Source organism: Urocitellus parryii, chromosome 6 (genome assembly GCF_045843805.1).
Source record: "Urocitellus parryii isolate mUroPar1 chromosome 6, mUroPar1.hap1, whole genome shotgun sequence".
NCBI classification, from domain to species: domain Eukaryota; kingdom Metazoa; phylum Chordata; class Mammalia; order Rodentia; family Sciuridae; genus Urocitellus; species Urocitellus parryii.
The window spans coordinates 176,354,122-176,921,970 of record NC_135536.1 but is presented as its reverse complement, the minus strand read 5'-3'; the positions used below and the strand labels follow the sequence as shown (position 1 = coordinate 176,921,970).

Genomic DNA, 567,849 nt, shown 5'->3' with positions numbered 1-567,849 from the left:
ACAGGGAAGGGGTGGGTCCAAGCGTGACAGGAGAGGAGGTGGTCCCATGGAGTGATCCAGAGTAGCTGGGCTGAATATGACTGGAGAGGAGGCAGGGCCGTGGAGTGACCAAGTTGGGGTCTTGGAGTGACAGCTAAGGGGTTGGGTTTAGGCAGGGCTCCAGCGGGAGAGGGCTGGGCTAATGAGAGAAGTTGGATCAAGTCCATCTTGGAGTCACTCTGTAGTTTGATTGCATAATCCTGATTGTCACTCCACCAAATCGTAAAGCCATGTGAAGTGCAGTCCCTTCTAGGTGACACACTTTCCCCCAAGTTTCTCACCCTCAGAAATAATCCCACTCCATCCACCGGAAAAACTCCATAACTTTGATGTCATGGCGCTCAGGACAGGACACCCCTCTCTGCTAACCTAGGGGCCAGTTCTGATTTTCTCCCACCTCTGAGGACATATTTTCATTTTCCTTGCCTCCATTAATCTTCACCCAGTACAAGATGCATTAAGTGAAGGTATAAGACTTATTAAATGAAGACCAAAGAGGAAACTTTGGTCTTTGCTAAAAAAACCCACCTGCTCATTGCACAAATTGTAAACTCAGGAAAGGGAAGTAACTTTCACAAGGTCGTGGCAAAAAGAATCTAATTAGGGCCAAGCCTGTGGTCACTGATTCAGGTCTGTTTTTATTCCCTCCAGTTGAAGCTAAGGCTTGTAAAATTCCTGTTTATGCAATAGGAGAAGTAATTCAACTATTCTTCTTTGCTTCCCAATCTCTTTATTTCACCAAGGGACACCTCCCACCTGCCACAACTTGAGCTCAGTTACCCCTGGTTTCCTTCTATTCTCTTCACACAGAAAGAAGAAGCCAGGCAGGACCCTCAAATTTCTACCTGTGCTCACCACCAAGAAGGGCCTTCTGTACATGTCAGTTCAGACACTGGCTGTCAATGCAAGGAAGATACTTAAATATTTAACTCCAAGAATGATTCTGAGGTCTAAAGCAGGCAGTCCCTGCCTTCTGGTGCCTACACAGAACTTGTGACCCTATCTAGCCTCCCTCACCCCTCCTCCTCTATTCTTTGCCCAGCTGACCATGAGTCCAGAATACACTAAGCCAGAAAACAACTCCTAATGGTCACACATATGATCTGGAGCCTACCCAATCCTAAGGCAAGGGCCCAGTGAAAGCATACCAAGCTTGTAGAGTAGACATTAACCTCAACGAAAGGACAGATACTGAGGAGGCATAAATTGCATTAGAGTTTCACACACTTTGCTGAACATACAAAGACTCCCCTGAGGGCTGGGGATGTGGCTCAAGCCGTAGCGCGCTCGCCTGGCATGCGTGTGGCCCGGGTTCGATCCTCAGCACCACATACAAAACAAAGATGTTGTGTCCACCGATAACCATAAAATAAATATTAAAATTCTCTCTTTCTCTCTCCCTCTCTCTCTCTCTCTCTCTCTCTCTCTCTCTCTCTCTCTCTCTCTCTCTTTCCCTCTCTCACTCTTTCTTAAAAAAAAAAAAAGACTCCCCTGAGGGAGCAAAGATCTTGTGCGAGTGTCTTAGATCCCACCCAAGGGCTCTGGGCCCTTCTAATAGGATATGAATGGCATTGAAGGGCATTGATCCTACTGAAGGGATATAGATTCTACTCTAGAAGATACAGAGGATGCAGACTTCATTAAGGAGATTTGGACCTGAGTGAAAAGATTCAAACCTCACTGAAAGGCCTCTAACTGTGCTGAAGGAGTGAACATCACTGAGGGCACAGGCATTATTTAGGTCCCACTGAGAGAATCAATCCTCACTGCACTGTAATAGGCTATACCAACTTTATTCAGAAAATATGAGCCTCATACACACAATACAGCTCTAAATCGCTGTTCCTCTCTCCTACCCCAAGCCTTTCTTCCAAACCTACAGCAGCTCCACCCATTGCTGCCTGCTCCTGTCTAGAGTGGCACTGAAGCTGCTACATCATAGTAAATGGTAAATCGATTCAAATTAACTGGGCCTGAAGTCTGGGGTTGGAGGAGGGGAAGTGTGTCCAGGGGCTTCTCCAGCCCCTTGCCTCTGCCTGTGGACTGCACAATAATTTGGAATAGAGGCTTCATAAGGAAGAAAACCTCCTCCATCCTTGGAGATGGGGAAGTAGTGCAAGTTGTGGTCTAATTGGAATTCCTGAGAGTAGGTAAATGATAAATGGGTTTGGCTGGGATGAGAACCAACAAGATGAAGATGATGATGATGTTGGCATTTATTAAGTAAGTGCCAAATCCTACACAAAAAAAGCACCTTCCATCCTTTATTTAATCCTCATGAAAACCCTCTAAGATGGATACTATTATTCTTTCCATTTTGCAGATGGGGAAACTGATACTCAATGAGATTGTCTTACCCAAGATCACAAAGTTTGTGAGCAGTAGTGCCAAGAATAGAATCTAGACTACAGAGACCCATTCTCACCCTTTTATCTTCTTCATCCCACCAACCTTGTGCTACCATTATTTCTCAAAAGTGTCCTTTCCAGAACCACATCAAAAACTCTTTAAATGACGGGTAGATATTCAGGTTCTAAATACCTCATTCCAGCCTACCGAATGAATCATGATCTATCCAATGGAATCTAGGGTTTGCTTTCAAAGATCCCAATACACACTAATGTTTGAGGACCAATCTCTTTTGCTGATCCATCAGGGAATCCAGAATCGTTATGGTTGGAAAGAAAAATCTGAGAAGTGTCAGTGTGCACGAAGGGATCTAAGGTCTTTTGTCCAAGGAGGGGTCTGCAAGTAAAAAAGTGGTCTAGGGATAAAGTAGGGCCTGGCATTTCAACGGTGTCTGGGGGTGGGGTGAAGACAACTGGAAGTTGAAGAGATGTCCAGGGTGGAAGGAGTAGTCTGAGATCGGAAGAGGAGGATCTTTGGAGTTTAAGAAGAGTTTGGGAGGGTCCAAAGAGTTTGGGACCAGAAACAGAATTTGGGGTCAAAGAAGTGTTTGCGGTCAGTGAAAAGGTCTGTGGTCCCAGGAAAGTGTCTGCTTCTGAGGAGAATACTAGCTGGATTCAGACTGTAAGGAGAAAGGGCTTTGAATCTGCAGTTGCATGAAGTGCCTGGGTCCACTGTGCTGCGCGCTCTCCCCCAACGCTCCACCGCCCTCGCGGTTCTCCATCCACCTGCACCTGCGTGCCCACTGCAGGATGACAGCTCTAAGCAGGCGGGGGCGAGTCAGACCCGGACACTGCCAAGGGAGGGGGCGCCCCCTCCCGGCTGTCCAGGGGCTCAGGCCCCGCCCTCCGCCCCGCACTCCCTCCAACCCCCGCCGCAGCCACTTCCGGCAGGCGCTGCGCTGCTAGGGGGTGCAAGTGAGGATGGCGGCAGAGAGCGAGGCCAGCCAGGAGAGCGCTCTGGGCGCCTACTCGCCAGTAGACTACATGAGCATCACCAGCTTCCCGCGGCTGCCGGAGGATGAGCCGGCGCCTGCCGCTCCGCTGAGGGGACGCAAGGACGAGGATGCCTTCCTGGGAGACCCCGATACTGGTGAGGCCCGTTTGCCCCGTCCGTGTCCACCCTTGGGAAGTCCCCGGTCCTCCTTCATCTGTGTTGTACATCCACTTGCAGCCTCCATATCCTTAGTTCATTCTCTGGACCACCATCCTCCTGAACCTCTCCTTTCTCCCTGTCTCTGTTAATTATCTAGTCAGGAAGGGGGTGCATTTCTGCCTTGGAGGCATAGGATGCGACAAGGGAGCTGATGCCAGGGACTGCAGTAGGAGGGATTGGGATTACCTCTTGGCAAGAACCAACCAAAAGGGAAGGAATGCTGGAGGGGAGATCCTAAAGAACAACTGTGATCACCCAGTAAAAGGCTTTTCTCTAGCCACAGAGGACAGGATAGAAGAAACCAAGTCAGAGACTGCAGCAGGAGGGATAGAATCTAGGTTTTAGAACTTCACCATGACCAGGGGTTATGGAAAGCAGAGAATCTGGGGAGCTGCTGAGAATCTCTTCATGTCCAGGGAGGGATAAAGAGAATATGATTCCCCTCTGTCTGGGAATGTTGGTTATTGGGAGACAGGGGGATGGACTGCATGACCTCTCAAAGTCCTTGGGGACTAGAGTGCCTTTTCTGTCCTGTGGATTACTCCATCCTACTGGAGACATAGATCTGGCTGGGATGTTAGGTACTCAGCTCCCTAGGAAGCAATCTTCAGAATCTTACTGTGTCCTCAGCCCTCTGCAGAAACTGCAAGGAATGGGGGTAGGGAGGGACAAGACCCTGCTTGGGAGAAACCTGGTGACCAGGAGCTCTCTGGGTATTCCTTCCCTACTGGTCTCTGTCCTATCCATGTGGCCCAGCTCCATTCTCCCCTCTATTTCTCATCCTCCATCCCCCAGCCTTCTTTCCCTCAACGTCACTTCCTGGCATTAGAGCATCCTTCTGCCTCTCTTCCTCCTAGTGCCTGCACTTGAGCCTTAGCCCTTAACCGCCTGACAGATACTGCTTCTCTGGCCCAGCCCTCCCTGGTCTGGCCCTTCCATAGCTGCTCCCAGTCTGACAGCCTCCAATTCTCACCCACTCCATAACTTTCTGGTCATCTGGCCCTGACCAATAGCACCTATCAACTTGACTAGACTATTCTACCTGTGATAGGTGTGAGGGGATAGTGGGGTGTGGAGGATTTGGGACATCAAATGTCAGGACTGCAGATTGAAACTTCTTTTCCAGAGGGAGTAGCTTTGGAATCAGGAGGTAGTAGGGAGAGGGGTGGTTTGGAGGATACTAGCCTGAAGCCAGGTCTTTCATTTAAATGTCAGGAGTGATGCTTTTGGTGCTAGCATTGCCCCCAACTCATTGTGTTACAATAGGCATACCTCCCCTGTAGTGGGCCTTAGATTCCTCTAAGAATGGCAGTCTCTCCTAACCCAAAGATGAGACTCCCTTGATTTTCTTTTCCCACCCCTCAAATAAATTAGCATTTTTAAAAGCCTTCAATTATTTGTTTCTGCAATGATGTGATTATCCAATGTCTGAGGGCAGGAAGGAATCATGATTGTTTTAACCACTCCAGCATCCAGCACAGAGTTGGGCTCAATAAATAATTATTGAATGATGGGCTGGGGTTCTAGCTGAGTGGTAGAGTGCTTGCCTAGCATGTGTGAGGCACTGAGTTTGATCCTCAGCACCACATAAAAATTAACAAAAGATCTCTGGATGAAATAATGGCAGGAAAGGGAATTCCAAAACCTCAGGGAATATCTTGACGTGCCAATACAGGCTGTGCCCTCACCCTGGTCACCAAGCTTCTAGGAACTTAAACCTTATGATGAGGTTGTGTACCAAGGTTCCCAGGGACATGTTATGTAGATTCCAAGGACATTGCCATCATATTGGTATAAGTGTTTCAGTGCCATATCACCTAGCCCTGCTTCCAAATTCCTAGGCTTCTTTCTTCCAGCTAGACCAGAGTACTGGCTAACATGGCCTCCTATGTTCTCAACCTCATGGTGCCACCTAGTGGCACTGTCCCATCTTCTTAACTAGGATCTTACTGTGCCCGACTGTTCTGCCACTTTCCAAAACCAAGTGTTAGGCATCCCACAGCGGTTTTCTTTATGGAAAGCAAAGAGAGTCAACGATCTCTCCAAGGCTAGAAATACTTTCCTTCCCTTTTTCCTGTACTCCAAGCCCACATGTGCCTCCCTCTCCCAGACATCTGCCTCTAAATATCTTGCAAGTGCCTTATCTTGAATATATTCTATGCTGGATTCATCATCTCTTCTCCACACACCTCCTCTTCTTCCAATGTCATTCTCAATTAATACTGTCATTTAACCATTCTCCAGGACTCCCTATTTCTTCCAAAAGCTGATCAAGTGCTCTCTCCTCCTCCTAAGTATTTTCCAAATTCTATATCTCCATCCTGTCATCACCACTGGACTAAACTATGAACCTCTCAGATCTATATTACTCAGATTTGTAGCTACTCTTCCTGCCTCTACCCTCACCCCAATCCATCTACCATCCTGTACATCTGGTCATGTAATCCCTGGTTCAAAACTCTCCTGTTAAGGGAGTAAGCAAACCAGAGATGACCTGAATCTCTAGCTGAGATCTGTCTCCTGGACAATGGATTCATAATCCTCTCTTTTCAAGGTTCCTTTGTTATAAACCCAGTTAAAACAGTTACATCAAAAAAAGGAATTTTATTGGATAGTATAATCAGGAAGTCCAGGAGCATAGGGCTTTACACAGAGATGGATTAAAGTGTCCTAAATAGGGATTAATTAGGCTGGACATAGTAGCAATGCTTGTAATCCTAGTGATTTAAGAGCCTGAGGCAAAGGATTGCAAGTTTGAGGCCAACCTTGGCAATTTATCAAGACCCTGACTCAAAATAAAGAATAAAAATGGCTGGGGATATAGCTCAGTGGTAGAGTGCCCCTGGGTTCAATTCCCAGTACCACAAAAATAGAAACAAAAACAAATTACAGGGACTGGGGTTGTGGCTCAGTGGTAGTGCCTAGGCACTGGGTTCGATTCTCAGCACCACATACAAATAAATAAAATTAAAATCCATCAAAACTAAAAAATATTTTTTAAAAAATTACAGAATAAATTAATTTAGGCCTAGTATTGTGGCATACACCTGTAGTCCCAACTACTCAGGAAGCTGAGGAGGGAGAATCACTACAGCTCAGGAGTTTCCAGACCAACCTGGGCAAAATAGCAAGATCCTGCTGAAAAACGAAAAAAGAATTTAACTTTTGATCTTCTGCTCTGCCTTTGTTTTTGTGGGCATAGTCAGAAAGCATTCCATGTTGTTGAGGCAAAATGCCCCCAGCAGCTACAATTTATCAACCTATTTATCAATTTATCTACCAATTTATCAACCTATGCAGAAAGAGGACTTTTTTCTTTCCCAGTAGTTCTAGCAAAAGAACAAAGTTTGGCCAGGCGTGGTAGGTGCACACCTATAATCTCAGCAATTTAGTGATAACCTGTCTCAAACAAACAAGCAAACAAAAAAACCCAACCAAGAAACAAAGTTTGAGTCTTAGTGGCCTGATACAGAGATGCATGTTCTGGTTGGCAAGACCTGAATCGCACTCTTAACTCTGGTCAAGGATGAGGATGAGGGAGTTGGTTGAGGGAAGGGAGAGGGTGTTCCTTAAAAGAAAATTGGGAAATGGTATCTAAACATCTAAAAAGTAGATGTCTACTAGGCTAGCTATCCTCTAGGCGGCTCCTTGTGGTCCTACTCAAAATGAAACTCATCATCTTTCTCCTAAGACACTTGTTTTCTTCTGTTTCCAAATAATTTTTTCCCAGTGTCTTGTATATGAATAAAATTAGTAGTATTATTTTTTTAAATATATTTTTTATTTGTAGATGAACACAATACCTTTATTTTATTTTTATGTGGTGCTGAGGATAGAACCAGGTGCCCCACGCATGCTAGGTGAGTGTACTACCTCTGAGCCACAATCCCAGCCCCATGTATTGATTTTTTAAAAAATATTTTAATGGTAGATGGACACAATACCTTTATTTTATGTATTTATTTTTATGCAGTGCTGAGGATCAAACCCAGTACCTCACCTATGCTAGGCAAGCACTCTATCACTGAGCTACACCCCTATCCCTGATATGTATTGTTTTTTTAAATATATGTAAGTGGTAAACAAAAAATCCTTTCATCACATCTTATTCCCACTTATAGTATCTTTTCCCAAAAGTAACCCCTATAAATAAATTCTGAAAAATCTCTTGCCTATATCAGCATTTTATTGATATTTGTGATTTCTTATTTATATAACAGAGAAGAGTTTGGATCAGGGAGGGCCTTAAACACTAAATGAAGAAGCTTGGATTTTTTTAAATCATCTTTTGTCTCATGTTAATTCATGGTTCAATGATCAGTGAACCATGATAGTACTTTTTTTTTTTTTTTTTTTTGGTACCAGGGATTGAACCCAAGGGGGCTCAACCACTGAGACACATCCCAGCCCATTTTTTATTTTTTATTTTGAAACAGGGTCTTCCTAAGTTGCCGTAGCTGGCCTCAAACTTTCGATTCTCCTGTCTCAGCCTCCTGAGCTGCTGGGATTTTAGGCATGAGACACTGTGCCCAGTCCATGATAGTATCTTAAATAGGAAATTATAAGTTGATATTTAATATGATAACACAAAACTTTTTAAAAATATTTTTTATTTGTCAATGAACCTTTATTTAACTTATTTATTTATATGCGGTGCTGAGAATCAAACCCAGTACTTCATACATGCTAGGCAAGTGCTCTTCCAGTGAGCCATAATCCCAGCCCATAACTCAAACTTTTAAAGGCATTATACTCCTAGTCCTGGGAATGGTGTCACATACCTGGAGTCTCAGCTATTCAGGAGGGGAGGATCACATGAGCCCACAACTTTGAAGACCTAATGAGACACTGCCCCTAAAAAAATTTAAAAAGTCTAAAAAATAATTGTTGAGGGCTGGGGTTGTGGCTCAGTGGTAGAGTGTTTGCCTAACATGTGTGAGGCCCTGGGTTTGATTCTCAGCACCACATAAAATAAATGAATAAAATAAAGATATTGTGGTAAATTACAGCTAAAAAATAAATATCTTAAAAAATAATAATTGTTGAATGAATAAACTCTTAAAATGTGAATATAGTAAGGTGCTAAGGTGAAGGTACCAGCTAATTCTTTTTTTTAATATCTTTATTTTATTTTTATTTTTATGTGGTGCTGGGGGTTGAACCCTGTTCCCCATGCTAGCCAAGCACTCTACCACAGAGCCACAACCCAACCCCCAGCTAATTCTTTATTGTTCACAAACATTCAGGACTTTTTGACCATTTAGGCACTTGGGTTCAAGGACAGCAGCATCCAGAGGGCAGAACTATGAGATGGAAGAGGGTCTTAGCTCTGGTCAAGGTAGGAAAGGAATGGAAATAATAACAATTATTAACTACAGTATAGCTATGGTGCACTTGGTATTTATCACACATCCCACCTGTTAGGGATTACTTCTATTACCAGTATGAGAAAGGTAAGGCCCATGACATGAAGTTGTTTGTCCATAGTCACCCAGCAAGTAAGTGGCTTTCAGTTCTTCTCTGACTTCATTCTTACTATCCTCCAATCTATTCCAGACAGCAGCCAGAGGGATTTTTTCCCCCCATTGCTGGGGATAAAACTTAGGGCCTTGCACATGCTAGGTAAGTGAGCTTTGTCCCCAGTTCCCTGATTGATCATTTAAAATCACAAAACTGATGACTTCATGTTCTTGCTTAAAACTGTCCAGTGACCTCCCATAATTCAGGGTAAAATCCAAGTTTTTCAGGAGGCACCGAGGGCCCAGCCTATGGAGCCTACACTCTCTCCTTACTATTCTTTTCCTTTCCTGCTACACTAGAGCCACCCAGGCCTTGGTTTTTGTTTGTTTGTTTTGTTTGATGTTGTTTTCTAATGTACCAAGTTCATTCCCACATTAGGGTCTTGTTGATCCCTCAGGAATATTCCACATACAAACCCAGTGTTCTAAGAGTGACTGACTCCTTATCTCTCAGTTCTCTGCTTAAAACCACCCCCTCCCTTCTCTGATTTCCCCAGGTAGCAGTCTCCCCCAACCAACAGTCTCTTTCTCCCTTGCCCACTTTCTTCTCTCTCCTCACCCTGCCCCTCTTTCCTGCAGGGCTTGGCTCAAACCCAGGGCCTCTATCATACCAGGGCAAGTACTCTAACAGTAAGACACATCCCCAGGCCACGCTCTATCATTTCATCCTTATTTTTCTTCGTAGCACCTGCCACAACTTGTAATAATGTAGTGCTTTGTTTACTTGTTTATTGCATTTTTCCTCCACAGGTCCATGAACTCTATGAAGACAGGAACTGTCTTTTCCTCTCCCCTTAGCATCTAGCATAGGGCCAGACACATAGTAGGCTCTTCATAGTTGTTGAATAAGTAGATAAGTGGAGCAATGTTGGAAACCAGGGTCCTGCCTGATAACTGCCTCCTTATACACAAGGCTAGGCCCTAACTGGGGCAGGATCTGGTTTCCAGAGAGGGCTGAACCGATCCACCCCCTCTCCCAAAGCGTTCTCAGTCCTTGTTCAGGATCACAGAAAATTTGACCTAGGTATCACTCAAGAAGCAATGCAGTCTCTCTCAGCTGCCCAATTGAGGGTCTCTGTCTCTTTCTAACCTGGGACCACAGTCCCTGCCAGCCCTGGAGAGGTCCCAGAGAGCAAAAGCGAGCAGGGCTGGCCAGTGGGGTTTGTGTTGAAGGGGCAAGGCAGGGGGGACCGCAGGCAGGGCCAGGTAGGAGACGCCCAGACCAACATTTGTCCCCGTCCTCCTGCAGACCCGGATTCCTTCCTGAAGTCGGCGCGACTGCAACGGCTGCCGTCGTCGTCGTCGGAGATGGGCAGCCAGGACGGGTCACCGCTAAGAGAGACTCGCAAGGACCCATTTTCCGCGGCAGCGGCCGAGTGCTCTTGCCGCCAAGATGGGCTTACGGTCATCGTCACTGCCTGCCTCACCTTCGCTACCGGCGTCACTGTGGCGCTGGTCATGCAAATCTACTTCGGGGACCCCCAGGTGAGAGGGGCATTTGGGCAGAGGGCACTGGGGAGGAGAGAGTGAGGAAATGCTTGAGGGGGCTGTTCGAACTGGGGAATGACTGAGTGGTGGAATGGGGCCGGGAACTAGGAAGGCGAGAGGGTGATGACTTGGGAGAGGAAGGTCCTGAAGGGAAGAATTGTGGGACGGGAGCGGGGATACAACAAAGAAGAGACTCCATCACGTAGGAGGCATTTGGGGCAGTGAGGTGGGCATCATAAGGAAGAGTCAAGGTGACAAGAGGAGCAAATGGCTTCAATCCTAGCGGCTCGGGAGGCTGCGGCTGGTCAATCGTAAGTTCAAGGCCTGTCCGGGCAACAAAGCGAGACCCAGACGAAAAATAAAAAGGGATGGTTTTGTAGCTCAGTGGTAGAGCCCCCTGGAGTTCAATCTCTATAACTACAGAAGGGCAGACAGCAGAGGGCAAGGCTTGCATGCATGCTGTAGCTCCTGTAGAGGTTCCAGGGTTCCTGGATGACTCCTACTGCCCCTTCCTATCTCCCCTCCCAGATCTTCCAGCAGGGTGCTGTGGTGACTGATGCTGCTCAATGCACATCACTGGGCATGGAGGTGCTCAGTAAACAGGGATCTTCCGTGGATGCAGCTGTAGCAGCAGCCTTGTGTTTAGGGATCGTGGCTCCACACAGTTCTGGCTTAGGCAGGTAAGGAGCTCCCAGCCCCGGGTCACCCTGGCCTACTTCTTGTCTTTTGGTCTGTAGATTTCATGTGGTTGGTCTCCCAGTTTGAATAGAGGGAAGGCTGAGCCCCAACTCCTTGCATTTTTTCCTTTCTTTTAAAAATATTTAGTTGTAGATGGACACAATACCTTTATTTAATTTATTTATTTTTATGTGGTGCTGAGGATCAAACCCAGTGCCTCACACTTGGGAGGCAAATGCTCTACTACTGAACTATAGTCCCAGCCCTGCATTTTTTTTTCTTTCTATACCAAATGTCACTCTTTTTTCCCTGAAGTCAGAGGGTAAAGCTACCATATGGAGAATCTGGAGGTGTTTCTGGAGCTTACCTTCACACACACACACACACACACACACACACACACATACACGTACACACATTGGAAAAAGAAAATTGTAAATTATAAGGTGAGGTGTACAGTGAAGTATACTGTCATCAGTAAAGGCAGTGATGTTTTAGGGTCAAAATCCCTGTGAGTTTAATGAAAGCCATGGACCCTCCACCCTCCAAAAATATACTGTAGGCTGAGAACTCTTAAAACCGAAGTTACAAACTGGTCACCCATGGGCCACACCAAGCACACAGAATGACTTGTTTGCACACTTAAATTTTTAAAAAACTTGTTTGCTGTTGTTAAAAGATTGAGAATTTTCATTTTTTTAAAAAAAAATCTAGATTTCTAACATCTCTTGAGCAATCAGAAGATCTGGTAACACTGGGCTCATTTTTCCACATGGCTACAATTATCTAGAGCTTAGTAGAAGCTGTTCCCCATGATGGGGCAGGTGCTGTCCACCTTGCCAGAGTTCCTACAACTTTCTCTTGTTTCTCTGTCCTGCTTTCCTTATTTTGTTACTTGGCTGCAGGCATTTAAGTTTGTAACCCTGTCTCAGTTGTAAAAAAAAAAAAAAAAAAAAAAAAAAAACCACAGAAAAGGAATAAGCTAACAAAGTCCATATCTTGGTTCCTGCAAGACCAGTCCTCCAGGGTCTACCAAAGAAATTCTCCTTTTGGCTTTGCAGTCTATCCTTACATAATCCAGTCCTGGGGGAGGGATACCAAGTAGGCAGGTGCAGGAAGTTGGCAGAGGTCCAACTCTGGTCTAGGGTGGGGGCAGGGGCAAAACATCTGCTCTCCCAGTCTCTGGGTTTCCCTAAGCAGGGATTAAAATCTCTAATAACAGGCTAAAAGAAGTCCTTGAACTCTGGGTCTCCTACTCCCTTGATTTCACTCCCTACCCTTCTAAGGTGGCTGAATCCCTGCTGGGGAGGGGACTCAAACTCCTGACTCAGAATGACAAACTGAGCCTATAACCCTCACTCCTGGGGATTGAAGGGTGGCAGTTTAGTGATTCAGAAAGTCGGCATGTTATAATCCCTTTCCCCCTTCTGTGTCTCTCCAGTGGGGGCGTAATGCTGGTACATGACATCCGTCGAAACGAAAGCCAACTAATTGATTTCCGGGAGTCTGCACCAGGGGCCCTCAGGGAAGAGGCCCTGCAGAGGTCCTGGGAAACCAAGGTGGGGACCCTGTTGGGAAGCGAGGGCTCAAGGGGGTCTTCCTTCATTGCTCTTCTGCTAACTCAAGCATTAATTTGCTGAGTATTTACCATTGGGGTAGGAAAAAGAATTGAACAGGATCTTCTTAGGCTATAGGGAGGCAGGCAACTCCCATGAAATAAAATAATGAATAAAAACTGTGGATGGTTGATTAGCAGGTAATATTGCAACATCTTACTTCTCTGATAATCTTACCGTCTGGAACATAGGAAGAAGGAAAAAAAGGCCACCAATTACCCTGAAATGTCACAGAGTTCCTGTGTTAAAACTTATACCTTAGGTATAAAGATGCATGCCTATAATCTCAGCTACTAGGGAGGCTGGGGCAAGAGGATCAAAAGTTCAAAACGAGCCTTGGAAATTTAGTGAGACCCTATATCAAAATAAAAATAAGAAAGGGGCTGGGGATGTAGCTCAGTGATAGAGCACTTGATTAGTGTGAGAGGCCCTGGATTCAATCCCCAATACTGCAAAACAAGCAAACAAAAAAACTCATATATCACACTCTGAGCCTAATGACTATAACTTTCCCAGCCTACAACATGTTGAAAGAGTAAGAGGAACTGCTAGGTAAAGGCAATCCACTGTCCTCAGAGAGCAAAAGAGGAAATAGAATAACTTGAAAAAGTAGGTATTTAGTGCAGTGGGAAAAGCCAAACACATTCCTGAGTTCTCACAACTCAGAGCACTAATAGTATGAAAATGAGTTAAGTGAAGCTATATTGTCCACAACTTTAAAAGGCAAGGGTAGGTATAATCCAGTGTGGATGGATTTCTATCTAACTTGTTTCTATCCTGGCTCTTGATGGGGTTTGCTTAATTTATTAAATCCCTCAACTATGATAAATAAAGGCCTTTCTGCATTTGTGTATAGAAATTCAGGGAGATGGGAGGGATGTCTGCAGGGGAAAGCTTGTCCCTCTCCTGGGATACTTGGCATGTGTCTCTCCCCTATGCCAGCCATCCCTGGCTTGGGGCTCTGCAGAGTTCAGCCCAGCCCCCCCCTTCCAGTGACCTGGTCTCCTCTCTCCCTCGCCTGCCCGCCTTGCCCAGCCTGGGCTCTTGGTGGGGGTCCCTGGAATGGTGAAGGGGCTACATGAAGCTCATCAGCTCTATGGCAGGTAATGACCCTCTCCTGGGGACCAGGGGCCCTTGCCTGCATCTCTCCTTGGGTGGCCTTGTCCTGCCTTCCTTGATTCTTCCCTTCCCAACTCCCCCTCCTAATATCCCCTTCCCTTGCCAGGACTCTCCTTCCCAGGAACCCCCCTCCCCCCAGGACCCCTCCTCCTCCCCCCAGGACCTCCTCCACCCCCTGCTCTCCGGCCCCCCCAGGCTGCCATGGTCCCAAGTCCTGGCCTTCGCTGCAGCTGTGGCCCAAGATGGTTTCAACGTGACCCATGATCTAGGTCAGTGGGGTCTGGGGGTTGGGGGAAAAGCACACAGTTGATTGGGGGGAACCTCTCTTCCAGTTTGTTCCTCAGTCTTCTCCCATTTCCCATCTTACTCTGACCTGGGAGAGGCTTCAAATGAGGGAATATTGGAAGGGCAGATTGTGCCCTATAATAGGCTTCTGGGGGACCAGAGCACTTAGGGCCAGCCACTTAGCCCTCATGCACCCCATCTATTATGCATTTCAATCACCTGGCCCAGTCTTGGCACCCCCTGCCCAGCCTCCCATCCCTGCCCCCAGCCCGGGCCTTGGCTGAGCAGCTGCCTCCCAATGCATCTGAGCGCTTCCTGGAGACATTCCTGCCCTTGGGCCACCCACCACTGCCTGGCTCCCTGATGCGTCGTCCTGACCTGGCAGAGGTGCTGGATGCACTTGGCACTTCTGGCCCTGCTGCCTTCTACAACGGTGGCAACCTCACACTGGAGATGGTGGCTGAGGTGAGTGTGAGGGTGGGAGGTAGGGGTATGCCCTAAGGACCCTATTGCAGGGAGGCCCTCTTCCCCCTTTCTACCCTCCCTGCCTTTCTTTCATCATATATATTCTGATTGTATGTATTTGAAATTCTAAAATAAACAAACCTAACCTCCAGTGATAGAAACCAGACCTGTAATCCCAGTAACTTGAGAGGCTGAGACAGGAGGATCACAAGTTTGAGACTAGCCTCAGCAACTTAGCGAGACCCTGTCTCAAATGAAAAAATAAAAAGGGCTGGGGATATGGCTCAGTGGTAAAGTGCCCCTGGGTTAAACCCTCAGTACCAAAAGAAATCAGGCCAAGGATGGTGACATACACCTGTAATCCTAGCAGTTCAGAAGACTGAGGTAGGAGGACTGCAAGTTAAAAGCCAGCCTCAGCAACTTAGCAAGACCCTAAGCAACTCACTGAAACCCTGTCTCTAAATAAAATATTGCAAAAGGGCTGGGGATGTGGCTTAGTGGTTAAGTGCCCCTGGGTTTGATCCCTGAGAACCAAAAAGAAATGAAAAAGGACAAGAAACCAGACTAGTGGTTATTAAGGATTGGAGGGGCTGTTTGGGATGGGGCATAAGAAACCTGGGGCAATATAAATGTTCTGTCTTGATTGAGAGGGTACCTTTGGGCTTATCAGCGCTGCTGCCAACTGTTCAGGGGCCTGGCCTGCTTTCCACAGGTCTGGTAGAGGCCCAGAATTAGCCTCAGTTTCTCTAAGCCCATAATCCTCCTTGCTTTCTGGCTTTTCTAGGGACTGAGGGAAACATCTCTTCCACTGGTGACTGTCAGGACTGGGAGATGGACACAGGAGGTTACCACCTAACCCCAAAGTAATTTAGTCTCAGGCAATAGTGTGTTCTGAGAATTATCATCAACAGTCCAAAACGCCTAGAAAAATTGTGTTCAAGAATAGGATGCATGGAGCAACTCAGTGGTAATCTCCTCTGTGTAATGGAGATGTTTATATAAAATTCTTCCATATTACATTGGGAATTACATAGGTGTATCATTCATTCACCATTCACAGAGTGTCTGCTCAGTGCTAGGCCCTATGCTGGGCACTGGAGATATGGTAGTGGTGACAGAAGCCCATCCCAAGTGGACTTAACTAGAAAGTTCAAGAGAACACTGGCTTTAGGTCCTCCTGGATCCAAGGGCTCCATCCACATTGTCAGAACTTGATCTGTCTGTCTGTCCATCTGCCTCTGTCTCTTTCTCTCTCCCCAATATTTTCCTCAGTTTGGATCCACACTCTGTGCTCACCAGCCCATCTTAGACCATCCCAGAGAAACAGTATTTTACTTTCCTTATAGTTCCAGCAAAAGCCTCGTGGTTGTGTCTCATTGGCTTGTTACAGGTACATGACAATTCCCAAACTAATCACTGTGACATAGAAAGGAATGCTCTGATTGACCACATCGGGGTCACACATCCTTACCCAGAGGTGGAGAAGGGCATTCAGGAGTCTCTAACATAAAGACCATCAGGGTTTTAAAAGAAAAAAACCCAAGTTGAGTTTATTATCTTGTCAGACAAAGGAACACATGGTAACCAAGAAATTCAATATGTAGTTCACTCAGAAGTTAGAGAAATCAAAGGTTTCAGGTACTAAAAAAAGTTTTAAAAAAGGAGAAGATTCATAGTAGTACTAATTTAAGATTAACAGTTAGCACACTGTTAGGATGGAATGAGCCTGCTGGTTTGTACCAGATTGGTTCATTGGTTAGGAACAAGTTTTCCTGACAATGAGACACACAGGGTCAGACCTACTGGGGTCATTCACAGTTTATGGTTTTAGCTGGGTACAGTGGCACATGCCTATAATCCCTCAGGCATGGGAGGCTGAGGCGGAAGGATCACAAGTTCAAAGCTAGACTCTAACAATTTAGTGAGGCCCTAAGCATCCTAAAAAATAAAAAGGGGGGCTGGGGATGTGGCTCAAGCGGTAGCACGCTCGGCTGGCATGCGTGCAGCCCAGGTTCGATCCTCAGCACCACATACAAACAAAGATGTTGTGTCTGCTGAAAAACTATAAATAAATAAATAAATAAATATTTTTAAAAAATAAAAATAAAAAATAAAAAGGGCTGGGGATATAATTCAGTGGGTAAGTGCCCCTGGGTTCAATCCCTGGCACCCCTCCCCCTCCAAAAAAGTCTTGGTTTTGTAGTGACTTTAATTGGTTATAATGAGATGTAGAATTAATTTTGATATCTCCTAGGTGAGTGCTGCTGTAAGGGTAAGTCTTCCTTTTACAGAGTCTAAGAGGGCAGCACTTGAAAAGACTTGGGGGTAGAGTTGAGGACCTTCAGGTCACTCTGCAGCTGTGTAGAGCTCACTGAAGAACAGCAGGACATGAAGTGGGAGAAGCAGGAAGGGACTAGAATACCAAGCTAAAGAGGTCCCTCATGGAATATATCTAGCACAATGGCTGGCACATAGGAGGTGCTTGGTGTTCATGCTTTTCTCCTTCTTCCTATGGTACTTAGGACTTATGGGGTTCTTCAAGGCCATGAGGCATGAAAGTTGTGAACAGTCAATTTGTTTGTGATTCAGATGTGTGTTATAGGCCAAGCCACGTGCTCACAGTGGTGGGTGGTCATTTTCTCTCCTCCAGGCTCAGCATGCAGGGGGCGTTATAACTGAAGAGGACTTCAGCAACTACAGTGCCCTTGTGGAGAAGCCTGTGTGTGGGGTGTACAGAGGTGACTTCTCCCCCAACTTTCAGGGTCCCCACTCAAGAGAAGCATCCCAGTCCAAGGCCATATCCTTTTGGCCTAAAAATTTCTCTCCATTCTACAGGAGAGAAACTGAGTCAGTGAACTGCCTGGGCAGCCAGCTGTTGAAGCAAACCAGAGCCAGCTCATCTTCTGAAATAATCATGGCATCATTTAACCTAATTATTTTAACAATGGGGGGGATTCATCTAGCCAAAGGCTCAGACCTGAAAGTTGGGGTTCTAAATATCTGTTTTCTGGATTTGGGCACTATGTTGCCTCAACCCTAGCCCCAGCCCCATTCTTACTGCCCTGTTCTTCCTAAGAAGAATTTGCCTGGCGTAGTGGCACACACCTGTAATCCCAGTGGCACAGGAGTCTGAGGCAGGAGGATCGTAGATTCAAAGCCAGCCTCAGCAACTTAGCAAGGCTCTAAGCAACCTAGTGAGACTCTGTCTCAAAATAAAAAAAAATAAAAAAGGGCTGTCGATGTGGCTCTTGGGTTCAATCCCTGGTGCCAAAAAATATAAATTAAAAAATAAAAGAATTCATAAGACAGAAGTCCATCCAGGCTTCAGGTCGAATGAACCCTTCATGAGAGTCACAAACCTGGTCCCTCATGTACCAAAAGAAAACAGTCCTAGGAAGGGAAAGGAACTCAGCCTGCAAATTCAAGAAAACCAATAAGAAATCCAGAAAGCTGAATTATGACATGGGTGATGTTTTCTGAGCCCACAGTGGTAGGTTTTGGGTCCTTCAGAAGTTATTTCCCTTCTGGGAGGGCAAGATCACTTCAAGCCTCAGAAGAGGCTACTTCTGAATTCAAGTTTCAGGTCTCAATCTCTTACCTGATTCCTCTGCTGGAAACAATGTTATATGAAGTAGAGGAAAGAGTGTAGTTCTGGAAACAGAAAGATGTGGGTTTGAGTACCATTTGCCTCAAACTTGTCACTTTCCACTTTCCAGCCTTTGTTCACTCCTTAAAATGGGGATGCCTGTGAGGATTTGATGAGATGGTGCAGGAAGGTGCCTTGATCAGAGTGGGCATGGAGTGCACTGGACTTTCTCTTTTCCCTCCCCAGCCTGAGTTGTCTCAGCAATGCCAGTGCCTTGAATGCTCTGGATTTCCCTTGTCTCCTATAACCTTGGGCCAGTTGCCTCTCTGTGTCACAGTTTCTGTACCTATAAAATTGGGGTGATAACAGTACCTATTGTAAGGATTAAATGGGTCAATTAGTTAATGTTGGTATTATTTGTCAGGTATTATTATTCCTTTATTCCTTTGATGTCCAAACATTTAATAACAGGAGGAAGAGGAGGCTCCTGCTCCAAGGAGTTTCAGGTTGAGTTGGACCATTAGGAGCCCTGGATACTATTCTGGCCTGTGGGAGGAGCAGAAAGGAAACACACTGTGGCTAGGAATCTGGACATCTCACTATCTGTCCCTGCCCTGAAAATCGCCTACAATGTGACTCTGGGCAAGTCACAGTCTCTTAAGCCTTAGTTATCTCATATAGCAGAGGAAACTGAAGACTAGTATTCTCAGTTCAAGTCCTGGCTCTGCCTTCAACTTGGCATGTGAACTTGAGTGGGTCCCTTCTTAATGCTTCTGTTTCCTTATCTGATGGGGGGGCTCAGTGCAGTGGTCTCAGAGCATGCGATAATGGGATGTACAGCTGGAATGTGGAATGTGAAGATGACTTGACCCCTCCCTTGCTCTCTGTTATTTCTTGTCCTTTCAGGCCACCTGGTTCTGAGTCCCCCACCCCCACACACAGGCCCTGCCATCATCAGTGCTCTGAACATCCTTGAGGGCTTCAATCTCACCAGCCTGGTATCCCGGGAACAGGCTCTTCACTGGGTGGCAGAGGTAAAGCCAGCCCCTCCATCTCACCTGGGTTTGGGGACACTAGGGATAGCAAGAGGGGTTACTGCCTTGAGGGAGGACTAAGTCACCTTAGTTTTCTTTCACATGAGGATCCCTAGGTGGGGCTGCATAAAGGGGCCTGGCAGCCTCTTCCATATCCTTGCTGTGTTTTCAGACCTTGAAGATTGCATTAGCCCTGGCCAGCAGACTGGGAGATCCCATCTATGATTCTACCATCACTGAGAGCATGGATGACATGCTCAGGTAGGTCTTAGGGCAGGATTCCAAAGGGTGTGAGGTGGTAGTGGGTTTGGGGAAAGGATCCAGTGAAGTTCCAGGTCAGTTTCAGCTGAACCCCAACTCACGATCTGACACTGGTCACCTTTGCCTCTGCAGGCAAAGGTGTCCAGTGAGCTGGGCATGGTAGCACACACCAGTAGACTCAGCTACTGTGGAGGCCCAGGCAGAAGGATCAAAAGTTTGAGACCATCCTAAGCAAATTAGCAAGACCTAAGTAATTTAGTGAGATTCTGTCTCAAAATAAAAAGTAAAATGGGCTGGGGATATATGTAGCTCAGTGGTAAAGCCCCTGGATTCCATCTTTGGTACAAAAAAAAAAAAAAAGAAAAAAGAAAACAAACCAACTAACAAAAGTTTAAAAATGAAGTTTAAAAAAGACTGAGGATATAGTTCAGTGTTAGAGCATTTGCTTAGCATGTGGTACTATCCCCAGTACTCACCACACAAAAAAAAACAAAACAAAAACCCATCAAGTTAAATTATGGGTTGTGTATGTATGAACATATCACAATGAATCCCATTATTATGTAAATCTATGATGCACCAATTAAAAAAAATCATATCAGACATGACAAATGCATACAATTTTATCTGTCAAATTAAAAAGTTAACATCACTTATCCAGGAAAAAAAAAGGCAAAAAGAGCAGCATTCAGAAACAATAACCACATCATGGTCACTGGGATAAAAGCATGAAAACCAAGGTTCCCCCTCCCAGCTATCTGAAACCAAGCCCCAGGTTCCTATACTGCGTGGTCACCATCCTTCTTGGTTGAAAACTGAACGAATGTCTTCAATAATCCTTGGTAACTTATTATTCTCTAATCATTATGAATAACCCAACACACAGTTAATAATAGTAATCTGAGAAACCATCACTTGAACTTTAAAAAGTCTGGAGTCCTGGGGGGCATGGTGGCCCATGCCTGTAATTCCAGCAACTCAGGATGTTGGAGCAGGAGGATCACAAGTTCAAAGTCAGCCTCAGCAACTTCCTGAGATTTTAAGCAACTCAGTGTTACCGTGTCTCAAAATAAAAAATAAAAATATCTGGAGATGTAAAACATCCCCAGTGTAAAAACATCCCTGGGTTCTGTCCCCAGTACCAAAAAAAGGAAAAAAATTAATTTTAGAAAAGAATCTGAATAATACCTAAATAAATCTATTCAGTTCAATTACTCAGCAGTAAGTGAGCTTCTACCCTCATAGGCCTAGTAGTCCAGTGAGGGAAGGAGATTTAATCAAATAATCACATACACATCACAGGTAGTTGGGGTGTATTGAAAGCTTGTTGTATGCTCATCCCCCACTCCTTGTCTTTTTAGCAAGGTGGAGGCTGCCTACTTCCGGGGCCACATCAATGATTCTCAGGCAGCCCCTGCACCTCTCCTGCCTGTCTATGAGCTGGATGGGGCTCCCACCGCTGCCCAGGTGCTGATTATGGGCCCTGATGACTTCATCGTGGCAATGGTTAGGTATGCCAGCTCAGACTTAGAACCTGTAACAAAAGATCATTTGAACCGGGTGGTGCTGGTGGGGTCTGGGAAGAAGTGAAAGTAGTCACAGAGCTCATCTGACCCCCATCTCTGCCCCCAGCTCCCTGAACCGGCCCTTTGGCAGTGGCCTCATCACCCCCTCGGGGATCCTGCTCAACAGTCAGATGCTGGACTTCTCCTGGCCCAACAGAACTGCTAACCATTCTGCACCCAACCTGGTAGGGTCTTGCTTCTCTCCTCTCATGGGGACCCTGAGGCTAGGTAGGAGGTACAGCTGTATAGTTGCTTCTTCCTCCCTATTTCCCCTAGGAAATTCTATTATAAGGAAACAAGATATCCACTTCATCCCTAGTCCTGCTCATTCTGAAGCATGGATTCTGGTGGGTCAGAAGAACCCTTATCTCATTCTGCCACTCTCTTACTCTGCAACCCAGGGAAAGTCTTGCCCATCTCTGGACCTCATTTTGTTCACCTGTACAATGAGGATATTGGCTCTAATTTAATGATTTGGGTTCTTTCCAGCACTAGTGGTCTATAACAGCATGATACTGAGCTGGTGGGGCTCAGCCCAATGATTGAGAACCAAAAAAGAACCCAAGGAGGAAGGAATTAGATGTTATTGTTCTAGCTGGAGACCAGCACTCTTACACTGTATACGATGCCTGGCAGGGCAAAGACACCTAGAGGTGATCCAGTGGGGATTCTACTCTGCTTTCCTGTCGCCATCTTTTTGTCTTGGTTCTTTTCCCTGCCATCCATAGCAGCCTCACAGCTCAATGGGTCCTCTTATTATTCCACCTTATCCACCCTAGCCATCCAGGGACCCCTTCCCTTTCACAGCAGCATACTGTTGCCTGGAGGGAAACAGTCCCCGTTTCCTGTAGATGATGCAAAGAAGGAGAGGAGTAGGAAGAGTGGTGGAGTGGCCCTTGCCCCATCCCACACCTCCTTTGCGGTCTCTGCCCTCCAACAACAGGAGAACTCGGTGCAGCCAGGGAAGCGGCCACTCTCTTTCCTGCTGCCCACTGTGGTCCGACCGGCAGAGGGGCTCTGTGGGACCTACCTTGCCCTGGGGGCCAACGGAGCTGCCCGGGGCCTCAGTGGTCTGACCCAGGTGAGGTTTCTTTCTTTATGGGCCTTTTGCAGTCAGGAACCAGCTGTGGCCTGGGCTGTGATGCCCCTTCTATCTCTGACTTGTTTCTCCATCCCTTACACCGCAAACTTGAACTGAATTGCTTTGTGCCAGGCCCATCATGGGCACAGATAGACTGTGCTGAGTTTCTTAGTGAAAATGGGCCCAGCAGCCCCTGTCTTTCCAGGTTGCAAGGGAAATTGCAGGGCCAATAGAATTGAAAAGTGATATAGCATCTGGGCCACCTGTGTTCTGTGAACCTCAATTCCCATCATTTCTCTATCCTGCATCTAAATAGATAACCAGCCTCTTTAGAGTCTGGGTTTGTTTTTTTTTTAATCTGTTTTTATTATTTATTTTTAATTTTTTTTAATTTTTAGAGTCTGATTTTAAACGGAAGGGCCACTACTCTCCAGAATACCTCAGGACAGTTCCTTGAATGTCTTGAGCTCCTGTTATATGTGCCAGGCATATGTTTTGGCAGGTGACAAGTTAATTTTGGAACTAGACTCCCGTGGGTTCTAGTCCAAGTGTTGCCAATTTCCAACTGTGTGATGCTAGGAAATTCACTTAACCTCTCTGAACTTCAGTATCATCCTCTATAAACAGTATCATCCTCTATAAATAGTTAATATTTATAGAGTTCTTACAAAGTGCTGAGTACTTTTAACCTTCCCAACTCTGGAAAAAGGCTTATTTCTATTTTATAGATGAAGAAATTGGAACTGGAAAGGTTAAGAAGTTAAGTTCCTTCAACTAGCAAGGGTGGACAGGTAGTTCAGATCCAGAGTCTACTCACGCTCCTAACCACTAAACTGAAAGTACAAATGTGTACCTTAAATCACCTCTAGCTGTTAATCCTGCCCTATCCAGAGAGAAGGGAGGGAAACTCTGAGCTAGATTTAAAGGGGAAGGTCCCTCTTCCCTGGCTTCCTCTAAACTCTTCAGTGAATCACTCTCGTTCTCTGGCCTTCAGTTTCCTCCTCTATGAAGCAGGGATAGTTATCACAGGCCTGCCTGTCTGGTTTCAGGGTTGTTGAGAAGCCCAGATGACACACCTGGTGTGAGGGTTCTAAAGGCTAAAGAGTCTGGACCAAGGGTGAGAGCTGGGGAGCCCTGCCTGGTTCATCACCCCTGGGACAGCCCTGATTTTTCTGCTCCTTGGCTACCTACAGGTACTGCTGAATGTCCTGACCTTGAACCGGAACCTGAGTGACAGCCTGGCCCGAGGCCGCCTTCACCCAGACCTGCAGTCCAACCTCCTGCAGGTGGACAGTGAGTGCAGAGCAGAGACTCCCGTGGGGTGGCCACAGAGACAGGTTTCCCCTACCTTGATCAGCACCAGTTTCCTTCTTGCCAAAGTTTGGTTTCTTTCCACAACTTCCTGTTAAAGTAATGAAAGATCTGGGGACTGGAACCATCTTGCTATTTCCTTTGTGTCCTTGAAAAGGTCCATTTTTCATCTCTGAGCCTTGGTGTTCTCATTTGTAAAATAAGGTACAGTTGTTCATTCTGCAAACCTTCGTTCATACCTTATTTTGTATTGAACACCTGCTGTGTGCCAGACATCATTCTAGGTTTTAGAGATAGTGCATTTGTAAGCAGATGGGGAAATAATCAAAGAGATAAGGGAGAGTAAAATAAATACCCAGCTGAGCATTAAAACAGAATGATATAACAGGGCTGACTGGTGATATCTAAGTGACCAGGTGATATCTAAGCTGAGATCTGAAGAGTGAGAAAGAGCCCACCAGACAAAGAACTGAGGCAAAGCTTTGTAGGCCAAGAAGACAAGTGCAGAGAACTCAGCAGAAATGGGCTTGGTGTGTTTGAGGAATAAAAAGAAGACCAACCTGGGATGGGGTTGTGATTAAGTATAGAGCACTTGCCTTGCATGTGTGAGGCAATGGGTTCCATTCTCAGCACCACGTATAAATAAATAAAAAAAATACAGGTCCATCAAAAACTAAAAAAAACAAAAACAAAAACAAACACCAACCTCAGTGAGAATGAAATCAGAGAAGAGAGGCAGGCAAGGACCTTCTAGATTTATGGTGAGAAGATTGACTTCTAAGAACAAGGGCTTAATTTTGGATGCAGCTTAATTTTGTAAATAGGAAAATGTGTGCATCTTTGAGGAGTTTTATTATAACCAACCATGTACTATGCTAGTCCAAAAGGGATAGAGAATTGATCAAGATATAATTTTTGTTTGTTCAGTATTATCTCCATTTTGCAGATAAAGAAACTGAGGCTTACAGAAGTTATAAACTAGTCAAAGATCAACCAGCAAGTGGCAGAAGTGATATTAGAACAAACCGCTGGCTGATATCAAAGACTCTGCTTCTTTACTGCCTGGCCCTTAATATCTCCTGCACTTGAAGCATGTTAAAATCACAGTCCTAGGTCATCTGCAGTCAGACCCTATAGTTGGTCAGTGATATCAAACCGCAACTGATGCATGAAGGAGACTCTTGAAACTGAACTTTATTCAACTTTATTCTGCTAGTCTCTACTAAGTATAAGGTGGCATGCTAAGTTACTTATGGTAGCTCATCCCTTGCACAGTCTTAGAAGGGGATATCAAGTGTGGGGTTCTGGGAAAAGAAACATTTATCCACCTGAGACCCCAGGAAGGCTTTATGGAGGAGGTAACAACTGGCTGAGCCCTGAAGTATGAGCAGGAAATTGGCATGTGGAGATGAAGGGATTCTGGAAAGAAGGAATAACCTGGAAAAAAAAAAAAACAGAAAGAATAGTTTAGAGTGCAGCCAGGAGTCCAGTCATTTCCCAAACTCCTGAATTTACTTAGCACTTTCACAACTTTGGCCACATGACTTTGGCCACATTTACATGTGGTCTAAACCTTTATTTACATAATACATATGTATAAATGGACTTGTTTTTTACCCAAATGTGTTTTAAGTAAAACTTATTAACACAGAGAGATTCTTTTTTAAAACATTCAATCAAAATTAGAAAAATAGCATCATTTGTCACAAATAAATAATAAATAGCTATTTTAAAAATCAAATATTTTTAGGTTTTAGGTAGATATTATTACCTACAGAAGGCTCTGAGACCTGCTTTCTATGTTAAAAGGGTAATTAGACTATTCAGAGGCCAAACTGAAACTTGGTCCTTGCCATAATCAAAAAGATTGAAAATGAACCATGAGTGAACAGATTTCTGACTAGATGATTTAATATTATTCAATAATGTGTCTTTTATCTCAAAAACTACCTAAACTCATTCTGTCTGGAGAAATAAGCAGACCAGATCTTTATAGAAGAGCATTGGGAGGTGAAGTTAACAAGGCTTATCATGGAGGGCAATGTTAAGAAGCACAGATTTGCTGGGCACTGTGGTGCCCACCTATAATCACAGCAATTTGGGAGGCTGAGGCAGGAGGATTGAAAGTTCAAGGCCAGCCTCAGCAACTTAGCAAGACTTTGTCTCAAAATTTAAGAAAAAAGGTGGGGGAGATTGGGGATGTAGCTCAGTGATAGAGTGTCCTTGGATTCAACCCTTAGTGCTGTAAAAAAGAAGAGGAAGAGGAAGATGAGGAGAAGGGCACGACTATCCAATTGAATAGGGCAGATGGATTGAAGGGAAGAGAAGGTAAGTTGAGGAAATACAAGAAGGAGCTTGGGTATGGCTCAGGTGAGAGATAATGAGAACCTAAACTTATGCAAGAAGATAGGGGTAAACACCCCTATCTGGTAAATACCTGCTTAACTTTTATTAGGTACTGACTCTGTCCAGGCAATGGGGAGCAATAGCAAACAAGATAACAACCCTATCTTCAAAAAATTTTAATCTAGAGGGGGGAGACAAAGCCAATAAATAAACAAATACAAGTGATATTATATACTTTGAAAGAAAACAAAGCAAGGTAAAGTTGGCAGAGACTGCTATTCTAGGTAATGGTCAGCATAAAGCCTGACACACATTAAGTGCTTCTCAAAGAAGTGCCTTTTGACCAAAGACTGGAATAAAGAAAGGAAGCCAGCTTTGAAACCATCTAAAAGGAAAGCAGACCAGGCAGAAAGAACAAGAAGTGCAAAATTCCTCAGGTAGGAGCATGTTTGATCTACTTTAGGGACAGCAAGGAAGCCAGTGTGTTTGGAATAAAGTAAGGTGGAGAATAGAAGGAATAAATAAGAATAATTTAGAGAGGTAGCAAGGTCCTAGATAATGTTGTGCTTTAGAGGCCTTGATAAGGATTTTGGATTTTATTCTAGGTCCATCAAACCTGGTAGAATATTTTGTTTTTGTGGCACTTGGTATTGACCCCAGGGGCGCTTTACTGCTGAGTTATATCCCAAGCCTTTTGTATTTTTTGAGACAGGGTTTCTTTAAGTTGCTAAGGACTTAACTAAGTTGCTAAGGCTTGCCTTGAATTTATGATCCTTCTGCCTCAGCCTCCCAAATCACTGGGATTATGGGCATGTCCCACTAAGCCTGGTTGGTGGAGTGTTTTAGGGGATTAACAAGGTCTGACCAGTGTTCTAAAGGATCCCTTTGGGTACTGTGTGAAGAGACTGAAGGGACGACAGGACTGGAAGCTGGGTGGGTGGGGGGCAGTTAGAAGACTGTGCTGTAATCCTGGCAAATAGTGATGGCAGCTTGGACTAAGCAGGTGGAGATGAAGACCCTCAAAATCCTTTTTCCAATGTTGAGAATGACTACATTTTCAATCACTTGCAGTAAACAAGGCTCTGAGCTTCCTGTGCATTCTCTCCTTTAATCCCTGAAACAATTTCATGTGCTGGCTCTTTTATTATCCCCCATTCTGTACATGAGGATACTGAGGCTCGGAGAGGTGAAACAGTTTGCCCAACGTCATGCAGGAACACCCAAGACCAGGACTCAAATCCGCTGTAGGTCTCCTTAGCCCGTGCTCTGAACACTCTAAATGTGTGTATGTTGGGGATGGTTTTCAGGTGAGTTCACAGAGGAAGAGATAGAATTCCTGGAAGCCAGGGGTCACCACGTGGAGAAGGTAGATGTCTTATCCTGGGTCCATGGCAGCCGGAGAACCAACAACTTCATCATCGGTGTGAAGGACCCGCGGAGCCCAGATGCAGCTGGAGCCACCATCCTGTAGAGCAGCGGGGTGGGGCGGGGTCTCTGCTCCCCACCTTTGCATGTTCCCAGAGTCCTTCCTTCTCCCAAGTTTGGTCTCAGGGGGACCCCAGGGATGCCCCAGATTAGGGGCCAGAGGGAATGCTTAGCAAACCCTATCCCAGAGTAATTGAAAAATTCTCCATCATGAGGCCTGTGGTGGTGGTGGTAGTTAATGTCAGTGTCCACGACTAGGCAGGGGACCTTGAGGGGTCTTTCTCCTCTCTTCTTTTAGCCATGCTGGCTCTGAGCTTAGGGATATGCTTGCAAACCCTTCTCAAGGGTGTTATAACCCTAACATCTACAGACTATCCTGACCTGGGCCTTGTCTTCCAGCTCCCTTATCCTGTTCCCAGCCTCATTTCTTAAATGATTAGGATTTTTTTAAATGGACCATCGTGGGAAGAGAGTAATCCTCTCCTCCTACCAGGTTGAGGTGGGGACCTTGCATCTGGGGGTCCCCGGGGTGTGGGGTAGGGGTGGGGGTGGGGACCAGCTCAGGGGCTTCCATTTGCAAAGGGAAATTAAAGAAAGAATATTGCTTACCCATGACTCTAGCCTGATTTATGTTTAACTAGGTTGGAGGTGGGAGTGGGAGAGCAGAACTTGGTGTCCTATCCCAGAATCTCTGCCTCTATGGCTAACTGCAGCCCCTTTGTAGGGGTTCTAGATCCAAACTTACACTACCAATAATAATCTATTTTTGTTGTTATTATTTTTGATAGCATCCCTGGAACACTTAATGTATGCCAGGCTCTATGCTAAGCACTTTATGTGAGTAATCTTATTTAATTTTCCTCAAAAACCTAATGAGATAGGTAGTAATATTATTCTCATTTTACAGATGGGAAATGAGTAAAAAGAGGTTAAGGGATTTGTCCAGGGTTTTTCATCTATTAAATGGAAAAATTGAGGTTCAGTCACAGGATGTCCAACTCCATGATCTGTACTCTTAATCAATTCCACATCTAGCATGTGAACTATCTGTTACAAAGTATATTTCATATAGTATATATCAGACAATAAGTATCTCTCATAGATTATGTCATTCATTCATGCATGCCTGCATCCTTCAGTTATGTTCCAGGAACTAGTAGCCACTGGAATTCAGCACTGAACAAAACAAATAGGCTATTTTTTACAGTTTTCAGTCTATAAGAGGAAGCAAACATTAAAGAAATAAGGACATGCTGCAGTCCGGCTGGGCAAAATAACCGGAAGGTGACAAGCAACTTGAAGGTTGAAGTGGGAACTGCTTTATTTCGAAGGAACTCAGCGGGAACTCAAGGTAGCCGGCACCCAAGGTAGCGGGAGCCGCTTTATTTTGGAACAGCAGAGGTATATATACCTAACTGGTTACACACAGCTTGACTCAGTTACCATCATCTAGATACAGCAGTCAGCCAATAAGGAATCCCCACCAACTTAATGGCTCGGTGGCGTTGCCTCACAAACCACTCCTCCTGGCAAACTGCCAGGCGCCATATTGACTTGGTCACAGACCCCAACAAGGACACATTGGGGTGGGGATAAAACTCATTGGCAGGGCACCTACCTAGTGAATGCAAAGCCCTGGTTTCAATCCCTAGCACTGCAAAACAGACACACACAAAAAAAAAGAAAAAAAAAACCAAGGAAATCGCCATCACAATAATCTCTATAGTATCCCTCATAGAGAACATAATGGGCACCACAACCACAAAAAAAAAAATGCATCTGGGGATATAACTCAGTTGGTAGAGTGCTTGCCTAGCATGTGTAAGGCCCTGGGTTCAATCTCCATTACCACCAAAACAAAACAATAGAACATAATAGATGTCACAGATGCACCAATTATTCAAGTATCAAATGTTCCATAAATATAATATATAGATGATCCACCCCTCAAAATCCTAACTTTTAATAATCTCACTATCAATAATTTAGTACATATTTCTCCAATTTCCTTTTTCTGTACAGTACATGTATTATTTAAAACATGAAAAGGGAATTATATTTTTATAGTCTGCAAATTCCTTTTTTAAAACATTTGCCAATACAGGATGGGCATTTTTTCATATCAATATATATGAATCTACCTCATTATTTATAATGATGTCATTCATTGACGGGTTTATCCAGTTTTCTGTTGATGGACATTTAGGTGGTTTCCAATATAGTTCCCTACCCTCGCTGCCCCAGTCCCAGGGATTGAATTTAGGGGCGCTCTACCACTGAGCTACATCCCCAGCCATTTTTAATTTTATTTTGAGACAGGGTCTCACTAAATCGCCAAGGATGGCCTCAAATTTATGATCCCCCTACCTTGGCCTCTGAGATTACCGGTGTGTGTCACTGTGCTCAGCTTCAATGTTGTTGTTGTTGTTTATGGGGTGGGTACCAGGGATTGAACTCAGGGGCACTCAATCACTGAGCCACATCCCCAGCCCTATTTCATATTTTATTTAGAGACAGGGTCTCACTGAGTTGCTTAGTGCCTTGTTATTGCTGAGATTGGCTTTGAACTCACGAACCTCCTGTGTCAGCCTCCTGAGCCTTTGGGATTACAGGCTCCGCTGCACCCATCTCTAGTATAGTTTTGAATATCTTTGCCATGATATCTGTTGGTGTTTGAGTCATGTTTGTTGCATTACCAACTCTCCTAGACTATCTTTCAAGTGATGGAGTGTCTGTCCAGTTGGGCTGCTATAGCAAAATAACCTAAACTGGATAGCTTATAAGGAACAGAAGTTTATTTCTCACAGTTTTGGAGACTGGGAAATCCAAGATCAAGGCATCAGTAGATTTGGCGCCTGGTGAGGGGCTACTTCGTTATAAACAGTGCCTTCTGTGTCCTCCCATGGTTGAAAGGACAAGGCAGCCCTTCTTTTATACAGATACTAATCTCACTCATGAGGGTTCTGCCCCACTGACCTAATCACCTCTAAAGGTCCAGCTTCCTAATACCATCACATTGTTGATTAGGTTTCAACTCATGAAATTTGGGTGGATAGGAAGACAAACACAAACATTTAGACCATAGCATGGAGTTACAGGACCTTTCACTCGCATTGTGGGAGGGGGGGGGCGGTGGTGTCACATGAGTTTGTTGGAGTTATTTCTTTGTTAAATTCAAAAATAAGAATAGCTTTGAATTCAGTGGAAAGATTCTTACAAATTAAAATTCTGATGCTAGAAAAAATCTGTCAACACTCAGTATAAAATACCATATTTTATTAAGTGTCTACTCTGTACCACGTATGGCCCACAGCACTAGAGACACAGGTGAGCAAGACAGACAAGGTCTTTGCTTTCCTGGATCTTATGTTCTTAATCACTTTTACTTTATTTAGGTTGTACTATCTTGAGATATCATACAGAATGTAAAATTCACCTCATATTAAGAACCTAACTTTTATCAGCTATGGAATGAAGAGATAAGAAGTTTCTCAGAAACTGAAAGAATTTTTTCCAATATTCTCTCAGGCCTCAAATAACTCTAAGATATAACTAGTTCCTTATTAATTTTTGGTACTTCCTTCACCCTCTTGGTTAATATTCAAAAACTTTAAAAATGATCACTGGTGTGACCATTTTAAATGTCCCTTCAATCAATGAATGACATCATTATAAATAATGAGGTAGATTCATATATTATTACTTTTATTAATAATGAAAGTATCAGCAATACTGACCACTGCTAATAATACTGCAATGGTCAGTATTATTAGCCTTATTCTTCAAATCTGTTTCTTGTAACATAAGAGATATTTTTCATAATAGGAGGAAAATAATCTGAATCAATCATATCATCAAAAGACACAAGAAGTCAATTATGACTGGGCACAGTGACACATGCCTGTAATCCCAGTGACTTGAAGGCTGGGGCAGGAGGATTGCAAGTTCAAGGCTAGACTCAGAAACTTAGTGAGGCCCTTCACAACTTAGTGAGACCCTGTCTCAAAATAAAAAATAAAATAAAATAAAAAGGGTGGGAATGTGGCTCAGTGTTAAGAGCCCCTGGGTTTAATCCCTGGTACAAAAAAAAAAAAAAAGGTCAATAATAAAATTAAATGTAAATGGATTAAGTGATCATCAAGAAACAGAGATTCTTAGACTGAATATAAAAATAAAGATCTAGCAATATGATGTCTACAAGAAGACACATTTAAATTCAAAGATACAAATAGATTAAATTAATGGATGGGCAAAGATATACCATGCAAATAGAACATAAGAAAATTGGGCTGGGGATGTGGCTCAAGCGGTAGCGTGCTCATCTGGCATGTGTGCGGCCCAGGTTCGATCCTCAGCACCACATACAAACAAAGATGTTGTGTCCGCCAAAACTAAAAAATAAATATTAAAAAAAAACTCTCTCTCTCTCTTTTTAAAAAAAAATAAAAATAAGAAAATTGGAGTGGCTATACTAATATCAGAAAAAATAGACCTTAAAAGTAAAAAGTCACTTAAGGATATTTTGTAACAATCCATTAGAAAGATATAAAAATATATTCACCTGACAACACAGCTAAAAATATGACTCATAAACTGAAAGAAATGATGGGAGAAATAGATAATTCAACAATAACAGTTGGAGACTTCAGTGTTCCATTCTCAACAGTAGATAGACAACCTGGCTGAAGATCATCAAGGAAACTGAAGATTTGAACAAAACTATAAACTAGCTAGACCTAACAGACATCTACCAAACACGCCACTAAAAAATAACAGAATATAGATTCTTCTTAAATACACAGAACATTCTCCAGCTTAGATAATATGCTAAAGTACTAACACACACACACACACACACACATATTGTATATGAGTAGAAATAACAGTGTGTTTTCCTACCACCATGAAATTAAATTAGAAATTGATATAAAAAATGGGGAAACTCATAAATATGTGGAAAATAAACAACACCCTCATAAATAAACAATGGGCCAAAGAAGAAATAGAAGGAAACTAGAAAATACTTTGCAATAATTTAGGATGAAAATAAAACATCAAAAATTTGTGGGATACAGGTAAAGCATTGTTTAAAAGAAAATAACCTAACCTTCCACCTTAAGACACTAGTAAAGGAAGAGCAAACTAAAAGCAAGGAAATAATAAAGATTAGAGCAGAGATTTTGAAATAGAAGTGTGAAAAACAATATAGATAAAACCAATTATATCAAATCCTGGTTCTTCGGTTAAAAAACAATCCTGACAAATGTGATTAATCAATAAAGAAAAAAAGACTCAAATATCTAGAGTCAGAAATGAGAGGGTATATACTACCAACCCTATAGAAATGAAAACGATTGTAAAATAATACTACGAACTATCACATGTTAATAAATCAGATCACTTAGATGAAATGAAAATTTCCTAGAAAGACACATACCAAAACTGACTCAAAAAGAAATAGACAATCTGAATAAATTTATAACAGATTAAATTAGCAATATATACTATAAAACAAATAAGCAAGTTACTTACAAAGAAAAACTTAGGTCCCAGATTGTTTCACTGGTGCATTCTACAAAACATTTACAGAATTAATATCAATTCTTGACAGAATCTTCCCAAAAAAATAGAAAATGGAGAAATATTTCCTACAAAGCTAGTTTCACCCTGAAACTAAAACCAAAGACCAATATCCTCTTATCAACATGGATGCAAAAATCATCAATAAAATACTAGCAAACAGAAGTTAACAACATATAAAAAGAATTATACACTGACAAATTGGGGTATATTCCAGGAATGAAACTTGATTTAGCATATAAATATCAATTATTGTATTGTACCATTTCAGTCGAATAAAGCAAAAACCACAGATCATCTCAATAGCTGTGGAAAAATCACTTAACAAAATCCAATACCCCAACATGATTAAATTTTAAAAAACCCATTCAAAAAACTTGGAATAGGAGGGAATTTCCTCAATCTGATAAAAGATACCTATACCAAATAAATAATTAATTAATTAAACCTTACAGCTAGCATCACACTTAATGCTGAAATATCAAATGCTTTCCCACTAAGATCAGAGGATATCCCTTGTGCTACTTCTATTCTGGATTGTGCTGGATGCTATCATAGCCAAGGCAATTAGGCAAGATAGAGAAATAAAAGGGATTCAGGTCAGAAAGAAAAAGTAAAACATTATTTGCAGGTAGCATGATCTGGTATACAGAAACTCCTAAGGAAGCCACAAAAAGTATGAGAGCTAATAAAGAATTTCATCACGATTGCTAATATAAGATCAATATAAAATCATTTGCATATCTATACACTTGCAATGAACAATCTGAACATAAAATTGAGAAAACAATTCTAGAGCCAGGCGTGGTGGGATGTGTCTGTAGTCCCAGATACTCAGGAGGCTGAATCAGGAGGATCCCTTGAACCCAGGAAGTCAAGATCACCCTGGAAAACATAGCAAAACTCCGTCAAAATAAAAAAATTTTTAAAAATTCCATTTACTGTAGAATCAAAGAATAAAATACTGGGGACCTCAGTGGTAGAGGGTATGCTTAGCACGCACGAAGCATTGAGCTCAATCCCCCTGCACTTAAAGAAAAAAAGAATAAGATATTTAGAAATAAATTTTTAAAAAGAAGTATAAAACTTACCAGAGGCCCAAGGTAGAATAATTTCAAGTTCAAGGCTGGTCTGAACAACTTAGGGAGACCCTGTCTTAAAATAAAAATGGGTGGGGTGCATAGTTCTAAAGCAGAGTACCTGCCTAGAATGTGTGAGGCCCTGGGTTCAATCCTCAGTACTAAAGAAGAAGAAGAAAAAAACACTTAAAACTACAAAACATTGTTCAAAGAAGTTAAAGAAGACCTCAATAAATGTAAATAAATTCTGTATTTTTGGATTAGACTTAATTTTGTTAAGATGGAAATACTTCCCAATTTATTTATTTACAGATTCAGTATAATTCCTATTAAAATCCCAGTGACTTTTTTTTCAGAAATAGATAAGACAATTCTAAAATTTATATGAAAATTGCAAGGGATCCAGAACAGCCAAAACAATATCAAAAAAGAAATATGTTGGAGAACGCATACATTTCAATCACAAAACTTAATACAAAGTTCCAGTAATGAAAACGTATAGTAGGCATAAAGATAAATATAATAATGGAATAGAATGGAGACTCCAAAGATAAATTCATATATCTATGATCAGTTGATTTTTTACAAGAATGTCAAGATCATTCAATGGAGAAATAATAGGCTTATTAATATATCAACATATAAAAGAAGGGAGTTTGACCCTTACTGGACACCACATTCAAAAAATAACTTAGGGCTAGGGATGTAGCTCAATGGTAGAGTGGTTGCCTAGGATGCATGAAGCTCCTGGTTTGGTCCCCAACACTTCTAAAACAAAAACAAAATCCTCAAAAAACTCAAACTAGATAAAAAAACCTAAATAAAAGTGTAGTTTAGTGGTAGAACACTTGCCCAGCATGCATGAGGCCCTGAATTCAATGCCCATCATTAAAAACAAACAAACAAACAAAACAAAACAAAACTTCATAACCTTATTTTTGGCAGTGATATCTTAGATGTGGCACCAAAAATGCAAACAACAAAAGCAAAAAGAGATAAATTAGAATTCATCAAAATTTAAAAAACATTTATACATCAAAGGACACTATCAAAAGAGTAAAAAGACCCCTCCTTTCAAAATAGGAGAAAAATAACTGCAATCTTATCTCTGGGTACTTTATAGAGTACTAGAATATAATAAAGAACATTTATAGTTCAACAACATAAAGACAACCAAGCCAACTTAAAAATGGACAAAGAACTTCAATGCATTTTTGTCCAAAGAAAATATGCAAATGGTCAACAAGTCTATGATGAGATGTTGAATATCATAAATCACTAGGAAAATGCAGATCAAAGACACAATAATATACCACTTCATACTCACAAGGTTGGCTATAATAATTATAAATTTTTTTTATTTGTTTTTATTTTTATGTGGTTCTGGGGACCAAACCCAGGGCCTCACGCATGCAAGGCAAGTGCTCTACCACTGAGCTACAACCCCAGCCCCTATAATAATTATAAATTTTAAAAGAAAATAATAAGCTAGGCACAGTGGCACATGACCATATGCCCAGCAACTTTCGTGGCTGAGGTGGGAGGACTGCTTGATTCCAGGAGTTCCAGACCAGCCTGGGCAACATAGCAAGACCCTATTTCAAAAACAGCAAAAACAAAAGAAAATAACAAGTGTTGGTGAGGATCTGAGAAAATGTAGCTCTCATGCATTGGGTGGGAATAGAAATGATACAGTGTCTGTGGATACAGCTGGCATTTTTTAAATAAGCTCAACATAAAATTGCCATACTACCTAGCAACTCCATTCCCAGATCTGTACCTCAAAGAATTGAAGACAGATGCTCAAACAAAAATTTGTACATGAATGTTCATAGCAGTATTATTTACAATAGCCAAAAGGTGAAAACAACCCAAATGTCCATCAGCAAACAAATAAACATATAAGGGGATATTATTCAACTATAGAAAGGAATGAAGTACTGACACATGATACAACATGGATGAAACTTGAAACATTATGGTAAGTGAAAGAAACCAGACACAAAAGGTCATATACTATATGATCCCATTTATGTAAAATGTCTAAAATATCCAGAATAGGCATATAAAAAGACAGAAAATAAATTGATGATACTTTGGGCCTGGGAGAATGAGAGTTTGTGCAGAGGATGATATCCAAATGGTGTAGCTTATTTTATAAAAATGTTAATATACTTTGGGCTGGGGATGTGGCTCAAGCGGTAGTGCGCTCACCTGGCATGCGTGCGGCCTGGGTTTGATCCTCAGCACCACATACAAACAAAGATGTTGTGCCTGCTGAAAACTAAAAATAAATATTAAAAAAATTCTCTCTCTCTCTCCTAAAAAAAATGTTAATATACTAAAAACCACTGAAAGGTATACTTTGAGCAAATTGTATGGTGTGTACATTATCTCAATAAAACTGTTTAAAAGGCCATAGTATTTGGCAAAAAAAAAAAAAAAAAAAAAAAAACTAGAGCTGAATATATGCAAACTCCAGCAATGCTAGTCCAAGGAAACTGTACACATGTTCCTCCAAAGGTATGTACAAAAAAAGCTCATACATGTATAATTTAAAATAGCCCTTGCTGGGTATGGTGGTGCACACCTGCAATCCCAGCTACTTTGGATCCTAAAGCAGGAGGAACAAAAGTTTTCAAGGCCAGCCTGGGCAACTTAGTGAGACTCTGTCTCAAAATAAAAATTTAAAAGGACGTGGGCTGTAGCTCAGTAATAGAGTGCTTGTCTAGCATGGACAAGGGCTTGGGTTCAATCCTAACACCACAAAGATAAATAAATGAATAAATAATTCCTAAAGTGGAAATCTAAATACTAGAAGTAGAATGGCTAAAATGTGGTAGATCTGAATAAGGAAATCCTACCCAACAATGAAAATGAATGAATTGCAACTACATGCAACAACATAGATGAATCTCTTTTTTTTTGGGGGGGGGTGGTACCGGGGATTGAACTCAGGGGCACTTGGCCACTAAGCCACATCCCCAGCCCTATTTTGTATTTTATTTAGAGATGGGGTCTCACTGAGTTGCTTAGTGCCTCGTTGTTGCTGAGACTGGCTTTGAACTCACCATTCTTCTGCCTCAGTCTCCTGAGCCACTGGGATTATAGACATGAGCCACCGAGCCTGGCCAAGATGAATCTCAAAAACATAAAATTGAGCAAAAGAAACCAGATTCAGAAGAATACATTCTGTATGTTTCCATTTAATAAGGTTTAACCTATGGAGTTAGAAGTCAGACTACTATTTACCCTTAGGGGCATGCTGGTAATGACTGGAAAGAGACACAAAAGGGCTTTCTTGGAGCCCTTTTAATAATAAATAATGTTCTATTTCTTCTTCCTCTTCCTCTTCTCTTTCTTTGCAGTGTTAGGGATAGAACCTAGGGTCTTACATACTAGGGCAAGCCCTCCACCCCTGAGCTACAGCTCAATCCTTGTTTTATGTTTCTTGATTTGGGTGCTGATTAGACATGTGTATTCACTTTATGAAAATTCTGTTGTGGCTCAGTGATAGAGTGCTCGTCTATCATGCCTGGGGGTACTGGGTTTGATCTTCAGCACCACATAAATGTAAAATAAAGATATTGTGCCCACCTAAAACTAAAAAAAGTAAATATTAAAAAAAATTCATCAGGCTTTACTGTTAGGATTTGCATACTTTAATGTCTTTATATTACACTTATTAAAAGTTTTAAATTTTTGGAATATCTTTGAAAATGGGTTTTTAAGTACTAAGAATGGCTCCACCATTTTTTAGTCACTTCCTGATACAGTCTGATTTTTTTAAGTCATAAAGTTATCACTCTATTTCTTCTATTTTTCAATCATTTCTTCCTAAAGAGCAAGTCATTGTTGCCCATTTTAGGCCTTTATGCAAAATAGAAGTGACCCCCCTCCTCAAGGCTCTTTCCATTTGTCTGAAAATTGTGAAATGGCCATATTATAATAACAAGGCACTTTATTGCCATCTACTGGTAAATCCTCACATTGTAATATGGTAATGAATGGAGTCTACTTGGAGGTGATTTCTTCCAGTAGGGCACAACTCAGCCAACTAAATGCAGTAACCTTGCCATTTGGTGCAGTTGTGAGAAATGCTGCCGATAGTAGAAAGTAAATGCTCTCCGGGTGGGTTAGTTTTTTCTTTTCTCCCATGTCATCATTTTTCTTCTCTCTCTCTTTTTTTCTTCCTCTTGTGGGGGGAGTGGTACTTGGGATTGAACACACTCGACCACTGAGTCACATCCTATTTTATATTTTAATTAGAAACAGGGTCTTACTGAATTGCTTGGCACCTTGTTTTTTGCTGAGGCTGGCTTTGAACTCACCATCCTCCTTCCTCAGCCCCTCGAGCTGCTGGGATGACAGGGGTGTGCCACTGTACCTGGCCTCATTTGTTTTTTTTAAGGGTATTGGGGATTGAACTCAGGGCCTCACACATGCTAGGCCAGATATCTCTGGCCCCTTTTATTTTATTTTGAGACTAAATTGTCTAGCTGTCCTTGAACTTTCGGTCCTCCTGCTTTAGCCTTCATGGTAGCTGGGATTACCTGCATGTGCCACCACATCTGGTTTGCTGTTTTTCTTTAAAGACATCATTCAAGTATCATTCAATTTATCAACCTTCTCACTGCAAAGCTTAAGCCCATTTGAACATAGATATGCAAGCAGAAGTTTAATAAATGCTAATTGAACTCTTCATATAAAAGTCAAATTGATTTGCCTTTTCTTTACCCTACTCTGAATCTGAAACAATCCTGATGTTTTAGGACTGCTTTTCTTGCTTAAAATATTCTGTGAAACAGCCTCTTCTGAAGCCTCCATGAATCTGTTGCTTGTTGAGGCTATCATGTGCACTAGGCACTCTTCTGAACATTTATATGTACTAATCAATTTAATCCTCTTGACAATATTATGAGGTAGGAGCCCTTATTATCTGCATCTTACAGATGTGGCAACTGAAACAAAAAAGTTAAATCACATTACAAGTGATTATATTACTGTTAGCTTCCTTGGGGAATTTATAGTCCATTACAGATACAAAATAAAACAAAATCTATGGAAAAATTAAAAATCAAACAAAATAAAGGGAAAATTGGACACTGTAAGACAAGTAATTCATCTCTTTTGGATTCCAGTTTCCTCATATGTATAAAAAGGAGCTTGGATTTGCCCAAGATTGCATAGCTTATAAATGACAGAGCTGGGGCAGGGCTGGGGTTGTGACTCACAATGGTAGAGCACTCGCCTAGCAGGTGTGAGGCACTGGGTTTGATCCTCAGCACCACATAAAATAAATAAAATAAAGGTGTTGTGTCCAACTATTACTTTAAAAATTTTTTAAAAATGATAGAGCTGGAATCTAAACTTGGCTGTTCTGACTTCAGAACTCAATCTTATAATTATACTACAGTACCTGCCAGTTCATGTCCTGATTTTGTTCCAGTGCTACCTTTCTGTTCCCAACAAGTATTTATGTGAACTAGGTACCTGCTGTTTTCATCTACAAAATATATCAGTGCCCAATGAGCAGCCTAGATAAGTTAGTCTCAACTTAGTCTCTGTCTCTTCTACTCCCTATATCCTCAAAGATCCCAGGAAAACCATGAATCTTCATTTAAGAACATGGACAAAAAGGCAAAAATATGAGAATAATGGCTTGGGTTCTAGAATCTTTGTATGTGTATATGTGTGTGAGTGTGTGTGTGTGTGTGTGTTAAAATACACATCAATTTGCCATTGTAACCATTCTTAAGTGTATTGCTCAAGTGGCATTAAGTACATTCAGAATGTTATGCAACCATCCCCACCATCCATTTCTAGAACTTTTTCATCTTCTGCAACTAAAACTCTCTATCCATTAAACACTTTGCAATTCCCTTTCTTCAGCCTTGGCAATCACTATTTTACATTTTGTCTTTATGAAACTGACTACTCTAGGAACCTCTTATAAGAGGAATCATACAATCTCCATCCTTTTGTGCTTATTTCACTTAGTGTAATGTCTTCAAAGTTCATCCATGTTGTATCATCTGTTAGAATTTCTTTCCTTCCTTCCATTTATTTATTGGTACTGGAAATTGAACTCAAAAGCCCTTTACCATGGAGCTACTTCTCCACCCTTTTTACTTTTTTTGAGATAGGAGGGTCCAAATTACTTAGGGCTTTGCTAAGTTACTTAGACTAATCTTGAATTTGCAATCCTCCTGTCTCAGCCTCCTGAATTGCTGGGATTACGGGTGTCTGACTCTGAACCAGGTGTCTCCTTTCTTTTTGAAGGCTGAATAATATTCCAACATATAAACCACATTTAACTTATCCTTCATTTGTCTGTGGACATTTGGGTTGCTTCTGCTTTCTACTTACTGCGAAAAATGCTGCTATGATCATGGGTGCACAAACATCTTTTTAAGCCTATGCTTTCACTTCCTTTGGATAAATATCTTGAAGTGGCTGGAATATCTTAACTGGCTCATACGTTAACCTATGTTTGACGTTTTGAGGAACTATCACAAATTGTTTTCCAATTTGCATTCCCACTGCATAAGGGTTCCAATTTCTCTGCATACTTCCCAACACTTGTTATTTTCTGCCTTTAAAAAAAATAATTGCTATCATAATAGGTGAAAAGTGGTATCTCATTGTGGTTTTGATTTGCATTTCCCTAATGACTAAGGTTGAACATCTTTTTTTTTTTTTTAAAGAGAGAGAGAGAGAATATCTTTTGTGCAGATGGACACAACACAATGCCTTTATTTTTATGTGGTCCCACCCGTGCTAGGGGAGCGCTCTACTGCTGAGCCACAATCCCAGCCCAATGGGCCTGGCATGTGTGTGGCCCGGGACTGCAGTAAATATTAAAATTCTCTCTCTTTGAAAAAAAAATCACAGCCCAAGGTTGAGCATCTTTTCATGTGCTTATCAGACATTTGTATGTTTTCTTTTGAGAAATATCTATTCAATTACTTTGCCCATTTTCACTTTTTTTGTATGAAAATTGGATTGTTGTTAATACTGTTGAAACTTTGTTATTGTTGTTATTGCTAGAAACTTTCAGAGCTTTCTTACTTCTAGAAGTTTCTGTGGGGCTTGCATTTACATGGATGATGCAATTTCAGTCCCTGGGTTGGTTGTTGGCAGGATCCTTGCTTTTGCAGGGTGAAATAACCAGAATTTTTTTCAGACTAATTAATTAATCAAATAGTTCATTAATTATATCATAATCAAAATAGTTACTCTTTTGCTGTGTCAGATTTCAAGGCTAACACACACACACACACACAAAATACATGTTGTACATACATTCTGTTTACATGAAGTACAAGAACTGTCAAAACTGACTTATGGTGGCTAGAAGTCAAAATAATGGTTAGTTCTGGGGTAGCAAGTAGTTACTGGAAGGGAATTTTGGGGGTTAATAGATCTGTAACTTGATCTGGGTGGTGCTATCACAGGAACATAGATAAAAATTTTATTAGGTACACATGTTATGTTTTTGAATTTTACTGTATATAACTTTTTTTAATATTTATTTTTTAGGTGTAGATGGACACAATGCCTTTATTTTTATGTGGTGCTGAGGATCGAACCTGGGTCCTGCCCGTGTGAGGCAAGCACTCTACCGCTGAGCCACAATCCCAGCCCTACTGTATATAACTTATAACTCAGTTTTCAAAAGTTAAGAAAAAAAGCTTCAAAAGATTTCTCAAGCTATTTTAAACCCTTTTGGTGTCAATTTCATAGATTCAAAGTCTAACATTCCCCCTTGTGGTTCTTTGTTTCTTTCTATACTCTTAAACCTAGTATTTAGCATGGCAGTTAGGATTCATATACATAACAAATATTTATTTAACACTGACTCTGTGTCAGGCATTGTGCTATATACTGTGGAAACATCAGTAAACAAGATGGATGAGGTTTCCTTCCTTGAGTAGTGCAGTATAATGGCCAACAACCTAGTATACTCTACTGAGGACAAATACATCCTGCTAAGAGATGCTAAGAGATTCTGTCTGGAGAGAGATCAGGGAAGGTACCCTTAGGGCAGCCATTTTTGACCTGGGATCTGAAGACTGATGAGTTACTATATAGAGAAAGAATTTCGGACAGAGGGATCAGTATGTGCAAGAGTCCAGAGAAGGAAATACAATGTGTAGAAAAGGTCATTGTTGGCTAAAACTCAGGAGAAGGAAGAGGGGCCTGAGATAAGTCTGGGAGATGTGAAGGCAATAGAAAGATATTTGGCCTTTGTATTGTGAGCAATGAGAAGCCATTACATAGTTTTAGTAAGTGATATGATCAGATTTGTGACTAAAAACTTACTCTGACAACAGAGCATAGCATATACTGGAAGGGCACTCAGAGTGGATATGAAAATGTCAGAAGTCCCTCTTGTACTGTCTAAGTGCACAGTGTGTACTTAATAAATATTTATGGAATGAAATATTTCCTCACTCCCTTTTCCAGATGGAACTAAAACAACTGATTTATTCAGTTTACAATCCACCTGCTCACCTATCTTCTGTGATGCTGGTAACAGACTCCTAACTCCTACTTTACAGATGAGAAAGCTGAGATTCAGAGAAGCAAAGAAAATAAGAATCTGTCAAGTGATATCTAGATCTGAACTAAGGCCAATAAAACAGACACTAAGTCCAGTGCTGGGGAGACCTCCTTACATTTGGGGAAGAACAGAGAGGTTATACTCACTTGTTCACTCCAGAATTATATTTTTTGAGAGCTTAATGAGTTTGCTAAGGGTAGAGGTGATGATGGGAAAAAGAGACTTATAGACAAACAATAAAAGCTGTTATCCTGTTATCTTTTTCATCGTCATTATTATTAGACACTATGCCTAATAACGACGTTACTAGACACTATGTGTCAAGCACTGTCCCAAGTGCTTTCCGTGCCTTTCCTCATTTCCTCTTTGCAAGAAAATTGTACTATCCCCATATTTCAGATGGACAAACTAAGACTTAGGGAGTTGGCCTGTCCAAGTTTACTCAGCCAGGGTGCTGGCATAAAGCTGACCACTGGTGAGAATACAGCAACGCCAAGCAGAGGAAATCTAGTCTCCACTACTAGTGTCCAACACCAAACCAGCCAGCGCGCGCGCCACCTCGCGCTCGCGGAGACGCTTGGTCACGTGAGCAGGACCCCGCCCCTCCGGTCCGCCCCGCCCCGCCCCCGCCCGCGCTCCCTCCCTCTCTCCCTCCCTCCCCCTCCCTCCCCGGCCCGGTCCGGCCCATCCCCCCTCCCCACCGGCTCCCTGAGGCCCTGCCGGGTCGGGCTGCTGGCGGCCGGGCGCCGACGGCCGGACAGACGGGCGCAAGCGAGGACGGGCAGACGAACGCACGGACGGCGGCGGGCAAGCACGGCCCGGGCCGGCGCTCCGAGGCCCGCCCGGGAGGGCCGGGGCCGCGCTCAGGTGAGGCGACGGCGACGCGGGCCCGTAAGGGGTGGGCCTGCCGGGCGTCCGCGGTCCCAGCCTGGCTGGCTTCGCCGGGAGGAGGCGCCGCCCGGGCCTGGCGCGGGAAAATGGCGCCGGGCGACCGTGCAGCTCGACCCGAGTGCGGGCCCGGCCCGGAGCCGCCCTGCCCGCCCGCCGCGCTCGTGTCCCCGTCGCCATGTTGGGGAGCGGGCCCGGGGCCTGCGGGGCGGGGGCGCTGGAGGGAGCGGCGGCCGGACCCGGGTTGGGGAGGGTGCGGGACGCGGGGTCCCAGGCGAAGAGGGAGTGCAGGGCCGGCCGGGGTCTGCACGGGGTGGCGCTCCAGTCCTGGGGAACTGGCGGGAGCCGACGTAGGGTCGTGGCCAGGGTCGCGGAGAAGAGACACTGAATCGGAACGGAACCGTGGTTGGGGCCATGGACTGAGGGGATGGCAGGTTTTGGAGCTGGCTTAGGCCAAGAGTAGTGTTCTAAACCCTATGGCAGGTACGTCCTAGGGTGAGGGGAGGTGACCTGGGGGCCATCCTCAGGCTGTCAGAGCTGGAGCAGTTCTTTGCAGAGAGGGGAGGAGGTGATTGGTTAGAAAGGGGGTACAAACGAAGGTATCAAATTGGGGCGGTCCCGGGGCTGAATTGCAAGTCCTTATGACTCTCAAATGACTGAGGACTTTTGAGATCCCTGTAGCCTTCACCCATGATTGTGGGGAGCAACAGGAAAAGAAAAGAGCTTGATGAAAAGAGTAGGCGTAGATGGGGGTGCTGAGGCTTAGATGTAGGAGCTGGCCAGCAAAAGGGGTACAGAGAGTGGAAGTGGTTGGCAAGAAGGGAGAACCTCCTTCAACTTATGGTTTTGTGTGTGTCTTTAAAAGGAGGGACTGGGCTGTTTGGGGGCGGTGACCCAAGGTGTCTTCCCAGGAAGGGGACAGCCCACTGCTTAAGAGCAGGGTCACCTGGGGAGGTCATCAGAAAGTCGTTATTGAAGCCAGTTAGAATGGTGAAGAAGAGTGAATGTGTTAAAAACGACAAGTGCCTTAGAGATCACGTAAGGATTTCAGATCAAGTATTGATTTTATAGCTAAGACACAGAATGGTAAAGTTGACTTTTGAAAGTCTTACACCTTGGTGACAGAGGGGGTTCCTGGAAGTGGTTTGCTAGCTCCTTGTTCAACACATTGCCTTAAAGGACTTTGCTGTTTGGAAGAAAAGTGTTAAGAGTCAAACATGACAGCATATATTAGAGAATCATTAATTAATTTACTGCATTTTGTATATTTGTAACAAGTTTTGTGAGTTCAAAGGCTGAAAGGGAATCAAAAAAGTCTAGGTAACCGGCTATAGGATATGACCCAGCTCACCTCCATTGACAAAGAGGTTATCTTTAAGAACCTCTAACTTTCTGAAGTTTTGAAAGAGGTGTTCTTTCTCTTTTAGATGTTTTCTGTATAGCAAAGGGACACACACACACACACACACACACACACACACACACAACTAAAAAAGGGGGGGGGACAAGTGAACAGTGCTAGAGACCTAGAATCTGCATTGTTCTCAAACTTTAATTGAAGTTCTATCATGATAAATAATTATTCAGAGTTCCCATGGACTATGGGAAAGTTCTGAGGGAAACTGTAAATTAGTCATCATATACAGTTAGCCCTCTATATCCCTGAGTTTTGCATCTGTGGCTTCAACGAATTCCAGGTGAAAATATTCTTTTAAAAATTATTATTATTAACTAAATCATATAGTAAAAACAACTACTTATATGGTGTTTACATTGTATTAAGTATAATAAGTAATCTGGAGAAGATCTATATTTTATATTTATATACAGAATATACAAATACTACACCATTTTATATAAGGGAATTGAGTTTCCACAAATTTTGATATTCTGGGAATCCTGGAATCAATATTCCATGGATACCGAGGGATGACTATAATAGATCTAGGACCCTAAATAATCAAAATTTTAAGACTTTCAACAAAAAGTCCATTTATTTATTCATTTTCTGGGGAGTGCTGGGAATTGAACCCAAGGGTGCTTTACCACTGAGCCACATCACGCCCCTTTTTTATATTTTATTTTGAGACAGGGTCTTGCTGAGTTGCTTAGGCCGTCACTAAGTTGCTGAGGCTGGGTTTGAACTTGCTATCCTCCTACCTCAGCCTCCTGAGCTGCTGGGATTACAGGCCTGCTCCACTGCACCAGGCTCAACAAAAAAGTTATGAATGTATTTATAAAATGAGATTTTCAATACCATACACAGCAACACAATTCATTTGTTCTGTTTTTGTTTTTCTTTTTTTGTTGTTGTTGTTGTGCTAGGGATCAAACCCAAGGCCTTGTGAATGTTAAATATATACTACTCTACCACTGAACTATACACCCTGGTTCTGTTCTGGATCTTCTAATTCAGGGAGGCCTGACCTTATCTCTGCCATGGGCCCTTTTACCATCTAGTGGAGCATATGGATCCCTCTGAGAATACCTTTTTTTTTTTTTTTTTTTGAGGTGTTGGGGATTGAACCCAGGGCTTTGCACATGCTAAGTAAGCACTCTTCCACTGAGTTACATCCCCATCCCTTTAATTTAATTTAATTTTTAAGACAGGGTCTTGATAATTGCCCAGGTTGTACTCAAGCTTGTGATCCTCCTGCCTCAGCCTCTTTTGATTAGCTGAGATCATATTAACAAAATACACAAATCATGACATACATATACCACACAAACATACACGTGTTTCTTTATTAACACATTAAAAAAATCAGATCTAGGCTGCACTCGTAATCCCAGTAACTGGGCAGGCTGAGGCAGGAGGATTGCAAGTTCAAGGCCAGCCTTAGCAATTTAGTGAGGCTGTTTCAAAATTAAAAATAAAGCTGGGTGCAGTGGTGCACACCTCTAATCCCAATGGCTCAGGAAACTGAGGCAGGAGGATTGCAAGTTCAAAGCCAGCCTCAGCAACAGCAAGGTGCTAAGCAACTCAGTGAGACCCTGTCTCTAAATAATATACAAAATAGGGCTGGGGATGTAGCTCAGTGGTTGAGTGCCCCTTAAGTTCAATCCCTGGCACCCAATAAATAAATAATTTTAAAAAATTAAAAGGGCTGAGGATTAAGGATGTGGCTCAGTGGTTAAATGCCCCTGGATTTAATCCCTGATTCAAAAAAAAAAAAAGAAGGAAAAAGAAAAAGAAAGAAAATCAAATCTAGGATTGGGAGGGGTTCAGTGGTAGAGTACTTGTCTAGCATTTGTGAGGCCCTGGGTTTGATCCCCAAAACAATGAATCAGATCTAGTGATGGGTCTAATCATTATAATTTCAAAGACATCATGAGCCTAGATAATACTTCAAGATATCTGTAGCAGCTATAGTATGATAAGAAGAAATTTGTGGGGTTTTTTTGTTACAGATTAGATTATGATCCTATTAGGTTTGTTACCTGTATTTATATTTGAGTAAAATGGTAACTTTTAGTTAGAGATTAGTGAAATGGTTTATTTTTTCCATCCAAATTCATAGATTCCTTTCCCCCCGAATTACACATATGTATTGCCCTCTGAACATTCTTTTAGATGTCATTTCTCTTCTACCACTAGGCATGTCTGATTCAATAAACATTATGGTGTGTGTCAAGAATTATGTTAGGTAGGCTCTGAGGAGTCAAAGGTCTTTAAGGCAGAGTCATTTCACTTTGGGTACTCAGTCCCTAGAGAGAAGTAGACATGTAAATAATGACAGTTCAGGATGGCAACTATTAAAGAGTCTAAGGATACAGAGGTGGCTATGTCTGCTCTAGGAACTTTTGTGAAGGAGTGACATTTGAGATATGTCCTGAAAGGTAAAAAAAAGTTTGCAAGTGAGAGTTGCAGAGAAGTGTTTTTCAGGTAAAGATAATTTAAAAAAAAAAAAAGTTATAGATGAACACAATATCTTTATTTTGTGTATTTATTTTTATGTGGTGCTGAGGATTGAATCTAGTGCCTCACGTGTACAAGGCAAGTGCTCTGCCACTGAGCCACAACCCCAGCCCCTGAAGACAAATTTTTAAGGATATAATTGAATATAGTTGAAGCAAAATGAATGCAAAGGTGTGGTCAGAGATTAGACTAGAAAGACTGTTTGGAACCTGGTTATGAAGAACCTTGCTAGGGAGTTTGGACTAAATCCTCAGCTCAGAGCTGAGATTCAAGATTTTTGAGAAGGGGAGTATATGATGAGGTTTAATTTTTTCAGAGATGAATGGATGCTTTTTCTCTGTAGATAGAGTGAAGAGCAGGGAAGAAGTAATGAGGGCCTGAACTATGGTAGAGGCCGTGGGCATTGAGCTGAGTTAGAATTTTTAGGTGTTTGTGATTGATATCATGAGTGAGTGGAGGTGGGAGTTATATTTCTCATTTGGGGTAGAAGCTGTCAATGACAGTTTTTTAAAAAGGGTTAGGGATGTAGCTCAATGGTAAAGCACCTATCTAGCATGCAGGAGGCCCTGCCTTCAATTCCCAGCACCATACACACACACACACTAAAAAAAAAAAGAAAAGAAAAGAGATGAAAATTTGCACAGATATTAAGGGAGAAAAATAATTTTGGTAGGATAACACTTTTAAAAAATATGTATTTACTTATTTTTTAGGTGTAGATGGGCACAACACAATGCCTTTATTTTTATGTGGTGCTAAGGACTGAGCCAAGGTCCTGCCTGCGCTAGGCAAGCGCTCTATCCACTGAGCCACAATCCCAGCCCCGAAGATAACACTTTTTGAGGTGTACTGGAGATTGAACCCAGGGTTGCTTTACCACCGAGCCACATCCCCAGGCTTTTTTATTTTTTAAGAATATTTAGGGCTGGGGTGGTAGCTCAGTGGTAGAGTACTTGCCTAGCACACGTGAGGCACTGGGTTCTATTCTCAGCACCACATAAAAATGAAATAAAGATATTGTGTCTACCTACAACTAAAAAATAAATGTTAAAAAAATTATTTTTTAGTTGTATTTGGATACAATACCTTTATTTTATGTATTTATATGTGGTGCTGAGGATTGAACCCAGGGCTTTGCACATGTTAGGCTTTGCTCTACTGATAAGTCACAACCCCAGCCCTTATTTTTTATTTTGAGACAGGGTCTTGCTAAGTTGCTGAGGATCTCACCAAATTGCTGAGGCCGGCCTTGAATTTATGATCCTCTTACCTAGACACTGGGATTACAGGCATGTATTACCACATCCGGCAGGTTAATAGACTTGCAAAGCTGTCAAGTTTGGTGTAGTTTTTAGTTAATGAAATCAGAGGTAAGTGGCAGCAGACATAAAAGGCAGGGTTAAGATGGGGAAAGTATACCAAGAGTGTAGGAAATTTGTGGGTTCAGTAAATCCTGGGCCAGAGGTCAAATCTGGTCCTATCACCTGTTTTTGTAAATAAAGTTTCTTTGGAACACAACCACACTCATTCGTTTACATATTATCTGTGCTTGCTTTTGCACTGCCAATGACAGAGTTGAGTAGTTGTGACAGAAAAGTTGTGTCAGCTCACAAAGTTAAGAATATCCTTTACAAAATGTTTGCCAACCCTGATCTTCATGTCTGATTTGTTGGATGTTTTAGTTCTGTTTTTCCATCCAATTTCCAAATCATAGAGAATAACCATCTTGACTTTTCCCTTCTGGCTGATCCTCCATGCTCTGTGTTCCTGCAGCATGACAAACCCCTGGATATTTAACATAGCAAGGTCTGATGTTCTGGTGTGTGCTGTGTGGCAACTGTGATAGTGCTGGATTTACACAGTTTAGACAACACTGAGGCTTGTTCAACCATCCATCCTTCCTTCCTTCCTTCCTTCCTTCCTTCCTTCCTTCCTTCCTTCCTTCCTGCCGGGGATTGAACTCAGAGGCACTTGACCACTCAGCCACATTCCCAGCCCTATTTTGTATTTAGAGACAGAGTCTTACTAAGTTGCTGAACAACCTGCTTTTGCTGAGGCTGGTTTTGAACTTGGGATCCTCCTGCCAAAACCTCCTAAGCCACTGGGATTACAGGTTTATGCCATCACGCCCAGCTGTTCTACCATTTTTCTGTTTTGTTGTCTTTTTCAAAAGATTTCTTTATGTTTTTTTTTTTTTTTTAAAGAGAAAGTGAGAGAGAGAGGGGGACAGAGAGAGAGAGAGAATTTTAACATTTATTTATTTTTTCTTAGTTCTCAGCGGACACAACATCTTCGTTTGTATGTGGTGCTGAGGATCGAACCCGGGCTGCACACACGCTAGGCAAGCGCGCTACCGCTTGAGCCACATCCTCAGCCCTCTTTATGTTTTTTGATTACTAATCTTTTGTAGTTTATCAGTATTACAGATGTCATTTCCCAGTTTCTTGCTCGTTTTTTTTAAAAAATATGTGTAAGGTGTCTGGTTTAAAAGTTGTAAATTTTAATATCAAATTTATCAACCTTGCACTCCCCCAAGATTTTGAAATTCTTTCTTTCTTTCTTTCTTTTGTTACCAGGGATTGAACTCAGGGGCACTCAACCATTGAGCCATATCCCCAGTCCTATTTTTTTTTTAATTTTTTTTAGTTGTCAATGGACTTTTATTTTACTTATTTATATGCAGTGCTGAGAATTGAACTCAGTGCCTCATACATGTTAGGCAAGCACTCTACCACTGAGCTATAACCCCAGCCCCCCAGCCCTATTTTGTATTTTATTTAGAGACAAAATCTCACTGAGTTGCTTAGCGACTTGCCCTTGCTAAAGCTGGCTTTGAATTTGAGATCCTCTTGCCTCAGCTTCCCAAGCCACTAGGATCACAGGCCCGTGCCACTGCGCCTGACTGAAGTTATTCTTTATATTGTTTTTTAGACTGCCGTTTTGCGTTTAATGTTTAGAACTCTAATCAATCTAGAATTGATTTTTGAGTATGGTGCAAGATAGGATCTAGTTTCATTTTTCCCCCTTTAAGCAGTTTTCCCAGCACCATTTATTGAATGGGGCTTGGTTTCAAATGTGAGCTTTTTGGTAGAGCCTGTTTGAGGTCCTAATTTCACCTCTGCTGCTTGCTGTGTGACCATGGACAAATTATGTAATATCTTTGTGCCTCAGTTTTCGAATCTTTAAAATAAGGATAACAACACTTGCCTCATAGAGTTGTTGTAAGGATTATGGTAAATGGGTTAATTCATATAATATATAGAACAGGGCCTGATGCCTACAAAATGCTCAATAAATGTCAACTGTTGTTTAGCTCTACTGTTCATTTTTGATTCTCCAGCTCCTGGTAAAGAGGAGACACTCAAGTTAATTTGACTTTCAAGTTAAATCAGAATGGTTGAGAGCTAGGCTGAGATGTTTTCAAAGAACTGTTTAGTTTTAGGGCTGCCTTAGACTGTCTCTGGCATAGAACACCTTCCATACCATTATTTCTTTTGCAGTGAATTTCTGTTTCAGAGGATACAAACTGGCAACCTGTGACTGAATTTGACATGCACACATTTGGTATCACTAACATCTTAAAAATTTAAATATGGGGTTAGGAGTGTAGCCCATGGTAGAGTACTTGCCTAGTGTGCTTGAGGCCCTGGATTCAATTCCCAGAACTGCTCCCCCCCCCCCAAAAAAAAAAAAAAAAAACTCCAGAATTTCTGGCTTATCTTGAAAAACTGGAAGATTTTTCAAGCCCATGTATATAGCAATAGTCAGATGAAACTTTTAGATAAAATGTGTTTTTCTAGTTCTCTGTATTATTCTCTTGCTTTGCTGATTTACTGTGACTTTGTAGACATTTGATTTTCTAATTCTACTGAGAATTTAAACCTTGCCTCCCATAAACCAACAAATGACATTGGGTAGGGACAGGTTGGCTAAAAAAGCATATGAGTTTGTGGGCAGGTAAATACTAAAATTTATTTCTAAGGCTGAGACATACTTGATCATAATGAGTAAAATGATGCTTGAAATTAAAAGATTCAGTTCAACTTCCTGAAGTTACCAAATTGGTAGCCTGGTGTGGTGGCACATGCCCATAATCCCAGTGGCCCAGGAGGCTGAGGCAGGAGTGTTGCAAGTTCAAAGCCAGCCTTAGCAATGGCAAGGTGCTAAGCAACTCAGTGAGACCTTATTTCTAAATAAAGTTCAAAATAGGGCTGGGGATGTGACTGAGTGGTTGAGTGCCCCTGAATTCAATCCCTGGTAACCCCCACCCCCCAAAAAAGAAATTACCATATTGTGATTGAAAAGAATACTCTTGTCCAAATTATGAAATAGTGCAGAAGAGGTCTTTTTATTTCTTATGTGGAGCTATTGTCCAAGAGAGTGGTTGCATGAGAGAGAGGAAACAAATTCACTTGTCAAACATTTATTGAGCCCTATCATGTACACTGCAAATTGACTAGAACTCTACAGGATACCAAGATGAATCTAGCCAGGGTTTGTGTGAAGAGAAGTGTCTGTAACTTGTTATGGAGCTTAGATATCAGAGTATGGTCCTTGAACGATGTGGGCCATGAGCAGAGCTCTCAAGAATGATTAGGATCTTAATACTTGCAAATGAAACAGTATTTTCCAGGCTGAGTGAAAACTTGAGTATAGTTATTGGTTCTTAAGAGAAACCAGTTCACCTGGAGAACAGGGTCATCACCTAGGATGGTTGTGGAGTTGTTTTTAGCTGGAAACAGAAATTGATCAGCAGCAACAATAGTAGTAGATAAAATAAAACTTTGAGTCTGGGCACAGTGGCAATCCTGGCAGTGTGGGAGGCTGACACAGGAGGATCATGAATTCAAAACCAGCCTCAGCAATGGTGAGGTGCTAGCAATTCAGTGAGACCCTGTCTCTAAATAAAATACAAAGGGCTGGGGATGTGGCTCAGAGATCTAGTATCCCTAAGTTCAATCCCTGGTATCTAAAAAATTAAAAATAAAAAAAATAAAGCTTTGAAAAATTGTAGTGCACAATTTTGTTGTTGTTGTGTTATTTTTTGAGCAGGGGTATCAGGGATTGAACTCAGGGGCACTCAACCACTGAGCCACATCCCCAGCCCTCTTTTTTTGTATTTTATTTAGAGACAGGGTCTCACTGAGTTGCTGAGCGCCTCACTTTTGTTGAGACTGGCTTTAAATTCGCCCTCATATCTCAGCCTCCTGAGCTGCTGGGATTACAGAGGTGCACCACCACGCCGTGGCCTGTAGGGCACAATTTTTGCTGGCTTGCTTTTGCTAGATAATAAGCTGAACATTTCACCAGTGGTACTTTATTTATCACAACAACCTAGTGAGATAGGCACTGTTTTTTCTCCCCTTTTTACAGAAAAAGAAACTGAGGAATAGAGCTAACAATTGATGAAGAATTTGAGTTCAGGCAGTCTAATTGCAAAGCCTGTCTTCCTGATCTCTACATACTATGCTCCCAAATCCTGGAAGGCTTTGAATATTCTTTTTTGTAGGAAACTGAGAAGTTTGGATTTGATTGCTAAATAGTAGGAAGCCATAAAAAGTTTTTAGTCATACAGTGATATAGTGAAATCTGCCCATTAGAAAAAGAATCCTGATTGTGAAGTACAGGATCAGCAGGGGGAGAAACTGATATGATAAAGATGGAACCAGTTTACTCCCTCCCTGCTCACTCTTTAACTTGAAGATGTGGTTTATATATTCTGTTAGTGAAAATAGTATGATTAGTTAATAATATTAACTATGTCAGTTAATAATATTAATGATCACCAAATTCACAGGGTACTCATGCTATAAACAGGCATTTAGATTTGTATTTCTCACTAGCCAGCAGCAACACCCCCAACATACACATAGAGAAGCAACAAAAGTTTCCATTAACCAATTTCTTTACTGATATTGAAACTGTTGAATATTAGTTCCATGGTACCCATTTATATACATTTTCTATAAAGACCAGACAGCAATATCTCACAGGAAAAAATAGTTACGTATTTGTGAATCAAGTTTCTGTTCATTATGTTAAGTCCCTTTCCATTTTATTTATGTGTTTGTTTATTTATTTATAGTACTAGGGATTGAACCCAGGGCTTGCACATATAAGACAAGTGCTTTACCACGGAAATACATCCCAGTCCTTTTAATTTTGAAACAGGGTTTCACTAAATTGCCCAGGCTAGCCTCAAACTTGTATCCTCCTGCATCAGTCTCTTGGGTAACTGGATTTACAGGTGTGCCACTCTGCCTGACTCCCTTTCCATAATTTTAATTGTTGTATAGAAGAAAGGCTGTGGCTCTTTTTTTTTTTATTTTTGTAGTTGTAGTTGGATACAATGCCTTTATTTTATTTATTTTTATGTGGTGCTAAGGATCGAATCCAGTGCCTTGACTCACATATGCTAGGTGAGCGCTCTACCGGTGAGCCACAACCCCAGCCCCTAAGGCTGTGGCTCTTATAAAAAAATTCAGACTTAAAATTTTCACTGGGCTGGGGATGTGGCTCAAGGGGTAGTGCGTTCACCTGGCATGCATGCAGCCCGGGTTCGATCCTCAGCACCACATACAAAGATGTTGTGTCCGCCGAAAACTAAAAAAAAATAAATATTTAAAAAAAATTCTCTCTCTCTCTCTCTAAAAAAAAAAAAAGATTTTTTTCACTTAGAAAAATTCAAAGGCACTGTGGTTAACCACCAAATACCAGTAAATGTGGGAAGATTTTAAATAAATAGGCATCTTATAGACATAACAATGCATCAATCAGTAGATCCTGATTTGTCTTTTAAATAAATATCCTTTCCCATTGTGTACATTAGCTAAGAGTGATATGTACATATATATATGTACATATCAATATGATTATATATTAATATAATAAGGAAATTTAAATCTAGGAATGTTTCTTACAGAGTATGAGTCTTGCTGGGTTCAGTGATGCACACCTGTAGACCCAGTGACATGGGAAGCTGAGGCAGGAGGATTGCAAATTTGAGGCTAGCCTGGACAATTTAGTGAGACCCTGTCTCAAAATAAAAAAAATAGAAAGGGCTATGGGTATAGCTCAGTGATAGAACACCCCTGGGTTCAATCTCTAGTACCATTTAAAAAAACAGAAGAATAAGAGTCTTCAGTTGAACTCTTTTTGGGTTGTGTTTAACTCTTTAGTATATGTGAAATGACTCATTTAAAAGCATTATGATCTGAATAATTAAGTGTTGGGAAAATTTTCATTATGGTAGTATATGTTGACTGCCTTTCAGGAGTTGAGAAGTATACACAGTTACATGTGTACAGTCTTAGACATCCACAGGGGATTGGTTCCAGACCCCCTTGGATACCAAAGTCAGTGAATGCTCAAGTTCCTTATATAAAATTGTGTAGTATTTGCATGTAAGCTATGCATACTTTCCACTATGCTTCAAATCATTTCTAGATTACTTTTAATACCTAATATAAGGCAAATGTTTTGTATATAGTTATTATACTGAATTGTTCTGCATGTTCAGTACAAACACATTTTTTTCCCTAGTATTTTCAAGGGTATGAAGGATCATCTGTAATTTCTGCTTTCCAGAAAATTCATCTGAGAAAGGGAAGCAGACATAAAAAGTATGGCAGGTTATGTTTTAAATGAGACAGTAAGAACTATGGGAGTTCGGAAAATAGAGATGACTTCTACTTGGAAGGAAGAGAAATCTTCATGGAAAAGATGTAGAATTAGTTCCCTGTGGCTGCTATAACAAAGTACTAAACTAGATGACTTAAAACAATGTAAGTTGGGGCCAGGAATGTAACTCAGTGGTAGCATGTGACAGGACCCTGTCTTCAATCCCCAGTACTGCAATAAACAAACAAATAACAAGTTTATTCTCTCACAGTTCTGGAGGCTGGAACCTCTATTCAGGGTATCAGCAGGGTCATGCTCCCTCTGAGACTTTGAGTGGAATTCTTCCTTGTCTCTTCCTAGCTTCCATCAATTCTTGGTGGAAGTGCATTACTTGCTAGTGCATTACTCTAGTGTCTGAGGTCCACCAAGTTCTCGGTTTATCTTTGACTCTGTGTCCAAATTTCCTTCTTATAAAGACAAAATGAATTAAGAGCTCTTAATACTTATACTCTCGTATAACCTTGCCTTAACTAATTGCATCTGCAGTAACCCTATTTCCAAATCAAGTCACATTCTGAGATACTAAAGGATAGGACTTCAACATATCTTTTTGCCAGGGACATAATTCAGTCCATAACAGGTAGCATTTGAGATGACAAAGCAGCCTTAAATTAAAATTTACAAATGGAAGGGTAAGATTGCAACAAGTGTAGTGAAGGAGAAATGAACCAAGGGAAATGACAGATATGTGAAAGGACAAAGAATAATTAGATAATGAAATATAAGTCTGATTTGCTGGTGTGTTGAGGAGTTGTAGAGAGATGAAGCCTGGGTAGTTTGGGGCTCTGGACAGGTCTAGGACATTTGAATGTTGCTGAGGCATGACGGGTAGGAGTGGAGCTGGGGAGAGATGTCACAGTAGAATTTTAAAATACTGGATGACTGATTCCAGCTTTGGATAATTGAAGCTTTAGAGTGATTTTATGACCAGGTGATCAAAGTTAAGTAAATACCCTAAGAAAAGCAGATGGTTCATGATTAAACACACCCAGCCTTCCTTATTTACTTATGCCAATAACTTCATCAGGATGGTCAAGAAATCCTCTTATAAAAAAATCAACCCAGGGACTGCGATTGTGGCTCAGCGCTAGAGTGCTCGCCTAGCTTATGCAAGGTCCTGGGTTTGAGCCTCAGCACCACATAAAAATAAATAAATAAAATAAAGGTATTGTGTTCAACTACTACTATAAGTAAATAAATAAATAAACAAACAAACCCAACAAACTTAGGTTATTTTATTAGACTCTTCTCTTGGTCAGTCATCTGTGGACATTAAGACAGACATCAGCTTTTCAGGGTCTGTTCAAAAGCCTCTCTGTGGGTTTCGGTTTAATTATGCTTTCCTTTTTTTTTTTAATTAAAAAAATTTTTTTAGTTGTAGTTGGACACAATACCTTTATTTCTATTTGTTTTATTTTTATGTGGGGCTAAGAATCGAACCCAGCGCCTCACACATGCTGGGCGAGCGCTCTACCTCTGAGCCAAAACCTCAGCCCCTTCATTTTCTTTTAAACTTTTCTTCGAACTCACCTCCTTTTCATTCTATCCTTTACCTCTTGATTTTTCTCTGAACTTTGTTTAGTTTTTCCATAGTTTTAAAAATATCTGACTAGTGGAGAGAATTGAGATACTGCCTATTGATACAGATTATGATGCAGACTGTGTACTGCCAGTGATGTATTATTTTTCTTTCTTTCTCTCTTTCTTTCTTTCTTTTTTTTTTTTTTTTTTTTGATATCAGGGATTGAACCCAGGAGTGCTTAACCACTGAGCCCCATCCCTAGCCCTTTTTTATATTTTATTTAGAGACCAGGTCTTGCTGAGTTGGCTTAGGGCCTCGATAAATTGCTGAGGCTGGCTTTGAACTCATAGTCCTGTCACTGTCTCCCCAGGCACCATCACACCCGGCTATCTTTCTGTTTCTTTTTAATGGTGGTTATGTTGGCTTTGTTCACAGTAGGACTGTACTCAGATTGAGAATACTCATTCAAATTGTGGGCAGTAATAGCCCTCAGGTGCTATTCCTTACTTGTGCCTGGGCAGTTTTTCCTTATTCTGTATTTGCATTGTTCATATTTTCTTTAAGAACATGTGCCCCCATAAAATTTTTAAAACTGTGTTTAAAAATTACAAGCACATAACAGTATTTTGTGTGTGTGTGTGTGTGTGTGTGTGTGGTGCTGGGAATTGAAGCCAGGGCCTTGTGCATGGGAGGCAAGCACTCTACCAACTGAGCTAAATTCCCAGCCCAGTCATTATCATACTTATACAGTCTTTACATGTTTAATTCATACAGAGATTTTGTAGTCTCTGTGTGTATGCTGCTGGAGATTTAATCCATGGCCTCATGTATAGTGTTTTTTTATTTGGGTGATGCAGTTTTCTACATGTCTCTGTATCATTTTTAGTGGATACATAATAACCAAACTTGATAATTTGGCATTTGAATGATTTTCAGTTTGTTTTTGTTTTGTAATTATCAATTATACTGTTATAACATCTTTTTATAAAACTTCCCCCCTATTTTTTCTTAGAATATATCCCTGAAGTGATTTATTTAATCAGGGTTAAAGATATCTTTTTTTTTAGTTAATTTTTTTTTTAGCTTTAGGTGGACACAATAGCTTTATTTTAATGTGGTGCTGAGGATCGAACCCAGTGCCTCATGCATGCCAGGCGAGCGTGCTACTACTTGAGCCATATCCCCAGCCCGAGGATATCATTTAAAAAAAAATTTTTTTTGTAGTTGTAGATGGACACTATGCCTTTATTTTATTTTATTTATTTTTATGTGGTGCTGAGGATCAAACCCAGTGCCTCACACAAATAAGCAAGCACTAAGCCACTGAGCTGCATCCCAAGGATATAATTTTTTAACCAACCATATTACCAGATTATTCTTTAGAATGGCCACCAATTTTTCTCACCACTAGCTACTAGTTAATGTTGTATTTTATAAATTTTTTTCTTCTAGTATTCTAGTGATACCTCACAGTTTTGTGGGTTTTAAAAAAATATTTAAATGTTTTATCATAAAAAATTTCAAACATATAAAAAAACCCACCAGAAATACCAGAAATAATACCTACCACCTATATCCAACATGTTGCCATATGCTTAATAATATATTATGTTAAACCTTATAAAAATAAAGACATCGTGATACCAAGCCTTTAAATACTTTAGCCTCACATATCTTACAAATAAGGACATTCTCCTATATGATCAAAATGCAATTTTACACCTAATGAAATTAGGTATAATTTCTTAATATTATCTAACATTAAGTCTGTAATTAAGGGCTGGGGATGTGGCTCAAGCGGTAGCACGCTCACCTGGCATGCGTGTGGCCCGGTTTGATCCTTAGCACCACATACAAACAAAGATGTTGTGTCCACTGAAAACTAAAAAAAATAAATAAATATTAAAAAAATTTTTTTTAAAAGTCTGTAATTAAGTAATTCCTTGATACTATCTAACATTAAATCTATGTTTAAGTTTCTCCAGAAAAGCTATTTTGGAGACTTGTTTGAAATGGAATAAAATTAAGGGCCCATGCATTGCATTTGTCTATTGTTATACCCGTAGTCTTTTGTTATTGTTGTTTGTGGGGCTGGGGATCAAACCCAGAACCTTGTACATGCTAGGTTAAGCACTGTACCACTGAGCTACATATCTATAATCTTTTAAAAAATTATTATTTTACGTAGAATGCTTCCTATATCCTGTCTGTGTCTTCTCCCACTTTTTTCCATGGCATTGTTGACATCGGAGCAGTAGTTTTCTTGTTGAATGTCCCATACTCTGGATTTACCTGATTTTTTTTTCTTTGCTACCTTTAACTTGTTCCTTTATTCCTTGTATTTTCCTAAGCTGGAAGGTTAGAAGCTTATGCATTACATTCTGAAGACTTGATTTAGATTTTGGTTACATATTTTGACAAATATTCTTTACTTTGCATCATATCATGAAGTATGTAAATATCCCACTGTTTTTTATTTTAAAAAGATGAGTTTAATCTGTTTACTTTTTAAATTATAATTTATTTATATTTTATACAGTGCTGAGGATTGAACCCAGTGCATATGTGCCAGGCAAGTGCTCTACCACTAAGTCACAATCCCAGCCCATCTGTTCCATTGTTATTGATAAGTTTGATCATAGGGTTAAGGTGGTAATCATTGTAAAGTTGCTTTTTTTTTTTTTTGTTACTAGCAAATAAGTTTTTAGAAATTTTATCAGTGGTGATCAATTTTCAAGTAATAATGTTCAGTATAGCTCATCTACTAGCACTTATTTTTCATATCATTTGACTACTTATTCAGTATAAATGTTTTCCTTTTATGTTTGTACTATGCATGTAAAATTTTATTTGATGTAACAAAGAATGGAGTGTTGTTGGGGCTGTCTGGCACATGTGAGGCACTGGATTTGATCCTAAGCACCACGTAAAAATAAGTAAATAAAGGTATTGTATCCATCTACAACTAAAAAAAATAAATAATAAATGAATAATAAAAAGAATGGTACATTGTTATAAAAGATAAATTTGAAGTGTTAGGATATAGCTAAAAACAAATAAAACTTAACCAAGAAAAAGAAAGAATTACAGATTGCAACAATAAAATAACAGACATTTATTTGACAGGATTTTGTGGTGATTTGTGTTTGCTTTTTTAAAAGAGCATTTTAAGAAGACAAACCTAAAAAATACAGAACTCTTGAGTAAAACACTTATTTTTCTTTGTGAAATAGGGGAAAAATTTTGAGTTGATAAAAGTTGCTTTACACCCCCACCCAAAAAGTACCTAGACTTTGGGGGTTTTTTGATGTTGTTTGTTTGTTTGTTTTGGAAGTGGGGGAACAGGGATTGAACTCAGGGGCACTCAACCACTGAACCACATCCCCAACCCTGTTTTGTTTTTAATTTAGAGACAAGGTCTCACTGAGTTGCTTAGTGCCTCACTGTTGCTGAGGTTGGCTCTGAATTTTCGACCCTCTTGCCTCAGCCTCCTGAGCCGCTGGAATTACAGACATGTACCACCGCACCCAACTAGATTTTGTTTTTATTCCTTAATCTCTGAATATTTCATTTAGCTGTCGTTTATAGAACAATTCTTTATCAATTTTATATAACTATTTTTTCTGTTATTCCTGTAATCAATTTTTCTTATTATTTCTTTTATGTTATGAATTAAATAGGATTTTCCTTTCAAACCACAAACACAGTATATGTTTATTGCAACAAGCTGAATTATACATTTCCTTCTAAATCATTAAGGAAATATCTAGTTCCCCCTTTTTACTAGCTACATAATATTCCATTTATATTGTTTTTTTGCTCAGTGTGTTTTCAGATTTTTTTTTAAACCTCCACATACTGGGCAAGCAATGAGTCATGCCCACAGCCCTTTTTTAAACTTTATTTTTTTAATGTTTCTTATTTATTTTTTAGTTATCGGTGGACACAACATCTTTATTTTATTTGTATGTGGTGCTGAGGATCGACCCCAGCGCCCTGCACATGCCAGTCGAGCGCACTACGGCTTGAGCCACACCCCCAGCCCTTAAACTTTATTTTGAGATAGGATCATGCTAAGTTTCCCAGGCTGTTCTCAAACTTGTGATCCTCCTGCCTTAGTCTCTCGAGTAGCTGAAGTTATGGACATGGGCTACCACACTAGGCCTCAGTAGCCATTCTTGTGCATATAGTTTTATGAAATGGAGCTTTTACTTCTGTAGGATAAGCCCCAAATGTAGGTTAAAAGTTCAGTTTATTTTAGTTTCATTATGAACTTCCAGTTTGATTTTCTCAAAGGTTGTCACAGTTCTTATTCCCACTGGGACTGAAGAATAATTAAATTTCTTGATAAATAATCCTTAAGCTTTTTTATATCTAAATGGAGAGATTCTATTTAGCTCTAGCTCTGGTGAACTGTCTTTTCAATTTCAAATTTAAGATTCCTAGACTCGGATTGTGTCCTGCCCTAAATTATTCAACTTTTTTTGTTTTATTTTAAAAAATTTTTAATATTTTTTATTTGTTCTAATTAGTTGTACATGACAGTAGAATGTTTTTTGATGCAGCATACATAATGAAATATAACTTCTTATTCATCTGGTTGTACATGATGTAGAGTTACACAGGTTATATAATCATACGTGCACATAAGGTAATAATGTCTGGTTCATTCTGCTATCATTCCTACCTTCATGTCCCCTCCCTTCCCTTCACTCCCCTCTGTCTAGTCCAAAATACCTCTATTTTCCCCCCTCCCTTATTGTGAATTAGCATCCACATATCAGAGAAAACATTCAGCCTTTGGTTCCATCTATTCAAGGACACTTAGGTTGTTTCCATAGTTTAGCTAATGTGAATTGAACTGCTATAAACCTTGATGTGGCTTTGTCACTGTAGTATGCTGATTTTAAGTCCTTTGGGTATAAACCTACAAGTGGGATGACTGGGTCAAATGCTGGTTCCATTCCGGGTTTTCTGAGAAATCTCCATATTGCTTTCCATAGTGATTGTACAACCAAATAATACAACTTTAAGGAAGGCCACAATTAGATCCCAGGGCACACCTACCTTGCCATGCTCAGCCTAGCCCTCTTTCTAATTCACCTTATGTTTCATTATCATGAATAATGCTAGTATATTTTGCATATGTACCTAGTTGATTTTACTACTAATAATTTGACATATTACTCAACAGATTATTGAGAGCATCAAAAAAAAAATGGGTACCCAGGTTAGAAAATAGTTGCATTGCATTAGATGTTTAATTCTCTTAAGTGTATGGTGAAACAGCTGTGATAACTTGGGAAATCTGTGTTTTTCATTAATTTACTACCTTGTTTTTGCAGTTGTCACTTGTAATATAATTTTTCAGATAAGTAGGAGAAAAATGTTAAATTAAAAATATGATGTCAGCATATTTACAGTTTTGAAGCAGAAGGACAGTGACAAGAAGTACAGATCTGTAGCTAAACATCTGTGAGCTAGGCCAAATCACAAAACTTTCGTGGGACTCTGTTTCTGTACCTACTTAATTAGAATCTGTAGGGGTTTCTGCCCAAGACACATGCACTGTATCTGTTTTTTTCTGGTTTTTTTTAAAGTATTAATTGTAAAGTATAACACACATAAAGACAAGTGCACAAATCATAAGGATAATGAATTACAAAATGAACATACTTTGTAACCAATACAGAAGTATTTTGAAAATATCTTGTTTTATTTGGGACTATAATAAGCTTTCTTTGTTAAAAACCACTGGACTAGAGATCATCTTGGGTCTTTTACAGCACTTTCTAGAATAAAATTATAAGAAACAGTGACAGATGGAATTTGGCCAGTTACAAAAATTTACTTTAAATAGATTTATTGGGTTTATGTTTGGTCTTTTCTTCTGACGTTTCTCTTCTTCCTCTTTGCCCTTTTTCCTTTTTGTCTAGGTCCTGGGAGGAATGGAGAGGGGTCCTACTGACTATCTTTTCTGAGAGTGGTCAGAGAGTTCTTAAACAGGTCTGTTGCTTCTCTAGAATACAAAGGAATGCATTATTTTAAAAAGACTTTGTTTCAACTTAAAGTTTTGAATTAGACTTTTTAAAAAGAATTTATTTTGATCTCAGCATTCATAGGGTACTTTACTTTGCCAAGCTATAGGTAGCATGTGGGTTGGATCCAAACCAACTAAACGAGATCTGCTTAATAGAAAAGCAGTCAGTTGTGTTGAATAGGTATAACATGGCAGAATTCTTCATTGGTTCCATAGAAGGAACCAGAAAAAGATAAAAAGGTAAATTTCTCAGTTGTCCATGATTTTGGAAGGAATGGAGTAGAGGTATAGATAAAACTAGAAAAGAAAATAATTATTTGGCCCTTTCTGATGTTCTCAGAATTTATAACATGAGGTGGAGGGGTAGCTACTTAGCAGATCTCAGAAGGACAAGTGGATATACTTTTTGTTTATATTCAGCTATCTCTTTCCATGTTATCATGAATGACCTTTACCGTTATTCAGACAGATTAAAAACTATAGCTCAGTGATTTCTCAAACTTTTCTTCATATTGCAGTCATCCACAGGGTTCTTGGAAAACTACTGATGTCTTTGTCTCTGTCCCCACTGCCCAGATTGTGATTTAATTGCCCTAGATGTATGGAATTGACGTGGGCATTGGAATTTTAAAAGGATCCTTGGTGATTCTCAAGTGCCAAAAAGTTGGGAACCACTGCTCTAGCTAGTTAAAGCAGAACTGGTCACTTTGCAACTGGTGACTCCCCACCACCCTGTCCCCATGTAAGTATTTGGATAAATATATAAATAAGGGGATAAATACTTCAATTTAAGAATCGTGTGCTTTAAGCCCAAGTTCTTACTATACTCCATAAAAGGTGGGACTGTGTCTGTATTTTTATCATCATTGTATCTTTAGCATTGAGAATGGTACCTGGCATGTATTGCATACTTAAATATTTATTGAATGAATGAATGAAATCATCAGTCTCTCGGGAGCTGAGAGTATGCTTTTACCAAATATTCAAGTAGGTTATGTAGTGTGGTGTGGTAGTGAAGAGTCCTGCTTTTAGAATCTGATTGCCTGGGCACACTCTGGCTGTATGTATAGTCTTAAGCAAGTTACTTAACATCTCTGTGCTTTAGTTCCTCTTTTGTAAATGGAGGTAATAGAACCTATTTCATGGTGGTTTTGAGGGGATTAATTGAATTAATAATGCAAAGTGCTTAGAACAGTGCCTGGTATATAACAATATTTCTGCAAGTTTTAGCTACTGCAGAATTCAGGAAGCTCCAAATTCTCTTTAGTTTCAGTAATTAACCTGTAGAATATTATTTTCTCACAAAAAATAGCATATTGTATTGAATGATTTACTCCTTGTTTTTTTTTTTCTCCCAACAATATATCTTGGGGATCTTTCCACATAGCAGCACAGACAGCATCCTTATTCTTGCTCACTGCATTTCTTTTTTTTTCTTTTCTGTTTATTACATTTCATTTTTGTGGATTTGATCAGTACCTATTGGTGGGCATCTGGATGAAAACAGTATGGAGTGAATACCTTGTACCATTTTTTTAATATTTATTTTTTAGTTGTAGTTGGACACAATAAGTAGCTTTATTCTATTTATCTATTTATTTATTTATATGTGGTGCTGAGGATCGAACCTAGGGCCTCACTAGGCAGAGCGCTCTACCACTGAGCCACAACCCCAACCCTGTCCTTTTGTTTTTGACAGGTGTATCTGTCAGATCATTATCTAACAGTGGAATCGTTTTGTTAGTGGTATATGTAATTGATATTTTTTTAAAAATGTTTTTTAGTTATAGTTGGACACAATATCTTTATTTTTTATTTTTATTTATTTATTTTTTTAGTTGTAGTTGGACACAAATCCCTTATTTTATTCATTTATTTTTATGTGGTGCTGAGGATCGAACCCAGGGTCTCGAACATGTGAGGCAAGTGCTCTATTGCTGAGCCACAACCCAAGCCCCTGTAATTGATGTTTTGATATATATATTACCTAATTACTGGCATTAACACCGATTTGCACTACCACCAACAATTAAACGAGAGTGCCTGTTTTCTTCATAACCTTGCCAAGACAATACATTATCAAATTTTTGGATTTTTGCTAATTTGATGAATGAAAAGTGTTTTTTTTGGGGGGGGGGTTCTGGACTGATGGTGGTGCTAGGGAATGAACTCAGGGCGTCATGCATGCAAGTACTTTGCCATTGAGCTATACCCCCTAGCCCTGCCTCTGTGCTGAGAGCTACATTTTATTATGTTAAGGAAGCACTTATATACTAATTTATTTGACGTTTTAAAAATATGATTATTAGAGTGGGGATATAGCTCTATTGGTAGAGTGTGGCCTCTAGAATGCAGAAGACCCTGGGTTCTTGAGGAATGTTTCTTGAATTTTTTCAAATTACAGTATCTATGGAGAGGATCATATAACTTCTCCCCTTAATTTCCTAATAACAAGTCTTCCTTAAACTTGTAGAACAGTCTTCACTTTATTATGATGCATTATCTTTTTTAAAAAATATGTTTTAGTTGTCATTGAATCTTTTTATTATTTATTTATTTATATGTGGCACTGAGGATTGAACCAGGACCTCATGCATGCCAGGCAAGTGCTCTACCATGGAGCCACAACTCTAGCCTTCATGATACATTATATTTTAATGTACTGTCAGGATCTATTTAAAATTTGATTTAGAATCTTGTATCACTGTAAAAAGGGTTGGTTTGTAGCGCTCTGCCTGCAAATTTATTTTTTTAAAAATTGCTCTGGTCTGGACATGGTGGCTCATGCCTGTAAGTAATCCCAGTGACTTGGGAGGCTGAGTCATAAGGATTGAAAGTAAGAGACCAGCCTAACCAATTTAGTGAGATCCTAAGCAACTTAGCCAGCTCCTGTCTCAAAATAAAAAATAAAAAGGACTGGGGATGTGGCTCAGTATTTAAGCATCCCTAGCTGCTTCAATTTCCAGTACACACACACACACACACACACACACACACACACACACACGCACGTGTTTTATATATATATATAAAACTATCTGGAACAGTTTCAGATCATTAGACTTATATGTTCTTCAAAGGGTTAATTGTATTTTGTATTAAATTTGTATGTGGTTCATGGGGGTTTATCATATTTACATATCAATAAAAGTTTGAACAAAGTTATCTTAGTGATCCCTTTTATTTCCTCTGTTTCTGTTTCTTGCCATTTTACATATTTGAATTTTCTCCCTTTTTACTTAATTAAGTTAACTAGATGTTTAACTTTTTTTTTACTTTTTCTCCCAGTGATTGATTTCTATTTTATCTATATTGATTTTTTAAATTTTGTTTTCTTTCATTTCACTTTATTGCTTTTTTTTATAACTTTGAATCAGTTATTTAAGTCATTTATTTTCCTTCTTTTTGTTCCCAATAAAGGTCTTTTTTTTTCTTTTATTGATTTTATTTTTTTTTAATACACGACAGCAGTGGAATGCATTACAATTCTTATTACACATATAGAGTACAGTTTTTCATATCTCTGTATATAAAGTATGTTCACGCCAATTTATGCCTTTATACATGTATTTTGGTTTTTTTGCATTACAATTCTTAATACACATATATATCACAATTTTTCATATCTTTGTTTTGTATGTAAAGTATGTTGATACCCAATTCAAGCCTTCATACATGTACTTTACATAATGATGTCCATCACATTCCACCATCCTTGCTAATCCCCTGCCCCCTCCCTTTCCCTCCTACCCCAATTCATTGAATCCTCCCATGCTCTCCCTCCCTACCCCACTATGAGTCAACCTCCTTATATCATAGAAAACATTTCTGCATTTTTTTTGAGATTGTCTAACTTCACTTAGCATTATCTTCTCCAATGCCATCCATTTACCTGCAAATGCCATGATTTTGTTCTTTTTTAATGCTGAGTAAAATTCTATTGTGTATATATGCCATTGTGTGTGTATGTGTGTGATACATATACTTTTTTTTTTTTTATCCATTCATCCACTGAAGGATATCTAGGTTGGTTCCATAGTTTAGCTGTTGTGAACTGTGCTGCTGTAAACATTGATGTGGCTGTGTCCCTGAAGTATGCTGTTTTTAAGTCCTTTGGGTATAGTCCGAGGAGAGGAATAGCTGGGGTCAAATGGTGGTTCCATTCCCAGATTTCCAAGGAATCTCCATACTGCTTTCCAAATTGGTTGTACCAGTTTGCAGTCCCACCAGCAATGTATGAGTGTACCTTTTTCCCCATATCCTTGCCAACACTTGTTGTTGTTTGTCTTCATAATAGCTACCATTCTGACTGGAGTGAGATGATATCTTAGAGTAGTTTTTGCATTTCTCTGATTGCTAGAGATGATGAGCATTTTTTCATATATTTGTTGATTGATTGTATATCCTCTTCTTGAAAAGTGTCTGTTCAGGTCCTTGGCCCATTTGTTGATTGGGTTATTTATTTTTTTGGTGTTTAGCTTTTTTTTTTTTTTCTTTTTTTTTTTTTAAAGAGAGAGTGAGAGAGGAGAGAGAGAGGAGAGAGAGAGAGAGAGAGAGAGAGAGGATTTTTAATATTTATTTTTTAGTTCTTGGCGGACACAACATCTTTGTTGGTATGTGGTGCTGGGGATCGAACCCGGGCCGCACGCATGCCAGGCTAGCGAGCTACCGCTTGAGCCACATCCCCAGCCCTGGTGTTTAGCTTTTTGACTTCTTTATAAACCCTAGAGATTAGTGCTCTATCTGATGTGTGAGGGGTAAAAATTTGCTCCCGGGATGTAGGCTCTCTGTTCACATCACAGATTGTTTCTTTTGCTGAGAATAAACTTTTTAGTTTGATTCCATCCCATTTGTTGATTCTTTTTTTTTCCATTTATTGATTCTTGGTTTTAATTCTTACGCTATAGGAGTCTTATTAAGGAAGTTGGGGCCTAATCCCACATGTTGAAGATTAGGGCCTACTTTTTCTTCTATTAGATGCAGAGTCTCTGGTTTAATACCTGGGTCCTTGATCCATTTTGAGTTAAGTTTTGTGCATGGTGAGAGATAGGGGTTTAATTTCATTTTGTTGCATATGGATTTCCTGTTTTCTCAGCACCATTTGTTGAAGATGCTATCTTTTCTCCAGTGCATGTTTTTGACACCTTTGTCTAATATAAGATAATTGTAATATTGTGGGTTAGTCTCTAAGTCCTCTATTCTGTACCATTGGTCTACCAGCCTGTTTTGGTGCCAGTATCATGCTCTTTTTGTTACTATTGCTCTGTAGTATAGTTTAAGGTCTGGTATAGCGATACCACCTGCTTCACTCTTCCTGCCTAGGATTGCTTTAGCTATTCTGGGTCTCTTATTTCATGACTGCTTTTTCTATTTCTATGAGGAATGCCATTGGGATTTTGATTGGAATTACATTAAATCTGTATAGTGCTTTTGGTAGTATGGTCATTTTGATAATATTAATTCTGCCTATCCAAGAACAAGATAGATCTTTCCATCTTCTAAGGTCTTCTTTGATTTCTTTCTTTAGGGTTCTATAGTTTCATTGTATAGATCTTTCAACTCTTTTATTAAGTTGATTCCCAAGTATCTTATTTTTTTTTTTTTGAGGATATTGTGAATGGGGTAGTTTTCCTCATTTCCTTCTTAGAGGATTTGTCACTGATATAAGAAATGCCTTTGATTTATGGGTGTTGATTTTTTTTTTTTAAAGAGAGAGTGAGAGAGGAGAGAGAGAGAGAGAGAAAGAATTTTTTTTTAATATTTATTTTTTAGTTCTCGGCGGACACAACATCTTTGTTGGTATGTGGTGCTGAGGATCGAACCCGGGTCGCACGCATACCAGGCGAGCGCGCTACCGCTTGAGCCACATCCCCAGCCCGGGTGTTGATTTTATATCCTGCTACTTTGCTGAATTCACTTACTAGTTCTGTGAGTTTTCTGGTGGAGTTTTTTGGGTCTTGTAGGTATAGAATCATATCGTCAGCAAATAGAGCTAATTTAAGTTCTTCTTTTCCTATACGAATCCCTTTAATTTATTTCATCTGTCAAATTGCTCTGGCCAGTGTTTCAAGAACTCTATTGAACAGGTGAAAGAGGGCATCCCTGTCTTGTTCCAGATTTTAGAGGGAATGCCTTCAATATTTCTCCATTTAGAATGATGTTGGCCTGAGGCTTAGCATAGATAGCCTTTACGATGTTGAGATATGTTCCTGTTATCCCTAGTTTTTCTAGTGTTTTGAACATAAAGGGATGCTATATTTTGTCAAATGCTTTTTCTGCATCTATTGAGATGATCATATGATTCTTTAAGTCTATTGATGTGATGAATTACATTTATTGATTTCAATATGTTGAACCAACCTTGCATCCCTGGGATGAATCCCACTTGATCATAGTGTACAATCTTTTTGATATATTTTTGTATTCGATTTGCCAGAATTAATTTATTGAAAATTTTTGCATCTATGTTCATTAGAGATATTGGTCTGAAGTTTTCTTTCTTTGAAGTATCTTTGTCTGGTTTTGCAATCAGGGTGATATTGGCCTCATAGAATGAATTTGGAAGTGCTTCCTCTTTTTCTGTTTCCTGAAATAAATTGAAGAGTATTGGTATTAGTTCTTCTTTAAAGGTCTTGTAGAATTTGGCTGTGTATCCATCCGGTCCTGGGCTCTTCTTGGTTGGTAATCTTTTGATGGCTTCTATTTCCTCACTTGATATTGGTCTGTTTAAGTTGGGTATATCTTCCTGACTCAATCTGAGCAGATCATATGACTTAATAAATTTGTCTATGCTTTCTTTCAGTTCACTTTATTGCTTTTTTAATAACTTTGAGTCAGGTATTTAAGTCACTTATTTTCCTTCTTTTTGTTCTCCAATAAAGGTATTTTTTAAAAAAATGTTTTTAGTTGTAGATGGACAAATGCCTTTATTTTATTTATTTATTTTTATGTGATGCAGGGGATTGAACCCAGTGCCTCACACATGCTAGGCAAATGCTCTATCACTGAGTTACAGCCCGCCAGTAAAGGTGTTTTATGGCTGTGAATTTTCTTCACTGAACTGGCTATATTCTTAGGTTTCTATGTGTAGTATTTCCTTATGGTTTTCTAGAAATTGGCAGTTCTGATTTGTAATTTTTAAAACCTCAGTCCAAAGTTTTGCTGTTGTTTTACAATGGAAAAGACCTTTATTTCTTGATTTTACTTTGAATTTATAATTTCAGTGCATTATCATCAGAGTATTTGATTGTCCTATTGTTGGTTTTTAGGTTAAGATTTTCTTTATGGTCTTACTTTTAAAATTCCTTTTTCTTGAACTAAAAAATTATTACAGGATTTTTTCTCTAATTATTAATTATTAACTACTAGTACATATATCCATCTAGAATTTGAAGATTTTAAAGCCAGTGCTTGGGCTGGGGTTGTAACTTAGTGATAGAGCACTTGCCTGGTACTTGTGAGGCACTGGGTTCTATCCTTGGCACCACATAAAAATAGATAAATAAAATAAAGGTATTTGTTTATTTACAACTAAATAAATAAATAAAATTTAAAAAAGAAAAAAGAAAGTACATGCAGTAATGTAAAATCATAACACCCAAATTAAAGATGTTATAGACTGATGCTATCTTATTAAAATAGATAATTTTTTTCTGAAGTGTGCCAAAATAATACATTTTTAAAAATATTTCTTAGTTGTAGTTGGGCACAATAGCTTTATTTTTTTATATGTGGTGCTGAGAATCGAACCCAGGCCGTCGCATGTGCTTGGGCAAACGCTCTACCACTGAGCCACAACCCCAGCCCCCAAAATAATACATTTTCTGTGCAGAATTTCTATGCTACTACAAAGAATACTTTACAACTTAAACTGAAGATTTAATGAAAAATACAATGTTTAAATATTATGGATATACATGGGGAAAAAATTACATCTGTATTCATGAAATTTAAAAACTAACTTTGAAGTTTTGTTCAAAAATATGGGTTTTTTTATCTAGTGTATATATAACTGTTTTGGTTTTGGCTCCCAGTATCTGCAAACAATGTGGTATGGTATTAATTCATTTTAATTTGACAGATTTAGGAAAGAAGATACAGGGTGGGCTCTAAGGCCTCTTGATTCTTAAATGAAACCGGTATTAAATTTCTGAGTTTTTCTTTCACATTCTGAATGCTTACTGATGAGTGTTTTAAGATCTCAGAAAAAGATATTTATTGGAGACTCAATGAAAATTATTGTACCATACTCTAAAGATGCCAAAATACTGTTATTTTATTTTTCTTTTCTTTCTCTTTCTTCCTCTCTCTCTCTCTCTCTTTTTTTTTTTAGAATTCTGATTTGGCTGTTATCTTGAAATATAAGCCCTAAAAATGCCAACTTGTTCGGACTTAGAAGATGACCTGAATAAATGATAAAAATTGAGAAAGACATTTTGGTGAGTAAAATGTTATATAGGATAGTAGATAAAAGGCCCAAAGTAATGTTTATTCTTTTGTTTTTTCAGGTATTGCCTTTCTTTTTAGAGAAACTGTCTAAAATGCATTTTTTAATTTTTAGAACCACTGAATAAAATGCAAATGCCATTCTTCTGTTTGTATTTATTTTTTAATTATTTTTTCTGGTCTGGGGATTAAACCCAGAACCTACAGCATACTAGGCAAGCATTCTACCACTGAGCCATATCCCCAGCCTTCATTCTTCTGTTTTTAAGTAGCGTATCTACAAGAAACTTTTTTAATGTAGTTTCTCACCCTTTTATAAAGAATCACCTTGGATTTCACAGTAAATAATAACTGATGATTAAAATCTATCTTGATTAAAACTATAATAGATTTCAAACAAATATCTCTGATTAAAAATAGGATATATTGGGGCTGGGGATGTGGCTCAGGCAGTAGCGCGCTCACCTGGCATGCGTGCGGCCCGGGTTCAATCCTCAGCACCACATACCAACAAAGATGTTGTGTCCGCCGAAAACTAAATAATAAATATTTTTTAAAAAAATAAAAGCACTGTTTAAAAAAAATAGGATATATTTTTAATTCTCATTTGGGAGACTGAGCTGGGAGGATCAGTTTAACCCAGGAGTTCAAGACCAGCCTAGAAAACAGTGAGACCCCTGTTTCAAAAAAAAAAAAAAAAAAGAAAATAAATATATGTACGTGGAAAGTTGCAGACTAAATACAACCTATGTTTTAATGCTGTTTAGATTGGAGTTAAGCTGAAGCCCAGCAGAAATTAGACCATTTTTATCTTCAAACTTATAATTCATAATAAATTCTTCGAGTCTTCATCTGGATGCTATGTCATAATCGGTTTAACTGACATGGGAGATTCTTCAGAAATGCTTGCGGAGACTTGACAAATGACCATTTATTCATTTAATAAGTCTCTTAAGTCTCTTAATTTAGAAGAGTTGTTATCCACTTTTTCCTATAAGAGACTAAATCAAATGTCCTGTAGAAATCCTATACTCTCGATTTATCTGATTATTCCCTCATGGTGCTTTTTAAGTTCCTTCTTTATCTCCTATTAAAGACTTGTTAGATTAAGATTAAACACTTTTGGCAAGAATATTTTGTAGATAATTCAGTGCACTTAATACTGTTCATAATTTTTTGTTGTTTCTCTGTAAGACATGCTAAGGTTGATCATTGCATTCAGATGGTAACAGTCATGTCTTTACATTGTGGAGTTAGAGTTTTCCCTTTGCCAGCAGCGTGTGAATGTTTAGTTCTCTTTCAGTTTTTCATGTAATGTGTTATCCTTATTCATGATCCATTCTTGTATAAACATAATTGATTCCCTGGTGATTCCTTCATCAACTGGAGCTATTAGGTAACTCTAAAATTGTTTTTACTGCTAAGTTAAAATAAATATTATGATTGCCTTTTAAATTTTTCCTAAATATCACATTTGTTCTTAAATTCTTTATGAAAGATTAAAAGAGCCTGAGTAAAAAGTGAAATTATTAGGTAATCTGAAAATTTATTATGTGGATGAAAGCTGGTAGTCATTCTTAGCAAACCCAGACAATAACATATGCCTTCTTGTGACAGATGTCATAAGTGAGCAAATGATTCTCATGAAGCAGTCACCTACAGTTTGTTTTCTCTTTCCAAGAGCAGTTAACTGAATTACATTTCACTGAAAAGTTGTTCAGTTATTTTGATAGTAAATCCTTCATCGAGGGTCAGATTTTAAGTGGATATTATCTCAGTGACCACATTTTCTAGAAGTTTCCTTAAAAATTGAAGGAGAAGTCAACAGTTTTTTCATGGATTGTTTCAGTTTTCTTATTTTTATAATTACCTGTATACTGTTTTGGTGTTGTTGAACTGGTTATTCCTGAATTGTTGTATCTGTGTCTGCCAGTCAAGGGTTTTCCAAGTTGGGATACACAGCCTTCATGGAACAATCAGCAGCCTCATTAGATGACTATCAAAGTCAGATTTTTTAATTGGTCTCCCTCTTTCCAGCTAAAGATTCTTTTGGAAAATTTTCTTAAATTTTTAGTTATTTTCTTGGCAATTCCAACTTTGGAACAACTGCTAAGAAACTAACTTTTTAGACAGTTTCAGCCATTAGTCTTTTTACTGCCAAGCCATAGTTTTTAAGCCCTAAAAAATCTTCATTAGCGGGGCTGGGGATGTGGCTCAAGTGGTAGCGCGCTTGCTTGGCATGTGTGCCGCCCAAGTTCGATCCTCAGCACCACATACAAACAAAGATGTTGTGTCCGCCAAAAACTAAAAAAAAATAAAAGAAATATTAAAAATTTTTCTCTCTCTCTCAAAAAAAATCTTCCTTCATTAGCTTTCATTTATTTACCTTTAATCTAAAGTTTGTTAGAATTTGTAAAGTGCAGTTAAATAAAGAGTGGTAGTTTTTTATATAGGTATTTTCTGAATGCTGTTGTTTCTTAACCGCACCACACTGTTCTGTTCTGACAGTAACAATACAAGAAAAGGATATAATTACTAGATTATAAGGTGCTTTGCTCAAATGTACAAGTATTTTTTGCCTATTTGCTTAAACAACAGAAAAGTTTTTCCCCAAATATTGCTTAGGTTTTTGTTTCGTTTATTTTAAGTTGTCGATGGACCTTTATTTTATTTATATATATGTGGTGCTGAGAATTGAACCCAGTGCTTCACACATGCTGGGCAAGTGCTCTACCACTGAGCTATAACCCTAGCTGCTCTTAGGTTGGCTTTTTTTTTTTAATATTTTTTTTTAGTTGTAGATGGATACACAATATCTTTATTTATTTTTATGTGGTGCTGAGGATGGAACCCAGTGCCCCACATATGTAAGGCAGATGCTTTACCACTGAGCTACAGCTACAGCCCCTAGGTTGGTTTTTAAAAAGCTTTTGCTTTTGAAGTTTAATCACTGTTTAATAAAAAAGAGTTAAGCAAGGTTTTTTAAATACTTTATCCTCTTTAATACATGTAGTATACAAATAACAACATAGTTTGACATTTCTTTCTTTTTTATTTTCAGTAATGGGCATCAAATTCATGAGTGCTCTACCACTGAGCTATATTCCCAGCCCTTTTTATTTTTTATTTTGATACAGGGTCTTGCTAAGTTGCCTAGATTGGCCTTGACTTTACATTCTCCTCCCTCAGCTTCCCCAGTAGCTGGGAGTATAGGTATGTGCTATTGACTTCAAGGTTTTCTTTTGTTATTGTTATTATTTTGGTTTTTTGGTGGTACTGGGGTTAAATGCTGGATGCCCTGCTACTAAGCTACTTCACCAGTCCCCTCCCGCTTTTATGTGGGTGCTAGGGATTGAACCCAGGGCCTCATGCAAGCTGGGCAAGCACTTTGCCACTGAGTTATATGCCCAGCCCCCCAGTCCTTATTTATTTATTTATTTTCAAAAAATTGTTCTAAGTTTAATTTTTAAACATTTTGCTTTTTTTTTTTTTTTTTGGCAGGACTAGAAATTAAACCTTGAGCACTCTACCACTGAGCTATAACCCTACCCCTTTAATTTTTTTTTTTTTGACACCTCATCTCACTAAGTTACTCAGGCTGGCATCAAGCTTTCAATCCTCCTGCCTCAGCCTACTAAGTAGTTGAGATTACAGATATCTATAGGCATACACCACCTCAATTTGCATTTCTTAGTGACTTTCAGCATACTTGGGAAATAGGAAATTTATCTGTGATCCTACCAATTTAATACAATCACTGTTTACATTTTAGGGTATTTTCAGTTCTTTTTTCTTATTTACTTTATTTAAAAGTTATATTTTAATAAGGAATTTTTTAACTAGAAAATTGGTGTGAGATTCTTATATACCCATGCTCTTCTTGCATAACGCAAATGCTGATGATTAATATTTATTCATTCACTTTGGTTAAAAATGGGATCTTCAATCCCAAAGCTAATAGAGGAAATTGCCATATGTGATTTTTAATATGCATACTGGTCAGCAACAAAACTGAAAATAGCAAAAAATGTAACTTCTTTAAATCTAAAAGTTAAAAGGTAATTAGGTCTGTCCAGGACATAATTCGTTGCTTCTATAAACATGTACTAACCACTTGTGCTCCTTTAATAAAAGCATTTAAAGATTTATTTTGTTGTTTCTGAATTATTACTTTCAGCCAAATCACTATTAATAACCCTTTAAGAGTTGTTTAAAACAATTTTTTTAGGAACTCCAGTGGTGCAGTCTATTAGCACTTGGTACTTTAAAAAACAGTCTTTGTAAAAGAATTCAGGAGTTTCAGTAATCACCCATATGCTTTCAGTTGGGTCTAGTTGTACTTTGCAGGTTGGAGAAAGAAGAGGGCTTTAGAAAGAAACCTTGGCTCCTCTAAGGCTGTTCTTTGGCATAGGAGCAACGGGAGTCTTTGGGGGCCACTTGTTCTATGTGGTCAACCAAAGGCTTATAAAAATTGATTCTCAGAAAGTTTCTATTTAATCCTTTGTACACTCCTCCTAATGTTCCAGGTTTACAAAAAGGTAGCAATGCAGCATTATAAAAGGGAAGTTTAAAAACTTGTTTATTTTTTTATTTCTGTTACTTCAAAGAACGAATTGTTTTAGCCAGGTGTGGTGCACACACCTATAATCCTATTTACTTGGGAGGCTGAAGCAGGATGATCAAGACTAGTCTGGGCAACTTAGTAAGACCCTGTCTCAATTAAAAATAAAAAGCACTGGAAATGTAGAGTAGAACCCCCTGGGTTCAATTCCCAATACTGGGGGAAAAAAAAAGAAAAATAATGAATAATTTTAGGATATCTTAATTAAATAGTTTAAGCTTTTCTTTAATTTCTTAATTTTATTATACTATAATACTGTCCTTATTTATCAAATAAATTACAGTTTTCACTAAACTATGAATTGTACATTCTAGAATATATAATTATGCTATGTAATACTCTTCTTATCCTTTCCCTTTTTCCAAGGTTTTCTTATTGTCTACTTGGCATATACTTCAAGAATAATATTCACCATGGTTTTGGACGACCTTCCTAACTTAGAAGACATCTATACTTCCTTGTGTTCATCAACAGTGGAAGACTCAGAGATGGAGTTTGACTCTGGACTAGAAGATGATGACACAAAAAGTGACAGTATTTTGGAGGATTCCACAATTTTTATGGCCTTCAAAGGAAATATAGATGATAAAGATTTCCAATGGAAATTAGATGCAATATTGAAGAATGTGCCCAATTTGTTACACATGGGTAATTTGTTTTAATGATTGTTTCCTTCTTTCCCTTCCATGGTGTTTTGAGTTTTACAAAGAAAGTTTTGCTAAACTAAGTTGAAAGGCTAATTTTAAGAACAAAATTAGGAATTTAGGAGTTTTTAAAAGCAGAAATGCTGTTGTGTTTCTTTTAGTGATAGCACTGACTTTCAAGACCCAAATTTATTTATTGTTTTTAATGCTTTGATCTCTTTCTTTACCTATAAGTTGACATGTTTAAACTGGATCTTTAAGGTCCTTTAAAGCTTAAAAAAATCCAGTATTCTCTGAATCTACTTTAAGTACTTAAAACATACTTATATTTTATTTTTTTTGTTTTTTGTTTTTTTTTCTTTTTTTAATTTTTAGTGGTTGTTCACAACATTACAAAGCTCTTGACATATCATATTTCATACATTAGATTGAAGTGGGTTATGAACTCCCAATTTTACCCCAAATCATACTTATATTTTAGATTAGAGATCACTGACAGCCTGTTGGATCCAGCCTTCAGACATATGTTGTATAGCCCACTTTAGTTTTTTGTTTGTTTGTTTGTTTGCTTTGTTTTTTTAATTTTGTTTTTAGTGTTTGAGTTTATCATCAGTGCTTTAGAAATTGAGATACATTACATTGGAACCCAATTTATCATTAAAAATGAGAAGGTCGGTAACATTGAGGTCTTCCCATTTCCCAGATGGTGTCAAGTAGCAGCTACTGCCAAGGGCACTTTGCCTCTCCACAGTTTCCATCTGGCCTCTTCACACATTTTGATAACTTGTCTGGGTCTAGTGGGCATTGTGTTTTTGAAACTTTGTTTATATGTTTACCATCTTTTCTAGTTAGCACCATTATCTAATCTCACCAGAGTGGAAAGCCTTTTCTCACAAATCTTAATTTGGTCATGTGCTAATTAGATTTTTCAGGTTTGGGGTGTTTTTCTTTGAGATTTGATGTTTGGAGGAAAGCCCTATTTTTTTCCAGGGCTTCTTTACTGTCTTCTACAAGGCTCTTGATAGTTAAGGATTACTTAGCACATATAGGAGAATTTCATGTATTGAAATTGCCTTTATTACCATCATTATAAGCATAATCATAGTCATACTATATGATATTATAAGGGCCTACCTAGACCTAAAATTGTTCATTGCTCTTAATTACCATTTTTGGTTGTTTATAAATTGCTCAATCAGTTATTATCAAATCTAAATTAACAGTTCTGCCAGATTATATTCTTGGTTTAAAAAATATTTTAAGGCCAGGTGTGGTGGTGCACACCTGTGACTCCAGCAGCTCCAGAGGCTGAGGCAGGAGGATCACAAGTTCAAGGCCATCCTCAGCAAATTAGGCATTATTATTGGGTTTTAGTTATTGTGAATAATGCTGCAGTGAACATGGGTGTAATATGTCTTTTCAAGACCCTGCTTTCATTCAGTTCTTTGGGCAGTATACTCAGTATACCATTTGTATGTTTTCTTTGGAGAAATGTCTATTCAAATCCTTAAGCCCTCCACTTTAAAAAAAATTTTTTTTATTGTAGATGGTCACAATAGTTTTATTTTAGTTTTATGTGGTGCTGAGGATTGAACCCAGTGCCTTCCACTTGTGAGGCAAGCACTTGACTACCGAGCTACAATCCCAGGCCCCTCATCTTTTTTTTTCTTTGCTTATTTGTATTGGGTTTTTGTTGTTGTTGAGTTTTAGGCTTTTTCTGTGTATTCTGGACTCTGGTCTTTTATTATATGATTTATAATTCTTCCCATCTGTTATTGCCTTTTTACTCATTTAATACTCAAAATTTTTGTGATGTTCAATTTTTTCTCTTTTTTTTCTTTTTTCTTTTGCCTTTAGTGTCATATCCAAAAAATCACTACAATCTAGTATTGTGAAGCTGTTGCCATGTATATTTTCTTCTAAGGGATTTAGGTCTTTTTTCCTTTTTGAGTTTATTTTTACATACACTGTAGATACAACTTCACTGTTTTGCATGTAGATAACCCTAGTTTTCCCAGTAGTCAGTTTTTGTATCTTCTTTTGAGAATATGTCCTGAAGTTTACATTGACTTTTTAGAAATACTATTATTCTGAAATGTAATGCTTTTCTATCTTAATTGAAGCTTAGTTGTCAAATTTGTGTTGCTTTTTTCCCCCACTCAATTTTGTGTGCTTCAGTATAGAAACTCTACTCTTTAGTTTTAAGTACAAAAAAAATTAAAACATCAAAGACATAAAGAATCAAGACTCAAGCTCTCCTTAAATTAAAGCATTTATAGGACATTGGAAGAATTCTTTGTTTGGCATCTATGAATACCTTGCATGTAGGTGCTCAATGAATATTTTAAGTTTTATATTAAAATTTCAGTATTTAATTTGGAGAGATAAAATTGCTTAACATTTTCAAAAATGTTAAATCTACTCTTTTTCCTTTTTAGTGTATTTCTTTATATAAATTTAGTAGATTATAGTTGCAGATTCCTTAATATTCTGTTGTTAGCATGTGTGGCACCCAATATTTTTAGAAAATTTAACTTGAAATTTGAGGCTTCCATGTTCTCAGGTTTTAAGTTCATATGCGTTAGGGTGAGTCCAGAAGTAGACATTACTTGATTATTTTAAACTTATCTCTCTCTCCTCTCCTATGTTTTTTACTTCATCTTATTCCTTTCTATTTATTCAGTACTTATAGTATGTCAGGTATTGTACTGGTTTTTTTGTATTTATTACCTCATGTGATACAATCATATGAATTAGTTTTTTTCCTAGATTTAGAAAAGAGAAAATTACATTTCAGAAAGGTTAAATAGCTTGTTACTGGTCACCTAGGTGCCAAATGGCAAAGTTGGAATTAGAGTTGAAGTCCACTTAATGCCAAAGCATTAGATGATTTAATCTCAGATGTTCCAAGCTGGTACCCTGCCTTTTTCTTTTCTTTTTTTCTTTCTTTCTTTCTTTTTGCTTGTTTGCTTGCTTTTTAGTTCCACATCTTCTATTGCCTGAAAAATCACTAATATTATTATTTTTTTTCTTTATGATAAAGAATCCAGCAAGCTAAAGGTACAGAAGGTGGAACCCTGGAACAGTGTGCGTGTGACATTCAACATCCCCCGGGAAGCAGCGGAGCGACTACGGATCCTGGCACAGAGCAACAACCAGCAGCTTCGGGATCTGGGGATTCTCTCCGTTCAGATTGAAGGTCTCTTACTTTGTCATGTGCCCATCTGGACCAAAACATAACAACAGTAGAATATAGCATGATTTCTAGTACTGCTTTGTCTATTCCCCTGCTCTTATGTTTTAGAATGCCAAGTAGCATCTCATGGCAGCACCTTAGTATAAAGAGACACCAAGGTTATTTCTTGGACCCAATGTTCTTCAGCATCTGTGGCCTCAGACTTCCATTTGTTTAATTTTGGCCATCAGTCTCAGACTGGGTTTTTTGTTTTTGCTTTGGGGTCTTTGTTTGTTTTTCTGCTTTGAAGATTGAACCCAGGGGTACTTTACCGTTGCGCTACATCCCCAACCCTATTTTAAATTTTGTATTTTGACATAGGGTTTCACTAAGTTGCTTAGGGTCTTGCTAAATTGGTGAGGCTGGCTTTGAACTTGCAATCCTCTTGCTTTAGCCTCCCTATCACTGGTATTATAGGCAATTACTACCATGTCTGGCATTCAGCTTTTGGTATTACTAGTACCCTAACTAGGAACTCATTTGTCTTTTAAAGAATATCTATTTTTATTTGCTTCCTTCTGCCAAAACTTTAATGCTTTCTTTATTCATCTAACAGATTTGGAGGTCCTAAACAGTCCTTTTGTAGCAATGTCCATTTTCCAGATATTTTTACCGGAATAACCCTTTTCAAAATAAAAATATGCTCAACACAAACACCTGCTTATTCACCCAGCTTGAAATCCCACTATTGCTTGCTGTTGTTCAAAGAATGAAGACCAAACTTTTTTTTTATTATTATTAGCTACACATGACATTACAATGATCTTGACAATTCATACATTTGAATCAAATGGGGTATAATTTCTCATTTTTCTGATTGTACAGATTGCAGATCACACTGATCATAGAGTCACCTATATACATACAGCAATCATAATGTCTATTTTATTCTGCTGCCCTTCCTATCCCCCCTTCCCCTCCCCTCCCCTCCCTTTTCTCTATCCAATCTAATGTGCCACACTTTTTTTTCTTTTTCTCCTCACAACATCATACATGTATTCTGTATAACGATGAGGGTCTCCTTCCATCTTCCGTGCAATTCCCCTTCTCCTTCCTTTTCCCTCCCATCTCTCTTCCCTATTTAGTGGTAATTTTCTCATGCTCTTCCTCCCTATCCCATTTTGAGTCACCCCCCTTATATCAGAGAAGACATTCGGCATTTGTTTTTTAGGGATTGGCTAACTTCACTTAGCATAATCTGCTCTAATGCCATTCATTTCCCTGCATATGCTATGATCTTGTTATTTTTTAGTGCTGAGTAATATTCCATTGTGTATAAATGCCACATTTTTTAATCCATTCATCTATTGAAGGGCATCTAGGTTAGTTCCACAGTCTAGCTATTGTGAATTGTGCTGCTATAAACATTGATGTGGCTGTGTCCCTGTAGTATGCTCTTTTTAGGTCTTTTGGGTATAGTCCGAGAAGGGGAATAGCTGGGTCAAATGATGGTTCCATTCCCAGCTTTCCAAGGAATCTCCATACTGCTTTCCAAAAATTGGCTGCACCAATTTGCAGTCCCACCAGCAATGTATGAGTGTACCTTTTTCCCCCCCGAATCCTCGCCAGCACTTATTGTTGTTTGACTTCATAATGGCTGCCATTCTTATTGGAGTGAGATGGTATCTTAGAGTAATTTTAATTTGTATTTCTCTGATTGTTAGAGATGGTGAGCATTTTTTCATGTATTTGTTGATTGATTGTGTATCCTCTTCTGAGAAATGTCTGTTCAGGTCCTTGGCCCATTTGTTGATTGGGTTATTTGTTTTTTTGTTTGTTTAACTTTTTGAGTTCTTTGTATATTCTAGAGATTAGAGCTCTATCTGATGTTTGAGGGGTAAAAATTTGTTCCCAGGATGTAGACTCCCTATTCACCTCACACATTATTTCTTTTTTTTTTTTTAAAGAGAGAGGGAGGGGGGAGAGAGAGAGAGAGAGAGAGAATTTTTAATATTTATTTTTCAGTTTTTGGCGGACACAACATCTTTGTTTGTATGTGGTGCTGAGGATCGAACCCCGGGCCGCACTCAACGCCAGGCGAGCGCACTGCCGCTTGAGCCATATCCCCAGCCCCCAAATTATTTCTCTTGCTGAGAAAAAAAACTTTTTAGTTTGAATTCATCCCATTTGTTGATTCTTGGTTTTAACTCCTGTGCTATAGGTGTCTTATTAAGGAATTTGGGGCCTGCCCCCACGTGATGAAGATTAGGGCCAACTTTATCTTCTATTAGACACAGAGTCTCTGATTTGATTCCTAGCTCCTTGATCCATTTTGAGTTGACGTTTGTGCATGGTGAGAGAAAGGGATTCAATTTCATTTTTTTTGCGTATGGATTTCCAGTTCTCCCAGCACCATTTGTTGAAGATGCTATCCTTTCTCCATTGCATGCTTTTAGCACCTTTGTCTAATATAAGGTAGTTTTAATTTTGTGGATTTGTCTCTGTGTCCTCTATTCTGTACCATTGGGAAGACCAAACTCTTTACCATGATCTCAAACCTTACATGGTCTGACCTCTACCTTTCTCCTCTAGTTTTATCTTGGTTAACACTTTCTTGTTCTGTTTCTTTTAAAAAATTTTTTTGGTACTGGGGATTGAACCCAGGGGCACTTACCCACTCAGTCACGTCCCCAGCCTTTTTTTATATTTTATTTAGAGACAGGATATCCCTGAGTTGCTTAGGGCCTCGCTAATTTGCTGAGTCTGGCTTTGAACTCAAAATCCTCCTGCCTCAGCCTCCCAAGCTGCTAGGATTACAGGTGTGCTCAAAGGAGCTTATGATCTTAGTAAGGGAGACAAAACTGTGATAAATACATGTTGAGAGCACACAGGTTTCTTTTCTTTTGGGAGCCAAATAAGCTAGAACCCTTTCTTCTCTTCCTGTGTAGATGCAAACAAGATGGCAACCGGTGATTCCAGTCTTTTCTTTCACTTGTGGGCCAAGCCCCACTGACCCTGTGGTTCACTTAGAACCTAAATGCTCATTGAAATCTCAGCAGCTGAAAACATCGTCAGTGGGAGAAAGACATATTTTGTACAGTCTAGGATGCTGTGCTCCTAGAGGGATAATACCAACCAAGATTATTTAGAGATGGTTATTTGTAAATTGAGAGATGAGATCAATTTCATTATATGATAAATGAGGAAATAGTGGATTAAGCAATAACCATTTTATTATGAAAGATGATTTTGAATTATCTGAAAGGATCCAGAAAAATAAAATCAATTTACAATAGTCTTTAGGATAAAGTGTTGAATAAAGTAAATGTCAAATAATGATTGGATAAAATGACAGTATTTAGGCTATTTATTCTTTAAGGAACATGTAAGTGATTTTAAGGAACATATAAGTGATTTTTAGAAAACCTTCATGGAGAGCTGGGGCTGTGGCTCAGCGATAACGCACTTGCTTATTAGCATGTGTGAGGCACTAGGTTCGATTCTCAGCATCGCATATAAATAAATAAAATAAAGGTCTATCAACAACTTAAAAAATAATTTAAAAAAGAAAGAAAAGAAAACCTTCATGGTGGTGCATACCTGTTATCCTAGCAACTTGGGAGGCTGAGGCAAGAGGATCACAAGTTTGAGGCCAGCCTCAGCAGCTTAGTGAAACCTTGCCTCAAAATAAAAAAATAAAAAGGACTGGGATATAGCTCAGTGGTAAAGTGCCCCTGGGTTCAGTTCCTACTACTGAGAAAAATAATGAAATAAAACCCCAAAAATCCTAAAGCCCATTACCTATGTATCTTGAAACGCCTGTTTTTTTTTCTTTTTTCTTTTTTTAAATATTTTGGGTTTTTAGCTGTAGTTGGATATAATACCTTTATTTTTTATTTTTATGTGGTGCTGAAGATTGAACCCAGAGCCCTGCACGTGCCAGGCGAGCGCTCTACCGCTGAGCCACAACCCCGGCCTCCAGTTTCTTTTCTTAATAAGATCTACTTCCTACAAAGAAGTAGTTCCCTTTTAATATTTTAGCCATAAATTAAAGAATAAGTGCTAAAAAGGAATTAAAATAGATAATATATATTTAAGAAATTATGAAATTTATAAATAATAACAATTATCATAATATAGAAAGAGTTTTGGGTTTTTTTGTTTTTGCTTTGTTTTTTACTACTGGGGATTGAACCCAGGGGCACTATACCACTGAGCTAAGTTCCTAGCCCCACTGCCCCACCCCACCCTCCTTTTTTAAAAATTTGAGACAAGGTCTCATTATTGCTGAGGCTGGTCTTGCAGTCCTCCTGCCTAAGCCTCCCAAGTTGCTGGTTTCACAAATATGCACTACCACGTGCAGCTAGAGTTCTTAACTTTTAGGCTGCCCATGTGGTCTCTTTTTCTCTTTCTATACTCCTAGGAATTGAGACAGGTATGAAGGTTGTGACAGAAGCAGTTGCTTTTATGAACCTGGTAATGGGGTGATAACTTTGTGAGTTTTAAGGGGAAGTGTTGATACTTTCTTGGTGTCTGCTGCTAGGATGGAGAGAGAAGTTGTTTCTTTGACATTCCATTCTCCATTGAAGAATATTCCTTCTTCCCTTCCTTTTTTGAGAATTGGCCAGGGTGTTGAGGAGATATGTTTTTTCTGAGGACATTTTGTGACTCTTCCTGTAAATTCATGGTGATCTAAAGCAAGAGTCTGCAGATTTTTTCTGTAAAGATCCAGGAGTAAATATTTTTGATTTTGCAGGCCATAAGCTTTCTGTCACGAGTATTCAACTCTGCCATTGTTGAGCAAGCACAGCCATAGGTAATGGGTAAATGAATGAACCTGATTGTGTTTCAGTAACACTTCATTTAAATAAACAGGAAGTAAGCTGGATTTGCCCATTGGATATAATTTGTGAACCACAAATTGGCAAGTTTTGGGGAGTCAGTAGTTGTTTCTACGTCTGTTTCTTTTACATCAGTTATTTATGTGCAGTTAACAAATGGGGGGATGATAGCAGTATAATGTAGAAATTGTGTTTATTCATATGTGACTTAAGAAAATTAAGAATGAGAATTTATGTTCAGATACCTTCTCCAGACATGCATCTCCAGCCTTGCATGGTTTTTAGTTTATGACAGGTTATACTTCCTTTTATGACGACCTTAATGGTAGTCTTAGTGGCTCAGAGAATCACTGTATCTATATTATCCAACACCTCTTATCAGGCATTTCCGTTCCATTGTTTTTGAGGATTTTGCTCTCTCCAATTATTGTTTAATAAGAGCACTTTGGTTACAAAACATTATTATAGGTTTTGAGTTTGCCCCAACTCTGTTTTTCACATAAAACCTGTTATTGTCAACATGAAATTTTATAAAATTCCACAAATGCATTTTTCAAATGGAAAGGTATCTATGCATCTTGCCCGGTTGTGATAAGCTGATTACTCAACATGATAATAGCTAATGAGCATCTAGCAGGTACCCAGTACTGTTCTATGTATAAAGGATATCATTAAAGTGAGTATATAATTCATCTAAATTAGGATACTTTTTTGTTTTGTTTTGTTTTTATTTTTTATACTAGAGGTTTAACCCAAGAGTGCTGTACCACTGAGCTATATCCCAAACCCTGTTTATTTTTTATTTTGAGCCAGGGTCTTGCTGAGTTGCTATGGCTCACCTCAAACTTGCAATTCTCCTGCCTCAGCCTCCCAAGTTGCTGGAATTACAGGCATGTACCACCATACTGGCTAAATTAGGCCACTTTTGAGAGTGAAAGTGGATGATGGAATTATACTGAAACAACAGGTTTAAAGAACTAGAGCAGACATATTACTGTTGTATAGTAGTGGGGAAGTTGACTAGAAAGCAAATAAATAAATTAGTAATTTCATGGGATATCTGAAGAAATAACAAAATGTTCTGATATGGATGATCTAACCTTGAGTAAGATAAGTAGAGGAGGCCTTTTTGGACCTGTGACACTTAAGATCACATGAAAATTGAAAAACTGGCTATATGAAGAATTCAGAGAATTCTCAATAAAATTTCAGCAAATCGGGTTGGGGATGTGGCTCAGCGGTAGCGCGCTCGCCTGGCATGCGTGCGGCCCGGGTTCGATCCTCAGCACCACATACAAAGATGTTGTTTGTGTCTGCCGATAATTAAAAAATAAATAAATAAAATATTTAAAAAAATTTCAGCAAATCAAATACAAAAACCTATCAAAAAGATAGTGCACTATGATCAAGTGGGATTTATCCCAGGGCTGCAAGGTTGGTTCAACATATGGAAATCAACATCAATAGACTTAAAGATAAGAATGATCATCACAAAAGATATAGATAAAGCATTTGACAAAAGACAGCACCCTTTCATGTTCAAAACACTAGAAAAACTAGGGGTAACAGGAACATATCTCAACATTATAAAGCTATATGCTAAGCCCCAGGCCAATATCATTCTAAATGGAGAAAAATTGAAAGCATTCCCTCTAAAAACTAGAACAAGACAGGGATGCCCTCTTTCACTACTTCTATTTAGCATAGTTCTTGAAACACTGGCCAAAGCAATTAGACGAAAGAAATTAAAGGGATGTGGATAGGAAAGGAAGAACTCAAATACAGCATTATTTGCTGACAATATGATTCTATACCTAGAAGACCCAAAAATTCCACCAGAAAACTTCTAGAACTAGTAAATGAATTCAGCAAAGTAGCGGGATATAAAATCAACACCCAAAAATCAAAGGCATTTCTGTATATTGGTGACAAATCCTCTGAGAAGCAAACAAGGAAAACTACCCCATTTACAGTAGTCTTAAAAAAATAAAATACTGGGCTGGGGATGTGGCTCAAGCGGTAGCGCGCTCGCCTGGCATGCATGCGGCCCGGGTTCGATCCTCAGCACCACATACCAACAAAGATGTTGTGTCCACCGAGAACTAAAAATAAATATTAAAAAAATAAAATAAAATAAAATAAAATACTTGGGAATCAACAAAAGAGGTAAAAGACCTCTACAACAAAAACTATAAACCGCTAAAGAAAGAAATCAAAGAAGACATTAGAAGATGGAAAGATCTACCTTGCTCTTAGATAGGCAGAATTAATATTGTCAAAATGACAATACTACCAAAAGCACTATGCGAGTTAATGCAGTTCTAACCAAAATCCCAATGGCATTCCTCATAGAAATAGAAAAAGCAGTCATGAAATTCATCTTGAAAAATAAGAGACCCAGAATAGCTAAAGCAATCTTTAGCAAGAAGAGAAAAGCAGGTGGCATCACTATACCAGACCTTAAACTGTACTACAGAGCAACATTAACAAAAACAGCATGGTATTGGCACCAGAATAGACTTGTAGATCAATGGTACAGAATAGAGGACCCAGAGACAAACCCACATAATTACACTTATCTTATATTAGACAATGGTGCCAAAAACATACATTGGAGAAAAGATAGCCTCTTCAACAAATGGTGCTGGGAAAACTGTAAATCCATATGCAACAAAATGAAATTAATCCCCTGTCTCTCACCATGCACAAACTCAGCTCCAAGTGCATCAAGGACCTAGGAATTAAACCAGAGACTGCGACTAATAGAAGAAAAAGTAGGTCCAAATCTCCATCATGTTGGATTAGGCCCCGACTTCCTTAATAAGACTCCTATAGCACAAGAATTAAAATCAAGAAACAATAAATGGGATGGATTCAAACTAAAAAGCTTCTTATCAGCAAAAGAAACAATCAGTGGGGTGAATAGAGACCTACATTTTGGGAGCAAAGTTTTACCACACATCAGATAGAGGACTAATCTCTAGAATATATAAAGGACTCAAAATCTTAACATCAAAAAAACTAATAATCAATAAGTGGGCCAAGGAACTGAACAGACACATTCCAGAAGATGATATACAATCAGTCAACAAATATATGAAAAAATGTTCAACATCTCTAGGAATTAAGAGAATTGCAAATCAAAACTACTCTTAAGATTTTGTCTCAAGTCAGAATGGCAGCTATTATGAGTATAAACAACAAGTGTTGGTGAGGATGTGGAGAAAAAGGCACACTCATACATTGCTGGGGGGATTGTAAATTGGTGCAGCCAATATGGAAAGCTGTGTGGAAATTCCTGGAAAGCTGGGAATGGAACCACCATTTGACCCAGCTATCCCACTCCTTGGTCTATACCCAAAGGACTTAAAAACAGCTACAGGGACACAGCCACGTCAATGTTTATAGCAGCACAATTCACAATAGCTAAACTATGGAAGCAACCTAGATGCCCTTCAGTAGATGAATGGATAAAGAAAATGTCATAGGGGGGCTGGGGATGTGGCTCAAGCGGTAGCGCGCTCGCCTAGCATGCGTGCGGCCCGGGTTCGATCCTCAGCACCACATACCAACAAAGATGTTGTGTCCGCCGAGAACTAAGAAAAAAATAAAACGTTAAAATTCTCTCTCTCTCTCTCTCTCTCTCTCTCTCTCTCTCTCTCTGTCCCCCTCTCTCTCTTTAAAAAAAAAAATTAAAAAAAAATTAAAAAAAAAAATGTCATAGGGCTGGGGATGTGGCTCAAGCGGTAGCGCGCTCGCCTGGCATGCGTGCGGCCCGGGTTCGATCCTCAGCACCACATACCAACAAAGATGTTGTGTCCGCCGAGAACTAAAAAATAAATACTAAAAATATTTTTAAAAAAAGAAAATGTCATATATATACACAATGGAATATTATTCAGCATTTAAAGAGAATAAAATCATGGCATTTGCAGATAAATGGATGGCGTTGGAGAAGGTAATGCTAAGTGAAGTTAGCCAATCCCAAAAAACCAAATGCCAAATGTTTTCTCTGATATAACGATGTTGATTCATGATGGGGTTGGCGGGGAGCATTGGAGATTAGACAAACATTAGATAGAGCAAAGGGGTGAGAGGGGAAGGGAAGGGGCATGGATGTAGGAAAGACTGTGGAATGAGATGCACATGATTACCCTAAGTACACGTATGAAGACATGAATGGTATAACTCTACTTTGTGTACAACCAGAGATATGAAAAATTGCTCTCTATATGTGTAATATGAATTATAATGCATTCTGCTGTCATATATAACAAAATTAGAATAAATTAAAAAATAAAAAAGTTCAGAGAACTGTTTTGGGCAGAGGAAATAATATTTGTGTACAAGGGTCCTTGATGTGAGAAACAGATTTGTGTGCCTTTATAAAGCTAAAAATTGACCGTGTCTGAATCCTTATTACTGAAGGAGAAAATAGTGTAAACTGAGGTTAGAGAAGCAGAGGAGGGCTGAATTTGGCTGTGTAACATGTGGCACAAGCCATCTGTGGCTGTTGAGCACTAAAAATGTGGCTTGTCCAAACTGACATGGGCTATACGTTCAAAATTCATATTTGCTGAGGATCAAACCCAAGGCCTTGTGTGTGAGGCAAGCCCTCTACCACTGAGGTACAACCACAGCCCTATTTCAGTAATTTTTATACTATTATATGTTGAAATAATAATATCTTGGATATATTAGATTAAATAAAATGCTATAGTTATTTTCATCTGCTGTTTCTTACTGTGGCTTCTAAAAATTTTTGAATTACTTGTATAGCTAGTATTTCTTTTGAACAGCATTAGGCTAGATAAGTTGAAGTTTTGTATCTTATTAAGATGTTTGGCTTTTATTTTTACAACAGTGGGAAATAGTAGATCGGTTTGAAGTAAAGAAGTGACATGATCTTATCATTTTAAGAGCTCTCTGCTCAGACTATCTTAGCAAGTTTGATATAGTCCCTTCTCATTGGTGAAAACCCTTAAGACCTGTATTTTCTTTCTCTTATTGTAGACAGTATAGTCAAGTCAGAGCATCTTGTAACCCCTAGTGGTAGGATGTTGTTTCTGATAACCAGCCAATCTCACTGATTAAAGTACAAATGGAGGGGCTGTATCGTGGCTCAGCAGTAGAATGCTTGCCTAGCATGTGTGAGGCCCTTTGATCCTCAGCACTGTGTAACAATATAAAAATAAAGGTATTGTGTCCAAATACAATTTAAAAAAAAAAAGTACACATGGAAAGGTAACTTACATCGGTGGGACAGCAGAAACTGTTGTGTCCTCATTAGCTTTCTGCCTTATTATCCAACTATAAACCAAGACCCCAGGGTATGGAAGGACTTGGGGAATGCAGACTTTCAACTCCTCAGCTACTGGCTAACTTATTTTAAATGTCTGTAGATGGTATTGTCTTCCAAGGTAATCATAGTCAAAATTGTGGATAAAGTGCAAGAAACATTCTGAAACTTGTTTCCAGAGACCTTTTTAATCATTGGACCAAGTAAGATATAAGTTGCCTCTAAGTTTAGGGTCTACTTAATTGGAACACTTCTAGTGTTTATCTATACAGGGGCTAGGGATGTAACTCATTGGTAGAACACATGCTTAGCATATACAAGGCCCTGGATTCAATCATCAGCATTGTCCCACACCCCTACCCCCCAAAATGAAAATGCTGATTTTATCATTAGATGTTATGGAGATAGGTTAGTACCAGGCTATCTACTCTTCATTGCATGAATTTCTCTGCTGGAAATCTTTTTATGTTTGCAGTTATTGAAAGGAAATTGGTATTTTGCTCACAAGTATTACAGTGTCCCTACACCATCGTATTTTCTTTGACCATTAAACTTTCTCTTATTTCTACCTTCTGATTTTAAATTCCCAAAAGAAAATCTAGGATTTTGAGAGTTCATGAGAATATTTTCTGTCTTACGCGCACGCACGCACGCGCATGCACACACACATACACACACACAGTGATCTGACTAAAAATAATTATTCAGAGTTCTAAGCTCTCTGTTGACACTATGCATCATTAATGATTGCCCATTTACCCTTTTTGCAAGTGAGAATTGGTTATGATCTCCTTGTGCTTGTAAGTAAACCTGCTTAAATAGGTTGAAGAAAGACCTATGTAGTATTGACACACCCTGTTTGTGGTGGTAAACATACCATAATTCTTCAAAAACACAGAAAACTAAAAGTTCTTGTGTACCTGTCTTTAAACAATACTTGCTTCTTATTATGATTTCCTTTTTATAACCTGACTGTCATTTTCAGGGGAAGGTGCTATCAACCTGGCTTTGGCTCAAAACCGAAGCCAAGATGTGAGAATGAATGGACCTATGGGAGCTGGAAATTCCGTTAGGATGGAACCAGGATTTCCCATGGCCGGTGGTCCAGGTGAGATCTCCCATTCAATCGAATCATGTTTTACTATTTTCCATTTTTTGCTAAGGTAAGATCATTTGAGTCCTGCAGATAGGCAGGGGCTCATGACACACCCACATCTCTGTTTGCTGCATTAGGAAAGGGAGACATGAATCATTCTTAGGAGGCTAGGGTCAGAGCATGAAACATTTGATCTTTGTAATCATTTGCTTAAAATCTGTCTGGTAAATACTGAGCTGTGTAGCAAACATTTATTGAGTTCCTGTTGTATGACAGGACCTATACTGGGTATTCAAAATAGAAATGAATAAAACATTTTCCACCCTTAGGATGTTTATAGTATAGTGGAGAATGTAGTTTTCCAACTTCCACTACCACTGAGGCTGAGAATCTGTAATCAGAGTTCTTGCGTGCTTATATAGAATATGTGTTTTTATGTATTTAGAATTTGAAAGTGTTATAAATTGTTTTGGTTCCTTTTCTAGTAAACCTAAAATTTTTTCTTCAGAGATTGAACCTAATATTCTATGGATCACAGAATATTGCAGTTGAGTTGGCTCTTTCCTGGTTTGGTGGCGCACACCGGTAGTCGGAGTGACTTGGGAGGATGAGACTGGAAGATCACAAGTTTGAAGCCAGCCTAAGCAACTTAGTGAGACTCTCTCAAACTAAAAAATACAAAGGGCTGAAGATGTGGTTCAGTGGTAAAGTGTCCCTGGGTTAAATCCCCAATACCAAAAAAAAAAAAAAGAAGAAGAAGAATTGAGTTGGCTTTGACATTTAAAGCTTAGGAAGCTATGGAACAAATAAGACAGGAAGTGATTTTCCCAAGGTCAAGTAGCAGTGGGCTATTATTACAGATGTCCTAACTCCCAGTGCAGTGCTTTTTTCACCTGAAGGATCCTTATTCGGCTGCTGAGGTTAAAGCAGAATGAGAGTGTGAAATTGTATCCAACTATTTTGTTCTCTGCCTACACCATAGTAACCTTGAAGAAGTGCAGCAGGATAGAAGAGCTCAATTTATAAGTTGCTGTTCTGAATTGTAGTGGAGGACTTGTAACTAGGTTTTTATCTGGACACCACATTTACTGATTACCTTAAGCTACTTAACTGCATTTTCCTGAGTAATAGTTTCCTTACCTTTAAAATAAGATGATGATGATGTCTCCTATCCTCTGAACTCATCCTTGAAAGTAGATGAGATCTTCCACACAGCAAACATACCCTGAGTTCCTCTTTTATGTATATGTGAATACCTCTGCTGTGAGGTTGATGTGGATACCATCTAGTAGATGGAATACCCAGCCTGGTGCTTTATATATTGAAGTTCCTCACAGAAGACCAAGCATTTGGTACTAAGGCAGTTTAATGAGAAATTATAGGTGACACTGTTGCCACCACTAGAAGAACCAGGGACTGAAGCAGAATTGGAAAAGCCTAGCTAAGTTATATGTAGATAGTGAAAGAATGAATAGACCGGGCTGGGGATGTGGCTCAAGCGGTAGCGCGCTTGCCTGGCATGCGTGCGGCCCGGGTTCGATCCTCAGTACCACATACCAACAAAGATGTTGTGTCCGCCGAGAACTAAAAAATAAATATTAAAAATTCTCTCTCTCTCTCTCTCTCTCTCTCTCTCCTCTCACTCTCTCTAAAAAAAAAAAAAAAAAAAAAAGAAAGAATGAATAGACCTGGCATAACAGTCAGGAAATATGGGTTCTAGTCTCAACTCCTGGCCAAAGGAATTAATATTTTCTGGCTTTAGTTGCCTGTAAACATCTTTGATCATGTCCTGAAAACAATGCTAGAGATCCCCTCCAGGCTTACAGTGTTAAGACTCTAATAAACTGATGTCACCACACTAATTGCAAACTCTTTTCAGCTACTATGTGGCAAATAGTAAGCATATTTATTAATCATCTTTAGGAAATAAGTACAAATTATAGTCCTATAGTTCATTACCAACATAGGAAATTTAGAAGCTTTAGATTGAAATGAAGGATGCTAACTGTGATAATATAAAGTTCTGGGAATAATCAGTAGTGATCTGCAGTCATAGTAACTTTTTAACCTCTACTTGTCTTTCTTTAATGCCAAGCATAGCTTAGGATTCCTTTTCTCACTTGTTTAGTGAGTGAGACTTAAAGGTGCAAACAAAATTTAACATTAGGTTAAACTAAAAATTTTCTAAGGGAAGAGATTTTTAAATTCTCTCTAAAATAATAATAAGTGACTTTGTAACTGTATCTGGAATATCACAGTACCATTAATTATTCTTGGTACTTTCTTCTTAGCATTGGGAATAGAGTTAGCTGATAAACAAAAGCAATTTGCAACTAAAACTAAATCCTGGACCTATTTTTTTTCATGGCCTTATAGCATTCTCAAATTTGTAAGGATATTATAGTAATCATTTCATCAAGGGTTTTTACCTTAATACATTGTTTTGGGCCAATAAATCTTTGCTGTGGATAACTGCCCACACATTGTGGGATGTTTAATAACCTCCTTAGCCTTTACCCACCAGGTGTGATAGCTTCACTATCCCTTCCTGCAGTTGTGCCAACTAAAAATGTCTCTAACATTGCTAAATGTTCCCTGGGGAACAAAATTGCCTGTAGGTGAGAACCATGGATCTAGTGCAAATTTCCATTAAGTACTAAAACTGCACGTTGTCATTATTGAGCATGTAGTCAGCAGGTACTTTAAGATAATTGTGAACTAAAAAAAACCTTTTTCTCACTTTGTGAAAACTTGCTTACTAATTATCATCTTTGAAAAATAGGATGGGATTCATCAGAAACAAATCCAGTATTAACAGATAATAGGTAGTTAGCCAGCTCCCTCTCCAGTTACAAAACACTGAAAGACAATGGATGAAACACTACTTTTAATGCATAATTGAGCCTTTAAGAAAACAGAGGAATGCCACAGGGCAAAAAAAAAAAAAAAGTCAAATATGAAAATTTAAACAGCAGTAAAGACGAAAAGATTTTAGTTTTAATGGCCAGGAAGGAATAAAAGATAAGACCTTGCCTTGGATCTACATGAAGAATGAAGATAGAATTCAGTATCCTTAATGATTTGCCAGAATTTTCAGTGAAAGATAGCTTAGAAAAATGTCACCCTCTGACACAGAGAGACAAATGAGAAACTTGTCTGTCTTGGCAGTGAGAGTGAGTATGGAATTATCTTCTCTACCTTCTTGCATGGTGGGTTAAATATGTTAGTGAAATGACCCAGAAACAGCCAACTAAAGTCATTAACATTTAGTTGTGGGCTGGGGATATGGCTCAAGCGGTGGTGTGCTCGCCTGGCATGAGTGCAGCCCGGGTTCGATCCTCAGCACCACATACAAACAAAGATGTTATGTCCGCCGAGAACTGGAAAATAAATATTAAAAAAAAAAAAAACATTTAGTTGTTCTTGACTGGTCATAACTGCTGATGCAATGGAGGGGCACATTCTCAACCCCAGCTCTTATATACTTCTCTTAGTTAAAGCCTTACTGTAAATAAGCTTTCACTCACAAATTTGTAAAATAGGATTGAACTTCCTTTTTCCAGAATTTTCAGGCTGTTCTAAATTATAGAAATCATAAAAAGAAAAACAAGATATGATCAGGGCATAAAGAGATTTGTGACAAAAACTTGTAGAAACTTAAAAAGCACCAAAATGAGCCAGGTGCAGTGGCACACACCTGTAATCCCTGCAGCCTGGGAGGCTGCAACAAGAAGATCAAAGCTAGCCTCAGCAAAAGCAAGGCACTAAGCAACTCAGTGAGACCCTGTCTCTAAAAAAATACAAAATAGGGCTGGAGATATGACTCAGTGGTTGAAGGCCCCTGAGTTTAATCCCTGGTACTCAAAAAAAAAAAAAAAAAAAAACATCAAAATGAATAAATTATTCAGCAAATTAAAATTAGCTGAACTTGAAAGTGAACTTAAAGAAATCACCCAGAATGCAACAGAGAAATAAAGTGATGGAAATATTAAAGGCATCAAGAGACATAAAGGGTAAGATGAGAAGGTTTAAAATATATTTTAAAAGAGTTCTAAAAGAAAATAAAAAAATTGAGGAGGAGCAAAAGTTAAAGAAGAATACCTGAGATTTTCCAGAACTGCTAAAAGACATAAGTAATCAGTATCAGAACCCAATTTATCATAAATATTACAAATAAAAATGAATCCACATCTAAACATAATATTATAAAACTACAGAATATGAAAAACAAAACAAAATATTAAAAGCACTGCCCCCCAAAAAAGACCAATTATTTACAAAGAAAAACCTCTCAGATTGACAGCTGATCTTATCAACAGAAGTGTTGGAAACCAGGAAACATTAGAATAGTATTTTCAAAGTGCTGAGGGAATAATTTACAGTCTAAAGGTTTAAACCTAGCTATATGGGGTTGGAATTGTGGCTCAGCAGTAGAAAGCTTGCCTAGCATGCTCAGGGCCCTGGGTTCGATCCTCAGCATCACATAAAAATAAATGAATGGAATAAAGGTATTGTGTCCAACTACAACAAAAAAAGTAAATATTAAAAAAACCCTAGCTATACTATCAAGAGTAGTAGAAATAAAGACCTTTTTAAGAGACTAAGATAATTTACCATTAACAGACCCTTGCTAATTGAACTGCTCAAGGATGTACTTCAGGAAGAAGAAAATTGAACCTAAGATGGAAGAAATAAGATCTAAGAAGGAATGGTGAGCTAAATAATTGGTAAACATGGGGTAAATTTAAATAAGTATTGACATTTAATAATAATGAATATCACATTGACATTAGACTTAGATGTGTCTATTGACATTTTAAAGATCAGTAAAATAATAGAGTGTACAACTTCTAAACTAGTAGTGGAGAGGGAGAGAAGAAAGACATGATAGAAAAAAAATCCAGTAAAATTCAGGAGAAATAAGAAAACAACATAGAAAAAGGAAGGTAAATAAAAATCATAGAATGACAAATCAGAATATCACCAGTAATTAGCAATAAAGGTAAATGGACTGTGAACACTGATAAAAAGAATGGTAATCTCAGGATGACCTATATGTTCTTATAGGAAATACATAAAATATAAGGACTCAGAAGTTTCAAAGTTAGAAGGATAGAAAAAAAAGATTAAACCAGGTGAATATTAACCAAGAAAAAGAGGTATAACAATATTCTTACCAAATTAAATAGACATTAAGACAAAAAGCATATAAATGAATAGAGCTAATGTATGATGTAGAAGGAAAACTTTCACCAAGAAAATAGCTAAATTTTTCTGTACTTAACCTAGCCTCAAAAGGGAGGCTGAGGCAGGAGGATTATGAGTTCCAAAGCCAGCCTCAGCAAAAAGTGAGGTGCTAAGCAACTCAGTGAGACCCTGTCTCTAAATAAAATGCAAAATAGGGCTAGAGATGTGGCTCAGTGGTAGAGTGCCCCTGAGTTTAATCCCTGGTAACCACCCCCACCCGCCCCACTCCCTCCCAAAAAGAAATAAGAATTCTACAAAGAGGAATTTTGAGAGGAGAGTTTAACAAACCTCTGTTAGTAATTGTTGAATCAAATTTTTAAAAGCTCAATAAGGATAAAGAAAGCTTGAATAATGTAATTAAATTAGTTTTATATGATGGACATATATAGACACCATTCAGTAATAAATCAAGAGTCCTTAATCTTTCAAGCATAAATGGAATATTTATACAAAGTAATATGGATTATTCCCAAACAAGTTTCAGTAAATACCAAATATTAATATCACATAGATCTGTTTTCTGACCACAGCAAACAAATGTCAGTAGCAAACAAAAACCAACCAAAGAAAACTTGGACAAAAATCTCATATTTTTGGAAATTTTAGAAATATATTCTAAATACCTAATAATTTTAAAAGGTAATCATGATCAGAATGGATTTATAAGAATAGTACATATAAGGGCTGGGGCTGTGGCTCAGTGGCAGAGTACTTGCCTTGCACATGTGGGGCACAGGGTTTAATCCTCAGCACCACATAAAAATAAACAAAGATATTATATCCATGTAAAACTAAAAAAATATTTTAAAAAAGAATGTACATATCAAAATTTTTGGAAAGTAGCCATTACAGCATATAGAAGAATTTTTAAGTCCTCCAATATAAGAACATCAACTACAAGTTGAAAAGCAAAGTATCTGACTTAAGAATGGAAAAAAAAAAAAACAGAGTAATATGTTAGAAAGGGAATAATAAAAGGGAAAGCAGAGATATAGTATCACTTGGGAAAAACCATAAAACAGACCATTAAACTGATAACTGTGGTTAAGACTGCTAAAGAAAAAAAGAGAAGGCACAAACAATGTAAAGAATGAACAAATATACCCTTAAAATGGTAGGTTTTTATAGTATGTGAATTATATCTTAATTTTTTAAAAAGAGTAGAACAAAAGGTTATCACATAAATAACTTCATACTGACAAACTTCAAAGCATTAACAAAATTGTAATTTAGCTGAACTAACTTAGTAGGACATTAAAAAACTTGAAAAATCCATAACCATGTAAGAAAATAATTTAAAAATCTGTTTAGGCCCAAATGGTTTTACAGGTAAAGGACAAATACCCACATTTTCCCAGAGCATAGAAAAAGAGGAAAGATGTTTTTGAACTAATTTTGAGATTAGTGTAATCTTGATGCTGAAAATCAAAGGACAGAAGAAGATAATTATAAGCTAGTCTCACTGATGACCAGAAATCCTAAAAAACCTAATAGTGTCTGAAATTACAAAAATGTGAAAAAGAGGATTTCTCAGACTGCTGTTTTTTTTTAATGTTATTTTTAGTTGTAGATGGACACATCACCTTTATTTTATTAATTTTTATGTTGCACTGAGGATCGAACCCACTACCTCTCACGTGCTAAGCAGGCACTCTACCACTAAGCTACAATCCCAGCCCTATTATATCTCTTTTAAGAGCAGTTTGCCAACAATTAATAAAACTGAAGATGTTAAGACTTGCAACCTAGCAATTCTAAGTCTTTTAATATAATCTAAATATACTCCCATATACTCCCACATGTCCATAAGAATTCATAACAGGATTAGGCTTGTGGCTAAGTGGTAGTGTGCTTGCCTAGCATGTGTGCGGCACTGGATTCAAGTCTCAGCACCACATATAAATAAATAAAAACAAAGGTCCTCAACAACTTAAAAAAAAAAAAAAAGAATTCTTAACAGGGCTGGGGATGTGGCTCAAGCGGTAGCATGCTCGCCTGGCATGCGTGCGGCCCGGGTTCGATCCTCAGCACCACATACCAACAAAGATGTTGTGTCCGCCGAGAACTAAAAAATAAATATTAAAAAATTCTCTCTCTCTCTCTCTCTCCCCTCTCTCACTCTCTTCTAAAAAAAAAAAAAAAAAAAAGAATTCTTAACAAATACATTACTTTGCAGAATTATAAGAATTAAAGGTTAGAATATCTGTTCCTATCTCTTCTTATCAAGTTCTGAAACTGGATTTGCCAACCTTTATGGAGATTATCTTGATGTTAGCCAGGGAGAATTTACTGAAGTAGGCATGGATACATACACACATATACATACATACATACATACATAGTTGGGCCTATGTGTTGTATCTGTAACTCAATATGTACAGACTTTTTTGTTATTATTCCCTAAATAACAGTACAATAACTATTTACATAAATTTTACATTGTATTAAGTATTATAAGTAATCTAGAGATTATTTTGAGTATATGAGACAATGTGTATAGGTTATGTGCAAATACTATGCCACTTTATAAAAGGGACTTAAACGTCCAAGAGCTTTAGTATCTGAGGAGGGACCTGAAACTGCAGCTCCTGCAGGTCAACCTGAATTATCATAGTGATTTCATGTACTTCTTATTACTTGGTATGGATAATTGACATTTTCTTTATCTGAAGAGAATGAATAAAAACATTTTTAGATGGGGTAGAGAGAGAAGATGGGAGGAGAGGGGAGGGGGGATAGTAGGGGATAGGAAAGGCAGCAAAATACAACAGACACTAGTATGGCAGTATGTATAAATGTGGATATATAACCGATGTGATTCTGCAATCTGTATATAGGGTAAAAATGGGAGTTCATAATCCACTTGAATCAAATGTATGAAATATGATATGTCAAGAACTTTGTAATGTTTTGAACAATTAATAAAAGAAAACTACAGTGAAAAAAACATTTTTAGAAAAAAAAAGAATAAAGGGTTAGAAAAAATTATACCTCAGTGTTTATTAGCAGAGGGCAGATATGTGGATCTATATACATCCCCTTCAAGAGGGATGAGTCTCAAAAAATAATATTAAGTGAAAATGGAAACTGAAGAAGAATATATATAGTGTGGTACCACTTATACAAAGATTAAAAGCATACAAAAATGCTGTGCAGCTTACCTACAAATGCAGAAATATTCATGGAATTTTTTTTTTTACTATTTATTTGTAGATGAACACACAGTATCTTTATTTTTATGTGATGCTGAGGATCAAACCCAGTGCCTCACACATGTGAGGCAAGCACTTTACCACTGTGCTACAGCCCTAGCCCCACATGGAACTTTTAACACCAATTATAGTAAGAGGAAGGAAATGAAATAGAAGTAATGTAGGGTTTCTGACATATCTATATATGTACTGGGAGGAGAGGGAGCAAAGGTTTTACATTTTTAATAGGTAGATACCATAGAAATTCTTGATACCTTTTCTCTTTCTTGAAATATATCATCAAAAACAAAAATTGTGCCTATTCCAATACTCTATTTTAGGGATCTTTATTTTTTCCCCCTAGGATTAATGAGAATGGCCAGTCCTGCCACTGTTATGATACCCCAGAGTGCAAATGTGTCATCTTCCATGATGGCACCAGGCCCCAATCCAGAGCTGCAGCCCAGGACCCCTCGCCCTGCTTCTCAGTCAGGTAATGATACCAATCTTTGAGGATTGAAGAACCTGGAACTTCTATAGAGATGATTATAAAATTCCACCTATTTCTTATACTGTATTCCTAACTGTCCAGCTTAAATGTTACCTTCTTTACCAATTTTGCTCTGATATCTTCAAGCTAAATGTCATCATTTCCTTCTTAGAATTTCTCATTGTTATCAATTAATAATACCCCATCATTTCTAAAAAGCATGCTTGGGCCTACTTAGTATTGCAAGATATTTCATGACAGAATTCTGTAGTCAAGTAAATTTGGTAAATGCATCCTACTTTACACTGCCTATTTGAAATTCAGTATTAACATATTGGAAATGCTTACATCCTACTATAAAAAACAAACTTATCTAAGGATGTTAGATTCAGTATTTTCCAAACCTGATTGACAATTTCGTTTCGTTTTCTTATAACAGTGATTAACACAGTTCCCTAGTATGTGATTTGGAAATTACTGCTATCCACATTTATATATATTCACAGTGGCTCTTATATCCACTGTTGAACCATAAACTCTTTAAAGCAAGAAGTAGTGTAGAGTTTCTGACATATCTATATATGTACTGGGAGGAGAGGGAGCAAAGGTTTTACATTTTTAAAAGGTAGATACTGGGGGCTGGGGATGTGGCTCAAGCCGTGACGCGCTCGCCTGGCATGCGTGCGGCCCGGGTTCGATTATCAGCACCACATACAAACAAAGATGTTGTGTCTGCCGAAAACTGGAAAAAAAAAAAAAGGTAGATACCGGGCTGGGGATGTGGCTCAAGGGGTGGTGTGCTCGCCTGGCATGCGTGCGGCCTGGGTTCGATCCTCAGCACCACATACAAACAAAGGTGTTGTGTCCGCCGAAAACTGAAAATAAATAAATAAATAAATAAATAAAATTCTCTCTCTCTCTTAAAAAAAATAAATAAAAGGTAGATACCATAGAAATTCTTTATACCTTTTCACTTTCTTGAATGTTGGTATGTTGCTTTGTATATAGAAGGTGCTTGCAAACACGGTAACATGAATGGTACCAGGCTGCATTAAGCATCTCGGTTGCAGTAGGTTGATTATTGTTTTATTGACTGTCTTTAACAGATGCAATGGATCCACTCCTCTCTGGGCTCCATATGCAACAGCAGAGTCATCCCTCAGGATCTTTAGCTCCTCCTCATCACCCAATGCAGCCTGTCCCTGTGAACAGACAAATGAACCCAGCTAATTTTCCCCAGCTGCAGCAACAGCAACAACAACAGCAACAACAGCAGCAGCAGCAGCAACAGCAACAATTGCAGGCAAGACCCCCACAGCAACATCAGCAGCAGCAGCAGCCACAGGGGATTCGACCCCAGTTTACTGCCCCAACTCAGGTGCCTGTTCCTCCAGGCTGGAACCAGCTGCCTTCTGGAGCCCTTCAGCCTCCTCCAGCCCAGGGTTCTCTGGGCACAATGACTGCAAACCAAGGGTGGAAGAAGTCTCCCTTGCCTGGCCCAATGCAACAGCAACTCCAGGCAAGACCATCCTTAGCCACGGTACAGACACCTTCCCACCCTCCCCCTCCATATCCCTTTGGCAGCCAGCAAGCCTCACAAGCCCATGCAAACTTTCCTCAGATGAGCAACCCAGGCCAGTTCACAGCTCCTCAGATGAAGAGCTTACAGGGGGGGCCCTCCAGGGTCCCAACCCCCCTGCAGCAGCCCCACCTCACCAACAAGTCTCCTGCCTCCTCACCCTCCTCCTTCCAGCAGGGATCCCCTGCATCCTCCCCAACGGTTAACCAAACTCAGCAGCAGATGGGACCAAGGCCACCTCAAAATAACCCACTTCCCCAGGGATTTCAGCAGCCCGTCAGCTCTCCGGGTCGGAATCCTATGGTTCAACAGGGAAATGTGCCACCTAACTTCATGGTGATGCAGCAGCAACCACCAAACCAGGGGCCACAGAGTTTACATCCAGGCCTAGGAGGTGAGGAATACTGAAGCTATTTATGTTGGTAAATTTGCTGGAGATAGATCTGAATAGAACTTAAGTTTTTAGAGTTAATGGAGGGAGTGAAATAAGGATGTAATTATTTGCTTTTGTGAAATGGTGGTGACAATATAACTTAGTTAACTTGATGCATTATTATTTTGATACATTGTTCAGCAATTTATTGATTAAATATAAGCTAGAGCTCTGGATAAAATGCAGGTAAAATTCAATATAGAGATTTCATTTTGTTTTTCAGATTTTTTTTTTGCTTGATCTTATACTAGTAAATTAAAATTTCCAGAAGAAACATGCATTTTATTAACAACTTAAACTTCTTGGCTACTGAAAAAATTAAGATTATGCAGTAGAGCAAAAATGAAAAGATAAATACAGGGTCTTATTGGGGAAAATGCCCTTCTAGTTACCAATTTTGATAATCCTAGTTAGTAAAATAGTAAGCATGGTATTTGTTAACTTTGATTAAAGTATTAAAGGGGAATAAGTTCAGAAATCATTGACTTTTATAGTTTTATAATGCCAATGCCTGCTCCTCAGAGAGGGAATTCCACTAGTTATACCTAAAGGAGATTTATTTATTTATTTTGTAAGGTGCCTCTTGTATGAAGAAAAAGCAATGGAGCTTAATGTGTGAGAGGTAAAACGATTACAGTAAAACTTATCCATCTCCATGTTTATTATTTATTCTTATTAATCATTTATCTAGTGCACATGAATGTGCTTGGAGCTTTTCAGTAAGTTATAGAGAGTGTCAGTAATACTGTCATCTGATAAACATATCCCCCTCCAAAAGACACCCATTGCCTACCCAGAAAAAAACCCTTACATCTTTAGTGCAACATAGCAAAGGCATGTTCCCATGGTTTCTGGTGAAATTAAGTTGCTCATCAGTCTTCTCACTCTCTTGTAATTAATTTTGCTGACATGCAGGCTCTAATATTTGAATCCTAAGACGTTTTTAGAAAATGCAAGAATGTTTCAACTCCATACTTCACTGTTCTGGGCATCTAGCCCTGGATCAGTGGAAGCTGGGTAGTCCCTCCTGCAAATGTGATTACTGATTTAATTACAATGGAAGCATGCAAGTGGGGACTTGTCACTGCTAAAGAAAGGACAAGTGCATATTTGTCTACAAAGAGTTTTTCAGGGCATTGAAAATTTGGCCCTTAAACAAATAAATGGAGAAATGCAAGAAAATTTTAAGCAAGCTTTAGGTCTTGATGCTTTCATAGAACAGATGATATGCTCACCTAGGTGATCTGGCCACATCAAGGCCTGTGTTATAAACAATGAGTGGGTCTGAGATTCTCCTTGTTACAAATTTGTTTTTTGAAATTAGGCCTTTGTAAAAGGAAGTAATACTTGAGTAAGATTCCATTAGAGCATGATTTTTGGTGCCATAGCTGTCAGAATCACAGCAAACCTTATGAGAGAAAGGCATAATGATAAGTTTAATATAGCCTCATTTTGGAGCTCCTGTGAACTGTTTCTAATATCTGATCTCTTCCAAAGAGACAGGTACAACATTAGGGGGAAATTTACTGCAAAGGAGATTGTCATCCATTTCCCTTAAAGGAAAAAAATCATCTATCTATCTTTAATATTGGGACCCAGCTCTCTGTTTTATAGTATTTCATATCAATTTATTTGAATATGAGAGAATTTAACATATTCCTTTGGTGCCTTTGTTAAAGAATGTAAAGTTTTGGGGTCCATTGTATTACAGAGAAAAGTGAACCCTCAAACCTTGCTGTGGCGTGGCCTCAGATCACATTTAGGGAGCAGATTGCCATCTTTTCCTTGGCATGTTCTAAGTGTAAATTTTTTAGTATTTCTTTTCCATTTTGACAATGCTCATTTAAGAGATTGTGTTGATTTTTTTAACCATCTTTCCCAACCTTATTATTAAAGATCCTACCAGTGTGACAGAGAGAGCTAAGCCAGTGGAAACTTCATGCAGCTCATCCTTCCTTATTCATTCCATATCTAAGCAAGAGTATAAATTTGCTAGGTAACTGCCTTACTCATTGTTTTCTATTAAGGAATGCCTAAACGCCTCCCACCTGGCTTCTCAGCAGGACAGGCCAATCCGAACTTTATGCAAGGTCAGGTGCCTTCTACCACAGCAACCACCCCTGGGAATTCAGGAGCCCCTCAGCTGCAAGCAAATCAAAGTGTCCAGCATTCAGGTTTGTTTTCTATAATTTATTCAACTAGCATTTATTGAGCATCATGTGGGAGATGCCTTGGTAGGCAACAGGAATATATAGATTAATAATTCTTGGTCTCTCCCCTTAATTTCAAATGCATATTAATCATTCAGAATAGTAATTGATACGTGGAAAATAGGCACTCCTTTTCTTAGATGTTTCAGGAGCCTAGAAACATCTAAGAAAAGGAGTGAAACTTGGGTTAGAGCAGGAGTCGGGCTTTTTTTTTTTTTTTTTTCATGGAAAGAGCCAGAAAGTAAATATTTTAGGTTATTTGGGGGGTTTTTGCAGCTACTCAATTCACCTTGACAAACCAGCAGTGGGCCTAATTTGGCCCACTCAGGAGGAGTTTGTTGACTTCTGAGTTAGGGCTTGCTCAAGTAGTAAAAGGAAAAAAGCATTTCTGGCAGAGGAAACTGAAGATAAAAAGGCATGTAGGCATATGGCATGTTGGGATGATTGCAACTTTTAAAATCTATATGTAATACATGTTAGCTTTGTTTATGCCAAAGTCTGAATTCTGATGTACACTGTGTTATTTTTCAAAATCAATCGTACCAATTTAATGCCAAAAGTGAAGTGTATATAAGAAGAAATTTTGGAGAGGAAATAAGATACAGTGAAATGACTAAAAAGTAGTATTTGTAATCAGTATTGTATAAGCCCAAAAATTCGTTTTTCTGGGTTTCTGGTTACTTAGGGAACATGCCTAATCCATTTATCCTTTCAAACAGTTTGGATTGACATAGATCAAATATTTTCAGAACTGCCATGCCCACTCCAGAGTTAATTTAATTATGTGATTCCAACTTTAATTGTAAATTTCTAAGGAATGAGGAAAAATTCTAACTTAATAAAAAAATTTTCAGACTGTCTCTTGAAGGGATAGCAAATTACTGGATTTTACCTGTCTGCCAATGCAAAACTATGTTCATGAGTTATGTGAATTAATGTTTTTATAGGAAGCTATTTACTTGTTTATTTATACTAGAACACGGGGGCCACATCCCCAGCTCTTTTTTGAGACAAGATCTTGCTTAGTTGCCTAGGTTACTCTTGAAGTTGGAATCCTCCTGCCTCAACTTTCTGAGCCACTAGGATTACAAGCTTAGAGGAAGTTTTATTTAAAGCATAATTAAACATAATTTTCCACCCTAGAACAGCTATCATTTTTATATGGTAGGTTTTTTTTCTTGTTTTTTTAATGATGCATTTTTTATTTTTAAATCATGACTGATGTATTTTTAAGTGCAATAATTCTTAGTCCTGCTTATCGGGGTTTCCTTTTTTAATTATTTATTTATTTTTAAATACACAACAATAGTGGAATGCATTATACTCCTTATTACACATATACAGCACAATTTTTCGTAACTCTGTATATAAAGTATGTTCACACCAAATTTATTAATATACATATGTACCATAATTTTTTATATCTCTGTATATAAGGTATGTTGACATCAAATTCAAATCTTCATACATGTATTTTGTATAAAGTGGGATAGGGAGGGAGAACATGGGAGGAAGATTATTTCTAGATAGGGAAGAGGGGTGATGATATATGGTATTTCTCATATGCCCCTATTGTTTTGATTTCCCCATTTAGCCTTTCTAAAGTAGCTCTACTTTTGTCTGTCATTTTCTGTTGTCCTATTTTATTTAGCTTTTACTGCTTCCTGAAAAAATACTCGACTGTTTGTATTATCTCTCTTGCCAGCCAAACTCCACAGAGACAAGGAAGTGAGTCTTCCTTGAGATTCAGGAAAAGTCTGGAGAGTGTGAACCAGAGACAGTTTGTCCCCTACCTCTCTGACTGGAACATGAACTGGCTTCATAATTTCATTATAGCCACTTTTTAATCCCCATTTAAAAGTGAAAAATGAAAGAGATAAAATAAGCTAGAAGTAGGGGCTGGAGATAAGGCTCAGTGGTAGAGCGCTTGCCTAGCATGCATGAGGCTCTGGGTTCCATTTCTAGGACTTAAAAAAAAAATGGGGGGGGTGGAGGGTAAGGGAGGGTAGGTAATTCAAGTAGCTACAGAAAAATCTCAAGGACCCAACAGTAAACAAACACTGCAGTAGGCCAGGCAGCATCTTTTCTCTAACTTAGAAGAATAGAACATGTCCCTTGTTTTTCACTAGGGACTCTCAAGAAGTATTTATACAGTCACTGAACTTTTTAGCATCCCTTTGACTGCAACTTCCAGATGGGTCATCTGGTCAGTTGGCTCTCATTATGTCAGGATTAAACAATTTTTACCACACCAGGGCAAAGGAGACCTGTCTTAGAAAGTTTTGGGTATTCTCTTCTTTAAAGTGCAACAAATAGCATAACTAGCCTTTGAGAGTAATAGTTTTCCAAGAAGCATTGTTGGGGTTTTCCTAAGAGAACATGGCACATTCATGGTTTCCCTAGCTCATTTATAGCAGAGTTTACTTCAGTATATACAATGTTGTTTTGTTGTTATTGTTGTTTAGTTTTCTTTAGTGTTGTTTAGTTTTTGTTGTTATTGTTGTTTAGTTTTCTTTAGTGTTGTTTATTTTTAATAAGGTAGCCACAAGTCATTGAAAACAGTGAAATATTGCCTTCCTCTTTATTTAATCTAAAAGAAAAGTTTTCTGATTTTTGAAATATTGACTTTAAGTCAGCACTCAGGAATAAAGAAACTATCTCCTTCTTTCTTAATTCTGTTGCATAGTCATGGAAATTGTAAACAATTATCTCATATTGCTTCTCCGTAGTTTAAAAAACTCACAAAGTATGTTAAGCCAGGCGTGGTGGCTCACACCTGTTATCCCAGCAACTTGGGAGGAGGTTGAAGCAGGAGCATTGCAAGTTCAAAGCCAGCCTCAGCAATTTAGTGAAGCAAGCACGCTACCAACTGAACTGCATCCCCAGCCCAGCCTCAGCAATTTACTGAGGCCCTAAGCAACTCAGAGAGACTCTAGTCTCAAAATAAAATACAAAAAAAGGCTGGGGATGTGGCTCAGTGGTTGAGCACCCCTGGGTTCCATCCCGGTACCAAAAAAAAAAAGGATATCAAACAGCTCGTTTATGGTTTATGTTGGTCAGTGTGTATATGGATGATGGGTATTTTTCTAAGTAAGGTTTTGAGTATCTTAATACCAATAAGATAATAATATTTTTCTGAAACTGCATTTTTTTTTCTTTTTTTCCTTTAAGGTGGTCAAGGAGCTGGTCCTCAAAACCAGATGCAGGTGTCCCACGGGCCACCAAATATGATGCAGCCCAGCCTCATGGGAATTCATGGCAACATGAACAACCAGCAGGCTGGTAGTTCTGGGGTTCCACAGGTGAACCTGGGCAACATGCAAGGCCAGCCCCAACAGGGCCCACCTTCTCAACTGATGGGCATGCACCAGCAGATTGTGCCCTCCCAGGGCCAGATGGTCCAGCAACCAGGAACTCTGAACCCTCAGAACCCTATGATCCTTTCAAGGGCCCAGCTTATGCCACAGGGCCAGATGATGGTGAACCCTCAGAACCAAAATCTTGGGCCTTCACCTCAAAGGATGACCCCACCCAAGCAGATGCTGTCCCAGCAGGGCCCACAAATGATGGCACCACATAACCAGATGATGGGGCCTCAGGGACAAGTTTTGCTCCAACAGAACCCAATGATAGAACAAATCATGACCAATCAGATGCAGGGGAATAAGCAGCAGTTTAACACACAGAACCAATCCAGTGTCATGCCGGGACCAGCACAGATAATGAGGGGACCAACTCCGAACATGCAAGGAAACATGGTACAGTTTACGGGACAGATGTCAGGACAGATGCTGCCCCAACAAGGGCCTGTGAACAACAGTCCATCTCAGGTTATGGGGATTCAGGGACAGGTCCTAAGGCCACCAGGGCCCAACCCACACATGGCCCAGCAGCATGGTGATCCTGCAACTACAGCAAATAATGATGTCAGCTTGTCTCAGATGATGCCTGATGTTAGCATGCAACAAACCAACATGGTCCCCCCCCACGTGCAGGCCATGCAGGGAAACAGTGCCTCGGGAAACCACTTCTCAGGCCATGGGATGCCTTTCAATGCACCTTTCAGTGGAGCACCCAATGGAAATCAGATATCCTGTGGTCAGAATCCAGGCTTTCCTGTCAATAAGGATGTAACGCTAACAAGCCCATTGTTGGTCAACTTATTGCAGAGTGACATCTCTGCAGGTCATTTTGGGGTAAACAATAAGCAAAATAATACCAACGCAAATAAACCTAAGAAGAAGAAACCCCCTCGGAAGAAGAAAAATAGTCAGCAAGATCTAAAGTAGGTTGTGATAATTTTGCCTCAAATTTTGTTTGTTTGTTTTTATGTGGACACTTTCATTGGAGAAATTTTTTTAGAATATATAAAATTAGAATAGTATGAGATCTTTCTGCTTCAACAGTTATCATAGCCTATCTTGCCTTCATCTGTATTTTCTTTCATTATTCTCTTGATTCTTTTGAAGCAGTTATACTCTATTTTAATGACTAACTCTCAAAAATAAGGAAAGTTTTCCCTTTTTTTTGGTGGTACTGAGAGGATTGAACCCTGAGCCTCACACATGCTAGGTAAGCGCTCTACCTCTGAGCTATACTCCCATCCCTTTTTATTTTGAGACAGGGTCTTACTAAGTTGTTGAGGCTGACCTAGAACTTGTGATATTCCTGCCTCAGGCCCCCAAGTAACTAGGATTGAAGGCATGTGCCACTATGTCCCTAGCAGGACAGTTATTTTATATGACTATACAATAATACCATAGTACATCTAGAAAGCTAATACATCCTTAATAGTCTCACATATCCAAACTGTGCTCACATATCTTTGGTTTTTTTATCTCAGGTTTTTTTCTTACAGTTCACTTGTTTAAGGGTTCAAATGATGTTGATATGTTGCAGTAGGCTGATATGTGTCTTAATTCTGCCCTTTCCCAGGGGGTTGTCGTACCCAGAACCTGAAAAGTAATTGGTGCTACCATACTTCCTCCACAAACCACTGGCTTCAGGCTTATGGATGTTGGGGAGCCAGGGAGGCCAAATATGTTCTGGGAATAAAAATGTTCTTCTCGCTGGGCATGTTGGCACCCCCTGTAATCCCAGCAGCTCTGGAGGCTGAGGCAGAGGGATCAAAGATTCGATGCCAGGTTGGGGTTGTGGCTCAGTGGTAGAGTGCTTGCTTGACATATCTGAGGCCTTGGGTTCGATTCTCAGCACTGCATATAAATAAGTAAAATAAGGTCTATTGACAACTAAAAAAAAATATTTAAAAAAGGAAAAAAGTTTTTTAAAAATTTGATGCCAATCTTAGCAATTTAGCAAGGTTTTAAGCGACTTAGCAAGACCCTGTCTCAAAGTAAAAAATAAGGACTGGGGATGTGACTCAGGGATAAAGCACCCCCGGGTTCATTCCCTGGTACCAAAAAAATAATGTTCTTTTGCACTGATACCTTTTCTTTAAAGGCCCTATCATCCCTAGAAGCTTAAACCCCATACTAAGATGATTGTAACTTTTAATTAGTTACCCTTTCAGTAAACTTTCTCCAGGTGAGCTCTTTTGCAAAATCACAGTAGAAAGGGCAACTAAAAATTTATACTTCATTTCCTGAAGCTAAGTATTAATTTAAATAATGTTTCTGATTTTGATTAAAAAAAAGTTTTAGAATAAATATTAATTAAGCTAGATTTTCAGCCTTTAGTCATAAAACTGGAATTTAGAGACATTTACTAATAGGGAATAGTGACCAATGAATGTAAAACAGATTAATTGAAATAAACTGGTAGAAATATAGGAAAAAAATAAGGAAGGTTTATTTAAATATTCAAACCAAAAGTAGCTACCTTTACCCCAACCTTCCCACAACATTCTTTGTAGTCTAATTATATCATACTGTTTCTTGAATTTTATACATTAAAAGCCATCATTGTATATTAACAGTATGTTTTCCTGAATTCAAACTTAAAGCCTTTAATTATCTAATTTTTCTAGTAGCTCCTCCTCCGTTAAATTCTTTTCTCATATTTTTATTGGTGATTTATAGTGACATATGATGATGGGATTCATTGTTAAATGTTTGTATATATACAATATAACAATATACTTTAGCCAGTATCATTCCCCATTATTTCCCCTTTTCTATCCCTTCCCTCTCCCCTCCCTTTCCTCTATTCTGCTGATCTCTCTTTGATTTTCATGAGATCTCCTACCTTTCTTTTCCTTTTTCCTCTGTAACGTCAACAAAGGAGCGAAAAACATGCAAACCTTGACTTTCTGAGTTTGACTTGTTTTATTCAACATAGTGTTCTCAAGTTCCATTCATTTTCCTGCACATAACATAAATTTATTCTTTTTGGTTGAATAAAACTCTGTTGTCTATATATACAGCATTTGCTTTATCAGTTCATCTATTGATGGACACGTAGGCTGATTTCATAGTTTGGCTGTTATGAATTGTGCTGCTATAAACATGAGTATGCATGTATCACTATAATATGCTGAATTTAATTCTTTAGGATAAATGCTGAGGAGTTGTATTACTGAGTCATATGGTGATTCCATGCCTCTTCTTTTGGGGGAATTCCATACTGATTTCCATAGTGATTGTACTAATTTACAATCCCACCAACAATGTTAAACTGTTCCTTTTTCTCTATATCTTCTCCAGAATTTATTATTGTTTGTATTCTTGGTGACCACCATTCTCTTCAGTTAAATTCATCTATCAGCCTTTGGGAATAACATTTTTATGGGGATGATTGTTTTATTTCTCCCAGTAGGCTGGTTAGTATGCATTTTTACTGTCCTCAACAGCCCTGAAGAAGATGGCTTACTTTTTGATTCTATACTTTATGAAAAGGACCTTATACAGCATGAGGGCTCCTAGGTAGAAAGATCACCCGCTTACCATAGAACCTTTTCCTGCCTCTTGTACCTCTCTGGAACTTTGTTTTTTCATCTGTAACATAAGGGAACTGAAGAAAATATCTGAGTTTGTTTGTTTGTTTTAGTTATAGAATTCTTTAAAAGTAAAGGATATCATAGAATCCTTGCTCATAACTTTAAGTGAGAAGAAAGTCATATAAGGAACAAACTGATTTAGGGATCTGGATGTGCTAAAAGTCTGCTTCAGGTTCTAAATTTTCATATGCTGGTGCTTTTAAGATAGATTTATGGTGGCTTATTAAACTATCCAGAGTATGAGACAAAATACTATCTAAAAGTGGGTGACCACAATCAAGACATAAATAAAACTGAATTGAATAAAACTCTGTTGTCTATATATACAACTTAATGAAACCCTATTTCTAAACTAAAAGTAGGAAAGAAAGGTTCAGCTGGGAGTCAGATTATAAACCAAATGAGGGATGTGGGCACTCTGATTCCTTGGAAATGTGGGTATTAGTAACTAAGTTTCTTCACATTTTTCCTCACCCCACTAAAAATTCTAAGGTTAGTAAAAATGAATATATCCTAAAGCCAGTATTTATCTATAGCAAAATTCAATTAACTTTCTTGTAGCCTCTACCTTTCTTTGTTCCCCAAATACCATTTCCATCAGCTAACTTAGAACTGTTGCAAGGTGTTATGAATTACTGGAGCTTGATTCTTCAGCTACACTGAAGATACTGTGGTTTCACATGAACAGTGACTAATAATATTGATAGTCCCAAACCAAGTCCAGGCGTTCTGAGAATAGATGATTGCATGAAACAGCACTTTGAGTAAATATGGTGCTATTAGAGTAAGTGGATTTTAACATTTAATGAATTTGCCAGGTTATTTTTATGCCAGTATTGACTATTTTATCCAGACTAGAGAGATGTAAATAACAGTAAGAATGATAATGTAAATAGATTGTAGATCTTTAGTAATAGGGAACAGGTTGAGGTAGTTTCATGTATTTTCTAGATAACTTACTCTCAAATGTCTTACTTATTTTTTAGCACCCCAGATGCTCGTCCAGCTGGTCTGGAAGAGGCTGATCAGCAATCATTGCCTGGAGAACAAGGAATTAACTTGGACAGCACGGGCCCTAAACTGCCAGAATTTTCAAATCGGCCACCAGGTAATAAAATGTTAGCTAAGGGTTATATACTTGTCATCATATATGCAAAATTACAAGGCTTCCTTCTCTTCAAGGAAACAGTGTTGCCGAGCACGGTGGTGCACTCCTGTAATCCCAGCAGCTGGGGAGGCTGAGGGAGGAGGATCACAAGTTCAAAGCCAGCCTCAGCAACTTAGTGAGGCCCTTAAACAACTTAGTGAGACCCTATTTCTAAATAAAATATAAAAAAGGGCTGGGGATGTGGCTCAGTGGTCAAGTGCCCCTGGGTTCAATCCCTGGTACCAAAAAAAAAAAAAAAGTATTTTGTCTACTAACTAGTCTGCTTTAGCATTTTAATGTGTCTAGTATTTGGAAGCTTTGCCTTGATGTTAAGTAAATATTTCAAATATAACTTCCTAAGGCACAAACACATACATTCTACTCCAATCGTCTTTATTACTTAAAGTCTTTATAAAATTAGAATTGAGATGTGAAATGCCTCTTTAATCTTATCAGTGTAAGGTTCTAGTTGGCATCAGAATCAAATAAGATTAAATGGAGAGAGATTTTTACCTGATCTTGCTTGCCTGCTTTTCCTGCAGCCTTTCTTCCTGGAGCTTTTTCAAAGCAGGGAATTAAAAGAAAGTGATGTTTTTTATAGAAGTTTTATTTTGAATCTTTAAAACATCAAAAATATATAAAGAATAAGAAAAAACATACCCATGTGCCTAACACCAGCTTAATGATTTATAACAAATAGTACGATATTGTTGAAATTCATTACTCTGATTATAAAATATTATCCTTTAAATGTTGATAAATTATGCTGAAAGGAAAAAAGCTTCTAGAATTCATTCATTCATTCCAACCCAGGTATTATAGAACCAAGGCCAGCTGCCACAGTATCTCTATACCTTGTTAACTCCTGGTCTGAACAGTGACTTGTAGCTTTATTCCCCTATGACACAATTGAAGATACACAAGCCCTTCGCACTCAGGGTTCTGTCTCCTGTGTATTATAAAGAGCTGTTTTGTTTCTTCCTCATTAGTAACTCTACCTCCTTTTTGACATATAAGTGGAAGTAATGTTAAGGGTTTGGGGTGTGACTCAGTGCAGGCTTGCCTAGAATGCGCGAGGCCCTGGGATCTAACTCCAACACTACATACACAAACAACAACAATAACAAAAATACCTAAACAAAAGTGGTATTATTTTAGAGATAAACTAAGTAAATGTATTATGATGTCAATACTTTGTGTTATTTTTTACAAATTGCTGGGGAATACACAGTTCTCAGCAGCATAGTTAAGGAGGAGGATTGCCAGTCTTTGGCAAATATGTCCAGAAGGCATGGTGAGCCTAAAGTACCCTCTTCCCCCAAGCACATCTGAACTCTTGTATGAATTCCAAGGATCTTCACACACATCATTTTCTTTTTTCTGCAAAATTTGGCCTATAATGGGTTTGAATTGTCATGCTGTGTCTTAAGCAAAAACCTGAAGTTAAATGCTGTTAAGAAAGGGTATCTACTCTGCAGTTTGGCAGTGTCCACAGGACTCCTGCTGTCTTATATTAGCCTACTTCTTTTCTTTACCACATGCCTGGCCCCTTAAAGACAGATGAGTTTGCATCCTTGACTAATAAATTTGGTTTTTGATTGTGTATGGGCACTGTGTGTGTCATGGCTTTCCCTCTCCGCCATTCTATCACATCAACCCCAATCTATTTTCCTAGTAGTGCACTTTGAACTGCTGCCTCCAGTTTCTGGACCCTTTATAGCAGCCATGTCTTTGGCTGTTACTTTAAAGAGGCCACTCTATGCTACCCTCTTTGGTATTTGCTGTGCTGTCTGGTAAGCTGATTTTAAAGATGAAAGGCATCTGTGTAATAAAACTGACACGAATGGACTTTTGAAGAAATTATAATTTTCTTAATGTGAGAACCTCAGACTAGATGTAAAAAATAAAATCCCATTGTAAAAACCTGTAAAAATCTCATATGCTTTTGGCTTTATAAGGTCAAGAAGTTAGTTGGGCCTAAAACCAAAAGAATTTTTATGAAAATCTTCAAAACTGGATTCTGCACATTGCACCCATTGGTACTATGGAAATCTTTGACAAGAAGAAGTTAATTAGCTCCTGAGTACGAAATCTGACCCACAGTATTTGGTACTGCTCTGTGAAAATCTTGAGCCAGCATTTCCTCCAACTGCCAGAGCCAATCATTCACATTATTGTACCCTGTTAAACCTTCCACATATATTTTTCATGCAACAGTCGAATGATCCAGTTTGTGGAACTGTATCCCAGCCATATGCCTACTTTTTCCTACTGAATGACCTTACTTTTGGTTTAATTTGATTATCTTTCTATCCTCTTTGCTGATTTTTAAGGTTTTTATTCTAAAATACCAGGTTTTCAAAAGATGTAATCATTTGAAATGTTGTCTTCTGCAAGTCTGGAAGGCATTGTTCCTCAGAGTTCTTATTCCAAAATTATTTTTATTTCTGAGAGTTCTGCTTCTGGCTTATTTATTCTCTAGTTGTGGATTCATAGAAAACATTTCTCCAAATAGAGGTTTACATGTAAGAAAGTAAATGGAAATTAATATGCAAAAAACTTCAGTGCCCTCATTTTATTTACAACGTATATCAGCCCTTATTGTTCTTATTGATACCGATGTGCACCAAGGGGCAGTTCAGTTCAACCAGTTTTCCTCAAAGAATGAGCCTGAAGGATGCAGCATAGTGTACGGAGCCAATGGACTAGAATAATTTTAAATCCTTCTTTCTTAAGGAACGAATCCTAGAATTTTACATTTTACTTCTATTGAAAGAATAAAAAGGCTATCTTCAATGCTGTTGTTTTCAACAAATTCAAAGCTTAAAAAAAGCAATTCTGGGGTGGGGCTGGGGTTGTAGCTCACTTGTAGACCACGTGCGGGTCCCTGGGTTCGATCCTTAGCACCACATAAAAACCTCATATGAAATAGAGGTATTATGTCCAACTACAACTTAAAAAAATGCTGACAGAAAAAGGGAACCCTAAAGGCTTTACATCATTCACGTAGATAGTGAAATTCTGATTATGTCTACATGAGACCCGAAAGCTGGTGGCCAGCCACTTGCTGTTGATGTAGTTTTCTTCTTTCATATTTGGACCATCTGCCATAGTAGTACAGAGTACTCTCAGTCTTAGTACACTAATGCCTCATTCAGACCCTGCACACTGAGGAGCTCCACATTCCTAATGCTTTGCTTTTTGCTTTCTTAAGCAGTGTGCCTCTTTACTCATGTCAAATAATGAGGGGCTGTCCCCTGCCCCAGGAGCAGGGATGCCTGAGCTGTTTGTGCACATTCTGCCTGCCACCTAGATGAGTATTGCTTGGCTATACTCTAAAGGGCAAAGTTCTCTTGCTGAAAGTCTAACTTCCCTGATTTTGGGGGCTTGTTTTAGGTTATCCTACTCAACCAGTTGAACAGAGGCCACTGCAGCAGATGCCTCCTCAACTCATGCAGCATGTGGCACCCCCACCACAGCCACCACAACAGCAGCCACAGCCACAAATGCCTCAGCAGCAACAGCAGCCTCCACCTTCTAGTCAGCCGCAGTCTCAGCAGCAGCAGCAACAGCAGCAACAACAACAAATGATGATGATGCTCATGATGCAGCAAGATCCCAAATCCGTTAGACTTCCAGTCTCCCAAAATGTCCATCCCCCAAGGGGACCTCTGAACCCAGACTCTCAGAGAATGCCCATGCAGCAGAGTGGCAATGTACCTGTCATGGTCAGTTTGCAAGGACCTGCCTCTGTGCCACCATCACCTGATAAACAAAGAATGCCAATGCCTGTAAATACTCCTTTGGGAAGTAATTCGAGGAAAATGGTATACCAGGAGAACCCACAGAATCCTTCTAGCTCACCTCTGGGAGAGATGTCTTCACTTCCTGAAGCAAGTGGCAGTGAAGTTCCATCGGTCTCAGGAGGCCCAAATAACATGCCTTCGCACTTAGTAGTTTCCCAGAACCAGTTACTGATGACAGGGCCCAAACCTGGACCATCACCCCTTTCAGCAACTCAAGGTGCAACTCCCCAGCAACCTCCTGTAAATTCCCTTCCCAGCTCCCATGGCCACCACTTTCCAAATGTGGCTGCTCCAACCCAGACATCTAGGCCTAAAACACCAAACAGAGCCAGCCCCAGACCCTATTATCCTCAGACACCCAACAACCGCCCTCCTAGCACAGAACCTTCAGAAATCAGTCTGTCACCAGAAAGACTCAATGCCTCCATAGCAGGACTGTTTCCTCCACAGATTAATATTCCTTTACCTCCTAGGCCAAATTTAAATAGGGGCTTTGATCAACAGGGCCTAAATCCAACAACTCTGAAGGCCATTGGGCAAGCACCTTCAAATCTTACCATGAATAATCCTTCCAATTTTGCAGCCCCACAAACTCACAAATTAGATTCTGTGGTGGTGAATTCTGGAAAGCAGCCTAATTCTGGAGCAACAAAACGAGCTAGTCCAAGCAACAGTCGCAGGTCTAGTCCTGGGTCCAGTAGGAAAACTACCCCAAGTCCTGGGAGGCAAAATTCAAAAGCCCCTAAACTTACTCTGGCATCTCAAACAAATGCAGCCCTGTTGCAAAATGTGGAGTTACCAAGAAATGTGTTGGTCAGTCCCACTCCTCTGGCCAATCCCCCTGTACCTGGGAGCTTTCCTAACAACAGTGGGCTGAATCCTCAGAATCCCACCATGCCTGTGGCTGCAGTGGGGGCTGTTCTCGAGGATAACAAGGAGAGCTTGAATATGCCTCAGGACAGTGATTGCCAGAATTCCCAGGGTAGGAAGGAGCAGGTAAATGTTGAGCTAAAAGTAGTCCCTGCCCAAGAAGTTAAAATGGTTGTCCCTGAAGATCAATCCAAAAAGGATGGGCAGCCTTCGGATCCTAACAAACTTTCCAGTGTTGAAGAGAACAAAACTTTGGTGTCTCCTGCCATGAGGGAAGCACCAACATCGTTAAGTCAACTTCTTGACAACTCTGGAGCTCCTAATGTGACCATTAAACCCCCTGGGCTTACAGATCTGGAAGTAACACCTCCATTAGTTTCAGGGGAGGACCTCAAAAAAGCACCTGTCATTCCCACACTGCAGGATCCGTCTTCTAAAGAGCCCTCTAATTCCCTAAACTTATCTCACAGTAATGAGCCGTGTTCAACCCTTGTGCATCCAGAAATGAGTGAGGTCAGTTCCAATGTTGCACCAAGCATCCCTCCAGTAATGTCAAGACCTGTCAGTTCTTCCTCCATTTCCACTCCCTTGCCCCCAAATCAAATAACTGTTTTTGTCACTTCCAATCCCATAACCACTTCAGCTAACACATCAGCAGCCCTGCCAACTCATTTGCAGTCTGCATTGATGTCAACAGTTGTCACCATGCCCAATGTGGGTAGCAAGGTTATGGTTTCTGAGGGACAGTCAGCTGCTCAGTCTAATGCCCGGCCTCAATTCATTACACCTGTCTTTATCAATTCATCCTCAATAATTCAGGTTATGAAAGGATCACAGCCAAGCACAATTCCTGCGGCCCCACTGACAACCAACTCTGGCCTGATGCCTCCCTCTGTTGCAGTTGTTGGTCCTTTACACATACCTCAGAACATAAAATTTTCTTCAGCTCCTGTACCACCTAATGCCCCCTCCAGTAGTCCTGCTTCCAACATACAGGCAAGTCGACCCTTGGTTCTTAACTCACGAGCCACTCCTGTTCAGCTTCCTTCACCTCCTTGTACATCTTCTCCAGTTGTCCCTCCTCATGTCCCTATCCAGCAAGTGAAAGAATTGAATCCAGATGAGGCCAGTCCTCAGGTGAGCACCTCAGCAGATCAGAGCACTCTCCCCTCATCACAGTCAACCACAATGGTTTCTCCCCTTCTGACCAATAGTCCAGGCTCCTCTGTCAACCGACGAAGCCCAGTCTCATCTAGTAAGGGCAAAGGAAAAGTGGACAAAATTGGCCAGATTTTGTTGACCAAGGCATGTAAGAAAGTTACAGGCTCTCTTGAAAAAGGGGAAGAGCAATATGGTGCAGATGGAGAGACTGAAGGCCAAGGGCTGGAGACCACAGCTCCTGGACTTGTGGGAACAGAGCAGTTATCCACAGAGCTGGACAGTAAAACCCCAACACCCCCAGCACCTACTCTGCTAAAAATGACCTCTAGTCCAGTGGGCCTGGGCTCTGCCTCAGCAGGACCCAGCTTGCCTGGCGGTGCTCTCCCCACCAGTATACGCTCAATAGTACCCACTCTGGTATCCTCTGAGCTCATCTCCACGACGCCGACCACAAAAAGCAATCATGGTGGCATAGCATCGGAGCCACTTGTGGGTGGCCTAGTGGAGGAGAAGGTGGGATCCCATCCAGAGCTTCTACCCAGCATAGGTATGTACTTGGCCTTGGCATCACTCATAATGTCAGAGTTTTTTGATGACCTATCCCATAAGAGGAAAAGCATGATTCCTTTTCTACTTGGAGGAAGAAGAATGGGCTAAATGCCAATAGTGATAATTTTATTTATTGAAAATATGCTTTTAAATCACATGTTATGTTTACGCTCATGGACATGGTTCTCAGCTCCTAAAATAACACATTTTGTTTATATATATATAAAAGTTTCTCAGTTTACAAGGGAGTGTTTTTACATACATTATCACATCATTTTCATATCAACCATGTTAAGATTGTCTTACCCCATTGTATGGATGAGAAGATTGAAGCTCCAAGAAGATTAGTATTTGTTCTGTCTATACTGTGAGTCTCCAGCCTGGCAGTTTCTCTTAAACATAAATGACAGCTTCTGCAGGTTCCCCTTACCATGAGGAAGATTTGCTCGCAGCTTTATCAGAGCAGGTTCTATAGCCCTGTTCTCATTGTACTCTACCTCAGGGAATATTCCCTTTCTGTCTGGGCTACCCTCAGAGAAGAGCTTTTGAGAAAATTGGGCTCCATGTTAACAGATGTGGAAGGATCAAAGTGGCAAATTGTCAGAGAGGTTTGGGTTGATAACACAGCACCAGCATTTACAGCCAGATGGAGCAGGGCAAGTTACTTGACCACTACTAACTATAAGTTTCCTTCTTTGAATTATGGGGAAAATGGTAGTTGTAAGATTTCAGTGAAGTAATTCATATAACAAGCTGAATACTAGGCTTAGAATATAACAATTGGGCCAAGTATGGTGCTGCACGCCTGTAATCCCAGAGACAGGAAGAACACAAATTCAAGGCCAGCCCCAGCAACCTAGTGAATACTTAAGCAACTTAGCAAGACCCCATCTCAATTTAAAAATAAACAGGCCAAGGATGTAACTCAGTGGTAAAGCACACGTGGGTTTGATCCCCACAAAAACAATATAATGATTGATTAGTAAATGGTGAAAAAAAAAGTGATTTCCAGTTTTTTTAAAAAAAATATTTAGTTGTTAATGGATCTTTATTTTATTTATTCATTTAAATGCAGTGCTGAGAATTGAACTGAGTGCCTCACACATGCTAAGCAAGTACTCTACCACTGAGCCACAAATCCCAGCCCCACAGTTTTCTTTTAATATAATCTCTTTGTAAGTTTTTCCATTCCATTCATAGATAATCTAGTTCAGGGTATTTCCTATGTAATGTTAAGATGAGCTAATAATGAAAGCATAGGTATCCTTATAGCCCCTCTCCTTCCTGTCTCTGGTTTCCCACCCTTGCTTCCTCCTCTTCTTCCTTCCTAGAGGTATAAGATGCAGAAGCTCCATTTCCCCAGAGACTAATCAGTCCCACATTCTCAAGAGCTGGGAGGGCCTCTGCAATATCCAAAGCCAGCTAATAGTACCTGTCTTATTTATGCAGTTAAAATGCTTTGAATGCCTACCACTCAAAGCATTTTACCACTACCAGTGATAAGCACTCAGGAGTAGGGGCAGAAAGAACACAAGTTTCAGGGTATAATCAGAGTTCAAATTTTAGTTCCACTGGTTACAGTCAGGTAAGTTCCTTGTACTTTACCTGTAAAATAGAGATTGTAATTCCTACCTCTCTGAATTTATACAAAGATTCAATAAAAGTTTTTAACGTCCAGTGACCAGAATGCTATCTCATGTAGAACTCTAGAAAAGCTAATTCCCCTCATCTGCCTCTTTACCTCAGTGTTAAAAGGTACAGGGAGAGACAAAGATTTTTTGGATTTTGCTGCCTCAGTAGAAGACAAAGATTTTACAGGATGAGCACTCTTTTGTTTCTTTTTCAAGTTTTGTTGATGTTGGTGACCATAAGAATTAAAAAGAAACCTGGTATGATTTAAATATTCTGTTTTATTAAATATTTTTATTTCTTTTTTCAGGGAACTTCTCCCTCTGGTACGAAAAGAATGATGAGAAGTAATTAGAAAATATTTTTATTTGGGTCATATAAAAATAAGAGAAATATATAAATTTTGAGGAGATGAACCAGCAGTGGGAAAAAGTTCTCAGTTTTAGTTATGGCCACCCACTTTGCTTATAGTGATTGTTTCTATTCTTTTTCAAGGGACTTCTGTGCTTTTACCTTGAAAATGTGAGAAAACAATACTGAAGTTAAAAGTAGAAGTTAAGGTATAGTTTTAAGCTTTATCAGATAAGCATCAATGATAAATTCTTAACCAAATATATTATTGACTGCTTTATTAAGCAGGAGAAGAAATCTACAAAATTCAGTTTCCATAAGAGGGAACCTACTGTTGCAGTGTTTACTTAAGATTCAAGTATCAAGGTGGGAGGACACACCCTTGAATGACTATGGCTTATCTGTTCCTTTAATCTTTGCCATATGATCCAGAAAGTTTCTGTTCTAGAGTGTGTCATTTATTCCATTCCATTCCTCAAGGCCTGAGTTCTTTCTGTTCTTCAAAAGCTAATTCTGACATTTTTCCCTTAATATGCCTTCAGATATCTCAACCTAGAATTGAACTCCATTACTTTGGACTCCCATGGCACTTTATGTATAATCTTCATGTGACATCACAGTGTACTCTAGTGTATCACATGTATTTATCATTAATACCAAACTGGGTTCTTGATATGAAGGATGTAATTTGGTCTCTAAGTGTTTGTGGTACAGTACCATGGCTCTAGACAAAAGTTCCTTATAACTATTTGTTACACAGGTAAATAATATCAGATTGACTTACTCAGTAAGTATGATTGCATACTTGCTTTATGCCCATCACTCTTGTTTGGTGCTATAGAAAAGTACAAAATTATATGATAGTTTTAGTTCTCAAGGAATATAGTCTGAGGAAAGGTAAGGCAGGAGTTTTAAAAAGCTAAGGTGAATGGTATAATCTAAAAATGACTTGGATTTTCTAGTAAGACATGCTTTCCCTCAAAAGGCAAAAAGTATGTCAAGCGTGGTGGAACACACCTATAATCCCAGCCACTCAGGAGCCTGAGACCGGAGGAACACGAGTTCAAAGCTAGCCTCAACAACTTAGTGAGGCTCTGATCAATTTAGTGAGACCCTGTCTTTAAATATAAAATAAAAAGGGCTGGGAATGTGGTTAGTGGTTGAGCGCCCCTAGGTTCAATCCTCAGTACAAAAAAAAAAAAAAAGGAAGCAAAAAATGTGAGTGCAAATCTTTTCATGGCCATTTCCTTTATTGATCTTTACATATATAAAGAGGAAAAACATTCTTAAGTGATACTCTTTGTTACTTAGTGGTATACTAGTTGATTTGTTAAGTAAATTTTACTTGTAATTTCAAGGTCAGTGTCAAGTACTCACTCTAAGAGTAAGGTGTTTAAGCAAATAGGTCTTTGATTCAGTTAATGCTTTTTGTTTTATTTAGAAAAAAAAGTGAAAGGTCTGTAATTTTTTTTTCTTGCCCTAGCCCCTTCACAGAATTTAGTTCCAAAGGATACTCCAGCCACAGCACTGCAGGGGCCTGTTGCCAGATCAGGTAAGACATGTGTAGGAAAAACTTCTTGGAAAGGAATGGGTCACATATGAAGGAACTACTTTTGTCCTCAGTGTCATGTTCTTGTACCAGAAAGTGGCTGGACATGTCTTATTTGTTTGCTTTCAGGCAGACTTCCATTTAGTGGCAGAACTTCTGCAGTACATTCTGAGGTTATTTTTCCCAACAGCTTGCTCTCTTACACATTTGTAATATCAACATCAAGAAGGGCATCTCTGTGCTCATTGTCAGTCTCCCACCCAGTCATGAGTGGTTCCCACTGCAGAGTTGGCCCTGTTCCTGACCCAGGCACCTACAGCTGACATCTGACTATATGGCATAAAGTGATTTACTGGGGTGGCAAGCACCAAATAATACACCAAAATAATGATTGCATCATCATGAAATCAGTGGAGGCTTATTCAAAGACACTCTGCCGCAGTGCGGTAGTCATTCCTCTGGGGAGGCAGTCATTTCAATCATCTCTAGATGGCTTAGTTTCTCCCCATGACTAAGATATGTAAATAGCCCTAGGGATGATGTTTCTGAAAGGAAGAGTCCATGGTAATCTGACAGATGATTGCTATGGGATGCTGGGGAAGCTCTGAAGACATGAGGATCTTGATTGACAATAGTAGCACTTCTTCTGAATTCATGGGTTAGACTGCAGAAGCAGATGAGTATCATAGGTGGTACAGTTTAGTCTTGCCTCTGTCTTTGTCACTGGAGCTTGACTGAGGGATAGAAGGAGAGGAAAATGTGTGACTGGTTCCCACAAAGAGATTAGAATATCATGGAAAGTATACATTTAACAAAATTAGTAAGAAAAGGCAACATAACCATATTCAATTCTAAGAGTAGTAGCCAATAGAAATAAAAAGTTATTTTAAAACTTGCTTCAGGGTGTTACAACCTGTATGATGGATAGGACTTCCACCCGCACACACTAGAAAGAATTAGACCTCTGGACAGAATGTATGAGCAAAAAACATTTCATTTACTCAAATTCTTTTCTGTGCTGCCAGCTGCCTACATGATAACTGGCATTATGGTGAAAAATTTGAAGAGTAGAAACAGAACAAATTATTCAGAAAAGGACTGGCTGGGGTTGTTACTCAATGGTAAAGCTCTTGCCTCGCATATGTGAGGCACTGGGTTCAATTCTCAGCACCACATAAAAATAAATAAATGAAAGGTCCGTCGACAACTAAAAAAAAAAATAATTTATTCAGAAAAGGGATTAAATGGTAAAACTTTTTTTCATAAGAATAAGAGATTGGGGCTGGGGCTGGGGCTGGGGCTCAGTGGCAGAGAGCTTGCCTGGAACATGTGAGGCACCAGGTTTGATCCTCAGCACCACATAAAAATAAATAAATAAAGATATTGTGTTCACCTACAACTAAAAAAAATATTAAAAAAAATAATAAGAGATTTAAAAAGGAAAGGGAATTCCATTTCTTGCACCACCTCTTTACTCCAGAAAATGAGCTTTGCTATTATTTTTTTTCTTTCTCTCAGAATAATTGGCTGAAAAACTCTGTTCCTTTTTAAAGTTTGTCTTAAATGAATCTCCTTAAGCCAGATGTGGTGGCACACACCTATAATCCCAGCAACCAGGAGGCTAAAACAGGAAGACCGAAAGTTCAAGGACAGTCTCAGCAACTTAATGAGATCCTGTCTCAAAATAAAAAAATTAAAAGAGCTGGGGACGTAGCTCAATGGTAAAGAACCTTTGAGGTCAATTCTCAGTACCAAAAATAAAATATAAATCTCCTTAAAATATCCTCAGAACCCTCTACTTATATCAGTTATCAGTTATATAAATATTTATTTTCATTCTTTTTAGTTATACATGACAATATAATGTATTTTGGCATAGTATACATACATGGAGTATAACTTCCCATTCTAGTGGCTATACATGATGTGGAGTTACACTGATCATGTATTCATATATGAACATAGGAAAGTTATGTCTGGTTCATTCTACTGTCTTTCCTACTCCCATCCCCCTTCCCTTCCCTTTATTTTCCCTTTGTCTAATCCAATGAACTTCTGTTCTCCCTAGCCGCATCATTGTGTGTTAGCATCCACATATCAGAGAGAGCATTTGGCCTTTGGTTTTTTGGGATTGGCTTCAAACCAGGCACTCTGACTTCACTGCCTTCAAGAAGGTTACCATGTACTCAGTAAAGCAACTTAGATATGTACACCAAGTATGAGGTACTTGAATTTCCTAAATGGAAAAACAGGTGCAGGGCCATGGGAGGCCAGAGGCAGTACAGATCACTGCCGTCTGGTGCCATCAGGGAGGGGCTTTTGTGGAAGATGAAGCTATCTAAACTCACATACTAAAGGAAGCAGACGTTTTCTCCTGCTGTTGAGAAGTGTTTAATAAACTCGGGGTACTAATTGACATAAAACTCTGCTAGACAAATCATTGAGACTGTCTTTTCTTGGAGGGCATTGCTGGAAGGTTGAAAAAAAAGGGATGTGATGGAGTCTGTGGGCGGTATCTCAAAGCAAGGCACTCTGCCCTCCACAGCTCAATGAGGAAGTTGTTTGGAGAAAAATGCATCCATAATAGATGTTCAAGACATGTTTGAAGATTACTGTCTTTTTTTTAAAAGTGCATGAGGGTGATGATATTTTAAGAATGAAAACAGTCTTTTCTATATGAAAGGAAGAGACTTATTTTACTAACTTAGTTGTAGCTGGGTGAAATATGAACCAGGCACTGTGAAATTTAGTTCTGTTGATCCAAACAGGATTATTTCACAGTATGAAGTAGAAATAAAAATAGACCAAGTAAGTGTCTTATATTCCCAACAAACCAAATTTGGTTCATGCCAACTTTTGTCTCAGTACCATTTAGGGTGAAACCCTGGGCATAGAGACCCATTAGCCTAATTAGGACATTCAGAATTGTCATAGACACCTAACATCTCCCTGTGGACATTTAGACCAGCATCTTACACGTCTCATGTCTGTCCTTTGTATTTTTGACAGAACTCGAGGCAAATGCTGCCATAGTCTCTGGACAAAGGTAAGATGATCATTTCTGCAGATTAACATGACCATAGCATAAGCCTCTTTGAAGGGTGTCAGCTTTTGTAGTCTTTAAACTTATTTTCACCTTGTCCTTTTCCTGCACTCTTGTAGCAGTCTGTTTTACTGCTCATGTAGAGAGCTGCTATGAGTCCTAACCCTTCAGAGGTAACATTTTTCTTGATAAAGTTAGGTCTCTCTCTACCATTTGTGGTTGTTCTGAAAACTGAATAACATGTTTAGCATTCAACATGGAAAATAAATAGTAAGTGTTCAATGTATGGGAGCTATTGTCCTAAGTGTCACTAAGAATTCTTGCATTCTACCTTCTGAAGTATATCTGTTGGATCCTCAAGGAAAAGAGAGAGAAAGCCAGGTAGGGTCTGACCCCATACATGGTTTGTTCTGTTAATTATGCAGCCCCACATAATTTAACAAAATGAAGCACATTTGTGTCTTCAACCTCATTAGCACCATGGAGAGAAATGTCTTCCAAATGTCATTCTTTTTTCTGTGGGTAAGAGTGTGGTACTGGGGATTGAACCCGGGACCTCATGCATGTTAGAAAAGCACTCTACCGGGCTGGGGATGTGGCTCAAGCTGTAGTGCGCTCACCTGGCATGCGTGTGACCCGGGTTCGATCCTCAGCACCATATACAAACAAAGATGTTGTGTCTGCCGAAAACTAAAAATTAAATATTAAAAAATTCTCTCTCTCTCTCTTAAAAAAAAAAGAAAAAGAAAAGCACTCTACCACTGAGCTATATCCCCAGCCCTTTTTATTTTTCATTTTGATACAGAGTCTTACACTAGTTGCTAGCCTCAAACTTGTGTTCCTCCTACTTCAGCCTCCCGAGTAACTGGGATTACAAGTGTGCACCACCATGCCTGGCTAGTCATCCCTTTTTCATCTGGGAAGGAACTAGATAACATTTTAAAGAATTTCTCATATTTGTACAGCAACTTAGTTTATAAAACTCCTTTACAGTCATTTTCTCATTTAATCTTCATATCAGCCACATAAGGAGGCAATAATAGCCAACATTTATTTGAATTCTATTTCTTGTCATATTTTGGGCTACAAGCTCCCTAATTGTATTATCTCACTTGATTTTTACAGTGTCTATTAGGAAAAATAAATTCTATCTTATAGAAGAAGAATCTAAAGCCCAGAGAGGTTAACTGAATTGTCCAATTCACGGATTTAGTAAAGGATGAAGCTGAGATTCAATACAGTCTTTCTGACTCCAGAGCCCTCGCCTTTAATCTCTGTATTGTAGCAGAAAAAAAAATGGATTTACAGATATAGAGTCAGATGCATAGAGAGAATTAAATATTATATCTGATAAAAGTATCTTTCCAACTTGACCCCTGGTCATCTGATTCCAAATTCAATGCTATTCCAGCTTTACCACTCTGCCTTGTCTCAGGTTTCATTTGGACTGAGCCAGTGTTCCAATTCATTTGCATTTCTCAAACATACACCAACTATTTGTCTAGAGAAAGAAATTAATCAGACAAAAAAATACCTTATGGGATTTGTTTCAGAGCTGTCTGAGCATTAACCATAAAAACATAAGGACATTATTACCTTGGCTTTTGTTTTACCAGCAGAAAGAGGCCCCCCCCATAAAGAATCTTCCTTCCTCAGAATGTTTGTCTTCTAGGATCCCAGCCAGAAAGCCATCCTTACAACCTCTAAAAGGAGGTGTTAATCTTCTTGACTTGTAATTCCACCCCAGCTCAAGTCTAGCCTGTCTTTGACTTGCTTCAGCTTGTGTTTGGGTGTGAAGTGGTTGTTGTACTTAAAGCAGGGTAGTAAACAGTGTAGCCTAGTTCCTACCTGTGGTGCTACTATGAAGGGTCTTCTGGTAGGAGTGAACAGTGAAGGGGAATAGATAACTGGTAATCACCAGTTTGTGCCCTTAAGTATCCCAAAATCTAATAGAGCACCCAAGACATTAAAATATGTGCTATATAATCTGATGGGAGCTAAAGAATACCAGATACAGACTGTGAACTCAAAAGACAGAAGAGATAACTCCGCTTGGGAAATGAAGCATAAAAGATTTCCCAGAAGAGGTGGTCTTTGACCACTTTTGTTTTGTTAATATTATTTTTTCTCCAATTCTATGCCTTTTCAGTTCCAATAATATTTAATTAACTTCTTTTTTGTTTTCTGGTTTTAGTATGCATTTTTGAACCATGAAATAGTAATAGTTTATAAAGAAAGTTTCAAATTCAGATCATAGGGCTGGGGTTGTGGCTCAGTGGTAGAGCACTCGCACTCGCCTAGCACGTATGAGGCCCTGGGTTCGATTCTTACCACCACATAAAAATAAATAAATAAAATTTAAAAAAAAAACAACATCAAATTCAGATCATAGAATTACAAAGAAAATAACTTACCAGGAAACCAATGTTCCTATAATTCAGTAATATTCACTGTATGTATTTTAGTTCACCATTTTCTAGTCCTCTTCACAGACCATACATACAGATATATTATGCCCAATATATGTGTGTGTGTGTGTATATATATATATTTCTTATTCATTCATTCATATGTAGACACCTATATACTCAATATATATTGTAATGAAAATAGAATTTTATTATTCATAATATTGGTAACTTTTTCCTCCACATAATAATGTATCATGAGACCCTGTCTCAAAATAAAAATTAAAAAGGGCTGGGGATATAGCTCAGTGGTAGAGCATCACTGGGTTCAGTCCCCAATATGAATGCTCATAGACACAAATAATGATTTAAGTTTATCATAAAATCATCTTATACAACATGATTTTTCATGATTGCATATGGATGTGCCATAATTTAGTTAATCTATTATTGTTAGGCATTTAGGTATTCTGTTTCCACTAGTACAAATAAAGCATTTTAATATCTTTGTGTGTAATTAGAGCTCTGTAAAAAGATTTGTTGCCTGGGCTGCGGTTGTGGCTCAATGGTAGAGCGCTTGCCTAGCATGTGTGAGGCACTGGGTTCAATCCCCAGCATCACATAAAAATAAGTAAATTAAATAAAGGTATTGTGTCCATCTACAGTTAAAAATGCTTTAAAAAAAGATTTGTTTCCTAAGGCAAAATAGAAATGTAATTTGTGAGACAAAGGATTTTTGTCCGTTTTTCTCAACCTCAACATCATTTACATTCTGGACCAGATAACTCTTTCTTGTAGGGGACTGTCTTATGCATTGTAGGGTTATAGCAGTATCCCTGGCCCCCATGCAAATGATGTTAGTAGCACTTCTCCCAAGTCATGTCAATCAGAAATATTTCCAGAGGTCTGCACATGTAGCTCAGTGGTAGAGCACTCACCTACCATGCATAAAGACCTGGGTTAAGTATCCAGGTCTATTAAGAAAAAAAAAAAATATGTCTCTAGACATTGTGAAATGTCCCCTAAGAGGCAAAGTTGAGAACTATTGAGTTTATACTCCATCAGGAATGTATGAAAATATTTTTTTCACTCTATCCTCAATAATAATAGATCTTCACATACTAAAAAAGGAGGCTTGAGATTGGGACAATTAATACTACCAAGGTAGCAATGTATTGTGAATATATTTCCATAATGTGACTTGTACCATTATCTGACTATAATAGACTCATAGTAAATGCCAATATAGTTTGCAGTGTCCTAGATTTTGGATGCTGTTTAAGTTATTAGCAGTTTTCAAACAATTATTAAACACAAAAAGTATTTAATGACTCAAAAAAATCACAAAATCCAAAATCTTAGTTTTTAAAGGGAAGTATTATTACTTTAGGAAGAGGGATGAGGAAGTTTTGGGGGAGGTTTATCCTCAATTCTTAAGTCTGTCTTTGAAGAATTTCGCCAGCATGTGCTTTAGTATTTATTTTCACTAATGTAGCAAGCTAGACTAACTAAATTCTCAATAGTAGAGAAGTTCATGCTTATTGTCCCAGTGGCAGAATATTTTCTCTCCAGAACGAGATAAATAACCTCCTACCTTATGAATGAAACACTCTGAAGAGTCACTTTTAGTGTGACTTGTTTCCTTCACCTCCTTGGAAACTTTGTGCTTCCCTTTGTCAGCAGTGAGCCAAAAGAGATTGTTGAAAAGTCCAAAACCCCAAGCCGAAGAAACTCCCGAACTGAAGAGCCAACTGTGGCTTCTGAAAGTGTGGAAAATGGACATCGTAAGCGATCCTCCCGGCCTGCTTCAGCCTCCAGCTCGACTAAAGGTTAGCAGTGGACTGTGGTACGATGCATGGGTCACATAGAGGAGGAGGGTCTCTATCACAGCAGCAGAGGACTTTGTCCTTCTTCACTCTTACCCCTTAAATTTGTCAGGTTATTTTGATTTCTACTACTTGTTTGATCCTTTCTTTGTTTATTCATTTAACTAAATGTTTTTTGTGTGTGTGCACAAGAGCAACAAACATTGCTAGAAAAACAAACAGGGCAGATTACCTCACTTTAAATTCATGGTCACTCACTTCAGATAGGTCTTACATATGGCCCAGCCATCTTTCTACAAGTCTGTGATCAGTTCTCTTATTAATTACTTCACTGAGAAAATGGAACTTTCAACTTCCCACTACTAAGACATTAATTTACTAGCAGCCTTCTTTGTTCCTCCCACGATAGAGTAGCTGGCCAAGGCCAATTCCTCCACCTGTGCCATTGATCCTATCTTTTGTGACCTCAGGAAACTTATACTAACAACATCCTCTTCTCCATTGACTACTGTCTAATTTTTTAATTAACTCTTCTTTTCGCTTCTGTGACCCAGAACTCTCAATCACTTCTGCTGCTTCTCTGGCTGCTCCTTATCTTTCTCCATATCCAGCTAGTAGATGTTGGCTTACCTCAAACTTTGATCCTAAGTCTCCTTTTCTCTTTAATGAATATTTTCCCCCAATTGGTCTTTATGCCTTCCTCCTTTAGTTACAACCTTTTACAGATGAGTCTAAAATTTATGTTGCTAGCTGGGCATGGTTGTACCCATCTCTAATCCCAGCAACTCAGGAGGCTGAGGCAGGAGGAGCTCAAGTTCAAGGCTAGCCTTGGCAACTTAGTGAGATCCTATCTCAAAATAAAAATAAGAAGGACTGGGGATATAGCTCAGTGGTAGAACACTGCTGGATTCAATCCCCAGTATCACAAAAAAGAAAAAAAAATGTATTTCTAAGATCTCCTAGAGATCTTAGACACTTGTGATTTTCACCTCTGATGTCAGGTCCTCTTATACTATTCCCCATCTCAGTGAATGGCACCAATGAGTATTCATTAAGCAAGACTTCCCTGAGAGCCCTTTCTCTCTCACATCAGATTCAATCCAAAAAGCTGTTAATTTTATCTCGGGTGACCCAAATCCAGATACTTTTTTCCAACTCCATTGCTGCCCACTATCATAAAACCTTTCAATGATTCACCATTGTAATTAGGATTAAAGTCTAAAAGCCTCATCATGATTCATAAAGGTCCTGGGCAGTCTAGCCCCTGTCATACCTCCTCAGTGTTATCTCACCTCCCTCAGCAACTAGAACATGCTGTCCTCATCCCTCTCATCACAAGGCCTGTGCATATGTTATAGCTGTTGCAGGAAGTGCTCTTCCTTCCTCTCTTCTTTTCCTTAATGTCCCACTCTTCCCACTTACCTTAGCTCAGTTGTTACTGTTGTGAGGGATCACAGCACCAAGTTCTTCTCTCATAACAACACAGCTATAATTTTATACCTGTTTGTGTAATAGGTAATTATTATTAGAGCAGGAGATCATGTCTGCTGATGATCACCACTGTTTGTTCACCATTGTATATCTAGTGCCTAATCAGAAAAATGTCAGTCAGTAATTATTAAATGAATAATCATCTATCAAATATATATTAAGAATTTACTACGGGGCTGGGGATGTGGCTCAAGTGGTAGCGCGCTCCCCTGGTATGCGTGCGGCCCGGGTTCAATCCTCAGCACCACATACAAACAAAGATGTTGTGTCCACCAATAACTAAAAGAAATAAATATTAAAAAATTCTCTCTCTCTCTCTCTCTCTCTCTCTCTCTCTCTCTCTCTCTCTCTCTCTCTCTCCTCTTTCTCTCCTCTTTCAAAAATAAAAAAGAACTTACTAGGCCTGGGGTTGTGGCTCAGTGGTTGAACGCTTGCCTAGCATGTGTGAGGCACTGGGTTCGATTCTCAGCACCACATATAAATAAATAAAGGTCCAACAACAACTAATAAAGTATTTAAAAAAAAAGAATTTACTAGATTCCAGACCCAGGGGTATAATAGTGAAAAGACATTTTTTGTATTTCACCACATTGAAAGATAAATTTTAATACAGGGTGTTAAGTGTTAGATGCTATGATGGCAAAATCACATGTTACTCTAAGAGCACATGGGTAGGATCCTTGCTTCTCTACAAGGTCAGAGAAGACTTTTTTAGAGAAACGAATGTTTAGCTGAAACCTAAAGACTGAAAATGCTGTGTGTGTTCAGTGGAGTATTCTAGGCAAAAGATCTAGCATGTGCAAAGGCCCAGATCTGAGAGAGGGTCTGCTACTTCATGCTCTCAGGAAATGTGCTGAGCTTGACTAGTTTGTAGAAGAGCTGGAATCCTGGCCGAGTACCTGCTATCAGCAGGACTGCTGAGAAATGGCCAAGTACCATTTGGTACATACAGATCCTAGCATACCAACAACATCAAAAACTGACCTGAGGACTCAGCTGTTGTTGGCAGGTCATGTTTCTGGGCAGGAATGTTGTAATGCCTCAAAAGTGCCCCTGGAAGTAAGCCACAAGTCTACAGGTCATATATAGGTAAAACAAAGATATTTAAAGTAATAATACCACCTTACTTCGGCCTGCTGGAGAGTGAGGGGAGAAGTTACAGAGCCTTCTTTCCTTCCAGTCATACTGTGTACACCACAGGCAGGGTCCTCTTACATATCCTCACTTTAGATACAGAAATGAAGCCAAAAACTTTCTTTCTCCTCCTAATCAGAAACTTCTTTGGAAAGAGCATGCCTTTTGACATATTGAAGTATTGAACTTAAAACATGAAAGGAAAGGTGTATGGAGTTCCATAGGAAAATTCACCTCCCCTCAGTTCTGCATGTCCTTATAGCCTTTCACTTTCCTAAAGAATTAACATCTTCTAAGCAATTGAGTATGGTCTATATTTAATTACTTTTAAACAAACAACCAGGCATGGTGTGCACACCTGTAATCTCAGCAGCTCAGGATACCAAAGCAGGAGGATTGCAAGTTCAAACCCAGCCTCAGCAATTTAGCAAGGCCCTAAATAAGCAATTTAGTGAAAGACTGTCTCAAAGTAAAAATAAAATAAAGATGTCACACACCAGAGTTTTGGAAACTTGGCCTGAGCCCAGAGCCTCAAGGTACTAATAAAGTAATTTACAGTGCACCAGAAAGAATCTCAGAAACAGCTGGGACAGATGCTCAAATTAGAACCACTCTGCAGAGAACTGCCAGCCAAGAAGAGCTGGAAAGCTAGAACCATCTTTCCAGCTTTTCTGAGGGTTAGAGGTTTGGGAGGTAGGAAATAGGCCTACATACTTAAACTGGTTATGGTTCCAGGGTGGTCATAGTTATTTTCAAGTGCCTAAACATTGAGGCTTAACAACTGGCCTAGAAGAAGCCATAATGACCCTCCCAGGCTTTGTGATCTTTTTGGAGGGGTATGAGTAAATGTCTCTCTAGAGGATGGCAGAATTCCAGCTAGCCCCAAGAGTCACGACCGTGTATAGATCTCCACATCAGCCTCAAGCCCCAAGGCTTTACTCTTTCACTGTCCCAGAATTACCTTTTAAATTAGAAATGAGTACCATAATTCTTTTGGGTTTTTAAGAGAAAAAAAAATAGGTCCTGAATCCAAATTAAAGGATTCTTTAATTTAATAATATGCATATTATTTGGCCTGCTGTGTTGTGTCCAAAAATGTGAACCAAGCCATAAGATAATTTCCTATGATTGGATTTCAACCTATACCCAGAAATTGATCACAAAACTATCAAGCTGTTTTCTAAAATGTACACATCTCAAATTTGGAGACACATATAATGTTGCCTATCTGAAATACAAATTATCTTCCTGCAGAATCTGCGATTTTTCCCAATTTTAGAGAGGGAAAAAAAAGATTTGTCCTTTTTGCACTTAAATGATTTTGGTCATATATGTACACACAAAATCATAAACATTCTGTGTTTCTTCAGAGTTCTTTGTTTATTTGTTTGTTTATTATGGAGATGGAACCCGGGGCGCTTAACAACTGAGCCACATCTCCAGCCCTTAAAATTTTATATTTTACTTATTTTTTTTAAAGAGAGAGGGAGAGAGAGAATTTTAATATTTATTTATTTTTTTTTTTAGTTATCGGTGGGTACAACATCTTTGTTTTGTATGTGGTGCTGAGGATAGAACCCGGGCCGCACGTATGCCAGGCGATCACGCTACCGCTTGAGCCACATCCCCAGCCCCTTAAAAATTTATTTAGAGGCAGTGTCTCGCTATGTTGCTGAGGCTGGCCTTGAACTTGCAATCCTACCTCAGCCTCCTGAACCACTGAGATTACAGGTGTGAGCCACTACGCCTGGCCTCATTCTGTTTCTTAAGAAAATCTTAAAGGCTGAAAAATATAGTGAACAGTTTCTAATAAAAAGTGTTAATTTTGTGAGGAAACCAGTAACATTGGTCCTGCTCTTGCTGTGAGAGCAGAGTTTGCTTATGTTGATATGCTAGCCAAGGCCTGCTAGACTGCCAGGCTTGAGCAGGTGGGATGGATGATTTCTGAATAAGTCCAAGGAGGTCCACATGGTTGGCTTGTCACTCTCTGATCTGTTGTTTTTGGTTTTGGTTGTTGAATTTTCTTTTCCACTTTTAATTACAAACACAAAAATTTACTTCCACAAATCAGTGAACTTTCTTTTAAAATTGTATAATGTTCACAAACATGCAAATGAGTAGTTTTACTTACATCAATTCATATGAATACAGAAATGGTTTTCTAGTTTCCTTTCTCATTATTTATTTACTCTTCTATTTATGATAATTTGTGTTATATTCGGAAGATGGATCAGTAGTTAAAACATGAAATCAAAGCACAAGTTTGAAACAGGGAAAATATGTTAATGCTATGGAAACTAAGAGCAATCTATAAATAGCAGCGGCTGTGATGTTCCTGAGACAACCTAAGGTGCCTCTGACAATACAGTAGGTGATTGCCCTGATCCTCCCACAGCCCATAACTTGAGAAGCAACATCTTAAAAAAAAAAAAAAAAACAAAACACTTTTCAAATATACAGATTTGATTAATTAAAGCAGACATTTATTGCCAAAATGCAATGAGCATAATAGATACATCTTGTGGGAGAAAACCCTGAATGATTACTGCCTGAAACTGGTCTCTTTTGTAGCATTATTTAAAAAACAGCCTTGAGCCATGTTAATCCCAGTGATTCAGGAGACTGAGACAGGAGAATCTCAAGTTCAAAAGCAACTTAGTGAGACCCTATTTCAAAATAGAAAATAAAAAGGGATGGTCATGTACCTTCGTGGTAAAGTGCTTGCCTAGCTTTCCCAGGGCCCTGGATTTAAGCCCCAGTACTACAACAACAACAAAACAACATTATCAATATGCTGTCAGATGAATTGTCCTCTGATTAGTAAAGACTAATAAGTAAATCAGAGAGACTGATTCTACCACATGGGACAGCAACATGATCTCCCAAGTAAGAAAATACTCATTTTGGAAAAAAAAAAAAATGGGGGTTGGGGCAGTGGGGATAGAATCCAGGAGTAATTAACCCAGCCCTTTTTGTTTATCTCACTAAGTTGCTGAGGCTGGCCATTTTATGTTTTTGCCATTCTCCTGCCTCAGCCTGTGGAGTCCCTAGGATTACAGGTGTGTACCACCTGGCACATGGCTTACATATGGAAATATTCACCAATGGAAGAATGAAAATATTGCACAGGCACCTCTTGGAAAGTTATGTAGGTCTCATTTCTTAACAATTACCATAGCTAACAGCAGAAAAAAATTTATGTTTACATATATATAGGAGTCTGTTCTCAAAATACTATGATACAGGGCTAGGGCTGGGGCTGGGGCTCAGTGGTAGAGTGCTTGCCTAGCACGTGTGAGGCACTGGGTTCAAGCCTCAGCATCACATAAAAATTTAAAAAATAAAACTATTGTGTCCATCTCCAACAAAAAATATTTTTTAAAAATTATGATACAAAAGAGAAAAATTGCTTAGGAACACTAAACCTAACATGCAACATCAGAAAATTTAGTCTAGTTTCCAGAAATGGATAAATCTGATTCATCAGCTACTCAGAAGGCTGAGACAGGAGGATCACAAGTTCAAGGCCAGCCTGAACCACTTGGTGAGACCCTGTCTCAAAAATAAAAAGGTCTGGAGTATAGATCAGTGGTAGAGTGACCCTGGGTTCAATCTGCAGTACCACACACATACAAAAAAAAAATTTTTTTTTTTAATATTTATCTGTTAGAAGTATTTGTTCCCTTTGATGAGAAGCATTTAAAATATTTTTATATCAAAAATATCTACAATAGGGGCTGGGGATGTGGCTCAAGTGGTAGCGCGCTCACCTGGCATGCGTGCGGCCCGGGTTCGATTCTCAGCACCACATACCAACAAAGATGTTGTGTCCGCCGAGAACTAAAAAAATAAATATTAAAAATTCTCTCTCTCTCTCTCTCTCTCTCTCTCTCTCACTCTCACTCTCTCTCCTCTCTCACTCTCTCTTTAAAAAAAATATCTACAATGAAGCAGCATGAAAAATAAGTGACTTTTTAGTCAATTAACGAGATTTTTAAAAAATTTGGAGGGCTGGAGTGACTCAGTGGCAAAGCACTTGCCTCACAGATGTGAGGCACTGGGTTGGATCCTCACTGCTACATAAAAATAAACAAAATATATTATGTCCATCTATAACTAAAAAATTTTTTAAATAATGTTTACATTTGGAGAGCTTTAAGCTAGTCATTGTACTTTGCCATAGAAGAACTTTGTATGGATAAGTTTTTGAGAAAATGGTTAAAATCTGAGATAAGATTGATCTAAGAGAGCTGGGGTTGTGGCTCAGTAGGAGAGCATTTGCCAAGCACTTGTGAGGCACTGAGTTTAATCCTCAGCACAACATAAAAATAAATAAAAGCATTGTGTCTATCTATAACTTCAAAATTTTTTTAATTGATTTAAGACACTGATACAAGAGAAGTTAAAGGAATTAAAACATGCCATTCCCTTTTATGTCACTGTTAACCTGTATATGTTACTAAGTTCCCATCTCTTCCATGTAGCCTTCAAGCTTACATGGGCTCAGAGAAGGCTGTTGCTTATTCTGAAGAGTCCCTTACTGCAAAACAGTAGCTTGGTTCCAAAAGGGATCCAAAATCTGATTTCTAGCACAATTTATTCACTTGCTGTGGCATCACGTATTGACTCTGTACCAAAAGCACTGTCAGTCTATCCATACTTTATTGAGTGGTGGCAACTGGTTAGGGAGATGGTGGGGTAATTGCCCAGTTAAAAGGGCTCTCTCCTCACCCTGCCACTTTTTCCAGCAGGGTGAGTATTTCATTTCCCACCACCTGTATCACATTTCCCCAGTTACTGGGCCCTGGTATGAGGTCTACATGTTCTTTCCACATAAGTCATCAGGTAAAACCATGACTTTCTCCACACTGAATGCCCCTTTGACTGATTCGTACTCTGGTACACTAGACCGCACTTTGGAGCTGCACTTTGGTCAGCCCTGGTTGTTGTGGACTGCCTAATGGGCTGAGTGGTGAAGAGCTGTCTCAGCTGAATGTGTCCTTCCTTTTCCCCCACAGACATAACCAGTGCAGTGCAATCGAAGCGAAGAAAATCCAAGTAAAACAAGCTGGACGGTGACTTGATACTTGTAAATGTGTGTGAATTTTACAAAGAGCAATTTTGAGCTGTGACTTTTTTAAATCTATTTCTGTACAGTTAGTCATTTTAATAATGTGGCCCTTTTCCTAGTCCCTGCAACCTGTTTTTGTAAAGTGCAATGGGGAAAAAGCAGGGTTGTTGAGCCCTTTTGGTGTTGCAAGATGAAGTTCAAGATTTTTAAAATGTTGCCATGTATTGAGAGGAGCTAATGCCATTATAAATGTTATTAGTTTTCACATTTCCTAAGCAGCCTAGAGTACAGGGTGAGCATTTTTAGGTCCTCTAATGATGTATTGTGCTGTGGAAGTACTGTGTGTGAATAGCCGTAGCAGGGGCAAAAGCAATCTTGTCATTTGGAAATGTTGTAAATAATTTTATTATATAGTGTTTTGGATGTATTTGTTGTAGAAATGGACCAGTGAATAAAGAGAATCTAAGGGTTTGTACAATGTGAAATACTGAATGTGCTAAATAAATGTCATTGTCATAGAACATAAAGGTACGTTATTAGCAAGGGATCATTGAGAGAGCAAGCTTTCCTTGGATCATAAATGAGTAGACATAGCCTTCTTTGTGAATTAGAACATCCACATGAAATGCCCACCTAGCAAGTTTAGGAAATGCATATGCTTGCTCACTCAATTCCTTGGTTTTAAAGAAACCAGCCCTGTTCAGCCCTATACCAGGTACTTTGATATATATTGGTCAAATTTCTTTGTGTTGTAAATAACAATCAACTTAGGATCAAAGGCCACCCAAAATTTTCTAGAGATAGGAAACTTAGCAAGTCAAATGGTACTTTCTCTCCACCTCATATATCTGCTTCTCCTCCATGCGTGTGACAGATTGCCCCAAACAACTATGTTTACATCTCCTCCATTCAGAAGGTAAGCCTAGTCTGATCACCAACATTCTTTGTACCAGCATCAAGAATTTATCCCACTACGGGCTGGGGTTGTTTCTCAGTGGTAGAGCACTTGCTTAGCACCTCTGAGGCACTGAGTTTGATCCTCAGCACCACATAAAAATAAATAAATAAAACAAAGGTATTGTGTCCATCTACAACTAAAAGAAAAAAAAAATTTTTAAGGAAATTATCCCACTTTAGGTCAGGTTTCCACCTTTAGTCCAATTCTGTAGTTACTTGGGCAACTCCTAAGTTAAAGGGGTCATTTTCTATTATATATTTTAGAGATGTCTATCACACCCCACTCTTTAGGGCCTAAGAATGACATCTCATCAACATACCAAATTTTTCCCTTTTTGACTCAATTCTTTAAAATTTGCATATTCTCTAAAGCCATCTGCTTTTGCTCCAGCCCTCCTCCCAGCCTTCAGGGAACTCCAGGGCTTGGGGCCCTGTCCATGTCTCATGTGGTCTTCAGCCTTTTTGCTTTTTCCTCTTAGGAATAGAATTTCCCTCCAGTGGCTCCTTGCCCTTGCCATAATTGAGTGCCCAAGACCAAAAGAGTCAGTGACTCTACTCTGTCTTGCACTTATTTTCATCTCTGTTTCAACTCTTAATATATGTCTTTTATTATAGGGATCCTCTAAAATAGTTTTTATGAGTCAGACCCCACATTATGTGCCTCCATATCCAGCAAGTTTATCTACCCTTTTCATCCCCTGTATAACACACACACAGCCAGCTTAATAATAATACCCTATGCCTCAACTGTGCTTGAGATTAGAGAGTGCTTCTCATTCTTTAGCTCAACTCAGGCAGAAAGCATAATGTGCTTTAAATAAATTTTTTTATTTGTTTTTCTTTATATTATTTTTTTCTCCCATAGAGGAATAGCATTACAGTCTAACAGAATCCTGTTACACACATACACAGGCATGCCACATGACCAGGTCGAGGTGGTTGTGTCCTTGAGTCTGTCGACACATCACAACACAGTCAACCAAAGTCTCCTTGTTTCAGCCAGTCTCAACACAAAACACCCAACAGGGATGTACTTAATGTGTTGGTTCCATCTGGGATTAGGTGGCAGGGTAAAAGGGAAGATATTAAAAGTGGGTTATGGTGTGTCTGCATTCACTCTCTTCACACAAAGCTGCATGGATCTGGAGAGGCATCCAAGAGCTTTGTGGGGTGCTTGTTGCACCTAAGACATTATAGGTCAAGCAGATTCATCACAGGGTTCCACTCAAGGGCTGAGGGGCAGGCATACTCCAAAACAGCACCAAACTGCACTCATACACACATGGTGCCCTGCTGGGGCTAGACTGACAAAGGTTAAAAATTGACACCCAGCTCAAGGGAACCACTCAAGACTTATCGGGAAAAACTGGAAGTCACCCTTTGATGTAATTGGGACTCACTCTAGAAATGGGTCCCTCTGACATCCTTAGTTTTGGCAAAGTGCTGGTAATATCAACATTAATACTTACAAACTGGTACAAACTTCTCCAGGATCAATGAAAACATCAGTCAAGACAGACTCTCTACCCACTCTCCTATCTAAGGTTGCATAGGACTTTGTGAATTCTGGTTCCCTCATGTGTTCAAGTTCTGTAGTTTAAGAAAAAAAATCCTGAAGCATGCTCAAGGTGAAAGGCACATACACAGTCAATACAGTATGACAAGGTCTGATGCTTCAGGAGTCAGACTAATAGGAGACTGAGTAGTGTTGGTTCTTAGAAATCTATACATGATTAAAATATTGCCACACTCAAATGCTACAGAATCTATAGGAAAGTACAAACAAAAATTTATAATGAGCCTTGCAACCAGCTAGGTGATAGATTGGATGGTTCTAGAACTACAGGAGCCTCCATAAATATAGGTAAAGGGCAGGGCCTTTTGAAATTTAGGCCTAATGTTCTATCACTCAAACTCTTCCCCCACCAGCAAGATCATGGGCGCTGCCCAGAACTGAGCCTTGGCCCCAGCTGGTGTTGTGTAGGCAAGAAGGTTGGAGGGATTCAGCTCTTGAAGTGCTGAAGACCCTAAGCTGGCTGTGAAGTGACCAAGGGATAACTGGAAGAATAAAAGTTGATAGGTTGTAACTGAAGAACTTTGGGAAAGGAGCAAGGTTGTCAAATGTGAGAGCCCTAGTGAGCTGGCATAGGGACTTTGATCTGCTTGTAGTGTCAGTTATACGTTGGGATAGGAGACCCCAACAGGGCTTCCTCTGTCCCCATCCCAGCATCCACAGGGATACTCCCTTCCTACTCTAACATGTGCCATGGGAGGTCTGGGGCTGTAGGGTCAGGGAGAGCAGCTGCCTTTGCCCTCATGGGAATGCAGAGTTTTCTCCAACCCCAGCTTGGCTGTGAGGCCTGGAAACCTGAAATTGGGGTGAAGGGGAAGACCTATGTTAGTATGTAACAGGAAATCTTAAAAGTTTCAAGGAAGAAAGTGCACACACTAGAAAAAGACAGCTAGAAAGAGAATGGGAAGCAACTCAGGGCATCCCAAGAGGCTGTTGCTGGTGTCTGAGCCCAAAATTCAATCCCACCACAAGAAAGGGAAAGCTGGCTGCCCCTGTCCCCTGTGTCTCACTCAGGGATTCAGGTTCTTTCCTCCAGGTAGTACTGGAGAAGAAGGGGAGGGGGACCGTAGGGCACCCATTTCTCCCCAGCAGCCTAGAAAGGAAGAGCCCTGTGGGAAAGAAAGAGGCCCCTGAAGGCCCTGAACCTGGATAGGGAATTTTTGGGAATTGGACAGTGGGCTGCTGACCTCCAACCCAGGAGTGTTTATTAGCCATAGTGAACAGGGTGTGAAATACAAGGCCAGAGGCAAGATGAAAGGCTGAGCTGTCAGTCTTGGGATGGCTTCACCCCAAGGCTTGTCCTCTTTAGCATTCTTACCTTGGGGTGTGTGTGCCCTTTCCCTGCCTAGAACCCCTCTGGCCTGTGTCTCTCCTAAGCTAGTTCTAGCACCTTGGGCATGTGAATAGTTGACCAGGATGGCAGGCCTTGCCCAGCTTCTACTCCTGGGGGAGCATATCAAGGTAGGGTGGCAAGGTACTAAGCCCCTCAGACTCAGGGGCCTGCAGAGGGTAGATTTCAGAAAAAGATTTGGAAGTGAGATTATAGGAAAGAGAAAGTGGGGGCAGACTTCAAGCTACAGCAAGAGAGCAGGGCATGGCCTCTCTGAGCAAGCACAGTGCCAGCTCCCATGGTACCCTGCTCCCTATAACTTCTCAACTAGTCTGTCCTCTGTACATCTCCAATAGGCTGTTTCTTTCCCTTGATTCCCTCCACCTCCTCCCTCTAACTCACACCTCACTGTCCTCTTTCACATACATTACCTTTCCAGGTCTAAACAGCTTCAAGGAGCCCAGCCCTCCACTCCCCCCTTCCCCAGAAAGAGAGAAGGGAGAAACCAAAAGCAAAACCCTGAGCCTGACTCCTTACTGGAGGGAAAGAATAGTGGCCCAGGCCCCACCAGTTGTACCTGGTCAGAGTTGGGCTCAGAGTTCCCTCCCTTTATCCATATTGTGAGGGAATGAATAATAAGGGAGCCAGGAGTAAGTGTAATGCCAAACATGAAAGGGTGAGGTGCAAGTTGAAGATGGGGAATGAGCCAGATCAGGGTGGAAGAGTCTCTCAGAAATAGGGGTGGGCCAAGAGGGCAAAGATGAAAGGGAGGGACAGGGATGGAGGGCCAGAGAATTCGGAAGCATGAAAGGTCCAGAGTGGGGAGGATGGAGGATAAGATGCTGGTGAGGGTGAAAGGGGCTAAAAGGGATTCAGAAGTGGATTAGAGGATCAGAGATGGGGAAGGAAGGGCCATCACCCCACCTCACATACTCTAAGGAGGAAGGGAGTTGTGGTGCAGCCTGAGGCGGCGCCCTCCGCCCCTCCAGCAACATACAGGCTGCCACGGAGGAGAGTGACAGGGATCCAGGGACCGCGAGGGATTAGTGGCGCTGCTGGCGGACACTCAGTAGTTGAACTGGCGCTGGCAAGGCTGGTAGATGAAGCTACCCTGGTGCTTAGGCCGGCGCGGACGGCTCTCTCGGGCGCGGTTCTGCCGTTGCACCGCCTTGGCGCTCAGCGCATGGCGCTCAGCCCGCTGCCGGGCCCGCTGCAGTCGTCGTACCTGGCCAGCCTTCTCCAGCAGCACCGCCCGCGCGGGCAGAGGAGCCGCGGCGTGATGCAGGACCCGGGGCTCGCGGCGGGCGGGTGCCAACTCTCTGCAGGGACAAAGCGGGTCTCGGTCAGAGTGGCACATGGAGGGATTGGGGGACTGGCATCTCGCTCCGCTGTCCCCAGTTCCCTTTTCTTGGCGCACTGTGGTGTCTGCCCCAATCTGTATTGCCCCCAGCAGCCCCACCCCCTCGGCCCCAAGGCCTCCCACCCTCAAGGATTCAAACCCGGCCCAAGCCTCTCAACCCAGCCCAAGAATCTCAGCCACGACGCTCCTAAGCTCCGCCCAGCCACGAGGCCACACCTCCCATCTGAAAGCCCAGCCCATAGGCCCCGCCCCTTGTCTCGACACACGCCTCACTCCCGAAGCCTCGATCAAGACCCCTAGGCTCCAGGCTCCGCCTTCCGCTCACTCACCCTTCTCCGAGGTCGCCATCCGGCAGGGCAGCGTCTGGGTGCGGGGAAGGGGGCCCAGGCTCCAGCACTATGGTGCTGCCGGTGACGTAAACGGACATACTGGGGTGCTCGATGAGGAGGTCCTCCAGGGGGCTGCTCTGGAGGCGGGTGGGCCCGAGGCCGGGCCCCTCTGCAGTAAAACAGGCGGGAGGGGTAACAAACCAGCTCTCGTCCATCAAGGAGGGCGCGGGCGGAGGGCGACCCGCGGGGGCAGAGGCGGCCCCAGGGCTGGGGGGAGCCTCGTAGCTGTCTACGGGGCGCGGGAGAGGGAGCCATGCGGAGGAGGGAAAACAGCAGGGAGAAGGGGGACAGACACACACACACACACACACACACACCGGACACAAGGGGCGGGGAGAGAAAGGGCAACGTTAGTCAGACCCGCAGCCCTGCCCGCCATGCCCACGGAACACCCTCAGACCAGGAGGCTCGCCCTGCTACCCTGATGTGTGGCCCCAACACTGAGCCGCCTGGAGACAGCTCAGGCTTGCAGGGTCAGGGACCATGTTACCCCGCCTCCAAGGCCACTGCCTCAGCTCGTTTGACCAGTAGGTTTGGGGAAACTCTCAAATCCCCAAACAACTCCTTTCCCCTCCACTGCTGAACCGTCGGCCCTTTCCAATGACTTCACAGGCTCAGGAGTTTGAGTTGTGGCCCCCGACTCAAGTCTCACCCGGCAGGTCAATGATAAGCCAACCGTCCACTTCATCTTCCTGCGAGACAAAGGCGTGGGGACAGTCGGAGTCTTCTGGGGGGGAGGGAGTACTGAAGAAGAGGCTGGTGAGGCGCTGGAACATTGTAGGGCAGTGAAGCGGCCTCAAGGAGGCGCCCTATGGCAGTGCAAAACCTGGGGTTCATAAAGAGAAGTCAGTCACTGACTGAAATCCACCGCCTGGTATCACCCCTATTCCCCAGAGCAGCGATAAGAGTACAGGTGAGATGTGTGGGGAAGCTTTTGAGGTGTGAGCTTTCTGCACTCAAGTCCAGGCTTTTCTGAAAGTCTTCTGTTATGAATTTAGTATATTTATTTGTGCCTTAGTTTTCTGATTTATCAAATAACAATGATATCCCTTTTTTCTTAGCCTTTATAAAAATTAAACGAACTGGGCTGGGGTGTAGCTCAGTGGCAGAAATAAGCTTAACATGCTTGAAGTCCTAGGTTCAGTCTCCACCTCTGCCAAAAAAAAAAAAAAAAAAAAGAACATCATTGTACCCTCCTCTGGACTTTAATGAGAATTAAATAAGCTAAATGAAGCATAATGGCCCACACCTATATCCAGCAATTTGGGAAGATAAGGCAGAAAGATTGCAAGTTCTAGGCCAGCCTCAGCAACTTAGCAAGACCCTGTCTCAAAACAAAAAAATAAAAACGCTGGAGATGAGGGCTGGGATTGTAGCTCAATGGTAGAGTGCTAGCATGTGAGGCACTGGGGTCAATCCTCAGCACCACATAAAAATAAATAAAATAAAGGTATTGTGACCATCTACAACAGAAAAAAAAAAGGGTTTTTTTTAAAGGCTGACGATGTAGCTTATTGGTTCTGGTTCAGTCCCTAATAACCCCACACACACACATACAAAGAGCTAAACATTTATAAAGTGCTTAAAACAATTCTGGGCACACAGTAAGCACTCAATAAACTAACAAACTCATTGTTATCCCAAGGTGCTTTAGGGATATGGAGTGATATGATATGTATTACAGGCTCTGTCAGGGAAATTCTCCAGAGGATCACACATCCAATCTGGTCCTTGAAGAGTAAACAGAAATTCTCCAGGCATGGAACAAATTCCCCATATTGTGATTGTTTATTATCATCATAATAATATAACATTCATGTACCAGGCACAATACTAAACAGCTTCATCTATATTACCTCTTGCAATCCTTATACCAAAATGTGGAAAGTGGGCATAATTACTCTTATTTTACATGTAAAGAAAATAGAAGTAAGGTAAGGCTTAGAGAAGTAACTCAACTTGCCCAAAGTATTATAGCTAGTAAAAGGTGGGATTTGAATCCATGCAGTACCCATGATCACTAGAGCCCACTGCCTTTGCTGGGTGTCTTTCTGAATTAAGTATTTTTAACTTGGTGACTGAGGTCATAGTCTCTGGGTATTTTTCTGAGGAAAAAAAAAGGGGGGGGTCTTGGTTTTCATCATTTCCTCAACAGCATCTTTGATCCTAGAGACTAAGGAGACTGTGCAATTTGAAAAGTTCTAGCTAGCAGAAATGCCACAGAACTGCTACCATCCTGCCATGTTATTGGGCAAGCCTCAGATGTGTCTGCCAGATGAGGTGTGAAGATTCTATGCCCACAGGCCCTACCCACTCTAACCTCCTTTTCCCAGGCTCCTGCTCAAGGACAGCATCCTTGACTAGGAGGAAGATCAGGTTGCTTGCTCCAATGAGGCAGCAGGTCTGTAGAAGGTGATGACAGAGGGTGGGACCTATCAAATCCCAGGACCCCTTAGGATGAACACTGAAAGTTGGACCAGGACCCAAGCTCTTAGCCTGGGTGAAGATGTGAAAGAAATCCCCTCTTGCAGAAATAGAGACAACAAAGTAGTGACTATAGATCTGCTCTTGGCTCATTTTACAATCTGGGGTTCAGAGGGAGACTATAAATGCATCGAAAACACACAGCTAGATAGTGGGGGAGCATTCAGTCCAAAGTCAGGAAGTCTCAACAGATAATCTCCAAGAATATAAAGATGTGGGCTGGGGATGTGGCTCAAGCGGTAGCACGCTCGCCTGGCATGCGTGCAGCCGGGGTTCGATCCTCAGCACCACATACAAAGATGTTGTGTCTGCCAATAACTAAGAAATAAATATTAAAAATTCTCTCTCTCTCTCTCTCACACACACTCTCTCCTCTCTCTCCCCTCTCTAAAAAAAAAAAAAAAAAGAATATAAAGATGCATAGGAGGCGGGGAGGTCAGACAGGGACCTTGATCCAGTCACTGCCCCTCTGTCCAGCCACAAAAGACCGGAGTTCCTGGCATCAGGATTCAGCATGCCTTTACCAGAGCATTCACTATGTACCAGAACCTGCAGCAGACCTCCTCAGTTACAAACAGATTGAGGTAAGAGAGGCTCAGAGGTCACAAAGTGTGAATGACAAGCAGCACCAGACAGCCAGTGCCCACCCCCTCTCTTGATCACTGGGGGAGCCTCTTGAATTTCTTTCCCAGCCCTGCCAACTTCCTGGTTCTCAAATTCCCAGCTCTGCTCCAGGAAGAGCCATTCCCTTTAATAACTACAGCAGCTGTGCCCAGAATAGCATTTGAGGCCTAAGCCACCTCTAGTCCAGCCCATCCCTGAGCAAACTCCAGCCTGGGATGGGACTCCAGGTCCAGCCTCTAGACCCATGCACTTGGAAAGTCCAGAATCTCTCATCCCCTTTCCCTTACCCTTATCTGAGCAAGGAGAGGGGGCAGTACAACCTTCTATAATCACTAGTACTAGGCCAGGTCACATACCCTCCTAGCTGACAAGCCAGAGTTGGGGAGGTGGTGAGCAATCATAGAGGGAACTCTCATCTCACCATCTATCTTAACCAAATCAGCCCTGGAGATACCATGAGACAGTTGATAGCTCACTTTTCTGTGATCAAAAGTTGGCAGAGATTTTATTGGATTGGAAGGAAGAGAGCAGAGGGGTCAGGGCAACCAAAGGGGACCTAGATCCCCAAAGGTCTCCTAGAATAAGGTTAAAGAATGAAGAGATCTAATTGGGATGGTGCTGAGTCCAAGACACGGTACTCAGGGGAGAAGGATGTGTAACTTTTATTGAACTCCTAACTCTGTACATGCCTGGCACTAATGCCATTCATCTGTCACTCAATTAACATGACTAGTTAGTTGACTGTGTCCTCGAGTAAGCTACCTCCCTTCTCTGGGTCTCAGTGCTTCCTTCTCTGAAATGGGGTCTAAGACACCTCATGTGGAGGCTAGGAATGACATCAACTAAGGCGCTGCACACATGTCAGGGATTAGGAGGATGTTATTGTGTTAGTCCCCGGGGGGCGGAGCCTGGAGCAAGAGAGGGGATTCCTCCACCATCTGTTGCTATTCCAAAAGACCTGGAATAGGAAGGCCTCCTTGATCCCCTGACCTGAACATGGTTGTGTCGTCAGACCCTCAAGTCGCAAGGAGAAAGGGTATCAGAGCCTTGACCCCAACCCCGAGATTAGCCCAGGAAACCGCAGAGCCCTCTAGGGCCCCCGCTAGCCTTTCAGCGTCTCTCACCCTTGGTCCCGCCCAACACGGCACCCACCGGGTCACGGGAGGACAAGCGACCCAAGCCTGGGGGGCGGTGCTGGCCTTGGTGACGTCTCAATGTCATATGCAAATAGTGCGACGTCAAGGTCTACCGGCGCGCGGCAACCAATAGGGAGCCCGGAACGCAGCCCCAGCGGCCGGCCGTGGAGATAGACAAAGGCCCCGACACAGGGGGCGCAGGGCGTGTCCCCGGGCTCAGGGAGCCCCGGGGCCCAAGCTGGCGGGGACTCACCTGGGACCCGGAGCGACGCGGCAGGCGGGGTGATGCTGAGGTAGTTGTACAGCGGGGCGTCCCAGGGTAGCAGGCTGTTCACAGACCCGGCCGCATCGCGGGGACTGGATGGGGAGGCGCGGGGATAGCGGTGGGGTGCTCGGAGCTGCTGTGCTCACCCGCGGGGCTTTGAGTCTGTGCAGCCGCTGCGGCGGGGCTCACGGCACAAATTGGAACGTCCAAACAGCTGATCGTGACATCACAAAGGGGCCCGCCCGCCGCGCGTCACTGGCCGCCGAAGAGGTATCCAATCCCAGGCTGCGGATTCCCCACTCCCCGCCCCTCCATGGTTTGTTGGCTAGTGACTCCAGTTCAGAAGCCGCACTTAGAGCCTCCGGGTGCCACCTGGAGAGGCGAATGCCAGAGGGTTAAATCTCTACTCCCGGCCACTTGCAGACCTCTCAATGAAGGCGATCCCCATTCCTTCCTGGGGAATCCTCCTCTCCCCGCTTTCTCCCAGCGCATTTACCCCTCCCACTGCTCCTGTATCCTTTCTCCTGCATACTATGCCCAATTTCCCTGATCTGTGTGTATCTCGTTTCTACACATTGTCTATTTTCCCACCCCATTTTTCCTCAGCTCTCTCCCCGGTTCAGGGGGGAGCACCAGCAAGTGAGGGGAAGTTGGTGAAGCTGACGTGAACTTCTGCAAAGAGTCGGACTTGGAGAGGAATTGCTCTGGGCTGAATAAACATTGAGCTAGTACCGCTCTGTCCTGGAAAGTTTACACGCCCTGTTGAATCCATGGTTGCTACCGGAATTGGACACAAGAGTGACAGGGACAGGGATTATAAATCCCGATTTAGGTATGGAGAAATTGAGGCTCACAAATACCATTATTAGTGTATGAATTCATGTCCACTAATGCACTAAACACACACGTAAAAAAAAAAATAGGCACTATTGCCACTGCCAGACAAATAGTTGATATTTATAGAGCACTTAATTGTGTGCCAGTCACTGTGTTATCGTTTTTTGATCTTCACAACACCAAATGTATTATTTTAGTTAAGGAGACAGACCCAGGGCTGGGGATATGGCTCAAGCGGTAGCGCGCTCGCCTGGCATGCGCGCGGGGCGCTGCTTCGATCCTCAGCACCACATAAAGATGTTGTGTCCACCGAAAACTTAAAAATAAATATTAAAAAAATTCATTCTCTATCTCCTCTCTCCTCTCTCTCCCTCTCTCTCTCTTAAAAAAAAAAAAAAAAAAAGGAGACAGAGCCAGGAGTTAATCCTTTAGCTTCCAGCCCTGATGCTCTCCACTCTTCATCTGCACCTCAGGGTGCTTCAGCCTCCCAAGGGAAACCTGGCTTCCAGTCCTGTCTATGCCCCAAACTTGCTGTGTAACCTAAAACAAGTTACCTCTTGGACCTCAATTGCTTTATCTGTCATACTTAACATATTCAAAAATTCTGAGCTGACATTGTAAAATTCTCTGTAATTCTCTACCCTCAGGATTCTGCCAATCTCAAACTCTAGGCCCCAGTTCTCCTAATATCCTGTAGGTAGAGACCACAAATACATATTCTCAGAATCTCCAGAGCCAAAGTTTCTGTCTTCTCTCAGTAGAGAGCAGAACTGGTGCGTGAGACTGGGAGATACTCACCTGGCCAGTAGGAGCTAATCCAGAGGTTCATGTTCTGGTGATAAAACCCTGACCCAACCTAATATGCAACCCCCAAGTGAGGACTCAGCCCTAGTAACTCAGAGGAGCCAGGATATAATACCAGGAGACTTTTGGTGGGGGAGGGAGTAGCATCCTATTCTTTAGAATGATGTCCCTAAAGTGTCCACATTCCTGCAATGCTGAACCTCTGCCTGTCACACCCACTTCCTGCTAACTTTATGTCCTACGTTGACCTCTTTGCTGGCAAACTAAATAATCCCTAACACACCTGTTCTTTCATACCACACTTGTTTAATCTATATAGAACCTTATGTGGTTCATAAGCCCCACACTCCTAATACAGCATTCATGGCCCTCTATGACCCAGACCTAGTTCTCTTCTGCTTCATTCCCCCCTTATTCTCATCCATGTACTTTGTGCTGAGGTTAAACTCCTCATTGTCTCTTTAGCATTCTCACCTCCTGGAATGCCTTTCTGAAATCCAGATCTGTCTTGTCTTCCAGATTCTACTCATTCCTTTTTCTAGGTAGTCTTCCTTGATCTACGCTTGTGTCAATGGCCACCTTGATGCACAGGCATTTGTTTATTCAGTAAAAACAGTAAGTAACCAGGAGTGCTGACATACTATAGACCCAGCAGAGGCAGAAGAATTGTTTGAGGGGCTGGGGACAAAGATGTTGTGTCCGCCCAGAACTAAAAAATAAATAAATATTTAGAAAAAAAAAAAAAAAAGAATTGTTTGAGCCCAAGAGTTTAGGGCCAACCTGGGCAGCATACCAAGACCCTGTCCCTTAATTTTAAAAAATTTAATAAAAGATAAATATGCAAGTGATGATACCTGAATGTGTATGTGTCTTCCTGAGGGGATGATGGGCATCCCAAGGGCAGAATCATTTTCCGTTCACTTCCCCACTCAGTCTGTGATGGGTCTGGCACAGAGTGGACTTGAATTCAAAGCTCAGTGTTGCAGACTGAAGCTCATGAAGGATGGTTGGCATAGGATTCTATACCTGGACCCTCTATGCTGTTACAGGCAGAGTTCGGTTCAGCACCAGGTTCCTGTTCCACAAGCCCAGAGAAGAGGGCTCTTGGCATACACTCTGGTGCCCTAAATGACCGGGATTCTATTTCCAGTATTAAATGAACCCCATGTACAGTCAGCTAGGCAGATTCCAGTCTTTCATTTCTCTGTAGAGTCAGGAGTATTCATGAAAAGTCGGGGGGCTGGAGCCCAGTGGATTTGCCTCTTAAAACCCTTGGCACCCATCCCTCCTCTCCACTGAAGAGATTATCAGAAAAAGAAAAAGAGAGGTCATCAGGGATGAAAGAGACTTCAGATCTAACTTACCCAAACCCCTCATTTTATAGGTGGGGAAACTGAAGCCCAGAAAGAGAGGGGAAAAAAAAAAAACTTCTTAGAATCATATGGTAGCTGAGCCATCTATTGACCCTTGCCCTAGGGAGTGGCCTGAGGACCCTAACTTGGGCCAGGGGCCATAAAAAGATGCAATGGAAATAAACAACAACAACAAAAAAGAGATAATGGGCATCACAATGAGAGTAATCCTGGAGTTTCATTTCCAATTGGATATGAGGTACCATTCCTGAATACACACACACGTGGCCATCCATGCATACACATGAAGGCATCCATGTAGAAATAAACACCTATGTGCACATGAGCTCACACCCATGGGGTTAAAAGTTGCCCACACCCATCTAATCCATGCCCAGATGTGAGCACCTGCCCAATTTTATGAACTCCAGAATTGGAGGTCAAGAGGCCACCCTTCTATTCCTGTCTAGGCCTTGGGCCTGCCCTCACCATGCCCTGGGGATTCCCTGTTGGCTTCCCCCACCCTACTTCAAAGGGCAGGAGATGTGTCAGCCTGGGTGTGATGCTCATGGGACCTTGTGTGTACTCACAGGTATGAACCAGTCTGTATGCCTGGCTGGAGAAACTGCTTGCCACTCCCCTCCCTCCTTGCCTTATCCACCTTTCCTTAAGATAGAGGGTGAGGTTGAGAGGAAGCCTTCAGATGTAGATCATACATTCCTCCCATGTTACTGTGAATAAACTGAAAACTTTTTAGATTTTTTTTTTTTTTTAAAGACAAGTCTCATGTTACCCTGGCTGGCCCCAAACTCCTGGGCTCAGTAATCTGTTTCAGAGTAACCAGAACTATGGGTGCATACCTCCACCCATGCCTGGTAGGAGAGAAACTATTAATGTGTAAATTCAGCCAGGGCAGACATAGTCCCCACATTTCCTCCAACAAATGGCCAATACTTTAACAAGAACTTTTACTCAAAAAGAGGTTTTTCTGGTCAGGACAGCATTCATTTCAGAGAGGGGAAGCAGGGGGGGGGGGAAAGTAGCTTAGTTTTATCCATCTATCCCTGGGGTATGAGGGTGGGGTAGTTTCTGGGACAGTGTTGAGTGTCGAGCCACATCCCCAGCCCCAAGACTTACTAATCTTACTCTAGTACATTTTGTTTTAGTGAAAATATTTTTGTGATATTCCCAATAAATAGAGTTGCAACTGGGAGAAAATTTTTTTTTCTTTTTCTTTTGCCAAAGTCATATAGTTGAAATTGAGTAATTTGAATGTGTAGGATACCACTGACTCCAGGGTAGATATAAGCAAACTGGTACTTCTTCCAGGAAGCTCTCCAGAATCTCTCTGGGAGGAAGGAAGTGCCCTCTTTCTCCTTAGAGCTCCTAAAACCTATGGCCTGTCTCTTCCAGTACTGCACACTTTGAATTCACCACACACCCAGGAATGCTGAGTTCCTTTCTGGGAGACAGATGCTTTTTCTATATTTAAGATTCCCATTCAGTATAAATAGAAACATAAACAGAAACATTATAATTCAGGGAGATAAGAGCTAGGACAGTGGGTAGGACAAGGTGCTAAGAGAATCCAACAAAAGGGTATTCAAAGAAGACTCCCATGGAAGAGAAGACATCAGCCAGGCTTTGAAGGTCAGAAGGAGCTTGCTTTGGGGCAAAGGGGTTGAAAGTCCTGGAATAAAATTTCAAATCAGGAGCCCTACACCCTTGTTTGACTTGGCTCTGCTTCTAATTTGCTCCACGACCTTGAGTGACTTTGTCCCTCCCTGGGTCTCCATTTTTCTAGCTATACAATGGAGACATGATGAGAATTCCTTTGCTTACTCATTTTTTCTTTCTGCCCAGAACTTTCTAAGGAGAAATTTGTCTTTCTAGACTTTTGAGATAGCACTAAGATAACAGGGTGACAGAGAATGGAAAGAGGACAGGAAAGAAGTAGGGTAGGGGAGAAGACACCTTGGGGAAAGTTCTCTCTTCTGTTTTTAAGACTTTTTTTTTCTTTTATGGTGTTGAGAATCAAACCCAAAACCTTCATGTAATCTAGGCAAGCATTCTACCGCTGAGCTACCATACCCAGCCCTTTCTTTAAAAATTCCATTTTGAGACAGGGGTCTCAATAATTTGTCTTCTCTGGTTTAGGAGGTGTTCTAAAGACTTTCATGTAATATTCTATTACAGCCTCACAATAATCCTGTGAGGAAGCCACTTTGATGCAGATTTGGAAACTGAGACACAGAGGGTAAGGAATTTGCTCAAGTTTTCCAACAACTGCTAAGTGACAGACTGACACATGAATCCAGCCAATCTAGCTTCCAGAATCCACAATCTCTGTGACATTGCCTATCAGTGTGACTTACGAGTGATAGCAAAACCTTTTTTGCCTCCAGATCCCTTATTCACAGGTGTTAGAAATCCTGCCACCACTATTATGTCCTCTTTCATAATTTTTTTAGGGGGTACCAGGGATTGAACCCAGGGGCACTGGGCCACTGAGCCACATCCCCAGCCCTTTTTTGTGAGACAGGGTCTCACTGAGTTGCTTAGCACTTCACCATTGCTGAGGCTGGCTTTTTTTTTTTAATATATTTTTAGTGTAGATGGAAATATTTTATTTTTATTTATTTACTTTTATGTGGTGCTGAGGATTGAACCCACTGCCTCACATGTACTAGGTAAGCGCTCTATCATTGTGCCAACCCCAGTCCCCTGAGGCTGGCCTTGAACTCCCTATCCTCCTATCTCAGCCTCCTGAGCCACTGGGAATGTCCTCTCTCATAATTTTATAATTGAACATTGCTCTCTCTGTTTTGTTTGTTTTTTGAGGTGCTGGGGATGGAATTCAGATGCCCACACATGCTAGGCAAGTACTCTAGAACACTGAACTATACCCCTGGCCTGCGCTGTCCTCTTTAGATGCCTCCAAAATACAACTAGTCAAAGAGGACAATTCTAAATTCCTACACATATAGTCAAATGGTCTTTCTTGATGCCTTCTCCCCTAAATGGACTCAGGAAGAAATATACATTGGGGAGGGGGTGAGATGGTAGGACATCAAAGGAAAAAAAAATAAAGAGGTCAGAGCCAGATGGCCCCTTTTTTCCTAGGCTGGCTTTGCCCAATCTTCCATTGATAGGACCCTCTAGAAATAAAACCATATATTCGGTTGGCTCTGGTTCTCAGCCCAGAACCTTGATGACAGGGAGCCAAGTGGGTGAGAGGTGACAGGAGAGGCTGTTTGGAATGATGCTGGTAGTATAGTAGTCCAGGTACCTTGGTCAGGCTGTCCATGGGGAAGGCAGATGCGACAAAGGCACAACATGAAACCTTTCCTCAGAAGGAGAATCAGCCTCATTCCTCCACCTGTTTCAGACTGCTTTTGCATTGCTGTGACCAAAATATTTGACAAGGAAACTTAGAGTAGGAAATATTTATTTAAGGCTCAAGGTATCAGAGATCTCAGTCTATGGATCTCTGATGCCCTTATTCTGGGCCCTTGATGAGACAGCACATCATTAGAGAAGGGCCCAGAAGAGGAAAGCTACTCAGCTCAAGGCAGAGGGTCAAGAAGCAGAAAGAGAGAGAGGAGAGAAGGAGCCACAGAGAAGATGCACCCATCCAGGGCACGCCCCCAGTGACCCACCTCTTCAACCATGCCTCACCTGTCTACAGTTTCAACCCAGTCATTTAAACTAGAAGGAGTGGATTAGGTTACGGCTCTCACAATCCAGTCACTTTACCTCTGAACAGTACTGCATTAACACAGGCACTCTGGGGGGGTACCTTATATCCAAATCATAACGACACCTGAGATCTGTTTTTAAAAATTAAAATGGATTTTAAACAATGTAACAAATTATATAAATTTATAAAAAATCCAAACTTTATAATTATTTATTTATTTTTGCTTTTTTTTAATATTTATTTTTTTAGGTGTAGATGGACACAACACAATGCCTTTATTTTTTATGTGGTGCTGAACCCAGGTCCCACCCGTGCTAGGGGAGCGCTCTACCACTGAGCCACAATCCCAGCCCTTTTGCTTTGTTTTTTGAGACAGGGTCTTGCTATGTTGCTCAGGCTGGCCTCAAAGTCTTGATCCTCCTGTCTCAGGCTCCTGAGTAGCTGAGATTATAGGTGCAAATCATCATGCCAAACACACTATGACTTTCTAAAATTAGAAATATAAAATTCAAACAATCGAGATAAAGTCAAGATCACCTTCGACTACCCTTGTTTAATCCCAGAGACCTTCTGCTACTGCCAACAGTTTGAAGTGTATCCTTCTTTCCCTTCACTGCACAACATGTATGTGTGTGTATATATGTGTATGTATATGTATATATATACACACACACACATATAGGAAGTATTTTTTTGTAGGGCTTGTATTGCTTCTAGTTTTAGAATTATGGTTTAAAATTATTCATTTAATTAAAAGGACATGGTTCAAAATTTCAATAGGGAATTCAGTGAAAAGCAGGTGTCCATTTTTCCCCTGTTCCCCATCAGGGATCTCCTTCATGGGGGCAAACACCAATGCCAGTTTCCTGTAAGTCCTTTCAGAGGAATTCCATGCATTTAAAAGCCAATGCAGAAGCTGGAGGTGTGGCTCAGTGGTGCTGAGGGCTCACCTAGCACTAGGTTTGATCCTCAGCACCACATAAAAATAAAAAAATAGAGATATTGTGTCCACCTAAAAAAAAAACTAATGTATTTATTTATGCCGGGCTTGGTGGCACACAACTTTAAGGCCAACCTTAGCAATTTAGTGAGCCCCTAAGCAATTTAGTGAGACCATGTCTCAAAATGGGCTGGGGAATGTTGCACAGTGGCTAAACACCCTGGGTTCGATCCCAGGGGTGTTCTAAAAAATAAAAAACAAAAAACCAATGCAGCCAGGCACAGTAGTGTGTGCCCATAATCACAACAACTTGGCTGGCTAAGTAAGACCCTGTCTCAAAATATAAAATAAAAGGGCTGGGGGTGTAGCTCAATCCCAGTACAAAAAAAAAAAAAAAAAAAAGCCAATGCATATATACACATATGTATGTTTCATACAAATATTCTGTTCTATATCTTACTTTTTTTCACTTCACACAATTTTTTAGATGCTTCCTTATCAGTATGGAGAACAGTTTTATTTTATGCATGCATAGTATCCCATCATATGGATATATTATATTTATCCAATCCTCCATGGAAAGAAAGGCTGCTTCTAATAGTTTGTTATTACTAATAGTTTGATTCACATTTGTATTTACTATCTTACATATGTATTTGTAAAATAAATATCTATTAGTGGGGATTAGTCAGTTGAGGTATTTCAAAGTTTTTTAACGAATTTTAATTGTTGAAGATTTTAACAAAAGCCTTTATGATGTGCCAATTTATATTGCTTACAGGTTTGTTTGTTTTTACCTAAATACATCATATTATATACTCTGTACTATAAACTCATACTATTCAGTCAGCAATTTGTATTGGAGCTCAACCTATGTCAATACACATAGATCACCTCATTAAAAAAAAAATCAAAGTAAAAACAACAACAACAACAACAAAACTGCCGCACAGATTTCCACTGAATGACTTTAGATTTTAATTCTTCATTGATGAAAATTTTGGTGGTTTACAATATTTTGCTGCCACAAAACATGCTACAGTGACTATCTTTGAATTGAATAGGTTCAGAGGAGTGAATTATAAGATTGAAAAATACAGATTTCAAATTTAGCAGATGCTGCCATATCACTCTCCCAAAATATTGTTTCACTTTAGGCTTCATCAATGAAATATCAGAGCCTTAGGTGTATGTCCAGACCTGGCCCATGTGTTTCCTTCTGAATTAATACTTGAAGTCTTGGTTACCACTAGGACGGTCCAAGCCCTGTCCTTGCCCCTCCTAGAATCTGGGTGGAGAAACTGAGTTGGGAAGGATGCTCACACAGGAAGAGCATGCTGTCCCCACCAGCCAGGTAATCATTAAGGTAACACAACCCTCAGTAAAGCAAAAGGCTACCCAGGAGAGAGTGGGTTTCCTATCACCAGAAGTATACAAGTGGAGGTTAAGTATCAACAAATAAATTCATTCTGTGCCAGGTCTTGGGCTTGGTGTCTTGTCCCAGAAATGAGTCAGCCTCCGTCCCTGCCCTCTCAGAACTTGATACTCATAGAGAAAATAGACAAGTAAACAGTGACAATTGAGTCTACCAAGTATTGAGTTGGACTTCCTTTTCTGAAAATATCTGAATTTCCTGCTTGTAACACATGGAAATGCTGGAAATAAAAACAAATCTTTTTAAATGCGCAACTCCATCTGCAACAACTTGGAGTTTAGCAGACATTTGGGGAATAAAATCTTGGGCTTACATAAAGTTTAAGAGTTGGAACTAAGATCTTTGGTGAGTCTAAGAGCTTTGAAGGGCTAAGATTTGGAATGCCTTGCGACCCTCCCAGAACAGGAGAGGACAGGAGGCTTGTCAGGCAGGGAGGGCATCTCCCATTTGCCTCCCATCTCCCCTGGGAGGCTGACATGACAGAGTTTTAGTGCTTCCCAGGTTATGATGAGGCACAGGTTTTTCTGCTCCACCCTATTCAGGATGCAGCTGGAGAACATGCAAGTTTTAGCTGCAATCTAGAATTAACTCTTTGGTAGCCCGGCAACTTGTATTGCAATTGTAAGGTGCTTTTGGGTTTCTGCCATTCTTTTTGATGTGTGGGACAGGATCACAAGGATATAACAAACTTTACATTGAAAGGTGGTTTATTGCATCTTTTTAACGCAAACCAGTCAAGCTTAGCCTTGTCTTTTATGCGTAAGCTTGAGGAATGGCTGCTAGCTGCTCCTGGGACGAGGTGCTTCCAAACTCAAAACCAGCAGAAAAGATTAAGCCCATTTCTCCAAATGGCTTAGTCCAAAATCCTGCAATTGAATTTTGTTGGCCCCAATGGACCCAATTTGAGTTATATGCTCATCCCTCAATCAAGCACGATCACTGGGGGTTTGGTATACATTTGTTTAGTTTCAGTTATTTATTTTTTTTTTAAGATAGAGGAGAGAGAGAGAGAGAGAGAGAGAGAGAGAGAGAGAGAGAATTTTTTTAATATTTATTTTTCAGTTTTTGGCGGACACAACATCTTTGTTTGTATGTGGTGCTGAGGATCGAACCCCGGGTCGCACGCATGCCAGGCGAGCGCGCTACCGCTTGAGCCACATCCCCAGCCCTAGTTTCAGTTATTTAGGGCCCATTCCTGGAATGTGGTTGAGGTCAACCCCACTCAAATCATGTGGCTAGGATTTTGTTTGGAAAGGAGAAAGGAGAATGAATACAAGGAATCAATAAAGTCCACTATACCTGTCTTTTTTCCCAGAGGAGTGTATATATATTTGAGGTTAGGTCATGAGGGGCTTAGATGCATACTTATGGAGAGTATAGTTCCTGGGAAGGGAGAGGAGCTCAGAGAGAAGAGATTGGGGGTTGGGGTGCCAATTTTACAGTCTTTGGTTTTAGGCCTAGCTTAGGTCTTGGTCTGGTTTTCCTAACAGGATGGCTTTTGCAATTGTGGGCATTTGTGGGTAGGGGACAGGAAGGAAATTGATAGAGCTGGGGACACTGGGTCCCACAAATCTGTCCTCAGGACATTATGCAAGTCCTGATTCCTGGTTCCTTTTGGGCCCTTATAATACCTAGGTGGAGGGTTGAGGTGGCAGCTGGTTGTGGGTCTCCCAGTGGGCCTCACCAGTAGGAAGGGACTGAACATTTGACTAGATCAGGCCCTTCCTACTTTTTCAATCTCAAGGATTTTTTTAATGATCTTTACTTACAATCTACTATCTTCTACATACACCCCAATCTGAGTTTCTGTTTGTTTTAAAATGTTATTATAGTTTGTTTGCTAGTGAAAAAATCTGCAGTTACCATAGATCAAGCCATTGCTTAATCCTCCTTTTTGCCTTTATAGCAACACTGTCTTTGTTTCACTTACTCTCTCTCTCTCCTCCTTCCTCCCTCTATCTGTCTCTCTCTCTCTTCCTCTCTTAACTCTCTCTTTCTTCCCTCCCTCTCTTTCTTTTGAGATGGGATCTGACTATGTTGCCCAGAATGGCCAAACTCCTGGATTCAAGTGATCCTCCTGCCTCAGTCTCCTGAGTAATTAGGATTACAGGTTCGCCATTGCACTCAGCTTGTTCTTGTGTTTCTTGGTGTTGATTTTCTCAGGTTCTATCCTTTTCATCCAAACCATATCTGGCAAGTTTAGGTTTGAGCTGATTTCTGGAAATAAACATAATTTAAAGAGCTGTACATTTTATCAAAGCTTGTTTTGCCACCACCAAAGTAGGTTTAAATCTAACGACCACTCTAACCCCCTGCTTCTGTCTCCTATCTGTCCCCACCTTCCCAGCTGGGCCCTCAGATCAAACCAGGCATCTTATTCATGGAAGGTATGTGGGTTGGTCTCGCTGTCTTTTCCTACTGCTCCTGTCCTTTGAGTACACTATCAAAACAACAACAAACCTGAAGACAAAGCTAATTTCCAGTGTGTTCTTATAAATATTGATTAGTCTTTCTTAAATTTCTGGCTAGATTCTATTGCCTTCCAAGAATAAAGGTATATGGTCATATACGGTTTTAAGCCTAGTTTGTATCTTAGTCTTGTTCTTCTAAAGAATGGCTTTTGCTATGGTTGGAATGTCATGAACTTCCTCACCTAGCTATTTATTTATGTCATTCACAATGTTGGTTAGTCACCAGGCAGCCTAGGGAAAAAAAAAAGCCTCCATTTGTGTTTAAAGATTTTATATACTCATCAGTCTGAAACTTTTGCTTTAACTTGCTGTCTTTCAAATTTTTATTAATGAAAGTCACAGAGAAGTGCTGTGACTTTCCCAATCTTTTCAATCCCTAACACCTCAAAAGCAAAATAAAAATCTAAGTTGTGATCATGTTCCAATTCTACTTGGAACCTTTCAGTGGACTTCCCATTGATTTTAGAATAAGAATTCAACTTGGTATCATGATTTATAAAGTTCATCTGGCTCCTGCCTAGTTTCTTCTTACCTCTTGCTCACATCACTAAAATGACATTGGCCTCTCACTGCAAGCTCCTCCTCATACATACCACTGCCAACTCTTTTTTTGGGGGGGGATACTGGGGATTGAACTCAGAGGCACTTGACCACTGAACCACATCTCCAGCCCTATTTTGTATTTTATTTAGAGACAGGGTTTCACTGAGTTGCTTAATGCCTCGCTTTTGTGGAGGCTTGCTTTGAACTCGTGATCTTCCTGCCTCAGTCTCCCAAACTGCTGGAATTATAGGTGTGCACAAACCGTGCCAGGTTCATTGCCAATTCTTTATGTCAATGACTACTTCTCATCTCTTAGGCCTCAGGTTAAATATTACCTTCTTAAACAGGCTTTCCTTGACTACCTAATCTATAGGAAGTCTTCATTATACTTGTTCCTAGTCTGTTGCCTGCATAGGTCTAATAACAAACTCTAATAATTTGATTTGTCTGCTTACTTCTATTTAGTGTGACTCACTGCTAGACTATTAACTCTAATATGGGAGGAGCTGTGTATCTCTTCCTTACCACCATTACTTTGTTTGCCCGAGGCAGGAGGATTGAGAGTTTAAGGCCAGCCCCAGTAATTTAGCCCTGTCTCAAAATAAAAAATAAAAAGTGCTGGGGATTTGGCTCAGTAGTTAAGCACCCATGGGTTTAATCCCCAGTACCAAAAGAAAAAAAATTGCCTTCACTGAATTGACTGCCCAGTTGCCTTTGAAGTATGTCATCTTTTTTTTTTTTTAATGTTTTATTTATTTATTAATGTTTATTTTTTAGTTCTCGGCGGACACAACATCTTTGTTGGTATGTGGTGCTGAGGATCGAACCTGGGCCGCACGCATGCCAGGCGAGCGCTCTACCGCTTGAGCCACATCCCCAGCCCCATGAAGTATGTCATCTTGAGGCAAGCATGGTATATTTACCATCTAACTTCTTATTTTTTTTAAAGAGAGAGAGAGAGAGAGAGAGAGAGAGAGAGAGAGAGAGAGAGAATTTTTTTAATTCTTATTTTTTAATTATCGGCGGACACAACATCTTAGTATGTGGTGTTGAGGATCGAACCCGGGCCACACACATGCCAGGCGAGCGCACTACTGCTAACTTCTAACCCATCTAACTTCTTATTATAGATCACTTTCTCTTGTCACCCTACACACAGGTCAAAAGGCAGGTACAGGACCTAATCTCAATCAATCCTCAATCAATCTTATGCTTTCTCTTTTCTTCTTTTTTTTTTTTTTGTAGTAATGATGATTGAATTTAGGAGTATTTTACCACTGAACTACATACTTAGCCCTTTTTATTTTGAGGTAGGTTCCTGCTAAATTGCTCCAAGTTGCCTTGAACTTGTGATCCTCCTGCCTCTTAAGTAGGTGAGATTACAGGTATGCATCACATTGCTTGGCAATCTCATGCTCTTTCCAAAAACACTCTTTTTTTTTTTTTTTTTTGTACTGAGGATTGAACTCAGGGGCACTCAACCACTGAACCATATCCCCAGCCCGATTTTGTATTTTATTTAGAGATAGGATTTCACTGAGTTGCTTAGCGCCTTGCTTTTGCTGAAGTTAGCTTTGAACTCGGGATCCTTCTGTCTCAGCCTCCTGAGTCACTGGGATTACAGGCATGTGCCACCACGCCTGGCTGAACATTGACTCTCGAATAGCATGATGCAAGTGCATTAAAACTGGTTGAAGTTCACTCATTCTGGTGGTGGAATGATTAACCTGATAGGTGGTCTCTAACCGGGCCCTGACTATTCAAATCTGGTTCCCCAATCTTCTCTTGACCCTGTGAACTCCCTAATAGCCTTCTAGTTAACTGCTCTTATGTTAAAAACAGCCAGAATCAGTTTGGTGTTTGGAATCAATGAAATATACTGGATAAGACCGTTCATAGCTTAGCATAGAATCTGGAGGTTGGTACTCTGGTACTCAATGAATAGTTAAGAAAAAACTACCCCAGTCCCAGGTGTGTGGCTTATAGGTGTTCACTTAATATCTCAGAGTCTTTATTTCTTTTTCTTTAGATAACCCACAAATCACCTGGGATCTTTGGTTTCTCAGGAAAGAATTACCTTGCTTGCTCTCTCTACTTTCTAATCTCTACCCTCCATCCTCAACTAAAACAAAACAATCCAATCCATGGGGCTGGGGATGTGGCTCAAGTGGTAACACACTCGCCTAGCATACGTGAGGCACTGGGTTTGATTCTCAGCACCTCATTGAAACACAACGAAGAGGGCTGGGGATGTGGCTCAAGCGGTAGCGCGCTCGCCTGGCATGCGTGCGACCTGGGTTCGATCCTCAGCACCACATACCAACAAAGATGTTGTGTCCGCCGAGAACTAAACAATAAATATTAAAAATTCTCTCTCTCTCTCTCTCCTCTCACTCTCTCTTTAAAAAAAAAAAAAACACAATGAAGATATTGTGTTCACCTAAAACTAAAAAATTAATATTAAAAAAAAACCAATCCAACCCAACTCAAATTCCTTTCATTTTCTCACGCAGGCAACTTAACCACAATATATGGAGTTTACCTACAGATCCTGGTTCTGGCACTGGCCATGTGATCTTAGATAAATTACTAAAACTCTTTGTTCCTCTGTTTTCTCATGTGCATGTAGTGATAGGGAAATAATAATTAATAGTACCTATAATAGTCCATGTATATGTGAAGCACTTAACATAGTACTTAACACATTGTAAAAACTCAATACTTGCTATCTCTCTTTTTTTTTTGCCAGTAGGGGTGGGTACCGGGGATTGAACTCAGGGGCACTTGACCACTGAGCCACATCTCTATCCCTATTTTGTATTTTATTTAGAGAAAGGGTCTCACTGAGTTGCTTAGTGCCTCACAGTTGCTGAGGCTGGCTTTGAACTTGCAGTCCTCCTGTCTCAGCCTCCTGAGCTGCTGGAATTACAGGTGTGTGCCACCATGCCCGATACTTGCTATCTTATTACTATATTCATCTTTTTGTTGCTTAAGCTACAGAATACCTATATCTTCAGGGTCATGTTTTTCAAGATATGGCTTCTGAATCACTAACATTAGAATTACCTAGAGATTCAACAGATGAATGGATAAAGAAAATGTGGTATATATACACAATGGAATATTACTCAGCCTTCAAGAATGAAATTATGGCATTTGGCAATAAACCGATGGAGCTACAGAATATTAAACTAAGTGAAATAAGCCAATTCAAAGAACCAAAGGCCGAATGTTTTCTCTGATATGTGGATGCTAATTCACAATAAGGCTGGGGTGGGGGGGAGTCTAGGGAAGAATAGAGGTATTTGGATTATACAGAGAGGGAAGGATAGAGAATGAATTGAACATTATTAACCTATGTTCATATATGATTACATGACTGGTGTAATTCTACATCACGTACAACCAGAAGAAGGAGAAGTTATAGTCCATTTATGTATGATGTGTCAAAATGCATTCACTGTCATGTATAACTAATTAGAAAAAATTAAAAAAAAAGAATTACCTGGAAAGATAAAGAAAGAAGAAAGAAGTTTTCTGGGAATAGTCATAGTCTCTAGGACAGAAAAAGGAAGTTTACACTTAAAAAATACATCTCCTGAGCTAGAGATGGTAGCACACACTTGTAATCCCAGGTACTAGAGAGTCTAAGGCAAGAGGATTCCAAGTTCTTTGGCAGTTTAGGGAAACATTATCTAAACAAGCAAACAAACAGGGGCTGGGGTTGTGGCTCAGTGGTAGAGCACTTGCCTCACATATGTGAGGCACTGGGTTCGATTCTCAGCACCACATATAAATAAATGAATAAAATAAAGGTCCATCAACAACTAAAAATATATTTAAAAAAAACCCCAAACAAACAAAAAACAGAGGGAAGGAAAAGGGGAAATTAAATAGAAACAAGGAACAACAAACCCATTTCCAGCTAAGCACAGTGGCACTTTCCTATAGACTCAGCTACTTGGGAGGCTGGGCTGGAAGATCACTGGAATCCAGAAGTTCTACGGTTAACATAATAAGACCCCTTCTCAAAATAAAAATGACAACAACAACAATACATCTGCCAAGTGATTCTGATGCTATTTTTAAAAAATGATATTGAAGATACAATACACATCATAAAATTCACGAATTTAAGGTGTATAATTCAATGTTTTTTAAAAAAATATATTTATTTATTTTAGTTCTCGGCGGACACAACATCTTTGTTTGTATGTGGCTCTGAGGATTGAACCCTGGCCGCACGCATGCCAGGCGAGCGCGCTACCGCTTGAGCCACATCCCTAGCCCATAATTCAATGTTTTTGAGTATATTCACTGAAAAAGTCAACCATCCAGATCTAATTTTAAAATACATTCAGCAGTTCAAAAAGAAATTCTGGGCCAGGCACGGTGACCGATTCCTGTAATCCCAGTGGCTCAGGAGGCTAAGACAGGAGGATTGCAGGTTCAAAGCCAGCTTCAGCAATTTAGAGGACCTAAGTAACTTAGCGAGACCTGTCTGAAAATAAAAAATAAAAGGACTGGGGATGTGGCTCAGTGGTTAAGTGCTTCTGGGTTCAAGCCTCAGTACCTAAAAAAACCAAATAACCCCTCTGTAACCAGTAGCAGTCATTTCCCATTTTTTTTTTTAAAGAGAGAGTGAGAGAGAGAATTTTTAACATTTATTTTTTAGTCATTGGCAGACACAACATCTTTGTTTGTATGTGGCGCTGAGAATCGAACCCGGGCCGCACACATGCCAGGCAAGCGCGCTACCGCTTTAGCCACATCCCCAGCCCCATTTCCCATTTTCTATTCCCCTAACCGCCTCCAGCCTTAGGCAATCACTAATCTATTTTCTCTTCTATAGTCTGTCTATTCTGTACATTTTACATAAATGAAATCATGTAATTAGTGGTGTGTGGCTTATTTCACTTAGCATCATGTTTTCAAATTTCATGCATGTTGTAGCATGTATCAGTACTTCATTATTTTTTATTGTTTAATTATGACCGTTGTATAAATATTGTTTATCTGTTCATGAGCAAAAACAATGGACATTTGGTTTATTTGTACTTCTTGGCTTTATAAATAAGCTATCAACATTTATGTTAACATATGTTTTAATTTTTCTCAGATATGTAGTGAGTACTTGAATTGCTGGAACATATGACAATGCTGTTTAAGTTTTTTTTTTTTTTTTGGGAGGGAGGAGGTGGCAATGCTGGGGATTGAACCAAAGGCTTCATGTATGTTAGGTGAGTGCTGTATCATTGAACCACATCCCCAGCTCTATGTTTAACAATTTTTATAGAACTTTTTGTAGTTGTAGATGGACAGAATGAATGCCTTTATTTTATTTTTTATATGGTGCTTAGGATTGAACTCAGTGTCTCACACATGCTAGCAAGTGCTTTGCCACCAAGTGCTTTGCCACTGAGCTACAGCCCCAGCCCCTATGTTTAACATTTTAAGGGACTTTGAAACCATTTCCAAAGGAATTATAGTGCTTTATGTCCTACATGCAGTGTAAGAGGATTCCAATTTCTCCACTTCCTTGTTATCATATTATTTATTATACCTATCATAGAGAGTATGAAGTGATATTTTGTCATTTTGATTTGCATTTTGCCACTTTTCAATGATGTTGAACATCTTTTCATGTGTTTTTAATTTTTAGTTGTAGATGGACATACCTTTATTTTATTCATTTATTTTTATGTGGTGCTGAGGATTGAACCCAGGGCCTCACATGTGCTAGGCAAGCGCTCTACCACTGAGCTACAGCCCCAGTTCTTCTTCTCTATGTTTATGGGTCATTTGTTTATTTTGTTTGCTGATGGGTCTATTCATAGAATCCTTTGCTCATTTGGGTATTTGTCTTTTTACAACTGAGTTGTCAGAGTTCTTTATATATTTGAATAAGTCCTAATATATAATTTGCAGATATTGTCTCCCATTCTGTGTGCACTCTTATTTTTTGGTGTTGTCCTTTGGAGCCCAAGTTTTCAATTTTGATGAAGTTCCAATTTATTTATTTCTTCATTTTTTGCCTGTACATTTAGTGTTGTATCTAAGGAACTATTGCCTATTTCAGAGTTATTAAGATTTACTTGTTTTTTTTTCAATATTTATTTTTTAGTTGTAGTTGAACACAATACCTTTATTTTATTTATTCATTTTTATGTGGTGCTGAGGATCGAACCCAGGGCCTCGCACATGCTAGGCAAGCATTCTCCCACTGAACCACAACCCCAGCCCCAAGATTTACTTGTTTTCTTGTATGAGTTTTATAATTTAACTCTTACATTTAGGTCTCATTTTTAAAAGGTCTCATATTTTTAAAATATTGAGATACAACACACTCATATTTGGGAACCGCTGGCCTGATGGACATTCTGTGTACACTTAAGACTGGGAACTGGTGGTTTGGGTCTCACCTTCCACCTGCAATGGCCAATCACTGTTTTTCCCAAACAGAGATAATACTACAAGAATTTTAAAGCCATCTGTTAGAATGATCTAATGTATATGGAGCCCTGGGTATGTGCTAAGCATTTTACATTGCATAATCTTGTTCTATCTTCCCTTTGAGGATGGTGTTTTAATCACTTCTGCTTCTCATGATGTAATACATGCATCTTCCCCTTTTAAGTAAAAAGGATACCAACATTTACATCTTTAGGAAGGAATGTGTACAGATTAAATAAATTTATGTGCATTAGGAGTACAGTATAGCTGGTATGGTGGCGCACACCTGTAATCCCAGTATCTAGGGAGGCTGAGGCAGGAGGATTGCAAGTTTGAGACCAATCTCAGCAAATTAGCCAGGAGTTAAGCAACTTAATGAGTCTTTATCTCAAAATAGAAAATGAAATGGTTAAGGGATATGGTTCATTGTTTGAGTGCTGCTGGGTTCAATTGGGTGGGGGGAAGGAAAGGAAAAAAAACTGTGGTATGCTTGACACTTTTTGAGCAAGGGCTCAAATAGTAGTTATATACATAGATATTCCTTCATAATTCCCTTCCCCAAAGGGGGCCTTTTTCAGTGGTTCAGAAAGTTACAGCCCTGGGGTCAATTTTTTCCTTCTCCTAGTATCCTGCTTCCCTACTTTCTCTCTCTTCATTCATGGCTTGTAATTTTACTTTATTTGTTATTCTTTTTTTTAATATTTTATTTTAGTTGTAGTTGGACACAATATACCTTTATTTTATTTTTATATGGTGCTGAGGATCGAACCCAGAATCTGGCACGCGCTAGATGAGCGCTCTATAACCGAGTCACAACTCCAGCCCCTTATTTGTTATTCTTTTTTTTTTTAAAGAGAGAGTGAGGGGGGGGGGAGAGGGGGGGGGGAGAGAGAGAGAGAGAGAGAGAAAGAGAGAGAGAGAGAGAGAGAATTTTTAATATTTATTTTTTAGTTCTCTTTGGACACAACATCTTTGTTGGTATGTGGTGCTGAGGATCGAACCCGGGTCGCACGCATGCCAGGTGAGCGCGCTACCACTTGAGCCACATCCCCAGCCCCTTATTTGTTATTCTTAAGATTCTCATATCTTTCAACTACTCCCCAAGGTCCATAAGGGCAGGAGTGCAAATTTTGTCAGTATAATAATCTCCAACATCCAACATAAGGTTTGGAGAAGCAAAGATATTTTAAAATGTATACCTGACCATAGTTATTCCCCATCATGCTTTGTTTCTTTTTTAAAATATATTTTTGTTTTTATTTGACCCATAGTAATTTACATATTTATGAATTAGAATGACAACTCAATACATGTACCCAATGTTATGATCAAATCATGGCAAATGGCAAATTCATTACCTCAGACATTTATCATTTCTTTGTGTTAGAAACATTCAAAATTCTACTAGTTATTTTGAAATATTCAACCACAATTACCCAATGATGCAGTTTCATTTTCTTCACAGATCTGAAATTTCCTCACATACTTATTTAATATTAAGTATAAAGTTAATATTTAGGCACTTATCATAGCACTTTTCATACATTAATTAATGAAGTGGTAAGCTGTTAATGCTTATCAATGTGCTCTTTAAATCTCAAATCTCTGATTTGTAGTATTTGCTGATTTCTCTGGTGTAAACACTCCCACCTGGAAGGATTTCAAACTAACAACCTGAAGTAACTCACCTGATTTGAGAAGAGTAATAGCACTTCACTATAGCACCCATAAGGTAGTGTTAAGTAACCTCAAGAACATCAATGAGGTGGAGGTTTTGGCTCAGTGGTAGAGCTCTTGCCTTGCACGTGTGAGGTACTGGATTCGATACCCAGCACCACATATAAACAAATCAATAAAATAAAGTTGTCGGTCCATCTATAACTAAAATAAAAAAATATTGAAAAAGAACGCGGATGAAAAAGTATATTGTAAAACTATTCAGAAGTAACGAGTTAAGACTATTTATTCCCTTGTTTTCAATGTAATTTAGTTTACTAAGTTTATACCATTTCATTTTCAATAATGGCTGTGTTTTAAAAAGCAACTGGCAAAATTTCTAAACATTCTTCAGCCGTCTCTAGTGAGCCTGCAGCCAGCAGAGTTTTCAGATGAGGGTTCTGAGGCACAGAAAGGTTAAGCAACCATTGAAGGTCGTGCAGGATGTTGTCTGCTACTATCAATACTACTACTCATACAGCGACTGGCCGATAGCTGGCGTTCAATAAGCAATTGCAGAATAAGTAAAATAAATTTTAACATTCTTGTAAAACAAAAAAAAAGTAGATGTTTTAACATAAAACATACACACAAGGGTGAAATTAACATCTCTTCAAAACTTGTTCACAATCCCAGGACGGTAACTTTCCTTTTGGCCTGCGAAGTTTTACAATTCACCTGTGATCGTAGGGCGTCGGTCAAACACTTGCTCCTAATTTGATACGCCCCGCTGTCCGTCGTCCGGCCCTTCCCACCGCAGGGCTTCCTGGGAGTCGTAGTTCCAAGGTCTGGAAGCTCCCGCAGCAGCAGCGGCGCGCTCCCAGTCGCGGAACTACAGACGGTGGTGCGCAGATCGCCAGGCTCTTCCGCCTCGCCTTTTCCTTCCCGCCTGCGCGCCCGCCCCAGATATCATGGCGGCTCCCTTGGCCCTGGTGCTGGTGGTGGCCGTGACTGTGCGGGCGGCCTTGTTCCGCTCCAGTCTGGCCGAGTTCATTTCCGAGCGGGTGGAGGTGGTATCCCCATTGAGCTCTTGGAAGAGAGGTGAGACCGCTGGCTCGAATGGGCGGCCAGACCCGGCCCGAGCTTATTACGGCCTCTGTGAATGGGAGGCGGGTGGGAAGTGGCTGCACGGTTCTCAGGAAATTGACCTGCTCAGGGGGTCTTTGGAGACGTGAGGGCGCTCCTGTGGAGCGGAGAGGATGTGCGGGAGGTGGTATAAGGTTTGGGCTCAAGAGGCTGGACCACTCTAGAGGTGGGTATCTGAGGGGGCGTGCCCTACTCGCCGTTCTGAGCCCAAGGACGTGATCCGTAAAAGGGTTAGGATAAGAGAAGAGGATTCTGTGTGGAGCAGAATTTGTGAAGAGCGTACGAGTTTGGAGCGGGATCACTAGTAGTGACCCAGTGTAGCCGAGGGGATGGGGGACCCGAATGAGGGGACCAGTCTCTTAGCGCGAAGAGCCTCTGTAGATGTCCTTAGTCGCCTCTGACCAGTCAAGGACCTTAGTGCAGTTTTTCCTGCTGTTTCTTCTTATTTCTGTAAGTTATTCATCAAACTTTGTTTTATACTGGTGGCTACAAGGAGACTCAGAAATTGGGCTGAAGGAGCCACAGGCAGAGTGTCTTCCCATTTCTTTACTTAGTGTTCTAGCCTTGAATAAACTGCCCCTCCTTTTCCAATTTCCTAAGGATGGAGGATTTGCGTTGACTCTTGAAGGGTTTGCCAAAGATTAGAGAAAAGGAGAGTTCCAGGTAGCAGAATTTAAACAGAATCAAGAAATGTTCAAGGATGTGAAATGTCCAAAATGGGAAAGTAAGGAGGGGAAAGTAAGTAAGAAAGTAAGTAAGGTTGGGGCCAGAGTTTGATAATTAAAAGGTAAAGATTTTTTTTTTTTACTAAAGTAAAATAAACATACAGCATACAAATTATAAGTGTAGATAGAGCTCAGTGAATTTTTATGACCGTGTACAGCATGTAGCCAGCACTCCAGAATTCCCTTCCTTTCCTAGAATTTATTTTTTTTAAAAATTTTTTTCTTATATTTATTTTTAGGTGTAGATGGACACAACACAATGCCTTTATTTTTATGTGGTGCTGAGGCTCGAACTGGTTCTCGTCCGTGCTAGGCAAGCGCTCTACCGCTGAGCCACAATCTCAGCCCCAATGCCTTTATTTTATTTGTTGATTTTTATGTGGTGCTGAGGATTGAACCCAGTGCCTCATGCATGCTAGGCAAGTGCTCTGCTGCTGAGCTACACCCCTGGCCCTAGAATTTTAAGATATAGAGTTTTGATGTTTTGATGTTACACCATAGACATTTTGGAATGGAGAATGGTAAAAAGAATGAGTGTTTTAGGAATAGCATTGAAGTTCCTAAAAAAACTTAGTATGTATCAAGGACTATGGTAAGCCTTTTATGTGCCTTTTCTCATTTAGTCTTCACAGTAATTCTATGGTGTAGATGGTATTATTTCCCCCATTTTACATATGAGGAAACTTGAAATTGAAACAAGTAATCTGCCTGTTTCTCAGTTGGTGAATGGTGATAAAGATGGTTATAGTGCATACCTGAGATGGAAAAAACTTGGGTTTGTTATCTTTTCTTTGCATGTAATTTTTGTTGAACTGAATTGAATCCTGCTTTCTTGTGGATACCAGAACACCCTTCTTCTGCAATCTTAACCCTTTAGACATATTCTTATTAAGAGTATTTCTCATCTTATGTTATAATTATTTGTTTCTTTTTGATTTTCCCTCCACTGTGAGCTTCTTCAACGACATTGTTTTATTCCTGCCTAAGTTCATTGGTGTTTGGCCTAGAGCAGGTGCATAGTTAATGTTGAATAAGTATGGAAGAAAAGATAGCATTAAATTTGTTATTTTATAGGATAGGCAGATTAAAGGATCCAAAGATGAGGCATTGTTGTGTGGTGCTTAAAAGCATAGGTTCTGAAATCTCGGGAAGAGTCTTTCTCTGGCTTGCCACTTACTAGCCATGTGATTTCCTTCTTTTCCTGTCTCTCCTTCCTTCCTTCCTTCCTGGGGGTTGAACCCAGAGGTGCTATACCATTGAACATATCCCCAGCTCTTTTTTATATATTTTTAAAAATTTTGAAACAGGATTTAAGTTGCCCAGGCTATCCTGGTTTTTCCTACATTGGTCTCTTGAGTAGCTGGGTTTATAGGCATGGGCCACCACACCCAACTAGCTCTATAAAATAGGAAATTAAATGAAATAATCCATATTGAAATTCAGCATGATGATGAAAGCCAAAAAGTTTAATTCTGAGCTTTTAAGTTTAGATACTATGAAGAATCAGTGCTGACAATGGCAGAAAGGAAAGAGCAGTTAAGTGTTTGATGTGTAAAATTCAGAGGTTAGGTCTGGAGCTTGTGGCCAGTGGCAGGGCTAGAGGACGAAAGATTTACTAATCACCCATCATTTAGATCTGATTAAGTCAGGATTATTATTTGTCTTATTTTAGGGGAGGGTACAATATCTGTAAGTATCATTTGTCTTCAAAGTATACTTTAAATGGGATAGCTTAAACCCTAAAAGGCAGGCATTTCAAAATACCAAAGCCCTTTTGGTTTCGCCATGTCTTTGACCAGTTCTTTGAAAGGGCCTTGGATCCAAATAGATTTTGGTTGGCTGTAATACGGGCTAATTTTTAAAAATGAGAACAAGTGAGAAGTTGTATACTTGGAGGGGATGATTGTTATCTTTAAACATCTGAAGGGTTTTAAGTCAGTATATTATTAATTCTTTCACATGCAGATGACAGAATCCCAACGTAAACTGGCCAGATTGCAATAAAAAAGGAATTTATTGGCCTTCATAACTGAACAGCCCAAGGATAGACCTGACTTCAGGCCTAACTGGATCCAGCATTGGCTACGTTCAGACAGGTTCTTCCAAGGTGTTGGCAAGAGTGGCCACTGACTTTATATCCTCTCAGTTTCAAGTCAAGTGAAAAGAGAGTGACTCTTCATTGAACACAACAAAAGCCTTGGAATTGAATCGCATTGAACTGATTTGGGTCATATACCCATCCTTCAACCAGTTGCTGTGGTCAGCCTGATTCATGGAAAGGAGGCAGCCTCACCCAAAACAGGGAGTACCCTATAAGGAAAATTAGGGTGCTGTTTCCAGAAGAGGGGAAAATTGAGACTAGGCAGGCAAAGATAACAGATATTTATTAAAATAGAAAAGAGATCTTTTCTCTTACCCATTTCTATAAACCCATCAGTTTGATAGTATAACTAAACAAAAAATGTATATACGAATTTCCTTTTTTATGAAATATAAGCACTAGCTTCTCAGTCTAATACAAATAATAAGGATTTACATTGATATAATGCCTCCTGCATGTCAGGCAGTGTTCTAAGCATGTTAGTTATATTAATAAGCAACTCTAAAATCGCCCATGATGCCAATACTGTTATTCAGCCCATTTTATAGATGAGAAAAATTTATTTATTTATTTATTTTTAATATTTATTTATTTTTTAGTTATTGGCAGACACAGCATCTTTGTTTTTGTATGTGGTGCTGAGGATCAAACCTGGGCCGCATGCATGCCAGGCAAGCGCGCTTCCACTTGAGCCACATCCCCAGCCCTAGATGAGAAGATTTAGGCACAGATTAAATCACTCGCCTAAGATCATATAGCTAATAATATGTGCCCCCATCACCAGCCCCCAAGCTGGTGCTTTACCACTGAGCCACATCCTTAACCCTTTCTATTTTTTTGGGTGTGTGGGGGAAGGATACTGGGGATTGAACTCAGGGGCACTTGACCACTGAGCCACATCCCCAGCCCTATTTTGTATTTTATTTTTCGACAAGGTCTCACTGAGTTGCTTAGCGCCTCTCTTTTGCTGAGGCTGGCTTTGAACTCGTGATCCTCCTGCCTCAGCCTCCTGAGCCACTAGGATTACAGGCATGCACTATCACGCCCAGCTATCCTTTCTTTTTTTTTAAGAAAATATTGAAAATTTATTTATGTTAAAGAAGACCTATGTCAATGAAAAGTTGCACATGTTCACACATCAAAATGATAATAATATCGAGGAAATAATACCACATATACTCATAGATAAGTCATTTCATACCAAAATGTGCATATCTACCGTCAGTTGATTTTGACATTTATCCCAGGACAATTCAGTCAGGGAAAGAGGTATCTTCCAGACATGGTGCTGGGACAAGAGAGCACTGATAGGCATACAAATGAAATGGGGCCACTTCATTATAACATACAGAAAGATTGTTTCGAAATGCACCATAGACCTAAATGTGAAGTTAAAAATAAACCTTTGCTGTAAAATGAAAGGGTAAATATTCTTCATTGTGGGTTTGACAGACTACTTAGACATCCCAGGGCTTAAGTAACAAAGGAAATAATGTGGCTATCATCAAAATTAAACAATTTTGAGTCACAAAACCCTACATTGAGAAAATGAAAATATAACCTCCAAAATTAGAGTAAATACTTGCAAATTGTATACCCAATAAGGAAATTAGAATATATTTAAATATATAATTAAAATATAAATAAAGACCTGTTATAAATCAATAATAAAAGATAACTCAGATGAAAATTTGGCAATGAGTCTACATTGACAATATTTCAAAGAAAATTAAAAAGTAGCCAATGAACATGAAAAATACTCAAATCCAATAACAAATCAAAACACAACAAGATACTACTTTAAGTCAAAGTGAACAGTTATAATCAAGAAGAAATTGAATCTCAAGTTGGTGAGGATGTTGAAAAATTAAAATCCTGATACCTTTCTGGTTGAAACGAGAGAATGCAGTCATACTGGAAAACAGTCTATCAATTTCTCAAAATGTCTTCCAAGTATTACAACCTTCTATACCTAAGAGAAATGGAAGCATATAATCCACATACACAAAAAATATCTTGTACACAAATCTTCAGGGTTCTCTTAATGGTCAGGATTGTGTACCAAATTGATGAATTAGTGAAAAAAAATACAGCATATATATATCAGTGGGCTTGGAATCAGCCATATAAAGGAATGTAGTACATGTACATGATACAACATGTATGAACCTTGAAAATATACTAGGTGAGGGGAGCCAGTGATCAAAAAACATAATGTACAATTCTCTCTTTATTTGAAGCATTCAGGCCAAGAAATCCATAGACACAGAAAGTAGCCTAGTGGGTGTGGTATTTTCTTTTAGGATACCCTTTCTTTCTTTTTTTTTTTTTTTTTAAGAGAGAGTGAGGGGGGGAGAGAGAGAGAGAGAGAGAGAGAGAGAGAGAATTTTTTAATATTTATTATTTTTTAGTTCTCGGCGGACACAACATCTTTGTTGGTATGTGGTGCTGAGGATCGAACCCGGGCCGCACGCATGCCAGGCGAGCGCGCCACCGCTTGAGCCACATCCCCAGCCCCCCTTTCTATTTTTAAAATATTTTTTTTTTGGTTGTTAATGGACCTTTATTTTATTCATTTATTTATATGTGATGCTGAGAATTGAACCCAGTGCCTCACATATGCTAGGCAAGTACTTTACCACTGAGCCACAACCCCAGTCCTCTATTTTTTCTTTTTTTCTTTTTTTTTTGAGAGAGAGAGAGAGAGAGAGAGAGAGAGAGAGAGAGAGAGAGAGAGAGAAAGAGAGGAGAGAGAGAGAGAGAATTTTTAATATTTATTTTTTAGTTTTCGGTGGACACAACATCTTTGTTTGTATATGGTACTGAGGATCGAACCCAGCGCCCCGCGCATGCCAGGCGAACGTGCTACTGCTTGAGCCACATCCCCAGCCCTCTATTTTTTATTTTGAGACAGAATCTTGTTAAGTTGCTGAGTTTGACCTCAAACTTATTCCTCTTGGGCTGGGGATGTGGCTCAAGCGGTAACGCGCTCGCCTGGCATGCACGGGGCCCTGGGTTCGATCCTCAGCACCACATGAAATAAAATAAAGATGTTGTGTCCACTGAAAACTGAAAAATAAATATTAAAAAATTAAAAAACAAAAACAAAAACACTCCTCTTGCCTCAACCTCCTGAGGTTCTTGGATTATAGGCATCTGCTGCTGCACCTGACAAAGGTTTCTTTCTCATTTATTTATTCAGTCATTCTTTATTAGTATGGACCTATGGATGTTTATTTTATAATCCATACCATTTTCATTTTATTTAAATTGTTTTGGTTTTGGCTTTTGGGATCTCTTTCAGATTGGCTACTTTGTCTTTTTCTTAGTCTATTTCTGGAATTGGCTGCTTCTCCAAGGAACCCTGGCTCCTTTTATTGGAAATTTTTTTTTGTGTGTGGTGCTGGGGATTGAACTCAGGACCTGTGCATGCAAAACACTCTAGAAACTGAGTTATATCCCCAACCCTGGAAGTTTTTTTTTTTAAAAAAACAAGATCTGGGGCTGGGGTTGTGGCTCAGTGGTAGAGTGCTCGCCTAGCATGTGTGAGGCCCTGGGTTCAGTCCTCAGCACCACATAAAAACAAATAAAATAAAGGTATTGTGTCCAGCTACAACTAAAAATAAACATTAAAAAGAAACCAAAACAACAAGATCTGGATGATAGTTGTGTTCATTGCTACTGGAACGACTGCTTCTTTAATACCCTTTCAGCTAGGAGTATAAGAATACCACTGCTTTAGAACAAGCTCAGTGTTTGCCCTTGATAGGGGAAACTCAAATATAACGTTTGTATAATTCTCAATTATATGCTTTTATTGTTATCCGTAGGAAAATTACATAAGTATATCGAGTTACTAAATAAGAATTCATGCTTCATGGGATTATTATCAGGTAAGAGTTGAGAGTCAGGGCTGGGGTTGTAGCTCAGCGATAGTGGTATAGTGCTTGCCTAAAGTGTGAAGCACTGGATTCAATCCTCAGCACTATATAAAAATAAATAAGTAAAATAAAGGTATTGTATGTATCTAAAAGAAAAAAATCAAACCAAAATATATTTTTAAAAAAGTTGAGAGTCTATCAAAAATGCAACTTTTTGAAAATAATTGGCCATCATTAATTAGCTCTTATGGTCAACTATCCTAGTAATAATTGGATAATAATTCCATGAAGCCAGAAATGTTAGCAGTTACTCTGGTGAACTTTTCTCAGGTTTTATTTTTGGAATGTACTCCAGGAAAAAGAGTGGCTTAAAGGTGTGAGTTCTTTGAGGTTTTTATTGAGTTTTTGTGTTTTTTCACAAAAAAGCTTTTTGTCAAACTGACTTTAAAATGTACCTAGCATAATATCAGTGGAACATAGTTATATGTATTAGAACTTGGGAGTCCCAGTTATTCTTTTAAACATAGAATAGATGCACTCTTATATTCTAAAGAGGATTTTGTCACTCTTTATCTCAGACCATGTCAGGGTTTTCATTCATATGCACCAAGATAAGAAAAATGACAGTGTAGGAAGCTAAATGTATTAAAATTATTTTGAGTTTTTGCTCTTCCTGTACTTTTTTTTTTTTACATAATATCTTTATTTTTTATATTTACATGGTTCCAGGGATCGAACCCAGTGCCTCACGCATGCTAGGCAAACGCTATACCACAGAGCCACAACCTCGGCCCCTACTTCTTAATGTTTTAGTAAATTATAGTGTTTTTTAACGTGTTTTTTACATGAGATTGACTCTTCCCCCCAGATGACTTATCTGTGAGGCAATTTGATGGTATATTTAATCATCAAGAGAGCTGAGCCACATTCTTTCTAGGCACTTTCTGGATAGCACATTAGCAAATTTATTGATGTACAATATCTAGCAAAAGCACTGAAAGAAAAATTACATTGAGATAATTGCCTGAAAATTGTGAAGTCCTCTGGGTACATACTTGGAAATTTCCCTCTGGATTAAACAAGAATAGTAATGTTTTCAGACAACCTTATACTGGTCCTGTGTTACATAGCAGCCTCTTTATGCGACTCCTTAAGGGATGTTTCTTTCTGGTCCTAGCATAGAGTACCATTTGCAATTGTCTCAAACAAAAGGCTTTGTTTTGGTTATAGGGTCACCATGAATTGTGTAACTGATTAAGTTTACTTATTTAGGGTAGGTCTATAAAGTTTAAAGTTGCATATGTAGCCTACTCATTACAAATATATAGTTTCTTTTTTTTTATAGAACCAGCTCTGTAATCTCTGACTTTATTTAATATTTATCTTAAGTTTTAGGTGGACACAATATCTTTATTTTACATTTATGTGGTGCTGAGGATCGAACCCAGTGCCTCTTGCATGCTAGGCAAGCACTCTACCACTGAGCCACAACACCAGCCCCTCATTTATTTGTTTTTGAATAGGTAATTCAATCACTTGGTTCAAAAATCCCAGTTGCAAAAGGCTACATGATTAAAAGTCATCTTTCTACCACTTTCTTTTTTCTTTTCTTCCTTTCCTTGAGAGCTTGTTTAGAGGTTCCAGTAGTGAAGCACAGCTACTCATACATCCTTGACTGAAGGATAGTCCTGCTGGGGAAAGTTGTCTTCTTTCACTGAGTGCACAGCTTCAGTGATCAGCACATTGAGGGATGAGGGAGGAAGGGAATACCTGCTTAGTTGACTAGATTAGCCAAACCAACCCTAGAAACCAGTGGGGTAGCAGAGGTCACAGCCAAATTGCCTTCACATCCTCTTCCTTTCCTTGAGATAGGGATTTCACTATGTTGCCCAAGCTGGTCTAGGACTACGGGGCATAGGCCGCCATGCCTGGTTGTACCACTTTCTCATAGCTATTAAGTTTCATTCCTTGGAGGCATCCATTGTTATTGGTTTTTTATGTATCCTTCTGAGATATTTTATACATTTATAAGCCTATCTACCTTATAGACTTTTATAGCTCCATTTTATGTCTTTTTAAAAATATTTTGTCCCATATTTTAAAAATGATTTTTCTTGATTCTTTTTAAAAATTACAAAATACTTCATGTGTATTACTGATTCAGAAAGATGAAGAAAGGATAAAAGAAACTAAACATTTTCTGTAATCTTATCATCCAAAGATCATTATTGTTAACATTTTAATATTTTCCATACATTTCTCATCAAATATATATTCATTCTCTTAAATAATGAAATGAATGAATGCTTATAAAAGTTTAAAATAAAATTGTATTATATTTTACCTGCTGTTTTATGACCTGCTCTTCATTTAAGACTATTCCATGGACAGTGCTCCTTCAGTAAATATAGATCTATACTTTGTTTTTTAATTTTAACTTTTTTTTAAACATTTTTTTAGTTGTAGATGGACACAATATCTTTATTTATTTTTATGTGGTGCTGAGGATCAAACCCAGTGCCTCACACGTGCATGGCGGGCGCCCTACCACTGAGCCCCAGCCCCAGCCCTTAATTTTAACTTTTAACTTTGAAATAATTTTAGATTTTTAAAACATTGGAGAAATAGTACATATGGGGCTGGGTTGTAGCTCAGTGGTAGAGCCTTTTAGGCAAAGTGCACATATGAGGCACTGGGTTCAATCCTCAGCACCACATAAAAATAAATAAATAAAATAAAGGTACTGTGTCCATTTGTAACTAAAAAACCAAAACAAAAGTATATAGACTTTCTGTTTATCCTTCACCCAGCTTCTGATGTTAATATCCTATACTGCCGTAGTAAAGTGCCTACAACAGAAGTTTAACATTGATTCAGTGCTATTAACTAAAGCACAGACCTTATTACCACTTCCCTATGAATGTTCTTTTTCTGCTACTATTCAATCTGTAATCTCATTTTGTTTTTTCTTCTTAGTCTATTCCAATGTGGGACACCTGCTCAAACTTACATTTTTAAGAGTATTGACTAGTTATTTTTTTCTCTTAATTTGGATTTGTTTGGATGTTTTCTCATGAAGAAATTGGAGAAATATTTTTTTGGCAAGGGTACCACATTTTTGGCATGAGGACCATATATATCTCAGTGAATCATATTAGGAAGAACTTGGTGTTAATATGGTTAAACTATTATTAATGATGTTTAACTTTGGTCACATAATTAAGGAAATGAATGTCAGGTTTATCTGTGTAAAATTATTTTTCCCTTTGCATAGGCTGGTTTTTATCATATTTTTTACCCACTGATTTTAGTATCCACTGATGACAGTTATTACCCTTTAGAATTATTTCAGTGGGTCAAATAGTGATTTTTTTTCTTGTCTTTCCTTCTACACTTGATGCTTAGAATTCTCTGTAAGGATAGCTTTCCTTTTTGTTCCACTTATTATTCAAGTATTTATAACTGCAGTTTTGGGGGAGGGGGCACCAGGAATTGAACCCAGGGTCACTCGACCACTGAGCCACATCCCCATCCCTATTTTGTATTTTTATTTAGATGCAGGGTCTCACTGAGTTGCTTACTTTTGTTGATGATGCCGGCTTATTGTTGTTGATGATGGCTTTGAACTCTTGGTCCTCCTGCCTCAGCCTCCTGAGCTGCTGGGATTTTAGGAGTGTGCCACTGCGCCTGGCTATAACTGCAATTTTTAACTCTAAAGTATCCCATCATAAAAACATATATCAATGTATTTAGATAAATTTATATTGATAGGCATTGAGAAATTATTAGCCAATTTTTCAGTACTCTTGAACACTATACTGAACATATCTCTTTGGGCACTTGCCCAATATTTCCTTAGAAACTGTCCTAAGAACTGTCGTCTTAGAATCAAAAGGCATATACCTAAAAGATACATATTGCCCTGTAGAAAAGCTGATAACAAATGTCACACAGTCAAGCAGAATATGAGAATGACTGCCCATTTCCCCACTCTACGGACATTTCTCATCAGCTTCTGATATGTTCTGCCCGGTTCCCAAAAACATAACAAATATAAATGAAACAGTTTTTAGAGTGTGTGGAAGTTACAAAGAGGTAGAAGGAAATGTACTGTTTAATATAAAACCTTCTCCTAAACTAGGGGCACTGGCACACCCCTATAATCCCGGTAATTCTGGAGGCTGAGGCAGGAGGATTGTAAATTTAAGGTCAGCCTTAGCAATTTAGCAAAAACCTAAGCAACTTAGGAAGACCCTGTCTCAAAAAATAAAAAGGGCAGGGGTTGTGGCGCAATGGTAGAGTATTTGCCTAGCATGTCTGAGGCACTGGGTTTGATCATCAATACCACATAAAAATAAATAAACTAGAGATATTATGTCCGTCTAAACTAAAAATTTCAAAATAAGTAAATAAATAAAAAGGGCTGGGAATATGGCTTAGTGGTTGAGCACCCCTGGGTTCAATCCCCAATAACAAGCAAAAACTTTCTCCTAACGAGTGTTGTCCCACATTGGAAAGGGATGCTGTGTATGGAAGAGAGTTCCTCATTCTCAGAAATGTTCAACTAAAAATTTACAAACACTTTCTGGAGATTAGATGAAAGGGATTAGATAAACTCTTAGGCCCTTCTTGGTCCCGGACATACCTAACATTTTAGTTTATGATCATCTGCTGTCTGTGAAGTCTGAGTGAACGTGGATGTCTTGCTTTTCAGTGGTCGAAGGCCTCTCACTGTTAGACTTGGGAGTATCTCCGTATTCTGGAGCAATATTTCATGAAGTAAGTGTTCTTGTTTTCTTTTCGGGGTACTAAGAGTGGTTTACCGTCATAGATACCAAAGCCTAACCTTTGTTTTGTACAAGCATTTAAAAGGATCTATTTTTGAAAATCCTATTTAGAAACAACCCTTTTTTAGATGTCCTCTGGATAAAAAGGTGGTTTCACAGTTACTATTGAAATGATCCAGAATAAGATTGTAACTTGGAGAAACAGGTGAGACTTCTGTAGAAGTGACTTTTAAATGGCAAATAAATTGTAACCATGGATAGTTGGTGTGCTGAGTAGCATGTAATTGATTCTTTGAAACATGCTTTTCCATGAAAACATCAATGTTAGTTTCTTAAAAAGCCCACTAAAGCTTATTTAACCCATAAAATTAGTTTTTAAGATTAATAAAAACAGTGGGCTGGGGTTGTGGCTCAGTGGTAGAGTGCTTATCTCATATGTGAGGGGGGTACTGGGGTCAATCCTCATCACCACATAAATAAATAAAATACAAGTATTGTGTCCATTTACAACTAAAAAAAAAAGGTCCTTAAAAAAAAAGATTAGTAAAAACACTCTTGATTAGGTCACCATAATCTCTTGTTTGGGTTACTCCAATAGCTTCCTGACAAGTCTTTCTCAGTTCAGTCTTGCTCATTTCTTCTTTTTTTTTTTTTTGGCACAGTACTGGGTATTGGACTGAGTGCCTCTCTCCACTAAACTGAATTCCTAGCCCCTTTTTTTTTACTTTTTTGGTTTTGAGACAGGGTCTTGGTAAGTTTCTGAGATTTGCCTCAAACTTGTCAATCCTCCTGCCTCAGCCTGTTGGAGTAGCTTGAGATTATAGGCATGTACCACTGAGCCCAGCTTCATTTACTTTTCTTTTTCTTTTTTTTTAGTTGTAAATGGACATAATACTTTTATTTTATTTGGTGCTGAGAATCAAACCCAGTGCCTTACGCATGCTAGGCAAGCACTCAGCCATTGAGCTATACAACCTTAGCCCCTTTACTTACTCTTTTTTTTAGTTGTATATGGACACAATATCTTTATTTTTATTTTTTCGTGGTGCTGAGGATTGAACCCAATGCTTCACACATGCGAGGCAAGCGCTTTGCCACTGAGCTACAGCCCCAGCCCCTATTCTCTCTCTCTCTCTTTTTTTTTTTTTAATATTTTTTAGTTGTAAATGGATCTTTTTAATTTTATTTATTTACTTATATGCGGTGCTAAGGATTGAACCCAGGGCCTCACACATGCCAGGCAAGTGCTTTACACAGGCTGAGCCACAACTCCAGCCTCTCATTTACTCTTTATTGTGCTTTCAGGGTCATTTTTCTAAAATGTGAATCTGATTTTGTCACTGTCTTACTCAGTTCCTTTAAATCCTTAACCATTGACCTCAGGATAAAATCCACATACCTTCAAGGAGCATACAAAACCCTGTAGACCCTCCTTACCACATTTTTTTTCCAATATTTTTTCTATTTTTTTTTGTCCATTTATTTTTTTCTTAATTTTTTTTATAGTTATAGATGGACAGAATGCCTTTATTTTATTTTTTAATTTTTATGTGGTGCTGAGGATCAAAACCAATGTCTCATGCATGCTAGGCAAGTACTTTGCCACTGAGTTATAGCTCTGGCCCTGTCCATTTATTTTTAATTGGCATATTATAGTTATAAATAATGATGGCATCTGTTGTTATATATTTGTACATGCACACAATATAATAATATATTTTGGCCAGTATCATTCCCCAGTATTTCCTATTCTATTTATACGTGTGTGTGTGTGTGTGTGTGTGTGTGTGTGTGTGTGTATATATATATATATATATATATATAAATTTTTTTTAAGTTGTAGCTGGACACAATACTTTTATTTTTATTTATTTATTTTTATGTGGTGCTGAGGATCGAACCCGGTGCCTCACACATGCTAGGCAAGCACTGCACCACTGAGCCACACTCCAGCCCCAATTCTATTCTATTTTTTTTAATAAAAAATAAAAAAATATTTATTTTTTAGTTGTAGTTGGACACAATACCTTTATTTTAATGTGGTGCTGAGGATCGAGCCTAGGTGAGCGATAGGCGAGTGCTCTACCGCTGAGCCACAACGCCAGCCTCCCTATTGTATTCTTTATCAATCATTTCTGTTTTTTTTCTTTTTTCTTCTGATACCAGGTATTGAACCTGGAGCATTTAACCACTGAGCCACATCTCCAGCCCTGTTTTAGAATTACAGGCATGCACCACTGGGCCTGACCTCCCTGAGATAATTCTAACATATATATGTTATAGAATATGATACTGTATCATATTCTCTGTTAACTAATGGTCTTTGTTCATGCTGTTGTCTCTCTATAAAGGGCCACTCTTCCCTTTTTGGGGAGTTGGCTCTACTATTCAGATATTAGCTTAGGCTTTAATGCCTCCAAAAGCCATCCTCCATCACCTTAGACCAGGCCTTGGGTTCAATTGCCTAAAACACACATATACACACACACACACACACACACACACACACACAAATCACCCATGCACACACACATGCACACACACATATATTTATGTGAAGAAAGCTTCCAAATATTTGGAAATTGAACATTGTACTTTTTGTGTGTGTGTGTGCTGGAAATTGAACCCAGGGTGTCACACATGCTAAGCATGTGCTCTTCAACTGGCCTGCATCTCCAGTCTATACATTTCAAAGTAGTCTCAAAGAAGAAATGTCAGTGGAAATTAGATTATATTTTCTTTCTTTTTTTTTTTTAAGAGAGAGTGAGAGAGGGGAGAGAGAGAGAGAGAGAGAGAGAGAATTTTTAATATTTATTTTTTGGTTCTCAGAGGACACAACATCTTTGTTGGTATGTGGTGCTGAGGATCGAACCCGGGTCGCACGCATGCCAGGCGAGCGCGCTACCGTTTGAGCCACATCCCTAGCCCCTAGATTATATTTTCAACTGAATAATATTGAAAAGCAAACAGCCTATCAAAACTTGTGGACTGAGGCTATATACCTCAGTGGCAGAGTGCTTTCCTGGCATGTGTGAGGCACTGGATTTGATCCTTAGTACCACATAAAAATAAATAAAATAAAAGCATCCTGTTCATCTACAACTACAAAAAATAATAAAAAAACTTTTGTGATACAGCTAAAGCCATAATCAGAAGAAAATTTATTGCCTTAAATAATAAAAACTAAAATATTATGAACAACTTTATGTCAGTGAGATGAAAATTTAGATGAAATGGACAGATCCTTAGAAAAACACAATTTATACTGACACAGTAAATTGGAATATTGTTTTATCTGTGAAGGAAATTAAATCTGTAACTTAAATTTCTTAAAGAACACTTGGGCAAAAATGAGTGGATTTTTTTTCTCAATTTTTATGGAGGAAATAACATTTTAACACGAACTTCTCAGAGAATAGAAGGAGGAAAAGATTTCCCAATTAATTTTGTAAGTTTAGTAATCTTGGTCCTCTAGGGTTCCCCTTGGCTGTTAGATATGTCTTAGAACATGATTTTCATGATAACTGTAGTGTGTTATCAGTTTCTAAACAGATATTACATACTTATTTATTTTTTGAGACAGGGTTACATTACATTGCCCAGGCTGGCCTTGAAGCCCTGTGCCAGGCAGTCCTCCTGACTCAGTTTCTGTGTACTTGGGACTATAGTTGCATACCATCATGCCAAGCTAAACAGATATTTAACACATCAAAATTTTTTATTCTCTTTTGAAGTAAAAAAATAGTTCCAGTGGTACGAAAGGTTCAGGGTACTAAATTATTTGCTCTTATATGTACATCAGCCAATTAGAATAGTACAATATTCCAAGAAGGAAACAGATAAACAGATTTTTGCTGAAGAAGTTTTTCCCCCAACTCAGGAAACTGTTATTTCATAGTGAGATTTAACTTAATTTTTTATTTGTATGTTTGTTTTTCTCCTGCAGACTCCATTAATAATATACCTCTTTCATTTCCTAATTGACTATGCTGAATTGGTATTTATGGTAAGTAGTCTTTCAGATAAAGTCTATCAATCATTTTTCTAATTTTGCAGTCTGTTTTTGTTTTGGTACCGGGGATTGAACCAGGGGCACTTGACCACTGAGCCATTTTCCCAGCCCACTGACTTGCTTAGTGCCTCTGCTTTTGTTTAGACTGGCTTAGAATTTGTGATCTTCCTGCTGGGATTACAGGCATGTGCCACCATGCCTGGCACAGTTTGTTATTTTTAAGGAAAAATCTGCCTTACAAGCTTGGGAGTTTCTCAGAAATAAAAGTGAAATTTTATATTTTTAATTTGAAATCATTGAACTGTGGCAGAATTATGGAAGTGTGAGAAGCAATCTCTGACTTCTGACTTGCTCCAATTCCTTATTCTTCTTTAGAGCTTGGTTTCTAGATTATGCAGTCTTGAATTTTCTAGCTCCAAGATTCTGTGATTGGCTTTAATTGTTCCAGTATGGGGGAAATCCTAAGTGTCCTAACTGTTCTGCCAAGAGATTCTGTGAAGAGGACATAGGCCTTGATGGGACTTTTAGGAGGCAAGAATCTTGAATACTGAAATGACAGGACTGTGGTTGTTTTTTGTTTTTAAATATTTTTTAGTTGTAGATGGACATAATACCTTTATTTTATGTATTTATTATTTATGTGGTGCTAAGAATCAAACCCAGTGCCTCACATGTGCTAGGCAAGTGCTCTACCACTGAGCCACAACCCTGGCCAGGACTATGTTTTGAGAGCACAGCAGTTTGAAACATTTGTCTAGTTTAGGGTTGAAAAATCTGGGTCAACAAATTCCTCTGGAGCTGGGGGTGTGTTTCAGTGGTAGAGCAAGCCTGGCATGGGTGAGGCCCTGGGTTTGATTCCCAGTACTTAGAAAAAAAAAAAAAGGAAATAATACATAGGAAGTCGGAAGTCTACTGAGGTCTTTTTTTTTTTTTTTTTTTTTGCGGTGTTGGGGATTGAACCCATGGCCTTCTGCATGCCAGCCAAGTAATCTATCAACTGAGCTAAATCCCCAGCCCTACTGAGGTCTTCTTTAATAATTATATTGGTTCCTATTTATTGAGGACTTTTATTATGTGCTAGGCACTTACATACATGAGGCTTGCAAAGCAGTGGGTATTGTTCCAATTTTGTAGAAAACGTAAGTAACTTGTACTTTTAGAGCAGACACAGTGATTCACAAGACTTAAGTGGGCCTAGATGGGTTCTAATCTTCAGGGTTTTCCAGTTAAATCTCCCTGACTGGGTCTTACCTTTTAGTAATCAGAATGAGGGTTGACATTCTGCCTGACTGATCCACCAGAACTCTAGGGCCTGGCAGTATTCCAGTATCTCTGCATAACTGAGTTTTATATTTCCTTTCACTCTTCTTTCTTGACAGATAACTGATGCACTCACTGCTGTTGCCCTGTATTTTGCAATCCAAGACTTCAATAAAGTTGTGGTAAGTAATTAACAGATGGGAAAAACTGGTGGAATTTGGTAACCTTCTGGTCTTTGTTATTACAAAGAATCAAAGGTCCTATACTTAAGCATTTAGCTGCTTTATAAGCTAAGAAGTGGAAATGAAGCTTCTGGTTGATTCAGCTGTACTTGGAACGACAAACCCAAATCTATGAAAGTGTTTTACTAATACATCCAGAAAGTTCAGTCTTAATCTATGTAGCTTGTTATTATCCACACACCTGTGCAAATTGAGATTTTTTAGAACAGAGTTTTACATGACATTTATATTAGTGAGGCCCCTAAAAAAATCTTCCATTCTTTTTCACCAGTTTTTCTTTTCAAAGGAAAGTGAATTCTGCTTTTAACTTACTGTTAGGACTACTGAGGTAAAATTGGATTCTTGGATTCTATTTTATTTTTTGTGGTGCTGAGAATAGAACCTGGGGCCTTGAGCATGCTAGGCAAGTGCTTTACCACTGAATCATACCACCAGCCCCCAAAGAGTACTGGAGATTGAACCCAAGGGTGCTTAACCACTGAGCTGCATCCCAAGCCCTTTTTTTAAAATTTTGAGACAGGGTCTCACTAAATTGCTTAGGGTCTTGCTTAGTTGCTGAGGCTGGTTGCAAACTTGCCATCCTCCTGCCTCAGCCTCCTGAGCCACTGGGATTATAGGTATGTGTCATACCAAGCCCCAAAGAGTAATCTTAATCAGAAAATTTAGCATGTATTAAGTGCCTCTTAAAAGTATTTTTTTTTAATATTTATTTTTTTAGGTGTAGATGGACACAATACAATGCCTTTATTTTTATGTGGTGCTGAGGATTGAACCCGGGTCCCGCCCATGCCCCTTGAGTGCTCTAAAGCTGAGCCACAATCCCAGCCCCTATTAAAAGTATTGATGTAAACTTTAGTTTTAATCCTTATTTAATAGCCAGGGGAATTGCATAGTAGAGACATTTTCCTTTTTCCTGGGTTCTGAGAGAGTTAACAGGTTAATCATGTATACTATCCATGTAATTACATATTTTAAAAAAGTTGGCTATAGCCTTTCTTGATTGGCTGGGAGCCACTGAGAGGATTTAGGCTGGGGTGAGATAAGGCTGCATTTCATTGGCATTGCCTGCTTGTGGTTCATTTTCACTTCTGTTAACAAGTAGTAGAACCAGAAATAGCAATTTGCCTTTCTGTGGCAATGGTCATCAGTAACACAGGAAGCTGATAAATTCTAAAATTTTAGACCTCAGATTTTTAAAATATCTAGACTGAGGGTTTTTAATTTGGAGTCCATTTATAGGCTTAATAGGCCTATAAAATGCTTGAAATAGTATGAAAAATTGTATGTGTATGTGCATGTCTGATCTTTTCCGAGAGTCTGTGGCAGTTAATTATTGCTCAGAGTTTTTGACTTCTGCTAAAGGATTAAGAACTACATTTTAGAGACTTAGTATCACTAAGGCTAATAGAGCATAACTTAAAAATTCTATAGGCTGAGCTGAAATGTGCTAACAGTATTCTCTTGAGGGTTACAGATGAAATAGCTGGGCATGAAGTTCATAAGCTGAGAAATTCAGAGATAAATTAGCACTGGCTAATTTTTTTTCTCCAAGATAGGTTATATATGTACACTTCAGTCTTTATTTGAGGTTAAAAATATGCTAAAGTCAAGTGGCATGTTATCTGTAGCTTACTTTCAAATGGTTTGATAAGAAAAAAAATTATGCCTGTGTGTATGTGTAGAGGTAAAAGAAATATGGTGAAATGTTAAACAACTGGTAGATCTAGGTATGTTTATTATTTGATACTGGGGATTAAACTCAGGGGAGTTTTTCCACTGAGCTACATCCCCAGCTCTTTTTTAACTTTTTATTTTGAGACAGGACCTTGCTAAGTTGCTGAGGCTGGCCTTGAACTTGCAATCATCCTGCCTTAGCTTCTGGAGTCATGGGGGTTACAGTCATGCACCACCATACTCAGTGATAGCTTTCATTTAAAAGTACAATCAGCCAGATCGTTTGTTGTTGTTGTTGTTACTAGGGGTTGAACCCAGGGCGCTTAACTACTGAGCCACATCCCCAGCCTGCACCCCACCCTCCCTTGTTTTTGGAGACAGGACAGGAACTCACCAAGTTGCTTAGGGCCTCAGTAAATTGCTGAGGCTGGCTTGGAACTTGTGATCCTCCTGCCTCATCCTCCTGATCCACTTGGATTATAGGTGTATGCCATGCACCCAGCCAAATCTTTTCAACCAAATGTAAAACCGAAATGTGTTTTAATGAAACTTGATTAGAGATGGTAGTGTCATATGTTTATTCCTTGTTTTTCTCCCCTGTTCAACTATCATAAGAATACTACCTATTCCAATTAAAATAGGGCTTGGTGTGTGTGTTTGTGTATTTTGTGGAGTTGGGAATAGAACCCAAAGACTTATACATACTAGGCAAGCATCCTACCACTGTGAGCTATACCTCCAGCCTTCAAAACAGTTTTAATGGGGCAGGGGGAGCTTTATGGAGAAAAATAAAGTATGTTTCAGTTAGTTCCTAACAACCTGACCTCAGGTTGAGAACCTTTCATTTTAGAGTGCCAATTTTAATTACTTTGTTGTATCTCGGCTTATGTAGAGACCTAGAGTTTTCTTTTTCTTTTCTTTCCATAATTTAGAAGAAAGAAAAGCAAATGAGTAATTGTCAGTATGTGTATTTTGATGCACAAAGATGTACTACTGGGCTGGGGATGTGGCTCAAGCGGTAGCGCGCTCGCCTGGCATGCGTGCGGCCCGGGTTCAATCCTCAGCACCACATACCAACAAAGATGTTGTGTCCGCTGAGAACTAAAAAATAAATATTAAAAATTCTCTCTATCTCTCTCTCTCCTCTCTCACTCTCTCTTAAAAAAAAAAAAGAAAAAAGATGTACTACTGTCATCAAGACTGAATTAAAATTTAGATTTTTTTCCTTCATTCTGCAGCAAACAAACAAACAAAAAGGTATTATGTCCAACTACAATTACAGGAGAGATTAAAAGTAATCTGCAGGGTGGTGACCTGGGTGTGTTACCTTTGTGGTCATTAATCAGTTTGTATGCAGCTTTCCATTATCTATATATTTTTTGTGTGGTGCTGGGGATCAATCCCAAGGCCTCTTGCTGAGCCGTAACCCCAGCCCCTATAATTGTTTTCAGTCTCATCATTGTCAACTCTGCTGAATTGTTATAGAAATATTTGTCTTTAGATTTTAAATTATACTCCCTTATTTATTTTTATATTTCTGATTTTCTTAGGGTTATATGTGCATGTATGTGTGTATAATTATAAATTTCCTTAGATTCTAGCCACTTTCCTTTCTCCAGCTGAATGCAATGGAGATTTTTAAAAAAGGTGTTTTGCCTATGCTTGGGAGTCTGATAATTGGACCTCTGAGGCCAGCTATAATGGTGACCGTGGTTATGAGACTGAGGAAGAAAGTAAAGAGGGAGTAGACAACATAGGAACTATTCATCCCTCCTGGAGACTCGCATTTCAGAAGATTTTTCTGCTTTAAAGTACTGTCCTTGAGAAGATTGCATTTACAAGTTGGTCCTGCTGGCCCACCATCCCCGTTGCCCAAGGATCTACACATTCTTGGTAACCTCCATCTCTCAGTGCAGCCATGCTGGCTGGCTTCCAATCTGGGAATGGGTCTGCAGTCCCACTTGCCTCTCTGTCTGCCCCTAAATGAACTCCTGTTCCTGTTCCTTCCTAATAGTTGCTTTTGTTGATCTCATCCTCTCCATGTTGTCTTCTTGCAGCAGAATGCTAGAGCTCTTAGTGGGCCTCCTTTCTTCTACACTTTTGCAGCTGTCCTCACTAAATGCTTGGATTGCTGAGCCAACCCCCTTCTCTGGTAAAAGAATATTAGTTTCGGGCTGGGGATGTGGCTCAAGCGGTAGCGCGCTCGCCTGGCATGCGTGCGGCCCGGGTTCGATCCTCAGCACCACATACCAACAAAGATGTTGTGTCCGCCGAAAACTAAACAATAAATATGAAAAAAAAAATGGACTCTTGAAAAAAAAAAAAAAAAAAGAATATTAGTTTAAATTTTGTTCTTTTAATTAAACAACCCCTGCTGTGAATGGCACCATAAATATTATTGATGATTATTCCCACTATTTAACTTGAACTCTTGCCATAGTGAGAACAGGGAGATGATCAAAGGGATTTTTTTTGCAGGTTTTCCAACTAAGCCTTTATCTAAACCTGGGCAAGAAATATGGGGCTACCTGTATTCCTGAGATATTCTCTTGATTTTCTTTGGAATTGAAATGTTTTCTTCTAAAATTTTAAAAGATTTTTAAAAAAATTCTGACACATGGGGCTGGAGTTGTGGCTCAGGGGCAGAGTGCTTGCCCCTTACATGTGAGGCACTGGGTTTGATCCTCAGCACTGCATAAAAATAAATATACAAAATAAAGATATTGTGTGCATGTATAACTAATATATATATAATATATATGTCACACACACACACATTCTGACACATACTTGTGAACCTGTTTTCAGCTTGAAGAAAAATTATGCCTGCAGTTAGTTACCTTTCCTATCTTCATCTTCTTATTTTGCCCTTTGACATAGCATGCCCAGTAATCATTGACAACCTTGTGGTTGTCATTCCTGCACACAGCCTTAACTTTTACAACTTTTGTAAACATCCCTGAATAATGTAGGGTCTTATTTTGCATGGTTTTAACTTTATGTAATTGGTACTTGTACTATATAGTCTATTGTGATATGCTTATTTCATCATTAAATCTTTAACCATTCTCACACAGATAGTTAAGTGCTTGCTCTTCTGAAATACTCTTAATAGGTTACAGCATTAGTTTTACTGTTTAATGATTCTCTGATCATTAAATCATCAGGGCTACCCATCTGTGGTTGAGAGATTTTTTTAATCTATATTCCGACCTGTGTTTACTTATAAGGTTGCCTGTTGTTTTTTCATTCTAGAACACACCCATGAACTTGTTGTGACATGTCAGGAAGGCAAGAGCTTTCCACCCCCATCCCATCTTAACTCACTAGCTGCCCAGCCACATCCAGCTCTCCTCTTTCTCTTCATTGTGACCTTTTCACACCTCCTCTATGGAAGTAAAAAAAAAAAAAAAATGAAATAGGAGAATGAGGAAGAAAACATATGATACTGAGACATTTGGGATCATTCCACTTGGCTTAAACATAACTGCTTTGCTGATAAAATTTTTTTTGAGTTTTTACACCACTGATGATAACTCTTCAAAATGGCTAAAAACTGGTTTTCCATTCATTCATTCATTCAGCCATTCAACAGATCTTTATTGTTCTCCCCCTGTGCCAGCTCGTAGGCATATATGGTGAGAAAATAACATGGTCCCTACCCTCATGGAACTCATACTCTAGGGAGGGAGCCAGCATTAGTCAGTTACATAAATAAATGAAATAGTTATAACTTTGAAGAATGCTGTGAAAGAATGTGTACCATAGGGGTTTTTTTGTTTTTTTTCTCTGAGGAACTGATGATTTAACTGGCCTCTAAAGGCTGTGTGGGAGTTATGTAGGGAAAGAGAAGAGATCCAATGCAAAGACTTAAGGGCAGGAGAAGTGGTGACATGTTCATGGTCCTAGGAGGTAGGGAGAATGTGTATGAAATTAGCCTGGAGAGTGGGGCCAGACCAGGCAGTGTCCTATAGGCCACGGCAAGGACTTCTTGTCTTCATCCTAAAAGCAGTGGGAAGTCATTTGTTTCATGTGTTTTGTCTTTTTTTTCCCCCCTAGTTTAAAAAGCAGAAACTCCTCTTAGAACTGGACCAGTATGCCCCAGATGTGGCTGAACTCATCCGAACCCCTATGGAAATGCGTTATATCCCTCTGAAAGTGGCCCTGTTGTAAGTATTCCCTGATAAATCAGGGCTCAGTGCCAGTGAATGTGAGGAAAATCTGATGAGACTTTCCCATGTAGTTTGTTGTATTTTTGGAGATTTGCAGTCTTAGTCATCAAGTATTTGCTTTAGTTCTATTGCACAACTGGGGTTCTGGCCAGCAAAAGAGACAGAGCCATTTTGTCTTTGTTGGGACAAAGACTCACACAGGGACATATACAATCAAACCCTTCACAAATGCTTTCTGATGTGGTGCTGATCTGGGCTCCAGCTTACTTGTGACCAGTGTTTCTTAAAGTGGGGGAAAAAGTTCTTTAATTGTGATGTATGAGTTGAATAAAATTCTGGTCTTTATGTGGTTATTGTTTCAAGCAGCTCCTATGTATAATTTTGTCCCCCATTTGTAGTTCAGAAAACTGAAGTAAAATGTCAAGTAAACCTTGTGCTCTACATGTGTAATATGAAATGAATTCATTCTGCCATCATGTATAACAAATTAGAATAAATAAATAATTTTTAAAAATGTCAGGTAAATCCATCCCAGTTGTGTCACTAGTGTGGAAGAGTGGAACTTATTGAGAGGCTTTATGAAAGAATTTTCTAGGAGTATTCAGTGCTGCCAGTAAGTTTAATTCTTTCATCTATTCTTATTTTCCTGAAATAGGCAAATGTGAATTATTATTCAGTCAACTAATAGTTGTCTTTTTTTGGGGTACTTGTGATTAAACTTAAGGGTGCTTTACCACTGAGCTATATCCCCAGCCCTTTTAATTTGTTATTTGGAGTCAGGATCTTGCTAAGTTGCTGAGGCTGTCCTGGAACTTGTGATCTTTCTGCCTCAGTCTCCCAAGTCACAGTGGTGGCATTATGTGCCACTACACCTGGCAATTAATAGTCATTGAATATCAATAATTGCTAGTTTCTAGGAATACACAGTAAACAAAACAGACAAGTTTCTTCATGGAAAAATCATGCCCTTAGAACTCTTCAGAATTAGAAGGGAACATATGAGGAGATTTTACTCAACTCTCTGCTCTGTGTGAATTTCCTGTTTCATATAGGTGTCTTGATAGCTCCTTCTTGAACATCACCTGCTATTCAGAAATGACTTGATTTTCCTCCCACTGAACAATTTTGGAGTATTCAGGTCACATCTCTATATTTTAGAAATATTGTTGGGAACTCCTTTAGTAGAACCAGAGATTTAGCAACATTATGAGTCCTTATAGACTCTTGTCTCCTGGGGGTAGTTTTGTAATAGCAGCAGCCATTTGTTTAAAGGTTGTGTAACAAGCCTATCTGTAGTTGCTGGAAAAAAAAAAAAAAACTAACAATTTCTAGGCCTTTGGCTTTAGAACTGCTAATCTTACAGTACTGGGAGGTATTGGATTTAAGGTCTTTATTTGTGAATAATAATTATAATCTCTCCCCAAGACACTGGTATGTTTCTTCCTGTCTGATAATCAGAATTATGTAACTGGCCTCCCTTTTACTTTGTCTGCCAGGAAAATCAGCCAGATTTGAAGCTGATTATTAAAATGCTTTAGAAGACCATTGGTCTTCTTTCTCTTGCTTTGTTTTCTCCTTTTATTTTTTTCCTCTGGTCTTGATCATGGCTATTTTTATTTTACTACTATTTTTGTTATCTGTTTTCATTTAGCTGCTGCAAATCCTTTGTATAAGCAGGATAGAAATTTATCCTGTACATTATGACTGTACAAAATTTCTTAACTCACACGCATTTCAGATTAGTTTCCACAGTCCTTTCCTTCCCACCTCAGGAAAAGAATAAGTGTTTTGGCTCCCTCCCAGTGGAAGGTTAGGATGTCCTATGAAATCAGATGGCAACTGCCTTGTTGAATTCAGTGGGTACTTAATTCTCTCTTTGGAGTCTGCCTCAGTGGGAACTGCTTGACTACTAAGAAGAAAGTAGTAGAAAGAACTTTGGCTTTTAAGGGCTTTGAAGCCAGAGAGACCTAATTTTGAATGTACATACTAACTTGTAAAACCTTGGACAAGTTACACATAACCACAGAATCTCACTTCCTCATTTGCAAAACGGGAGTAATGTTATTTCTTGTTTATAGGATCTCTGTAATGATTAAATATAACTGTTTTCCACGTTGTACATAGCATAATTTTCTTTTTGCTTATTGACCCCTAACCTCCACTCTATTCTATTTACTTGTGAGAACACATTTCAAAGAAGTTGCCTTCCTTTTAGTGTGCTTTTAGTACACTTCTTAAACTTCCTGGCTGTGGTAGCCAGGACTCCCTGGTCCATTGACCAGGATTACTAATGCTAAATATGTGTGTTCTTCCCCAGCTATCTCTTAAATCCCTACACGATCTTGTCTTGTGTTGCCAAGTCTACGTGCGCCATCAACAACACCCTCATTGCTTTCTTCATTTTGACCACGATAAAAGGTAAGGCCCTAAAGGAGAGTATGTAAAGCTCAGTTCCTGATTTATGCAAAGCAACACTTAATATTTTTTAAAATTACGTATTTAGTAGAAGATTATTATAGAAAATTTATACAAACCAAGAGAAAAAAAATAATTTAGATGTCCTGAAAAATCTACCTGAGAGGCACGCTATAAACATAGTTGTTTAAAAAAAAAATTAAAAAGTTGTGGGCTAGGGGTATAGCTCAGTTGGTAGAGTGCTTGCCTTGCATGCACAAAGGCCCTAGGTTTGATCTCCAGCACCAAAAAAAAAAAAAAGGTGTATAATGAAAATAGTAGTATTCCGTCATTCTCCTCTCATCCCCCACCCGCATCTTGTTGAAGCAACTGCTTTCTGATAATATTTACTTTCATATTTCTGAATGAAGACTTATATTGCTATTTCATGTATTATAAATTTTAGACATTATTGCATTCCTGTTATAGGAAATAATTAGTTCTATTGTACCAAAATCCCTACTTCTCTTTTGCCTGATTTTCCAACTATAGTTATATCACAGTTTTGATTAAATGAGTAGCCAGTTGTTAGAGGTGTAGTTCAGTGGTTGAGTGCCTGCTTAGCATGCACAAGGCCCTGGGTTTGATCCCCAGTGCACGTGTGAACACACACACACACACACACACACAAAAAAAAATCTGTAATTAGTAACTGGTGTTTTATGATACTATATATCTATGTTTTTTTTTTTCACTTTTGGGCAAAGTAGCAGCTATGATTACTTTCTCCTTGTTATACAACCTTTTATTTTAACCTAGGATTAATGATTGTCTTTTAGTTCTTGTTCAGTTTCTTGCTTTTTTTTTTTTTTTTAACCAATCATTGTTTTTTTCCTTCTAAATCTGTCAAGTACCTAGCAGTGTTTTTTTAGAACACTTAAATACATCAAGCTGTCTGTCATTATTTTTCTGGAGACCTCTCTCACATATCCTCCCAGTCTGGCCTGGTTATTCTCTAGTTTGGGTACAAAGCTTTCATACTGGAATTTCCCTTCATAATTCTGTGTTATATCCTTCTTTTCTGGGTTCACTCCTTCCTTTATTGTTTTGTTTCTCTGTTTTGCTAACTTGCATCCAGTAATAGTAGTCTAAGAAAATGTGTATGAGACAGATGTTTGGAGTCATTCTGTATCTGAAAAATATATTTTTTCTAGTTTAGCACCAAATTAATAGTTGGGTAGGATAAGAATGTTGTTAGACTGGAATAACTTTTTCTTCAGAATTTAATTTTTAAGTTTACTTTAATTTCTTTTTTCTTTTCTTTAACCCCTATCTAGTACTAGGGATCTAACCTAGGGCTTCACACATGCTAGGCAAGTGCTGTATCACTATTACACCCCATCCCTTCCTTTAGAATTTTGAAGACATTGCTTTACTATCTTCTAGAATCTTGATTGCTATTGGGCATTTTGATGGTATTACATATGGTCCAATTTTTCTTTCTGAAAGATTTAGAATATTCTTTTAACTATGGTGTTTTGAAATTTCAAGATGCTGTATCTTTTTTTTTTTTAATTTTTATTTATTTTTTTAGTTTTCAGCAGACACAACATCTTTCTTTGTATGTGGTGCTGAGGATTGAACCCGGGCCACACACATGCCAGGCAAGAGCACTACTGCTTGAGCCACATCCCCAGCCCCAAGAAGATGCTGTATTTTCTTTCATTATGCCTGCGTATTTGGTTGGCCCTTTCAGTATGGAAACTAGTGTTTTTTAGTTCTATAAAGTCTTCCTGTGCTTTTTTTTTTTTTTTTTTAGTAGTGCCTTGAATTGAACCCAGGGCTTTGTGCATGTGAGGCAAGCACTTTACCAAATGAGCTATATCCCCAGCTGTACACTTTCTGTACACGTTCACTTCCTGTGCTATTTTAAAATTCTTCCCACTCTGTTTTCTCTGTCTTTTTTGTTTTGAACATCTGTGGGATGTTGGACTTTGTTGCTTGATCAAATATTCATAATTTATTTATTTTTTCCACATTCTTTTTTCTGGGATATTCTCTTGTTTTTATCTTTCAACTCTTTTGTTGAATTTTTATTTTTGGGGGGTGGGTACTGGGAATTGACTCAGGGGCACTCGACCACTAAGTCACATCTCTAGCCCTATTTTGTATTTTATTTAGAGACAAGGTCTCACTGAGTTGTTTAGTGCCTCGCTTTTGCTGAGGCTGGCTTTGAACTTGCAATCCTCCTGCCTCAGCCTCCCGAGCTGCTGGGATTACAGGCGTGCACCACTGTGCCTGGTTCTTCTGTTGAATTATTATTTTTTCCCCATTAGTCAGTTATTCATCCTTTCCACCAGCTCCTCCTGCCAGGTTATCATGGCTAAGTAAATGTGAGGCTAGGCCAGCACAGGCAAGGCTACTTCCTCAGATATCTCTTCCATGAGGGTGGGTGCCTGGCCCCTCTACTCTAGGCTCAGCTGAGGGGAAATGGAGTAGGCTGAGCCCTTCTGTTGAATTTTAATGTTATTTATTACACTTTTAAGTTTTTCTTGGTCTCTAGTTGTTTCTTTGAAACATCCTATATTTACTTTATCATTATAATATCTTCTTATCTCTCTGAGTATTATATATTATCTGAGTGTATTTTTTAAGTTTTTGAGAATATTTTTTCTTTCTTTCTCATGGGAGGATTTTCTCTTATGCCCAGGGATTTGGCTGCTTATATTTAAGAGTGAAGTAGTGACCTTTTGACTAGAGACTGTGCTTGGGCAGGGATTGTTAGATCGTTCTCACTGTATGGAGTCAGGTAGTGGGTTGACTTTGTTGTTTTATTGTTGGAGGCATCCTTTAAAGTTGTTGTCAATGATTTTTATTTTCTCTGAAACTATCCATTTTTTCAGAGAATTCCTCAAGTTTCCTGCCTGAGGGTAGCAGAGTTGGGGTTGGGGTAATGTAGAAGGTACATGTGACTGGCTGCTGAACCTAAGAGAGCAGAAACAAGGAGGGTTATTGATTTGAGTCTGTACACTTTCATGTAATCTTGCTTTTTTTTTCAGCTCATACTTCTCAGTCCTTTACTGTACTGTGCGTAGTATTCCATAGACCTTCACTTTTTAAATTTCTCTGTAACTGTGGCAGGTGGAATATGAAGAGTGGTGAGATATGTGAGAGTATTCACCTGGCTGCACACCTTAGTATGAGACCTATCATTTTTACTACTCAGTGCCCAAACATTAAGCATAATTTCCCCCCCCCTTTTTTCCTTTTGTTTTATTTTTGGTGTTGCAGATTGAACCCACAGCCTTGATCCTGCTAAGCACACACTCTGAGCTACATTCCCCAGCCTTGATTTCCATCTGTGTACTTTTTTCCCACCTTTCATAATACCTGATACATTCAAGTGCTGAATGTCTTAGAAATTAAGTGGGGTGGGACTGAGGTTGCATCTCAGTGGTAGAGCACTTGCCTCGCACGTGTGAGGCCCTGGGTTCGATCTCTAACACCACATAAAAATAAATAAATAAATAAACAGGCAAACAAATAAATAAAGATTAAAAAAATTATGTGGAGTAAGTTGGCCTTATTTTAATGTGCTGCAGTTTCTTCCATATTGCTAAGTTCTTTTTCTCTCTTTCCTCTGCTTTATATTTTCTACTGCTGTATTAAAATGTTTTTGGTATAATCTCTTCTGTTCATTGTGGTTTAATGCTAGTTTTATTCCTTTATTGTCATTCAGTGAGGTTTTGGTGGGGAGAGAGGTGATCAATCTACCATTTTAAATGGAAGTCCCTCCATTATCATAATTTGGGATATATTTCCAGAATTCTGTCTCCCCCCACCCCATTTTCTTCCAGACTTATAAATTTTTTATCAGTTAGCTTATGCCACAAAAATTCTATTTAATAAACCACTCCAAAAACCAAAGGCTTAAAACAGCAACAAGCATTTACTTAACTCATACCTGTAAATCAGCTGTGGATCAGCTGATCTAGGTTGGATGTTGCTAGTCAATTGGCCAGTGTCATTGGAGCCCATTCATGCATCAGTCACTGGCTGTTGTCTAATCTAGACTGGGCTCTGCTCCATATCTCTGTCATCTTCCTGGACCAGGGGTCTAACTTAAGCATGTTCTTCTTGCAGTGATGGCAGAGGTACAATAATGAGCAAGCCCAATCAGGCATGTGCTTTTTGTTTCTGGTTGTATCACATGCGCTAATATCCGATTTACCAAAACATAAGCCGAGTCCAGGGAAGATTTCTATCTTGTCCATAGCAGAAAGGCCTACAATGTACATGGGAGGGAGGCGGAGAATTGGGGCCAGTAATATAGTCTGCCATATATGATCAATAAATATCTAGTCTGTCATTTTAATGTCTGCATGCTATTCCATTGCAGTGGATAAATGTATAGAAATTCTTTAATCAATTTCATTCATGAAATACTTTGATGATTTTCTAGTTTTCAGCTATTTACATAATACTACAATTAACTTTCTAACATACAATAATTTTAATGTCTACTCTCAGTTAATTTCTTACAATAAAGTCTAGAAATAGAATTATTTTGCTACTAAATGTGTACTTTCTTTAGGATTTTTGGAATTCATCCTTAAATTTGTACTCCTATAAGAAGATTGTAGAAGTTCTTATTTCTGTTCACTGTTGCTAATTAGTTTGCCAAGTCAGGAAATAGAGTCAAAGTTGTACATAGATCCTTTTACTTAGATATGTTACTTAAGAATGACTTAGGTCTTCATAAGACATTATTTCTCCTGGATTGGTTATGGGTGGTCTTTCTATAGGTCCTTTAGTGTAACTTAACAGGTTACTTAAAATGATTGGATATTACATTACATGAATTATCTTATTCTTAAGGTTATGGTCATTATTTCAGAAACAACTCTGAAGTAGTGAAATTGCTTGGCTATCAGAGTATTCCCCATCTCCAGAGTGTCAGGTCAGACACACTGTTCATCAAGGTGCTTGGCACTGTTAAAATAAGAATATAAGGCTGGGGTTGTGGCTCAGTGGTAGAGTGCTTGCTTAGTATATGTGAGGCACTGGGTTCTATCCTCAGCACCACATAAAAATAAATCAATAAAATAAAGGTATTGTGTCCATCTTCACCTAAAAAGAGTATTTTTAAAAAATAGGAATATATGCCACAGTGTGGCAGAAGGTACTGAGGATTTACCTTTGGAAATGTCATTTTTAGATTTTTGTTTGTTTTGGTGGGGGAAATTGTTGCTGGGGTTGAACCCAAGGCCTTGTGCATGCTAGGTAAGCACTCTACCAACTGAACTACATCCCCAGTTTCTTTCCCCCCCACACACCTTTTTCAAAGGCAGAGATCTCACTGTGTTGCCCAGGCTGTCCTTAATCTCCTGCCTCAGCATCCAGAGTAGCTGGTAGGGGGTATGTGCCATCATAACTGGCATTGGAAATGTCACTTCTTTTTTTTTTTTATTTCATTTTCAACATTTTTTTTTTTAGTTGTTGATAGATCTTTATTTTATTTATTTATATGCGGAGTTGAGAATCAAACCCAGTGCCTCACACATGTCAGCCAAGTGTGCTACTGCTGAGCCACAGCCCCATCCCCTTGGAAATATCACTTCTAATTTTTTTTTTTTTTTTGGTACCAGGGGTTGAGCCTAGGGGTGCTTAACTACTGAGCCACATCCCCAGCTCTTTTTATTTTTAAATTTTGAGACAGGGTCTCGCTGAGTTGCTTAGGGACTCACTCAGTTGCTGAGGCTGGCTTTGAACTTGTGATCCTACTGCCTCAGCCTCCTGATCTGCTAGGATTACAGGCATGCACTACTGCACCCATCATGAATGTCACTTGAATAGAACTGAGTGCAAAAATAAACTGAAGCGGGGCTGGGGTTGTGGTTTAGTGGTAGAGTGCTTGCCTAGCATGTGTGAGGCCCTGGGTTCGATCCTCAGCACCACATAAAACATTAATAAATAAAATAAAAGATATTAAAAATAATTAAAAAAAAATAAACTGAAGATATGCCCTCTGAGAGTACACATAATAGGAGTCGTACACAAAAGTGTGAAGAGTGCCATTTAAAAAAAGTTGTATTTTTTTTTTAATTGCCTTTTGACTTGATAGAAAAGCTTTATTTTTGAGGGGAAAATATATAAATAAGTTCATATGAATCTCTTTAAAAGTCACATTGTTTTTCATTCCATAGAGCAATTTTTTTAAATTTAAAAATTTATTTTTTAGAAGTAGTTGTTTATTTTTATGTGTTGCTGAAGTTTGAACCCAGGGTCTTGGATGTGCTAGTCAAGCCCTCTACCCCTGAGCCACAATCCCAGCCCCCGCAAAGAACAATTTTTTAAAAAAAAATTTATTATGTGACTCTAGATTTTGGTTGAATGAATTCATAGACATTTTTATATAATATTGTACATACAGTTTTGTTTTACTTTTTAACATTTATTTTGTATGAATAATGTTTGACATTGGATGACATGTATTTTCATTTTCTTTAAATTTAGGTTTTTTTTTTCCAAAATAAGTAGTTCAAGTACTTAGTAAAATAAAAGAAATTAAATATATCAAATGAAAAGTAATAGTCTCCTTACTGTGCCTTACTTCTACCTGAGACGGTGGCTCCATTTCTCATGCACATTTGTCCTAGAGTCCCAGCTCTTTCCTTTTGCTGAACATTTGTTTTCCATTGTTGGCTACTATAAATAGAGACTATCACAAACAACGTTCCTAATCCGTTAAAATATTTGAAGAGTTCTATTTTAGCTGGAACTCTGAACCACTCTGGCCTTTTGAGTTTATTAATAATTCCTACTAACAGTATATATAGTAAAACTAGTTCATTTACAAATTCTACAAATCAGATTTCTGTATTTCACATTTATGCTTCCTCACTAGATATTTAATAAAATTAATAGAGGAATAGTTAGTTCACTATATTAAAAAGAAAGCAATTGGGAAGATTCACAAGAGAAGGAATATAAAAATAACTAAAAAAAATCCTGAAAAAATTTTCAACTTCATAGAAAAGTAATAGAGAAAAGCAAATTGAAATATATATGACTTTTTTTTTTTTTCTTGTGGTGCTGAGGATTAAACCCAGAGCCTCACACATGCTAATCAAGCTCAGCCTGAACCATGCCCCTCACCTACAGGTGACTCTAAAAAAATTTTATTTATTTTTTTTAAATGATATACTGTAATTATTTTTTAATACCTTTATTTTTATTTATTTTCATGTGGTGCTGAGGATCGAACCCAGGGCCTCACACGTGCTAGACGAGCGCTAAGCCACAATCCCAGCCCCAAAATTTTATTTTTGACCTTTGAAATTGGCAGAGATTTTAGAAGATAATTCTATCAACTGGCAAAGGTTCTATCAAATAGGCATTCTCCCACTTAGTACATTGACTGATAAATTTGTATAACCCTCTTTGGAAGCAGTTTGGCAGTAATCTTAAAATGCTTGTACTTTTGATTTGTTATTTCTACTTTTAAGAACCTATCCTACATTAATCCAGAAATATGTGTAAAACTTTATGGTACAAAGTCATTAGTCGACAATTATTTATGATTGAAAAAACCATAAAGTACTTCAAAATAGAGGAATTCCTGTTTAAGTAAAATATAGTTGTTTTATCCATGTAATGGGTACATAATTTAATATAATTAATTAATTTTTTGGTGCTAGAGATCAATCCCAGGACCTCACACATGGTAGCCAAACACTTTATCACCAAGCCACTTCTCCAGCTCAGTGAATATTTTCAAATAATTGTAAATTGGTTGAGGCAGGAGAATCACAATTTCAAGGCCAGCCTGAGCAACTTAGACCTTGTCTCAGAAGAGAATTTAGCTAGGCTGGTGGTTCATGCCTGTAATCCCAGTGACCCAGGAAGCAAAGATTGAAAGGTAGAGGCTGAGATTGTGGCTCAGTGGTAGAGTGCTTGCCTTGCGTGAGATACTGTGTTCAATCCTGGGAGCCACATAAAAATAAACAAATAAAATAAATGTATTTTAAAAAAAAGATTGAAGGCTGGGGTTGTAGCTCAGCGGTAGAGCGCTCGCCTAGTATGTGTGAGGCCCTGAGTTCAATCCTCAGCACTACATAAAAATATATAAATAAAATAAAGGTATTGTGGCTAACTATAACTTAAAAAAAAAAAAAGATTGGGGCTGAGGATGTGGCTCAAGCGGTAGCGCGCTTCGCCTGGCATGCGTGCCGCCCAGGTTCGATCCTCAGCACCACATACAAAGAAAGATGTTGTGATAACTAAAAAATAAATAAATATTAAAAATTCTCTCTCTCTCTCTCTCTCTCCCTCCCTCCCTCTCTCTCTCTCTCTTTCTCTCTCCCCCTCTCTCACTCTCTCTCCCCCTCTCTCACTCTCTCTTTAAAAAAAAAAAAAGATTGAAGGATAGCAAGTTCAAAGCCTACTTAGCAACTTAGGGAGACTCTGTCTCAAAATAAAAAAAAAGATTGGTATTATAACTCAGTAGTAAAATACTCCAGGTTCAATCCCTAGTATCTTAAAAATAAACTAATAAATAAAATTTAAAGGCTGACACAATGACACATACCTATAATCTCAGCTACTTGGGAGGCTAAGGCAGAAAGATAATAAGTGCGGCCCGGGTTCGATCCTCAGCACCACATACCAACAAAGATGTTGTGTCCGCCGAGAACTAAAAAATAAATATTAAAAAAAAATTCTCTCTCTCTCTCTCCTCTCTCACTCTCTCTTTAAAAAAAAAAAAAAGGATAATAAGTTCAAGGCCAGCCTCAACAACTAAATGAAACCCTGTCTCAAAAATTAAAAGGGTTGAGGATATAATGCAGTGGTGAAGGGCCTCAGTTTCAATCCCCAGTATCATAAAAGAAAAAAAAAATAGGACTTGGAGTGTAGTGGTAGAGTGTTTACTTGGCATGCATGAGGCTCTGCATTCAATCCCAGTACTACCAAAAAAATTTTGTGAAAATACATTTGTAGTTTAAGCAGAATACAGAGTCATATATTATAATTAACTTCAACTATATTAAAATGACAATAAAAATACAAAATAGACCCCAAAAAGATAATACTTGTCTTTTTTAAAAATATATTTTAGTTGTCAATGGACCTTTATTTAATGAATGTATTTATATGTGGTGTTGAGAATCAAATCAAAAGAGGTTCTGGGTTAGGACTTGCTTGTTAAGAAAACAGAAGGATCAGGATGTTCTATCAGAAGGCAGACAGGTGATAAGAACTCAGGCTGCTCTTATGTTAGACTGATCTGGTAGCTAATTGTAGCTCCATGCTAGGCGAGCACTTTACCACTGAGCCACAATCCCCAGCTCCAATACTTGTCTTTGTAAAGTAAGTTTTTAGTGGCTTTTTCATTACTATTTTATTCCAAAGTTTCTTAAGTGAACACATAATTAAAAATAAGTTAAATTTACTTGAGTGATAAGAAGATAGGAACAGTGGAAGTCCCTAGACTTCCATGAAGTAGGTGCTACACAGAAGGGAATGACCTTATTTGCTATGTCCTTTTGAATTTTACCTACTCTTCCTTGACTTACTTTGTAGTAGCCCAGGATCACCTGGGACACACAGAGAAATGAAGTCCAAGCCAAGCTTAGGCCATTGTATTATGATGTCCTTATCAGAGTGTTGGCAGGGAAACATAGGTCTGTGGGAAGGGCTGATGTTAGTTTTAGTGGAGCAGCTTGGATTTCACTTTGAAGACTGTTGCTTTGGTCAGAAAGTATTCTGCCTTTCTGTGAGCTAATTGAAATACTCCATTCCTGTGCAGAAGGAATTCAGCTTTAAAAAGGAAAATAGATCTTAATGGGTGCTGCTGCTTGTTCACCATTGGTGTTTTTCAACAATGAGATATTCCAGACTAGAAATTCTTAGTTTGCCACCTGAAGATCCTTTCATCTTCCCTTATTCCACCAAAAGAGGTTCTGGGTTAGGACTTGCTTGTTAAGAAAACAGAAGGATCAGGATGTACTATCAGAAGGCAGACAGGTGATTAAGAACTCAGACTGCTCTTATCTGATAGCTAATTGTAGCTCCACTAATTCCAAGGCTATAACACCTTGGGCAAGTCACTTTATAGTTGTGGTCCTCAGTTTCCTTATGTGTACCATGGGGCTTGAAATAGCCTCTATCAACTGAGTGAATGTAAAGAATGATTCAGTCACCAGTACCACCCATCCACCCACACAAAATGAATGAGATGGTGCATGCTTTGCAAGTAGTGGCAATAGTTGGTAATATTGTCACTTTCTAAAGACTCTTTGAGATCTATAAAGGGTCTCAGGAAGAAAATTAGAAGGAGAGCTTCTCTTGTTAGAGCCCAATCTTGATGATCCTGAAGCTTGTCGATCCTATCACTTCCATTTGGGATTCTTTTTTTTTTTTTTTTTGTCCAGCCAGACCAGACAGGCCTTGTCACCGGCAGGGAACTTGGCCTAGAGAGGGCCGGGGAAGATGGGGGTGGCTCTTACGGGGACCCTGCAGGCCATGAGAGGAGTCTAGTCCTGTTGGCTGTAGCAGGCCAGCTTTATTTTTATTTTTATTTTTATTTTATTTATTTTTTTTTTTTAGAGAGAGTGAGAGAGGAGAGAGAGAGAGAGAGAATTTTTTTAATATTTATTCTTAGTTCTCGGCGGACACAACATCTTTGTTGGTATGTGGTGCTGAGGATCGAACCCGGGCCGCACGCATGCCAGGCGAGCGCGCTACCGCTGAGCCACATCTCCAGCCCCCATTTGGGATTCTTGTAGAGGAAAACCCTGCAGTGGAGTCCTAAAAGGCTCAAGCAGCCCAAGATCAGGTTTGTCAGATTGACCGAACTTCGAAGTCTGCTTATTCTAATTACCATCTCTGTAGTCTTGTGCAGATAATGCAGCCTCAGGACTTTCCATTTGATTAAAGAGATCTACTTCCTAGAGTGAGAGAAGGAGTACATGAGAAACATGAAATGCTCAGCCTCTCTGCTTAGCAGAATCCATTCAACAAATAGTTGTTCTGTGTATTGTAATTTTTCAAAAATATTTTCAGTTATAGATGGATACAATATCTTTATTTTATTTTAATGTGGTGCTAAAGATTGAACCCAGTGCCAGACATGTGCTAGGCAAGCACTCTACCACTGAGCCACAACTCTAGCCCCTGTGTATTATAATTTTTATGGTTCAGTCAGAGATTGAAATCCAGAGGGTGGTGTAGTGATGTAGTTAAGGAATGTGAGTTCTTGCGTGAGACAATCTGGGTTCAGATCCTATTCCTGTTGTTCGGTAGCTTTGTGACCCTGGGCAAATAATTTCTGTCCTTCAGTTTCCTCATCTATAAGATGAGAATAGTAATAAGACCTAATTCCTGTAGTAATGGAAAGACTAAATGACTTAAGACATGTGAAGTGCTGACAGTTGTGGCTGGAACAGAACACCTTCATCATCAGTAGTGTGGGCTTCCCTGAGAGATCCTGTTCTGTTAGAAAAGCACACTTGGCAAGGGATGTAGTACACTAGGCCTGCCCCTGGCATTACCTCGTACTCTTGGGAAGTCTTGCTTTTTGCCTCAGACCCTGGTGCAACTTCCTTTTCTGATAGTCCTGTGGGACCTCAGCCCTTTTGATCATATTCTAGTCTGTCCCACTGCCTGCTCTAGGATGGGTCACTGGTGTTACTCAGTCTCTGATTCTCCTCTCACTCTCCTTGAAGTCCATGTCCTGAAGAGTCCCCATGGCCCTCCTTGGCTGCATTCTTGCTCTGCCCTGAAACTGTACTACCAATCCAGGTCAGATCAAGGTGCCAACTATAGAGGTACATCGTTACCCCAGGGCTTGCTGAGGCTTGTCCTGGCCCCCATCCTAATACAGAGAGTTAGAAAACATATTAAGATCTAGATTGCGTAGATAATGACATTCCTTGATACCACAGCCAATGCACATACCCCCCTTGACTGATTTACCCTAATGTTCCTGTGGTCAGGCTGAAGGCCAAGCCTTGTTCAAAACATCTGGGCTGCAGTAACAGACAATGGTAAATTGTATCATTTTTGGGTAAAACTCAAGGCTCCTTCTCAGGCATTATTTCGAAAGTTCTGTCTGGGCCTGTAGATAGATGTTTTTGGATGATTGTGCAAACTAAGCTCTCCATGATCTGACCCCTGTCTGTTTACTGAGACTTTTTGGATGCAACTTTTTATTGAAGTATAACATTATATAGAAAATGTCCAAATCATTAGTGTAGAGGTAAATGAATTTTTACAAAATGATGAATTCCAATATTCAGATTAAGAGGCAGAATGTTACCAGCACCCACAGGATCCGCTTTTGGATCCTCTTCCCATCACTCCTCTTAGCTCTCCTTGTTTAGCCATGCTGATCTAGTTACCATTTCACCCACCCGCAGCATACCATTCTCTCATGCTCCTGCCCCTACACATGCTGTTTCCTTGGGTGCCAGGCCTCGCCTCCTCACTGCTCAAAACTCAGGTGTCAACTTCCCCTGATGGGCTAGGTCTGCTTCCTGTACTTTCCTCCCATGTTTTGTAATTGTTTACTGGGAGATCCCTGAAGTCAGAGACTGAGTCACCAGTCTCCCTGGCACTCAGCACATGCTTGCCATAGAGCAAACTCCAGCAGTGTTTTCTTATTATACAGTTTTTCTAAAATATTTGAAGTCATATTTTACTTTTCTTTTTTATCTTCCCTGTCCCTACCTCGAGCACATGCCATTCCAACTTTCTGCCTTCCTGACCATCCTTCTTGCCTCTTCTGGCTTATCTGAAAACATATTAACTCTGTCTTTCTTAGTTGTTGTTTTGAGCCAGGGTCTGAACCCAGAGTGAGAGAAGGAGCTACATCCCCAGCCCTTTTTATTTTTTATTTTGAGACAGGTCTCACGAAGTTGTTGAGGCTGACCTTGAACTTGTGATCCTCTGCCTTAGCCTCTCAAATTATTGGGATTACAGATGTGTGCCACTATCTCCAATGAATTGTGATTTCTATCTCAGAAAAGCTGTTACAAGAAAATGAACCAAAAAGTAAAGGTTTACCGATGTTGTGATGTTTCCTGAGGGGCTTTTTTTTTTTTTTTTTTTTGAGGGCACATAAGACTTTATTCAAATCTTGGTATATGAACACAAACAAAGAGAATGACTTCAGGAGAAAAGTAAACTACATAAGAACAAACAAGATGCAGGCTGGATGCATAGCTTGGTGTTAGGTTCAATTTTTTTTTAAACATGCAAAATGTATTAACACAGACATACACATTCACATTCTGCCTCTTAATTTTATGTCAGCATAACTATAAATCTGATTTTGAATGTGTTTGCAAAAGCCATATTGCCATTTCTGCATAAATATTGACCTAGATATGTAAAATAATAATAATAATAATAATAATAATAATACAGAGCTTTGTGATTAATCTCTAGATGCCTTTCATTTTGTTTAGAAAATAAGATAATGGCATGGCATGATAATTAATATAAAGCAATCAATGTTGAGTGGAGTCTAACACATTTTTGTTGCAAAGGGTTCAATACAGTGTCTAGAACCTACTAAGTGAGCAATAAATATCAGTTGTAGTGATTGTTACCACCTTTGCTTGGGCTCATAAAGGAAGGGTCATTTCAAGTGACCATTGAAAGATGGGTTTCTGATAGAAGGAGGATAGGGAAGGACAGCTCAGCAGAGGGGATAGCCTGACATCAGACACTGGAATGAAAGGGCAGGATGTTTTTAAAAGCTGGGAATGGTCCAGTGTAGCTGGAGGGAAGGGTGTGTGGCAAGGGGTGAGGGGTGAGATGGAAAGCTGAAGAAAATGCCCAGATAGTGAGGCTGTTGGAGTTTGGACTTAATCTGATAGATGAAATGGAACATTCAAAAGCCTTTAAAGTCAGGCTTGTCACACTCTAAACCATTCTAGAAGGATCCTTCTGGTTGGGGCTGGGATTGTGGCTCAAGGGGTAGAGCGCTTGCCTAGCATGCGTGAGGCACTGGGTTCGACCCTCAGCACCACATAAAAATAAAATAAAGGTATTGTGTCCATCTACAACAAAAAATAAATATTTAGGAATAAATGACTGACCACAAGTTTATCTCTAATTCACACATTGATTTAAAAAAAAAAAAAAGAAGGATCCTTCTGGTACTTCCTCCTTTTTCTTCCATCTTTCTACTTTCTATCTACCAGGATTGTTTCTAGCTGACAAGTTTCCTTGGTTTGAAGGATTTAATGCTCAAAGTTTTTTCATTCTCTTTTTTATGAAGTTATCAGATTCATAACCCTCTTTCTCCCAAGGTGGCTTTTAGGTGTTTCAAATATATAGACCACTTTGGTGGGCAAAAGCGCCTTTTGTTTGTCCCTAGAGTGAGCTGGGAAAGGGATAAAACTCCTTGGACTGAATAGCTTCTATTTTTATGAAACATCATTGAAGAAGATGTCTGTTATTTTCAGTGAACAGTAGGCCCCATACTAATGAGAATTTAAATTTTTAAAAAATTATTGATAGATCTTTATTTTATTTACTTACTTATATGTGGTGCTGAGAATCGAACCCAGTGTCTCACACAAGCCAGGCAAGTGCGCTACCGCTGAGCTACAGCCCCAGCCCTGGATATTGTCATTTTTATGAAACATCGTCATTATATGACACCAACCTTGAACCGTCAGTTATAACAAATGATTTCTGGGCTATTTTGAAATCCCCCTTGTAAACTCAAACTCTCTAGCCTTGATTTTTGTGTGCCCTGATGTCTTAAACCATTTGAAAGGGAAAAGCTGATTTTTGATTTTTTTTTTTAAAGAGAAATCAGTTGTTTTCCTAGACAAAAACAAAGCAGTTCATTTTGGAAAATTTTAAAGTATTTAGAGAAGCAAAGAAAGGAAAATCATTTATAATTTCACCATCATCCAGAGTTAACTATTGTGAACTTCATGGTCTATTTTTTTTTTTTTTTTTTTTTAAGGAACACAGAATTTACCTCTTTTATAACCTTCACATCTTTGGGCTAAAGTTTTGTAGAATCATTTTGGGTCTGAAAATTTCACAAGAAATATGCTTGTGGTATCCCAGGTTGCTAAAGGTAGATGGTTTTGACTTCCTTGGTTTCCTTTTATGGGAAATCAAGCCACGAAGCTCTCACTCTGTGTGAGTTTCAATAGCACCTTGGGCACCAGGAAGCGCGTGTCAGGTGATTATTGGAACAGTTATGGAAAGTTTCATGTTGATAAAGACTTGCTGAGTCTAATCTTGATTGATGAAGCTGGATTATTCTATACGCTTATTTCTTTTTACAGGCAGTGCTTTCCTCAGTGCTATTTTTCTTGCCTTAGCAACATACCAGTCTCTGTACCCAATCACCTTGTTTGTCCCAGGACTCCTCTATCTCCTTCAGGTAAGCACTTGCTGGTTAGAAACCAGTGCTCTAAGTGATGTTTAATACATAGCCTGGTCCCTGCTGGGAGGAAGGAAGGAAATGGATCAATAAAGGCAATGGGACTGGGACCCCCAACTAATATCTGCTTGCTTCTACTTGAAAAGACAAACAAAAAAACTTGACTAACTTTAAATAAAGTAGACTAAGTGATCTTTAGTTCTGTGTTTTGTCTTTGCAAATGTGAAACTGCTTTTCATTTTATATAATTGTATTTGGGATCTATCAACCATCTTTTATTCTTCTCTCACCTAATGTACATAGATTCCTCTGAGCTCATTTCTTTTTAAGTTTTTTTCTTTCTTCTTCTTCTTTTTTTTTTTTTTAAATAATAGCACTCACCAGTTGTAGCTCAGTGGTAGAGCACTTGCCTAGCATGTGTGAGGCACTGGGTTCAATTCTCGGCACTGCATATAAATAAATAAAATACAGGCCCATCAACAACTAAAAAAATATATATTAAAAATAGCACTTATTTTCTAAAGTTCTTAAAAAAATTAAATGTAATGGGTATACTTGTTGCAATGACAGGAACATCCTAGGTGATCAATAAATATGATAGTAATTCAGGCACTATACTAAGCACTGCAGGCATCATCTCACTTCAGCCCCATATGGATTTTGTGGGACAGGTCATATTATTTGCAATAGGTTTGTTTGGTATTATACTTATTAGGCACATGAATTAAAACAGAATGTTGGGAGGTTAAATCATTTACCCAAGGTCACATGGCTGGCAAGAAGCATGCAGGAGGTAACGCCAAGATTCAAAAATCCAGAAGTGTCTTGATTTCAGAGTATTCATTCTTAACACTCTTACTAAAGCTAATAATATGCATCCTCTTGTGCAAAAAGAACATTTGCTTGTCAGTATAGGTGACTTTGTAATATATCTTTTGGTGTACACAGTGATACATGATTAGGTTGGTCTTTCTTTTATTTGGGGGAATTTGAGATATGGTCTTCAGTAAATAGCACTGGATATTTGGGCAGGGTATAGTATAGAAATTTGGTTTTCTCTAAGTAATTTTTTTAAGTTATATTTCTCCAGATGATTCACTGGATCTGAGACTAAAACGTTATATATTCTTATTATGCAAGATCAAATTGTTCTCCACAGAAAAAGCCAATTGCAGTGCCACCATCAGTATCTACAAAGAAGTGAATCAGCTACCTCCCAGTCTGCCAGCACTGGCTTTTCAAGTTGGATTTATAATCGCTAGTTCAATTAGATGTGTCACCATACAATGAATTATTTTGTTTTGATTTTCTTTCTATATTCATGTTGATCCAATCATTTTCCATATAACAATATACTATGTGTGTGTCTGTATACACACACACACACACACACACATACACACACACAATTTAGTTGTTGATGGACCTTTATTTTATTCATTTATTTATATGTGGTGCTGAGAATCAAACCCAGTGCCTCACACATGCTAGGCGAGTGCTCTACCATTGAGCCACAACCCCAGTCCTTATATTTTCTTTATACTGTGCAGTTTATTCTTTAGAAAGTCTGAGCCTTAAAGAGAATGCATGCAATCAGAACTTTTATGCAACTAGATATAAAATAAATAATATAGAAAAAAGGACTAGGGGTGTAGCTAAGTGGTAGACTACTTCCCTAGCATGCATGAGGCCCTAGGTAGTACCACCAATAAACAGACCAACAAAAACACTTGGGCTGACCTAAACTTTCCAAATAATTTGTTAGTCCATTTCTAAATACTGCTTTATATAAAATGACTTTTGTTTAAAACTCAAGGAAATTTCCTCCTGACAACAGTGGACAATAAAACTGTGTCATGAGGTTAGGCAACTCAGCTAGTCAATTTATTTAGTCTTCCTGCCCAAATATCCAGTGCTATTTATTAAGCACTCAATATCTCTGACTCTGCAGAGATAAAGCAGGTACAGTTGCCAAGCAGGGAGTATTCCAGCAAGACTGCTGTGCTAGTAACCTATGGGGTGGTTGAGCATAGAAGACACTGAAATTGGGAAGGTTAGACCATTGTCAGAGGAAATTGAGAGGTGAGGGTCTGGATGCAGGGGATTTTTAGGTGGTGGAATCAGCTGGCAGCAGTCTGTATCTGGGAAACAGGAATAGGAAGAGTTTGAGATGAATTTCAGGACCGCATTTATGTAGAAATTAAAATCCCACCTCTAACTATTTTTTTATTTAAGAATGTAAAGTGGCCTGAGGTCAGTAGGGCCTTCTGAGTCATGGTAAAGTATTTGGAAAATTAATTCAGTCACTTCCAGGAAACAAACACACCTGTTTAAATATGAGATCGAGAACAGAAGAGGAAATTATCTTTTAGAACTGAGTTCCTCCTAAACCATTAAGTGGACCCATTAGGCCTGAGTTCACAGAGGTCCAAAGGCTCGAAAGAGAGAAATTAGAACTAATGAGCTTAGTGAAATGCAGCCCTGTGACAGAATGGGATGTTCCAAGTGAGGTAAGCTCCCTGTGAATCAGTTTTTAGGCCAGTGGAAAATGGCACTTGTTAGGGAGTCCTAGCAATGTTGTAAGTATCATCACAGGTGGTTGGATGATCCCAAATGTTCTTCCAACTTCCAACTTAGAATGGTTTAATAACCACAAACACATGATGGATCTGCTCTTGACATTCTGGTTTTCTCAGTTTCTAGAAGCCCTCTGCAGGCACACATTTCTTCCTGGAATGATTGTATAACATACTATAGAAAAGCACAAGCTTGATGGGGACGTCTTGTTAAGATGGAAAGCAGAGTAGTCTCATATGTTAACAGGTGATATCAGAACTCTGAAACCAACTCAAAGAACCCTTACTGGCCAAATTTGGGATATTTTGAGCACCAAAAGAATAAAGATTATAAGGGATTATAGAATGTTGAATAAATTAAAATCCATGTGTTCATAATGAAGTTCAGAAGAGAATTGATTAGAGAAAAAAATTGGATATACCACCATTGTTCCCAATTTCTTTTCTTTTTTTTTTTAAAGAGAGAGAGAGAGAGAGAGAGAGAGAGAATTTTTTAATATTTATTTTTTAGTTTTCGGCGGACACAACGTCTTTATATGTGGTGCTGAGGATCAAACCCGGGCTGCACGCATGCCAGGCGAGTGTGCTACCGCTTGAGCCACATCCACAGCCCCCAATTTCTTACATTGAAAATAACTGAAAGGAAGGAACTACCCAGGTACAATAGCTTATACCTATAATCCCAGCTACTCAGTAAGCTGAGGCAGGAGGATTGCAAGTTCAAAGCCTGGACAACTTAGTGAGACCCACCCTCAAACTAAAATAAAAAGTGCTAGTACTGTAGCCCAGTGGTAGAGTTCTTGCCTAACATGCATGAGACCATTGGGTGGGTGGGTGGGGCTGCTGCCTTACACTGAGCTTACTAGTTTTAGCTTCCCCAGTTGAACAAAGACACTGCTTCTAAATATATGAAAGCCAATTTATAAATGTAGAAATGATAGAATAGCAAATCGCCAATGAAATTATTGAACCTAGCAAAGATCATCAATGGTTGCTAAAATCAAGTGAATAGGTTTTAGAGAATGTTTATAATTTGAATGGTGCAAAAATTTTATCACCCCCACTTTCCACCCTCTAAATTATTTATTAATAACAAAGGAGCTGGTGTGGTTGCAATCCCAGCGGCCTGGGAAGCTGAGAGATGAGGATCACAAGTTCAAAGCCAGCTTCAGCAATTTAGCAAGGCCTTAGGCAACTTGGCAAGTCCCGTCTCTAAATAAAATATTTTAAAGAGGGTCAGAGATGTTGCTCAGTGGTTAAGGCCCCTGGTTCAATCCCTGGTTCCAAAAAAGGAAATCACATCTGTACAAGGAGTGTTCTAGAAGTCTCAGGTCAAACACATGATCCTACTCAAATTGTTTACAGTGGAACAATTGAAAAAATGCATTTCTTTTTTTGTTTTGTTTTGTTTTTTGGTACTGGGGATTTAACGCAGGGGTGCTTAACCACAGAGCTATGTCCTCGACCTCTGTTTATTTTTTATTTTGAGACCGGTCTTACTAAGTTGCTGAGGCTGCCTTTGAACTTGCAGTCTTCCTGCCTCAGCCTCCCAAACTGCTGAGATTACAGGCATGTGCCCCTGTACCTTGCTAAGATGTGCTTCTTGGTGTGATGCAATCTGTGTACATAGTGTTAACTTTCAAATATTCTTACCTAAGAAGTTGGCTTTAATTAAGCCTTTAGATCTGTTTTCTAGTTTTTAGGAAATGAAAAAAACAGAGGAATAATTTCAATGATACTATAGGAAGTTATTGAACACACCAGAATGGTCTGTAGGACAGTTGATCTGGTTCTCTTCAAATTGTCAAGGTCATGCTGGGCTTAGTGGCATAGCCCCTAATCTCAGCAACTCAGGAGGCTGAGGCAGGAGGATCACAAGTTTGAGGCCAGTCTTGGCAATTTAGCAGAATCTTTCTCAAGATAAAAATAAAAAGAGTGGGAATGTACCTTAGTAGTAGAGTACCAGTGGGTTCAATTCCAGTGCCATTAAAAAAGAAAAGAAAGTAAAAAAAAGAAAGACAAAGTCAATGTCATGTTTCAAGTTTCAAGACTAGAGAGACACAAAAACCAAATGGAGGACTGGGGGCTGTGGCTCAGTGGTAGAATGCTCGCCTAGCATACGTGAGGCACTGGGCTTGATCTTCAGCACCATATAAAAATAAAATAATAAAATAAAGATATTGTGCCCACCTATAACTAAAAAATAAATATTAAAAAAAAAAAGCCAAATGGAATGAGAAGTTCTTGATTGAATTCTGGTGTGGAAAAAAAGATATAGAGTTGTTTTAGGGGTTGTTAGAAAAATTTGAAGATAAATAAAAATATTAGGTGCTTTTAGAGAACTATTATTAACTTCTTGTGCTATGAAGGAGAATATCCTTATTTTTATGAGCTGCATGCACAAGTGTTTTGGGGAGAAGTGTCATGATATGTACAACTTTTAGATACTTCAGCAAAAATTAATTTGTATACTTAGAAATAACATGGCAAAGTGGTAATCTTTAATCTAGTGACATAAAGTTGATTATTTTTTTGTTTTGTTTTTTGAAACAAGGTCTCACTAAGTTGCTCTGGGTAGCCTTGTGATCCTCCTGCTTTATCCTCCTTAGTGGCTGGGATACATGTGTACACCATCACACAACTTGATTATTGTATTATTTCAGATTTTCTGCATGTTTGAAAAAATTTATGTTACGGTATGGGAAAATAGAATACAGTTTCTGACATCTCGATTAGGACATTTATTAGCTCTGTGACTCTGGAGCAGTTACTGTTTAAGTTCTTTCTCTCTTGGTTTCCTTATTTACAATGTTGGATAATAGTACTTGGGCTGGAGATATAGCTTCGTGGTAGAGCTCTTGCCTAGCATGTGTGAGGCCCTGGGTTTGATCCTCAGCACCACTGAAAAAAAAATTATATATAAAAATTAATACTGCAAAGGATAAATATATGTCTAGTATCCAGAACAGTGTCTGCTCTCAGTGGATCATAGGAGTAGTAATTAGTATTCAGATGTTCATGGAAAGGACCTGGCTACCAGTCTATGGGTACATAAGGTAATGAGGGGAAAGGATAATTATTTCTTTTCTGGAGCCAGAGGAACTGTAAATTAGTTTGTATTTCCTCCTTTGACACTATAAACCTGCCTCCATTCTGCTGAGTTTCTATATACTGTAAAAGGTAGATAATGGATAAGCTGGTGAGTGTCTCATCAGTGCCAGAGTCAAAACTATTTTTCTCTTCCCTCTTGAGGCCCAGGATCAAAAGCAGGGGTGCTGCATCTGGCTCCCTGGTGAATCACTGGTAGTTTGAGCCCATCTGTTCCCCTCCCCCAACTTTGTTCTTCCTCTGACCTTGGCTTGGAGCCTAGTTTCCAAATTAGAGAGAAGCTTACAGTGTTATGATCTGATCACATGCAGAATAAAATAGTCCTAACATGCACAGGATCTGGAGGCTACAGTGAAGGAAAAACCAAGTGCATCAAGAGACTGAGGAAGACTAGGGGAGGTTTGCTGAGATGCTCATGGTGAAGTCCAGGAAGTTTCTAGTTTCTGCTTTCCTTTTGCTTGGGATTCCTACAGCCTTGGACCCCTGTGGTTTGTTTGAGGTTCTGTTTTCTTTCAAGGACAATAATAGACACTAGGGGAAAATACCTTGTGAGTGCTCCTTTGGTTTTTGCTTTAATCCAGTATGAGCTTTTCTTGTCTTTGAACTGAAAAAATGAATCCTGTAACTGTTATACTTTCTGGTGCTTGGGCAGGTTACATGATAATAGCTCAAACTAAAGGAGCCAACCCCACTCAGGTCTTTCTTGATATCTGGGTCCTTCCCCAGCCCTTCTCTGAGGCCTTATTTAGAATTTTCACACTCTGCTCTTTCTTTCTCCAGCAACTTTTTGTTGTCTCTGCTGCTTCCTGGAGGGTCCCAGAGCAGAGGTGACATTGCTGTTAACTTCTTTTCTTTTTAGAAAAGGTAAAAATGAGGATAAGAACTTGGTCATACATTTAGGATTCATTTTTTTACCTGTCTTGTAAAATATCTCTCCTGGGTCTCTTCAGATTCCAAGAGTTTAAGTATGAAAACTTTGTTAGGTTCCAACTTGCTTTAAAGAGTTTATTCTGAAAATTGATCTTTTCCTTCTCACACCATGAAAGAAAACGGTTTCTTATAGAAAATGTTGTTCTCCCTCCTGTTTTATGTAGATAATGGGAGGGAGGTACATTTTTTTCTCCTTTTGAGGGCTGGTGATAAAGCTCAGTGGTAGAATCTTGCCTAGCATGCTCAAAGCCCTGGGTTCCATCCCTAGGACAGAAAGAAAAAAATTATTTTCTACCTTTCCTTTGTGTAGTTTGACTTTTTCTGAAACAGTTTGAGAATTCTGTTCTCTAAATATTTTTATATATTAGTAACAATATATCTTATGGGATAACTGCTAGTTAAATTTTTCAGGTTGAGGGTACATGTAACCCATGGACCAAATCTGACCCACAGATGGATTTCATTTCACCCTAGTGTTTAATTTTGTTTTGAATTCGTTGTCACTATTTTAAAAAATCATGTTAAAATTTTGAATTTCCAGTTTCTTTTGAGGATTTTTGCCTTTACATAGAGCATACCCTCTTTACCATAGTCCCATGTGTCATCTCTATCACATTAACTCATTTATTACCTTCTTGGCTCCTGTAAGTATTTGAGAGAGAGTAATTGTGTTCATTTGTTCACCAAAAGGTATGGAAACAATGACCAACCCATTATCTGCAAGCATCCTTAGTACCCAGATTGTGATCTCAAACCACCATTTGTCCACTAAAAGAAACTGAGGTTTCTTAGAGAAGTGGTCTATTTTCAGGGCAGGAAATGTACAGGATGATCCTGGAATGTTGTGGTACCAGACAATGATAGAGCACATGCCTCAAATATATAAGGCAGTGGGTTCAATCCTCAGCACTACATAAAAATAAATAAATAAATATATTGTGTCCATGTAAAACTTAATTTTTTTTTTAAACAGGACTCAGAATATGACTTGAAGTTCCCAGTGACTAAAGGTGGATAATTTGAGTTTCAATAGGATAAGATTTACAGTAGATTAAAACTTATAAATATACTTAAATCAAGAGATTCATAATGATACCAAAAGGAAACCTAATTGCTTAAGTTAGGAGAATTCACAGGAAACCAATTTATTATTTTGAAAACTAGATAAAGGAAAAAAATAAGTACATGTCTTACCTTTGTCATACTAGTAGGTACCATATAGTAGATGAGGGGAAACATCTTTATAAAATTATTCTAACTTACAAATGAAGACAAAGTGATAGGATAACATCATATTGCAACCCCTATTGGTCTAGGCATTAAGCATCAATAACAACTGACATAAAAACCAAAAATTAGTCTGAGGATGTGATTTAAGGGTTCAGTAGTTGCCTAACATGTGTAAGCCCTAGGGGTGGTCCCCAGCACTTCAAAAACAAACACAAATTATGCCTCCTCTCAAGAGAATATACTACTAGCAAAGTTTTGCCAAAGGGATCAAATCCAAAATTGATCAAGCCTGCAGTTTCCAAGAAATGTTGAAGAAAAGGTGTATAGTTGGAAAAACCAGATTGTGTGGAGTTCTGTAGGTAAAATTCCCTGGGTTCTTGAACAGGTGACTTATAAGAAGGGTGAGGGAAGACCTGGGCAGGAGTAGCTGTAAATTAAAAAAGAGACTTAAAAATTGTATTATTTTTTTAAAAAAAATCTAAATATAGTGTGAAGGGATGCATAGGTAAGTGAAAAACCATAAAGTAATACAAGGAAGTAATTACTGTAAAAACCAGGTTCATCATCACTTTGGAAGGAATAGTGGATTCTGGTTGGGTCTGGGAGCATGGAAGACCTTGGGGAATGGATAGAAAGTTTTTTTGAGCTGGGTCATGGCTACAAGGACATTTGCTTAATAATCAGTCACCAAGATTTCTATTTACTTTGTGCAGTTTTATAATAAAACAGTTAAAAGTTGATTTAGGTTGGGCTGAAGATGTGTTTTAGTAGGAGAGGGGTTGTCTAGCATGCTTGATCTTGGGTTTGATCCCCAGCACCACAAAAAAAAAATAAATAAAAAATATAAGGTATCATTTTTCTAGCATTTCTTATGTACATTTACTTTTATATACACATTTTAAGTCAGTATTTGCTGTGTAGCCAAAAAGGAGACTTATAAGAAGGGTAGGGGGAGACATGGGCAGGAGTAGCTGTAAATTAAAAAAGAAGGTTCACCTGTCCACTGGGAAATTTTCAGTGTGATCCCCTAGGTTAAAGTTGGCTGCAGGGTTTATAAACAGCAAGCTATCAAAGGATTGCTGAAGTTTCTTTTTTAAGACTTCCAGGTATGCCTCACTGTGTAACAGGAGTAGTCCTGAAAGATTAAGTGCAGCCTCGATTTTTATAAATAGACCCAGTAAATACTCTATCATTTCAGGACTCTATTCCTCAAGGCAAATCTAAGACCATGTCTTAAAACAAAGTGATACCTGAAATACATTTTAAGCACAAGAAAAAAGAATCATTTTCTACTCAGACATCAACAGTAACACATTAGCTTGAATCAATCACTTCGAGCAGAGAAGCAAACTGAAACTTGGGGGCTGCTAACAAGATTTGCAGAGTAAATCCTCATCTCCTGGGTATGTGTTTAGGGCTCCCCTAAGAGAGTGGCTTTTAATAGTCTACTTGGTTCAGTTCTTCAAGACCATCTTTTTTTACTTCCTGGCTTATTTCTTGTTAAATGCTATCAGCAGGGAGAAGTAGGAGATAAAACTTTAGTTTTGAGGTTCTTTTCCCGCTTTCCTGGTTTATGGTTTCCTTCCTTTCTTCTTTTCTGAATGGCAGTATTATTCAGGGAGAAGAGATCAAAAATGATCAAATGAACTCAGAACCTGAGTGTTTTCTTCAAATTTTCAAATTTATGTATGGATGTCTCTTCATTGTTATTTCCCATTCCCAGAAATGTATAATTCTCATGAAACTTCATTCCTTTAGAGTAGTATTGTCCATTAGAACTTTTTGTGATGACTGAAGCGTTCTATGCTTTGCATTGTCAGTAGTCACAAGCCACATGTGGCCATTGAACACTTGAAATGTACTAGGAACCTGAGGAATTGAATTGTTAAGTTTAATTAATTTCCCGTTAATTTAAATAGCCATATGTGGCTTAGGGACAGCACAGTTTTAAAGAGAGATAAGAGTAGAACTGTGTGTATGGAAGCTTATTAAGGAGCCATAGGGGAGATCAGGTTCCTTTTCCCTAACATCTGTTAACAGTAATGCTATCTCCAGCTTAAAATTTTTCACTCTTTATCATGGTGTTATAGTATCTAAAATTCAAGCTGGGTGTGATAGTACATGCCAGTAATCCCAGTGACTCTTAGGAGACTGAGGCAGGAGGATTGCAAGTTTGAGACCAGCCTCAGAAATTTACTGAGTCCCTAAGCAACTTAGTGAGACCCTGTCTCAAAATTAAAAGGCTAGGGTGTAACTCAGTGGTAAAGCACACCTGGGTTCAATCTCTAGTACCAAAAGCTAAAAACATCACCTTTGCTAATTTGCATAGTGAATGTCAGAATTGGATTGGATTTTTATTGGTAAGATAGATATCATACTAATTAGCAAAATGAACATTAGAAGGTGCTCATTGGTGATATTAAAATATTCAAAAGGTGCTCTTTTATATATATATTTTTTTTAGTTTTAGGTGGATACAATATCTTTATTTTTTTTTTTATGTGGTGCTAGGGATTGAACCCATTGCCTCACACAGGCTGGACGAACACTCTACCACTTGAACCACAACCCCAGCCCAAAAGGTTCTCATTTTTTAAATTAAAGTATTCAAAGGAAGTAAATTGGTTGAAATATTTTATATTATATTTTTAAAAATATATATGTATATATTTTATATATACATATACATACATATTTATTTAGTTGTAGATGGACACAGTACCTTTATTTTATTTATTTATTTTTATGTGGTGCTAAGGATTGAACCCAGTGCCTCACATATTGCTAGGTAAGTCTCCACCACTGAGCCACAAACCCTGCCCTAGATTCTCTGTCTTTTGTTCCTCCTTCCATCTCTCTTTCTCTTTTGATTGAACCCAGGACCTTGCACTTGCTAAGGGCATACTCTACCACTTAGCTACACCCCAAGCCCCTACAGATACTTTCTACACTTGCATAAAGAGGGGCTGACAATCTAGGAAATCCTGTGAATTCCCTTAGAGATGTTGCCTGAGGCCTAATTCCTAAATGCTCCTTTGTCTCACCTTTGGTTAGATGAATTTCTTGTTGCCTAATGTGAAACTAAGGGCAACAGAACTTTTTTCCAAGGCTTGGCGACACAGCTCAGTGGTAGAACATATGCCTAGCATGCTGAAGGCCCTGAGTTCAATCTCCCATACCACACCTGCCAAAGCAAAAAGCTTTTTTTCAAGATAACTGATCAAGAACCTTTGAGTTGGTCAGGCATGGTTGTGCACACCTTTAATCTCAGCAACTCTGGGAGCCTGAGGCAGGAGGATCATAAATTCAAGCCCAGCCTGGGTAATTTAGGGAGACCTGTCTCAAAACAAATAAAAAGGACTGTGGATGTAGCTCCGTGGTGGAATGCTTGCCTAGTATATGTGAGACCTTGGGTTTAATTCCCAATATCACGAGAGAGAGAGAGAGAGAGAGAGAGAGAGAGAGAGAGAGAGAGAGAGAGAGAAAGAGAAAGAAAAGAACCTATGAATTGTACATGACCAAAGCATAGGCATGATTTAGCTTGCACCCTATCTAGGCTCCTCTTGAACCCCTCCCCCCTTATACCTCAGATCACAACGGCTTTCTCTATTCTTCCAGTATGTTCCTTCACACATCAGGACCCATTTGATCGCTGGTGGTTCACCTGGCCTGAATATTCTTCTTCATTTTTAAAATCTTTTTTTGCCTCATAATAATAATTTTACATATATGTGTATGTGTTTGTGTATGTAAATTCTTCATATAATTTAAAGAATAAATACCTGTGTTTATACTACCCTACTTAAGAAATAGAGCATTTGTCATACTTTTGAAGCCCCTTAGATTCCTTTTCCACATTATAATCATTCTTTCTACCTCAGAGGTTATGACCATCATGATTTTTGTGCTGTACTTAAGAGTTTACCACTATGTGGATTACTTAACAATATATTGATTTTTAAATTTTCTCACCAACATCTAATAATGAAACATTCCAAAGAGAACAAATATGAACCTTTATTATATCTACCTCCCAACATTGTACCATTAATAATTTAGTATGCTTGCTTTATCACATACTCACCTATTCATCAGTTAATGTTATGTTTGATGTATTTCAAAATTGAAGATATCATACATGTCCCCCTAAATAGTTCAACATAAGCGTCAATTAGAGTTCACTGTGTATTTATAAACTTTTTTAACTTGAAGTTAAATTTACATACCATGAAGTGCACAAATCTTAAATGTATGTTCACAGAGTTTTGACAAGTGCATACCTTTATGTATCCCAGATTCCTATCAGGATGTAGAAAGTTCCCTCAAGCCCCTTCCCAATCAGTTCCTACCCCTATACTTAAGGGGCAACTGCTGTGAAAAAAATTTTTGAGCTATATACTAGTTTTGCCTACTCTAGAACTTTATATAAATGAAATAAAATATGACACTCGGATAAAATTTTTTTTCAGTCAGCTTGTTTCTGAGATGAACCTATGTTTTTGCATGCATTATTTTTTCTTGTTGGATGCTTTTTGTGTATATGTATATATACACTACATTTTATTTATTAATTTTCCTCCTAATGGAAACTTGGCCTATTTTCAATTTTTGTCTGTTATGAAAGAAGCTGCTATGAACATTTTTGTACAAATCTTTTTGTGGACTTAAGTTTTCATTTCTCCTGGGTAATACCTAGGAATACAACTGCTGGGACATTGAGCAAGTATATATTTAGTTTTACTGGAAACTACTAGACTTTTTTTTTTTTCTTTTCAAAATGTGTCATTTTATACCCCTACCAGCCAAATGTGAGTCTAGTTGCAACCTTCACCAACGCAAGGGAGTTTCAGTCTTTTCAATATTAGCTATTCTGCTGGGTGTATAGTGATATCTTTTTATGAAGTTCTGCTTGTTGTTAATGTTTGAGAATTCAAACTTCTGTTTGACTAGTAAGATTTTTTTTTCTTCTTAAGGATTTTTTTTTTTTTTTCTTAACATGGTGCTGGGGACAAACTCAGGGCCTTGTACATGCTAAATACATACTTTACCACCAAACTACAACCCCAGCCTCAAGATTTCTTTTTAGTTGTAGATGAACACAATACCTTTATTTTATGTATATGTTTTTATGTGTTTCTGAGTATTTTGAGGATGTGCCTCACACCTTCTAGGCAAGCCCTCTGCCACTGAGCTACAATCCCATCCCCCCAAAATATCTTTTTTTTTTGAGAGAGAGAAAGAGAATTTTTAATATTTATTTTTTTTTTTAGTTTTCGGCAGACACAACATCTTTGTTTGTATGTGGTGCTGAGGATCAAACCCAGTGCCTCACGAGGCATGCGAGACAAGCGCTCTATCACTGAGCCACAACCCCAGCCCTCAAGTGTTCTTTTAACAAGCCTCCATCTATTTTTTGTTTGTTTGTTAAGTTTTATTATTATTGTTGTGATAGGGAAACCAAGGTCTCAGACATGCCAGGCAAGCACCCTACCACTGAGCCATACTCCAACCCTTACATGGTTATTTAGATTCTTTCTGTTAGCTAATAGTCTTTTGAACCAGTTATGCCATACTTTTCTGTGTTTTTTTTTTTTTTTGGAGGGGGTGCTAGGGATTGAACCCAGGGCCTTGTGCATGCTAGGCAAGCACTTATCAACTGATCTATATTCCCAGCCCTTTCGGTATTTTTTAAAATTTAAATTTGTATTGCTTTTGAGAGTCTCTGTATTGCCCGGGCTGGCCTCAAAACTCAATTCTCCTGCGTCAGCCTCTGAATAGTTGAGATTATGCGCATGCGCCACTGCGTCAGGTATGCTGCTACCATATCCAGCTCTCCCCCATCTAGTTTTAAGTGTTTCATTTCTGGTATTACAAAATGTTCTAGGTTCATTTGTATTGTCTCATTTTCTCTGTCTTGGCTCTGAAATGATTTACTTCTCCAAAGATTCCTAGTTTCTTTTATTGGAGAATGCTGTTGAGAAATCAAGGTCTAGAGTCAGTCACAGTGTTACATACCTGTAACCCCAGCAACTTGAGAGACTGAGACACAAGGATCACAAGTTTGAGACCAACTTAGACAATTTAGGGAGACCCTGTCTCAAAAAGATAAAAAGGTCTGGGGATGTAACTCACAGTGATAGAGCCCTCCTGGGGGGAGGGGTATTGCATGTGCTCCCCCCAAAAAACAAAATGAAAGAAAAAAAGAAAGGGAAGGGAAATTTTTTAAAAAAGAAACCAAGATCTGGGCATTGGTGTGCTTATTATTACTAGAATATCATTGTGCTTGGGCTCACTTAGCAGACTGAGCTGTGAAGTATCTGTATGTATACCACCCAACCTTTATGGTTTTTTATCTTCCTGCTTTTACTTAAAAGTCCAACACCACAAGGCTTACTTCAATCTCTCCCTTTTCCTCATTTAAACCTTATATCTCTACGATTGAGAAACCCAACTTTTGTTACCTTCAATTTGCTTGTTTAATTCTCGTATGCCCATAGTTTCAGAATGTGAAAAAATATCCCTGTAAGAAATACATTTACTTGGGCAGCAGTTGTAGCTCAGTGGTAGTGCACTTGCCTTTCATATATGAGACGCTGGGTTTGATCCTCAGCACCATAAAAAAATAAATAAAATAAAGGTATTGTGTTCATCTACAACTAAAAAGAAAATTTAAAAAATACATTTACTGACTTGATTATAACACATATAGATATTTCTTTTTAGCCTTAGAATATTTTGTCAGATTGATGTTTCATAGTTAAATGGGGCTAATTCAGTTTTTCATCCATGTGGGGCTTCAGCATTTGCTGAGGCTGGCTTTGAACTTGCAATCCTCCTACTTCAGCTTCCCAAACCGATGGGATTACAGACTTTTGCCACCACACCCAGCAACTGCAGAATATTTTTATCATCAAAAAGAAGCCCAGGGCTAGGGATGTGGCTCAAGCGCGCTCGCCTGGCATGCGTGCGGCCCGGGTTCGATCCTCAGCACCACATACCAACAAAGATGTTGTGTCCGCCGAGAACTAAAAAATAAATATTAAAAATTCTCTCTCTCTCTCTCTCCTCTCTCACTCTCTCTTTAAAAAAAAAAAAAAAAAAAAAGAAGCCCAGTACTGATCAGCTGTCACTCTCTATTTTCTCACAACACCCACTCCCCTATCCCTAGGCAAGCAGGATTCTACATTTTAGTCTTTATAGGTGTTCTTTTTCTGTAGTGGGGCTTGAACCCAGTGGGGCTTAAATACTGAACTACATCCCCACCCCTTTGTTATACTTTATTTAGAGACAGGGTCCCACTGAGTTGCTCAGGGTCTCACTAAATTGCTGAAACTGGCTTTGAATTTGCGATCCTAGGTGTGTGCTACTGAGCCAGACTCTTTTTTTAATAGATGTTCTTATTCAGGGCATTTCTCATAAATGGAATCATATGTGCTCTTTTATGGCTAGCTTCTCTCACTTTGTATCATGTTTTCAAGGTTTTTCCCAGCTTTATAATGTACAGGTTGAATATAATTTATCCAAAATGCTTGGTTGGGACCAGAAATCTTTCAGATTTTAGATTTTTTCAGATTTTGGAATATTTGCAGCACTAGTCCAAAAATCTGATGTTCAGATTTCAGGACATTTCTGATTTGGGATTTTCAGATGAGAGATGTTCCATCCGTATTATTTCTTCCTTCCTTTTTCTTATTTTTTAAAAATATTTATTTTTTAGTTTTAGGTGGACACAATATCTTTGTTTTATTTTCACGTGGTGCTGAGAATTGAACCCAGGGCCTCACGCATGCCAGGCGAGCACACTACCACATGAGTCACATGCCCAGCCCTTCTTATTTTTTTAATCAAATATGAACGTGCTGTATTTTATTTGTCAATTCACCAGTTGATAGGCATTTGTTTTTTCTTTCTATTTTGATTTAATGTTGATATGAACATTCATGTACAAGTTTTATGAGGACATATTTTAATTTTGTTTATGGTGTACTTGTCATTTGATATTTCTTGTTTTTATGTAATTATATCTAATCAGTGTTGGGTTCTGAACTTTTCCATAGGTGAATGTTAAGAATGAATTCACCATGTTTTCCCCTAGTACTTATGGTTTCATTTAAAAAAAAAAATTTGGATTCTTAATCTATTTGAAATCTAATTTTGTGAATGGTCTGAGGTGCTGGTCTGATTTTTATCTTTTCCAATGGTTTTGTAGCTGCCCTGGCACCAATCATTAAAAAGTCTGTATCACAGTGATGTACTACTTTCATCTTATACCAAGTTGCCATATGTTTTGGTCTAATGCTGGACTACCCATTTTATTCTGCTAGTCTATTTGTCTATTAATGTGCCAGTAATAGACTGTATACACTGGTACACGGTTTAATTCTAGGTTTTATAGTACCTTTTTTGGGGGAAGGGGGGGAGGCTGGGAATTGAAGCATACTAGGTAAGCACTCTACCACTGAGCTATATCTCCAGCCCATAGTACTTAAATGTCTGATGGTCATAATTTTTCCTTATCAGTATTTTCTTTCTGGGAAATAAAAAGGGATTGAACCCAGGGGCACTTTATCATCCCCAGTCATATTTTAAAATTTTTGTTTTGAGTCAGGGTCCTACTAAATTGACTGGGGCTGGCCTTGAATCTTCCTGCCTCTGCCTCCTGAGTGAGTCTCAGGGATTATAGGCATGTGCCACCACATGTAGCTCAATGTTTTCTTAACTGTTTTTGTATATATTTGTTTTTCCATATGAACCTTAATGTCTGGTGTGACTACATAAAATAGCATGTTGACATTTGGATAGGGATTGAATTATTGCACTGACTTTTTAAAAATTAATTTGGGCATAACTGACATCTATATAGCATTGAATTATCCTGAACATCATCAGAGGATACCTTTCCATTGTTCAAATCTACTTTAGTGTTTTGGTGTAATGCTTAAAATTTTTTTTGTATAGCTTTGCACATTTAAAATTTTTAAAATTTTTCTTGTATAGCTTTGTACATTTCTTGTATTATAAATTTTAATTTTCCTTGTTTTATATGTGATCTTCTGTATAATTGTTGCCTTTAATAGTTTAACATTTATATATATAAAAGCTATTCATATGTTAATTTTATATTCAGTTATTCCCTGAATTCTTTTATTGTGTATTTTACTATGAGTATTTATTGGATTTAGTTACTTTTCTACATACATCAAGGTATTAATATAATTTCTTTAAGGTGTTTGAGATATTTTTTATAAAATTGTGTGTGTGTGTGTGTGTGTGTGTGTATGTGTGTGTGTGTAACTACTTATAAAATAAGTAACTTTTCTTATGTTGAACTAATCTTGCATTTTTAGAGTATACCCATCCTGGCCATAACCTGAGTTTATCATGATCTTTTTCATGTTTTACTGAATTATATTAGATAAATTTCATTTGGCATTGTTACATTTGTGTTGGTAAGTAGTTTTGATATCATGTTTATAGTACCTGCTATGAAAGAATTAATGAAAGATTAGAATCATCTACTTCTTCAATATAGGTAGAACTTGCCTATAAGTCTGGCTGGGTCTGCTCTTTTGTTTGTGGGAAATTTTCTTAACTAATTGAACTTGTTTAATGATTATAGGACCATTTGAAATTTCTATCTTCCCCCTCCCTCCCTCCCTCCCTCCCTCCTTTCCTTCCTTCCTTCTTTCCTTCCTTCCTTCCTTCAGTATTAGAGATTGAAGCCAGGGATGCTTTATCACTTAACTACACCCCAGCCCCAGCCCCTTTTATTTTTTATTTTGAGACAGGGTCTCACTAAGTTGCTTAGGCTAGCCTCAAATTTACGATCCTCTTGGCTCAGCCTCCTGAGTAGCTGGGGTTACAGGCATGCGCCACCACACTTGGTCTCTATTTCTTCTTGAGCTAATTTTTTTTTTTTTTGGTTGTAGATAGACACATATTATTTTGTTTATATATATTTTTTTTCTGTGGTGCCAGGATCGAACCCAGTACCACACACATGCTTGGCAAGCGCTCTACCACTGAACCACAACCCTGGCCCATTGAGTTAATTTTTTCCCTAATTTTTATCTAATTTTAATCTTTTCAAAAATATTCTTCAATTATCATTTTGCTACATTATCGATAGATAAAATTCCCTTTCCTTCCTCTCCTCTTTTCTTCCCTCCCTCCCTGAATTATTTTCAGGGAAGCTAAAAACAAAAAACATCTACCCTAATTCAGCAAGTAACTCTTAAAAGAGTAGGGTATTCTCAGGGGCTGCGGATATAGCTCAGTTGGTGGAGTGCTTGCCTTGTATACATAAGACCCTGGGTTCAATCCCCAGCACCACTCAACAATAACAACAAGAATAGGGTATTCTCTACATGACCACAATACTATTGTCACCTTCAAGAAGCTTAACCTTGATAGAATAGCATCATCTAACATATGCTTTCCAAATGCAAATTCTTTAATTTACATGTATGACCTTTATAGGATTTGAGGGGAAGGAATGGGGTTCAAGATTTAATCAAGGGTCTTCTATTACATTTTGTTATCATCTTTGATCTTCACCTGCCCCCTTCCTGTGATGCAGGGAATGAAACCCAGGACCTCCAGCATGCTAGGCAATTGTTCTATCACTGAGTTATATCCTTAGCCCTACTTTGCCATTTGGATTGAATCTTTTATATTTTTCCATGAAATGTTTCCATTCCATGAAATGTTTCCATTTCACCTCATTTTTAAACATGTTGGTGTAAGGTTTTGTTTACAGCACTAGGGATTGAAGCCAGGGGTGCTTTACTACTGCCTTTTGTATTTCTTATTTTGAGACAGTGTTTCCCTAAGTTGCCCAGGTTGTTCTCCAACTTGCATACTCCTTCCTCTGCCTCCTGAGTAGCTTTATGTCACTGCTTCTGGCTGGCATAAGGTTTTTTTGTATTTTATTTTTGGCCCTGATATATCTATAATTATGTGCCCTTTTACATTTCTAATACTGTTTGTTTATTCTTCTCTCTTTTTATATCAGACTTATGAGAGTCACATCAATCACAAGTCATTTCTAAGAACTAGCTTTGTTGATTCCTCATATTATAACTGTTTTCTGTTTAACCCAATTCTGATCTTACCTTTAAAATGTCTTTTCTTTAAGGGTTTATTCTGTTGGGATAATATCTTAAAATTGGTGTTTAATGTATTTTCAGTCTTCTATTCCAGAATAATTTTTTTAAAAATATTTATTTTTTAGTTGTAGTTGGACACAATATATTTATTTATTTATTTTTAATGTGGTGCTGAGGATCAAACCCAGGACCTCGCATGTGCTAGGCAAGTGTTCTACCACTGAGCCACAACTCTAGCCCCTATTCCAGAATAAATTTTTAAAGCTTTACTTTTTCTTTTTTTTTTTTTTAAAGCTTTACTTTTTCCTCAGCATACTATTTTATCTTCATTACAAAATTGTCATGTATTTTCTTAACTTTTATGTACCTATTAATAGTTTTTTTATATCCATGTTTTATTTATTTATTTGTTTGCTTATTTATTTATTTTATTTGGTGCTGAGGATCGAACTCAGTGCTTCACGCATGCGAGGCAAGCGCTCAACCACTGGGCTACAACCCCAGCCCCATCCATGAATACAAATGTATTATTAGGTACATACAAGTTTAGAATTGCTACATTTATTATAGGCCATCTTTATCTCTGTAATACATTTTTGCATTAAAGTCTATTTTATCTGATAATAGAATAGACATCCTAGTTTCCTTTTTGGTTACTGTTTACCTAATATATCTCTTTCAGTCCTTTAGTTTTGAACTTTTCTGTCTTATATTTTAAGGTCTCTGTCTTATAAACAGGATGTAGCAGTATAACTGATTTCTTTCCTTTACGATATGATTTTCCTTACTGTTTGGTCCATTTGAATCGATTGATGTTTGAATTAATTTCTATTTTGTGCTTTCTTTTCCCATTTTTTTCTTTATGTTTCTTCTTTTTCTTTTTTTTGGGGGGGGTGGATGGGGGAGAATTCTAGTGAAGGGAAAAAATACAGAAAATAGTGTAAAGCCATATGCCTACTACCTGGAGTAAACAAATATTAAATTTTTTACCTTTTTTGGGGGGGTGGGTAACAGAGATTGAGCCCAGAGACATTTAACCAGTGAGCTACATCCCCAACCTTTTTTATTTTTTTATTTTGAGACAGGGTCTTGCTAAGTTACCTAGGTCCTTACTGAGTTGCTGAGGCTGGCTTTGAACTTGTGGTCCTGCTGCCTCAGCTTTCTGAGTTGCTGGAATAGCAGATGTGCACCACTGCACTTAACTCATATTTGCTTTTGACAAATTTAATAAAATATTATAAGATAAAGTCATGTTTTTCTTTCTCCTTTCTGGGAGGCTAATGCTAAATGACTTTGGTATATGTCCTTCTATTAAACTTTTATAGATATGTTCCTGTATGTCTAAAAATAATACATAGTATTGTTTAGTATAATCTCAAAATAGTTATGTTTTCATTTTACAAGCATTGTTTGGTGACTTTCTGTGATAATTAACCTCCTGTTTTTAAGATCTGTCTATGTTGATATATATAGATGTGGCTTTTTCATTAAACCTGCTAAATAATATATCATATGCCATTTTATCACTATTTATTTGTTCATTGAAGGACTCCTGGTGCAGTGAATATTCTTTCATTTATATCTTTTGCAACATATTTTCAGGATGCACACATAGAGTGGTGTTGTTGGGTCCCAGGTCAGAGGATGCACACTTAATTCCTTTTTATAATAATTATTATTAATAATAACTAAAAATATAATAATAATAAACAATATATTTTTATGTATTGGAGATTGAACCCAGAGGTGCTTTACCACTGAGCCATCCTCAGTTCCTTTTATATTTATTTATTTATTGAGTTAAGGCTTTGCTAAGTTGCTGAAACTGGCCTTGAACTTGTGATCCTCCTGCCTCAGCCTCTCAAATTGCTGGGGTTACAGATGTGTCAACGCCTTTTGTTTTTTTTAAAGAATTTTTTTTCTTTGTTTTTTAGTTGTTGTTGGACACAATACCTTTATTTTATTTATTTATTTTATGTGGTGCTGAGGATCGAACCCAGGGCCTCACACACGCTAGGTGAACGCTCTACCGCTGAGTCACAATCCCAGCCCTCAAAACCTTTTTAAATGTATATGTCTTTCTTGTTTAATTAAAGACCCAGTAAAATTGTAAACCTGTACATCATGGCATGGTTTTGCAGAAGGGATCTTTAGGTTTAGGCTGGTAGCTTCTTCTCTTTTCTTGGCATTCCTAAATGTCCTGTTCTGCCCTTTCTCCTAGCGGCAATACATACCTGTGAAAGTGAAGAGCAAAGCCTTCTGGATCTTCTCTTGGGAGTATGCCATGATGTATGTGGGAAGCCTAGTGGTAATCGTTTGCCTCTCCTTCTTCCTTCTCAGCTCCTGGGATTTCATCCCTGCGGTCTATGGCTTCATGTAAGTAAAGACCATATTAGAAAATTCAGTAGGTTAGTTTTATTTTCATAGCTCCTCCTGAAATCAGACTGAGGCAATATCTATAGCAGGTGTCCTCAAACTTTAAGATGCCTCAGAGTCTCTGCAGGGCTTGTTTAACCCAGATTGCTGGCCCAGTCCCAGAGGTCCTGATTTAGTAGGTCTCAGGTAGGGACTGAGAATTTGCATTTCCCAAGTTTTCAGGTGACGTTGCTACTGATGATCCAGGAACATATTTTTAGAACCGCTGCTCTAGAGCACATCTTTTTTTTTTTTTTTTTTTTTTTTTTAGAGAGAGAGAGAGAGAGAGAGAATTTTTAATATTTATTTTTTAGTTTTCAGCAGACACAACATCTTTTTTTTTTTGTATGTGGTGCTGAGGATCGAACCCAGGCTGCGCGTATGCCGCTTGAGCCACATCCCCAGCCCCTAGAGCACATCTTTTTTCTAATGGGATTTAAGAACACTCCCTAGAAACATCCACAGCAATTGTTAGCCTCTAACTGGGAGGTTTGGGTTCAAGCAAGATTAGATATATTCTTCTACTGCCAGAAGATCCATGATAGTTTCAGCATAAAGCTACCTGCTATGTGTGAGACCTTCAGAGGAAACCCAGATGGGTTTGCAGTACTGCAGGCTTGCTCAAGTGTGTATTCATGAAAATGCCCTCTGTGTGAGTGCTGAGGGGCCAGGCACTGCTCAAGCCTTTAAGAGCTCATAGCCTAGTGGGTGAGGGACACTTAAAAATCTGTTTGGGTTGGGAAGGGATCTGGAGTGGTAGAACTTCCATTTGGGACTCTCCTCCTTTTGTTAAATCCTGACTGAGCATAACAATGACTTATTCACTTTTAGCGCTTCCTTGGATGCCTGGTGAAGAGCTTTTCCTGGCTTTCTGCTAGGTCACAGATTCTGTTTTGTTCTTTTAGAAAATTTTTTATTGGGCTGGGGCTGTAGCTCAGTGGTAGAGTGCTTACCTCACACTTGTGAGGCACTGGGTTCAATCCCCAGCACCACATAAAAATAAATAAAGATATCGTGTTCATCTACAACTAAAAACATAAAAATAAATTTAAAAAAAAAAAGAAAATTTTTAATTCAGGCAAATGTTGTGCTTATCAGGGCAAATAGTTATCTATACACAGTGATAGGGTGCTCACATGGATTAAAAGACTATCAGGGCCACAGATAGCTCATTAAGGCTTCTATCAAGCCCCTTGCATCTTTGTGTCTACTGGTACAAAACTACTGTGTCACAAACTTTGCCCAGTTAAAACTGGTGAGTTTTTTATTAATTTATTTTAACAAGGTGTATATGACAGCAGAATGCATTTTGTATTATTGTATACAATTACAGCACAACTTTTCATTTCTCTGGTTGTACACAATGTAGCATCACACCATATGTGCAGTCATACATGTACATAGGCTAATGATGTCCATCACATTCACCATCTTTTCTGCTCACATATCCCCTCCCTTCCTCCCCGCCCTTGTTCTTTACTTCATTTCACAGAGACAGAAATATAGTTGCCACAAGAGGCAAAGTCTTACCCTGGGTAGAGGCTTCTGTCAGAGAAGCCTGTCTCTCCCTTTCTGGTCCCCATTTTGTTTCCTTTCTAAATTGTGAATTGAGATCACTTTCAACTCTGTTACTTTTTTTTTTTTAACATTTAGTTTTTAGTTATAGGTGGACACAATATCTTTATTTCATTTTTATGTGGTGCTGAGGATCGAACCCAGTGCCTCTCACATGCTAGACGAGCACACTACCACTGAGCCACAACCCCAGCCCCTCAACTCTGTTATTTTTCAAAATAAAAATATAATGAGCTGTGGCTAATGTCTGTAATCCCAGAGATTTGGGAGGATGAAGCAATAGGATCTCAAGTTTGAGGCCGGCCTCAGCAGTTTAGCAAGACCCTGTGACAAAAAAGTAAAAAGGTGTATGTGTGTGTATAAATTGTAAACTTTCAGAAAAGTTAGAATTTCAACAATTTTTTATATGATTTAAACAGACAAAAATATCTTCTAGTTAAACCTTAATTTCTCAAATGAGCTCTTGGACACTGAGGATTCTAGCAGAGCCTGCTGATGGTTCCTGGAGCCCCTAGAATTCTCACTGCAGGTCCAGGCACTCAGTCTTCAGGTTCCTGCTGTGGGAATGTAGAACAAGAATGGGGAGCAGCAGAACCTTTGGGCAGGTCTTTGGAATGCCCAAAATAGATATTGTTTATTTAAATCTCCTTCCTCCTTGTTACGTACTGGGAAGCTCCTGACTAAATGGACCTGAGCAGTAAAAGAGGGGCTGCTTTCTTGATTTCTAGGATAAATCCCTGCCTCATTTTAGATTTTGTTTTGCTAAACTAATATTTATTATGGCTTATCATTCGGTGTGTCTCTGGCCCTTGTTTTTGTTAATCACCTATATCGGGGAACCTACAGAACCATCACACCCTGTTCTCTACAAAGAGGAAGTTGTCCTTGGCTGGCTAGCAGTGACCCAAGTCTTCAGGAGGAAACAAGGGCACAGAAGACCATGTGTAACTCTGCTCTCTTTTTTCTCTCCCTGTGTTTTCTTAATTTCAGACTTTCTGTTCCAGATCTCACTCCAAACATTGGTCTTTTCTGGTACTTCTTTGCAGAGATGTTTGAGCACTTCAGCCTCTTCTTTGTCTGCGTGTTTCAGATCAACGTCTTCTTCTACACTGTCCCCTTAGCCATCAAGCTAAAGTAAGTGGGGGGACCTGCTGCTTCTTTATTCCCCTCCTTCTCCCCCCATGGCCTTATGGGTACCCTTCATATAAGGAGCCCCTGCCATCAGGTTGATGTCATCTTTGCTCAGGGAACCCTGTCCTTGGTCTCTTCATGTGCCAGTGGCCAGAGCCAGCAGTTGCAAATCATGCGTGAGCACAGGCTGCAGGGAGGGCTTTGGAGCCCTGGATGTTCCCTGGACTCACTTTGAGGTGCCTGCACCCACATTGCTGCTGAATCTACTCACATTTTGGACATCAGGAGTTGTGTTAAGGAGGTTTCTTTGGGAAAAGTGGATCTGTTTGGATATCCTCCATTAACTGCTCAGTGACTGTCCATGGGGACTCAGGATGGATTCCTTAGGAGGCTAACCGCCTGACTCTCTTTAATCTTCTGATTGATTTCCCTCAAAAGGGCTTGTCTGCAGTGTAAGAGGACTAATCTGTTTGAGCTTTCCCCATCCCAGGCGCCTTTCTAGGCTCTCTGAAACACAGTCATACCTAACTCAGCAACTCAAGGAGAGATAGCGTGATCTTATTATTGTCACTCCTCATTTATAGTTGGGGAAATTGATGCTCAGAAAGGTGGAATGGTTTTCCCAGAATCACACAGCTAGTAAGCAGTGGAACTAGAATTCCAGTTTATCTGGCTCCAGAATCTGTGCTCATCCCCTGGCACTTTTCTAAGCTGAGGGAGAGCACTGCAGTAGCCCTGGAAACGGTTTATTATCCTGGCTTCCAAGAAGCTGACCTCAAGCATCCAGGGTCTGTGCAAAAATGGCCACATGTGTGCACGTAGGTATTGCTGAGGAGGATTTCCACCTGGCTCTTCTGTTCACTTCCCTTCAGCTCTTAGACTGCTCTTGAGGAGCACTGGAAGTTGAACTCTGTCCCTACCTCCTGACCAGGGCTGTGAGGCATCAGAAGCACTAAGAACAGCATGGTGGTGGTTAGAAGCTCTGGAGACAGCTTCATCACTTACTGATATTTGGTCAACCACTTCACTTCTCTGAACCTCAATTTCCTCATCTGTGAAGGCCAATGGACGGGACTGCCTATCTTGAGGGGTGGTTGTAGTTTGTGAGGGTCACTTGAGGTGATGCAGAAGACTTGAGCACATAGTGAGGATTTCAGGAGATGGTAACCATTGTCATCCCTTATTACTAGTTTGAAATCACAGTTTAAACTGTTATTAGTTTAAGGTAACAAGAACTCCAGTTTTAGCCCTTCAGAGCTGTTGAAAAACTGCATCTAGCTTTCAGTTATCTTTCTGGATACTGAGGCTCTACTGACCTCACTGACCATATTGTCATTGAACAGAGCATTATCTTGGAGGCCTTTCTTGCCCTGGGGCCTGTTGTCACAGCAGCCTCTGGCAAGGGAGGGTGCCTGATGACTCTGACAAGCAGTCATTTAAGCCTGCTAATAAGGAGCTGACTTCATTTGTTTTCGTCCTCCTTGGCTTCTGGGAGAAGGCCTGGAGCTGGTAGAGGCAGTGGTGGCTGTTGTTGGGAAATGTCTCTGTGGACTAGTTCTTAATGTTTGCCAGGCCTTCCTCACCACCTCTGGGCATTTTTGGGTCCCTGTAGTTTTCTGCTGTGCTGCCCGGGTCTGGCCCATTCAAGCCAGCCCCTGCCCAGAGTCTTCTGGGAGCATTTTTGGTTCAAGGGGTGGGTCTAGGGTCTCTGGGATAAACTTGGTCCCTGGCTGATCTCTGTCTTCTCCACCCTGCCCTAGGGAGCACCCTATCTTCTTCATGTTTATCCAGATTGCCATCATCTCCATCTTCAAGTCCTACCCAACTGTGGGGGACGTGGCGCTCTACATGGCCTTCTTTCCTGTGTGGAACCACCTCTACAGATGTGAGTACTCCAATTGACTCCAATCTGCTGGTGACAGATTTGTGTCATTCTAGCTCCTGGATGAAATGCCAGGGAGAGAGGAATTGATAGGCATTTACTGTGCCCCTTGCTGGTGCAGGCAGCACTGGGAGAGAGGTTACAGCCTCAGGCAACCCTGGCACCCTATGCCATGATTAGAGATGTTAATAAATATAAACCACCATTTGTAGAGCTCTTATTGAGAACCTAGCCACTGTGACTCTAAGAGTGTTACATCCATAAGCTCATTATATCTTCACACCGGACTTTGAGGTAAGTATCCCCATTTTGCTGATGAGAAAATTGAGGTACAGAATAGTAGAGGCACTTGTGTGAGATCACATGATTACTAAGTGGAAAAGCTGGGACTGGAATCCAGATCTGTGAGTCCCTGCCCAATGTTGTCCTCTAGGGCTTTAATTTACATTCAAATTTAAGAAGCCACATGTGACTAGGCTGCCATATTGGACAGTGTAATTCTGGCCTCAAGTTCTAAACCATTATCCAGTGCTGCATCCAGAGATTCCTAGAAAGCTGCTGGATGACACCAGATTTTCTGCCTCCTGTGAAGACCCTTCTCAATTCTTTACTCCTCCCCTTCTCAGAAGATGGCTCAGTGGCGACCTGTGTGTGTTCCCGAGGCCTGCAGTGCTGAAATGCTCCAGTACTCCCCTCAGTTGGGCTCTTCACCCTCTCTTTTCAATGTTTGGGAGCTCCCTTAGGGCAGATGCCTCTCTGTCTCCAGCACCCAGGAGGAAACCTGATACAGAGAAGTATTGGCAAATGTGTGTGGAGAGGGCTTTTTAAGCCTCCCTAAGGAGGTGGTATCAGTTACCCTCCTGATTCTCGATAGTAAAACTGGGAAGGGAGCCTTGAACTTTCTTTACCCTCTGTGGGTGCACAGCAGAATGTCAGGAATGAACTTGGGTGCAGGCTTCAAAGGAAGTGAGTTTCCTTGTTGTTTTGATTTGTCTGGGTGTCAACCAGGAAGTGAAACTGACCAGCTGCCAGTAGGAGTGAAGGTAAACAGCTGAGTGGGCGGGCTAAGCCTGCAGGTGAGGGCCTGGTGGGGTTGTGACCACTCTGGACTGACTGGGAACAGGAAGCAGCACCTTCTGCCTGTGACATCCTCATTGCACAGATAAGAATCACCTAGTCCAGCAGGCTTAGAATTAGTTTGGGGCCCTTTGACAGAGTGGCCAGTAACAAATCACAAGGCCACCAAAACATAGGGACATGCCCCATCTATAACAGGGTAGATCTTGGGGACATGGTCGTCTTTCCCCAAAAGTAGATCATTTTTCTTTAGCTGCCTGTCCCACAAAGATAGTGTCTTCAATACCACATTGCTGAACTCGTCTGTGGACAGATGACTTGAGTCTACATCCTGGCTTTCCCATTACTGGCTATGTGTTCTCATGTAAATCATTTAACCTTTCTGAACTTCTAATTTTTTTCCTCCATCAAATATGGACAATATCTTTCAGAGGTGTTTTAAGTTTTGAGAAAGAAAATGTTAATAGAACTACAGTTACCAACATCAGTGATAATCATATAGGACACACACATACACCCTGCCACATTCCCTTATTAGAGCTTCAGGCTTGGTAGCCAGAGACATTGAAATAAACCTATTTTTTCAAAACTTGAAATAAGCTGTTTTATGCCTTCCGGGATGATGAGGCATAAAGAAGAAAGATGGGATTTCCAAAATCTGGATGATCTAATAGATGCTGTTGCTGGCTGGTTGGGTAAGGAGTTTACAGGCTCAGCTTGTCGAAGGCTTCTACAGAAAACAGTGATCCCCACATTTCACTCACTGCACCTGCAGCAGGGAGTACTCATGTTTGGAGTACCTGTTTGGGACTTGAAACCATGACTCATTATACTCAATTATACTCATCCACGAATGTCTTCAGCCCTGGGCTAAAGGACCTCTGACCTCTGAGTAGAGACTGAGAAATTTTCAGGCCTAAATCAATGTATTTAATGTTGTTGGGAATCTAATTTAAATACTGGTTGCCAGTGCTAACATGTCTGCCCCCAAATCACATCACTGCGCAGTGGAGAAGAGAGGATCAGAGCCCTATCCTGAGTGAAGGGCTCTGGATGCTGGCCTCTGTGGAGCCTGGGGCCAGGATGAGTCAGGCAGATGCACACTTGCAGTGTTAGGGAGCAGCCTGCTGGTGGAGCCGTTGTCAGTCTGCAGTGGTCCAGCTGAAGAGCCAGCTACCAGAGGGCTGGAGTTGACTGTATGTGTTTGTCTTGTTTTTATTAACTATTAGACAGAGATGAACTAATATTGATAAATACAAATTATAAAGAGTAGTTACATAGTAAGTTCATGTGCCTAACCTAGCACATGTCAAGAAAGGAGCATCACCTTGACCTTTGAAGCCCCTTAATCCCCTTGTGACCCTCCTAATGGGACTGACTTTTTGAAGCGAAATTTTGTTTCTGAATGCCTGAGGCTCAAAGAGAGAAAGCGACTTGCCAGAAGTTCAAGTTCACCAGTAGTGGTGCCAGAGATTGGATAAGCTGCCTGTGAATGCAGTGGGGAACCTGACTCCATCTGGCCAAGCAGGTCTGATGAAGGGTGAGCCCTTTCATCTTGTTAGGTCCTGGTCATCTCTGACGCCTCCTGGTGCCTGGAACAAGCTGTCCTGTGCCTCAGGTCCCCAGTTCCATCTGCTCTGGCATATAGCTTTAATCTTCTGGCCTGGCAGCCAGCAAGAATGAGTAGCAGCTCCCTGTTCCTGCAAAGGTCACCACAGGCCAGAAGCCAACTGGATGCTGGTAACAGTCCTCCAAGCACATGGAAATGTCTCTGTGCAGCCCAGAAGCTGCATGTGAGCCTTTCTCATCTGTGCGCTCAGTCTCCTTCCTGTCATCCCATCTGAAGCCTCAGGTTTTGGCTGGAGGCATAGGACCAAGGACCACCTGGGCTGTCAGTTCCCAAGAATTTTATTTGAGAATAATGTATATTCTTTTCCTTTATTTATTTTTATGTGATGCTGAGGATGGAACCCAGGGCGCACACATGCTAGGCGAGCGCTCTACTGCTCAGCTACAACCCCAGCCCCATGTATGTTCTTTTCAGTAAGATAATTTTAGGGGATAAGAAAGAAAATTAGGATGGTGGAGTACAGGAGGGGAGGCTGATTTGTTCTCCTTTCTTGAGGTTATAAAATTGCTTAATAATAATAATGCTCAGTACAAACATCCCTTTTCTCTGGTTCCACACTCCTTAGAGTAGATGTGGCAGAGGCTGCCCTGGGAGATCTCAGGAGGCCTGAGTCAGGACATTGGCCTCTCAGCTTTGACAACCCCAAATCATGGAAATTTCAGGTTAGGAAAGAGTACCTTGCAGGCCCTCCAGGCCAGTGTCCACATTGTGGGATTTCAGACCACCAACATTTCAAAAAACTGGTGACCAGAGTTGCCAACTTTTTTTTTTTCTGAAGGCATTAAAATAATCAACTACCAGCTATTTTTCCCCATTTCATAGAAGAAAGAACTTTTTAAAATCAAGAACAAAGTGGCTCCTATTGTTTCCGATAAAGAATGAACTATATGTTAACAACATTTGGCTTTAAAAAGAATTTAAACTACATATATCCCCTACTATATTCCCCCTTCCATTGATCAGTGGCATCTCTGTGGCAGACTCCTGACAAGGGTCTCATACTTGGCTGTGTATTGAAATCAGCTGGGAAGCTTATGAAATTTCCTGTGGATGCCTGGGCCCCACTCTACAGACTCCCAATTTCATTTTGTTGTGGTTCCCCTGGAATTTCATTTTGCATCTTGAATTGCATCTCATCTGTATTATTCTAACCCCTTCTAATACACAAGCTCTGGTACAGCATCTCTACCCAGTTATTGTACAACTGAGACAAGCAGCCTAACCTTTTGTGAGTTTCCCCATACCTTGAATCTCCTAAAACTCTGACTTGGAGAAGGGATTTTCTGCAGATTAGAATCAGAAAGGAGATAGGAACTGAGTTGGGAGCTTTTTGGTTCAAGGGGTGGGTCTCTGGGATAGGTTTAGTCCCTGGCTGATCTCTTATCTTCTCCACCCTGCCCTGGGGAGTGCCCTGTCTTCTTCATGTTCATTAAGTGCTGGTTAGGAATCAGGCCCAGTTCAGAGTTCGTTCTAAAAAAACATTCTTTTAATTAGTTTATTTTAAAGAATATTTACTAGTTTTTTTTTAATACAATAAAGTAGCTGGGCGTGGTGGCACACATCTGTAATCCTGGCAGCTCAGGAAGCTTAGACAGGAGGATTTCAAGTTCAAAGCCAGCCTCAGCAATTTAGTGAGGCCCTAAGAACTCAGTGAGACTTTGTCTCTAAATAAAATACAAGGGGCTGTGGTTGTGGCTCAGTGGTAGATCACTTTTCTGGCATGCATGAGGCTCTGGGTTGGATCCTCAGCAGTGCATATCAATAAGTAAATAAAATAAAGGATTTATTTACAACTAAAAAAAAATTAAAAAATAAATAAAATGCAAAATAGAGCTAGGGATGTAGCTCAATGGTCAAGCAACCCTGAATTCAATCCCCAGTACCTCCCCCCCCAAAAAATACACACACACACACACACGCACACACACACAATAAGGTATAAAGAGTAATAATAATATATAATGCTACTGTTGGATACTCCCTATTGAATTAAAGGGAAAAAAAAAGGATACCATGTGTGGGCAGAAAAATTCCCCTCCTTATCACTCCCAAAGAGATCCACATCATAATTTCTAGAACATATGAATAAGTTACCTTGAATAGTCAACAAGGGACTTTATTTTTTTATTTTTATTTTTTTTTTTAAAGAAAGAGTGAGAGAGTGGGAGAGAGAGAGAGAGAGAGAATTTTAATATTTATTTTTTAGTTCTTGGCAGACACAACATCTTTGTTTGTACGTGGTGCTGAGGATCGAACCCGGGCCGCACGCATGCCAGGCGAGCGCGCTACCGCTTGAGCCACATCCCCAGCCCCAACAAGGGACTTTAAATTAAGAACCTTAAAGGAATATTATCTGGTGGGCCCAGTGTTATCATAAGAATGCCCAAAAGAAGAAGAGCTATGTGGAGGCCAGGCAATATGGGAAATTTCTCTTCTCCTCAGTTTTGTTATGAACCTAAAATAGCTCTGTGGCTCTAAAAAGTAATGTTTGTTTGAAAAACAACAGAAGCTGGGCGTAGTGGTGCACGCCTGTAATCCCAGTAGCTTGGTAGACTGAGACAGGAGGATCTTGAGTTCAAAGCCAGCCTCAGCAACTCAGTGAAACTCTGTCTCTAAATAAAATACAAAAAAGGGCTAAGGATGTGGCTCAGTGGTTAATGCCCCTGGGTTCCATCCCCAGTGCCAAAACAACAATAGTGGAAGAGGAGGTCAGAGTGACACACTGTGAGAAAGCCTCAGCCTACCATTGCTGGTTCTGAAGCTGAAAGGAGGTTGTGAGCCAGGGACTAAAGGAAAAGGCAAGCCAGGTGGGTTCTCTCTCAGGTCCTCCAGAGGGAACAGAGCCCTGCCCAAACCTTGATTGCAGCCTGTGAGCCCATCCTGGATTTCTAACTTCCAGAACTGTATGATAATAAGTTGTATTATTTGAACCACTATTATTTGTTACAGCAGGAATAGAAAACTGATATATACACCTGGGCCAGGTTTTTTACATAGTTTATTTAATTCACAGACACTCCCTATGAAGGAGGCATTTTAACCCTATTTTAGAGATCTACACGCTGAGGCTTAGAGAGACTTACTAATAAATGACAGCAGGATTTTAACCCAGGTCTCTCCAGAGGCCAAGTCTACCCAGCCACCTAGCTGGACTCTGCATGCCTGCCCAAGGACAACCCTGTGTAACAGACTAAGCATTCCTTCTGGGGCCAGGGAGTGATTATTCAGAGACGGGGGCTTCAAAGGAAGATTTGTAAGTTATCATCTAAGGAGAAGGAAGGGACATTGGAAGAGCAATGCAGGAACCTGATTAAGGGGAAAGAAAAACCTGTTCCTAAGATGGCAGGCTGGTACCATGGGACCCATTCTGTGCTATAATCTGCCTGGTTCGTGCTGTAGTTCACCCTCCACCCCATTATCCCACATGGCCAGACAGCATCTGTGTGGAGTGAGGGGAGGTTGGATACTCTGAGGTTGGGACTGGAGGGCCAGAGTCTTCCTGGAATGGCCTCTCTGCGGAGCCCAGAGGCATTCATGGCATTGCTAACTGTAGCTGGTTTTCAGCCAGTCAATGCCACAACGAGGAGAAGGACTCCAAATTTAGGAGCTCCTGCCAGCTGTGGGAGTGGGGAACCATTGACTCAGGGGCCTAAGGTTTGCCTTTTGGCCACCCCAGTGCCTTTGGTGATGCTCTGCCTTTGAACCACGGAGCCTCCCTAGCCTCTGTCCTGTGGGATTACCCCAGTAAGAAGAAAGTGCTGGAGAGAGAGTGCTGGGCTAACTGTGACCATCTGTCTTTGCAGTCCTGCGGAATATTTTCGTGCTTGCCTGCATCATTATCGTCTGTTCCCTGCTCTTCCCCGTCCTGTGGCACCTCTGGATTTATGCAGGAAGTGCCAACTCTAATTTCTTTTATGCCATCACACTGACCTTCAACGTTGGTCAGGTAAGAATCAAAGAAGGCATGGGATCAGGGTTTCATTTTGTAAACTCAGGCATTTGACCAATGTCCTAGGTGTCCCATCCTAGGGATTTGAACATGAAGAAAGGATGGTTTTCTCCTCTAGTAGCTCACAGAGGGGAAGGGAAATGAAAGCAAAGTAACTCGGAATCTGGCACCCAGTTTCTGGGCACATGGAATCTTCACAGCAAGCCTGTGAAACAGCTAGTGTTTTTTAGTGTACAAAAGAGGAACTGAGGCTTTCTTGTCTGTTGCTCAAGGTCAGTGAAGGAGCCAAGAACCAAATTCAGGTACTTCTGAGGTGCCTTCTTTCTGTAATGGTGCCTGGGTGGCCCCTGAAGTGGGTATACCAGGTGAGGCGGGGAGAAGCTTTCTGGTCTCTGAGGACAACAGGAGCAAAGGCAGGGGGCTGTGGAATGGGATGGCCAGGCTATTGGGCAAGTCTAGTGCAAGTTGTGTGGCTGAGTGTAGTGGGCAGGGGGCAGGAGCTCAGCCCTTCCTCTATCTGTGTTCCCCAGGGAAACTTGTTGAAAATGCAGATTCCCTGGACAGCCGCCACAGTTAAATGGCTCTGATTGTTCTTTTAAAAGAAAGCAGATTCTCTGGTTCCACTCCTAGAGATGTTCGTTCAGTTTAAGAAACAAAGGTCAGAGATTTGTATTTTTAGCAAATACAATTTTTACTCCCTTGAAGTCATTCACCCTTCCTGGGGTTTCCTGGTCCACTCTGCTGCCCTCTTTCAGGTCATTGTTGAGTTCTTAGGAGAATCAGTAGAATGGTGTAACATTTCGGTGCCATTGCCCTAGCCAAGTATTTTCTGTTCATAGTGGGCAGGATGGAGGCAGGGCTGGCTGGAAAGGCTGATGATTCAAGGGAGTTCTTGCCTCTAAGGTTAGCTATCAGAAGAGGAATGGGTGATGGGACTGGTGTTTCCTGCATGGACTTTTCTGGAGGATTTATGTCCAGCCCAACCACTTCTCTTGGTTTGTGAACAGTGGGAAAAAGATGGAGGAGTAAAGCCTGGGTGGCAGTTATTGGTGGTGAATAGGCAGCATCTTCTGTTTGTGTCCCGCAAATGCAGAAATCTGCAGGATTCAGCTTCAGATCTAAAGGATCCAGAAGGCTGCCCTGGCTCTTCTGTCACTCTGGAATCCCCTGCTTTTCCCCATATTCTCATGGTTAGATATGAGGGTGCTGGGCCTACCCTGGGCCTCTGGAGAGTTGCTGAGTTCCACAGAAATAGTCCGCAGCCTGTTGGCTTGACTTGAGCCTCTAGTTTTAGTCAGGAAGTTCGGTTGCAGTGATTATGAAGCATCTGTGGAACTTTCCAGATGACAACTTTCTCCCCTGTGGCTGTCTCTATAAGAGAAGGATCTCTGAATGGCGAGGGGAATGTTTACAAGTGGTCAAATGCTATGGAAGGCTGGAGAAACTGAATTATTGGAAAAGAAGGATTGGGCTGTGCTGGAAACCAAAGGCTAGAAGCATTAAGTGCTTTAGTAGCTGAACTACCGAGAAAAACCAGCTGAATTCTTGGCATTGCTTCTTGTGTTTTTAAAAAATCTTTTTAAAATGCATTTTAAATCACATAAGCAATACTTCACACAAATAGTAATTCATTATTGTTGGGGGGAAGAAGTCAAAAATAGTGGAATAATGTGGAATGAAAGGTAAAGATATGTGCTGAATGTGATCCAACTGGGCATGGTGGCACACATCTCTAATCCCAGTGACTGGGGAGACTGAGGCCTGAGGATGGCAAGTTTGAGGCCAATTTCAGCAACTTAGCAAGACCCTGTCTTAAAATAAAAAGGGTGGAGGGTATAGCTCAATAGTAGAGCACTCGCTTAGCATATGCGAGGCCTTAGGATTCATCCCCAGTACCACAAAAATAAAATAAAATGTAGTGAAGCACGGTAGTGCATGCCTGTAATCCCAGCAACTTGGGAGACTGAAGCAAGAGGATTGCAAGTTCAAGGCCATCCTCAGCTAATTAGTGAGGCCCTATCTCAAAATAAAAAGGCTGAGAATAGAGCTCAGTGGTAAGGCACCCCTAGGTTCAATCCCAGTACAGGAAAAAGTAAAAATCCGCAGTGGGTATGACTCAATGGTAGAGTGCTTACCTAGCATGCATGAGGCCCTGGGTTCCATCCCTAGAACTGCCAAAAAGAAAGAAAGGGGCTGGGGTTGTGGCTCAGTGGCAGAGCGCTTGCCTAGCATGCGTGAGGCCCTGAGTTCGATCCCTAGCACCCCATAAAAATAAAAACAAAATAAAGGTATTGTGTCCATCTACAACTAAAAAGAAAAAACTTAAAAAAAAAAGAAGAAGAAGAAGAAGAAGAAAAAGCCACCTAACATCCGTTCTCACAGAAAACAGATATGGTCCTTGGGTCAGTTCAGTTTGTGTCTTGGCAGACTTTGTGCATTTATTGATAGCTATACAAACACACACATTAAAGCACTTTCTGGCTTATGTAATTATATGGCCTCCTATTCTATGAGCAGTTCTTTTCACTAATGCTGTCATCTTGAGATCAGTTTTTTTTAATTTTTATTTTTTTAGTTGTTGATAGAACTTTTTTTTTTTTAAATATGTGGTGCTGAGAATCGAACCCTGTGCTTCACACATGCTAGACAAGTGCGCTACTGCTGAGCCACTTGAAATCAGTTTTTATTTATTTATTTATTTATTTTTTAAAGAGAGAGAGAGAGAGAATTTTAATATTTATTTTTTAGTTCTCGGCGGACACAACATCTTTGTTTGTATGTGGTGCTGAGGATCCAACCTGGGCCGCACGCATGCCAGGCGAGCGCGCTACCGCTTGAGCCACATCCCCAGCCTGAGAGATCAGTTTTTAAATGTCTCCATATCCCATGGTTAGGATGTACCATGATTTATTTCAACAGGTAAACCCTTGCTGAGGATGTTGACATTGCTTCGTTATTTTGCTACTTGAAATGGAAGAGCCTTGCATATGCTGCCACATATTCATTCTTTCTTTCTCTCTTTCTCTCTCTCTCTCTCTCCTTTCTTTTTTTTTTTTCCATACCCAGGGGTGCTTTACCACAAAGTTACGTCCCCAACCCTTTATTTTGAGACCAGACCTCACTAAGTTACTGAGGCTGGCCTTGAATTTGCTTTTTATTTTTGGTTTTGTTTCATTTTTAATTAACAAAAAATGATGATTATATATACATTTATTGGGTATGGCCTCAAATTTGTAATCCTCTTGCTTTAGCCTCCCAAGTTGCTCCGATTATAGGCATGTACCACCATGCCCAGCGCCTCCACATATTCTTATACACACATGCCTGTGTTTTTTAGGCTAGATTCTTAAGTGGTGGGATTATCTGGGTCAGAGGGCATACGTATTTTCTGTCTTTGGATGATAGCACCAAGTTGCCCTTTGACAAGCTGTACCAACTGATAGGTGTATCAGCAGGGGTCGGGGGTTCCCTTTAAACCTGCAAATCTCCAAGGCCTCAGGCACATCTGTGTCATTGGTCTACTAGAGTCTGGGCTCTGTGAGTCCAAGCTACAGACAGCTCTGTTGGGTCAGTGCTTCCAGGGGCTGCTGATCTTGTCTTTGTTGCTGCTGCTGCCAGATCAGTAAAGGGAAGTGCCAGGTATGGGGCTCTTGCTCACCAGGCAGATACTCAGATAATAGGTAGAAGAGTCCCCATCAGGATGGTTATACTACCCCTGCCCTCAGGCCTCTTGGAGCCACAAAATGCAAATATGGAACATCTACAACTTTATTAAGAATCCAGTGTTACCACTGGGCGTGGTGGCACATGCCTGAAGTCCCAGCAGCTCAGGAGACTGAGGCTGGAGGATCAGGTTCAAAGCCAGCCTCAGCAACTTAATGAGGTCCTAAGCTACTCAGTGAGACCCTAAATAAAATATAAAAAAGGGCTGGGGATGTGGCTCAGGGGGCTCACTGCTCCCTTCCCCGAAAAAAAAAAAAAGTTTAGTGTCACCTCACAGAAGCCTTGCTTGAAGTCCTCCTGCCCCATTGTCTTTCTCAGCCCCTGGTTGTTTCCTTCATAGAACTTAACAAGTCCATCTGTAACTTGTTCTGCTCTTTTCTGCCCCCACTAGCCTGTGAGCTTCATGCATCAAGGATCTGGCTGTCCTCCCGTTGCAGGGTGCCCCTCCCTGTCATACCAGTGCTTGGCAGGGAGCATTTGCTAGCAAGTGTTTGTTGAATGAATAAATGAACCAACAGCTAAGAAAAATATCATGTCATTCTTGATCAGATGTGCAGGGTAACTGATAGAAGAATCCAGCAGGTGTAGAATAAGCTTTCATGTTGGAGTGGTCAGGGAAAGCCAAAGGGACAAGGGATAAGAGCTGGGCCTTTCAGACTTATAGAGCAAGAATGGAAGGGGACATGAGGGCCAAATCACACTCCTGGCAAGAATCAGTTAGGAGTTCTGTCTCCTGATTTTTGGCCTCTGTGAACCCAGTCTGTGTGTGTCCTACATAGCCAATCCCAGTTCTGCTTCCTTGTGACCCAGTCAGTGGTTCCATTCAGTTGTATGGCATTTGGGGATATCTGTTTGTCCCACAGCCTGCTCTTATGAACTCTTCAGGCTGGGAAGTCGTCCTATATTCCTCTGGCCTCATTTTCCCCTTCCTGGGAAAGTCAGGTAAGAGATGTTCTGAGAACCAGATAACCACAGATTTTAAGCAGTACCTGAACCATCATTGCCAAAAACCAGGAGATTTGTTTATTTGTTTGTTTTGGTACTGGGAATTGAACCCAGGGGCGCTTTACCATCATGCTACCTCTCCAGCCGCTTTAAAAAAGTTTTTGAGACGGGGTGTAATTAAGTTGCTGAGGCTGGCCTTTAACTTGTGGTCCTCCTGCCTCATCCTCCTGAGTTGCTGGGATTACAGGAGTAGTGTGCACCATACCCAGCTCCTAGGAGCTTTATTTATGTAGAATGTAGCAAACACCTTGGCCTAAAGTCCTGTTCTGAGTTGATCAATGCTATACATATCCTGTTAGAGAATAAATTGTGTGTTTATTATTAGCTACACCAGCAGGCATACCAGTGACTGAGGCCCCATCCTCTCCCCTGGGGGCCATTAATGTTTTTTAGACGTGGCACATATCATTTGCTAATTACTGTTGTACCTCAGAGTCAGTAACAGGAAATGACAACAGTAAACCATCCGTGTGTGTGTGCGCGCGCGTGTGTGTGTGCGCGCGCGTGTGTGTATAAGTGTACAAGTGTGCATGAGTGTGAGAGTGAAACCAGGATTGAGATTGAGTGGTTGCTTGAGGTCCTCCTCCACTTCCTCACTGTGTGACCTTCAGCAAGTGATTCAACTTCTCTGGGTTAGTTTCCCAGTCTTAGAATCCAGGGTGACAATCCTCACTTTGTAGGGTGTTTAGTGGGTTGAACATAACATGTGGATCCTACTGCCATTAATCATGTGTTGACAGGGGAAATAGCAAGAGTAGCATGCTCTTCAGATACCCAGAGCAAACTTGGAGCAGCATCCAGTCCATAAACCAGGAGAAAACAATCTCCCACCCCTCTTTTGTTTTTTCTTTTAACTTTTTTTTTGTATGGGTCAGTGAACAGTGGAAGAAAAATATTGATCAAGGATTACATATGAACTTGCTTAAATTTAGCCTTTTTTAAAAAATATTTATTTTTTTAGTTATACACAACACCTTTATTTTGTTTATTTATTTTTATATGGTGCTGAGGATCGAATCCAGGGCCTCATACGTGCTAGACGCTGAGCCACAACCCCAGCCCCAAATTTAGCCTTTTTGAAAGAATGCGGTCAAGTGTTCCAGTCACCTTAAATAAATTTAGAAACAGGGAACATAAGGAAATCTTCCCTTAAAGTTATAATTAATAGGGGCTCATGTTTAAGGAGGGTTTACTACAGTTTGGCCCCATCTGATCCCTTTAATCTTCTGAATCATGTGCTCACGGGGCCTCCTGGACCTTTCCCTGTGCACTTGTAAAAATACTCATGTGCTCGTGGAGAAAGAGTGTGTGTTTGAGTGTCAGTGGCATCATGATGGATGTAGGACCTTTTCTTTCTTTTAATAAAATGCCTAGGTCATCTTCCCTTGCTCACGGATGAGCAGAGCCTCTGCTTTGCTGAAGTCCTGCAGTCGGGCTGTGTGAGCTCACCATGTCATGCCATGTAACTGCTCCCCTCTGACAGCCCCTTAGGTTTGTTTCCCTTTTTTTCTTCTTACAAGGAGTCCCCTTAATCTTCATTATAGCCCTTTGAGTGAAGCACTCTTTGCATCTCATGACATAAATGAGGAAGCTGAGGCTTGGGAGGGTGAGACTCAGCCTGAGCCACAGAACTGGAAAGGGGTGTATTGTTCGTGGTCGTGTTTATCACTTCCTCTTAGTAGACTGCAGGTTCCAATAGGACAGGCCCTGTGTCCATCTGGTTCGTGGCTTGTACTGCCAGCATATCGCCAGCACCAAGGAGAGACATTCAGTGATGAATTGTCAATACCCTGAATGGTAGGAGCGGGAGTCAAAAGCCATATTCTATGTGCACTGATCACACGTGGTGCTCTGCACACTAACCTCCCAGTTCCAGCCTGTGTTTCCATCAGGGCCAGGCCTGTGCCTGTCCTACTGGATTCCACGAGGTTTAGAGCCAGGTCCCCTTTCCCATTTATACTGATGGCTATGTCTGTGTCCAAACTAGATTCCTTGCCCATCCTACATCTGCCCTGCCAGGCAGGGTGTGGACATCTGGAACGTTGTTCTACAAGCAGTTTGTCATGAGGATCTAGCCCCAACCCTTCCCTGCCTGACAGACCCTGCAGATACTAGGCTGACCCTGACTTGGCCATCTGCTTTCTGCTGCTGGGGATGCCTGGAGCCCTGAGACCTGGGTACCAACCTTCCAGCACAAATGAAACCTGTCCTGCCTTTTAGAATCATATCTCAGTTGGCCTGTGGTGCCATTCTGGGAATGGGACCAGTGAAGAAGTGTTAGGAGACATGTTAAGTGGATCATCCATGGCTGGACGGTGTGTAGTCCCCATTTCAGGTTTCTTCCTGGGGGCTGTACATGGCCCCGCCTGTAGGATGCTAGGTGTGTGGGGAAGATCAGCATCTCCTGACAGCCCTTGTCCTCCTCAGCGGGGACGGTTTTCACTTTGTGTCTTTGACTGGTGGCAGTTTGTCAGTGTCTTAGTTTGTTCCTTTGTCCCTCCAATACAAGCATCCCAAGCTTTTCTCTCACAGGCCCTCCTTGGCTGTCCTTCCCTACAGCCAGAGTGATAAGAAAAGGCCAGGCTGAGCACAGCGGGCACAGCCAGCAGGAAGACCTGGGCTTGGGAAGTCCCAATGCTGCAGTGACTCCCAGCTCCATCTCTCCTGGCTCACTGGCCTTAGGCAAGTCACATAGCTCCTTGGAGGCTAATTTATGTATTACAAATATTTATTACCTCCTATGAGCCAAGCACTCTGCTAAGGGTGGATGAGATACAGCCCTGTTTCCAAGGAGCACAGTCTGTGGACAGAAAGAAAAAGAGGCAAGACAGGGCAGTGTGGAGGTCAGCATGGCTGGGGGCTCTCAGCTGGGGATGAGGAAGCTTCTTGGGGAAGTCATTTCTAAGTGGGGTCCTGAGGGACTAGTGGCATCTTACCAGGTTCCAGGTAGGGAGACCTGGAGGAGAGAGAAGGAAGGAGGGAGGGACGCTGTGTGCAGCCAGAGGCTGTGTAGGACTGGCCACATCACTTGATAAAAAACGAGAACATTTCAGGGCAGTGTTGATGAGAGCCACGTGACCCTGGGGGCCTATACTGAGGCCTGCACTGAGCCTTTGGTTTTATGCTCAGGACAAATATGATTAGGTTCCTGGTTTATTTATTTTTTATTTATTTATTTTTTTAAAGAGAGTGAGAGAGGGGAGAGAGAGAGAGAGAGAGAGAGAATTTTTAATATTTATTTATTTATTATTTTTAGTTCTCGGCGGACACAACATCTTTGTTGGTATGTGGTGATGAGGATCGAACCCGGGCCGCACGCATGCCAGGCGAGCGCGCTACCACTTGAGCCACATCCCCAGCCCCTAGGTTCCTGGTTTAAAAACCCCACTCTGAAAGGAGGTCAGAGGTGAGGGGTGGAGCCAAGAATCCAGGGTGTCAGAGGAGGCTGCTGTAGTTTGGTGAGAGGTGGTGGTAGCCTTGGTTTCCTCACCTGGAAGGGAGGTCGTGAGGGTTCTATGGAGTTGGATGGGAAAACTTTTGAGAATTGGAAGGGGCCACATAAGTGACAGTTGCTGCTGTGGCCCCAGTCTGCAGTCTGCCTGGTGACCTTGTAGCTGAAACAGGTCCAAGTGGAGGGTGGAGCTTTTTGCCGTCCCCTCCCACACTGTGCCCATTCGGCCTGGAGTCGGCTGGTCATGCCAAAGCTCCATCCAACTGCACAGTCGCCGCCAGTCTACTGTGGCCCCCACTTCCCTAGACTCCAGGCAGGTGGCCAGAGGCTGCACTTTGCCAACTGTAGCAACAATGAATGTCCCCATGAAGGTCAGTGTCTCTAACAGAAGGAAGAGGCTGACCACACAAGCTTCTCCAGGAAGCTGCAGCCCCAAGGCTTGGTCAAGGCTGCCGTCCCGACACGCTGGATTAACCACCTCCACTGCCTCTTTGCCTTTTCCAAAAAGAATCTCTTTCTTCCTGGCTGAATGACAGAGTGTAAACTAGGAGAGCTGCCTGACGGGTGGAGAGCCGGGGGGCTGTGGGGAAATGGGAAAACTCAGGTTTGGCCTCAGACTGGCAGGAATGGCAGAGTAGCCTGGTTCTTCACTTAACTGCCACGTGGCCTGGATAGGACCCGTGACTAAGCCTGGCTTGGGGATTAGAGACCCCAATTTAGTCACCCAGGCATGTCTTGGTTCCTCAGATCTCTTGCTTCTGTGGGAGACACATCGTTCCTGGGGACTCTTGTGGTTGCCACTGTCCGTTGAGTATGTTTTTGTTGTTAAAGGCTGAGCTCAGAGCATATTCTAAGAAACTGTTTATTCCCCTTCTCTCACCCTGTAGTGGAGCATGTTCTGACGGTCTCATTCCACTTCAGGTTTCGCCCGCTCTGTCCCTGGCCACCGTACTCCAAAGGGGAGCAGCCCTGGAGCCCTCATGGCTGCCAGTGCAAGGACTGTGGTTTGACTGAGCTGTCCCTGGAGGGCAGCGCTGAGACCAGCACATGGTGCCGGAGAACTTCAGCCCTGTGCCAGTTCTGGGGCCCCAGAGGTGGAGCAGATGCCATCCCATTTGGGTCACATAATAAAGCATGGAGTTAGGGAAGTCTCCTGGTGATGTCTCTTGGGGACAAGCAGGAGCATCAGGGCTTATGGGGTAGGTAGGCATGGTTCAGAGGGCCGCAACTGCCACTGAGCTGGCCAGTGCAGAGCTTCTGTGTGTGGGTGTGTGTGCTAGTGTATGCATGGGTGTATGTGAGAGAGAGAGAGAAAATCCCTCTGGGTCTGGGGAGATGAGGCCTCCCGGCAGAGGTGGCTGTGGTGGGAAACCGGAGCTGCTTAGGAAGTGTGTGTGGTCCTGGGGACTGATAGGAGGGGAGAGGCAGGGCCCTCAGCCACTATAGGTGGGGTAGCTTCCAGGAACAGACTTCAGGCATCTGAAAGCACAGAGGGACAGGTCCCCCACCATTGTGTGCAGTAAACACACAATGCTCATGTTTCACAGATGAGGGAAATGAAGTTTAGGAAAAGGAAGTGACTCACTGGAGTCATATAGCCACTTACGGACCCATGCTGTTTCTGCTGCCCCTTACCCACCTTGGCTATGCTCAGAATGGGCAAAGCGGCTATGGGTCTGTAGTTGCAATGTAGGCTGATTTGCAGGGTCTCTGGGAAATCCCATTTCCTCACAGTCAAAACAGGTTGTCTCAGCCAGCCTGCCAGCAGCCCCAGGTTTCCCCTCAAAAGAGCCAAACTCCAGGCCAGCCTGGCATCCTCTCCCTGGATGCAGGGCACCCACCTAGGATTGATGACACTGAGGACAGCCTGTCCTGGGACATTATCAGGAAACAAGTATTCCCTTCAGAAAAATGCCAAATAATATACACAGAATAGCCCTCTAAGGGGTGCAGCTTAGTTCTTGCCCACTCCCCTGTCCCCCAGGGTGAGCTAGACTTAGGGACTCTTTCCTGCTTGGGAGCAAGGAAAGGGAAAAGGGTCATTCTGTGCCCAAGGGCTCCACCGCTGACATGCTGATATTCTTGCTCAGTCACAATATTCAACCCTCAACCCATCTTATATTTTGGGGGGTGAGTACCAGGGATTTGAACACAGGGGCACTTGGCCACTGAGCCTCATCCCCAGCCCTATTTTGTATTTTATTAGAATCAGGGTCTCACTGAGTTGCTTAGTGCCTTGCCATTGCTGAGGCTGGCTTTGAACCCATCTTATTTTTTAACTTTATTTCAAATTGGAGTTCAGACATCAGTATATTTGCTACTGAATGTCAGCGTGTATATCATTAACTAGAGTTCAGTATTTATAATTTACATTTTGCTTATGAAGAATTGACATACAGTAAAAAATGCAAATCTTATATGTGCATTTGCCAAAGCTGCCTTTCACTTACCAGGATATTTTTAAGGTTCATCTACATTGTTAAATGTAACAATAGTTTATTGTGTCTTTAGATAAACTTTTTTATTTTAGAATCATTTTAGAGTCATAGGAAAGTTGCAAAAAGTACAGAGAGGTCAGCCATGCCTCATGCTACTTTCCTCTGTTGTTAACATCTTAAATGACATGGTATGTTTGTCAAAATAAGAACCTATCCTGGAGTGGGCACAGTGGTGCATGCTTCTATTCCCAGGGACTCAGGAGGCTGGGGCAGGAGGATGGCAAGTTCAAAGCCAGCTTGGGCAACTTAGTGAGGCACTAAGCAACTCTGAGATTCTGACTCAAATTTTAAAATAAAAAGGGCCTGAGATGTGGCTCAACAGTAGAGTGCACCTGAGTTTAATCTCCAGGGGAAAAAACACAAAAAACCTATCCTGGGATATTACCAGGGTTGATTGGGACTTTTCCACTTTTGTCTGCTTCTAATTCAAGGATGCAAGCCAGGGAGCTACACTGCACTTGAGGCCATTTCTCCCTGGGGTCCTCTGCTCTGTTCCTCACTTGTTCCTTGACAGTCTTGAGGAGCACGGCCAGGTATCTCTCGGAATGTTCCCTCAGGTTAGGTTTGTCTGAGGTTAATTAGACTGGGGTTTGGATTTTTGGAAAGAATGGGCAAGGCATCCTTGCATCCCATGGGGTACAGGGTAGCCCTGTGACCTCAAGCTGATATCAACCTTCAGCACTTGGTTAAGGTGGTGTTTGCCAGGTTTCTCCACTGAAGAATGACCCTTTTCCCTTTCTTTACTCACAAGCAAGAAAGAGTCCCTAAGTCTAGCTCACCCTGGGGGCAGGGGAGTGGGCAAGAACTAAGCTGTACCCCTTAGAGGGCTATTTTGGGTATATTGTTTGGCATTTTTCTGAAGGGGATACTTGTTTCTTTTCCCCTAACTGTTGTTTCAATCATTTATTGGCTGATTGTTTTTTTGGATTTTTTTTTTTTTTCCCGGTACCAGGGATTGAACTCAGGGGCACACAACCACTGAGTCACATCCCCGGCCCTATTTTGTTTTTTATTTAGAGACAGGGCCTCTTGAGTTACTTGGTGCCTCACTTCTGCTGAGGTTGGCTTGGAACTCACAATTCTCCTACTTCAGCTTCCCAAGCCACTGGGATTACAGGCTTGTGCCACTGTGCCAACTGGCTGATTTTTTTTTTTAAATCAAGGAAATACATGTACATAGTTTATAAAGTTAAGGTCATAAGGAAGAAGTAGCTTGGTAAGGTCTTTAACTTGTTCTGGTACTTTTGAATAGTAATGCTTACTCTACTATTTGTATTTTTTATCTTCCAATTTTATGTTACATTATAGGATATGAAATTGCCAATATTCAAACATTTTTAATCTGCAAAAATGGCAGTTTCATGTGTTACCCTAATTACCTAATGATTTGACCATACTTTGCCTTAGCCAGTAAATTTTGTGACACTTGAGGGTTTTTGTTGTTGTTGTGGTTGGTTGGTTGGTTGTGCATTATTTGCATCTGCCTCTTATCTAGCTGGCTTAGAGATCAGGCTCCCCTTCTCCAGGCAGGGCATCTTGGGGCCTGGGTGAGAAAGGAGACCCCAAGGTATGATGTTGGCCTTTGCTGTAGTCATTGCTGCTATCACTGAGCTGGGTAGCTGTGGACACGTCCTCACTGCCTGGCATGTCTGCTCGGCTGATCCCTTTGGTAGACTGGGCCCAGGCACATGGACACTAGTTCAGTTCTCCAGGTGTACCCTTAGGCCAACTGTTTGAACCCCCCAGAGTCTCAATTTCCCCATTAATGGGGATTTTAAACCTTTCCAGGGAGTTCCTGAGGTGATGGGATAGTAGTACAGTCCTGAGACTCAGTGCTCTCAGCCTCTCCCAGCTCTCCTTATCTGTTCCCGAGTTATCTTCAGGTAAATGAGAAGTGCCCAGGACAGTGTTCTCAGGTCTTGAGGCCTAGATCCCAGGCTCAGCTCAAACTATGACTTGCCTCAGGTCCCTGGCCAAATGCCTTCCTTGTTCCAGACCTCAGTCTGTCTGTCTGTGCCAAGAAGCAATTGATATTGACTTTCTGAAAGGCCTCTAAGTACCTGAGAACCACAGTGTCCACAGCAGTAAGCCCTTATTCCCTCATCCTTCAAAACTCCAGGGGTACCAAGGTCCTGGGCAGCTTGGGCTGAATGGAATTATAAGACTTCAGGGTCTAGTGTGCAGGGAGCTTGGTAAATCTTTGTTCTTCTCTGGGCCTTGTTGAGGGCCACAGTGGGCTAAGCTGCTGTACTGTTTTTTATTCTGTGGCCCAATATGGAAACTGAGCTGGGCACAGAGATCTTAGTAGCACAACCACTCAGGGCCTTGTCCTGATGAAGCTAGTCACACAGCTGAATGTAAAATTGCAATTTGAGTGATTTGTGCTAGCAAATAAGAGGTTAATGGGGCCAGGCCCTAATCTGAAGGGTAAGTGACCCTTCCTGAGGCCTGAAGGACAAATAGCTATTGACTAGATGAAAGCGAGAGAAAGGCTTTCCTCTAAACAGCAAAGATCCTGCAGCAGAGTGAGGTGGTACAGGGAGAGGGTGATGCATGTGTGTAGGAAGGGACCGGCTACAAGACCTCAGAGCCCCAGAGGCTGATCTTCACTTAAGAGCCTGGGCAGCCTTTAGAGGAATTTAAGCTGGGTAGTAACATGATCAGATTTGTGTTTTCAAAAGTTCCCTCTGGCTGCCAGGGAGCACAGTACAAAGACAGGTTAGGCAGCAGGGAATCCAGGCTTTGTTGATGTCTAGGAGATGACTGACAGATGCCTTGTCCAGGGTAGTGGCTGTGAGGATGCATATGAATGGTGGGTCTGAAGGTGCAGGAGGTAGAACTGTCAGGCCTTGGTGTCTTGGTATATGGGAGAAGTGCCAAGTGAATTTGTGGCCTGGGCTCCTGGATGGGGGATGGAGACACAGGTACCCAGGAGGAAGAGCAGGTTTGCCCAGGGAATGTGAGGAGTGTGATGGGGACCTGGTGGGGTGAATGTACCTGTGGGCATCAAGAGGGGGCCACTGGTTCATATATACTGGTCTGGAATCTAGAGGCCAAATTTTGGGATAGAGGGGTGAACTGGAAGGGGAGCAGGTAGCAGCAGAGTATTCACAATTGCTGAGGGCCCAGAAAGATCTTTCAGGTCAAGTGTGGCTTCCCTAGGCAGGGCCTTGGTTCTTGGTCCAGGGACAGGCTGGGATTTTGACAGGAAATGCCAGGCAGGTGCTGCCATGTCTCCCAACAGCTGTCCAACCCCACAGGAGCCCTGATTCAGGGAGATGTCCCACAGCTTCTCACACCCTCTTTCTCCTCCCAGATCCTGCTCATTTCTGATTACTTCTATGCCTTCCTACGGCGGGAGTACTACCTCACACACGGTCTCTACTTGACGGCCAAAGACGGCACAGAGGCCATGCTTGTGCTCAAGTAGGCCTGGTGGGGCACAGTGCTGCACAGAGACTTCAACAAGCAAGGGCCAGAAGCTGGGCCAGGCTCCATATCCAGAGGTGCCAGCAGGCAAGTCCTCTAGCAAAAGAGGTTCGAGTCCAGGGACCCAAATCACTGGCATCAAAGAGGGCCCATGGCTGGCAGCAAGGCCTGTGGGGAACAGCTGGAAGTACCCGCACTTGGACCCCTACTTTGTGGCCCTTCACACCAAGAAGTCCCCTCCCAGGCAGGAAGGGGGAAAAAGGTGAGCAGTGCTTGATAGGTTGTGGCTACTTAATAAATAAAATGTTTTGTTATAAAGATATTTACCCTGGGACCACATCCATATCACACTTAGGCCAGGAGATGGGAGAGTTGGCCTCTAATATTGCTGCGGAGCACTCATACAGGTGTGGGCTTCTAAAAGAAACAGGAAGTCCACAGAGCACAAGTGTGCCTGGGGGCTGATTGGTGTGCCACCCAGCAGCCCTCCCTAATCCCAAGCAAACAGCTGGAGGCAAAGGGCCAGGCAGGCCTGAGCAATCTTTATTCTGCAGAGGGACAATGACCACAGATCCATACACCATGAGGAGATGGGGGAGCCAAGGGCCAGTCTTTCAGGGGTGGACAGGTCCAGGCAGGGGGGCAGAGCCACAAGTGGGTGAGGGGCAGGTGGGCAGACTGGCAGGGGCCTAAAAAAAAAGACAAACCACACAGCAGGGGTGCTGGGGGCCACCCCACCCTCCCCCAACCCAGCCAGCACCCAGGGGGTCAACCCTAACATGACTGGCCTTGAGCCTACCCAGGGCAGAGCTGGTTGGTGCCCCCTAACTAGGGGCCACACCCCTGCCCAGCCCCCCAGGGGCAGAGGCAGCTCAGTTCAGGAGTCAGGAGCTCCCAGGGCAGAGCCTGACCCGGCCCCCCCACTCCCAGGCCATTCCCCCCCTACTGCTGGCTCAGAAGCCGAAGGTTTCCTGGGAGGCGTAGACCATGTAGAGGAATCCATCCTCATCCTTCTCCTGCTCGTAGATGTCCGCGATGGGTGTGGACACGCTCACCATGCTGTGCTGGTTCACCAGCAGGAAGAAGGCCTGCGTGGGGTTCAACTGCAGGCGGCGCCTGAGGGGACAGGAGGGCATGCCTGTGATGGCCAGACCCTTTCTTTCCAATGATCCAAGTCCCCAGCTTCCCACCCATTCAGCCCCTCCTACAGGCTTTCACCTAGCGCCGACCTTGACCTTTCCCAGTTTTCCAGCACAGGGGCCCAGCTCCCTGCCCGGAGACCCTGACCCCACTCACATCCCTGGTCAGCGGGGACCCAGCCCCGAACCCCCAAGCAAGTGCCCCTCTGGCCGCCGCCCACACACCGGATGATCTTGACCAACTCGCTCATGTTGACATGGTCCGGGACCAGGAACTTGGTCTTGTCCAGGACAGGCAGCTGCTTCTCTCCCTTGTAGCGCTCGATGATCACCTGGGGGTGGGGCGGGCGGGGACGCGTGAGCCCGGGGCGGGGCTTGGGCGGGGCGGGGCCGGGGGCGCGGGGCTCACCGGGATCTTGCTGGGGTGCTGGTCGCGGATCTGCTGCACCTCCTTACAGCGGTCGGCTGCGGACGGCGGTCAGCTTGAGGCCGGACGGGCCTAGGCCCTCCTCGCGGCTCCGCCCCGTCGGTCCCCAAGGGGCGGCTCCGGGCCCGCCCCAGCACCCTCCCCCGGGGCCGACGGCCCCGCAGCCCCGTGGCAAGGGACTCGGGGGGTAGAGAGGCACTCCCGTCCGGCAGAGTGACCTCCCAACCCGGGGTCTAGCCAGAGCCTGACGTCACGGGGCTGACGTCACCTGCGGCAGTCGGGGTCTGTTGGGTCGGCCGCCTTCCCCCCTCACAGGTCGCCCACAGGGCCTCACCGAAGCTCCGCCGCTGCTTGAAAGGCCGGTCCGAGGGCATCGCGCGGGCCCGGCGGGGCGCGCAGCTGGGGATCCGGGGCGCTCTGCTTAGGGATGTGGCTGCGGTTCGGGGCTCCGGGGGCTCCGGGGCTCGCGCTCAAGGGCTCCGGGGCTCGCGCTGAGCCCGGCGGCGGCGGCTGCGGGAGGTAACTCGCCCGGGTGACGTCAGGTCACAACATTCCTTAAAGGGGAGGCCGGCGCGCAGCTCCCATTGGGCCGACGCAAAACCCGCCCGCCCGGATCCGTGACGTCACGGCGCAGAGAGCCTGGATTCCCGGCGCGGGACGCGAAGGGGCGGATCTCCAGGGCGCGTCACAGTCCCGTGACGTCACGGCCGGCGCGAGCAGCTACCCCGGCCCAAACTGAAGTGAGCCCCGCAGCGGAGCGCGCGAGGAGCTGCTTTCTGCCTCCCACCGAATTCTGTTCTGAGCCTCTGAGATCCTGGAGTGGGCCTCAGCAGCCTTCACCTTCACCAGCTACCCTTCACCTTCACCAAGCTTAGCAATAGGGAACGAAAAAGGGGCAGTAGACCTGCAGAAAGAGCAGGACTCCAGAAAAGAACACCAGGCTTTAAAAGAATTCTAGAATAGAGCCATAGAAATCCACATCTCAAGGAGTGAAGTAAGAAAGTGGATCCAACACGGCAGAAGAGAAGAATCACTGAACTGGAGGCCACATCCACTTACCCAGAGAGGAAAGGTGATGGAGAATAAGCAAGAGAAGTGGCAGGATTAAAAAGGAGGTCCCGTCGGGGTTCCAGAAGGAAAGGATAAACTGTGGAAAGGCAGTCCTTAAAGGATTTCGAAAACTTGATTAAAGACTCAGATCTTCACAAAAAAATCCAGCGCAGGATAAATAAAAACATCTGCACATTTTGCAGTGAATCTGTAGAACTCCAAAGACTAAGGATCCCGGCACCCAGCCCTGGCCCCGGGGGGTTGGACCCAGTGGTGCTCTACCATTGAGCTACAACACAAGCCCTTTTTGAGACAGGGTCTTGCTAAATTGCCAAGGCCGGCCTCAAATTTGCAACCCTCATGCCACAGTTGTCTGGAGTGGCCGGGATTACAAGCATGCGCATTCGCCCCGCAAGAAATCTTCCCAAACAGGGTGGATTAACTAAAAAATTGCACCAACAAACATCAGACTTCTCAGCAGCAAATACAGAAGCCAGAATAAAATGCTATAGTATCTTCAAATCATTACAGGAAAATACTGGCACCAATTGTTAATCCATGATTTTAAGTGTTAGGGAGAAAAAAAATTACAAAAGAACATTACTGAAATATTTTTTTAAGAATTTATTTCAGCCGGATGCTGCGGTGCACACTAGTAATCCCAGTGATTAGGAAGTTGAGGTAGGAGGGTGGCAAGTTCAAGGCCAGCTTCAGCAATTTATAGTGAGGACCTAAGCAACTTAACAAGATCCTGTCTCACAATAAAAAATAAAAAAGGCTGGGGATGTGGCTCGGTGGTAAAGCACCCCTGGGTTCAATTCCCAGTACCCAAAATAAACTGGAATATACTTCAGCTTGATACAGTGGTGCATCTCAGTGATTATAATCTCAGTGACTTGGAGGCTGAGGCAGGAGAATGGCAAGTACCAGACTAGCCTTGGCAGCTTAAAGAGTCTGTGACTAAATATATATATATATGGAGGGTGTAGCTTGCTTAGTGGTAGAGCATCAATGGGTTCAATATCTATTACCCACCCCCAAAAAAGGACAGACATGTAGGTCTAAAAGGAAGACATTAGATGGAAAATGAGCAAATAAAATGGTAAACATGTAGGTAAATCTAAACAAACAATATGGATTGTGAATAGAAATGATTACTTTGTGGGGTACGAAAAACTCCTCCGAGACCCTGGTTCGATCCTCAGCACCATATAAAAATAAATAAGTGAAATAAAGATATTGTGGGCTGGGGATGTGGCTCAAGCGGTAGCTTTAGCGCGCTTGCCTGGCATGCGTGCGGCCCGGGTTCGATCCTCAGCACCACATACCAACAAAGATGTTGTGTCCGCCGAGAACTAAAAAATAAATATTAAAAATTCTCTCTCTCCTCTCTCACTCTCTCTTTAAAAAAAAAAAAAGAAAAAGAAATAAAGATATTGTGTCCAACTACAATTTAAAAAAATATTTTAAAAAACCCCAAGGTATATGGGACTAACACTAGACTGGAAAGAGCAATAGGGTAAAGTGTTTTAGGGAGCCTGATTTGTTTGAGAAAGGATAAAGATGTTGATTATTGTCTGGCTTAGTCAAGTGTGTGTTTCCCACTTAAGGATCACTGAAAGATATAGACGGAAAGTATGTCTCCAAGGCAGAAAAGCTATAAGGATAGTAAAGACCATTAAAAATATAGCAGAAAGGGCTGGGAATGTGGCCCTGGGTTTGATTCCCAGAACCACAAAAATAAACAAATGGCACCAAAAGTAAAAAGCTGGAAAATTCTGTACAGAGAAAAACTAACAAAAAGCATACCTATAGAAAAATCAGGGCTGGGGATGTAGCTCAACAGTAGTGCACTTGCTTAGCATGCATGAGGTCTTGGAGTCAAGCCCCAGGAACCACCCCTGCCCCCCAAAAAAACAGTTTGCCTTATTGGCAAATGACATTTTCTTTTCTGTTTTTTTTTTTTTGTTGTTGTTGTTGTTGTTATTGGGATTGAGTCTGGGGCCACCTTACCGCTGAGCTAGATCCCAAGCCCTTTTTGTTTTTAAGTTGAATGCAAGGTCTTGCTAAGTTGCTAAGGCTGGCCTCAAATTTGGAATCTTCCTGCCTCAGCCTCCTGAGACACGGTGACTTCAGGAATGTGCACCAGGCCTGGCAAGGACATTCATTAGGGATTAAGACAGCCACTGCAAAATGATGAAAGGGGTAGTTCTTAGTTCTGTGTATATGTTCCAGGTTTTAAAAATGAGGGTGAAATACATAGAAAAAGACAGAATATACAGCAAAATGAGAGGATACAAGAGAAATTGCCAAGTCCATCACAGTGGGAGAATTAAGGCTTTTTTTTTTTTTTAAGAATTTAACCTTTATTTTATTTATTTGTTTGTTGTTGTTTATTTTTATGTGGTGCTAAGGATCGAACCCAGGGCCTCACCCATCCTAGTCAAACTCTCTACCACTAAGCTACAACCCCAGCCTCAAATTAAGACTTTTTTGAATAATGAATAGACCAAATAAGAGATGTAGACAATTTTAATACCATCAATAATCCTGATCAGTGGATCTCTACAGAATCCACATATTACTTTCAGATACAAGAATTATTTACAGCTGGGCACGGTGGTGCACACCTATAATCCCAGTGGCTTGGGAGGTTGAGGCAGGAGAATCATGAGTTCAGAGTCAGCCTCAGCAATTTATGAACTTAGCAACTCAGCGAGACCCTGTTTCTAATAAAAACATTAAAAAGGGCTGGATGTGAGCACCCCTGGGTTTAATGCCCAGTACCAAAAAAAAAAAAAAAAAAAAAAAGAAGAAGAAGAAGAATTTACCAAAAAAAAGAGACCCAACTACTAGACTCCAAAACAAAAACAAATATAAAATAGTAAATTTTATACAGACCATAATTTTTGACTACAGACAAGAGCCAAATAAGCTCTAAAAATTTGGAAATTTAAACCTACTTTGAAATAACCCTCTTTACGCAAAGATGAAAATCATAAAAATGAGAAACATGTAACTTAAACAAAAATGACTAGACAGCTGGGGTTGTGGCTCAGTGGTAGAGCACTTGCCTAGCATGTGTGAGGTACTGGGTTTGATTCCCAGCACCAATATAAATAAAAAAGATCCACTGACAACCATATATATATATAAAATGACTATACATCTAGGCACAGTGTCCCATGTCTGTAATCCCAGTGGCTTGGGGGGAATGAAGTAGGAGCATCTCATTGAGTTTAAGACCAGCCTCAGCAATTTTGCAAGGCCCTAAACAACGAGAGATTGTGTCTCAAAATTTAAAGTAAAAAGGGCTGGGATGTGGCTCAAAAAGTATATATATTAATAACTTGCATGGGGCCAGGCATGGTGGGACATGCCTGTAATCCCTGTGGATTATAGGCTGAGGTTTGAGGATTGCGAGTTCAAAGCCAGCCTCAGCAAAAGCAAGGTGCTAAGCAATTCAGTGAGACCAGTCTCTAAATAAAATACAAAGTAGGGTGGGCTTCAGTGGGAGAGTGCCTCTGAGTTCAATCCCTGATACCTCCCCCCCAAAAAAAAAAAACACTTGGAGACAACTTAAATAGCATTTAGAAAATTTATAGCTTGGGGCTGGGGATGTGGCTCAAGCGGTAGCGCGCTCGCCTTGCTACCTCGTGCGGCCCGGGTTCGATCCTCAGCACCACATACAAAAAAAACCAAAGATGTTGTGTCCGCCAATAACTAATAAATAAATAAATATTTAAAAAAAAAAAGAAAATTTATAGCCTTATTATTGATATGATATTAGATAAGAAAAAATATAGCTGGGTGCAGTGATGCATGCCTGTAACCCTAGCAGCTTGGGAGGCTGAGGCAGGAGGATATCTGGTTAAAAGCCAGCCTCAGCAACTTAGCAAGGCCCTGAGCAATTTAGCAAGAACTAATCTTGAATTAAAATGTAAAAAATGGTTTTGAGGAGGACTGGCGATATAGTTCAGTTGGTAGAGTGCTTGCCTCACATGCACAAGGCCCTGGGTTCAATCCCCAGCACGTGGGAAAAAAAGTCTGGGGATATGGCTCAGTGGTACAGCACCCCTGGATTCAATCCTTGCTACCAAAAAAAAAAAAAAAAAAAAGACAGAAAGAAAAAGAAAAAAGAAATGAGCAGACAATCAATATAAACTCAAAGCAAGTGGAAGGAAGGTAATAATGAGCAGAAAGTGATTACATAGAAGACAAAAACACTAGCATGGACCACAAGACATAGCTGGGAAATTTGAAAAGACCAATAAACACAGTGCAAAAGTGATGTCCATGTAGATCACAGATGTCCTTTAAATAGAGATACAGCAGAAATGACAAGAATATTATAAATTTTATGCCAATAAATTTGTTATTTTTAAAAAAATTTGTAGTTGTAGATGGACATAATGCCTTTATTTTATGTATTTATTTTTATTTGGTGCTGAGGATTGAACCCAGTGCCTCACACATGCTAGATAAGTGCTCTACCACTGAGCCCCAGCCTCAGTCCCTTTAGCATTTTTAGAAAAGCAAAAAATCAGTACTCACCTAACTGTATCTATAATACTAATGGGATTCATTTAAATATCTTGCTGTGGTTTCCATAACTACACTTTTCCAATGAAAGGGTGAGCAAAGTTCCTTTAAAGTGTCAGACAGTAAAGATTTTAGGCTTTGCAGGTCACCAGATCTCTGATTTTTGTTCATTTGGTTTTGTTTTTTTGGTTTTACTGAGGATTGAACCCAGGGCCTCACATCTGTGAGGCACTCTACTACTGAGCTACACCCCAGCCCAAGCCTCTGGATTTGCTGCTGCATCCCAATAAAACCTTATTTGCCAGGAGACAGACATGTCCCGGGGTCTCAGTTTGCTCTTGGCCCAAAGCTGTGTGTCAATATAGACAAACTTCACATTGTCACAGGACACTGAGTAGAATCAGAGCCATTAAGGGCAGCAGAAAGAACTGGGTCAGCCATGGCCTTGGGGAAGTGGTTCCACCTGTCTTTCATCAGGCAGCCCTGACCTGGCGCTGGCGCTGGAGCTGGGGAGGAGGGCTAATTCCCTACACCCTAAGGTGTGCCCTCGTCCTTCTCACTTGACCTCAGCAGGCTGATCCCTCCAGGCTCTGGTTTCCCTGCTCACTGGCCCCTGGGCTGCCCCATCTAACTGAATCCCGTGGTGTGGCCTGGCTTCCATGTCTCTACTTGACTGCCTAACAGAAACCCTAAACTTGCCCTGCCCAGAACAAATCCATGATTTCCCCCCAAAAGTGTTCCAGTTGTAATCTTTTCTGTCTCTATTTTTTAGGTCAAAAACCTCAGAATCCGTGACCCCTTCCTTTCCTTTCCCACTCCCACCTACCTCACATCCAGTCCATCCTCAAATCCAGTGATTCCACCTCCACCACTGCCATCCAGGCCAGAGCCGCCACCTTCTCCTCTTGGGTGCCCCTGCTCTGGCCTTACCTCCGTCAGTCTGGCCTGACTGCAATGACAACAGCAATCCTGTGCCCGCAGGACAGGCTTATGCCATCCCTGCACCCAACTCATGCAGAGTAAAGCCAAGGGATGGTGGGGGTGCACGAGGCCCACGGGATCCAGCCCACAGCTCCCCTGGCCTCATCTACTTACTGAGCCTTCTTGGCTTCAGCCTGGAATATTATTCAAAAATCTCTGTGTGATTCATCCCTTCACCTTCTTCAGGTCTTGCAAGGGTCAACTGTGGTTTCAAGGAGAACTTCTCAAATGGTCTAATGTAATTGCAGCCCCTCCCTCTCTCACTCCATCTCCTACATCCCTGCTCCTTACTGCTTTTTTTTTTTTTTTTTTTTTTTTTCATGATGCTGGGGAGGAACACAGGGCCTGGCTTGCCAGGCCTAGGCCTTCATATAGATGGAATCATGCAGTAGGTATTCTTTTGTGTCTGACTTCTTTAACTCAACATAAAGTTTTTGAGGTTCATTCACTTTAGGCTGAGCGCCGTGGCATAGGCCTGTAATTCCAGCTACTCAGGAGGCTGAGGCAGGAGGATGGCAAGTTCCAGCCAACCTCAGCAATTTAGTGAGATCCTGTCTTAAAAAAAAAAATGGGCTGGGGTGAGTTAGCCCAGTGGTGGGATATCTTAGTAGTAGAGCAAATAGAGCAAATCCTCCTCCTCCACCACCACCATCTCTGAGGCAGCGGATCAGTTCCTCAACCTGCCCACGAGGTTCCTTCGTATGGACATGGACGCACCAGATTGTTTATTCAATCTTCCATTGATGGTTAACTGGGCTGATTTCAGTTTGGGGCAACTGTGAACAAAGCTGCTGTGAACATTTCCTGTGACAGTCATCGTGTGATATATTTCTTTTGTTTCACTTGGACATACCTAGGAATTGCTGGGTTGTCCGGCAGGAGTGTTTACCAGCCATTTTTACAGAGCATTTTCCCACTTTTGGCCCCTGTCAACAATATATGGGAATTCTAGTTGCTTTGTATCTTTGTCACTGTTCAGTGTTGTCATTCCCTTTATTTTATCCATTTTGTTGTGTCTAGTGGTATCTCATTGTAGTTTTAAATTTAATGTCATGTTATTTTTGAAAACTTTCTTTTTTCTTTTCCATTAAAAGGCAAGCCCCTATGGCCAAGATGATTGATTGACTGACTGATTGATTGATTGCAGTGCTGGGATTGGAACTCAGGGCCTATATGTGCTAGGCAAGAACTCTGCCACTGTGCTACATCTCTAGTCCCCAAGCTTTTCTAGATGCTTGGATCCTGCTCTATCCCAGCACCAAGACAGGGTGTGGCACATGGCAGGTGCTCAGTAAATATCCTTTGAGTGAATGACCTTTCCTCTTGATGCCCACAGTGTCATCTTTGCCTTGCCACAGGGTGTGTCTCCCATGCAGACCATGTTCAGGGACTGAGTCTGTGGCAAGTATAGCTGCTGGGTGCTGAGAAACAGGTGTGGGAGTTTCAGCTCTGAGAAGCTTCTGGCCCGTGGTCAAGCATGCTCCTCGCAGCTCCACTCCTACCCTCTCATTCCTGCTGTTCTGTGGCTCCTGACTTGGACACATGAGCCTGAGTAAAAGCAGACAGCTGGCCTTGGCTGGGCTGTCACATGAGGGTGAAGTACCACTGGCCTGGGTAGCCACTGATGACAGTGTGATCTCACAGGTCACACAGTTCCTTGGAGTCTGTTTGCTTGTTTGCACTAAGACAGGCAGGCCAGAGTCAGACCTGGATCTAAGGCAGCTTCACCATTTACTGAATAAATTTGAACATGTCTTTCACTATGGAAGCTCGATTCTTCACCTGAAAATGGAGACAGTATCCAAACCTACCTCTGAGGTTGAAATCAGGGCACAACTTAGAAGTCCTGGGGTCTTGGGAGAGACAGGAATCAGCTGGACCAACTTGGGCATCACCCATGTGATGTCTTATTTAAGGTGATGATCTCCCTTGTAAAATGGGCTTCCACTGGGAGGACCCAAGAGCGTTGGTGTTTGAGTCAGGGTCATTATCTCTGAGTTGCTGTTTACAGACTCCAAGTGGGATTTTCCAAAGATCAGAGGAATTAAGACCCACGCAGGGGTCCTCAAACCTCAAGCTCAGACTCTGGCTTCACTGGGCAGGTGGAGGCCAAGACCATCAACCCCACTGCCACAAGCTTCAGGAGGCCTCCACCAGCTGGCTCTGGTCCCTCCAGCAGCTCTGGCCTCCCTCGTTCTAACCCACCTCCCCAGGGAGGGGGCCAGTGTGCCACCCCCACGCTCCAGTGTCCTCAAGCCCCGCCTTCCCCCATATCGGTCCTCTGAGCTGTCACCTGGGGAGGCTGCCTGTGCTCAGCTGTGCTCAACCACCCCTGGGAGCCTGTGCCATCTGTGCTCTGGCTGACTCCAGCCTGTCCCTCCAGGCTTCAGGTCGAGGCCCTGCCTCTTGAACAAAGGTCGCCTCGGCATTGGGGTTCCTCAAACTCGGCACATTAAAAGAAGGTCACTGTCTTCGCCCAGACCAGGGCCTCCAGCCAATCCCCACGCCCCAGCCCCATCCCAGCAGCTGACCAGACTCAGTGGACTGCCATGCCCCGTCCCCACGCGCCAGTCAGCCGCTATCCCAGGCCTCCAGCCCATCTGGACCTCCCTCGCGTCTCCACTCTCACTCCCCGGGAGGCCGCGGTCGCCCCAGCCACCGAGGCGAGCCACCGCGCGTGCCCTCTCCGTCGCTCGTCCGCCCTGCACAGGCTCCACATCCCAAGCCCTGACTCTGCTGCTGCGTAAACCTGGCAGAGCCCCAGTCCTGGCTGAATTCCGCGGTGCGTCTCCTCGACCGCAGGCCCCGGGATGCAGGAGCCCCATGGCCGCCCAGCCCGCCTCGCCCTCGGTCCGCGGCTCCTTCGCGGCCGCCAGCCCCTTCACGCGGGCCCTGGTGCCAGCCTTCCTCACTCTTGGCCTCTGCTGCTCTGGGAGGCCACTCAGCGCCCCCACCTCACACCCCCGGCCGACCCCCCCACTTGGTACTGGCCGCTTCTCCCCTAGGCATCCGCTCCCGATCCCGCTCCAGTGGCTCTTCCATCCCCACCGTCGCCCTTGTCAAGAGCCACAGAGTCCTCAATCCTCAGGTCCCGTGACCACTTCCTCCTTGAAATCCTCAGTCCTCAGGCTGCGGTGACAGAGGCTACTATCCCATTCCTCCTGAATGTCCTTTAGGGCAGCCGCGCACCCCAATAGAGGACTTGGTTTCCCAGTTTCCATGCAGTTAGGATGGGCGAGTCGTTAAACTCTGGTCAGTAAGCATCAGTGGAAAGTGTTGTGCGAAATTCTGGGAAATCTCCTTAAAGAGTATTTCCTTCTCCACCCCAGCCTCCATCAGCTGCCTGGAATTTGAATGTGAGGTCTGTGGTTTCAACAGCTATCTTGGAGGTAGCGGAACTAGAAGCTGAAATGAACCTGGGCTCTGGACTACTGACCGGATCAACTTTGGTCCTGTTGTTTATAAACCAGTTTTTCTGGGTTTTCTGAGGCTGAACTACACCCTAAGTGAAACTTCTGTGACCACCAAGTCTTCTCACCGCTGCTCTTCTACAAGAGTCCAGAGATGAAGCTATCAGGTGCTGCTTTCAGACCCCATTTCTCCTCCCTCTCTTCCTTCTTTCACTCTGATGAATTCCTCTGAAGTCCCTTGACTTTTAAATACCAATCACAGAGACCTGGGGTTGTGGCTCAGAGGTAGAGTGCTCACCTGGTATTCCTGAGGTACTGGATTTGATCCTCAGCACCACATAAAAATAAAATTTATTGTGTCCACCTATAACTAAAATAAATAGGCTAATAACTACACATCTGCATGTCCAGCATGAACCCTCAGAATAGTGTACTCAGCAATTCACTCAACACATCTCATTAGACATATTGGTAACTAATAGCTTCAATTAAACAGGCCACTTTGTTTCCCTCTACCCCTTCAAAATCCCCCACTCATTCCCATCTCCGTAACTGGAAGTACCTGGTTGCCAACAAGCACTCTGGAGTCTTCCTTCATATCTAACACCCGTGGTCAACACCAAGTCCTGACACACTTCTGAAGGCCCCACTTCTGGGCCATGAAACCTCTCTTGTCCAAGTCACCTCCAGTTCTCACTGGCTAACTGGGCTCCTGCTTCCCTCAACCCTGCATTCTCCACTAAACTCCCAGGATGTAAAACACATGTTCATCTTCAAAGATAGGAGGAGACTTCACAGAGATCTGTCATGCTTGTGGTGGCTTCCCTTTGGGTAATGCTCCAGTTCTCCAGGGAATTGTAGATAAAATTCTCTTCACTCTTCAATTACTTTATTGGAAAAGGGCTGGGAGGCACCAGTTTACAAGCATATTGTTAGAATATTAAAAACTTGTATCAAAAAAATCAGGCATGGCGGCATATACCTGTAATCCCAGCAATTTGTGATCCTCTTGCCTCAGTCCCCTGAGTCACTGGGATTACAGGTGTGCACCACCAAGCCCAGCTGGGATTTCCTTTTAATTGTATAACTTTTATTTTCCGGTGCTGATACTAAATTATCTTAAAATCTCTGGAGAACCAAAACCTCCTCTTATATATTCAGATACATCAGACAGCCTATTATTTTTCTCTTCTTGGAAACATTTCCCCTTTGCACTTACTCTCTGGGCTTATTGCCCAGTGCTCTTCACCATTGCTTGGAAGCTTCCCTTGTCTGCCATGCATTGAGTCTCTGATTGCCTGGATTCTGTATCTGCTTGCTTTGCTTTATTCCCTTGCTTTAATGAAGTACATATTCCAGTAGCTTCCTGAGAAAAGGTGCATGGGGGATGAAGACATGCAGACTTGTCAGTCTGAGAATATTTCACTTAAAATGACTGGGCTGAGAACTTCAGGTTGTCTTTTTTTTTCCCTCCAGAAGTTTGAGGGCAGAAACTACCTATTTCTGGTGATGCTGTCAGAATTGCCTTTAAAAAACTGGGGATTGAATCCAGAGGCTTTGTTGTTGTTTTGTTTTGAACCACATCCTCAGCCTTTTATTATTTTGAGATAGGATCTCACTAAATTGATCAGGGGCTAAATTGCTGAGGCTGGCCTGGGATTACAGAGGTGTGCACCACTGTGCATGGCTGCCATTTCAGTCTTTAATCTTGTGTGCCTTGTCCACCATGTTCCGAGATTTCATGATAATGGGGTTGGCATTTTTTTTTTTTTTTTTTGGTGGGTTCCAGGGATTGAACTCAGGCACACTCAATCACTGAGCCACATCCCCAGCCCTATTTTGTATTTTATTAGAGACAGGGTCTCACTGAGTTGCTAATTGCCTCACTTTTGATGAGGCTGGCTTTGAACTCTCGATCCTCCTGCCTCAGCCTCCGGAGCTGCTGGGATTACAGGCATGTACCACCATGCCTGGCTTGGCCTAGGTCTTTTTTTTTTTTTTTTAAAGCAATTACTCTGGACTCTCAGGACTTTTATTCTAGTAATTCCTATTTTTAGCTCTAGGAATTTTTCTTATAGTCTTTCATTTATAAATTTTATCTTCTCTTTCTGGAACCCCTGTTAATCAGAAGTTGAATATCCCAGACTGATCCTTTAATTTTCTCAACTTTTCCATTTTCTCTCGTGTCTAAGGTTGGGAAATTTCAACTTTATCTTGAGACTCTTCTGTTGAATTTATTCCCCTCATATTTTTAGTTGTTCATGAGTTCTCTCCTGTCTCTGGGTAAGTGGTTGTGGCCCCTGTTCTCTTAACTGTGGACTACATGGCCCTGGCAGTGGTCTACCACCCTCATGACATGTCACAAAAACCTGAAAACTAATGGTCAGAGCTTATTCTCAGGAACTGGACATGGTAGGCATTCACTAAATACCTGTTGAATGAACAACCAAATAAAGCATATGTATAGTAAAGGAAGATTATTATAAAATAAGAACAAGATATATGTAATCTGTTCTTTGCTCACGTTTTCCCTAAATATATAGGAAAAACTAAAGAATATAAAAGTATTCGAGTATGATGGTGCACCCCTGTAATTCTAGCAACTTGGGAGGCTGAGGCAAGATGATCACAAATTTCAAGGCCAGCTTAAGACAATTTAGTGAAATTGTCTCAAAATAACAAAATAAAAAGGGCTGGGTAAAGTATCCCTGGGTTCAATCGGCAGTACTGCAAAAAGGGGGGCAGGTACTATTTGGTCACAACCTATGAGGCCCTGGCAAGCTTGTCTCTAGCCAGGTGGCTTTAACACTATCTGCAGAAGGTACTGTGATGTGCACACCAGGTGCATTCTAGGTGCTCAACAGGTATCATTCTTCCTTTCCACAGAATAGTATAATAGAAAACATTGGCAGGAGTGGGAAATGATAAAGGAGTGCCTAGAAGTGGACAAGAAGCCCACAAACCAGGACACCAGTTACACACCAAGCTATGCTCAGGAAGTATGGCCACCGGTGCTGTGAGGAACAGATCTGGGGGACCAGGAACACAATTGATGGCTGGGCCCGGAGAGGCCACAGGTTTGGTCTTCAGACCATGTGGTGACACAGGAAGAGAGAGGCCTTTCCAACCTAGTGTTTAAAGACACAACAGCAGGGTAAGCATTCTGGTTATTTTTAGTTAAAGAAAAACAGCCTTTTCCAAGGGCAACAAAGTGAACTAAAGGTCAGAAGGAAGCTGGGTGTGGGCTTCTCACAGGCTCTTGCTCCAAAACCTGGAAGTGAGGAAAGAGAGCCCTCCTGGGAACTCTGGGGTGCCTGGAACAGCAGAAGGATTCCTCTGGTGGGGCTGGGCACAGCTGCCAGACCAACCTTGGTCACTGGATTGGTTTGCATGGGCTCTAGGGCGATTTCCACGGGCCAGTCATTTGACATGATTAACACTAGTATTCTTTGGGGCATTACATTAAGGAATGATACAGGGAGCCAGAAGAGTTGGCTTATTCGGTTGGATTCTGAATCACAATCAGGAAATAGTCTTTATCTGCAAAAGAGAGAAATGGAAAAACAAATCACTAAATGTAAAATGGCAGAAAAACATAATAGAAAGCAAGTAACTCCTTAAGTTACCACAAAGAGGGAGGAGGAGAAGAACGCTTTAATAAAAAGCATCAATGCCAGGCTATTTCCTATTGCTCAGAAACAAGATAAACTCGCCAGCTTCCTGTGGGGGCTCCTGCTGGTGGGGTTGCAGGGAAGTGATCGCTCCCTTCAGAGACAGCAGGCCCTCAGAAGAGCCACCCAGTCTTCTTTTAGTTACTTGACAGCAGTTACTAGTTTATTAACTGACTGTCTCAAACAATAAAAAGGGCTGGGGATACAGCTTAGTGGTAAAGCATCCCTTGGTTCAATCACCAGTACCAAAAAAAAAAAAAAAAAGAGAGAGAGAGAGAGAAATCATAGGAAGTCCAAGTCCTCAGAGGTGAGCCTGACCATCCTTAGTGTACAGAAGAAAAATTAAAGAAGCAGAAAGTTTTAACTCTGCCCACTTCACAATCAAATCACAAACATTTACAAAGGCTTACATGTGCCAGGACCTGGGTGAACTGTTTTTCACTGGTACTTTGGGTAGAATGCTTGCCTTGCATGCACAAGGCCATGGTTTCAATCCCCAGCCCCCCCGCCCATATCCTCAAGGCCAAAAAAAAAAAAAAAAAAAAAAAAAGGAAAGAAATTTGTATATATATGGAAGGGAGGGAAGCAGGTTTGGCCTTATGCTCTGAACCCCTCTGGTCTGCTGCCCCCCTGTTGAACATGAAAGAGTGGCAGGATCTCGGTCATTTGTGGCTGCTCAGATTCAAGTCTAAAGTTTGGATCTTCCCAAGATGACAGGATGTTGCAACTGGGAAGAAACAGAAACAAAGGGACTACCAGTTTCATGGCTAAGTAATCTGCATACATAAAAGAATGCTATTAAAATCAGAAAGAATAAAAAGCCACTGATAAAAACAGACACAATCAACAATACCAATGTCTTTTATATCAAATTACTAGTTCCAAGTCCTATAATACCATGGCAAGTTCTCTGTGGGAGGTTGTATTTTGAAGTTTGTTTATGCTGAGTCAATGTGGCTTTATATAAGTAAGGTTAAAAACTGAAAACCAAATCTGTCTGAAAACGCTCTTTAGTGTGAATTGTTCTGGGCCAGGATGGGGTGAAATTGGTACTTCTATGGAGAGTCAATTTCTGAAACCACCTACTGCTATTACTGGCCTGGGAAGCAGATTCTAGGTTTGACCAGGAAGTCAATCAGAGGGGCAGGAAGGAACTGTTCCTGGCAGGGCTGCTCCAGGCTGCTCAGTGTGGGGTGCTAACTACAGTCCTTATGGCAATCCAGTCTAATGCCTCCAAAGCTCTGGTCAGTGGCTCCTGCCTACGGGAGTTCTGGCACCAACACCTAATATTTTTTTCTTGGACACATCAAAGTGTGTCAAATCATTGATTTTCATCCTGAATACCATGCCCCACAAACATCCCTGACCCCATTCCCATTGTTGATTCCACCCCTGTCCCATAGTGGTGGGGTGTCAGTTAGGAAGCCATTCCTTTATTTATTCAACAAATATTTATTAATAGATATTTGTTAAATGTTTACTATGCTTAGTATAAATATTTACTAAATGTTTCCAAGCCCCTGCCCTCATGGAACTTACTGTCTAGTGGAGAAAACAGACTTAAAATTGCACACAAGCAGTTGGATGGCCAAGTGACAAGGAAGGATGGAATGTTCCCACAGCAAGATAGCATGTGGAAGGGCCCCAGGGAGAAGGATGCAGGCTTTGAGAGCAACAGTGTGGTTGAGGCACAACAGTGTGGGAATCGGAAGAAACACCCGTTTAAGGTGACGGTATCGTACCACGCACTCTCCAGAATAACACCCAGCATGTGTGTGTGTGCCCGGCTAGGGGAGAGGTGAAGGTGAGCAAGAGAGCATTCACACTCCCTGCAGGACTTGTGCTGGCCCCGTGAGCGCTGGCAACTTTAAGGCCGTGGAGCCTCTGAGCCTGCGAACCCCTAACCTGGGAGCTGCCCATCCGAGACTCAGGCACATTCATAGCTTCTGAATGCCTGTAGGTCCTCAAGGCCAAGTTTGAGAAGCTTGGCCTGAGACACACATGACTGGGGGCTTTCACGCAACTCTGCCCTTTCAGGAGACATTCTTAGAAGCTTCAGGTTGACAGACACTTTTCATGGAGAGTTTGTCTATGTGGCAACCATGTCATTTGCCCTTGCCGCACACTTTAAGCTCCCAGGTATGTCAATGAGGAGCCCAGATCTGCTGACACACAGAGTAAGTCAAGGGATGATTCCTGGGTCCACCTTGAGGGCTGTGCAGATGTGTCCTCCACAGTCATACAGCAAGAAGTTTTGGGGGATTTCAGTTCAAATTTGATTCCAAGGCTTTCTGCCCCAATCCAAGCCTAGAAATTTATCCAGACAAGGTCTCAGAGGACCACAGCAGCATAGTACCTGACTTGACATTTTATAGATGTGGTTATAGAGATGTTCCATGACTTGCCCATATAAGAATTCACCGGAAAAAGGAAAAAAAGATTCCGTGCCTCCCCCAACTTTTTTCCCTAACAGAATCAGGCGTCAGGGGCTGGGGTCATGGCTCAATGGTAGAGCACTTGCCTTGCATGTGTGAGGCACTGGGTTCGATCCTCAGCATCACATAATAAAATAAATAAAATAAAGTTATAAAAAAGTAGAATCAGGCATCAGTTGGTATGAGATGCATTAAATATGTAAGGCTTTTTTTTTTTTAATTCCTCTTAAGTTAAGTTACCTTTATGTACTCTGTGACTGACTTGCTCTATCTCCACCCTCTAGAGACTGTCCCAGGGAGGCTGGGGGCCCTGTGACTAGCTTTCTGGCTCTCTTTTTCCTATCCTTCCAGACAACTGGACTGGGTAAGAACAGACCTTGGAACAGAACCAATGCTACCCTGCTGCTGATAGTGGTGACTGCCTATCAAATTCCCAGAATTCTGCAGCGTTGCCAAGTGCAGGGACACTCATGTCCCCAGTCTACCCATTGTGCTCCTTCATCCAGGACCTACCCAACAATCATATCGCCCCCTGCCCTAAACACCTCTGCTCATAGGATCAAGTCCTCTCAGATGAGTTTGGTGTCTGAGGCTCCTTTTAAGTTGGATCAGTCTCACTTTCTACACAGGTTCTGACACTCTAGACAAGCAGTTACTGCAACCTAGCTGTATCATAAAGTGGGAACTGGGCCTGGGGATGTGGCTCAAGTGGTAGCGCGCTCGCCTGGCATGCGTGCGGCCCGGGTTCGATCCTCAGCACCACATACAAACAAAGATGTTGTGTCCACTGAAAATTAAAAAATAAATATTAAAATTCTCTCTCAAAAACAAAACAAAACAAAACAAAAAAAACACAACTTCATAAAGTGGGAACTAACCTACACATTCAACTATGGCTCAGGCAAAACAGAGGGTGAGAGAGAAGTAACAATGCAAAAACAGTCCTGGAGAATCACGTCCGTGAATGGTGGCCCTGCAGTTTCCTGCGGTGGTCTCCATTCCTGTGGGCTCTTCCCAGGAAAAGCATCTCATCACCCTGAGAATGATCCCAAAACCTAAAGATAGGCTTGGCTGTACCACACAGTCCCCATATACATGCCAAGCTCTTCATGGAAAAATAATATAGCCATCTGCTCTAGTGTCGGAGAAAAAGCTGGCTGTATGGGGCCTAGAGAGATGACATATATTTTAGCTTAGAATCAATAAATTATTTTCCCTCTAATTCTTTTTCTGCCCCTCTGCCTTGCTTATTCTTTTTTGGCCTTCAAGGTTCAGCTCCACCATCCCCTCTTTTGTTGAGCCTTTGCCAACTGCCTTGAGCAGACCTGATCATGCACTCCCCATGTCCCAAATGCTCATTGAGTTTCTCCCTGTCAAGGTAAGGGTGATCTGTGTTATGCTTGTGTCTTTCTTACCCCAAGAGTGATTCCCTTCTGAGGCCTACAGTCACTGTGAGAAAGGATTTGTTGGGGGACACCAGCTAGAGTCTGGCTAGTCAATGGGGCAACTGGATTCCTTCAATTCCTCAGGCCCTCCTTGGACCTGAGCAGATCCCAATGTGTGAGGTCTTCTTGATAGCTATGGAGAACCTGCTGTGAGGATCTGTTTCCAAGTGGTGAGTGAAAGATCCCTTACCTGGTGCAACCATAATTTCATTTTTCTTGGAGCGGATTCGAAGGAAAGTGAGGTCATTCTGGGGGTCAATTTCTCGCACAGTGCTCCTTGCCTTCAAGATGAAGTTGTGCATGAGGTTGGCATACTGTGTGGTGGTGGGATTGTCCATGGTACTCTTGATGGGAATTCCTGAAGGGAAAGCAAATGGAAATTGAACAGGATGTTAGAGCCCCTTTCTGCTAAGCTCCCAACTCAACTCCACAAAACTCTAGAGTACTGGAGTAGTAGTTAATAATGCCACTATTTACAGAGGGCTTGCTATCTGACAGACGCAGTGCTAAGTATTTAAGTATGTCAGCACCAGGCCCAGAACCCTCAGTGGGTGGTGATACATCTTCATTTGCCAATGAGGCCACAAGTTCCTTGAGTGGTGGGACAACCTGCCTACAGGCACAGGGCAGACGACGAGCAGTGGGGCCAGGACTCAAACACAGGCCTGTGGGCTTCACTGCCAGGCCTCTTTCCCAGAGCCACATTGTCTATCTGTTTTTCAGCAATAAAAGGAGAGATGTTCCTTCATAATATCCAGAACCTGACCTGGAGGAAAGCTCTAACAAATCTGTAAAGACTGAAAAGGAGAAAGCAGAGAAAAGGTCAGTTTGTGCCAGCATATAACCATCACCATCCCCATTCAAGGCAGGCTTAGAGTCTAGTTAAAAAGACACAGTCTATGGCTGGGGTTGTGGCTTAGTGGTAGAGCGCTTCCTCACACGTGTGAGGCACTGGGTTCGATCCTCAGCACCACATAAAAACAAATAAACAAAATAAAGTTATTGTGTATAACTAAAAAACAAATATTAAAGAAATAAATGAAATAAAGTAATTAAAAACAACAATAACACACAGTCTACACATATGATGGTGACCCTAAATCAAAGCATGTGTCTATGTCTGTGCATACCCTATTGCTATCTCTTTCAAAGAGCCCACACTGAGGGGTTCTGGTATAGCTCACTGGTAGAGCATGGGTGCTTAGGATGTACAAGGTCTTAGGTTCAATCCCCAGGGGGTGGGGGGAAAGCAAACAGCCTACTATGTATGTGAACAACCCACAGACTCACCATTTCTCTACTGCTGGGTATTTAAGCTAGGATTTTGTTAGTATAATTAACTAGGCAATGAACATCATTATCAAGTCTTGTGTGTGTGTGTGTGTGTGTGTGCGCGCGCGCGCAAGCGCGGTACTGTGGCTTGAATTCAGGGGTGCTCTACCACTGAGTTACACTGAGCCCCTTTTATTTTGGGACAAATAAAGTTGCCAAGGTCGGCTTCCAACTTGTGATCCTTCTGCCTCAGCCTCCTGAGTAGCTGGGTTACAGGCGTGCACCACCAAGCCCAGTTTGTCTTTTGAGGATTAAATGAACTTAACTCACTGGATGGTGTCTATTGTCAAGGAGGTGAGGAATAACACTGAGTCATGAGGTGCCTGTGAACTGACCATGACCTATCAGCAAAAGGCTCCATCTACGAGAATTCAAGAGCTCACCAGCTTACGCTCTCATTTGAAGGATGCAACCCAAGTTACGCCCCATATACAAGTGGCCAGACTTTGAGTCTAGGACCCCAATAATCTGGCCCACAAGTGACCAGTAACAGACCAGCCAAAGGCAGTTGTTCTCAAGCCTACCTTCAATGGGTAGCAAGAAACTGGCCCAACCTTGTCTTTTCAGGGTACCAGGAACATGAGCATGGCAAGAGGACATGGTGGCAAAAGAGGCAGCTGAGTCAGACAGGCTGTTTTGAGTCAAGTGAAATCATGTGAATGGGTTGTGGTGGTCACTTGCCTTTAAAGGACAAGAGGACTGGAACATCAGGGCTGCTGGTAGATAGCAACAATGTGCACACCAGGGTCCAATGGAGCCTGGCTCGGTGGCTGTACCTTCCTGAGGATGAGCAGTGAGCAGTGTCTGCTGTAATCTATCCAAAATGGGAGAGGTGATGGTGTAGGAACACTGAATCTGATGACCCGGGCTTGCTCCCTCCTCTGCTCTTCCATAGCTATGCGACTTTATGCAAGTGATTGAATCTCCCTAGCTTCCACTGCCTCGTGTGTGAAATGATGCCTCTATTTCAAAGTGCCACTGTGAGGAATGAATACTGTTCAATGCATTTAAGAAAGTTGAGTTATAGGACATGCTTAATAAATGTGATTTGTTACCAACATCACCCACCCAATAAAACCCATTCCTTATTCCCTGAGGGGATGTGACTGTTCCCTAAACTTGCAAAAACACTGCTAACACGGAGCCTACCTGCTGAGAGTCAGGACCAGATGGGGCCCTGGGCTAACTGTTTCTGCTATCTGGCCAGGAACCCTACATTAGCTCATTTTTGGGTCTTGATGCTAAGTCTTACCAGTGCCAAGACTTGACTTATAGATCTGCATAATCAGACCTCTTGACGTTAGCTTTTTTTTTAGAGCAGTGCTGATATTGAACCTAGGCCTTGCAAGTGCCCTAACACTGAGTTATATCCCCACCCACCAGACCATCTCTTTTATATACCACAAGGCCACCTTTTCACAGGCCACCTTTTCTTGGCCTGGAACTTTCATTCTAGTGCCTCTATTCTTTGGTCCCAGCTCTACCTAGTTTTCCTTTAGAGCAGTTTATCAAGTTTGACAACACACTGGTAGGGAAGTAATCATTACATTCATCTCCCACCAGACTCTAAGCTCCCTAAAGGCAGAACCCACTCAGATTTCTCTCACCAGAACCCTTGGAAATTAAGCATTTCTTGCTATTGATAAATGAGTGGTCACAGGGATCCACTTTCATAGATGGAGGCCATTTGAGAAGGAGAGGAATGTGTAGCTTGGTGGTAGAGAATGGGTGCGTAGGACATACAAGGCCTTGAACAAGGCCCAGCACCACCCCCTATCAAAAAAAAAAAAAATCAAAGAGCCTACTATGTATTTGAACATTTGAAGCAGGGGAAAGAGCAAGGGCTAAAGCAATGAGATGAAATAAGTCTCTGAGAGGAAGGTAGACTATGGAAAAGTGGATACCTGTGACTGGGCATTAGTTTGATAACATTTCTTTTCTTTCCTTTTTTTTTTCTGGTACTAGAGATTGAATCCAGCGGTGCTCAACCACTGAGGCACATATCCATAAGTTGCTGAGGGCCTTGCTAAATTGCTGACGCTGGCCTTGAACTTGCAATCCTCCTGCCTCAGCCTCTCGAGCTGCTGGTATTATAGGCATATGCCAGTGTGTCTGGCTTTGACCACATGCTATAAGTGAGCAATGTGTAAAGGAGACAAGAAAGTAATCATTTGTTCACTCCCTCAATAAAAGAAAACATGGAGGCAAGTGTGCAGGGACCCAAACTGGGAAGAATTTCAGATTAATTACAGATTCACAGTTTATAGACCTTAAGTTACCCCAAAGGTGGCCTACCTAGCCTTTGCCTTCACAAATGGAGACTGTGTAGTCCACAGAAATGGCTGGGCGGGGGCACAATTTCTGAGCTGTGGCTCAGATCTGTCCTGGTTATGCAACCAGGTCATCCCTTCCACTACACCAAAACCTTTAAACAACAACAAAAAAAAAACTTAAAAAAATGAACAGATACTTTTGTTAGCACCACCTCTGTGCCAGCACTGTTTTGGTTGTTGGACACAGAGGCGAGCAGACCCTTTTCAGGACACTGCAGAGCCTGCATGATCTCATCTAGGACACATCATTCAACCTCTCTGAGCCTCTATTTCCTTGTTGGGATAATGGTTTGTTGAGAAGATTATCATCAAAGGCTTAGCTTCCTAAAAGAGGAACATTTGAGGGGGTCTTTATAGGTGGGTGACATTTAAATCAGTAGAGAAAAGAAAGGCCATTTGAGGCAGAGGAAAGAGCAAGAGGTAAAGCAATAAGATTAAGTAAGTCTCTGAGAGGAAGGCAGACTATGGCCTGCAGAGATACCCCCAGCCCCCACCAAGGAGAGAGACCAAGGAACTAAGGCTGGAGAGGGAAGACTGACTCCCAAGAGGTCTGCATCTTCGCCATCTCTTCATGTTGACGAGACATTCCCACTTGTATGGGTGTATCTGCAGGTCTGCCATTCCTCTGCCTGACCACTTGGGGACGGGGATGGAGGGGGGCACACAGGCTGGACAGAGGCCAAACACATGGACTATAGAGTTGGAACTCTAGGTCCACCACTCTTCCCTCTGTCCTTTGGATACTGCTTAACCTCTTCCTAAGGCTTGGTTTTATCATTATAAAATGGAGATATTAATAACTCTATCCTTATTTTGCTGTTTGAAGGATTAAATGAGTTCATCTCTCGTGGTAGAGTGTTTGCCTAGTATGTGTGAAGCTCTGGGTTCAGTCTCTAGTACCAGGAAAAAAAAAAGAGTCTATATCAAGTATTTATAATGGTGCCAGGAAAAGGGCATTATTATTTCCAATCATACTAGCTATTATAGATATTACTGTGATTATTAATCTAGTTATTATGGCATCTATATGCTTGCAAAAGTTTTGTTTTTTTCCTTTGGGATTATTTTGTTGGAACACATTCCTCAGAATGGAATTACCAAATCAAAGGGCTGATGGCATCACTGATTATGATTTGGTCATTCAACAAACACTCACTGACCTGAATCCAGAGCCTTGCTGGATGGACCAGGTGTCCAGAGGTGACTCAGACAAAGTCCTCGCTATCATGGACCTTCATCACCCAAGCTGCTGGTAACAGCAGCAATGTCTTCGTGTACCTGTCCCAACACTGTAGTTTTTTGGTTATTTTCTTGCTAGTAGGGTGGCTTTTAAATTAGTAAAACATTTTTCCTAATTGAAACTAATACAGAAACACAAGCTAATGATTTGAGAGCAGCTGCTCTGATTGACATGGAGGAGAAGGAACCCAGAGGAAGCATATGAGCCTTAGACTAAGGAGCCCAGTACTGAAAACTACATTCTAGGTGGTGTCTTGAAAAGCAGCCATCAGATGCATACAGATCTGCTGTGAGTCTTAAGCCTGTAGCACTCATTCAGTGTTTTTTTTTTTTTTTTTTTAATACTAGGGATTGAACCTAGGGGTATTGAGCCACATCCCCAGCCCTCTTTATTTATTTTAAGACAGATTCTCACTAAGTTGCTGAAGCTGGCTTTGAACTTGCAATCCTCTTGCCTCAGCCTCCCCCATCACTGGGATTATAGGTGAGTGCCACCACACCAGCTCATTCAGCTTTTTATTAGAATTTGCCCTTAAGGCAGAATTAAGTCTGATCAAAGAATCTCCTGGAGTGAATGGCAAACAGATTCCCAGGTTTCACCTTAGTCCTAATATATCATACTTTGTGTGGAAAGGCCTGGAAAGCTGTAGGTTTTTAAACAAGAGTTTCAGGTGACTAGATAAATTTGGGAAACACTGTGGTCTAGAGACACAAAGCATGTGGTTTCCCCCAACCCAACAGGGGAACCTGACCAGGTATATGGATTCATGTAAACAAATACCTCAGAGCTCAGAACTGATGGTGACAATACCATAGTAAATAAATAATTGTTTATTCTCAGTTAATAATTTACAACCCTATAATGTAGATATAATATCCACATTTATATGCTTAAGTGACTTGCTGAAGGTCATGCGGTTAGTCGGGAGAAGAAGCAGGATACAAACTCAGAATTGCTTTTTTCCAGAGCCCTTGTCCTTGATGCTGTCCAGACATCAAGGCCTAGGGCCACAAGACCAGCAGCCACTCTCTGGTTCTTCACAGTGCAGCAGAGTGGGAAAAAGCACATAGGTGTACTCAGACAGGCTCAGATGTAATTTTATCTCTGTAATGGCAGGTTAATTAAATTTCTAGACTTTTTTTTTTTTTTTTTTCCATTGCAAATGGAGGGCACAGGCCGTTTTAAGGAAACAGTATGGTTGTAAAGCACCAGTCCTCAGCCTGGAGTGGAGCAGGTATACGATAAAGGTTAGTTCCCTTCTTTACTACGTCTAGCACAGTTTGAGAAAATTAGTATCTGTATCATTCAAGTTGTTCAAATAATGCCCCCAGAAGAAAGGGGGAAAAAACTATGGGCACAAAGAAGTCATCCAGAGTATCACCTAACTAAAAGGTAAAATCAACACAAATGGATACATAATACAGATTTAATGGGTACACAAAAGAGTAGAAACAATGTAAGTGGGTTAATAAACATTGTACTGGTACTTAAAATTTTTTGCTTAAAGGGGCTGGGACTGTAGTTCAGTGGTAGAGCAGTGCCAAGCAGGCCTGAGGCCTTGGGTCATTATCCCCAGTATTAAAAGAAAAATTTTTTTTTTCTCATGTGAACTGTGAAGCAATTTTAGAAAATTTTGAACATAAGCATATGCAAATAGTACCAACTATGATTATGACCATCAGAAAAGTGGCTGATGGTCACAAGGGCCAAAAAAGAATGGAAGTTGAAATGTGTGACTGTCAGGGTAGTAGAACTAGTTGAATTTTTCCTTTATTTAAAATTAGAATTTCAGGGCTGGAGAATACAACATACACTAGTATGGCAGTATGTAAAAAAAGTGGATGTGTAACCGATGTGAATCTGCAATATGTATACGAGGTAAAAATGGGAGTTCATAATCCGTTTGAATCAAATGTATGAAATATGATATGTCAAAAGCTTTGTAATGTTTTGAACAATTAATAAAATAAATAAATAAGTAAAGAATGATTGCATATTAAAAAAAAAAAAAAGAATTTCAGGGCTGGGGTTGTAGCTCAGTGGTAGAGGGCTCGCCTAGCATGTGCAGGGCCCTGGGCTCAATCCTCAGTATCACACAAAAATAAATAAATATGGGCCGGGGATGTGGCTCAAGCAGTAACGTGCTTCCCTGGCATGTAAGGGGTGCTGGGTTCGATCCTCAGCACCACATAAAAATAAAATAAAGATGTTTGTCAACCGAAAACTGAAAAATAAATATTAAAAAATTTTTTTCTCTCTCTCTCCTCTAAATAAATAAATAAAATGAAGATTAAAAAAATCAGAATTTCAATAATATTGTTAGAACACGGGAAGTGTTAAAAAGAAAAAAACAGAACACTTAGATCAGATCCATGAAGGGGCTTAGTTAAAAAGTGTTATGCTGTGTTTGGGCTGTTTTCTGGGGGTTGCCAGGGGCAAGTCATAGCTGAAGAGTGTACCTTCTGTATTCACCACGATGATTCCCTGAACTCCTTTCTGGCTCTGAAGTCGCTTCAGTGTCTCCTCCACCTCTGCCTGCCAGAAAATAAGACCAAGGTTAGGAGAGGCCAGGTAAGCTGGATTAACCTCCTCATAAGATGCATCACACATTTGTCTTCCAAAAAGAAACAAGAAACACCCAGACATCTGGCCCTATCTTAAAGCTCCCAGGCCTGTGTGAAATGGTCCTCTGGCCACCACCAGCACCTAGAGAATTAGTTCACAACTACAGCATGAAGTGGGGCTGCTCTACCCACCAGGCAACATTATGCCCCCAATCCCCAGCTATTTGAGAGAATATAAAAACATTCCCAGGAGCATAGATACATTAATGATTGACATTATCAGGTACAGTTAGGGGACAGGACTCTGATGACTTAAAAACCCCAAACAGAGGTTTCTAACAGGAGGGAGACACTGAGTCATTTGTGGCTCAAATAAGACAACTGAAAACATTTCAAAGACGCAAAATTACCCTATGAGGATAGACGCAGTGATTTAATAAGCTGGCATCTGAGATAGTGTGACACATGGCATACAGCCACAGGAAATGTCTCAGGAAGGGGCTCATTAATCCTGATTATTCAGAAACCAGTCAGGGTAGGATATTTTAGCATGGGATTTGTAAACAGAGGAGACAATAAGATGTTTGGGTTCTCATTCTGGCATGCAAGACCTTCTACATTTTTACTCCAACTACTTTATCTCTCCCTCCACTTTTATCTACCTGCCCACATGTTCTTGTCCCATCTTTTAAAACTACAAGGTCTCTTCTCTGTTGAAATTCAGAAGTCTTCTAGACCACCCAAGGCATTACCTCTGCCTGAAGCCTCTACTGATTCCCCATCTTAGTGGTGTCTTACCTGCCTGTGACCCCCCAAATCCTTGGCTGTGCTTCTCAGGGACAAGTATCAGGCGCTGGGTCTAATTACATAAAGTCCCTACAATGAGCTCGAGAAGCAGCTGCTTAACTAAACTAGGACTAACTCTTCCTGTGGCTGGAAACTGGCCTTGAGGTGTGCTTATTCTCTGGAGGTCCCTTCCAGCCCAGCCCAGAATCTAGTTAGAAGGTTCTCAAAGGCTGAGAGTTGTTGGAAACAGAGGTTCATTCACCAAAAGAGAATGGTTCTCCACTCCCAGGGGATAATTGGGGGGGGGGGGGGGTCCTAAACACTGGAAGGAGATAGCACAATGAACTATTGTTCTTCTTCTGGAAAGCAAATGGCGGATAGTCCAGTCACCACCACCCACTCCCCAGTGATGTAATACCCTCAAATGCTGGAGGGAAAGACAAACAAGTTCCTGCTACAAAATGGTAAGTAGCCTGATGCCTCTAAAATCTAGAGTTTGGGTAAAAGGACAGGGCTGTCTCTGGATGTGAGTACAATAGAGTGGATCATGCATATCTGAGATCCTAAGTTATTCATGGACTTTGCCAGGTCCTAGTTTGGAGGGGAGGGATATGATAGGTATGTATGGTAGTATGATAGATCAATGCTGTACAGTATTCAGCCTGACCTGGTTGCCTTCTAGGAAATGCAACCTAAGGAAATAATCCAAAAAAATGAAAGAACACAGTAAGATGTCTGTTGCAGTGACACCTACAATAGCAAAAAAGAGAAAGCACTAAAAGGGCCAATAATTAGACAAAAGGCCAAGTAAATTATGGAATATCACTCATAGGAAGATACCATTCACATTAACAGTAGTGATTAGACTATGTGATAACACCACAGATCTGTGTTATATTGCTAAATGAAAACAGCAAAAGTATAAAATAAAGTGCTTGGTGACTGCACCCCTGTGAAAATGAGATGGCTAGAGGAGATTATGAAAAAAAAATAAAGCCACTTTCAGAACAGAAAACTATAGCTCAGGTTTTATTCTTTTTCTTTTTTTCCCCTCCCAAATACTCCTTTCTACTCTATTCTTTCTTTCTTTCTTTTTAATTTAATTTTTGCAGCTGTAGATGGACAGAATACCTTTATTTATTAATTTTTATGTGGTGCTGAGGATTGAACCCAGTGCTTCACATATGCTAGGCAAGTGCTCTGCCACTGAGCTACAGCCTCAGACCCTCTACTCTGCAGTTTCTAATTTTTAGCACACCACCCTCCCCCTCCACCATTGTATCCAAGATGGACTCTGACATGGGGCCATAGAGCTCTGACACACTCAACATTTTAAGAATAACTTGGGACATCTGGGGATACAGTTCAGTAGTATAGTGCTTGCCTCACATGAGCAAGACCCAGAGTCAATATGGCAAAAAAAAAAAAAAAAAAAAAAAAGCTTATGTGATAATTTAGGACAGCTCAATCAACCAACAATCAACACAGGAAAGAAAGGGGAATGAAAGCTAAAATGGAAGATGTCAAAATCTAGATTTAAACTGTATCCCAGGGTTGGGCAATGAAGCTGAAAAGAAAAAGATTAACTTTCCTAAGACTGCTATTTATTAATTATATGGCTTCTATGTGCCAGACAATTTTAGGCCTGGGATTGTAGTAATGAACAAAATACAACAAAAATATTATCCCCTGAAGCTGACCTAGGCAAGGTGGTAGGATGTATTTGGGGAGTTAGACATTAAATAATAAAAAGAAGTAAAACATTAATGCCAGGTGTGATTGAGGGGTCTAGAATGATTTATTGATGACTCTTTCTCTTTCTTTGTACTAGGGATTCAATGAGAGACACTCTACATCCCCAGTCCTTTTATATTTCTTGTTTGAGACAAGTTCTGAGTTGCTCAAACTTGCCTCAGTCTCAAGTTGTTGGAATTACAGGCATGCACCTCTGCAATTTTGTGTAAGATGATCAGAGAAATCCTAAGAGAGCTGAATGAAATGAAGGAGCTAACCATGTGGATTTCTAGAGAGAAGGTTCTAGACAGTGCAAAGAACAAATACAAAAGCAATACTGTGGAAAAGTATGCTGTTCAAGGAACAGCAAAAGAGCTAGTGGGCCTGAAATGCAATGAACAAGGGGAAGAATGGTGGCTACCAGCCAGGAGCAAATTACAGCCAACTGGCAGACCATGACATGACCTGGGTTTTTCTTGGGATGTTATGTGGAGCCACTAGCAAGTTATGAGGTGAGGAGAGACAAGATGTGATGTTTTTGAAGGCCAGCTTTGGCTGCTGTGTGGAGAATGGACTGCAGGGGGCACACACAGCCTGCCAGGAGTCTGGGCTTCCAGCACTCAGGCTTGGTATATGTGCTCTCTCTATCTGAAGTATACAGTACTCCCTCTATCTGAAGGAAAGGAACTTTTTCCTCTTGTCCTTACTCCTTAACATAACCAACTCCCAACCTTTCAAAGTCACCTCATGGGCCTCCTAGGAAAGGCCTTTAATACCAGCCCTACTCTGGACACCTGTAGCATCCAGCCTTCATGGTACTTACTAGAGCACAGTATAATTGACATTTTATATCCATCTTCTACTGTAGACCCAAAGTACCCTTGGAGCAGGGATCCAGTACCTTTTATAGCCCCAATACCAGACACAAGACAGGCTCAGTGAATACTTAAGAACAAATAAAAAGCATTTTTTCAACTATGTTTCAAAATCAACCCTTTTAAGTATAGGAGGGAGGATGCTACCTTATAGGACCCAGTGTAACAAAAAGCAAAAGTTTGGGTGACCTTAATTTCTGCCCCAAGTGCTGGGGATTGAACTCAGGGTCTTGTGCAAGACACACAAGCACTCTACCACTGAGCTAAATCCCCAGTCCTTTTTAACTTTGAGACAGGGTGTTGCTAAGTTGCCCAGGGTATCCTCCAACTTGTGATCCTCCTGCCCGACAAGTAACTGGGGTTACAGGCATGTGCCATGGTGCCCAGGTAGGTGATTCTGTTTAATAAGAACCAGCTACTGAGATTTGGTTGTTCAAAAAAAAAAAAAAAAAAAAAACCACACTTACCAGGAACAGGACACACAGGCATACATTTATGTACTCAGTACCCACTAGGGGTCATCCACTGCTTTCAGACATATGCTTCCATCTGAACATCTCATTCATCTTCCATAATTATTATGATCTTCATTTTACAGTTAAGGAAATTGAGGTTCAGAGAAAAGAAGGGTTTTACCCAAGAACACATAGCAGGTCAAAAGAAGAGCTAAAAGGCAGTCCCATCACAGGGGAAGCTAAGGTGGGAGGACTGTTTTGAGTCTGGACTTCCAGACGAGTCTGGGCAACAAGGAAAGACCCTGTCTTAAAAGAAAAAAAAAAAAAAAAGTGATACGAAGATGAAATTACATATATTTGAAGCATTATTTCATGTTTTTAATGATGTGGGGACATTCTTTGTGGTATAATAATGAGAAATGCAGAACTCACAATTTGTATATTCAGTCGGCGCTAAACTATATAAAATAGAAACCGAAGCGAAAAAGCCTAGAAGTAATTCACTTAGTGGTCACCTCTAATGACACCTTGTTTCATTTTCCTTTTCAATTTTTCTTATAAGCTTTACATATCTAAAAAAGATGATTGAAAAAGTTACATTCACATGGTTTAACGTTTAAAAGTCCTTTTCGAGTTTTGTATAAGCGATAGGGACTAACAATACACAACCCTGAAAAGGTGTAAAGAGCCCAAGGTCGCAGCCAACAAGGCAGAGGGGCCTGGGGATCCCCAAGGCCAGACCCTGCCGGTTCCTGACTCAGGCACCCCAGTCTGAGTGTTTGGACGGAGCCACAGCAAGAGGCGGCAGTCACGCTTCTTAGGGCTCAAGTCCACGGCCACTTCCTAGGTCAAAGCTTGGCATTCCGAAGATTTAGATTTTAAATGTGTGGGTGGGTGATGGTCGCACACTTCCTCACAGCTCACCGCACAGAGCTGCGGGGAGGAAAAACAACACACATGACGCGCTCACTTAGCAGTGCTTGCCACCTACTAGCTTCGGGGAAAATGCTACCCTTAAGGCTAGAGTCGCGCGACAAGGCCCAGGTGCTAGGCAGCAGGCCTCAGAGTCCCAGCCTCCCACTGCCTGGTCTTCATTAAGGCCCCAGCTGTTTCCGGTAGAGAGCACGGCATCCGGTGGCCACGCCTCGGCCCAGCCCCAAAGGCCCGCGCCATTCGGGTTCCGCCCTCCAGTCAGCTTGGGTCCGATTCCGGCCCCGCCCGGGCCGGCGGACTCCTCTCCTGGCGCTCTGAGACCCCGGTGGCAGATGGACCGCATGGCCAGGGAGGGGTGCAACTGCTAGCCAAAAGCACCGGTGAAAACTCACCATCTCGGACTGATCCTTAGCTCTGCGTCGCGAACACTCAGCTCAAGTCCGTGTCTTTCTGCGCCTGCGCATAGTTCCCTGTGGTAACGGACAGCTGAGGCAGCCTATCAGGAATCAGCGGGGGTTTTGGGGCGGGCAGACGAGCTGAGGTGTTTCCCCACCCAGGGCCCTGGGATGTTTGACTCTCCGGTGTCTGTAAGTGTCAAGGTAGGATGAGGATGTAGCTGAGTGGCGTTTGCCTAAGATAGCAAAAAGCAAAGGAGCACGTAAGCTGTAGAAAATTCCCAACTCCATCTGTACCAAAAGATATCGGTTCTAGGTGTTGGAAGAGGCTGGGTGGAGGGGTGATGGGAGAGTATGCGCCCAGATGGAGGCAAAGACAGGCGCGGAGCCAGAATAAGCTGAAGATACCGGAAACTAATGTTGGGTCTGAAGTCGGGTTCTCTCTGGAGTCTGCAGCGCGACTTCTTTGGGAATACTCCTGCAAGCTCTGAGATGAGCTGGCCCGGGAGTCCACAATCCAAACTCATCCGCACTTCTGTGTTACCTTTGGAGAAGGCACTTTACATGTCTGTGCTATAACATTTTCTCACCATTAAAAACACTAAAAGAGGACCTTTCTTCCCAGAGCTCTATATCTTTCCTTTTTCTGCTCTATTTAAACCTTTTACTCCGACAGACCACAAAAATTTCTGGGCCTTCTATCAGGAAATAACTTTCGTTAAAACATGCTGCGGTTTAGTGAAACTGGTGCTACCTTACTGTACTCATTATCTCCAGAAGCCTCAGCATGGTGATTACTGGCATTTCCACTTTACAAATTTTTTCTTCCTGGCATTGGAATTTGCTGAATTCTGTCGAGAATCCACCTCCAGATTTTCATTCTACAATATCCTTTCTAATGGGGAAGGATTTAGTGCTCCTTCCAGGGGTGTCTGCGTCTCAGAAAGAGGGCTGCATAATAACTTTCCAGATAGGAAACCTAGAAGACACCACCTTAACCAGATTAAGGTTAGTTATTTCTGGTAATGGAACATACTGATGTTGTGTGCACCCGATGTGCACAAAGGGCACATAGCCTCAGTAGTAATTTTCACAGAAGTCCACATCCTTAATCATGAGAAAATTACACCCAGTTTAAGGGATATTCTGCAAGGCAACTGACCAGTAACTCTTTTGTTAGCACAAAAAGACTGGGCGGGGGCAAACTTCATGGATCAGCTGTTTATTCAGTAAGGGAAGTTCCATGGAAGTTTCATACAGGCGCCAGGTGAGGGCTCTGGACCCACTTTCCTGGTGGAAAATGAGCTCTTGGCCACAGGGTAAGTTTATGCTTACATAGGTTATACTGAGAGGTAACCTAATTATTGCCAGAGGGTGTCTAATGGAGAGTCTGGGGTCAGTAGTAAGTGGGCAGATGGAGAGTCTGAGGTCAGCAGTCTGTGGACCAGATGGAGGGTGTGGCATTAGTGCTCAGTGTTTCTCTCTTTTCCTCAGGGGTCTCATTGTACTGCCAATGAGAAAGGACTTAATTGGGGAAGGGTCAATACTTTGGCTTCTTCCTAGAGACTGCCAGTCTAGGCTTGGATGGATATTTCCTCCCCAGGAAGGAATTGTCTTGTCACTGGGAAGGAATGTATTGAGAAAGGATCAATGCTATCAGTGTATGGCTTTCTTCTTCACTCCCTTTTACCAGGCCTCACTATTTTGGGGTTTGTCATTTTCCATATCTAATACTGTTCAAAAAATCTCAAGGTCATGAAAGACAAGGAATGAATGAGGGACTGCCATAGATTGGAGGAAACTAAGGCAAAAGAAGAACATCGGTGGAAATATTGATGAAATTTGAATGAGGGTTGTAGTGTTATTTACTAATGTTTATTAGCTTTTTGACAACTGTACCAGAGATGTGTGGAATGTTAACAATGGAGAAAGCTGAGTGAAGGGTGTGCAGGAGCTCTGTGCTCTTTGCAACAATTCTGAATATCTAAAGTTATTTCAAAATAAAGTTTTTTTTTTTAAATATGGATACAAAGGAATGATTATCAAATGCTGGAAACACTAGGACATTTAGCAAGGGGAAGAAGTGTGGCAGTGACTAGATCCCAAAACATCCTGGAAGACAGTTACAGGAGGGATCATCACTGCCATCTTACATGTGGAGAACTAGACCAAGGAGTGAAAAGATTGAAAAAGATCACGAACCCAGAAGCAAAAACTAGAATGGTCAGTAGTGTGAGTAGAGCCAAAATAGGGGTCAAAAAGGATAGATGGTGGGAGGCTAGTCTTGTGACTCAGCATTAGAGCCCTCACCTAGCGCGTGAGAGGCCCTGGGTTCAATCCTCAGCACCAAATAAAAATAAACAAAGCTACTGTGTCCAACTACAACTAATATATATATTTAAAAAAAAATAAGGAGATGGTGGTAGGGCCAAGAATGGCATTGAGTGGCAAGCTTTTAAGTTTTGGAGTTTCTTCTATGGTAATGGAGGAACCATTGTAAGATGTTAAGTGGCAGAGAGGCATGAAATACTTTTCTCAGATCGTTTAGAGGAAGCACAAGATGGACTGGAGAGGGGAGAATGAAAACAAGGATGTTGGCAATGTCAACCAGATTAGGGATAAGGATGAGGGCAGGTCTGAGGAAACGAATTCAAAGTTTTGGAGATAAGATTTGATAGGACTTGGGAGTCCAATTAGATGGGATGACTGAATTGTTTATGGAAGACTCCCAGGGCTGTGGTTTGTGTATAGCAATGCAGTAGAAGGGTTTTAGAGACAAAACAGTTTTGGATCCAACTTGTACTCTTTCCACTTAATAGCTGTAGATGTATTCAATCATTTTGAGCCTATTTTCTTTATCTGTAAACAGAGGCAGTCATTCCTCTCTCAGAGTGGCCATGGAAACTAAAAACAGTTCATTTGGCATATCTATCAGTGCCTGACACTTTCTGATAAATGTTGGTAGTTGCTTTGAATGACACTTTGATGAAATGAATATGGATATGGTACTGGTTACTACACCAGAGAAAGTGAATAGAGTTAAGTCTGAGTTAGAAACAGAAAAATATCAGTGACTTAGGGGGTTGAAGCAAGAGTAGTGCAAGTTTGATGTCAGCCTCAGCAACTTAGATACTTGGCAGCTTAGTGAGACTCTGGAGGGGAGAGGGGCAGTGGAGATGGGTGATACAGCTGGGTGGTAAAGTGTCCCTGTCTTCAAATCTCCCAGTATACCCTTCCAAATAAAGAAAGAAATGAGGAAAAATAACAGTATGACTATTTTCATTGACCTGCAGGTATGACTACAAATTCTCAAGGTCATTTCCTTGAGAAATGACATTCTTGGCCCTACCACCATCTCCTTCTTGACCCGTTTTGGCTCCACTCACACTACTCACCATTCTGGTTTTTTTTTTTTTTGGGGGGGGGTTCCTGATCTTTTTCAATCCTTTCACTCCTTGGTCTAGTTCTCCAAATGTAAGATGGCAGTGAAGGTCCCTCCTGTAAAGTATCTTCCAGGATGTTTTGGGATCTAGTCACTGCCACACTTCTTCCCCTTGCTAGGGTGCTTTGAGGAGATCCTCTTTTCTTTGAACCTACTCACAAGGGATCAACATTCTCCTTCTGGGGTCTATGCTGACTCCTACCTTTCCCTGTCAACCAAGAATATTACCCTGGCTCTTCTTCCCAAATGTTTTGATCACAAAGGAGCCCTAGAGACACAGAAAATGAAATGAGAGTGACAGCAACTTCTGCGCTAGAGTTACACAAGGTGACACTCAAAAGTCCTGAGAATAACAGCCAATCATAGCTGAGTCCCAGTTTGGGGCTTTGTAGAATTCAGGCCAATGTTCTTAGCCACACTGAAGCCAGAGCTTTCTAGCTGCTTTTGTAGGACAGATAGGGTTCATTACTCGGGACCTGGAAGGGGCTTGCACTTTGTCCTACAGTAGCTGTTAGACCAGTATGTTAAAAATTCTACTTCCTGGAGTCTCCACTGGTTCCTTTAAAATTTTTTTTTTTTGTGTGTGTGTGTGTGTGTGTGTGCTGAGGATTGAACCCAGAATGCTTAACCACTGAGCTATATCCCCATACCTTTTCTTATGTTTTATTTAGAAACAGGGTCTCGCTGAGTTGCAGAGTACCTCGCTGAGTTCCTGAGGCTGGCTTTGAACTCGCGATCCTCCTGCCTCAGCGTCCCGAGCCCCTGGGATTACAGGCATGTACCATGGCACCTGGTTCCACTGGTTCCATTTTAAAGGAGAGCCTGATGACCTTAGTTTCCTAATATGTCTACTGACACTGGTAAGCAGGCCAGCCTGTGGGTAGCTGCAGGGAGCTAACTGGTGGGTCTCAGCACTCACACTGGGGTCCTGTTTTATAGCATTTTTTGTTGTCTCAGAAAAGTATTTCAGATGGAGGGGCCACATTTATGTCAGTGGCCCCTGCAAATGTTTTGGTCAATGCAAGTACCAAATCCAGTCTCACCTGAGTAAGAGATCTTTTTCTTCCCACCTCATCGTATAGACAGGTTGTAACTTTGCAGAAAGGCAAAAGTCTACATGACCCGGTCACACAAAACACTTTTCTGCAGGTGGGGAAAACCTTTTTACCGAAGACTAACAGAGAAGTGAGCAAATGAAGGACCAAAAAAGTTTTAATTATAAACAGTCTTACATCTTTTAAGAAATTCAAGTGAGGCAACCCCTTGAAGGAACTTTATAAAAGCACTTGGCTCCCTGTTATATTTGTAGAGTTACCTGAGTATGTGAAATTACAGTCCAAGAAAACAAAGGTACTCCAATACAGTAATATACAATCCAATGCTGCCATTCATTTTTAATTAATAAAAACATAAATATAAGGGGGGCTGGAGATACCAACAATACTAAGTAGAAGTAGTCAGCCCTACAGGAGTTAAGAATGGAGTCATATCAAAACAAGGAGGGGTATAAAAATAGAGGCAAAGCCTAATTACATGATCACCAAGACAGTATTTCAGATAAGTAAAAAGTGGCAGGAAGGGCTTGATTGAAATAGATCATTTGGGATGAGACCTTTGTGGACAATGATTAATTGACATTGTTATGTTCAATACCTTGATGAAAAACCAGTATCTGCATTTTAAATAGAGTTATTGTAAGTCTTATGAAATTGGATTCTTCTGCACTCAGATAAAAGATCATAAGAGACAGAGAGTGAATTTATTATTATGAGCTGCTGATGAGTTTAAAATCATTCCATCTGATAAAACAAAATAAGGTCCTTCCCTCTTAACTTAGGTTAGAAAATGCTGCCTTTCCCAACCCACCAAAAGAGCAGAAGAATAAGGCAGTGGTTCATTTTACTTTGTTTTTATTTCAATGTAACATGCAGTTAAAATAAAAAGAAAAAAAAAGAATTAACAGGATTTATTAGCATTTACAATGCTTTACAAAGAAAAAGGACTTTAAAAACAATTTAGTTCAGACTTAAGAAAAAGCTCTAAACACTTACAATAAATCTATTTCCAAATGTTCAGTTTGGACCAAAATTTAAGATAGCATTTGGTAGATACTTATGTCTGCTGTCTATTTGTAGTATTTTTTTTTTTTTATATAACCTCTGATTCTTGGGATATCCAGCCCCCATTTTCCTAACACAGCAGGGAAGACATATACATGTGGCCATTTAAATTAAAGGAAGAAATGGAGTAGGGAGATCCCAGGCTGCAAAAATATATACAAGCATTTACCTTTTCCAGAACTAAACGTTTCTTCCATAAAAATATTAAATAGCCAAGCCCTATAGAACTAGGGCCAGGGCTATATCAAATATACCTATTCTGTATTTTAAAAATATAGGGTAGAAAGCCTTTTGGGTGATATTTATACATTTCACACAATATTTCTAGGTTCCTAAATGAATTATGAAGCATTATGTAGAACCAAAAAGCCTATTTTCTTACATCTCTTAATTTAATCTCGTAAATCTCTAGTAAATATTGTAGGTAACTACATTTCAGAATGAGAATTCACCTCAATAGGAAGTCTTTATAGAAGGCTTAATCTTCATGGCCATATATTAACAAAGTTCAGGCTTATATAATGAATGGGTAGTTGGCAGACATTCGCTCTGTAAGACAAAGCAACCAACAAAAAGGGTTTTTTTACCCTACCAACAAAAAGGCAGAGAGACCCTACTTTGGAAACAATAGGCTTTTAGAGATCACATTGTATTTCCTAGGGTATGTGGAGTTAAAAAAAAGATAGGGTTGGGGAGAGCCTAAACTCTCCCTTTACACTGACAGTTTCTGGATGAGGCAACCCTTTATGATGGCAGTGTCAAAGAGTACAGAAATACAAGTTAAAAATGTTTTTGTTCTTCCAGGATTTAAACAGGAAGAGCAGTTTGGAACATAAAAACATTTTCTTTCCATACATTTTCTTTCTAGGGTCTGCTACTCTCTGTGTATTCTTGGCTTAATGCTACTTGTTCATGCTATGATACTTAAACATGCCAAAGTCCTTGTTACAGGAGTTATAAGGCTGTCCTCAGGGTTCAGCTATGATAGGGACTCAGCTGGCTTAGGCTTCATCTCACTGTCCATAAAATCAAATCTATGATGACAGCTATCCTGACACTCTAAGCTAAGCCAAGTTTAATTAAATAACTATAGAAAAGGTGAAAGTGCATCAGTTAGTTACTAACGGAGCAGTCTAAAATAAACTAGTCATGGGGAAAAAAGAAAATCTGCCAAAATTTTTAGGGGTGAAAAGAACATTGTAGATGAGAAACTTCAATTCAATTCAGGATAATATAAAGAATGGAAATGACTACTCCAGAATGTGTCAGAGAAATGATAATTTTGAAGATTTTTAATTCATACAGAGAATACATTTATGTGGTTACTAGATGTTATCTTCCCTTCTTTTTAAGCCAGTATTATAGTTCTCCCTTCCACATAAAAATATAATTTCAGAGGCTGTTTCATTAACCTGTATTTGAACTAGCAATACTCTAGTTACAACTTGAACTCCTTAGCAATAATTAAATACAATTGAAACTGTTGAAAAACTATAAAGCCTCAAATTATATATAATCATACAAAAATCATCAACAATGGCCTTTGATGAATTCAGCTAAATTAATTCCAATTTCAGATTATTTAAAAAAAATAAAAGTGAAGGAACCACAGTGTTAATATAATATTCTTTGTTTAGTATTTGCAAGGCAATTAAAACAATCAAACTTCCAATTGAAGAGAGGTATGAAGTCATTTGCCATCTGGAACCAACTTTTCCCTGAATTCAAAAGACACAACTGCTTTGTAGAGAGATGCCAGACTCTTATATTACTTCCATGAATAACATCAAAATATAATGCATGTATTCATGCTCCAGAGAGGAAGAACAGTCAGGCCAGGCTGCAATGGGAGGGAGAGCACAAGCTAGAAGTCTGCTCATGTGCCCAGAAACTGGGCTAAGCTTGCACTTTTATTAAATACCTTTCAGCAAGAGGCTTAATAGGAAGATCTTGTATATTGCAGTTACCATGAGACTTCCCTGCATATTTGCAGAATCTCTCTAAAAGTAAAAAACCTACTCCCAAATGAGACTTTTGACATACACACAAAACTGTTAAGGAAACAATCTAGTGGAGTAAGACAAGGCAGATTTCATTGCTGTGTTAAATCTCATGTTAAGTAAGGTTGTGACTAATCATTTATAGATCTGATCTCTGATCTCTGGAAATGTTGAATAGAAATCCAGAATCACTGGGAGATAAATCTCAATGATAACATTAATTTACTTACACTCAGATAACTTTCTAAACAGTCATAGTCCAATTTTACAACAAGATGTGCAACAGGCAGGAAATGGACAAACACTGCAAGTAAGTTCTTGTCCTTCAGTGGTACAAGGTCTCAGAAGCTATTCTTGTCCAAATCCTTCTGTTTCTTCAATGGCAAACAACAGTTTTTCCTTTAGTTGCTCGTAGCTTTTGTAGGGTGGAAGGTCCAGGCGGTTAAAACTAAAAAACGGTAAAATCGTTAGTTTGAGAAAAGAATAAAAATGTTATGTATAGGGCTGGGATTGTGGCTCAGTGGTACAGTGCTCATGTACCATATATGAGACCCTGAGTTTGATCCTTAGCACACCTATGGGAGTGTGTAGTAATTCCCAAATACATGGAAGGCTAAGGCCAGAGGATTGAAAGTTCAAGGCCAGCCTATGTACCTCAGCAAGAACCTTTTTCAAAATAAATATACAAAGGACTGGGGATGAAGTTCAGTGGTAGAGTACCTCTGGGTTCAAGCCCAGTACTGTAACAACAACACAAATGCTGGCAAGGATGTGGAGAAAGGGAAATTTTCATATACTGTGGGTGGGAATGTAAAAAACTAGAAATGTAACTACCATATGACCCAGAAATCCCACTATTGGACACATATCCAAAGGAATTGAAATCAGTATATTAGAGACATCTATACTTGCCTGTTTATTGCAGCACTATTCACAATAGGCTGCATGGAATCAACCTAGGTGTCTATCCATAGATGAATGCATAAAATGCAGTATAGGTACATAATGGAATATTATTCAGCCATAAAAAGAATAAAATTCTAGGGCTGGGGATGTGGCTCAAGTGGTAGCACGCTCGCCTGGCATGTGCGGGGGGCGCTGGGTTTGATCCTCAACACCACATAAAAATAAAAAATAAAATCCTGTCATTTGCAGCAACATGGATGGAACTAGAGGACATTACATTAAGTAAAATAAAGACTCAGAAAGACAAATACTTCATGTTCTTATATGTGGAAGCTAAAAAGCTGATTTCAAAGAAATAGAGACTTCGAGAGCCTTGTGGAAGGGTGTGGGCAAGGAAGGAAGGAATGGGGAAAGGGTGGTTAAAAGAATTTGGGTAAGAATAACTTCTAATGTTCTATAGCACAGCAGGATAACTATGATTGATAACAAGCGATTGACTATTTCAAAACAGCTAGCAGAAAGGATTTTGAATGTTCCAACACAAAGAAATGATAAATGAGGTGATATATTTGCCAATTACCCTGACTTGTTCATTACAGATTATACACATATATTGAAATGTCACATAAATGTGTACAAATATTATGTGCCAATTAAAAATATAGCTGGGGGGCTGGGGCTCACTGGTAGAGTGCTTTCCTAGCATGGGTGAGGCACTGGGTTTGATCCTCAGCAAAATAAATATAAATATAATAAAAAATAAATATAATAAATAAAATATTTATATTTTTATATTTATATAAATATAAATATAAAAAATAAAAATAAATATAATAAATAAAAGTTATAAAAATATATTATATATAATATATTTTATATATATATATTATATATTTTATATATCTGGGAGGCTGAGGCTGGAGGATCAAGAGTTCAAAGCCAGCCTCAGCAACTTAGCAAGACCGTCTCAAAATAAAAAAAACAAAAAGGGCTGGGAATGCAGGGCACGGTGGTACATGCCTATAATCCCAGTGGCTTGGGTGGCAGAGATAGGAGGATCATGAGTTCAAAGCCAGCCTTGTGAGTTCAAAGGCAAAAGTGAGACACTAGTCAATTCAGTAAGACCCTGTCTCTAAATAAAATACAAATAAGCTGGACATGTGGCTCAGTGGTTGGGTGCCCCTGAGTTCAATCTCTGGTACCCACCCCCCCAAAAAGGGCGGGGAAGTGATTCAGTGATTAAGCATCCCTGGTTCAATACCTGGTACTATATAGATAGATAGATAGATTAGGGATGTAGCTCAGCAGTGCAGCACTTGCCCTAGTATGTGCAAGACTCTGGGTTTGATCCCCAGCACTGCTAAATAAACAAAAGAAAATTCTGACACACGCTACAACATGGATGAACCTTATAGGCATTATTTTAAGTGAAACAAGCCAGTCACAAAAGAACATAAGTATGATTCCACACTTATAAAGTACTTAAATTAGTCAAAAATCCTAGAAACAGAAAGTAGAATGATGGTTGCTAGGAACTGGGGAGGGAGTAGTTACCGTTCAGTAAGTGCTATCATCATTGGTGGTGACACCTGCACAACTGTAAGAATGTACTTAATGCCAGAGAACTGTTTATACTGAAAAATGGTTAAAAGTGATAAATAGGGCTGGGGTTGTGGCTCAGTGGTAGAGTGCTCGCCTAGCATGCATGAGGCACCACATAAATGTAAAATAAGATGTTGTGTACACCGAAAAAACTAAAAAAATATTTTTTAAAAAAGTGATAAATAATTTTATGTTAATGTTTTACAATAAAAAAATAACTAGCTAATAAAAAGAAATGAAATACTAACCCATACCACAACATGGATAAATCTTGAAAACATTATGCTAATGAAAGAAGCCAGAAACAGGGGCTGGGGATGTGGCTCAACTGGTGGCGCACTTGCAGCATTCGCGGGGCGCTGGGTTCAATCCTCAACACCATATAAAAATAAAAAATACATTGTGTCCACCTAAAACTAAAAAAATAAATATTAAAAAAAGAAGCCAGAAACAGAAGGCTACATATTATGATTCCATTTATATAAAATTTCAGAGTAGGAAAACCACAAAGACAGAAAAAGTAGAATAGTGGTTACCAAGGGTTGCATGAGGGGCAAATAGGGAGTGTCTACTGATGGGTATAGGGTTTCTTTGTGGCATCAAAAAAATGTTCTGCAATTAGATAGTGGTGTTGATTACACAACCTTCTGAAAAGACTGAAAAACCACTGACCTACACACTTATTTAAGAGAGCAAATTTTATGATATGTGAATTATGTATCAATAAAGTTTTCATTTAAAAAAACACTTGGGCTGGGGGGTATAGGTCAGTAGTTGAGTGCTTGTCTAACATATATGAGGCACAGGTTCAATCCCCAGTACTACAAAAAATTAAAAACTACTGCTCGCATATATGTGTATTAAAACATAAAGGAACAGATAATAAAATATCAAAAAGGTACTGGGCATGGTAGTGTACACCAGTAATCTCAGTGATTTGGAGGCTGAGGCAGGGGGATCTTAAATTTGAGGACAGCCTCAGCAATTTACCAAGACCCTTTCTTAAAAAATATCCATCAAGGTCTATATATATGTCTACTAGATATAATGTCCCACAAAATAGTACTTCAAGTTCAAATATATTTTCCTGTCTTCAGAGAAATTAAAAGTATACTAAAAACCAAATTAAAAAAAATTGGAGGGGCTGGGGATGTGGCTCAAGCGGTAGCACGCTCGCCTGGCATGCATGCGGCCTGGATTCGATCCTCAGCACCACATACAAATAAAGATGTTGTGTCCGCCGAAAACTAAAAATAAATATTAAAAAAAAAATCTCTCTCTCTCTCTCTAAAAAAAAAAAAAAATTAAAAAAAATTGGAGGCGGGAAAAGGGATTGATGGTAAATATGATAACAGATCATTCTGAGGTGAATGAAATGCTCTAAAACTAGAATGGTTAATTTTACGGTACATAATTATGCCTCAGTAAAGCTGTTAAATAATTTAATACCATGGGGAAAGTTCTTCTGTTTCATTTTTAACAGGTCTGTCTCTTTCTTTCTTTCTGGTAGTGATGGGGATCGAACCCAGGAGTGCTCTACCACTGAGCTACATAACCAGTCCTTTTTATCTTTTTCTTTTTGGTATGGGGGATTGAACTCAGGGGTATTTAACCACTGAGCCACATCCCCAGCCTTTTTTATATTTTATTTAGAGACAGGGTCTCACTAAGTTGCTTAGGACCTCATTAAATTGCTGAGACTGGCTTTGAACCTACGATCTTCCCGCCTCAGCCTCCTGAGCTGCTGGGATTATAGGCCTGCACCACCACACGCAGCCCTTTTTTATTTTATCTCGAGACATAGTATCATTAAATTGCCTAGGCTGGCTTTGAACTTGGAATCTTTCTCCTCCGTCCTCCCAGATAGTTGGGACTACAGGTGTGTGCCATTTTAGAACCGGTTAGGTTCTAAATAGCTATAGGATAACTGGAAAAAAAAGGCTTGTTTTTCTATTCTTTCTGATTTTGCTTACCAGGTATGACTTCTGGGTAACCAATTTTCTTTCCCAACTTTCTCAATGCAGAATTTCTGTGGTCCATTGCTTCCTAAAACAATAAAATCATAAATAGTTTTTCAGAAGTTCTTAATTGTGTGTCCCAATCCAATAGCAACAGAATTACCAGGTTGGAATCACAAATCCACAGGCCCTACCCCTAAACTACTGAATCAGAAACTCTAGGGGTGGGGCTCTGTAGTATGTGTTTTAATCACTTCCAGTAATTCTAGTGAGTGCTGAAGTTTGAGAATGATTTTGCTAATGTATGTCAAAGAGAAAATGCAGTCTTATTGAGTATTCCTTAACCAGAATAACAATGTTATGTATAAGAAGCTTAATTTTAGGAGCTTTAACTACAATAAGGAAACTACAACCTACTTTCTAGTACAAGAAAACTTGATTTAAATTCAGAATCATTAAAACTTTATGAAATGTACACATCTTAGGCAAATTCAGTGTCAACAGTGCTTATGCTGAGCATAGGTCCTGCACCTGTACCCTTAAACATGCAGACATACCAACTCATTTTCTTTTTTTTTTTTTTTCCCTGTGTGGTGCTGGGGATTGAATCTAGGACCTCCTGCTTGCTAGGCAAGCACTCTACTAATGAGCCACATCTCTAGCCCCAAACATATTAATTCTTGCCTGTCATCTACCTTCTGCTAGAAATAGCTATGACTAGTGATTATAAAATACTGCCTTAACAAAGGTCACTATTGCTCCCTTGGAAGAAGCATTTACTAGTGATAAAAATGGTAGAACCACTTAACTTTTTTAATTAGAAGTAGCCAGGCACATTAAATATTATGAAATGTGTGGGATAGTCATGCACAAGAATTTTCTCATGTCTCACTGACTAAATCTAGTATAGATATACTTTTGTAGTACCTTTATATTTAATAACAATGAGTTGTTTTCACAAGTAGTTATGTGAAAGGCCACTATGAAAAAGTACAGGTAACCCAAGAGTGGTGACATACTCCTGTAATCCCAGAGGCTCGGGAGGCTGAGACAGGAGGATTGCAAGTTTAAAGCCAGCCTCAGCAAAAAGTGAGGCGCTAAACAACTCAGTGAGACCCTGAGTACCCTCCCCCCACCCCAAAAAGCAGATGCAGAAACATGCCATGTTTTGTATTTTATTTAGAGACAGGGTCTCATGAGTTGTTTAGCACCTCGCCATTGCTGAGACTGGCTTTGAACTCAAGATTCTCCTGCCTCAGCCTCCCGAGCCACTGAGATTACAGGCATGTGCCACTAGCAACTCTGGCCTCCAGGCTATTTCTATCTCATCCTTACATACAGATGTTTTTAAGCAACAGCACTCTATTATTTTCTATATTCTATTTAAAATATATAAATATATTTTGGGGGCTAGGGTTTGGCTCAGTGGTAGAGCGCTTGCCTCAAAAGTATGAGGCATTGGGTTTCATCCTTGGCACCACATAAAAATAAACAAACAAAATAAAGGTATTGTGTCCACTTACAACTAAAAAAAATTTAAAATACATATATATATTTTTATTTATAGTTGGACACAATACCTTTATTTTATGTGGTGCTGAGGATCGAACCCAGCACCTTGCACATGCTAGATGAGCGCTCTACCGCTGAGCCACAACTTCAGCCTCTATATTCTATTTTTGTATAAGGCTATTTATTCTCTCAGATCAAAATGTCACTGTTGTATTGTTTTAACTTTCCCTCTTCTCTTACCTCTAACTCATACATTATTATTACCTGAAAAAAATGCTCTCTGGAATTTTCTACTCAGTTATCTGGCAGTAGTCACCTTAAACTCAGCAGATTCTAAACCACTCATCATTCTTCTACATCTCTAACTATGTTCTTTACACTTCACAGCTTCTCCATTTCTCTACATTATTCTTTTTATACCTTAAAATCTAGCTCTGTTTCTACTTTTGAAACTTCTCTAGCATTTATTCTTTCCCTTGTATTTCCACTTCAATCTCCTAAGATCAGGTTCCCATTATTGCTGCAATAAGTTCCTCATATCCTTCAGGGTCTCCCCATCTTTGAATTAAATCTTTACTAGGATTTAATCTAGGGTTGCTCTGCCACTGATCCACACACACAGTCCTTTTTTATTTTGAGACAGGAACTCACTAACTTGCTGAGGCTGACTTAGAATTTATGGTTCTTCTGCCTCAGCATCCCAAGTAATTGGGATTACAGGCATGTGCCACAGTATCCAGCCCCATCTTTTAATATGCTATTTATCTTATTATCAAATCATCCTAAAATGCAGCCTCTACAAGTTTTCCTTTTTTTCAAAATGCTTCCATAGCTTCCAGTATCTTCCAGGTAATATCAAATTCTTTTGGTATGATTAAAACATCTTTGTTAAACTGATTTCACACTTTAAAATCACCTGCTTAGTTTGCTAATTCTGACTAAGCTGAAGCAATCTTAGAGATCACTTACATGTGCAGCCTTCTGGGGTACTTAGCATAATGCTCACATTCACTTAAATAACCACAAAATAATTAAAATATGACCTATATCTCAAACAACTCCCAGTCTATTAGAAAAGTGGTTTCAAACAAAATGGGAAACTATTGGGAAGGCATTAGGGAAGTAATAGCCCACTATAGTACAATGATCTCCTCACCTCATTAAACAGTATTATATGACCAGTAATATTTCTCATTTCAGAAAAACTAAGATATTTGCCAAATGACTGACTGAACAAAGTTCACATACAGAGGACGGATATCCTAAGTAAAGACTACAAAATGATTTAGAAGTTTACACAATACAGGTTAAATTGTGGCTAGTTGAAAAAAATGGTTATACTTGTCTTTTTATTTTTGATACCTTACATAGACACTTACCTAACAGCAGTGTGATAATGATTTTCTGTGTAGGAGAGAAGTACCTGGTATACATACCCATGAGGTCAGCAAATCCTCCTACTGGTAATCGGCAAGTTCCAGTGACAAATTGCAGAAGTCTCATTCTCTTCTCATTATCAATTTCCTTAACAAACTGTTAAGATTATATTTAAAGAGATATATAGGACATGTTATATTTGGCTCACTGCACATGAAAGAAAAATCATTTCAAATCTTAAATGAGATGGGTATGGTGCTACATGCCTATAATCCTAGTGACATGGGAGGCTGAGGGAGGAGGATCATGAGTTGAAGGCCAGCCTCAGCAACTTAGCAAGACCCCGTCTCAAAATAAAAAGGGCTGGGGATATGGCGCAGGGGTTAAGTGCCCCTGGGTTCAATCCCCAGTACAAAACCAAAACAAACGAATAAACCCCCGCACAAATCTTAAATGAACCCTTGGTGTCACTTGCAGTAGTAGACAGTGACTTTATATCTAACACTGTGGATAAAGGGAGCATTTTCTTTTCTTTTCTCTCTCCCTCCTTCCCTCCTTCCCTCCCTCCTTCCTTCCTTATTTATTTTTATAGTAGTAGATGAACAGAATGCCTTTATTTTATTTGTTTATTTTTATATGGTGCTGAGGATCAAACCCAGTGCCTCACGCATGCTGGGCAAGTGCTCTGCCGCTGAGCGACAGCCCCAGCCCTAAAGGGGGCATTTTCATGTTTGTCGAAGCTTACCAACTTCCCCTAAATCAATCTCAGGACAACAGGTCTAAAAAGAAGCATGCTCGGGGCCTAAGAGCTCCCTACTCATGCAGTTGGAAGATGAGCTCTTTTAGGAAGTCCCTGCTTCCCCCCTCCTAGATCTGCCTAGCCTATCAGACATTCAGGTAGTTATATAGGACATGGAGCTTCAGTCTATATGGACTTTTTTGGTAATATAAACCAATCAAGCTCACGGAATTCTGATCCAGATAGAATTCAATGACTTCCTTTTCTTGATGTTTTTTAAATGTTCACGTACCTATATGTAGTATTATGTGCCTACAACTTTTTTTTTTTTTTTTTGTACCAGGGGTGCTTAACCACTGAGCCACATCCCCAGCCCTTTTTATTTTGAGACAGGACCTCACTAAATTGCTGAGGCTAGCTTTGAACTAATGATCCTCCTGTCTCAGCCTCCCAAGCTGCTAGGATTACAATTTGCACCACTGTGCCTGGCTACTTCCTTTAATTCTTACTCAAAACATTAGGTTTTTGGATACTATTTCTAGCATGGGTCAATTTTTTTTTTGGGGGGGTGTTAGATTTATAGGGTTTAATAATAGTCCATTATAAATATATAGCACATTTTATTTATCCATCTATTGACAGGCATATGGGTTAATTTCACCTTTTGGTGATCTTAATATTGTTACGAACATGTATGTGGCAGTATCTGAGTCTTTCCTTTTTGGAGTGGAATTACTGAATCATATATTAATTCTATGTTTAACTTTTTTATAAAGTGCCAAACTGTTTTCCATATTGGTGCATTATTACTCTCATCAGCAAGACAGGAAAGTTTCAATTGCTCAGATCCTCATAAATTACCCCCAACCCTTGATAAAACTAATGAGTATGAAGTGGTATCTCATTGTGGTTTTGACTCCACTTTCTTAATGACCAATGACATTGAACATCTTTTCATGTTATTATAGCAGGCATCTTTTTGAAAGACACCATTATGATTTTAAACCAGGTCTCTTAAATTTTGCCACCTGAACACCTTAATGAAGTATGAATAATGAAAACCATACTGACAATTTTATACTATTCCAAACAGCATTTAAATCAAATGTGAATCTAATTTACGGGAACTGTCTTATAATCTGGGCAAATGTGTAAGGTATGTATATTGGTTACTTAGTCTTAAAAAGAATGGTGATAAAAGGCTAGAGGACACATGTCTATAATCCTAATGATTTAGGAGGCTGAGGCAGGAGGATTGCAGCAAGTTCAGGGTTAGCCTAGAAAACTTAATCTGTTTCAAAACAGGGACATGGCTCAGTGATAGAGCACCTCTGGGTTCAAACCTCAAACCCCAGTATGAATATGGTAGTTGTTCATATCTATAATCTGTGATTTTTTTTTCCTTTACTGGAGATTTAATCCTAGGGCACTTTACCACTGAATTATTTATTTTGAGGCAGGGTCTTGGTAAATTGTAGAGGTTGGCTCAAATTTGCAATCCTCCTGCCTCAATCCCTAGGATTATAGGTGTGCACCCCCATGCTCAGCTATACTTATTTACTATAACTGGTATTATAATGCATAGGATGGACTGAGGGGACTGCACACACTGGTATATTTTGTTCTTTTACTCATTGTGGTAAATTTGAAGAAATTTCATGCTGTGGTTACCAACTGAAACAAATTTAGAAACAAACCTGCCAAAACCACATGATTTGTTTGCTTGTCCTAGTGTAATGACGGTAGATTGCATGTCTTTGCCAGTCATTTAAATCAATCTCTTGCATTCCACATAAAAGGACCTTTAGGGATGAAAAAGACAAATTGTTTCTTTAGGTGACTTTATAAAAAAATGATTGACATAAGATAATATTAATAAAAACATTAATAGCAGGTATAAACTGTACGTCAAGAATCGGATCTATGACCTAGGAAAGCAAGTTTCACGTATGGTTCCATACATACATATATTCAAGGAATAATCTACTCAATTGTAAAGAAGTATTAATGTAACACTTTTTAAAAAAATAATGATCTTTCATTTTTGGATAAATTATGATTTTTCTTTTTTTAATTTTACATTTATTTATTCTAATTTGGTATACATGACAGCAGAATGCATTTCAATTCATAGAACACATATAGAGCACAATTTTTCATGTTTCTGGTTGTACATAAAATAGAATCACACCCATTCGTGTGTTCATACATGTACTTATGGTAGGTGAGGTCCATCTCATTCCACTATCTTTCCAATACCTAAATCCATAATTAATATCCATAAATTTTGATTTTTTTAACCATTGAGGATGTTTCAAAACATCATACCAGCAGAAAAAATACTACTGCCACTGGAAAGATGGAAAAGTGAATTTAAAGTAGACACCTAAAGTTATTATTTACTAGCATGCTGCAAGGGAATGAAGAAAAATTCATTACCTCTAATTCCTTTGCATCAAAGTATTGCAAATACTGCTGAGGAAGAATTTCATTAAAACCCTCAAAGAAAGCTTGTGTCTGTTCTTCAACACCTCGAGATAACCGCCACTCAGCTACCATTCTGGCAAATAAATATGAAAAAGCTATCAGGAAGTTTACATTTTACCTTTAAATTCTAGTATAAAGTTAAACATTTTAAACTTTATTATTATGAAAAACCTGAAACAGAAATGTAGAGTATAATGAACCCCTTTGTAAACATATCCAAGCTTTATCACAATGCCTATCTTATATCATCCATGCCATTAGCTCATACATTAGAGTAATTTCCTTTGAAAAAATAAATTTTTAAAAAAAATTTCAAGCATCTCTTGGCATAAAGTTTCTTAAAAGCATAACCACACCATTATCACAACAAAAAAGAGAATGATATTTCTTTAATATCAAATATTCAGGGGCTGAAAAGCTGTCCCGGGACTCCTATATAACTTCAGGTGTTGGTGTTTCCTCCTTTCTAGTGATGTACTTTCTTCTTTTTCTCACCTATCACTTTTGCTTTTGCTCTTGCTTCCATATAATTACTCAAATAAATACCATCTTATATAAAAAAAGTGTCTTTACTGTCTATCAGATCCAATCTGCCAAATCCAGCAGCTGTACACATACATAACTATACTTTAGCGTTACAAGGTATTATGAAATTTATAATATATGCATAAATATAACAACAACAGAACAGGGACTGGAATGAAATAAGTATAATTATGCTCTTATGAGCTTCTTATATTGTAGAAGAGGTGCTATAATATAAATTTTAGGTAAATAGAGACAAGTTAAGAATGCATATTATTGTAATCATTATTGTCATCACCAAAAAAGTGAAGTTTAACTAAAATACCAGCAGAATAGATTAAAAACAAATAATAATTGATCTATCAACTCAAAGAAGGTAGGAAAGGAGAACAGACTTTAGGAAACAAATAGCAAGGTGAGACTTGCAAATAGCAAAACTTAACCATTATATATAAAAATAATAAAAACCATAAAAATAATAATACCTAGGAATACACTGCTTTCTTTTTTTTTAATTTTTAATATTTATTTTTTAGTTATCAGCGGACACAACATCTTTGTATATGATGCTGAGGATCGAACCCGGGCTGCACGCATGCCAGGAGAGCGCGCTACCGCCTGAGCCACATCCCCAGCCCAAATACACTGCTTTCAAGAAACAAATTTAGATATGACAATATACTATGTAAATAAACTCATCACAGGAAAGCTGGAGTGGATGTTATAGTTTTGATATAGGACAATCTGAGGTAAAATTATAGGATTATGAGAGTAGTGACTCCATATTAGTTTCAATGTAATAACTGGGTGGTGACTGTAGGTAAATGGGGCATGGCTGGAGGAGATGGGTCACTGTGGGGCATGCCCTGGAAAGATTCAACTTCCTTGTGACCCCTTTCCCTTTCTTTCTCTACTTTCTAGACAGCCATGAATAGTACTCCTCCACTGTGCACTCTGCTATGATGCTCTGACTCACCTTGGGCCCATAGCAATGGGTTTGGTCAATCATGGACTAAGCCTCTGAAATCCTGAGTCAAAAATAAAAATGTCTCCTCTAAGTTATCCCTGTCAGATATTTTGACCATAGTGATAAAAAAACTAATTAACCCAAGGGATAATAACAGAAATAGAAAAATGACATTTCATGAGAGCCAATTCATTAGTTGCAAGCATAATATACATGAGAATATACTATAACATATACTATAACTATAACATAGCTTCAAAATACATGAAGCAAAAAATAAGACCAGAGGTGTGGCTCAGTGGTAGAGCACAGGCTTAACCTGTGTGAGGTCTTGGTTTCAATCTCCAGCACCAAAAATTAAAACAAAAACTAAACCATCAATAAGGATATAGAAAAGTTTAGTATATCATCAACCAATCTGACCCTAATTGACATTTATAGAATTTTAACATAACAATGGCAGTACATAACATTTCAAGTGTACCAGATATAACACACATTGGGTTATAACACAAGTTTCAAAATATTTAAAATGTAATAATTTAGAGACTCTTCTCTGACTATAATGGAATTAAATTAGAAAACAAAGGTAGTTGGAAAGAATCCCCAGACTTTGGAAATTAAACAATATACTTCTAAATAACTTATGGATCAAAGAAGAAACCACAATGAATATTAAAAAATATTTTTAACTAAATGATAATGAAAACTATCACAATTGTGGGACATAGCTAAGGTATGTCCCACAATTGTGATAGTTTTAACTAGAAACTGCTTTAAATGCTCATATTAGAAAATAACCAATGAAAGACATCCAATTACAAAATGTCCATCATAAAATGGGCAAAAGAGCTACAAATAATCAATATGTACAAAAAGATACTCAATACCATAAGTGAAGGATGAAATGGAAGTTAAAACTACAAGGATATATTACAGACAATACTGAATTGGCAAGATTGTAAAACAAAAATGCAAACACTGCTAGTAGGCCTATAAAATGGCAGGACCACTTTAAGAAACTGGAAGCAAGTTTCTAATGAAGTTAAGCACCCATCCTAACACCCAACAGTTTCACTCCTGGGTATTTATGTAAGAGAAATACAAACATGGTTCACAAAAAGGCTCAATAAAAATGTTCAAGGCAGCTTTATTCATAATAACCCCAAAGAGGGTAACAACTGAAATGTCAACGAGAGAATGGATATACAAATTGTGATGTACACATAGCATGAAACATGTCTCAGCAACAAAAAGGAATAAAATACTGAAACATAAAACATGATAAATCTCATAATGCTGAATAAAACAGACAGATACAAAAAGTACATGATATGATTCCATTTTAGGAAGTCCAAGATCTGATATAGAAATAAAACTAAACTGAACCAGCTGCCTCTTGGCCAGGGGAAGGGAAATGCGTATGGTATTGCTCCGTTATGGGATGGGGGGACAGAAGAAGGAAAAAAAAGTCCCATAGTTTAATTTGGGTCAGCTTTATTTTGTTTTTTTATTTTTATGTGGTGCTGAGGATCAAACCCAGGGCCTCACACATGCTAGACGAGCACTCTGCCGCTGAGCCACAATCCCAGCCCCTTAGGTCATCTTTATAGGGACATGATGCTATATTGAATAATGTTTACAAAACTGACATTTAAGAGTGATTTAGCAGCTGGGGACAATGGCACATGCCTGTAATTCCAGCGACAAGGAAGGCTGAGGTCCTAAGCAACTTAGCAAGACTCTGTCTCAAAATAAAATAGTAAAAGGGCTGGGAATGTGGCTCAGTGGTTAAGCACCTCTGGACTCAATCTCTGGTACGAAATTGCCAAAATATTAACTATTTACTTAGGTAAGCTCTCGGCATTTTACTCTAAATTATACCTCTTAAAAAATAAAACCAAAAAAAAATGTATTTATTTATTTGGGTGGGACAAGAGATTTAACCCAGGGGCCCTTTATCACTGAGCTACATCCTCAGTTCTTTTTATTTTGAGACAGGGTCTCACTAAGTTGCCCAGCCTGGCCTTGAAGTCAAAACTCACTGCCTCAGGAGTAGATGGGATTATAGGCATATGCCAACGCATCCAGTTTAAACTAAATTTTTGAAAGGCTACATTATATAACTAATAAACAATGATTGTACATAATAGTTGGTGATGGGTGCAATTGTACACTTCTAATTATGAAGGGAAAATCAGGCAAGAGACATAGAAACTGAAACATAAGCAGCAGCAGATACACTCAATTTAACCCTGATTAGACAGAACTGGTGTCGAGAAGACATGAATGGACCAGTAACTACAAGAATGAACCAGTGCAAAGCATTATAGAGGAAATACCATAAACCATTATTTTCTTATAAATTTTGCCCAATTTTTTAGTAATCCCCATGAAAATATGAGCATACAAATTTGAGATTTTTTTGCAATGAAATGATATTTAGCACAGTGTTCACAGAATTGGAATTTAAAAGAAATGATTTAGCATTTCTACCTTTGGAACTCCCACTTTTGGGCTGAAACTGTGAGTGAGAAATAACTACTTACATAGAATAATGATTAGTACAAAAGGAAATTTTTTTTGAAATATTGCCAATTACTATTAATAGGAAATTATCAACAGAAATGCTAAACTATATCAAAAGGAACATTCTCTCTCACCTGATATATTCCTCTTTATTTTCTTCTGTTACAAGAATATTGCCACCATTGGGTTTCAAGTCATGACTTTTAATTTCACCTAGAATTTCTTTATCAACGGAGAAGTACATTTCCAAACCACATTCTTCAATATTGTTTTCTCTGTACAAATAAAATTAGCACTATTTGTCATGTCCACAAATTCAAACATAATTCAAGTTTTGACTTGAGGCCTCTGGTCTAAAATAATTAACATTAAACTATAATATCAAAATAAGAAATTAGAAGGTTATATGCTCTTAAACCATCATATTACTACCTAGTTTCTTAAGGTATTCCTGTGAAATTTATCACATTAAACAGAGAGACAATTTTGACGTGCAGATCATTTAAATTCAATAAACCAATTACATGCCTATAGTTTGATAAGTTACTAATACCATAATGAAAGCATATAGACTCTATTCTAATAAATTGAATATATATAGAAACTTACTTAACCCAGATGAGAGAATTGTAAAATTCTGGATCAATAGATTCTAAATCCTTAAGTCCAACTGGTTTGTTCAAGATACATTTATAGAATGGTAAAGAAAAACCTGTGTCTATGAATTTTCCATGGAACAGAGCCTATACAAAAAGAAAACAATATCATTGCAGATAACTATATGAAAGTAATTTTATTTCTAAACATTAGGTGTATTCTTAATTTATAAAAACTCCCCTGTCAAATGATCTTTTATGGCATATGTAAGAAAAGTTAATATTGTTGATTTAACAAAGTAAACACACAGTTCTCCACTTGCACTTACCATGGCAATAAACCTGCCAATAAAACGAAAATATTTCAGGTGATCTGGATTGATGTAAGAAGCGGGGTTTATCTGCAGGCAGTAGTTATCCTTCCCTGCATATTCAAACAGGCAATACATTGGGTTCAAAACTTCATGTGACAAAAGAAAGAACCACTCTCTGAAATCAAAAGAAAACTCAGGATGAAAAATCTCGTAAGTAACAATGCCAACAAATCAAAGATCAATGCTACAACGTTCTCAGGAATCTACATTCCTTAGCTGGTACTAGTTGTCTTACCTCTAATCTAATCTGTTGATTTTCATTGCTTCTGCTCAAATGTGTTGATATTTATACATTGCTTATTGTTATATTTCAAAAAAATCTAACCCATTATTGACTTTAAATGCACCTTTATTTGATGAACCACTAACATTTTTTTCCAATTATAATGGTAATACACAGTCCAATTTTGAAAATATTAGTCATGGAATTGATGAAATGCTACTACATGTAGACAAGTTAAAATTCACTATTGACTCATGTGATGAGAGTGGCTGAAATGCATCTAATATCCCATGCATTGCTAAGTCCCATGGTGATCTTCAACAAGTGCTGCCACTACCTCCATTTAGGATGAATGTGAACAACCCTCCAATTTCGGAGGCAATAAACCAAGTAATTCCAGCTCCTTAAAAATTGAGAAAATGCTGTTAAAAGCACCAATTCAAGTGCTCTGAAAATATCTACCCATATTAACCTGAGATTGTGGTTATTAACTATATAACATGTATGGGTTTGGTAGAACAAATCTGGAACAAAACATTGTGTTATCAGTTTCCTAGACCTCTTTTCCTGTTAGTTCATGGCCTCTGGTCATAATGCTGCTTTTAATATTGTTAGTGGTTTTCTAAATAAGACTGAATAATTGGCCTCTTCCTGAATTATCTTTAACTTGTTCAAAATTAAAGGTTTCTACTCATTTACTTTGTTTTTTTTTTTTTTTAAATATCCAATTTTTAGTTGTAGTTGGACACAATACATGAGGTGCTGAGGATTGAACCCAGGGCCTCACACATGCTTGGCAAGCACTGTACTCCTAACCCCAGCCCATCTACTCATTTACTTCTGACTATTTCATATACTTGAAAGAAATTTATGTCACAATATAAAGGATTACTAAAATGTAGTCACCAGTTAGTGAGCACAGAAAGACTTAGGCTCTGAATTAGGTTATTAATGTATTTCTATTAAAGTATTTCATTAAAGTATTTCTATTCTTCATAATAATCCAAGATAGACAGACATTATTATTATTTTACAGCTGAAGATATTTGCCGAAGATCACACTATTGAGTGCAGAAAAGAAAACATTAATACCACTCCTGACTCCAAAGTCCTTGCCTTTCCACATTGCCACTACTATGTAAATTTTTGCCCTGGTATGACATATTGCTATGGAATAAGGAAAGTGATTTTTTTCTTTCTTTCTTTTCATACAGGGGATTGAATTCAGGGGCACTTTATCCCTAATCTACATCTTCAGTTCTTTTTCTTTTTTCATTTGAGAAATGATCTAAGTTGCTGAGATTGGCTTTGAACTCGTAATTCTACTGCTTCAGCTTCTAGACTTGCCTGGCTCTTTTTTTGCTGTTCTGGGGATCTACCCCAGCACCTCCACTATGCTAAGCAAGCACTCTACCACTAAACCACATGCCCTGCTCAGAAACTCAATTTCTTCCTGAAGGCTACTTTCCAGGGCTTGATTAGTAGCTCCAATATGAAGAAAGTAGAATTAAGATTTTCGGGCTGGGGATGTGGCTCAAGTGGTAGCGCACTCGCCTGGCATGCCTGCGGCCCGGGTTCGATCCTCAGCACCACATACAAACAAAAATGTTGTGTCCGCTGAAAACTAAAAAATAGATATTAAAAAAATTCTCTCTCTCTCTTTAAAAAAAAAAGAATTAAGATTTTCAACTCTATTTTATATAGTCTCTGTATTCTCATGACAGATTTTTAATATCAGTTAGGAATTGTGTATTATCTGTATCAGTACTATGTAGAGGAGGAAATGTCAAGGGCCTTGCATGCTCTGTGAAACAGACATGAGGTGGTTGTATCCAGGCTATACAACTTATTATGTGTGTTAGATGAATCTCTAAACTTCATCATCTGTAGAATTCTATCACACAGGATTGTTCTGAGGGCTAAATGAATGATGTAGGTGAAGTCAACTAGCAATACCTTAGAAAGTGCTGAATTAATGTTTGTTGAAATTCTGTAGCTCCAGCATAATAAAGCTACAGTAATTTGCCATATTTCATTTTCCTGAAATATAAGATTGAGAAAATAATACTTGCAAGCAAAGTGCAATGATACCTTTGGAAAAAAGGAACTAAGTTCTGAGTATTCATATTATCACTACCTTGCTACACCTCCATAATCTAAACCTTCTTCTCCTGGAAAAATCACCCATAAACGTCTTCGCAGATCTTGGGGACTGAAGTTCATTATCTACAAAATAAGAAAATAAGAAAATTGGTAAAAGCAGTTATGGAAACATCATTCTATCACTTCCAAATCTGACACTTTCTTCATTAAAGGTCACTTAAATCCCCCAGGACACAAAATGCTGTTTGTGATCTAGTTAACACCACACATATAGAAAACACATTAAATTTCAAAAACATTTTATATGTTATACGTATCTGTATCTTTGTATACTTTACACATATATAAATTTCTTTTTTTCTTTTGATACCAGAGATTAAACCCATGGACACTTAACCTCTGAGTCACATCCAATATCTTTTAAAAATATTTTTAGACAGGCTCTCAATAAGTTGCTGACAATGTCTTTGAACTCCCAATCTTCCTGCCTTAGCCTCCCAAGGTGCTGGAATTACAGGTTGTGCACCACTGCACCCGGCTATATAATTTTCTTTTAAATAGTGCTATTCTTTTTTTTTTTTTTTTGTCATTTTGGGGATTGAATCCAGGGGTGCTCTACCATAGAGCTATGTCCTTTTTATTTTATTCTGGAATAGGGTCTCCCTAAATTGCTAAGTTTGACCTCATACTTGCAATTCTCCTGCCTCAGCTTCCTACAGCTGGGAATACAGGCTTGCATCACCACATCCAGCCTATTTCACAGCTTAACACTAGCTGTGTTCCAAGTTATGTTCCAAGAAACTCACTCAACACAGACTGATTACTCAGTGACAAAAGAGTGATTATGAATATGAAAACTAGAAATGAGCAAAGACTAGGGTATAGAATGATCTTGGAGACTAACATCAGATCAAGGGGTACGACCACAATTCTCTAAATGGTCTCAGTCAAGCTCCAAGTCCCACTAAAAAGTTGTCTGCTCCTACAGAGCAGGACGCAAACTGGCTTTCCCTTTTAATATTAATAATTGAGGTTCCATTAGAAAATGAACACAAGTATTTCTAAAAGCAAGTAGCCAGCTACTGCCAACTATCTCAATCTCTTTCCCCTTTGCATTCAGTTACTTCTTGAGTTGTTGCTACAACGATATCTTGAAAATAATCACGTCTACATTTGATCTTAAACAAGGATTAGCCAGATGTTTTCAATTCAACACATTTGCCCCCATTGGCATGGCCAATCACTTAACATTTAGTTATAGTTGGTTGTTAGTAATATCTGCAAGATAGGGCTGGGGTTGTGGCTCAGCAGTAGAGCGCTTGTCTGGCATGTGTGAGGTCCTGGGTTCAATCCTCAGCACCACATAAAAATAAATAAATAAAATAAAGGCATTGTGTCCAACTACACCTAAAAATAAATAAGTATTTTTTTAAAGTAATATCTGTAAGATAAAGTTGATTGATAAATTGATTCAGGTTCTGGGGGCAAGTAAAAAGAATTGTTGACTATTTTGGAAATCTAACACATCCTTTATCAGATACTGCCATCAATGACCATTTATTTTGTTTCCTACATCTAAATAATTTTTAATTGTAACAGTAACATGTTTATAATAAAAATCTAAGTAATTCAGAGTGTAAAAATGAAGTCATCCCATCTCCTTTCCCATTCCACAATGTTCAAATGGATATTTCAAGACCTTTGCCCATTGATAGCCTATCTCCCTATTTTTATATCTATTTCAAATCAAACACCAAACAGCATAGAAGTGGAAATCAGAAACTCATTAATCACTATGAGTAGCAAACACTGAGGCACACGAGCACGCACGCACCCACACACACACATACACAAAACTATGTACATGTTCCTAAATGATAAATACTAAGGTAGTCTGTAATGAGATTAAATTTAAAAATTCAAGAACTCCAAACTCAAGTTCAAAACTGTTTGGGTTAAACTGTAAACACCAAAAGGTGGCTCTGGCTTAGCAGAACTACTCAGTAAACAAGACAATACCTGTTGAAAGGAATCCTCAAACAGTGTTTTTCTTGTTACTGTAATCTTTATGTGCTGTGGCATGGCCAATTGCTGAAATATAAGAATGATTTAAGTCAATTCTATTAAAATTACCTACTAAAAAACAAAAAGGGAAAAGTCTTACTTGTTTATAGAACAAACAAACAAAAAATAACATGAATTTATATTCAGTAGTGTTTACCAATGCATTTGTGAGTATTCATGCTGATTATATATTATTTGATATAGGAGAAACAGGGAAAAAATCTTATTCACAATGCTTACTTTAGTGACTCAAATAAATCTTAATTTTATTTTAAAAAACTAATTGATTTTTCTGGTTTCTCAGTTAATTAGAGGATTTTGAAGTTTAGAAATATTTTATAAAACAACATTCTAATGTATTAATTTTATTTAGTACCCATAAAATCATTAATTCAAGTAATTTATTTAGACATTAGAAGCAGCTGATCACATTTAGAAAAACACTCTAAACAACACATTTGAATATATGTGGTCATTTGTGTATGAACATATATGTACCTATTAGTCATTTGTATCAAACAATAGATATGAAAATGGTCGGTCACAGATTATACATTAGAAAAAGTTTTAACGTATTTGAAGATTTGAGTACTGAGGAAAAAGTGACAATGTTTTATTATTCAAATGATTTTAAGCTTAATCTTCTGGATTAAAAAAAAAAAGCTACAAATTACCAGAGCAATAAATGTATTTCTTTGTCCTAAAAATAGGGGAAGGAGGTTCTAATGTTTCCCATTTTATCTGTTTTTCCAGGAGTTAATCATTTTCAAAATCACTGTGTAATAATATAAGTAACTTAATAAACTAAAGTAAGTATAGAGATACAGTCCCAATACTAACCTGGCACCAGAACCGGAAATACTGAACCTTTGCCTTGAAGTCCCGAACATAGGCTATCTGAGGTCCATTGTCTCTGAGGAAGAACAAGGGTTAAGTGACAAATATGGCTGCTTGTAAAAGAACGCTGAAGGAAAGCAAACACCCCACTCATTTCATAATTTAGTGGTAAAACACAAAAATACTCAGAATAGCACATTCCAAACACAAAATTTGTTGTTAGTGAATATTTTCCCAGGTTCAATTTTTAGGAAAAGACAGAAATTTTGATCTTGCTGAAGCCACTGTTGTGGATTTTTTTATATATAGCCAAACCTAACAGGGCTGGTTAAAGGGAGTTCTGAGAATGCCATCTATGCTTTTTCCTTAAATAAAACTCTTCATAGTCATGTAGGCAAGACTGCTATCTAGGATAAAGACTTTCTCAATTCGTTCATATCACTTCAAGTCTGGCTAAGGAGCTCTAAATGGAAATGTCATATGAGACTTTCAGAATAGAGAGAGCTGGAAAGGGAAATTTCTGTTTTTGTTTTTTCCCATTCCAATTTTCCCTTCCTCCATATTCCAGTATGGGAGTGTAGACTTTGACAGAAGAAGATTCACAGCAGCTATCTGTCACAGACCATGGGATGATACTGAGGATGGAGACCAGGCTCTGGATGGTAGGACATAAAGAAAGAAACCTAGGACTGGGGCTGTGGCTCAGTGGCAGAGTACTTGCCTGGGATGTGCACCACATTAAGAAAATAAATAAAACAAAGGTATTGTCTCTAAGTATAACTAAAAAATAAATATTTAAAAATAAAATAAAGGTATGTGGAAAGAAGAGGAAGGGACGAACCTAGATCAATATGATGTTCTGGGGCTTCCCAGCTAGCCCTGGACTTCACACCAACTGATTTTCTCCTTAGCCTACCTTAAATTTCATTTTCTAAATGTTGAATGAATTTCAGTATAAAAATAAAATTGATTTTGTTATTGGCTTTGTATCCTGTGACACTGTTAGATTCACTTACTAGTTCTAATATATTCTAGACTCCTTAGTATTTTCTATATATGTTATCTGTGTGTGGTGGTGGGGAGACAGTTTTACTTCTTTCTTTCCAATTTTTTCTTTTTCTTATCTCATTGCCATAGCTATAACTACCAATACATTGTTGAATGACAGTAGTGACAAGTAAACATTCTTGTCTTATTCTTGATCTTTTGGAGTACTTCATCATGAAGTGTGATTTTTTTTTTTAAGAGAGAGAGAGAGAGGAGAGAGTGAGAGAGGAGAGAGAGAGAGAGAGAATTTTTAATATTTATTTTTTAGTTCTCGGCGGACACAACATCTTTGTTGGTATGTGGTGCTGAGGATCGAACCCGGGCCGCACGCATGCCAGGCAAGCGCGATACCGCTGAGCCACATCTCCAGCCCCATGAAGTGTGATGTTAACTATGGTTTTTTGTAAATGCCTTTTTGTGGGTAAGAGCTTTTCCAGGTAGCTAGGGCTTTTTATCATAAATTTGTATTTTGTCAAAAGCTTTTCCTGAAATGACCATAGGTTTTTCCTCCTCTAATCTATTAATATGGTAAATTTTATTGATTTGGATATATTAAAACTTTCATTATTGGTATAAACTTCACTTGATGGTAGTAAAATAATCCCTTTTATATCTGGCAATTTGCCATTATAATTATTAAGAATTTTAACAGCTATGTTCTCAGAAATATTAATAAACAAATTATTAGTCTTATTTTGTTATACTTTTCTTATCTGGTTTGGGTACCTGGATTATAGAAACTTCATAAAATGATTTGGGAAGTGTTCCCATCCCTTATGTTTTGTGGAAGAATTTGAATAGGATTGATACTATTTATTCTTTATAAGTTGGATAAAATTTACCAGTACAGCTGTCTAGACCAGTGTTTTTTGTTTGTTTGTTTGTTTTTCGGGTTACTAGGGATAGAACCCAGAAACCCTGTAACACTAAGACACAGTCCTTGTTACTTTTCATTTTGAAACTGGGTCTTATGAAATTGCCCAGGTTGGCCTCAGACTTGTAATCCTCCTGCCTCAGCCTCCTGAGTTGCTGGGATTACAGGTATGTGTCACAATGCCTGGCTGCAAACCAAAATTTTGTTTATGAAAAATTCTTTAATTATGAATTTCATTTTTTTACTAGATAAAAGTCTTTTGCTTTAATACTAGTAATTTGTATTTTCTCTTTTTTCCTTTATCAGGATTACTAGTGGCTGTCAATACTATTACTGCTTCTCAAAGATCCTTCTACTTTTGATTTTTCTACTCTTTCATTTCCATTTTATTGATTACTGCTATTATTTTTATGTCCTTTCTTGTACTTACTAGGAGATTCCTCTTTCTAAGTTTATTAAGGGGGAAGTAGAAATCACTGATTTCATGCCTTTCTTAATTTTCTGATCTAATCCTTTAGAGCAATTAACTGTCTTCTCAGGATTACTAACCTAAATCTCACAGATTGTGATATGTTGTACTTTCATTAGGATTTAGTACAAAATATTTCCTAATCTCTCTTGGGATGTTTCCCCCCACCCCCCTTGAGCCACAATACACATGGCTGTGTCTCAATGGCCATTTTTAAAATTCTTTTTCTTTTTTTGCAGTGCTAAGGATTAAATCCAGGGCCTTGTGAATGTTAGGCAAGTACCCTAGAAGATATACTCTTGCCTGAACTATTTTTAAAAGATGGAGAGAAGCAGCATAATTCATAATAATGAAATTATGGAACCAGCCTAGGTGTCCATCAAGAGATGCATGGATAAAGAAAATGTGATTATATATATATATATATAAAGTTTATTCAGCCATAGAGAAAAATGAAATTTTCTCATTTGCAGGAAAATGGATAGAACTAGAGACCATCATGTTAAACAAAATGAGTAAAACTCAGAAGGTTTTAGGTTATTTGAAGGGTTGTATTTTTTTTCCTTCTATGTGGAAGCTAGAGGAAAAAAAAGAAAAGAAAGGTGGGGCAGATTTCATGAAAATTAAAGAGAGATCAGTAGAGGAAAGGGATCAAAGAGTTGGAGGCAGGGAGGGACAGGGAAAGTGCTGAGGAGTGATTGGCCAAATTATATTGTTATATTGACTAACTTCTCATTGAGACATTCATTTAGATTTCATGCAATTATTGAGATGTTTAGGTTTAGGTCTAACATTTATTGTTTATTTTTTTCTTGTATTTTTTTGTTTTTCTGTTTGTCCTTTTCTGCATTCTTTTGGGTTATTTGAATATTTCAGTTTACTTATTATTACTAACCATCTATGTATCTACATAGGCATACACATGAAAATAAATAAATAAAAAGATGGAGATAAATATACTTCTACTTTTATAAGCCACTATTGATTTGGGTTTTCATGTTATATGTACCCAAACTTAATTGTAACTAAAATGAATGATACAACAGTATCTATTTATTTATTTCCATATAAATTACTTCTGCAATTTCATTAATACTCAATTGGCCTCATTTCTCAGTTTTTGCTTTAAATATGAAAACTTTTAATATGCATAAGTATAAAAGTAAATGATAATGAGGGGGGCATGCAGAACTGCCTTGATAAGAAAGTCACATAAACGCTAAAAGAAAACTATAAACAAATACCTCTTACCAATACAGATATAGAAATCCTCAAGAAAATATTAGCAAAAACTTTTTGCAAAATATTAAAAGGATTAGCATTTTAATCCTTTTGATGAAGTTGATAAAGTAGGATTTATTCTTGGACTGAAAGGACAGTTCAACATATAAAAAAAATGTAATATGCCACATTAGCAGAATGAAGAGGAGAAACCCACATGATCATCTCAATCGATGCAGAAAAAGCATTAAACAAAATTCAATACCATTTTCATGATAAAAAATACTGAACAGATGAGGAATAGAGGGAAACTACCTCAACATAATAAAGGCTGTATGTGAAAATCTCACAATGAACATCACATTGAATGGTTAAAGAATGAAAGCTTTTCCATTAAGATTAGAAATAATATAAGGATGCCTAATTTCATCGCTTCTGATCAACATACTATTGTTAGTTACAGCCAAAACAATTAGGCAAGAAAAAGAAATCAAAGGCATCCAAAATAGGAAGGAAGAAGTAAAATGATCTGTTTGCAGATGATATGCCTTTTTTTTTTTTTCTTCTTTTCCTGATACTGGGACCCAAGAGTGTTTCACCACTAAACTATACCCCCAGCCCTTTTTATATTTCATTTTGAAATGGGGTCTCACTAAGTTACCATGACAAGCCTTCAACTTGGCAAACCTTCTGCCTTAGCCTCATGAATCTTTGGGATTACAAGTGTGCACCACTGTACCTGTATATTGATTTGATCTTTTGTGCAGGAAATACTTTGAAGATTCCACATAAAAAAAGCTGTTAAAATAAGCAAATTCAGAAAAGTAGTAGAATATTAAAAAAAAAAAATTCCTTTTACAATAACAGCAAAAATAAAATTCTCAGGAATGAAATGAAGGGTAAAAGACTTGTCTATCAAAAACTACAAAATACTATTGAAAGAAATTAAAAATAACACAAGTAAATGGAACAATATCCACATTTCACGGATTAGAAGAATTAGTATTGTTAAAATAACCATACTACCAAACAGATCTATAGATTCAATGTAATTCCTATCAAAATAACAAGAACATCTTTGTAGAAATAGGACCAAAAAAATTCTAAAATTAGTACACAATATCAAGGAATCCCAATAGCTAAAATCATCTTGAAAAGGAAGAACAAAGCTAGAGGATTTATACTTCCTAATGTTAAAACATACTACAGAGCCATAGTAATCAAAACAGTGTTGCACTGGCATGAAGACAGACATTTAGACCAACAGAATGGAATATGGGAAGCCCAAAAAGAAACCTTCACCAACATATTGAATAATTTTTGACAAGGCTGCCTCAAAGGTTTGGATATTGAATATCCCCAGGGTAATGGTATTAGGAGTTGCTCTGGATCTTTAAGATGTTAGACCTACTAGGAGATCATTACATCATTAGCGGTGTGTTCTCAAGGGGGACTGTGGGACCCAGATTGTACTTTCTTTCTACCCACTTTAAGAGATGACCGTTTGGGCTGGGGTTGTGGCTCCGTGGTAGAGCACTTGCCTCACATGAGGAGACCCTAGGTTCAATCCTCAGCACCACATAAAAATAAATAAATGAAATGAAGGTATTGTGTTCAACTACAACTAAAAAATAAATATTAAAAAAAAAAGATGACCAATTACTTCTACATATTCTTCCACTGTGATATACTACCATCTGCCATGAGGTAATGTAGGCAAGTGGCGGTCCTCATTCAGCCTGTTTAGACTCTGGTCAAAACTGAGTGGAATAAATTTCTGTACTAAGTAGTCTATGTCACGTATTTTATTAAAGTGATGGAAAGCTGGCTAATACAGATGCCAAGACTAAGTAACAAAAGAAGAAGCATTTTAAAAAATGCTTCTAGGAAAACTGGACATCCACGCATAAAAAATTGAGATTGCACCCTTATCCAATATCATATACAAAAATTAACTCAAAATGAATCAAACACCCAAATGTACAAGCTCTAACTCTACAACTCTCAGAGGGAAACCTAGGAGAAGAAAAAACCAAGATTTGGCAATAATTTCTTGGGAATGACACCAAAGGCATGGGCACTAAAATATAGACAAAATGGACTTTATCAGATTTTCAAGCTTTTGTGTATCAAAGAGCACTATCCAAAGTAAAAATGGAAGAAAATGCTTTTAATTCATGTATCTAATAAGGAATTAATATTCAGAATATAGTCACCCATGGCATAATGATGTTTCAGTCAATGACAGACCACATTTAAGATAATGGTCTCATAACGCCACAGCCATCTTTAATATCGTAGCACAACATATTACTCATGTCTGAGGTGATGCTGGTATAAACAAACTTACTGCACTGCCAGTCATAGTAAAATATTGCAATACTATTATACACATACTATTATGCATAGTGCATAATACTTGATAATGATAATTAAAAACTATGTTACTATTTTTTTTAATATTTTATTTTTTAGTTTTCAGTGGACACAACATCTTTGTTTGTATGTGGTGCTGAGGATCGAACCCGGGCTGCACGCATGCCAGGCGAGTGCGATTATGCCTTCAATCATTATTTTAACTGTACTCCTAGTTATATAAAAACAAAGAGTTTACTGTAAAATAGTATGCCATGTTATACTGGCAGCAGCCTCACATATCTTGTGTTTACTGTGTCTCTTGATTACATCATTTTATCCTGCACTCGATTTAATCGGGTAATCTGTTCATCATGGCCCCAGAAGCAAAAGACTACATCATCTAGGTAGGGTGTGTATACAACACAGCCTAGATTCACAGAAAGCATGTGGGTTTATCTAAGTATACTCTTTTGTTCATACTCAGAACAAAAGATTCATTTGATTCATTTCTCAGAATGTATCCTCATCATTAATCAATTCATGATTATATATAGAAAACTAAAATGTAACCCCAAACCCCCAATGACTTGATTAAAAAATGAGCAAAGAAAAAAAAATGGGCAAAGGACAGTACATAGAGATCTACTGGCAAGTCAACTCAAGAAATAGTAAGAAGGTGGATATTGTGGCACACGCCTGTAATCCGAGCTACACGAGGCTAACGCAGGAGGATCCTAAGTTCAGGGTAAGCTGAGCAATTTAGTGAAACCCTGTCTCAAAATAAAGAAAATAAAAAGGGCTGGGGTTGTAACTCAGTGGTAGATTCAATGCTTAGAAAACTCAGTAGTAGATTGAATGCTTAGAAATACACACACACACACACACACACACACACACACACACAAACGCACTCACAGTGGGGGTGGGGGAAAGAAATAGTGAGATTTCCCTTCCTTGCTAATTCAGATCTTTGTCAAAATCTGAGAAATTAATTATCAGGCACAATGGTGAATGCCTGAAAGCCCAATAACACAAGAGGCAGGAAAATGGCAAGTTTGAGACTCGGTAACTTAGAAAGACCCTGTCTCAAAATAAAAAATAAAAAAGGTCTGGAAATATAGTTCAGTGATAGAATGCCCTTGGATTCAATTACCAGTAACTGTCTCCCGCCCCAAAACAGAGAAATTTCTTTTCTTTTCTTTTTTTTTTTTTAAAGTAGAGAAGAGAGAAAGGAAGGAACACATTTTTTTTTTCTTTTAGAAAGAGAGAGGAGAGGGAGACAGAGAGAGAGGAGAGAGAGAATTTTAATATTTATTTTTCATTTTTTGGCAGACACAACATCATTGTTTGTATGTGGTGCTGAGGATCGAACCCCGGGCCGCACGCATGCCAGGCGAGCACGCTACCGCTTGAGCCACATCCCCAGCCCATTTATTTTATTTTCAATCTACAATGTTTGGAATACTTACAGGGCAGATTTTCCTGTGCGTGGATCTATATAGGTAGTTGTTCTTTTATTGTGGTCTACAAAATATGGAATTCCATCCACTGTGAATCTCATTTCCCAGCCTTCAGGTAACGGCTTTTCATTTAACTGACTACAAAACATAGGGAAAAAATATAAACAAGATTTTAAAGAGTTGTTGATTTGTCAAGTACAGAAAATAAAAATATCCATAAACATATATTAATGTAGTATAAAATCTTTTAGAAAACAATTTGGTCTAAGATTTTCAGTTGTGCATTAGATACTCTATTTGGACATCCTATGTATACGTTAAACACATCATTAGAACTTAACATTAAAAACCACTCAATCACCACTCAATTTTCCACTATATTCTTGGCCTATGCTCTTCTATCTACTTTATAACCCACCTTAAACATCTCATGATTAAATAAGTTCTGCCCATTTGTCTTAAAAGTCTTTATCTTCATCCCTATTTTCTACCTCCACAACCATCCTTACTCTGGGCATTAACTGTCTTTTGTTTAAACATCCTCAACAGTCACCTAAATGGGTTTTCCTCCCTCTAGTCTCATTCTGCTCTGGCTCTTATATTGATATGGCTGACAAGAGTATCTTTCTCAAATAAGAGATTGCATCAAATTAGTTCTTCCTTTAAAGTGCTAGCACTGTTATACCACTTCCAATGTTAAGTTCTATATTCTTCCACCTGGCATTTACTCAAGTTTCTATACCTTGGCCTTGAATGTTCCCTTTTACATTTTCTTTGCACCCAAACTTCTAACTTCTTTACATAAATCCTGTGATTTCATGGAATATGGCTAGTCATCATTTTCCCAATCAAGACATGATCTCTCTCATCTCCAAGTGAAGCCTTTGACCCAAATCTCTATTATTCTTTTGTTAAGGCAACTCAAAAAAATTTTTAATTAAGTACTTCTATTTCTTTAACACCTATCTTTATATCTTGAAAATTTGTGATACTAGGAAAACAACTAAATCTCTCTAAACTCCATCTTCTTTTGCTGGGTGCAGTGAAACATCTGTAATACCAGGGACTTAAGAGGCTGAGGCAGGACTACGGCAAATTCAAGACCAGTCTCAGCAATTTAGCAAGACCCAAAGCAACTTAGCAAGACCCTGTCTCAAAATAGAAATTTAAAAGGGCTGGGGATGAGGCTCAGTGGTAAAGTACCCCTAGGTTCAATCCCCAGTTCCAAAAATAAAATAAACTTAATTTTTCTTTATTCATAAAATGAAAATAACATTGTTTATGTAATAAGATTATACAAAGAATGAGGTAAGTAAGACGTTTAGCACAGAGTAATGCTTCATATTGTAATTATTATTATTCCTCCTACTACAAGAGATTGATGACTCTTTCCTGGGCATCTCAAAGTACTTCCTATTTATACAACTAGCAGAGCATCTAACACGTTGCAATATTTGTGTTTGACAACAACTCCTCCCCCTTGAAAATATTATATGAAATTTAGAATAGGAATTACATAATTGACTTAATTTTAATCGGTTATCACTTAAAATAAGTGAGGTATTAGAATAAATAAACCTAAAACTTTTATTTTTACATTTCAAAATATTATACTAGAATAAATTGGGAACTATGGAATACCTCTTTTGCTGTCTTTATTTGTGTATCTGACATAATGGTAACCAGTCTTTTTAGCTGGTTAGGTGTAATAAATGTTGCAATATTTATCCATATGTGCTCGTTCATTTTTTTCTATTTTACAGATTCAATTTTCTCATCTGGTGGGTTTGGTACAAAAAAGAACAATAGAAATGTTCAAGTTCACCTCAGAAAAGAACAACAGGAGGATCTGGAGTCATTTAGGCATTTAGCCACTATTGCTGTTAATAGTGTCACTTTCCTCAAGCGTACTTCTGCAAAATAAAGGGCTACACTTCAGAAAAACCACTGTTTCGAACCACATTTTGTAAACTACATCAAAAGATTAAGAATATCTAGCTGTATGCATATAATTGAATACAAATATCAAATAAAATAGATTATCAAAAATACAAAAAAGTTTTGTTGAAACTTTGGTTGAAGGATAGGCTCAGTAACAAGTTGTCTTGAAAACAAAATAAATTAGAACTAGGTCAGTTGTGCTACTTATTGAAATATTATTCTACTATTTAGCTCTAAAACTTTAAAAGCTCAAGGGTGAAAAAATTATAGAAAGATGACTTGCTCAATTCTCTCAGTCTGAATCAGAGTGTTCTATCGCTGAGCTGTATGTCCCTATCCCTTTTTATTTCTAATATTAAGATAGAATCTCACTTAGATGCTCAAGCTGGCCTTAAACCTGCCATCTTCTGCCTTAGTCTCTTGAGTAATAGGAATCACTACTGTGTCTGGCTTGATTTATTCAATTCTATCCTTAGATATATTTTTTTGGCGGGGGTGGGGGTGGGGGGGTAGTGCTGGGGATGAAACACAGGGCTTTGTGCATGCTAGGCAAGTACATAACAACCGAGCTACATCCCCAGACTCAAAGATAAAATTTTTGAGAGAAATTAAAATTAAAAACATCTCATCTTTGAAAATCTTAATTATTTTTTCATGTAATTGAATATATTCAAATTAAACATAATAATTCCATAAAAAAACACTGTCATTTGTTGGTACCCAAAATATATATTTTACATTTAAAGAATATCTTTTTTTTTTTTTTAAAGAGAGAGTGAGAGAGGAGAGAGGAGAGAGGAGAGGGAGGGAGAGAGAGAGAGAGAGAGAGAGAGAGAGAGAGAGAGAGAGAAAAATTTTAATATTTATTTTCTAGTTCTTGGAGGACACAACATCTTTGTTGGTATGTGGCGCTGAGGATCGAACCCGGGCCGCACGCATGCCAGGCAATCGCGCTACCGCTTGAGTCACATCCCCAGCCCCTAAAGAATATCTTTAGAACAAAAATTATTGAAACACGTGTCATGAGGAATTAATCATTCCCAAGAAAAGTCTGGTCTTTGTCCTCAACCACTGGGAGGTATCTGATGATAGAGACCTGGGACATACTATATCAGTTTTGACTTCAGGAGGAACTTGAAAATAGGTCTTATCTCAAACCTCCAGGTAGGGATAAAGACAAAGATGTCAGCCAAGAGAGAAGAATATGATCAAACCCAAATAAAAATTCTAGATACCAGAGACATCCTGTTCAAAACTGAACATCAGGGCTAGGATTGTGGTTCAGTGGTAGCATGCTTGCCTTGCATGTGTGGGGCACTGGGTTCGATCCTCAGCACCATATAAATAAATAAAATAATAAAATAAAGGTATCGTGTCCATCTACAACTTAAAAAAAAAATACCAAACATCAATATATATTGTTCCACACTGTTGGATATCTAGAACCCTCCCAAACTCTGCTCTATAAATCTCTTCCTTCTGCTGGTTCTATTTTATATTCTTTCTTTATGATAAACATGGTTGTTGAGTATAAGGTTTAGTGTAGATATGAATGAATTCTGAGTATCTCTAGTGAGAATTTTTGGTAGCTGGTCTGAAGGGGGAATTGTCTTGGGGACCCGCAAACTTGTGGTTACTATCTAAACTGATTGTACAATTTGCCAAATTTCTTGCATAATGGAAACATTTGGCAATCTGATAAATGAATGGTTTTATAGACTGTTACAAGTTGAATGTGTCCTACCTCCAAACGCTTAAGTTATAGCTACCAGTCCCTGGAATATGACTTTATTTGGATAAAGGGTTATTGCAATGTTTCAGTTAAGATGATGTCATATTGGCATATGGTGGGGGGTGGTGGTCATTGGCTCTGAAGAACAAGTGTTCATATAAAAAGAGGAAATTTGTGTTCAGAAATGTATACACAGGAAGCTATGTGAACACTGAAATAATGCTGACAAGCCAAGAATTGTAAGAAACTAGAAGTAAGGTCTGAAATAGATCTTTCCCTAGTGACAGCAGAGGAAGCATGGTCTTGCTAACACCTTGATCTCTTGGGCTCTAGCCTCCAGAACTAAAAAACATTAATTTGTTGTTTAAGCTACTCCATTTGTGATAGAGTTTATCGCAATGGCCCTAGTAAACTAATACACAGACTATTATGTAATGTTACTAAGATAAGCAATGTACTCATAGGTGCCACTTTGGTGTAGTTATTAAAACTTTAAAGACAAATTTGTGAGAGTGTATTGCTTTATTAATACATTAACTAGCAAGTTCTTTTTCTTTCTTTTTTCTTTTTTTTTTTTTTGGTACTAGGGATTGAATGAAGGGCTTCACAAATACTAGGCAAGTGCTCTACAATTGAACTCTACCCCCAGCCTTAAGTTGGGTGGGGTTTTTTGTTGTTTTTTGGGGTTTTGGTACCAGAGAATGAACTCGGGGCACTTGACCACTGAACCACATCCCCAGCTCTATTTTGTATTTTATTTAGAGACAGGGTCTTACTGAGTTGCTCAGCACCTTGCTTTTGCTGAAGCTGGCTTTGAACTCGCAATCCTCTTGCCTCAGCCTCTGGAGCCACTGGGATTACAGGCATGCGCCAACATGCCTGGCTTATAATTCTTATAATGATGTATGCAAAGAATATTTTGAGATATCTACAACAATCACAAAATGCTTTTTCAAACCTTGTGATTTCTTCTGGTGGCAAAGTCCTAGGCATTGCTAATTCTACTAGGTCATAGCCTTATACGCACAATAGAAGGAAATACTAAATTTTAGGTAAAGATTAGTAAAACTGAGGACATATTTTTTCCCCTGTAAGACACATACCCCAAATTTTATCCAGTAATCACAGATTAAGAAACCCTGCTTTATACTTACTCATCTGATTTTACTACTAATAAATATATAGAAGTGAATATTTGAACATAAGACTATTTTCATGTATAAGGAATTTTTTTCAGACTTTCAAGAAACTCTTAAGCTTTTCACTACATGAAAGTAAAAAATTTTTTCCATTGAATAGAAAGGAGATCAATGTTTAAGGCCTTTGAGGAAAGAATATGCAACTGAGTCAGAAATAGGTAAGCAATTTTTAAAAAGTTATAAATACACTAGTAACTAAAAGTTCTTACCCTTGATTTCTGGGGTCTTCCCATTGTGTAATTCGAGTGTTGTGGTTGACAAAATATACTCTGCCATTGCTATCAGTTCTCTTCTCTTTATTATACAAACAAACAAACAAACAACAAAAAAAATTAATGTTGGCATAGTCTTTTTCCTGTAACTAAGACAAAACGAACTGAATTTGCCCATCTCATTGCATTATTGATTTTGTAGTATCACATCTTTTAAAAGTTTAATTTATTCTTTGACTATTAAATACAAACTAAAGTTATAGAAATAAAATTACATCCCAGAAGCCAGACTTAAATCAATGTCCTAACCACCGGACCCTTCAGTTCAGTCAAACCAATAGCAGCAAAATAAGTTTTTTAGCTTCTTACATATATTTTTTTTTTTTTAAAGAGAGAGGAGAGAGAGAGAGGGGGAGAGAGAGAGAGAGAGAATTTTTAATATTTTAATATTTATTTATTTTAATATTTATTTTTTAGTTCTCGGCGGACACAACATCTTTGTTGGTATGTGGTGCTGAGGATCGAACCCGGGCCGCACGCATGCTAGGCTAGCGTGCTACCGCTTGAGCCACATCCCGAGCCCAAAGAGATTACCGCACATATGATATTTTTTAATATTCTGTGGTGTTGGGAATTGAACTCAGGGCCTCACACAACTAGGCACTCTATCACTGAGCCATATCTTTAGTTCAAAAAAATCTTTTTGTATTTTTAATTGTAAATGGATCTTTTATTTTATTAATTTATTTATATGTGATGCTGAGGATTGAACCCAGGGCCTCATACATGCCAGGCAAGTGCTCTACCACTGAGTCACAACTCCAGCCCTCATTTTATTCTTTTTTTTTTTTTTTTTTTTAATGATCAGTTTTAAAGAGAGAGAGAAAGAGAGAGAGAGAGAGAGAGAGAGAGAATTTTTTAATATCTATTTTTTAGTTTTCGGTGGACACAACATCTTCGTTTGTATGTGGTGCTGAGGATCGAGCCCAGGCCACACGCATGGCAGGCGAGCACGCTACCGCTTGAGCCACATTCCCCAGCCCTCATTGTATTCTTTTTTTTTTTTTTTAAATATTTTTGAAGTTTGTAGAGGAGACTCTTTGTTTTTTTTTTTTAATATTTATTTATTTTTAGTTCTTGGCGGACACAACATCTTTGTTTGTTTGTGGTGCTGAGGATCGAACCCGGGCCGCACGCATGCCAGGCGAGCGCGCTACCGCTTGAGCCACATCCCCAGCCCCTCATTGTATTCTTAATAGCTCCAAGAAGTAGATAAGTTTTATTTATTTATTCATTCATTCATTCATTCATTCGGGTACTGGGGATTGAATTCAAGGGCACTTGACCACTGAGCCACATCCCCAGCCCCCCTTTTTTTTTTTCTTTTGTATTTTATTTAGAGAGTTGCTTATTAGCACTTTGCTTTTGCTGAGGCTGGCTCTGAATTCATAATCCTCTGTCTCAGTCTCCCGAGCCCTTGCTTGGGATTACAGGTGTGCACCACCATGCCTGGCAGATGGTTTTATTTTTATTCTGAAGATAAAGAAAACTCAGAGAGGTTAAGTGACCTACCCTCAAACCCCATAATTAAGAAGTAGAAATAATATGGAAACTCAGATCTCCAGAGAATTTTTTCCCACACTACATGACTATATCACCTCATTTCTTAAACATAAGTGGGAGTTGGGGGTTAGGGTAATAACTTAATTGTTTTGTTGGTATATATTTGGCATTATTCAATTAAGATAGGGCTGGGGATGTGGCTCAAACGGTAGCGCGCTCGCCTGATATGCGTGTGGCCCAGGTTCAATCCTCAGCACCACGTACAAAGATATTGTGTCCGCCAAAAACTGAAAAATAAATGTTAAAAATCTCTCTCTCTCTTTAAAAAAAAATTCAATGAAGATAGACATTATTTATTTTTTTCTACATACTTACTTATTAACTTAATTATTTTGCTGTGTTGGAAATAAAATCCAGGGCCTTGTGTATGCTAGGCAAGCATTCTACTACACAGCTACACACTCAGCTTACACTGATTCTTTTTAATGATTTTGTTCCTTAATATAACCAGTTCCAAAATCTTGAATATTTATTGTAACTTTCTATATACAAGCTGGGCAGTAGGACTCAATTATTTAATTACTGCATCTAAAGTTATTGTTCGCTGGGCACAGGGTCACATAGCTATAATCCCAGCTATTCAGGAGGCTATTCAGGATCCCGAGTTTGGTGATAGTCTGAACAACTTAGCTAGACCCTGTCACAAAAATAAGAAGGGCTGGACGTGTAGTAGAGTGCCCATAGTTTCAGTACCCAATACCACTGAAGAAAAAAAAGAAAAGAAAAACAAACAAAAAAATCCTTCTGCTTATTCCCCACCTGCCTCTTGCTTTTCTTCTTGTTTTCTTATTCCCATTCCTCAAAATTGCCCCTGCCTGAGCTTTCCCTATTAATATTCAATATTAAGCTATCTTTAAACTATAATTTCTCTGTTTTATTACCAACTATTCTTCAAAAGATGGGATTATTCCTGTATCTGAATTTCTTTGACTACATGCCTCAAAATGAATACTAAATTGATATCCATTTTCCAAATAACACATTTAGATCCTTTGGATCTTTCTTTAAACAACATATTATAGAATGAGTCTTCTCTTTATTATACAAACAAACAGATTATAACTTATTAACTTAGTATTTGGTAACAATTATATTTGCAGCATTGATTCTCTGATATCAAGTAGCAGTGATGTTATGGGTTACAATGGATACACTAGTGAGTATTAAGAATCCACTTCTGACATTTCAGCTACTTTCTATATCAGCTAAGCCTAAAACATAAATAGAACTGCAGTTATGCACAGTATACAGAAAATGAGATTCTGTGACTGGTGACCCACTCTGGATATTATTAACACTGGTCAAGGCATCTTAAGTGTGGAAACATGTCACCAACTCTAAGCCTGTTACTAAGGCAAAAATAACCACCTACAGCTTGTACTAATGTTACATGATAGCAAGGTAAGTTCATGCCTTGGTAGTCATGAATTTAAATCTCAAAAAAATGTACTTGTAGAATCTAAAATTATCTTTCTTGCTCAAAAAATATGTATCCAGATGTGTAATACACACACACACAACATGCTATATATATGTTTGTCTTACTGCAGATTGAACCCATGGCCTCCTACATACTGAGCATGTACCACTGAACTACATCTCTAGCCTCACCAAATGATTACCCAAGTACACAATTGAGCATATATTCATCTTTTATCTGCCATGTAAATTCAGGTTTCACACTAGAGATTTTTGCCTTCAAAAACTATCATAAAACAAGATAAGTTAACTTGTTTCCTATTATGTTCTAAGTATATACTACAGATGTCAGCATTTTTTGGAAAAGGCTGTGAAAAACAATTTCAAAGGTACAAAACTTTTCACTTGCAAACTGAAGGCTCATCTACTTAATGAGAGGAAGTACTGGGGCTGTGGAGCTGATTTCTTACTTTGTTGAAAAAAACAGATGATAAATAATACTGAAATTACTAAACATCAACTTGAATGCAGTTCAGAGCACTTCCTGATTTGATGAATAAAACAGTGAAAAGCAAAAGCTTATTGCTACTCTATATAGTGTTTCATAACTATGAAAATGAGAAAGTGTCTTTATACTTGATGAGTGTACAGAGCCCTACATTAGACTGCACTGTTGAACCAAAGGCATTCTTTATTCTCTAGGCCCTATGGTGTGTGCACGTGTTAAAATTTCTTTGCTGCCTGATGGTAATGTCTCAACCTATTGCATAAAAAGTTGGACTTAAATATATATTCTTTCACAAAAATAATGCTGTCAATCTCAGAAAGAAACCACAGTGCATAAGATGGGATTCTATTTCCTGGGACAATATTGAAGGTCAGTTGGGTCTCTTTATCTGATACATGATGACCAGTTCCAAAACTAAGGCATGGGCCCCAAAAGCAGAGAATCACAAAGCAGTGCTCAGATTGAGTTGTAGGATAATCATAAACTCATATAGGAAGAGGACCCAACACTTCAACTTTAGAAGTGTAAAACCCAAATATATGCAGATAGTGAAACAGCAACATATTAGCAGGGCAAGAAGCTGGATACCAGGGATTGAAACCAGGGGCACTTAACCACAGAGCCACCTCCCAATTTTTTTAATCAATGTTTTGTTTTTTTTTTATCTTGAGATAGTCTTGTTAAGTTGGTGGGGCTAGCATTGAACTTGTGATCCTCCAGAGCCTCTTACAGGTATGCACCACTGCACCTAGCAATAAGCTGGGTCTTTAGAGGCGGTATTAAGAAAGTGTTGTTGCTAAATGAAAAAGGAAAAAGATCTAAATGATTGATTTAATGATCAATACAGAAGGCAAGAACCTGTTTACAGAAAAGCTATTCTAATAAAGGCAAGACAGGGGGCTGGATTGTGGCTCAGTGGTAGAGCGCTCGCCTAGTATGTTTGAAGCACTGGGTTCGATTCTCAGCACCACATAAAAATAAGTAAATAAAATAAAGGCCATCAACAACTAATAAAACATTAAAAATAAATAAAGGCAAAACAGTGCACATTTCAGGCTTCTATGAGCAAGAGGTGCTCCAGAGAAAAAGTCTGTTTCTGACCATCATCCCAAGGCAGGTCTTAGTTTTTCTGCAATAAAATTAGGGAGATAAAACACATAACCTTCAGATATTCCTTTTCCTTTTATTTCATCAATTTCTCTTTCTGTAACATGGACATACAACTCTTTAAATAAATATGGGCAAACAATTCATGTCTGGGAATGCAATCTGACAGGTCAAGTTCAACAAGCGTAAGGGCAATAACCCTCACCTAAAGTTCATCATATCAACCACACATTGACCACTCTGAGGATCCAATAGAGCCAGAAGACTCTACCTATTATTTTACACTACAAAACAGAATCTGGTAGGGTAGACACATCTTAAAGTCTATTAAATAAGTTTTAATAATTAAGGTATTAAGTGTACCAATAACAGGGCATACTCATGTGCTCCATGGTGTAGGGCACAAAGTTGCCATCCTTATGTATTCCCCTTCCATTGTTTTATAAGGTAACATCAACCCCACCAAATTCTGAAATGCACTTTAGAAAAACCAATGTGGCTGGGTGAGGTGGCGCACACCTGTAATCCCAGTGGCTCAGGAGGCTGAGGCAGGAGGATTACAAGTTAAGAGCCAGCCCCAGGGGGCTGGGGTTGTGGCTCAGTGGTAGAGTGCTTGCCTAGCATGTGAGGCACTGGGTTCAAACCTCAGCACCAAATAAACAAACAAATACACACACAAAGGTATTGTATCCAGGTGCTAAGCAATTCATTAAGTAAGATCCTATCTCTAAATAAAATACAAAACACAGCTGGGAACGTGGCTCAGTAGTTGAATGCCCCTGAGTTCAATCCTCGGTACCTGTACCCGCCCCCACAAAAAAAAAAAAAAAAACAATGTGACCATGGTTGAGCATGACTGTGATCTCAATGAATCAGGAGGCTCAGACAGGAGGATCACAAGTTCAAGGTCAGTGTAGGCAACTTAGCAAGAACCTGTCTCAAAACATAAAAAGGGCTGGAAATGTAGTTCAGTAGTACTCTTAAGGTGTTTTCCCCCCAATCCCAGTATGGAAAAAAAAAAAAAAAAAAAAGGAGGAGGAGGAGGACGAAGGAGAAAGACTGATGTGATCAAAGACCAATGTGTTTTTAAGTTTTTTACTTTGAAATTATTACTGTGTTATAAAAAATGTACAGAATCTCAATCTCAATGTACCCTTTAACCCAATGGTGGTATCTTATCTAAGTATAGTACAATATTAAAACTAAGACATTGATACATCATACCTAACAATGGAATTTTCAATGTTTACCATTTGTTAAAGCTGAATCCATGTAGACGAATACAAATTTCTATATATTTTTGTCCCATGTATAGATTTACGCATTCATCAACACAATCAAGACAGAACTTTTCCAACATCATGTAAGAACCCCCTTAGCACTATCTCTTGTAGTATTTGTACCCAACTTTCACCTATCTTGTTCCTGACAAATACTAATCAGTTGTCCAGATCTAGTTTTTTTTTTTTTTTTTTTTTAGAGAGAGAGAGAGAGAGAGAGAGAGAGAGAGAATTTTTTATTTAATATTTATTTTTTAGTTTTCGGCGGACACATCTTTGTTTGTATGCGGAACCCGGGCTCGAACCCGGGCGGCACACATGCCAGGCAAGCATGCTATTGCTTGAGCCACATCCCAAGCCCCCAGATCTAGTTTTGTGATTTTTTTTTTTTTTCCGGGGAGTGAACCCAGAGGCACTTAACCACTGAGCCACATCCCCAGTCCTAATTTATATATTATTTAGAGACAGGGTCTCACTGAGTTGCTTAGTGCCTCACTTTTGCTGAGGCTGGCTCTGAACTGATGATCCTTCTGTCTCAGCCTCCTGAGCTTCTGGGATTGCAGGCACACGCCACTGCACCCGGCTTAGTCTTGTGATTTTGAGAATGTTGTATGAATTGAAACATATAGCATTGTTAAAGTTTATATATGGTTTGAATATGTCCTACAAGGGTTCTTGTGTTGGAAGCTTGGTACTCAGTGTGGCAATATTGGGAGGGAGTGAACCTTTAAGAGGCAGAGACCAGTAAGGTCACTGGGAGTGTGCCTTTTGAAGGCATTTAAAGTCTCACTCTAACTTCCTGTCTTGCCACATAATTACCCTCTCTCACATAACCTCCCACCATTATTATGCTATCTGACTTGAAGTCTTCACCAGAGCCAAGCAGAAGACTATGCCATGCCCTTGAACTTCTAGAACTATGAGCTAAAAAAACCTTTCTTCCTTATAAAGTATCTACTTTCAAATATTTGATTATAATAAAAAACAAAGTAATAAAAGCATATAATCTTATGAATATTGACTTTGCTAAATATAATGCCTGTGTAGTCCACCCAGATTGCTGTTATCAGTATTCCATTCCCTTTTGATTGCTGAGTAATCAATATTTTTAAACGTTAGAAGAGCAAAATAATTCTACATTCCAATAAAATTTTCTTACAACAAAAAAGTCAATTTACAACCTGAATAAAATTTAATGCTTATTTGGCACTGTCAATTAAACAGATAGATGTACCTGAAAAGTCTCCCAGGTATTTACTCAAATAAGAGAGAATATCATCTATAAATACCTGATTTTTAAAAATGATAGAATTTAATGAAAAAAACTCATGAGACTTACCCCATCCAGGTGGCAAAGGACCAAGGGGATCAAATTCTTTATTTTGTGATGTAGCAAACAAATCTTGATTCTACAAAGAACCAAAAAAAGAAAAAGAAAAAGAAATAAATTAAACAGATCATTTCAGAGCAAGTATGAGTTATTGTCATTGAGTTCTAATACACATTCTTTGGTAATGTGCAACATAACATTCTTACAGAGTTCATATCATAGGAAGTGCGATATATTGTTTAATAAATACCAACATACTTTATTTTGGTGATGCAAAACAAAACACAAAACTTGGCAAACATTATCTAACATTTAAAATTATTTGAAATTGAAATACTACACAAATATATAATTCTCACCGTACGACCAAGTTTTTATCTTTTTTGCTGCAAATTTTACTATATTAGTAATATAAAATTTAGAAATGCATACAAATCCCCAAAAGTCAGTATAATACCGGTACCCAGAGTCATTAGATGGCTGAGAAAAATATTGTATATGTACTCAAAACCAGAAGACCACCAAAGAGATCACCAAAGAACATGAGACATAAAGAATTTTGAAAAGAGTTGGGAAGCAGAAAGACCAGGCTGTCAGACAGTAAAAGAAAGAACTCCAACTGGAAGGTGCTAATGAGCCTCGAACTAAATGTATGGAAGACCTTAAAATTTTGTTTGTGATTATCACACTGGTGAACAGCATAGTTTGACTAGATAAAATAACCTTTGAAGGAGTCAACCTTTAGAAAAAAGAGAAGTAAAAGTCATATTATAGGTTTAATGATTGTGTTTTAATTTTAATGTATAATAGGCAATAATTTTGTGGTGATTCACTAAGACTTGATTAAGTCCTTTCCTCTTTAGTAGGACAAGACAAGTAAACAAATAATAGATTCTAACTGCTGTGTGTGTGTGTGTGTGTTGCTGGGGATTGAACCCAGGGCTTTGTGCACAAGAGGCAAGCTCTAACTGTTTTGAAAATAATTTTACTATGGAAAAAAAAAAAAGAGTAAGATATGACAATGAACTCCTTATACCCAGTACCAAGATTCAAGAGTTAGCAAGACTTTGCCACATTTCTTTATGTATCTTTTTTTCTTATACTTTGCTAAAGCAAAAATCAAACATCATTTCAACCTACATATTTTAGTATGCCTCTCTAAAATTTGTGGATACATTCTTATGTAATCTCAAGATCATTATTACACCTCGCAAAATATCAATGTTAAATTTTTAATTATCTAATACTTAATACAAGTAAATGCCTGGTTGCTTATGTGTTAAAACCAGGACCCATTCAAAGTTCTAACACTACATTCAGTTGGGTTGGGTCTCTTACATCTCAAGCTAGAGACCACTATATTTTTTAAATTTTTTCTCCAGGTCACTGACCTATTACAGAAACTAGGTTAATTCCTAAGTTTAAAGAATAAGAAAGATATTGCACTTCTGATTTAATAGCTCTTGGCAAAGATATGGAGAACAAAACTTGTTACTCTTTATAGATGCAGTTATGAAAAGGATTTAAGAGTAGAAAGGCCATGTCATAGACTGGGTCTGAAAATTTTGGCATATGACAAACTGTTCTGATAATTCTTTAAAACACTAGTTTATTCCACTGGCTCTCCTTGGATAGATCAACTGGAAACATGCACCATGAATACATGAGCCAGGAAAAATCATTAAACAATGGTTCATCATCAGTCACATCAATTTTGAGCTTTAAAATGCTGGGTGTATGAAAATCTATTATCTTTTAACTAGGATCAGAATAGTAGTGACCAAAGACCACTTAATTCACCCAATAAACAGATTATTTCTTAGTAATAGCCCCCTTCTCACCAATTTCAAGTAGGTAATTAAAAATGTTAAATTCAGGGCTGGGGATGTGGCTCAGCGGTAGCGCACTCGCCTGGCATGCGTGCGGCCCGGGTTCGATCCTCAGCACCCCATACAAACAAAGATGTTGTGTCCGCCGAGAACTAAAAAATAAATATTAAAGAAATTCTCTCTCTCTCTCTCTCCCTCCCTCTCTCTTTAAAAAAAAATGTTAAATTCATTCAATTCACAACTTTGCTTTTTTTTTAATAAAAATATTTATTTATTTATTCTAATTTCAACTTTGCTTATTTTAAGGGTAAAATAAGCTGTTTAAATTCTATATGATTTATTAACACTATAAAAAAAAGTAAGAATTTCAGAAAATTGGTCAGTTGTTTTTGACAGGAGGGAGACGAACAGAGGTGATGAGGTATAAATTATAACTCAAAAAAAGTTTCAGGGGCTGGGGCTGGGGCTCAGTGGTAAAGTGCTCACCTAGCATGCGTGAGGCACTGGGTTCAATCCTCAGCACCACATAAAAATAAAATAAAGATATTGTGTTTACTAAAAAATAAATATATAAAAAAAAGTTTCAAGCCAGACACAGTGGCAAATACCTATAATCCCAGTGACTTGGGGGGCTGATGTAGGAGGATCACAAGTTTGGGACCAGACTCAGTAACTAAGAGAGGCCCTCAGCAACTTTGGGAACCTGTCTCAAAATTAAAAAAAATAAAATGGACTGAGATGTAGCTAAGTGGTAAAGCAACCCTGGATTCAATTCCCAGTACCAAAAGAAAAAAAGAAGTTCCAAAGATTGTGAATTCTACATTGATTAGTTTACAATAAGTCAGTATACACAGTAGGTACTCCAGAATTTTTAAAATCTAGTCTTTAAAAAGATTGTTTTGAGGGCTGGCGCTGTGGCTCAGCAGTAGAGCTCTCATCTCACATGTGAGGCCCTGCGTTTGAACCTTAGCACCACATAAATAAAAAATAAAGGTATTGTGTCCACCTACAACTAAAAAAATATATTAAAAAAAAAAAGATTTGTTTTGAGGGCTGGGGCTGGGGCTCAGTGGTAGAGCACTCACCTGGCACACATGAGCACCACATAAAAATAAAATAAAAGTATTGTGTCCATCTACAACCAAAAAATACATATTAAAAATTAAAAAAAAAAAAAGATTGTTTTGAGCAGGTGTGCAAGGGCACACGCCTGTAATTCCAATGACCTGGGAGGCTGAGGTAGGAGGATCGCAAGTTCAAGACTAACCTCAGCAATTTAGAGAGGCCCCGTTTCAAAATTACAAAAAATAAAAACAACAACAATAACAAAAATAACAAAAATTCCACAATGTTTTGAAAGATTACATACTACCAAAATGAGGTCAAGGGCACATTTACAGATTTGGATATGAGGGAGAGAAGAGATGAAAAATAAAATTTCTAGGTATCTATGTGCCGAACACATTAAAAACTTTATTTTATGAATCCTAAAAAAAATAAAAAAATAAACCAAAAAATATTTGAAGCAATTAAATATGTATCTATTTTATATATAAAGTAAATGAGTCTTGATGAGGTTAAGTAACTTACTCAAAGTCATATAGAGAAAGTAACTGTGGAATCAGGATTCGAACCCAGACGTGTGTGACTGCAAAGCCCTGCATGATCTTTCCACTGGACACCCATGTGGAAACTAGTTTTAAAGAAGGCAGGCAAGCTAAGCATTCAAACCTAGAAGAAATGTGGTGAGGTATACCAAAGGTGATTATAACTTAGAAAGAAAGGAATATGTAAAATAGCATAGAAAAAAAAAAGAGTAAGATAGACAAGAGACAAAAATTAGTTTTCACCTTTAAAACCACCAGTAAGGGGAATATTGTGACATATGTCTATTGGAAGTGACAGATAAAACTGTTATTCAAAAGAAAGATGTTTTAGTCTTAACTGGGGTGTGAAGGAAAGGCTTCTGATAAAGGTGAATTTGACTATGATAATAAGATCCAAGAATAGGAAGGAATACAGAAAAAAGTAAAAAAAAGTTAAAGCCTAGTGAAGAATATGTAATGTGTTGTTTTACTCTGATGGGTCTAACAGGGATAATACCAATGACAGTGGAAGTGATGGCAATTGGGTCATCCTGTCTTGCAGTTTTACAGAGTTGGGTTTAGCACGTGCTAGGCAAACATTCTATCACTAAGCTACATCCCAACCCTTTCTGTTTTATTTTGAGACAGGATCTCACTAAGTTGCCCAGGCTGGCCTCAAACTTGTGATTCTTTTGCCTCAGCCTCCCGAATAGCTGGGATAATAGACATGCACCATTGTAGATGGATGAGAATCAAATTTCTCAACAGACTATTTTCCTTTCTTCAAAGAAAAGATCTGTGATATTTTATTACTTGAGAGATTATAAAATAAGCAGCAAAGATCATACAGCAAAGAAAATATTAACATATTTTGGTGTACTTATCATTACTATTGTACCATTACTCTAAAGGGAAATATATAAAATTTAAACCATTTGTTTCCATAAAGGAAATGTCTCTATACTAAAAATAATGTATCTGTGAAGTCAGAAAAATATATTTAGTATAATCCTATAAGAAATCAAATTTATTCAGTTTCCCAGCGCATTAATTAATTTGTTAGGTAAACTTTACCTCTAAATGTTAAAAAAGGATTCAACTCCATTATGAATTCTACACAAAAACTTAAAGGTCAAGTTCTTTGAGATTCAAATCTTTAAATATTGTGCTAAGTTAAATGCAGTACTAAATTCAGAATTTTTAAAAGATTCCTTTCAAACTACTTAGGTTTATTTTTACTATTCTTTTGTTTATGAATTTTAAGTTGTTCTCACTTTTTTGTTTATTCTTGACATTAACAAACAGAAGGGGGATGAAACTCAGGAAATTACAGAAGTAAAGAATAGATCACATAAATAGAATAGTCCAGAGATGGTCTTAAAATAATACCTAGTAAGAGCAAAAACTGGTCTGCCCTTCTATTTGTACCTTCTTTTATAAGTGCTTTAAATGATAAGCAGGAAAGGTTTAAAAACTGAATCCTTTTATCAGTCATAATAATCAACAAATCAATAGGTTTCTTACTCCATAAATGAATCTCTGGTTAAACTGCTGCATTGCTCCTTGAAGTTGACTACGTTGTAGCTGCCACTGTTCGTAGTTCCGGACAGATTCCAATGTTGGCCTCTGCCATGTTGTTGTTCTTGTGAAATGGTCAACATAATAAATGCGTCCCATATTGTCAACTCGCCGTTCCCAGCTAAATCAGAACAAAAACAAATTTCAGCAAATACTTGTAAAACAGATACAAGATTTTACCTTGAGAAAATATTGATTTTCCTGAATTCTTTCATTTATTTTAAAGTAGTCTATAAATAAACATAAAAGGAATGCGTCTAAAGGTTTATTTCTTAAAAATTCTTAAAATTTATTAGTATTTTCTTTATATATTGTGTAGATGGACACATACATTTCTTTTATTTATTCATTTATTTTTATATGGTGCTAAGGATGGAACCCAGTGGCTCACACATGCTAGGCAAGCGCTCTGCCAGTGAGCTACAACCCAGCAAAATGCAAGGTATATTGAGGCTGGGATTGTGGCTCAGGGGTAGCACACTTGCCTAGCATGTGTGAGGCACTGGATTCCATTCGCAGCACCACAAATAAATAAATAAATAAATAAAGGTCTTTCAGCAATTAAAAAAAAAATATATATATATATTAAAAAAACGCAAGGCATATTCAGTGAGTAAGTCTCAAAGAGTCATTAAAAAAAGTTCATTTTTTTGCCAGAGAAATTTTACTGTTGTAATCACAAAAGAGACATGATTACATAGAGCTTTTCAAAGGTATCAAAAAGCACTTAGACACAGAATACAACTGCTTTTTTTTTTTTTACTTATATTTAATCAAGTTAATATTGATAGAGTAACTTGATTTCTACCTCCATGGTTGTTTAGGTTTGTCTTTCAATATTCTAATATTATAAATAATAAGATAATAAATACCCTTGATACAGCAAATTTTTTTCTTCTTTTGAATTATTTCTTTCTCTATGATAAATTTCCTAGGGAAAATTACTAAGGTTGCAGAGCTTCCTATAAGAAATTTACACTATACTAGCAGTGTTAGGAGGTAAAATTTCTCACACTTGACATTATCTGCTAATTTAATAAGCAAAATAGTACCTTTGAGGTGTGCATTTCTTTAAAACTACTAGCAAGGTTAAATATTTTTTCATGTTTGGTATAGATTTTTCTCTGGATTAAAATATATTTTCTCTGGATTACAATATATTTTCTTTCAGTTAAGTGCTTAACATTGTGTGTTACTGTATCCTTAACATTCTCAACTATTTTACAATTATTTAATTACTACCTGTTAAACTTTTATATGATAAGGACTGTATCTTAATATATAAGAGTTACAATTTTATTCTATATAAATAATTACTCTTGAAGAAACTAATCCTAAAGCTTTGTGGCTCTGAGCCAGGTAAACAGTTCAGACAGGAAAATTTGAAGAAAAATAACTATGAAATCTTTAGGTGGAAAATGGGTGAAAATAAAAATAATTCTCCGAATCAACTCTCTAGTTTTCTTCTTTCTAGTTAGCACCTACCACAAAACAAAGAGGACAGAGAAAGAACTGACAGGAAGAGGAAATATAGGAATGAAGGGAAGATGGAGTACAGGTATAATCCATACTTCTGAATAAACACACTTACCCAGGAGGTAGAGGCTCAGGTCTATCCCACGTTGTTCTTTTCTCAACATGATCTACATAATAAACTCGCCCATGCTGGTTCACTCTTTGCTCCCAACTTAAACACAAAATTAAAAAGATTGGTAGGTAGGGCACTTGTGTGAGTAAGTTTGGCTTTTCAATGCTGTCACTGTCTTTTGCCCTTAAATGACCATTTTATAGAACTGAGGAAAATAAGCATGTTAGTTGTTAAGGAAATATGATAGAAATAAAATAAAGTCAAAAACATTTTCTGAGGGTGGCATATAATAGGTGAGATTTATTCTACATACGTGTCTGCTCTAGGAGAGGACTTGTTTTTCTCTGTTTTTTGTTTGGGAGTGGGTGGGTACCAGGGATTGAACTCAAGGGCTCGCAACCATTGAGCCACAACCCCAGCCCTAATTTTGCATTTTATTTAGAGACAGGGTCTTACTAAGTTGCTTAGTGCCTCATTTTTGCTGAGGCTGGCTTTGAACTCATGATTTTCCTGCCTCAGCCTCCCAAATCGCTGGGATTACAGGCATGCGCCACTGCACCCTGCTAGACTTGTCTTTCTCAAGAAGCTGGAGGTTGGACTATTTAGACCAAAGTCACTCTCAATCTGATCAGGTTATACTCAGGACCTGAGTGGAAAAGAATGCTATGATTAATGTTATGAAATCTTTCATGTTTGGTATAGACTCCAATTAATGAAAAAAAAAATCATCTACTTTTCCTTGAATAAAAGTGGCAAATTTCTAATGTGGTGAGCCTTTTTAAATTCCAGACTCCACCAAAATCTGTAACAATTGCTTGAAGACAGTTACTGAAAAAATGTAGTATTATTTTCTTTATTAATGAGACATGCAAGATCCTAAAGAAAATAAATGTTAACCAAAAAAAGTTACTTACCCAGGTGGTAGGGGAGCTTGAGTTACAGGATTCAATGGCCTAGGACCTGAGCCTCCAGATATAGTAAGAGGAATTATTAATCCAGATGTTGCTCCTTCAGATGTATTTGTATTTGTATTTGTATTTGTTGGTGGCAGAGAACCTGTACTAGATCCATCACTTTCAGAAGTGGTAGATGGTGAACCATTGACAGATGCTACAGAAGATTTAGGAAAAATAGGAAAAGAATACTCTCTTAATCTAAGAATCAGGATAAAATTTTAGTTTAAAAAATAAAAAGGTATTTGACAAAATATTAAGATGCAGGTACACAGGTGAAAATTACTTGAAGAAAATAATGAGAACTAGACGATGTTGCCTCTTAAAAGCCTTGTTTATAACTTCTTTTTTTAAAAAAATTTTTATAGTTGTAGATGGACAGAATGCTTTTATTTTATTGTTTATTTTTATGTGGTGCTGAGGATCAAACCCAGTGCCTCATGCATGCTAGGCAAGCACTCTGCCATTGAGCTACAGCCCCAGCCCCTTGTTTATAACTTCTTAACTCCCATCAACCCTGTCTCATTATTAATTACAAGACATAGATTCTGACTTCATAAAATCAAAAGAAATAAAAATCATATATCTACTTATTTACTTGGCAGAGTGCTCTACCACTGAACTACATCCCGAGCCTTCTCTTTTTATTTGTATTTTGAGACAGTGTCTTTCTAAGTTGCTGAACATGAACTTGTGAACCTTCTGCTTCAGGCTTCTGAGCAGCTGGAATTATAGGCATGTCACCAATGCACATAATAGGCAAGTGCTCCACCAATTAAATAGAATCATCTAGAAAAGCATTAATATTTCTTGGTATTATAAGTTTGTTTACTAATTTTCTAGATCCTTAACTGTCTTTTCTATAATACCATTACAGATTATCGATTACTTTTTTTATGCTAGCTGTAAAATTAATGATCTGACTGATAAACAATAGTATTCTTACAAAATTTTTTTCTGGGGTTGGGAGTACTAGGGATTGAACCCAGGGGTGCTTTACCACTGATTTATATCCATAGTCCTTTGCACTTTTTATTTTAAGAGAGGGTGTCACTAAGTTGTTTAGGGTCTTGCTAAATTGCTTAGGCTTTGAACTTGAAATCCTCCTTCAGCCTCCCAAGTGGCTGGGATTATAGGCATGTGCCATTGCATCTGGTTTACTAATGTTTAAAAAAAAAAAAAAACAACACACATTTATTTTTTAGTTGTAGGTTGACACAATACCTTTATTTTACTTTTTTTTAAAAAAATGTGGTGCTAAGGATCAAATCCAGTGCCTCACGCATGCTAGGCAAGTGTTCTACCTCTGAGCACAACCCCAGCCCTACAAATATTTTTGAGCACTTACTACATTTTCAAGAAATATTTGTTGACAAAGCAATTTCTGGAAAAAATTATCAATATTATAACAAAAAGGCATATCGTTTTAAAGACCTGGATTATATTGTTAATACAACTACCTATGAAGAAAGGGATGACATAATTGAACACAAACTCATTTAATGAAATGATTTGTGGATAACCAATTTACTTTTCTAACAATATTTGGTTTATTATTTTGCATTCCCTACCCACGCTGTAGCAGAGGGAAATAATTAAAGATGATATTAAAGACTGGAGCTGATTAATCAGAAAGATGGATATTATATCTATAGATGTTTATATATGTTCATTTGTTGTATTTTCACCTTAAAATCTGATTATCATTTACCTTTGTTGGGTTTCTTGCCATTTATGAATTGTCCCATTTAAGGATAGAAGGGTATAAGCAACCAGATTCTTGACTGTAAAACATGTTTATAGACAGACATGTTGGCACAAACCTATAATCCCATCTACTCAAAGGAGGTTTAGGCATGAGAATTATACGTGTGAGGCCACCCTGGGCAACTTAGCAAGACCTTCTCCTAAAATAAAATATAAAAAGGGCTGGGGATATAGCCCAGTGATTAAGTGCCCTTGATTCAAGCCCCAATACCAGGGGATTTACAAAAAAAAAAAAAAAAGACATACTTAGTCACAGTTACAAAAGTTCAACCACTGTCCACACTTTATACCGTGCACATATGATTTTCATTCTCTACACAGCCTTAGTAACATCACTCCTGGAAGAAAAACTTAAGGAAAAGGTACTTCTTGATTACATATAGAAAGATCACACTTGGCCAAAATCATAAATGTAAAAATGTAGCCAAGTAACTAACCTAAAAGATCTTCAAAATTTACCTGAGGATCAACTCCCAATTAGAACATACTTTACCAAAAAAAGTATTTAGATCTAGAATACACACCTGGTCTACGTGGGGTGGGTGGAGGTGGTCGTGAAGGTCTTGGAGGTCTAGAAGGTTTAAAACCACCATTTGAGAGTGATGGAGAATTGTTCCCATTGACCCTTCTATTTTCACCAGACCCTCCATCCTCAGGGTCATCTGAACCACTTGTGTTCACTCTGGGTGGGGAGGGTAAAGAAGGAAAGGAGGAGAAGCAATTTAAAAATCAGCTTGGAATCTACTTGGTCTTGCAATAATCTAAGGCACTAACCTGAGTTTTTTCAAACAGCCTGTTTCCCTAGCTTATTAATCTAAAATCACATTCTTTTCTGCAGCTTTTGAGTGTTAATACTCCATCTTTAAAATTTTTTTTCCTTTAACTTCTGTTGTTTGTAATCTTGTATTTCTACTTCTAAACATCTCTTCTTTAATTTGTCTTCTTCCTCCCACTCACTAAATATACACTGCTATGATTCTGTTCTTTCCCTCCTTTTTCTTCTCCAGATTTTCCCCTAGGATCTCAAATTACATGATTTCCACAATTATCTATGAGAATGATTTCCAAATCAGAATTTCTAGTTTTTTTCTCACTCCCATTCCATTATCAAATTATCAACTAAACACAAACTAGAATAACTCTCCAATCCAAAAGGAAGAGAACTGCCTCCTATCCTCCCAGGTAATTTTAATTTTCTTTATCCTATGACTCTTGACACAGGTACTTGGGAAGCTGAAGCAGGAGGATCTCAAATTCAAGGGCAGCCTAGGAAATCTAGCAAGGCCCTGTCTCAAAATAATTTTAAAAAGGGATAGGAATGTAGCTCAGCAGTAGGCTCTATGTAAGGTCCTGGTTTCAACTCTTAGTATTGGGAAAAAAAAGTTTTCTTGTGATCTACAGATATATTTATGTAATTTTTATTTTAGTTTTTTATTTTGGCACCAGGGATTGAACCCAGAGGCGTTCAACCACTGAGCCATATCCCCAGCCTTTTTTATGTTTTACTTTGAGATAGGGTCTCGCTGAGTTAGTTAGGGCCTCACTGAGTTGCGGAGGCTGGTTTTGACCTTGCAACTCTCCTGCCTCAGCCTCCCAAGCAGTTGGGATTACACCATGCCTGGCTATTTATGTAATTTTAAAAACCTTTTCTATTGCTTTTTCTGGTAAGGAGTTACTATTCCTAAATATTCTACCTCTTGGCTGGGGATGTGGCTCAGTGGTAGAGTGCCTGCCTATCATGTGTGCCAGGCTCTGGGTTTGATCCTCAGCACAGCAAAAAGAAAAAAAAAATACATCCATTTCTACTGATATTAGTATAAGACACAATTCTTGTCAGAAATGAATCTATAAAAAGGTAGATTTCTATTTAGTAACTACTTTATAAACTTTGGTTTTCCTAACCTTGATAAATTGTCTTTTTAAAAATATTTCATTATGAAAATTTCTATATATCACAAAAGTAGAAAGACTAATGCAACAAACTTCCATGTACCCATCAATCCAGCTTCAACATTTTGTTCTATTGCTTCACCTATCTTCCTTTGCAGCATGTGACACAAAAGCATCACCTTATTCTAGATAATTTCCCCTTATGATCTGTGATGATACTTACCTGGTTCTCCCATTCTGACTACTCTCTGTTTCATCTTCTTCTCGCCCACTGCGTAACCAATTTGGGAAAAACAAAGATTCCAAAGGAATTTTATAATCACTGCACACTGTATTTAAGATATGTTGCTTACAGCTTTAAGAGTAGGGTCATTTCCTTTCCTAATTTTATCTCCCATTATCAGTTTCCAGAATAACTAATGAACAAAGTTTGTTAAATCAATTAACATGATCCAAGGTTTTCAACACGTCGTACACCCAAACCTACAGACAAACAGACACAAAAAAGTACTGAACCTAGGCTAATAGCAAACAGATGGTACAAGTCTCTGCCCCTTCTAATGATGGCCCACAAGATACCACACAGCTAGTGGTGACTTTCATACATTTGCAGAATTCCTACTCCAGCTTTCCTGGGGAAAAAAAAAAAGCCTAGTAGCTGACTGATAACCCTGGGATTAGGAACTTCTGCCTTTTGAAGGTATCAATCTATTCACTTTCTTCAAACTAAAGGAAATAAACAATTTGTTTATCTCTGGCCTCCCCTAGACAGCTGCAATCAGATAAACTATGAGTCTTCAATATTTCACAAATATTTCCTTTCTTCCCTTGAATCTTGAACTCTTTTCGACATCATTCTTATATCAGTATGAACCTGAAGTTTTAATGAATCTACATTAATTTTCCCTCTATCCTTCCTTCTGCATTCTGTGGTAAGCAATCAGATAACTCTTACCTTGTTTCATCCTTGGATCTGGAGCCATCATCATTCTGTGAAGTACCTTTAACATCAATAAAATTTAAATAGAAAGTAAATTTCAAGACAGTAGATTTTGATGTTCTTTTTCTAAATATGCCATGTGAGCAAAGCCTTTTATTACATCATTTTAGTACAGAACTAACTCCATGAGTTTTTTGCTTTTGTTTTTGGCGAGTGCCTTGTGCATACTAGGCAAGCACTGTACTACTGAGCTATATCCCTAGCCCCAACACCAGTTTTGAAGGAAAATATAATAGGTGTTCATATGATTGAAAGACGTTTTACCAAAATTTTATACAGATGTTCATCATTATGTGTAACAGATGTTAACAGTGAAGGTATATTTCTCATGAACTATGTCTGCCTTTTTTGAAATATATATTTGACTCCAATTCAAACCTAGTATTTAGCCATCTCTTGTATCTCAAATACCTCAAGAAAAGCACACTGATCACAGTAGGATGATTCATAAACAAGATTCTGAAAATAGAAAACCAGTACAACTTCTATCTCATGCAGGGCCCTGGAGAAGAACTTCAAAAATAGGAAAGGCATAGATAAATTTCAAAGTAGCCAAAATGAATGCCATGATGTCCATGTTTTGTTCCCATTTTATGTGTGGAAAATATACCCAGAATTCTGTCAGGGCTCATGTACTTCAAGTGCCAGAGGTAGGCTCAATGATAGCAGAATGCAGACAGTGAAGAAGGAGAAAAAAACTATAAAATGTAGAAACAAGAAATCAGGTTCAACAATTTGGGTCCAACTGGTGAAGAACAATACTCCCTATATGAAATCATGTAAAATTACTACATTACACTAGAGTATATTAATGGATTAATTAATTAAAAGATGCTGAGTCACAACCACATTATACCATTTTGAGCGAGGTTGGCAAGTATCGAATTCAGCCTAGAAATATAAATTTTAGGGCTGGGGGTGTACATTACTAGGAAGGAAGGTATTGTGTCCGTCTACAACTAAAAAAAAAAAAAATTTTAAAGAAATATTTTTATATTATCCCCAGTATTCCCTAAAATGGCTAATAAATGGGACAACAGTAAGAAATCAGTCAACCAGTATTTTGCTCCTCTCAAAATCAAGATAATCACCTAGAATAACCTAAATAAATGTACAAATAACTGCTACTTCAAAACTTCCTCATTTATTACAGTGAAGCATAGTTAACTACAGGTTCTAATGCCAAATTGTATGAATTTGTATCCTAGATTCACCATGTACTAACTCTGTGACATTAAAAAAAAGTATATTTGGCTTTTCTTTGCCTTTTTTTTTTTTCATGTATAACATGGGGATAGGGCTGGGGATGTGGCTCAATGGGAAAACACTTGCCTAGCATGCACAAGGCTCTGGGTTCAATCCCCAGCACTGCAAATAATAATAATAATAATAATAATAATAATAATAATAATAATAATAAAATGGGGATAATGATGACACCTACATTATAGTGTAGACATGAGCATTAAACATATATATATATTTAGAATAGTATTAGCACATAAGCAATAACTTATCAAAATTTGTATCTCATTAGCCAAGTCTTAAAAAATTTAATAAAAATGGCCCTTGTTATTTCACTTCAATATGGGGGTAAACCATAACTATTGCTCTTTTCTTTTTAAAGTTAAAAAATTTTCTTATTTGTTCTTTTTATATATACACAAGGGTAGAGTGCATTTTGACATATTATACATTCATGGAGTATAACTTATTCTAATTAGGATCCCATTCTTGCAATTGAACATGATGTGAAGTTTTAATGTACAGTTCTTTAAAAATATTCCTAATTGGGCTGGGGATGTGGCTCAAGCGGTAGCGCGCTTTCCTGGCATGCGTGCAGCCCGGGTTCAATCCTCAGTACCACATACAAAGATGTTGTGTCCACCAAAAACTAAAAAATAAATATTAACATTCTCTCTCTCTCTCTTAAAAAAAGAAATTAAAAAATTAAAATATATATATATATATTCCCAATTCATGAAATTTCCTCAAGAAAAACGCATCAGATTTCTAAATGCAATCGCTTTGCCCACAAGAAACTCTGGAAGATCTATAAAAATTCTTCTACTCTGTAAGCAAAGTCAAAAGGGCCCTACCACCACAAAATAACTGGCTCCTAGATAAAGCAGTTTAACACATTGTCCTTATTTCCTGGATGCCTAGCAATCTCAAAAACAAATAAACAAAAAAACTAAACTGATATATCAGATGCAGCAAGCAAATGTAAAAAAACAGGGTTACTGTGGGGGCAATTATCAGTTCTGAAATGGATTAGAAAGCCTTGGGCAGCAGCAAGGTGGGGGCACTGCACCACAGATTGTCACAAGAGGCTGGAGACCCGGGAAAGGAGCTAGTGTTTCCAAATCTGTGGGACATCCTGGCACCTAGCAGAAACCAAACAATTTTCTTGGTGCAAACAATTCCCAATTTAGGATCTTAAGATTTCAAGAGACTAGGAGAAAATATAAATTTGCAATCAAAGAATAGCAAACAGGCTGGGCCCAGTGGTGCACGCCTGTAATCCCAGGGGCTCAGGAGGCTGAGGTAGGAGGATCACAAGTTCAAAGCCAACCTCAGCAAAAGTGAGGCACTAAGCAACTCAGTGAGACCCTGTATCTAAATAAATACAAAACAGGGCTGGGAATGTGGCTCAGTGGTCGAGTGCCCCTGAGTTCAATACCCAGTACAAAAAAAAAAAAAAAAAAAAGAACAGCAAACAAATGAGCACATGAGGGAGAGACATAAAATTATTTATACTCCCAAAGATTTCAGATGCTAGAATTATCAAATGGAGAATTTGGAGGAAAACTGTGTATCAAAAGTCAGGCACTGGGTTTGATACCCAGCAGCACATTAAAAAAACTAAATAAACAAAATAAAGATATTGTGTCTATCTACAAATACACTTTTAAATAAATAAATAAAAATTAATGAGCAAGAAATGAGGAACAATTAAAAACAAACATCTGTAATTCTACTCCTAGATCTACACCCAAGAGAAATGAAAACATATGCCCATACAGAAACTTGTACCAAAATGTTAATAGCAGCAGTATATACAAATCATCATAGCCAAAGGGAAAAAAGCTAGATGTCCATCAATGGATGAATAAACAAATATGCACAACGGAATATTAAATATATATACATATACATAAAAAGAAAATACTAATCATGATACAACTCAGAACTTAAAATTCTCATACTAAGAATCCATTCATGAAAAGTCAATTATAGTTCCTTACTACAACAGGCAAATCCATAGAGACTTCTAGAAAGCAAGTTAGTACCAGAGGTTAGAGGAAGAAGTGAATTAATTCTTTTTCTGAGATTCTAGTTTTGAAACATTGTAGTATTGTAGTATTGTGAATACTCTACCACTGAACTGTATACTTTACAATGGTTAACTGTATGACAAAGAATCAAAATTAAAAAGGAACGGAACATACACAATTAGAACCATATTCTAAAACCTATTCCTAAATACACCTGAAGTTAGGCTGGGGCTGGGGCTCAGCGGTAGAGCACTCATCTCGCATGTGTGAGGCCCTGGGTTGGATCATCAGCACCACATAAAGATGCATAAAATAAAGGTATTATGTCCACCTACAACTAAAAATATATATATATTTAAAATAAATAAATAAATAAATGCACCTGAAGCATACATGGCAAAGAATAAAGATCTTTACAAGAATATGTTCCTATTCCATAATCATGAATTTTAAAATAAAATGGATTTTTCTTTCTCTTTAGGAAAAAAAAAAGATAAATAAGAAGTTCATATGTGAGCTCTTACAGATACAAATAACTGCCCACAATCTGTTAATTTAGATATCAGGGCTACAAAAATAAGCAAATTAGTAAAAAACCTCTTCCTATAGACTCATAAAAACAGATTAATTCTATACTTAAATGGAGGAAAGCACTAGGACAAATTATATGGGTACTTTCCAAAATAGAGAAACAAGAAAAAATATCAATGGAAAGATAATAGAGATTCTTAGTGGGATATGAAACATTTTTCAGGGTTAGGGAACAGGGGAACACATAAAGCTCTCTAGTTTTTAAAGACAGCTTAAAGTAGGAAGGGAAAAAATGCTGAGTAAGTTTTGTTTTACTTGTAAAACTGCCATTTTAAGAAGTTTATCTGATACCAAAAAGAAAGAACTAAAAATTTGTTTTTAAGTACCAAAAGAGAGAATATCATCACATTGGAAAAAAAATCCAAGCAGTGCCTGTTCATGCCTATAATCCCAGCTACTCAGGACATTGAGGCAGGAGGATTACAAATTTGAGGCTATTTGAGGCCATCCTTGGAAATTTAGCAAGACCCATCTTCCGCCCACAAAAAAGGCCTGGGAATATAGATCAGCAGTAGAGCTCTTAGCTAGCATGTTCAAGGTCCTGGGTTCAAGTCAGAGATGGGTTGAGAAAGGGGAAGAGAAAGAGAGAGAGAAAGAAAGGGAAGGAGGGAAGGAAGAAGAAAGGAAAGAGAGAGGGAGAAATGCAGGCAGAAAGAAAGAATGAGGGCTGGGGATGTGGCTCAAGTGGTAGCGCAATTGCCTGGCATGCGTGCGGCCCAGGTTCGATTCTCAGCACCACATACAAACAAAGATGTTATGTCTGCTGAAAACTAAAAAATAAATATTAAAAATTTTTTTCTCTCTCTCTTTAGAAAAAAAAAAAGAATGAAAGATTTAACCCAATCTTCACATTATAACTGAATATACAGCAAGTTATTATTTGGTGACATTTAATACCAAAATTCAGGCAATGATTTACGTTTATAAATATTTAAAAATACACTGAAGGTCTGGGGATGTAGATCAGTAGTATAATATTTATCTGGCATACTCAAGGCCCAGGATTTGATCTCCAACAATAACATACAATAATAATAAGTAAAAAATGGGGAATATTAAATCTGCCAGAATAGATCCCTCTCTCCCTTCCTTCCATACTGGAGATTTAACCCAAGGGCACTCTACCACTATGCTACACCCCAGACCTTTTTATTTTAAGACAAGGTTTTACTAAATTGTCCATTCTGGCTTCAAATGGTTGTCATACAGTTAACCATTGTAAAAAATCCTCCCACTTCAGCCTCCAACCTCTCATGTGCCACTGAGCCAGGCTAAGGAGAACCACCCTATGTGTTCTTTCTTAAAATAATTGTAAATAAGCATGGTCAAGAAAAAAACCCTAAGAATCTATAACATTAGAAAAATTATCAGAATACAAAAGCAAATCACCTCACCTCAGTTCTTATAAAATCAAACAATGCCCCATGCCAAAGATTTAATTTTTTAAAAAATATATTTTAGTTGTAGATGGACACAATACCTTTATTTATTATATTTATGTGGTGCTGAGGATCAAACCCAGTGCCTCACATGTGCTAAGCAAGTGCTCTACTACTGAGCCAATACCCTAGCCACCCCCAAATTTAATTTTAGTACTAGACTCTAATTTTCACTTTGGCCTGTAGTTAAAAGTTACAGAAATGGAGGTAATCAAAGGATATAGTCAGTTCTCACCATATATGCTTGTGGCCCTTACTGGATGTTTTTTCTTATAACAACTCACGTTTGATTTTAACAACTAGATTTAAAGTCCCTAGGGTACCAGGTGCAGTGGTTCACAAATCTGTAATTCCAGCTACTCATGAGATTGAGAGAGAAAGACCACAAATTTGAGGCCAGCCTGAACAACTTAGCAAGACCCCGTTTCAAAATAAAATTGTAAACGTCTAGGGATGTAGTTTGATGGTGAGAGTGCATGCTAGCTTGCATGAAGCCCTTGGTTCAATCCCAAATACCACAAAATAAAAGTTCTCAGGATTTTAAGTAAGAAACAAAAGGTGTACTTAAAAAGGCAGTAGCTGGGTACAGTGACACATACCTGCAATCCCAGAAACTTGGGAGCGTGAGGCAGAAGGATCACAATTTCAAGGCCAGTCTGGACAACTTAGCAAGACCCTCAGTAATCTAATGAGATTCTGTCTCAAAATTAAAAACAAAAGAAAACTGGGGATATAGCTCAGTGGTAAAATGCCCCTAGGTTTAATTCTCAGTAGAAAGGAAGGGGGAGGGAGAAAAGGAGGAAAGAAGACAAAGCAGTATCAATAAATGTGTTTCAGTCTTGACTCTATATTAGTTTGTAGGGGAGTGGAAATACTATTTAAACTCTCAGAGGCTCACTTCCCTTATCTGTAAAATGTAGGCAATGCTTTACAAAGTTGAGATGGTTAATAAGAATATGTCAGCACAGTGTCCCTAACTATGGTAATCACTCAACAAATGGCAGCTATGATATCTGGCATCTCCAGTTCTAAAATCTACTGTGACTTCCCAATTAAAACCTCTCTTTACTTCAAAGAACAAGTTAAATTCTCACTGTCAATTGCTTTCCTATTTGAAAGGAAAAATGATAATACAGAAATGTCTATGTATGTAGAAAAAAATGGAAAAACTGCAAAATACATATGCAGTTAAGATTCTACTGTGAAATATGAAGACCAACAAGCTTTACTTTTGCCTGCTTACTATACTTCATAAAAATATGAATACTGATAAGCTTTACTTTTGCATTAATAAGTGTTTCAACTATTATGGGGAAAACTTATTAGGAAGCAATAAATACCAAGGTTTAGGGCAGTTTAACTATGAAATTTAACTTGTATTTTATCTTCCAAACTTTCAACTTACATAAAGAAAAATATTTCCTGTGAACACTAGTCAATTAAAGTGTCAATTCTGAAGTAGTATAACCATTAGAAATTTCCATACGGCTTCATTAACGTTAAAGAACCCAGTCTGGGGGGAGCTGGAGTTGTGGCTCAGCAGTAGAGCACCAGCCTACCAACATGAGAGGCCCTGGGTTCAATCCTCAGCACCACATAAAAATAAATAAATAAAATAAAGGTATTGGGTCAGATTACAACTAAACAATAAATATTAAACAAACAGACAGACAGACAAAAAAAAAAAAAAAAACAGTCTGGAAGATACCTCAGGACTATCTTGAAAGTCCTGCTACGAAAAAAACTTGTGAGAGGGGACATAGGACATCCTCCACCGCAAGAATAAAAGCATCTGATAACCAAAATATGTTTTATAATCTAGTTCTACGTAAACAAAGATATCTAAGACAGATTAATCAAAGAAACCATTAATCTGCTCTCAGCCTTAGAGCCTCTCAAATTTATATTTCAAGTGAAAATAAACTTGGCAAATTACTGTCAAAAGTATCTGTTAGGAACCTACTAGCATTTGCTATCAAAATGCTCAGGTGCCACCAGAAACTTCTTACATTGCTTATATTTATTCCCTTATAACACAAACCAGAAAATCATAAATTATAAGATTTACCAACTTACATATAATAAATCAGTTTTGTGATTATAGTAATATGCAACTTACAGAAATAGAAAAGGAATGGCAAATGGATTGTACTGGCTGTCTGGAAGAACGCTAAGAAGAACCTGGAGTCATTTTTTAAACTCAACCAGACAATGCTACAGAAAATAAACAATGTTTGCTACTAGGAATGGAGGGAATGAATATGTCATCAACCATACTATATTAACTACCCTCATTGGCATACAGAATAAATATTTAATAAATCAATTCACTACTCACAGGGCCAGCAGAGATTCAACTTTTATTCAACTAGCTTTCAAATTACAGAAAAATACAAATGCTTTTTACTTAAAGAAACAATGCAGTAGCTGGGCACAGTTATACATGCCTATAATTCCAGAGACTTGGGAAGCTGAGACAGGAGGACAGTGAGTTCAAAGCCAGCCTCAGCAACTTAGTGAGATGGAGACCCTGCCTCAAAATAAAACACAAAAGGGGCTGGGAACTTAGCTTAGTGGTTAAGTGCCCTGGGGTTCAATCCCGAAAGAAAGAGAAAGAGAAAGAGAAAGAGAAAGAGAAAGAGAAAGAGAAAGAGAAAGAGAAAGAGAAAGAGAAGGGAGGGAGGGAGGGAGGGAGGGGAGGGAAGGGAAAAGAAAAGAAAAGGAAACGAAACGAAAAAATGCACTAAAGCTGGGCATGCCAGCAGATGCCTATAATCCCAACAGCTCGAGAGGCTGAGACAGGAGGATCCTGAGTTCCAAGCCAGCCTGGGCAACTTAATGAGACCCTATCTTGAAATAAAAAAGGCTGGGATTCAGCTCAGTGACAGACCAAACCTTGTTTAAATCTGTAGCACCATCAAGAAAAAAAATCATTAAAAAAACAAATGTTTAAAGTGATCAGTATCTATTTTTTTCTAAATATTTATTTAGTTAGTTAGTTAGTTTTAGGTGGACACAATATCTTTATTTTACATTTATGTGGTGCTGAGGATCAAACCCAGTGCCTCATGCATCTACACGAGCTCTCTACCACTGAGGCACAAGCCCTGCCCCATCAGTATCTATTTTTAAAAAAGGAAATCATATCATTTCTTTCTTCTGAAAAAGAACAGCAACGACTCCATGCAGCATACTACAGTGACTATTTTATGTCAGAAGACTCATGAAAGATCTTGAATAGGGCTGGGGCTGGGGCTCAGCAGTAGTACACTTTCCTGGCATGTGTGAGGCACTGGGTTTGATTCTCAGCACCACATATAAATAAATAAAATACAGGTCTATCAGTAACTAAAAAATATATATATATATCTTAAAAAAATCTTAAACAAAAAGTGATCACTTACTTTCTGAACATGTAGTTTCACCATTAGTAACAACTTCAGCTTCTAACTGCAGCCCATCAAGACAAATTGACAAGTCTCCCATTGTCTCTGTTGGCTCTTTGTCACCTGCAAGCTGCAAAGTCACAATCACTTCTTCAACTGAAAGAGAATAAAATTATAGAAAAATGATTATTTTTTCTTTTAAATCATCTTAACTGTTAAAAATCTAATATCAGAAAAAAGTACTTATGTATTTAAATAGTTTTGCTATGCTTCACCCAAAGTTTGAGGCCTTTTGACATTAAAACATTGTATTTTAAAAAGAGACAAAATTTGCTAATGTTTAATATCCATAATGTAAAATATTTAAAATCTCACTAATTTCATTTACATTCATTTCACCCTTTTAAGATGAAAAATAAGATTATTTAGCAATATACACCTGTATTATATTAAATGAAAACATAACTTGAGAATGGATTATATCTCATAAGCCCTAAATAAGAAGAAAATTCTTTAAAGTGTATTTAAGCAGTCAAGAAATAGAAAAACTATGTTTTAAAATCATGATATTAAATAAATAAGCTATGAGTTTTATAAATGTAAATAAAACCACCACCACCTAAAATGAAATAAGCATTTTAAATAAGCATTGAGAAGTCTACCTATGTCTGTTACCTCCAAAATGTCAAAATATTGACACATACTCTGAAGTGAGATTGTTTTTCCTTCACCTCTGCTCTAATTTTTTTACTAAGTAAATATTTACTAAAAATTGTAGATGTAAAATGAATAGAAAAACCAACTATTATACAAACTATTTAAAATGCTTTAAATAGTTCAAGATTCATCCTGTATTAACCCAATAACCAACGTGAGTTCTTCACATATTTGACATACAAATTTCTTTCAGTAAAACAAACAGCTAAGCACAATTTCTATTATTTTTATATACATACGTTTCATATTGTTTGACTTTAATGTTTCATAAATATCTAACGCAGCAGTTCCCAATAAAACATCAGACTTCAATGTCTGGTGACTCCACACTCGAAAATGTAATTTACTCACAGGGGTAACGATACTAAAAGTGAAAAAAGGGAAAATATTATTTTCATTAAATATCACAATGGGATCCTAAACAAGTTACAATTAAGTTTTAATGTCTAAAGTCTTCTCATGCACCCCTTATAGTTTACTGTATAACCAATACTAACCTATGATCTATAATCTAATGAAAACTGTGTTTGAATAACTATGCTTGCACAGTTATTTTCATCTGTGTTGAACTACAAGAGGAACTTCGTGCACATATTGTCAACAAATCAAAACTGCTTATATACTGCAACAAACCATTAAGAAAGTGAATTTACTAAAATATCACATGGTATCCCACAAATATGTATAATCCTATCCCACAAATATATATAATTCTTATGAGTCTATTTGAAAATTAATAAGTTATTTTTAAAGTGTGAATTTACAAATTAAGTCCTTATTTTGTCACAGCTTGCCAAGCTTGAAGTTGTTTCATTTACTTTTCACAGTAACTTTATGAGGTAGGAATTATCATTCCCATCTTTAGACACTGAAACTGATATTTAGAGGTTAAGCAAATTGCTCAAGGTTACGTAGTAAGTGGTAGAACTACATTTGAACAAAAGTCAACTATTAAAATTTATACTAAAAAGTTCCACATTATATTAGAGACACCAAATTTCACATTGAGAGAGGCAAAGTGTCTAGGACAACTATCAAATATAGACTCACTCTTATCTTGCTAATATGTAACCAATAAAGAATGTACTTTATAATGGTATTTTCCAAAGAAAATGGGGTATCAGAATTTGGAATAAACATAAAAACTATTTTAGAGTCAAAAAGTAGAAAATCAGGAGCATATCATAGTTCTTTCTATGGTTCAATTCTATAAACACAAATTCCAAAAATGTTTGAATTTCTTTATACTTCATTCTAAAATGTGATCAAATTTTGGGGTGAGAAGTCCACCTATGCCTGTTACTGCCATCATCATATTTCCACCATTATTTTACCAGTAGTAAGGAGTAACTTAAATAAACTAAAAATTTTTCCATTTTCACATTGTCCCCTTTTGGCAGAAGGGGATAAGGTACTTTTCTCTTTTCAACATTCTCAGATATGACTTTCAGGAGAGCACATAAAATATATTATTTTAAGGGGTTATTAATAATGGTGGAATGTGACGATCATTATTATCCAAAGTACAAGTATGAAGACACGAATTGGTGTGAATATACTGTGTATACAACTAGAGATATGAAAAATTATATTCTATATGTGCAATAAGAATTGTAATGTATTCCACTGTCAATATATAAATAAAAAAATTAAAATTAAAAAAAAAATACATTTCTCTAGCTAGGCATAATAGCACATGCCTGTAATCTCAGTGACTCAGGTGGCTGAGGCAGGAGGATCACAAGTTCAACGCCAGCTTTGGCAACTGGGTAAGACATTGTCTCAAAAATAAATAAATAAATAGGGCTGGAGAATGTAACTCAACAGTAGAACACCTTTGGGTTCAAACCCAAGTACTGGGGGAAAAAAAAAAAAAGAACAGGAATAAGAAAGTATTTCTGGGCTGGGGATGTGGCTCAAGCGGTAGCGCGCTCCACTGGCATGCATGCGGCCAGGGTTCGATCCTCAGCACCACATACAAACAAAGATGTTGTGTCCGCTGAAAACTAAAAAATAAAAATAAAAAAAAAAGAAAATATTTCTTTATAAGCCAACAGGAAAACATTATGGTGAAAAAATAAAAAGCAAATAAATTTTAACTTCACTTTTTCCCCCCTATGGAAAAGGATACAATCAGATAGTTTATTTCAATTTCAATTTGATTCTAGACAGCAGCTTATAAAATCTGCTGTACAGCAATGGAAACTGTGTTAAAATTGCTGATCAATATGCTACAACTTAAAAATATAAGAAAAAAACTTGAGCTGTGAGTTTCCCCAAACATCTAGGCTCAGCAACAGCACTAGCATATAGGGCTATGAGTTTATTTCTTCCTAACTTCTGAACTAAGCAGTTCATGGCATTAATAGCCTAAGAGTCAGTCTAAATGCCTCAAAGTGCAAATTTAGTGAGCACTAATAACAGCTGCAAGTTAGATGAGCAGTCATTCTATTATTAAGCTGAGCATCTTTGTCATTGTAGATGCTATGTGACCTTTTCACAAACATCACTTGTTTTTTACATTTTTAAATTCTTATATTGCTTAAATTAGACTTAATCTATAATGGGCCACCAATTAAAAACAGCCTAAAAACCATTAATGCTGAAATAAAAGTAGATGAAGAGCACCAGAATGATAATTCTGTAAAACAGGGCTAGTGCTATAGCTCAATGGTAAAGTGCTTGCCTAATATGCATGAGGTCCTGAGTATAACTTTCAGCACCCCCCCCCAAAAAAAAGATCTGATAATTTTGCAAAACGGAGCTCAAAATTCAAGAAAATTCTTAAATTTCATTCATTTGCTCAAAATCATCATAAAATACATCAAGATGCCCCTAGAAGGTTAATACCCATGTTAAAGATGCAAGTATTTCAAATTATTTTGTCATTTACAGGAATATAATCCACATAAGCACGTATAATGGGATGAGAAGAGTTACAGTTTCTAATGTCTTATCACACTATGTAGGAATAAAGACCTTGTCAATAGTTTATTTTCCTAACAGGAAAAAAATTAAAGAATTCCAAGTATAATGTAATGAAAGTAACCTGTCTTTGTAATATTTTATGTGGAAATAATTAGAAATATTTTGATCTACACTTTACCACACATTTGCTTCCCTAATCAAATGTGCTACAGTATTTTAAAATCCTTTTGTTGATTAAAAAAAAAAAAAAGTCAAAAAGCATAGTTTTTTTTTTTTGTTTTTTTTTTTTTTTGTGTGTGTGTGTGTGTGTGTGTGTATATATGTGTAGTGCTGAGGATTGAACCCAGGGCCTTGTGCATGTGAGGCAAGCACTCTTACCAACTGAGCTGTATACCTTTGTTTATTTGTTTTTATGTGGTACTGAGGATCAAACCCAGGGCCTCTCATGTGCTAGGCGAGTGTGCTCTACTGCTGAGCCACAACCCCAACCCTTCTCACCTTATTTTTAAAAATGAAAAATTATCTACAATTCCTTTTGGTGAATAGTCAATATCCTAGGTTATGGTGTCAATATTTGGGATTTTATTAGTTAGTGTTGAAACTTGAGCTTTATTTTACTTCTATGAATTTCTACTAGAGATGAAAACACCAACATTAAAGATATATGCATACAGATGTGTATTACACTAGTCTACTAGAATAATATTAGAAAATATTAGAAACCAATCAATCAATAGGGAACTAAATAAATTATAGTCCATCTACATTAAGAAATATTATTTAAAAAGGAATATGTAGTTATAATAGTGACGTTAGACCTTTATGTATTCAGTTAGAAAGGTAAACATAAGGGCTGGGGATGTGGCTCAAGCAGTAGCGCGCTCGCCTGGCGTGCGTGTGGCCCGGGTTCGATCCTCAGCACCACATACAAACAAAGATGTTGTGTCCGCCGAAAACTAAAAAAAAAAAAACATATTAAAATTCTCTCTCTCTCTCTCTCTTTCTCTCTTTAAAAAAAAAAAAGATAAACATAATAAAAGTATTAAGTACAAAAACAAAGTTGTAGAATAAAATGTACAGTGTAGCATTTTAAAATAGAAGAAAACTCTTGTGTTGATTTGTAGAGGCACAAGGATTTAAACAAAAAACGATTTTTAAGAACAAAGTTAAAAATAATGGGAGTTAGCTGGGTGGAATGACACATGCCTGTAATCCCAGTGGCTTGGGAGGCTGAGGCAGGAGGATCACAAATTCAAAACCAGCCTCAGCAACTTAGCAAGGCCCTAAGCAACTTAGCAAGATCCTGTCTCAAAATAAAAAGGGCTGGAGATGATGTGGCTCAGTGGTTAAGTGCCCTGAATTCAATTCCTAGTACTCCCCCAAATAAAAATAAAGTGAGCTGCTTATAACCTCCTAATTCAATTCCAAGATAAGAAAAGAGCTGCTATAAATCTTTCTAGCTTCATGAACATGGGACCTCCCAGTTGTTCAGCAATCATAATGATATCATAACCTTCTAAACTGGAGAAGATAAAGAAAGAGACTAGAAGAAGAGAGAGAGAAGTAGCTAAAGAAAAAGAAAGGAGGGCTGGGAATATAGCTCATTGGTAAAGTGCTTGCCTCACATGCACAAGGCCCTGGGTTTAATTCCCAGTACTACAAAAGAAAAGAGAAAAACAAAAGAGAGATTAGAGGAAAGACTTCAAGGAAAAGAGGGGAGAAAATTGGTGAAAGACAAAAAAAGGTAAAACAAAGAAATAAATACATTAACGTTCCACTTCTGCTCACCTACTAAACAAAATATTATGCTATAGAAAATATTTTCAAACTTACACTGTAAGGGGTTGCTTCCATTTGGGGCTGTTGGTATTGTTGCATTTTTCTGTCTTTTTTGACTGTCCATCCACTGTGACTTCCACATAAGGACTTGGTCCAAACCAATTCTTTTTATTTTCTTTAAGTTTTGCTGAGATGACTATGTAAAAGAATATTTTGAGATGTTATTTCAATATTCAAATCAATTTAACTTCATAAAGATTAAACAGCTTTGCTCTAAAGTAAAGTACTAATTTTATCCACTTATGACCTTTGTAATTTTATTCACTTATGACCTTCCATGTAGTAAATAAATATACAAGCCGCCCAAATTCCCATTAAAACATTTCAACTATCAGTATCAGTAGTTTCAGAATTCAGGTACATTAAAAAGTACATGTACAAACTTGTTCAAAAAAAAAACAAACAAAAAAACCACACACACGCCTACCATATGACAAGACACTGCTTTAAATTTTAATGGTGTATAAAATGGCTTTGGCTCTCAAGAAGATTACATTCTAGTTACAATGACTTTGTAGTAAGGAAGTACTTTTAAGCAACCACTAAATGACAAGGAGACAACCATATAAAGATCAGAGATGTGAAAAAGAGTGAATTCCAGAAAGAGGCAAAGAGTTTGGCATATCTGAGAAAAGTAGAGCAAAATACAAGAAGGGTAAATGAAATGAGATGAGCTGTGTAAGTAAATGAGCTTTGAAAGCTAAGGAATTTGGGTTTAATTCTAAGTATGTTTGAAAATCACGAGAGGAAAAGAATTACAAACTTAAAAGATTTTTAAAAATATATATCTTATAGTGTCTCATTAGTACATAAACAAGAGCTTCCAATGTTGCATATCTTGAGACACAGACTCAGCCTTCAACTAAGAGTCAACTTTGTCATAATAGTCTTATTGGGCTGGGGATGTGGCTCAAGTGGTAGCACGCTCGCCTGGCATGCATGCGGCCTGGGTTCGATCCTCAGCACCACATACAAAACAAAGATGTAGTGTCTGCCAAAAACTAAAAAATAAATATTAAAAAATTCTCTCTCTCTCTCTCTCTCTCAAAAAATAAAAATAAAAAAATAAATAAATAGTCTTATCGAAGATCCACGGAGGGGACTGAAAATAGATTGGAATCTAGAAGAATATCCCCTGGTTTCTATGTGTAGTAACTCCCCATATGAAAAAATCACAGCCAAGGAAATATTCTACCACCTAGATAACTATTCTAGCACCAAAGTTCAGAGAATGCCAGTGCATATTAAGTTTAAGAAGCCCTTAGAATTGCTAGATGAGATTATATAGCAGCTACTCAAGAAGCGCAATGTATAATGTAAAGTCTGGGAATCAAGAAGGCACAGTTCCAGGTGGTGGCCCTGAATTTCTGATTTCACACATATTAATTCATATTTCACATATATTATTTCTGTCCTCTTATGCTTATGTGCCTCTTTGGTGGAAATCAAGCCATTCTTACAGTGTGTATACATTCTTTAAATTAGAACTTCATTATAAAAAAGTTGAATAAGATTTGAAATCAACATATATTATTTTTAAAACATGCCAAAGGGGGACAAAGAATTGTAAGAGATAACATTAAAGAAGTAGTCAGTAAGAAATCACTGAGGAATTTTCAGTAAAAGGTACCTACAACGTGTATCAGGTATTACTTTGGACACTAAGGATGAAGCAATTACCAAATTAACACTTAAAGACCACTACAGATCACTGTTGCAGTGGGGGAAATAAACTGAAAGGGAGACAAAAAGTAGAGGTTAAATGGCTACTGAAGTCATCTGGTCAAGAGATGACAGTGGGGGCTGGGGTTGTGGCTCAGTGGCAGAACGTTTGCCCAGCATGGGTGAGGCACTAGGTTTGATTCTCAGCACCGCATATAAATAAATAAAGTAAAGGTCCATTGACAACTAGAAAAAAAAAATTTAAAGAGAGAGAGAGAGAGAGAGAGATGACAGTGGTTTGGACTGGGGTGGAGAATATGGAATGGAATAATCCTTTCTATGGGGAAACAACATGACTAGATTACATAAAATGAATAGGAAAGGATAACCCCCAAGCTTCTGGCATGAATAATTAGATGGAAGATGGCATCACCTAATAAGATGGAAAAGAACAAAAGGGTGGCAGAACCAGAAATTAAAAATTTTATGATGAATGTGTAATACTTCAGATTGAAGTATAAGACATCAAAGAGAAAACATGAAGTGGGAAATCTTTTCTAGAACAGAAAGTATTTCCAGGAACCAGTCTATCTCAGTTTAAAGTGTACTATAGGTAAAAAGCTCTAATACTTAATATAGAGCCAAATTTAATAACAGGATTGCCATAGAAAAATATAAAATCCCTATTTTTAATACATTTCTAAAAAAGTGAAACAACTCAAAACAATTTTGTATAAGATTCTGTGGTCTTCTGAAACTGATTAAATTTAGAACAAAGAACAATGTGAATCTGACAGGAAGGAAATAATCTACTCACAAGGAGCTTCTCATGATTAAAAAAAATTATTACATATTTTTAAATTAACACATTATTACACATATTTATAAGGTACAACATTTGTATATACAATACATAATGATCAGATCAGGGTTATTGGTATATTTCTATCACCTCAAACATTTATTTATTTATTTGCTTATTCATCTGTTTATTTATTTATTTATGTTTATTTATTTATTTATGTTAGAAGCATCCAAAATCCTCTCTACTAGCTATATTAAAATATATAATTAAGTTGTTAGCCACTGTGATTCAAATTTATGACACTGATTTTGCCACATAATCACCCATAAACCCACTAAAGTCAAAATTTTCTTTCTTTTTTTCTTTCTTTTTTTGGCAGGAACCCAGGAACACTTTTGTGGTAGAACAGAATGGAAACTTTAGCAGTTTAAGAGCTCACAGTCTGTGGTTTTGCACACTGCTGATACACAGCAGCTCTGCTTACTGACATTTAACCATAGAAGCTTGTAGAGGCTAATAGGAATCTACAGCAGACAACATCAATAGCAGGAAACATATAGCAGGGACAGAACAATCCCCCTTCTGGCTTAGCACAGTAAAAGTCCCTAGCTGTAAGAGAAAGAGTTCCTAGGTTGTTGACAAGTATGTACCCATACAATGTAGAATGCACCCTCCAAATAGAATTACACCAACTATCTTGCCTTAATGTACCCCAAATTTGCTTATGTATACAAGAAAAAGTCCTACTGTGCTTGGAGCTCAGACTTTAGGAAGTATACCTCTGGGCCGTGGTGTTACTAATAGTGCTGCTTCCAGATCTCAGTGTTCTGACCCTTATTTCTTGCTACACTATCATTGAGCTGTATCTCCAGTCTTTTTATTAACTTTGAGGCAGGGTCTCACTAAGTTGGTAAGGGCCTCCCTAAGTTGCTGAGGCTGGCCTTAAACTTGTAATACTCATGCCTCAACCTCTGGAGTCACTTGGATTACAGGCATGTGCCAAAGCACCAACAATTTAACAAACTTTAAATGGAGAAAATAGGATAAGGAAAATTAGCACTAATTGTTAATTTACTGCTTGTCTGGCACTTAAATACTGTCATTTCAATACTCACTACTACTCTTGAGATAGGTATTATTGTCTTAACATTACACACAAAAAGACAAGCTCAGTGTGGAATTTAAAATTTACCCGAAGCCTGGACAGGAAAGATTATTTAACTGTTTAAATCTCAAAGTCTAGATTCATAAAACCTTTGTTATAGTCCTAAATAATAAATACTAAAAAAAAAAACACTATATAAATTATAAACTGGAAGAAAGGGGAACAGAAAAATGTCAAACTACTATAAGAGGCCTCTAAATAACTGTCTTTTCACTTCTGTAATCAAATTCCTTGCAGCTACCAAAATTATCTTCCTAAAATAGATATAATCATGTTATTACTTCAAAGATTCTCCACTGCTTGAAAAATGAAGTTTAAACTCTTATGAGACAGTTTACATTGTTTATCATGTAACCATAAACGTATCTTTCCAGCCCCTTCCTAAACCAACTCTCATCTATCCCCATATTCCAGCCACCCTTAGTTAGAATTTTGGGGCCATGAACTTCCATGCTTCCACACATTCTGACACCTCTACTCAGAATGATCTTTATTCCTTTTCTCCTCAATGAAATCCTACCTCTTAAAAGACAAAAGCCCCTGCCATTCTTATTTGATAAAATGCTTCTTTAACCCTAAGAAATTAAATTGTTCCTGCTTCCATGTTTCCACAGTATTTTCATATTTATGTATGGCTCCTACAGCTTTTCATTCTTACTAGTTTTTACTTGTTTAACTCAAACTATAATCCCCTTCATGGCAAGCATGTAGCCAGTCTTTATAACTTCTATAGCACTTTGTGATTTACCTTCAGAGGTGATTACTACACTTGTTGAACCAAATGATTATCAATTATGGTAGAAAGAATTTCCCTGCTTTATAGTTTCCTTCTTAGAAGAATGGACAAGGCTTGTCGTCAAAGAAAATGCCCGTCTATTGAGGAACAGCTCTGCATATTTATGGGGGGGGGTGGTTTGACAGTTATGACAGTTTAATGGTTGAACGGTTTGACAGTTGGCATGGGGTGCTTTCTGACTGGTGGGTAAGGATCATGTGAGTCAGCGGGGCTAGTCTGAGTGGTGGGTAAGGATCAAGTGAGCCAGCAGGGCTAGTCTGATTGGTGGGTAAGGATCATGTGAGCCAGCAGGGCTAGTCTGATTGGTGGGTAAGGATCATGTGAGCCAGCAGGGCTCACCATTGGATGGCTCTTCTGGGAGGGGGGGGTGAGGAAGTTAGTCTTTGGAGCCGGGGTGATTCCCAACACTTCTCCCTTTCACTTTCTCTGCTTCTCTCCCTCCCTACTTCCCTTCACCTAGCCCAGACATTCTCTACCAAATATAGTTAACTTTGATTCTTCTGCTCTAAAGATTAATGCTTTGACCCAATTTTGATTTTTACTTAGAAGCCTGAGAAAGGAGGATCAAAAGTTCAAGGTCAGCCTCCGAAAGTGAGAGTACAGAAGGAATGGGAGAAGGAGAGGGAGAGAAGACTATTTACTTATCCAACCTATTCCCAAAATCAGGAGGCTATAGTGAATAAGGTAAAAATAGGATGCTAAGACCTGATAAATCAGCTGGATAAGGAACAAGAGAAAGAGATACAACTCACTGGATAACAGTTAACTCTGGGGTCAAAAATTAGGTTAGGGCTAGGCGAGGTGGCACATGCCTGTAATCCCAGAAGCTCAGGAGGATGAGGCAGGCGATCAAAGTTCAAAGCCAGTCTCAACAATTTAGTGAGGCCCTAAGCAATTTAATGAGACTCTGTCTCAAAAAAAAAAAAAAAAAAAAAAAAAAGGAATGGAGAGACATGGTTCAGTGGTTAAGTGCTTCCGGGTTCAATCCCTGGTACCAAAACTAAATAAAAATTTAAAAGACTGGGAATGTAGCTCAGCAGTAAAGGGACAGTGAAAAGGACAGTGTGGGGCCCAACCCCTTCGCTATTTTGGAACCCAACTATTAGGTAAGTAGCTTTACTACTATCCATGCTCCCACCATGATATGCTGCCCCACACCATAGCCTAAATGCAATGGGTCAACCTAATAATGGACTGGAATCTCTAAAATTGTAAATGAAAATAACACTTCACTCTGATTTAATAAGTAATTACCTCAGGTACTTGTTACAGTAATGAAAACTAACACAATATTTAATGATATATTGGCTAAACATATAAATTTTATCCATTATTTGTGGTTTGTTTTTATAGTTTTTCTCACACACTTGCACATTTTCAGAATTTTAAAAAAAATTTATGGGGCTGGGGATGTGGCTCAGTGGTAGCACGCTCGCCTGGCATGCGTGCGGCCCGGGTTCGATCCTCAGCACCACATACAAACAAAGATGTTGTGTCCGCCGAGAACTAAAAAAAATAAATAAATATTTTAAAAAATTCTCTTTCTCTCTCTCTCTAAAAAAAAAAAAAAATTATGATGAGGATGAAACTCAGTGCCTCACACATGCGAGGCAAGTGCTTTACCACTGAGCTACAGCCTCAGCCCACATTTTCAGAATTTTTAAGCCCAACATTAAATTGGCTATGATTAGAACTTTCTGTGGTAGAAACATTTATTAAATTATTTTCTGCTATGATTGTTGGGAAAACATATAATGGCAGCAGCACCCCAGAGAAAAATCCCAACATGGCACCTAACGACCCTCTTTCTCCTCTTTTTTCTTTCACTGGCGCAAAACGTTCCAGCCGGCGCCAACGTTCAAATCCTGCGAGTGGGAAGCCTTAGCCCCAATAAGAATTAACTTCTTGGGCTCCGGAACTGACATACGGAAGAGCTTGCCAATAAACGGGCGACCTGTTATCTACCTCAGCCCTGCCACCTCTCCTTAGGTCTATATGAACCTACAGCCTTTTGTAATAAAGTGGAACTTCTCCCGTGATCTGTGTCATGTGGTGTCTCCCATTCATAGTGCGGTGCGGCGTCTTACAATGATAATAACAATGATATCATATAAGACAGCAGTTTATGCAAAAGAAAAAGACAAATTATTAGCAATGGTTTGCTGAGAGATTATAATTCATCATTTTATTATTTTACTGATTTTTAAAAATAAAAAGCATATACATTATATTACGGTTTGGAATATGAGTTGTTCCCCAAAGGTTTCTGTATTAATGCAGGAATATTTGGAAGTGAAATGACTGCGCTGTGTAGGCAGTTGCTGGAGGAGGTAGATCACTAGGGGCATGTCCAGGAAGGGTGCATCTTTCCTGAGGCCTCTTTCCCCTTCCCTCTCTCTTTGCTTCCTGATCCCTCCATGAGCTGAGCAGCTTTCCTTCACTGGGCCCTTCCCCCATAATGTGCAGCCTTACCTTGGGCCCAAAGTAAGAATCAGCTGGATATGGACTGTGAGACCTCTGAAACTGTGAGCCCCCCCAAACACTTCCCCTCCACTAAGTTTTTCTTGTCAGGCATTTTGGTCACAACACAAAAGCTGACTAAAACAATTACTATGTAATCTGAAACATAAAGGCTGTTTTAAAAGACAATTCCAATCAAAGGTTTCAATATTAAGCTCTTTCCTTAGTCCACCCAAAGATACAAGAAGACTGGAAGGGGGAGGGAAAAACAATTATAATCTAGCTTTAGTAAAGAAATATTAATATCTGCCAGTAAGAATCAAACATTGTAAGAAAATACACTGGAGCTAGTAAAGGAAATCCAAAAGAAAATTCTAGGGTAGTTACCTTAAGACAGTATTAATTTCATATAAGTCAATCACCTTCAGATTTTAAGAAGGATAATAATTCTATGGTCTGTGACTAAACATGATTCACAATCCAGAAGAGGATATAAGCCAGGTATAGTAGAAACTGAAACAACATGTAGAGGATGACAATTGTTCTATCATCAATAAATGCTGTTGGAAAGAGATTAGGCTTTTGTCTGAAGAAAATCTAGAGACTCTTCCTAGTTAGTACAAAAGGTTCCCTTATAAAAGACTTTGATACCATATGGAGCCAGGCTATGAAAGTCTTAGCTGAGGCTAAAGAAGTTCATTGTTTTGTTTTTTGCACACAATAGGCAAGCATTCAACTACTAAGCAACATACCCAACCCTGAGGTTAAAGAAATTCTATACCAGACCAAAAAAAAAAAAAAGCTGAAGAGGCTACCTGTGATCCCAGCAGCTGAGGAGGCTGAGGCAAGAGGATTGCAAGTTCAAAGCCAGCCTCAGCAAAAACAAGGTGCTGAGCAACTAAATAAATGTCTCTAAATAAATAAAATACAAAATAGGGCTAGAGATGTGGCTCAGTGGCCAGGAGTCCCTGAGTTCAATCCTGGTAACCCCACCTCCCCCCAAAAAAACTGTATGGGATACGAATTATAGCTCAATAAAGCTTTTAGTTCAAACAAAAAACAATAGCCACTGCTCAGGCACCTATGTTTAATGAGGGAGGTAAAAACAACATACCTGAAAAATACCCTGAAATAAAAACATAATTTTTATATATCTAAACATTTTATTAATTTAGCGAACATTAATTCAGCATCTGAAATAAAAGAAAAAATCTTCAGTGACTGTTAAGATTAAGATCTTGGGTGGGCAGGGAAGGGAGTAAAGTTGTGGATCTTTTTAAGACTTACCAGTGACCTGAAGTTGTGACTTCATGATCAAGCTACCACTGTCAGACATATCACCAATAGGACAGCAAACCTGAGCACAGCAAAGAAAACATTGTAAATATCATTAAAAATACATTTAAAAATAAATAAATGGTTCTAACCTGGTCATTTCCAACTGAAAACTCCATTAATAAGCAATGACCTTCATATTGCTAAATACATATTTTCAATTCTAGTATTTATCCTACCTAATAATCAGCAAAATCTAATGGTTGATCATCCCTTTCTCTGGGGTTTAACTATAAAATTCAGCATTTTTTATTCTTTCACATACACATAAAAATGCTCAAAGCTAAAATTTAGGCTAAACTATACTGACTAGCTCATTTCCTTCATTTGGGCCAAACTATATTGACTAGTTTGATATAGATTTTTTTCTTTGACTTCTTGATTTAAATAGCACCAGTTCAAATGTTTATGACCTACAGTCTACTGAAAGAGCCCTTTTATTTTAAATAGAGAAAGTACATACCCTTAAGTCATCAGTGATCACACAGAAGAGAAATGAGATATAATATAAAGCCTTAACACTGTGATGCACAAAGTATATGATTCAAAATGCTATTATGGAAAATGGAAGCCCAAACAGCATATAAGCTGATGATATATAATGATCCTGTGTTATACATAGAATTTAAATTTATTTATGGATTTCCTAAACTGACACTCCAAACCTTTACTGTTTAGTAAGATGCAAAATTTTGATTGTGTAGATTGTGCTTGGAGGCATCTAAGATATTGCTAATGCTTTAACTGACTCTTCAGCTATCACTATCTTGGTCTGTTGGCTTGTACAGAATATTAAATTGTGATATTCTTCATTTATTTAAAAAAATGCTATTATGGGCTGGGGATGTGGCTCAAGCAGTAGTGCGCTCGCCTAGCATGCGTGCGGCCCGAGTTCAATCCTCAGCACCACATACCAACAAAGATGTTGTGTCCACCGAAAACTAAAAAAATATATATATATATTAAAAAAAAATTATCTCCTCCCTCCCTCCCTTCCCCTCCCTCCCTCCCTCCCTCCCTCCCTCCCTCTCTCCCTCTCTCTCTCTCTCTCTAAAAAAAAAAAAAAAAAAGCTATTATACATGGGCTGGGGCTGTAGCTCTGTGGCAGAGCACTTGCCTAGCATGTGTGAGCACCACATAAAAATAAACAAATACAATAATGGCATTCTGTCCATCTACTACTACCAAAAAAATGTTTAAATGCTATTATACAGAGAACCTCAAATGGACATCATTACCACATTCTGTACAATTATTATTTCTTCCTCACTTCCCAAAAACCTGTATGCCAAAGCACTATGATATCAAGAGAAGTAAATTATGAGGCAGTGAGAAAAGTCCAGTATAGGGATGCTGGATGCTGATTTTCTACATGATACAAGTACTATTTTAGTTGCTGACCTATATGTATAGTGTTGATAACTTATTAATATCCAAAGTTTCAAAAAATAAATTTAAAGTCTCTACAAAACTAAAATATTTAAAAAACTCAAATTGACTTTATGCAAAAAAAAAAAAGATTAATGAAAGTATATATTGCAAACATTTTTAGGATCAGGGATTCTCTCCAGATAATTACAGAGAATCACTATGGTATAATTGTGAGGTGCTCTGCCAAAAATATGTTGGTAATTTCAATAATTTATGCACTTCTACAAACTAGTTTACAAAATTAAAATTAATTAGATTCTTGAAAGAATAAAACTTAGCATCTGTACACTGGCAGAGAGAAAAACAACCTAAATATCAACAGCCAACCAGTTTAAGAAATCATGTTTTTGTAACAGAATAGACTAGGATGCATCTAAAAGATACTAAAACAAGTATCTTACTAATGACTGAAATGGAATGATTTCAAGAACTTTTTGTTTGTCTGTTTTTGGGCACTGGGGATGGAACCCAGGGTTTTGTGCATGATAGCCAAGTGCTCAACCACTGAGTTACATCCCCAGCTACTTAAGAACATTCCCAAACTGGTAATAGTTACCTTTGGTAGGAGGGGGCGGGTCTGTGAACTAAAGAAAGTGATTATGTATACCTTTAAATTTAAAAAAAAAAAAACATTGAGCTGGAGTGGTGGTGCATGCCTGCAATTCCAGCAGCTCTGGAGGCTGAGGTAGGAGGATTTCAAGTTCAAAGCCAGCCTCAGTAAGGCCCTAAGCAACTTAGGAAGACCCTGTCTCAAAATAAAAAATAAAAAGGCTAAGGATATGGCTCCATGGTAAAGCACCCCTGAGTTCAATACCCAGTACCAAAAAAAAAAAAAAAATTTTTTTATTACTTATAAAAAAACCAGGGAAAAATTCCATTCTTCTCCCCTGAGTTCCAGGTTTGACTATTACAACTGCATACATAGTTAAAGAGATTCCAAAATCTCCATACCTAAGCATACCCACTCCAGCCTTAATAGCACCACTATCCATTTAGTAGCTCAAGCCAACAATACAAGCATTTTCATTGATTCTTCTCTCACCAAGTTCTAAAAATTCTACCTGCAAAATATACCCTACCAAATAACTTGAAGATACCTATTTTTCTTTATGTCTTTTTAACCATCATTGCCCAAGCTACAGACATACCTTTCCTTTCAAATTACTCCAAAACATTATTGGTTTCCCTGCCTCTGCACTTACTCCCTCTCACCATCCATTCTCCACACAACAACCTGAATACTCTTTTTAAAATGAGTTATATCATGCTCCATCTGCTTAAAACATCCAAAACTTCCTATCTCACTTAAAACACAATCCAAACTACTTATTATAAGCTTATAGAAGTACCACTCCATCCTGATTATGTCTATTATTCTGTTCCCACCTTATATTATTCTCCTCTTCACCCACTGCAACTCCAGTTTTTTATTTACCAAATACACTCAGGTTATTCCAATTTTAGGGGCTTTATCCTAACTATTCCCTCAGGTAGGAATACTTTCCCTCAATCTTTAAATGCCTAACACCTTCTTAAATCAAATACCATCTCCTCAGAGAGGCATGCCTTGCCTGCCCAATCTTAAGTAAACTTCTTGATACTTTGTAGTATTAAAAATTTTCCGACTTATTTGACTACAAGTCCACAGGAGCAGGCATCTTCTCTACCTTGTGACCCAGTGTCTGGAGTATTCTAATTTGTGTGTTTCTTTAATTAACTCAAGTCCACAATTTACATTGTTTAATTTTTGGTCTCATAAAGTTCTATGGGTTTTGACAAATGTACAATGCAATGATTCCTACATTACAGTATCATACAGAATAATTTCAACACTGTAAAACTCCCATGTTTCTTAACCTATACTAATTCCGCTCCCTTTATCCTGAATCCCTGGCAACCACTGATAATTTTACTGTTTATATAGTTTTGCCTCTTTCAGGGTGTCAAATAATTTGAAACATAAAATAGTCTTTTCAGGCTGGTTTCTTTTAACCAACAACATGATTTAAGGTTCTTCTTAGATTTTTCATGGCTTAGTAATTAAAAAAAAAAAATCTTTTTTTTTTTTTTTTTTTTGCAGAATATTCCATTATGTAGTTATACCACAGTTGATCATTTTGTTCATCTTGGTTGTTTCCAGTTTGGGGCAATTATGAATACTAAAAATATTCATTTGCAAGTTATATGTGAACATGAAATTTTAACTCAATTTGATAAGTAGCAATGCAACTACTAATTCAGTAAAGATAATACTATGTTTTAGCTTTGTAAGAAATTGCTACATGGCCTTCAAAAGTACCTATACCATTTTACGCTAAGGGAGAATTCTTGTGACTCTATATGTCACCAGCATTTAGTATTGCCAGATTTTTATTCTTCAGTCATTCTAGTAAGGGTACAGGGATATTTCATTACTGTTTTAATTTGCAATTCTCTTTTGACATATAATGTTGAACTTTTTTCATACACTTATTTACCATTTATATACACTGTTTGGTTATATTTCTTAAGATCTGTTGTGTGTGTGTATGTGTGCATGCATGCACATGTGTGGTATTGAGGACTGAACCTGGGGGGCATTCTACCACTGAGCTATATACCCTAGTCCTTTTTTGTGGGGGAGGGAGGCCCCCAGGATAGAACTCAGGGGCACTCGACCACTGAGCGGGATCTTGTAAAGTTGCTGAGGCTGGCCTTGAACTTGCAATTCTTCAGCCTTCTGCTTCAGCCTTCTGCTCACACTGGGATATATATAGTTGTGTAGTTGGACACAATACCTTTATTTTATTTATTTTTATGTGGTGCTAAAGATCGAACCCAGCGCCTCGCGCATGCTACGCAAGCGCTCTACCGCTGAGCCCCAGCCCCAGCCCTTAATTGGGTTATTTTATTTTTATTACTGTTGTGTTTTAAGAGGCTTATTTTTGGCACCAGGGACTGAACCCAGGGAAGCTTAACCATGAGCTGCATTCCCAGCCCTTTTTATTTTTTATTTGCTAAGTTGCTCGACTGGTTTCAAACTGCTATCCTCCTGCCTAGGCCTCCATAATCGCTGGGATTACAGGTATGTTCTACTCATCTGGTTGAAGAGTTTTTAAAATATATTTTGGTTACAAAACCTTTATCAGATGGTTTGCAAATATTTTCTCACAGTTTGTGATTTCTCTTTTCACTCATTTAACAATACCTTTCTTTCATAAACTAGGAGGTTTAATTTTTTTATAAAGTCCAAGTTATAAATTTTTCACACATAATGCTTTTGGTACTCATATCTAAAAATTCATCACCATCTCTACACAAATGGTGCTGTGCCAAATGAATACCTATCTATATGTTAAAGATAGTACCCTCCCCCCCAAAAAAAGGATCAAAGAGGGATCAATATTGTTCTCCAAGAAGGACTGATTCAGTACCTTTTCAATGCTACCTTAATTGCCTTTCACTATAAAGGCAAACTTATTAACCACTGCAACCTGAGGCAAGGGGTAACAATTGGAGCAAAGAAAGTGAATAGATTGGAAAGAGGATAGGAAAGAAAATACTTGGGAAGAAAATGGGCTTTGAAAAGCTCTGGAGTACTGCAGGAAATCCAGAACTTCATGCATGTGCCCACGGTTGAATTGCATGCTCAAAAAAGACCTGAAAAGACCCTAAGTTCTTAACTCAGTGGCTAACAGGCTCTAAGAAAGCAGGGAATGAAAGCTAAGACAGTTTTAAACTGCCTGCCTAAGCACTGGAGTGCCCAAGAGAACCAAATCGGCAAACACCAGGTAGGTTTGTTTGTTTGTTTTGGTGTGGGGGATGGTATTCAGTAGTTTAAGGAAATCTGTCAAATCACTAGCTAACCACTAACCTAAAAGAAAAGAGACTTTAGTGGCCATATGTGTCAAGAATACAGACTTTACAAAAGTAATTCAGAAAAGTCACTAAACAAGCAAACAGCAATGATCATAAGCAGCAACAAGCAAACCACAAGGAGGAGGAACCTGGTTTCAACAGTTCCCATATTAAAACATTCAAAATGTTCATAAACTGAACTAAACATGATTCAATGATTCAAAGGATCAAATACCATGATCAAATGAGATTCATCCTTGGGAAGAAAAAATGGTTCAACACATGAATCATTCAATGCAATATACCACATTAACCGAATGAAGGATAAAAATCATGTTATCATCTCAATGGGTACAGAAGGAGCATCTGAAAAAAATTCATACCTTTCCGTGATATTTAAAAAAAATAAAATAAAATAACAAACAAACAACAACAACAAAAAAAAACTATCAACAGGATTGGGATGTAACTCAGTGGTACAAGCACCTGTCTAGCATGTACCAGGTCTGGAATAAGATCCCCTGCACTACAAAAAAAGAAAAAATGAACTCCCAACAAAATAAGATCAGAAGGAAACTGCCAGAACATAATAAAGGTCATGTATAAAAAGTCCACAGCTAACATCCTACTCAAAGTTGAAAAACTGAAAGCTTTCCTCTAATATCAAGACTAAGACAAGGATGCTTAGTATTTCCATTTCTATTCAAGATTATCCTGGAAATTCTAGATACAGCAATTAGGCAAGAAAAAAAAAATAAAGCCATTCAAATTGAAAAAGAAGCAGCAAAATTATCTTTCACAGATGACAAAAAACTTAAGATTCCATCAAAAAAAAATTTAGAAGTCATTAATGAATTTAGTAAAGTTACAGGAAACAATATCAAAATACAAAAATCAACATTTCCATGCACTAACAAAAAAAAATCTATTCGAAAAAGAAAATAACTAACAATTTCCTTTACAATAGCATAAAAATGAATAAAATACTTAGGAATAAAATCCCAAGGAGGTAAAAGACTTAAAACAGCAAATGCTATAAAACACTGAAGAATATACAATATACAAATAAATGGAACGACATCCCCGTGCGTTGACTAGAAGACTTAATATTGTTAAAATGTCAATCCTACCCAAAGCAACACACAGATTCCATGCAATCTCTACCAAAATCTTAATAGGCTTTTTTGTAGAATAGGGAAAAAAAAATCCTAAAATCCATACAAAATCAAAAAGGGCCCCAAGTAGCCAAAACAGTCTTTAGAAAGAACAAAGATAAGGCATTATACTTTATTTCCAAAATGCATTACAAAGCAACAGTAATTAAAATAGTATGGTAATCCAGGCACAGCAGTCATGCCTGTATTCCCAACTACTGGGAAGGCTGAAGCAGGAGGATCTCAAGTTTGATATTACCTGCCTTGGCAATTTAGGGAGACCCTGTCTCTAGATAGATAGATAGATAGATAGATAGATAGATAGATAGATAGATAGGGCAGGGGATGTGGTTCAATAGTAGAGTGCCCCTAAGTTTACTCCCTAGTACCATCCAAAAAAAAAGCCCAAAATTCTAATTACAGCTTGTTTTTTCCAGTGACCAGCCTCCACCCAGTAGCACACCCAGGAATTACCTCACCAAAACAAATGATGGTCCTATCAACCAGGAAATTCCAAGGGATTTAGGAACTTTGTACCACATATTCCTATCACTCAGGATATTACATAGCTCCAAGGAGCTCTGTATCAGGAACAGAGGACAAAGACCAAAATACTTACTATATTTCTTACTGTAAATCACACTATCTTAAGGATGAAATGGGGAGTTGCTACTTAGCAGATATAAAAGTTCAGTTCTGCAAGATGGATAAGTTCTAGAGATTTGCTGTACAACACTATCCTCATAACTAATTGTATACTTAAAATTTTGTCAAGATAATAGTTCTTATATTATCTGTTTTTGTTTGTGGTATTAGAGATTGAACCCAGGATCTCCCATATGATAGGCAAGCATTTTACACTAAGTTCATCCCCAGTCCTTTTCATTTTATCTTGAGACAAGGTCTCATTAAATTGTTCAGACTGGCCTGAACTTGGAATCCTCCTGCCTCAACCCCCCAAGTAGCTGGGATTACAAATGTGTGCCCCCACACCCAGGTCCAAAAAGTTTTAAATGTCCAACTTAACAAAAAAATTAGCTAAGCCAAGCATGGTGGCATATGCCTGAAATCCCAGCAACTCAGGAGGCTGAGGCAGGAGAATCACATGTTGGAGGCCAGCCTCATCAACTTTGCAATACTCCAACTCAAAATAAAAAGGGCTGGGGATGTACCTCAGTGGTAGAGTGCCCCTGAGTTCAGTCCCAGGTATGCACTTACTTACTAAATAAATTAATAAATGGCAGGACAAGAAACAAAAAGTATAGTCCATCCACAGCCAAGAAGGAAAATAATAAACTGTCCCTGATGATGCTCAGACACCGGAATTATTATATACCCAAAAGATATGACTTAAGTAATCCCAGCAGCTCAGGAGGCTGAGGCAGGAGGATCATGAATTCAAAGCCAGCCTCAGAAAAAGTGAGTTGCTGATCAACTCAGTGAGAGTTATTATTTAAATACAAACGAGGTCTGGGGATGTGGCTCAGTGGTCAAGTGCCCCTGAGTTCAATTCCTGGTACCAAAAGAAAAAAAAAAAAAGATAAGACTCAAAAGATAGCTGTATATCAATATTTCTAGCAGAATTATTTACAACAGCCAAAAGAAGAAGCAACCCAAGTGTCCATCAACCATGCAAATGGATGAACAAAATTTGGAATACTGATACAGTGGATTATTTAATTTAAAAGGGAATGGCTTAGGGACGCAGCTCAGGGGTAGAGCATGCATAAAGCCCTGTTTGGATCTCCTAAATAAAACAAGCCAAACCCAAAAGAACATATCATTCCACTTATATAAAATAGCTAAAATAAGCAAATTCATAGAAACCATATGTAGATGAGAGGCAACTGGGCTGGAGGAAAAGAGGAATGGGGGTTACTGCTTTCTAGATACAGTGGTTCCATTTGTGGTGATTTAAGTTTTTGAAATAGTAGTGCTAGATGCATAACAACTGAATGCAATTATTGTCACTGAACTGTACAGTTAGAAATGGTAAAAGTGGCAAATTTTACATTATAAGAAAGAAGGAAGAGAGACAATGAATACACCTATAACAAGAGTTGAAATAAATAATGAAAAACATTCCCCAAAACAAACACCTAAGGACAGATGACTTCGTAGGTGAACATTTATAGAGAATTAGTATCAATTCTTCACAAATTCTTCCTAAAAACACATGAAAATACTTTCTAACTCATTCTAGGAGGCTAGTCTGACTTTGAGGACAAAATGTGACTTACAAATACAGAGGCAACATCCTCAAAAAAATACCAACAAATTAAATCCGTCAATATATTAACAGGGTTATACTATGACCAATTGAGATTTATACCAAGAATACATACCTGATTAAAATCCAAATTTTATAAAAGCCACAAGAGAAAGGAATCAGATTACATAGGGAGAAAACAATTAGGTTATGTACAGATTTTTCAACCCAGGCCCTGAAAGCTAGAAGATCCTGGAACAACATATACGAAGCTCTGAAAGAAAATGGATGCCAACCAAGAATCTTCTATCCAGCAAAATAAGCCTTAGATTTGATGATAAAATAAAAACTTTCAGGGCTGGGGATGTGGCTCAATTGGTAGCGCACTCGCCTAGAGTGTGTGAGGCAGTGGATTCGGTTCTCAGCACCACATAAATGTGAAATAAAGATACTGTGTCCACCTAAAAACTAAATAAATAAATTTTTTTAAATAAATAAAAAAATAAAAACTTTCCATGATAAACAAAAGTTCAAAGAATTTACAACTCGAAAGCCTGCACTACAGAACATCCTCAGCAAAATATTCCATGAAGAGGAATTGAAAAAACAACATTGAAAATCAGCAAAGGGAAATATTACACTAAAGGAAAAACTAATCAAAGGAGAAACCAAGTCAAGTTAAATACCAAAAATAAACAAAAATGTCTGGGAATACAAATCATGTCTCAATAATAACTCTGAATGTTAATGGCCTAAACTCACCAGTCAAAAGACATAGACTGGCATAGTGGATTAAAAAAAAAAAAGACCCAACAACAGGCTGCCTCCAAGAGACTCATCTCATAGAAAAAGACATCCACAGACTGAAGGTGAAATGTTGGGAAAAATCATACCACTCAAATGGACTGCAGAAGCAAGTTTCTATCCTCATATCAAATAAAGCAGACTTCAAGCCAAAGTTAATCAAAAAGGATAAAGAAGAATATTTCATACTGCTTAAGGGAACCATTCATCAACAAAACATAACAATAATAAGTTTATATGCCCCCAAACAATGAAGCATCTACGTTCATCAAACAAACTCTTCTCAAGTTCAAGAGTCAAACAGGGGCTGGGGATGTGGCTCAAGCGGTAGCTTTAGCGCGCTTGCCTGGCATGCGTGCGGCCCGGGTTCGATCCTCAGCACCACATACCAACAAAGATGTTGTGTTCGCCGAGAACTAAAAATAATAAATATTAAAAAATTCTCTCTCTCTCTCCCTCTCTCCTCTCTCACTCTATCTTTAAAAAAAAAAAAAAAAGAGTCAAACAGACCACAACACAATAATTCTGGATGACTTTTAACACACCTCTTTCACGACTGGATAGATCTTCCAAACAAAATCTAAACAAAGAAACTACAGACCTCGATAATACAATCAAAAACTGAGACTTAACTGACATATGTAGAATATTTCATCCTTCAATGAACGAATATACTTTCTTCTCAGCAGTACATGGATCCCTCTCTAAAATAGATCATATATTATGCTACAAAGCAACTCTTACTTAGCAAATCTAAAAAAGTAGAGATCTAATACCCTACATTCTATCAGATCATAATGGAATGAAATTAGAAATCAATGATAAAATATAAAAATAAAAGCTACTCTAACACCTGGAGACTAAATAATATGCTACTGAATAAACAATGGGTTCCAAAAGACATCAAGGAGGAAATTAAAAATTCTTAGAGGTGAATGAAAACAGATACAATGTATCAAAATCTCTGGGACACTATGCTTTCACTAAGAGGAAAGTTCATTGCATAGAGTTCATTCCTTAAAAGAAGAAAAAGTCAACAAATAAATGATTTAACATTACATCTCAAAGTCCTAGAAAAAGAACAAATCAACACCAAAAGCAAGAAATAATTAAAATCCAAATAATTAAATTCCAAAGACAGGAAATAATTAAAATCAGAACTAAGATTAATGAAATTGAAACAAAAGAAACAATTGGAAAAATTGACAAAATAAGAAGCTGGTTCTTTGAAAAAAAATAAATAAAATTGACAAACCCTTAACCATGCTAATGAAGAGGAGAGAGAAAACTCAAATTACTAAAACATACATGATGAAAAAGGAAATATCACAATAGACACTACAGAAATACAGAAGATAATTAGAAATTATTTTGAAAACTTGTACTCCAGTAAAATAGAAAATATCGAAGGCATTGACAAATTTCTAGAATCATATGATTTGCCCAAAATGAATCAGAATGATATACACAATTTAAACAGATCAATTTCAAGCAATGAAATAGAAGATGCCATCAGAAGCCTACCAACCAAGAAAAGCCCAGGAGCGGATGGATACACAGCCAAGTTCTACAAGACTTTTTAAAGAAGAACTAATATCAATACTCTTCAGTTTTTTTTTTTCAGGAAATAGAAAAAGAGGGAGCACTTCCAAACTCATTTTATGAGGCCAATATCACCCTGATTCCAAAACCAGGCAAAGACACATCAAAGAAAAAAAAAACTTCAGACCAATATCGCTAATGAACATAGATGCAAAAATTCTCAGTAAAATTCTGGCAAATCAAATACAAAAACATATCAAAAAGATAGAGCACCACAATCAAGTGGGTTCATCCCAGGGATGCAACATTGATTCAACATACAGAAATCAATAAATATAATTCATCACATCAATAGACTTAAAGAATCATATGATCATCTCAATAGATGCAGAAAAAGCATTAGACAAAATACAGCACCCCTTTGTGTTCAAAACACCAGAAAAACCAGGGATAAAAGGAACATACCTCAACATTGTAAAAGCTATCTATGCTAAACTCCAGGCCAACATCATTCTAAATGGAGAAAAATGGAAAGCATTCCCTCTAAAAACTGGAAAAAGACAAGGATGTTCTCTTTCACCATTTCTATTCAACATAGTTCTTGAAACACTGGCCTGAGCTATTAGACAAAAGAAATTAAAGGGATATGGAGAGAAGAAGAACTGAAATTAGCATTACTTGCTGACGATATGATTCTATACCCAAACAATCCAAAAAAAAAAAAAAAAAACCACCAGAAAACTTCTAGAACTAGTAAATGAATTCAGCAAAGTAGCAGGAACAAAATCGGTGCCCATAAATCAAAGGCATTTCTGTATATCAATGACAAGTCCTCTGAAAGAGAAAAGAGGAAAACTACCCCATTTACAATAGCCTCAAAAAAATAAATAAAGGGGCTGGGGATGTGGCTCAAGCGGTATCGCACTCGCCTGGCATGCGTGCGGACCGGGTTTGATCCTCAGCACCACATACAAACAAAGATGTTGTGTCCGCAGAAAACTAAAAAATAAATATTAAAAAAATTCTCTCTCTCTTTAAAATAAATAAATAAATAAATAAATAAAATACTTGGGAATCAACCTAATAATAGAGGAGAAAGACCTTTACAACAAAAACTACAGAACGCTAAAGAAAGAAATTAAAGAAAACCTTAGAAGACGGAACAATCTCCCTTGTTCTTGGATAGGCAGAATTAATATTGTCAAAATGACCATACTACCAAAAGCACTATACAGATTTAATGCAATTCAAAACAAAATCCCAATAACATTCCACATAGAAATAGAAAAGGCAGTCATGAAATTCATCTGGAAAAATAAGAGACCCAGAATAGCTACAGCATGCTTAGCAAGAAGGGTGAAGCAGGTGGCATCACTATACCAGACCTTAAACTATACTACAGAGCAACAGTAATAAAAACAGTATTGTATTGGCACCAAAATAATCTGGTAGACCAATGGTACAGAATAGAAGACACAGAGACTAACCCACCTAATTACAGTTATCTTACATTAGACAAAGGCACCAAAAACATACATTGAAGAAAAGATAGCCTCTTCAACAAATGATGCTAGGAAAACTGGAAATCCATATGCAGCAAAATGAAGTTAAACCCCTATCTCTCACCATGCACCAAATCTACTCAAAGTGGATTAAGAACCGAGGAATTAAACCACAGATCTGTGTCTAATAAAAGAAAAAGTAGGCCCAAATCTCCATCATGTCAGATTAAGCCCCTACTTCCTTAAGAAGACTTCTATAGAGTAAGAATTAAAATCAAGAATTAATAAATGGGATGGATTCAAACTAAAAAGCGTCTTCTCAGCAAAAGAAACAATCAGTGAGGTAAATAGACAGCATACAGCTTGGAAGCAAATTTTTACCATATGCAAGCACATCAGAGTACTAATCTCTAGGATATATAAAGAACTCAAAAAGCTAAACACCAAAAAACAAAATAACCCAATCAATAAATGGGCCAAGGACCTGAAGAGACACTTTGCAGAAAGTGATGTACAATCAATCAACAAATATATGAAAAAATGTTCAATGGGGCTGGGGTTGTGGCTCAGTGGTAGAGCGCTCACCTAGCATGTGCAAGGCCCTAGGTTCGATCCTCAGCACCACATATAAATAGAGGTATTGTGTGTAACTACAACTAAAAAATAAATAAATATTTTTTAAAAATCAGAGAAATGCAAATCAAACTACTCTAAGATTTCATCTCACTCCAGTCAGAATGGCAGCTATGAAGAATACAAACAACAAGTGTTGGCAAGGATGTGGGGGAAAAGGTACACTCATACATTGCTGGTGGGACTGCAAAATGGTGCAGCCAATATGGAAAGTAGTATGGAGATTCCTTGAAAAACTGGGAATGGAACCACCATTTGACCCAGCTATCCCACTTCTCAGTCTATACCCAAAGGACTTAAAAACAGCATACTACAGGGACATAGCAACATCAATGTTTATAGCAGTACGATTCACAATAGGTAAACTGTGGAACCAACCTAGATGCCCTTTAGTAGATGAATGGATAAAGAAAATGTGGTATATATACACAATGGAATATTATTCAACAATAAAAGAGAATAAAATCATGGCATTTGCAGATAAATGGATGGAGCTGGAGAATCTAATGATAAGTGAAGTTAGCCAATCCCAAAAAACCAAATGCCAAATGTTTTCTCTGATATAAGGAGGCTGATTCATAGTGGGGTTGCGAAGGGGAGCATGGGAGGATTAAACAAACTCTAGATAGGGCAAAGGGGTGGGAGGGGAAGGGCGTGATTATTTCAATATATGCAAAAAAGTATTTAACAAAATTAAATACCTTTTATGATTAAAAACACTCAGCCTCTGGGCTGGGGATGTGGCTCAAGCGGTAGCGAGCTTGCCTGGCATGCGTGCGGCCAGGGTTCGATCCTCAGCACCACATGCAAACAAAGATGTTGAGTTTGCCGAAAACTAAAAAATAACTATTAAAATTCTCTCTCTCTCTCTCTCTTAAAAAAAAAAAAAAACCTAAAAATAAATAAATAAATAAACACTCAGCCTCTGGGAGCAGCTCAGGAGGCTGAATGTAAGGATGGCCTTAACCTAAGAAGGGCCTTAGCCCATAACTCCATTTTGAAATAAAACTGCAGTCCCCACCAGGCACCTACAGAGCCCTCCAATATGGTCATCAGGCATAGCCTGATAAAATAATTCACTTTCCACAATCCTGATAAAACTCAAGAGTGAAGTCTCTGTCATTTGCCTTTGCCCTGATAAAGGAAGGCATAAGGCGAGAGATCAGAGCAGAGACCACCAGACCAGATGGCTTGACCTCAGAACACAGACTCTGATAGGGATTGAAAGGGTGGTCAGAAGCCCCCAAATTTAGTATAAATGATGGAGTGAATGAACAGACATTCAGCCAGTCGACACTGATGCACACAAGCCTGAGAGCCTGATGAGGACCTGGACTGACATCCCAACTTTTCTCATCTGTCTGATCCTCTGCGTCATCCTCAAACTCTACAGCAGCCTCTAGACTCTGGTGAGAAAAGGACTTCTCCTTATGACCATCTCCTCAGCCCGCCATCAACTATACTCCAGGAGAAGCCTCTATCGGTTCCTGACCTGGTCGCTGCAGTCTGTGTGAGTGTAAATTTGCTGGACTTGAGACCTAAGACTTAAGACTTTAAATCTAGCACTTAAGCTTAGCCATGCAGAGGGAATGTCTGTAATAGATCTGTCATGATTAAGAATGTTTGCAGTGCTTAGAATTAACTTAGAACTGTTTGCTTTGAATTGATTATGTCAATTGCAATGCCCAGCATTAAGGATTGTCATTTCTTGATTAAGAACCTATAAAGTAAAATTGTATTAAGTGATTTGAGTGAATAAAACACTGAAAAGGGCAGAAATGGGTGAACATTCTTTATTTCTCCCCTCAACTGCAGATGTCGCAACTTTTGCCCATCAAGACACTGACACAGGAGGATTTTGAGTTCAAAGCCAGCCTCAGCAACTTAGCGAGGCTCTAAGCAACTCAGCGAGACCTTGTCTCTAAATAAAATATAAAAAAGGGCTGAGGATGTGGCTCAGTAGTTATGTGCCCCAAGTTCAATTCCCAGTAACAAACAACAACAAACATGCAAACAGCAAGGAGAAAATAACTTTCCTCCACCTAATAGAGGGTGTATCTGTGAAAAGCCAATAGCTGCCTTACAGTGAAAGACTAAATGCTTTTAAAAGATCAAGAAGAAAACAAAGATAAGTGCTATAATCACTCTTTTTTTTGGGGGGGGGGCACGGGTGGGGTTGGTATTGGGGATTGAACTCGGGGACATTCAACCACTGAGCCATATCCCCAGCCCTATTTTGTATTTTATTTAGAGACAGGGTCTCATTGAGTTGCTTAGGGCCTCACCATTGCTGAGGCTGGCTTTGAACTTGCAATCCTTCTGCCTTAGCTTCCCAAGATGCTGGGATTACAGGCATGTGCCACCAAGCCTGGCTATAATCACTTTTTATTTGGTATTATACTAGAGATTCTAGAGATTATGAAAATAAAAGGTATACAGACTTAAGAGGAAGAAGTAAAATTACCTTTGTTTGCAGATGGCAAGATCTTACATATAGAAAATCCTAAATAACTCACTTAAAAAACCATTAAATTTATCAAGGTTGAGAAATACAAAATTAATATACAAAGACAACTCCTCCTAGTAGCAATACAAAATATAAAATTAAGGAAATAATTTTATTTATAACTGCATTGAAATTAATAAAATACTTAAGAACTTTTAAAAAATAAGTGCAAAATTTCTGTGTAATAGGAGCATCTGGTACAGAGCTCTTACGTCCCTTGTAATTTCCTGGGTAATAGGAACATCATTTGTTCTAAATGAATCAAAAGACATTCCATGTTCACAAACTGGATGATTTAATATTGTTAAAATAGAAGTAGTCTCCAATTTATCTATATATTACTTGTAGTCACTATAAAAAAATCCCAATTGGGTTGGAAATTAGCTCAGTGGTACAGCACTTGCCTAGCATGCATATACATTAGGAGCTGGATTAGATACCTAGAATGGGGGAGGAATGATTTTGCTACCTTCATTTTTTACAAAAATTCACAAGTTGATGGAAATGCTGCAAAGGATCACAAATAGCAAAAACAATAATGAAAATGGAAAAGCTGAAGGACTCACACAGCTTCAAAACATACTAAAAGGGAAAGGCTGGTGTTATAGCTCAGTTGTAGAGTGCTTGCCTAGCACGTGTAAGGCACTAAGTTCGATCCTCAGCACAACATAAAAATAATAAAATAAAGGTATTGTGTCTGTCTATAACTTAAAAAAAAATACTAAAAGCTATAATAATCAATACAGTGAGGGGCTGCGGCTAGGGCTTGGTGGCAGAGCACTTGCCTAGCACGTGTGAGGCTCTGGGTTTGATCCTTAGCACCACATACAAAAATAAGCAAATAAAATGAAGATATGCTGCTCATCTATAATTACCAAAAAATAAATACATAAATAAAACAAAACAAAAGACAGAGTGGTAGGGGCACAATCATAACACAGATCAGTGGAACAGAACTGAGTCTAGATGGCACTGATTTTTTACAAAGGTGCCAAAATGATTAAAATGTTCAACAAATGGTATTAGGACAACTGGATATTTACTCGCAGAAGAATGAATTTGGGTCCTTGCCTTACAGCTGCGGTTACCTTAGATCACAAACTGAAATATAAGAGTTATCACTATGAAATTCTTAGAAGAAAATAGGTGCAATTTTATGTGACCGTACATTAGCCACTGTTATCTTAGGTTTAATACCACAAGCACAAGCAACAAAAGAAAAATAATAAACTGAACATACTCAAAATTTACTTTTGTGCTTCAAAAACACCAGTAAGAAAGTAAAGACAACCCACAAAATGGGAGAAAATTTTTGTAAATCGTACATCTGATAAGAGGATCTACAATATACAAGTAATTATTAGAATTCAACACAAAAAGACAAATGGCTCAATTAAAAAATAAAATAAATAGCCAATAAGCACACAAAAAGATGTTCAATATCATTAGGCCTAAGGACTTACAGATCAGACCACAATGAAATATCACAACATATCCACTAAGATGTCCATAACAAAAAGATATATAACAAGTGTTGGCAAGGATATGGAGAAACTTTTGGGAACACAAAATGATGCAATCACTATGGAAAACAGTTTGTCAGTTCCTCAGAAAGTTAAAATAGAATTACCTAATTATTCATCAATTAAACTCCTAGATATATAACCTAGGAACTGAAAACACACTCCTCACAAAACGTTGTACACAAATACTCACTACCTGGGGCTGGGGATATAGCTCTGCTGAGAGTTTCTTGCCTTACATACACAAGGCCCTGGTTCAATCCCCAACACCACAAAAAAACTAAAAAAGACAACAACAAATACTCACTGTTTTATTCATAATTACCAAAAAGTGAAAAAGACCCAAATGCCCATTAACTAATGAACAGATAAATGAGATATGGGATACTCACAAGATGGAATATTATTAAGCAAAGGAAATGAAGTACTAATAAATGCTATATCTTGAAAATACTATGCTAAATGGAAAAAGTCAGTCAAAAGGACCATAGATTGTATAATTCCACGTATATGAGATGTCCAAAACAAGCAAATCTATAAAAGTAATAATAAGACTATTGACTGGCTTGAACTAAGGAGATGAGGGATTGTGTACAATTCTAAGGGACACAGGATTTTTTTGCAGGGGTGGGGGAGATGATGTTTCAAAATTGTGATGAATACAAAACTGAATATACTAAAAGTATTAAAAGTCATTAAATTGTACATTTTTATGGGTATATACTATGGAATGTGAACTATATCTCAACAATGCTACTTAAATACAATGAAAATAATTAAATGAAAAATCTATTTTCTAGATGAAAATTTATCACCAATGGATTCTCATTAGAAGAATTTCTAAATAATATACTTTAAGAGTGAGGCAGGCTGAGGTGAAGCTCAGTGGTACAGCCCTCATCAGTACCACCAAAAAAAGAAACAAAAACAAAGCAGACTGACCCTCAAAGGGAGTTCTGTACCTCAAGATGCAACAATGATTAAAAAAAAAAATGGTAAGCATTAGGTAAAGGTAAATTCAAAATACACATAGCTATGTCTAATTTGAGGATCAAAAAAAATCAATGTAAAAAGCTAAAATATTGGGGCTGGGGTTGTGGCTCAATGGTACAATGCCTGCCTCACTCATGGGTTCAATTCTCAGCACCGCATATAAATAAATGAATAAAATAACGGTCCATCAACACTAAAAAATATTTTTTAAAAAAAGCTAAAATATTGCGTCTGGGGTTGTGGCTCAGCGGTAACGCACTTGCCTGGCATGTGTGAAGCACTGGGTTGAATTCTCAGTACCACAAATAAATAAAATAAAGGCATGGGACCTCAGCCTCTTCCTCTTTTTGTCTTCCGAGTCCAAGCCATGAGACGCTAGGTAAAGGGTTGTGGTTTTTTTTTTTTTTTAATATTTATTTTTTAGTTTTCGGCGAACACAACATCTTTGTATGTGGTGCTGAGGATCGAACCCGGTCGCATGCATGCCAAGCGAGCACGCTACCACTCGAGCCACATCCCCAGCCCTAGGTAAAGGGTTTTGCTACATAATACCCTCCCCACATGATGTATTATCCCCGTAACCAGAGGCCTAAAAGCAATGGGAATGCCTGATCATGAATTGAAACCTCTAAACTTGTGAACCAAAATAAACCTTTATAAATCCATGTATTTCAGGTTTCTGTTACACTTACACAGGAAATGGGGATATTAACTCTCTTGATTTCTCATGTCAAATAACAACTTAGCCAAAAATAACGCACTTTGGTGACAACACGGAACTTAGGCTGAGTCACTCCATTTTGATCTACATGGGTCTGTTGGGGCTTGTGTAGGGGCTTAGTCCAAAAATTACAGCATCCTATAATTTTTAACAAGGATAGGAATAGGAATGACTGAAGTTAATTGTTCTAAGAATAATATATTCCTCAGGACAAAGCAAAGACAATGATTAACTTTTGTAAAGTTAATCTGCAAGTTAAAATTTCAAGGGTAAGCAATAAGGAAATAAAAGGTGTACAAATTCCAAACAAGTATGGGGAGAAGAGGGAAAAAAGTATTAATCCCTAAAGAAGGCTGAGGCAGGAAAATGGCAAGTTCAAAGCCAGTCTGGGCAACTTAGCAAGACTGTCTCAAAATACAGAATTTTTAAAAGGGCTGGGGATGGAGCTTAGTGGTAGAATATCCCTGGGTTCAAGTCCCTGTACCACATGTACACTAAAACACATAAAATATCAATCCAAACAAATGAAAAAAGTAGACCAGATAGAGAGAAGAATTAAAATTTGTAAGACAAGTACATTTACAAAAAGATGATAGGTTAAACACATGCTTCTGAACACCCTTTCTTTTTTTTTTTTTTTAAGAGAGAGAGAGAGAGAGAATTTTAATATTTATTTTTTAGTTTTCGGCAGACACAACATCTTTGTTTGTATGTGGTGCTGAGAATCGAACCCGGGCCGCACGCATGCCAGGCAAGCGCGCTACCGCTTGAGCCAAATCCCCAGCCCCCTGAATACCCTTTCTAAACTCTAGAGAAGGAATTTTAAAAATAATAGTAAAAGTCAGAAAAACACAGAAGTAGACAAGGAGATGCTCCACATGATACAATGATTATAGGCACAAGTCACTGTACATCTATGCAAACCTACAATGTCCCATGCTGAGAGTATAGACTGTGATAAATGTGCCACCCTGATGCCAGGTGTTAATAGCAGAGGAAATTGTTCGTCATGGGGAAAAGCCTATATTTCTGCTCAATTTTCTGTAAACCATAAGCTGTTCTAAAAATAATTTTAAAAAAGAAAGGAAGGAAGGAAGAAAAAAACAGAAGTAGAAACAACAGCAAGCAAGACTTCACAAAACTAGAAAGCAGATGGTCCAATGCTAACTGACAGCACACCCAAGAAAGCTGACTCCTAGCCGGGTAATAAAACCAAGACAGCTTACATTCACTGCAGCATCTTCACTCAAGAGGAGGTGCCAGGGAATTCTGAAAGTAGGGAGTAAGATGGGACAAGTAAGCCAGGATTGGAGCCAGGCATGGTGATGAACACCTGCAATCCCAGTGATTTTGGAGGATTGCAAATTAGAGGCTTGCCTCAGCAATTTAGCATGGCCCAAAGCAACTTAGTTAGACCCTGTCTCAAAATAAAAAAGGCTGGAGATGTAGCTCAGTGGTTAAGCACTCCTGGATTCAATCCCAGGTACAAAATAAAAAGCAAGCTTATTTATCAAGCTTTTTAATCCTTAAATCCCCTATTTTCACACTAGAAGCTCAGGGTTTTTTATTCTAGGAAGGATAAAATAGAGCTTCTCTGGAAGAGGTAACCCCAAGCACAGTTCAAGGCTAGAGAACAGTATCAAAACTGGGGGTACTAAGGGAACATATACATGGGCTGGGGATGTGGCTCAAGCGGTAGCATGCTCGCCTGGCATGCGTGCGGCCCAGGTTCGATCCTCAGCACCACATACCAACAAAGATGTTGTGTCGGCCGAGAACTAAAAAATAAATATTAAAAAAAATTTCTCTCTCTCTCTCTCTCTCCTCTCTCACTCTAATAAAAAAAAAAAAAAAAAAGGGAACATATACAAACTGAACGACTGAACTCACCAAGTTATCTTCTAGATTGGCTTCCAACCTACTGTAGCCAGGTCTTAATCAACTATACAGGAGTAAAGACAAGTCTTCTCGTTAAAGTTTCGCAAACTATCTATCAGATAATCTTACAGCGAGGTTCTCAGTTACCAAGCCTTCCCTGCACTACACACACATTCGAGCTTCCAATATGATATTTTGTCTCCCACCATCAGGCATGATATGTTAGCAGGCAATATGAAAAATGTCTATTGTGAAAAATGATGACAATGGAAAAAAAAACTTTAAAAACAAACAACAAAACCAACATTAAGGGCTGGGGTTGTGGCTCAGTAGTAGAGAGCTTGCCTAGCATGTGTGAGGCACTGGGTTCAATCCTCAGCATCACATACAAATACATAAATAAATTAAATATTTATTTACTACAATTAAAAAAACATTAATATTCTAGAAAAATAAAAAGGCACACATTCATGAAACAAAAACAGGACACCACTAAAAAGGACACTGAAAGACAAGAAAAGAAACTGGTATGAAAACTCTTCCCCAACAGGAATATGCTATGGAGATAGGCTAAACCATCTTGGTCAGATTTTAAGAAGCCTGAAATTGCTAGTTCTGTGTGTGTGTGTGTGTGTGTGTGTGTGTGTGTGTATGTGTATGTGTATATATATATATATATATATATATATATATATATATATATATTTGTTTGTACAAACACTGGAACAGGGATCAATTGATACCAGCTACTGCCAACCTGACAAAGAAACTTGGCTGCCAGAGCCATGATGTAATGTTTTTGTTTTCTTTTGTTTTGGGTACCAGGGATTGAACTCAGGCGCACTCAACCACTAACCCGCTTCCTCAGCCCTATTTTGTATTTTATTCAGAGAAAGGTCTCACTGAGGTGCTTAGCACCTCACCATTGCTGAGAATGGCTTTGAACTTACAATCCTCCTGCCTCAGCCTCCTGAGCTGCTGGGATTACAGGAGTGTGCCACCACACCCAGCATGATGTAATTTAAAATAATCCAACTTTAAACCACATTTTAGTTTGTGAGAGGACAACATATTGCTTTTCCTGACATCTAAATGCATAGTTGAGTATCCTATTCTGTATTTTCATATTTATATTTAAACTCTCATTATTTAAGAAATTGTAACATAAGATGGTATAATGCACATATCTTCCAAACACATTATGGGTAGATTCTGAAAAATTGATATAGTCAATGTCATCTCATTAATAATGACCAATAAACAGTATTAAGTAAGCACCACCATATTCGCTGTAGTTACTAGATCATATAACATCTCCAATCTGAAGCTCTGAAATAGAGGTCTGCAGAGATTTTCTGTAAAAGGTCAGCAAGTAATAATTTTAGGCTTTGAGGGCTCTGATTCTCTGTCACAACCACTCAATCCTGCCACTGCAGTGTGAAAGCAGCTATAGATAATACAAACGCAAGGGATTATGCTCCCATAAAACTTTACTTAAAAAAATAAAATAAAAGCAGAAAGCCAGATTTGGCTAACAGACCACAGTTTGGCAACCCCTGCTTTCAGGCATTACAGTGAAAAAAACAGGGACTATTTGAGAACAACCTACATCACTTTCACTGTTGAAAACTGGGAACTATGAAGAGGCAAAATTCCTTGAGACATCAGAATAAAACAAATGGGTATAGGTGGAAAAATCTTGTAATTAAATTTTCTGTTTTCATCTTTACCCCCATTACTACTTCCTTCATTTGGGTTTCCTTGAACTATCATAGTAAGTTCAACATTCCTCCATGCCTCGTGCTAACATGTCAACTATAGTATTACCAAAGGATAATTTGGGGGGTTGCAGAGGAGAGGCGTTACAGGTGCTCTATTCACTGAGCTACATACCCAGTTTTTTTTTGTAATTTTGAGATAGGGTCTTACTATGTTATTGAGGCTAGCTTCAAGCATGCCATCCTGTCTCAGCCTCCCAAATCACTGGGAATATAGGTGTGCGTGCATCACTGTGCCTAGCTGCAAAAAGGATTTTTAAGACCTCTGAAGATCCTCCATGATCTTGGCTTACCCACTTCTCTAATTTCACCTGCCATTCTCCTATACAAGCCCCATGTTTTGAGTAAAAAGAATTACTCATAGTACACCAACATGCCATCTGTTTAATGTTTCTATAGCTTGCTTATCTTATTATTCCTTCTGTTCAAAATTTGGCTTCTTCCCCAGGTTCCCATTCATTTGGTCTTCTTTTATCCTTCACTCTGCTTAAGCATCTTATCTAGTTATCCTTCCCTAAACTACAAAGCAAAAATAATCAATTTCTTCTTTTTATCAAATTTCTTCTTTATATACTATAGGATACATTATTACATGATAAGTAGTACATAGGCTTTAGAATCAGACAGATCTAGACCCACATTCCAGCACTGTTGCTCTGTGAACTTCAGTAAATTACTAAAATTTCACTGAGCCACATTTTCTTCATCAATAAAGTGGGCATATTTAATATAAATCTTCAAAGCAGTTCAATTCACAATAGCTAAGCAATGGAACCAACCTAGGTGTCCTGCAACAGATGAATGGATAAAGAAAATGTGTTACATGTACACAATGGAATATTACTCAGCCATAAAGAAGAATGAAATTATGACATTTGCTGGTCAATGGATGGAACTGGAAACTATTATGCTAAGTGAAATAAGCCAATCCCAAAAAACAAAGGCAAAATGTTCTCTCTGATATAAGCATGCTGACTCACAATAGGTGGGTAGAGAGGTTGAAGGAGGGAAGATTCACTGGATGGGACAGGTGGTATGGGGGTATGACAGAGAGAATGGGAATGGGAAAGACAATAGAATGAATCAGAATGAATCACACATAACTTTCCTAAGTTCATATATGAATACACGACCAGTGTAACTCCACATCACATACAACCATAAGAATGGGAAGTTATACTCCACGTATGTGTAACACATCAAAGTACATTCTACTGTCACGTATAACTAAAAAGAACAAATTAAAAAGTGGGCATATTTAATTGTAGTTTTGTTGTTTTATAGACTGGGATAATACTGTAAAATGCAAAAGACACGCTTAAGCCTAGTAAGTGTTAAACAGATGTCTCCTATTATCTGTTTGCAAAACTGTTTCCCCTTTCAAACTCTCTTCTTGAGGTCAGGAACCATTCATCTTTTTTTTTTTTTTTTTTTTTTTTGAGAGAGAGTGAGAGAGGAGAGAGAGAGAGAGAGAGAGAGAGAGAGAATTTTTAATATTTATTTTTTAGTTCTCGGCGGACACAACATCTTTGTTTGTATGTGGTGCTGAGGATTGAACCCAGGCCGCACGCATGCCAGACGAGCGCACTACCACCTGAGCCACATTCCCAGCCCACCATTCATCTTTACAATGCTAGAACCTACCTAACAATGCCTGAAGCACATAATAGTAAGCTCTCAAATATTTAAATCAGTAAATAAATGAACATGAAAAGATTATGTGGGTTCAGTGGTAAAGTGCTTGCCTAGCAAGTATAAGGCCCTGGGTTCAATCTCCATCAAAGAAGAGGAAGAAGAGGAAGAGGAAAAGAAGGGAAAAGGAAAAAGAGGAGAAAGATACTAAAGGTGAATTTTTCTCTAATACCTAAAAAAACCTATTGAAGTTAGAATATCCTTGTTATTGAAATAATAATAACCAACCTAGGTGCCCTGCAACAGATGAATGGATAAAGAAAATGTGGTACATGTACACAATGGAATATTACTCAGCCATAAAGAAGAATGAAATCATGGCATTTTAAGGCTTAAAACTACCACTACAATCCAAGCTACTCACAATTCACCAAATAAATGGGAGCACTAATAACGTATACAAGAGTTTCTATTTATGAATAACTTCAGTTACTATTTATTTATTTTGGTCCTGGGGATTGAACCCAGGAGCATTTTACTGCTGAGCTATATACCCAGTCCTTCTCATTTTTTATTTTGAGATATGGACTAAGTTGCTGAGACTGTAGCTCAGCCTCCTAAATTGCTGGGACTACAGACATGCACCACCACACCTGGTATGAAATTACAACTCTTTTTGTCTATAGCGATAATGTAAAAGCAACATACACTGCATAAAGTTTCACACTCATCTCCATTACAGTAGTAAATAATATAGATTTACAAAGATAAGCAGGCTTTTGACCTCCCCGAATATAAAATATGAGAGAAAACTATAATACAAATAATTATAATTGGCATTCTGTTCTCTGAATGTACAAGTAACATACCATATGGAAACAGCCAGGTTAGGTGGTTCATGCCTGTAATCCCACTGGTTTGGGAAGCTAAGGTAGAAGGATTCCAAGTTCAAAGTCAGCCTCAGCAATTTAGAGAGGCCCTAAGCAACTTAGTGAGACTCTGTCTCAAAAAAATAAATATAAAATGGGCTTGGGAATGTGGCTCAGTGGTTGAATACCCCTTTGTTCAATCCCTGAAACAAAAAAGAGAAAGAAAAAAAGAAGTACAGGCCAGAATAACCAATTATGACTTTGTGGTAAAGGGAACTTGAAAGTGAAAAATATAATAGGAGGGGCTGGGGTTGTGGCTCCATAGTAGAGCGCTTGCCTAGCATGTGTGAGGCACTGGGTTAGATCCCCAGCACCACATAAAAATAAACAAACAAAATAAAGGTATTGTGTCCATCTACAACTAAAAAAAAAATTTAAATATATATATTAGGAAGAGAATATAAGATTTGCTCAAGTTTTGTGAACAGATAGGAAACAAAAGATAACATATTAATTATAAATACAATGGATTGAGCACTAAGCTCCAGCTCTGTCATTAATTACAAATATTAAAAATAAAAAGTGTAATTCACAGGCAAGGTGAATGTCTTATTAGAAAACTAAGAGACTCTATCTACATAACGAATAATAATGTAGAAAACTGACCAATATCAGGAAAAAAATTAAAAGTAGAAAACCTTTCAAGAATCTGTGGGGCAGTATATACCTACCTGTAATCCCAGCCACTCAGAATGCCAAGGCAGGAAGATAACAAATTTAAGCCTAGCCTTAGAAACTTAGGAAGACCCTGTCTCAAAATTTAAAAAAAAGAGCAAGATGTGGTATCCCATGCCTGTAATCCCAGTGACTCAGGAGGCTGAGGCTGGAAGAAGGCAAATTCAAGTTGGCCTCAATAACCACAAGATCCTGTCTCGATCCATATGTATAATATGAAATGAACTGCATTCTGCCAGCATGTATAACAAATTAGAATAAATAATTTAATAAAAAAAGAACACTAGTATGAGCAACAATGAAAAAACAAAACAAAACAAAAAGATCCTGTTCTCAAGATAAAAGGAATAGGGATGTGGCTCAGTGGCAGAGTGCCCTGAGTTCAAACCCTAATACCACAAGGGGTAAAAAAAAAAAAAATCACACAGAGAAGATGAATTCCTTCCTGGCCAGTAGAAGTTTAGAAGGTATAATAGCTAACTTCCAAGATAGTTCCCAAAAATCTTCACCTCATGCCATTCAAACAATAAAATAAGACTGCCATCTATGACCATCAGAATATGGTAAAAGTGGGCTGGGGTTGTGGCTCAGTGGTACAGCGCTTGCCTAGCATGTGTGAGGCCCTGGGTTCGATCCTCAACACCATATATAAATAAAATATATTGTGAACACCTAAAAAACTAAAAATATATATTTTTTTAAATTGTAAAAAGGAATATGGTAGAATCACAGTGTGCTACTAAGTCACAAAAGGCATTACGATTTTTTTAAGTTGTAGACAGACACAATTTATTTATTTATCTAGCTATCTACCTATTTATTTATGTGGTGCTGAGGATTGTACCCAGGACCTCACACGTATGAGGTAAGTGCTCCATCACTGAGCCACAACCCTAGCCCAATGCTTTACACTTTTGTTTTAGACAACATCTCTGTTTTTCAGCTTGGCCTGGAAGTCATGATCCTCCTCCTGCTTCAGGCTCCTATGCAGCTGAAATCACAGACATGGACCATGCCCAGCATTACAATTTTTTGCCTTGATTTCTGAATTTCTTGCTCTGGGAGAAGCCAGTCATCAAACAATGAAGACACTAAAGCACTCCTAAGTGAAGAGTAGCCAAAGCCTTCCACCAAGAGCCAGCACCAATTTGCGAGGAATGAGTGAGCCAACTTGGAAGGAGATGCTTCAGTTCCAGTCAAAACTACAAATAAATGTAAGGCCGCAAATGCAAGAGAGACCCTAAGGTAGAAAGAGTGAGCCAAGCGGCTCCCAAATCTCTAAACCACATAATATCCTTGCTCTCCACAAAAATATTAACTTGAATCTAATAATGAAGTAACAATTACATTCACAATATAAAACACTCTCTCAACTAGCAGGACTCTTCAAAAAAGTTAACACCAGGGGGCGCAGGGGCACAAGCCTATGATCCCAGCAACTTCCAAGGTTGAGACAGGAGGACCAAAGTTCAAAGCCAACCTCAGCAACTTAGCAACATCCTGTCTCAAAATTAAAAAGGAAAAAAAAAAAAAAAAAAGATTGGGGATATGGCTCAGTGATTACGCCCCTCTGGGTTCAACTTCTGGTACCAAAAAAAAAAAAGGATTCCTCATGACCCTGAGATATTGCAACATTCCTATTAGAAGGGTTAAAATAATAAAATATTGGCAATACCAAAGGCTGACAAAGAGAAACCTCCTTTATTGCTGACTGGAATGCAAAATTGTAAAGTCATTCTGGAAAAAACTTTGACTATTTTTTATAAAATTCAACACACTTACCCAGCAATCATGTTCCTGCATAAGTAGAAATTTTCAATCAGAGGCTATTTCTGAAGACTTTTTTTTTTTGGGGGGGGGGGGGGTTACAATTGGGAACAGGAAGGTACCACTAGCATCTAGAAGCCAGAAATGCTGTCAAACATTCTACAATCCATAAGACAATCCCACACAACAAAAATTATCCAATCTAAAAAAGCAAACAGGGGCTGGGGTTTGTGGCTCAGCGGTAGAATGCTTGCCTAGCACATGCAAGGCCCTGGGTTCAATCCTCAGCACCACATTAGAAAGATGTAAATAAAATAAAGGTATTGTGTTAAACTACAACTAAAAAATTAATATTAAAAAATAAAAATAAAAAAGCAAACAGTGCCAAGATTGAGAAATCTTGAATAGAGAAATAAAAACATATATCCAAATAAAATCTATACAGGTGTGTTTTTAGAAGCTCTATTAATAATTAACAAAAATGCTGAATAATCAAATGTCCTTCAATAGGTGAATAAGCTGTGTAATACATCCATACATTGGAATTATACTCAGTAATAAAAAGAAACAAATTACTGATACCTGCAAAAATTTACATAATTCCAAAGGCATCATGTCCAGTGAACAACCCGGTCTCAAAAGGTTATATATGGCCAGGCACAGTAGTGCATGTCTATAATCCCAGCACTCAAGAAGCTGAGCCAGGAAGATCACAAGTTCAAAGCCAGGCTCAGCAATTTAGCAAGGCCCTAAACAACTTAGTGAGATCCTGTCTCAAAATAAAAAATAAAAAAGCACTCCTGGGGTCCAATCCCTAGTACCCAAAAAAAAGGTAAACCACTGTGACTGAAACCAATGCAAATGTCAGTTTGACTCTAAATAAAACACAATATTAAAATAATCAACTACCTGCAATCTGTCAGTTACCAAGAATCTTGAAATAGGATCAATTCTTAACACTTTTATAACATTTATTTTGAGTACTTTTTATTAGAACACTAGAAAAAAATGTGACAGATAAAATGTCTAATGTAGAAAGAAGGTGCTAAAACACTGCCAGAGGTAAAAACTAACCTTAATATCTTCCTGAAAGGCAGAAGAAAGAAAAATGTGGAACGGTATAGACACACTTGACAAATTATCTCAGTAACATCGCATAAGCAACAAATATTTATATAGACATTTCAAAATAAGTACCTATTTATAGGCAATTAAACAAGATATTATAAATTTTCCTTGGTTTCAGAAAAAAAGTACAATATAATTTTATAAGGTCATATCTATTTGGACTTAAAAGAAACCTTAAATAACTTCATATAGGTCTAAGTGTTCTTAAAATAAGCCATCAAAAACACATTCCAGAAAACATACAAAACCAGTAAATGCCAGGCATGGTGGTGCACACCTATAATCCCAGCAATTTGGGAGGCTGAGACAGAAGGAATGCAAGTTTGAGACCAGCAACTAAAGAAGACCTTAGCAACTAAAGAAGGCAGCCCTAAGCAACTTAGTGAAACCCTGTCTCAAATAAAATAAAAAGGGCTGAAGGTTGTGTGTGTGTATGTGTGTGTTAAGAAAAATTTCTTGTTGAATCAGAAAGTACAAATTTCAAAGACCTAAAGTACACAGACAACTAAAACCCAATAAAGTCAAACTCTTAAATAACCTTACTAAAATAAAGAACAACACATAGTAAGGAAATACTAAATAGTTGCCCTCAGACAGGGATACTCTGTCATATTCCCACATCACTATCCAAGTGAAAGAGTCATCTATCAAAAGATTCTGTTTTAAGAAATTTCTCTTCATTCACTAGCCAGGACCATAAGAATGGATTAACAGCTACAATTCTGTTCGAAGTAGAACCATGGAGTTGTTACTGGTTCTTGATTGAAAACTTCATCCTGATCCCTAGAGCCATAGCAGGAGAGATTAGAAAGGAAGAATAATTTTTAGATTTCATTCTCCACTAATAATAAATAGCAAAGAAGCTACTGAAGGTATAGGCAAACAGAATCAGAGTTCTTCAATTTGTGTAGAAGGTAAGTACATATTTCCATAACTTTTTCCCAGTAAAAAAAGTAGGAATAAACTCAAACCCATTCATGATGAAGAAAGGCTGCTTTTCTATTTACTGGAGAAAGTTGTCTTAACACAACAGTGACATCTTGGCTATGAACATCACACAAAGATCTCCTGTCATTGAGAACTCCTTCAACATCTTCCAACCAAATGTATCAGCATGGATTCTAAAGCATATGCTAAAAAGACAATTATCTTATTCAAAGAGAAAAACAGGAAGCTACAACTTTCAAGGTTCAATAGTATGAAAACAGAGATTAAGAAAAGGATCTACCAATGTGATTCTGCAAGCTGTACACTCAGAAAACTGAGGAAATTATACCCCATTTGATTCAAATGTATGATATGTCAAAATCATTGTACTCTCACGTGTAACTAATAAAAAAAAAAAAAAGAAAAGAAAAGGATCTAACTTTTAACATTCATTTGCTGGTTCAACTCTGTACCTTGTTTCTTCTCTATTCTCCCCAACAGCTTTCCAGCAAATTCCCTCCTCCCCCGCAGGGCCAAGGACCAAACTCAGGGCCTTGTGTGTGCTAGGCAAGAGCTCTGCCACTGAGCTAAATACTCAATTCCGACCCCCTCCCCCGAAAATATTTTAATATTAACTACTATTATAAGTTGTTTCCGGCTTTGACTACTTACTGCTGGAGTTTCTCAAAAAAATGTTAACTATTGTGCTACTATAAATATTGCTCTCTTCAAATAATGCTTGTCTGCAATTATACAACCTAATTATATATAAAATTGAATTTCCTGGCTCTCAAGAAATTCTTGTTTCTGACCATCTTTTTTTTTTTTTTGATACTGAGAATTGAACCCAGGGGTGCTTAACCACTGAGCGACATTCCCAGCCCTTTTTATATTTTATTTAGAGACAGGGTCTTGCTGAGTTATTTAGAGCCTCACTAAGTTGCTAAGGCTGGCTTTGAACTCCTGCCTCAGCATCCCAAACTGCTGGGATTACAGGCATGTTCCACTGTGCCTGGCTCTGATATCTTTTTTTTGGTGGGGGCGGGGTAGGTACTGGGGATTAACTCAGGGGCACTCAACCACTGAGCCACATCCCCAGCCCTGTTTTTGCTATTCAGATTGTATTTTATTTAGAGACAGGTTCTCACTGACTTGCTAAGCACCTTGCTTTTGCTGAGGCTGGCTTTGAACTCGCAATCCTCCTCCTCAACCTCTGGAGCTGCTGGATTACAGGTGTGCGCCACCACGCCCAGCTCTGACCATCTTTCGATACCTATAAATTCTCAAAATTTAAGACCCTGATATCCAGTATACCCCATCCTTGTAGTAAGCCCTTCTCAGATCATTTCTAAACATTATTTTAAGATTTATGAAGTAAGCCAGGTGTGATGGCCCACACCTGTAATCCTAGCAGCTGGGGAAACTGAGACAGGAGGACCTGAGACAGGAAGATCACAAGCTTAAAGCCAGCCTCAGCTACTCAGAGAAGCCCTAAACATCTTAGTGAGATCCTGTTTCAAAATTAAAAAAAAAAAAAAAAAATGGGGTATATCTCAATAGTAAATTGTTTTGGGGTTAATTCCCAGGACAGATAGAGACACACACACATACACACGCACACACACACACACACAAGCACACACAAAGTTTTATGAAGTAAACTGAAAGTCAATACTGTGTGAGTTACTGAGTAATGTGTATAAATACCTTACAAATAAAATCAATTTATTTTTCTTAGAAGAAGCCAAAAAGCATTGCTATTCAGATTATATTAAAAATCCAGAAGACACTCCCACCTATAACTCAAGTAGCTCTGAAGGCTGAGGCAAGAGGATTGCAAGTTCAAAGCCAGCCTTAGCAACTTAGTGAGGCCCTAAGAAATTTAGTAAGACCTTGTCTCAAAATAAAACATAAAAAGGGCTAGGGATGTGGGTCCATGGGTAACCACCCCTGGGTTCAATTCTTGGTACCAGAAAAAAGAAAAAAAAAAAAAAAAAGATTTTTCACTTAAGTGTTCCAAACCATGAGTATCTCAACTACTTTAAATCTCAAAAGGAAAAGAATACAAATATTATTCCAAAGAAGGCTGGGCAAAGTGGTAAATGCCTATAATCCCAGCTACTCTGGAGTCTGATATAGGAGAATCAAAATTCAAGGACATCCTGGGCAACTTAGTGAGACCCTGTCTTAAAATAAAAAATAAAGGGTTGAGGGTATACAGCTTAGAAGTAGAGTACCCCTAGGTTCAGTCCCCAGTACCTCCCCCGCAAAATAAAATAAAATAAAATAAAATAAAATAAAATAAAATAAAATAAAATAAAAAGGACTGGGTGGGTACTCCTCCCCAAGAAAAATGGGGGGGGGGGAGTGTGTGTGTTTCCATATATATTATTTCTTTTTTTTTTTTTTTTTTTTTTTTTAAAGAGAGAGTGAGAGGAGAGAGAGAGAGAGAGAGAGAATTTTTAATATTTATTTTTTAGTTCTCGGCGGACACAACATCTTTGTTGGTATGTGGTGCTGGGGATCGAACCCGGGCCGCACGCATGCCAGGCGAGCGCGCTACCGCTGAGCCACATCTCCAGCCCATATTATTTCAAAGAAGGCAAAATGCCACACATATCTTATTTGTCCTCACAGGCAAACAAATGGAAATCCAAGAAAATTATGGACTGCCCAATGGGTGGCAGAACTTTCTTATATATGACACCAAAACTACCATAAATAAAACAGCCAGATGGAGCTGTAATTCCATCTGCTCAGGAGGCTGAGATAGGAGGATTGCAAGTTCAAGGCCAGTCTAAATAATTTAGCAAGACACTATCTCAAAATTTTTGAAAAGGGGCTGGGGATGTTGCTCAGTGGCAGAGCAAACCTGAAGGCCCCTGGGTTAAATCCCTAGCACAGGAAAAAAAAAAAAAAAAAAAAGACATCACTAATAAAACAAAAAGATAGCAAAAGACTGGAAGATAACATTTACAAAACATATCTGATAAGGCTTATCTGCAGAATTTGCAAAGAATTCTAACAACTCAATAAGATAAACTCCATTAAAAGAGATTACCCCAGAGCAGCACAAAAAGATGTGACCCAAAACTGAGTCTCTAGCCTTGCTCAATGTTAATTTTATGATTTAAAACCATGGTTTTAGCCCCAGGGGTGAGGGGGGGGTGCTGCATGTTGTAATCTCAGCAACTCAGGAGGCTGAGGCAGAAGGATTTTGAGTTTGAAGTCAGCCTCAGTAAATTAGCAAGGCAATTTAGCAAGATCCTAACAGAAAATAGAAGATAAAAAGGGCTAAGCACATAGCTGTAATCCCAGTGGTTTAGGAGGCCCAGACAGAAGGGAGCTTGATCCCAGCCTCAGAATTTAGCAAGGCCCTAAACAACGTCATGAAATATAACAAAGGGTTGAGGATGTGGCTCAGTGGTTAAGCACCCCTGGATTCAATCCCCAGTACCAAATACAAAGAAAAGAAAAGAAAACCATCGTTTCATAAAGAAACCAAAAAAGATAACAGAGAAAGAAACTAACAAAAAATATTTATGTCAGCTGGGGATGCAGCCTAGAGGTAGAGCATTTGCTTAGCACACTCAAAACCCCATGTTTGATCCCCAGTGCCACAAAAAAATAACTGATGAATTTAAGTAATCAAAAAAAAAAAAAAGTATATCACTGCTCTACTTGAACTTACTGAGTTTGATCTTTTTCAAAATAACTAAAATATATATTTAGGTTCATTCCTACTCCTTCACTTGGCCAAAATAAGAAATTCCAAGCCATCAATAAAATCAAGAAGTAAATCACTGAAGGCACAGTACTAGTATCTAGATTTATTCCCTACTATCACAGAAGAAAAATTCTGAAAGTAGTAAATCACTAAAATGATTAAAACAGATTTCCTTCCCATTAGGAATTACAAAAGGCAAAACTTTTCTTTGAATACCTCGGGGCAACTTAAAATTTCTTAGGCAATCAGTAATAGCAAGTCCTCTAAGAATCAAATTTTTAAAATAAGATTCTGTATTTTCCTTCCCTAAAATCAACTTTAAATGACATAGGAACTTATTTGCCTACCAGCGGAATCCTTATTTAAATATCTATCCCATAGGTAAATGGTTAAAGGTGAAGAATAGAGAAATTCAAAACCAGAGAGAAACATAATGAAGGTTTTGCTCCAGACCAACCTTCACCTTTTCAGAAAGCACTACTTTTAACTTTTTATCCTCAAACATTTACTAAGGGACTATATATTTGAAAGTAGTTCTAGCTACTTTGTCAACAATGGGAAAGGATATTAAAAAAAAAAAAGGACAACTAAAAGAGTTGTCTGGATAAGCAGTAGAATCAAAAGCAGAAAAGAGGTAGGCAGTAGGCTACACAACAGCAGACCAAAAATAATCCAAATTTTTAAACCTGCAAAGGCAATACGCAGCTATAATCCCATCGACTAGGAGGACTAGACATGAATATGTAGGGGCCAGCCTGGGCAATTTAATAAGACCCTGTCTCAAAATAAAATAAAAATGGCTGGGGACACAACTCAGTGGCTATCATACTTGAGGCACAAAGCTTAATCCCCAGTACTACAAAAACAATAAAAGGCCAACAAATACATGAAAAGATGTTCAATGCTTACCACCATTAGAGAAATGCAAATCAAAACCACAAGATACCATTTCATATCCACTAGGATAGCTATTATCAAGGGGGTAAAAATGAAAATAACAAATACTGGCATGAATGTAGAAAAGTGGAACTGGTAGAAATGGGCTGCTGATAGAAATGTAAAATGGTACTGCCTCTGGAGAAAACAGCATAGTGAGTCCTCAAAAAATTTAAAATTACTATATGATCCAGCACTTTGGGGTATATATGAAAAGAAGTAAGCCAGGTACAATGGTACTCACCTGGAATCCCAGCTACTACTGAGACAGAGGACTGAGTCAGAGTTCCAGGCCAGACTAGGCAATTTAATGAGATTCTTCTCAAAATAAAATAAAAAGGGGGGCTGGAGATGTGGTTCAAGTGGTATCGCGATCGCCTGGCATGCGCAGGGCGCTGGGTTCGATCCCCAGCACCACATAAAAATAAAATAAAGATGTTGTGTCCACCGAAAACTGAAAAATAAATATTAAAAAATTCTCTCTCTCTCTCTCTCTCCTCTCTCTTTAAAAATAAATAAATAAATAAAAATAAAAATGGGTGGAAATGTAGTTGAGTAGCAATGCACTTGCAGGTCAAGCATGAGGCCCTGGGAAGGGAAAAAAAAAAAAAAAAGGACAACTAAAAGAGTTGTCCATATATCAATGTTCATAGCAGCATTGTTCACGATAGCTAAAAGGCAGGACTAAACCAAATGTCCATCAATTGCTAGACAGATAAAGCAAAATAAGGCCCAACACAAAAGGACAAATATTGTATGATTCCATTTATATGTGGGGTACCTGAAAGAGTTGATTCACAGAAAGCGAAAACAGAACAGTGGTTTCCAAAGGCTTGAAGGAAAATGGGGGATTGTTCAATGGGTACAGAGTTTCAGTCAGATAATGAAAAAGTTCTGCAGAAGGCTGGTGGTAAAGTTTGCACAGGGTAAATATACTTACCATCACTGAACTAAAAAGCTTAAAAATGGTGCAGGCATCCTGTCACATGTCTGTATTCCCACCTACTCAGGAGGCTAAGGCAGGAGAATTACAAGTTCAAGGCCAGCTTTGGGAACTAAGCAAGACCTTATCTTAAAATTTAAAGAACAGCAGGGTGCAATGGCCCATGCCCACAATTCCAGCAATTTGGGAGGCTGAGGCAGAAGAACTGAAAGTTCCAGGCCAATCTCAGTAAATTAGTGAGGCCTTCAGCAACTTAGTGAGCACCTATTTCAAAATAAAAAATGAAAAGGGCTGGGGATATACTCAGTGGTAAAGGGCCCCTAGATTCATTCTCCGTTACCAATAAATGAATACATAAATAACGAGATAAAACAGGGGCCGGGATGGAGCTCAGTGTTAAAGCACCCTGAGTTCGATGCCCAGAACCACCAAAAAAAAAAAAAAAAATTTTTTTTTTAAATGAAAATGGTTAGGGCTGGGGCTGCAGCTCAGTGGTAGATGGCAGAGCATATATTTAGCATGCACAAGGCTCCAGCTCTGATTCCCAGCAGCATAGGGAGCATAAAAGGTTAAAACGGTAAATTTTACATTTTGCATGTGTGTGTGTGTGTGTGTGTTTCAATACTGAGAATTGAACCCAGTGCTCTACTACTGAGCTGTATCCTCACTCCCCCTTTTTTTTTTTAATTTTTGAGACAAGATCTCACTAAGTTGCTCAGACTGGCATTGAAATTTCTAGCCTCCTGCCTCAGCCTGCCTAGTAACTAGAATATCAGGCATGTGCCATCATATCAGGCTGTTACATATATTTTAACCATGAAAAACAATACAAATTAGGCCAGATATCTTCATAATTTTCTGTCCCTTAGAAATAAAGACATCAATTTATACAGTAAAATCAACCAACTGAGCAGAACATATTCACTCCACATCTGTTCCCTCCCTAAATTTCAGCAAAATGAAATAAAGGAATAAAAAAATAGAGAAAGGAGGGCTGAGGTTGTGGTTCAGCAGTAGAGCACTCACCTGGCATGTGTGAGGTGCTGGGTTTGATCCTCAGCACCATATAAAAATAAATAAATAAAATGAAGGTATGGTGTTCAACTACAACTAAAAAATAAATATTAAAAAAAAAAAAATAGGGGCTGGGGATGGGGCTCAAGTGGTAGTGTGATCGCCTAGCATGCGTGCGGCCCGGGTTCGATCCTCAGCACCACATACCAACAAAGATGTTGTGTCCGCCGAGAACTAAAACATAAATAAATAAATAAATAAATAAATATTAAAAAAAAAAATAGGGAAAGGGGCTGGGGATATAGCTCAGTTGTTAGAGTGCTTGCCTTGCATGCACAAGGCCCTGGGTTCAAGACATTAGATAAATGTCAGCAATATTGTGGACAATTAAAAGCAGCAGAGCAAGGTTCTGCATATTTCAATATATACAGGATAGAACTGGGGATCTGGATCAGTGGTGGAGTGCTTGTCTAGCATGCATGAAGCCCTAGCTTCAATCCCCAGCACTAGGGGAAAAAAAGGGGGGGGGGGCAACATAATATAGCTTTTTTCTTCTAAAAAATTCAAGAACAGAATAAAAATAATCTAGTATTTCCCTTTGACTTCTGACTTTCTACAAAATCAAACACAGCTAATTTTTCTCCCATGCTTCTTTCCCTTCCATTTCCAAAGCAGAGCTATAATTAAATGAACCACCTAAAACTCCTTTTCATTTTCAGAACAAATGAACTCCAAAAACTAGGTTAGGCCATACTTACACACACACACACACACACACACACACACACACACACACACAGAGCTTTCTTCATCAAATGAAACTAAAATGTAGTTCATTTGACCCTACTGTTGCATCCCTATGACAGCAGCAACTTTGTATACTTTTTAGAAACTCAGTTGTTTTGCCTGTTTTCCAGTACTGGGAACAGAATCCAGGGTCACTTTACCACTGAGCTACATCCCCAGCCCTTCTTTATTTTGAGACAGGTTTTCACTAAATAGTCAAGGCTGGCCTCAAATTTACAATCCTCCTGCCTCGCCCTCCCAGATAGCTGGGATTACAAGTATGTGTTATCACACCCAGTTAACATTTTGCATTTTAATCAAGAATAATTTCCCTGTATACATCAAGAAAAAATTCATAAGAAAGTATAAACAGAACAAAAAAAAAACCTGGTGAAAATAAAATCCTAAAAATTACTCTCAGACTATACAGAATAAACATATTCTACCTTTCTACAACATTTATCAGGGGCTGGGGATGTGGCTCAAGCGGTAGCGTGCTTGCCTGACATGCGTGCGGCCCAGGTTCGATCCTCAGCACCACATACAAAGATGTTGTGTCCGCCGAAAACTAAAAAATAAATATTAAAAAATTCTCTCTCTCTCTCTCTCTCTCAAAAAAAAAAAAAAAAACAAACATTTATCAGTTACTTTAAACATTCTGAATCATAAATTATTGTGTCAAATTTCTATATCATTTCCAACAGTGAACCATTTGTTTCCAAATCTTTTTTTTTTTTTTTTAATATTTATTTTTTAGTTCTCGGCGGACACAACATCTTTGTTGGTATGTGGTGCTGAGGATCGAACCCGGGCCGCACGCATGCCAGACGAGCGCACTACGGCTTGAGCCACATCCCCAGCCCCTGTTTCCAAATCTTAGTAAATACAAAAATTCCATGTACAAACTAAAGCCTAATGAAATTTATCAGAAAGTAACTGAGATCACTAAAACCCCAAGCTAGAAATGTGATAAGTAGTCAGGCATGGTAGCACATACCTGTAATCCCAGCTACTTGAAGCCTGAGGCAGGAGGATCACAAATTTGAGAGGTCTGCCTGGGTAAGTAACTTAGTGAGTCCCCATTTCAAAATAAAAAGAGCTGGGGATGTAGCTCAATGGTGAACACCCTGAGTGTGATCCCCAGTCCTGGGAAGGAAGGAAAGAAAGAGGAAGGGAAGGAAGGGGAGGGGAGGGAAGGGAGAAAGGAAGGGGATAAGCAGTTGAAGTTGAACTACTTTAGTTTTTCCTTTTCTTTCTCTTCTACTTGTATAAGATGGGAAATCATAATATATATGAGATCCATCATTAAGAAGGGTGCTGGAGCTAAGAGGGATGATGCAGGATCCAAAATATGGGGACTGGGCATATGGTTTAGTGACAGAATGACAAGTTTTCACTAGCACATGTAAGGCTATGGGTTTAATCCCTAGCACTGAGGAAAAACAAATTTTAAAAAGATCCAAAACATGAAAAGAGGGATAACCGGGGCTGGAGATGTGGCTCAGCGGTAGCGCGCTCGCCTGGCATGCGTGCGGCCCGGGTTCAATCCTCAGCACCACATACCAACAAAGATGTTGTGTCCGCCGAGAACTAAAAAATAAATATTAAAAAAAATTCTCTCTCTCTCTCTCTCTCCTCTCTCACTCTCTCTCTTAAAAAAAAAAAAAAAAAAAAAGAAAAAAAAGAAAAGAGGGATAACCCTTACAAAGTATTGTCTTCACACATCCTAGTTTTTACAGGAGAGAGTAGGGGGAAAACTTCAAAACTGGCCCCCTTTATCTATGGCAATTGTTGGCCTCTTACACGAGCTTTTGTTCCTTTCTTTTCATTCCCACTGCTACCTCTGCAGCCAGATTACCCCAGCCTCTAGACCTCCCCAGCCCTATACTACAGACCTCAATCTTGCCAAATAAATCTTCATAAAATAACATTTTATCCTCTCAGTCAATAGGTCTCAAGTTCATCCCAAAATAAGACTGTCTTTAAGGGTTGGGGATGTAGCTCAGTGGTAGAATGCTTGCCTAGCATGTGTGAGGCCCTGAGTTCACTCCTGGTACCACAAAAATAAAAACAACAACAGCAACAACAAAAATTCTTAGCTTTTCTAAGCTTTCTCCTATTACCAGGACCACACAAATCCTCTTAATCTCCTACCTCAAGTCCATTCCTGCCTCTGCACAACTGCACATTCTAAATCCAAATCATAAATAAGTTCCTTTCTCTATGCCTTAACAATTATTCTATTTAGGCCTCATTCAGCACTCGACTGCTTTGAGGTATTGCTTCAACTATTTTAAATCTTTATGTGGGTAAGGACTTTCTTCCCAGAGGGCAGAGAACATGGGTTATACTGCAGAAAGTCAAGTCCCAGATCAGAGGTTAAAAAGTGGTAACCCACAAGACAAATTCTGCCCACAGTAGTGATTTGTTTGGCCCACAGTGTTTATACTATGAATTCATAAGTTGCCAACATTTAAAAATAAAGATTTCTTATAAACTCAGAATATCCAGATTCTCTTTAGAAAAAAAAATTAAGATGAATGTAAGATATGAAAAGCTCATGCTGGAAAACTGAAAACCAAATAAAAGTAAAAACTGGTAAGTTAAGATGTTCAGGCTACATTCATTCCACACATCCCCCCAGGATAAGAGTGACTCAAGTGAATTATGCACTTTAAAACAGGGAATTTTGGCTGGGGATATAGCTCAGTTGGTAAAGTGCTTGCCTTGCATGCACAAGGCCCTGGGTTCAATCCCCAGAACCAAAAAAAAAAAAAAAAAAAAAACAGGGAATTTTGCCAGGCGTGCGCAGTGACTGGCACAGGCCTGTAATCCCAGCAGCTCAGGAGGCTGAGAAAGGAGAATCACCAGTCCAAGGCCAGCCTCAGCAAAAGTGAGGCACTAAGCAACTCAGTGAGACCCTGTCTCTAAATAAAAATACAAAAACAGGGCTAGGGATGTAGGCTCAGTGGTTGAGTGCCCCTGAGTTCAATCCCCTGTAACTGCCCCCAATAAAAAATCAGGGAATTTTGTTAATTTTATATCAATTTCCTTATTTAACCTTTTGAAAACTTTCTATTTTTTATGACAAATATAGTGTAGATATATACCTAAAACCTTAAATAATTTTTAATTTACTTTTAATTGATAAAAAGAATATGTCATGTACAACATGTTTTGAAATATGTACATTGGGGGCTGGGGATGTGGCTCAAGCGGTAGAGCGCTCGCCTGGCATGCGTGCGGCCCGGGTTCGATCCTCAGCACCACATACCAACAAAGATGTTGTGTCCGCCGAGAACTAAAAAATAAATATTAAAAAAAATATATTAAAAAAAAAAAAAAAAAAAAAAGAAATATGTACATTGTAGTAAACTGAGCTAAATAATATATATAACCTCATATACTTATTTTTTGTGGTAAGAATAAATTTTGCTTCAATTAACAAAAAAATAGTAAGCCAGCTGGGCACATACATTTCCAGCTACTTAGGAGTCTGAGGCAGGATAATTATAAATTTGAAGCCAGCCTGGACAACTTGGCAAGGCTCTGTCTTAGAATAAAAAATGGATAGGGTTGGGGGTTTAACTCAGTGATAGTGCATCCTTGCATTCAATCCCTAGTACTATAAAATTAATTAATTAATTAATTAAAAAAAAAAAAAAACAGTGTGCCAGGGCTGGGACTGTGGCTCAGTGGTAAAGTGCTCGCCTAGCCCATGTGAGGCACTGGGGTTGATCCTCAGCACCACATAAAATTAAATAAATAAATAAATGTATTGTTTTCATCCATATACAACTAAAAAATATTTTTTAAAAAAGTGTGTCAAATTTGCTTTAATAGCTAACCCTTTGAAAGAATATGAATTTTCTAGCTTAAAGTACCAATCTGTCAACACTGCTTAATTATTCATCTTGCTCTTGTCAACATTTGAATCTATAATACTCACCCTAAATAATCTTACTGAATGAATACATAATAATTTAAGAAAAGAAGGTTGGTGGTAATAATGACAACAATTATCAACTTGCATTTCATGTTTTCTGTGAGCCAAGCCTTGTTCAAGCAGAAACCCATGATCTCTATGGATATATATGCCTTAACTATTCCCAATGTACAGATAAGGAAACTAAGGCACAAACAAGCAGTTTGGGCAATGCCACACTGCCAATTCATGGTAGAATCAAAATTCAAAACCTATCTAATTCTGCTGGGCCTGGTGGCACATACCTATAATCCAGCAGCTCCAGAGGCTGAGACAGGAGGATCTCAAGTTCAAAACTAGTCTTAGCAACTTAGCAAGGCCTTAAGCAACTGAGTGAGACTCTATCTGTAAATAAAATATAAAAAGGACTAGGGATGTAGTTCAGTGGTAAAGCACCCCTAAATTCACTCCCCAGTACTCCCCCCCCAAAAAAAAATCAAATTCTAATATACAACGTTAACCTCCACATTGATTCTTTAGCATCCTTTCCTCTGTGATCAAAAATCAAGACTAACCAGGTACTATGGCACTCACTTATAATCCCAGCATTTCAGGAGGGTGAGGAAGGAAAATCACAAGTTCAAGACCAGCTTCAGTAATTTAGGGAGCCTCTGCCTCAAATTTTTAAAAAATTTTTTAAAAGGAGAGGAGTGATGCAACTCAGTAGTAGAGCAGTCCTGGGTGCAATCCCAAGTACCTCATGCATACAAACAAAGAACCAAAAGACTAAACAAGGCATGATGGCGCTTGACTATAATTCCAGCTACTCATAAGGCTAAAGCAAGAAGACCACAAGTTCAAGACTAGCCTGGGCAATTTAGCAAAACCCTGACTCAAAATAAAAAATAAAAAGAGCCAAGCGCGGTGGCACATATCTGTAATCCCAGAAGCTTAGGAAACTGAGACAGGAGGATCGCAAGTTCAAAGCCAGACTCAGCAAAAGTGAGGTGCTAAGCAACTCAGTGAGACCTTGTCTCTAAATAAATAAAATAGGGCTGGGGATGTGACTCAACAGTTGAGTGCCTTTGAGTTCAGTCCCTAGTACCAAAAGCAGGAAAAAAAAAATTAAGATAAACATGGCTTCTCATTTATGAAGCACTGGATATTAGAAAATCTTATAATATTTCTGAAACTAGTCCTATATTGTGTTGTCAACAAAGCCCAGAAAAAAAGGTCAATCTGCATATGAGGCACTAAGTATAATCAGAGTAAGCCAGAAAGAACCTGAGAGGTCATATTCGAAACATCCAACAGACAAGTGAGGAAATGAATCCTAGACAGACTTAAGTGAACTGCCCATGATCACAGAATTTAAGAAATGAAAATTACCATGACTAGACCCCACATACCTTTCCAAAAAGAACTGCTTTGTGAACTTGGGATAAAATCGATACTTTAAGAAATATTTTAAAGATATTTGATATAGAAAATGATCTTTCCCAGCACATTACTTTTTGTAAGGTACCAAATCATTAAAGAAATGAAAGTTAGTCAGGCATGGTGTCACAGGACAGTAATCCCAGTGACTAAAGAGGCTGAAACAGGAGGATCACAAGTTCAAGGCCAGCCTTAGCAATTCAGCAAGGCCCTAAACAACTTACTGATACTCTGTTTCAAAATAAAAAATAACAAGTGCTGGGGATGTAATTCAGTGGTAAAATGCCTCTGGGTTCAATCCCCAGTACCAAAAAGAAATGAAAGTTATGAAAGCTACCTTGTTTCTTTGCTGCAGAGAACACCATTCCTTTTCCTCTTTTCTGTCCTCCATATATTTTCATTTTCATGTCTTTTCACCTGTCATCTTTTAAGACTTCTTCCTTTTACTATCTTATTTAATTGCTTTCCTTCTTACCCACTTCCTTTCTAGTATCACTCACAAATCACCCCACCATCTCCTTCCTTTCTCTTCATAATTATCAAAAGAAACAGATTAAGCATACATTTAATAATAGCAAATGGGATACCATGATATGCTGACATCCCTAGTCTGTCTCAAGCATTTGTAGGATAGTTAGTTAACAAAAATATAAAACAAAGGGTCACACAGGTGAATTAATAACAAACATTAGTGCTTATAGTGGAGACAAGAACAGAAGTATGAATGGGTACGTCAAGCAAGGCGATGAGGACAATGTCTACTAAAAGTCTCAAGATTAGGATTCAGCAAATGAGGGACTACTCTCTTCCTTGCCAATGTTTAAAGCAGAAATTAATATAACATGACTTCTCACGTATAAACCACTGGATATTAGAGAGTCTTATATTTTTAAGTTTCTTTTTTACCCCCAGCTTATTGGAGGCATAACTAACAAATAAAAACTATATATATATGAAGAAATGAAAGTTAGTCAGGCATGGTGTCACAGGACAGTAATCCCAGTGACTCAAGAGGCTGAAACAGGAGGATATAGATAGATAGATAGATAGATAGATAGATAGATAGATAGATAGATATAGATAGATGGGTAGATAGAGATAGATATATAGAATATATGTATGTATGTATGTGTATATATATATTTTTTTTTCAAGGTGTATATGTATACCTTGTTTTGATATCTGTATACAACATGTAAAGTGATACAATCAAGCTAATTACTACACCCATCCCTACAGTTATCTTTTTTGTGTGTATGGTAAGAATGCTTAAAATCTATTCTTTTATATTTCATAATGTGTATTTGAAATTATACATTATTATCCACTCTAGTTACCATTCTGTACATTAGGTCTCCCAAATTTATTCAATTTATAATTATAAGTCTGTACCTTTTAACCCAACATCTTCCCATTTTCCCCATTCCCCCACCTAACTACTGCTAACAACTCTTCTACTATTTTTATAAATTTGACTTTTCTTGATTCCATATATAAGTGAGATCATATATTTGCTTTTCTGTGGCTTATTTTACTTAGCATAATGTCTTTTAGGTTTACCCATGTTGTCCCAAATGGCCAGATTTCTTTCTTTTTTAGGACTAGGTAATATTCCATCATTTACATACCACAATTTCTGTAGTCCCTTCATTGTCAACAGACACAATAGCCATTATCTTGGCTATTGTGAATAATGCTGCAACAAACCTAGGAACTCAGGTATTTCTCTTAGGTAGTGATTTTATTTCCTTTGGAAATGATTGAATCATATAGTATTTGCCTTTCTCTCCCTATTAAGCTTTTTTACCTAACAATTCCCCTACCTACTCTATTTACTCCTATTCTTTCACTGTTTGGCTTTATGGTCTACTTCCCCCTCCCCCCACTTAATCAGTAGTCTTCCTCTTCTCTCTCTTCACATTTTTAATATGAAATCTCTCTTGTCCTCATGCTTTCCTTACAATAATATTGCCGACACTTCTTCCACCTCATGGATCTAGACAATATCTAAATAATATCTTTTTTTTGTTTGTTTTTTGGGTTTTTTTGGGGGGCAGTACTAGGGATTGAACCCTGAGACACTCTACCACTGAGCTACATCCCCAGCCCTTTATATTTTATTTTGAGACAGGGTCTCACAATATTGCTGAGGCTAACCTAAAACTTGCAATCCTCCTGTCTCAGGGAAAGTTTCTGGGATTATAGGCATGTGCCACTCCACCCAGCAATAATGTCTTAAATTGTAGATTCATAGTCTTTTCTGAAGATTTAATATGCTTTATTTGACCCTCACAACCAGGCCAAGATGGAAGGTAAGAAGCAATACATCTGTGTTAAAGATAATAAATTGAGGCTGAACAAGACTAAATAAATTGCCAAGTCACACAGCTTGTCAGTGACAAAATCAAACGAGAATCCAGATCTTTTCTTTCAACTGTTTCTACTATACCATGTTGACTTCTTTTTAATTCCTCCACTTCTTCACCACACATATGCCCGTGTCTGGACAAGTTTACAGAGGTAAATATTTATAAAACAGCACTAGTGGAAAAAGTGTGTATATATATAAGGGAGTTATAAAAAAAGAAAAGTCAGAGGACCCAGATTAAGAGACGATGCGGTTCACAGCTTATCCTTGCAAAGGATTTGGGTTACAGATCCAAGTGCAAACTGCCTATTTGTTTCTTCAACCAACTGATGCAGCCAGCATCAACACTGTTCTGTCCCCACATCTCCCACAGCAGTTATATGACCAAGGCTTGCCCTCTGTACCATCCTGTCCCCAAATATCACTCAGGAATGTCACTGTACCTGAATTTCTCACTGTTCAGGTCACTTCTTTGGGTTAAGGCGTTGTCTCCAGAAGGCCACTGTGAAATGCATGTTACCTGAGAGGGGAAGGAGGGTCCATTAACAAGTTACTCCCATAAATACATCAGATTTTAATGACCTTGTGAATCTCACAGAACAAGGTTCTCCCCACCACCACTACACAGGTCTTAAAAAAAAAAAAAAAAAAAGGAAAAATTTTTGATGGAGCAGGAAGGATAAAAGGGCAAGTTAGGGGAAAATGACTCACACACAGTATGGGGTGATACCCATCTGGGTATAATGGACATGTGCAGCAAAATGAGGATGGCCACATAAACACACATTCCGTCTATAAGGGTCATTGCCTATAAGGACATTTTTTGCAATCTGGAGGAAAATAAAAAGCATTCCAAGGATCCGGGTATAATCAGTTCTGAAAAGAAGCAAAAAAGCTGAGCTGGCAGCAGTTTTCCAAGGACAGTGTACTGCTAGAATGAAGGAGGAAAGGGACAAGAACAGCTTCTAGTTAACTGCTTCTAGTTATAAGGATAGTTTCCAATTGAACATTTTTAGCTGAGGGCCAACTTCCCAACCAGAGAAGGCTAGAAGTCAATTCTGCAAATCCCCTTGCTGATTTATATTGACTCAAAGCCAGTATCACAGCCACAAAAATCAACATGCCTTTTATGAATGCTTATTATGAGCCCAGAATTTGGCTAAACAACACAAATACAGGGGGGAAAAACATAATAACTTTGAATACTTTTCCTTAATTCATTTAAAGGAAACTAATCCCCAAAACCCAAAACTGAGAGGAAAGGGGAAGAAGAAAGGAAGTGGAGAAGGGAGGTAGATATTTCCTATCAGGACTAACACAAATTTCTTAAGCCAGAATGAATATAACAAAACTCATATCTGGGCCAAGTTCCTCATTAAATTCTTGCCTAAACAGTTAAGAGGCATAAGCTAGAATTATCTTTTTTTATTGGTATAATTCCTGAATTTCTTTAATAGCACAATTCATCTTGATAAACTGAAGAATACCAAACCAAGAGTTGTAAAACCTGGTTCTAGTTCTAGTTCTGACTCTTAACTTTCTTAGGCAAAATGTGTAATTTTTTAAAAAAAACAGATAATTAAGAGGTTGCCACCAGTCTAAGAATAGAATATAGCTAACATTATAAATCACCTATTAGGCAATTGTCCTCTGGTAGCATCACTAATCAATCAACACTTCCCCCATAGAACTCACACAACCAGAATCCCTAACACAGTGTTGCTGGAAGCTATTTCCAGTTAGCCTATAAACCAAAATATATTTGCTACTATGGAGTAGATAATCTCTTCCAACTGTAAAACTCAAATACAAAGTTTCTGTGAGCCAGAAGAAAAACACTTCTAACAAGACTAAATCAATAGTGTTGATAGTCACAAATTTCAGTTCAAACTCCAAATCTGTTCCAAATTACACCTAATTTGGTTCTAATTTCTCAAAGATGCTATAAACAATTCACTCTGATATTATTAACATATAGAACCTGTCAATATTATTCAGACATGCTAATGGGTTTTTTGAAAGAAAAAAAAAGGAGCTCTTTATTCAGAAAAAAAATTATATATATATATGATGAATACGTGTGTGTGTGTGTGTGTGTGTGTGTGTGTATGTACTCAAAATTTGGCAACACAATTGCACTGGTAGAAAAATAAATCCAACTTCGATCATATGGTTAAAATAATAATAATAATAATAAAATTTAAAATTTAAAAAAAGAAAAATAAATCCAACTTCTTGATCATTCCTACCTCCAAGGTCAGGCTTTACAACTTCTCAAGACCTAGACTTCTACCACAGTCATTCTTCTACCCTCTCTCTTGTCACCAGAGCCATCTTTCTAAAACACACATGTATTCACATCTCTTTCCTATATAAAAATCTGTTATTTCTAAAAACATGAAATTCAAATTTAGAATTATACTTAGAACTGTTCATATAGTTGCCTTTTTTTTTTTTCTGTTCTCATGTCCCAAAAATGCTCTCTTTCCCCATTCCAATCCGGTTTCCCCAGAACCCTTTTTCTCAAATCCCCTGAATATGCACATAACATTAAAGCATTAAGGTGAGTTTTCTCTGCCTGCTCTGTCCTTTTTCCCCACCTCTACCACACTCCATTTATCATCTAAAATGGAACTTCTACTCCAAGCTTTGCCTCCTCCTCTGGCCAAACCCCAAAAAGAACTAGAAACTTTCTTTTCTGTCTCAAAGATTTTTGAGCTGTCCTTGGTATGTCTACAGTTTAGTAGTTCCCAAGATCATCAAAATTACCTGAGGCATGTTTTTAAAATAAATTGGGAGGAGTCAACCCAAACCTACCAATCATATCAGAAATGAGATCCTGGGACTTCTACTTTTAAAAAGCTCCAATTATTCTAGTGGTCAAATCTGGGGATCACAAGCTTATCTCTCTCCCAGTAAGTACAAAGATGTGTGTTTTTTCCAAACAAATAAAGTAATTACTTTTAACAAAATAAAATGAAGAAGTATTCTGCACTTGTTATTTCATATTACATCCCTGTGATTTGTAAGCTGAAGATGAATGAATTCCTTTTGGACATACATTCACTGTTCAAAAGAGAATTTCCATCTTCATTTCTAAATCTGAAAAATGAAATAACTGCACCTGGAGTAAACTGTGGACTACACAGCATTGGCTCTCGCCAGATTTCCCATGAGAACTTTATTTCCAATGAGAACCAAGTTCTTTGCCAATTTTGAGAGTGAAAATGCACTGCCTTTACATACTCAGGATCTAATTATATTAGGAATAGATATAGGAAATCCCACTTAAGTGCAATGATAGATGGCTGGCTTGTGTTCCCTGATTTTCAAAGAAAAACCCCCCCAACTTCAAAATAAATTTACTGCAGCCACTGAAGAGTGGCAGAAAATGTAACAAGATTTGCATACGAAAGTAGCCAAGAAAACAAGCTGATTTACAGGGCAACAGTGAATCTCCGGTACTTTGCAAGTTCACCCGATATGTCTCTAACTTTAGGCCCACGCTCTATCTAGGGTGCACAGACTGACCCTTGTGTTTCTGTTTAAGTCGCGGCCTGGAACTAAGTCTGAAAAGTTTAATTCCCTACAAAAGTCATATCCTCATCAAGTTTCGACCCTCCGAATGGTTCACGGCTACTTTTTTCTTTGCTCTGCCAAAGAAAAGGGCACTCTCAGGAAGAAGGACAGTGACAGCTCCACGTCTGCAAAAGTCGGCGCCGTGGCGGCGGGCGCCAGGGAGGGCGTCCAGGCCGGGACCACCGTGCTAGGGGACAATGGAGAGAAGAGGGGAGTGGAAGAGAGAACGGGAGGCAGCCGCCGTGTCGGGCTCTCCCTGCGAGAGAGGGCTTGGAAAACTCTCGGGAAAGCCAGCCAGGTGGCAGGTGGGCCCGGCCGCCGCCCCTCAGAGAGCCACGTCGCCCGGGCGGGCCGCTGCAGCCGGGCCCCGCGCGTAGGCCAGACTGCTGGAGAGTGGCCCCCGGGCGCGGCAGAGGGGCGCGGGGACGGACCCTGCCCACGTCCGACACAGCCCGGCCCTCTCACAACTTGCAGCCGGCCAGGCGAGGGGCTCCGGACGCCTCGACCAGGCACTGTCTCTCGGGGCGTCGGGCTGGCCCCCCCACCCCTGCCCAGCCCGGGCCACCAGCCCAAGCTCCCCGCGCCCCCCACGGGCACCGGCTCAGAGAGGAAGGAGCAGCCACCGCTTGGGCGCCCCGGCTTGAGCGCCGCATTCATCTCCCCTTCCTTCCCCCAGGCACTCTCATCCAGGCTCCCTCCGGTCCCCAGAACGGCTCCCAGTCCGCCCGCGGGTGTTTACCGGGACTTGGGGCGGCGGCGAATCTTCAGTCCCTTCGACTAAGATGGCAGCCAGTCCCGAGCCCCGACCACAGCGACTAGACCAAGTTAGCGGCCAGTGCGCAGGCGCCTTCCCTCGGAATCGGTCCGGACTACAAGCCCCAGCAGGCCTTGCGCGCCAAATCACTAAGTTTTCTCACCTCCAGGTGTGAGGGACCTTGAGTTGTTCGCGGCAACTTCAGGATTTTTTTTTTTTTTAACATCTGCCTTACCAGAACCTTTAAAGACTATACCTGTGTTGTCCAAACTCTAGTGTGCATCAGAATCACCTGAAGGGCATTTTAAAAGTTAGATTGCTGGGCCCCACCCCCAATTTCTGATTTGGAATGGGATTTCATAATTTGCATTTGTAACAAGTTGTCTGATGATGCTACTGACAGCTGGGATCACAATTTGAGATCACATTGGATTATAGTCCTTAGGAATGTACACTTCGGAGACACATATGATTGGGTTAAAATCCTCCTTTCTCCGCCCTTTTAACAGGATTTTCTTAGGGATGATAACAATTTATTGGTGCCAACATGGCAGGTATTAAAGAACGGAACAGCGAGCAACCTCCCGTAATCCTCACAACAGACCTGTGAGAGAAGTACACCGTTATTACCCCCATTTTACAGGTCCATAAACCAAATCGCATCCTGGATAGGAACACAGGCAGAGGCTTCCAGAGTCGCTCTTCTTAACCTCCTTTGTGGATTCTGAGAATAGAACTGTACAAGTACAACTCAGAGGCACGACTAAGTGTTCAGAAATTAGTGACCTTTGCTATTATTGTTTATTCTGTTTCCTCCTAAGGAAGTAACGTTTTACCATCTGTGATGTCATTTACACTTTTCAAGTACTTTTGAAACTGTCTTGTCAATGTTTCTTTCCTACATAATGTCTTAGGAGAACTTCTTAAAATCATATATTCCTGGTCCCTTACCCCATTCAGATTCTATAGGGCAGTAGTTTTCAAACTTTACTACTCATTAGGATCACCCAGAAAGTTTTTTAAACCATAGATTGCTGGTCCCCATCACCAGAGTTTCTGATTCACTGGTCTGAGCAGACCCTGAGAACTTGCTTTTCTTCCCCCTGCTGTTCTGGATTGAACATTGAACTGAGCTATAAACCCCAACCCAAGAATTTGCATTTTTTAACCAAGGTCCACATTAGCAGAATCACTGCACTAAGGCATGTTTCTCAACACCCCCCCCCAAGAAGCATTTTTAAACATATTTTCCTCCTAATCATCCTCTCCCTGAAATTTTAATCTTATAGCATAGTACATATATATTTATATGCTTTAGACATGAAAGAGTAAAATAAATATTTCTTATATACCCACAACCAATATTTGTCCTGTTAAGAATTATGCAGTAAGAAAGCCAGACTTGTTGGCACATGCCTGTAACCTCAGCAACTCCTCAGAAAACTGAGGCATGAGGATTGCAATTTCCAGACCAGCCTGAGCAATTTAGTGAGACCCTGTCTCAAAATAAAAAATAAAAATAAAAAGGACTAGAAATGTATTTCAGTAGCAAAGAGCCCCTGGGTTCAATCCCTAGTAAACCCTCCGCGTGCCCGCGCGCGCGCGCGCACACACACACACACACACACACACACACACACTTTTTTTTAAAAAGATTACGCTCTAGGGCTGGGGTTGTGGATCAGTAGTAGAGCACCTGCCTAGCAGGTGTATGAGGCACTGGATTTGATCCTCAGCACCACATAAAAATAAATAAATAGAATAAATTTCTATCAACAACTAAAAATAAAGAAATGCTGTATGGGTTGGGGATGTGACTCAGTGGTAGAGCACTTGACTATGCATGAGAACTTGGGTTTAATAGAACCACTAAAAAAAAAATTATGTTGGGCTGGGGATGTGGCTCAAGCGGTAGCGCGCTCGCCTGGCATGCGTGCAGCCCGGGTTCGATCCTCAGCACCACATACCAACAAAGATGTTGTGTCCGCCAATAACTAAAAAATAAATAAATATTTTAAAAAATTATGCTGTTGGGCTGGGGTTATGGCTCAGTGCTCGGGCACTTGCCTCACACGTGTGAGGCACTGGGTTCAATCCTCAGCGCCTCATAAAAATAAGTAAATAAATAAAGATATTGTGTCCATCTACAACTAAAAAATTTTTTTAAAAAAATTATGCTGTAAGGGAATCTGGATTTTCTTCGGTGATTCTTGTCACCAGGCAATTTTGGGAAACGTAGCAATCCTTTCAGGTATGAAATATCTGTATGACTATTAGAGAAGAAAACTGTCTAAATGAAATGGACTGGTCCGAGAACCCGTCAAAGAACTAGGAACCAAAGATCCAACTAGCTCCTTGTTGTCTATAATTTTAAAAAATTGTATGTTACCACAAAATGACCGAGGCGGGCACAAACTTCACGGGTCAGCACAGCCTTTATTCAGCATCTGATGGACCCACTTTCCTGATGGAAAATGAGCCACTGGCCAAAGGAGGAATCTGTGCTTATATATGTTACACTGAAAGGTGACCTAATTATTGACAGAGTGTGGCAGTTTGGACACTCAGGAAATAATTTGTGAGAATTTGAAATTTGTTCTTAATGGGCAGTGTTTTTACTTGGGGAAGAATGGAGGGTCTGGGGTCAGTGTTCAGTGCTTATCTCTTCAAGGGAAAAGATTTATTTGCGAAAGGATCAATGCTTTAGCTTCCTCCCAGAAACAGCCATTTTAAACTTGATGGATATCTCCTTCCCAGAGATTGTCTTGTCACTGGATGATGTTCGTTTCCTTCCCAGGGATTGTCCTGTCACTGGGAAAGAATGTATTGGCAAAAGATCAATGTTACCAATGTGTTGCCTTCTTCCTCACTCCCCCTTCCTAGGCCACACTATTTTGGGGGTTTTGATCTTCCATATCTTTTACTGTATAACATTTGGAAAAATTAAGGTGTTAGAAGTCAGGACAGTGATTATCCTTTGAAGGGAGGTAGTACCAGGAAGGAGACACAAAAGGGCTTGTTCTCTGCCCTGATCTGGGCGACCAGGCATGCTCATTTTGTGAAAATTCATCAAGATGTATATTTATTTGTGCATTTTTTCTCTATTTACATTATATATCAATAAAAGTTTACAAAGACAAATATATGTTTTAAATATATATTAATTTTGTTCCAAAAATGCATCTCCTTTGAAAGATATGGAAAATGACAATCACTGGGAAGAAGACAAACATTAATCTTTTCCGGGTGACAATGAACCCCGGAGGAAGAAGATAAGCAATGAGCGCTGGGCTCGAGACTATTCATCCTTTCCCAGAAAAAATGGGTTTCAGACTTTTACAGCCTGTTTTATGACGTCCCAAACCAACATGTTCTGTTGAAGTCTGCAATGATTAAGTCATCCTCATTGTAACCTATAAAACACAGACCCCTCTTGTAACCAGTCACCATTTTCTCCCTTGAAAATGTGCCATATGTCATTCCACCACTGCTTAAAAAAGACAGCTTGCTGATCCGAGGTCTGCTCCCATTTTCAGTTATTTTTGCTTATATCCTTCTACTACATGCCAAAGATCCTCAGACTTTAAATGCATCAGAATCACTTGGAAAACTTGTACGGATTGCCAGGCATCACTCCTAGAATTATTGCCCCACCCCAACTACTGGGGAATAAACCTAGCGTCTCAAGCTTACTAGGCATGATCTAGTAAGCTATTTCCAGACTTCCCCAGAATTAATTTCTTTCTTTCCTTCCTTTCTCTCTTTCTCTCTTTTACCCAGAGGCACTTTACCACTGAGCTAAATCCCCTGCCCTTTTTTTTTTAATTTTCTAAAATTTTTATTTTGATTCGGGGTCTCTCCTTGCTAAGTTGCTAAGACTGGCCTCAAATTGCAAACCTCCGGACTCAAGTCTCTGGGATTATAGTCATGCACCACTGTGTTGGTTCTTTTTCATTTTTTTTCTTTCTTTCTTTTTTTCTTTTTTCTTCTCCTTTTGGTGCTACAGATTGAATCCAGGCACTCAGGCATACTAGGCACAGGCATATATTGTGCCACGGAGTTACCCTCTGTCCCAACCCCCAGAATTCCAGAGCCAGGAAGTTCTAGGATCAGACCCCAAACTGAGCATTTCTAACAAGTTCCCAGGCAATGTTGATGCTCAGGGATCCCATTTTGAGAACTACTAGACTATGCTATCATAATCTTGTTAATCCCAACAGCTAGGATCTGGGAGACAGTGCTCTAACAAGAGTTAATAATTTAGGTTTCCAAGGTATATGGATCAAAAATCCAGTCCTTCTCTCCACAACTTGCTTGCCTCTGGAAGATCAATATATGGGAGACTAAAGTTGGTGGGAAGAAAATCAGTTTTATTTCCTGGGACCAGCATCCTGAAAAGATGGGGTGGGGAGCACTATTGCCTCAGAGCACTATTTTAGGGAACTCAGAGGCGCATGGGGCTTTTATAGGGAAGGAAAGGAGTGATAGGCAGGAAGGCTAAGTGGGGGTTGGGGGTAGTGCTATCTTCCAATTCTAGGGCTTGTATCTGCCCCCCCCCAATCAACTTTGACCTCCAAGGACTAGTTACAAACATATTCTTTTTCTACAAGTTCCATTACAGCAATGTAAATGCTCTGAATTAGGAGATGCACAGAATTAAAGAAGGGGAGCAGTTTACAAATCCTGATGTCATCTGAGGGTCAGATGTTCTGGATTCTGTAAATCTAAAGAAAAATTATTTAGCAACTAATGTCTTAACCATTTAGGTGCAGCTTTCCTTTAGAATTTAGAATGCCAGGCAAAGGGAGGAGAAGAAAAGAAACTGCCAAGAAAGACTCTCAAAGGAGCAGCCACTACTGTTACATTGCTTTGGGGGTCTTAGACAAAGTCGCCTGGACCTCAGTATCCAAATCTCTGTGAAAATAATGAATTCTACCTCTAGGGTGCTGTGAAGATTCAAGGAGATTCAGGGCAGGCACTTGATGGTTCTCCAGGGAGAAGCTAAGTTGAAGTCCCCCAATCCCAGCCATGCCATTTCCTCATTTTTTCATGCTGTATGGCTTTTTCTTCCAGATTCCTTGATCCAGAACTCAGCCCAGTCTTGATCTGTTAAAAAAAATACAGGAACAGTGGGTGATAATGCCTTGTGCCACCTTCACCCTCCTTCTGCTCAGAACACCTGGGTCATCTGATGTCCTGGGTGCTAAACCTGGGCTGGGAGCCTGGAAGAGTCTGAGGCCAGCAAAGGAAGGAGGTTCCAAGGCCTCTTGGAAGAGGAGGAGGGAAAGAAGCTGGTCGCAGAGCTGGAAGGACTTGGGAGAGAAACCCCAGCGGCCCACATGCCGCCTGTCACTTACCAGCTTTCCCTGCAGAACACTTAGTCATGAGGCTGTCCCCTTCTTCCCTGGATCCGCTCTGCTTTCAATTGCCAGAGGCAGCAAAAGACTTGAAAAGCTGTGTGTTAATGGAGAGAAGACACTGGACCAGGCTTCAGAGAACCTGAGATGTGGATCCAAAGAGACTTTTTAAGACCTGATGCCATAGCTCTATTATTTTCTCTCTTTGAGGCTGTTTCCTCATCTGCAAAATGAGGTTTGCAAGTTCTGCCCCAGATAGGGTTGCCAGATTTAGAAAGTAAAAATATAGAATGCCCAGTTAAATTTGAATTTCGAATTAACAATGGATAATACTATAAACATGGTCAAATATTGCATGTAACTTACTTGTGATAAAATTTTTTTCACTCTCTAAAAAAGTCCTGTATGTTCTTGGGCACTGCTGTTTCCAGTAGTAATCAGGGATGGTAAATATAAATGCCTCCAAGTAAAATAAAAAAATAACATCTAATGTTTATTTTCTACACTGTAATTACTAAATGGTGTCCTAAGTGTTTCATATGCACTCCCTTATCAAATACTCACCCCAACCAGTGTGCTCAGTTTCCTCATCTATAAAATGGAAATAGTGTACTCACTTCATTAGCAGATATGCTAAAATGGAATAATACAGAGAAAATTAGCATTGTCCCTGCACAAGGATGTCATGCAAGTTCACAAAGCCATTCTTTTTCTTTCTTTTTTTTTTTTTTTCTTGGTACTGGGGGTTGAACCTAGGGATGATTTACCACTGAGCTACATCACAGCCCTTTTTATTTTTATTTTGAGAAAGGATGTTGCTAAGTTGCTGAGGCTGACTTTGAACTTGCAATCCTCCTGCCTTAGCCTCCCAAGTTGCTGGGATTACAGACATGTGCCACTAATGGATGCACATTCCATATTTTAAAAGAACTAAAATCAGCATACTACTGTGATACATGCATACCAATGTTTATAGCAGCGCAATTCACAACAGCCAAATTGTGGAACCAGCATTGGTGTTTGACAAATGGAAAAAGAAAACATGGTATATATACACAATGGAGTTTTACTCAGCCATAAAAAAAGAATGAAATTATGTCATTTGCTGGCAAATGGATGGAGCTGGAAAACATCAGGCGAAATAAAATAAGCCAGACTCAGACAGTCAAGGGTCAAATGTTTTATCTCATATTGAAGCTAGAGAGAGGGAGGGAGAAAGAAAAATAAGTTAAAAAAAAAAAAAAGGAATCTCACAAAAATAGAAGAGAAACCAATAGAGTTGAGGAAGAAAACTGAGAGGGAAAGAGAAGGGGAGACATGGGGAACTACTGGGGACAAAATCTACCAAATTATGCTATGAGCATATACACATATACCACAATGAAACATATATATTTATAATGCACTAATTAAAATAATAATGAGGGGCTGGAGTTATGGCTCAGCAGAAGAGCTCACACATGCGAGGTCCTAGGTTCGATCCTCAGCACCACATAAAAAATAAATAAATAAAATAAAGGTATTGTGTCTGACTACAACTTACAACTAAAAAATAAATATTAAAAAAAAATAATAATGAAAATGAGAATAGTAATGTGCCCTATCTTGAGGATTAAATTAGCTAGTACATGAAAAACACTTAGAACAAGGCCAGGCAAACACTCAATAAGCAATAGCTGTAATTTACCCCATTATGCAGATGGGGAAACCAAGTCTCAGAGAGGCAAAGTAACCAACCTATAGTAACATAGCTAGCAAGTGGCAGGATCGGTTCTCCCTTTTCTTGTTTTCAAATCTGTGGTCTTTCTTCCAGTAAAGCACTATCAGCCCATGTCTACACAATCACTTTTTTTTTTTCTTGAGTTCTCACTGAAGATGTGAACTCAACCAGAGTCTGCCTTTTAAAAAAAAAGAAAAGAACTCAGGAGGCTGAGACAGGAGTTCAAAGCCAGCCTCAGCAAAAGTGAGGTGCTAAGCAACTCAGTGAAACCCTGTCTCTATATAAAATACAAAATAGGGCTGGGGTTGTGGCTCAGCGGTAGAGTGCTTGCCTTGCACATGCGAGGCCCTGGGTTCGATCCTTAGCACCACATTAAAAAAATACATAAGTAGGGCTGGGGATGTGGCTCAAGCGGTAGCGCGCTTGCCTGGCATGCGTGCGGCCCGGGTTCGATCCTCAGCACCACATACCAACAAAGATGTTGTTTCCGCCAACTAAAAAATAAATATTAAAAATTCTCTCTCTCTCTCTCTCCTCTCTCACTCTCTCTTTAAAAAAAAAATACATAAGTAAAATAAAAATAAATATTAACAAAAAGCAGGGGGCGGGGGGGGGTAGCTGGGGATGTGACTTGAGTAGTATAAAGCGCCCCTGGGTTAGATCCCTAGTACTCCCCCTCCAAAAAAAAAAAAAAAAAAGAAAAGAAAAGAAAAAGAAAGAAAGAAATAGAAAACAAAAGAAAGAAAAAAGATTAAAACCACACCTACAGATTCCTCTAGCAAAAATAGAATCAAGCAACCAGCATCCAGGTCACCTTATGCAAGCTGGGAAGGTATCAGATTGAAACACTCCCAGGAATCTCAGAACTCAAACTTGATTCATGTAAACTTCTCCTGACTGGGAGTAAGGTATAATTAGAAATATGCAAATGTATGACTTTGTTCAGTGCTTGAGGACCTTATAGATTTGGATGGAGGAGGGGCAGGTTGCACAAGGTCAACTGGTCCAGTCACCTGGGTTCAGGCTGTTTCCTCATCTTCAAGAAGGAGTAGAGGTAGTGCCTTACCTCTTAGGTTTATGAAGGGAGGACAAAATAAGAACTGACACAGGACAGGCCCAAGTGTGCAGTAAAAGTTAGAGTTTGGTTTTTCAGATGTGGCAACTGTGTCCAAAAGCCATTAGGTGACCAATTTGAGATCAGCTAATAACTGGTAGCACTAGAATTCAAATCTGGCAGTCCAACTCTAGGGCCCTCACCCTTCACAGTTAAGCCAAAGTCTTTCAAGGGGCTGTGCATTGATGGATGTATAAAAGATGATTTTAATAGTGCCATAAATGGTCATTCAAAACAAGCCAGGCAAGGTGGTGCACACCAGTAATCCCAGTAACTCAGGAGGCTGAGGCAGGAGAATCAAAGCCAGCCTGAGCAAAAGCAAGGTGCTAAGCAACTCAGTGAAACCCTGTCTCTAAATAAATTACAAAATAGGGCTGGGGATGTAGCTCAGTGGCTCAGTATTCAAAACAAAACCACAAAATACTTTGACAAAAAATTTTAAAGATATATAAAATAAGAGAAAATAAGCCAAGTGCAGTGACACATACCTGTAATTCCAGCTACTTGAGAGGATGAGGCAAGAGGATTGTAAATTCAAGACCAATTTGGGCAATTTAGAGAGAGACCCTGTCTCAAAATAAAAAATAAAAAGGGCTGGGATAAGGTTTGGTGGTAAGCACCTCTGCAGAAAGAAAGAAAAGAAATAAAAAGAAAGAACAGAAAATGCAGAATGACTAAAAAGCACATGACAAGATGCCCAACTTTGTTAGTCATAAGTTAAATGTAAATTAAAACCACAACAGGATGCCATTTTACACCCACTAGAATAGTTATAATAATGAGACAATGACAATATTAACAAGAATGTGGAGAATTAGAAGTCTCAAATATTGCTGATAGGAATACAAAAAAAGATACAACCATTTTGGAAAACTGTTTGGCAGTTTTTTTAAAAAGTTAAACACAAATTTATCATACAACCCAGTAATTCTACTTCTACGTAGCTATCCAAGGAAAATGAAAAAAAAAAAAATACCCAGAAAAGGCGAATCTTCAATGATAGAAAGTACATGAGTGTTTGGTCTGGGGATGTGGCTCAAGCAGTAGCGATGCGTGCAGCCGGGGTTTGATCCTCAGCACCACATACAAACAAAGATGTTGTATCTGCGGAAAAAACTAAAGAATAAATATTAAAAAAAATTTTTTTAAAGTATATGAGTGGTTACCTGGGGCAGGGAGGTAGAATGGGATTGAGGGTAGGAATTGGGATTTCATTGTAAACAGCCATGAGAGATCTTACCAGAGTGAGGAAAATCTTCTAATGGATTGCACAGCTCAAGAAATTTACTATAGGGCTGGGGATGTGGCTCAAGCGGTAGCGCGCTCGCCTGGCATGCGTGCGGCCCGGGTTCGATCCTCAGCACCACATACCAATAAAGATGTTGTGTCCACCGAGAACTAAAAAATAAATATTAAAAATTCTGTGTGTGTCTCTCTCTCTCTCTCCTCTCTCACTCTTTCTTTAAAAAAAAAAAGAAATTCACTATAAATTGGGCTGGTGGTGCATGCCTGTAATCCCAGCTACTTGGGAGCTGAGACAGGGGGATCAAAAGTTTGAGGCCAGCCTTGGCAATTTAGCAAGACCTTGTCTTAAAATTTTAAAATAAAAATTTTTAAAGGACAGGGGAGTTGGGCGTGGTGGTGTACTCCTGTAATCCCAGCAGTTTGAGAGGCTGAGGCAGGAGGATCAAGAGTTCAAAGCCAGCCTCAGGAATTTAGCGAGGCCCTAAGCAACTCAGTGAGACCCTGTCTCTAAATAAAATACAAAAAGGGCTAGGGATGTGGCTCAGCGGTCGAGTGCCCCTGAGTTCAATCCCTGGTACCAAAAAAAAAAAAAAAAAAAAAAAAAAAAAGATAGGAAGGATAGGGGATTTGGCTCAGTGGTAGAGTGCTTCTAGGTTTAATCCCAGAATTTAGGAGGAAAAAAAAGAAAAAAAGAAACTTACTATAAACCATTGGACAGTATATTTTAAATGGGTGAATTTTATGGTATTACAATTATACCTCTTCAAAGTTATCTTAGAAGACAATTATCCTAAAATGTTCAACATCTTTAGCAATAAGGGAAATGCAAATCAAAATGACACAATTTCATCTCACCCAGTTAGAATGGCAACCATCAAGAACACAAATAACAGGGCTAGGGTTGTAGCTCAGTGATGGAATGCTTGCCTCACATGTATGAGGCACTGGGTTCAATCCTTAGCACCACATAAAAAATAAGTAAAATTAAGGTATTGTGTTCATCTTTCATATATAACTAAAAAAAATAAATAATTTTTATTTTTTTGGTACTGGGGATTGGATCCAACCACTGAGCCACATCCCCAGCCCTTTTTACATTTTATTTAGATACAGGACTTGCTAAATTGCTTAAAGCCTCACTAAGTTGCCAAGGCTGGCTTTGAACTTGCAATCCTCCTGCCTCAGCCTCCAGAGCTGCTGGGATTATAGGCATGCACTGCTGTGCCGTCTAAAAATTTATTTATTAAAGAATACAAATAATAATGATTGCTGGCCAGAATGCAGAGGAGGGGTGCACATGGTTGGTGGGACTGCACATTAATAAAACCACTTTAGAAAGCAGTATGGAGGGCTGGGGATGTGGCTCAAGCGGTAGCGCGCTCGCCTGGCATGCGTGCGGCCTGGGTTCGATCCTCAGCACCACATACCAACAAAGATGTTGTGTCTGCCGAGAACTAAAAAATAAAAAAAAATAATAAAAAAAAAAAAGAAAGCAGTATGGAGATTCCTTAAAAAACTAGGAATGGCCAAAGCAGATGGCACAGGCTTGTAATCCCAGTGGGTTGGAAGGCAGAGTCAGAAGGATCATGAGTTCAAAGCCAGCCTCAGCAAAAGCCAGGTGCTAAGCAACTCAGTAAGACCCTGTCTCTAAATAAATATACAAGGCTGAGGATGTGGCTCAGTGGTTGTGTGCCCCTGAGTTCAATCCCCAGTAACCAAAAAACAAAACAAAAACTAGGAGTGGAACCAACATATGACCCAGCTATCCCACTTCTTGGTATATTCAAAGGAACTAAAATCAGCATACTATAGTATATAATATATACTATATATATATATTTCTTAATATTTATAGCAGCACAAGTCACCATAGCCAAGTTATGGAACCAGCCTAGTTGTCTGTCATGGATAAAGAAAACGTGGTATATTGGAGGACATTGGAGGAGAGGGAGGGGATTGAGGGGAAGAGTGGAAGGGCAGGAAAGGAGATGGCTGAATGAAATTGACCAAGTTATTCTATGTGCATATATGAATACACTGCAATGAATTCTACTTTTATATATAACTCTAGTTACATATAAAAATTATAGAACACTATTATAGAATACTAAATGTTACACAAATCAGTAGAGAAGTGGGAGGGGATCAGAGTTAAAGGGGAGGGGAGGGGGGCTGGAGTTGTGGCTCAGTGGTAGAGCACTTGCCTCGCACACATGAGACACTAGGTTAAATCCTCAGCACCACCTAAAAATAATAAATAAATAAATAAATAAATAAATAAATAAATAAATAAAGATATTGTGTCGGTCCACATTAAAATTAGAGAGAGAGAGAGAAAGAGAGAGAGAGAGAGAGAGAGAGAGAGAGAGAGAGAGAGAGAGATGGGAGAGAAAAGAAAAGTACTAGGGATTGAAAATGAGAAAATTATATTACATGCATTTATGATTATGTCAAAAATGAACCCCACTATTACATATAACTATAACTATAATGAACATATAAAAACATTTAAAAGAGAAGAAAATACATAGGCTAGCTGGGAACAGTGGCATACCCATGTAACCCCAGCAACTTGGGAGACTGAGGCAGAAGGCTCAAGCTCAAGCTCCAGGTCACCTTTAGGAACCCAGCAAGACCCAGCTTTAAAATAAAAAATAAAAAGGACTGGGGTTGTGACTCAGTGGTAGAACACTTGCCTGGCATGTATGAAGCCCTGGGTTCAATCTTTACCACCACATAAACAAACAAATAAAGTAAAAAATCCATTGGCAACTAAAAAATATTAAAAAAAAAAAAAAAGGACTGGGAGTGTAGTTCAGTGGTAAAGTGCCCCTGGGATCAATCCTCAGAAACAAAAAAGACATAAAATACACATGTTAGTTGTTCCCAATGGTTCCACGTCTAGGAATTCATCTTTTAGATAAATATACAATTATCAAAATAACAGATAAACATATTTATCATAAGTTGTGACAGGAAAAGATTGGAAATAAGTTCAATATGCATTAGTAAAGAACTAGATAAATTATGGTACTAGAAAACTATTTAGTCATACAAATAAGAACAAGGCAGATCTCTGAGTACAGACATGAAATTCTCCAAACTATTTTACTTAGAAAATAAAGCCTAACAGTTGGTTTTTAAAGATGATATGTCCATTTGCTTGTATATGCATAGGCAAAATCTCTGAAGGACACAAGGAAATTTAATAAGGTAGGATGTCTCCACGCCCCCACTCCTTTTGATACCAGGATTGAACCCAGGGGCACTTAACCACTGACCCACATCCCAGGCCTTTTTTATATATTTTATTTAGAGACAGGGCCTTGCTAAGTTGCTTAGGGCCTCTCTAAATTACTGAGGCTGGCTTGGAACTCATGATCCTCCTGACTCAGCCTCCCCAGGAATTATAGGCATGCATCACTGTGCTCTGCTTTGATAAAATGTCTCTTTGATAAGATGTCTCTTTTTTGGGGAGGGTGGGGGGTTACCAGGAATTGAACTCAGGGGCACTCGACCACTAAGCCACATCCCTAGACCTATTTTTTCATTTTATTAGAGACAGGGTCTCATTGAATTGCTTGGTGCCTCACTAAATTGATGAAGTTGACTTTGAACTCAAGATCCTCCTACCTCAGCCTCCCAAGCCACTGGGATTACAGGTGTACGCCACTGCACCTGCCGATAAAATGTCTCTTAAAGGGTGGCAAGGGTAACAAGGATAAAGGAAAAAAACTTTTCCCTCTATACTGTTCAAATAATGTATCAGATGCTTATATTATCATCTATTTGAAAGGCTTTATTTATTTGTTTGTTTGTTCGTTTACTTTAGCCAACTTGAGGATTGAATCCAGGACCTTGTATATGTACTCAGTACTCTACCACTGAGCCCCAGAGGTTTTTTCTTTTTTCTTACCAGAGAGTGAATCCAGGGGTGCTTTATCACTGAGCTACATCCACAACCCTTTTTATTTTTTGAGACAGGTTCTTGCTAAGTTGCTTAGAGCCTCACTAAATTGCTGAGGCTGGCCTAGAACTTGTGATCCTCCTGCTTTAGCCTTCAGAGTCACTGGGATTACAGGCATGTGGCACCATGCCCAGAACTTTTTTTTTTTCTCTTCAGTTTTCATTGGACACAAAATCTTTATTTTTATTTTATGTGGTGCTGAGAATCGAACCCAGCGCCCCACGCATGCCAGGTGAGCGTGTTACCACTTGAGCCACATCCCCAGCCCATGCCCAGAACTTTAAAAAAATAAAATAAACCTTTTAAGTTTAAAAAAGGTGAGTTGACTTAAAGAAAGCTATGACTAAGTTATGTCACAGAGTATGTGCAGAGGACAAACTACTAAGGAGGTTGTGGACAAGTGGAGTTGGGAGCCAGCCCAGGAAGAAAGAGACCAACCAGCCCAAGTTTGCCTTCCTGATGGCTCCACACCCTGTCTGCCCAGTCTGGGTCAGAGGCTGGGCCCCTGAACCTTGAGCCTACCAGACATTGCCCAGTGCAGTGGTCATGAAGGAAGCTGCCAGGTCTTGTGACCTCTGCTTAGGAGAGTCAGAATGGGTTCCTGTTACAGGCACAGAGTTTCCACCCACCAGGCAGTCACAATCCTACTGCCACCAGTGACAGTCAGACCACCCACTTCTTTGGAACAAGCAGGATGGTTCCTCCACCTGTGGAAGAGGAAAGAGGAAGAGCTTTCTCCCACCCCTCTGCAGTTAAGATGCAGAGATCAGGATGTAGAATCTGAATCTTAGTTCTGCTGCTTATTTGCTCTGTGACCTCAGGCAAGTTGCCCACCTTCTCTAAGCCTTTCTTTTCTCAACTATAAACATGGACATTATATGCTTTAGAAATACATATAGATGAGGACTTGGGGTGTAGCTCAGTGGCAAGGTGCCTCCAGATTCAATCACAAGTAACATAAAAACAATCAAAAATTCCTAATTAAATAGCTCAGCATAATACACATGGTTTACAAACCTGATGAAGTTGTTATGCAGTATACCACCAGTCAAGATTTTTAGTTGCTGGACAAAATAAGAAAAGAAAACCAGAAAACCGTAGGCCAATACCCTTGAGAAAACAGTTGCAAAAATCCTCCAGACTATAGCTCAGTGGTAAAGCACCCATGGGTACAATCCCTGGTACAACAACAACAAACTCAAGAAAATACTAGCAGGTGGCATACACCTGCGGCTCAGGAGGCTGAGACAGGAGGATCTCGTGTTCAAAGCCAGCCTTAGCAATGGTGAGGCCCTCAGCAACTCAGTGAGCCCCTGTCTCTAAATAAAATACAAAATAGGGCTGGGGATGTGGCTCAGTGATTGAGTGCCCCTGGGTTCAATCACCAGTACAAAGAAAAGAAAAGAAAATACTAGCAAGCTGAGTGCAACAGCTCATCCAAAAAATTATTAATCATGAATAAGTGGAATTCATCTCAGGGATGCAAGTATGACTCAATTGATATGCAAATCAGCAAACATAATACATGACATTAACAGAATGAAGGACAAAAACCATATGATCACTTTGAATGATGCAGAAAAGGCACTTGAAAAAATTCAATATGTCTTCATGATAACAAACTAGGTATAGAAGGAAATGTACCTCACAATAATAAAGTCCACATATGATAAGTCGTAGCCTATATCACACTGATTGGGGAAAATCTGAAAGCTTCCATCTAGGATCTGGAACAAAATAATTATACCCACTTTCACCATTTTTATTCAACATAGTTCTTACCAGAGCAATTAGGCAAGAGAGAGAAATGTAAGGCATCCAAATTGGAAAGGGAGGAATTCAGGTGGCCCCCTTTACAGTAAACATGATCCTGTATAAGAAAAGCCAAAGGTGGGTCAAAAAACTTAGATCTAAAAAATAAATTCAGTACATGTAGGATACAAAATCCATTTGCAAAAATCAGTAGTGTTACACTAACAGCAACCTATCTGAAAAAGAAAATTTTTAAAAAATCACATTTACAATAGCTACAAGAAAAATATAAAATACTTAAGAATAAATTTAACCAAGGAGGTGAAATATCTCTATACTGAAGACAATAAACTATTGATAAAATAAACTGAAGAAGATACAAATAAATGGAAAGATATCCTGTATCCATAGATTCAAAGGATTAGTATTGCTAAAATGTCAATACTACCCAGATTGATCTATAGATTCAGTGCAATCCCTAAAAAAATGCCAATTGACATTCTTCACAGAAATAACAAACAACAACAAAAACATCCTAAAACGTATTTAGAACCACAAAAGTGGGTAGAGAGGAACAAATAGTTTGCTGAGGGTGGGAAGAAATGGGAAATGACTATTAATGGTTATGGAGTCTCTTTCTTGGGCAAGAAAAAATTCTAAAATAATTTGGTAGCCAGGCTTGGTGGTGCATGTCTGGAATGCCAGCAGCTTAGGAGGCTGAGGCAGGAGGATCACCAGCTCAAAGTCAGCCTCAGCAATTTAGCGAGAACCTGTCTCAAAATTAAAAATTAAAAACAAAAAGGGCTGGAGATGTGGCTCAGTGGTTAAGTGCCCTTGGGTTCAATCCTTGGTGTGTCTGAATAAACAAACAAACAAACAAATAGATAAATAAAACAAAATTATTTGGTGGTGTTTGCACAACTCTGAACATAATAAAAACTAGTGGATTATAGACTTTATTTTATTATTTTATTTTTATTTTTGGTGCCAGGAATTGAATTCAAGGGCACTTAACCACTGAGCCACATCCTAGCACTTTTTATTCGTTATTTTGAGAGGGGATCTCACTAGGTTTCTTACAGCAGCGCTAAATTGCTGAGGATGGCTTTGAACTCCTGATCCTTCTGCCTTAGCCTCCTGAGCGGCTGGGATTACAGGTGTGAGCCACCATGCCCATCCAGATTATAGGGTTTTTAAAAAAAATATTTATTTTCTTAGATGTAGTTGGACACAATGCCTTTATTTTATTTATTTATTTTTATGTGGTGCTGAGGATCGAACCCAGGACCTTGCATGTGCTAGGTGAGCACTCTACCACTGAGCAACAATCCCATCCCCCAGATTATAGGTTTTAAATGGGTGAATTGTATATGTCAATGCTATTCATGAAAACTTTCTTTTGTTGGGGGGTACTGGGAATTGAACCCAGGAGTGTTCTACCACTGAGTTACATTCCCAATCTTTTTTATTTTATTTTGAGACAGGGTCTTGCTAATTTGTTGAGACTTGCCTTGAATTTGTGATACTCCTGCCTCAGCCTCCTAAATCACTGGGATTACAGGCTTGTGCCATTGTATTCAGCTCAAAAAAGCTATAAAAAATGTTTTTAGCTACAAATGAAAGAAACCAACCAATCCTGCTTTGATTTGAGCAAGTGGTTCATGAAATCTCCATGACAGCCAAAGCACCAGTGTTGGGGGGCTGTGTATTGGTAGGAACAATTCCCAAAATCACCCTGAGGAGTCAAACCAGGGGAGATGCATGACCAGTGTGATTTCACATTATGTACAACCACAAGAATGGGATCCTAATTGGAATGGGTTGTACTCCATGTATGTATTATATGTCAAAATACACTCTACTGTCACATATATCCAAAAACAACAAATAAAATCAATCAATCAAACAATATCCTATTGGCCAGGCTAGATCCCACTTCTTCAGGAAAACTTTGCCTTTAAAAAAGCTGTTATCTTATTTGGGGCTGGGGTTGTGGCTCAGTGGTAGAGCACTTGCCTAGCATGCATGAGGTACTGGGTTTGAGTCTCAGCACCACATACAAATAAATAAAATAAAGATCCATCAACAACTTAAAAAAAATTTTTTTAAAAAGCTGTTATCTGGGGCTGGGGCAGGGGCTTAGTGGTAGAGCGCTTGCTTGCCTTGCACATGTGAGGTACTGGGTTCAATCCTCAGCACCACAGAAAAATAAATGGACAAAATAAAGGTATTGTGTTCATCTACAATATGTGTGTGTGTGTGTGTGTGTGTGTGTAAAAGCTGCTATCTGAGCTCAATTCTAATCACCTCAAAAGAAAAATTTAAAAAATGCACCATAACAATAATAACAACAGGGGAGACACCAGAGTCACCACTGCAGACAAGAGATACTGTAGCTCATTTTGCCAATCCTGAGTTCTAGATGTGACCAGTAACAAACCACCCTAATTTCTCTGTACCTCAGTTTCCTTATTTATTAGATACAAACATTATTCATATACTTTAAGGATATTTGGACACATATATTACATCATGTGGGTAAAGTGCCAGGTCAGATGCTAGACACGAGGTAACTTCTTACCAATTAGGGTTAGAAGGGTTAGCATTGGCAAGGTCATGTGGCACCTTGCAGGACTTGTTCTGAAATGCAGGTAAGACATTCTGAAAAGTTCCCAAGCCATTCTTGGAGGAGTCTTGACAAGGAATGCCAGCTGCACCGGCAGATTGGGACTCAGTATCATAGAATTGTTTTTTTAATTATTTTAATGAGAATATGTTATATTGGTGCACATGCTAACAAGTCCTTATCTTTATTTTAATAATTTGCAAAAAGGCAGGAACTGGGAGAGCCAGAAATATTCAGGATTTAATCCACCTCTGCAACTTCCCAGCTGGGTGGTCCTTAATAAGTGAGTTCTTTCCTTTTCCTTTTCCTTTTTTTTTTTTTTTTTTGTGTGTGTGTGTGTGTGTGGTACTGGGGAAGACACTCAGGGATGATTTACCATTGAGCTACATCCCCAGCCCCTTTTTAAAATTTATTTTGAGACAAGTTCTCACTAAGTTTCCCAGGCTGGCCTTGAACTTGGGCTCCTCCTGCCTCAGCCAAGATCACTACTGTAATTATTACTGAGGGCTGTTCCACCTTGTGTGGCTGAGATTTCATCTTTCTGAGCCTCGGTGTTCTCATCTGCAAATGGGGATGATAATGGGATGATAATGAGATTTTGGCTCAAATGAGAAGTAGTGCCAAGCCCGGCATAGAGCCTGATAAAGGTAATAGAAACAGGTATTACTTTCATTATTGTTATCATTGCTCTTCTAGTCCATGTAAGAAGCCCAGTTATGGGACAGCTTGTACCATAAACAGCAGGAAGTGGAGTCATAAACTCAGTGCCCGGTATGGGACAAGTTCTGGAGGCAGAGCCAACTAAAGGTGGGGATAAGTTTATTGTAGTGGTCAGAATGACAGTTCAGAGAGGATGAGGACAACCCAGTTTGTCAGTTCACATGATAGCAGACCAGTTCCGGAGGATGAATTCACAAACTCAACAGGAGATCAGTAGTTTGATCCAGGCTCTGGGGTTAGGCAAAGCTAATTTCACAACCCTACCACAAGGTCACTATGTGACCTAGGAGAAGTTCCTTATTTTCTCTGACCTTTGTTTCATGTACTATGAAAGGATTTATTGTCTTTCTTTCATCCTTCTTCCTTTCATCCTTCTGAGATGATTGGTTCAACATCAGAGCCTTCCTTAGTCTCTTTGTCTTCTGATGATCTCTCAGGGTCATATATGCACACAAAGTATGAATATTTTCCTGCCCCCTCCTCTTCCATCTCTAATCTCACAAAAAAACCCACAGGCCCTCACGTACTGCTGCTTATGTCCTCCTCTTCCATGTATCACTGGTTGACTTGGATTCCCAGCTCCAACATTGGGATCAACCTCTTGCCCCACCCTCTGCTAAGTAATCCACAACTCAGAACAGGGTTCTCTGGTAGCCATGCTAAACATAGTTGGAGAAAACCATATACATCCTAGCTTTGTTTGACTTTAGCTACAAGCTCATAAGCCCCAATGGGGTCTCAATCTTACAGGGATATCTTACCATGTTTTCCCTTTGGCTCAAACAACTGATGTGTTTTCCTCTTCAAATGTCTCTCACAGATCTCTTGGCACTTACAGTTGGCAGTGTTGTCTCAAGTGCTTTTTTTTTTTTTTTGTACCAAGGATTGAACTTAGAGCACTTGACCACTGAGCCACATCCCAGCCCTATTTTGTATTTTACTTAGAGACAGGGGCTCACTGAGTTGCTTAGTACCTCACTTTTGCTGTGGCTGCCTTTGAAGTGGTGGTCCTCCTGTCTCAGCCTCCTGAGCCACTAGGATTACAGGTGTGTACCACCACACCTAGGGGTGTTGTCTCAAGCTTTTTGAGGAAGTAGAAGTCAAAAGAACTCCCTTGGGGCCAGGGCTATGGTTCAGTGGTAGAGTGCTTGCCTAGCATGTATAAGGCACTGGTTCAATCCTCAGCACCATAATAAATAAAATAAAGGTATTTTGTCCATCTAATATATATAAACATGAACTTACTCACTTTCTTATCAGCATTAAAGAAATATTTTTCATTCTAACTAAAACCATCCCTTTGGGGGTGTAGCTCCGTGGTAGAGTGCATGTTTAGCATGCATGAGGCCCTGGATTCAATCAGTCACTAAAACCATCCCTTCCATGGATGCTCTGAGGCTCAAGGTCCCATCACTTTCACCTTCTCAATTGCAACTCTTCTTTGACTCCACTTTCTCCTCTGCATTTCCATTGTGTTTCCTTCCACAGGCATGTGCCACTGTGCCCAGTACCACAGACAAACTTCCTCAAGGTACTGACTCAATTCAGTGTCTCTACTTTCTCATCCCAAATTCACTTTTTAATCATATTCCAATTTAACTTCTTTCTCTTCCTTTCCACTGAAAATACTCTCATCCAGGTCACCAACAAAGTTGATGCTTCCAAATCCAGTGAGTATCCATGGTTAGGAGCATACTGGGTGAGAAACCAGGTTCCCTCACTTACTTGCCGTGTAGCCTTGAGCAGGTTGTTTTATCTCTTTGAAACACAATAGCAAGTGGAGGATGAACACAATAATAGTGCCTACCCCACAGACTTCTATAAAGATTCTTTGTGTAATTGTGTGTAAAGCACTAAACACAGTGCCTGGGTACATAGTACAGTATTCAATACATACAGCTTTTGGGGGGTTATTGCTAGTATCATCAGTCTGTCTGAGTCAGTTTTCTGCTGCTGTAACAGAAAACTGCAGATTTGGTAATTTTTAAATAGTATGAATTTATTTGGCTCATAGTTTTGGAGGCTGGGCTGTCTGAGGACACTGCACCAGCATCTGGCTGTGGCTTTTGTGCTGTGTCATAAAAAGCAGAAGAAATCAGGCCAAATTCATTCTTTCCTCAGCAGGCCACTCCCTTAATAACTAACCCACCTGTATAATGGCATCAGTTCACTCATGAGGACAGAGCCCTAATCACTTCTTAAAATTTCCACTTTTTTTTCTTTTTGTACCAGGATTGAACTCCGGGGCACTTAATCACTGAGCCACATCCTCAGCTCTTTTAATTTTTAATTTTGAGGCAGGATCTTGCTAAGTTGATGAGGCTGCCTTTGAAATTGCAATCCTCCTGTCTAAGCCTCCGAGTTGCTGAAGGTATAGGCATGCACCACTGTGTCCAGCTGAAAGTTCCACTTCTCAATACATTCACAATGGCAATTAAATTTCAACTTGTGTTCTGAAGGGGACCTTCAAATGGTAGCACTGTCCATGTTTGAACTCTCAGCAGCTGCCAATACAATTGTGAACCCTACATTGGTAATGAAAACTTTGCTTTCTGAGACCGTGGTATGTCAAATTGCTGATTTCCCTCCTGCCAGTTATTCTTCCTGACATCCAAACACTGCTGTCCTCAGGAACCTGCTCTCTTCTCCTGCTGTCATATTCATTGCCTTGGCTTCAGATGAGTAAGGAAGCATAACATGATCTTTGAACACAGCCCTCTGAGTGTGTATACTTAAAGAGATACATTCTGAGGACCAAAATTTATTTGGCATTTTTTATTTATTACTATTAATGTTGGCATAGTAATTTTGTAATTAATGTATACATATTCAGTATATATACATATATAAATATGTAAGTATATATATATATATATATATATATATATATATGTAAACAAGATAATATTAGGAATAGAATATTTCCTTTTAAGAGAAAAGAGATCCTAATATAAAGTCAGAGAAGTTTAAACTGGCTGGGTGTGATGGCAAGTGCCTATAATCCCAACAGTTCAGGAGACAGGCTGAAGGATTCCAAGTTTAAAGCCAGCTTCAGAAATTTAGTGAGGACCTAAGCAACTTAGTGAAACTCTGTCTCAAAAAAAAAAAAAAAAAAAAAAAAGGCCTGGAACGTGGCTCAATGATTAAATGCTCTGGGTTTAAGCCCTGGTATCCAAAATAAAAATAAATATAAAACGGGGCTGGGGATGTGGCTCAAGCGGTAGCGCGCTCGCCTGGCATGCGTGCGGCCCGGGTTCGATCCTCAGCACCACGTACAAACAAAGATGTTGTGTCCGCCAACTAAAAAATAAATATTAAAAATTCTCTCTCTCTCCTCTCTCACTCTCTCTTTAAAAAAAAAATAAATAAAATAAAATAAAAATAAATATAAAAAAAATTCAAGCTGATTATGTGATGCATGCCTGTAATCCCAGCTGCTCGGGAGGATGAGGCAGGAGGATGGAAAGTTCAAAGCCAGTGGCAGCAATTTAGTGAAGCCCTAAGCAACTTAGTGAGTCCCTGTCTCTAAATAAAATATAAAAAAGGGTTGGGGGGCTTGGGTTGTAGCTCAGTGGTAAAGCGCTTACCTTGCTTGTGTGAGGTACTGGATTCGATCCTCAGTTTCACATAAAATTAAATAAATAAAATAAAGTCATTATGTCCATCTATAACTAACAATATTTTTAAATACTAAAAAAAGGGAGACTAGGGATGTGGCTCAGTGGTTAAGCACTTCTGGATTCAATTCCTGATTTAAAAAAAAAAAGGGCTGGGGATGTGGTTCAATTAATCAGTGCTAAAAAAAAAAAATCAGTGCTCATTTGGTAAAGCACCTCTGGATTCAACCCTCAGTACTGCAAAAACATTAGAATTTAAAAAGTAAAATAAAGGGCTGGAGACATTGCTAAGTGGTAGAGCACCTACCTCACAAATTCAAGGTGCTGGGTATAATCCTGAACCAAGAAAAAGAAAGTTCAGGGGCTGGGGATGTGGCTCAAGCGGTATCGCGCTCGCCTGGCATGCGTGCGGCCCGGGTTCGATCCTCAGCACCACATACCAACAAAGATGTTGTGTCCGCCAACTAAAAAATAAATATTAAAAATTCTAAAAAAAAAAAAGTTCAGAAAAACACTTATGAATTATGAATTAGAAATAATCATATAACCTCATGGTATATGTGTGTGTGTATATCATATATCATATATATTCACACATATATTCATTAAAACAATATTATTTGGATAGTTTCTTCACATGTATTTGCTAATGAGCACCAAAGCTGATACTTGAGTGTAACTCCAGACTTCCCTTTTCAGCTCTCTTTTCCAGGGCTCTCTCCTGCAAACTCCAGCCTCCTTGGTCTCCCCAGATTCTCAGCTCCATGTCTTCAACTCAGTCTGCTTGACTCTAGTTGGGTTACCCTTCCCTGCCCCATGGTCTGAAAACTATCTAGACAGTAGTTTTGGGAAATCACGGTCTCACTTCATTTGTTTCCAGTCTCTCAGGGATCACTATCCCTCATTGTCTGATGACCCCTTTCTTGAAAAAAATAGTTTCATTTCCCCCCAATGTTTGTTTTCAGATGGAATGTATATCCAGTGCCTTTAGGGGAGTGGGGCAGAAAGGCTTCACAAACTTCAATGTCTAGGCCATGTCCTAGTCAATTAAATCCAGATTTTTTTTTTCACTAGGGATTGAACTCAGGGACACTTAAGCACTGAGCCACATCCCCAGCCCTTTTTGTATTTTTTATATTTTATTTAGAGACAGGATCTTGCTAAATTGCTAAGGGACTCACTAAATTGCTGAGGCTGGCTTTGAACTCTTGATCTGCCTGCCTCAGCGTCCAGAGCTGCTGAGATTACAGGAGTATACCACTGCACCCAGTCAAAGCCAGATCTTTGAGGGTTGGGAGTGTAGCTCAGTGCTAGAGTACTTGCCTAGCATGTCCAAGGCCCTGGGTTTGATCCCCAACACTGCCAAAAAAAAATCCAAATCTCTGGAGATGGGACACAGGTATCAGTGTTAACCCCTCAGGCTAATTCCAATGTGCATCCAAATTAAAGGGCCAGGATTTTACAATATAATTTTACTAATTTAGTGATTTTAAAATAAAATACTTATTTATTTTAGTTGTAGTTGGACACAATATCTTTATTTTGTTTATTTATTTTTGTGTGGCACTGAGGATCAAATCCAGGGCCTCACACATACTGGGTGAATGCTCCACCTTTGAGCCACAACCCCAGCCCAAAATAATTTATTTTAAACCAGGATTGACCATAGGAAGAAACACTAGAGTACATTTTCAAGTTACCTGATTAAAGAGATGAAATCTTTTTAAAGTTCCCCTGATTAAATGCAAAGTTCATCTTAAGCCCCAATCAGGGCAGAACCTGCATGTGAGAGTTAAGTAGCCCCAGTTGGAGGGAGAAGCATTGGGGCAGTGCTGTGGGGACCATTTCCAGTTTTTTGTTTCTATTCAATACAGTTTTCTTCCCCCACCAACCTGAAAGCAAAATTCACCATTTCTTTTGGGTAGCATGTCTCATGCTGTGATCCCAGGGACTCAGGAATCTGAGGATTGCAAGTTCAAGGCCAGCCTGGACAATTTAGCAAGACCCTGTCTCAAAACCTAAAAAGAAAGAGAAAACGGACTGGGATGTATCTTAAGGGTAAAGTGGCCCTGGGTTCCATTTCCCAGTACACACACACACACACACACACACACACACACACACACAAAGTAAAAAGGACTGGGGTATAGCTCACTGATAGAGTGCCTAAAGAAAAAAGAAAAAATTCATTATTTTGGTTTGGTAGATTAGGAAATGGGGCTTACAAGGTTGAGTGACTTTTCAAAGGGCAAGTATGAAGCAGAGTTAAAATTTAAACCTGTTTCTCAGAGACAGATTAAGGAGCAGAACGGTCCTTTTCTGGGTAGCTTCCAAGGGTCAGGGAACATCCCTGAAAAGTGCTGAGATGGAGCATATTTCTGTTGATCAGGGCTCCTAACAGATGAGCAAGACATTTCCTTCATAAATTCTGGAGGTGGGGTTTGGGGTGGTAGAGACCACTTCCAAGGGGAGGTGACAAATGGTCTCTAACTTACCTTCTAAGGAGAGGAGATCAAGGTTTCCTACAGGACTTCTTTCATTCTTGAGAGCAGGTATTTAAGAGCTGAATTGCCAGCTGAATTGCCCTCCTGCTCATTCTTCAATCTCTGCTCTCAATATAATACAGCAATATTGGCATCCATGAGCTTAGTGTTTGCTGTAAGCCAGACCCTGTTCATGCATCACCTTTATATACTTATTTATTTATTTCTAGTGTTGGACAGTAAACTCAGGGCCTTTCACATGCTAAAGTAGTAGCATTCTACCACAGAGCTATACCCCTAATCCTTTTATAAAAAATATTTTTAGTTGTTGATGGACCTTTATTTTTATTCATTTATTTACATGCAGTGCTGAGAATCAAACCCAGTGCCTCACACAAGTGAGGCAAGCACTCTACTACTAAGCCACAACCCCCGCCCCCCGCTTTTTTTTAAATTTCCAGTGACTTTAAATTTTATTTTTTTCTGTGACATAGATACCTCTTTTTAAAACTTAATTAATTTATTTTAATTAGGTATATATGACAGCAGAATGCATTTTGATTCATTGTACACAATTGCAACACAACTTTACATTTTTATGGTTGTACACAATGTAGCGTCACACCATATGTGCAGTCATATCTCATTGCACCATCTTTCCTGCCCTCTTACACTCTCCCTCCCCTCCCACCCCTCCCTCTCCTCTGCCCAGTTAAAGTGCCTCCATTTTTCCCAAGCCTCCCCCCTCCCCATTATGGATCAGCATCCACTTATCAGAGAGAATATTTGGCCTTTGGCTTAGCATGATATTCTCCAACTCCCCCCAGTCCTTCTCTCTCTCTCTCTCTCTCTCTCTCTCTCTCTCTCTCTCTCTCTCTATATATATATATATATATATATATATATATATATATATATATAATTTTTTAGTTGTTGATAGACCTTTATTTTATTTATTTATATGCGTTGATGAGAATTGAACCCAGTGCCTCACACATGCCAGGCAAGTGCGCTACTACTGAGCCACAGCCCTCCCCCCCCCAGTCCTTTTTAAGTTTTGTTTTTTTTTCCTATACTGGAGATAGAACCCTGGGGTACTTTACCCTTGATATACATCCCTAGCCCCCCACTCTTTTTTTTTCAAGATAGTGTCTTGCTCGCTATTAAGAATACAAACAACAATAAGTATTGGCAAGGATGTAGGGAGAAAGGCACCCTCATGCATTGCTGGTGGGACTGCAACTGGTGCAACTAATATGGAAAGCAATATGGAGATTCCTTGGAAAACTTGGAGTAGAATCACCATTTGACCCAGTTATCCCACTTCCTGGTTTATACCCAAAGGACTTAAAAACATCATATCATAGTAATGCAACCACATCAATCTTTATAGCAGCACAATTCACAATAGCTAAATTGTAAAACCAACCTAGATGTCCTTCAATAGATGAATGGATAAAGAAACTGTGGTATATATACACAGTGGCATATTACTCAGCAAAAGAGAATAAAATTATGGCATTTGCAGGTAAATGGATGGAGTTGGAGAATATTATGCTAATGAAATAAGCCAATCCAAAGAACCAAATGCCAAATGTTTTCTCTGATATGAGGATGCTGATCTATAATGGGCATGGGGGGAGGAGCATAGGAGGGATGGAGGAACTTTAGATAGAGCAAAGGGGAGGGAGGGAGAGGGAGAAGGCAGGGGGTAGGAAAGACAGTGGAATGAGATGGACATCATTACCCCAGATACATGTATGAAGACATGAATGGTGTGACTCTACTTTGTGTACAACTAAAGACATGAAAAAATGTGCTCTATATGTGTACTATGAGTTGAAATGCATTCTGCTGTCATGTATAACAAATTAGAATGAATAAATAAAATTTTAAAAAAGAAACTAAAAAAATAAAAAGAGGGGCTGGGGATGTGGCTCAAGCGGTAGCGCGCTCACCTGGCATGTGTGAGGCCCGGGTTCGATCCTCAGCACCACATACACACAAAGATGTTGTGTCCGCCGAAAACTAAAAAATAAATATTAAAAAAAATAAATAAATAAATAAAATAAAAAGATAGGGTCTTGTTCAATTGTCAAGGCTGGCCTTGAATTTGGAATCATCATGCCTCAGCCTCCTGAGTCACTGAGATTACTGGCATGTGCTGCCACACCTGGCTTTTAAATTATTTTTTAAATTAAAAGTGTTTTTAAAATCCCGAGAGTCTCACTAAATTGCCCTATCCTCCAGTATTGGAATTACAGGTCCTGGGCCCCATATATAATCTTATTGAATCCTCATTATATGAAGCAGGTATTATCACCCTTGTTTAAAGATAAGAAAAAGAAGGCAAAAATTTATTGTATTAATAATCTGTTGCTGCATAAGAAATCAACCCAAAATGTAATAGCTTAAAACAGTAATCATTTATAATTTTATCTATTTTCTATGGGTTCAGAATTTGGTAGCAGATTAACTGGGTGATTCTCACCTGGAACATCTCTTGAGGTTCTGGTCCAGATGTCAGCCTGGGATGCAGTCATCTTAAGCTTGACAGGGGTTGAAGCATCTAATTCCTCAGTTATCATGAAACGGGTTTGTCATAAAAGTAAATTTATTTATTTATTTATTTATTTTTAGAAGGAGGCTGAGATCACCATCTTGCCCTCTTTTTTTATTTTTATTTTTTAATTTTTTTAAAGAGAGAGTGAGAGAGGAGAGAGAGAGAGAGAGAGAGAGAGAGAGAGAGAGAGAGAGAGAGAGAGAATTTTTAATATTTATTTTTTAGTTCTCGACAGACACAACATCTTTGTTGGTATGTGGTGCTGAGGATTGAACCCAGGTCGCACGCATGCCAGGCGAGCGCGCTACTGCTTGAGCCACATCCCCAGCCCTCATAAAAGTAAATTTAGTCCCTTCTTTTTTTTTTTTAAATTAGTTCTTGGCGGACACAACATCTTTGTTTGTATGTGGTGCTGAGGATTGAACCTGGGCCGCACGCATGCCAGGCGAGCGCGCTACCGCTTGAGCCACATCCCCAGCCCAAATTTAGTCCCTTCTTGACCACTCTCTTGCATGTTCTTTCGCTACCTGATGCCTCCTGCCATGTTGGGATGTAGCAAGAAGGATCTCACCAGATGTGGTCCCTAGATTCTGGACTTTTCTGCCTGCAGAACCAAATAAACTTCTACTGTTTATGATTTATCCAGTCTGGAGTATTACTGTAGGAACAAAAAACAGACTAAGACATGTGCTATGTGAACCTCTCCACAGGGCTGCTCAATTGTCCTTAACATCTGCCCTTGTCCCTCAGAGCAAGTGCTCCAAATATCTAGGTAGAGCAGCAGTGTCTTCTCTGACATAATCCAGAAGTCAGACTGTCATTTCTGCAGTCTCCTCATGGTTACGTAGGTGTAGGTCCATTTTATGGGAAGGGACAGGCTACACAAGGGAATGAATACCAAGATGTGGGAATCATTCAGGGCCATCTTGGAAGTGACTGCCACAGTGACAAAGTAATTTACCCAAGGACACACACAGGAAGGTGAGGGGTAGGCTTTGAACTCGGGCAGTTCCTATGTCACAGTCAGTGTTGGCTGGAAGGAGCGGGACAGGCAGGTGCTCCCAGGTCTCCCATGTCCTGCAGGCATTCATACCTGAGATCCCACTTCTTATTCCAATAATCTGGTGGTGAGATAGTATCTGATGTGTCAGATGGACACTTTATCAGAACAACATAGTTGACACATTCATAAGAGTTTGCACAAGGTGTCACGTGATGGTGGACTTGCTGTGTCAAAGGGAAACTGGATCCTGGGTCCAGCTTAGCTGTGGACTTACTGTGGGACTTTGAAGTTCCAGTCCCTGTGGGAGCCTTTGTTTTCTCATCTGTACACTGGGAAGATTCAGTTCCACATACTCTTGAGGTCTTCAGGGATCCTGTGGCTAGGGTTGTTCACTGGGGATACTGGGGGGTTCTCTCTTTACCTTCTGTGGCTCTTTTGGACCTTTGCCTAAGTGGAGTGGACCCCTCAGGTGCAAGGGGCACTCTTCTGGACCCAGGCCAGATCAGGCCAGGCTGTGCAGCCCTGCTTCACCCGCAGCTGGCTGGCACCATTGTTCCCCCATAAAGCCGGGCCCCTTTCCAGCTGTTGCTGCCCTCGGGTCAGAGGAAAGGCTCAAAGGACTTAGTTGTGTGGCCTCCCTCCTCCCCCAGGGCAGGCCTGGGTCACCCAACAGGCTGACTCAGCCCATGCAGGGGAACAAAGAAGATAAGAGATGGTTTAGGGAAAGAATTTGACATTTACCACCCCCCCCATAAAATCAAAATAGTCATCATGGGGAAAATGCTAATTCTACAGCTCATTTGCATTTTTAAAAATTAGGATGAGGACACTGCTTCCTATTTCAGTGCTGAGGGACCCGTATCTTATGTTTCTCTGGTGGACATTGTTTGCCTTTGAAAACTTTTGAAAATGAAATACATGTAATAACTGATAAGTCATTAAACTAATTTCAGTATTTAAAAAATTATATTGTGTCATATAACATAAGGGTGCATGTCACAATGTTGGATCTTAAATTTGATGAAATATGGTACTTAGACCATCTCCTTAGAGCTTGAACCTACTAGATGTCTAGCTCCCCCATTCCCTTACACAAACTCCTTTATACTACCCACCCTTTTGTCCTTATCCTGGAGTCTTGACTTTGTCTCCAGCTTTTTTCTTTTTTTGGTACCAGAGATTGAACCCAGGGGCACTTAACCACTGAGCCACGCATGTCCCCAGCCCTTTTTATTTTTTATTTTGAGACAGGGTCTCACTAAGTTGCTTAGGGCCTTACTAAGTTGCTGAGGCTGGCTTCCAATTTGTGATCCTCCTGCCTCAGCCTCCCAAGCCACTGGGATTATGGACATGTGCCACCATGCCCAGCTTGTCTCTAACTTTTTAAAGCTTCCCCTCACCATAAGATCCTGCAGCAACTTTGAGGTGAAGCTCTCCCCACCTCTACTCATGACCAACATAGAGAGATTATTTGATATCATGAAAAGGCATAGGAGAATAAAGAGAAATTTAATTACAACCATGTGTAGCAGGCACTATTGTATATGTTTGATGTGTGTTAACTCAATCCTTAGCAATCATTTATCAGGTGGCTTCCAGCAAATCTCTAATTTTACCCATGGGGACACTTTCAGAGAGGCAATATAACCAAGCATAATTCTTTTGCCCCTTCAGCCAATCCTTGCCCCAGAGGAACAAGGTCATAAGTGTGCTTATCCTGCCGGCAAGACCTTGTTTTTATGCACTTTTGGTATAAACATGTAGAAGAATATCACTTTGCTTTTTCTAGCTTTTCCTACTTACCACCATGACTTAGGTGTTTCCTTTCTTTCTTTCTTTCTTTTTTTTTTTTTTTTGGTACTGGGGATTGAACTCAGGGCACTCAACCACTGAGCCACATCCCCAGCCCTATTTTGTATTTTATTTAGAGACAGGTCCCTCACTGAGTGGCTAAGTGCTTCAGCATTGCTGAGGTTGGCTTTGAACTCGCGATCCTCCTGCCTCAGCCTCCTAAGTCACCAGGATTACAGGCGTGTACCACCACACTCAAATGGCATATTTTTTCTATATAAGTATATATGGAAAACCAGCTCTTTAACTGCCAGCCAGTATATTGTGAAAATATACCCAAGTGCCCATGAGGTTCCAGGCCCTGTTTTATATGCTTCTCATACATGTCTCTTTCAAGCAGTCTGAGGTCACTAGTGATTTTTCCATTTTAAAGATGAAAAAAGGGAGAGGAGCATGGTGACTCACGCCTATAATCTCCACGGCTCAGGAGGCTGAGGCAGGAGGACTGGGAATTCAAAGCCAGCCTCAGCAAATTAGCAAGGTTCTAAGCAACTCAGCAGTGGTCCCATAAGATTATACTGGAGCTGAAAAATTCCTACCATTTAGTGATGTTGTAGCCCTTGTATGTAGTGCAACATATTATTGTGTTGTGGTGATTCTGGTCTGAATGAACCTACTGTTCTGCCAGTCAAGTAAAAGTATATCCATATAATGCTGTACAGTAATAATACTTAATAATGACAATTAATGACTATGTCACTGGTTTGCATATTATTTACTAGACCTTTTTTTTTTTTTTTTTTCCTTTTTGGTATTGGGAATTGAACCCAGAGGTTTTTTTTTTTTTTTTTTTTTTTTTTTTTTTTAAAGAAAGAGTGAGAGAGAAAGAGAGAAAATTCTTCAATATTTATTTTTCAGTTTTTGGCGGATACAACATCTTTTGTTTGTATGTGGTCCTGAGGATTGAACCCGGGCAGCACGCATGCCAGGCGAGCGCGCTACTGCTTGAGCCACATCCCCAGCCCCCAGAGGTTCTTTACCACGGAGCCACATCCCCTGTTCTTTTTTATTTTTTACAGTGTCTCACTGAGAGTCTTACTAATTTTCTGAGGTTGGCCTTGAACTTGTGATTCTCCTACCTCAGCCTCCTGAGCCACTGGGATTAGAGACATGTACCACCACATGTTCTTTTTTCTTTTTGAAATGGGTATTTCATACGTAATCCAGGTTCGCCTTGTCAAACTCAGATCTTCCCATGTCGTAAGGATTACAGGTGTGCACCACCTCACCCAGCTACCAATGTCTTGATTGCATCACAAGGCCACATCGAGTGATTGACCTAAGCCACCTAGATTTGCGTAAGTACCCTACAATGTTTGCACAATGACAAAATTGCTTAAATGATGCATTTCTCAAGATGTATCCCTGTCATTGACGGATGTATGACAACATGTTAAATGAGTGAGTGAAGCAGTATTTGAACTGAGAGTCCACATTTGACCACTGCTTTCTAAGTATATTTCTAACAGAAGAGTTTGTTTAAGATCCCTGATCTTTAGGATGTTTCCAGTTTTTCCCCATTGCAAATGATGCTGAAGTAGACATCCTTTATGTGCAACTTCATGTCTACATGGATACATTTCTTAGGGTGGGTTATGATGGTGAGTTTCTAAGTTCAACTTCTGAGGTCATTACATTTTTTCCATTACATTTTTTTTTCCTTAGCCATACTGCTTAACCTCTATTCAAAAACTCCTTTTAATTTATCCTTCTACCAACTAAAGATCCGGAGACCTCATTAAAATGCACAGGGTTTGGGGACACCTACGTTTGTGTCCTATCATTTCAACATGTTTTTGGTTTTGTTTTGGGTACTGGGGATTGAAACTAGGGGTGCCTCACCACTGAGCCACATTCCTAGTTCTTTTTAGATTTTTATTTTGAGACAGGGTCTCACTCAGTTGCTGAGGCTGGATTCGAACTTTTGATTCTCCTGCCTCAATCTCCTAAATCATCGGGAGTACAGGCTTGCTCCACTGCACCAGTTCAACGTTATTTTGGACAAGTGACTTTTCCTTCTTGTAGACTTGATTTCCTCCTGTGTTAATAATTATAATAATAAAAAGATAATAGGGTTAGGGGTGTATCTCAGTAGAGCTAATAATCCCAAACTCATAGAGACTTGTGAAGATGAGAGAGAATGTTAGAATGTCACTCATGTGCCTAGCACTCAGATAGTGCTTAGTAAACAGTGTTCAATAAGTGATGTCCAATAAATAGTTCTGATTTTATTATGAAACATTAAACATGAACACTCCCGGCACATTGCCCCCGAGAGGACAGCTCTATGATGACTATGGAACCACATGTTCCATGAGGCACATACATGAAGAAAGGGCTAAGAGCATCACAATGACACAGGCCATGACATCACCAAATCAGTGAAGCAATAGGAACAGCTCCCTGTGTTGAGACTTCCTGTGAGACAAAGAAACTCCTTAGCCTAGTGTTTGGTCAGGTTTTCTTTCCCTTGCAACCAAGGTCATTCTCAGGCAATATTTGACTCTTCTCACTTTCTACTTGAGAAAACAAATGCTCAAGAGTTGAACTGACTTGGTCACAAGAAGAATTCAAATCCTAATTCTGGTTTTCTTCCTTAGCTTCTCAGAGACCAAGGAAGTTTGGGCCAGAGAAAAGTGTAGCAATATTTTTAGCCATGCATCTAGTTTCATGAAAGAAAACACTACATTTTCCCAGATGCAACCAAATGTGGACGAAGTCTGGTCATAAGCTGTGAGATGTTGTAGATTTCTAGGCTATCATGGGAGAAGAAGGGTCGTACCTTTTTTTCTTCCCTTTTTTCCTTCTGACTTGAAAGAGGATGTTATAGCTGGTTGTATTATGAAGTGACCTTGATGGAAGCAACACTGAGAATACTGGAGTAGAAAGATAAACTTCTGTGTTTCAGATGATGTCATGAAGCTGCCCTATCAGTCCTGGACAGACTACTTCCAAATGTTTTGTACATGAGAAACATTTCTCTATAAGTCCATTTTAATTTTTTTTTCCTCTCTCCTCTATGTAGCTTTGCCTAATCTTGCTGACAGACCGCCACTGTAATTAGGCCTGGGTGGGTGATGCAGTGCGGGTCGTGAGGAGGCTTCTGCTAAGCAATGGGAGTGGGAAGGAAAAAGCCCATCTGGGAAGTTTTCTTGTCATGCTAGGAAGTGAGAAAAGAAAGAGAAATCCCCTCTCTTCTGCCTCTGGACATTGAAGTAAAGCTGTGACATTTGAGCCTGGGGTAACCACATTTTTGTGAAAACAAGCCGGAAGCCAGTTTTTTTTTTTTTTTTTTTAAAGAGAGAGTGAGAGAGAGAGAGAGAATTTTTAATATTTATTTTTTTTAGTTCTCGGCGGACACAACATCTTTGTTGGTATGTGGTGCTGAGAATCGAACCCGGGCCGCACCATGCCAGGCGAGCGCGCTACCGCTTGAGCCACATCCCCAACCCGGAAGCCAGTTTGTTGACAGAGCAGATACCTGAGGGCAGCAGAATGGAGAGAAAGGAAGAACCTGGGTCATTGAGGAATTACTGTACCCTGAGCCCACCTACCTCCAGGTTCTTCTAAACATGAGATAGCATCTTTCGCTTGTTAATAGAAAGTTCCATGGTCCATTTTCAGAATATAATATTTGTCTTAATTGGGATGTAAGATCCAACTGTAGCTATTTTAACTAGCCCTTCCTTTTGCCCACCCCAATTTTAAAATTAGCCAATTGCATAAACTGTAACCCTGAGCTTCTCCAATCAGAGCAAGGGGAAGTGCTGCCTTAGGGATAAAAACAGGTGGACTCCCTGCTTGCCAGATGTTTTGGGTTAGCACACCCTTCTGCAGAAGTTTGCCTTGCCATCTACTTCTGAGCACGTGTTAGATTCCTTGCGGCACCCTGGCATTTCTAACAGTTTAAAGTTATTTGTAGCTAAATTTCTGACTAGTGGCAGCAGGATGATAAGGTCCAGGATGTGGCCAGTGGAGTGGGGGAGCTGAAGTAAAGTGCAGGTGAAGGGCATCCATAATCAGGATGTGGACGTCGAGGTGGAGGATGGGTGGACCTCATGGAATTATAAGTCATACAAGAGGATGGCAGGGCTTGGAAGGGAGAGGAGAAGCATGGGGCAGGAACCAAAGTCTTCAGTGAATGAAGAGGAGGCTGACAGAAACAGCGAAGCAGTGGAGGGGAATGTGATTGAATAGCATGAACTCAAAAGAGCTGTCTTATTAATGAAAGGAAGAAGAATGTATCAGTCAGGATCATTTTCATTGTAAGGAACAAAAAATTATTCTGCCATGAAAGTATCCCATTTCATGAAGAGCCTGTTCAAGTCTTCAGCCTTTTCTTCCATTATTATTATTTGTGTGTCTGTGGTTTTTGCTGGGGATCAAACCCAGGATCTCACACATGCCAGGCAAAGGCTGTACCGCCGAGCTACACCCTCAGATTGATTTTTCCCCCTAGTATTGGAGATTGAACCCAGGGCCCCATGAATGCTAGTCAAGTGTTCTACCACTGCACTATATTTCCAGCTCTCTCTCCCTCTCTCTCTCTCTCTCTCTATATATATATATATATATTTTTTTTTTTTTTTTTTTTTTTTTTTTTGGAGACTGGGCCTTACAAAGTTGCTAAAGCTGTCCTTGAACTTGCAATCCTCCTGTCTCAGCCTCCCAAATTGCTGGGATTACAAGTATGTGCCACTATGCCCTGCTTAGCTTCTACTTTTGGGGGTACTGGGGATTGAACTCAGGGGCACGCAACTACTGAGCCACATCCTCAGCCATATTTTGTATTTTATTTAAAGACAAGGTCTCACTGAGTTGCTTAGCACCTGGCTTTTGCTGAGGCTGTTTTGAACTTGTGATCCTTCTGCCTCAGCCTCCTGAGCTGCTGGGTCCCCCTCGGCCAATGGGCAACCACACTCCAGCTCAGCATCTACTTTTTAGGGAGATTAAAGAGTTTAGAATTGTGGAGAGCATAGGAAGTACTCAATAAATGGTAATTAGTATTATTATACTATCATTATATCTCATATGACTACCAACGTCCAGAACAGACGGGTCCCTGGTCAAAGACTACTTATCAGTAAGGTCCACCAAGCTTCCTTGAGTTTTCACTCGTTCTCCAGTGGGAGGAAGCTGTGAAATGCATTTCACTTGTCTCCCAGGGCAGTTGGGAGGTTTGTAGATCAGCCATCCAAATGCCACCCCTTAGGAGGGATTTGGTCTGCCAAGGGCTGAAGCTAAAGCTGGGAGTAGGGTGCCCTCGCCTGGCAGAGTGGGGTAAAAGCGACTCTAACCTGACAGGCTGACCTAGGAAGTCTAGGGTGCTAAGATGGGGTGCTGTCAGAACACGGTGCTATCAGGCAAAGGGAGACAGGCAGAGAGGCAGCGGGCCAGCAGGCTGGGGAGGAGCCTCTTGCAGCTCCGCAGCTTGGCGTCCCTGCCTCCCTTTTTGTCTGCTGAGCTCTTCCTTCAGATTGTTCCAGGGACATTCCCGACACCACCACACCCCCTTCTGACTGACCCAGGTCTCCTGTTATAAGCTCTCAGAGCATTTGTGTGCCTTCTGCATTCCTCTGTGGGGTTCTAATCTGATAAATGAGGGGGAGTGGCAGCATTCTCGGCCATTTCATTCCTAGGGTCCCTGCACCAGGTTCTAGCAAACGTTAGAATAAAAGAATTGTGGAAGCCCAGCAGGCTTGAGTGGGAAGTGACCTCAGAGGCCATCTGGCTCTATCACGGATGGCTCCAGGCTTGGTCGGGACATTAGAGACGAATTCAGGGAATCCACTATCTCTAGGACATCCAGGACTGTGGGCTGAAGCCAAGAGTCCTGGGCAGACATCCAGGGACATTCATTAATTCCACAAATATTGTGTGCTTTCTGTGTACCAGAAACATAAACCCGACACATTCCTGAACCTCCTAGAAGTAGTGGGACAGATATAACTAGACAATTTCGATATAATGAAATTATACTTCATACATCTCATGTGCATATTCAAGCACTCTCCCTTGCACTTACACACCCCATTTTTTTTTTCAGTTGGAAAGGTTGAAGCTCAGAAAAAACACGTGGCTAGTGAAGAACAGTCTCCTATTGGATGAGTCTGGAGAACTCCTCCAACTGGAGAGGCGTGTCGGTGACGGCCCCCTCTTCACCCACAGCGCAGCAGTCCGGGATCAGAGGGGGTGGGGGAAGGGAAGTCTTGTTCCTAGATCTCTATGAAGTTTTCCGCCTACTGGTGACACCCGGGAGGACCTAGGGGGCGTTTACACATCATAGGGGTCCTGGAGAGGAGGGAGTGGGCGGAGGGGGGAGGATACACCCGGATGGGGCGGAGCAGTAGGGAGTCCAACCAGAGCTTAGCAGTCCCGCCGGGTCCCCAGCAGTTGATGTCCTCTGCACCTGGACCTCAGGCTTCCACCTAGTAGACACCCAACAGTCCGCGGTGAGAGGCTGGACCGCGGGAGATTGAGATCGGTGCTGCAGCAGAAGCTGCTCACAGGTCCCCCGCGGCCAATGGGCGGGCTCCTGCCTCCTCCGCCCCTCGGGTGGGTGTGTGCAAAAGCAAACACTCAAAGGGCAGGTGCAAAGGGCGAGACGGGGCCCCTGACCTATCCAGTGCTCACGGTTTCCAGGGCTCTGTGCACGGCCCAGAGGCGTCACTGGAGCCCGGACCGGAGAAGAGTCGTCTAACGGTTATTTGTTCACTGTGCCTTCAGCAGAGTGGATTGTCGCCTCTCCCCCACAGGATGCATTGTTAGTGGTTCCTTGTGTATCTGGCGCGCGCGCGCGCACACACACACACACACACACAAATACCTACTTATGTGTTTTTGGGTTTTTTTTACACAAATAATAGCATACCGGGCACACTGTTCTACAGGTAGCTCCCTCCCACCTTCTTCATGTAATATTATATCCTAAAAACTGTTTCGTATTAATAAACTTCTTTTTTTAAAAAAAAACTTTTTTTTTTTTAGTTGTAGATGGACACAGTTCCTTTGTTTTACTTAGTTATTTTTATGTGGTGCTGAGGATTGAACCCAGTGCCTCATATACTGTGTGAGGTAAGCGCTCTGCCACTGAGCCACAATCCCAGCCCTTAATACAACATCTTTAAAAAGGCTGCCTCAAGGGCTGGGGCTGGGCCTCAGTGGCAGAGCGCTTGCCTAGCATGCTTGAGGCACTGGGTTTGATCCTCAGCACTACATTGAAAAATAAATAAATAAACAAACAAAACAAGGGCATTCTGTTCATCTACAGTTACTAAAAAAGAAAAAAAATTAAAAGGCTGCCTCACTATTCCAAGGTGTAGACTTTATCATTATTTATTTAAGTCTTCTTAGAAGACTTCTAATGAAGACATTTAGACTGTTTCCCTCCCTTCCTTCCTTCCTCTCTCTCTCTCTCTCTTTCTTTCTTTCTCACTGGGGATTGAACCTAGGCGTGCTGAACCACTGAGTTACATCCCCAGCCCTTCTTTATATTATTTTGAGACAGAGTCTCACTCAGTTGCTTAAGGGCCTTACTAAATTCCTGAGGCTGGTCTGGAACTTGTGATCCTCCTGCTTCAGCCTCCCAGACTTCTGGGATTACAGGCTGGCAGCGCCATCAGGCCTGTTTCCAATCTTCAGCTTTTAATGTCATTTCACTCAAGTGTGTATATATCTTTGGATAAATTCCTGAAAGTGCAACTGCTTGATCAAAGGGTATGTGGGTTTGTAATCTTGGTAACTATTACTAGGGTATTGTTTATGAGTTTTCCAGATGCAATATACGAGGGGGTCTGTTTTCCCCACAGCCTCTCAACAGAGTATACAATCACACTTTTTAATCTTTATCCACCTAATAGTAAATTTAAAAAGAAAATAGATTATTCCCTTTCCTACACCACAAGGGGAGCCTGGACTTCCAGCCTCATGTTTCTGTCATGGTTTCCTTTCCATCATATAATGATAAAAGTGTCAAACAAACAAGAAGTAATAGAATCCTAAATGTGTATGCACAAAACAACAGAGTTACAAAATGTGTGAGGCAAAAGCCAATAGACTGAAAGAAGAAACAAATCCACAATTATAGTTGGAGGTGTCAACACCCCATTCATCAGCTGACAGAACAACTAGAAAGAAAATCAACAAGTATATAGAAGAACTCAACAATACAATTGACCAAAAATATCTAATTGCCTCTATCCAACAACAGAATACACATTTGTTTCAAAGTGCTTGAAAAACATATACCAAGATTGACCACATCCTGGGTCATAAAACTAGAAATTAATAACAGAAAGATAATGGGGAAATCTCCAAGCACTTGGAAACTAAACAACACATTTCTGGTCCGTTGTTTTTTGTTTTTGGTATTGGGGATTGAACCCAGGAGCACATTACCAGTGAGCCACATCCCCAGCTCTTTTTATTTTTTATTTTGAGACAGGGTCTTGCTAAGTTGCTTAGGGCCTCACTAAGTTGCTGAGGTTGGCCTCAAATTTACATCTTCCTACTTTGCTGGGATTACAGGGATGTGTACCACTGTGCCTGGATAACCATGTTTCTAAAGTTTATAGGTCAAACAGGAAGTCTCAAGGGAAATTTAAAAATTCATTGAACTGAATGAATATAGAACCAAAAAATATTAAAATTTGTGCCAAAGCAGTGCTAAGAGGGAAATTTGTAACACTAAATGTATACATTAAAAATGAAGAAAAGTTAGAGTGGGGCTTTAGCACAATGCTAGAGAGGGTGCCTATCAAGTGCAAGACCCTGGGTTCAATCCCTCCGCACCAAGGAAGGAAGAAAGGACACAAAGAAAAGACGATCTGGAGGCTGGGGTTGTGGCTCAGTGGCAAAGCGTTCATCTAGCATGTGTGAGCTCCGGGTTCGATCCTTAGCACGCATATGAAAATAAATAAAATAAAGGCATGATGTCCATGATGTCCAAAATAAAATAAAAAAAAACTTAAAAAAAAAAAAAAAGAAAAGAGGATCTGGTCTAATACCTATGTGTAGATTCGACAAAGGGGAATGAAGGGAAGGGAGGGAGGATAGAAATAGGAAAGTCAGTCGAGTGAATCTGACATAACCTTCATATATATATATGAATATACCACAGTGAATCTTAACTTCATGTACATCCACATGACTGGGATCCTAATTAGAAGAAGATATACTCCATGTTTGTATACATGTCAAAATAGACTCTACTGTCATGTGTAACTAAAAAGAAAAAATTTAAAAAAAAAGAAAGTCTCGGGGCTGGGGATGTGGCTCAAGTGGTAGCGCGCTCGCCTGGCATGCGTGCGGCCAGGGTTCGATCCTCAGCACCACATTCAAAGATGTTGTGTCCGCTGAAAACTAAAAAAAAAAAAAAAAAAAAAAAAAAAAAAAAAAATTAAAATTCTCTCTCTCTCTCTTAAAAAAAAAGAAAAAAAAGAAAGTCTCAAGTCAACAATGTAAGCTCCTACCTCAAGTACACAGGAAAAGTAGAGCAGAATAAACCCAAAGAAAGAAGAAGGAAAGAAATAATAAAGAGCAGAAATCTATGAAGTTGAAAACAAAAACAATAGAGAAATTCAATGAAACAAAGAACCAGTTCTTTGAAAAGATCAATACAATTGAGAAACCACAAGAAAGATTGACATAATAAAAAGAGAAAAAGACACAAATAACCAGTGTCAGGAACAAAACAGAGATATCATCAGTAGACCTGCAGATACCAAAAGAATAATAAAGAGCTGGGCACAGCGGTCCACACTAGTAACCCTGGGAACTCCAGAGGCTGAGGCAGGAGGATCACAAATTCAAGGCCTACCATAGCAACTCAGTGTGGCCCTAAGCAACTTAAACCCTGTCCCCCTCCCCCCCCCCAAAAAAAAAAAGAAAAAAAAAAAGAAAGGCTGGGCATATAGCTCAGTGGTAAAGCACCCTGGGTTAAATCTTCAGAACAACAACAACAAAAGAACTCCTTGAAAAACCCAGACTACTATAACTCACCTAAGGTGAAATAGATGATTTGCGTAGTCCTGTAACTATTAAGGAAACAAACTTCATAATTTAAAACTCTTCAAAAAAGAGAAGTCTACCCAAGATTTAAAGAAGAAGTAATACAAGTTCTGTACAATCTTGTCTAGAAAATAGAACAAAAAGAATTATATACCATATATATTATGGTATATAATTATATACCAAGTGATGTTTATTTCAAGGATGTAAAGTCTTGGAATACATATACATACATATACACACACACATATATGTGTATATCAAGTATATATATATATATATATATATATATATATATACATATATATGTGTGTGTGCATGTGTATGTATGTAATTTTTTTCTTTTTGGTACTGGGAATAGAACCCAGGGGTGTTCTATCACTAGGCTACAGTCCCAGATCTTTTTTTATTTTGAGATGTGGGTCTCACTGAGTTGCTGATGATGGCCTTGAACTTGCAGTCCTCCTGTGTAAGCCTCCAGAATCATTGGAATTACAGGTATGTGCCAAAGTCCTCAGCTAGTTTAATGTGTTAAAACCAATCAATACAATTCATCATATTAACAGACTAAAGAAGAAAAGGCTCATGATATTAATTGAGATCATAAAACAAGCATATGACAATTCAATACTTGTTCGTGATTAAAAGAAAAAAAAAAAACAACCAGTTGTGTGTGATGGCACATGCTTGTATTCTCAGCTACTGGGGAGGGGGCGGGGGGCAAAGCAGGAGGACTGCAAGCTTGAGACTGGCCTCAGCTATTTATTGAGACCTTGTCTCAAAATTTTAAAAAAGGGCTAGGGATGTAACTCAGTGGGAGAGTGCCTGTGGGTTCAATCCCCATTTCTGGGGAAAAAAAAAAAAAACAAACTATGGCTAACATACTTTTTAGTGGTAAAAATTAAATATTTCCCCCCTAAGATCAGAAAAAAGGCAAGGATGTCTTTCTCCCGCCTTCCCCCTCTCTCTTCCTCTCTTCTTTGAGATGGGGTTTCACTGATCCAAGGCTGGTCTTGAATTCTTATATTCAAGCAATTTCCTGCCTCTGCCTCCTAAGTAGTTAGGACTACAGCATCTGGCTTGCTCTCACCATTCTTATTCAACATAATGTTAAAAGTTCTAGTCAGCAAAGCAAGGAAATAAACGGCATACAGATAAGACTGGATAAAATAAAACTATTCTTATTTGCAATGACATAGTTGGCTCCACAGAAAACTCCAGTGTCTACAAAAACAAAAACAATTTTCTATAAGAAGTGAGTTGAGGAAGAATAATCTATCCTCAGGGTAGAAAAGACACAAAACCCAATTGTATCTCTTTTTCTTTTCTTTTCTTTTTTTTTTTTGTTTTTTTTTTTTTTTTTTTTAGAGAGAGAGGAGAGAGAGAGAGAGAGAGAGAGAGAGAGAGAGAGAGAGAGAGAGAGAGAGAAAGGAGAGAGAGAATTTTCAATATTTATTTTCTAGTTCTCGGCAGACACACATTCTTGTTGGTATGTGGTGCTGAGGATCGAACCCGGGCCGCACGCATGCCAGGCGAGCGCGCTACCGCTTGAGCCACATCCCCAACCCTCTTTTCTTTTTTTTAATTGAACATGGACACAATATCTTTCTTTTAATTAATTATTTATTTTTTTATGTGGTGCTGAGGATTGAACCCAGTGCCTCACGTGTGCAAAGCAAGCACTCCACCACTGAGCCACAACACCAGCCCCACCCAATTGTATTTCAATGTACTAGCACCAATTCAAAAATATAGTGATATTCATAATCACAAGAAGAAGAAGGAGGAGGCCAGAGAAGGAAAGAAAGGGGGAGGGGAGGATGAGACACAGGTGTAAAAAGAACAAAATCTATATAGGGTTTGTATGCTTAAAACTACAGAACTCTAATGATGGTCATCAAAGAAGACTTCCTAAATGGAGAAACATACTGTGTTTAAAAATGGAAAGAGGAGCTGGGGATATAGCTCAGTTGGTAGAGTGCTTGCCTTGCATGCACAAAGCCCTGGGCTCAATACTCAGCACCAAAAAAAAAAAAAAAAAAAAAAAAAAAAAGGAAAGAGCCAGGCATAGTGGCACATGCCTATAATCCCAGCAGCTTTGGAGGCTGAGACAGGAGGATTCCATGTTTAAGCCCAGCCAGGGCAATTTAGCAAAACTTGGGTCTCAAAAAGGAAAAAATAAATAAATAAATAAAAAAACAAACAAATAAATAAATAAAAGGGGCGGGGTCTATACCTCAGTTACTAGAGTGCTTGCTTGCATGCATGCATAAGGCCCTGGGTTCAATCTCTCTCTCTCTCTCTCACACACACACACACACACACACACACACAGGAAAAAAAGAAAGAACATGAGACATAGCTCAGTGGTAGAGTGCCCCTAGTTTCATTCCCCAGCACCACAAGATTTTTAAAAAGTGGAAGAAAGAAAGAAAAGGATATACAAATGCCAAATAAATATATGAAAATAATATTCAACATGTAGCCGTCAAAGAAATGTAAATCACACACCTATTTGAATAGCTAAAAAATTTAAAAAGTAGTAACAAAACCAAATGCTGGCAAGGATGTAGAGCAATCCAATAACTCACACATTGCTGATGGGCATATAAAATGGCACATGCAGGCCCTCTGGAAAACAGTGTGACAATTTATGTTTTTTAATTTTTGGTTTTAGATGAACACAATACCTTTATTTTTTATTCTTTTTTACATGGTGCTGAGGATCAAACCCAGTGCCTCATACATGAAAGCTAAGCCTCTAACACTGAGCTATATCCCCTAGGGTTTGACAATTTCTTCCTCTTCTTCCTCCTCCTCCTCCTCTTTTTCTTCCTCTTCCTCCTCCTCCTCCTCCTCCTCCTCCTCCTCCTCCTCCTCCTCCTCCTCCTCCTCCTTCTTCTTCTTCTTTCTTTTTTCTTCTTTCTTCTTGTATCCGGGATTGAACTCAGGGGTGCTCAACCACTGAGCCATATCCGCAGACTTATTTTGTATTTATTTGGAGACAGGGTCTCACTGAGTTGCTTAGCGCCTGGCTTTTGCTGAGGCTGGCTTTGAACTCACAATCCTCCTGCCTCAGCCTCCTGAGCCACCGGGATAACAGGCATGTGCCACTGCATCTGGCTGACAATTTATTCTTATAAAACTAAGTATGCAATTATCATATATCTCTAATTGCACTCCTGAGCATTTTATCCCTGAAAAATGAAAACTTCTGTTCACATAAAAATCTGCACACAAGGACCGGGGATGTGGCTCAGTGGTACAATGTTTGCCTGGCATGTGTGAGACTCTGGGTTCCATCTGTAGATACACAAATATCTACAATAGCTTTATCTGATATTTTCTTTTGGCAGTACTGGGGATTGAACCCAGGGATATTCTATCACTGACAACATTTCTGGCCCTTTTTATTTTTTTACTTTAAGACAACTCGCTAAGTTGCATAGGACCTCACTAAGTTGCTGAGGCTGGCCTCAAACTTGTGATCCTTCTGCCTCAGCTGGGACTACAGGAGTGTGCCCGGAGTGTGCCAGGCACTGACGTGTGGGAGACCAATCTTGCACTTAGTTGACTGAGTCACACTCCCCAGCTGGGTGCTGAGGTGCTCAGTCACAGAAATGTGGCAGAGCTTTCCCCACCCTTCTTGGGTTCAAGGGTTGGTGTCTCTTGCATGGGTGTGTCTTGCTACAGCCCCACGGGTGAAACTATGCTCACCTGTTCCTGTGTAATATAACCCCTTGCCCTGTTTAGGATAGAATCTTCCATGGAAGTGCCTTGTGTGGGTGTCCTTCTCTTTTTGGCAGTACTGGGGATTGAACCCAGGGATATTCTATCACTGAGCAACTTTTCTGGCCCTTTTTATTTTTTACCCAGGTGTCAGTCAACCTGCTGACAGTGGACATCATGAAGATAGACTCAGCCCCCTGAAATCTGACCCCTTGCCTCATTTGAATAGCTTCTCCTCAATAAAAAGGGTCTTTCTGTGGACCCTTAAGGTCAGAGGAGCTGTCACAGCGATCCCAAAGAAAAAGGTATTTGTGTCTCTTGTGTGGTTATTTTGCACAGCCCAGTCAGCCCAGTTCAAATGGAGTGACCCCTGAACCTTTTAGTTGCGAGAACAGAAACCCGGCACTGACTGGGTGCATAGTCAAGCAATTGGTGCATTTACACCATGGAATACTATTCATCGAGGAAAAGGAATAACCATTGGTAAATGTGGCAACCTAGAGATTCTCCGGAGAAGTATGCTAAATGATAAAAGCTAATACCAGTAGTATTCGGTAGTGTATGCTTCCATTTACATAACATGATATGTATTTGAACACATAAATGTTCAAAAAGAATATTCTCCCCACCCCTCGCCCGCCTTATGATGCTGTGGATGGAACCCATGGCTTCAAGCATGCTAGACAAGTGCTCTAACTCTGAGCTACATTCCTAGCTCATATAGCACTCTTTTTTTTTTTTTTTTTGGTACCAGGACCCAAGGTTACATAACCACTGAGCCACAACTCTAGCCCCCCCCCTTTTTTAAATTTATTTTTTAGTTTTTGGTGGACACAATATCTTTATTTTATTTTATGTGGTGCTGAAGATCGAACCCAGCGCCCTGTGCATGCCAGGCGAGCGCGTTACCCCTTGAGCCACATCCCCAGCCCAAGCCCTTTTAATTTTATTTATTTATTATTATTTTTTAGTTGTTAATGGATCTTCTCCATATTTATTTATATGCAGTGCTGAGAATCAAAGCCAGTGCCTCACACATGCTAGCCAAGTACTCTACCACTGAGCTACAATCCCAGACCTTTTATTTTTTATTTTGAGACATGGTCTTGCTAGGTTACTTACAGTCTCAATAAATAGCTGAGACTGGCTTCGAACCTGCAATCCTCCTACCTGAGCTGTTGGGATTACAGGCATGTGCCATCATATCTGGCCTCATATAACATTCTTTTTTTTTAAAAATTATTTTTTAGTTGTAGTTGGACCCAATACCTTTATTTTAATACCTTATTTTATTTATTTATTTTTATGTGGTGCTGAGGATCGAACCCAGGGCCTTGCATTTGCTAGGCGAGCTTGAAACAACAAAATTACTGGAATGGCCCAGGGGTTAAGGAAGGATTGGGATTTATAACTGTGGCTAAAAAAAGGCAACATGAGGGATCTTGTAGTGATTAACTATTTTGTATCTTAACTGTATCACTGCCAATATTCTGGTTGTGATATCTATCATTTTTCGAGATGTCACTATTTTAGGACAAAAATGAATAGAAATAGGAGGTCTAGTATTTTCCTATTGTACACTAATGGATAATTTTGTAATCATGCTGGCAAATGTGTATCCCACTTTATAGAAGACTGTGTTAAGCACTGAAAAAAAAACCCCACTGAATGTGTAGTATTAAGCAAAGGGAAGATATGACCAGATTTGTGTTTTTAAAAGATCGCTCTGACTATAGGGATGGGGCACAGTTAGGCTGCACGCCCAGAGACTAGTCAGGAGGCTGGTGAAGGATGGAATTGGGTCATTGGCCACAGGTTGGATTTGAGAGCTCTTTTGATGGTTAAATGGACAGTTACTGGGCAAAGGGAAGTGTTAACTGGTTATGAAATGAAGCATATGAGCACCAGTGGAATAGGATAAGGGTGCTTATTTATGTCGTCTCTTCCAATTACCATTTACCATTGGTCTAGCCAATGCAGTAAAGCAAAAGAAAATGTGTCCAAATTGGAAAATAAACAAAATTCATTACATACAGATGGTATGATTTTATACATAGTAAATAGAAAATAATTTATAGACAAGTAAAAAATCATCAGGGCTTCCAAATAGATTAATCAACTAAAAGCAGTTTGTCACAAACACTTAAAAAGTGAAAAATTTAAAAAGATAAGTTTAAAATAACACTTGTAACTCAGTGGTAGAGTACATGCTTAAGGCCCTGGGTTCTATCCCCAGCACCACCAAAAAACAAAAACAAACAAACAAAAAAACCAAAATAAAACACTACAGCACTGAAAAAAAATAACAAAAATCACCAAGGAATAAATCTATTGAAATAAGTTGCTGAGGCTAGCTTCATACCTGAAATCCTCAGTTTTTTTGTTTTTTTTTTTTTTAGTTTGACTTCTGGGGATCAAACCCAGAGCTTCACTCATGCTAGGGAAGTGCTGTACCACTGAGGTACAACCCTGCTCCGAATGTAGAATTTTATTGAGAGACATTAAAAAAAAGATCTAAATAAAGGAAGAAAAATATACCATATATATCCCATGCTAATAGATAACTCAGTGACATAAAGATGTCACTCAAAATACTTTGTTTTCCTAAAAATACTTTACAAAGTAATACAATTTCAGGACAAAATATCCTAAAGTTTTATTCTCTAGAACTTGAGGTAGCTCCAAAATTATATGGATGTGTGTGTTTAGGACAGCCAAGACACTCTTTAAGAAGAACAAAATTGGGGGATTTCCCCTATCAGATGTTGTGACTTATAATAAAGATCCAGTAATTCTGACAGTGTAGGCTTGGTGTAGACTAATGCATCAGAAGAGAGAGAGCAGGAAACACACCCAAATATGTCAGAGATGGTCCTGCAGGTCAGTGGGAAAGGGTGCACTCTTCATTGGGTGGAACTGAAAAAACTGTTTATCCATATGAGAAAAAAAAATGAAAAAGAATGTCACCTCACTCTACATACGTCCTCAAATTATAAAACGTGGAGAAAAAATCAGTAGGGAAATTCTTTATGACTTTGGGATATAAAGGCTTCTCTCTCTCTCTCTCTTTCTTTCTTTCATGAGGACTGGCGATTGAACCCAGGTGTACCCTACCACTGAGCTACATCCCCAACTCTCCCTCTGCCCCGCCCCTTTTAAATTTTGAAATGGGTCTCGCTAAGTTGCTGAGTCTAAACTCAAACTTGTTGTTCTCCTGTTCTCAGTCTTCTGAGCAGCTGGGATTCCAGGTGTGTGTCACTGTGACTGGCTGATAAATCAGCTTTCTAAAATAAGTTTAAAAATTCCCACTGATTTTCTTTTGTTTTGGTGGTGGTGCTGGGGATTGAACCCAGGGCCTTAGGCTTGCAAGGCAAGCACTCTACCAACTGAGCTACATCCCTAGCCCCCCAATAACTTTTAAAGGAAAAGATTGGTACATTAAAAATAAGATTTTCTATTCATAAAAAAAAAAAAAAAAACCAACAACATGGGGCCAGGTATGGCAGCAAATGCCTATAATCTCAGATACTCAGGAGACTGAGGCAGGAGGATTGCAAGTTCAAGGCCAGCCTTGGCAATGAAATGCTATCTCAAAATAAAAAATAAAAAAGGGTTGGGAGTGCATTAGTCTACACCAAGCCTACACTGTCAGAATTACTGGAGCTTTATTATAAGTCATAACATCTGATAGGGGAAATCCCCCAATTTTGTTCTTCTTAAAGAGTGTCTTGGCTGTCCTAAACACACACATCCATATATTTTTTGGAGCTACAAGGTGGCAGAGCACCCCTTGGTTCAATTCTCCATACTTCAAAAACCAAAATCCAAAACAAAACAGTTTAGGGAGGGTGAGAAGATCAAATCAATCACAAGCCTGTAGAAGATTTTTGCAACACATATAATTAGCAAGAGACTAGTCTGCAGAATATTTAAAGAATTCCTAATAAATTAAAGGAAAAAAATCACCTATTTTAAATGGGTAAAGACTTGAATGGAACTTTTATAGACAGAGAAACCCAGATGGGTTATAAAATAAATAGATGCTCAACCTCAAGAGTAATCAAAAGAAATGCAAATTAAAACCATAATGAGATACCATTTCCCACCCACCAGATATGCATAAAATAAAAATTTGATAATAGGAAGAGCAGGTAAGGACACAGAAATGATATCAAAAATTTTTATCCACTTATGGTGGGAGTATAGATTGGTGCAATGGCTTCATGAAAACAGCTTCATGTTATCTAGGAAAGTTGGACCTGAACAATTCAATTCCTAGTACTATACATACATAAGAATGTTAGCAAAGTATTATTTGTGGTAGTAAGAAATTGGAACAGCCCAATGTCCATCAATAATAGAATAAATAGATTATGATATATTCATTCAATTTGCTATATAAAGATGGAAATAAATGAGCAACAGCTATAGAATCTATATGAATGACCTCAAAAACAATGTTGAGAGAGGAAAGCACAGTTTTTAGAAAAATATATACAGTATAACTTCATTTTTCCAAAGGCAAAAAGCAGTTAATATAAAACAGTGTATTGTTTAGGGATATACTGTTTGTCATATACCTAGTAAAACTCATTAAGAAAATAAAAATAAAGGCTGGGGATGTGGCTCAAGTGGTAGCGAACTCGCCTGGCATGCGTGCGGCCCGGGTTCGGTCCTCAGCGCCACATACAAAGATGTTGTTTCCAACGAAAACTAAAAAATAACTATTAAAATTCTCTCTCTCTCTCTCTCTCTCTAAAAAAAAAAAATTCTCCCTCTCTCTTAAAAAAAAAAAAAAAAGAAAAGAAAAGAAAAGAAGCTGGGTGGAGTGGCACATGCCTAGAATCCCAGTGCTGAGGCTATCTAGTGAGGCCCTAGCAATTAAACAAGACCCTGTCTCTAAAAAGTAGGTAAAAGACTGGGATGTGGCTCTGTGGTTAAGTGCCCCTGGATTCAATCTCCCATACCAAAATAAATGAATGAATGAATGATGTCAAAACTCACTGTAGGGTAACTCCAGAGAGACAGGAAGGGCTTGTGATTTGAGAAAGGAAACAGATGACCTCTGGATAAGGAAATGTTTTATTCCATGGACACACAGATCAACCAGATGGAAGTGGTCACAGCTGCCCTAAGTGTGGGTGAGATGGCCCAGGAAGGGGTAAAAGGATCATTATGTTGAGTAGGCAGCTCAGTAGTGGAGCACTTGCCTAGCACGAATGAGGCCCTGAGTTTGATCCTCAGCACTGCATTTAAAAATAAATAAATAAATAAATAAAAAAAAAAACCATTAACCCTGGAAGATGTTGGAGGAGAAGAGGGAGGAAGTTGCTGATAAGACCAGGTAAAGAGAAAGAAGAGTAGGAGTAGAGTAATTAGAAGTCAAGAGGTGGGCTGAGATGCAGGCTGAGGCAACATTGGTAGGATTACGTCAGATTCCCTGATGACCTTGGCTGAAGGAGTTTCATATAAGATCTGGGTTTGGAAGCCATGCAGTTTGACTGATTGGGCGATGAAAAGGTGCCAACCTAGAGTAGGGACAAACTCTGAAAAAGTTTGAGAAGGTGAAGAAAGGGGAGGGGAAGGGTGGAAGTAGGAGAAATGGAGATGGGCAGAGGTGCCTGAGTGGAGTGGGAAAATCTTTCTTTTCTATTTTTGGTATTGGGGATTGAACCCAGGAACACTTTACCACTGGGAGTGGTAAAAAACAGCTACCTCAGAGACTCCCGCCCCTTTTTTGAGACAGGGTCTCACTTAATTGCCCACGTCCTAGCGAGGTTGTTGAGGCTGGCTTTGAATTTATGATCCTCCTGCCTCAGCCTCAAATCGCTGGGATTAAAGGCATGCATCATCTCAGCAGGCTGGAGAACTTCTTGATGGTTGTCACAGGATCTTCAGGTGGCTAATTAAAACCATAAGGAGATACATTTTCATTCCCATCAGTTTCAACAAAAATTTATGTCAGACGATGACAAGTGGTAATAGGGATGTAGAGTGACCAGCCTGAACACTAGAGTGGAAGGGTAAATAATAAAACCACCTTGGAAAGGAATGGGCAATATCTAGGAAAGCTCGAGATACATGGTTATTCCATTCCTAATAGCCCAGAGAAACCTACTCATGGGTATCAGGAGGTAAGTATTTCAAAGGTTTGTTTGTTTTTAACGTCGGATATGCTGGCTGAACCAATGAGACAAAGAACGGCCTTGGCTGGTTCTCAGGCCGCTCTCCTTGGTGCCAGAGGTCTAAGGGCCGCACCTGATAAAACGTGTACTTTTCTCCGCAGGGATCGAAGTCTGTCACGGCCCCGCCCCTGTGCGCTGGGCCCCGCCCCGGACGACTCAGCCCTCGGGACTCATGAATATGCAAGCAAGAGGAAGATATTTAAAGAAGACGGCGCCACACGCAGATCTCTAACGCGCGCCTCCCGCCAGGTGCCGGTTTTCAGCCCAAGGCCCACCCCCCTTTGCCTGTGTCCATCGCTGCAGCGGAAGCGCCGCCAGCATGTCTGACAAACTGCCCTACAAAGTCGGTGAGTTCCAGGACTGCAGCCTGCTGCGACTACTCTGTGCGTGCCGAGGGTTTGTGCGGGATGGCGGCCGCCGGGCTGACCCGGAGCTTGTTGGGGCAGCGGCCGTAAGGCTGCCGCGGGGCCGCCCCGGGCGGCCCCGAAGCCCCTTGAATCACAGTCTCCGCGCGCTTCTGAGCGCAGGGCCGCCTGGGGGCTGGAGTTCTCCCATCGCGACGAGCGGGTCTTGGGAGGCAGCCGCGGACTACAAGTTCCGACATGCCCCGCGACGCCGCGCGGGCTACCAGCGCCGATCTGGTGGCGCGTTCCGCTTCTAGCGGCTAGGTGGGTGCAGAAAGTGCACCTGGCTGCGGCCTGGAACTAGTGGCCCCCGCTGCAACCTGCCTAGGCATCCAGATCCTGCCTTTTGGCCAACTGGGTGGTCCCAGGCAAGGGCTCACCTTTTTCCTGGCCTCTTATAGGGAAGGCGAGGGCACCCGCTTGTGAAGAGAGGCCTGGAAAGGGAGCCCGAGGCCGCACTGATCCGCTCACCGGGAACTTAGGGCTAGTTCTTCAACCTGTGGGACCTGCCCAACAGGGACCATCGTGCAGAGAATCACGAATAAAATTTAGAGAGTTTGGAAAAATTCTCCCTCTGCCCCACGGACCAGAAGGCTGATCAAACCTTCACTGAGTGTTTAACTGTGGCATGGACACTACCTTCTAGCTTTATTCTAGATTAACCCATCTTATTCTCATAGCTCTCAAGAATAGTTGAGGGACTATTTTTGCTTTAAGATGGATCCTAAAGGTCACTTGTCTACAGTTTTACAGCTGGAAAGTGATGGAGCAGGATTTGAACCAGGGTATCTAGACCTCTGAGCCCACCCATTTCACCACTGTGTACCAGTGAACACACTTGGAACAACCTTATTAAATTTTTACAAGAATCTGTTCAGGTTGATTAGCAGCTTTAAAAGTAAAGTTACTTTAAGTAACTTTAAGGCACCATTAACTCTGCACCATAAAAAAAAAAGTGTAATGGAAATGCTTTTTATATTGAGTATGTTACATGTCAAAACTGATCAAATTACATACCTCAAATATGTGCATTTTATTGTAATTAAAAAATAAATTTTTAAAAATTAAATTTCAATTAAAAAGAAAAAATTTTCAATTAAAAAAGACACCATTAATTGGATGAAGTGGGCACTGTGATAATCTCAGCAGCTCTGGAGGCTAGGACAGGAGGATTGCATGTTCAAGGCCAGCACCAGTAATTTAGCTAGGCCCTAAGCACCTTAGACCCTGACTCAAAAATAAAGAATTAAAAAAAAAAGGGGCTGGTTATGATAAAATTGCCCCTGGGTTAAATTCCTATTATCCCCTCCCACCAAAAAAGAACCCCCTTAAAGTGGAGAAAGATACCATTATATTTGTATCTGGTGATTTGTGATTACAAAATCTTTTTAGAAGTGGACATTATCCCATTGTACAGAGGAAGAAACTTGTAAATATTCTGTTGAAATTGAATTCATCAGAGTAGACTATTGCCCACATTGTGTGGTTGATGACGCTGTAGCCCAGAAAGGCAAGGTCACATTAGTGGAATGGCTGGAATAGGGACTTTGTCATACTGTGGAGGGTCAGGGTAGAGGGCATTGAGTTGTGTGGGTGAACATAAGGGTGGATTTGGAATGGGGGGTCTTGGTTATGTAAGAATGGAGGAAAGAAGCCTCTGTCAAAATCTGCAGATTTTACCCATTTGGCATTTTGTGTAATCCTCAGGGCACACAGCAAGGTTAGGGATGGTTATCCTCACTCTATAGATGAAGAAGGAGAGGTTTAGCAAGGGTCTTACTGTTCCTCTTGTGTTCTTGCAACTTCTGCAGGTCCTCAGCTCCCCAGGGTACCAAAAGCCCCAGAACTTGGAGCTCCAGCCCCTTCTGCACCCTTGGAGTTGAGGGTTCCATGGAAAACTCTATGGCTAGCACAGTTTCCATGAGGACATCATCGAAAGTATTATTTTTAGGTTGAGGGACAGATGGTAATAAAGTAGGTGGGATAGCACAGAACCCATTGTCACCTATTGCAGGGCCTTGTGAAGGGTCTATCTTTGCCTGGCCACCAGACCCACCTTTGCCATTGACTGGCTATGGAACCTGTGGCAAATTCCTGTCTGGGCTTTTTCCTCATTGGTAAAATGCTAGGAGTTGGACTAGGTTCTGAGGGTTTTTTTTTTTTTTTTTTTTTGCCACCTCTGGCCAGTGCCAGCCCCCTTTCCTGAATGTGTTCTTTTTTCTTTTCCTTTCCTTTTATTTTTTTTTAGTTGTAGATGGACACAATAACTTTTTATTTATTTATTTTTTTATGTGGTGCTGAGGATTGAACCCAGTGATTCACACATGCTAAGCTAAGCAAGCGCATTCTGCCAGTGAGCCACAATCCCAGCCCCTGAGTCTTCTGTTGTTCAATTTTTTTTTTTTTTTTTGGTACCAGGGATTGAACCCAAGGGTTCTTTTTTTTTTTTTTTAAAGAGAGAGTGAGAGAGGAGAGAGTGAGAGAGAATTTTTAATATTTATTTTTTTAGTTCTCGGCGGACACAACATCTTTGTTGGTATGTGGTGCTGAGGATTGAACCCAGGGCCTCACATGTGCTAGGTGAGAGCTCTACCACTGAGTCACAACCCCAACCCCAATTTTTTTTTTTTTTGGTGGTGCTGGGGATTGAACCCAGGGCCTTGTGCATGTGAGGCAAGCACTCTACCAACTGACCTATATCCCCAGCCCCCTGAATTCTTAATGAATTGTCAAATGAGGTTATTAGTTAATGGGGAGAGGTATTGGAGGTTTGGGAAAAGTTGAAAAGAAAAGTAAATTTACTAGGAAAATATTAAATGATTGCTGGAATGTGCTTGTCCCTTTAGATTTATGATCTTAGTAATAAGACCTCTTGGTGTGGTTGATTCTCCTTCTGGGTCACTGGCTTAGGTGCAGCAGAGGGTTGGGTTTCACCAGGGTGGGAGTTTTGCCAAGTGAGTTCTCAGAGGAAAGAGGGCAGAGGGATGGAGATTGAAATCCTAAGCTGGGGAAGGAAGAAGTTCTTACCTGACTGGTTGCCATCTTGTTGAAGTTGGGGCAAGAAGGAAAGAATTGGAAAGTTGGGACATGACCAGAGTTGGTTGCTTGAAATCCAGATTTCCAAGGGAGAGCTATCATCCTCAGTGTCTGTCCTCCCGGGGTGGGGGGTGGGGTGGGGGGTGGGCAAGGGGAGTGGTAGGAAGTGAGATCTCAAGGTGCAGCAGGAGTGGTGACTTCCATGGGGGTGGAGTATTTCACCTCTGACACTATTCTGGTGCTGGATTGAACCCAGGGTCTTGCATGTGCCTACCATTGAACTAGACCTGCAGCCCTTCTTGTTTAAAGGTTCAATAGGAAGCAGAATGATTCAGTTTTGTTATTTATTATTAAGCTCTCTAGAGTCAATTGGGCACACTGGTGCAGGTCTGTAATCCCAGCAATTTGGGAGGCTGAGACAAGAGGATTGCAAGTTCAAGGCCAACCTGAGTGGCCAATTTAATAAGACTCTGTCTCAAAATAAAATTAGAAAAAGTGCTGGGGTAGGGGTACACACCTGCAATTTCAGCAACTTGGGAGGCTGAGACAGGAGGATTGCAAATTCAAGGCCAGCCTTAGCATCTTGGTGAGGCCCTAAGCAATGAGACAGTGACAGAACTTATAATAGTATCCTTTCCTGCTTGAGAATTGGCAAAATTTGAGACATTTGAGGTATCAGCTAAAGACCAAAATAAACTGTTTATTCTGATAACATCAAAGCCAGAGGTGTAGCTTATTGTAAAAGCCAAATGATCCTGCTAACTGAACCCTGCTTACCCACCAGTCACAGTCAAGGCAGCTGAGAATACCTGATTACCTGATTCCTGCAGGTGGGCAGGTAGGTGCTTGCTTGCAAAAAGAAGGGAGAGCCAAACTGAGCATGCCCAGTTTATTCATCTCACATTCATTTATTTTTCTAGCTGACTTAAATTTTTTTTTTTTTTAGGGTTGATGGACCTTATTTTATTCATTTATTTATATGTAGTGCTGAAAATTGAACCCAGTGCCTCACACATGTGAGGCAAGCAGTCTACCACTGAGCCACGATCCCAGCCCATCCTCTCATATTTATTAATCAGACAAGCCAATCCACCTTCCTTGGGACAGAGAATGTTATTTATACTGATGAATTCCCTCCATGTGGAAACATCAGGAGCGGGGAGGAAGCATTTTCATGTTGCCACGGAGCTCAAGGAACTGTATCAAGTCCAAGATGTTGGATAATATTTGAGTGTTGAATCACCAAAAGACATAATGTGGAGAGGAAATGGAGCTAAAATTTTTAGGGAATGAGTGACCTGGAGGTGACAGTAGAAAGGAAGGGTGGTGGGAGGTGATAGATCTTTTTTGAAGGGGTACTTCTGTGTTGTAACTTTGGTGTATCTGGGTGATTCTTTGATTAAATGTATTCTCTACAAGACAGTAAGCTGCACTTAAACAGGTACCATGTTTTTCTCCTTAGGCTGCCCAGTTGCATACATAGTTACTAAATGAGAGAATGCAGTGACACATAGTCAAGCCCAAGGGTTTGGGGCGCATATATGGATCGGGTCTTTACACTGTGCTCATGCTTCGTGGTTGGGAGGAAGTGGCTTATGGGACTCCCATTCATCTTGCCCCTGCAGCGGACATTGGCCTGGCTGCCTGGGGACGCAAGGCCCTGGACATTGCGGAGAATGAGATGCCTGGCCTAATGCGCATGCGGGAGATGTACTCAGCCTCCAAGCCACTGAAGGGCGCCCGCATTGCAGGGTGCCTGCACATGACAGTAGAGACTGCTGTCCTCATCGAGACTCTTGTCGCCCTGGGTGCTGAGGTAAGACCCACTGCTGTGTGACCCTGGGTGAGTCCCTTCCCCTCTCTGGGTTCCGCCAGGGAAGAAGGCTGTTCAGGAGTGGGGAGAAGTCCAGGTGTGGGGCCAACTTTGGGCCAGCAGGGTCTCTCCTCCCTATCACTTGAGTTTTCCCTTTCCCAGTGCTGCCACCCTCTTGGTGAATGTTCTACAGATTTTCTCTGTGACCAGAAAGATAGCTTCTGACTGAGCTCAACACACCTTCCTGGCTTAGAGCTCTAGTAGGAAAAACTCAACCTCAAAGTCCTATTTAGTGTTCTAAGGACTGCCTTTCATTGTCCCTACTGTGGTCATGTGCCTGCCCTGGACCAATCATGCTTTCCAGAAGATTGGAGTGCTTTGATTGATTCAGTCTGGGTCATGTGTACCAATGATTGACAGTTTATTCAAGATCTCAGTGAGTCGGTATGCAAGGTGGTTTCCAAAGGTGAGCAGGGCAGTGCCAGGCAGCCAAAACCAACAGACTACTCCAGGGCTCAGTCCTTAGCCCTCTTCTTTTTTCTTCACATTCAATCTCTTCCTTTTTTTTTTTTTTTGGTACCAGGGATTGAACCCAGGGGTATTTAACCACTGAGCCACATCCCTGGCTCTTTTTATAATTTATTTAGAGACAGGGTCTCACTGAGTTGCTGAGGCTGACTTTGAACTTTCGATCCTCCTGCCTCAGCCTCCTGAGCTGCTGGGATTACAGGTGTGTGTCACCATCCTGGGCCACATTCAGTCTTGGTGGTCGGATTTTATGACTTTAAATACTGTCTGTATGGTGACGACACCCAAATACCTGTATTTAGGCTGAACTTCTGGAATTCCAGTCTTATACCTTCTGGTTCTAATGTGTCTTTTCCACTTGGAGATCAGGTACATATCTCAAATTTTTGAACAAACTCGATTTTTAGCCTTCTGCTCTTCCCGGAGTCTTCCCCATGTCAGTAAGTGGCAACCCCAGCCTTCCAGATTCTCTCAGTTCAGGAAACCTGGACACATGACCGCTCATCACCTCCAGGGTTCCCACTGTGTTTCCTATGGACTTTTCTTCAGTAGCCTCTTTACTTGTCTCTTTGCTTCAGCCCTTTCCCTTCTACCAGAGCTGCATCTTGTCACTGCTATGGCTCCCATCCACTCACCCAGTGTTTGGTTGTGGCACTGGCTGGACTGTGGTCCCAGCCTCTCACACCTACAACCAGGGCTTTTCCTTCTCCCTGCCCATGACCCTGGTGTTTCTGACCATCAGTGACCCACAGCTTTGTTTTGCCGACCCTTCTAGGTGCGGTGGTCTAGCTGTAACATCTTCTCCACTCAGGACCATGCAGCAGCTGCCATTGCCAAGGCTGGCATTCCAGGTGAGGCCTACTTGCTCCTGGGGCATGTGGGAATGCATGAACGGACTCCTTTTCTCCCTGTTTGTTTCATTGACCCCTAGAGCAACAGGCTTCTTACAGCAGGGCAGAGGATCCTAGCCTGGTGACCCATAGGAAAGAGCTGCTTTGTTTTACTATCATCTAAAATCCTGGGGAAGTGCTTATTAAGCCATCTCAAGCCTGTGACTGGGATGGGCAGGATCTTATGATTGGGAGCCACATGATATAGAGGAAAGGAAGTTCCTTAAAGGAAGGATGTGGATTTGTTTCCAAAGAACTGGGGAGGGAGAGGGCAGAAAAAGAGCCCAGAGGTCCACTGTAGAGATATGGTAGTATAAGGGGCTAGGAAGGACCAGGTCTAAAGAAGAAGGACTTTCTCATGAACTGCTGGAGAAGGGCACATGTCTGCATTAAGAGGAGGGAGTAGTTAGATCTGATGGTGATTAAGTAGGACATTCAAGATTCCTTCTGATCAGCCACAGATGAGATGAAGAGGGCTTCTTCATAGACTGTCTGGGATTAAATGGGCAAGGCCTCAGCCTTGACTGGGTTCCATGACCCCATGAAAGGCCTTATTTTCAAGACCATTATATTTTCTAGTTGTGAGAAAAGGCAGCTGGCCCTGCTTGGCCTATGTCCTTTGCTCACAGTAATTTCCTGGGAACCCCACACCTGTGTCCTTGTTACTCCATATGATGGGAGAAACACAGCTGGCCCTCAATAGCTCTGGGTTCTGTGCCTCTCTGGGATACCATGCTACATGATACAGGCACATCTTAGCCTCTCTCTGGGTGTAAGTGGTGACAGTGGTAACGCCTGCCCCGCAGGGCTTCCATAAGGAAAAATGAGATGCAGTATAAAGCGATAGAGTAATGTCTGGCACAGAGAAAGTGCTTCATTTGTAGTAGCTGCTATTAGTAATTTTTTGGCCAGACATTGCCTGAGACTACCCACCACAGAGGCTGCTGTGCCCTTAAGACCTTTCAGAACAGAACAATGTCTGGATCCAGCCATGTGGTTCCCACTGAGTAGGTGGTCTCACTATGGGTGGGAGCTCTGGTCTGTGTGGGTTGATACCCAGTCCTTGGGGCTTAGGCAGAAGGGGATGAGAAAGGAAACAATTTCCACATACTTGTACCTGTGGGGCAATACTTGGCCTCTGTCTCATTTAATCTGTATTGTTGTGAGCCCCATATACAGAGGAGGAAACTGAAGCTCAGAGAAGTGAGGTGATTAGCTCAAGGTTATATAGCTAGTAAGTGGCAGAGCCAGGATTTGAACTCAGATCTCTCCTGTTCCAAGTTGTGTTTGTACCCCTGCTGGGTTCTCAGGGCTGGAAGTGGCTGGGCATGGAAATTAGGAAGGAGGTAGCATTGGCTCTGCCTGGGCCGTTCCCTTGAGCAGAGGTGCCGATGGGGAAGGTCAGGCCCTGATGTGCCACTCACCCTCCAGTGTATGCCTGGAAGGGTGAAACCGACGAAGAGTACCTGTGGTGCATCGAGCAGACACTGTACTTCAAGGATGGGCCCCTCAATATGATTCTGGACGACGGTGGAGACCTTACTAACCTCATCCACACAAAGTACCCACAGCTTCTGTCAGGTGAGCAGGGCCAGGGGGTGGGCTGGGTGCCCGAGGCCTGGAAAAATGCCCAGATTCTGTGGAAGATAGGAGGACATGAGACTCTTGCAGGCAGACAAGCTGGGGCCTGGCCTCTGGATTTCTGCCGACATGGGGCTGGGTGGCTGAGGTTGCTGGCTGAGTTGATAGCCCAAGGGCTGGCATAATGCCAAGACTGAGAATAGCTGGGAAGGAGCTATTTTTTTGTTAAAAGCATGGTGGGGAGGAGAGTATCTGGGGAGTGGTATATGGAGAGTGCAAAGGCCCTGAGGCAGGAAAGGAGTGACTGTTAAGTAAATAGGAAGCTAGCATGGCTGCAATGGATGGAGGGAGCCTTCCTTAGGGAATATTCCATGATGTGGAGCTTTAGTTGAAGGCCAGGTGTGACCTAAAAATGCTATAAGAAAGTTTGGCTTAACCCTGAGAGAAAAGGAAATAATTGGAGGGATTTGAGATTTTTGTTAAAATATACATGAAAAAAGTGGCTATAACTGCTTTATGGAGGATGAACTGTGGCAGGAAGACTAGGTGAGAAATGATGGCAGCCACAATCATTTGGGTGTGGTGGCACATGCCTATAATCCTAGTGACCTGGGAGACTGAGGCAGGAGGATTGTCAAAATCAAAGCCAGCCTCAGCAAGTTAGCGAGACCTTAAGCAACTTAAGGGATGGGGATGTGGCTCAGTGGTTAAGCACTCCTGGGTTTAATCCCTGGTACCAAAAATAAATAAATAAAACCAGAAGAAGAAAAAGTGATAATAGCAGTGAGAATGGAAAGGTTGGGAGAGGCTGGGAGGTGGAATCATCTGGCCTGGTGATGGATTCCCTGTGGCTCCTCCCTTATGTTGTCCTGGGTGATTGGGTGGACTGTACTGTCAGTCACGGAGCTGGGAACCCTGAAAGATGAATAGCATTATGGGATAAAGATGGGGAATTTAGGTGAGTCAGAGCTGGTCTCTGATATTCTTTCCCTTTTGTTCAGGCATCCGAGGCATCTCTGAGGAGACCACAACTGGGGTCCACAATCTATATAAGATGATGGCCAATGGGATACTGAAGGTTCCGGCCATCAATGTCAATGACTCTGTCACCAAGGTGAGCCCTTGGGGCAGTGCCAGCTCCAGCTTAGAGAGTCCTTCACAGATGGCATCAGTGAGCCACAGATGTGATGATTGTATGCAGTGGTAGCAGGCTATAGTGACATGGGCAAGGGCTGTTCCCAGACCCTGAGGGATTTTCAGACCCATGTTATCATCATCCTGAAGAAGCCTACCCAGGAAGGCTGCAGACCAGGGACATGAAGCCCTCGTCTGAGGGGAAAAGGGGTATAGACCAAGGGTAACGAGTACATTAAAGAAGGAAAAAAACTGCACAGTGGGCCTCAGACCTGGGTTTTAAGAGCATTGTCTTTGGCTGTCACGAGCTTTAAAATTAACCCGGTTCTTTGATCCAGCAGTCTCTCCTGGTGATCGATGCCTAGAAGGCTTCTGGACCAGCAGGAAAGACTAGGGAGAAGGTCTTGGAGCTGATTAGGGTGAGGGGCATGTTGGGCATGTATGGTCGGGAGGAGTCCCAGAGGGGTTCAGCCAGGCCGAGTTGCTGAGTGGGCCTGAGGCTTGGGGCCCTGTGGAACAATTCTGAAGCCTAGCCCCAAGACCTTGTTTGTCCCCATCATCCCTGCCCTGTCTCTTTTCAGAGTAAATTTGACAACCTCTATGGCTGCCGGGAGTCCCTCATAGATGGCATCAAACGGGCCACGGATGTGATGATTGCGGGCAAGGTGGCAGTGGTAGCTGGCTATGGTGACGTGGGCAAGGGCTGTGCCCAGGCCCTGAGGGGCTTTGGGGCTCGTGTCATCATTACCGAGATTGACCCTATCAATGCGCTACAGGCTGCCATGGAAGGTATGATGAGGTGGGGTCAACACTGGGGCCAGGGGAGAGACAAGCCCCTCCTGGATAACCCATGGCTACTGTCTCCACAGGGTATGAGGTGACTACCATGGACGAGGCTTGCAAGGAGGGCAACATCTTTGTCACTACCACAGGCTGTGTGGACATCATCCTGGGCCGGTAGGTGCCGGTGGGCATCTTGGGGAGCAAAGGAGGGGTGTAGACTCGTGAATGCTCTTTGTCTCTGATGGTCTCCTGTGGGCTTGGGCTCCCTGACAGGCACTTTGAGCAGATGAAGGATGATGCCATCGTGTGTAACATTGGGCACTTTGATGTGGAGATAGATGTGAAGTGGCTCAATGAGAATGCTGTGGAGAAGGTGAACATCAAGCCCCAGGTGAGAGGCCGGCACCTGCAGTGGAGGACTGAGCCCACCTGCTTGTGGGCTGCCCCCCAAGGAGAGCAGTTAGGAGGCTGTTGCCAGCAGGGGTGTGGGAAAGAGCCTGGTTTTAGAGCTAGAAATGAGATGGCAGATTTGATTCTGAGGGCAGCCAGAATCCCTAACCATATTAGGTAGGTGAACTGTGTACGTCATGAGGTTGCTGTACTCATGCTGCTACTGTGTGGAGCATGGAAACGGGCATGGGGGCAGGGGAGGCTTTGAGAGGGTGCTCTCAAAACCCTGCAGAGGCTTGGCAACCAGCACTCTTGGAGAGTGTTGGGGATGATGGACTGGAGTCAGACTAGGGGAAGAATTTGAAAAGGATGCTGGGTTTCGGGCTGGAACAGCTGTGTGAAAAGTGGGCTGCTTACTCTTGGAGAGTGTTGGGGATGACTGACTGAAGTCTGGCTGGAACAGCTGTGTGAAAAGTCGGCTGCTTACTGGTCAAAGGACAGGTTTGCAGTGGGCCATCGAGAGATGAATTCCTTTGGGATGTGTGAAATATTATTTGGCTTATATTTATTGTGGCTTTATTTTTTCTCTGATTATAAAGTAATATGTTTCTGGAAGATACTTTCGCTTTGTGTATCAAGAGCTTTCAAGTTAAGCAAGCTCATTTTATGTGTGTATATGGGATTCGACCTAGGGCCTTGTGTGTATAAGCGTGCACTCTGCCACTGAGCCATACTCCCTTCCCTTAAGCAAACTGAGCAATCTCTCCTAGTAATTAATCCTTGAGTATATACAAGTTGTTGATCTTTTTTTTTTTTTTTGTACCAGAGGTTAAACCCAGGGACCCTTTACCACTGAGCTATATCCCTAGCCCTTTTTGTTTTTTATTTTGATACAGAGTTTCTAAATTGCTGAGGGCCTCACAAAATTGCTGAGCATGGCCTGGAATTTGTGATCCTCCTTCCTCAGCCTCCCAAGCTGCTGGGATTATAGGCCTGCCCCATCACACCTGGAGATCACGTTAAAAAAATTTTTTTTTGTTTTAAGAGGAGAAAGCCTGCTGTGGAGTTCTTTGAGTTAGTGCCTCGTCTTTGAGATGTTGTACAGAACGTGTAGACACAGAGTTGACCAAAGCCCTAAGACTGCCCAGTCAGAGCCACACCATGAGACCAGCCAGGAGCCTAGAGCCTCTGAGGGGCAGGCAAGCCTCTATGGACATACCACACACACATGCCCCACCCTACTCCTGGGCCCTCTGCCTGTGGGAGGTCTCCTTGGGTAGGTCCTGTGCTAGCCTGCAGGGTCAGTTCCTGGCTAGGTGGAGGGTGCCTCCTCCTTTCTGCTGAGAGTGCCTGGTGCCACAGCGGGGCTTGCTTCCCTGGCAGCCAGAAAGATGTTCTACAAAGGTATCACAGGCTTACTTCAGGGTGATGGATCTCTCTTCTTCAAACTCTCCTCCAAAGCTGGGCTCTGTCCTCACTCTCAGAATTCCTGCAGTTTGTCAGCCTCCTTCCCAACTTCATCTCTTAAGAACCTGTACCCTCGGGCCATCTTGGACCCTTCTTCCTGAATATTGCACCACACTCCTGTTTCTGGTTACCTTTTTAGCCAGCTCCTTTTGTTTGGAGCAGAGGAGTGCCCTTTTCCTTGCCATTCTCTAAGCTCCAGCTCAAGGGACCCACTTCCTAGCCAGCTCCTTGTGTGGTGGGCAGTCCCCCTGTGCTCTGTACAGCCCTATTGTGCAGCACCCATTTTGTTGCAGTTAGGTCACTGGCTTTACCTCCACTGCTGTACCACGAGGATGGAGAAAGCAAATTTTTGTGTGTTCAGATACCTGGAAAAAGTGGAAGATTGAGGGCACTGAGGCTGGGAATTTCTCCTCTTTCATTCACTAAAGCAGGAGTTCTTGACCTCTGCAGACAGACAGACAGAGACACACACACACACACACACACACACACACACACACACATACACACACACACCCCTGTGGCCTGGAATCTGGGAGTGGAGCCCGGCATCCCCATTTTTAAGGTTCCCAATGTGATTCCAACATGCAGCTCAAGTTGAGTGTCCTTGCACTCAGCTTTACTAAGCTTTTCTAAGTTGCATTCAACTTTCTAATGGTGATTGAAAGCTGGGATACGTCCTCAGGCTGTCAAGGCTGACAGGTGGCACTTGTAAACTTCAGTTTCTTTGTCTGTGAAAGGGAAATGATAGTAGTTCTTAAATAATAGTGTTGTTTTAGGAGGGCATGTTGTAGTTGCATGTAAAGGACTTAGTACAGGGTATCTGGCATATATTAGCTGCATTTACTCGGTGCCTTGTGTAAAGCCAAGTGCTATACAGGTAGCAGCTTACTAAATTCTCATTGCAGATCTGTAAGGTTATTGGCTATTAGTTATTCACTGTGTATGCCAGCCTTGTGGAAGTTGTTCTGGTGCATTCCAGGCCCCTGCTAGGTGGGGTGGGAGGCAGGGGTAGACTGGGCAGTGCTCCACCAGCCCTCACTGTTGCCCTGGTGACCTGCAGGTGGACCGCTACTGGCTGAAGAATGGGCGCCGCATCATCCTGCTTGCTGAGGGCCGGCTGGTTAACCTGGGTTGTGCCATGGGCCACCCTAGTTTTGTGATGAGCAACTCCTTCACCAACCAGGTGCTGGCACAGATTGAGCTGTGGACCCACTCAGACAAGTACCCTGTTGGGGTTCACTTCCTGCCCAAGAAGGTGAGTTCTTGCCTCCATCTCAAGCCAGGGGTCATGTGTTTGATCCTGGGCTTCCCACACAGAGCTTGCTAGAATTTATAAGGAAAGTGTCTGCCTTCCCTCTTAGAGGTCCCCACAGGGTTCTATACAGTGCTAAAATTATTCTCCCCATGTGACAAAAGAGGACAGACCCACTAAGGCCCAGAGGAACCTGTGGGGAGTGACTCCTTATAGTACATCCAGAGTGGCTTACCCTGTCTGATCCTCAGGTTCCCTATTGGGTAACCAGTAAGAGTAGCTCTTGTTCTTCCAGCCTTTGGCTGTTGGAGAGGCTGTGATAGATCTTGACACCATCCTTCTACTCCTTGTTTCTGACAACTGAGGAAGAATATCTACTTGGCCTGGAGCATGTGCCCTCTGGACCAGCCAACTCTTTCCCCTTCATGTCCCTGAGCCACTGTTCTACTGGACCAAATGTTTTACCCAGAAGGACCTTAAAGTTCTGTGCAGCCTGCCAGGTCCTCAGGCTTGTTGTAGGGTCTGTTTAACCATTGTGGCACACTTGCCTTCTGATGTGGTTGCTGGGAAAATGAAATCATCCTGAGCTAGGCTGGGACGAGTAAAGAGATGATTTAGTTGGTACTCAGAGTACTTTCTCTAGGCTTAAGTTTCTTCTTCTGTTAAATACCAGTATAAACCCTGCCCTTCCTGCTTCTTAGGGATGTTTGTGAGACTCCAGTGAAATAGTAGATGTGAAACCACTTGGGAGTGTAAAAGCTTTCTGAGCTGGGCTGTGATTAGAGGTTGTGGTGCCATCTTGGGATGGGACTTGGGGCCCTCGGGGAAGAGAGAGGCCCCATCCAGAGCTAGAAGCTGAGAAAAGTGACAGCCACACTCAGAATTGACCCTTCTCTTAACTACAGCATCTTGACCTTCTTTTCAGGCTCCTTTCATGCATTTTGGCACTGGTCAGAGTTAGAGGTTTACCTTATATAACTCTAGCCTCCATCCCCCTTGATTTCTGCTCCATCTCTTCAAAACTGCCCTGGAGGCTCTAGCTTAGATGCTTAATACACATTTTGGGAGCCAGATGGCTCCCAAATGTTCAAATCCTAGCTTTGTCATTCACTAGCTGTGTGACTTTGGGTGAGTCATTTCATCTTTTATAACCTTGACGTTCTCATTTGTAAAAAGAGGTGGCAGGGTTTTGTTTTTTTGTTTTGTTTTGTGTTTTTTGGTACTGGGGGATTGAGCCCAGGGGTGCTTTACTACTAAGCCATATCTCCAGCTCTTTTTATTTTTTATTTTGATTCAGGGTCTCACTAAGTTGCTTAGGGGCTCACTAATTTGCTGATGTTGGTCTCAAACTTGTGATTCTCCTTCCTCAGTCTCCCGAGTCACTGGGATTACAAGTGTACAACACCATGCCTGGTTAGGATGGCAGTTTTATTAGTTAGGATCCTTTTGGTAGCCAGTAATAGAAATTGGTTCAAATCAGGGTGTTATCTATTGCTACAAGCATTTGACCTCAAAACTTACTGGCTTAAAACAATAAACATTTAGCTAGGTGCATGGCATGCACCTTTAGTCCCAGTTACTTGGGAAGCTGAAGGCAGGATTGCTTGAACCTGGGCAACATAGTTAGGCGCTGTCTCACAAAACAAAACACTAAACATTTATTTCTGTTTTTGTGGGTAGGAGTTTGAGATCAGCTTAGCTCTCTGGTTTTGACCGAAGATCATTTTCAAGAGGTTACAGTTAAGATTTCTGCCAGGGCTGCAAACATCTGAAGACTTGACTGGGTTGAAAAATCTGCCTTCACATCACTGTTGATAGGAGATCTCAGTTTCTCTCTCCTATGTTTCCATAGAGCTGCTTGCATGTCCTCATGAGATGGCAGCTGGCTTCCCTGAGTGAGTGACCCAGGGGAGAGCAAGGAGGAAGTCACATTGCTTTTTATGACCTTGTCTCCAGAGTCATACTCATTACTTCTGCTTTGTTCTATTCATTTGAATTGAGTCATTCAAGGGATGGAGAATTAGGATCCCTTTTTCTCTTTTCTTTCTCTCTCTCTTTTTCTTCTTTTTTTTTTTTGAGACAAGGTCTTATTGTGTTGCCCTGGCTGGCCACAAACTTGCCATCCTCCTGCTTCAGCCTCCCAAGTAGCTGGGATTACAGTGTGAATCAACATGCCTGATTAGGTTCTTCCTCTTTTTTTTTTTTTTTTTTTGTTGTTGTTGATGGACCTTTATTTTATTTACTTGTTTATATGCGGTGCTGAGAATCGAATCCAGTGCCTCATGCATGCTAGGCAAGTGCCCTGCTCTCAGGGTCTTCCTCTTGAAGGAAAGAGTATCAAATAATGTATGGATATATTTAGTTATTTATTTATTAATTCATTTATTTATTTTTGTGGTTCTGGGTTTCCAATTCTAGGTCTTGCACATATGGATCTATTTTAATCAAAAAAGGAAACCGTTTCATGAGGAAAAAGGAGTGTTTGGGCAGTATGGTGGGTCTAAGATCCACACACTGGATTTAAGATTCAGTGTCATCGTATCTCTCATTGTTTTGGGTAGGGGGGTTGCTGGGAATTGAACCCAGGGCCTTGTACACGCTGAGCATGTGTTCTACCACTGAGTGACACTCTAGCTCCATAGTTCTGTTTTTCTCTGTGTCTCGAATCTTGATTTCTCTACATTCATTTCACTTGTCAAGTAGACTTGCTACTGGTGAACTGAGATTGATTACCCTTCTCTGCTTAGGAATCTCAGTGTAAACAGAATCCCCTGACTCTATCTTTCATGGAAAATATGTCCTGGACCGAAGACAAATTCCAGAGAAGCATTGTAGTTAGCTGCTTAAATTGGTGGAAGATGAGGAAGGAGATATAATCAGTGGTCTCACTGGGACTACTTGGTGGGGAGATGTGCAGCCAAAACAACACACCCACTGAGGCTGGCTGTGAGAATAGAATGAGGTATATTGTGTTCCAACTGAACAGTTTCTGCCTTTCTTGGTAGCTGGATACAAGTGCAGGGTCCCTGAACATGGCACTAATTCCAGGGTTTTCTTTGTTTTTCCCTAGCTGGATGAAGCAGTGGCCGAAGCCCACCTGAGCAAACTTAATGTGAAGCTGACCAAGCTGACTGAAAAGCAGGCCCAGTACCTGGGCATGTCCCGTGATGGCCCCTTCAAGCCTGATCACTACCGCTACTGAGCCGGGACTGCCTGTCACCTTCCAGCTGCTATCCCTGTCCAGGCCCCACTTCTCAAGACAAATGGCGCCTTCTTTGCAATTACTTTGTCAATGTCCCCCATCGATTCACTGGGGCTGGGCACTCAGTGTTTGGCCTGTGCTGCATCCCTCATTGTTCCAACTGTGCCAAGGGGAATTGAGAGACCCTGGTCAAGATGCAGATACAGGGGAGATATCCACAGGGAACCTTGAGCTCAGGGGTCGTGGTACTGCTCATTAGTCAGTGCTTTCTTAGAGGGGAAGTTGGTAGTGGTGGTCACAAAGCCCATGCACTTTATACAGGCCTCACCTGGTCTGTGAACTAAGATCTCTGTGCTTCGTTTATCAGTTCACTGGTTTTTCAGCCTATGACAGATAAAAAGGAGCCATATCAAAGGACAAAGAAGAACTGTGGAGTTTGAATCTTCCCGAGAGCTTCATTTACTTCATGGTGGGCCTTCTCAAACCTCAGAACCCCCATTTCACAGGGGTTAGAATAGACTGTTAAAAGACAGCCAAGAAAGGACAAGAGAAGTCACAGCCAGAGATTGAGAGAGGCCAGAAAAACACAAATAGGCATAAATCTGCCACCACTTTGTAACATGATAGTTCCTCCACAACCCTGGGTTAAAAAGATTAATTTTGGTTTATGATGTTTATATATTGTTTCGAATGTTAAAAGAAAGCAGGAAGGTGGGTAAATAAAATTTTGGTGCCTAAAAGGATTTTGAGCCTTTATCATATAATCTACTGCCAGTACTGTAGGCCTTGAAGTAGAGGTTATAGTCATGTACTGGTGAAGATTGAGAAGACCAGGGTTTGACTCAGTGTGGGATGGTAAGGGCTGCAGGCAGGTTCTTAGACTTCAAAGGTTTGGTAAAGAGGGGCTCTTCTCCCTCCCTCCCCCCCGCCCCCCCCAGAATTCTCTTTTCAGATGTGTCTTATAAATAATCTGTTTCTGTAACCAAATCTGAGACTGTCATTTAATTGATGAATTTAACCCATTTGTAATTGTAATCACTGTTTGCATTTTCCTGTGTTTGTGTGTGTGTGTGTGTGTGTGTGTGTGTGTGTGTTCCTGTTTGTATTTTTTTCTTCCCCATTTCCACTTTTCTTTGGATTGATCCAGTGTACCATGAGGGGGCTATTACTTATTGACACTAGTGTGCCAGGGGCACAACAATCTTAGTAATATTTTTAGCTAATTTTGTAGATGAGAATGGAGACTCAGGGATGGCTTTCCTAAAACCCTCCCCCGCCAAAGACCTCATCATGATTAGAATCACAGGAAGGTGGTTGGGGAATTGGGTTCCTCCTGTTTGCCTAAAAGAGCACTTATGGGTTCTTGGAAATCAAATAGAAGAAAGAACATATCTAGGGAGGGTAACCAGACTGTTCAAAGGGCCAGCCACTGAGTGGAAGGCCTGATGGGAGATGTGTTTGAGTGACCTGGCTGCTGGGATCTCAAAGCTAGAGAGAAAGCATGGATGTAAACGGCTTTGCTATCTCTTGGCATTTCCCCTTTCTGCCCAGCTTCAGAGTTCAGTGCCTGGCAACAGTAGGAGAAAGGCATCAGGAAAGAAGTGCTTGAGTAGAACTTGAAGATTTTAGCAGAACTTGAAGTCAAGGGCACTCCAAGTGACAGAACAGCTTAAGCAAGTGAGTGAGAGGATACTAAAGAGGGCAAGAGTTACAGACTTGAGAGCTGAATAAACAAGGGACTGTGAGGTACCAGAGGTTAAGGCTATTTGCCAATAAGCCTTCCAACTGTAGTGCACACCCTATGCTTGACACTCCCTTGTCTGTATTTGGCATTGAAACTACCTCTTCTGTTTGAGGGCAAATGCATTTGAGTGCCAAGAGGGGGTCTTGTTTGCTGTCCTGTTTAGTTTTTGCAGTACTGGGAATTAAACTCGGGTGCTTTACCACTGTGCTATATCCCCAGTCCTTTTCATCTTAAGATAGGGTCTTGCTAAGTTCCTAAGGCTGAACTTGATCCTCCTGGCTCAGCTTCCCAAGTAGTAAATGGGATTATAAGTGTGTGCCACCATGCCTGGAGAGCCTGTTGTAAAGATGTGATGTCAAGCCAAACCCTTGCGTCACATTCCATGGCCTATAGTCAGGCATGACGGGATGAACTCATTCAGGCTTAGGTACTCATCAGGGGATGATCCTCACCTGTTTTTCCTGAGTGTGCATAGTTGAAGTTGTGTAAGTTGCATGCATATGTGATATGATTGCTGAAAATTGTGAACTTTGATAATTCAACTATTACCAGTTGCCAGGGACATACTTAACAGATGATCAAGATGCCAATGGTCAAAACAGATCTGTTACCTGTTTTGACCTGCTGCTATTTCTTGCACACCCTTTGTGTGCCAAGCTTTGTGTTGAGTAAACACTTTTTTAAAGTATGATCTTATTCATTAGGAGATCTTTGTCAAGACTCGAATCCCTGTGTTATGTAACAGGAAACTGAGGGTCTAAGAGGAGCCTTAAGGATGAGCTGTACTGGTTGGACTCAGACCAAAATCCAAATCCTTTCCACACCCATAGGCCCAGGTTTAGGAGAAAAAGAATCTGGTTTGAGACTCTCCATCACTAGGATCAGTCACTCCGAAACTGTCCCTAAGGGCAAGACTGGCAGCCGAGAGGGTTGTTAAGCCTCACCTTGCATGATGACTTAGAAGGAGACTGCTGTTCATCTGAGCTGGAGAGATCACACTGCACAACTGCTGAGCAGCTCCTTCCTAAGGACCCCTTCCCTGTGTAAGTCTGTTTCCACCCAGACACAGGTGGATGTTTCCAGATGTTTCTTTCCATGCAATCCCCTTCTTCTGATCCCTCCGGTGTTCTGGTTTCTGTTACTCTGTTGCTTTGGAGATGTCTTGCCAGTTCTCAGAACATCCCCCCCCCCTTTTTTTTTTTTGAAACTCTCCCTTCACATCTGGTCTCAGATGTACCTCTGATCTCAGGTCTGCTAATCTGTCACATGTGTGACACTGACCATGTACCCATAATGAAAGATGATGATGTGTCTCCTGCTCCCCCACCCCCATTCTTTGTGTGTGTGTGTGTGGGGGGGTGCTGGTGTTTGAACCCAGGGTGCAAGGCAAACACCCTACCAACTGAGCTATCTCCAGCCCCCCACCCCCATTCTTAATGTCAGTGGTAGAGCACTTGCCTAACACATGCAAGGTCCTGGGTTTGATCCCCAGCACTGGAAAGGAAAAAAAAAACAAAAAAACTTCATGGGGAAGGAAAGAATTGCCGGAGGGTTCTGCGGTATCTGGACTGGCTCTTGTTTTTTCCAGGAAAGGGAGAAGGGTAGATGAAGCCTAGGGGTTTATGGAGCAGTGAGTTGAGATTTTGAAGGAGAATACTGGGTCTGCTGTTGATATAACATGTTATTTGAGATAGGAATAGAAATATCTAGGGCTGGGGATGTGGCTCAAGCGGTAGCGCGCTTGCCTGGCATGCGTGCGGCCCAGGTTTGATCCTCAGCACCACATACAAAGAAAGATGTTGTGTCTGCCGAAAACTAAAAAGTAAATATTAAAATTCTCTTTCTCTCTCTCATCTCTCTCACTCTCTCTCTCTCTCTCTCTCTCTCTCTCAAAAAAAAAAAAAAGTATCAGTTCTGAGCAACATTTAATTATATAAAAAAAAAAAAATCTACCTTGGCTAGGTGCAGTGGTGTATGCCTGTAATCCCAGCAGCTCTGAAGGCTGAGGCAGGAGGATTGCAAGTTCAAAGCCAGCCTCAGCAATTTAGTGAGGCCTGAAGCAACTTAGTGAGACAGTCTCAAAGTAAAAAAAAATTTTTGGGGGGGGGCTGGAGATGTGGCTTAGTGGTTAAGCACCACCCTGGATTCAGTCCCTGATATAAAAAGAAAAAAAATCTACATCAGATGGTTATCTTGGTGTTCAAATGATAATATTTATGTGAAGAGGTAATTTTATTTTTTTGTACTTGAGATTGAACTTTACCACTGAGCCTCATTGCCAGCTCCTTTTATATTTTGGGACAGGTTCTCACTAAATTGCGTAGTGCCTTGCTAATTTGCTGAGTCACCTCAATTTGCAATCTTCCTACCTCCTGAGTCACTGCACCTGGCTCTAATTTATGTTTTTATTTTTCAGTACTAGAGATTGAACCCAGTATGTCACGTATGTTAGGTAAGCACTTAACCACTGAGTCACATCTCGACCCATAACATACTAATTTAAAATACTTAGTGTGAGGCCAGGTGCAGTGGCGCATTCCTGTAATTCCAGTGGTTTGGGAGACTGAGGCAGGAAGAATTCAAAGCCAGCATAAGTGGGCTGGGGATGTGGCTCAAGCGGTAGCGCGCTCGCCTGGTATGCGTGCGGCCCGGGTTCGATCCTCAGCACCACATACCAACAAAGATGTTGTGTCTGCCGAGAAGTAAAAAAAATAAATATTAAAAATTCTCTCTCTCTCTCTCTCCTCTCTCTCTTTAAAAAAAAAAAAAAAAAGCCAGCATAAGTAACTTAATGAGGCCCCAAGCAACTTCGTGAGACCCTGCCTCAAAAAAGAGGGGCTGGGGATGTGGATCCCCTAGGTTTGATCCCTAGCACCAAAAATAAATAAATAAGGTTTCACCTGGGGGCTGAGGGATTAGCTTAGTGGTAAAGCCTTTGCCCAGCATGGATGAGGACTTAGGTTCCATCTCCAGCATTGGGGGGAAAAATCAGATCAACACCTCAGGGCTACATGCTTAGCCCTGGCATCTTTAATATTTGAAAATCATTGCTTCAGAATATGTCAGAATTCTGGAACTGGAAACGTCCTCAATAGTTCAAGAGTCTAGCCCCTCTTAGGGCCAATTATGGATTTTGCTCCCCACAGGAACCATATCTGTGATTTTCACTTGGAGAATTACCCTCCCATATTACACAGGGATTTTTGGAATTGTCAATTGTCAATCAAGATGGACCACCCTTTCCTAGGCACCAGGTCAGGTCAATCAGACTGCTGGGAAGAGGAATTCTAAATGGTCCAGTACAAGGACTGAAGAGGTTGAAGCTGACTTATCCCTGTGGCCTTGCTGTGAAGTCATTGTCCATTGGTTTCTGCCACTTGGCTTCTCTAGCATCCCTTAGGCTTTCCTATGAGATCTCCAAACCTGTCCTGTAGATAACCTCTCACCTTCCCCACAACCTTACACTAACCAAAATACTTTGATTTAATCCTCACTTTATAAACAGGAATTGATATCACTGAAAGTGACTTGTTAAAGGCCACACTGTGAAAACTGGGTACAAATTTAAGGCTGGAAGAAATGATTATGAATCAATAGTCATAAAGGTAAAGCAAAGCTTCCCAGGACAGAGTTCACCCTGTGTGTGAAAGAGGAGGCCAGTGCTCGATGCTAGAGTACTTGCCCAGCTCTAGCGTGTGTGTGTGTGTGTGTGTGTGTGTGTGTGTGTAACGGGGAGGGGATGGTGAAAGGATGAATAATGATGTTGATCCTCCTAACAATGGAACTGTAACTCATCAAAGTAGGCAGAGTTTTGCAGAGGCCCAGAATCATGCTCTCAGGACCCTATGATTTGATGAGAAATTCTGAAAAGGTACAAGAATCTCAGGATCTCAAACAGAAGGGAAACTTGGGCAGGTAAACACTAAACTAGGGATCTGAGTCAACAGAAGCAAGAGTCTGAAGGAAGAAATCATACTAACAATTGCTTTAATCTTTAGCAAGGGCCAATGGTCATGGGCCACTGGACCATAGCTCTATAGGGAAAGCATCCATGTTTGATTTCTTCCACAGTATTTATAGCACCTGGTACACAGTAGGTCCCTGTACACAGTGAATAATGAATGGATGGATTAGTTCTGTTTGAGGCTGTCTGTATCCAGCAGCTAAATGGCTTTGTTACTAATGCACTCAATCTTTAGCTTTGCCTCCCCAGCCTCACCCTGGGGGCCAAATGGGGCCTGGCTGGTGAACAGTGTCTGGAAAACACAGGAGCAGTTGCTGCAATATGCTCCCAATATTCTTATTATTGATGACATTTACTCAGCAACAGCTGTGGTACAAAGGACAAAAGAGTCTTGCCCTGTGGGCTTACAGCCTAAATGACAGAAAACAAAATAAGCAACTGGCAGCTTCTATGTGTGAGTGTGCATGGTTGTTGTGTTAGGCACAGAAAAACAACAACATACCTTGGATTTATAATGAGAACAGCAGGAATGATTATTTTCCACTTTATACACAAGTAAATGGAAGCTCAAAAAGACACGAAGACTTGCCCAGTGTGCAGTTGTCTTGCCTAGCCTGGAGAGTACCCATCTTCTCTTTTGGGATCTGTCCAGGTAGTTACCACTCCAAGACAGGGTCTGTTGGAGAGAGGTACTTGGCTCATTTTTTCCATATTAGCTATGTCACTACAGGCAAGATTTGGGTCTCCAGCTGGGAAAAAGTTTGGGACAAGAAGGGTGTTCTCAATAATGAAAGAGGAAAAATTAAGTGGACAAGAGGGTCAGAGTAGGTGGTCCCACTTATGTTGGCCTCTGAGCCTCTCTGTCCTCAGAGATCTGTGGTGATTAGTCAGCAGTGAGGTAAGGGATTCATGTTTTCTTGTCTCATGGCCTCTCTCTAGATTTTTTTTTTTTTTACAGCACTGGCCCTTTTCAATGTTAGCTTCTATTACCACCATTGGGGAATGGCTCTGGCTGTTAGGGGCCATTGACAAGTGGTATCCTCTCAGCTCTTCTCCCTACTGGCAGGGTTCCCTCCAGCCACGCAGAACAAGTAGCTTATGTCAGCTGGAACCCTTCTTCCCAAGGGTCTGGGAATTTCCGTGTCACACTGCACCCTAGCTGGCACTTCCTTACAGACACTGCTCCTTCCTCTGACTCCTCAAAGCAGTATCTAGGTGCTTCCCCTCTCAGGGCGTTTTCAAATATACAATGCTGCTGTTGGGGTAAACATAATCAGTGCCTAGGAATGAAGGACTTTAAACAGTGCTAAAAGGAAGGAAATGGAGAAGGGAAACTGGGCACTCCCCTTGTCTCCAATCTTTAGGTGAGGATCAAAGCAGAGTGACCTTGGTTGTAATGTACTCTTAGGGGCTGGGGTTGTGATTCAGACGTAGAACACTTGCCTCAAATGTGTGAGGCACTGGGTTCAAGTCTCAGCACCACATAAAAATTAAAAAAAATATTGTGTACACCTATAATTAAAAAATAAAATTTTTTTTAAAAAGAATGTACTTATAAAACATCTGAAGAAATCCATCTGCGCAGTGGGCAGGCAACCATATTATATATTCTCCTTGCTTGTAGCCTGCTGCAGCCCTCTATTTTATCCTGTCCTGCTTTCCACCCTCCCCAGTACGTGAGTAATAAAATCCAAACCCTCTCAGATGCTGCTGCTGTTGGAGTAAGGAGAAAAGTTCCTTTTTTTTTTTTTTGGATTTGAAAACAGTACCCCGGAGCCTATGCAGTCCTGAGGTTGAAAGCTGCACCTCAGTTTCTCACATTCTTGCATTTGTGGAATTTCAGGGAACAGCTTGCAATATTTTTGGCAACAGCACTTTGATAATTGAGCACAATGATTGCTGAATACACACTAAGCTCAGGCCCACTGCCTCCAAACTTGCTGATAACAGCTAGGGTGGGGAGTGAGGAGGAGGTCCTTTTTTGGGAGGTTGGGGGTACCGGGAATGGAACCCAGGGGCGCTTAACCACTGAGCGCCATCCCCAGGCCTTTTCATGTTTTATTTTGAGACATGGCCTCGCTGAATTGCTTAGGACCTCACTAAGTTGCTGAGGCTGGCTTTGAATTTGCGGTCCTCCTTCCTTAGCCTTCGAGATAGCTGGGATTACATGCGTGCACCAACGCGCCCAGCGAGATCCCTAAATCCTTGCTCTCTCGGCCTCCAGAGTTAAAAATGCCTGGGGATCAACATCAATATTCATTTAGCTTTGGGTGGAAGAAAACTCTTCCCAGCTCCCAATACCTTGTGGGAGAGAAAGCTAGAGAGAGGAGTGGGCTCCAGTGGCACCTTTGGGAGCCTCCTAAGCCTCTAAGGTCCTCAGCCCTGAGCCTTGGCGTTGAAACCACAGCAAACATCCAGTCACAGTCAGCCGACCATCTTTGTCCGAAATTCTGCGAACCAACAGCCCAGTGAGACTGCATGGAATTCTAACATTTCTTATATTCTTTGGGGGGTGGTTGAAAAGAGGGGAAGAAGGCACTGAGGAGAGCTTCTTAGAACTAGAAAAGGTGAAAGACTGAAAGGGGGCTCCTTGATAGCTCTCTTTCGCCAGCCGGGTCTGCACTCCCTCGGTGTTCCCAGTGCTCAGAGGTGGGGTGGAGAAGCGAGTGCAGCAGTGGGCGGAGCTAACTGGGCTTTCCCACCCCAGGAAAGTAGCGCTAGCGCCTTCAGCCGGACTTCCCGCAGCGTGGGAGGATCGATCAAGGGACAGCGAGCTTTCTGGTTCTTTAAAGAAACAGCAACACAACTTCGAGCGGCCGACAAATGCTATATTCAGATTTTAGCGTGAAGTCCCGCCTCCTGACAACCCTGGCCCAATCCCAATAGCTACGCCCGCACTAGTCCCAGAAGGATACACTTTATTAGAGTGCCCCGCCCTTGCAGCCCCCCCCACTCCCGGAAGCCCCACCCAATCCACGCCCCGGAAGCCCCGCCCTTCCCCTCCTGCAGCCGCGAGTGGACGCACTCAGCAGTTGCGGTTGAGTACGCGACAGGAGCAGACGCTGCCGAAGAAGCGGCACACGCAGGAGGCGCACGGGTCGCAGCAGGGTGGCGACGGCGACTTGCAGCTGTCGCGGGTGGCCACGCAGGGCGTGGGCGGAGGGGGCCGGGGCCGCGCTACCTTCTTCATCGGAGCCTTTTTCTGTAGGGGAAATGCCGGGCTGCTGGAACTGGCCATGCCTGCCGTGCTTATCGTCTCGGCCTGAAAATTCGGGGCTATGAAGCCTCGGGCCAGACACCCCCGCCACCGCCACGCTTCCACCGACCGCTCTACTCATGCTCACGGGGCACCGCAGCTGGTCCCTGCTCGTTCCCCCAATCAGGTCACCCCTTCTGTCTCTGGATCCCTGTCCAGACTTACCTGGCTTTGGCCTGGCCTTTTTCTCTCCTTAGAGGACCCTACACAGCTCCATCGTTTTAAACCAGTTTATCCACAGTCCCTTTTCCCTCTCCACAGTTGTGTCTTCACAGTAGATCCGGAGTTCCCCCACTTCTCTCTCACCGCGGGTACCCAGGGCCGGCCACTATCTTCTCCCCGCTGTCGTTTTGGCCCCTTACGGTCCATCCTTCAGGGAACTGAAGGAACCTTGTGGAAGACCTAAGATCTCATCCCAACCCGGCTTAAAGCCTTCTGGTAGTTTCTTCTTGCATTTCGAATGAACTCAGGGCTTCAGTTATGCTAGACAAGCATTCTGCCTCTGACCTACACCCCCTGCTTTTTTATTTTTATTTTGAGGTAGAGTCTCCTCAGTTTGCCTTCCTCCTGCCTCATCTTCATTAGTATCTGGGATTACAGGTGTGTGCCCAGCACTCCCCTTTGGCCTCAGACCTCTGACTACACGGCAAATGAATTTTTGCTGTGGGATCTTTGAACTTGCTACTTTCTAGCCTGGGGTCATTTTTTGCTGGCTATCCAGTACAAGCAGCCACAGCCACATGTGGCTACTCAGTACTGAAATATGTCTAATGCTACTGAGGAACTTAATTTTCTATTAAAATTTTTTTTAAGTACTGGGGATAAAACCTAGGGTCATTCTACCACTGAATCACACCCCCAGTCTTTATTTTTTATTTTTGGCACTGGGGAATGAACCCAGAGGCACTTTACCACTGAACTACATCCCCAGTCCTTTTTTTAATTTTTTATTTTGAGACAGGGCCTAGCAAAACTGCTGAGGATCTTGCTAAATTGCCAAAGCTGGCCTCTGATTTACGATCCTCTTGCCTCAGCCTTTTGAATCACTGGTATTACAGACGTGTGTCTCCACCCCTGGCTATTTAATTTTAATTAATTTTAAAACGGAAGCATTGTAAAAACTTTTTTTTTTTTTTTGCCATTAAACACAAGTTTATTTTATCAGGACCACATTTTACTTTGTTGAAGATTTAGCTTTGAATTTGAGATGTGCTGCATCAGCTATACTATACACCAGATTTCAAAGACTTAGCATAAAAAATGAATATTTCAGTAACTTACAATTGATTGCATTTTGAAATGTTAATATTTTAAATACGATGGGCTGTTATTAAATTAATTGCAGCTGTTTCTTATTTTTTCTAATGTGGCTATTAGAGAATTTATACTTCTATATATGGCCCACATTGTTCATTAGACATTGCTGCTCTAGGTTATTGAGTTTTTATTTCAGTGTTCTTTCTTTAGGCCTTTTTTGACTAGTCTTCCCTTCATTTTCTTTCATCATTGTGCTTTAATTTCTTCACAGCCTTTATCATCTGAATTTATTTTACCTCTATTTACTTGCTGTTCACTTGTTTCCCCACAAAAATGTAACCTTCGTGAGAGCAGGGATATTTCTTTTTTGTTCATTGAATATTCCTAGTACCTAGCATGTAAATATATTAGTCCATTATATATTGTCTGTCAGTCATCTGACCTGCTCATTCCTCTAGAGCCATCAAAACAGGACCAGAGAAGCAGAGACTTTCTCAAGATCACACAGTATGCCAGATTCTACCTCTCTATACCTAGTCCACTGGTTCTGCTGTGGTTTCAGTTGATCTGATAAATGGAGGCACATTAAAACAGGAATAATGTGTACATCCAGTGTTTCCCAAAGTGTGGGGACCTGTATTATGGTGCAATGATTTGAGGTGATACATGAATAATAAATGACCCTGAATCATACAATGAGAAAGGATTCTTTTAAATATCTCAACTTGAAAGGCTCAGTTTGGTGCTAATATGTCCTTAATGTTTCTTTAACACTATTTGCTTTTTTAAACACAGAGATCAGGCTTCAGATTTATAGCATTTAGTAGACAGTACCATCCAGTGAGACTTCACTAACAATATTTTATTTTCACTTATTTTTCTATTAATAGTGATACTGGTTTTCTATTATCTTTCTGTATTTTTAAAAGTTTTGATTTGAAATAAGTAGGTAAAACTCAGATATGGCAAAGGTTGTGGAAGTGATTCTGAAATAACCCCTTGGAAAAGACTGAGCAATAGTGAATTTTCAGACAAGGGGCTAAATCAGCATCAGAAGATGCTTTTCAGTAGGTAAGCAGTTTTGCTCAGTGAACTTCATCTGCCTGGGCTTCTGTGGGGGGAGGGGGGCCTGAGGACTCTACATTAACCAAAGAACTGAAAGGTAGCTTTCAGTTCTTTGGTTAATGTAGGCCTTGAAAATGTTTTATTTCATTTTTAACCACAGCTTAGGGGTCCTTCTCTTTTAAGTCTGATCCACCCTCCCCCACAATGAAAACTCTCAGGCCTACCTTGGAAGATCTTGTCCTCTTTTCTGCTTCTGTTCTGCTGATCTTTTTGGATTTCTTGTTCAGTGCTTCAAAGAGAGACAGAAGGAACAAAGCCAGATGTTTCCGGGGACCCTTTTACAGCAGTAAAATGGAAGGAGCTGAGGGCCTCAGAGGGTAGTGGGGGGGAGGGGAAGGGGTTGGCCTTGGCTGGATGAATCACATCATGGGACTCAGCAGCAGGTTCTTGTTAGCCTGGCTGCTAACCTGGAGCCAGGAACTGAGGGCAGTGAACTCTGAGGAAGGCAAACAGGAAATCTGAGGAGGCCCTGGGATCTGCCTGTAATATCCATGAGAGGCCTGGTCTTTTGACCTTTTTAGCCCTCACCACTTAGTTACCCCAGGCGCTTCTTTAGTCTTTAACCTGGCAGGTGAAAGATATTGTTATCCCCTGAAAATGGGATAATGGGATATCAATACCTGGATACAACTGTGTTACTACTTTCTATTTCTTAGAGTTTGGAGCCAGGCAGATCTCATTTAAATTCTAATTCTGTCATATAACAGCCATGGAACCTGCCATGCAACAGGTGAGGTTACCTCATTAACCTCCTTGAGACTCAGTTTTCTCATCTGCGAAAGGGTTCTATATTACCTATCTTGCAGGGATAAATGAGTGTGTTTATAAAGTGAAGTTTGCTGTATCAAAGATAATCAGTCAATGTTGGTGTTGCCTCCCTTCCCTGCCCTTATTCCCCTGATATGTTTAGAATATCCTCTTTTCCTAGGGAGAGACAAAGGCAATAAAGAGATATTAGTTTTGAGCTTTAACATTTCATCTGCGTTTGAATTCTGGCTCTGCCAATTAAGAACTTTCTGATCTTATGCTAGTTATTTAACTTTTCTAAGCCTCAATTTCCTCAATTGTGATATATAAGTAAAAAAAGCCCCCACCTCATAGTACATCAATTATTATTTTGGTTAGGATGGAGCCTGGGGCCTTGCATGTGCTATGCACACACTCTACCACTGAGCTGCTCCCCCAGCCCATGTCTACTATTATCAGATGAAGTCAAACCAGATCTCTAATGCCAGGTTCTAATGCCCCTCATATTTTCCCCTGGGCAGCAATTCTAAACCTTGCCATGGCAGGACTAGTTAATCCCAGACTTGGTTATATTCTCCTAAAATTTGTTACCATTGATAGGAGTCCTGGGATTCATTAACTTTCAGAAATGCTGTTAGAACAAAGTTCACCAAGCAACTTGACTTCAGGGTTTCTCAGAGTTTCTAACATGCTAAGCTGCATTTTAGATTGGTTGCCTGCAGGGCTTTCCCAAACCCAAGGAATTAAAGGATACTTTGTTCCCCTAGGACTGTTTTACAGGATGAACAAGAAGGACCCATGACTATGGTAGTGAATTTTGATAACAACTTGGGAACTAGGCTTGGCATCTTGAAGCCCCCTTTTATTGGCCAGATACCAGAGGCTGGACGCCTGGCTACTTACCCACAATAGAGACAGAAGGGATATCCAGTACTTTCATGGAGGAGTTGCTCCTTAGGCTCCCGTCATCTCTGGGCTCCTCCTCAGGTGCCAGATGACTGTAAGCAGCGAGGATGCATAGGAAGACCAGTAGGGTGGCCAGAAGTAGGCGGGTGATATCCATCCCAAGAGGCCTGAGTGGGACAGAGAAAGTGCTTGGCAGCAGGTGGGTCAGGGGTAGTGGCAAGAGAATGTGCTTGCCTGCTTTCTTTGTGTTCCTTTGGGCTGGCGTTGTTCTGCCTGTTCCACAAGTGTCCCAGTAGAGCAGAGGACTAGTAAAGGCTTAGGAGAGGGAACGGGAATTGATGTAGGAAGAAGAGAGAACAGGGCATGGGGAGAGGAAGAGAAAGACGAAGGAAGGAAGGGAGGGAGATCGAAGCAAAGAGAAAAGGAATGCATTGTGTTGGTTTCTGCTATCCAGAGGGCGGAGTACTGTTTCTGTTTTATTATTATTTTTTTAAAGTCAATAGTCCCAAGAGTCCCTAGGCCTGGGTTGAGTTGTTGAAAGTCCTGCAGTAGTGCCTCACTGTGGCCGAGGTTTTACTAAGGTGCAGAGAATAATAAGATAGTTCACAATGCAGGGATAAATGGTTCCTTCAGACAAGTAAGTGTATTAGATTCCCATATGCAGAGGAAATGAATGCAGGTACAGTTTGTGTCAGAAGAATGAGCCCATCTACAAAAGGTAACTGGATTTATTTATTTGCTAGCTGAATTTTGAAGGAGGCAGATAAATCTCAGAGTGGATTTCTTCATTTAATACTGGGTTTTGCTTAAACATCTTCAAAGAGCTTCAGCAGCATCTTTACTTCCTCCAAGTATGGAACCCCCTACCCCAACCCCTGCCAACACCCTTCTCTAGTTCTCTGTTTTCATTCTTGTCTATAAAACGATTGGAACTGCTTTTCCAAGGTTCCCTCCATCCTAGCCATAAGCTACTGTGGGAGAGAAGAGAACAAAACACTTCGTTCATGCTGGTCCTACCCACCCCTGGGCAAAGCAGCCAGGCCAGGTTCTAGCCTACTTCTCCTGGCCCTCAGCTTGGTTGGAGTCAAATTTTCTGTATGTCTGTTACCTTGCAGGAGAAAACCCAACCAGCCACCTGCACCCTCATTCCAAGTTTTTTGAAGTTGGAGGGGACAGTCCTGACTTTTTGAAGTTCATCCTTTACCCTTCTCAGCCCTAATTTCAGTTCTGATTTCTTCAGATTCTCTCATCATTGGGCACTAATTATCATAATCTGTTTGTCACTAGCAAATTTTCCTCAGGGTCTAAGTCTTAAAATATCTTTCTTGAAGCCTAGTAAGTTGATGGAATGGGCATTAGCCAGAGAGTGAGGACCACTGAGTTCTTATCTTTGCTTAGTTGTTAATAAGATGCATGACTTGGGCAAACTGGTTCTGTTTTATGAGCTCCAATTCTCTTGGTAAAATGAACACGTTGGGCTAGATCAGTGGTTTGTATTCATTTATCGGAGGAACTCTTTTTTCAAAAAACTTTACTTAGGTCCTAAACAATTTATTGAGATCCTGTCTCAAAGAAAATATAAAGGTGGGTGCCATGGTGCAAACCTGCAATCCCAGTTCGTATCAGAAGAATGAGTCCATCTACATAAGATAACTGGATTTATTTATTTGCTAGCTGAATTTTGAAGGAGACAGATAAATCTCAGGAGGCTGAGGCAGGAGGATCACAAGTTCAAAATCACCCTTAGAAACTTAACAAAGCCTTAAACAACTTAGCAAGACCCTGTCTCAAAATAAGTAAAAATAAAGTATAAAAATGGCTGACGATGTGATTCAGTGATTGAGTGTCCCTGCATTCAATTCCGGTACCAAACAAACAAACCAAAAAACCAACCCATCAACTTAAACAAAACAAAACATTGGCATGGAGAATCTCATATGTACAACAGAAAGAGGCAATAAAGGTGTTTTCAGGCAGTCCATACCTTTGTTGTGTGTGAGAACAACACATTTCCTCAGGGTCTAAGTCCAAAAATATCTTCTGAGGCCCTGTGTTTTCCAGCTCTGGGCAGTTTGATCTTTGAGGTTTTTAGCCCCTAATAACAATAATAAAATCTAATAAACCTATATAAAAAAAGTCTCGGGACTGGAGTGTAGTTATTTGCTCCATCTTCTGCTTCTTAAAGGTTGTTTTATCCTCGAACAAAGTCCTCATCATATTGTTTATGTGTTCATCTCTTTTACTTGATAAAAAAAAAAAAAAAGAGTTCATGTTCTACTCATTTTTGTGACCCCAATTGACACAGTGACCAGCCCAGGGCAGTAACTCAAAATGTTGGCTGAATAAATGTTTGTGTACTGAACTAAGCTCCTCATCTTCCCTACTTACCAACACAAAAATATTTTTTCAGCCGGGCGCAGTGGCGCACGCCTGCAATCCCAGCGGCTCTGGAGGCTGAGACAGGCGGATCGTGAGTTCAGAGCCAGGCTCAGCAACTTAGAAAGGCACTTAGCAACTCAGCAAGACTCTGTCTCTAAATAAAATATTAAAAAGGAATGGGGATGTAACTCAGTGGTTAAGTACCCCTGGGTTTAATCCTCAGTACCAAAAAAAAAAAAAAAAAAAAGTTGTCTCCTTAGCATCGGCTATTATCTTTCCCCTTAAGAGGAAGTCTTAGATACACATTTTGAATTGACAGTGACCTAACCCCTATCTCCAGGTAAGCCCTTGATTTCTCCATGACAAGTAGGATAATCCTGTCCCATCCTCTCCAGTTCAGACATGGCATCTGACTAGAGATGGTCTAATCAGAGGAAGCCCAGGCCTTTATCTGACGGAGGAAACCCTCTTTCACTGGGTATGTAATATACAGCCAGCAGTTCTGGTTAGTGCTGGCAGTCACTTTACAAATAGAGCCAGTTTTAGGATGAAGCTCTCCGTGGAAGATGGCCTGGGCAGATAGTGAAAAAGAACCTCGGTAAACTATTCAACCACTGGATCAGAACTTGCCCGAAGATCATCTATATCTGGATTTAACAGATTAGGCAATTATTATCCTTTACTGTTTTAGGATAGTATGAGTTGAGTTTTCTTTGACTAACAACCCAAGGCATCCTAAAGGATACCTTCCTTTGCAAATTGCAGTGGAGTTGCATCTTACCAAATGGTTTAGGACTAAAGTCAGACTTCAGGGAAAAAAAACTGCACAGAGTACAAATTTTCTCCAGAATGGCAAATGATGGCTCTTCTCCCCACAACTGAGGCCTTTTCTTTCTCTTCTCTTTCTCCTCCTATTCCTTTCATTTTGCAGCAGAATAAGTAGTTGGCTTACTTTTAAAAATTTTGTTGCATGAAAAAATTTTTTTTCTTTGAACATTAGGATCATGATGTGCACATAGCAGAAGACTTTCACCCTGTGACAGGAACTGAGACTCGTTGACGGCACAGCAGATCTCAGTTCCTAGTTCTCCTCACCCCAGAGCAGATACTGTCCAGATGAAATGTTGAGCAGAATCACCTGCATTATTTAAATTACTCCTCTCCTGGCTTTACTCATTCACAAAGTACATATAGTTGACTTGCAGATGTTAAATATATGCATGATCTGGCTCCATTATATGTTCTATCTTTGTTCAGTGACTATCTCTTCCCAAGGAAAGAATCTTGGTCTCCATCTTTGACTTACATTTTCCTGACCTTTATATATCCTGTCACCAAGTTTAACTTTTTGTTCCCTTCAAATTGTTCCTCATTTTCTATTTTCTGTCCACCCCAGTTCATTGCTCATTCTCAGTGGAACAAGTTTCACACCACTCCATCTCTGTGCTTTTGCTCTGGCTTCATTAATATCTACTCTCTCAGCTGCCCAGGTCATATCTCATCCTTCTCCAGGGCCCAGTTGGAATAGTATATTCAGTGTATTTTCTCTTTCAGCACCAGGACATTCCAAATAGTGCTCCCCTTTTCTAAACTCCTCCAATCTTAAACTCAATACTGTATTGTTTAGTACTTTATTGTTCTTTAATTGTTCATGTGGATTATTCTCATCAGTTAGACACAGGAGGACTGTGCCCCTGAAAGAATACAGGCCCTGTGGTTAGATATACGTGACTTTACTACTTACAAGCTATGTGAGGGTATAGGGGAGAGAGAGATCCCCTCGACCCCCTCTTAGTTATTATGTGGGCTCTTTGGCTGGATCTAGGAACCCATTTAATACAAAACTGATTAACAAGAGAAAAGCATAACGATTTTATTAAATTTACATGTACGTGGGGATCTTCACAAGAAAGTGAAGTCCAAAGAAACGCCTAAAGCATGATGCTTTTATACTTCTTAAACAAAGAACAATAAATTTGTGAAGTAATGACAGGACAAATGGCTCTATGGACTGGGAGGTAAATTTTGGGGATGTATGGGGTGGGGTAAAAAAGCTAATGGAAGATAAGGGTTACTTCATAGTTTGTTTATTCAGGTTAATTTCCCCCCCACCCCACCATTACCAGTCTCTGGTGATTAAGGCTAATTTAGGGCCTTGGTATGTGAAGGGCATCATTTCACAAAGAATCTCTATGGCTTGCTGCATGTAAGAAAAGACAGATCAAATAGCCCTTTCCTGAAGTTACTCTTCCTCTAGTGATTTCAACTTGAAATAATCAATATCTATTTTGTGGGTGTCGCAACATGTGACTAAATCAGGTTCATTCTGTGTGAATTGGGCTGGCGACTAAAAACCACATAAAATACCTTTTTTGGAGTGCAGTGATGGCTCCTTGGCCTCAGCTCCCAAAAGGGAGGCAAGAGAGACAGGCAAGAGAGAGCACGCCCCAACCCTGGTTTTTATTGGGGAAAGCTGTTTGATAAAATATTCCATCCAAGTAAGACAAAGGGGTACTATTACAAGAGAACAAGGGGTCGGGTTTCAGGGGATTGCTTGGTGATGTCTTGTGGCCAGCAGATTGACTGACATCTTGGAAAGCCACACCCAACTCAGGTGCTATGTGGGTCACGGCAGAGTGAGCAAAAAGGCACACATACATGGCACCGCCCAGTCAGGCAGCAATGTCAGTCCAGTTTTCTCATATGCTCAAGTGCGCATAGCTCACACACACAGCCCATGGCTGGCTCATTTTTTTTTTTTTTGGTGCTGGGGGTTGAATCCAGGGACACTTAACAATTGAGCTACATCCCAAGCCCTTTTTATTTTGAGACAGGGTCTTATTAAGTTGCTTAGGGCCTTGCTGAGTTGTTGAGGTGGCCCTGAACTTTCGATCCTCCTACCTTACCCTCCCAAGTCACTAGGATTACAGGTGTGGACCACTATGCCCAACTAAATTTGCCTATTCTGAGATCGCATGTCCTCACTTATTTCGAGGGCAAGTCACTTACCTTTCTGAACCTCAGTTTCTTCATCCATGAAAAGTGACATCATACTATCTCCTATACAGGGTGTTCTGGGAATTAAAACAGGACCAGCTGACTATATTATTATATTTACACCAAGTACTTCACTGAAGTACCTGGTGTAAATATAATAATATAGTTAGCTGTATTTTATAATTATAGTTATCTATATATATTTATAGAAGTCATACCTTGACAGTATATATTTTCTCTTAAACTCATACAGTTTTGATTTTAATCTTGGACTATAAAGACTATCCCTCCAATATAAGAAGCAAGGAATGAAAGTGGAGGCCAGTTGTTTGGGTCTCTACCTCCTCAAGTTTTAGTAGATAGTGAACAGTGTTTAGTCACTCTGAGCTAAACTGGAAGTCCTCTTCCTCCTCCTCCTCCTCCTCTTCCTCCTCCTCCTCCTCCTCCATAACTTCTTCTTCTTACTAGGGACTGGGGATCAAATCCAGGGGCACTTTACCCTTGAGCTACACTCCCAGCCCTTTTTATTTTTTGAGACAGGGTTTCTCTACGTTGCTAAGGCTAGCCTCAAACTTGTATTTCTCTTGCCTCAAATACCACTTTGTATGTGACATTTGTATGATCCAAGGCACAGAGTTGGGTGTGTTCATCTAAGATCAGACACACAAGGGCAGGGGATGTTGTTGGTTTTCTTCTGTGCAAGCAATAGTTCAGTTCTACAGAGGGGAGTGTCTTGTTGGAAGGAACACATCATTCTAGACTGGTGCTGGTTTAGAAGACATTAAACAAATACAACATTGAAGCAAATTGAAATATATAAATATTGTAATCTCATTTTGTGAACAAATATCAAAACATTCTCAAATATGTTTATGCTTGTGTATGTAAAATGAAATGTCTGGAAGGATATCCATTAAAATTGAATAGTGATCATCCCTTAAGAACAGAATTGAGGTCAGGGAATGAAGTAGAAATAAGCACTTTTCACTTTATGTACTTTGGTATTTGTGTTTTTAAATAAGCATGACACTATTTTGTAATAAAAAACAAAGGATGATAGAAATAAAATACCGAATGTTACTTGACTATCCTCAAAGGACTTAAAAAAGCTGAATGGGAGTCAAACTTGATTTGTGATGAGGCTCAGGGATTTGTGGGACTCTTTTTTTCTTCAGAGTGAAAAAAAAATTTACTTATGAAAATCTTGAGAATAAAACTCAGAAGTTCCACTCAGGTAGCACCAGGATGTAATGCTACACAATTTTAGCCTTTTCCATAAAATGAATAAGACATAAATTTGACAGAGAATAGTAATCCTTAATTTTTGATAGTTTTTATTTTTATCTTATTTATTTGCAGTGTTTTGGATCAAACACAGGGTTTTGCACATGCCTGGCACGTGCTCTACCACTGAGCTCCAGCTCCAGTCCCTTAAAATGTTTCTTTTTTCCTCTTCAAGTGGGAAATGGCCTTTGTTTCCTTAAAACAAGCCTCATGAAGCTTCTCAGTCTGGAGTAGTGCAGTTCTTATATTTCCCAAGTTATTCTCCTTTTCTGTGTTGGGGCTTAGTTGTCATGAGGTTCTCTGACTTCAAAATAACTCATTTCTCAAAGTGGGAAACTTGTCTCCTCCTCACTCCTCCGCTTCTCAGAACCTACAGCCAGGTCCCTCACTGGGCTGGGCATCCATCCTCAGCCCACTGCTGTGGCTTGGACAATTGACTGCAATCTCTGCTGCAATACAAGCTGGTCTCCATGGGGTGCATCAAGGAGCTGTCTACTCTGCTAAGAGCCTCAGTGGCTGCCCACTCTGGGATGAGGCAACTCCAATATTTCAGCCCCTCAAGACTTTTCCCAGACTGGTCTCACCAGGCTCTTCAGCCTCATCTTCCTTCATGGCTTTTAAAAACTTGTCTGTCCTAGGTTAGCCTAGAGGCTTACCAAGGGGATTATGCTGCTGTTATTACCACATTCAAGTTGACAACTGTGGCAGCACAGATTCCAGTTTCCAATAAGAAACCAGTATTTGATCTCAAAGCAAGTTTGTCTCATCCCTTTAACAATGAACCATACAAAGGGAAGCTAAAATCATGATGGCAATCTAAAGAAAATAATTCTTGCAGTGAATACGTTAACTGAGTTGGCTTCAGCCAGGCATGGTGGTGCATGCCTGTAATCCCAGTGATTGGGGAGGCTGAGGCAGGAGGATTGCAAGTTCAAAGCAAGCCTCAGAAACTTAGTGAGGCTCTAAACAACTTAGTGAGACCCTGTCAAATTAAAAAATAAAAAAGGCTGGGGATGTGTTAAGCATCTTTGGATTTAATTCCCGGTACCCCCCAAACCAACCAAAACCAAAATGAAAAACAACAACAAAAAAAAAAACCCAACTGGGGGCTGGGGCTATAGCTCAGCATTAGAGCTCTTGCCTCATACATGTGAGGCACTGAGTTTGATCTTCAGCACCACATAAAAATAAATAAACATATTGTGTCCATCTGCAACTAAAAAAAAATTAAAATAGAAAAACACACACACACAAAAAAAAAACCAAGTTGGCCTCCACAAGAAAATTTACATATGATTTGGCCTCTGGATTAGGGAAAAGGAATGGAAGAAACCTCCTTATTTCTATCTCTCAGGGTGTAAGCTATAGGCAGGCTACCTAATTTGCTGGTCCCTGTGAAAAATGAAAAATGCAGGACCCCTTGCTAAAAAAACAAAAATTTCAATGTGGTGACAGGAGAGCATCAAGCCAAGCTTGAGGCCCTTTAAACATGGGGACCATGTGTGACTACATAAGTTGCACACATAAGGAGCCCACCGTGGTTACAATATTGAGAAAGTTAACACTGGATGTGTCGTGGTGGCTATGAAGAGGTTAGGGCATGGAGGGAAATGTTAAGTTATACTCAGCAAAGTTTCAGCAGTAAAGTTATTTAATAATGAGAGTACTTGTAGCTATCACCTGTATCTAACTAACCAGGGGTTCAGGCATCAGGCATCTCAGTGGAACAGGGGACAAAATGGACCAGCATCTGGAAACTTGGGTTCTAGATTCAGCTCTGTTGCTAACTTACTGTGCAGCTTCTAGCAAGTTACAATTCTTGTAGAGTTACATGAACTTTTCTACACTTAAAAATATTCTCAAGCCACATAAATGTTTATAGAAGCTCAATTCACAATAGTTAAACTGTGGAACCAACCTAGATGCCCTTCAAAAGATGAATAGATAAAGAATATGTGATACATATACACGATGGAATATTACTCAGCCTTAAAGAAGAGTAAAATTATGGCATTTGCAGGTAAATGGATGGAATTAGAGAATATGCTAAGTGAAATAAGCCAATCCCCCCAAACCAAAAGCCAAATGTTTTCTCTGATAGCGAAAGCTGATCCATAGTGGGGCAGAGGAGGCGGGAGGGAAGAATGAAGGAGCTTTGTTTTGTGTAGAGAAGAGGGAAAGGGGAGACTTTGGGGATTGGAAGGACGGTAGAATGATATAGACATTATTATCCTATACACACGTATGATTACACTAGTGGAGTGACTCTGCACCATGTACAGCCAGAGGAAGGAGAAGTTGTGCTCTATTTGGGTACAATATTTCAAAATGCATTCTACTGTCATGCATAACTAATTAGAGCAAATAAAAAATATTCTTAGCTGGGCCTGGTGGCACACACCTATAATCCCAGGGACTCAGGAAGCTGAAACCAATTTGAGGGCAATTTAGTGAGACCTTGCCTCAAAACTTAAAAAAAAAAAAAAAAAGCACTAGGATGTAGTTCCTGTGGCAGGTAAATTGTACTCTGGTTTGGTCTTTGTTTCTGGCAGACTAAGGCCCTTTGAAATGTTGATTAGGATTTCAGGGCTCTGAGGTCTTTCTATTTTCCAAGAATAAGGCAATTATTTATAGCCAAGCCACCATGGAGGTTCTGATTCTTTTTGAACAAGATGACTTTCTTTTTTTTTTCTTTTTGCCAGAGTAAATTATTTATTTATATGTGGTTCTGCAAGATGAGGGTTTGTAAATCAGTGGTGTTCACTCCAAAATAGGCTCCAACTTGCCCAGGTGGGGAAAGAAATGAGGGATGGAAAACAAAATTCGATCAGTATTAGTTAGATTCAGCTGTTGATAGACATGCCTGACCCCCAGCAAGGCTCTCTGCAATGGAGGGTGGAGAATCACTAAGAGAAAAAGGCCTGGACTTGTAGCTTCCAATTTGCAAATGAGGATCTTTTTACCTTGTTGAGAATATCGTGCCCATTCTCCATCTCCCTCTCCAAATCTTGCCTTCCTTTAAGATCCTGATTAAGTTTTGCCTTCTCCTGGTCTACTGTCCTTCAACCAACCTCTGGACTCTTGTCTATTGCCAAACAAGAGGGAGTCCACCCAGGTGCTACAAAGGACAGGAATAAATGCCCTGGATTTTCATTTATTGAGGTTCTTATGGAAAGTCAATTCTATGTTGTTCCAAGTCCCTCTACCCTGTGATTCAGTAACAGAAGTCCAAGATCATAAAGGCCTCCAGTTAATGTTTTCCTTCAGACAACCTGTCTCTGATGGTCTGAGTTCTATGAGAAGGCAGAGTAGGAACTACTTGCAAAATAGCATTAAAGACACATTCTGTTTCAAACTATCTTCCCTTTAATAAGCCATGTTCCACAACATGTCCTATGGGCTACTATTGTAATAGTGCAAATGATCCCAGACATGATTAGTTTGGTAGCAATTGGTTTTCTATTTTCCTTTCTAAGCATAGAGTTGTAAAGAGGAAAAGAGGGAAGAAGGAAAGAAAGAATGGCCCAGAGAGCTTCGGGGCATGGTGTCAGAAGGGCAGATTCTGAGGCTGGGGAGAGGATACAAAAGGAAAGAAGGAACTGATGAAAAGGGCCTGGAGAAACCCCAGTCATAAATTAGGCTCATTTCTCAAGACTGCCTCCTAGTGAGTGAGAAAGGCACTTCAGGGACCGAGCCCGACATTCTGAAGGATCTTTTAATCATCCTCAGCCATGACTGGTGGGGAAACATTAGAAAGACAAGGAACTAAGCATGAGGAATTCATCAACATCTGAGGTTGTTAGTTCTCCCTCTCTGTCTTTGGTTAGCCCAGTCCCAGAGGTTCAAAGTCCCTGCTGAGCCACTAAACAAAAACTTACAGTTACCATAGGCCCATCTGACAAACCCTATTGCCTGGACAAATGAGTCACTTAATTCACATCCTTGTCTCCATTCTTTCCTGTTCCATCCACTCCCCATAGAGTTTGGTTTTTGTTTCTCCTGAAACAATCCAAATCATATTACTTCCTGCTTAAAACCCTTAATAACTACCTATTGTTCTCGAAATAAAATTAAAATTTCCTATACAAGGTCTTGCTATCTTCTCTGACTTCACCTGATAGGCTCTTTCTAAAGCACTACATTCTAGACATATTGTACTCCTGTTTGTAGAATCTTCCCCACTTTGAGGCCTTTACACTTGTCATTCCCTTGGCCCTAAATATTCTTTCTGTGGTTGTGAGTTTCTCAGCTTTTCACTTGAATGGATCTTTGTCAGACTTTGGCACAAATACCACCTCTTTCTTTGATCCCTCTCAGTGACCTTCCTGCTCTATCCTATCCATCCTGTTTCTTTCCTAGCACCTACCATAGTTCATAATTATCTCTATCTTCCTGTTGGCTTTCTCTCCCTTGTCGAGTCTAAATTCCTCAAAGACAGGTGTCTTGTTCTCACATTCATTTTGCTTCTGTCAAACCAGCAATGCCTGGCATAAAGCAGACACTAAAGAACCAACAACAGACAATCTTAATTTGCTGATCCCTTTGACCAACGAGACAGGTTACCAGATGGCAAATGTACTGTCCTTAGCCTCTGTGCTGTCCTGCTGAGGCCTGACAGTCCTGCATCAGTGTTCCTTATCTAAGTCCTGTGATAGGTTTAGGATTCTAGCTTTCCTTAATATCTTTTTAAAAATATACATATATTTTTAGTTGTCAATGGATATCTATCTATCTATCTATCTATCTATCTATCTATTTATTTATATGTGGTACCGAGGATCAAACCCAGAGCCTCACACATGCTAGGCAAGTGCTCTACCACTGAGCCACCGCCCCATCCTCTCCTTAATATCTTTGTTCACGACTATGACCAAGAAAGGTAAAAGATCACACTTGTGGATAAAAGTGACAAGGGGGCTGTGCAGGGGCTACAAAAATCAAAATTTTGGAACTGGAGGATAATCTAGGGATCCTCCTGTCCAGGATACTGACACTTGACTATGCTTTAAGAGTTGCCAGGGAAGCATTTTACTCTCCACGCTAACAGCAATTTGTTGAGACATATACAGTAAAATGCACAGATCTTTCTTTCTTTCTTTCTTTTTGTGGGGGTTTTACAAAACATAGCCCCCAAAGTCTGCCTTAGCTCTCTGAATCTGAATCTCCAGTGATGGAGCCTGGGAAATTTTTTTTTTTTTTTTTGCAGTGCTGGGGATAAAACCTAGGGCCTCATGCATGCGAGGCAAGTGCTTCACCCTTGAGCTGCATCCCAACCTGCGAGACATATTTTTAATAACTCCTGGTATTATGTTGTGTAGGAAATACTGGTTTGATCAATCCACTCTGGTTCTACAGATGTGGAAACTGAGGCCCAGAATAGGTAGGGGAATAAAGTTCTTTCAGCTCCACCCACCCTCAGCCTCCAGGGAGGGGAAAGTGATTGACAGTTAAATTGGTCAATGATTTAATCAACTGTGCCTTTGTAATCCAGTCTCCATAAAATCCCAAAAGGGTAAGGTTCAGAGAATGGTGGTATATCATTGAAAGTTCAGACTACAATCTTTTCCACTATATTGCTTTTTCTTTCCTTTTTTTTTTTAAAAATATTTTATTAGTTGTTAATGGACCTTTATTTATTTTTATGTGGTGCTGAGAATCTAATCCAGTGCCTCACACATGCTAGGCAAATGCTCTGCCAGGGATCCACAACCCCTGCCCCCTGTATTGTTTTTTCTACTGAAAGACAACTAAAATGTCTAGTGACAAAAATCGTAATAGCTTCCACTTATTGAATAACTGCTATATGGCAGGCTCTGCTCTAGACATAGTATGGACATCTAATCCTCTTAACAAGATACTTATCACAGCTGAGGAAACTTAAACCCACTGTTCAAGGTCCCAGAGCTAGTGAGTGTCAAACAGAGGCATCAATCCCAGGTTTGCACAACTCCAGAGTCACAGAAGAAAGTTGATACTTTTCCTGAAGTAAAAGAAAAGAAAAACAAGTTCTTTCGTTGGCTGTCCTGGCTCAGTCCAACTTGCTATGAAAGAAATTTTAGGTGACTTTGTGTGTGTGTGTGTGTGTGTGTGTGTGTGTGTGTGTGTGAAGGCTTTAGAGTTCCTTCAGTTCTGTACACACAGTGAAAGTTGTCAACTGTCAGGTGACTAAATATGTTCCAGAAAAGGGAAGGGAATGTGTTTGCTTAAAGACTAGCTCTTCCTCCTTTATTGACAAGTTTCCCCCAGGGGTGGGGACTGCAAATACTGCCAGTGGATGGCCTTCCACATCTGGGGAGCAAGTTTCCCAAAGCAGAGAAGCCCTGACTCATCAGGGAGTGAACTGGGAATCAGAGACACATCTGCTAGATGAGATGCTGAATCTGGAGTTGTGAGGTCTGGCCTTCTCATTTTTCAGTAAGTGGAGAGTCTGGGATGTATAAGGGAAGGGGCTGTTTGAAGGAAGTGTAGACCTCTCTTTTGTGGTTGGTAGGGTAGGGGCAGCAAGATGGGACAAAATGGGGGGAAGAGGAGAAAGCTGTGGATACCAAAATAGACTCTCCTTGACCAAACTGTAGTTAGGTTCTTCTGAGCCCTTTTCTTAACTAGGCCTTGATGCAGATCTCCAGTCCTATTTTTGGCCTACCTAGCCCAGATTTAGCAAGAATCCTGCTAAGTCAGTTCAGCAAAACCCCCCATTCTTGACATACAGTCAAGTTCCTCATCCCCTCCTTTGATGTATATGCCCTTGACCTCACTTCAGTGAGATGGGTTTAGCACGAATCCCCCTATCCTTGATGTCTCGGCAATTTTTCATTTATTGTCTCCCTCACTGTGCTCTTTGGATAGAAATTCCCAGTTGTCTTTGTCAGCAAAATTTCTCTCCTCGATTGCAGTAGCACTATTGTAAAAGGTTGGTCTTACCATTTAAATAAGCATCAAAAGTTTTTTGATTTTTTCTTTAACGATACCAAAATTATTTGATCTCTTTATTTATTTATTTGAGTGGTGATACTGGGAATTGAACCCAGGGGCATTTTACTACTGAGCCACATCCGCAGCCCTTTTAATTAATTTATTTTTTATTTTGAGACGAGGTCTCACTAATTTGCTTAGGGCCTCCCTAATTTGCTGAGGCTGACCTGGAACTTGAGATCCTCCTGTGTCAGCCTCCTGAGTTGCTGGGATTATAGGCATGTGCCACCACAACTGGCTTCATATTTGATCTCTTGGTCTGCATCTACTCACACAGACTGATTTGCCCAACAGATGCTGAATTGAATAATATTCTAATGGATAGTATGATATTATAAAACATATATTTGGTCTTCCTATTTTCCAGCATAGACATCTTAAAGTTCTGGAACCTGCAAAGTGGTAAATATCTCTGTATGTGAATGAGTTGACTGATGCTTGGCAGCCCCAATGTAGCTTCAGGATGGGGACTGGTTAGGGGAAGAACCAAGGAAAAATTAAAGGGTTAGAATTCTGAGCTCCATCCCCAGCCTCCAGGGAGAGTAAAATGACTGATGGTTATGTTGGTCAATGATTTAATTAATCATGGCTTTGTAATGAAGCCTTCATAAAACCCCAAAAGGCAAAGTTCAGAGAATGTTGGGACAGCTGATCACATGGAGGTTCTTGGAGGATGCTGCACCAGGAGAGGACATGGAAGCTGTGTCCCAAACCTTGCCCTGTGTCCCTGTTCACTGTCGTTCATCATTATCCTTTGTGATATCATTTCTAATAACTTGGTAAACACAAGTGTTTCCCCGAGTTTTGTGAATTTTTCTAGCAAATTAATTGCTAAAGGGGGCTGTAGGGACCCCAACTTATCACTCGTCAGTCAGAAGCAGAGCTAAAACAACACTGACAAGAGTCATCCAGGCTGCTGTTTGTCAATATGGAATCTGTCTCCCTGTTCCACTGGAACAGGAGTCCAGGCTTCCCAGACACCCACTGTTACTATACAAGGAATACAGTGCTGGTAAGAGCTGCTAAAGCAATTGCTTTAAATCTCCTTGTCATCATTCACTTCAGCCTGCTTTATCTATCATTACTCCACAAAGACCTTTGGGGTGCTATACTGATTTTATTTTTGCTCTTTAGAAACCACTTCTCTACCTCTTCTTTGCCCCAGTAATCATACTGTCTTTTGATTTTCGGAGTTCTTTTTATTTGAATTCATTTGGCATCCATTAAGCATGACTGAAGGTAAGCCACTGGTCTGCTATAGCTTTCAAAAAATTTACAATAGAAGGAAGAAAGACACTTTGATGTCAGGTGAAATTTTCTGATCAAGTCAGGACTGAGGAAATTCACCTGAGCAAAACTTTTTAGGATATGTTTGAATAGGTTCTGTTTGGAGAAAGCAGAAAAGTCTTCAAGACACACACCTGTGAAAGTGCTTTTTGGAGCGGCTCAAGATCTTTTGATCTTATTAAGCCCCCCAAATAACCAAAGAAAACCAAAAGTGGCTCCAACATGCCATCCATTTTATCTCCTAGAGCCTATCCAAAGGAAACAGCAGAACTAATGTCTAATGTTGCTGAAGCAGAGCAGATTTACCCATAATTGAGGACATTAGCTCAAGCTTTCACCTAATGGGCATTAATATTTGTCAAAACGAGGATCTACTCAATTCAAATTGAACACTTAGAATGGAAAAGGAAAGTCTGTAATAAATGGAATTTGGGTTCCAATGAATATGAAATGAACCAATGCTGCACCTGCAGATGGATCCCCCAAAGCTAAATTCTATTTCGTAAGAGCCATTAACAAATCGGACTCTACAAACACTTTCTGAAAACATCTAAAGAAACACTAGAGTGTGACTCTGGGTCAGGAATGCTATTTAGGACTACTTCTTTCTTAAAATAACTTATTTTTTTAAATTTTTACTTTTTTACTGCAAGGAAATCGAAAAAGCAGGGTAAAAAGAAATTAGAAGCAACGGGGTTAGCAGAAGATCAGTTGCTTTCTTTATTCGAACCCCCTCTTAACTACTTTGACCTTCAAAAGTGAATCAAATAGATCTGTTTATGTTTCCAAGAAATGACTGATGACTAAGAAGTTCTTTACTCATTCTGGAAGCAAATTAAAATTGCCAGCTGAACTTGGTATACTTTCCACCAAGGAGTGGAGGCAAGGAACTTTGTTTTTCATCTTGCAGCAGAGGTTTGCTGTTTACTTGTTTGAAATTTCAACACAAGAATAAGAAAACAACCAGCATGCCTACAAATGTCATCTCAAATTTCATTCCATTTCATAGGCAGGAAGATTCTTACAGACCCACTGTGAAAAGAAGAAAGGTTTCATCAGTTGAAAAGCAGCAGTGGGCAGACCAGGAGAGCAGATTTTTTAAAAAAAGAAAGAAACCCAAGTAAAGGGTAACCTTTGTTTTGGAGAGAGGGTCCCTAGCAGCCCATGTCATTTGAAACTTAAACAGAGAAGGAAATAGAGTCTTGCAGCAGAAGAGAAGAAAATTGTTTCCTTATACTTACAGTTCAAGTGACTCTGCCCTCAATCAGTCTCACTAAGGGGAGCCAGAGCAGAGCGTCTTCCCTGTCCTTGGGTAGCAGAGGTAAGGCACGTTGCGGTGAAATATTTCAAAGACCCAGGGAACTCCCAGCGCTGCCTTCCCCATCTTATCCTTTTGCTTTCAGCCAAGGCAACATTGTGGGTTCCGACTCATCCCAGTGGCCACAAGTTTTGTGGTCTGGTCTCCCTATATTTCTCCTTAGTCTTTGGAAATGAAATTGGTGTTGACACTGAGGTTAGAAGGGGATAGAAGAGAAGTGGTTACACTGAGGATATTCCATGGGTAAATTTTTCATGAGAATTCAATTCAGAAAGAACCCCAGGAGACAGAATGAAACTTAGGCCTAGTAAGTTAACCTGGAAAAAACAGATCCTGTCTAAGTAGGGTTTAATTCAGCTTGTTTCAGAAATTCTGGGTGGGCTAGGGAGCAGTTGGTAGAGAAGTGAAAACCTACATGGGCAGATTGCTGAGGCCTGGCCTGCCTTATTAGTAAAAATCTCTTTGGAGGCTTTCTTTCTTTCTTTCTTTCTTTCTTTTTTAAAGAGAGAGAGAGAGAATTTTTTAATATTTATTTTTTAGTTTTCAGTGGACACAACATCTTTGTTCGATCCTGCTGAGCATCGAACCCGGGCCACACGCATACCAGGTGAGTGCGCTACTGCTTAAGCCACATCCCCAGCCCCTCTTTGGAGGCTTTCATTATTGGCCTCATAATTTTCTAATTTCAATGTAAAATCCACCCACTGAAGGAGCTGCTCTTCCGTGGACTCTGTAAACTATTAGATCATGCCTTTCTTCCTTACTTGGTTTTTCTTCGAATCATATAGAATTTATAAGGTCATCATAATTTATGAATCCCAGGGCCATGAGAAGATAGAGGCTCTGCAGAAGGATACAAGCTTATAGCAGGGCCCTGCAGAAAGCATTTTGTCTATTTTGTGGGGGTAAAGGTGAAAGGGTAGGATGGAGGTGGCACAGCCTTACATTGATTTATCCTTATTTCTAAGAAACAATACTTTAAAAAAGTGTTTTTAGTTGTAAATGGACAGAATACTTTAATTAATTTATTATTTTTATGTGGTGCTGAGGATGGAACCCAATGCGTCAAACATGCGAGGCAAGTTCTGCTCTACCACTGAGCTACAATCCCAGTCCCCAGACCAATGCTTTTTTAGTGGTTTATAGGGACAAAGGCAACTGGAAAGAAAAGTGAATAAAAAGTCAGAGTGGGCTGGGGTTGTAGCTCAATAGTAGAGTGCTTGGAGAGGCAATGGGTTTGATCCAAAGCACTAGGGGGAAAAGTAGTGAGACAGGATAATTAGATTCCAATTCATCCTTTATTACTTTCTCTGTCACATAAACTGAACCCCACTATCTCATCTACTTACCACAATGTACTGAAAAGAGGATCAAATGAGATCATGAAGATACATCAAAAACTGTGAAGCATTTCTACAAACATGAATGTTTTCTATTTTTAAAATTATTTATGTAGTTTTGAGAAAAAGGGAAAAGAAGTTTTATTGCTTTGCTAGAAAAGGAGAAACACAAGGGACTCCTGTCCCACAATCTGTGATTCTCCCCATCAGGAGGAACAGGGAACTTTTTTCTTTTCTTTCTTTTCTTCTTATTTTTCAGGGACAGGAGGTACTGGGGATTGAACCCAGGGGTGCTCTATCACTGAGCCACATCCCCCAATTTTTTTTTTTTTAATTTTGAGGCAGGGTCTCACTAAGTTGCTTAGGGTCTCAATAAGTTGCTGAGGCTGGCTTTGAACTTGCAATCCTCCTGCCCAAGCCTCCCAAATCACTGTATTACAGGCATGTGCCACTGTACTGGGCAGATGGACACAATATCTTTATTTGTTTATTTATTTTTATGTGGTGCTGAGGATCGAACCCAGAGCCTCATACCTGCAAGGCAAGCGCTCTACCACTGAGCTACAGCCTCAGCCCCAGAATAGAGGATTTTTAAAGAAGTGATACAAAGGCTACATTCTAGGTGTACCTGATGAACCCAACCTAATTCTATCCTAAGATTGGGAGCCATCTCATCACAAAGTTATAAAAAGTTCATTTCTGTTTTACTAAGATATCTACTTGGCCTGGCAATACTCTGAAGGCTAATATTATTTGGAATTCTTGCCCATGCTCTAAACTCACCCATGCCTGGCTCTCCTTGACCAGATAACAACCCTCCCTAAAACCTTAGCAGCCCCTCATAAATTCTGATGTTGGAATCTAAATTTACTCCTTACCTTGAAATATTAAGCCACATAGATCATTAACCTGCTATCTGCCTTTGTAATATGTTTGCCAGAATCCTATTAGCTGTAAGTTCCCAAGATACCCCCTTTGTAACTTTTTGTGCTATAAAACCTTTTTTCTGGAGAGCTGGGGTGTTGTTCTCTAGCCTGGCTTTGGGTGAGACAGTCATTGGCCAGCTAGCTCACTTGTGTACACAATATAAACTTGCTTTAATTTGATTTAAAATTGGAGTCGATGATCTTTTCTTTGCATTATGGGTTCAACAGTACCCTGATGGGGGTCATAACAAATATGAGGGTTTTCTAAATTTTAATTCATCACATGAGTCAACAAATAAGGTCATTAGATAAATAAAGCATTTGAATATGGGGTTGGGAGAAGGAGCAACATCCTAAGCCTGATGGATGTTAGGTGATTAGATACAGGGATGGAAGGAGTTCAACTAAATGGAAAAGAAGAAGAAAAAGTAGATAAAGAAAGCAGAAAAGACACCGAGTTCCTAGAGAAAGCCTTAGCTTGGGTGCTGATTAGGGGTTAGAACACTAAATATAATCCTGCTCATATATAAAATAATGGGACCTAAGTAAACAATCAACAATTGTTTCCTTAAAAGTAATTAGCCAGGGCCCGGGGATATAGCTCAGTTGGTAGAGTGTTTGCCTTGCATGCAGAAGGCCCTGAGTTCTAAGCACCAGCATCCCCCCCACCCTCACACACAGTAATTAACTGGAAGAAGGTTCTGGAAAGAAGACAAGTAGGAAGAGCCAGGAATTTATTCCTTACCTAGATAAAAGTTGCATTGGCAGAATTGATAACTACTTTGGAATTCTAGAGTCCATTGAAGGCTTGTAACTTCCAGTAGAAGGTTTGGAAAGCACAGTGTGGTTAATTTCAGGGTTTGACGCTTCAGTTCTTAGCACATAGCAGCTACTCATCCCTCAACCCCAGCCCTGTGGTAGGCAGCAGTACACAGTATGTTCTCAGAGCTGCTGTTACAAAGCTTGCAGGAACCAGAGTGGGCAAAAGTGACCTTGTCCTCCAAATGCTGGGAATTTGTGCTCTGACTGATATTTTCTGGTTATGATAATATAGTACAGGAAAAAAATCTGAGAGTCATTGTTGTGATACCTTACCTCATCATTTCAAGGTTCTCCCCACCCTGAAATGATGCTTTGGGGATTTAAAGGGCTAACAACCCACCCACTTTTTTCCTTGCTTCATTTTTCTCTATTTTTCCCCTTCAGGAGACATGAAAGAGCAGGACATTCAAAAACTACTACATATATGAGGAAAGTTCGAAAGTGATCATATACACCCAGAGAAAAGTGCAGCAAACCTCAGGGAACAGGGAAAAATTCATTTCCAGAGTTTTCACATCAGTAGATTCAAATGTCCAGTTTTCAATAGAAAATTTTAAGACCTATAAAGAAAGAGGAAAGTAGGGCACATTCAAAGGGGAAAAAATCAATAGAAATTGTCCCTAAAAAAGATCTGATGGCAGATGTCCTAGACGTAGACATTAAAACAATTGTCTTAAAGATGCACAGAGAACTGAAGGAAGGGGTGGGGAGAGTCAAGAAAAAAAAAATACGTGAACAAAAGGAAATATCAATAAAGAGATAGAAAATCTAAAAAGAAATCAAAAGAATTCTGGAGTTTGAGAAATAAATAGGGCTGGGGATGTGGCTCAGTGGTAGAGTGCTTGCACAGCATGTGCAGTTGATCTCCAGTAACACACACACACACACACACACACACACACACACACACTCACACACATGCAGGAAATGAAAAAAAGTGCAGTAGTGGTAAGATCGGCATTTAGGAATACAAAGAGAATCCTAGGTCTCAAAAGAGAAATACCCATAAACCATTGGCATGCAGAACAAACATAATGGATCTCATGTGCAACCCAGCCTGTGTCCTTGTGCTCATAACTGTGCCCATAGCTTGCTCTTTGGCTGATGAAAGAGCAACAAAAAGGTAAGATTCCCATAGGGCATCTGAGGGAAATTCTCCTTTAGGGAGCTTGCGCATTAGAGACTTGGGTGACTGAGAAATGACTCTCGCCTTATTATAAAACTAAAACTCACACCCCTGGGTGAAGAGTTAATGAGACACGTGAAGAATGAAGTAGCATGACTAGAACCTTTGAGGGCAATGTTCAAGTGCAAGGAAAACTTCTATGAAATTGCTTGACTCCGCCTATACTCCACCTCTAGTTCCTCTCCCTAGCTACTATCCTTTTATAAATGTTGAAATTCCAGACCAAAACAAGGCAACTCATTCTATGATTTTGCCCACATGCTTTCTTTCTTGAGTGTGTATTCTTGCTTTTCAATAAAGTGCTCCCTTCTTGCTCTACAATTGTTCTTAAATCTTTTTCTGTGATGGAGCCAAGGACTTGGAAGGTTTAAGCAATGGTCTCCTCTGCCTCTGAAGAGAATTCTTTGGACCCCCATGCAGTGATATGGGGGTTCAAAGCAAATTTGAGAAGACAGAAAATTTAAAGATAGAACCATAGAAATGACCAAGTCGGAGGAACAGAAAGAAAAAAGATTGAAGGAAAGTAAACAGAGCCTAAAGGACACCATCAAGCAGAACAACATATACACTGTGAAGTCCCAAAAGGAGAAGAGGGAGAGAGAGAGAAAGGAACAGAGAATACAAATTTCAAATAATGACTGAATCTTCCAAAATTTGATGAATGCTACAATATAAACATCCAAGAAGCTCAGGGAATTCTAAATAAGATGGATTCAAAGAGGCTCATGCAAAGATACATAATTAAATTTTCAAAAGCCCAAAACAAAGAACCACCAAGAGACAAATGACTTATCACATATCACATGACTTATCACATATATATCAAAAATGTTAGATTTCTCATCAGAAATTTAGAAGGCCAGAAGGCAGTAGGCTGATAGATTCAAAGTGATGAAAGAAAAACTGTCAACCAAGAATCTTTTATCTAGATCATTTCAATTGATACTGAAAAAGCATTTGACAAAATCCTTTTACTCTTCACATTTTCAGTAAACTGGGAATAGAAGGAAATTACTATAACCTAATAAAAGTCATATATGAGAATCCCACAGAAAACATCATATTTATTTAACAAAATATTTATCCATATTTTACTGTGATGGTCATATGAGTTGCACTCAGTTTGGAGTATTAAGAAAAATGTTGTCCTGAACATTCTTCTTAAAGTCTCTTGGGCACCCAAGAAGTGGTTACTGCATATACCCAGGAGCAGACTGATGGACTTTAAGATTATGACTTTATTTTTTCAGTTTAACAATCTAGTCAGGAGAGAGAGAGAGAGAAAAAAATATATATATATATGTGGAAAGAAATATAATATTATTATATAATATATCATATAATATATATGTGTGTATGTAGATATAGATACATATATATAAAAGTTGCACTAGCAGAATTGATAACTACATATATACATATATATATCTATACATACATATATATCATATAAAGATGTTTTATATAATATGTAAAGAGATATATATACATACACACATATATATTATTATATATTATATAAATATAAACTTAAAAGCATTTGCCTGTTTGGTATGAAACAGTATCTCATCATAGTTATCATGGTTTCAACTTGTATTTTCTTAATTACTAAGGAGATTTTCTCTTTATTTTTATGGATATTTTAATTTTCTTTTCTGTGACATTCCAATTAATGTCCTATCCCAATTTTCTGAGTCTTTTTAAAAATTCACTAATAATTTATATACTAATCCTCTGTTAGTTATATTTGTCAAAAATATTTCCTCCCAGTTTTTGGCTTGTCCTTTTACTCTCTTCATGGTATCAAAATTCACTTTAATGTAGCTGAATTTATCAGCATTTTCTTTTTGTGTGTTTAAGAAATATTTTCCGGGCTGTGGCTGTGGCTCAGTGGTAGAGCACTTGCCTAGCATGTGTGAGGCACTGGGTTCGATTCTCAGCACCACATTAAAAAAATAAATAAAATAAAGGTATTGTGTTCAAATATAACTAAAAATATATATATTAAAAAAAGAAATATTTTCCTACCCCATGGTCATAAAGATATTTTCCTACATTATCTTATAAAATGTTTATAGTTTTTAATTTCCCATAAAGCCCTAACTTTTTATAACAGTGAATTTAAAATATGTAAAAAAGCTGAGAAAATAGTATATTGAAATTTTATTTTCTCCTTCTCAGTTTGAACAACTCTTATTTTATCTATAATTTTACCTACTGCATCCCATGAACATAGTATTTTACACATTAATATTATAGAATGTTTTTCTAAAATATAAGAACAATTTAAAAATGTAATCATAATACTAATCTTACACCCTAAAATATTAAGATTTTCTTTATACCATCAAATACCTATTCTGAGTTATGCGTATTTAAATCTTTAGTCAACTTAGAATTAAGTGATGCATAGTATAAAGAAGGAATCCTGCAAAATTTTTCTCATAATGATTGTTCTAGGACTTTCCACTGAATAATTTATTCTTTTCTGCAGTGCTTATTGTCATAAATAAAGTTTCCATATAGGTTTGAGTTTGTTTTTGAGCTTTCTATTTTGTTTCATTGGTTTATTTGTCTTAAGCATTGTCTTAATAATTTTATAATTCCTAATATCTAGGAGGACAAGTCCTTCCACTTTGTTCTTCAGAAATGTCTTGGCCATTACTGGCCTTTTCCATATATATATATATATATATATATATGTAAGATTCCACCCCCATCCACAAAGGCTGTTGGGATTTTTATTGAAATTGCATTATATCTGTAACTCAATATGTGGAGAAATGTCATCTTAAATTATCTTTTTAGTCATTTTTTCTCCTTTGTAGGATGCTGAGGATTGAACTCAGGTCTTTATAAACACTAGGCAAATGCTCTACCACTGAGCTCATCCCCAGCCTTAAAATATCTTTTTTTTAAGAGAGAATTTTTAATATTTATTTTTTAGTTTTTGGTGGATACAACATCTTTGTATGTGGTGCTGAGGTTCAAACCCGGGCTGTACGTGTGCCAAGCTAGCGCGCTACAGCTTGAGCCACATCCCCAGCCCTAAAATATCTTTTTATATGAACATCTTGCTCCATTTATTTAGTTTTCTTTCTTTTTTTTTTTTTTTTGGTAGTACAGGGATTGAATAGAGTGCTTTACCACCGAGAGCTGTTTTACTGAGTTATATCCCCAGTCCTTTTTACTTTTTTTAAAATTTTGAGACAAGGTCTCCCTAAGTCACCAAGTCAGCCTCCCAAGTTGCTGGAATTATAAGTGTGTGCCACTGTGTTATTTAGCTATTCTTCAATGGTTTTCAATTTCAATTTAAAAATTTTCTCCTTGATGCTTGCATAGCTTTTTATTTAGTCTTAGGTATTTTTGTTTTTTTGTTGCTATTATAAATGGCATTTTTATATAAATTATACTTACTACTGTTGCTGGCATAAAGAAATCCAATAGACTTTCATAAACTGATTTTATGACCATAAGCCTTACTAAGTTCCCTTAATTACAGTAAGTAATTTATAGATTATTTTAGATTTTCTGCATAGATGAACATATATCCACAAATAACCACTGTGTGTTTCCTAAATTTCATTCCAATTGTTGTTTGTTTATTTATTTATATTGGGGACTGAACCCAGGGACACTTTGTCACTGAGCTACATCCCAAGTTATTTTTATTTTTTATTTTGAGACATTGTGTCACTAAATTGCTTAGGACCTCACTAAGTTGCCGAGGCTGACCTTGAGTTTTCAATCCTCCTGCCTTAGCCACCTGAGTTGCTGGGATTACAGGTGTGTGCACCATGCCTGGCTTCCCTGCAACTTCTATTTCTTATGCTTGTCTTGTTGAACTGACTAGGATCCTCAGTATGGTATGGAATAATATAAAGCATGCATGATAATTTTTCTTTCTTTTTTTAAAAATTTTTTTAGATGTCGATGACCTTTATTTTATTCATTTATTTATATGTGGTGCTGAGAATTGAACCCAGTGCCTCTCACATGCTAGGCAAGTGCTCTACTGCTGAACCACACCCCCAGCCAGATAATTTTTCAATAAAGGGAATGATTTCAACATTTTACAACCTTATGTGGTATTATAGATGTCCTTTATTAAATTAAAAAGTTTCCTCTCTGTTGCTTTCTTTTTTTGGGTACCAGGATTCAACTCAGGGGCACTCAACCATTGAGTCACATCCTCAGCCCTATTTTGTTTTTTATTTAGAGACAGGGTTTCACTGAGTTGCTTAGTGCCTCACTTTTGCTGAGACTGGCTTTGAACTTGTGATCCTCCTGCCTCAGCCTCCAGAGATGCTGGGATTATAGCCATGTGCCACCAGGTCTGGCCTAAAGTACTTTCTTATATTTATAAGTGAAATGAACATGTAATTTTCCTTTATTTTACTGTCTTTGATTTTGGTATAAAAATTATGTTACCTTCATAAAATGAACTGACAGTGTCTATCTTCTGTTTTTTTTTTTTTTTTTTTTTTTTTAATTCTCTGGAAACCTCGTATAACACTGTATGTTCCTTGCAATTTTGGTAGAACTTATCTGTCCAGGCTTATCAGAGTGCTAAGATTTTTAAACTATGACCCATTTTTTTATATTTATTTTTTATTTTTTTTTTAGGTGAACACAATATCTTTATTTTATTTTTATGTGGTGCTAAGAATCGAACCCAGTGCCTCACGCATGCTAGGCGAGCGTGCCACCCAGCCCATATGACCCAATTTTTAATGGTCAATTAAAGGACAATTAAAGTTTTCTATTTGTTTTTGAATCAATTGAAATGTATTTCATGTTTTCAAACTTCTTGGCCTAAAATTGTTCATGCTATTCTTACCTACTTAATCTCTTCATCATCTGCTGTATCATCTTTTATTATTTATAAGTTTGCTTATGTTTGCTTCCTTTTACTTATTTGAACAGATAATTTCAAAACATTGTATATTTGCTTCATTTTTCATTAATTTCTGCTCTCATTTTTATCAATATGTTTTCTTTCACTTTCTTTGAGCTTATTCTGCTATTATTTTTCTTAACTTCCTATTTGAATGCTTACTTTATTCATTTGGAATACTTATAGAAATGGAAAGTACATACATTTTAAACTTCATTAGAAATTGCCAAATTGCCTTCCCAAAGTGTTTGTATCAATTTTTTCTTCCATGGGAATGTGTGAGGACTTCTATGTCTTAACATTCTTGCCAATAGTTGGCATGTCAGACTTTAAAGTTTTTACTTATTTATCATATTTCTGATGCTTAGCACAGGGCCTGGCACAGAGTAGTATCTGGGTTAATCTTTGTTTACTGAACAAATCTACAAGGAAATAGAGTTTGCCTTAAAATTTAAGGAAGGATTTTATAATTGAAGCTGGCACAAGACTGGATGAGCTATGCAAGGAGGTCATGTGTTCTCCATTACTGAAGTCTTTGAAGCACAGTCTGAATGATTGCTTGGAAAGGCTGCAGTAGAGGAGGTCCCAACCTTCTAATAAAGGGCTAAATGCCAGAGCCTTTAACGTTTAAATCAATTCTGAATTTTAAAGACATTCTATAGATTTGAAAGAAAAAGACCCACATTTTGATGATGGTGGTCATGAAATGAGGGAAAGGTTGAATGCATAAATCATAGGGGAGTGGCATGGGGAAGAATGGGGACATGGGCTAGAGGAAGGGTTGTAAAAAACAAGGGAGTACTATAGATGGTGATGCCTAGCTTACTTTGTAATTTGGCTGGTGTGTAGCCCCAAGTGAGAGCTCCCGGGGGACAGAGGTCACTTTCTTAGTGATTTTTGTGTTAGTGTGTGTGGTGGTGCTGGGGATTGAACCCAGGGCCTTAGTGCATGCAAAGAAAGCACTCCACCAACTGAGCTACATCCCCAGCCCATCTTGCTTAGTATTTTGACAACTTTGTAGCTTTGTGTTTGTGTGGAGTAGCAGTGAAATCATAAGTTAAGAGCAAACTCTTCTAAGAATTACTGTACCAGAGGCTAAGAAAGCACTAACTCTAACCCCAAGCCACCTTTGGTGATAACAGAGTAGACCTAGTTGCCATAGTATGATTAGAAAATGTTGTTACAGTATGAATATCCAGGTAATTCATTTACAGAAATAGTATTATATGCCAGGTATTGTAAGTACTGAGGATATATACATGATGGTAATATATTTTTTTGTATCTAAAGTGTTCATAATCTAGTAGGACCCAAAGACCTAAAGTACGGTGCTGAGGATCGAACCCGGGGCACACGCATGCCAGGCGAGCACGCTACCCCTTGAGCCACATCCCCAGCCCCATTTTTCTCCTTAATTCTTAACTTTTTTTTTTTTTTTTTACACTCTGGGTATGATCTAGCCCAGCGGTAATAATAATACTAGCTACTAAATAATTGTCTCTTACTGTGCTCCAGCTGCTATCCTAAGTGCTTCATAGATTCTCTTACAATGATCTTATAAAGTAGGTATTATTCTCATCTAAACTTAAGAAAACAGACATACAGCAGTTAAAAGATCAGATTTGAATTATTCCACTCTGTACTGCCTCTCAAATGTCCCTTACCACCAGGGATGTAACTCAGTGGTAGATCAATCCCCACTGAACCAGGTTCAATCCCCAGTACCTAAAAGCAAAAACAATCGAGTATCCCTTAACACTACACAGAGGGAAATGCAGTTGTTGAATGTTTTGTAGGTGTGGAGTCTTGGGCTCATCCGATAGGGAAAACAGAAGCTGAAAGAAGATTTTGTACCTGATTATAAGGAACAAAATCCTTTAAGATGAGTCCAGGTAATATTTTAGTGAAGGAAGGAATAGAGGGGTTCAGTGAGACCTGGAATCAGACTGCAAGTCAGGGCTGAGATGTGAGCCCCCAGTATTGAACTGGAAGTCATTCTTCTTTCCCTTTTAAGGCACCCCAAACCTGCCCTAAGCTCCCATCTTTTCACTTCTGTCCTCCCTCCCTGTGGCCAGTCTATGAATTCCAGAAGCTCCATGGAGACCCAATCTGATTTTTGTCCAGGAAATAGTGGGAAAGGGTTTGGGGGACCTGCTTTGGGACTGAACAATTTGAGGTTTTAGAGTTTAGGGTAAATCTGAAGAAAAAAAAATCTGTTTTCAAATTATTAAAAGAAAATCTTTAGGGGAAGGTTTTACACCATCTCAGACAACTGGAATAAGTGGCCATGTTTTTGAGGCACATCTGATAGACTATTCTTCCATAGCAACTTCCTTTGTTTTTATAAAACTGGGTCATAAACTGTTGAAAGATTTAGCAAGGCATAATGAAAAATAGGAACAAACACTGATATCAGGTTTCATGGGTATTCTAAATTTGTGAGCTTATTGGAGATGTCACAGGGTGCTGTGGTTCAAAGCTACTACTTATTACTTAAATTCCGATGGTTGCAAGTTGGGAAAGAATAAACCTCAAGTAATTCTTGCCTAGTTGTTTTCTTCTGAACACATTTTAACACAGGTGAGGGCTCCCTGTTACTCTGATGGCAATCTGTATTTTTCTTAGAGTCCACAAAATTATATTTTTTTGTATGGTTTGTCCAATGCCTGTTTTCTATTCTACATTGTAAACTCAAAGAACGGAGGTATTTAAATGCCTTTGTTCAGCACTGTGTCCAGAAGTCTTGTATCTTCTGCCAGCATCCCTAAGACAGTAATATTCTAATTTATTAAATTTTAAGTAGAATAAAATCAAATTTTGGACTTGAGAATTTGAGGATGGGATGCTAAACAGAAACATGACTTTTGGAAGATGAACGACATGGGTCCCAAAGGTAGTATTTAGGGTTCTGAGGAGACTCCTGGGATCTGGTAGTTAATGTTCTTGCTCAAGTCGTGGGTAGGTAGGAAGGAGTAAATGTCTTTGACTTTCCTGCCTGTTAATGAGACTGAGTGGGAGGATGGAAACAAGCCATTTAAATGGTGCCTTAAATGGTGTTACTCTTCTCAGGATTGGAGGAAGAAAGGATATTGTCAGGACAAATGGGACAGTGAGGCCAGATAGCCTCAGACAAAAGACAATGTGGCTTTGACTAATGAGCCAGGAGCCCTTAAAACTGAAACCAATGGCGTCAACAATGAGAGCCTTGAATTTTGGAGGAAATAAAAACATTGGAAGTTTGGTTGAGCAAGTAGTTCAGCAGAAACAATTCAGAGTCCTAGGAGGAGTCTCAGTTGAAGGGTAGGCCTTTTCCTAGCACAGCAGAACTTCCTACCTGACAGTCACCAAATGCAATGTTAAAAACAAAACAAAACAACTGGGAGTGATGTGTGCCTGTAATCCCAGTGGCTTGGGAGGCTGAGATAGGAGGATCATGAGTTCAAAGCCAGCCTCAGCAACTTAGCAGGGCTCTAAGAAACTTAGTGAGACCCTGTCTTAAAATAAAACAAAATAAAAAGCTTGGAGATGTGGCTCAGTGGTTAAGTCCCCTGGATTCAATCCCCAGTGTAAAAACAAAACAAAACAAAAGTCAACTAATCTACTACTAAGCTTTTATTGAAATTGAACTCCTGACCTATGGAGACTGTGTGAGCCGTCAGCCTGATGGTCCCATCTTGGGTAGGCCAACAAGAACTCAACAATTAACAAGGGAAGGTCCAACAAGCCTTGCTACTCAAGTGGAAATGCCTGGTTCATTGATGCTTTTGCTAAAATGAAAGCTGAGGGTATTAACCAGATGGGTGGCCCCAGTGACCACTCTGTAAGACCAACTACGGTAAGGCCAGTTAACACAATGGGCTAAAGCGAAAGCTATCTTCTAGAGGTTACATTTTTACTGACCTTGATCCTATGGCCACTGTCTGGTCTGCCATTTGAAGACTATAGACTGGCAGATTAAAAGCACCCCTGTTTGGATCATGGGTTCTGGAAACAAACTGTATCTGCCAATCACAGAGTCTAGACTACTCTTCTGATATACATGGTAAGGGATCATTCTCTTCTGAGACCAACTAGGATCAAGTTTCTGATCAAGCTTGCACCCTTTGGATTGCGGTAGTTGCTACCTAGATCCATCACATCAATTGTAACACACATCTACTACATGGACTGCCACAAAGTAAAGGACTCTTTTTTTTAGGATCCTGTTTTTGATGTAGAAACTACCACTCTATATCAAACTTCTGACTTGTACCAAAAGCTGGCTATTTGTCTCATGGTGAAAGAAGTCATTTATATTTGATATTGACCCACTAGCTCTTGGCAAATTGATGACATAAAATTTTGACCCCATCTGAAGGCTTCCCATTCATATCTTGTTGCCTATGACTAATTCTTGGGCGATAGATTTTTTTTTTTTTTTTGTGGTGTTGGGGATTGAACCCAGGGCCTTGTGCATGCAAGGCAAACACTCTACTAACTGAGCTAATCCCCAGCACTTGGGTTATAGCTTTTATGTTTTAGTTTGATCATTAACTCTGGTCACACCATTGCAGCCTTTGAAACTATCATAGTTTTGGCTTTCCGGACCATGATAACAGTGTACCTTTCAATGCAAAAACCCATTTAAAATATGGGCTGAAGTCAAAGAATTGAATAAGCATTTCATTCCCCCTATTATCCTCAGGCTGTTGGCATCATTGAGAGATAGAATAAGCTTTTACTAAGTAATTATTTTATTGAGACATAATTCAGATGTCATAAAATTTACCCTCTGGAAGTAAATGATTCGAGTTGTGTAAGCATCATATAATATGTAGTCTTTGTGACTAGCTTCTTTTACTTAGTCTAATGTTCTCAAAGTTTATCCATGTTGTATCATGCAAAATCAGTACTTTATTATTTTCCATGGCTGAATCATCTCCTCTTAGCTGCTTAGTGGTCAATGATCAGGATGAATAGGGTGAAGAATTATACAGACCTCTTGAAAAATTCTGGATACTGCCTAATCATTCCTGGCTATTATCCCCTAATAGTAACTCCAGATCAGTTCTGTTGTTATATCCTCTGGGGGCAGCCCAGCTCAAAAGAGATCTGGGAGATTTAAATTTAATTTTGGCTTAGATACATGGATTCTTTTGTTAGGATGTTATGGTCCTATATCATGAGGACAACAACAACTTGGTTGAGTATACTGCTCACTACATCTTCCTACAGTTGCCCCCCACTGCCTAAGATAGAAAGTATAATGGGTCTCTGAATTCTTAAAAAAAAAAAAAAAGTGCCTTGGCCTTTGACCTTGATGAAAAGCACTGGTGTGAGTAGAAGAATTGGAGAAAAGTTGAATTTATGGCTCCTCAGTTGGGACACAGTGATTTTGTGGCCGTGGAAGGCGAGGAAACAACCCCAGCACCTGGATAGGGAACACCTTAAACCCCAGGAAGTACAGGGAAGTAATAGAGAACAATTAATGTTCTCTTTGTCCTTTAGGTCTAGCTTTACAAAGTGTTAAAGCAGTTGTATGGTTTGTTTGAGAAAGACCACCATCATCTGCTTCTAGGTTTGACACACTTGTCCATGTTCTATGGAAACAGAAAAACTCATGTGGATATAGCTTAACACTGTGTCTTCTGAGTCTGATTCTATCGATGTCAGATCCCCAAGGGGGACCCCACTTATATGTGTACAAACACATAGTCTGTTCAATTATATTTTAATCTGACTGATACAAAATCATACGCCTTTCCAGATGCCTCAGTGGTCTTGGTTATGTCATGTATAGTGATTGAGAGTGGCCTTAGACCATATCGTGGATGTCTAAAATAAGGCCTACTGATCCTTCCTGGGATTTACTTAGAGTTGCCTGAGTCTGGGACTGGTCTCATCCTGTTGCTTGGAGAGCTGTTGACATAATATTAGAATGACATAAATTGAATGGAGTTGGGTCCAGTCCCTACAGGCTGAATAGAATGGCTGATAGTATGGTGTACTCATGTGAAAATCTGCCAGACGCCAAGATGATCTAGAACTGAGGGTGGATGATGTTGTGAAATGTTCTGCCATAAATCTTTATGCTCTTCCTCATTTCAGAGTATACCAAGAATGTAGGCATTGACCACTCTTTATCTAGGCTATTTTGTAGGATTGCCTTTGCAGTAAGCAAATTTGAGGTAGCTCCTTAGGGCAAAAAGCAAACTTGTTTACTACTTGCTGCAAAGCAGTAGGTTTCCCAAACTCAGCGTTCCTCTCATGCAACACATTCTACCACAGTTTGGCATCCATCTGGGCCCTCTGTGTTGTTCCTATTGGACTTGGGGTGGGGATGGTGAGAGGAACTGATGTGAAAGACTCATGCTCATGCTGTTTGGCTGTGTGGTGATTAATAAAGTACTTTGTCTGACCCAAAAGTCTCATGTCTTCTATTGGCATCCATGAAACAACAAGATAACTTATTAGTTATCTTATTAATGCAAATTACAGATCCTGAGAGTTCTATTTGTTCTTTGCCTTGCCAACCCTTCACAGGGTCATTCTTTTTAATCTTAGAAATGCTAACAGGTGTGTAGTAATACCGTATTGCAGAGTTAATTTGTATTTCCTTAATGGTATTATTTCCATCTCTGTGAGTTTATTTCAATCCTTCTATGTTTTGGTAGTGTATCTGTTCAAATCTTGTTCATTTGTTATCATGTTCTGAACACAAATCTTTTGTCAGATAAGTTATTTGTAAATGTTTTGTCCCAGAGGCTTGGAGTTTTGTTTTCCTTAACAGTGTCTTTTGTAGTTGATGTAGGTGTGTTTGATTTTTTTTTTATATTTATTTTTTGGTTCTCGGCAGACACAACATCTTTGTTGGTATGTGGTGCTGAGGATTGAACCCGGGCCGCACGCATGCCAGGCGAGCGCGCTACCGCTTGAGCCACATCCCCAGCCCAGGTGTGTTTAATTTTGATAAAGTCCAATTAAGTAATTCTTTTCTTTCATAGATTGTGCTAATCTCATCATTTTTTAATATTTTATTTTTTAGTTGTAGTTGGACACAATACCTTTGTTTTATTTATTTTATTTTTATGTGATGCTGAGGATCGAACCCAGCACCTTACACGTAATAGGTGAGCACTCTACTGCTGAGCCACAACCCCAGTCCTTATCTCGTCATATTTTAAAAATCATTGCTAACTCAAAGTCACAAAAAATTTCTCATGTTCTTTTCTTTCCTTTTTTTTTTTTTGTACTGGGGATTAAACCCAGTGTTGCTTAACCACTGAGTCATATCCCCAGCCCTTTTTATTTTTTTTTATGTTGAGACAGTTCTCACTAAGTTGCTTAGGGCCTCACTAAGTTGCTGAGGCTGGCTTTGAACTTGCTATCCTCCTGCCTCAGCCTTCCAAGTTGCTGGGATTGCAGGTATGCACCATTATGCCTGGCTTTATATTTTCTTTTAAAAGTTTTTTTTATCATTTTAGATTTTACATTTCTGTCTACAGTTAATTTTGAATTAATTTTTTCTAAGGTGTGAAGTTGCAGATTAAAGTTCATTTTATTGCAAAGAACTATCAAATTATTCTAGCACCATTTGCTGAAAAGACTATCCTTTGTAACTGTTGGAAATTAATTAACTATACATGTGTGAATCTATCCCTGGACTCTCATTCTGAGCCATTGACTTGTTTATCTTTACACTAATCTACACTGTATTTATTATTCTCTGAATCAAGGAGAGGAATTCCCAAACTGACCTTTTTCAAAGTTGTTTGGACTATTCTAGATCCTTTATAATTCTTCAGAATTTTAGAATAAGTTTGTCAACTCCTACAAAAATTTTCTGAGATTTTGATTGGGGTTGTATTAAAATTTTTTTATATTTATTTTTTAGTTTTAGGTGGATACAATATCTTCATTTTTTTTTTAATGTGGTGTTGAGGATCGAACCCAGGGCCCTGCACAGGCCAGGTGAGCATGCTACCGCTTGAGCCACATCCCCAGCCCAGGGTTCTGTTAAGTTTATAGATAAATGTATCAGAAACTGAAATTTTCATATTGAATCTCTCTCTCTTTTTTTTTTTTTTTTAAGGATGGGGTCTTGCTATATTGCCTAGGCTTGATTCCAACTCATAATCTACATGTCTCAGCCTTCTGAATGCCTGACTTTATAGGTATATGCTACCATGCCCAGCTGGTATCTTCTGATTCATGTACATGGTATATCTCTCTACTTATTTAGGTTTTCTTTAATTTTTCTAGGCAATGTATTATAGTTTCAGTATATAAATTTTGCACAGATTTATCACTAAGTAATAGTTTTGGTGCTACTATAAGTAGTATTTTTAAAAATTCAACTTCTGTTGTCTTTGTGAATGTATAAAAATACAACTAATTTTTACATATTGATTTTGTATGCTTCAAACTTGCTAAGTTCATTTATTAGTTCTGTTTTATTGCAAAGCTGTCACTTGTCTTTTTTTCTCCTTTCATTTATTTTCAATGGGGTCTTGTTATATTGCCCAGGTTGGGCTTTAGCTCTTGATCCTCCTGCTTCAGTCTCCTGAGTAGCTGGGATTACAGTCTATGTGTCACCAAGCCTGGTTTATAACTTGTTTTAAAATTAAAATTTGTGATTTTCTTGGATGGCACTGCCTTGCCATCCAAGAAAGTTGGATGAAGTTTTTCAATGGCACCTCTTACTAAACCAAATTTTTGTAATGACCCAAGAAAATGCTAGATAATTAATATCAATTATTACATAATACACAGGTAGAGTGTTTTTGCCAATATGGTCAGTTGATGTAGGAAACACATGTTCTGCAACAGTTGCAGATATAGTTATGAAATAAATATTTAAAAATCAGTGGTTTTGTATACACCAACAATAACCCATTAAAAACTATAATGGCAAACTAAAAAGATCTATGAATAGCAGAAACAATAACAAAAACAAAATAATTAGAAAAATACCTAAGCAGGGCTGGGGCTGTAACTCAATTTGTAGAGTGCTTGCCTAGAATGTGTGAGGCACTGGGTTACATACTGAAACTATAATACATTGGCTAGAGAATTTAAAGAAAACCTAAATAAGTAGAGAGATATACTACATAAAAATAAAATAAGTATTGTGTCCATCTACTATTAAAAATATTTAAAAAAAGAAATATACTTAAGCAATTACAAGGGCCTTTATAAAAACAACAACAACTCTATAATGAGAGACACAAGGAAAAACTTGAATAAGTATAGATTTTAAGTTATTTTCCTCAATGGTAAATTATTCTAAAACAAAATTTCCTCAGATGAATCTATAAATTTAACATATTGTCAATCTAAACACCAAAGTAACTTTTATTGTTTTGAAACCTGTCTCTGAAATTGATTTGAGAAAAACTGTGAGGCTAACCAAGGATATATTGAAAAACAAGGTTAATAAGAGGAGCACATCTTATTAGATGAATAAGAGGAGCACATCTTATTAGATGTTAAAAAGTATCAAAAAGCTATAATAATTTTAATTTCATGGCACTGGAGCTAGAATAGGTCAATAGAACAAAAAGAAGTCTAAAAATACATTCAACAATATTATTAAGAATTTCCTATGTAACAAAAATGGCTATTACCTGAAGCCTTAGTAGTAGGGCTTCAGAGAGTATAAAGATGAAAGAGATGCATAAATTAAAATGTTAAGTGGCATAAGGAACTATAAAAACTCAAAGGAAAGAGAAAACAAGTTTTGGTCTGATTTTCTGAGCTTTGAACGTTAGACCTCTCTTTGTGTCCCAAAGATTGTCAGCACACCCTGGTTTTGCAATTTCAAGTGGGTTTAGGCCAGTGTGGGAGCCACAGAGGCTACTGCACCACACTTTTAAATCATTTCATTAGAGCTGCCCCAGAAGTTCTGGTGAGACAATCCCAGGAGTCCCCTTTAGTTGTTTTGCTTGATTTTTTTTCCATTCTGCTAGACCCCTGAATCTGGGCAGCCCCTTCCTTTTTCACTCTGTCCCTACAGTGTCATTTAAGAAAATGTGCGCATGTTTCTGGTTCATTACTATTATGATGATCATTCTCACAAATGCTTTTGACGTCTAAAAGCCTTAAGAGCTACTCAATAGGTTTGTCTGAGCTAGTCTCCTGGAACACAAGTATCTCCTTGCGTTCCAGCAAGGCAGAATGGCTTTGATCTGAGAGGATGGTCTGCAATCATGAGGCTGAGTGTGGTAAAGTCCTGAGAAGGCACACATGTATCTGCCCAGTCATCCCAAGGAAGCAGCTCATTATTCCCTGAATGTTTCTTGAAGGGTCTCCTGAGTACCTATTGCATTATCATCACCCTCAGAGCTGTTAAAGATTGCTGGGCTCCTCTTCAGATCTGCAAGCCAGAATCTCAGGATCTAGGTCCTAAAAACATATTTCACAAGTTTTTTGCATGCTAGGTTTTCTAACATGCCCCCTAGTCTCTCTCTAGTTTTGGAGTTGCTCAATCTGATAAATACAGTCCTGGGAGTAAATGATTCTGAGTTAAAAGTTCTTAATTATTTTTTAAAAGATGCTTCACAAGTTCTGAGTTCTAAACCTCACTGGAGTTATTGAAGCCTACTTATCAGCTGTAGCTCATAGCAGGTCTGACTTCATTCTTAATCTATAGGCTTTTTTTCATTCATCTTCCTCCCTGTAACCTACCATTACCACCTAAATTCTTTTAGGTTTCGTAAGTTGTATTAAGTCAGATTTTCGTTGTCATGACAAAATACCTGAGAAAAACAATTTAAAGAAGGAAAGATTTGTCTCTTGGTTTTAGTCCATGGATGGCTTGGTTCCATTGCTTTGGGCTTGAGGTAAGGCAGATCATCATGGTGGAAGGGTGTGGCAGAATTGCTGTTCATTTCATGACAGTAGTGGAGCAGAGAAAGAGAAGTGGGGTGGTGGTGAAGGGGCTAGGAAGAAGATAAACTCTTCGAGGGTTCAATCCTAGTGACCTGGTTCCTCCAGCTACGTTCTCCTTCCTACAAGTCTGATCACCTCCCCAAAGTCCATTAAATTATGAACACATCAATGGGTTAATCCATTAATGAGATCAGAGCTCTCATGATCCAATCACTTACCCCAAATCTCACCTCTGAATACTGCTGTACTGGGGACCAAGACTTCAAAATGTGAAACTTTCAGGGATATTCCAGATCTGAACTATAACATAAACTGTAACTGAGTAGAGGATGAAACTGATACTCGGAAGCTAAAGATTCTTTCTACATACATGCCCTGTCTGTCCTTTCTTTAAAATGTCCCTCACCCCTTTCTTTCTATTCCTCTGCCATACCCTAGAGGCCCTCATGGCCAGAATTAGGCTCACATATAGCCTCATAATCTGCATGGTAACAGTCTCCCCTTTATTCTTTCCCACACTTTCTGCTCAAAAACCTAAAAGGCCTTTTGGTATCTACCATAATAAATCTAAACTTCTTTATTTATATTCCAGGTTTGTTATAATTTATCCTATTTAGTTTAGTATATTTTATTTCTCATTAGTCCATATATACTTTTCATTTTCTGCCTACAAACATATCCTGCTGACTTCAACCCATGGGTCAGAGTCATCTCAGTGTCCCTAGAGCATGGTAAAGGAGGCAGGGTAGAGGACCAATAAATGAGAGCTAATTGAGTTAACAGATGGCATTTGTTCCCTTTCAGTGTCCTCTGTTTTTATGCCCCACAGATCCTTTAAGTCTCACATTCTACTTGAAGACATTCCCAGTTCCTCTCTTAGGACCTGCCCATTTGTTGGAAAAAAACATCAAAAAACAAAAGGAAAGAAAAGAAATAAAGAAGGAAGGAAGGGAGGGAGGGAGGGGAGAGAAGAGAAAAAGAAGGAAAAAAGAAAAACCCACAACAGAGAGTGTGCTTTAGGAGGTGCAAAAGCAAAGGGAAGAGAATGGTTAGTCTGAGAGCAACCACCCTGAAATTATCTGTAGGATGGCTCAGTCATGGAATATTTTTTGACTTTTTATAGTGCCATATAATCTATATCATTCAATTTTGAACAGGTATGCTGTCAGAGTCCCTTGCTAATGTTTCAAATGCATTCATCCTACCCCACTAGTTCAGGAGTCATTTCTTCCAGTTTCTTTGCTCCTCCATGTTAAGTGTCCCTCTCCATGGTCCTGGGACATCCTGTGCTTACTTCAATTCAGTCTCTTATGTGGAAAATTTATGAGGTTTGACTCACTTATACAGCGAGTTTCATGAGAAAAGATCTAGTTTTACTTTTGTATTCTCTACACCTTTTATAAATAGGTAGACTATTATGGTTTAGATATGAGGTGTCCCCCAAAAGCTCATATGTGAGACAATGCAAGAAGGTTTGGAGGAGAAATGATTGGGTTATATGAGAGTCTTAATTTAATCAGTGAATTAATCCCTTGGTGGGATTAACTGAGTGGTAACTGAAGGCAGTAAGGGTGTGGCTGGAGGAGGGGGTCATTGGGAGCATGACTTTGGGTTATGTATTTTGTATTTGGTGAGTGGAATCTCTTTCTGTTGCCTGATCATCATGTGAGCTGCTTCCCTCCACCACACCCTTGTGCTGTAATATTCTGCCTCACCTCAAGCCCCGACGAATGGAGCCTGCTGTCTATGGACTGAAACCTCTGAAACTTTGAGCCCCCAAGTAAACTCTTCCTCCTCTAAAATTGTTCTTGTCAGGTATTTTAGTCATAGCAGCAAAAAAGCTAACTAAAACATAGATTTTTGTGTGTACAGATATCACAAAAGCAATCTCTGAAGTGATTGGGTTGTAAGCTTTGGAGGATAAAGACTATATTTTAAAACTTTGTATAAAATACTTTGTATTCTGAGTACTTGGGTGTTCAGAAAAAGTTTGTTCATGTTAAGATTTCTGTGCTCTGTTGCTCTCACTGCCTGTACTCAACCTTAACCCAGCTCCAGCAAAACCTAGTTACTGAGCATTTAGGAAATGCTTAACAGACTGCTATTCACTGAGATTTATGCTGAAGACCATTGTGAGACAGAAACCATAAACACATTAATTGACTATACTCAATTATAGAGTTTAGAAACTCTACTGCAGAATCTAATTGTTTAAATATGAACTTTTGCCTCTCTTTCATACTAGAGGAAAATAGACTTGGGGCCAGGTAGATTTGGATTTGAACCTTGGTTCTGCAAATGCAAGAGCTATCTGACTTTTTGTATGACCTTTTGGAATCTTACATTAAAAATAGAAATAACAATACCTATTCTGCATGATCATTATGAGGACTGAATATGTCAATATATCAAAGGTGTGTTAGCATCATACTTGGCCAATAATAAGCATCAACAAAAGTTAGCTCTTACTTCTTGATCCTGTTCTTCCTCAAGAGGGGGCATTTGGGTCACCTCTTTCCACACAGTACCCAGCAGATCATGGTGCTGTATAGTTGAGTCTAATGTTTGGCTTCCTGTTCTTACACTACCTGTTCTCCAGGAGCTTTGAGTCTATGTTTGTATACATTTAGACTTGTAACGTGTGTTTGGAAGTTTGTATGGCTGCCTATGTATATGCTCTGTCTATAAGAACCCCAGGCTTCTCACTATCCTTACATTTAGTTTGAGAGATAGAGGCTTGAGGTAAAATTGCTAATAAGGCACATTCCCCTCTCACTTGTTGTTGCCACTTCTACCAGCCTGATTTCCCTAGTAAATGAGAGTACAATGAGAAATTCCTGGAATTAAGGTAGGGTGAGAACATTCCATCATTGACCTCTAAAGGCAAATAGGAGGAGTGCTCCTCAGCTATAAAATCCACATGTTGCAATATACTCAGTAATAAAAGATGATGAATGGATGATGCCACTTTGCCTTGGTGGGGTTGAATGAAGGTAATAAACAAGGGGAAATTCTCTCCAGCCACCCTTTTTGGGGTGGTGGTGGTGGTGAGAGAGTAGTAAATTTATAAGGCACACCAAATAACTGTGGTGAACAGTTCCCAACATCACATTTTGTTTATGGTTTCCTCTCATTTCAATTTGAGGGTCTGTGGTAATTTTTCTCCCTAATAATGCTGAAGCCAAACCTCCATGCTAGCATTTTTCATCCCTTTGGGTATGGCTAATTATTTCTAGAATCATTAAGAAAGTCTGAACAAATTTTCCAAAACTAAGTTAATTTTAATGAATTTAAATTTTACAAAAAAATTTGTCATAGAATTCCACTTTGGCAAAGCCTGACTAATTGTACTTGTTTTAGACAAAACTCTTGATGGGAACAATTTAAAAAGTTGGACAGATTATTTTTTTAAACACTGAATTGAAGGTATAGAAGAACTATTGAAACAGTGAGAATGTGCTAGTCCAAGACATGAAAAAAAAAGAGAAGCCAAGAAAGGAGAGTCTGGTGTTTGGGGACACTTAACCATCAGGATAATTGCTGATTCCAAACCCCAAAGCAGCATAGAGAAGCCAAGAAGCCGAGAAGAGCTTTCAGTAATGTCCCAGCCAGGATTAATGAGGCAAAACTTGTAGGAAAGAGCCTGAAAAGGAGGAAGGGCCATGGTAAACACCCGAGGCTTTCCACAGTTACCATGAAAGGCTTCAATTTGGGAATTAGGGTGAACCAGCTCCCACAGGGATTAAAGTTCAGCTTTGAATTCTCAAATACTTATTAGATAAAGGGTATTAAAGTTAATCCTTTCTGGAGGGAGAGAACATCACATAAAACCTAGAATCATCTCTCGTGCTCAGGAGGCTTTTTTGAAGAAATTAACAGTGTGGTTCTAAAACTTACATGAAAATGCAGAGGACCTAGATAACAAAACAATATCAGAAAAAAGACCAGAACATTTATACTCCTGAATTCAAGATTTACTGTATAGATATGGTAGAATTATAACGAAGTAGGTAAACATAGATTAATGGAAGAGATCAAGTACAGAAATTGTCTCAGGCACACAGTCAATTGACAATCAACCAGGCACCACACAAATCAGTGGGAAAAAGAAAGTCTAACAAATGGTGCTAAAACAACCGATTATCTCAAAAAGACTGTGAAATGACTGCTGTGGTACTCTATATGCAGAAAGTAATGCAAGATGCATCACAGACCTAAATGTTTAAAACTTACAAATCAGTAAAAAGCAGTAAAAATATTTTATTTGAGATAATATTAGTAAATGTAAGGAAGCAAATAAAAGAGTTTCAGAGGGTATCTTGGGTTTGGAGAGGCCAGTTCATTTATACCTCCCCACATTTTTGTGGAATTGATTGTGTATGTGGGTGTGGTAAAATATATTCCCACTATGTGTGTGTTTTGTATTGGGATTTGAAATGAGAGCCTCCTGCTTGCCAGACAGCACTCTACCACTAAGCCACATTCCCAGACCTTTTTGAATTTTTTTTTTTTGAGAGAGAGAGAGAGAGAATTTTAATATTTTTTTTTTAGTTTTTCGGCAGATACAACATCTTTGTTGGTATGTGGTGCTGAGGATCGAACCCGGGCCGCACACATGTCAGGCGAGCGCGCTACCGCTTGAGCCACATCCTCAGCCTAACCTTTTTAAATTTTATTTTGAGACAGGGTCTTGCTAAATTGCCCATGCTGGTGTTGAACTTGTGATTCTCCTGCCCAAGCCTCTTGAATAGCTTGTGTTATGGTTTGGGTATGAGATGTCCCCTCAAAATCCCTGGGTTAATTCAGGAATATTCAGAGGTGAATATTCTCATAATGGGCTGGGGATGTGGCTCAAGAGGTAGTGCGCTCGCCTGGCATGCGTGCGGCCCGGGTTCGATTCTCAGCACCACATACAAACAAAGATGTTGTGTCCGCCAATAACTTAAAAATAAATATTAAAATTCTCTCTCTCTCTTTCTCTCTCTCCCTCTCTCACTCTCTCTTTAAAAAATATTCTCATAATGATTGGATTCTGAGAGCTATATTATAATCAGTCCATCTTAGTTCAAATGGGCTAACTAGGTGGTAACTATAGGCAGGTAGGGCATGGCTGGAGGAGGTGGGTTACTGGGGACATATGCTGGAAGGGTCCTTCCCTGTGCCCCTTCCCCTTCTCTCTGCTTCTGGGTGGCCCTGAGCAGAGCAGCTCTCTTTCACCATGCCCTTCTGCCATGATGGTCTGCCTTACCTTGGGTCCAGAGCAATGGACTCAGTTGACCATGAACTAAAACTCTGAAACCATGAGCCAAAATAAATTGGTCCGTTAAGTTGTTCTTGTGTGCCACCATACTCAGCCTCCTATTTCTTGTTATGAGTCTTGAAGTTCCACATTAATTTTTTTTTTTACCACATGGCTTTTTAAAAAAATCTTGTGATTTACTTTTTTTCTTTTTTATTGGTACATTATAATTGTTCATAATGGTGGGATTTGGTATTACATATTTGGACATGCACACAATATAAAAATATAATTGGGTCAATATCTGTCCTCAGAGCTTCACCCCACCCTCCCCTCTTCCTACCCCTTGGTCCCCTTCCTCTGTTCTACTGATCTCCCTTTGCTTTTCATGACATCCACCCACCTTTCTTTTCATTTTTCCTCTGTAGCTTCCACTTATGAGAAAACATACGACCCTTGATCATCTGACTTTGGCTTATTTCACTTAACATAATGGTCTCAAGTTCTATTCATTTTCTTGTAAGTGACATAATTTAATTTTAATAATAGGCATTTTAAAGTATTTAGAAATATTATCTTGATAAACATTTAAATTGTGTGTGTGTGTGTGTGTGTAAATCTTTAGTGTCCATCCAGACCTATGATTAAAATGACATATGAATTTACTTTATAGAGAAGAAAACAACTCCAGATATTTGAGAACAATAAAGCCCAATTTTGACCATTTTATTTGATTTCAGGTTTCATAGGTGCTGTCATCCTCTTAAATGACAGAAATAAAGTAGAATTGAATATTGCTATTTTATGAGTTCTATCTTACTGGCTGATTTTTTTCCTCACTGTGCATTAAATGAATGTCATTTATTCTGGAATATTCTGTTATTTCAGTGAGATGTTTTCCTCAAGCTAGGGTCATGAGACTGTCATATATGAAATTAGAAAATCTAGGTTTAATTCCCTTTCTACTACTTATTGGCTCTGTGACCTTAGCTTCATTGTCTCTGGCCCTCCCATTTCTTCTGTTTACCCCAGAAGCTAAATTGCAACGAATAGTGCCCAAAAGAACTCCTGCATGCTAAATCCTTCTCAATAGCAAATATGCCCCAATATACACAGTAGGGATGATTTAGTTTCCTCTATTAAACTACAAGAACTATATCGTTGCCTCTGAAATTTCCACATATCATAGTATTCTTCCTGCTCTCTGTTTCTAATGGACACCACATAAATGTTTCCAGAGATTTATTGATTGGTATTGTGAGGTGAATGCTTGCCATTAAATTTTCCCTTTTTAGAGATGACAGAAAGTTCTATATGCTCCAGGAGTTTTGTTTTCTTTGTTAAATTGATGATTAAGTTGGAGCTAAACAATAAAAAAACAAAAGCCTATTTTCTTCCCAAAGAAAGAGTTTCTTGATGATTTATATTTTTATAGAAAGGAAAAGTTTTGTTCAAAATATAGATAGTTTTGTTCAAAATATAGGCATAAAGTACCCCCCAGATTTGGAAAATTTAATTCCTATTCTTACTTTTACCCATGTTCTTAGGAGTATTTACAGTAGAATCTGTAGTTCATTTAAACAAAACTATAAAGATGAAGTCTTCAGAGGGAGATATAAACAAGAGATTTTTGTGATCTTGATAAGTATAAACAGTTTGAGACAATTTGTTCAACAATACCTAGAATGTTAGAACTGCAGATCACACTTGGAAATTTAAAATACACTTTGGTACAGTAAGAATGTTCTCTGTAAAGGGGGTCTTAAGTTCATAGATCTTATTTGTCTAATCATTTCATATGTTTTAGGGTACTAAATTTATAAAATGAAGGCCATGTCATTGTGGCTAATATTTATGGAGTACTTCCTTTTGAGCACCCTGCTAAGCTCTTTAGTACTTTTTCTTATTTTCCTATCACGAGTGATCCTGTGAATTGGGAACCTTAGTTAACTCTGCATCACAAATAGGGAAATGGGCTCAAAGAGATTAAGTAATTAAATATCATTCTTCTGATGTGATCTGAATAGTTATTAGATATTATACCTTATTTAAATATGACAACTTTTTTTCATAGTAGATGTATCATACCACTGATTCATTTTCTGAAGAATTTCTTTTTTCAATCTGGTTCTGTTACTCACCATATTAGCTATAACTCCTATTTTTTTGTTATGCATTAATTATATGAGCACAGATTATATGGCTTTCTCTTAATATGGCTATCTCCAGAAATTTTCTGTTTTCTTTGTTAAATTGATGATTAAGCTCTTTTTTTTGTTGTTGTTGTTAAATTGATGATTAAGCTCTAATTTGTTGAATAAAATATTGAAGTGGTAAGGTCAAGTGTGGCCTATTAATACAGACTTTTGTTCAGGTTCTCCTTTATTTTACTCAGATTTTTTTCTAACTAAAAGAACGGACCAGCACAATTGTGGAGGAAGAAAAGTTTATATGGAAGCTCAAGGTTTCAGAGGTCTCAGTCCATGGGCAGCAGGCTCCATTCCTTGTAGCTTGAGGTGAGGCAGAACAACATGGCAGGAGAATATGGTGGAGGAAGGCAGTTAACATGATGATCAGAGAGCAGAGAGGGAGACTCCCACTGGCCAGATACAAATATATACTCAGAAGCCACATCCCCAATGCCCCACCTCCTCCAGCCACACCCCACTGGCTTCAGTTAATCCCATCAGGGATTAATTCACTTATATTTTAGTTTAAGGCTCTCACAACCTAATCATTTCTCCTCTGAACCCCCTTGTGTTGTTTCACCCATGAGCTTTTGGGGGAACACCTTACATGCAAACCATGACATCCTTGATCATTCCATCAACAACTATGCAGGCAACTACATTTTGCTTCTCAAGTGGCACTCATTTCTCCTTCCTATCTCCACTATTACCACGAAAGACTGTCAAATATGAACCTGAAATGATACAGCCTATAAAAGGGATGATGTATTTCATTTAACTATTCACTAGCCATATCAGTAAAAGAAATGTAAATCATTTGGTATGGTTTATTTTAGTTAACTTATGTCCATTTCTTCATCTCATGTTTCTCTAAGTGTTCCCAAACCATCATTTTATCTTAGAATATTTCATGGAATGTAAGTTGCCAACTGGGTTGTTGTTTTCAGAAGTCACTATTTTCTTAAATGTAAAAAGTTGGGTCATCTTTACTTATTTCTACACTTTTTATCTCTTTGACTTCAGCAGATTACTAGCAGTAAACTCACAATTTCACTGGTAAAATCTTTTAAGAAGCCTGGGATTAAATTTTACAACTGTGAAAATAAGTCTCCTTTGAAATGGCCATGGACTCTCACACCACCTTCTTTTCTAAATTGTTCTCCAATTACTTTTTTTTTTTTTTATACTGGGAACTGAACCCAGAGGCACTTTACCATGGAGTTACATCCTCAGCCCTTTTGACACAGGGTCTTACTAAGTTGTTGAGGACCTGGCTAAGTTGCTGAGGCTGGCCTCAAACTTGTGCTCTTCCTGTCTCAGCCTCCTGAGTCACTGAGATTACAGGTGTGCATCACCGCATCCAGCTTTGCAATTACCTTTCAACGATGTTAAACTTATTCCAGTTTAAGATTGTTCTTGGTGCTGGCATCTGACCTTGTGGCTTTTATTATTCTTCCTTATGTATAATCATTTCTTGGCCTCTTTATTTCTAGCTTCCTCTTAGTATTTTTTCCCATAGGTTCCTGATTTCCTAAAAAAATATAGTGTTACTATTCTTTTATTAGATAACTCTTCTATACAAAAATACATTTCAATAGCCTTATTCTTTATGAACACTTTCCCCTTTTCTTTTCCAAGCTCCCCTTTACCACCACAATCTCAGTAGGAAATAGTCTTTTTCCTCTCTGAACTTTTATACTACTTTATTCATGCCTTCTTTATATTGTCATTTTTTTATTGTTATAGTTATCTGTATTTATTTTCTGCTCACTAGCGTCTAAATTCCCCGTGGAGAAGACCCAGATTATACCTATCATTGTAGGTCTAATGTGGGTAGGAAATGAGTGTTGAGTGAATGAATACACAGTCAAATGAATACACTGCGCCCTCTCTGGTGAGGTGTTTCTTACTGGTTTCTGAGTGCTGATGGTTAAATTTTCAGGAATTTTGTTAGTAGGCTATTAATAGTTTGAAAACTGACCATAGTGGAAATGTTTGTACCATTATTTTGTTACACAACAAAGCCAGTTTTTCTCCCAAGAGATCTAGTTATTATTAAACGTTTATACGATTATCAAATATCTCCTGCATATCACTCATATTAGAAAACTGTGTATAACATTTTGTTAAAATTAAAACTAATATTAAAAAGCTGAAAAAACTTTCTACACCATGTATCTTAAATCTAACATTTTACAGATAAAGAATTTTTTTTAAATTAAATATTTATTTTTTAGTTTTAGGTGGACACTCTATCTGTATTTTATTTTTATGTGGTGCTAAGGATCGAACCCAGTGCCTCATGCATGGTAGGCAAGTGCTCTACACTGAGCCACAACCCCAGCCCTGGATAAAAAAAATGAGATGAGACAAGTGAAGCAGTGTTTTGTCGTGCATGTAGGTAGTAAGAAAGCAAGTGAATCAGTGCATGTCGTGCATGTAGGTAGTAAGAAAGCAGGGACTAGTTTCTAGCTCTTCAATTTTCTAGCCATTTATTTTAAAATATTTTTCAGTTGTCAATGGATATTTTATTTTTATTTATTTATTTGTTTATTTGTGGTGCTGTGGATCAAACCCAGGGCCTCACACATGTCAGGCAAGCGTTCTACCACTGAGCCACAATTCCAGCCCCAGTCATTTATTTTTTATGCCACTCCACTGCCTTCATTTTGTGTTGTTTTATCACTGCTCTGTTCCTTGGTATTGCTCCAAAGAAGGTCATAAGTATTGTTCCAGTTGTAGTAATTATTAAGAGGTGTGAGTGAAGAGAACACAGCTTTCTCTTTCTCTCTTATGGTACTAGGGATTAAACCCAGGGGCATTCAACCACTGAGCCACATTCCCAGCCTGCTTTTTATTTTTTATTTTGAGGCAGGGTCTTACTAAATTGCTTTGGGCCTTGCTAAGTTGCTGAGGCTAGCTTTAGAACCTGTGATCCTCTTCCCTCAGCCTCCCAAACTGCTGGGATTGCAGGAGTGTGCCTCCGCACTGGGCCAGAACACAGCTTTCTCTAACCTTTTCTTTGTAGACCAATGTAAGTGAACACAGTTGTTTATAAATGAACACAGTTGTCTTTGGAGAAAGAACAGATCCTCTTTCTGAGTGTTACAGGCTAAGAAAAAATAAGTTTTGCTTTTAATGCTTTTTTATTACTAAGAAAAAGCATTTCTATAGTTTAATTGAATAAACGGAGAATGCGTTTCATCCAAATGCTTTATGTGAAGCTCAGAAATATGTTTGTAACTTTTATGGCATGTTCCCTGTGGGGAGCCATCCGTTGCCTCTGGGCTGAGCTTGCTCCCCCCACCTGGAGCATGGGGGTACCAGTCTGGCATGCCCGTGAAAGCTGTGCAGGGCAAGTGGCCTTTACTCTTGCTTGGCAATGGAGCCTGCTTCGAGCCCTACCTGGGCATTACCTAATGGAGATGGGCAACTCCCAAAACCTGATTCCCTTTCCTTATTTGGAAAGAACCTTTGAACCTTCTTTTGTGTGTCCCCTGTAAACATAAAGAGAATCTAGGTGAACACTTTCCAGTTGACCCCAGAGGTTCTCAGAGCCTTCTCTAATTCCTGCAAAAGGTATTTCTGTGTATTTTGTGTTTCCTTTGCCATTTTCTTAGTTATTGATTTGAACCCAGTTCATGTCATCAGTCTGGCCAGGGGCGATAGTTCTCCAAGAGTGACTGTAAATTCTGGGAAAACATTGTGTTTTCCAAGATGGCATTGCTGCCCAGTAAAACCTTCTTCAAGAGTCTGCCATGTTTCCTAAAATTCGAACTATTAGATTAATTATCTGGGACCAAGTTGTTTATTAAGATGCACAAATTTTTATCTGGGAAGAAATACACAAAATGAAAATCCTAGAGGAATAAAGTAGGAAAAATAACTTTTTACTTTGAAGGACTAAGTGTGATAGAGACTCAAAAAAGTCTGGAAATTTTCAGAACAGGTAGGGCAAGTCTATCTTTGATGATTTGCTATAACTTGGAATCAGTGTCAGAGGATGGCATGAGAACATTGGTCATAATCAATGCATTTATTGGAGGAACCAGTGAGAACCATATTAAAAAATATGGTTAAGTCCTGAGGGCAGAACTAGTAAAAATCAACCCATGCTTCTCAGACTTTGCTTGGATTATAGCCTTTAGAAAATTATAGACAAACTGGAACATGTTCAAGGGAGAGAAAAGGGACTAGAAATCAACATCTTATAAATATTACTGAGCAACTATTAGATGCCAAGTACTGACTTGTGATGGTTAATTTGAATCGTCAGCTTGATTGGATTAATAGATATCTAAGATTAAGCGGCTTCTAGGTGTCTTGGAGAGGGTGTTTCTAAGAATGATTGGCATATGGAACAGTGAACTGCAGTGGTGACCCACCCTAAGTGTGGGCAGTATAACCCAGTAGATTGGAAGCTTGGATAGAACAAAAGTTGGAAGAACAAGGAAGCAGCAGCAAATGTAAGCTTGATTCTTCTTGAATGGTTCTTCTTGAAGGGGTTCTTGATTGCTGCTGCAATTGGAGGACATCAGACTCCAGCTCCTTTAATCTTCCATAGTAGACTCTGCCCAGTGACTCTCCAGGGAGTTTCCAGGCCTTTGATCCTGGACTGGGGCTGTATCATTGATCCCTCTTGTTCTGAAGCTTCAGCTTCTTGGACTGAGCAGCTACTAGAGGTTCTAGTTCTCCAGCCTGCAGATGGCTATTGTGGGACTACAGCTTCTGGTTGTGTAAGCCAATATATTAAATCCCCTTTTTATAATATACCTACATACACACACCCTGTTGGTTTTGTTCCTCTAGAGAACCCTAATACATGTCTTTACATTTGGATACACTGGTGAACAACAACCACTCCCACAACAAAAGCTTGCTGCCTTCATGGAACTTTTTTCAAAACTAGACAGACAATAAACATAACTACTTAATATAGTTTTGTTTTAGGAGATGAAAAGTGCTTTTGATGAAGAACAAAAATAGGATGGGTAAAGGGAACCATGTGAGAAATGTCAGGAAAAATTGAAGGATGTAAATTTCATTAGCTTAGAGAAAGAGAAGATCAAATGATGGTGGTAGGCAGTAGATATTAAAATTAGCTCAAACTATCTGAAAGTCAACCAGATAGAAAAGAATTGAGACAATCTGTGTGGTCCAAAATAAGGACCACTGGATAAATGTCACAGGGAATTCAGATGATTATAAGGAATAATTCCCCCATAATCTGAATAGTAGAATGATAAAATGGGCTTCTCTAATTGATAATAAACTCTTTATCAAGGGGTTGGAGTTGTAGCTCAATGGTAGAGCACTTGTCTTGCAATTATGAGGCCCTGGGTTCGATCCTAGCACCACATAAAAACAAATAAAGGCATTGAGTCCATATACAACTAAAAACTTTTTTAAAAAAGCTCTTCATCACAGTTGGTGTTTCAGAGGTCATATACATTTGACAAGGATACTGAACATGTGATTCCTTTTTTTTTTTTTTTTTTTGTACTGAGGAATAAACCCAGGGGTGCTTTACCAATGAGCTATATCCCCTGTCCCTTTTAAAAAGGAGATGCTTCACTGTGGCAAATAAAAAATGCCTATATTAGTTATGATGGGTTAGGTTATTTACAAATGGCACGCAAATCTCAGTGACTTATGGCAGCAGTGGGTTTTTTTTAATATTTATTTTTTAGTTTCAGGTGGACACTATATCTGTATTTTATTTTTATGTGGTGCTAAGGATGAAACCCAGTGCCTCATGCATGGTAGGCGAGCACTCTACCCCAGCTCCCCCCACTCCCAAGCAGTATTTAAAAAAAATTTTTTTTTTCATTCACAATACCTGCCCATTATAGATCAGCTGCATCTCTGCTTCACATTGTCTTTATTCCAAGATTCAGGCCTTCCATGTGAAACATTGCCTATCTTATGACAGAAGGAAAAGAGAAATGTAAGCCACATACTGGCTCTTAAAAGTTCCTGCCCAGAAATCACACATGTCACCAATTTTATTGGTTAAGGAAAATCACATGATGTGGTGGGTTTTACTATGTGTCCACACATTGTTTTTTGACACCCCTGTCTTCAGAAGGTAGAGTCTAATTCCTCTCCTCTGGAATCAGAGTCATGTGCTTCTAACACATAGAATGTGGCAGAAGTGATGATGTGTGATCTCCAAGGCAGGGTTACTGCTCTCTCTTTTGTATTACTCCCTTGGAAAAAACTAGCTGCCATATCATGAGGATACTGTTGGACCCCTGTTGGACCCCTGGGGAAAGAAGGTTTGCCTTTCACCAACATCCACTTGGGAACTGAGATCTCCTGCCCTTAACCTGTGAATGAGTCCTTACGGAAGCCTTCAGATGACTAGCAGCCCCAGCCAATATCTTAATTATAGCCTCATGAGAGATCCTGAGCCAGAAACATATAGATAAACGACTTCGAAGTTCTTTTTCTTTTTTTTTAAAATAAGTTTTAGTTGATCTTTTTATTTTATTTATTTACTTATATGTGGTGCTGAGGATCAAACCCAGGGCCTCACACATGCCAGGCAAGTGCTCTACCACTGAGCCATAACTCTAGCCCCCAAGTTCTTAATTAATAGAAACTGTGATATCATAAATATTAACTTATTTTAACTTCTGGATTGAACCCAGGGTATTTAACCACTGAGCCCTATCCCCAGCCCTTAAAAAAATGTATATATATAGCGGCTGGGGATGTCACTCAAGCGGTAGTGTGCTCGCCTGGCATGCGTGCGGCCCGGGTTGGATCCTCAGCACCACATACCAACAAAAACGTTGTGTCTGCTGAAAGCTAAAAAAAAGTAAATATTAAAATATTCTCTCTCTCTCTCTCTAAAAAAAAATATATATATATATATATAATGTATATATGTATGTTCATATAATATGTGTGTATATATATTTTATATATATATATATATATATATATATATAAATTTAGAGACAGGGTCTCTCTGAATTGCTTAGGGCCTCACTAAGTTGTTGAGGCTGGCTTTGAACTAACAATCTTCCTGCCTCAGCCTCCCCAGCCACTGAGATCTACAGGCATGCACCACTGTGCTTGGCATTAACTTCTGATTTTTGAAGTAATATGTTTCACAGCAGTATACATGACCGCTCCTGTGTTCCACAAGGCAGAAAGTAAAATCCCACTGCAGGGTAGGTATGATAGAGAAGCTAGAATATTTGGTGAGCAGTAATATCTATCACAGTAGCTGAAATTTATAAACCCAATCCTGTATCCATATTCATTAGACAAGTATATGAAGCAAGGAATAAATCACATAATCTCTGTTTAAACATTTACTCCCCTTTCCCCACCCTATTGTCTGACTAACCACATAATCATCAAATAAGAAAGTATTTTAAATCTTGGATCTGATACCCCTGTCAAATCTCTATCCCCTTCCCCTTCCTAGAGTTTTAGGGTTGTCAGATTCTATTCTTTTCCTGCTTTTGATTCCTCCTTAGTCTCAAATGAACTTACTATTCTGTAGTTGAGATTTGTTAGGAAAGATCTGGTAATTCCAATGATATCATCTCTAGGTTTCAGTTAAACCATGACCTTTTCTTCTTATACACCAAGGTTTTTCTGACAGTGTCATTACTCAGATTGACTTTTATTACTCTTGCCATCCTGTGGTATTGCCAGTATTTTTAATTTTAACTATTCTAATGAGCTTGAAATTATATCTTCTTGTGATTTTTGTTTTCATTCCCTGATGACTAACAGAGTTATCTTTCTTTGTGTTTCTTTTGACCATTTAATGTATCTCCTGATGTGAAATGTTCAACTATTTTGTCCATGTTTTAATTGAGTTGACTTATTATTGAATTGTAAGAGTTTTGTTTTAAAAATGTATTCTAGATATAAGTTCTTTGTCAGATATATGTATTATAAGTATTTTCTCCTGTCTCAGGCTTGCCTTTTTACTTTCTTAAGAAAAATTTTTTGAAAAGTAGGTCTTTCTTAATGAAGTTAAATTCATCAATTATTTTCTTTTATGGTTAATGCTTTTGTATCTTAAGAAATCTTTGTCTGTATCAATATAGTAAAGATTAATTGGGAGGCTGAAGCAGGAGGATGACAAGTTCAAGGCCACTCTGGGCAACTTAGCAAGACCTGTCTCAAAATAATAAATGAAAAAGGCTGGAGATTTGGCTCAGTAGTAGAGAGCACCCCTGGGTTTGGTCCCCAATAGCAAAAAAAAAAAAAAAAAAAAAAAAAAAAAATTATTCCAATGTTTTGTTCTAGAGTAAACAAAATATAATTCTATCTTTAGCTGGAAGCTTACTTTTAATATGGGCCTAGAAGATACTAGGTCTTTTTACATACTTAATTGGATCTGTAATATGATTGAAATTTTCTGTATTAATTAAATGTAGCAAAACTTAAATCACTCTATAGCTTATATAAGATATATGATTATACATTGCAACTCATTATGTTGTCATAGAAATGATATTTTCATCTAGATAATGAACCTCATATATATTACACTTATGATCCATAGAAAACCAAAACACCAGAGAATTTGAACAGGAAGATACACAGAGAAATTAGAAATAATCTTTTAAACCCTAACCTACGAAACTACAAATAGGATCTAGTGAGAATGACAGTTAAAAAAAAAAAACCAAACAACCAAAACCAAAATCAAACCCTTTAGCCTGGCTTCCAGGCTTCTTCCCTGAAGATTATATAGACACAGCTGAGATGACCACTGGATAAGTGATGAAGAAATACCCCACTTCCTCATTTTTTGCATCAGTTAATGTTTGATTGTTCCTGACTACGAATCTGAAAAGTTAAAAGTAGGATGAAAGATTCAGATCAGCAACATCTCCTTTTTTAGTCTTGACAGGAATTATGTGCAATCAGAGGTCAGAAGAAAACGTGAAGAAAGAGGGAATCTGATATACTGGTTATTTCACCTTCTTTCCATTCCAGGTACATCTCAATTCTTTATACTAGAATTCTACTTATTTATGCAAAGAGAAAAGTCCTTTCCCCCACAAGATTTGCTCCTCTCTTTCCCTATCAAAGACTGAGTCTTTCATCCTTACTTTCTGAATTTTTTACTAGTATTTGTTTCCCTTTTCCTGTCTCAGTTTGGGCATTCAAGGAGACAGCTTGGGACAAAGCCCTGGTCAGTTTATAGGAATTACAAATCTTCATCTAACCTTAATAGGTCTTGCCTATTGCTTATTCAGGCTTTTCTAAATATAAGTTTATATTGTTTTTCTGGTTATAAAGGAAATAAAGGTTCATAAAATGAAACAATATACAAAAATAAGACATGAAATTCTTCAGAATTGTATTATGTATTTACAAATACACATACATTGTATTTTTCTTTTTACACAACTGTTATAAGACACATTTTTGTCTATATTTTTTTCAGTTAATAAATTGTGGTCTTTCTATATTAGTACCAACAGATCTATCTTATTATTAAAACTGTATAATAGAGAGGGGCCATAAAGACAGGAAGAATAGGTTAATAACACATAACAAAAGATTTATTGATATAACTTACAATAAATGATATGTTCAATGTGTTGCCCCTCATTAGCAGCATAGTTCAAAGAACATGGTCCATTAAAGTGTGTTTTATACTCTTTAGGTGTGGGCAGTCAAGTGCAGCCACAAGAGGAGACACAGAGGATGTTTAGGAAAATAAGTTTTTGTTTTTGTTTTGGTTTTGGGCAGTAATGAAGATTGAATACAAGATTTTGTCCATGCTAAGCAAGTAATCTACCACTGATCTACCTCCCCAGCCCAAACAAAAGTTTTATACTCACAGAAGTCACATGGAAAACCCCCTTGGTGGTTAGCATACAGAAGATAGAAGCAAGGGAAAAGCAACAGGCCAGAGCCTTTATTGAGAATTCTTCAGAAAAAGAAAACAGGACAGTATGCATAATTCAGAATTGGCTAGCTTTAATAATTTCTGCAGATTCTAAAGTATAAGGGTGGTTCCTAGATGTCCGGGATCAGGTCCTAGTACAGTTTTTTGGGTGTATTGGCAAACTACAGGAGGTATGGCTTGGGATTGGTTAGGTTACGGGAAAGCATACCCCCAGTGGGCTGTTTATTAGCTTTGAGAAGGGCGGTCTCACCTTAGAAAAAATTCTAGAGATGTTATAATATCCTAGTATAAAGAATATTTATTACAATACTGTAGTTTCATTAGTTCCTACACATGCATTGCCTCAGATGATTTGTGGCTTTGATTTTACTGACTAAACCTGTTTTTTAGCTGTATACCAGAAGGAATCAAGGGGGCAGGTGTCTGATTCCTTTTTTTTTTTTTTAATAAAATTGTTTCCAGACTCTGAACACTCTGTATGTCATTGTGCAGATGTATTTGAATTCGTCCATGCCAGTTTGTGGACTTAACTAATTATTTTGTTGAGATAAAGATAGAATCAATGGGTCAAAATGCATAACATTTAATATTTGATAAGTTATTGTCAAACTGCTTTCCATAAAAGTTGAAGCAGCTGCTATTCTTACTAACATTTGAATCAGTTTGTATTCCCACCTACAGAACATGAGACTGTTTCCTCACATTTCACCATTGCTGGCTATCACTGAGCATTTCAGATGTCTCCTTATTGTTTATTTATTTATTTATTTATTTTAAAGGGGGGGGGGAGAGAATTTTTTAATATTTATTTTTTAGCGGACACAACATCTTTATTTGTATGTGGTGCTGAGGATCGAACTGGGCCACCCGCATGCCAGGTGTGAGCCACATTCCCAGCCCTTATTGTTTATTTTTTAAAATATATTTTTAATTATTGATGGACCTTTATTTATTTGCTCATTTACATATGGTGCTGGGAATTGAACCCAGTGCCTCACATGTACGAGGCAAATGCTCTACCTCTGAGCTACAACTCCAGCCTCTGTTTGTTTGTTTTGATACTAGAGATTGAATTCAGGGGCACTCAAGTACTGAGCCACATCCCCAGCCCTATTTTGTATTTTATTTAGAGACAGGGTCTCACTGAGATGCTTAGTGTCTCGCCATTGCTGAGGCTGGCTTTGAACTCGAGATCCTCCTGTCTCAGCCTCCCGAGCCGCTGGGATTACAGGTGTGCACCACCGAGCCCGGCTCCTATATCAATTTTAGAAAATGTTTAACTTCATTGGAAACTCCAATTATTTGTCCAAAGTGGTTGTGTAATTTTATACTTCCATCCACAATGTATGAGCATTTCAGTTAACTCCATGTACTCATCATCACTTGATATTGGGCCTCACACATGCTAGGCAGGTATTCTACCACTGAGCTACATTACTAGCCCTTTTTAAAAAAATATGTATTTTTTAAGTTGTAGATGGATACAATGCTTTTATTTTATTTATTTATTTTTATTTATTTTTTTGTAGTTGTACAAATAACTTTTATTGATTGATTGATTGATTGATTTTTATCTGGTGCTGAGGATCGAACCCAGGGCCTCACAAGTGCTAGGCAAGCACTCTACCACCGAGCCCCAGCCCCAGTCCTGCCTGCCCTTTTTAAAATTTAAAAGTTTTTAAAAACTTTGAGACAGGGTTTAAATTACTGTCATGATTCAGATTAGGTGTCTCCCAAAAGTTCGTGTGTGAGACAATGCAAGAAGGTTAGAGGTGAAATGATTGGGTTATGAGAACCTTAACCCAATCAGTGAATTAATCCTTTGGTAAGGATTAATTGAGTGATAGCTATAGACAGGTAGAGTATGGCTAAAGGAGGTGGATCCCTGGGGATGTGCTTTTGGGATTTAGATTTTGTCCTTACTCAGCAGAGATCTCTCTACTTCCTGGTGCCATGTCCCTAGCTGCTTTCCTCTCTCACAGCCTTCTGCCGTGATGTTCTGCCTTTCCTCGAGCCCTTAGATATAGAGCTGGCTTTCTAGGGAATGAGCTCTGAAGCTGTGAGCCCCCCAATAAACTTTTTCTCCTCTAATTGTTCTTGTCAGGTCTTTTGATCACAGTACTGAAAAAGCTGACTAAAACAGTTACCCAGCCTGCCCTTGAATTTGTAATCCTACTGTTTTAGCCTCCTGAGTAGTTGGGATTACAGGTCTGTGCAACTAGGCCTGACTCATTTTCATTTTTAAGTAATATTTTTTAACATTTAAGAGTTCATCTTTGGTATGGCTTTATCTACCTGAATTTTGTGTGGATTCTTATTTCTCCATGATGGATTGAGGTTGTGTTTGCCCAAAAAGGCTTAGTATTTACTCCTGTGAAATACCTCCATGTATGTGTCAGCTTTTCATTACTATAACAAAATACCTGAGATAATAGGCTTAAGAGAGAAAAGGTTTATTTTGGCTCATGATTTCAGCCCATGGTCAATTGTCTCTGTTGCTTTGGAACTATGACAGCACAGTACATTGTGGCAAGAGCACATGGTGAAGGAAATCTGTTTACCTCACAACAGTTACGAAGGAGAGAGAGAGAGGAAGAGGCCAGATATCCCAACATCCCCTTTCAGAGCATGTACCCAATGATCTAACTTCCTTCCACCAGGCTACACCTCCTAAAGACTCTATCACTTTACAATAGTGCCACAGTTGGTGACCAAGACTTTAATGCATTTCAAATCCAAACTATAACAATGAAGAACCAATATTTTGCTTTAATGTTTTGGCTTGAAGCTCATAAAAATATGTGGTTAGTGTAAATATGATCCTAAAAAACCACCTGATGATGATAGGTTAGAAGTTCTAGAAGGAGACTTTTTTTCCACGTAGGATAACACTTATTATACAGGGATACATCCTTATTATATGTCTATGATAGTGGAAGATCTCTAGTTCAGGCATTGCCTGGAGGTTCAATATTTTCCTGGGGATTTGAGTTCTAATTTCCTGCTTCATTTTCTTCGTTCCTATGCATCAATGAAAACACCAAAACACCAGCTCATGTGTGTGTGTGTGTGTGTGTGTGTGTGTGTGTGTGAGTGTGTGTGTGTGTGTGAGTGTGTGTGTGTGTGTGAGTGTGTGTGTGTGTGTGTGTGTGAGTGTGTGTGTGTGTGTGAGTGTGTGTGTGTGTGTGAGTGTGTGTGTGTGTGTGTGTGTGTGTTGAGGATCTAACTCAGAATCTCGCGTGTGCTAGGTAAACTGTACTACTGAGCTATATCTCCAGCCCAAACACTAGGCCATTGATTACTGAGTAAGCAGCCTCCTCCACTGCTCTAACCATAGGATCAATTCCTAGCTTTCTTCTAGGAGAGTTTTAGCTCCTTCTGTATTTTAGATTCCCAGACTAAGAGGGGAGAGAGAGAGAGAATAGATAGATCCTAGATTTTTACTCTCTTTGGAGCTCAAAGTTGCCGCTCACAGTGGCGTATACCTGTAATCCCAGTGGCTCTGGAGGCTGAGGCAGGAGGATTGCAAATTCAAAGCCAGCTTCAGCAAAAAGCAAGCTGATAAGCAACTCCGTGAGACCCGGTTTCTAAATAAAATAAAAAATAGGGCTGGGGATGTGGCTCAGTGGTCGAGTGTCCCTGAGTTCAATCCCCAGTACCCCCTCCCCCCAAAACAAAGAGCTCAAAGTTCATTTAAAATAATATTTATGATGTTTTAGTCAGAAATGTTAGGTGTTTTCTAGCAGAGGGTTTCCAGAAAATCTAAATTGAAATCCTGCCAAACATTTCTATATCCATCAAACTCTAGCTTTTCTCATCTCTTCACAGTCCCTTGGGAGAAAATGTGTAACAAAGATGTGAGGGCCTCTTGGGTCAATGCAGACTTACTTGGAGTCTAAAAAGCCAAAACAGTGTAGCATAATTTTCCTCATTAAGATTCTGCTTAAACTTTGAGGATTTTGTTAACATTTGGTTTTGTTTAATTTTACCCATATCCTTTTTCCCAGAATTGGGCATTATGGGGGCTCTAATGGCTTCTTGAACATCAAATAGTTCTTGAAAGTAAAAATGTGATGGATTGAGTGTGAATGAAGCAAACAGGGATTAAATTTTCATTGAAATACATATGGAATTAATAATTAGCAGGAAAGCTCTTCATAATTAGAAAAAAATGTTTCGGGATAATGTTTGAGATGCCTGAGAAATGAATGTTGCTGGACTGTACTCTCTCAAATCATAATTTTTCTCTGAAACAATGATGTCACAGCCAGAGAACAATTAATCCCAACCAGGAGGTAAAAAATGCTGGCACAGTTTCTGCTGTGTAGTAAGCAATTAAGGAGTTTCTGCTTAATCTCTATTTTACGAATGTTTCAAACACCACTAAGCCTATGTCTAGGGAAGAAACTTCTTTCAATGTCTGCCCTCAGGAGTTCATAGTTTGGTAGAGGAGTGGATGTGCAAAGAAATAAAAACAATAGGATGTTCAGAGTCTGACGCAGAGAGAAGAGGAGTTAGTACATGGTGCCTGAAGGCATCTAGAAAGGCAGCAAGATGAGAGTTTGGGCTACGTCCTAAAGGAAGAGCTGCTTGCCTGGTGGACTCTGCTGGGCAGAGGGAGCAACACCTGTGGAGACTCAGAGCCAGGAAGACAGCTTGGAATTTTAAGGAAGTGCCTTTAAAGTGGGAAGCCATGATATAGGAGAGGAGGACACATTAAAGTTGGGGTTATAGGGCCAGTTCAAGTCCCAACTAAAGAGGGATGTAGGGCTTTATCCTGAAAGATCAATATTGTGATTGTCATCAGTGTCCCAGCCCTCACTTTACATAGACATATTATAACTTTTATTGAGGCATAATTTATATATAATAAAATGCACCCATTTCAAGTATATGTCTTGGTGACTTTTGACAAATTATTTACCTGTGCAACCCCTATAATCCCGAGATACCTCAACATTTGCTCCTCAATGAATGTACCCCCTATACACACCCAGGCAACCAGTGTATATTTTCACCATTATAAATTACACCTGTCTTTAGGACTGGGGTGGTAGCTCAGTGGTAGAGCGCTTGCCTTGCATGCATGAGGCCCTGGGTTCAATCCTCAGCACCACATAAAAAATAAATAATAATAATTATTTATTTTATATTATTATAAAAATAAATATAAAATAATATTTAATAATTTTATTAAATAAAAATAAAGATATTGCGTTCATCTAAAACTAAAACTAAAAATAAATTACACCTGTCTTTTCTAAAGTTTCCAAAAAATGAAATAAAATACTATGTATTTTGTGTATGGCTTCTTTTGCTCAGCTTGATGTTGTGTTTTGTTGCAATACTGGAAATTAAAACCATAAGCACTCTACCACTGGACTATATCTGCAGCCCTTTTTTATTTTGAAGCAGAGACTCGTTGAGCTGGCCAGACTGGCCTCAAACTTGCAATCTTCCTGTCTTAGCCTCCTTTGTAGTTGGATTTATGGATGTGTGCCACTGTGACTGAGGTTCACTGATGTTGTTGAAAATTTAATTTATTGTTATTGCTGGGGTTTGATTAGGCTTATTTAACAGATTTGTTTACCTAGTTACCTACTGAGGAAACTTATTTTTTTTCCACATTATTTTTACTGGTGCATTATAGTTGTACACACTAATGGCATTTGTTGTTGCATATTTGTATATACACACAGTATAATAATATCATTTGGCTAATATCACTCTCCAGCACTTCCTCCCAGCCTGTCTCCCATTCCTTGGTCCCTTTCCTCTACTGATTTCCCTTTGATTTTAGGAGATCCACAATACCTTGATGACATCTATTGAGGAACATAGGAGTCATTTCCAGTTTCTGAATTTTATAAAGCTACTATGGACATCTGTGTACTATTTTGTATCAACATTTACTGTAACATGTGTTGTAGCTAATAAGTCTGGGAAGATCTTATTACCCCACCACCACTAACCAAAAATATGAGTGGTGGCAGGCAGTGAGGGGAGGGTGATGTGAAGATTTGCCTCAAACCTAAACAAGAACCACGAGGAGGAAAAAGAGACTGGGGAGAGAGAATGAGACTCCCTGCCTCCTCCAGGAATTAGACTGAAACTTGACCACATCCACGTTCGCTGAGACCCAGTGAAGAAGAAACTGGATTCCTATGTACATATATGAATGTACCACAGTAAATCTTCAACATCGTGTACATTAACAAGACTGGGATCCTAATTAGAATAAGATATATTCCATGCTTGTATAAACATATCAAAATCAATTCTACCGTCATGAATAACTAAAAAGAACAAATAAAACAAAAAAAGAAAAAAGAAGAAGAAATTGGAGGCTAGAGGAGAAAGGACATAATGGAGACAGCTCAAAGTCATGCATCATAGTCTCAGTGTCCTGATTTCCAAGGGACCAGTCCTTTCTTAACTTTGATATTAGACAAGGAACTTCCAGGCTGAGGCCCTGACAAAGAGGATGAAACTGATTCTTCATCTGCAGAGAGAGACCATGAAGACATAGAATAGTTTCCTTTACCACCTTTATCTCCACCTATCCTTAGTTGAGCTCAACAGATACATATTGATATCTGCCTGTTACTATACCAGTGAGATTGAGTCTGAGGATACAAAGATAAATAAGACAGTCTGTCTCTCTTTCAGGACCTCACAAAGGAACGAAGGAGGGGTACCTTGTGCATCTTGAAGGTGAGGGCAGTAAGGAGCTAAGACTTATGGGATGAAGTGAGAAAGAAGAACAAGAGCACTACATGCAGACAAGAAGCATTTTGTGTCCTAGAACATGTGGTGAAAGGTGGGAAGTAGTCAGAGATATTACTAATGAAGCAGAGGTAAGCTGGGTATGGGGGTACATGTCTGTAATTCCTGATACGGGGAGGCTGAGGCCTGAAATCTAACACTTAAATTTGAGACTTTTAGAATTGCCCAGGCAAGGAATGATAAGGACCTTAGAACCAACTCTCAGATGCTATCTACCTAGAATATAAATCACTTACATATAAATATAAGTGGCTTATGAACAGTTGATGACATTTCCCACAGAACAGATTCTGCTATACAAGATGTTTATGCACATTTGCTTTGAAAGAGGAGAAAGGGAGGTGGAATGAGGCAGGAGGGAGTTCCATGAAAGATTCTTCAAGTACATGATGACTTTAGAAGATTCTCTAGGTTTAGATTCTGTTTTTTAATTTTCACTGGTCCTGCTCCTATACTAATTCTTTTGTGGAGATCTATTTTTGATGTGCTATAATTATCATAATATACGGACTTGGTCTTTCTGAAGTCTTAGTTCTGGCTATTACTAGGTGAATGATCTTGGGAAAGTCATTTCAACTTTCAAACCTCATATGTACAATTTCTGGACATGTACATGGAGACGAGAATAACAATATCAACCTCAAAGTTTATTGAAAGAATAAAAAGAGATTATTCATGAAAAATAATTTTTAAAAGCTGTACACTTGTTAGTTATTGCACTTGGCATTCACAAAAGATACTTTTAGGTCTGTAGGTGGGTGTGGGAGGCAGATATTCCTTATAGAGCATACTAGTGGCTATGATTCATTGAGTAGTTGCCTACTGTGAGCCCTGACTGTGAATCATTGAGCACCTGTTTCTTCTAGAAGGGGATCCCCAGATCACAGGAGTTGGTTAAGTAGTAGTTGTGTCAATATTTAGAAAATATGAGACACTTGCCTGGGCTATTTTGATTTGATTACCAAGAAAGAAAAAAAAAATGATGTCTGCTTTCAGTAAGAGCTAGATTTGGGGGGGAGGGGGACTGTTTGATCATTAAGGGAAGGGAATAAGTAGACAAAAGCAGAGAAAGCTACTCTGGAGGCTGAGGCCAGAGGACCTGAAGTTTGAGGCCAGCCTGGGAACTTAGTGAGACCCTGTCCAAAATAAAATATAAAAAAAGGTCTGGGATGTAGCTTTGTGGTAGATCACTTGCATGGCATGCATAGGACCACAGGTTCAATCTCTAGCACCACTTAAACACACACACACACACACACACACACACATACACACACACAATGAAAACATACACCACTTTAAAAAAAAAAAACACCCACAATGAAAAGGGAGAGAGAGACAGAACAGCAAGAGGCAATATGAAAACAAAGGGCAAAATCAGAAAAGAGACTAGAAAAGTAAAAAAACAAAAGCTTTTCCCAAATGTCTCCTATTTCAGACCTCATATTCATGCCTCATTTTCTGAAGTACATGAACCTCAAGGAAGAGGGGAAGAGTTGACCTGAGTTTATTATTACATATAATATTTTTCTGTGGATTATATTCCTAACTCAATGCAAATTTAGACTACAATCCACTTGATATAGATTTTATTCAACTTTTTGGAGAAGTTGATTTAGTTTATCATACTCTGCTTCAACAACCTTACCCAAAAGGGGAATATTTCTTCAAGGAAGTTTTCACATGAGAAAACTTCTTTGATTTGAAACTACACAATAATAATCTTCCTTTCTAGCCCACCAAATTCTTTTATAACAAAACTAGAAAACATGGCAAGAATTGGTGCCAGATGATACCAGGAGTCAATCATTTATTCACTCTTTGAACAAATGTGTATTGAACAGGAGACTTTTTGCCAGGTGTGAGGTTTAGAGTGGGGGAAGAAAACAGACATGGTTCTTACTCTCATGGAGCTTATATTCATGTGGAAGAGTTAGATAGTAAATAAATACATCAACAAAAATATAATCAACATATAATTAAAAATTCTGAAAAGAGAAGTTCCTCAAAATAACTTCAGATGTAGGAGTGGAGACTTCAGATGTAGAAGTGTTGAGGAAATGAAATTTAAATTGAAACCTGAAGGATGAGAAAGACTGTCCTGAGCAGAATAAGAGTAGTCTAGGCAAAGGAAATGAAATGTTTGTAGCTCAGAGATGGGAAGAGTTCAATTGTAGAGCTCATCAAAGCAGGCTCATGTGGCAGATCTCAGGAGTCAATGTAGGCAAAGCTCAATAAAAAAAAAAATGATCCTTCTCTTGTCTCTCATGACCTCATAGTTTAGGATAATTGTTCAATGTTTTGGATGTGGTCAAGGCTGAAACAAATGCCAACAGTTTGACAGAGCTATTGATAAGGCCAGGACTAACTCAGCCCCTGATGAAGACAAAGGGCAGAATGAAGTAGGGTAATTGAATTTCAGGATTCAGCATATTTGAGCCTTGTTCAGTATGTCCTCCGAGGTGGATCACTTAATTGGATTTTCTTGACATTCCACCACTGTTTTTATAGTGCAAATTTTACTGGTGATTTAGTGACCTGATTCCTCTGTCCCTTACTTCTCTGATTGATGTTCTAACTACTGTCATCAACTCTGTGGCAATTTCCAGGCCAAGCATCTCAGAGCCAATTTAGACTCTTCTGTCATGTAGAGATACACAGTGAGCAAGACAGTCCCTGCCCTTGTGGTGCCAACATTTTCACAAAAGGATTGTAAAGTTTCAACCAAAGAAATAGATCAAGCCAGAGTAAGACAGGAAAATTCCCCCACAATAGATTAAATGAGTTCCTAGGACTCTTTGAATGAACGAAAGCTTGCATCTGATATTAGACTGGGAAGCTAGTTAATCATCACTGGATTACACTACGGTAGTAAAGGGAAATAAAGTTGGAGAGGTTAAGATTCATTTATGGAAGACCTTGAATACTAGGCTACTGAGTGTTAAACACAGATAATGAAGAGGCATCCATTTTTTTTCTGATGCTTTTTTAAAATCAGATTCTGAAGAACCATCAGGTTTCTTCATATCCAGCCTTCTTCAACAAAACTGGAAAAGGTATTGCCTCCAAATCTTTGTACTTAGTGACCGACTAATGACCTACATTTGATGTTGACTCTTTTATTATTATTTACATTTCAGTAACATTTTTATAACTTTACACCAAAGGACTCAGAAATCAGAAGAGTAATGTCAGTTAAATGGCTGACTGGAGGTGCCAAAACAAGGGAGTGTTCCAGACAGAGCACCAGAGTGCAGCAGATGGAGGCAGAAATGTTGTAGAGCACCAAGATGCAAGATGTCCTTATAAGGAAAGAACTGAGCACATAGTATCTGCTGTCCCTTCTCTTGAGATCTTTTCTGAACCAAAAGGGACTTTGCTCTGCAGGGAAAAGGTAAACAGGAGACTCCCCAACAGTCCCCACTCATACCACAGACAATTGAAGCCTTTGCTACTGAAGAAGCCCGTATCCCTCCCAGGCCCTGAGCCCAGTTTGGGGAGCTGCCAGGTTATCACCGTACCCATTGCCCTGGAGAACCCCTGCCCCCACCAAATCCTACTGCACAGTGATGTCTTGACGTAGCACAGAGAATGAGGTTGGGTTCTTTGTCTCATTAATTTGAAGAATAAAATCCACAGACACAGGGTGAAAGCAAAGTAGCAGGATTTATGACAGTAACAGAAGGCAAGCAGAGCTCCCAAAAAGGGAGGTGTCCCAAGACAGGGATACCAAAGAGTGGCTATTGCCTATGGGTTTATCTATCAGTTTAAGGAAGTCAGCCCCTTGCCCAATCCTGGGTTAGGCATTCAGTGTCCATGAGGTAATCATGCAGCCTTTAGTCCAATCAAAATATCAATCAGGCGTTTTTTTTCCTTCTTTGGAGCGGCATGGATCCCAGTCATATAGGTCCTGATTTTAAAATAGCCTTTTGTAAGTTTCTTAGCAAATATCGGCAGGTGCTGCCCAGGAAGTTACCCAGGGGCCCATCTCCCTAACCTCCCAGCCTTATCTCTTCCTCCTGACATCACCGAGACCACACCCATTTGGGGACCTGGGAAACAGCCAGGCAGCTTCCCCCAGCAGCTGAGCTAAACTATACCCCAGAACCAGAAAAGTGGCCCCACTCATTCTCCTACAGCCCCAGAAACTCCTGGGCAGCCCAGCCTGAGTGGCTCCACTTACAGAAGCCACTGGTATTTGCAGAAGTATCAGTCAGGTGCCCTGCATTCCCTCCTGTTGCCCTGAAAGCAGCAGCATGCAAATTTTCTTATCTTAGGTCTTGGGAAGCAACCAAGTTTGAGGGACTCCACCCACCAAGGCCCCAACGAAGCAGCCAGATGGCCCTGCTTTCCCACGCCTCTGGGATGTAGCTGAACAACCTTTCTTGAGTGGTTTTGTCCAAAGAGAGGCCCTGGAAGGAGCTGGGTAGCTCTACCAATCCTCCTGCAGCCTACAAGGTGGTTGAGTAGCCTTTCTTAGGTTGGCCTGGTAAGGTCCTGTGAGCAGAAGTGTTTCTCCCACCCACTCTCAGCCTGGGGAGGCAGCTGGGCAGCCCACCTTGGGCATATTGTCCCCTGAAAGCCCCATACAGCCCTTACCCATACCCCATACAGCCTTTGGAAACTGACAGGTGTTAAGGTCTGTAAATAAGTCAGAAATAACACCTGGTATTTTGCCAGAGAAATGTTAGAGTTCGTAAACAAGTCTGGATGGTGCCTGGCAAAATGTCAGAGGGAGTGGTTTGAGAAGTAACAAAAGTGAGCCATTAAGTGTGGAGATTCCTTATTGGTTGACTGATGTATCTAGTTTATGCTAATTAAGTAAGCTGTGCAAAATGTATAAATAGCTCTGTTGCCCTACAATAAATGGCTCCTATTCCTGCTGTATCAATGTACAAGTTATTCGTCACCCCCCGGTTATTTTGCTGCAGCCAGACTGCGGCAGATGGTGGCCCGTTACGGGGAGCCCCGGGACACTCGGGGGTAAGTGACGAAAAAAAAAACTGCCCGTCCATAGATAGGACGGGAGCAATCTGCTCGTCCCTAGGCAGATAGGGCGAGAAAGGAAAGAGAGAGGAAAAATGGCCATTTCAAGAAAATGGAGAAGATTGATACAGTATGTTTGTGTCTTGTTTTGTCTAAGTGTATTGTATTGTCTTTATGATGAAAATATGGAAGGGGTGAGAAGTAAATTACTAAGGGAAGAAGGCACCCCAATGCAACCAAGAGCAGTTAGGGCATGTGTTGATAAAAGCCTGGGAATTCTAGTCAGAAAGAAAAAGAAAGTTAAAAAGAAGAAGGATTATCAGGAAAAAAGTTGCAACAAAAGGCTATTACTGAATACTTTTCGTTACCGGAGGGTGCGTGAATCGGAATCTGTGCAGCGGCTGCCACGTGCGGGAGCGGGTCATGGTGCAGCAAGTACTTTCCAAGAGGCGGTGGCAGCCGGCTCTTCCACTGCCGGGAGCCCAAATCTGGACCTGACCCAGAGGCACAGTCTCGCAGGCTCTTGCTCCCTGTGCCCAGTAGCAGTTTGAGTCCGGGACACTCCCCAGGGCCAGCTGGGGCTGCCCGGAACGCTACAGCCGGCAGAAGAGGCTACCAGCGTCCCTGATGTTTGGTCATTTTCAATGCCAATAACTAAGCTACTATGGTTCTCCCACACCAGGAAGCTAATGAGTAATGAGCACTATTAAGGCTTATTTCAAATGTAACAAAACCTTGAGATAATGTACTTAATTGTTCAGAAGGTTGTTTTCTTAGTGGAATGCTACAAGATTTTCTTTAGCCAGTGTTGCAGAGTTCCTGCCTTCCTCCCAGTGCCAGCAAAGAAGAAAGTGGAAGAATTTCCAGTGTTGCTGAAAACCTGAAAACCGGAGGAGACTTCGGCTGAGAACCGGACAAGACTTCGGATCAAGCTAGCTGCCTGTAGAACTTACCTGGACTGTGATTTAAGCTAACTGCCTGCAGAACTTACCTGGACTGTGATTTAAGCTAGCTGCCTGCAGAACTTACCTGGACTGTGATTTACCTGGACTGTGAGTTATTCTATTGAGACACTGCTTTACCTGGACTGAGACAACAAACTGTAATGTACAACAAATTGTAACTCAGTATCTTTGCTAACGGTGTCATTGCTGGTATAATTTTTCCAAGGCCTTCTTGCATGGAGCCATAAGTTGGCTTGGTATTGTTACATTTTGTATCCTCACTTTCTGTTTGTAGCAGGTTATTTATGGTGTTTCTGTAAAAACCACTATGGTCTTTATTTAAATTAAACAAAAGGGGGAATTGTTAAGGTCTGTAAATAAGTCAGAAATAACACCTGGTATTTTGCCAGAGAAATGTTAGAGTTCGTAAACAAGTCTGGATGGTGCCTGGCAAAATGTCAGAGGGAGTGGTTTGAGAAGTAACAAAAGTGAGCCATTAAGTGTGGAGATTCCTTATTGGTTGACTGATGTATCTAGTTTATGCTAATTAAGTAAGCTGTGCAAAATGTATAAATAGCTCTGTTGCCCTACAATAAATGGCTCCTATTCCTGCTGTATCAATGTACAAGTTATTCGTCACCCCCCGGTTATTTTGCTGCAGCCAGACTGCGGCAGACAGGCACCCCATGTGGGCTCTGGGCATGGTGCCAGCCTCAGACACTGAGCACCCTGCCCCATATAGGGCATGCTGTGGTATATCTACCTGGGCCCATGTGGTGTGGGACATGACCCCCACATGAACCACAGAAACTGACAGATGGTCCACAATTGAATCTGGGTGTACCAGTCCAGAGCTGCCAGCAACTATGGGAGCTGCATCCCAACTGGCATGCAATCCTTCAGGGCTGCAGTTTAGGCTCTCGAGACATCCATAGGCTCACCAACATGGATTACAGCTGAAGAAGCTACATTGGCACCACACTAAAGTACCTACTTGGAACCAAAGCCAACACAGCACATCCAACCAACACACTAGTCCACAGCACCAGCAGAAAGTCTTTTTACTGAAAACGCCACTTTATATAATCACTAAAGGCAACTGATCTGTCAGATGCACACATACCAACATAGGGACACAAGAAGCCTGAAAAAACAAGGTAAGCGTGATGTCTCCAAAGGACAGAGTAATAACTCTCTCACTACTGTCAGGAGGAAGAGATAAGGCTGGGAGGTTACCTCGCGGACACTGAATGCCTAACTCAGGATTGGGCAAGGGGCTGACTTCCTTAAACCTATAGATCTGTATAAACCCCTAGACAATAGCCACTCTTTGGTGTCCCTGACTTGGGACCCCTCCCTCTTTGGGAGCTCTGCTTTCTTTTTATTACTGTCATAAATCCTGCTACTTTGCTCTCAGCCTTGTGTCTGTGAATTTTATTCTTCATATTCATGAGACAACCCAACCCAACTCTGTGCTACATCAAGCACAACAGACTTCCAAGAAAAGTAAATTGGTGAATTGTTTGAAAAATGCATTTCAAAGAATGCTTTTTATGCGAACTTAATGATGTACAAGAGAATACACAGAGGCAAGTCAGTGAAGTTAGAAAGACAATTCATGATATGAATGTGAAATTTAGTGGAGAGAGAGATCATAGTAGGAACCAAACAGCAATCTTGGTGCTAAAGAACTCAGTGAATAAAACTAAAAATACAGCTGAAAGCCTAAGAGCAGAATTGATTAGGCAGAAGAAAAAATTTCTAAGCTTGAAAACAAGTCTTTGGAAATCATCCAATCAGATAAAAAAATTTAAAAAATCAAAATGAGAAAGAACAAAAAGAGCCCTCAAGACTTATGGGACATGATTAAGTGAGCAAACATTTGTGTTATGAGTGTTTCAGAAGGAGAAAAGAAATGGCATTCTGTCCAAGGTGATAAATATGCCAGTTACTGTGACCCAATCATTATACACTGTATTTATTGAATATATATGATTTCTATGTATTTATTATAAATAAAATGTGATAGATATGAAAATTATTATTATTTTTTTAAATATTTTTGTTGGTTGTTCAAAACATTACAAAGCTCATGATATATCATCTTTCATACATTTGACTCTATTGGGTTATTTTAATACACATTTTTTTGTTGTCATTGTTGGGAATTAACCCCCATAGCTTCATGTATGCTACATAAGTGTTCTACCCCTGAACCACATCTCCAGCCCCTGAAAATAATTTTTAAATGGCAGAAATTAGAAAGTCAATCCATAAAATTTCATATTCACCTTCCTCCCAGGGCAGATCACCTGGTACCTATTGAGCTTGTTCCTTAAGACCCTTATGGTCTTAGCAACACATGTCTTCCCACTCTTTTCTATATTTACTGGCATCTCTGCCTATTCTGAGCAGTTACCTCTAGACTCAGATCAGCCTTTGTTCTGAGGGTAAAGCCCAGAAAAATTCTCTTTCCCTTGCTTTTATGCTTTCCAGCCCTCTGTCAATGAGTCCCAGGTGGTCTACTTAGTGCAGTTTTTTAAAAATGTTTTTAAGTTGTTGATAGACCTATTTATATGCGGTGCTGAGAATCAAACCCAGTGCCTCACACACACCAGGCAAGTGTAATACGGATGAGCCCCAGCCCCAGCCCTAGGGCAGTTTTAATTAACACTTAATGGCTGTTCAAAACCTTACCTGACATACTGCAACAACACTAACTGATAGAGGATTTTTCAGAGTCTTTTTGGAATGAGTCTTTTCTTCTTATGGCAAAATTACTGAATCTATATGCAATTCATAATGAGCACAATCATACCACTTCAGCTTGGCTTGAGTATACAT

General features: G+C 39.6%; 9 protein-coding genes, 2 long non-coding RNA genes and 2 other non-coding genes across 26 annotated transcripts; 7 read left to right on the top strand and 6 right to left on the bottom strand.

Moving 5' to 3' along the window:
* The first annotated feature begins 3,368 nt into the window (after positions 1 to 3,368).
* Ggt7 (gamma-glutamyltransferase 7) lies at positions 3,369 to 27,877 on the top strand. 2 transcript variants are annotated; one of them, XM_077799842.1, is made up of 16 exons: positions 3,369 to 3,537; positions 10,369 to 10,604; positions 11,136 to 11,287; positions 12,727 to 12,855; position 13,136; positions 13,937 to 14,004; positions 14,216 to 14,289; positions 14,574 to 14,770; positions 17,421 to 17,508; positions 19,263 to 19,390; positions 19,563 to 19,651; positions 21,013 to 21,162; positions 21,284 to 21,401; positions 22,160 to 22,297; positions 23,491 to 23,590; positions 27,262 to 27,877. In XM_077799842.1, exons 1-16 carry the CDS (start codon positions 3,369 to 3,371, stop codon positions 27,423 to 27,425), a joined length of 2,001 nt encoding a protein of 666 aa, XP_077655968.1. In that variant the 3' UTR covers positions 27,426 to 27,877. The 2 variants fall into 2 exon arrangements, with proteins under 2 accessions (XP_077655968.1, XP_026239034.2); XM_026383249.2 differs by lacking the exon at position 13,136 and having other exon boundaries at positions 12,727 to 12,844.
* A 15,465-nt stretch (positions 27,878 to 43,342) lies between these two features.
* Ncoa6 (nuclear receptor coactivator 6) lies at positions 43,343 to 141,631 on the top strand. 5 transcript variants are annotated; one of them, XM_026383143.2, is made up of 17 exons: positions 43,343 to 43,471; positions 62,550 to 62,619; positions 63,230 to 63,395; positions 70,986 to 71,091; positions 76,086 to 76,367; positions 79,407 to 79,562; positions 90,664 to 90,786; positions 99,577 to 99,705; positions 100,809 to 101,675; positions 103,778 to 103,888; positions 107,096 to 108,209; positions 111,866 to 111,987; positions 115,423 to 118,410; positions 121,876 to 121,944; positions 124,951 to 124,987; positions 129,073 to 129,221; positions 136,862 to 141,631. In XM_026383143.2, the coding sequence occupies exons 5-17, from the start codon at positions 76,133 to 76,135 to the stop codon at positions 136,903 to 136,905; spliced, it is 6,144 nt and encodes a 2,047-aa protein (XP_026238928.1). In that variant the 5' UTR covers positions 43,343 to 43,471; positions 62,550 to 62,619; positions 63,230 to 63,395; positions 70,986 to 71,091; positions 76,086 to 76,132; the 3' UTR covers positions 136,906 to 141,631. The 5 variants fall into 5 exon arrangements, with proteins under 5 accessions (XP_026238928.1, XP_026238927.1, XP_026238926.1 ...); XM_026383142.2 differs by having other exon boundaries at positions 103,775 to 103,888; XM_026383141.2 differs by having other exon boundaries at positions 103,742 to 103,888; positions 129,076 to 129,221.
* Positions 138,679 to 147,240, bottom strand: Tp53inp2 (tumor protein p53 inducible nuclear protein 2). Of its 2 annotated transcripts, none has more exons than XM_026383145.2 (4): positions 147,021 to 147,240; positions 143,176 to 143,349; positions 142,464 to 142,752; positions 138,679 to 142,093 (listed from the first exon to the last, which is right to left on the bottom strand). In XM_026383145.2, the coding sequence occupies exons 2-4, from the start codon at positions 143,297 to 143,299 to the stop codon at positions 141,841 to 141,843; spliced, it is 666 nt and encodes a 221-aa protein (XP_026238930.1). In that variant the 5' UTR covers positions 143,300 to 143,349; positions 147,021 to 147,240; the 3' UTR covers positions 138,679 to 141,840. The 2 variants fall into 2 exon arrangements, with proteins under 2 accessions (XP_026238930.1, XP_026238931.1); XM_026383146.2 differs by having other exon boundaries at positions 142,464 to 142,632.
* LOC113178866 (uncharacterized) lies at positions 146,912 to 148,212 on the top strand. Of its 2 annotated transcripts, none has more exons than XR_003300280.2 (3): positions 146,912 to 147,060; positions 147,247 to 147,302; positions 147,639 to 148,212. It is a non-coding gene; the product is annotated as an uncharacterized LOC113178866 (long non-coding RNA). The 2 variants fall into 2 exon arrangements; XR_003300281.2 differs by having other exon boundaries at positions 147,203 to 147,302.
* Positions 148,213 to 168,180: 19,968 nt separating this feature from the next.
* On the top strand, positions 168,181 to 256,034 carry Pigu (phosphatidylinositol glycan anchor biosynthesis class U). Of its 2 annotated transcripts, XM_026383216.2 has the most exons (12): positions 168,181 to 168,324; positions 179,791 to 179,855; positions 183,810 to 183,869; positions 185,255 to 185,317; positions 191,111 to 191,220; positions 193,541 to 193,641; positions 208,935 to 209,032; positions 230,206 to 230,360; positions 232,965 to 233,108; positions 234,866 to 234,990; positions 241,498 to 241,640; positions 255,637 to 256,034. In XM_026383216.2, exons 1-12 carry the CDS (start codon positions 168,195 to 168,197, stop codon positions 255,748 to 255,750), a joined length of 1,308 nt encoding a protein of 435 aa, XP_026239001.1. In that variant the 5' UTR covers positions 168,181 to 168,194; the 3' UTR covers positions 255,751 to 256,034. The 2 variants fall into 2 exon arrangements, with proteins under 2 accessions (XP_026239001.1, XP_077655599.1); XM_077799473.1 differs by lacking the exon at positions 183,810 to 183,869.
* On the bottom strand, positions 196,007 to 196,125 carry LOC113179015 (small Cajal body-specific RNA 21). The gene has a single exon (XR_003300310.1).
* Positions 256,035 to 256,271: 237 nt separating the features above from the next.
* On the bottom strand, positions 256,272 to 257,855 carry Map1lc3a (microtubule associated protein 1 light chain 3 alpha). Its single transcript, XM_026383202.2, has 4 exons — positions 257,650 to 257,855; positions 257,298 to 257,353; positions 257,114 to 257,220; positions 256,272 to 256,865 (listed from the first exon to the last, which is right to left on the bottom strand). The coding sequence occupies exons 1-4, from the start codon at positions 257,687 to 257,689 to the stop codon at positions 256,703 to 256,705; spliced, it is 366 nt and encodes a 121-aa protein (XP_026238987.1). The 5' UTR covers positions 257,690 to 257,855; the 3' UTR covers positions 256,272 to 256,702.
* A 12,596-nt stretch (positions 257,856 to 270,451) lies between these two features.
* Positions 270,452 to 287,567, bottom strand: Dynlrb1 (dynein light chain roadblock-type 1). The gene is made up of 4 exons (XM_026383320.2): positions 287,494 to 287,567; positions 282,214 to 282,289; positions 275,040 to 275,207; positions 270,452 to 270,838 (listed from the first exon to the last, which is right to left on the bottom strand). Exons 1-4 carry the CDS (start codon positions 287,494 to 287,496, stop codon positions 270,795 to 270,797), a joined length of 291 nt encoding a protein of 96 aa, XP_026239105.1. The 5' UTR covers positions 287,497 to 287,567; the 3' UTR covers positions 270,452 to 270,794.
* A 76-nt stretch (positions 287,568 to 287,643) lies between these two features.
* On the top strand, positions 287,644 to 306,853 carry LOC144255260 (uncharacterized). The gene is made up of 3 exons (XR_013343692.1): positions 287,644 to 287,688; positions 291,610 to 291,798; positions 306,701 to 306,853. It is a non-coding gene; the product is annotated as an uncharacterized LOC144255260 (long non-coding RNA).
* Positions 292,832 to 419,336, bottom strand: Itch (itchy E3 ubiquitin protein ligase). 3 transcript variants are annotated; one of them, XM_077799402.1, is made up of 26 exons: positions 419,253 to 419,336; positions 415,378 to 415,454; positions 370,182 to 370,251; positions 362,001 to 362,142; positions 357,479 to 357,603; positions 356,541 to 356,678; positions 347,784 to 347,829; positions 347,052 to 347,099; positions 345,463 to 345,620; positions 343,133 to 343,328; positions 342,222 to 342,317; positions 340,577 to 340,751; positions 335,647 to 335,716; positions 328,368 to 328,452; positions 323,296 to 323,424; positions 315,861 to 315,933; positions 314,976 to 315,047; positions 312,991 to 313,079; positions 310,586 to 310,745; positions 310,270 to 310,403; positions 309,795 to 309,935; positions 305,592 to 305,712; positions 304,850 to 304,954; positions 302,473 to 302,569; positions 299,540 to 299,612; positions 292,832 to 295,506 (listed from the first exon to the last, which is right to left on the bottom strand). In XM_077799402.1, the coding sequence occupies exons 3-26, from the start codon at positions 370,228 to 370,230 to the stop codon at positions 295,407 to 295,409; spliced, it is 2,622 nt and encodes an 873-aa protein (XP_077655528.1). In that variant the 5' UTR covers positions 370,231 to 370,251; positions 415,378 to 415,454; positions 419,253 to 419,336; the 3' UTR covers positions 292,832 to 295,406. The 3 variants fall into 3 exon arrangements, with proteins under 3 accessions (XP_077655528.1, XP_077655530.1, XP_077655529.1); XM_077799404.1 differs by lacking the exon at positions 347,052 to 347,099; XM_077799403.1 differs by lacking the exon at positions 415,378 to 415,454 and having other exon boundaries at positions 419,253 to 419,312.
* Positions 419,337 to 425,233: 5,897 nt separating this feature from the next.
* On the top strand, positions 425,234 to 425,340 carry LOC113179004 (U6 spliceosomal RNA). The gene has a single exon (XR_003300300.1). It is a non-coding gene; the product is annotated as a U6 spliceosomal RNA (small nuclear RNA).
* Positions 425,341 to 452,640: 27,300 nt separating this feature from the next.
* Positions 452,641 to 498,846, bottom strand: Asip (agouti signaling protein). 4 transcript variants are annotated; one of them, XM_026383186.1, is made up of 4 exons: positions 498,687 to 498,846; positions 497,201 to 497,265; positions 494,424 to 494,600; positions 493,994 to 494,182 (listed from the first exon to the last, which is right to left on the bottom strand). In XM_026383186.1, exons 1-3 carry the CDS (start codon positions 498,844 to 498,846, stop codon positions 494,424 to 494,426), a joined length of 402 nt encoding a protein of 133 aa, XP_026238971.1. In that variant the 3' UTR covers positions 493,994 to 494,182. The 4 variants fall into 4 exon arrangements, 1 of the variants encoding a protein (XP_026238971.1); XR_003300287.2 differs by lacking the exons at positions 493,994 to 494,182; positions 494,424 to 494,600; positions 498,687 to 498,846 and adding an exon at positions 452,641 to 452,766 and having other exon boundaries at positions 497,201 to 497,448; XR_003300288.1 differs by lacking the exons at positions 493,994 to 494,182; positions 494,424 to 494,600; positions 498,687 to 498,846 and adding an exon at positions 491,906 to 492,074 and having other exon boundaries at positions 497,201 to 497,448.
* Positions 469,404 to 486,430, top strand: Ahcy (adenosylhomocysteinase). The gene is made up of 10 exons (XM_026383185.2): positions 469,404 to 469,554; positions 474,273 to 474,463; positions 475,764 to 475,839; positions 477,310 to 477,459; positions 478,461 to 478,573; positions 479,175 to 479,382; positions 479,463 to 479,550; positions 479,650 to 479,767; positions 482,297 to 482,491; positions 485,559 to 486,430. Exons 1-10 carry the CDS (start codon positions 469,527 to 469,529, stop codon positions 485,688 to 485,690), a joined length of 1,299 nt encoding a protein of 432 aa, XP_026238970.1. The 5' UTR covers positions 469,404 to 469,526; the 3' UTR covers positions 485,691 to 486,430.
* Positions 498,847 to 567,849: the final 69,003 nt, after the last annotated feature.

Bases quoted from the DNA above. Each gene is read 5' to 3' on its own strand.
- Ggt7 (XM_077799842.1), top strand. From the start codon at position 3,369: ATGGCGGCAGAGAGCGAGGCCAGCCAGGAGAGCGCTCTGGGCGCCTAC. The intron at 19,391-19,562 runs GTAAAGCCAGCC...CTGTGTTTTCAG, and splicing joins CTCTTCACTGGGTGGCAGAG to ACCTTGAAGATTGCATTAGC. The intron at 21,163-21,283 runs GTATGCCAGCTC...CTCTGCCCCCAG, and splicing joins TTCATCGTGGCAATGGTTAG to CTCCCTGAACCGGCCCTTTG.
- Ncoa6 (XM_026383140.2), top strand. From the start codon at position 76,133: ATGGTTTTGGACGACCTTCCTAACTTAGAAGACATCTATACTTCCTTG. The intron at 101,676-103,741 runs GTGAGGAATACT...TTTTCTATTAAG, and splicing joins TTTACATCCAGGCCTAGGAG to GAATGCCTAAACGCCTCCCA. The intron at 111,988-115,422 runs GTAATAAAATGT...GGCTTGTTTTAG, and splicing joins ATTTTCAAATCGGCCACCAG to GTTATCCTACTCAACCAGTT.
- Tp53inp2 (XM_026383145.2), bottom strand. From the start codon at position 143,299: ATGTTCCAGCGCCTCACCAGCCTCTTCTTCAGTACTCCCTCCCCCCCA. The intron at 142,753-143,175 runs GTGAGACTTGAG...CGCGCCCCGTAG, and splicing joins GCTTATCATTGACCTGCCGG to ACAGCTACGAGGCTCCCCCC. The intron at 142,094-142,463 runs GTGAGTGAGCGG...TTGTCCCTGCAG, and splicing joins GATGGCGACCTCGGAGAAGG to AGAGTTGGCACCCGCCCGCC.
- Pigu (XM_026383216.2), top strand. From the start codon at position 168,195: ATGGCGGCTCCCTTGGCCCTGGTGCTGGTGGTGGCCGTGACTGTGCGG. The intron at 183,870-185,254 runs GTAAGTAGTCTT...CTTTCTTGACAG, and splicing joins ATGCTGAATTGGTATTTATG to ATAACTGATGCACTCACTGC. The intron at 234,991-241,497 runs GTGAGTACTCCA...CTGTCTTTGCAG, and splicing joins GTGGAACCACCTCTACAGAT to TCCTGCGGAATATTTTCGTG.
- Map1lc3a (XM_026383202.2), bottom strand. From the start codon at position 257,689: ATGCCCTCGGACCGGCCTTTCAAGCAGCGGCGGAGCTTCG. The intron at 257,354-257,649 runs GTGAGGCCCTGT...CGCCGTCCGCAG, and splicing joins CAAGCAGCGGCGGAGCTTCG to CCGACCGCTGTAAGGAGGTG. The intron at 257,221-257,297 runs GTGAGCCCCGCG...CCCCACCCCCAG, and splicing joins AGCACCCCAGCAAGATCCCG to GTGATCATCGAGCGCTACAA.
- Dynlrb1 (XM_026383320.2), bottom strand. The intron at 275,208-282,213 runs GTACACTCTTCA...CTTTCCCTTCAG, and splicing joins CATCGTGGTGAATACAGAAG to GAATTCCCATCAAGAGTACC. The intron at 270,839-275,039 runs GTAAGGGATCTT...TCTCTTTTGCAG, and splicing joins TGAAATTATGGTTGCACCAG to ATAAAGACTATTTCCTGATT.
- Itch (XM_077799402.1), bottom strand. From the start codon at position 370,230: ATGTCTGACAGTGGTAGCTTGATCATGAAGTCACAACTTCAGGTCACT. The intron at 357,604-362,000 runs GTAAGTTTGAAA...TTTCACTTTTAG, and splicing joins TGGAAGCAACCCCTTACAGT to TATCGTTACCCCTGTGAGTA. The intron at 343,329-345,462 runs GTGTGTATTCTA...AATCTTCTGTAG, and splicing joins ACCCACCCCACGTAGACCAG to CATCTGTCAATGGTTCACCA.
- Ahcy (XM_026383185.2), top strand. From the start codon at position 469,527: ATGTCTGACAAACTGCCCTACAAAGTCG. The intron at 479,551-479,649 runs GTAGGTGCCGGT...GCTCCCTGACAG, and splicing joins GTGGACATCATCCTGGGCCG to GCACTTTGAGCAGATGAAGG. The intron at 479,768-482,296 runs GTGAGAGGCCGG...GGTGACCTGCAG, and splicing joins AGGTGAACATCAAGCCCCAG to GTGGACCGCTACTGGCTGAA.
- Asip (XM_026383186.1), bottom strand. From the start codon at position 498,846: ATGGATATCACCCGCCTACTTCTGGCCACCCTACTGGTCTTCCTATGC. The intron at 497,266-498,686 runs GTAAGTAGCCAG...CTCTCTTTGAAG, and splicing joins CCCTTCTGTCTCTATTGTGG to CACTGAACAAGAAATCCAAA. The intron at 494,601-497,200 runs GTAGGCCTGAGA...TTTCCCCTACAG, and splicing joins AGAGGACAAGATCTTCCAAG to AAAAAGGCTCCGATGAAGAA.